The sequence below is a fragment of the Lepidochelys kempii genome, chromosome 4 (genome assembly GCF_965140265.1).
Source record: "Lepidochelys kempii isolate rLepKem1 chromosome 4, rLepKem1.hap2, whole genome shotgun sequence".
NCBI classification, from domain to species: Eukaryota; Metazoa; Chordata; order Testudines; family Cheloniidae; genus Lepidochelys; species Lepidochelys kempii.
This window is the reverse complement of record NC_133259.1, coordinates 126,444,254-126,961,601: the sequence shown is the minus strand read 5'-3', so window position 1 is coordinate 126,961,601 and position 517,348 is coordinate 126,444,254. Positions and strand designations below refer to the sequence as shown.

General features: G+C 44.8%; 2 protein-coding genes across 2 annotated transcripts; one reads left to right on the top strand and one right to left on the bottom strand.

Annotated features, from left to right (window-relative positions):
* Window positions 1–72,733: 72,733 nt before the first annotated feature.
* ATOH8 (atonal bHLH transcription factor 8) lies at window positions 72,734–101,666 on the bottom strand. The gene is made up of 3 exons (XM_073342842.1): window positions 100,956–101,666; window positions 85,300–85,491; window positions 72,734–74,090 (listed from the first exon to the last, which is right to left on the bottom strand). Exons 1-3 carry the CDS (start codon window positions 101,610–101,612, stop codon window positions 74,085–74,087), a joined length of 855 nt encoding a protein of 284 aa, XP_073198943.1. The 5' UTR covers window positions 101,613–101,666; the 3' UTR covers window positions 72,734–74,084.
* Window positions 101,667–260,412: 158,746 nt separating this feature from the next.
* FGFRL1 (fibroblast growth factor receptor like 1) lies at window positions 260,413–513,745 on the top strand. Its single transcript, XM_073342841.1, has 7 exons — window positions 260,413–261,118; window positions 263,121–263,230; window positions 383,471–383,743; window positions 490,634–490,714; window positions 498,386–498,670; window positions 505,207–505,560; window positions 508,430–513,745. The coding sequence occupies exons 2-7, from the start codon at window positions 263,170–263,172 to the stop codon at window positions 508,837–508,839; spliced, it is 1,464 nt and encodes a 487-aa protein (XP_073198942.1). The 5' UTR covers window positions 260,413–261,118; window positions 263,121–263,169; the 3' UTR covers window positions 508,840–513,745.
* The last annotated feature ends 3,603 nt before the right edge of the window (window positions 513,746–517,348 follow it).

Genomic DNA, 517,348 nt, shown 5'->3' with positions numbered 1-517,348 from the left:
ACAGCCTTAGAGCTGATCAGGAAAATGCCACTCAACTAGCAAAGCAGGGGCTTTTAGAGCTTGATTTACTACCATTATCCAATCGCAACTAATTCCCAAATCATTAATCCTTCCTGAGGCTCAGATTGATTTCTTCCTCTCTAGATAAGCTTATGTGACAGTCACCCTCTTAAACTGACACACCAGGAATTGAACCCAGGATCTGCAGAGCAAAATGCGTGAGCTGCTACACTTGAGCTAAAGAGCCATAACACACCTGTCCTGTGTGGATTGGCACATGGGGGGACCTGTGGCACACACTGACCAGTGGTTACACTAAATCATGGCATAACTAGTTCTCTCTGGTTCAAGCCTGCATGCCTTACTCCACGTGCAGACAGTGGGCGTTTGGGCTGAGCAGACTGCAGGCTTTGCCCAATAGCTCAATAGAAGCAGGCCCAAGCCCCAGTTTCACTGCACAGTTGAATTCACCCATGTGTCTTCCTTTAGGAAGGAGCCTTTCCTTGCTTGTTCAATCACAGGGACCTGAGGGCACATGGTGTGAGATGACCTCTGCTCTCTATGGCCCCGATCCTGCAAGTGGGCTCCTGCACCAACATGGAGCCCTACTGAAATCACTGGGTTTACAGGATCAGGGAAGTGGGGAGTAGGGGCTGATTCACATATTGTTCAGCAGACAGTGCCTCCAAATAGCAGTCAGCTCTCCTGGCCAGGGAGTAGAGGGCCATTCCCCACAGGGAAAAGAGACTTGTTTAAAAAGAAAAGTCGCAGGCAGGTTTGCTCTGGACGTCCATCAGGGCTTGGATTATGGAGGATACAAGCTCTTCTTCCTGTTCCTCCAAAGAGTGCTATAACTAAAAATCTGTAATAAATTTGATACTGCCACAGCAGACAACACCAAAGCAGCCCTTCCCCCCAGAAATCTTCTTTCTAATGACTTCATGCACTTTACTAACCCACCCCAGGGCAGGGCTATGCTTTGGAGGATTTTATTCCCAGCATGCTTTTCTGGGGCTGTCCCTTTAACTTTGGTAGAGTCAAGCAGTGCTGGCCCTTTAGCAGTGGTTTGGGGCTGTATTTGCCTCTCTTCGAGCTGGTAAGTACCTGTTGTGTTTTTCCTTTTTATCATTGTCATCAAGGAGCTCCTATGTTCTCATAGAAGTTGGTTATGTAGCTATGGGGAGAGGCCAAAAAGGAAAGGGAGTTCCCCAAACTGAAAACTCTTACCAAGCTGTTAGAATCCAAATTGGGTTTACAGCCTTTGTTTCTGTGTGTCTGCTGGGAAATAGGGGACAGGGCTGAGCAATGGATGCGCGGTGTTGAAGGTGTCCTACCCAGGTGTCTATCCTAGATAGCCTGAATCCGATGTGCGTCACAATACTGGGAAGACAGCTCAGGGCAGGCTATACAAGGCTGGCACAGACCCGGGGTACGGACTCCGGTTGCTAGGCCACACTGTGCTGTCTTGGATTCCAGTTAGCTTGGGCAGGCTAGCACCTACTCTGCTTTTGCTGTGTAAACATATCCTAAGGCTCAGGTAGGAATGGGCTTGCTCTGGATCTAAGATGCAACCTACAACGATTTTAGTTCAGATAAAGGAAAACAACAGTAAAGTCTCCACGGGGGGGAAGGGTGTGTGTGTGGGGGGGGGATCACAGGCTGTGGCAGAGCTGAGAACCATTTGGTTGTACACAAGCAGAGTCCTTAGGAGCGTAAAGGCACAGGACACAAGCAAGGGCTTTGCAGCTAGGTAGCTACACTAATCTCAGCACTGTTGCTATTGTTCTTAAATTGCCATTTTTATCAGGGGAGGACACTGTGTTCCAGGGGTATGGGCACAACCCGCCATTGGTGTAGGGTCCTTAATGCACCCCAGCAGCAAAAAAGGGCCAGATTTCAGTTGAAAATCTGACCCCAGATATTTTTAAGCAGAAGTACTGGGTGCTGGGGTAATGGAAGAATGAGGGGTGGGGGCTTTAGGAAAGAGCAGTGCTTGGCTGTAATCTGCAAACTCAGCAGAACCAAAGGAGAGCGAAGAGTTAGAAACACAATTTCTGCTGCAGATGATGGAAACCTATACTCAGCATTTCCACTGATTTTTTTCTCCCCTCCTGTGCAAATAACATGTGAAACTTGGTGAAGCAGGCTCGAGGTGAAGTGTGAAATAGTCCCTGACATTGTAGAACATTTCCCACTAAATCCTGCCTGTACGGCCCATTGTCCTTTCTCAGAGGGAGTTTAGCTGACTCTGCCTCCTGCAGCAGCTGAGGCTGGGTGCTTTGAAGCTGAGAACATGTCAGACAGAGGGGCTCTTCTGGTGTGTCTGTATTTTTCAGTAGACGCAAGTACATCAAGTTGCTGCTACGAAGTGCTGCTGTTTTCTGGAGGACTAACACAGGCAACTGCAAACCAATGTACTGTGATTCCTGAGCTGGGGTAAATCCATGTAGCTCCACTGAAGTCAAGGGAGCTTCACTGATTTACATCAGATGAGGAACCGGCCGCACTGTATCTTTGGCAAGTCTCCCTTTTCTATCTATTACTGTCAGTGCTGCTGGGTCAGATGTCCCTGAAAAATTATTTTACTGAATGTATTTAAAGTACCTCCTCCACTTCTTCTTCCTCCAACAATTCCCGAGTTTTCTGTATTATTTTAACATGTAATTGTTTAGGGGGAAGGAAGGCAAAGATCAGTGGTTAGGGTACTAAACACTGGGCCATCAGGGGGCCAGTTGGATTCTTTGTCCCAGCTACTCAAATATACAGCACAAGGTTTAATTAATTAGTGTAGGTAATGTGCTTTGCTTGCATGAACGGAATTTTCTGTGTGTGAGATACTGTATTGATTATCATTATTTGTATTACAGTAGCATCTAACGGCCCCAGCTGAAATCTGCTCTCCATTGTGCTAGGAGCTGTACGTAGTATTTTAAATATTTCTGAAATAGGCCTGTATCAAAACCTCTGATCCGAACTGCATCCGTATCCAAATTTTACAACTGCCCCTTATCTTTATAATGGGCCAAAATTCTGGATCCCAAACACCCCTTGAACTCTGAAGAGTTTGTGATCCAGGACCTGGAGCAAGCCCTTTTCATATGGCCTTTGAGTGGAAATATAGGGTCTCATCCCATATTTTCACTGACAGTTTGCATGCTAAGTTAATGATCATTATAAATCTGCATAGGGGTCAGGAAGGAAATACTTCCCCCGTCCCTCCCCCAGCCCCTGTGCACAGCACTGCAAATACAGCAAGTTGCAACAATAAGGTTTACATCTTCTATTGTAGCATTGGCCATCTGGCACCTCTGCTTAGGATGCTGATCTTGATGGATCAATCTGACCTAGTCTAGCAAATGCAACTGCCTGTCCCTGGATTAATGCACCATTGCTGTATTGCCTTGTCATCATTAGTTAGACCAAGCCTGTGATGCTAAATTATACCATGACAACTGCATTTTTCAATAGAAAAAATATAATTTCAATTGTATATGATACTAACAATGACTTGTATATAGGGCATTCTGTTTGTAGAGGGAGGTAGATGGACAAAAGGCGGGACTGGTTTCTGGACTTTCATGTCTGATTAGAGCCAAGATAAATGAATTCCTCACAGAGGTGCCCTGCACAGGCCTAACTCATTTCCCCCAGCTCCAGTTAACAGGGTTCTTTATATCAGTCGCAATCTCACATTTGTTCCTGATAATACAAGCTTGTCACCTGCCGGTCTCTGGAGGCCAATCTTGCTCCCATTAGAGCTGATGGTTGTTTTTTGCAATTGACTTCAACAGGAACAGAAGCAGGCCCATGTTAGTCTTAATCTTGCAGGTGCCTATAATTAAAAAGGGGCTTTTCATCTGTATGTTAGTTAGCTCCTTAAATATGTCGATGCCAGGTGTCCGAGCTTTGTGATGATTTATGCTTCCATTTGGTTGCACCACCCTCATCTTTAATCCTCTGTGTGTGTATCTTTATCAGATCTCTCTCTTTCTAAGCTCTGTGCAGCTTTTGTTCCTGGCAAAGAGCCTGATCCACCTGGGAAGTGCTAGGTACCTTGCAGTGTTGGATCCAAAGTGACATTGCCTGTTTATCTCCTTCCCTGCTACCAAGCTGATTCCTGAGCACATGCAGCCCAGGCAGGGATAAAGACTCCAGGGGAAGAAGCCTGTTAAACTCTATGTGAAAAGGTCAATTATGAACAGTCTGGATTACCTCCCCAACCCCCCATACACACCCACACCCACATTCCACAACTAGATTCCAAGGGCTGGAATGTTACTCTCATTTCTCCGGTGACCCTCAAAAGACAGTGCTGCCATAAACTGAGCACACCTGGTAGCCTAGAAACCACCCAGTGTCCCCATGAAGAGATTCTTATGTTCAGCCTAGCAGCTGACAGTAGTCAACATGCAGTGCTCCAGATGAAATGCATTCCTCTCTGAGGCTTTAGAGTCTTCCACAAAGATGTTTCCCAGTTTCACAGTGCTATGGAAAGGGTGAGCCAAGAACAGAACATTTCTCACCCAGCCATTGCAGAAAAGCTGCTGCAAAATACTGGGCAGGAGAATGCACCTGGAGTTATTTTTTATTCTGGCTCTGACTTTTCTCTCTGTCATACACTGGAATGTAGGACTTACCAAACTGGGTCAGAAATGAGGTCTATCTAGTCCAGTAGCTTGTGTCCGACACTGGCTAGCAGCAGCTGCTTCAGTGAAAGGTTCAAGAAGTCTGCCGTAGCTGCCCCTCACATTGTAGTTACTAAGTGAGTCCAACCATCATTGCTTGGTGTCAGGGTTCAAAATGCAACATACTAGATGTAGAAGTCACACCTCACTGTGTTTGGTTTGGTTAGGTTAGCTCAGGTTCCTTCTGGATGTCCTGAAAGATATGAAAAATCTGGTTTAAGGTGTGCATTCTTTAAGGTCAGTGATTGTAAATCAGGCTAACTATCACCCAGGCAGCATCCATTGCAGGTGGGTTTAGTGTAATGTTTCTGTATGTGCTTTTGTATAAACAGCAGCGATCTGGTTTATTGATCGGATGAACGGTGGTCTGTAGATTCTTTTTTAAAAAATAAACAACCCAAACAGACAGCAAGTCCAGATCGATGGGGCTTTGTTAAAAGTGCCCCATGGCCCAGGACAGTGGCGCCATTTGCTATGCAAGAGACCACAGATAGGTTCTTGGATATGGTTCTCTAGTTGGCAGGTGACTGAATGTTTCCTTCCCCAATCTTTAGTCATTAGAGGTGGGCTTAAGACCTGAAGCATGAGGTTTAATGTCCTTCCAAAATTTGTCCTCATTAATTACGGTACCGATATGCTTGAGAGAGCGAGCCATGTGTTTATTTGCATTGCGGTAGTGCCTGGATGCTTTATTCAGGGATCAGGACCCTATTGTGCTGGGCTCTGGGTGCACACACACATACAAACCGAAGAGGTATCTCCTGCCCTAATGACTTTACCAACTGTGTCTATCGCTACGTTAGCACTTTCGTTGATAAAACTTTTGTCTGTCGGGGGTGTGAAGAAAACCACCCCCCTGAGCAATAGACGTTTCACTGCCAGAAGCGCCGGTGTGGACAGTTCTATGTCTCCCACTGACGTAGCTACCACCACTCGTTGGGGTGGTTTAATTATGCCGATGGGAGAGCTTTCTCCTGCCGGCTCAGAGCAGTTACATGGGAGACCTCACAGCGGTGCAGCTGTAGTGCAGACGTAGCCGAAGAGTGAGTGGGACTCCAGGTGGTAACCCCAGACAGACTGGCGGTGCACAAGGCAACCCTTGAATGATTGTAATGGTGTTAGCAGCAGCAGTCATGGAAATTTTAGACTGATTGAATGAATTTTAGATTTGAGAACTCCAGTCTTGGTTATATAGGGCAGTATCAGCTAGTGCTTTTGTAAGCACTTTAGTTAAGGGAAAGGGGACAGAGAACCTGACCTACGGTATTTTTGATTTCACTGAAAAACCCATATGTTTAAATTACAGCAGTGAACTTTCTCAGGGCCGAGTTTCACTTTAGCTTGAGGAATCCAGGGTTGTTTTTCGTTTTTGTTTAGATCGTCTCGTCTAGCAGTGAACAGGGAATCGTTTGTTGGGATCAGGTAGGTGTGTCCCCGAGTCACTTGGTATGTGCCTACTCACTTGTTTGGGGTTAAAGAACATCCTGCCTTCCCTTTCATTGTCTTCGATGTTGTATTTGCTATGTAGCCAAGGTCACCAGGTAGATCTTTAGTGCCACTATCACTGTGGGGAGGCTGAGCATGCTGGGAAAAAGATGAGGTTTTAAAGTATGTTAGAAAGTTTGCTGCCTGCTTTTCAAAGCATTTTGAATGGGACATTAAAAAAGGCAAGAAATAAAGCCATAAACCCCTGATGCGCCTCATTTACAGCTGGCTCCATCTTTCCACTGGCCCCCCAATGATTAAGAGACATGAATTGATGATGATGATAGGAAAAGCATTTGAAGCAGGTTATTTTAAAGAGAGAATTTGGGGGAAACCTCAAACTCCCTAGAAGTTAATAAGAGATTCAAAGTTTTGCATAGAGGCTCCATCCTATAAAAGTTCCTTGGACAGGTGGGCAGTGGGAGACCTTTTTCCCTTTTCTGTTTGCTGCTGTTGCTAGCATCCCCTGAGTGAGTGTTTCTTTTCCTTCAGACTTGGACATACCTTTCATTGTTCGACGCCCAAATCTGCAGCCTTTAGAATATGAGATGATGGACCCAAAATAAGGGACTTGCCAAAACAAACAATAGTGATGAAAGAGTAAAATGTTGTGAGTTTCTTTTCTTTAACAAATACAATGTGTTCCTTGATCTCTGTTTATAAACTTTCTGGTCTCCGTTACACCAGTATAAATAGATTCATGATTCCTGATGTCAGTAATTTCCTTTTTGAAATGAAGTGACCAGTATTGCACAGGGTATCCTGGATGTCCCATTGATTTAAACAATGGCACTATAATATTTTCTGGATTGTTTTTCATCTCATTCCTTATACATCCTAACATTTGGTTTGCTTTTTCACACAATGTGTAGTTAGACTGTGGAACTCATTGCCACGGGATATCATTGAGGCCAAAAATTTAACATGAGTCAAAGGAAGATCACCCATTTCTATGGATAACAAGACCATCCTGATTTATGATAGTTAGTTAACAAAAGTTTTGGAAAGGAGATAAAACCTCATGCTTCCCTAATCATTAAGGATTAGGATGAGACCTTTTTTTGGGGGGGGAACACGGGGGGCAGATTATCCCTTGACTGCTACTGTGGGGTTCTTGCACCCTCCTCTGAGATAGCTGGTAGTGACCAGGTGAGACAGGATACTAAACTTGGTGGACCTCAGGTCTGATCCAGACCGGCAGCTCCTATATTCCTAATTTACAGGGCTAACCAGGTTGGTAGCTAACAATATGAAATGTGTACAGAGACCGGCTGGTCCATTGCTCATTAATAGATTAAGTATCATTATCTGTCAGTGAAGAGTGACCATTGCACACATTCCAGTGGCTATCTGATATGGGGTAGTTAAGAATCAGCAGCAGCAGGTTTGTGGGGGATGGATTTAATGGTGAGGCAGGTTCTCAGACAGGTGTTCTGTAGCAGTGAAGGTGTTAGGAGCCATGTTTTAGAGCTGGAGAAACTGAGGTACAGAGAGGTTAAGTGAATTTCCCCAGGCCACACAGATAGAGCTGGAATAGCACTCAAGGAATTCCTGACTGCCAGCCCTGTGTCCAGGCCACAGAGCCCCTCTTACTGCAGTTCTCTGGAGTGGTCTATGGGCCATTCCCGATCTCTCTCTCTCTCTCCCAAAAAACCAGGTGAGCAAAACGGAGAGGATTAGAAAAGAATGGAAGGAAGGAAAGAAAGAAATTCTCATGGGCTAAACTGAAGGAGCACAACAAAGAGCCTCCATAGGCTCCATAATTACCAAGCCCCTTTCTCTTGGCACTAGGAAGTATTTCTCCTGCCCATCATTCATGTTATTTCCACCTGGCGCCACACATTTAATGGTCTAAACCATTGTTCCTAGTGAGGACCAAACACAAACTCATTGTGCAACAGGACAGCACTGAGGGAGCGTCCGCAGACACCACAGGCAAGCAGAATAGAACTAGCAGCCCTCTGCTCCTGATGTATAAGCCTCTGCCCAGAGTGCAATAAGAACAGCTGTATCCGGCCTGCAGTAGCTAAATGTTATTGACCCACAAATTCCCATCCCAGCAGAGTCCCAGCCTTGCATGATAAACTGGGTTCTCTGCAGTTTATTGTGCTGGGTCTTTCAGATAAAACCCATCTGGTTTCTGTCTGCTCTGCATGGATGCTCACGATCCCTGAAAGCAGGGTTGGGCCCTATGGTTGTGGACAAGATTTCCCTTGGTACCATTGTGCCTGCTGGTTGTCTCCCTAGCTGCTGCCCTCCACCTCAGTTGTGCTGCACCTTGTGGAGTTTGTAAAGCATATTGGGATCTTTGAAAATGAAGCAACAGAAATGTATTATTTTTATTATATGCACCTGGGCAGGAACAATCTATTCTGCCCAGCAGATGGCAGTGGTACACACACACACAAGCGAGCGTACTCTCCATATAATAGTTTGTACATATCTAGCATCACCTCTTATCCAGGGACCTCAAGCCAGTTAAGCTTTAGCATAAGCCATATACTTAAATGCTTTGCTAGATTAGGCCAGAGGGTTTCGGAGCTTGCAGGATCGAGTCCTGGTTTCTCATTTCTCCAGCTGATGAAGAAAATGACTGAGGCTTTGACCCATAAAATCAGAGCTCTGTGCAACTATTTGGCTAGGCTGGGATAGGTTGAAGGAGTTATTGCAGGCAGTTAACTTTCACACATCTGATTCAGGGAGCATCTGTCTTGACACAAGTGATTTTGGGGGAATGTTTTTGTGGAGTGAAAAAACAAGGTGAAATCCTAGAGTCCTTCCTCAGGTCTGATTCAGAACTTACTCAGGGGAAAGCTGCCAATGACATCAACAGGAGTTTGAAATCAACAGAGTGAAAACTGAGAAAGCACTCAGGGTTTTTCACCTAGACAGAGTTCTCCATAGGTGATGCCAGGAGAAAAACCACTGCTCTGCAAAGTGCAGCAAGGTAAAGTTTCTTCACCAGTATCCTCCTTCTCCCTTTTGTGCCTTGCCGGTAACTAACTCCTCTACTTAAACTCTCCATAATGACCAAAACAAAGCAAAACCCATCTGATCTACCAGAGCAGGTATGAGAGTCTGTGTCTGAAGACCTGTGCTCAGTGTAAATTGAAAGACTGGGGGCTGAAATGAACTACCAAGGCTGTCTTAAAATAATCCATTAAAATATGAGAGCATCTGTTTCTATACATTAGCATATTCGCTTGCAGCGTGCATTGCAAAATGTAAAGTAGTATCACTTTGCACTCCCGTCTCCTCAGATCTTGCAAGCTAAGTAGCAAGTAGGCTGTTTCAGATTTGGATGGGAGACCTCCAAGGATCTCCGGCTGTTGAAAAACTAGTGCTGGGAATTCAGTAAGTAGCCTTTCCTTCCTGCGTCAATGTTGAACGAATGTCCAGGAACAGGCGATGTCATTCTGTAGCGCCGTCATTCTGGCACCCTTCAGCAGTAGAAATTTCAAAGAAAATATTGACAATAGTAGAGCCTGTAATCCTCTTTCCACAGAACAGCCCCAACACTGAGCACATGGTGTCAGCTGGCACAGGTTGCTCTTCTATTAGAAGTCAACAGTCTGCCATGGCTGTGTCTCCTCCAGAATGCTTCTAAGTGAAAGAAAATGAGTGTTTGCTCCTCCAGCAGGCGATGTCATTGCTACTGTGGCCTGTAGATTCAGAGGGAAAGGAACTCTCTGCCCCCGCTCTGTCGGTGAACAGGGGAAAAGAATGGCCAGAGCAGCTTCATTTGTATAAGTGTTCTACCCAGAATTCCTCCAGAGACCCTTTGGGAGCCCCCAGAACTAGATGCAAACTCAGGGCTGGTCGAGAAGGTGGAGTTGATGAAAAAGGGGGTAAAAGCGTACCTAACTTGTGGCAAGGAATGCATCTGCAGGGAAAGCAGTCAGCTGACAGGTCTTATGTGCTACTGGTTCCCCTCCCCTGAGGATCCTGTGCTGTTGGGAGGGCTTCATGATTAGAGGACTTTGTGACCAGAGCTGACGCTGAGGTGGCTCCTTGACAAGGTGTAATGCAAAGAGGGTTCTTCGCTGAAGCCACAGAAGACAGCCGCAGAGTAGAGTGACCTCTGGTGAGCCCCTCTTACCCTGCCATAAATAAAGCTGAAATAACTCAAGCTGGGTTCAGTGGTGGACCCACAGGACACCAACAGGCCCAGACTGAAGAATTCTGGGGCCCTATGGAAACCGGGGGGACAAGTGGGGACCTTCCTTAAAATAGAAAGAGAATAGAATCATAGAATATCAGGGTTGGAAGGGACCTCAGAAGGTCATCTAGTCCAACCCCCTGCTCAAAGCTGGACCAATCCCCAATTAAATCATCCCAGCCAGGGCTTTGTCAAGCCTGACCTTAAAAAATTCTAAGGAAGGAGATTCTACCACCTCCCTAGGTAACGCATTTCAGCGTTTCACCACCCTCCTAGTGAAAAAGTTTTTCCTAATATCCAACCTAAACCTCCCCCACTGCAACTTGAGACCATTACTCCTTGTCCTGTCCTCTTCTACCACTGAGAATAGTCTAGAACCATCCTCTTTGGAACCACCTCTCAGGTAGTTGAAAGCAGCTATCAAATCCCCCCTCATTCTTCTCTTCTGCAGACTAAACAATCCCAGTTCCCTCAGCCTCTCCTCATAAGTCATGTGTTCCAGACCCCTAATCATTTTTGTTGCCCTTCGCTGGACTCTCTCCAATTTATCCACATCCTTCTTGTAGTGTGGGGCCCAAAACTAGACACAGTACTCCAGATGAGGCCTCACCAATGCCGAATAGAGGGGGACGATCACGTCCCTCGATCTGCTCGCTATGCCCCTACATATACATCCCAAAATGCCATTGGCCTTCTTGGCAACAAGGGCACACTCTTGACTCATATCCATCTTCTTGTCCACTGTCACCCCTAGGTCCTTTTCCGCAGAACTGCTGCCTAGCCATTCGGTCCCTAGTCTGTAGCTGTGCATTGGGTTCTTCCGTCCTAAGTGCCGGACCCTGCACTTATCCTTATTGAATCTCATCAGATTTCTTTTGGCCCAATCCTCTAATTTGTCTAGGTCCCTCTGTATCCTATCCCTGCCCTCCAGCGTATCTACCACTCCTCCCAGTTTAGTATCATCCGCAAATTTGCTGAGAGTGCAATCCACACCATCCTCCAGATCATTTATGAAGATATTGAACAAAACTGGCTCCAGGACTGACCCCTGGGGCACTCCACTTGACACCGGCTGCCAACTAGACATGGAGCCATTGATCACTACCCGTTGAGCCCGACAATCTAGCCAACTTTCTACCCACCGTATAGTGCATTCATCCAGCCCATACTTCTTTAACTTGCTGACAAGAATACTGTGTCAAAAGCTTTGCTAAAGTCAAGAAACAATACATCCACTACTTTCCCTTCATCCACAGAACCAGTAATCTCATCATAGAAGGCGATTAGATTAGCATGTGATTTACAAGACAATAGCCATCTTCTTCCTTCCCCCTAGAACAGAGTGGGGCGGCTGGGCCCCTCTGGGAGGCATGCTGGACTTGTGGGGGCGTGTGGCCAGCCGTCTCATGGTTTGGTGGTTATGGCAGAAGTGTGGGAGGCCAAACACTAGATTGAAGCTCCATTCATTCAGGTTTGACCCAACCTCCTCACCTTCATGACAGGGGATAGTCTGGCCAAATCTGACTGAGTGGCATTGGGACCTGGTGCATGGGGTCACAGTGCTGCTCAGGTTTGAATGGTGGGGCAGCCGGGCCAAATTCGAGGAGTGGCGTTGAGACCTGGTATGGGGATTTTCAGCAATGTGCAAAAGGTTTTTCCTCCTGGTTTTGTTTTTCCAGTGGTCAGGGCCGCCCCTGAGATGGGAGCCCTGTGCAAGGGCACTGAGTGTAAATTGGGTAAGCCACACCGCACTTCCCGAAAGACTGGAGACAAGTCTGTCCAAGAGCACCTCAGGACTCTGGGACTGTGCTATCCACTGACACCAAACCCTCAGTGAAGTTTAGTGTGTGGTGAAGGCGGAAGTGAAGTGATAAAGAGACATTTGTGTATTGGATGTTAATGCCAGTGGGGAGGGAACCGAGTTAACAGACTGAGACAGATATATTGTTGCTGTCTATTTCCAAGTTGATTCTGTTCCCTTTCCCTCTAGTAAAGTTTTCCTTGCTTCATACACAGACTCAGTGCTTGCGAGAGGGGACTGGTGAGCCTGTCCAGGGACTGTATTTAGTGATCTCAGAAATTCTGAGTGGGTCTCAAGCTGGCGGTGTGTTTTAGTTTTAAGAGGGACCCTTAGCTATTTGAACTGGCCCACGTTGTTGCCGACAATGCCTGGCTGCCAGGTTACACTAGGATCAAGATTACTATTTGTTTCATTTTGAGTTGGAATGGGAGAGTGCTAGAAGCATTGGGTCAGTGACAGTGAGGTCTGGACTCCAGATGTGCAAAAACTGGCAATGCAAGATGGGAAGATTATTTGTAGAAGAAAATTTTGGAAGTCCAGTGCGATGGGAAGTGGGAAACTATCTTTAAAATTAAATTCTCAGCCAAAAAGGAAGGAATTTAGCTGTGGTCCCCATCAGGCCAGGCTCCTGCATAAATTGCTTCTGCCACCCGGCCAGGAGGATTATTGAGAAATGGGCTCCAACAGCAGAATTATCCAACATGGGGGAATTCTGTATTAGACCTGGTCTTGACAGCTAAAGAGGAACTAATCACAAAACTAAAAATTAATGGTAACTTAGATACATGTTATCATGATTTGATCACATTTATAATGTGCAAATGGAATAAAACCAGTAGGAGAACACTTCAATCTCCCTGGTCACTCAAGAACAGATTTAAAAGTGGCAGTTCTTCAACAAAAAAATGTCAGACACAGACTCCAATGAGAAACTGCAGAACTGGAATTAATTTGCAAATTGGACACCATCAAATTAGGCCTGAATAGAGACTGGGAGTGGATGGGTCACTACAGAAACTAAATCAATTTGTTAGTCTCTAAGGTGCCTCAAGCACTTCTTGTTGTTTTTATAAAAAATAATTTCCCCTTGCTAAATACTCACACCTTCTTGTCAACTGTTTGAAATGGGCCACCTTCTTTACATTGGCCTCATTAACACTACAAAAGTGATTTCCAATCCTTCCTATCAACTGCTGAGAATTGCCTACTTCCAACTTAAACTGAATTGGCTCGTTAGCACGGACCCCTCACTTGGTAAGGCAACTTCCATCTTTTCATGTGCTGTGTATTTATACCTCCCTACTGTATGTTCCACTCCATGCATCTGATGAAGTGGGTTTTAGCCCACGAAAGCTTATGTCCAAATAAATTTCTTCGTCTCTAAAGTGCCACAACACTCCTTGTTGTTTGTTCTGAAGTTGTAAATCACTTATGCCTGCAGCCCAATTAGCTCATGTAGAGCCCTTTGGCCCCAGTGATCACTTTTTATCCAAAGCCTTGAGTCTCTGTATGAATTTCATGTCCCCAGGTCCTAGGGTGACCAGATGTTCTGATTTTATTGGGACAGTCCCGATATTCGGGGCTTTTTCTCACGTAGGTGCCTATTACCCCCCATCCTGTTCTGATTTTTCACACTTTCTATGTGGTCACCCTATCAGAGCCAAACAAACTTTAGCAGAATAATTGCTAAATGCTAAACCAATTTTTTTTTGCAGAAAAGCGTTGGTAAATATGAAGGAAGCTTTAGCAAGATTTTTTTTAAATGGGTCTAAATTTTAAAAGGTCTTTTCGGTCTCTTGCTCATCTATTTTAATTTTTTAAGCAGTTTATAAAAAATATCAAGTCTAGAGATTTGTTTAAGGGTTAAATTGGGTGTGGGGTGGCGGGGCAGAAGCTGTGGTGTCTCCTACAATCCAAGCCCCACCGTTTCATGACCTCATAGTAAGTTACCACTCATAGGAGACTATGCAGGTCTTGATAATGAGGGCCTCTCTTCTTTCTGTGTGCTTGGACTAGCCGTGAAGTGGTAAAAAATGTTGATATTTAAACTGCCGTTATTAAGCTCTAGTTTTTTTTATAGTGCACATTAAACGTTAAAGCTAAACACAGTAAGGACTCATATGCATTTGGCAAGTCAAAATTCAGAGACCAGGGCACTGCTTAATTTGTTAAGAAAGAGATGCCAGGGCTCAAGCAATTTTTTTACTTTCATGACTTATTCGCAAGCCCAGAGGTGCCGGAGCTATGAATGGCCAAACCTATGGATCCATGATTATAAAGATCAGAATCATAGAATCATAGAATATCAGGGTTGGAAGGGACCCCAGAAGGTCATCTAGTCCAACCCCCTGCTTGAAGCAGGACCAATTCCCAGTTAAATCATCCCAGCCAGGGCTTTGTCAAGCCTGACCTTAAAAACCTCTAAGGAAGGAGATTCTACCACCTCCCTAGGTAACGCATTCCAGTGTTTCACCACCCTCTTAGTGAAAAAGTTTTTCCTAATAGCCAATCTAAACCTCTCCCACTGCAACTTGAGACCATTACTCCTCGTTCTGTCATCTGCTACCATTGAGAACAGTCTAGAGCCATCCTCTTTGGAACCCCCTTTCAGGTAGTTGAAAGCAGCTATCAAATCCTCCCTCATTCTTCTCTTCTGCAGGCTAAACAATCCCAGCTCCCTCAGCCTCTCCTCATAAGTCATGTGTTCCAGACCCCTAATCATTTTTGTTGCCCTTCGCTGGACTCTCCAATCTATCCACATCCTTCTTGTAGTGTGGGGCCCAAAACTGGACACAGTACTCCAGATGAGGCCTCACCAATGTCGAATAGAGGGGAACGATCACGTCCCTCGATCTGCTCGCTATGCCCCTACTTATACATCCCAAAATGCCATTGGCCTTCTTGGCAACAAGGGCACACTGCTGACTCATATCCAGCTTCTCGTCCACTGTCACCCCTAGGTCCTTTTCCACAGAACTGCTGCCTAGCCATTCGGTCCCTAGTCTTTAGCTGTGCATTGGGTTCTTCCGTCCTAAGTGCAGGACCCTGCACTTATCCTTATTGAACCTCATCACATTTCTTTTGGCCCAATCCTCCAATTTGTCTAGGTCCTTCTGTATCCTATCCCTCCCCTCCAGCGTATCTACCACTCCTCCCAGTTTAGTATCATCTGCAAATTTGCTGAGAGTGCAATCCACACCATCCTCCAGATCATTTATGAAGATATTGAACAAAACCGGCCCCAGGACCGACCCTTGGGGCACTCCACTTGATACCGGCTGCCAACTAGACATGGAGCCATTGATCACTACCCGTTGAGCCCGACAATCTAGCCAGCTTTCTACCCACCTTATAGTGCAAAATCAATAACATAGAACATGGCAAAAATAACTTTTTCTCCCCACCTCTAAGCCTTTTCTAATACGAAGAGCAGCACAGTGAGGGGGAATGGATGGGTGTGGCATGGAACTGAAAGGAGGAGGACGAATTTCTGCCAGATACACCAGAAGTTGGTGGGTCTCTGCTTCCTCTTCAGGGGCTGTATGTAGTAGATTCAAGAGGCATGTTGGTGTCACCTCTTTTGCTGCTAGATGAGTCTCTTCTTTGGAAAGAATTGGTTCCTTATTTGGCAGGAGGAGCAATCCTACAAGAAGGTGTTCGTGACCTATGTGTCTGTGTATGGTACTTGTAAAACACCCATTGCCTTAGTATCTCAACACCTCACAATCTTTGATGTATTTATCCTCATGGCACCTGTGTGAGGAAGAGAAGCACTATTATCCCCATTCTACAGATGGAGAACTGAAACGCAGAGAGACTAAGCAACTTGCGCTAGGTCTCACAGGACAGCTGTGGCAGGACAGAGAACTGAACCCAGGTCTCAGGAGTCCCAGGCTAGTGCACAAACTCCTGGGCTAGCTTTCATCTCTTAGATGTGAGTTTCTTGATTCTCACTTCCTCTTCTTGCTGTTGGGACCTGCTATGTGCACGTTTTGTTAACATATTATTTGCTAAGCACTATCGATATGCTCAAAAGTAATAAACACTGAGGGCAGTCCCTGCCCCCAGAGAGCTCACGGTGTAACATGCTGCTGTTTCTTGCTTTACCATCCCTGTCTGTAGCTTTCCCCAAGGGGTTCTTGTCCTGCTGCTGAAGCATGAAACCCTACCATGGCCTTTCCAGTGAACTCTTTTCTTCCTGGAAAACCCAAGGCCATGATTTTATTCTAAGTCTAAGGGCCAGCTCTGGATCGTGTCCAGTGGAATGTGCTGGGGCCTGATGTCTTGAGAAGAAGTGATGGGGGGGAAAACGAGGTGATTCTGGTTCAGTTTCCGACAGATGTGCTTAACACCATTTCATATGGAAACGAGAAGACGTGAGTGTCGCATTCAGGAGTGCAAAGGAAGTCTCAGTTCACAGGTGCGGGGCTGGATCTTGATCTTGGGTTAGTCTCCTTCAGACCACTCCTTCAGGGTGGTGATGAGGTGTATTTCCTTGGGCAATGCAGGAAGAGAGGGTGGAGTGGAAAGTCTTCGCGGCTGTCCCTCGTCTTCGCCTCCAGCAGGATGAGGGGCAACACGTTTCTGGAGTCTGACATGAGACTCAAACTAAGTGCATCTTAGGTTAATGCCTCTGTAGCATACACTTAGCCTGTTGTGTGTTGGCTGTTATTACACAGCTGCCCACCAGACCTTCCCCTTGGTAATAAGGAGTTTGTAGGTTTCAGCCCTACATATTTATATTGATCTCTATATATGAATTTTTTATTTCAGTAATTAGCTCACAAAAATGTAGGGCTGGAAGGGACCTCAAGAGATCATCCAGTCCATCCCCCTGGATTAAGTGTACCTAGGCCATCCCAGACAGGTGTTTGTCTAATGTGTTCTTAAAAACCCCCAGTGATGGGGATTCCACAGCCTCCCTAGGAAACCTGTTCCAGTGCTTAACTATCCTGATAGTTAGAAAATTTTCTAATTATCTAGCCTAAATCTTCCTTGCTGCAAACTCAGCCAGTTACTTCTTGTCCTACCCTCGATGGACATGGAGAACAATTGATCACTGTCCTGGTTATAACAACCTTATCCATCCATCATGGTGCTAAGGGAGGTAGGCTTTACAAATGAAGGAATACAAAAAATAGTCTTGTTTAATATTGTCTCATTGTTTTCTTGTACTCCCATGTCTGGCTGTATCAGTCGTTTGTCTCGTGTCTTATACAGTACTTAGACTGTACGTTCTTGGAGCAGGGACCATCTTTTTGTTCTGTGTTTGTACAATGCCTAACCCAAAGGGGTCCTGGTCCATGATGGAGGTTCAGAGATGCTACAGTAATACAAATAATAACTTTTTTAAAAAGTAAACTTTCTGAATTACATTGCTAAATATATATAGATATAGGAACTATATGGTGTGTGATGTGGCATAAAAGTTTTATTGGGACTTATTGGGGTGACAAGCATACTACAGCATTAATAATATATACACAATATACAATTTTTACCAGGATGATGTTGGATTGGCTGTATTATCTGAACTGTATTATTCAGGTTTTCTCTAATGGATGCCAATTAAACTTTTATATCACACCAACTCATCATCTATTCTGTATATGCCACATATTTAACAGAAAAAGTACTTCAGAAATATTTTAGAGTTTAACCTTTTTAATGTTACCTATTTTTGGCATCTCTCCACCTACAATGCCTGCATCTTTTATATAACATGAGGGGGAAGAGAGAAAAAGTTAACTAATGCATTTAAAAAACCTCTAAAATTCTTCCAAGTAGTTTTTTGTGACATAAAAATGTCACAGTTCAATATCATATAACCCTTAAAGTTAAAAGCCGGTGTTGTGTGTCCCATCAGAAAGCTGGAAATCTCTCCTTTTAATTGGCATAAATTTCCTAGTTTTATGCTTGAACAGTTGCAAGATATAGATAACCTTATGACCATGATTTCACCCACTGCTAAATACATCTGCAAGCACTGTTGGGATGAAATGTGCCAATGGTTTAGGAGTGCACAGAAACACCACAAAGGAGTTCAGGTTAGGAAGTGGAGAATACTGCAGCAAATTGATGCTCCAGGGGGAATTTTTAGTACACAGGAATTTGGTTCACAAAGTGGGCTAATACCCCTATTCTTGTGAAAGTGTTACAGGATCTTTAATGGACAAAAGTAGCCAGGACCTCAGGCGGGAAGACAAAATGTAATACTATGGCATTGTTTTAAAACTGACTCAGGAGGAAAAGGTAATACCTACTAACACTGAACCACTGTAACAGGGTGGCAGGTTTTAGGACTACATAAGGACGCAGAGCTCTTTTGCTGACTCACCCTCATGTCACATAGTAGGTTCCTGCATAAAGATGTCATTATTTCTGATGACTCATGCTGGCAGCCGGGCACTGGTAGGAGTCAGAGCTGGTTGAAAAAATTCAAAATACAAAATTTCAACCAAAACCAAAGATTATACTTCTCATGAACATTTTTGCAAAAATGTCACCCTGTTTTTCAGCAACCCTCTGAGTATCTCTGAGACAGAGGGAAATGTGGGCAGGGACCTGAGATAGAGACATACTGCAGAGAAAAGGCTTAGATTGTAAGCACTGTGGGGGCAGGGACCATCTTTTTGTTCTCTTTGTACAGCACCTTGCATTATGGGGGACTGGTCCATAACAGGGGCTGCTGAGTACTGCCACAAAACATAATAGGAGCAGCCAAGCTCAGGAGAAAGCATAGATGGAAGTTTGTTTGTTAATTACGTTGGCAAAGGCAGAGCCCGTGACACGGGGGATATGCTGGGATCATGTCTAATATGTATATACACTCTGGAATAGAGTGGAAACTTTGCCTTCTTAGAGCAATCAGCGTAATTAATGCCCATCAGCATGGTTTATGGAAAAGAGGTCTTGTCAAACAGACACAACATGGGTTTTTGATGGGATCACAAGTTTGGTTGATAAAGGCAACTGTGTTGACATTACATACTTAGACTTCCGTAAAGCATTTGTCTGAGTCCTGCATGATGTTCTGATTTAAAAAAAAACACTAACACTACACAAAATAGCGTCACCCGTGTTAAATAGATTAAAACCTGGTTCGCTGAGATCTCAAAAAGTATCTGTAAATGGGGAACCACAGGCCAAGGGGGCTATTTCTCGTGTGGTCCTGCAGGGATCTGTTCTTGGCCCAATGTCTGCTGATATCTTTATCAATAATCTGGAAGCAAATATAAAATTATCAGTAATACAATTTGCAAGATGACACCAAAATTGGTAGAGTGGTAAATAGCGTTGGGAACAGGTCAGTTGTACAGACCAGCCTGGATTACTTCAGGAGGTGGACACCTTTGAACTGCATGCTCTTCAATGCAGGCAAATGCAAGGTCATACATCAAGGAACAAAGAATTTAGGTCACACTTACTAGATGGGAACCAGTAGCCTGGAACGCAGTGACACTGAAAAGGACCCAAGGGCCCTGGGAAATAACTAGTTGAACATATATTCCCAGTGCAATACTACAGCTCAGAGGGCAAACATGTAGAGCCCTGCATGGATACAAAATTTATATCCGCGACTGTGGATATCCACGGATATAAAGCGGATATCCACGGAGCTGCAGGGCTCCACCGGGAACCGCAGCGGCGAAAGTAGAAACATGTCAGGCCGCCACTCACAGAAGCCAGTGCCCATCCCGGGCAGCTCCTGTGGCTTGGCTGTACCACCCCCAAGCCCTGCCCACTAGGGCGGGCACCAGGCTCACCAGCAACTATCCCCAGTCATGCTAGTGCGTGCAAGCGGCTTGCTCGTTCCCGGACTGGAGTCCCTTCCACGCAGCGGTGTGCGTCTCCTGTGCCCAGGGTGGTGAATGTCGCTTCCCAGTTTTCTGGGTGGTGGCTTGAGCCGGTATTTCAGAAGGAACTCCTCTTTGCTGCTGACAACGGAGGGATTAAATGTAGTTTTCTGTGGTTTATGGTAACATTTTCTGGTGTCTGTGTAACCACTGCCCTCCTCTGGACAGAATTGGAACAGTTCAGTTATGTGTGTCAGGCTTTATATTGCTATATGTCATGAACGGAGCGTGTCCTTTAGCAAGTGATAAGGCCATGTTGGTTTTTTTAAATTTTGGCTGGTGGGGTGGCTGGGGGTGGGAGGATCTGAGTTCTATTCCTGCTGTTGCTATGTAGATCTGAATACCCAAGGCCTGCAGCATAGTGACAACCATAAAGTTCCTAGCTGGCCATGAGTTCATTACAACATGCTCTTTATGGCTCCAAGGATTTGCACCTTTGTGTGGCTTCCTCTCCCTCCCACTTTACAAGACACTACAGAGTATCTATCCCCTTGACCGGACCACAGCCTCACCACCATAGGTGCTGACCCCATGGGTACTCTGGGGCGGGAGCACCCACAAAAAAAAAAAAAGGTGGGTACTGAGTACCCACCAGACACCCTCTGATCAGCTGTTTGGCGGGCTCTGTCGATCGGCTGTTCGGTGGCGGGCAGGAGGCGCTGGGGAGAGTGAGTGGGGTGAGAAATGGTAGGGAGGGGTCGGAATGGGGGCGGGAAGAAGTGGAGTGAGGGTGGGGTCTTGGGGGAAGAGGCAGAGTGGGGGCGGGGCCTTGGGGCAGAGCACCCACCTGGAAAGAAGAAAGCTGGCTCCTGTGCTCAGCCCCGTACCGCAGGAAGCATCTGCTCAGGAAATGCTGAATGTGACATGGAGTTCAAACCAGGTGGGGATTTTAGGCAGGCAGACAGCAGTTTCACAAGTCACCCTTCTTACTGGCTCCTGACTTGTGCAGTCATGAGCAAGTAACTCAAAGAAAACCATGCAGCGAGGTCATACTGTTCTCGCCCGTGGTGAGGGCTGCAAAGTCACGTTTCCATGCCAGTGAAATGATTGGCTTGCCTTGGTTTGGGGCAGTCTGCAGGCGTTTCAGATAGTTCGTGTGGTGTGTGTGTGCTGGAGGGAGTGGACCGTTATGTTCTTGTCACTTGCCTCCTCAAAGGCGAGGCTCGACGTACCGGTTCTATATTATTTCTGATTCCCCTGTGATTCTTTTCTCTCTTTTCCCCTGTGTCTGTGACAGTCTTAAAAATCTAATGGAAACAGTATGAGTGTGGCACCGATGAAAGTAGCTCCCCTTTGGATGGGAACTGTGGGCAGGAGAAGAAGGGGAGATCGCTCACTCAGAAAACACTGGGGTGTTTTTAACAGTCCTGTTTCTAACCTCTGGGCTGAGTCTTCAGGTTGCTCTTGGGTGGGAGGGGAGGTACCTTTTCTAGGAAAGAAATAGAGGCGTGAGAATGATGTTCTGTTTAGTTTTCCTAACAAAGGGCCACAAGAAAGGCTGTGGGAGGAGCTAGGTTCCCTGGACCAGATTCTCTCCTGTGCCAAGCCCTGCTTATGGCAGGAGTGAAGGGATGGACGGCATCCGGGAGCCAGTTATAGCTGTCTTTTACTGTCAGCCCTGGCATGAGTACAGCAGGCAACAGAGTGCTCTAACTTATGACAGCTAGCAAGTGGCCCTTAGGGGCCATACCCCAACTGAGAATTTGCACAGCGCCTAGTACAGTGGTCCACGACTGGGGCTATTGGGTACTACTGCCATACAAATGCTGCTCCTTGTCCCTGACACCCACCACCACTTGCCCCTTACACGGGAGCGTGTGGGGGTGGGGGTGTTTGGCGGAGGAGCCGGGGAATACTCAGCTGGACAGCTGCAGCCACATTGGGGCAGTGCAGACTGATCAGGCCCAGGGGAGGAAATGTGACCTGTCATCTTTAGGCCTGTGGACTATCCATGTAGCTGAGGATTCAATGACATTTTCTCCCTCTTGACCTATTCCTGCAGGCAGACCCTTTGAGGCAGAACAGTGCAGCCACCAGAGGGTGCCAAACGTCCCTTTGTAGCCAGCCTGCAGGCTGCCCGTACCACAGAAGACCTGCTGAATTGAGGGCTTTCCCTGCCCCTGGAGGGGCTGGGGCATTTGGATATTTTTTCCCTGCTGGCTGTGATATAGTGAGGGAGGTTTATTCGATGGGGAGCGAGGGGCAATACACTTGGGTTGTTGATTTCCCAATCTGGCTTCATGTTTACAGCACATACCTTTTTTTTTTTTTTTTTTTTTTAAAGTTTGGCTTAACTTTCTAACCAGAAATACATCTGAACTGACTCACCTTCATAAAACTTGGCTCACAAGCTAATTAAATAGCTTGGCTTGGACAAACCGAACCCCTCTACTACCACCAGCTCACAGAATCCAATATTTAAAGATCCGGGGTTTCCGTATATAAGAGTTCAATTGTTTCTTAAAAAAAAAAAAAAAAAAAAAAAAAAAACGAACCCACCCTTAAACCGAATATAAATTTATACATCAGTGAGTTCTTAATTTTCATGGAATTTCTCTCCCCCTCACAGACAGAAGTTGTATATACAGGATTTTAGTATTTCCTCTCCGGCTCCAGCCCCAATTTGAAGGACTGTAAAAGTTTGAACTGATTCCAATAGTGCGTGGTTTGTATCGTCTCTGCTACACGGCAGAGTCAAAACAGCCCACACAGTAACTGACATGCAGTAAATCTTGAAAGGAGCATTTCCTTTATACACTCACACACACACACACACGATTGAAACTGAATTATAGTTTAAAAAATAATATTGAAATCTTGTGGTGAGGGAGAGAAAGCAACTTGTGTCCCTTGTAGGCAACTACACTTTGCATATGTGTTTATGGCTGGCATCAAGTTGGTTCATACTCTGAGATCATGATAACTTGCTACAAGGTCAGACTAATTTGCAAACATTTATTAATTATTAGCTAATGATCATATGGAATGACTGACTTAGAGATCTTTCCTAGCATATCATTTTGTCAACACACAATTTTTAACCCAAAAGGAACACACAATAAAATTCCAAATAATCAAAAATGTCTTAAGGAATAATGTTTGCAGTGTTGTTGTCATGTTGGCCCCATGATTCGAGAGACAAGGTAGGCGAGGTAATATCTTTTATTGGACCAGCTTCTGCTGATGAAAGGTACAAGCCTTCAAGCTACACAGAGCTCTTCTTCAGGTCTGGGGAACGAAGCAGAATGTCTGAGCTAAATACAAGTTGGGACAGATTGTTAAGCAGAAGGTGTAACGCAGAGGTGGGCAAACTATGGCCCACGGGCTACATCCGGCCCGCAGAATCCTCGTGCCCGGCCCCTGAGCTCCTGGCCTGGGAGGCTAGCCTCGAGCCCCACCCCTGCTGTTCCCCGTCTCCCACAGCCTTACCTCGCCATGCCGCCGGCGCAATGCTCTGAGTGGTAACACAGCTGTGCTCTGTGCTGTGCGGTGGCATGGCTGGCTCCATCGGCTGCCTGTCTGAGTGCTCCAGGCAGCGCAGTAAGGGGGCAGGGAGCAGGGGGCGTTGGATAGAGGGGAGGGGAGTTCAGGGTGGTGGTCAGGGAGCGGGGGTGTGGATAGAATTTGGGGTGGTCAGAGGGTGGGGAACAGGGGGGTTGAATGGGGGCAGGGGTCCCAGGGGGGCAGTCAGGAAGGAGAGGGGAGGTTAGATGGGGGGGCAGGGGGCAGTCAGGGGCAGGGGTTCTAGGGGCAGTCAGGGGACAGGGAGAAGGGGTGGTTGGATGGGGCAGGGGTCCCAGGGGGGCAATCAGGAATGAGAGGAAGGGTTGGATGGGGTGGGGGGTCTGGGGGCAGTACTGGGACAGCGAGCGGGTGGATGGGGCAGGAGTCCCGGGGGCCCATCAGATGACAAGGAGAGTTGGATGGGGCAGGAGTCCTGGGGGGGGCCATCAGGGGGTGAGAAACAGGGGGGATTGGATAGGGGGTGGGGGCTGGGCCACACCTGGCTGTTTGGGGAGGCACAGTCTCCCCTAACCTGCCCTCTATACCATTTCGATGTGGCCCTCAGGCCAAAAAGTTTGCCCGCCCCTGGTGTAACATATGTGACAGGCAGTTACCTGAAATGAAGTGGGCAATTAGGGGTTAGATTGTTATGCATAAAGGGTTTGAAATGGGCAATTAATGGTTATGAGACAGTAGGATGTGTTACAAACTGTTGTAAAGAGCCATAAAACCAGTGTGTCTTAAGTGTCTAGCAGAGTTATGAATTTAAGTTCCCAGGCTTGCCTTTGTTTCTTTGGAGGACAAGTACTGAGAGGTCAAATATGGAGTGATCATTTTGTGAAAAGTGTTTGCCCACGAGTGACATGGTGTTTACGTCTTTTAACATTTTTCTGTAATAGTTCATATGAGAGTGTTGTGATTGTCTGGTTTCATGCACATAGTTGCTATTGGGACATTTGATGCACTGTATGAAGTACACCACATGCTGTGATAGGCATATTTAGGACCCATGAATCTTGAAAGGTCTATTTTGCAGGGGATTGATCACTGTAGCAGTTGAAATATGTCTGTAGATTCTGCAACTCTTCTGTCAGGGTCTGATACTGCTTTGAGTTAGTGGGCTTTGGTCTGTGGGGAGCATACTTCTGATGAGGAGCTTGGTGAGGTCGGGGGGATGGGGTTGTTTGAAGGTCAGAAGAAGAGGTTTGGGAAAGATTTTTTTTAAGATGTGATCCCCATCAACTATGGGTTGTATTTGTTTAATGAAACCCCATATCGGTTCAGTGTGGGGTGGTAGGTGATAACTAGGGGTGTGCAATCAGTAGGTTGTTTTTTCTTTATTGAAGCAAGTTCTCCTGGGGTATTTGGGTGGCCCTTTCCATGATGCAATCTACTTCTCTGGTCGAGTGTCCTTGTTTAGCAAAGGCAGTTTTAAGTGTGCTTAGGGGTGTATCTCAGACTTTCTCGTCACAGAATTTGCTCTGGGTGTAGATAATAGATTTTGTGTGTGTGTGTGTGTGTCTGGGATTGTTGCTGGATCTGTGGAGGTAATATGGTGATTGGTGGGCTTCTTATGTATATAGTTGTTTGTTTAAGCTAATCATGGTAGGAAGTTGATGCTGGTATAGGAGTGTGCTAGACAGAGTTTGATGGATGGGTGTGGTTGTTGAAGTTGTGGTAGAAATCTATGAGGGAGTTTAACTCATCTGTCCAGAAGATAAAAATACCATTGATGTATCTCAGGTATATCATTGGTCCCATTGTGCATTTTTCCAGAAATTCTTTGTCAAGGTGGCCCATGAAGAGGTTGGCATATTGGGGAGCCATCAAAGTGTGTGTTGTAAAATGTGAAGTAGTTGTGGGTGAGGATGAAATGGATGAGTTTGGCAATGTGCTTTGAATAATGTAAAATTCGCATTAAGGTCTCTCTTTAAAAAAATAAAAGGGGGACTAGCAAGATGTGTGCCAAACTTACCTGTTTTATCTCTTTGCTTTTTGTGTGGCACTCCTTCCATCCCAACTTTCGCCTCATTACATTGCAAACTCTTTGGGAACGGGGTGCTGTCTTCCGATCTCTGCAAAGTGCTTAGCACACTTTTGGCCCTGAATAAACAATCATCATAATACTTGATCTTGAAATGATGCTGCATTATGCAAAATTGTTGATATTTGCATGCTGAGTGCAAAATTCAGCTCAATAATTACCAACATCCTTAACTGCCCCAGGGCATATACTGAGCTTTGCAGGTCTGCTGCGTAATGTTGGATCAATATTTTTCTAGCAATGGTTGTAGAAAGAGTGCACTATGTGTCTGAGATTCCAAAATTGCTGTTTTGTGCAGATATGCATTTAAAATGAAGAGAGCTGAATTTTCATTACAATGCATGGGAGAGGAGTGTGTCCAGCCCTCTTTTATGTTAACAGGGAGTTACGTTTGTAACTCCTGGCTCACCATGTTGAATGCTCAGTTCTCTAGGGGTATATCTACACAACACACTAAGTCTGGGTTCTGATTCAGGTTTGAGCTCAAGGCCCCTTCCATCCGCACACAAATCAGTCTAACTTGGGTCAGCAAGAATTCAGGATCTGGTCCTAGGACCCTGCTAGAGGGTGGGTCCAAGCTTTGTCCTGTTGCAGCTCAATCTGCAGACCCTCATCAGAAGGTCTGTGTAGCGCAGTATGAATGCTTAGCATGGCTGTGAGACCCAGGTCCAGCAATTGTAACACCAGGTTTACAATGCACTGAGGATGCTCAAGCCCGGGCTTGGAAACACTGAGTCCACAAGCTCGGATCCCGCAGACCTGGGTTTACAAAGTAGTGTAGACATGCCCTAGGAGGTTGAATGGCAAGACAGCTCGAGATCTCAAAGGCTTTGATTTATCCACAAGGTAAACACTGGGAGGTTGAGAAAATGGCAAAGTTGTTATACTGGCCTAACAGTGGATCTCCCCTGGGCTGGAGAGCGAGCGAAGCTGCTTTGGCCTTCATGGAAATGTGGGAGTGGAAGAGATGGGGAGGAGGGAAGAGAGAGACTGAGGAAGAGGGGAAATAGAGTGTGAAAGGAGAGAGACACGGTGAGATGGAAGAGGAGGGAAAGAGAAGCAGGCAGTCCAAGAAAGACAGTTGGTTGAATTTTTACACACTAGGCTAAATGGTTGAACTTTGCCTTTGGGCTGGCTTCATGACTGAATGGAAAAATCCATGTGTGTTATACCCCGTGTTCAGCCTCCTCAGTGGGTTGGCCTCTGTTAATGGAGCTCTATGGCATAAGTTTCAAAGCATGTTCTATGAGATAATGGAGCGACTTCTTGCTTACAGGTATTTTATTGCCCAGCAGGCTGGACAGATGCCAAGGGGTTGCTTTTGGAGTTGTAGGGTGGGCCATTAAGGATGGGGGTTTAACTCGTGCCATGGTTTGAAATGGTGCCTTAGTTCATTTGTCTACAATACTTCTCATCGCCAGAGTTTTAAATTAATTTAATTAGCGAATTAACGCTGCGAGGAGGCTGGGGAGATTACCTGCCCTTTAGTATCTATCTACATGGTAACGCAAATAACTTTTGGCTCAGAAAGAGCTAATCTGGGGTCTCGGGTCTGCATTTGGACTGGAAAAGGCACCTCCTTAAAACATCTCAGCTGATCTCTGCACACGGTGGGCCCTCATGCTGTCCTGGATCCACCAGAGTCTAGGGCACTGCTGGGACAACAGTGCACTCTGCCTTATGATAGCTGTGGATCTCAGGTTCGTCGCAAGCCAAGCCCATGTGGGCAGGCTGAAAAGTGGGGGAAGAAATTGGAAAATTAGAGTGTGGAGGGGGAGGTTCATCCCCCTGGAAGATGTTAATACACCACCTGCCTTCTCCTGCATGGAGGATGGTTTTAAAGCATTTCAGAGCAAAGGGATAGGCTGGGGTTTAAAGGCCTGTGTCTGGCTAGCATAGTGGCTAGGGGTCCATGTGGCCCTGCTTCTTTCAGGGAGGCTAGCTCCACTGGCAGTGCATAGTGCCTGCTGCAGATGGTCCCTGGGCTGGGATACAAAAGGCAAGGCAAAGGCTCCTTGCATTCTCCCCTCCTTCTTTGCACACCTGTGCAGGGCCAAGAGTTCAGGCCAAAGAAAATAAGTTGGTCCCCTGTGCATCTGGCAGTGGGGTATTTGGCCAGCTAAGCTAACTGAGTTCTGTTAGACAGCATTAAACAAGCAACTAACCCAACAAACTCCGGCCCCCTTCCCCTTGTCTTTGTCTCCCACCAGACACAGATGGAAACATGTAGTGTATAAAAAATACTCCAGAAGCATTGTAATCTCCAATACCCCTTCCTTATCAGGGTATTCCCTCCTGGGCTCTCTGACCTGTGCCCATTCACAGCCTGATCTGCCCAGCCAGCGCCCTCCAGAATCACCCTCCCTTTTGTCCCTGATACATGAGACCAGATATGCAGTGTGGGTGGATTTTGTAATGGTTTGGACCTGTTTCTATACAATGGGACAGCAACGGGCGTTCTTCCTTCCCTCGCTACCTCTTTCTCCTCTGATTAACTCTTCTTTTCCATCCTTCTCTCTCTACAGCTCTCCCTTTTGTTCCTGTTTCTCCTATTCCTATCTCCCACAAAGGTTCACTTTTCAGCTGCTGACTTACAGTCCACACAGTGTGATTATGAACTCCAAGACCGGATCTTGCAGCTGAATGTTCATACAGGCCATTTTCCAGGCATCCAGCAGCTTTAACAACCATTAGAGGAGTATAATTCCCCAAGCCACCTTGGGTCACTTGACATGCAGGTATTTCAGACACTGCACATGCCTACATTAAACATCTTGGTGCTTATAAACTGAGGATTTTCATGTCATGTAAAATAGGTGTTGAATCTTGTAAGGAACCAGGCTATGGTAGCACTTCATCAGAGTCTGCAAGTGAGGGCACTGGAGCAATTATGGCTCCATTTCCAGCTGGGCCTCATGACAACAGGGACTTGGAATAGTAGGAAAAGTCTGTTGCTCCACTAATGAGGCACGGGGTTTTTTTTTTTTTGGTTTCCTCTTCAGACTGGTTCCCTGTTAAGACATTGTGCTGAGCCAGAAGCTCTAATGCACCATGTACAGGGCTCTGTGCCCAAGGGGTCACTTTAAAAGAGTTTACCTCATCAAGACACCCTTTTGGGGCCGATGGTCTCACGGCAGCCAGGAGCTGTGGGTTCTATTCCCAGGCCCATCACCCGACTTGCTGTATGACTTTCAGTGGGTCTTTCAGTGGGTCTCCCATGGCCTGATTTTCAGAGAAGCTTGCAAGGCGACACACAATCCCAGCAACTTCCATTGGCTTTGATGGAAATGGCACATGGTCAGCAGTTCTGGAAATCAGGCCTTTAACCCTCCGGGCCTTGGTTTTCTCATTTCTAAAATGAGGATAGCGATACCTGCTGCACAGGGGTGTTATGAGACTGAATCCATTCGTGTCTGTGGGGTGATTTGGGACTCTTGCACAGAAGGTCCTAGGGAAGGGCAAGGTATTAGCACCACTAGTGCACTTTTGCCAGTTTTCAGCAACATTTTTTTTAAGTGGAGTAAATGAGACCACCCACTGTTGGCGCCCCCTCGTGGCCAGGTGTGGCACAGCAGCTCTCTAGGTCGCTCTAGCACTTTGTGGTGGCTTCTCTTCCAGTGACTCATCCCCTCCGGGAGGGTCACCATTAAGTCTACCCCTTCCAGGGTCACAGTTGTCCAAACTAAATGTCCCAAAATGTCTTTAACAAAAACAAAATCCTTCCATCTTCTCTGGAGCTATTCCTTAGCCTGTCTTTGGGGCTTAGCCTGCAGCCCCTCTACTGCGCTCAATAATCCTGGTGTTGGGCTCGTAGTCTTCACTACTTGAGACTGGATTCCTTTACTCTGGATTATGGCCCAGGGCCCTGTACTGAACAGCGAAGTCTGCTTCTTCCACTGTGCTGTGATTTTCTGTGGGCAACTTCCTACCCAGCCTCTTAAGTTCCTCTATGTGTCGCCCAGTCTCTACCCTGATTAATCAGGGTCTCTAGCAGGCTTGTCTGCCTAGACAACTTTCCAACCTCCTCTGAGTTTCCCAGTTGGCTCTCATTCCAGCTCTTTCCCAAGCTGGGCTTTGTCACCACTTAACCCTGGCTCTCCCCTTTACTGCAGCTGCTTTCTGCTCTTTATGGGGAATTGCCTGATATTCTGTGATTGGGCTGACTTACTCTCCAGCCCACGGGGCAAGCCACCTTGTTACAAGTCGATTTGGTGATTGTGAAAGTTGCCAGACTGACACTCTGGGGGCGTGTGGGACACACACATAAACATGCTTAAAACTGCCTTCACTAAACAAGGACAGTCCGCCAGAGAAGTAGATCTTGTCATGGAAAGGACCACTCAAGTGAATCATAGAATATCAGGGTTGGAAGGGACCTCAGGAGGTCATCTAGTCCAACCCCCTGCTCAAAGCAGGACCAATCCCCAACTTTTGCCCCAGATCCCAAATGGCCCCCTCAAGGATTGAACTCACAACCTTGGGTTTAGCAGGCCAATGCTCAAACCACTGAGCTATCCCTCCCCACCCAACTGGGAGCCCTGGGAGAACCTGCTTCAATAGAGGGGAAAACAAATACCAACTCACTGATCGCACACCCTTTGTCACCTACCATTCCACACTGTAACCAACACAGGGTCTCATCAAATAATCACAACCCAACTCCCTGCCCTGTCCCACACATACACTAACAAGTGGAAGAAAACTCTGGGACATTAAATCTTTTTAACCAGGAAGGCAATAGAAAATACCCAACCAGGTGCCACCCCTACGCCCACCCGAGGGATTAGAAACCTGGGTATTTTTCTCCAATAGCCCACTGTAGCTGAAGAAAAGCTGGTTGCCGTAGCCAGTCTCTCATCCTCCATGTAGACTAGCTACTACGGGGTAGTCTCTTATGCATACTCAAAGCCCATAGTTTACAGATAGACCACAGTAGGGCCGAGAAAGTGTCCAGGCTCATTCCCCATTCAAACCGTTGGGCTCTGTGTGGGACTGACCTTCAGTTGTTTTAAAGACTATGCAAATCTCTGGTTGGGAGACAGTGGCAGTCAGCCTGGAATGGCTTTTTATGTAAGACAGAGAGACATTAATAGTTCAAGACAGCTGCATGGATTAATACCTTGCAGGGTGGCTCTTTGTCTTAGTGCATGGAGAGGACTGGTATTTGGCACACTGTTTTGTTGCATATTTTGTGGTCTGGAAGAGGTCTTAACATCCCTTTGTAATGCAGTCATTCCATAGCAGATCTCATCAGTGGAACTGAGAGCTCATCTGCAGAACTGACTGAATACATGGTTTTGAAACCACATTATACTTTCTTGTGACATTGGTACCCGTGGCGCAGCAGCGTTGCACCTAAGAATTTATTTCAATCGCAGCTACTCAGACAAGGTAGGACTCACACACAGGGTTTGCTTCTAGGACCTGGGGTTTTAAGTAAAACAACAAATGTCATCAGACTCATTAAAAGAGCTGAGTGAAACTTTTTGGATTAATAGTGTTTTCACCGAAAAATGCAGTTTCTGTCAACTGAAAACTATTTGCGAATTTGACTCAATTAATTTCAGCTGAGGAAAAGCTTTTCAGGGCCAGGTTCAGAAAAGTGTATGTGCATGCATACATGGGTGTGTGTTAGCCCAGTGGTTAGGGCATTTGCCTGGGGTGTGGGAGACCCAGGGCCAATGAGAAAGTGAGAACCATTCTATAGCTTGGTGATTCAGGCACTCACCCGGGAGGTAGGAGAGGTGGATTCAAATCTTCTTTCTGCCTGATTCAGAGACGGGATATTCTGTCATGACCAGGATGAGAGAGACCAGACCTAGTGGTCAGATCAGGAGTTAGGAGTCAGGCCGAGTCAGGTACTAGGGAATCAGAGTCCAAGACGGGCCAGAGGGTGAGCCAAGAGGAAAGCACAAGGAGGCAGGCAGGGTCAGATTACTGGGAGATTGGGATCATGCACCAGATGACAGACAGCAATCAAATAGCGAAGTTGAGGACAAACCAGGGTTGGAAGCCAGAGTCTAGGGTCTATTGCAAGCCGGGTCTGAAGAAGAAACAGGCAGGTAGTCTATGTTATTGCTCAGGCAGTTCCCCTTCATGGCTTTCTGGTTTAAGAACTGGTATTGGCTCAGTTCCTAGTGGGCAGTACTTCCTGCCAAGCCCAGCCTCACAGAGTCCTCCTCTGGGAGCACAGTCTAAGCCCCCTGTGGCAATGCAGAGGCATCCGCAGCACAGAGCCCCTCAAGTTCCAGCCCTGCAGGTTATAACATCATCCCCCCATCAGGCTCCCCTACAGGGTGGTGCTGGCCCAGGTTTGTTTGGGGTGTGGACATGGGAGTCAGGCTCCCAAGTGCGTTCTTTGGGGCCCTAGCCTTCTCAATCCACCAGATAGTACAGGTGGCTGCGCTTCCATCAGGAATCGAGGATGGCACAGACTTCATATTCCTTGTGACCCTGGATTTTGATTTGTAGAGGTGACAGTGTGGTTCAGTTAGGGTGACCAGACAGCAAATGTGAAAAATTGGGACAGGGGGTGGGGAGTAATAGGAGCCTATATAAGAAAAAGACCCAAAAGTTGGGACTGTTCCTATAAAATCGGGACATCTGGTCACCCTAGGTTCAGTCAGGGAAGGTGTTCTCAATATAGAGCTTCAGAAGGGAGACATGGAAAACTGGGTTTATTTTGAGGAACTTGGGAAGCTGGAGTTCGAAGGTAACCGGGTTAATTAGTTGGGAGATTGAGAAGGATTCCGGGAACTGGTGGTCCAATTTGTGGGAGAGTCGCCTTGTCTGGAGTTGTTTGGCAATGAGCTACACCTTCTGGTCTACTGTAAATACTGGAGCGTCTTGTTGCTGACGGTCCATGTGCCTCTTGTAGGCCTTCTTTGACTCTTCTAGGTGGTTCTTGAGTTCTTCCCGAAGATGGAGCTGTTGAACGCAGTCAGTTGCAGCAGGGTTTGGGGAGGCTACTGGTAATGCCAGGTGGAAAAGGGGAGGGAACCTGTATCTAGCAAAGAAGGGGCTCCGACCTGTGGAGGCATGGTCAGCATTGTTGTAAGAAAACTCTGCATATGGCAGAAGTGTGGACCAGTTATCCTGATTTTCATTTAGAAAGTACTAAGTATTCTTCCAGTACTTGGTTCACCTGTTCAGTTTGTCCGTACATTTGGGGGTGGTATGTGGTGGAGGTGGACATGGAGAGGGCCAAGAGCCTGAACATTTTGTGCCAGAAGTGAGAGGTGAACTGTGGGCCTTGGTTGGAAACTGCAGTCTGAGAGTCTGTAGCGCTAGACTACTTTGTGCAGTAGGAGTTGAGCAGTAGCCTCAGCAGAGGGCAGTTGGTTGCAGGGGATGAAGTGGGCCATTTTGGTCAGGTGGTCCATACCATTAAGACTGTGGTGTGGCCAGACACTGGAAATTCCACAATAAAGACTAGGCTGATGATGGACCAAGGCCTAGGTGTAGACTACAGGGGTACTAAGGTGCCAAGGGGTCTGGTTCAGTGTTTCTTGTTACACGCACAGCACTCACAGAAGTCCATGTTTGCTTGGACCTTGGCGGGAGGTCTTCCAGCAGCCAAAGTGACTCACCATCGGAGTGTCATGGCACAGCTGTAGCACCTCCAAGTGGGTGTCCTGGGCAAGTGAGTCTTCTTTCAAGGCAGACCAGATGAGGGACAGCTGAATTGTGGCATTGGCAAAGTTACCAGGCTTGAGGAGATAAGGGGGCTCAGAAGTCAGTTCTTTTCTTCCCAGATAGTATTCCCCCTTCAATGACAGAGCATTGTCTTTCCCATTTCACTTTCCCAGGCAGTAAGTAATTGTAAACTTGAACCAAGAAAAGAATAAGGCCCACCTTAACTGCCTCTGATTCAACATTCAGACCTTGCGGAGGTAGTTGAGATTCTTATGTTCAGTGAAGACCTGTACTGGGTGCTGAGCTCCCTCAAGGTGGTGACACCATTCTTCAAATGCAGTTTTTATGGCGAGCAGCTCTTTGCCCAGTATGTTATCGTTTGTCTCGGCCAGGGTAAGTGTGAGAGTAGAATACAGACGTTTCTGAAGGGTGTAGAACTGATTGGTGTCCGCGTACCTGCAAGAATACCTCCCCTAGGGCCGCACTGGGTGTATCTGTTTCCACTATAAATGGATCAGTGGGGTCAGCGTGTGCCAGGATTGGGGCCATAGTGAAGACAGCCTTTAGCTGGTGAAATGCAAGCTGAACAGAGGAGGGAAGTCAAGGGAGTTATTAATTGGGATAAGTTAGTGATGAATCTTCTATAAAAATTCACAAAGCCCAGGAAGTGCTGAAGTTCCCGGAGGGTCCAGGGTGTTCTAAAGTTGCAAATGGCTTCCACCATCTACGGATCCATCTGGATTCCCTCTGGGGAGATGATGAACCACAAAAATTCAATGGTGGCCTGGTCAAAGGTGTACTTTTCCAGTATGGTGCATAACCTATGCTTCTGTAGTCTCCCGGGGACACACCTGACATGGTCGTAGTGCTGAACTTTGTTATCTGAAAATACCAGGATATCATCAAGGTAGATTATCATGTACTGGTACAGGATATCCCTGAGCGCATTGGTTAAGCCAAACAGTATCACAAGTATTCAAAGTGCCCATACGGGGTATGAAAAGCAGTCTTCCATTCGTCCCCATGCCTTATGCACACTTGATTGTATGTCCCCCAATGATCTAGCTTCATGAAGATCCTGGCAGTCATCAGGCAGTCCAGCAATTCCAGAATGAGGGGATGGGGTACTGGTTATGAATAGTCACTTGGTTCAATGCATGATAGTCTACACAGAGGCATAGTGATCTGTCCTCCTTCACAAAGAGGACTGGTGCCCTCTGCTGAAGAAGTAGATCCCAGAATGAAGCCCTTGGCAAGGCTTTTATCAGCTCTGGTTCAGACATGGAGTATATCCATCTGTAGGGCCCCTTTGCTCTGGGCTATTGGTCTATTGGGCAAACGTAGTCTCTGTGAGGGTACAGTGAGTCTTCATTTTTCTTTTTGAACATATCCAGGTAGTCGTGGTACTTGTCAGGGAGGCCGAGGTTCTGGCCTGGAGCTGGCCAGGGAGGCTGAGGTTCTGTCTGGCTAGCCCATGCCATCTGGGGTTCTGCTTCTGAAGATCTCCTCCCATCCTGGGGCCCTTGGGATGGATCACTTGGGGGTTGGTTGCTTTGTTGGAGGCACACTTTGTGACAGTATTCAGAGGAGAAGCTCCTCTGCCACCAGGAAATACACAGGTCATGCCACTCTGACCAAGGAATGCCAAGAATTATCGGGAAGAATGGGGAGTAGATCACATCAAAGCATACTGTTTCTCTGTGCCCTTCCATTATGGCCTGTAAAGGGATGGTCTCTTGAGTCACTGATCCTGACAATAGGGGCAACGCATCAATAGTCTCCACAAGTGTCCAAAACACAGGCGGGTTTTGACTGGAGGGGGCTCTGGAGGGTTTGGGTGCCTCAGCATCTATAAAGTTGGTAGCAGCCCCAGAGTCTATCTCTGCTAGTTGTGTGTGTGTGGGGGGGGGGTTCTGCGGCCCCTGCCTCAAGATTTGCACCTGCAGTAGTAACTGGAAATCTGGGGATGCACCGTGGTTTCCAGGTTGGGTTCTACTTGAGGGCAAGGGGTGGTTTCAAAGCATGGAGCTCTGGTAGTGCCCTGGCTGTACCCCACCTCTGGGTCTGGGCTGGTCTGTTTCCCAAGTTCTTCTGATCTGGGAAAGAGGCAAGGATATGTCCTGGTCCCCCACAGTAAAAACAGAGGTTCAGCTGTCATTGGTGTTTTTTCTCCTCTGGGGTCAGACATCAGCAACCCAGGTTGACCTGCATGGATTCCGGACTCAGCTCTACAAGGCCTTGGTGTAGAGGGTAGGCCTGGGGGTGTCAGGTCACCCCTCCTTTCCGCCTTCTGTTCATGCAGCCGAGAGTCAACGCATAGGGTGAAGTCAATAAAGGCGCTAGGTGGGTAGGGTTTTCAGCGCGAGTTAGTTAATCTTTTAGCTCGTTATTGAGCCCTCACCAGAACTGGTAAAGTTGAATTGCCTCATTCCATTCAACATCAGCCACGGGCCGTCAGAAATGGGTGGCATAGGAGGTGGCTGGCCCTTGCCCCTGGTGAAGCTTCCAGAGGGCAGCTTCTGCAGAGTGGATGTGATGCGGGTCATTGAAGATGATGGCAAAGTCTTGCAGGAAGGCGTCCAGGTCAGAGAGCACGGGGCGGTTCTGCTCCAACAGTGGGGAGGCCCAACTGAGCACTTCGCTAAAGAGCAGGTTGACTGCTGCATAGTCTGCTCTATGGGGTATACTTGAGGGCAGAGCAGGAAGAGCAGCCTGTATTGGTGCTGGAAATCCCGGAATTTTCAACAATTCCCGTCGAACCGTTCAGGCAGCGGCAGCACGGGGGCAAGGTCTGGTGATGCATGGTCTGTTCAGGCACGTAGTGTCTCTGTTTCTCTCTGTAAGTGGGAGAGCTGCTCCTTGGCAGTGAGCTGCGCCATCTAAGCTTGCGACTGGGCTGGTGGCTCGCATGCTTTGAGAGCACATCGCAGAGCATGAGTCTGTAGTGCGAGGTTCTCTGCCTGCAGATGGGTGACCCGGACCCTTAGGCAGCTGTGTTTGGAAGGTGGCCCCATCTGTGGAGGGGTGGTTGGATATGGGGAGGGGTGTGAAAATGGTCTGAGCAAACTGTTACGAGCAGGATGAGGGTGGTCAGAGCAGGAGCTGGGTCTTGGGAGTGAGGCCACGTCAGGTACCCGGAAGTGAGAATCCAAGCTGGGTCAGAGGACAAACTGAGAGTCAGGCATCAGGAGGCAGGCAGGGTCAGGTTGCCAGGAGACCAGGGTCATGCACCAGGTTACAAACAGCAATCGAATAGCGAAGTTATGGACAAACCAGGGTCGGAAGCCGGAGCCTAGGGCCTATTGCAAGCAGGGTCTGGAGAAGAGACAGGCAGGCAGTCTGTGTTGTTGGTCAGACAGCTCCCCATCATGCCTTAAGTACTGGTATCGGCCAGTCCGGGGGCTGTGAGGAGCCGCCACTCAGGTCCTGATGAGTGGTATTTCCTACCGAGCCTCATAGGGTGCTCCTGTGGAAGTCAAGCCTAAGCCTCCCATGGACATGAGGAGGCATCAGCAGCCCCAAAAGTCCCAGGTTCCAGCCCTGCAGCGTATAACGTATTCCTAGATTCCAAGGCCAGAAGGGACCATATGATCATCTGGTCTGATCTACTGCATAATGCATGCCATAGAACTCCTCCCACCCCCCAAATTCCTAGACCAGATCTTTTAAAAAAACCCATCCAGTCTTGATTTAAAAATTGTCAGTGATGAAGAATCTACTGCAACCCATGGTAAATTATTCCAGTTCTTAAATACCCTCACTTTTAAATATTTACGCCTTATTTCTGGTCTGAATTTGTCTAGCTTCAACTTCCAGCCGTCGGATCGTGTTATACCTTTTTCTGCTAGATTAAAGAGCCCATTTTACATATGTGTTCCCTGTGTAGACACTTATAGACTGTAATCATGGCACCTCTTAAAATTTCTCTTTATTAACCTAGATGAATTGAGCTCTTTGAGTTTATCCCTATAAGGCGTTTTCTCATCCTTTAATAATTGCCACTGCTCTTCTCTGAACCCTCTCCAATTTATCACCATCCTTCTTGAATTGTGGACACCAGAACTGGACACAGGATTCCAGCAGTAGTCCCACTAGTGCTGAAACAGAGGTAGAATAACCTCTACACTCCCACTCGACATTCCTCTGTTTATGCATTCCAGGATCGTATTAGCCCTTTTGATCACAACATCACTTTGGGAGCTCATGTCCCCCATGACCCCCAAATCTCTATCATTCTCTGCTTCCCGAGATAGGGTGCCCGCACTGTGTAAGTATGACCAGCATTCTTTGTTCCTAGATGTTTATATTTATCCATATTAAAACATACATTGTTTGCTTGCACCCAGTTTACAAAGCAATCCTGATTGCTCTGAATTAATGACCTGTCCTCTTTATTATTTACCACTCCCCCAAATTTTTGTTTCATCTGCAAAATTTATCAGTGATGATTTTGCTTTCTTTAAGAAAAGGAGTACTTGTGGCACCTTAGAGACTAACCAATTTATTTGAGCAAGAGCTTTCGTGAGCTACAGCTCACTTCATCGGATGCATCCTGTGGCAAATACAGAACATGTTTTTATATACACAAACCATGAAAATGGGTGTTGATCACTACAAAAGGTTTTCTCTCCCCCCACCCCACTCTCCTGCTGGTAATAGCTTATCTAAAGTGATCACTCTGCTTACAATGTGTATGATAATCAAGGTGGGCCATTTCTAGCACAAACCTAGGTTTTCTCCCCCCCACACACACACAAACCCACTCTCCTGTTGGTAATAGCTTATCTAAAGTGATCACTCTCCTTACAATGTGTTTGATAATCAAGGTGGGCCATTTCCAGCACAAATCCAGGGTTTAACAAGAACGTCTGAGGAATGGGGGGTGTGTGTGTCTGGACTAGGCTGAGGTTGATGGTGGGATGGAAATTGTTGAAATCATGGTGGAATTCCTCAAGGGCTTCTTTTCCATGGGTTCAGATGATGAAGATGTCATCAATATAGCACAAGTAGAGTAGGGGCGTTAGGGGACGAGAGCTGAGGAAGCGTTGTTCTAAGTCAGCCATAAAAACGTTGGCATATTGTGGGGCCATGCGGGTACCCATAGCAGTGCTGCTGATTTCAAGGTATACATTGCTCCCAAATGTAAAATAGTTATGGGTAAGGACAGTCTCTATGTAAAAGAATAAATGGACACAAATCAGATGTCAAGAATTATAACATTCATAAACCAGGCGGAGAACACTTCCATCTCTCTGGTCACGCGATTACAGACATGAAAGTTGCGATATTACAACAGAAAAACTTCAAATCCAGACTCCAGCGAGAGACCGTTGAATTGGAATTCATTTGCAAATTGGATACAATTAACTTAGGCTTGAATAGACACTGGGAGTGGCTAAGTCATTATGCAAGGTAACCTATTTCCCCTTGTTTTTTCCTGCCCCCTCCCCCCCCCCCCCCCCCGTTCCTCAGACGTTCTTGTTAAACCCTGGATTTGTGCTGGAAATGGCCCACCTTGATTATCATACACATTGTAAGGAGAGTGATCAATTTACATAAGCTATTACCAACAGGAGAGTGGGGTGGGGGGAGAGAAAACCTTTTGTAGTGATCAATACCCATTTTCATGGTTTGTGTGTATAAAAACATGTTCTGTATTTTCCACAGTATGCATCCAATGAAGTGAGCTGTAGCTCACGAAAGCTCATGCTCAAATAAATTGGTTAGTCTCTAAGGTGCCACAAGTACTCCTTTTCTTTTTGCGAATACAGACTAACACTGCTGTTACTCTGAAAACTTTCTTTAAGTTGATTGATAAAAATGTTAAATAGCATAGGGCCAAGAACCAATTCTTGCAGGACCCCACTGGAAACACACCCACTCAACAGTGGTTCGCTGTTTACAGTTACATTTTGATACCTATCAGTTAGCCAGTTTTTAATCCATGTAATATGAAGCCACATCTCTTACCTCCCAGGTGAATGCCTTAATCTCTTGGCTATAGAGTCATTCTTATACTCTCTCTCTTTGTCCCAATGAATATTTAAATGATTATACAAAGTGGATCAGCTTCAACAGGAGAGACTGTGAGCAACTCACCCCAGAATAGCCTAGTAGTCAGAGCACTCACCTAGGGGGGTGGGAAGGAAGAGGAAGATCTGAGCTCACGTCACTTCTCCAGAGTGGGGTTTTAAACCTGGATCTCCCACATACCAGGCAAGCGCCTTAACCCTGGCTGAAGGGCGATCCAGACGCATACACATTTATGCCCTTAATTTTCCGAAACTCACCAGACTTTTCCATTTTGCTGACAAATTCCAAACTTTTCCGGAACTGAACTGAATATTTTTACTGATTTTTCCTTTGGCTGGTTAAACCGAAAAATCAGTTATTTGCCCAGCTCGACTCAAGATAAAATCACCCTGGAGTGGATAACACTGTATATGGGTTTGGTTTAAATATGGTTTTAAAAGTTTGTACGTCAGTGTAATGAGTCATTGGTACATACAGAGAGAGACCATGGGCATCAGTGGTGACTGGGCTTGGGATGTTCAGCAATGGCCTTCTCCATTAGGGATAAAGGAGCCCCTCTTGAATGGCACGTCGCTTAGCAGGCTATTACAATCACTTGCCAGCTGTTAGGAGCCATGATCGTATGCACTAAGCCACTGTATTGATTAGTGCATTTTACACAAATCATAATACAAATCAAAAACATAATATCATGGACCCCAACGATCCCCTGTGCTATAGCTTATTATTAAATCACAGATGATCTAATTTGTCCTCTTTATTATGCACTGGCTCTTTCATGTACCTTGTACCTCCTTTCCAGCATCCACTTATTCTTCACACTGAATTAGTTGCTTCAGCCTAGATCATTACATTGGCATCTCCCCACCTTGCCCCCGAGCCTATAGTTTCAAATAAAGTTGCTCTCACTCAGCTGGAGGGACTTATCTGAAAGCAGCTCCCTTTGAAGAGTAGGAAATCTATAGGCCCCAGCCATCTGCATGAAAAACAAATGGCAAGTGGAAATCTACGTCGTGTGGGACCAATGAGGCTGTTGAGAGGAGCTAAATGTGCCGTGAGCTCTACTCAACACGCCCAGTCCCTGTATGTCAGGAACAGGAATTCCTGACCAATTACAATTACGGTAATTACCTACGATGACATGAAAACACTCAATTGTGCTGAGGTTGGGTTTTTTTCTCATGTGCATTAGGGAACAGGAGCCCAGGTTTGAAGAAAATAAGAACAAGCCTGAAGAGAGAGGATTTTACGTTCTTTACAATCATTACGGAGTTAAGCCTCTCACTCTCATTGAGAGACATAATGGTACTTGGAGGGGCCCCCAGCTATGGCAGCTGGGAGTGAAGCAGAACAGCCCCCTGACCGTGAGCTGCTGCAAAGCCATGTGTGGCCAGAGTGAGAGCAACTGCAGAAGAGAAGAGCAGCTTAGGGACCTGAGCTCCGCTTCTCTTCCAGAGCCAGCAATGGTGGCTTCCCCTCTGTCTCCTGGCTGGACTGTTGGAGACCCCTAAGAATGGCAGGAGCTGTGAGGATGGGTGTTCCATTCCATTCTATCACGCCTATTTCCCTTCCATGATCTCAACCAAGTCCCCAGTGCCTTATTACAACCCCACCTCAGCTCCCAGCAGCCCTTACTCTAGTGACCAGCAGTGGCTGCTGTGTGTTTTTAAAGAAGTGTGAGAATGGGATGGGTGCTGGGGAAAGGAATAGCTTAATTAGTCCCGTTCCAGCACCCCGAAGCCTGTAGGAGGTACCCCTGGTTCACCTTCCCCCATAAGGTCCCCAGCCTGGAAACTCCCGGTGCTTTCAGCCCTTCTATTTTCTTCCAATAAAGAAATGGAAAAATATACTTCTGTCACTCCCAGTCACAGTGTGCCAGCTGCCCAGGAGGTTTTATGGTCAAGGGACCACCACGTTCAACCTCTTTTCCAGGACCTTGACTGCTATGAAGTCTAGCAGGGAGGCTGCCAGACCTGCTTGTCTTTAAAAGCATAGAAATGGAATGGGAAAGAGCCCCGGCTGCTCTTGGAGATGTATGTACAGCTTGGTCACATGGTCACCTTCTATGTGGTGTAGCCTCAGTGGCCAAAGCCTCAGATGTGGGAGTGGCAGAAATAAAGTAGGTTTTTTTCCTTTCTAAAGAGGGGGAAGATGAGAGGGTCAGATTCCTTGGGGTGGGGATATGGGGTATCAGGGTACCTGAGTTTGGAACAAAGGGAATGGAGCAGCACTGAAGACCCTGATGTCCCACCTCAATCTTTCTCTAAAATGTGAGTCAGACCAGGACTGGAAGGAACTGGACACATGTTGTCAAGTATCAGGGGGTAGCTGTGTTAGTCTGTATCCACAAAACCAACAAGGAGTCTGATGGCACCTTAAAGACTAACAGATTTAGCTTATGCCCAAATAAATCTGTTAGTCTTTAAGGTGCCACCAGACTCCTTGTTGTTTTTGTGGACACATGTTGGAGGTTTGCTAAGGAAGCTTGTTGAAGACTCGTGACGAGGGGAGAGAGGACATCACAAAGAGTGGGGAATGCCCTCAAATGGTTCAGAGAAATGAAATTGTGTGCTTGGGACTGTGACTCAGGAGATTTGGGTTCTGTTCTGTTCCTGCCTCCCGCACAGCCTTCCTGAAAGATCTTGGCCAAGTCACTCGTTCACCATCTGTATAATGGAGATAATACTTACCACCTCACAGGAGCAGTAGGGCTAAATTAATGAAGGTTTGTGAAGTGATCTGATACCCTGCTGAGAGGGGCCAATACAAGGTCCTGCATAGGCAGATGGCTTAGCTTGGGTTAATGAGTAAAATGTGTTACAGATTGGACAGGTGACTAAACAATTTCCATCTTGGTAAGAATAAGAACCTGTGGCAGAGGTAAACCCCAAAGGGTAGCTCTCAGCACCTCTGCCTGAAATGACTCACTCCTAGCAGTGGGCCTGAGCTGGAGATGAATTTTCCAAAATTTGGAGATATTTGGTTTGGGTCCATCTATACTGAAAACAGTGACTTACACCAGACTAGCTGGGTTCAGAGTGAAGAGAGATGGGAAAACATGTAACAGAAAGTGAACTCTCCACTCCTTCCCTTGCATAACACTATCTCATAGCATAACCATTTGTTAACCCTTGTTAACTCATTGTTTTAGGCACAATGGCCCCAACAGCCTCATCGATGTACGCTGCTAGACGGAGGCTGATAATATGAGGTCACGCTTCTTGAGAAACAAGCCTTTTATTTCCTCCTCACCTCCACATGCTTCACAAATGCACCAGATAAAGAAAATTGGCCTTACATTTGCAAGGGTTGATTGGGAATATCTTGCATTGCTTTGTGTCTTCTAGTCATCATCTCCTTGACAGTTAAGGTCGGTATGTCACTAGGGATATTTTCAGGCACGTTGAGGCTGTCAAATGTAAAGTCTTAAATGCTAATAGTAATGGAAATTTGAATCTCTGCTACTTAAACACAGTAGTTTCATGATGTCCTCAAAGAATAGGTTTTACAGCTATATCATACGAAATAGATTTTATTTCAACTCCTTAGGGAAAGGAGGCAAAGGGAAAAGGAGGAATAATTCTGGTTGCATATCTCCTTATCTCTTCTAGCTCCATTGTCCAAATCATGTTTCTTCTCTTTGCCTCCTACTTATTATCTGTTCACATGTGTCCTTGATTTTATCAGCTGAGAATGTGCCTATGTGTAGTCTACGAGAGACTTTTTTGAACTGGCACCCTGGGGCCTGCTGCTGCTGTTGGCATTTTGGGGTGGAATGGGAGTGCGGGGGAGAGGAGGAATGGGGGAGAAGAGAGGACTGGTGGGAGGGAGAATGAATCAGATCCAGAACTCAAAAATAAAACCACCTCATTTTTCATCCCTCTGATTAACACACTGGTTTATTTGCGTGTAATGATGACAAATGATACTGGCATCTGATGCAGATTCAACATTGGTTTGTACCCTTCAATTAAAGCTCTGCATGGGACACAGTTAAAGGAATTAGTTAAGTACTCTTGGAAGAAAAGTATTTGACAGGGATAAGCCAACAAGGAATTGGAAAAAGCATGGCCTTTTATTTCCTAACAATTTATTCTGAGTCATTAATGTGTGACTGCTTTGTTTACTACCTACCATGTTTCTAGATCATACATATTTTATTCTCATTGCCCTCTCTGTTTTACTGAATTACATGCTGGGCCTGATACAGCTTTTGGTTACACCAGTGTAAATCGTGAGGAGCTCCACTGAATTACATCAGTGTGAGATCACCAGTGGGCCCACTTTCATGCAGACGGCTGTGTGGCTATCGTGTTTCCAACTCTTGCCATTTTTGATGATTTTTCTAAAGCCCCAGCTGGTAGTCACTTGCTTATGTGAGAATCTCAGTGTTTATTGGTAAAGTAAATTTCTAACCTTCAAGGTTGTAGGGTAAAGCTTGAAAATATGATCAATATGTTCCTTTAAAGACGCAAAACCCACAAAGCCAATAAAAAACCCTCAATTTATTTTTTAAAAATCTAATGGTTTTTAATCCAATCTTATTTGAAGGACCTGACTTATGATTTTTGAATGCTAGGGGTTGACCCTATGGAATTCCAATGCTTAAATTATGCTAGGCTTGGAACATCTGTAAAAGTCAATGAGAGTTTTGGGCATGAAGTGGCTATAGCATCAGACTCTCTGTGCATTTGAGATGGGCCCAGATCTGATCCACTCTGGAATTTAGGTGTTTGTTTTAGATTTGAATCCCCAGAACTGGTTTTGATTCTGGGTGGTATCCTGTTTGAGTCCCTTGAAGCTCTGACAGCACTTCTTGCGTCTCCAAGTACAGTAACTCCTCACTTAACGTCCTCCCGTTTAACATTGTTTCAAAGTTACGTCGCTGCTCAATTTGGGAACATGCTCGTTTAAAGTTGTGCAATGCTCCCTTATAACGTCGTTTGGCTGCCTGCTCTGTACACTGCATGTAAGATTTTGTAGAAGAGCAGCGACTTTACAAGGGAGCATTGCACAAGTTCCTCTTCTCTGCTTCCTCCCCCTCCCTCCCAGCGCTTCCCCCACCACCAAACAGCTGTTTGGCGGCGCTTAGGACTTTCTGGGGGCGGGGAAGGAGCGGGGATGCAGCGTGCTCTGGAGAGGAGGTGGAGTGGGGTGGGAAGAGGTGGGCCTGGAGTGGAGCGGGGATGGGAAGAGGCAGGCCTGGAATACCCACAGCAAAGACAGTGACTGTTCTTCTCCAGGTAAGCTGCCACTGCTGCTGCGAAGGTGCTTCCTAGCCAGGGATGAAAGTAACTTAAAGGACTTACCGGTACTTTGGAGTCCTTAGGAGGGGGAGGGGCCTCTACCAGAAGAGGCGTGGCCTCTACCGGAAGAGGCGGTGCCTTTACATCCCCAGGCCCTTTAAATCAAGATTTAAAGGGCCCAGGGCTGGGACTGTGGTAGCAGCAGCTGGGAGCCCCGGGCCCTTTAAATCACCCCCGAGCTACCAGCTGCAGAGGCGGCTGGGAGCCCCAGGGTTCGGGGGTGATTTAAAGGGCCCGGGGCTCCAGCTGCCACTACCGCAGCAGAGCCCCAGGCCCTTTAAATAACCATCGGAGCCCTGGGGGCTCCCGGCTGCCACTGCTACCCTGGGGCCCCGGGCTCTGGCGGAGCTTTAAAGAGCCTAAGGCTCCATTGCAGTAGGCCCCCCGAGGGCTCCAGCAGCAGGGCTTGGGCGGCGATTTAAAGGGCCTGGGGCTCCAGGTGCCTTTAAATCATCCCTGGAGACTGCCGGAGCCCTGGGGTAGCAGCGGGGCTCTGGAGGCTATTTAAAGGGCCCAGGGTGGTAAGGGTGGCTGAAGCCCCAGACTCTTTAAATCGTCCCCGGAGCCCTGCTGCTGCTCCGGTGGCTATTTAAAGGGCCCAAGTCGGTAGCTGCGGCTGGAGCACCGGGCCCTTTAAATCGCTGCCCGAGCCCCGCCACCGCTTCCCCAGGGCTTTGGCAGCAGGGCTCTGGAGGCAATTTAAAGGGCTCGGGGCTCCAGCCGCTGCTGGGAGCCCCAGGCCCTTTAAATTGCCACCTGGGGAAGCCGATCCGCTCTGGTACAGCGCACGGGCTCTTGCTGGTATGCCATATGCTCTTGCTGGGGCGTACCGGCTTACTTTCACCTCTGTTCCTAGTGTCCTTGCCTGCAACGGGCAGTGCCTGTGTGGGATAAGCCAGGGGCACTTCCCAACCACAGTACAGTACTGTACAGTACATAATGCCTTTTGTCTGCCCCCACAAAATTTCCTTGGAACGTAACCCCCCCCGCCGCATTTACATGAAATCTTATGGGAAAATTGGATTCATTTAACATCGTTTCACTTAAAGTTGCATTTTTCAGGAATATAACTACAATGTTAAGTGAGGAGTTACTGTAATGACTCAGCTGGGCCTCAGACACCCAGTTATACCCCAAAGTATTCCCTATGAGCAAGTTCCCAGGAGCCTAGGTTGGCTCATCTCCGCAGATGGTCACAAGCAGCCATGCTTTAGCTTCAAATCAGCTGTATGCACATTCACCAAAAGGCCTCCTCTGAGACAACCTAACAATTAAAATAAGATGAAGCTGATCGCTACTGGATACTTGTTAGCATGTGTAGCACCATTAGTGCAGGGCAGGGGTATGATGGATACTATCTTGGCTGACATTCGGGGGGCTCTCCAGAGTTAAAAGGACGAGCTGCTACAGTTTGAGCTAAAGCCTCAAGGCTCTGTAGCTGGGGCTATAGAAGAATTCTTATCCTTTGTGGATCGCTTCTAACAAGCTTCATCCATGTGCAGCGGAGCACAGAAAGCAGGTTAACGAAGTGGTGACCAGGGCACTGAAGGATGATTGTGGGATGACTGCTCACTGTGTTGGGTTGTAGGGTACCAGTGATTCTCTCCTCCTTGGCACTGCATCAGTAGATATTGGCGTGATGGAGAACCACCTGCTGACCAACCTTGTTAGAGACCATTCCAATCCAAATAGTGCTGTGAGCCCCTGTGCCTTTCTGGATGCTCTGGTGTCTGAGGCACGGTAAAGGAACTAGTCAGTGAGCAATAAGCCATAGTTCTGTAGTGCAGAACTAACATTTGTAGTGAGTGGGCCCATGGCTTTGCACATCATAAAGTCTAGCTTCAACCCTGCGGAGCGTTTTGCACTTTTTTTAACCCAACCTGCAAAGAGAAATGTATTTGCCAGTGGAGCTGGGCGAAGGCTGGAAATGCCATTTTCCAAAGGATGGTGAGAGGTTTAAATCTGGCTTCACTTTTAATCTGGGTGAAAACCAGAAATTTCAAAAGTCTCCACAAAAGAAAATTCTAGGGGGGAAAAAAATTGCTTTTGGTTGGTTGAAATGGTTCGTTTTGGATTGGACTTTTTATTTTGTCCTATAAAATAATGTATAATTTACAATTTTTGAAAATGAAAAATCAAGTAATTTCAGAATGAATAACTGAAACTTTTTGTTCTAAAAATGTCAAAATGGGACATTTTGACCCCCCCCCCTTTTTAAAAATGAAATTCTGGTGAGATTGACAAAGTGACCATGTTTCATTAAGTGCGTTGATTTTGATGGACCCACGTAATCCAATGAAACATAGTTCCTCCAACCAGCTGTACATACCAGCATGTCTGTTTCTGCCATTCTTGTTAGTGATTCAATCAGCACATCTGTTAATATTCCTCCTTTCTCTCCTCAGTTTATGGATTTTATTTAAATGTTACAAATCTGCATGTGTTACCTTTTATCTATAAATGAAGATGGATTGCTGGGTCAGGCTGGATTTGAATTCATTTCTCTGTTAAAAATTTGTAATGCTATTTAAAACTGTGTGAAGTTCAAGCACGTTCTGGGCTATGGCATTAAGTGAGCTGCTCCTTTTGGTGAAATTATTTCCGTTGCATTAAATTAAGTAATTTAAGATGTGAAATAGTTTATGTAAGCCGGGTCTGAATGAATGCTTCCCTGACAGCTAGCTGGAAGGGGGAGAGTCTTGGGTGTGTTTATGTAAATATACTTTGCTTCTGCTCTGCTTACATATTCAGCAAAAAGTGATCAACTTTGGTTGGTGGTGGGCAGGGCCGTCCTAGCCATTTTGGTGCCCTATGTGGTAGGGGGTGGCCCCAGGCCTCCGTGGGGGGTATGTATGTGTGTGGCCCCAGGCCTCCGTGGGGCGGGGCAGGAGCAGGCTTGGGGGGTGGGAGGAACTGCCCCCCAGCACAAGCCAGTGGAGCGGAGCGGGTTGGGGCCAGGTCACTCCACTTCCTGTCACCCGGTGAGTGCAGGGCAGGCCCGACCCTGCACTCACGGGGCGGTGGGAAGTGGAGTGACCTGGCCCCAGCCCACTCCGCTGTGCTCCCCTGGCTCCCAGCCTTGGGCCTTGGGGGGCAGGGGGGAACTGCCCCCCAGCACTCACCGGTGGCTTGGCTGGGAGCCAGCAGGGCGGAGCGGGCTGGGGCCGGGTTGTTCCACTTACCACTGCCCAGTAAGTGCAGGGACCCAACCCCTGCTGCAGTCCTCAGGGGAAGGGATGGAGTGGGGGCAGGGCTGGGGTGGAAATAGGCAGGGTGGGGGCTTTGGGGAAGGGGTGGAGTGGGGGCAGGGTTGGGGTGGAGCAGGGGTGGGGGCCATGGCAAAGAGGCGGAGCAGGGGCTGAAGCAGCACGCAGCTGCGTAGGGCACCAGGAAATTTGGTTCCCTATGCAGCTGCGTACTTTGTGTATGGGTAGGGACGGCCCTGGTGGTGCGTACAAATCACCTTAGTGCTGAATGCAGTGGCAGTGAAATATGATTACCAACTTTGTAACTATTGTAGGAATACAGGAAAGCAGGACTGTGCGTAATCTGTCCCAAATGATGGTGCTTAACCTGTCACCCTCAGTTGAAAGACCCTCGTTAAGTCAGGGATTTGAATGTCAACGCTCTGTGAAAGTAAGAGGGGTGGGGACAGGTATCCCCAGCCAGGAGGCTGCACACCCTCAAGGGTCTTCTCTAGACTGGTTTAACCTGTTCAAAGAATAGAGCTAAGTAGGTTTAATTAGGGGCCTCTTTGTTATGTTAAATCCCGAACCAGAGCTAAACTCAGTTGTGGTAGGACTGTGTTTCTGCCCTGCCTGCTAAGAGCTGAAATCACTTGAGATGGGGCAGTGTTTCTGCCTGGCCTGCAAAGAGCTAAAAATTACTACAAGACTGATGTGCAGAGGTCACTGCAGAGAGGCAGGTGGCAGCAGAAGGTGACTGACAGTCAGCTGGTAAATGAGTGGCTGGTGTGGCGAGAAGCGCGATGGGCAGCCAGCAGGGCGGCTGGTGGAGAGGTGTGGCAAGAGCGGCGAGCAGCAGCCGGCGTGAGTGGCCAGCAGAGAGGGATGGTGAGCGAGTGCCCGAGCAGCAGCACCAGGGGAAGGTGAACTCTGCAGATGCACCTCTGAACTCTGGGTCTGCACTGACCAAGGACAGCAACTGTGAGTGGGGAGCAGAGACGGGTCAGGCATGTCAAAAGAACTTTTGGGTTGCTGGAGTTAAGAACTTGAGGGAAAGACCTTGCCCAACCTGCTTGGCGGTGGGTCTTTTACTCATGGTTTATGTTTATGAACCCTGTTTGCGGTCTTTTCCCAAATTAACACCGAGTTACTTCCCTCCTTTAATTAATTAAAAGTTTATTTTCTACACGGAGACTCTGTGCTTGTGAGCGGGGAAGTATTACCTCTCAGGGCTTGCCTACATTACCCGCTGGATCTGCGGGCAGCGGTCGATCCAGCAGGGGTCGATTTATCGCGTCTAGTCTAGATGCAATAAATCGACTGCCAAGTGCTCTCCCGTCAACTCCGGTACTCCACCAGGGCGAGAGGCACTGGCGGAGTCGACGGGAGAGTGTCAGCTATTGGCTTACCGCAGTGAAGACACCGCGGTAAGTAGATCTAAGTGCATCGACTTCAGCTACGTTATTCACGCAGCTGAAGTTGCGTAACTTAGATCGATCCCCCCAGTGTAGACCAGGCCTCAGAGGTGCTCAGGGGTGGTGTGTAATTTTCCCAGGTTATTGGGTGGGGGCTCGAGCCACTTCAGTGTTGTATCAATGGAAAGGTATTGAACCTGGCCCTGGTTGCTGCTGGCTCCACCTGGCAGAAGGGTTACATTTAGATATTAGCAATGCTTTATCACTCTAGGGTCACACACTTCATTGCTCATGTAGGTCTTGTGCTGTGTGCTATATAATTGCATAAATGCAGCTGGCTTTTTAGATTTAAGGACCATCTCAGGGTGTATCTGCACTTTGAGCTGGGGGTGTGATTCCCAGCTTGAGGCAGCATACCCATGCTAGCTCTGATTGAATTAGCAAGATAAAAATAGAGTCTAACCTTGGCAGTGGAAACAGTAGGAGAGGCGAACTGCCCCCAGAGCATACCCTTCTCTTTAGCCTCTGAGGATAGGACAGGAAGCAATGGATTTAAATTGCAGCCAGGGCAGTTTAGTTTGGACATTAGGAAAAACTTCCTGTCAGGGTAGTTAAGCAATGGAATAAATTGCCATGGGAGGTTGTGGAATCTCCGTCTTTTGGGATTTTCAACAGCAGGTTAGCCAAACACCTGTCAAGGATTGTCTAGATCAGTGGTTCCCAAACTAGGGGAGCCGCTTGTTCAGGGAAAGCCCCTGGAGGACTGGGCTGGTTTGTTTACCTGCCACGTCCACAGGTTCGGCCGATCGCAGCTCCCAGTGGCTGCAGTTCACCGTTCTCGGCCAATGGGAGCTGCAGGAAGTGGCGCAGGCCGAGGGACATACTGGCTGCCGCTTCCTGCAGCCCCCATTGGCCTGGAGCGGTGAACCGCTGCCACTGGGAGCTGCGATTGGCTGAAACTGTGAATGTGGCAGGTATACAAACTGGCCCGACCCGCCAGGGGCTTTTTCCCTGAACAAGTGGCACCCCAAGTTTGGGAACCACTGGTCTAGATAATACTTAGTCCTGCCAAGAGTGCAGGGGACTGGGATAGAAGACCTCTCGAGGTCCATTCCCAGTCCTATGATTCTATACTGGTTGTGGCTAGCCCCTCCCACTGTTCACGCTGCTGAGTTTACACTTTTAGCATGCTACCTCGATCAGAGCTCCTGCAAGTATGTCTCCACAAGCTGGGAATCACACTGCCAGTTCCAAGAGCAGACATACCCTCAGAAGGTATCCAGGGGGGCAGGATCATAGCTTGGCTACCCCCAGAAACTGAGGATGTAGCAGTGGAAGTTGAGGCTGGAAGGGTTGTGACACTAATGAGTTCCCCACTGGAACAGAATTGGTGAAGTCTCGCCTAGCTAACAGACTCCACAGAAACAATATGGAATTGATTGGATGCAGTGTTCAAAATTTACCATGTAACATCCACACAGAGAAATACCATCAAGCTGAGTGTAGGGCCATGCTTTGCTCAGCCAGTATCATTACTTTGCACTTCCATAGCGCCTTTCATCTAAGGGCTGTCAAAGCCTTTATGAACATTAATTCACGTGGCACCTGAGAGGTAATTACCCTCAGTTTACGGATGGGGAATCTGAGGCAGGAGGGTGAAGTAAGTTGCCCACGGTCAGACATGATGCGATTCTTCCCTGTGCATAAGTCCTTTGCATCACTAAAGACGCCCTGAAACCCTGTCTTGGGCACCTAAGTAGAGCAGAGATTTTCTGCTCCACTCTCCATGGAGCTCCCTGCAGGGTCGGGGCCATAACTCAGAGCTTCTTCACTGTGACAGAACCAACTGTAACGGGGTGGCTGCCACCCGAATGCCCCCGTGTGACCAGGGGTGCCTGTGCCTCCCTCGTCTTCCCCTCCTTGAGGGCTCCTTAAACAAACCCCAGGCAGTCTTTATCATTCAATCACAGCCCTTCTTGGGGCCTGGGTTCTTTATTTACAAAGTTCCAAAGCAAACACAAAACAAATTTTCCACCTTGCCTTAAGCTGGGCACAGCCCTTCCTCCTTGAGGAAGTGTCTCCACTGCATTTTCTTCCACAGCCCAATGCCCTTCAGGGCCCATTGCAGACCTGCTCTCCCGCAGCTGCAATTTCCCTTCCAGCTGTGCCCCCACTGAACTCCCTCTGACCCTTGTAGCCCAGGTGCAGTCCCACCCCCCTTCATAAGCTCAACTGCAAGCACCTGCTCTGGTACAGGGGAGCTGGATCTATTTTGAACCACAGGGGCCAACCCCCACCCATCCTCAGCCACTCTGAACAGATGCTGCTTCCAGTAAGTTAAAAGCAAGGGAGGAGGGCGGTAGTGGAAATTTGTTTCTGGCTTCCATTATGTATCCAAACCCTACTGCAGTCGATCATATTGTACTGCTGATTGTTATGCAGGACTCTGCTTTGAAATCAATAGCCCAATATATTTGCCTCCAGTAAAATGGCTTGTTTTGCTTCTTTCAACTTTATTTTGGTAATAGGCAGAAGTGATGAAAATATTGAGGCTCACAAATTCTAGTCTGGGTCTGTGCTGTCTCCGAGACCCTCCGCTCCTGTGACCTGAAGCCGGTTTTCTTTGTCAGATGATTTTATGTTAGTTACATTGATAATTACACAGCTGGGCAGTGGGAAATCGTGTCCGGTAGCTGATGCCTGGCTAATAGCTGTTGGCTGTGTTTAGAGACCTGAGGACCTGCTGTAATAACACCATCACTTAATTAGACTTTTCCTGTAATTGCCTTGGATGGCAAAGGAATTATAGCTTCCTAGATGCTCTCACTGTGTGAGGCAGAGGTGGGAAAAATTAGTCTTGGTAAAGGCTTACTTAGTCTGGTGTCTGGCCTTGCCCCTGCCGCAGTTTTCTCCTCTTGGGGTTCCCAGTAACTGTACCCAGGCTCTCACATGAGTCCAATAACACCCCTTCTTGGTGTCTGGTTTATTAAAACAACATCACAGCTCACATGTGAGTTTAAATCCAAACAAGTCCTTCCCAAGCTACACAGTTTCTTCAGCCCCTTGCTGGGCTCAGCAGTTCTTTCCCAAGAATGCAGGTGCTGGTGCCTCTGGTTTTCCTCAAGTCTCTTCCCTTTTCAGTCTTCTGCTTCTGCCCCTCACTGCAGGTAGGTCCAGGCAGGCTTCTCCATCTAGCTGGTATGGAGAAATTTTGCCTGTTTTAAGGCTTAAGACCATCCTTCCTCTCTACTTAATGTTGCACGTGGTTTGTGGTCTTTAGGACTGTATTAGTGACACAGGAATCTCAATGTGGTCTGAGGTTTAATTCACTTCAGCGAAATATCCACAGTTCAGAGGCTGAGGTGAACATAGCTGAAAATCAGGCTGGAAATATTAAAAGAATAGGCTCTCTGTGGGATTTCAAGTGCATCTGCCAAGCTCCACAGCTGAATCTGGACCTATAAAGGCTTAAGGGTCATTAGTAGAACTTGTTACAAATGTGGGTCAGTGATATTAGAATAAGATTTCTTTTAATCATGAAGACTTTAAATATTATGAATTGATTGTGAAGGGCCTGTTGTTTTTTCCCCAAAGACGCTGAACACCTTCAGCTCCCACTGTCTGAAACAGTCTGTGAGAGGTCAGCACCTCTGGAAATCAGACCGTTAAGTATTCAGGGCCAGGTTTTGTCTTCCTTTACAACAGTACAAGCCCATTGGAGTCGAAAGAGTATCTGAGGGCAGGATTTGGCCCTGGTAGATTTTAATTTCTTTCAAAACCAACAGCGATCACTGGATGGAATGTTTTTTGGTGACCTTCTCACACGAGTGTGTGCACAAGCTTGAGATGAAGAGCCTGATTCAGACCATTTGCTTTCCTGATGTTGTACTCACATCAGGGCTGTATGTCTTTTACAGATCTGGTTAGCTGGCATGCCCAGTATGCTTGCTAAAACAGTTTAGCGTAGGTGTTTCTAGGCCTCATGTAAGCAGACCATAGAGGAGTTTTTAATCAAAAAGTGAATGACAGGAACTGGCCTGAAAGCCCTGGAGATTGACAGCTACTATGTATCCCCACAGTTGGTTTCTTCTCCCACACCACATCACCAATCAGAGGCATTGATTGATTGTGGGTGCTCCAGGGCTCAAGCACCCACAGAAAAAAAACCCAGTGGGTGCCCAGCACCCACCAGCCACAGCTGTTCTGTAGTGCTGCCAATCAGCTGTTCAGTGGCTGGGGGAGGTACTTGGGGGTGGATGGAGAGCAGCAGGTGGGAGCCTTGGGGGAAGGGGTGGGAAGATGTGGAGTGAAGGCTGGGCCTCGGGGGAAGGGCGGAGAGGGGGTGGGTCCTCAGGGCGGAGCGGGGTTGGGGCACCTCCAGGGAAAAGCAAAAGTGCCTCTGTCACCAATAGCCCTCAACCATGACCTGGCTGAAATATTGAAATACCTCTGTGGAAGGCAGGATAGATTAGTCTCCGAGCCTATTCGATCCTTGGCCTCCTGGCTGACACTGCCAACTCTGGGGACAAATAGTGGTGGCTGAGGGTTGTTTTTATGCGGCTGTGTTCAAAATTGGTTTGAGACCACCAAGCCCATTTCACGCTGGCCACCGAGCAGTTGTCAAAGGGTGATGACTTTTGACCACTACTGTTTTTGTTAACAGGAAAAATAAAACCATATGTTGCATAAGGAGATGTACAAAACATTTTTTTTCTCTAAATCCCAGCAGACAAACTGTCAGCAGCAGAAGTATTTACTTTGGTAATACAGCTGGGCTCAGTCCCAGGCTCATTGTGTTTGTACATGCCTTTTCACCACCGCGCTTCAGTAACATGCTGATTGCCAGGAGGGCGAATGAATGCATGCTGTATGATTTCTGTTATTAGGCCTATCCGTTACAGCATGAGACAAAGGGCCGGAGTCAACAAAGGTAACACTACATAGACATGGCTCACGCACTGAGCCTGATGGAATTAATGGAATTCCTAGTCATCAGTGCCTTTAAGAGCAGTTTGGGCTGAGTGAGGATTGCAGGATTTGGCCCTCTGGACCAGATCATCAGCTGGTGAGAATGGGAGTAAATGGAGTGGTGGCTGAGTTGGTGAGTGAGTGGTGATTGAATTAGAGGGGGATGAAGGGAAGGTGAATCAGGGTGAGTAGTCAGAGAATGGTGGGGTGTATGTGTGTGTGTGTGTGTGTGTGTGTGAGAGAGAGAGAGAGTTTGGCTTCACATGTGATTGGCCCCTGTCTTTCTACGGGGTAAATTGAAACCTCAAACTTTGAGCACATTTGGATCTGGGGCCAAGCTTAACTCTACCCATGACATCGATACAAAGATGTTACATTGGTGTCACAGCTGCCTGACGTCTGTGCAAATGTACGGACGTGAAATCAGCCTATCCGTTGAAGTCCTAGCAGCAGCACCGTGTTGTCGGGTGCCGACGCCATGTCGACGGCAGTGTATGCAAGACACAGACTGACTTTATGATATGCTGTTCTAGAGGTATTATGATGTCAGTGCAGCTGGGGTGAGTGATATCCCACTGTAACACGCTATTGACATTGCAGTGTATGCCCCCTCCATAAAAAAAATTATGAAACATCTGCTTTACAAAGTGAACTCCTGTAGCTATTTTGTTTTATGCTTTCCAATGAGGAGAGCCACCTATCCACACCAAAGGCTAAGGAGCTATAATGTTTTAGATTCTTTTTTAATGGAGTGATTTTAATATAGCTACAGCTGCATGTAAAAAAAAAAAAAAAAAGCAGCTGAACGTGTGAGGAAAATCTCTGTTGATGGCCTCTCTACACCTTAAAAATACCATAGTTGATCTGAATTGTTTCTTAGAAAACACATTTGTGTTGGGCTTGGAGGAGCTAAGGCCAAGTTTTGGCTTATAGCAGATCAATGTGTTTAGAATCCTAGGAACCAGTGATGCAAAGCTAATTTCAGCTGCTAGCAGGTCCTTATCCTGAGAAGGGCTGTGCTTCTCTTGAAAAGCACTGAGGGCTCCCTTCTTCAAAGGTGATGATTCAGTTCCAACAGAGTGGTTGGTGCAGTGTGCTACACAGACATAGAGAATCCCTGACCTGAGGAGCCTACAGTCTCCAAGATAGATACATACCTAAAAGATGAGACACTGTGAAAAATCCAGGAATGCAGCTAACTTTGACAAAACATTTTAATTGGGTGGATTTAGGGCTGGTTGGAAATTTTCCACTGGAAATGTTTTTGCATAGAAAACTGGGGTTTTGAATAACAGGTTTTTTTGTGAAAAATTTCTGCTTTCCGTGGAAAATTTCAACTTTTTGCTGAAAAACTGAAAACATTGTGGATTTTGGCTGAAAATTTTCAGTTTTTGGTGCAAACCATGAATTTTTCCATTTTGTTTAAATTGATCGTGGGGGAGAACCCCATTTTCCTACCAGCTCTTTGTGAAATTCTCAGAAGACTCAGCTTTGGCCTAATTCTGTTCCTATTGAGATCCAAGGGCATTTTTACCAATTGACGGGAACGGGAACAGGAACAGAGTGAGACCAATGTTGTGCACGTTTGAAACGCTCACCCTAAATGATAATTTCACGGAGAGCTCTCTGCCACCCATCCCTTAATGTGTTCAGGTGTATAAATAATAGAGTGACTTGGCTGATCTCAACACCATGGGATTGGCAGACAGGGGAACTCTCATCTAATTAAGATCTAAATAATGCACTGCAGGGTACCATATCTGTGTTTGCAGTAGGGCTCAACAAACAATGGGCTTGAGTGCAAACACAAGGCAGCGCTGCTCCATTCATGATCATGTATTTTAAAACATTTGAAGGTCTTCTCATTATTTGGCTTGGTTTTCTTTGCTAGGCCAGAATCTCACAAAGGAGAGAGTCTGCCTGCATGAAAATAATCAAAGAATTAAAATGTTACATGGTCTTCCTCTGCCCAGCCTGGTGACCGTACGTGTATTATGCATTGTGACACCATCCATGCTGCATGGAGAGCTTTCCTGAAAGCAAAGAGAGCGCCTGCGTGAGTTTATAAAAGCTTTTCCACAATGTCTCGGATTGAAACATCCTTTGAACGTGCATCTCACAGAATGTTTTTCAGTGATGTCAAAATAAGCATCAGTCAAGTCAAAGGAATTTGGAACGTATTACATGCACATTTGTGTATAGTTACGAATAGGATTTTAACAGTAGTAGAGACGGGGTCTTCAGAAGTATGGACCCTGGTGCATTCCCCCTTGGCAGATGTAGGCTGAGATAATCAGAACCAGTGCAGAAGGATGGAGCTTCACAGAGGCAGCCATCGTGGCCTAGGATGTGAGCTAGATTCCCAGTCTGTCCCGTATTGGGGGCAAATCCCAGCCTCCGTCCCCAATGGAACAATTCAGGAGTAAACACCAGTTCTGATGTGCTTAGGACACCCAGAACTGTGAGCTTCTGTTACCGCTGTGACTTAGCAAGAGCTAGAGCTTTGCTACAGCCAAGCTATGTGTCAGCTCTCTGACACTGCTGGCAAGGCAGGCAGGCTGATAACTCCTCAGGACTCTGCCTGTCCAAACCTTGCCCTGCAGGTAACGATCAGTGAAACCCAGTTCCTGAGCTCCCCAGAGACAACTCCCTGCAGTGTCTAGACCCTCCCAGGGGATGCTCATGGAAATTATGTTCCCTGCCTCCAAAGAAGCAGAGCACACCCCCGCTGGTGGGTTTAGCTGAAGGCTCACACTTCACTTTCATACACAGCACTGAGACAGTTTTGGAATACAAGAAGAATATGGTTATTGAAAAGAACAGAGATTTAAGTGATACTGAGTATCAGGAACTCAGCTGCCTCTGAGCTCGGTTTGCCTAGCGACCCCTTGAAATCAGCTGCGCCCAATAATGCCTCACTAAGTCACTGTGCTCCCTGAGCAGTCAGAAAAGCCACCAGATCCCCATTTAAGCCCTGTAGCAACCACAGAGTAGTGGCTGCTCAATGCCTGCAGCTGTGCCAGCCCTGCTTCTTGTCTAGCCCTTGCCTCAACCCTTCCCTGTTCTGCTCCAGCCCTAGTTCTTGCCTATCTTTGAACTCCTGGCTCCGAGCATTGGCTCATCCCCTGACCGTGCCTCCGGTCCTGCCCGCTGAGTCTGCTCTGACCACTAGGCCAGACTTCTGCTCCAACCACTAGGTCTCACTGCCCACATCTCGGTGTGTGACACTCAGCAAGAGAAAAACAAAACAAAATAAAACACGCTTTCCAGTGACTAAAACGTAATCTTAGGAAGTTACAATCTTTGCCTGAGCAGTTTTCTTACTTACATCAAGTTACCAGCATCCCTAGCCCGCCGGGGTAAGGGATCCAACTTTCCCAGGCTGGAAGGGTCCTGTGCCATGTGTTCCCTCGGTGATGGATAAGTTGATTAAAAAGAGCAGAGATTTTCCTCCTCCTATACTACACAAAGTCCATTACCTCTGCCTCAAGAGCCAGGAAGGCTTGCTGGGGTGCAGATTCTGTTCCCCGGTATGATTGTTAAATGTTCTTCTCCGCTGCTTGTTGAGCTTGTTGGCTTTGTTCGCCTTATATGTAAATGTACTTTCATTGTCCTCTGTCTGTAACCAAACTGGTGAATCCACATTCCTTTGTCTAGGGTGGGGTGGGTTCATGCTCTGCCTCCCAAACATATTTTAAGAACATATTTCCAGCACACATCTGTGACTATTTGTACGCAACCCCTACGTACATCACACAATGATTTTCAGGACCAGCGTGTCACCAGTTTACATCTGATAACGCCTTACATGATGCCTTTGAGATACATATGACAACAGCATGTTGGGTCAGCGAGTGTGTCGAGCCTGAGGTGAGTTACAGTAGGTGGGCCCCTCTGCCAGTTGGCATTGAGGGGCTCCCAGGATCACAATGCCATAAGAGAAACCTTAACTGCTGGTGCTGCTTTCTTTCTTTGTATCACCATGCTGTCTAGGATCCTATCCATGGGCCAGGAACCCACAGGAGGGGGATTTCCAGGCCCTGAATTTTGCTAATAAGAGGGCAGACGGACAAACAATCTCAGCCATGCAATCACTACTGACATGAGCAGTGTACTTAGATAGCACAGTGAAGAATGGACGGACTGATCTTTTGAGTTCAGTAGGACTATTCACCTGAGTAAGCATTAATTCCATGAGTAAGAGTCTGCAGGCTTAGGCCATGGATGGAATTATCAGGCTTCCAGCTATTTGCAATGGGTCTTCCAGATCCTTTGTGAAGTTAGCAAGGTTGTACTGTGCGTGCAGTGTGACGCTATGCAGATACAAGTTTGACAACTTTCAATTTCATGAGTCTTGTGCAAGTAAAATATTATCCACAAAAGCTGCATTCATATAGGGTTTTTTGAATAATTTACATCTTTTTAAGGAAGAAAAGGTTAAGAAAGGAACTAGTGGATTTATCTGACTGTGATGGTTGCATTTGGTTGGTAATATGTTATTTAGATTGTAAGCTCTTTGAGGCAGGGACTGTTTTTGTTCTGTGTTTGTACAGCGCCTAGCACAATGGAGTCCTAGTTTATGTCTGGGGCTCCTAAGCGCTATGGTAATACCAATAATTAATCATCATCATAATTATCTGCTTTGTTAAATAGTTAATGCTAATAAAAAGTTTGAACTCAGAACAAAAAATATATAGTTTGCATGGTTTGGGATTGTGTCCCTCATTATAGAACATAGGAAACTGAATAGACAGAGATAGAGCTGAAAGGTTTCAAGAGGTGCCAGTCCTCTTCTGATATTTTCTGATAGGAAAATAAGTGACTTAGAGTTAGCAAGATAGTATTAAAAATATATTTATACAAAGCCAAACCATTCTTCCTTCCTCGAACACATTCTTTGCTCCCTGGCACTGAGCACTACCTATGTTTTCAAAACAGTCTTTACCGGCTCTCTAAAATCACAGGCAGGCACAATTTTTCAGTTCTAGTATTTTGAACATGCTAACCCTCAGATTCATGCTCCTAAATCCTACCAAATGTAGCTTGAAGGCATTCACATGTGAAGACCTTTGCACCACTCCAAACTGGAATTGCAGTTTTGGAGGCAGAAGACTGTCACTTATTTCCTGTGCAAGTTGTTTAATCTGTTAGGGAAATTTCAGTTAGTGCTACATGATTGCCTCTTCATTATCTGGGAATAGGGGAGAGTCTGTGAGTGGTGGATAGCTGTCCACTCCTACGTAAACATATCGTGAACTGGTTAGTTACCAGAGCAAAGGAAATCTTCATGATTTTTACATTAAGGATCTAAGGGTTTTTTGTTTTTTTTTAGTTTGTGCTGTTTTAAATGCTTGAAGTGGAAGAACACCTTTCAAGTGTGTCAAGCACATGCTGTCCAGATATATTCAACTACAGGCATCTGAAATCCCCAGATCTATCATTAGCAGGCGGCTCAATTTCCTGACAGACAGCCCCACTGTTTCTTTTAAAAAAACAAATAGTCCATTCCCTTGTTCTTTATTACAAGCCCTCAGTGGTGAAAGATCAGGTTAAGGACTATTTAGAAAAGCTGGACATGCACAAGTCCATGGGTCCAGATCTAATAAATCTGAGGGTGCTGAGGGAATTGACTGATGTGATTGCAGAGTCATTGGCCATTATCCTTGAAAACTTGTGGCGATTGGGAGAGATCCCGGATGATTGGAAAAAGGAAAATATAGTGCCCATCTTTAAAAAGGGAAGGAGACCCGGGAACTACAGACCGGTCAGCCTCACCTCAGTACCTGGGAAAATTATGGAGAAGGTCCTCAAGGAATCCATTTTGAAGCACTTGGAGGAGAGGAAGGTGATCAGGAACAGTCAACTTGGATTCACCAAGAGCAAGTCATGCCTGACCAACCTGATTGCCTTTTATGATGAGATAACTGGCTCTGTGGATATGGGGAAAGCAGGGGACGTGATATAAGTTGACTTTAGCAAAGCTTTTGATGCCGTCTCCCACAGTATTCTTGCCAGCAAGTTAAAGAAGTATGGATTGGATGAATGGAGGTGGATAGAAAGCTGGCTAGATTGTTGGGCTCAACGGGTAGTGATGAACAGCTCGATGTCTAATTGGCAACCAGTATCAAGCGGAATACCCAGGGGTCAGTCCTGGGGCCGGTTTTGTTCAACATCTTTATTAATGATCTGGATGATGGGATGGATTGCACCCTCAGCAAGTTCGCAGATGACACTAAGCTGGGGGGAGTGGTAGATACACTGGAGGGTAGGGATAGGGTCCGGAGTGATCTAGACAAATTGTAGGATTGGGCCAAAAGAAATCTGATGGGGTTCAAGAAGGACAAGTGCAGAGTCCTGCACTTAGGACGAAAGAATCCCATGTACTGCTACAGGCTGGGGACCGCCTGGCTAAGCAGCAGTTCTGCAGAAAAGGACCTGGGGATTACTGTGGATGAGAAGCTGGATATGAGTCAGAAGTGTGCCCTTGTTGCCAAGAAGGCTAATGGCATACTGGGCTGCATTAGCAGGAGCATTGCCAGCAGATCAAGGGAAGTGATTATTCCCCTCTATTGGGCACTGGTGAGGCCACATCTGGAATATTGCATCCAGTTTTGGGCCCTCCAGTACAGAAAGGATGTGGATACATTGGAGAGAGTCCAGCGAAGGGCAATGAAATGAAAATGATCAGGGGGTTGGGGCACGTGACTTAAGAGGAGAGGCTGAGGGAACTGGGCTTGTTTAGTCTCCAGAAGAGAAGAGTGTGGGGGGGAGAGGGATTTGATAGCAGCCTTCAACTATCTGCAGAGGGGTTCCAAAGAGAATGGACCTCGACTGTTCTCAGTGGTGGCAGATGACAGAACAAGGAGCAATGGTCTCAAGTTGCAATGGGGGAGGTCGAGGTTGGATATTAGGAAACACTATTTCACTAGAAGGGTTGTGAAGCACTGGAATGGGTTACCTAAGGAGGTGGTGGAATCTCCATCCTTAGAGGTTCTTAAGGCCCGGCTTGACAAAGCCCTAGCTGGGATGATTTAGTTTGTGTTGGTCCTGCTTTGAGCAGGGGATTGGACTAGAATACCCTCTGACGTCTCTTCCAACCCTAATCTTCTATGATTCAATGATTATTGATGGTTGATTCTTAATTTATTTGAGGCGATGGCATCTGTACTGTAGGTGTGTAAATGCACATAATCCGCTGAATTCAGTTCAGATATGAAATGGTACCATCCCTGCGTTTAATATACATATATATGCTACATTATCCACAACTAATTATTATCTGCAACCACATCTGAAGTTAAACAGCACACAGCAAGGTAACGTCTCAGTTTAAGACAGGAAGTAACAAATTCTGCACGTAGTTGAAATAGCAGGAGGGATGTATAGTTTAATTCTTAGACTAAAGGAAAAACTTCCACCATTTAACTGTAAATGCACTAAGAGTTACCCATAAAGGTCTGTTTATTTAAGCACCAGTTCTGCATACACTTATGCATGTGCTTTAACTTTATGCATGTTAGAAGTCCCTTTGATTTCAGCAAGATTACTCACAGGCATAAGTGTTTGCAGGATCAAGACCTTAGAAACTGATACGCACTTGATAGATAGCAATGACTCCAGTGGTGTAAATATATTTTCCAGTGCATGACAGGAGCTTTTAGCAGTTTGTTGGTAAAGCGTAGTGTCCATGTAGTTTATTGATAAACCTCATGGCCAAACTGTGCTCTCCCTTTCACTGACCACTGTACATCTGGAGAAACACCACTGAGATCAGTCAGAGTTTATCTGGATTTACACAAGTGTGTCTGAGAGGAGAATTTGGCCCTGAGTACCTGGGCAACTTTGGTCACTCTTAAAGTCACATTAAGATCCTTGGATGATAGCTGCAAAGTATAGTTACTGATAATGAAACAAAAATATAACTAGGAGACGTCTACCTTTTAAACTGCTGCCTGACATAACTGGAGAGATATGCCAAAGACTCCATAGAAGTCCGTTAGGGACTTTGCTATTGTTATTGATTTTTATATGGAAGGTTCCCAGGTACTATGGTGATGGGTGGCAGGATAGAACTTAGAGAGAGATAGAGTGTCTTGAAAAACTCCCAACTCTTGGACAGAGAGCGTAAATTAAAGTCAGTGCTAATATTTACAACTGATTTACAAAGGCCTGAATACACATTCGGGTTAAATGACCCCAACAGGCTTTCGATCTAGAATTAACATGATAAAATGGTTTCTTTTGGGGGTTTTTTTGCTTGTTTTTATTTAATATGGTTATTATGGCTTTTTAATCCTTTGAGGTGGGCTCCTGAGCTTGTGTCACTAGGAGCTAATGCAAAGCAAGGCTTAATGCTAGTGGGGCATCTGTCTCAGGTCCTGCCAGTGTGATAATCACTGAAAGCAACGTTAGCAGAAACATTCCTCAAGTCTAATTCTACCTGGATCACTACCTCTGTCACTCCCCCAGGTCCTGATGCGTGTTTTACTGTCCACTCTCACTCACTGCCTTCCTCTCACCAGTACAGCTATGTAATCAGATGGATTTGGGGCTCTCAAACCACTAGTCTGACGATCAAAGAACAATTTGCCTGTCCCCCTAATAATGGCTATTCTCTGGTAGCGAATGCTCTGGTTGGTCTAGGGGGCCCTGTATGTAGCATAATTTTCTATAATTACCTAAATTTACTCCGTAATCCCAAGGCTATTATATAGGGTATAGATGTGATTATTTATATAACATATTTGGACCTAAGAACAGCATATATATCATTACACAAATCATTCATGTCACCATGCTGATACTTTTTTATGAAGGGTAAGTACATAAATTACTAATCATTACAATACAGTTATATTACAGCTGCAGTGTAATTAGTGCCCCTGTGACATATAAAAGGAATAAATGAACTCTACGTAAAAGCTACAAAGACCACTGAAGTCAGAAATACAGTACTTTAGAGTGTGTGAAACATTCAAATAGTGAAAATCCAGGCAAAATAATATACCCTTACATCATACATAAGTAACTGTATACATCATAATAGTCTCATTGTTCTATTTTGCCCCGCTATCTATTTGTTGTATTTACCTGTTGTGTCTCATCTTACTCTTAAATTGCAAGCAAGTTGGGGCAGGGACTATCTTTTTGTTCTGTGCTTATACAGCACCTAGCATAAAGGGTTTGGCCTGCTACGCGCTACCACAATAGAAATAATAATAATAATAATAATAAATATACAAACAGCTGTTAGTACAGTCATGTTCTGGCAGCTAATTAGTTCAGTGGGTGACCAAACAAGAAAACAGAGTGGGTTAAATCATGGGTCAGCTCTTCCAGTCTGTCTGGGCTGTGCTTGGCAGAAGATCCACTCTAGATGTGGGGGGAAGGTGGTTTTAAGGCATTTTTATGCTCCCTTGCATCCTGGCGGTGCAGATGCCCATCTGATCCTTGGCAAAGTTAGAGCAGTTTGAGAGAGGCAATGCAGCTGGCATGGGACTTAGGATCTGGCTCTACATGTTGTGAATAAATTACCCAGTGAAAGTAGCAGCCCTTTTATCTGTCTGGGAATTATTTATGAACCAATCCTTATTTCTGCATATGTGCAGATTTGTAAATATTTGCTTCATAATTTATGAAAATAAATGTCAGCCCTTGGGACATTCCAAACCCAGCCACTTAGGCTATTTGTGATGCTTTGCTTGTGCTGGATCACTGACAAACTCATTGATTTCACTGGAGCTAATATGGATTTGTACCAGTGGAAATGAGTGGAGAATTTGGCTCTGAGTCTGTATTCTGTGGCTAGAGACTACCCTAGAGCCATGGAGATACTTGAAAAACACATGAAAATATGGACATGCAATAGAGAAAAATGATGGTTTAAAAACAGAGAGTCTTCAACAGAGTTGTACCAGCAAAGACTTTGGCTCAATGACCGGACTATATGTTGATATCTGCATTATTAATGCAAAAGTAGATTAAAATGGTTTTGAATAGAACAGCTGAAGGACTAGATTTACATTACCTTTCCAATAAATAATGGAGACGTATGGGGCCAGCTTTTGCTTTATCACATCAGTATAAATCCAGAGTGACTCCAGGGCCTCTGTGGAGTTGCTTCATATTTATACCAGGAGAATCTGATCCCTTAGATTTTTATGTTACAGGAATTGTAACACTGGTTTCCATTTAACCAGGATTTTATCAAGAAGAATTTGCCAGATCCTCAGCTGGCATAAATGAACAGGGCTCCATAGACAACAATGGAGCTACCCCAGTTTATACCTCTTGAGGATCTGGCCCTCCAATGGTAAAGGAGGATTTGCAAACTAGAAGAAGAATGAAGGATTGTTCTGATTTTGCTCGAATGTGTACCACTTTTACACGGGTGTAACTTGTGTTAATTTTGACAGAATATACGGGTGCAAAGAGTCAGAGGTGGTAACTCAACCCTGTCTCTGTACAGCATTCGCAGTTTTAAACAAGGTTTGGAGTTCTGAGTACAAAGACCTTGGCTTGCTCATTACCATGGTAAACACACTAGAAAATTCATGCCAAAGGTTAGAATTTTATTGACTGAGACACACAACAGGCAAAGAATAAAAAAGAGACAAAAAGCATTGAAACTGAAATTGAGTGAGTACGCAAAGCAAACTTAATTAAAACCTATCAAAGTCTCTTTTTTAGAGCGAGGGAATATTGATTAGAGTCTTTTATTCTGTCAAGCAGTCCTCCTGGGGGGGGAAGAAAGGGTAAGTTCTGCTGTTCAGTTCTCAGATATTACCTCACCCACCTGTCTCTCTCATGTCCTGGGACTGACACAGCTACAACAACCCTGCGTTTAGTTCTCAGTCAGGAATGATAGTCACTTTCCTGCTTTCGACAAAACAGATACAGAAGGGCGAGAAGAGAGAGGACATTAAAAGACAGAGAAATGCGGGTATTGTTGATAGTCTCAGGATACAGGGTGGCTGGTCAGTCACAGATGCTTTGGGCTGGCAGGTTGGCCGAGACACCTGTTTTTCCGGATCTCTTCTTATCTCCCTGGACAGGGACATTATTTAGTTGGTGGGGTCAGGTCCTTCTCCTTCACTAGTTCTTCTCAGGCTGAGCAGGGCTAGTTGGGTTGCTCCATCTCATTGTGCTGGTGCTGTAGCTGATTTCAGAATCAGAGAGAACCGAGAGAGGAAGAAGATGGTGTGGGGAAGGGGGTGGAAAGGGACACATGAGGTATGGGAAAGGCAGAGCAGGATCTCACATGTATCAGGCTGGGGTCCTCACTAATGCAGTGTCATAGAATCATAGAATATCGGGGTTGGAAGGGACCTCAGGAGGTCATCTAGTCCAACCCCCTGCTCAAAGCAGGACCAATCCCCAATTTTTGCCCCAGATCCCTAAATGGTCCCCTCAAGGATTGAACTCACAATCCTGGGTTTAACAGGCCAATGCTCAAACCACTGAGCTATCCCTCCCCCTTAATGGTCAGGCATTCCCACTGTCTAGAAGTAGCAGTGGAGACATTCAGGCTCAGGCTGGAGCCCTGGTTCTGAAATCCAGGGAGGGAGAAGGGTATCAGAGCCCAGGCTCCAGCCTGAGCTTGAACAGCTATACGGCTATTTTAGCTCCATAGCGCGAATCCTGTGAGTCTGAGGCCTGATCTACATTACAGGGTTAGATAAGCTCCCTTGTGTCAGCCTAGCCGTAGAAGTGTCTTCACTTAAGTTTGGCTCCTGATTTAGGAATATCACCTCCCCGAGCGGCACAGAGTCACGGTTGATGTAATTAGGTCAGTATAGATGCTGCACTGCATCGACTGTTCCTGGCTTTCAGGTGCCATTCCACAATGTCCCACACTGACAATACAATTGATACAACTGCTCCTGGTGACGACGCGCACCGTCGACACAAATTGCCAAACGTGCACACGCACACAAGTGATTTCATAACTATGGTGGCTGTATGCTGGTGTCAGGTCGACATAACTTTGTAGTGTGTGTACACATGACCTAAGTCAGTTGACTGAGTTTGAGATTTGCTGCAGTGGGTCTTTTTTTGCAGTGTAGGCATATCCTCAGATACCATAGTAATGAGGGTCAGGTAAGTACCTAAGATTAGACTTGACTATGTCAGCTCAGCATGAGGCTGAAGGGAATGAAAAAATCCTATGGAAAGGAGAATGTTGAACACTAGTAGGTGGAGAATATGATTCTTAGTCTGTGTGCACTTTATATATAGATTGTTCTCTGCTTACTGTATTTCATTTTTGATTAATGAACATCAGAGGCTCTGAAATGGGAATTGTTGACATGCAGTATGCACACTGCATTTTCAGAGGTCCATCCACCTGTCTTTCAATCTGAAAGAGTTTGTTCTTTTTTCTATAATATTATTTCTCTCTCTTGGAACTAAAAGTGGTGTCATGCACATTGGAAAACATAATCCCAATGATCCATACAAAATGATGGGATCAAAATTAGCTGTTACCACTCAAGAAGGAGATCTTGGCGTCATTGTGGATGGTTCTCTGAAAACATCTGCTCGATGTGCAGAGGCAGTCAAAAAAGCTAACAGAATGTTAGGAATGATTAGGAAAGGGAGAGACAATAAGACAGAAAATATCATGAACTACATAAATACATAGTATGCCCACACCTTGCATACTGTATGCAGTTCTGGTCAGTCCATCTCAAAAAAGATGTATTAGAATTGGAAAACGTACAGAGAAGGGTAACAAAAATGATTAAGGTTATGGAACAGCTTTCATGTAAGGAGAGGTTAAAAAAGACCGGGACTTTTCAGCTTGGAAAAGAGACGACTATGGGGGAACATGATAGATGTCTATAAAACCATGAATGCTGTGGAGAAAGTGAAAATGAAGTGTTATTTACTCCTTCACATAACAAGAACCAGGGGTCACCCAATGAAATTAATAGGGAGCAGGTTTGAAACAAACAAAAGGAAGTACTTAACACAACACACAGTCAACCTGTGGAACTTGTTGCCAGAGGATGTTGTGAAGGCCAAAAGTATAAAAGAATTAGGTAAGTTCATGGAGGATAGGTCCATCAATGAATATTAGCTAAGATGGTCAGGAAAGCAATCCCATGCTCTGGGTGTCCCTAGCTTCTGATTGCCAGAGGCTGGGAAAGGATGCCAGAAGATGGATCACTCAGTGATTGCATGTGAGGCACATGGCACTGGCCACTGTCGGAAGACAGGGTACTGGGCTAGATGGACCATTGGTCTGACCCAGTATGGCCATTCTTATGTCATGTTTACCATGTGACTATGCAAATAGACACACACAAAGGAATAATGCCTTGATTCTTCTCCTGCATAACCCTATTTACTACAAGGGAGTACCCCTGATTTACACCCCTGTAAAAGAGAGGAGAATCCAGCACTATGTATCAGTTTTTAAAAGGTATTTAAGCACTTAAAGATACAGATAGGCACCTATAGGGATTTTTGCAAATCCCACCAGGCACCAATCAGCACTTTTAGTCATCTAAATACCTTTAAAAATCTGGCCCCAAGTAACTACCTTTTCCAGAACATGTTTAGATGTACAGGACTTTGTCATCACAGATCCCCCAAATTTGGGGTCACACTAAACCACAAAATCCAAGATCTAGCTTTTGAACACCAAAAATGTGGGGCCATTAGGAATTGGAACTGAGCAAATAATTGATTCTGTTTGGTGCAGGGGCTGAACCAAAAATACTGAAATTTTTTGCTTTCTCTCACCAAAATGAAAAACTGGAAAGAAAAAATCACTTTGGATTGAAGAAAATCTTTCATTTACTCCAAAATTAATTGTCTGTTTGTTTTTGTTTTGTTTTGTTTTTGGGTGGTTTTCACCTTTTTGTTGTGTGTATTTTAAAACACAAAGATAGCTCAATTTCTAAAGGAAATGTCATTTCAAAACAAAGTCAAAATGTTTTGATTTGAAGTGGTTGAAACAAAATGTTTCGACTTTTTAAAGAAAGTAGATTTTTCAGCTGAAACTATTTGTTGAATTCAACCCAAATTCGAGAATAGTTTTTGGAAAATTTACTATTTACAAAAACTAATAATAATAGTAATAATAATCACCCAATTCCATTAGGAATCTGAGTTTGGAGTTGGCTAACTATGGAGATGGGGATCATTGGCAAAATTCAGATCTGGGTTTGTATTTCTGAAGTCAGAAGGTTTGGCATTTTCATTTGGGTCCATCCTGAGATAATCCATTTCAATTTGTGGGTTGGTATGTGAAAAGGAAACCAAAGCAAGAATAATAGGATTTTTGACCCCAAAAGCCTAATGCTGCATTTCTTGCATACCTAAAACTCCCTGAACGATGGGTTAAAATGGAACATTGTGAGACTAGTGTAAGGAGGCCTGATTGGACAGAGACAACTGAGTAGGTGGGACAGACTCCCATCTGAGGTAGGGGAGTTAGGCAACAACAGGGCTAGATTTTTGCCCAGCTCTATATGGGTGCCTGGCTTCACGCCAGTTTTCAGGATCACACAGTCACCCTACTAATGTTATAAGGTTTAGTTAGAATTAGGTGGTTCTTAGAGTTGCTGCTTACATACCTTGGTGCTAAGTGTCTTTTATATACATGAGATTAGATAGATGTGCCTCCCTAGACACATTGAATCTGTTTCTCTATGGCCAGATGCTCCAGCCCAAAAGCGTACAGAGGACTAAATCCATCCTAATTTACTGATTTTCTCTGGTCTCAGTGGGGTTGCACAGGGTGTATTGCAAGACATTATTTGCCACTAAACGTCCAGGCCTGTGGCAGCACTAAATTTCTTCTCTATTTGCAGACTTACGAACCCCAAGCATTCAAAAATCATGAGTCAGGATCCCCCAATATGAGATTTAAAAAAATATTCAGGGCTCATTCCATTTGCCATTTAGCTTCATGTTCTTAGGGTGTACTGGGGTCATACTTTTAAGCTTTTCTCTGCAACCATTATGTCTAGAAACTCTTTTAAAAAAAAATTGAAAGATGAGCTTTTCACCTAATTATGTCCCTTCAGGGGCTGCGGCTTTAAGAAAACCACAGAATATTGCAAGACCCACGATAATCTCACAAGAGTTTGCAAAACTATATTTGCAACCTGGCGTCCCTTTACTGAGGTTGTCCTTTTTTTTGGGAGGGGGGTGAGGGGGTGAGAGAACCTGGATTTGTGCAGGAAATGGCCCAACTTTATTATCATGCACATTGTGTAAAGAGTTGTCACTTTGGATGGGCTATCACCAGCAGGAGAGTGAATTTGTGTGGGGGGGTGGAGGGTGAGAAAACCTGGATTTGTGCTGGAAATGGCCCACCTGATGATCACTTCGGATAAGCTATTACCAGCAGGACAGTGGGGTGGGAGGAGGTATTTTTTCATATTCTCTGTGTATAAATAAAGTCTGCTGCAGTTTCCACGGCATGCATCCGATGAAGTGAGCTGTAGCTCACGAAAGCTCATGCTCAAATAAATTGGTTAGTCTCTAAGGTGCCACAAGTACTCCTTTTCTTTTTCTTCATGAGTCATTTTATAGAACTGTTGAAAGAGGATTTCTGTATTGTGGAAGGATTCTTACCTTCAGCCTTATTCTTGTATGTTTGCTTTTACATTATTCTTGAGATACATTGTCTACTAGCACTGTATGGAGTTCCACTGAAGTCAGTAGGATCTCCTGAGATGTAAATCATCCCAGAATATGGTCTATATTCTGCTTTCTGCTCTGCTCTGCTCAATGTAAATCTGGACTAACTCCACTGATTATAATTAGCTACACACCAGTATAGCTGAGATCAAAATTCAGCTTTGTATCTATAGCTGCTGCTAGCATCAGCATCTGGTACAAGACTAGGTAACATCTCAATGAGTTGTTTGTGTCAGAACATTTATTTAACATGTAGGTACAGAAGCTCTCATGGAATGCTGCTGTGTATCCTTTGCTATTGAAACATACAACCTCTGTTTGTTTCACATAGTTTAAGCTCCATTTCACACCCCCTGAAAGCTCATAATGGAGAGATGGAGGTGATAGTGTTGTCACATTTCTAAGACCTGCTTTCATTGTTAAATATCTCTGAAATCTTCATGTTTGCTAATGTCATTCAGAGATCATTTAGACCTGAGTGGTACAGAGCCTGACCAGGGCAGATGCTATCATATCCTGTATGATAAAGGGTACCGTGTGAACACTTACAAGGTGTGGTGCTTTAAGTACAGATGATGTGTGCTGTTATTGGCATGGCATACCTTACCTTTTGCATTATAGCCCATAACACCCAGGAGGTCAGAATCTGATCTCGGGTACAATATACTGGTGTAAATTTGCAAAAATTCCATTGCCTTTAGTTGAGTTACTGTGCTCTGGATTTACAATGCTGTAACTGAGATCAGAATCTGGCTCCATGAGCCTATAGTGGCTAGACTTAGTAGTCCTGGTGAGCACCACTCTGTGCTGTAGTAAATGCATTTTCAAACTAGAAACCCTTTTGCCTGGATCAGCTCATCATTACTTATTGAACATGTTGCCTCTTTTCATTATGGTCGGTCATGGTCAATTACAGTTGAGCTCTGGCAAATTGTTCATGTGTAAATTAAAAGGACAACAGTGTCGAGGAACAAGTTCAGCTTTAGGGCGCACAAGTAAGCAACCAGGAAACATGCAGCTTTAGGACTATGTTCTGTTCTTTACTTTAAACCCTGCAAATCTCAAGATTTTGTGTAACTGAACCCAAAAATTGCAAATAAAGTCAAGGTTGTGGGAGAGTTCTCTTTTGAAATTCAAATACGCAATGTTTGTATTCCCATTTTTCCTTACCTTCAACTCACGTATTTATTTGGGCTGTTGCAAGGAAAAGTCCACTTGCCAATGGAATTTCCCTTCGGATATGCTCTGCAAGAGTGCATGGGGGTGTTAGGCACGTATGTCATCTCTTAGATCAGCTCACTGAGATAGTGTTAAAAATGTGTTAAAAAAAAAAAATGGACTGTTTATATTAAGGCTTTGTCTTCACTGGCACAAAGGTGTCTTTTTTTTACAGAGAGATAACAAACACTGGGTAGTTATCTCGCATAAAGCACTGGGACCCTTTACCGAGAGGTAGCTAGTCAAGATCAGCACTATACTCCTGCCTATGGGTGACCTTGCCTAATTTACCTCGCAGAAAAAACTCCAGTGCCTTGTCTCCATTATGTTTTTACAGTGGCATAAGTCACACTTGTGTTAGTTATCCCATGGTAAAAACTCACATTCATTCTCAGTGAAGACATGGCTTAGGGCTATCAATATTGCCATATTGCTAACTTTGCTGGCAATGGTGTTGTAAAGCGGTGGTGTTGGGCAATAACTATTGTAGTTCCCTAGTTTTAGGTAAATTTATCCCATTGAGAGTCCAGAGTAGAGCTGAGTGAACATCTACAAAATATTTTATGGACATTTGAAGACCTGAAATTGCTTTTGTTCTGGCAGTATTCCTTTAGTATTGGCTTTTGGCGAACATTCCTCTGCAGGACTGTATGGCAGGAGCAGCCAATTTAATGTGAGTTGTAGAGAATATTAGAAGAAAGTGAGTTTTGGAATTTGTAAGTCTGAATCCTGATTCTGTGTTCCCCCACGATACCATGTGACCTAGATATCCAACCAGAATGCAGAAGTATAGCTCAGCTTTCGACTCCTGCATACTTGCAGCAAATTGCTCATGCATTCGTTCCTGAAAAAGAACTATTAGCAAGTAATGAATAATGAGTAATTAATAATTATTAATTAACACACCTTACAAAATGGTGAACTGCTTCTGGACAATTTGTGATCAGAAAAGGAAACTAAATTTCTTTAAAAAGTGCCCACCCTGAATCTTTCACACAGCTCTACTCCAGAGCAAACGGAGAACTAGCTGTGCTTCCCCAACGACATCTAAAACAGCCTGGGCTGACTGAGTAAGTCTTATTTCCCACCAGTGGTTCCAAGCCGAATTCTGTGCATTTACCCAAGGAGAGGGCAGGTTTATTGCTAACTGAAGCGGAGTTTGTGACTAGGCCCGAGAGTAAAACTTCCATCAGGACCCGTAGGTACCCACGTTCGCTCATGTGGTGGTGTTCCCTCCTCCCTGCCCCTCAATCCTTCAGTTCCTTCCTGGTTTTCCTATCAGCTCCGTTAATTCACCTCTACTGTACCAAATCCATCAGTTCATACCTCCCCCCACATCTTCCTGGTACCTCTCAGCAGTGGGTTTTCAATGCTGCAGCAGTTCTCTCCAGTATCCCTATAGTGATTGCTGATAACACCCCACTGGAGATTTCTGGTTGGTTGCTCCGCTTCTGGTAGCATTGCTCAAGTATGCTGGGACTCCGAAGCACTGTGCAGGCTCTGGGAGATGTATTTACACCCTTGAATGGGAAGTATCATACAAAAGCCTCAGTCATTTCACCAGGGAATTCTTCCATGCCCGCACTGGAAACCTGCATTCCAGTGAACAAACCCTCTACCCAGTGCTCAGTCACAAAGGGTTAGATGCTCTTCAGGGCGGATACCATGCAGCCACTCAGCCTTCATATACCACCTCCTCAGGGAGCAGTGGGGCCACGAAAGCCCAGAGAGACCTCTTTAAGTTGGTGAGCTCATACAGAAAAATAAACGGACGGCAACTCATGAGTTCAGGATTTTGTATTGATATCAGGTCAACAGTTTAGTAGCACAGAGTCTGATCTCCCCTCTGCACACACACATAATTCCTGCTGAGGCTGCTAAGAGTTACATGTTCATATAACGAAGAGAAGAGACCCCCTACCCCACCCAACTCCAGACATACACACACACACAGGGCCAGGCTGAGATCTGTTACACTGGAGTAAATCAAACATAAGTAAACCTGATTTACACTAGTGTAACAGATCTGAATCTGTCCCCTGAGGTATAACCTTTACCCTTAAGTGAAAACAAAATATGTTAATCTCCTTTCTTTACAAACCCATATTCTTTTACTCTGACACTGAATTCTGTCCTCCATCACTAGCAGATGTCTTGCATATGAACTGCATTACCTATAAAGTTTGCTTACTCCAAGCAAATGGTTCTTAATTTTTTTACTTCAATTTGAAGCGAAAAATACAGTATAGGATTCAAATGCCTTTGCATTACATGGGTTTTTAACTACTTAAAAAAAAACAGCCAAAAATGACTTCACAAAACCGAAACAAAACTACTGAATTGTTTTGCTACACACCATGCTGCCTATCTGAACTGTCTTATTGATTTTTTTTTTTATTGCTTTATGTGGCACTTTTTATTTATATATTTATATTTAAAAAGCATAGATCTGGTTTCAGCTCTCACTTTGTGTCAGTATTTCTACCCTATGCACATGTTTCCCAGCAGGAAGAAAACCAGGTAATTGCCAAAGAAGTAGAACAATGAAATCGCTGAGAGAAAGAGAGATCAACTCTGGAGCAAGTGTTGGTGTGTCCTGGCTTTTTCCGGCTGTGAATGCTGGTTCCGGGGCTGCAAGTAGATAGATATGAACAGGAGGAAAAAAAAAAAAGAGGAAACTTTTACAGAAGGATTCAGAAATTCAGATTTGTCACTGATTAAACTGGCCCACTCAACATTACCTAAACGGAATTTCTGAGTTTTCTTTGACTCAAGGATTTAACGTTTAAGGCAAAACTAGACGCAGTGTAGAAGCTCCATCAAGTCTTTGGCACAACAGCAACAACAACAACAACAAAATGACTGTACAACATGAGCCGAGAGGGTAACATTTCCCAGTTAAGCAAAGGGAAAAGTGCTAAATAAATTGCACATACTAAAAGGTGGCTGGCTTTTAAAAAAAAAAGGCATCTCCATTTTTTTTCCCCCAGAGATTGAGAAAGTCCCACTGCCAACTGTCGTCTTGAAAAGGGGTCTTTGCAAAAAGCTGCAGTTTTCATCTGGATCATGCATCCTTTGCCAAGAATGGATGGAACTCTGGCTGGAAAGTCTTCTGAATCATCCCTCCTGGTTTTTACTCCTGGAAAGAAATGATACATCACAGTGGTAAACATATTGGTGAGTGGGGAATTCTTTCAATGACACCAGGTGCTTGTTCTTTAAAGGCCCAATACTATGTCTATAAAAGTCCATGGCAGTGTTCCTCCCATTTACTTCAGTGGGGTGGGATCAGGGTTAATTGCTCTGAGAAGGAAAGGTTAGGTGAGCTCAGCAGACCCTGAATGATATGGTGTCCCAAGGACGGAGGCACAGAACATTAAGGGCCGGATTCTGCTACCACTATTCCCGATGAGTAGCATCTTACTGGGCAGGGCGTCCCCTTGAAAACTGTGGGGCAGATGGTGAATCCCAAGGTCACACTATCAAGCGGTCATCCTCGGTGGAGCCCCCGGCTCTCGCTGACTTCAAAGCTTCATTGTGAGTACGGAGTTTGCAGGACATTTCACAGAGTGACATACTACTCAGAGAGAGCCAGGGTGGCAGAATCATGCTTGGATCAGATCCTTGTTGAGCTGGTTCAAGTTTTTCACAAGACTTTTTTTTTTAATGAAAAATGACCTTTAAAAAAAAAACTTTTCCATGAAAAGTTTCTTTTTTTTAAGCTTTGATTTTTCACCAAAAAGAGTAAAACTATTTTTTACATATTTTGTTTTTCCCTTCTTTTCCCCTGCCTTTCTAGTGGCAAAATGGGAAAAGGGGGGAAATGAGGAAAAAGGGAAGCGAAAAGAGGAGCCCCCTCCTCCCAGGAAACTGAAAAATGTTGGGGAAAATGGGTTTAGATTTTTTTGCAAAATATACTTCTTTTTTCACGCAGCTCTCTTGATTCCCCCCCACTCGTCAATGCTTCTACCCCCCCATCTCCTTCCCTTCTTCCCTCCAACCTTTCTTTCCTCCTATAAATCTCATTCTCTTCTCCTCCACAAATCCTCTCCATCTCTTCTTTCTCCTTCCTGACCACTGTACTTAGAGTGGCAAGCCCCAAAGTCCCATGGTAAAATGCAGGGATGTCTTGCCAATTGTATTTGTCACTTTCACATGCACAAACTAGGGGTTCCCCTTGGCCATGTGCCAGATGGGTCCCCAAAAGCAAATTTATACTGAAAATGAGAATTTATTTGCAAATCATCAAATTGTAGACGCTCAGATACCACAGTGATGGGCGAGGCCTAAGAACTTGGCTAGAACAGAACAGAATGGAGTAGGACAGGCATCTTGAAGAGTGAGTGTGTGTGTGTTTTTAGGGAGGGACTGTGGCAAAGGATAAAGGTGCTGAATCCAGCTACAGCTGCTAAAAGCTGAAGTGATTGTAAATACAAAACTCATATTTGAAAAGCCTTGTGAATTTTCAAAGACCTCTCGGGATCTGTTTTAAGTTTCAGAAGTTGACCACGGATTTATAAATGGAAGGGAAACTAAATGGGACAACTTGGATTTGTGCGACAGAGTGACTTGAGTTACTGCATTCACCTTTGTGGTCGGCGTGCTTTCTGGCCTTCAGAAGTCAAATGTCCCCCTTGCGTTCGTTTGAGCATAAATCTGTTAATCACATGAGTGACAGACCTAGTTTGGGAATTTGCACTCCGCTGTGGGATGTCACTGCAATACTTCTTTACTGCATCACAATACACAGAACTCAGAGCTGTGGTTTCAAACATAGAGAAGTCGCTCACAAACCCAATGCAGAATACCCACTAAGCGTTTCCAAACAAATTTTAGTACAACTGAGACCTTTTGTTACTCCCAGTGATTCAGGCTCCTAAATTCCATTTTCAAAAGCATCTTTGGCACTTAAAGGCCAGATTCACAATGGTAATGGGTGCCTAACTGCCTCTTTAGGTGCCTATGTCTAGCATTTAGGCACCACGGACGTTCTCAAAACCACCACTTAGCTGCCACCTACCTCTGTAGACACCTAAGTTTCTTCTGATGGGCATGTGCAAAGCCACCTAAGATCTGATGATGACAAGCAGCTCAGCCAAAGCACAAGTAGGATTCTCTTACTGTGTGTCCCCCTGCATATCTCACCAGCAGAGCCTGATCCTGAAGGAGATCTCGGAGCATGCTGACAGTTGATGTGTCACACTGAATATCCAATAGCCTAGTAGTTAGGGCACTTGCTTGGGCTGTGGGAAACCCATGTTTGAATCCCCACTCTGCCAGATATGGAGCAGGGACTTAAGTTTGATTCTCCCACACCCTATGTGAATGCCCTAATCACTGGGTGTATAGTCAATCTCTCACTGAGATGCCTTTGAAAATTCCACTAGCTGCCCATCTTCAGATTTACAAATTCATTCTGGCCCTAAGTCAGTTTTAAAAACGGGACTTTGGATCCCAAGTCACTGAAGCACTTTTTTGAAAATTTTACCTTGAGAGTTAGTGATGAGAAATAAAAAAACCCATAAGAACAGCTGCGGTGGGTCAGACCAATGCTCCATCTAACCCAGAATCTGGTCTTCTGACAGTGGCCAGTTCCAGATGCTTCAAAGGCAGTTATTGAGTGATCCAGCCCCTGATGTCCAGTCCCAGCTTCTGGCAGTCAGAGGTTTAGGGACACCCAGAGCATGAAGTCTGGATCCAGGCTTTTAATATAGCCCATTATAGAGCTACAGGCCAATTGCAAAAATTAGATTGTCTGGGTTCAGATTGTGAAAACTCTCATATTCCAGAGTTCTGGTCAGTTGCATCTCTATTCAAAATGTTTAACAAAGCCATCACATAAATGCAATTAAATTATTCCCAATACGCATTTGTTTGTTTTCTACACTGAAAAAAGAAACAGATGCCTCCCTAAAGTTCTTTAGGGCAATGAAAACACAAAGAAATAGGAGAAATTACTCAGTCAAAACATTCTTTTAACAGATTAAATGGTAACATCGAGAGCTCAGAGTGAAAATGTTTTTGGTGCCACTCAAAATGTTTTTTAGTTCTTGATGAGAATGAAAATGTAAGGATTTGACTAGGGAGAGGCAGGATCTCTTATTTTAGCAATGATGAGCTCAGTTTTTCAAACCTGGGTCTCCAGTTTGGGATTTGAGCACTCACCTCAACATGGAGATGCTTACATTGGTTCTTATGGCACCTAAATGCTGATTTGAGTAACACAATGTAGAACAAGTGCCCCGAATTAGTTTTGGAAATCTGAAAGCTGTGATCTGAGCTTTTGAATAAATTAGTATTTGCTGGCAGAAGGACAGGCAGACCATTGTATTTACCTTAAACTATTTGGTAGGAAAATTACCTCTTATTCTGTGTTTGTTAAATATCAAGACATTTTATGACACATATAAATAAATATTATTATTAATAATTACCACAACAACATTTGGTTGTTTAAAGACTGCTTCATTTCTTATGGAATCAAAACATAAAATAGGAAAGGGGGCGAGGAAACCCTGGAGAAATGAACTGCCTCAGTAATGGACAGTAGAAAAATAGATTATCTTTGAGTCCCATGCTGTAACCTGTAAACAGCAATCTTAGTAAGACAGACCTTTGCCATTGCAGAAATAAATTATCTAGAAATAATCTTTGGAGAAACCAAAAGGGAACAAAGTAGGGAACCTTGCTGCCTGGACATTAGAGGCATTCAGCTTGGAAACAAGCCTGCGGGACTGGCAGCCTCAGATCCTAGTCCAAAACCTGGTGAAGTCAATGGAAAGACTCCTTGTGGTTTCAGAGGGCTTTGGATTGCTCAATTTTGTGAATTAGTAAACAAATTGGGATCATAACAGGTTCTGCGTTAATTTGTTTTGACCCACTGTCCTTTATAGATTACTACGTAATGCACCATCAATAGATGTTGTGCAATGCTGCTTTAGTAATAGGAGATCTCGTTGCAAATCTTTACTATGAAATCTTCTGCTGAGAGGCATGGAAGGCCAGCGATATTTATGTGCAAATGAATGGATTAGCCAAGTGCAGATAAATTACGTTGTGTATTCAAAAGGAAGGCATCCTATGTGATTTGACGTTGTAGGATCTTTGTTGGTTACACTGGCATTCCACTGATTCAGTGTAGCTACTCCTCATTTGCACTGGTCTAAGTCAGAATAGAATCAGCCTCATTTGTTTCCCAGCTCCCCTCTCGTCTCACAGTAGTCAGAAAATTCTAAGGCTGATTTAATTAATAATAATAAAAAAACTCACATGGAAGTCCCCTAATTCTTGAACTTGACAATTTGACTAATGACCTTAGCCAATGGGCATCATTGGGAAGCATTTCAAATGAAGTGGTTTCAATAGACCAAGACGCCTGCGGAATCTGGTCGGTTTGTGTTCATTAACTTCCACATAAATGAGGGCCAAATCCTAGACCCAGTGCACAGTCTCTGTACAAGGGATGTGTGTGGAGGAGATACGTGTAGAGGTCATGGGAGAATCCTCCACACCAGGCTGTGGAACCTACAGCTACAGGAGACCATGCAGCTGCTGTATTCTCTCTTAAGCAGGGATATTGGGGTTCTTTGCTAGATCTACATAGATCACCACCCTTGCTCTTGTCTATCCTCCACTGGTCATCGGGTCAGCCTGAGGAACTGTGCTTATTGACACTTGGGGTATGTATGCGGGCTCTCCACATCCTGTCTCTTATGCAGTGGAAAGACTCCAGTGCTAGCCTTCTGCTCAACATCATTGCATCTTGAGTTGTTGATGGAGCAGAAGGGATGTGATCTTGAAACCCCACTGGGCCAGTGCAAATGTGAGGAGTGCAGCAATGGAATCCATAGAGATATGCTGGAGCCCTGAGAATCCACTGCCGGTGAAGGGCAGAAGGGCTGGTGAACCCACTTAGACTGCCAGTAGTCTCCACCCCCTTACTGCCCCTCTTCCACAGACAGCAAGATCAATGGTGGCAACTGGGCTCACTTACAGCATCCAGGTGGTAGACCAGCTCCAGACAGAAGAACTGCTGGAGCATCTTAAGATAATGCTGGCTTGTAGCAATAGCATGGGTTATGCTGCATCCTCTTGGAGTGCCTGCTCTTTAGCGTTATCCCCTTTGGCACTTATACTGCTCCAAATTGTAGGTTTATCAAAAATGCATGATTGCCATGCAAGGGCTGGTGGTGGCTAGTTACTGGGGGGTGCACATCATTGTGTGTAGCTGCCTGGTCTCTCTACCTAATTCAGATGGCCGTTTTGTTCCTGGCTGTGCTGCACAATAGATGAGGGTGTAACACTTTAGACAGTGGAGCCTGGGCTGTCCTGAGGTGTCTTGGGATGGCTGAAAGTTTTGAATTGTGTGGGACTGGGATGGTGAGGAGATGGTGAGGAGAGCCAGCTCAGGGTTTCTGTAGACGGCTAGGAGAAGTTCCCCATGCCAAAGTGGACAATTCCTCTTCTTGTCATGCTAAGCTGCTAACCTCAGGGAAGCAGAGTGGCTATTTTTAAAAAGCAACCTCTGCTTTACTCAAACAAGAGAAAATGGGAGCCTGAACCTTACTTACCAGAAACCCCAAGGCATCATGAACCGCCACTGAAGAAATGGAGTTCAGATGATCAAGACTTCACTACACCTGGTATTTAGCAATGTGACTGCTGATACGTGTTACAATCATCAATACCCTGAGTTTACTGTCAGAACAGCAATCATCTTCAGAAATCTATACAATTCGTGTGATAGATCTTCAAGGGCTTTACACTGGGGCTGTGTCTCCGTAATAGTCCTAATGCATCACATCACAGTATCTGAGAACAATTCATCTCTAAGCAAAATGTTTCAGCACCATACAACCGGTGCCTTGCGCTAGCTATTCCTTTTATGCTAGAAAATCACCACTCGTTTGTCCCAGGAGTGGGGGTAGGGAGGCTGCAGAAAATGCTGCCTAGAAATTGGAACAGAATTAAATGTTGCATAAATTAGTGCTGGATTCTGCAAAGGAAAAATTAAGTGGCATTAGAGCACGGCAAGAAAATCACTAGATCTGTATATATCTGTACATCGTGATTTTCTTGCTGTATATAATTTCAACATGATGATAGTATAATATAGCTACATTTTATTTTTAAGTCCGCATATACATAGATACAATTGTAATTATATATATATATATATATATTTAGTTTCTAATTTTTAACTGTATGTGTACACACATATATAGGGAATTAAAAATAAGAAGCTAAATTCCGGCAGAAAACTTTTTTATTGAGCTCCAACTGTTCTGCTGTTGTTCATAACCCAGTTTCCTTTCTCACAAAGAGACCTTTCGCATGGTTTTTCCTTCTGCCTCTATAACAGCTGCTCTCAGTGTTGTATCCTGAGTGATGATGAGGTTCTGAAAGTGTTTTTTTGGAACAGATGGCCAGGAGAGAGCTGGGGAATGTGCCAGCAGAAAGCTGGGGAATGTGCCAAATCCTGCAGTGACTGAGTGCTTTGGGTTCCAGCTCGCGTGCCTTTCCCCTGCCCTCTGCCCTAAGTGGCGCCAGCAGGACTTCCCAACTAGCACTCTGAACATCTGGAGTCTGCGACTGCCAGGAGAGAGAGGCGGGGGGAAGGCGGGGGGGGGGACCCTCCCTGCTCCAGCTTAGCTTCCATGTACTCAACAACGTTACTGACTAACAGAACAACTAATCAAAAACAAAGAAGAGGGGGAGGGAAAGAAAAAAGAACCTTGCAAGCTAAACAGCTGCAGCTGCACAGAAAAGCAAACTTACCCACTGCATTGGGTTAGCAGCTAACAGTCTATTCAGAAAGGTAACGAAACAAGCATCGTTCCAAAAGTTTGAGCGTGTGGTGGCGGTGGAGCTTGGATGCGAGGGGTAGCCCACCCAGCATCGTGTGGTGAATTAGCTGAGTGGGATACTTAGTGAGGTGCCATGGAGAGGCTGGCCTAGGGGAATGCCACAGCTGCTGTGTGTGCCATGGAGCCGTGCTCAAGGGTAGGGATGAAAGAGGGTTTGGAGTGAAGCCTGGAGAGAAGGCAGCAGTATGGCTGGTGTATCCACAACTTCGGAGATCCACTGGTCAAATCCTCTTGCAGAGGCAGCAGCCATCGCACAGATCATGAGCTGTAACAGCAGCTGGGTTAGTGCTCTGTGGCCTGAGATGAGGATATGGCCCCCATGAAGTCTCTTGTGCAAAGCCATTTACTCAGACTTTATGTCCCAGGCATGGCCTGTTTGTAGGGATGAGTGGGGGAGGAGGGAAAAGAACAATAAAAAGGATCATTTGTGTTAGTGGCAGAAGAAGGATCCATAATCCAACGTGTGTGGTCGTGACTGTGTAATGAATGAAGCTTGTTTGTATTGTGTGCCACTCTTCTACACAGCAATAGTGTGTGGTTAGCACTCTATCAGGGCCTGATTCAAAGCCCACTGCAATCAGGGGAATCTTTCCATTGACTTCAGTGGGCTTTGGATTGTGTTCTGTAGGTGTGTGGAATGCAACACAATATAGAAAAATATAATATGTGTTCTCGTTTCTGATCCACCCTTTGCTTTTACTTCCACAACACTCACGATAATGCCAACAGAGAGCTCTACCTGTGAATAGAGGACAGGATATATTCCCTATCCCACTGTGTCTATTTCAAAGGAGCTTATTACCCCATCTCTGTAAGATATGGAGTGGGACTCTATGTGCTGAATTCTGCCCATGAATGAGCATCCAGGTCTTCCATTCAGTGGGATTCATGCATGTGTTTTCAAGAGCAGGAGGTGGCTCAAATGATTTATATAACAGATTGAAAGGCAATTTTAAAAAATGAAGACGTTCATGAGAATCCTCTGTCCCGCTTTGCTCCCCATAGCCCATGGCCATTTATTTCACAAAGAGGCATTTGAAGTCCCTCATTTTACCCTTGGTTCCTTTTAAATAGGATCGCCAAACACCCTTACTTAAGTCTCAGCTACAAGAGCAGCATAAATTGTCAGATCACCTTGTGTTTTAGCCTTGTTAAGAGGAGCATTGTCTAGCATAAAAGGTTTCAAAGGATAGATCCAACTCTTCTAATTAAGATAATGGAGTGGAAAGAAAAAAATCCATTGTTTTTCCTATTGCAACAGCAAAGTCTGAACAACAGTCTAATATCCAGAATAGCAGCTAATTCAACATCTAAAACAAAGCAAAAGGCTACACATCATCAGCAAATTAAACATCTGGAGCCGCTGCCTATCAAAACAAACCCCAATCAGCTATTTTTTGTGTGAAAAGCTCATGGTGCCATAGCACATTCTGTAAACTGCTTGAGAATTGAAAGTGTGAGTGACATGAGAGAAGGAGACAAGCCCCAATAAAATAAAGAAGACAGCAGATAAAGGTACAGGGGGATGGAGTGAACTGAAGGAGATTGCTTGGGGACTTGACTGTCTTTACTTGGCTCGTTATAACTTTAAAGAGCAAGGAACAAACAACCCAAAGTCGATAATTCAGCAGAACCACCCAGAGAACAGCAACTTTTGAAAACTGATTAAAAACACACAGAGATCTTGGAAAATGTGCCGACTTCAAAATTAATGAGAGAGCAGTGGTTTTGGTCCAAGACACTGTATCCTCATCCAACAGTCTAAGGAAGACCCCCCCAGAAGAGAGAACTTTTTAGACCACCTGAAGTCCAGAGCTCAGTTCTTTTATGAACAAATATCCCAGCCTTTTAATTTAATAATGATTTCAGTGTTTTCATATCTGATATTTACACAGCTATGGATTATGGGGCTAGAGGGAAGGCACAGGAAATTAAGCGGATTCTGATTTTAGGTATAAAGAAGTGTTTTTTTCCTACATTTAAATAGTTTCACCTCGCCCCATTTTTAAATGCTAAAGATCACAGTCTTGTAATGTAAAGGTCCCAATCCAGAGCCCTTTGATGTCAAAAGGAGTATTCCCATTGCCTTCAAAAGGCGTCAGATTGGGCCCTGAAAGTGACAAAACTGTCCTTGGGTGTACTTTCATTGGTGCCAGGTGGAGCTTCCAAACTCTGTTAACCGATAGAAGCGCTGGTTTGCTCTCAGCGCTCTGACTGGTTGTTGGAATTATTGATTTGTTAGTGTGTCCAATCAGTGCCTCTTAGTTTTGGCCTTAGCCTTGACTGAACACCTCTTTGCCAGCATATTAGGAAATACTGACCAGGATAACGTGACACTTGTTGATTCGGCTGGAAGAGTTTGCTTTGCTGGATAGAGACTACGGGCCTAGCTCTGGCCTTGGGTAAACCTGAGGATGTTTACTGAAATGTTCCCCTGCCCAGCTGGGACCCCTAAACAAAAACATTGTGTTTGTGAGACTGAGAAATAGAAACTGATCAGTCTGGTGTCATTGGTATCATTGTGTAGGAGACAAAGACACCCCTCCTCCCCCCCGCCTCTACTTCTGAGCAGGCATGTGGGAAGACCTGGGCTTGCGTTTCTTTGGGAATGTGAGGGTTAGAAAGATTTTGTTTTGTGGCATGATTATTATTGTTGCTGACTAGTGGTTGTATGTGAGGGGGGAATGTGCTGCTGTCTGGTGAGAGTTTCTGCAAATGGGAAAGATCTTCTTTTATGTTCGAGTGAAACCAAGAGAATAAACAGCATAAATGGCAGGATTTAGATGTTTAATTGTTTATTAAAGACCAGTCCAAACCTAAACCGCAGCTCTGAACACCCGTGAATCTGGAGTGGTTTGAAATCTGGAACTGAGATTTATATCTTTAACCCTTCTTTTAGTTTCCATAATTTCGGAAAATGGTTCTCAAGCTATTGGAGATCCATCCTCCAAAAAACTGGTCTGCCATCCACCATCTCTTGCTCCTCTGCAGCTTGGTGGGGTATTGAGTTTGGGGCAAGTGGGGCACTGGTTCTGGGCTGTGCCTCCCTTCTCTTGCCCCACCACCCCACCAGCCATCAGCACTATTTGAAAAGGCTGTGAAGTTGACTCTAGTGGGCCTGTCCTCTGCCACAGACTCAACGCTATGCAGGAGAAGAGGGAGGAAGGGATGGGAATGCTGCCTTGTGTGGCTGAAGAGGATGGCACAGGGGCAGGATGACAACAAGAAGCACAGAGAGGAAGAGAATTGGTCTCTTTCTGCCCCTGCAATGGTTTCTTCTCACCATGGAATTATGCCATTTATTTTCTTAACCTGTGGGATAAGACCATCCAGGTGATCCCTTGCAACCTACCCCACTGGTTAAGAAACAATGACGTAAAGTGTTAGCAAGATATGTACGGAATGTCTAAGTTGACTCCGTCCTCTGGACCTTTCAGCGTGTCTCAGTCTGATATCTGTCGATATTTTAAATAGTAGCCATCTTGGCGCACGGGATTTGTCTTTTTGTGTATGTCTTGTATGGGACAGAGTACAAAGGTGTGCTAAGTCATAAATATTAATCGTGTCAGCTAAAGGAAGGGGCCAGGAGAGTGCAATTCTGTTTTATTTATAAATTGGGTTTATGAAAAAAGTATTTGTTGGGGAAAAAATGAGGAAACCTTTCTGAATCAGAGGTAGATCTTACTACAGCAGAAGAAGGTGAATACTGCTCAGCTTAGCTGTCCATTCATCCATTAAAGTCCTGCTGATTTATTATCCTGCATGACAACTGGGTACAGAATGCGGAGGGAAGTTCAATTCAAGTTTACAAAACTCTTTTTGTCGTAAAACTCTGAACAAAGACATCAATCACTCTTTTAATTTACCCATGTCACTTTCCAAGAGGAAAACTGGCAGAATGCTCAGTTTTCTCTTTAACACGGCTTGATGATGATTTCCCCTAATTGGTTCAATGTTAAGTAACCTGAAGGAATGCAATATGTAATTAGATTTAGTGTTGTTTCCCCAAGATACCCATATGTTCTTCAGGTCAGACATCTCGCTAATGTGTTTATATGTACAGCGTCTCCATTAGCTACTTTTTGTTGTCAGACGATTTTTTTTTGAGATAAGTGTTAGATTAAACAAAACAGAAAACAAAGCTGAGTGATTGTGTTTTATGATCTACAAAAGGCAACCCAGGGCTGGTTTGTTTTAACAAATAACAGCCACAAGACAACGCTAATAGGATCGTGGTCATGTTAAAGTGTGATGGGCAAGTAGCGAGAGGAAGAGCTTGGCCCAGAGAATAGGAAGGATGGAAAAGTTTTTAATTAGAGAGGAATGTGGTTGTTACAAGATCACACAGATCGGGGCGGGGAGGCGAAGAAAACCAAAAAATGGGGAAAGAATAAGGAATAAAAATAAGGAAATGTTCAAAGGATGGAGAAAGAAGGAAACCACCTTGGATTATTTGTGTTATTTTGTTCTCTTGAAACATACCTTCCTTTTTTTAGATCTCCCTTCTGCCTGCAAGGTCCTAGTGCACTGCTCCACGCATTCTGAGAAGCTCATGTTACTGTGGTCAGCACTGTAATCCATGTCAGCTAGTCTGGCCAGGGAAAGGATATAGTTACAGGCTATTCTCAAAATAGCCAGTTTGGACAACTTTTGACCATAAGAATAGCAGGGAACCTAGAAAGGGTAACAGGAAAAAAAAAAATTAGGCCAGACAAACAAAATATCTGTGCTTGAAGGCATGACAAAACAATTGTAGGTTATTTATTTAGCAGTTGTTTAACATAAATAGGAGTTTGACTGATAAAAATCCATATGGTGCCATCAGGTTTTTTTTAAAGAGAACTCCCCTGCTGATCTCCATGGGAATGAAACCAGTGTGAAGGTTCTTGATTTCAGCTGGGGCAATTCTGCTTAAAATCTGATGGTAGGATATGGCCCAGCATGTTTACTCTAATTCAATTTTGTGCTCAGTTGCCTGGCTGGTTTCATTTGGATACTGCAACCTTTGTGCCAGATTCTGATCCGCCCACTCACACTGAGTAGCACGTTACTCCACAAGCAATCACACTGACTTAAGCGGGACTCCTCACAGAGTACAGTGCTATAGTGTGAGTGAGTGAGGGGATCCGAATCTGGCCCCTTGAGCTTTGACAACAGCAATCAGCACTTACAGCAGATGTAGAGGCAAAAATACGGCATCGTTGCTGAGTAGAACCGTGAGACAGTCATTCTCTCCCAGGTAATCCACACGCCATAAATCTGATGAAAGACCCAGCAGTCTCACCCCATTTTTCAGCCAAGATTTAACAGCAGAGGGCTGTGGTGAGGTCTTCTATTACTAATAACTTAAGACTTTCACAGAACATACTCCTGAATGTTTTCTAGTATAATATGAAGTATTTGAAAAATAAGAACTAATAACTAATAATAATAAATTAATAAAAATAACTGGCACCTGAATAAACAAATTACAATAGCCTTGATTTATTTAAAATCATGATCTGGCAAAACTCTTAGTACATGCTTATCTTTAAGACATGAGTAGCACCCCCATACTCAAGTCCAATTTTGAAGAGAACTCTCCTAGCTGAAGTCCATGGTATTAATTTTGTGCTTTGCTAGCCTGGAGCCTTACTCACCAATTTACAGAACTGTCAGTGGGCCTTGCACTCAGTGAAAATCAGTGAGATTCTCCTGCATACAAAAACTTGGACTCTGAGGCCTGGTCTACACTACAGAGTTAGGTTGATGTAAGGCAGCTTGTGTCAACTTAATGATGTCAGTGCACACATGACAGCCTTGCTGCTGCCACTATAAGTACCCTACTACACCAACACTGTAACTCCACCTCCACGAGAGGCATAGTGCTTATGTCGGAGTGGTTAGGGCAATATAGTGTCCGTGTAGATACTGCATTACTTAAATCAACTGTTGGCTGTCACCCCAGGGAAGGTGGGGGGGGGCTCTAAGGGACCAGGGAGCCAGGTCAGGGGGCAGCTGGGCTCTCAGTGGGGAACTGCGGACGGAGCCCCCACGCTGCCTCTCTTAAGTTGGTGGAAGTGCTCCTGGTGAGGATGTACACCACCGACAGAAGAAGGGCAGTGAGAACATGAACCACCACAGTAATTACTGTGGTGGCTGTAAGTTGACCTAACATAGGTTGACTTAAGTTTGTAGTGTAGACGTGCCCTGAGTTATTTATCTGAAACCCATCCCTGTATGTTAGTTACCCAGGCTGTCTGTCTTTCTGTCAATCTAAGATTTTATACTGTACCCATCACCGGAATACTTGAACTCTTCTGTAGCGTCTGACTGCCCAACAGAGTCCCTTTCACTCTGATCCTGGGGATGTTAAAAAGACAATTGGGGAAGCTTCCTTTGTGCTTTTGCCCTTCTCATCCATGTCTCTCCCCTCAGGTTGTCTCCAGGTCCATGAGCAGATAATGCAGAGCGTACAACCAATACTCTGAGCCAAATTCATCCCTGGTGTAAAGCTGTTGATTTTAATGGAGGGATTACATTGGCCCTCCATGTCCAACATGTTTGCCAAACACATAGTCTCTCGGCTTGTAGGATGTGGGTTTGTATGATGAGACATCCAGGCGTATCTTGCACTTCTCCAAAAGCAAGCCAACAATCTTCACAGGATTTTCCTCACATTTTTTAAAATGTATAGCACAGTATAGGCAATACTGGGGATGTAGGGAACCTGCTCTTCTTTCTCTCGCTGGAAAACCCGTCTTCCACTTGGTGGCATTCTCACAGCACATGAATCAGGGACCCGCTTTAATGTTTACTAAGTAATAGAACCACCTCCTGTGTTCTGTTGTATTGGTGTACTGGGGAGCAGTCTCCTTCCTTTATGCCAGAAGCAAGCCAGGATAGCTCTACAGGAGCACTCAAAACATTCTCATGTAAGAGTCGTGTTAAGCATCGTCCATAATGCTCCACAGTAAATCCATGGCCTGGCTACGAATGGAACACAAGAATTCTATTGGCACTTAGTCTTGTGTTCTTTCTGCTAGATCACAGTTTCTCCCAACAGCCTGTTTACTTGGCTTTCAAGAGCTCCCTGCCTTCTCTCAAGCCTTTGTTGACACTTGCAGCTACCCACTGTGCTTCACTTCCGGTAGCACCTTGCCTACAACTCCACAATGGTCTTAAGCTGGGCATTTTTCTTGTTAAAGGAGAATCCATGGCAGCGACAAAAACAAAATATCTGTTATCATTGGCAGGATATGACAGAGCCAATCTTGGATCAAACAGAAGTCACAGCTGATGATCAAAGCAATATGGAGAATAAAATGGAAGGTTTCAATGAAAAGTGGGAACGATTTCAAAGTTAGAGCAAGAAAGTTAAATCAAGTGGAAGTAAAATGGACCATGAAATACTTGAGGCTGATGCACACGTCAGCCAGTTACAAAAATAAAATGGAGGAAAATATTTTTTCCCTCCTTTCCTTCCCCTCCCCCTCTTTTTTGTTATGGTAGGGTTTTTTTTTTTTTTTTTTAAAGAACAAATTATTTTGTGAGCCATGTTTGTTACAGAAATCACCAGCTGGGATTAGAAGACACTTTTTTCCGTACACGGTGACAACATATAAATTGGAGCAGCCCCGAGAGAAGGGTTTATTCAGGAGTGTGCACACCCGGACAGTTTCAGCTTTTCAGAGAAGATCAGAGAGCAGGACGGTGGGTGCAGTACAGGAACACAGACAGATACGGGTTTTCTCTATAGTAACAATGTTAGAATAGCTTTTCCCGAGGAGCACTTCCCATCTTGACTCAAATTTAATGGCGGAATTATAAAGAGGCTTGTGTGTTAATTATTAAGAGAGCTGAGACACAAAGTTCAGACCTGGTCTGGATCCAAACATTCCCCAAAGAGGGGGAGTTCAAATTAGGGTTTTGGTATTCGCCCATCTGTAAGAGAAAGCCAGAAGTGGGCTGACGGGCATAGGTGTTGCAAGCCCTGGCTATGCACAGGTGGTGGGGACGGACTCTTAAAAGCAGGTTTAAGTGTCAAGAACAGATTCTATATTAGAGTATTTAGAGATTTATGGCCCGATTCTGCTCTCACTTACATTGGTGTAACACCAGTATAACTCCACTCGTGTTAGTGATACACTGATTTACCTAGGCATGAGTGAGAGCGGAAGCAGTCTTCTAATTTACTCTTTTAAAGAGAGCAAACCTTTTGGCTCATCAGATTTCAGAAGCTAAGCAGGATCAGGTTTAGTTAGTGCTTGAATGGGGGACATACAAAGATTTAGGATGAACATAAGAACAGCCATGCTGGATCAGACCACAGGTCCATCTAGCCCATTATCCTGTCTTCTGACACTGGCGAGTGCCAGATGTTTCAGAGGAAATGAACAGATCACGGCAGTTTATTGTCCCCTATTGTCCAGTCCCAGCTGCTGGCAGTCAGAGGCTTAGGAACACCCAGATCATGGGGTTCTGTCTCTGATCATGTTGGCTAAGAGCCATTGATGGAACTACCCTTCATGAACTTACCTAATTTTTTTTTTAACCCTGTTATACTTTTAGCCTTCACGGCATCCCCTGGCAAGGATTTCCACAGGTTGAAATCTGTTTCCACAGATTTCTCACTGTGCAATGTGTGAAGAAGTACTTCCTTATGTTTGTTGTAAACCTACTTCCCATTAATTTCATTGGATGACCCTTGGTTCTTGTGTCATCTCTTTTCTAAGCTGAACAGTCCCAGTCTTCTTAATCTCTCCTCATACTGAAGCTGTTCCATTCCCCTAATCATTTTGTTGCCCTCCTCTCTGTTTTCCAATTCTAATATATCTTTTTGAGATGGGGTGACCACAACTGCACGCAGTATTCAAGGTGTGGGTGTATCATGGATTTATAGCATGGCATTATGATATTTTCTGTCTTATCTATTCTTTTCTTCATGGTTCCTAATGTTCTGTTGGGTTTTTTGACTGCTACTGCCCATTGAGCAGATGTTTTCAGAGAACTATCCATTCACTATGGATGAGTTTACTCATAAATGCATGGGCAGGAGGATTTCTAAATTTCAGATGACGACAGACACTTAATTAGAATGTTCCCTTCATCTCTCTTCCCCCCGCTGCTTCCCAGCTAGTAGCACGGCCTCCAATATTACGTATAGAGGAGTTAGGAGGGAAGATTTCTCTAATATGAGAAATGCTGTTGTCTGCCAGAAAGGCAAGGAAATTGGCACTACCCAATATTTATCTATGTTAAGAAGACACTGGGCTGGTAACCCAATGGCAGCTGAAGTTTGGGCCCTGGGATTAATTAGTTAAATGTTTGTAAAGTATGTTGGTGTCCACAAGGGCTAAGTACTATTATTGTTTCCTTGTTCCCCAGATAGGCACAGGCTGGAAGCAATGTAGAGAGCACACTGCAGAAAATGTACCATACGGAATAACTCTGCATTGGCAGGAGGATGGATGGGATGGGATGTAATGTAACAGGTCTGTTCCATCTCTGATAGCTATGATTCAGAGGCAACGCTTTTGGAACCCAAAGATGCTCCATTTGAAGCCAGTGGGAAGTTTGCCATTCAAGCTAGCTCAGGTAGGGTAGCCCGTGGGAAGCCAATGGGAAGTTTGCCATTGGCTTCACTGGATTAGGACCAGGCCCTCAGCCAGCTCTGTGCTCTCTTGTGTCCGATCCTGTCCCATCCCACTTAAGAAATAAAGGATGGAAGATGCATCCCATTCCCATCACTGGAGGGAAGGATGCTGTGACCTGAGGCCATTAAGAGTGGTCTGGAGCAAAGTAAGGGGAAGTCTACACAGCTAAAGCTACACACGGGCTGCCCTACCTGAGCTAGCTTGAATCCAGCTAGCACGGGTAACCACAGCCGTGAAGGTGACGCAGCACAGGCTAACAAGCTTGGTGTGTACCCCAGTCTGGGAAGGGCTTGGTCTACCTGCGCAGCACTGTCTTTGCTGGAATTGTTACCAACCCTGACTGGACTCCAGTTAGCCGGGGTAGGCTAACTTGTACACAGCTTTTGCTTATCCTAAGTGGGGGAAGTGGTGGGTACAGGATCCATTAACAGCTTCTTCAATTAGTAGGACAATAGATATAGTCACAATAACTGGCCAGATCCTCAGCTGGTGTAAATTAGAGGCGCTCCAATGATTTGGATAGAGTTATGCCAGTTTACATCAGATGAGGATCTGGTCCAATATTTCCCTTCCATTACCAAAAGAACATGTTAATTTTTGTACAAATACATTATGAGCTCATACAAATAAACACTATGAATCTCGTTCCACACTCTCTTTTCACTGGTGTAAATCAGGAACTACTCTAGTGAAATCAGTGGAGTTACACCACTCTAACACTGTGTAAGTGTCAGAAGAATCAGGCCCTGGGTAGAGCCGATCCTGCTCTGTTGCGCTGCTGTAAATCTGGACTAACTTCGCTGCCTTGCGTGGACTCGCTCTGGAGTTACATAAGCATAAATGAGAGCAGAATTTGGCCCCACCTGTAGAGTTGATAACGCAAGGTTAAGCAGTAAAATGTACATGCTAACAATACACTATAAAGCAAGACCTCCTGACAGCAAACTGCCTCTACAATGTGCCATAATAAGCTGTTGAATTTGCCTATCTTTTAATTCCTCTGGTTTATTTTTGTGCTGGGAGTTAAAATATTTTAGAGCCCCACTGGGAAGGTAGTTGGCTGGCTTCTCGATGAGTCCTTTTAGAACGCGCAGTGTAACTTAACTGTCTCATTGTTTGTGTTGAGCAATATGCCAAAAAAATTTCCAGAAGGTTCACATGAATGTCTAGTGCTTAATAGCGCTGGCTTTATTATATCCCTCCTTCCAACCTGAGATGAGTTAGTGCTTCCACAAGGGTTCAGCGACCTCAATGGGGTACTGGCAGGTTAGAGGAGTGAGGAGGACTGTTGGTTTTAAGCTCCCACCCATGCCCAATGCTGGGTCAGGTGGGGTGAACTGTTCACTGGATTTTCTCCTGGAAGAAGCTGACCTACTGCCTCTCTCTCTCATGCATAATTTCCCTAGGACTTGGAGAAAGGCAACATCATGTCTGGGACAGCAAAAGAGGCAGCTGACCACCTTGACAAGTTCAAGAACATGTCCAAAATATCGTCACATGTTCCCAAATTGTTATTTAAAGGGACGTGTTAAATGAAAAGCGCTGTGGATGAGCGTGTTTGGTTTTGTCTGATAGCACGTGTGGGTGGGTGCGTGTCACAAAATGTATGTGTAAACAAACAAGAACTAGCACAAGCCACGGATTTTTTTTTGTTTTGTTTATTATAATTCTTTGGATATGGATTTTTTTTTTTTTTTGCTGTTACATTATCTGCCCTGATTGCCCCAAGTGCGCCTGGGATCCCAGATCATTATTTGTTTTGTTTGTATTCCGGCAGTACCTTGGAGTCCCAGGCACACAGCTGCGTCCCATTGTGCTAGGTGCTGTATAGGGCTGGTGAAGAATGCATGTGCACAGGGTTCACATATTCTAGATGATCTGGTGGTACCTTCTGGACTTAAACTCTGTGACTCTGTGAGCAAGGATATCTCCAGTGCTGCAGCCTGTCCACTGCTCTCTAAGAGCTTTCCCATAGCTAGATATGCCTTATGCATGTGCAGGTGATTTACAGGTACAAGATGGCAGGCACTGCTGTATAGTGCATAGGATTATTCCTACAAACCCTGATGTTTATTTCAGGTATGGGACTGGGCCTTATTGGTGTGTCTACACTGTAGCTGCAAGTGTGCCTCCCCAGCCTGGGTAGACAGACTCACTCCAGTTCAGCTCAAGCTGAAAATAGCAGTGTGGACGTTGTAACACCAGGAGCAGCGCCGGTGAGCCACCTGAGCTTGGACCCAGGGGGCCAAATTCAGCTCAGGAGTAAGTGATTAAGCTTCACTGAAGTGGCACCTGTTTACACCAGGGCCAAATTTGGTCCCCCTGATCCATCTGACTCATTTGCCAAACCAGGATTATTGTTCTCCTTTTCTGTGAGCATCTCTGCTGCTGCTCTGGCCAGTGTCCCCAGGTGTCTGTCAACAGAGCGCCTCCTGGAAAACAGCTTCTCAGGCAGTGCTGGCTGCCACGTGGGAAAACCCTACCCTCTCACTGAGGAGCAGGGTCCTGCTTCCCTGTGCCTCCCTCTGCATATGAGTGCTGCTCTCCAAGTTATGCAGGGGGCAGAATTAGATAGGACTGGGGCGATAACACTAACGTTATGGATGAATCAAGCTGTGGCCAACACACAAATTGGTCAATGCACAAAGCAGACGCAGGATGTGAATGAAGGTGCTGACAATTACAGTATTGCTGATTCGGTGCTTGGGCACTGTCCCACCGTAGTTGCTGACGAGGATAATTTGAGAACAAACTAGGGTCAAGCAGGGACTGGGGGTTGGATCCAATACCCATTGATGTCAATAGGAGTCTTTCCTCTGATTTCAGTGGGAGTTGGAGTGAGCCCGAGGGGAGAGGAAAGGATAACTGACTGTGTCTACAGCAGAAAGAGAAAATACATATGGTCAGTCACAGGATTTTGTATCAGGTGACAAAACCAATTAGACATTAAGCAACAACAGACACACGGCTCTTTTCTTTGTGTAACATTTTCCTGAGTTTGGGGAGGTGTGTTGGAGTTTTCTCTGTCTTCTTTACTGTCTTCTCCCTTGTTCTGTTAGGTTATCTGCCTACTTTAGATTGTGTGTTGTTCATGGCAGGGGCCTTGTCATCTCCCTTTGTATGTACCCCCCCATGGCACTAGAAATCATAATAGTGTCACTCAGAACTGGTTTAAACGGCTTCCGGGCCCAGATTAACGTTGTGATATTCTGTTGCCAAGCACAATGGAAATTCTACACCTGGAGCGCTCCGTTGGGGGATGCGCCTTGAAGGCAGAGATCCTCCCTTGGGGCCACGTTCAGCTCTTATCGAAGTCAGTGGGAGTCTCTCTGCTGACAGCACCGGAGCCAGAACAAACCCTGTCAGGCCGACTCCAACCCACAGTAAAGTCAATGGGAAGCTTTTCAATGACAGCCGCTCAATCTGCTCCTGATGATACACACTGTAAGTGATCACAGGAAAGTTCAGTCCTGTGGAAGTGGGATCTCTTTTACACTCATTTAACTACCAGTGAGTAGCAGCTAAGAGAAGGACACGGACACCAGCAGACAGCAGTGAAGGAATGTGAAAGGGTGGCGAATTCAGCTCCCAGTAGCATAGAAAGCTGTGAAACCCATGAGTAAAACATCCCTGGGACACACCTCAGCCTGGAGAGTGGGCCTATCAACTGCTAAAGAGAAAGAAAGGAGTACAAATGTGGTGGTGGAAAGGTTTAGAAAAATGCTCACCTAGTTCAAGGCGAAGAATGAATCTGTGGAAACATCTGCTCCCAGCACAGCGACTCCAGCTCACTGGGGCTCCATGGACCATATTTTTGAGGAGGAGTTTGAGACGAACATCAAAAAGCTACATATGTGCCAATGTGGGCAGTTCTCCAGATCAGACAGAGAGATGCGTGCCTCCCCTCCTATCAGTGGAAATCTTGCTGCCATTTGAGTATTCTCAGCTCTTAAACGGGCTGTTCCAGAATTCAGCACCAGTGGGATGCAAATGAATGACATGGTGGAAGACTTTGCCACTTATTCTGGCACAGGCATCTCTTGCTGCAAAACTGAATTTGTAAACTGCAAATTGTTGCTGGTTACTGAGATAGCTTTTACAGTGTCTCCGGGTCCTAGCCCAAATAGTAGAGTGTTTGAAAACATGCTGGCGTGGGTGTTTCATTCATTTTGATGCCATCATTCTACCTCATTTGAACATGGTTTGGCCTGTTCTGATCTCACTTTTACATTATTGTAAACCTGGAGTAGCTTCACTGAAGCCCTTAGCATTTCACCAGCATAAGTGAACTCAGAATGAGGTGAGATGGAACTTTGTTCTCATTAACAAAGCACTGGAGACATGTCTTCTCCCTCCATAGCATCTGGGCCCCTGAAAGTCAATGGCCACCAGGAATGACGGGGGTGCAAAAGAGTCTATGGAAACAGAACCTTGTCCTGTCATGTGCTCAGATACCATGGTGATGGGCGCAGTATAAGAACCGGAATAGAATAGAAAATACCCACACTAACATCACTAGGACAGGCAATGGAAGCCGAACATTTTTCAGTATGGTGAGCTGAGCGTTAAGGGGGGAAAGGCCATGGCCCTATATTTGAGGGTCTATAGCAGGAGTGGCCAAACTTACTGACCCTCCGAGCCGCATACAATAATCTTCAGAGTTTGAGAGCCGCAAGACACGCACCATCTGCCCCGTGGGGAAGTGCCTGCCGGGGCATCGGGCTTCAGCCCCAATACCCCCCCACGGGTCTAAAGCCCTTAGGCACCCCACCTCGCTCCCCGAGTCTGGTAGGTGAAGATTGGGGTGGGGAGGCTGGGGAGGCTTCGTAAACCGCACTTTAACTGTAAAAGAGCCATATGCGGCTCATGAGCCACAGCCTGGCCGCACTGGGTCTGTAGGTTGTAGCCCTCTCGGCCACCTGTGAGACAAGGCAGCAGCAGAGAGAAAAACTAGCAGAAGCGTTTGCACTATTTTAAAGTGTTTTAGTGCATACAGATAGCGAGGCCCTTTTCCCATTATCCCCGCATGGAGCAGGAACTACCCTGTCGATCCCAATAGTCTTTGTACTAGTGGGAAGATGTTGCTCTGAGGAAAGATCCACAGATATCAGGGAATAACTTTTCCAGTAGCCACGACCAAGAAGTCACTTGTGGAAATCTCTAGGGAAAGAAACGGCTATTTGCTTGCGTACCACTCCATGAATGCCCTAACAGCATTGTTGTCTTAGCAGCTAGATACTACAGAGTGGCTAGGCATTCTGGTGCCAAGATACTGTAGTGATGGATGCATTAGAAATGCAGGGAGAGAGAAATTCATGCTACTGGTGGCATAGATACAAACGGAAGGGACCCAGTGTAGCGCAGCAATACCCAAGTGCTGCTCTCGTTTTAAAAAGCTGAGTCGCTTTCCAGAATATACAACTGCCCTTCTAACTCCCATCTCGGAGGAGAAGTCTGAACAGGGGAGCAGAATGGGAATAGCTAAGTACTTAACGACATGCCTGGACTACTCTTTCCTTCTGCAAAACAACTGTGGTTGATTCTCCTCCCCACCAAGCAAAAAACAAAACAAAACAAAAAACAGCCTTACTGCCATCTGGATAGCTAGCAAATCCAGCTGAAACATGTGTGCCATATGTACACAGCTGTATAGTGTACGTATGCCGCTGCGATCCATCTGCCCAGCATGCTGCATACCAGTTGCTTGACTTAGGGTGGGCTGGGAAGGAGGATTCAGGAACAGGCTGGAAAGAGAGAACATATTGCAGAGAAGCAGCATTTTTCTTCTCACCGCACAGGATTGGGCCCCAGGCGGCTTAGTACTTATAAGCCTCTGCTTATGTGAGCACTCTAGCTGAAGCTGGTGCTGTGTCTTATATGGGATCAGGCCCTGTAGCCCCAAACAATTACTTCATAGTCGAATAGACTGCAACTCTGGTGAGCAAAGTCTATTTAAATCCATTTCGCCACACGTGCAATCTGAATGTATGGCTCTGTTGCACTCGCTTTCCAGACTGCACCTCCAGTTGCTGGTGTACAACGTGACACCTCTGCTTTGATTTCAGAGCTTCCGTTCCCTTCCCAAAGAAGGAGTGTAGGGCTGGGAAACAGACTCAGCAATGGTGACTCTTCTGCGCCACTTGCCGCCCAGCCTATGGCGAGGTATCGGTTTCAATGCTTCAGGGAAAGAATCCCAGCTGCTCAAGAGATGGCTGCGTGATGACAAGGAAGGAATGGAGGAATAACTTAACAAAAACTGAGGTCCGTGTGTGACCTTCTCCTAGTGGGCAGAATATGGGGATTACCTCCTGTCCAGCATGCTGGGGGTGGGCATTAAGGCTTCACTTAGTTGAGATCTGCCAGTTAATCTCTACAAATGAATCTCTGTATAATCCCTATCTGAGCTCTTTGCCCAGGAATGCAAAAAATGTCAGGCAGTTCCTTACCTATGGATGCCTATATCATGCCACAATGGAAGCATATTAAACTTGCTCTGTCCTATATACAGCTGTTGAGTACAAAACCGCTCACCACATCTTGAAAGTTGAGTTCAGGGCATAGGAGTGGGAAGGGGGGTAACTAAACTCTGTCAGATTTTTCAGATATACAGTGTGGGCCTATCCTTAGCTGCTGTCAGCTCCACTGAATTCAGCATGCTACAGAAGAAGTATCTGCTATAATTTTCCAGGTCTATCTGAATGACTCCCAGAAGGCCTTGCCATTTTGCCATCAGATTTGATATGGATGATGCAAGTTGGAAGCCAGTGCTCTGCACATGGACAGGATGGTTGCTCATCCATTGGATCTTCCCCCTTGTCACATGTAGTGCCAAGCACATTGTTGGCGGTTAACGAAAAACAAATCAAAACATCACTAAATGATCCACTGACCTACTCCCCTTCCCCGCATCGAATTGCCAAGAAAACCTGCCAGTGCTTTTCTTAAGGGAAAACAAACCTCGTCTGGGGAATGAAGTTGTCTGTCCACAGCCTATGCACCAGTCTGTTCAAAGTGCTTCAGCACTGACCTGGGGGCAGCAGCTTTGGGGGTGAGCGGAGAGCTTAGGCTGCTTTCCATGTTCACTTGATCCTTGCATTCTCAGCTGAACCCAGGCCTGAAATAATTTATGGAGATAGGGCCGAACCCAGGAGTTTAAAGACTTTGCATGAAATGCCCAGTTCCCAGGAGAGTTGGGCCTCAGTGTGCTGCTGGCTTGGTTTCTGCTTGAGGTCAGCAAGGATGGAGACTGCCAACGAGTTGGGAAATTAGTGCCACTTTCCATTGTTGGGTTTTTTTTGTTACCTGGATGCCTATCCATTGAGAACTGGACTGAGACAGTCACATGCATTGCACACAGGTCACCGAACAGCCAAAATGGGGCAGCAGTTTTTGAAAACAAAAATATATCAAGTGTCTACTTTAAATTTACAAAAGGCTTAATTTTGCAAGACTCCCTCTTACTGTGTGTATGCACAGGGCCTAGAACAGTGGGGCTATAATCTTAATTGAAGCTTTCTGCTGCCTCCACAATATAATCAATAATAATATCTTAACGTAGGGACAAGTCAGTGACTTTACACTGAAAAACTGCCTCATGATGAGCCTAATCTTGTTCCATTGAGGTCAATGGCAAAGCTCCTGTTTGCTTCAATGGGATTAGCAATGGTCCCTGTGTGTTCCCAAAAGTGGATAATAAGGCGGGGGGAATTAACCAGCCACTCTGGGATAGGCAGCCACCCATCCTTAAAATCAACATCATCCTTCAGAAGCTTTTCAGGCAGCATAGCTAGAAACCTCAAGAGATATTCCTTAAAGGCAGAGCACTGAACAACAAAGTAACCACGTACAGAAAAACAGGGCCTGATCCTGAAGCCTCTCTCAGGTGACCCAATGGAACAGTGCACATGAGTAAAGGCTGCAAGATGGAGCCCAAAGGGTCTGATTCAGAAACCCTGCAAGTCTCACTGACACCAATGGGCCTGTTCATGTAAGCAAGGGCTGCAGGACCAAGCTGAAAGGACCTTCTGGGAAATGTGAATGCTCAGCACCTCTCAAGATCAGGCCCCTACTTTGACAGGGAACCTTATGTGACCCTGCCTGCTGTACTCTTCCTTCATATCCTTGGAATGCTCTTACTGGCCTTTACAGAGAAGGCAAAGGAACAAAAGCTGGCCAAGCGTGGAGAACGGTTTTTTAATGGCTCTCTGCTTTCACCAGGCAGGCCACTACAGTGGAAAACAATTTAATTAGTCAACGAAGGGAAAGACTAAGCACTGAAAAGTGCAATTTTGGGGCTCACAAAATGTGACTAGGTCAGAACCTGCCGTTTTATTGCACTTCGGGGTCTGGTTTTGAGAACAGCTCAGCACTCATTGCAGGCTCCAGTCCCAGCTCGCTCTCCTCTTTCTTTCACAGGGCCTGTCTACTCAGCACATTTTGCCAGGTCTGGAGGTCATGTTATAACCCTCTTGGGTCTGTCTTGCCAGTATAGACAGGACCAAATGATGTTCTAACTGTTATAGCCCGATCTCTACAGGCACTAAACTACCTTAGCGTCTCTGTAGACACATCCCAACCTACCAAGGGTGCTACGTGAACCAATTCATTAATGATTGTGGAACTCTTTGCTAGAGGATGTTGTGAAGGCCAAGACTATAGCAGGATTCAAAAAAGAATTAGGTAAGTTCATGGAGGATAGGTCCATCAATGGCTATTAGCCACTATGGGCAGGGATGGTGTCCTGAGTCTGTTTGCCAGAAGCTGGGAATGGGCGACAGGGGATGGATCACCTGATAATTACCTGTTCTGTTCATTTCCTCTAGGACACCCGGCATTGGCCACTGTTGGAAGACAGGATACTGGGCTAGATGGACCTTTGGTCTGACCCAGTATGTACTGGGAGGTGCTCAGATACTGTGGTGATGAACACCACAGAAAACCCTACAACTAACTAACTAACATGAAAGGCTTCACTTTTGCAAGGTACATACGCATGTGGACCTATTCAAGGGGTCAGAGTTAGGCACACATGCCCCTTGCTGAATGGGTCCAATGTCACCAGATAGGCGGATAGATGTGCTTCCTTCACACTAAGTTGCTTCACCCAACACCATGTTCAGAAGGTGACCATGATGCAGTGACATTGTCCTGAGCATTATTTAACATTTCAGATGTTCTCTTTTGCGCTTGAAAAAAGTTTATATTTCCCATTCAGGCAGGATGATGAGAATTTGATATGCTTTTCTAAAAGAAAGCTTGTTCTTCACATTGGCTTAAAGGGTACCTTGAAGATGCATCATGTAGAATGATGAACTAGGCGGAGGATGTCAAAGAGGCCTAAGGGGCTTAGACACCCAACTCAGAAGTCCATGGGAGTAGATTTCCTCCCCTGTGTCTCTTTGAAAATTCCCAGCCCAACTCTTCCAGGTAAACAACAAGAGTGAGGTGAGCTATTGTGTCATGAGCTGGGATTTAGGCTTCATCATGGCTCACAACTTTGGCAAGCAGTTTGCTACAGTTCTCTCTCCCACCCCCTGCCTGGTATGAATAAGCTGCCCATATAAAAAGCCAGTGTGATTTGGGTTGGGGGGGAGAGGTTTTTAAGAGTCCATTTTCAATCCTTAGCTGCTCTAACCTTAAAAAAAAGTTTTGATAACCACTGACCAGCTAGGTGAGTACTATTAATGGCTCTTGTACTCTGTCCTTATCCTCGCTCCACTAAATCAGGCTGTATTTGTATTGTCATAATAACCCAGAGTGAGTGCAGGCAACCCCAAATAAAATGGAGTTTCTGAGCTTGTTCAACACCCAGAAAAAGTAAAATATCTCTGGGAAAATGATAGGAGTAAGGTGAGGTGTAATCAAGAGGACAATGAACTTGATTTAGGAAGATCTAGTTTATGCCCAGCATGAAACCCAGGTGAATTCTTCTGAGGAGAGGAATGCTGCATCCATGAGCAGTTTTGGTGCTGAAAAAACGCAGCGTTAGAGCCAGAGTTTTAAACTGTCAAGTAATTAGCCCATCCTGTGCAGAATTAATACCCTTTATTCCATCAAACTACCCCTCCCCTCCCCACCGAATCTCATTAGGAATGCAAACAAAAACTCTCGGGCACAAACCGGTGAGCGACCTTTTGGGTGAAGTTACGTGACAAAGGTCACGGAGAGCGCACCCGCTGCGTGGCATGCCCCCGCAGCAGGGCATCTCGCGCAATCAGAGGCGGATTTATTAGCATTTCATTTCTTTGGCCGGCAAATGTCTTTTAAACGACCAGCGGAGAGGCGCACCCCCCGGAAGCCGATCCCCGGCTGCACCCAGCAAAACCTCAGGGAAGAAGGAAGAAACAGCGCGGGTGGGTTTCACTCTCTTTCTCCTTTGAAGTCAAACCCCTTGCGGGGGAAGGGGAGAGAAGACATGCAGCGGAGCCGGGCCGGGCCGGGCCAGGCAGGGGGCTGCCCCGGTGTGATTTAGGAGCGGAGGGGAAGGGGAGGCGAGGCGGGTACCTGTTTTCGCAGCGCCTCGAAGGCGGCACTGATGGTATGCACCCGGGTCCTCTCCCGGGCGTTCGCCAGCAGCCGCCGGGTCTGCTGGATGGCTTTGATCTCCGAGGAGACGCCGGCCGTGTCCCCCAGCCGTTTCCTCGGCGATGCGGCGGGATCCGGCGAGCTGCTGTACGCTCCCTGTGCCCCCGAGCCGTAGGCGCTTTCCAAAGGGCGCTGCGGCGGGCACAGGACGAGCCTGGGCGGCAGGCTCGGCTCCGGGCACGGCGGCAGCCCGTTCAAAGCGGCCGGGGGCAAGCCGGGCTCTTCGCGCAGGGGCGGGCAGGCGAGCCCGGCCGCCGGGAACGCGCCTTTCCGCATGTCCAGCGCCCCGGCGGCGCTGCCCGCCCCGCCGGCGTCCGGGAGCTGCGGGGCCGCTGCCCCCTGGGAGGGGCCCGCCCGGCTGTCGGGCACCAGGCTCGCGGGTCTCTCCAGCAGCCTCCCCCCGCCGCCGCCGCCGCCGCCGGCCACGCGCTCGCGGACTTTCAGCGCCACTTTGAAACTTTTGCAGCCCTGCGCTGGCGGCTCTTTGTGCTTCCGCTTCAGCTTCTTGAGGCCGCCGAGCTCCTTCACGCACAGGCTTTGCCACGGCTCCTCGTCCAGGAGCTGCATGTTCCTCATGCTGGGAGCCTGTCAGGGAGCGCCTGCCTCGCTCGCTCGCGCTCTCAGGTCGCTGGCTCCCCCCGCAGACATACACCCTCCCCCCCCCCCCCCCCACCGCCCGGCTCCGCGGCTGCTGCTGGGTTGGGTGCAGCGGTGTTACCACGCGGCCCCGTGCAGGCAGGGCGGCGGTGGGCGCCCGCCCGGAGCCGTCAGAATGTCAGCTGGAGCCCCGGCCGCCTTGGCCGCGTTTGCGGGGAGGGCACGCCGCGCTCCATCTGTGTTTGTTTAGCCTCAGTTTACACAGAAGCCCCTGTGAGCGAGATCAGTCAGCGCGCCGCCTGTGACAGGGAGACTGCCTCGCACAGCCGAGAGACTTCCCAGCCTTGCAACCCCACAGATGAGCTTTAAAGAAACAGGAAGCATTTCCACCCCCCCCCCCGGCAACAGCTGTGCTGCCTATCTCCTTTGTTCAACCCCCCCCCCCCAGCCCCACGACTTGCTGTTTTATAAAAGTCTGTTTCCTCGCGACACACTGGCAGAGACAAACTCTCACCCCTAATAGAGACACATACTTGCTTAAGAAGAAAAGGAGGACTTGTGGCACCTAAGAGACTAACAAATTTATTTGAGCATGAGCTTTCCTGAATGCATCCGATAAAGTGAGCTGTAGCTCGCTAAAGCTAAAGTCTCTAAGGTGCCACAAGTCCTCCTTTTCTTTTGGCGGATACAGAGTAACAGGGCTGCTACTCTGATACTTGCTTCAGAGCAATTCATGATGTGCCGCCTTTTACATGGAACAGTTTCCCCCAAAGCTTCCTAAATTAATGGCGGGGTGCCTGGTTTCCTGCAGTCCTTTTCTCCTTCCCTTCCCCACTGGTCAGGGGTCTATTTCTTTATTTGTTTTTATTTGCTAGCTGAAGAGGGTTGTCTTGGTTCTAGCCTAGGGTTGTCTTGCCTAATGCTGCTATCAGCCTCATTGATCATTCACATACAAGGGGAAGAAACTGATCTATACAGTATGAGAAGCTGGGGAGGTGCTTAACTTGACACATTCTTCTTAATTATGCCAGCAAGAGTTATTTGACCTGGGGGAGTGAGAGCCAAGGCAGTCCTGTGATTTAGCAAATATCTATCTCTCTGAGATAGGCTAGGCATTTCTGTCTTCTTACTTCTCAGATCTCTCCTGCTGCTGCTGCTTTGGTACTGAGTTTAACTCTGCTTTTAAGCGTCTTCTGCTGCAAAGACCGTTTGTGATTTTTTACAAACGAAACCAAGGAAACCTTGGTGAGTGATTTCAGAGTAGCAGCCCTGTTAGTCTGTATTCCCAAAAAGAAAAGGAGGACTTGTGGTGAAAGCTTATGCTCAAATAAATTTGTTAGTCTCTAAGGTGCCACAAGTCCTCCTTTTCTTTCTTGGTGAGTGAGTTACTTGTTATTATTTATTAGCACGCTGGTCATAGGCACTGTACAAACACATAGTAAGAGACAGTCCCTGAAGACCATACAGCCCAGACAAGCTAAACAAAGGGTATTTCTCTCAAACAGAGGTGTAGAGTGGTGAAGAGACTTGCCCAAGGTCACATCAGTGACAAAGCTGGGAATAAAAACCCAGGGTAACATCTTCAGAAACATTTAGATGACCTAGCATAATGACCACTGTAGCAAGTTGACTTAGACACTTGGAAGCTGAAGTCTGCGCTGCAATTTAAAACATGCAGCGGAGCCATGCCAGCTAACTGGGACTCCCCAGGCTCGGGCTAAGGTGCTGTTTAATTGTGGTGGGGCCATTTGGGCTCTGTCTGGCACTCGAACTCTAGGACCCTGCGAGGGGGGGGGTATGCATCGCAAATAGCCCCTTAGCCCAAGCCCCACGAGCCCAAGACAGCTGGCACGGGCCAGCCATGGGCGTCTAATTGCAGTGTAGACCTACCCATTGGAAGTCCATGAGACTTAGGCCCCTATGCCGCTTAGGTGTTTATGAAAATTACCCCCAATGTCTTGACGCCCAGTCCAATGTCCTGCCTACTAAACCACACTGTCTCTGCTATTAAAACACAAGACCCAGGAGTCAAAAGAACTAGGTTCTGTTCCCACCTTGGCCACGGTCTTGCTGGGAAAATTGCTTTAATTCTCAGTGCCTCAAATTCCCTATGTAGATAGACAATGAGGAGTCTGGTGGAACCTTAAAGACTAACAGATTTATTTGGGCATAAGCTTTTGTGGGTAAAAAGACCCAATGCCCAAATAAATCTGTTAGTCTTTAAGGTGCCACCGGACTCCTCGTTGTTTTTGTGGTTACAGACTAACATGGCTACCCCTCTGATACTAGGCAGATAGGGAACTTCTGTATTTCATGCACAGTTGTGAATATTAAGTGATGTCTTTAAAGTGCTTTGAGATCCTCAGATGGAACGTGCAAAGTATTATTACTAATTAATAATAGGTAATGTAACAACCCTGATATTCTATGATTTTATAATACTTGAAATTTTCTCCCTATTTTTGACTTCTAGTTCCTATTTCTTTTAAAGATGAAGACTGATGTAGGGATTTTCTGTAGGCATGGCTTCCCCCAAATTCCCAAAGTGTGTGGGGTGGCGGAGGGGGGAGTGATCTCACCAGCAATTCTCCGCATGCTCTACCTCAAAAGTTACCCTATTAATTCGCTCAAGAAGTCTATCTTTCAGCGGAGGGGTAACACCAAATTTTTTGTGGTCATTATAGATTCCATGCACTTCTCACAAAAGTAGAGGAGTAATTATGCCTACCTAATTCCCACTGCTGTTTCAACTGGACTCTGGACCATTTTCTTTGTGGGTATAAATTAGTACAATTAAAATCGATGGCGCTGTTCCAATTTACACCAGCAGAGAACTTGGCCTTGTATTCTTCTTGGCTCATTGCCCTAACTGAAGTGTATTGGAACTGTGTGCTGTTAAATAGCTGTTCCTCCCATTTGAGAGGTGACTAGATTGCAGACAGCTTCTAAGAAGAAACATAAACCTAAACATTCCAAATTATACAGTTTTGTGTCAAACCATTTCCCTCTGTGCTGTAGTATTATTATTTGTATCACAGGTGTGCTGTGGGGGCAGAATCAGGGTTCCATTGCGCAAGGTGCTGTACATACATGTAATAACAAGAAAGTTCTTTGTCCCATATGTAACTCACTGTTCAGTGTGTGCTACAAGTCCCCATCTGAGCCTGATCCCTGGAAACTATAACTGTGACAGCTGCCAGCTAAGGGACTTAGGCCTTATATATGCACAAATTTGAAGTGGTTTACTTAAATCAGTTTAGCTCAATTGGTATGGTTAAATCAGTGCAAGCCCCTGTGTGGACACTCTTATTTTAGTTTGAGTGGCTTATTTCTGTTTAGCTTAAACATGTTCCTTGTCAGCTTAAACAAAATTGAAATAAGACTAGTTTAAACCAAAATAAGAGTGTCCACAAAGCCTTCTACACTGGCTTAACTAAATTAGTTTAAAATTACACCTTAAATTAAACTGATGCAACTCTGCCTGTCCTTAACAGCAGTAGCTGTTAAAACTCCAAACTCTGAGATCTTGGTGATAAACATGGTGATGATTTTTATCTTTGCATGTAACAAAAAATACATGGAGAAATCACATTGCCTATAGAAGAGGAGGGGAATGTAACAGATAATATAACCCTTTGTCTGTTGGTCATTTAACGTCAGGCTTGACTAGATATAGAGTTGCACTATTTTAATTTAAAGTGTGATTCAAAATGGATATAGGTAAGCTGGTGCAAAAGGCTGTGTAGACACTTTTATTTCAGTTTTAGCCTGATTTATTTCAATTTAAAGTAATTAGGAATCAACTTAGCTAAACGGAAATAAGCCACTCCTAATATCCACCCAATTTTGGCTGAGTTAGAAGCCTCTGTTAATTGTTTTGTGCACATTCTTAGTTGAAGTTTATTAGAATTTGGCAGCTAAACTCTCTGAAGATTCCATCTGCACTGAGCATGCTCCAGCTCAGGGCTGCAGGAGCCAAGCAGGACTGTTCCTGTAATTCCTCCTCCTGGCTGCTAAGTGTTGCCTCAATTCTGGGCCAGGCACTGAAAGCAGGGAGGTTAGCACTGAAAGCAGGTTAGCTAGAAGCGCTCCTCCTGCTGGTGCCCAGGCAGCGTGGAGGAGAAAGAGGAACAGCCTCACTTGAGTGCAGAGTACACACTCACTGTAAGACTCACACTCACTGTAAGATATGCTTACACCCGTAGAATATCTGGGGAGACCCTTCATTTACTCATACAGGTCTAGTCTGCTGTTAATACTTATTGCCTCACGTTTCACTTCCTCTTGCCTCTCTCTGCTCTACTAACTTTTATGTTTTTCTTTTGGGGTCTAATCAGGCCCTCCAACTTTTATAGATTCATCAATTTTATGGCCAGAAGGAAACATTATGATAGTCTAGTCTGATCTCCTGCATAATATAGTTGATAGACTGTCACCCAGCAGTTCCTACATCAAGCCCATAACTGCTGGTGAATTAGAGCATATTTTTTTAGAATGGCATCTAGTCTTGATATTTTTGAAGTTGTTTACTGGCTTACTTCTAATTAACATACTAAGAAGAAGGTATGAGATCATCAAAATAGCTGTCCCCAGTATTACACTATTGTCCTTCCCTTTTCAAAAGACTTCAGACTTCTAATAAGTATGGTTTAAAATATCTAAACATATTAGTAAAGATGCTTTATGGCAGTCATGTTAGAAATGAATATCCTTAATATTTATAAAGAATCCAGTCCTTTCTCAGGAGTCCCTGAATGTTGAACATATAAATACTAAAGCTGTTTAAAAATTAATAGGAAACAATTTGCTAAATTTCACTAATTTCCCCCCCTACAAATTTTTTCATTTAAATTCAAAATGTTGACAGAAATTTTCATCCAGAAATCAAGATTTGTAAAATAAATGTGAACCAGCTATAATAAATACCCTTTTATTCTAACTCATACTAGTTGTGTTTTGTTTTGAGACACTCAATTGCTATTCTAGGTATGAACAATCTTTCTTGAAAACTCTAAGTTGGTTACTGATATCTGTGTAATTTTATCAAATTATATTTCTATACTTTGCCAAATATTTTGATTAAAGTTACCCTTAAATATATAAGGCTGCATGGAGTTAGTACCAGGTAAATAAGCCTAAAACCTCTGCATGGCATGGTCAACTTCAAGGCAGATGACACAATGAATGTGATCATCAGATTTTTGCCACTATGCCCCTGCAATAACTGGGTTTGAAGCCAGGGGGTGGACATCTTTCCTCCTTAAATGCCATACCTGCAAAATAGAGAAGGAAGTACTGGTGTACTGTGGGAAGTGCCAGACCGGGAGTGAAGGAAATACCAATTAAACACCAGATCAAGACAGCTGCTGAGCCACAAACAAAGACGTTTGTCCCTGAAACAGAAGAGCCAAATACCAAGTAGCCTCAAGGCTGCCTGATAAAACCTTAGACACAAGAGCTCCTTAACCCATGACTGGTGCTGGAGCGCTGGGAAAGCCCACCAAATGAGAATACCTCTGTAGGGCTATGGGGCCAAAACAGAATTGAGGCAAAGCAGTGCTGGGCACCAAAACTGTCAGCACCAAAGCAGGTATCAGCTCACTGAGGGGAAACTAGGTGCTAACACACTGCAAAAGTGTGCTAACACACACCAGGCAACTGCCTCAAAGATCTGGAACGCATGAACTGGAGCTGACTAGAAGGTAAAGGATAGCTGACCTTTATTGCTGGGATGCTGATGAAATGGAGTGGTGATTGATGAGAAGCCGTCTCCTGCTGGGAGTTCTCTGGTCAGCTGCCATCAAGAAGGAACGGACTGAAATGTTTGGAGGACAATCTTTATATTTGAGAGGGTCTGGCTCGTACTGTTACTCTGCTACCACGGCCTAAGAGCTATGGGAGTTCTGCCAATCTCATGGTAAGGCGCTAAGACTCCAGAGTGAAAATCTGAACAGATGGTATCTTTGGAGAAGTACTATTCTATTCATCCAGCAGCAGAGACACTGAATCACAGAGATGGTAAAAGAGATACCCGAAGTCACAGAATACGTCTGTAACAGAGCCAGGAATGAAACCTAGATCTCCTGACTGCCAGCTCTGGGCTTTAACCAAAAGATCATCCTTTCTTTCCTGCTTGTAAGCCAATCACCTCATCAGCTATCCTGCTTTCATAAAAGGCTCTGTGGGGAAAAAAAGTGGGGTGTCTACACAGAGCACATGCAATTCTAGAAGTCGATGCTGGAAAATGAATTCTTCTCAAAAGAAAAAAAACAAATAATCTAATGCCAGCCTGGCAAGATTTAGTAGCGGGGCTCATCAGGATGTCCTGAAGGATCTTCTTCCAATCCCTTTGCAGAGTATATGGGCCAAATTCATATTGGCTGTAAACAGGTACAATGAAACCGATTTCAAAAATAAACAAAAAGCATATGCAAACTAACTGATGGAATATACATCACAACAAAGCTATACAAATGTTTCAAAGGTGATTCAGTTGGTAACATTTTTATTCTTTCTTAAAACCAGAGCACACTTCTAAATCCTAGGAAAAATTAGAACTCTGCTTTTGTTAAAAGAAATGCTGTACACTCGTGAATATATCTTTTTTTCAACTGTCCTCCTTAGACAGGGATATTTTTAAAACATTGTTGGAGAGCAAAAATGGTCTGATTTGAACTGACACAGTGGGTATGTCAATGTGAAGTAGAGTTATCAAAGTGAGACTAATACTCCATCTTAATTTTTCTTTAACTTTTAATTGTGGTGCTATTCACTGTGACACTGTTGTTAGTAGTCTGACAGCATTTGCATTTTAAAATCCTCTTTCCGAGGTTATAACATTAATATACCTACATATAAAATGAGAGTGGGATAACTTTTTTTTCAATATAAATGCCTTCAGGAGCAAATTCTTTTATTATGAAGGTTTTTTTTTTTTTTTTAAAGTTCTTGGCAGCCTTCTAGTTTGTCCAGTCCCTGACCTAAAACAATTATTTTTATAGTTCTATGAAAAATACATTTATAAAATCGGCAATTTGAGACTATAAAAAGAGAGAGAGAAAAGGCTGATGAATCACACAATTATTATTAATGAAAATAAAAGAATATCTCCCATTTTAGGAGAGCCCTTGTAGTACTGCTAAATACCCATAAAAAATAGAGGGGAAGTTGCTAGAAAGTGTAAAGTCAATGGTCTCTCCTCAGTGGGTTTTGGGTTTTTTTGTTGTATTTTTTGGGGGGGGTTGGGTTTGGTTTTTTTTTCAAATTTTTAAGCTATTTGGAGATTTGACAAGCATACATGGGCAGGATTATAGAATAAACCACTTGGATAATATGAAACTGTACATGGACAGTGAAATGAGGTAACAAATGAGCATTATTCAAACCCAATGTATATTGTAGTCATATTTGCCATGGATCTAACATCATTTTCTTTAGAAATGCTTGCTTTTTACATGATATATTCAATATCCATTGAAGAAGAAGATGCTTATGACCATTTGCAGCCTGGTTATATTATCTCTTTTTTCTCTTATACTAAATTATGAGATTTTGTCCTACTCGTTTGGGTTATTTTCCTTTTTGGCTTTGCTTCCAAAAATGAAATTTGGCCCATTTCTTCTTCATTGGGATTTGAAGAAGGCAAATAGGAGCTTCTGCAAAACATACATATTGGAAAAAATGAATTCTAATGCTGAAAAAGAGGCAGAGACCAAGATTTTTAAAAATGGGTACCAGTCTTGCAAAATGAGGTGCTGTATCCTGCAGTGATGCTGAAAAGTACTCAGGTGTCATGGTAGATAGCCAGGTGAATAAAATCTCCCAGTACAATGACGTAGTTAAGAGGGCAAACGTCGTCCTTGGGTATATAAACAGTGGAATATCAAATAAGAGTAGGAATGAGGTATTATCCCTGTACGTAGCATTAGTGAAACAATTATTAGAATACTGTGTCCAGTTCTGGTGTCAACACTTCAGAAAGGATGTTAAAAATTGCTTACAGGAATGATTTGCTGTCTGGAATGTATGTTTTATAGCGACACTTGGCTAAACTAACTATATTCAGCTTCTTACAAGAGAAGGTTAAGAGGTGGCTTGATCGTGGTCAACACGTACCTACATGGGGAAGAATTTTCTGACAGTAGGAGAAAAAAAGACATAGCATGATCCAGTGACTGGAAGCTGAAGCTAGACAAGTTGAGATTAGAACTAAGGCATACATTTTTAATATTGAGAGTAATTAACATATCATGGCACATGCTGTAGCTCAAACAGAAGTTATGGGCTTGATGCAAAAATTACTGGGTGAAGTCCACTGGTCTGTGTTATTCAGGAAATCAGACTCAATAATCGTAATGGTCTCTTCTGGGCTTAATAACAAGCTCCTAAACCTCCTAGGTCCTAAACAACTAAGTAAGTGGCCCGTTTTTCAAAAGTGCTAAGCATCCACAGGAAATCAGACTCAATAATCGTAATGGTCTCTTCTGGGCTCAATAACAAGCTCCTAAACCTCCTAGGTCCTAAACAACTAAGTAAGTGGCCCGTTTTTCAAAAGTGCTAAGCATCCACATTTACTTCAATGAGAGCGGATGGGTGCTTGATACTTTTAAAAGTCAGGCAGCTTATTTCCTAAGTGCCTAAATTTGGCTGTAGAAGTCTAATTTTAGGCACCAATTTTTGAAATCTGAGCCTGAATAAATATAATTTATAATATCTTTTAACCTGGGTAAACTGGAGTTACCAAGTCCGCATTGAAACCAATGCACCTACTAAAATGAAGGCTGCTGAGTGGGAACCCAAAGACACCCATAAATTAGTAGCTGCTACCTCCCAGAAGGTTTAGACAACCAGTACTGACTTAGGCCTGGTCTACAATAAAAAGTTAGGTTGAAGGAAGCCGCCTTAAGTCGACCTGTTCATTTATGTGTCTACACTACTGGGTCCTTTACGCCGCCCTAAGTCGCCTCTAATGTCGACTTCTGTAATCCACCTCTGCGAGAGGTGTAGCACTTAATTTGATTTTCATGGGTCCAATGCAGATGCAGCGTTGTGTAAGTTGACTTAATTGGCCTCCAGGTGGTGTCCCACAATGCTCATCTGTGACTGCTCTGGGGATCATTCTCAACTCTGCTGCACTGCAGCCAGGTACATAGGAAACAGCCCCTCCTCTGCTAAAGCCCCAGGAATTTTTGATTTCCCATTTCCTGTTTGATCAGCATTGGGAGCATGCCAGCTTGAGCACAGCTGATCATGGAAACTACATGCCCCAAACGCACTCCAGCCTGGTCTGCACAGGAGGTGATGGATCTCATCACTGAGTGGGGAGAAGAGTCTGTGCAGGCAGAGCTCCGATCCAGCAGAAGAAACACTGACATCTATGAAAGATCACTCGTGTAATGGGGGAGAAGGGCTACACGAGGGACACACAGCAGTGCCATGTGAAAATAAAAGAACTTTGCCAAGCGTACCATTAGGCAAAGGAGGTGAACAGTTGTTCTGGTGCTAAACCCCACACTTGCTGGTTTTACAATGAGCTGCATGCAATTCTCGGGGGTGACCCTACAGCACCCCCACAAGCAATGTGGACACCTCACAGGTGTGTGAGTCTAGGGACAATAAGGAGAATGATATGGTGGAGGAGGAAGAGGAGAATGGGAGAGAGGTGAGTGGTGGATCCATTCTCCCCAAAAGCCAGGAAATATTTTTAACCCTGGAGCCCTGTAGGTTGCAGGATATCATGGTGGCTGACCGTGATGCTGGGGAAGGCACCTCTGATGAGTATACAGTTACAATCAAAGTCCAGTTAAACTTTAGTGGGCAGACACATTTGGTGGTATTGCATGTTTACTGTGAAGAAAAAGCAAGGTGCTGTGTCTCTCTGCTTACAAGAGGCCGCTCCAGCTATGCAGAGGATGGCCCCCGGAAAAGACTGTTTATGTGGACTGGGATAGCCTGGGAATCCTCCATGGATATCTCTAGGAAACTTTCATGGAGATACTCTGCAATCCTTTGCAGAAGGTTTCTGGGCAGGGCAGTCTTATTTCTTTCACCATGATAGGACACTTTCCCATGCAACTCCTGAATTAATTCTGCTGGCATCATTATGGTACACAGCATAGCAGCATAAGGACCGGGTCTATACCCAGACTCTTGCGGCATCTCCTTCCTTTCCGCCTCTGTTACCCTCAGGAGACTGGTATCACATAGAGTCGCCTGGGGAAACGGGGGAAGTTCTCATTAAAAGTGCTCTTACAAGAAAAAAAAGGGCATGTAGACCCACCCCAATCCCCCACATTATAGGCGCCAACTCTGTGGGTGCTCTGGGGCTGGAGCACCCATGGGGAAAAATTGGTGGGTGCTCTGCACCCACTGTCAGCCAAGCTCCCCACCCTGCCCCCTCACCTCACCTCCACCTTTGTCTCCTCCCCTGAGTGCGCTGCATCCCTGCTTCTCCTCCCAGCGCTTGCAGCTGCAAAACAGCTGTTTCGTGGTGTAACAAGCTCTGGGAGGGAGAGGGAATGCGGCGGGGAGGGAGGCAGGGACGAGGCAGGGCCGTGGCGGGGATTTGGGGAAGGGGTTGAAGGGACGAGGCAGGAGTGGAGTCGGGATGGTGCCAGGGGCGGGGGGGGGGTCGAGCACATACTGGTGCCAGCAGAAATTGGTGCGTATGCCCCACATTCTGGATCGACAAACCACATGGCTGCTAATGTACCTTTACTATGCTCAGCATGGGTCAGCAAGTGGTTTAAAGTGGCAGATAGGGGACTGGGGCCCCACATGAGAGATTCAGCAATTTGGGAGTGAAAACGTTTTCCCCCTCCCCACCTGCCCTGTTCATAAACAGCTTCCAGTGGTGCTATGGGGGAGGGCCATTGTTCAACTAGCTACCTCTGCTCCTGACATGAGCATGCTATAAACTTCATTAACAGTGCGGTCACCCATGACCCTGGGGAGGGGGGGTGTGGTGTGTGGAGGGGCCACTCACCATGGCTGGAGCAGCAAAATGGCACAGTGAACAGTTACAGATTCTGATTATGTTATGGCTTCCCCTAGTGTAATAAGGTTTTTTTTTTTTTTTAAATGAAAATGGCCTTGCTATGGAAACATTTTATTCATGTACAATGGCTCCTTTTATTTTTTCCCATGACTGACAGCTGGAAATGTGACCTTCAGCGTGTCATCAGCACCTGAAAGCATCCTTTTGCTGATTAGAAGGAGGAGAAAGAGAAGATGGGAGGACATGTTCACCGAGACAATGAACGCCTTCGGGACAGCTGACACAGAGCTGAGAGCGTGGAGGATTTCACTGTCCAAGAAGTTAGACATGGACATGGAGAGCAGAAAAGTTCCAATAAGCAAAAGCGTCTAGCGCAGGATGAGATGCTTCGGATTATGAGGGACCAAGCACACATGTTGAGGCATCTGGTTGAGACTGCAGGAACAGAAGCAGGAGGGTAGAGTCCCTCTGCAGACCCTGGTGGACAGCCAGCCAGCATCACCTGGTGCAGAATCACCCTTCCCTAAGCATCCCATGAGGCGTGGTCGAAAAGTCCATTATCCCTTTCACTTACCTCAAGGGGAGAATACAAGGAACAGAAGGTGCCCATTCACAGATCTTTGATGGTCTGGAATGTGGTGTTATGTTACACAGCTGAAAATGTTTCTCCCTTTCCAACTTTACAACCCCTTTTCCCCATGGTTATTTTTTTTTCTGTTCTCCCTCTTTACTTATGTTTGCTAAATAAAGTAAATGGATTCAAGAAATAAATGGTCTTTATTGAGTAGAAGCTGTGGGCTTGGGGGGGGGTTGGCTTTACAGGGACAGTGATACAAGGCAGGTGAAGGTTTGGGAAAGCATAATGCAGACAAGCAGCTCGCATTACTGTGACTCATTATTGAAATGGCTTTTCAAAGCCTCGCGGTTACACAGCGCCCCTTGCTGTGCTCTTCTTATTGCCTTGGTGTCTGGCTGCTCAGAAATGGCTGCCATGTGATCTGTCTCAGCTGCCCACTCCTGCGGAAAATTTTCCCCCTTTTTTTCACCGATATTATGGAGCACACAGCAGGCAGCTATAACCATGGGGATGTTCTCTTCACTAAAGTTCAACCTTGTTAGTAAACTTCTCCAGCGCCCTTTCAAATGACCAAAGGCACATTCAACTACCATTCTGCACTTGCTGAGCCTATAGTTGAACCGTTCCTTACTGCTGTCCAGATGTCCAGTGTATGGCTTCATGAGCCATGGGAGCAATGGGTAGACTGCGTCCCCCAGGATAACTATAGGCATCTCAACATCGTCAATGCTCATTTTGTGGTATGGAAAGAAAGTCCCGGATTGCAGCTTTTTGAACAGATCTGAGTTCCTAAAAATGCACGGATCATGAACCTTTCCCAACCATCCTACGCTGATGTCGGTGAAATGCCCCCTGTGATCCACCAGTGCTTGCAACACCATTGAAAAGTGTCCCTTTCTGTTTATGTACTCTTTAGCAAGGTGGTCTGGTGCCAAGATGGGGATATGGGTGCCATCTATCACCCCACTGTAATTAGGGAACCCCAGCATGCCAAAACCATCCACTATGTCCTGCATATTTCTCTGACTCACTACCCACTAAGTCGATTAATGGCCCGGCACACTTGGAGCACAGCAGCTCCCATGATTGATTTACCTACTCCAAATTGATTCCCCACTGACTGGTAACTGGCTGGCATTGCAAGCTTCCAAATAGCAATCACCACTCACTTCTCCACTGTCAGAGCATTTTTGTGTTGCTGAACTGCAGTGCAGGGGAAAGTTTGAAAGTTCTGCAGCCACCGCTCATCATCCCATACCTGCAAAACGATGCAATCCCTCCAGTCAGTGTTTGTTTCACAGGACCAGAAATGGCGCTCAACAGAGTGCAGCTGCCCTGTGAATGCCAGCAGTAACTGTGAATTGTTTTTTTCAATGGCTTGCAGGAGGGCTGCTTTCAGGACATTGCTGTGTGCCGCACAGCGGCCCCTACTTCAGCTCTGGAAATACTGCTGGAGAAGGCGCGAGGTGTTTGAGGTACTCGCAGCAAGAGTGCACAACGGAGCAGGCTCCATGCTTCTGGGGTTATGCCATACGCGCGGCAGTTTTAAGGTGCGAAAACCATTTGGTTGTTTGCCATTGAGCACAATGCATCATGGGATGCCGACGCAATGTTCCCATTCTCCCTTGCAACAGTGTTTTGGTCCCATGAGACATTGCACAAACTTCCCAAAACACACTGCAGCAAGTTGCACTTTGGGATAGCTACCCACGGTGCACTGCTTTGTGCATCGATGCAGGCACTGCTAGCGAGGACGCACTCCATCGAGACAATGAGCATGGTGTGGCCATGCACAAATCGACTTAATTAATTCGGAGGCTCGAGGTCGAATTAGATAAAGTCAACTTAATTTTGTAGTGTAGACCAGCCCTTGGAATCCTCCTTCCACTAACGTGAAGGACAAACCTTCCACTGACTTCATTATAAGCCAGTTTGGGCTCCTACGCTGTAGCTGCACAAGATGTAAGTGATGCTGATTGGCAGGGGGGAGTAGCTTTAGGACTTTACAAAATTTTGACTGTTCCTTCAATTGACAGTCAATTAATTGACTTACACAGAATTGCACCCTGCTTGCTGTCAATCTGAATTTGGCTCAATGGACATCATGATATAAGGCTAACTTATTTTATTCTATATTGGATCAAACACTCCATCTTGTACATCTCCCATTCCACTACTTATCTGCATCACATGAGAGGATTAATCAGTGAATGCTTGTACAGACAGTGTCGTGATTGGATTTAAGTCCTGATCCAGCTTGCTTTCACATCAATGGGAGTCTTTCTGTGGACTTCAATGGACATCGGATGGGGTCCTGAAAGTGTTCGCATTCTCAGGGCAGGGATTGTTTGTCAACTCTTAAAAATAGAAACGAATGCCATGGTCACAGCCTGTGGGAACCCCCCTGCTGAACACTCACCAGGCTGCTATTTTTGGACCTATACACTGGGTCCATGTGCTTCTGAGCTCCCTTATATCTCAGCCTGTGTCTCTTTCTTTGGCCCTTAAGCTCATTCCTTGGGCACAGACTGTCTGTCTGACACCCCTTCTGAAAGTGAGACCCCATCATCCAGCTGCCCTAGCCCTGCGATTGGTGCTGAACTCCCCCAAACCCCCATAGCTTAAGCACACCCGCCCCAGAACTCCACCCTCATGGGTACTCTGGTTTATGGTTTAACCCTTTGGTGACATACAATAGTTGAAGTCAATAAGACACAGACTTGCCAGAGAGATCTCTACACCAATCACTCTTTACTTTTAGACCACACAAGAGATATACAGATCCAAGCAAAATAAGAAACCCCTTACACCAGTCCCTGCCTCTGTTTCCTCATCACTCAGAAACGTTCTTCAGGATTTGGTCAGGTATCTTTCAGGGTGCCACGTCGCCTCTCCTGGACTTCATTGCTCCAGTCCAGGCTCCTCTTTTTGTTCTGGTAGGTGTGAGAGCCGCTCTGAGAAAATTTAGCTCTTCTGTAACTTCCAGTCCCCTTTGCCATAGACGCAATACAACAAAAAAAGAGGACAAAATCCACTTACTATGAGCGGGCTTCGCAATACCTGGTCAGCCTCAAGTCCCCATCCTCAGGTCATCAGGGACCCCTGTCAGGTGATCTGTTGCTTGGTTACCACCTACCTATCTAGAGTCTGGACTTGAAAAATTGGTTTATTGCAGCTTTGGTCACACTCTTTAGCATAACCCTTGTTCAGCCAAGGTAGGGCCTTTTCAGTTGTTGATTGTCCTCAATAACTGTCTCATTCAGAAGCAGAGAAGCAGGCACCACTTCCTAACACAAAAAGTGTGATGCAATACTACAGCAAAAGACAGCCATGAGACCTAAACCTATAGCAACTTCTTAAAAACAGACAAACAGTGACATAGAATCATAGAATATCAGGGTCGGAAGGGACCTCAGGAGGTCATTTAGTCCAATCCCCAACTAAATCATCCCAGCCAGGGCTTTGTCAAGCCTGACCTTAAAAACTTCTAAGGAGGGAGATTCCACCACCTCCCTAGGTAACACATTCCAGTGTTTCACTACCCTCCTAGTAAAAAAGTTTTTCCTAATATCCAAACTAGACCTCCCCCACTGCAACTTGAGACCATTACTCCTTGTCCTGTCCTCTTCTACCACTGAGAATAGTCTAGATCCCTCCTCTTTGGAACCCCCTTTCAGGTGGTTGAAAGCAGCTATCAAATCCCCCCTCATTCTTCTCTTCCGCAGACTAAACAATCGCAGTTCCCTCAGCCTCTCCTCATAAGTCATGTGTTCCAGACTCCTAATCATTTTTGTTGCCCTCCGCTGGACTCTTTCCAATTTATCCACATCCTTCTTGTAGTGTGGGGCCCAAAACAGGACACAGTACTCCAGATGAGGCCTCACCAATGTCGAATAGAGGGGAATGATCACGTCCCTCGATCCGCTGGCAATGCCCCTACATATACATCCCAAAATGCCGTTGGCCTTCTTGGCAACAAGGGCACACTGTTGACTCGTATCCAGCTTCTCGTCTACTGTAACCCTTAGGTTCTTTTCTGCAGAACTGCTGCCTAGCCATTCGGTCCCTAGTCTGTAGCGGTGCATGGGATTCTTCCTTCCTAAGTGTAGGTCTCTGCACTTGTCCTTGCTGAACCTCATCAGATTTCTTTTGGCCCAATCCTCTAATTTGTCTAGGGCCCTCTGTATCCTATCCCTATCCTCCAGTGTATCTACCTCTCCTCCCAGTTTAGTGTCATCTGCAAACTTGCTGAGGGTGCAATCCACACCATCCTCCAGATCATTAATGAAGATATTGAACAAATATCTTATCAATTGATATCTTATCGATATCAATATCGAGAACCGACCCTTGGGGCACTCCTCTTGATATCAGCTGCCAACTAGACATGGAGCCATTGATCACTACCCGTTCAGCTCGACAATCTAGCTAGCTTTCTATCCACCTTATCATCCATTCATCCAGCCCATACTTCTTTAACTTGCTGGCAAGAAAACTGTGGGAGACCGTGTCAAAAGCTTTGCTAAAGTCAAGGAACAACACGTCCACTGCTTTCCCCTGATCCACAGAGCCAGTTATCTTGTCATAAAAGGCAATTAGATTCGTCAGGCATGACTTGCCCTTGGTGAATCCATGCTGACTGTTCCTGATCACTTTCCTCTCCTCTAAGTGCTTCAGAATTGATTCCTTGAGGACCTGCTCCATGATTTTTCCAGGGACTGAGGTTAGGCTGACTGGCCTGTAGTTCCCCGGATCCTCCTTCTTTCCTTTTTTAAAGATGGGCACTACATTAGCCTTTTTCCAGTCGTCCGGCACCTCCCCAGATCGCCATGAGTTTTCAAAGATAATGGCCAATGGCTCTGCAATCACATCCGCCAACTCCTTTAGCACTCTCAGATGCAGCACATCTGGCCCCATGGACTTGTGCTCATCCAGCTTTTCTAAATAGTCCCGAACCACTTCTTTCTTCACAGAGGGCTGGTCACCTCCTCCCCATACTGTGCTACACAGTGCAGCAGTCTGGGAACTGACCTTGTTCGTTAAGACAGGCAAAAAAAGCATTGAGTTCATTAGCTTTTTCCACATCCTCTGTCACTAGGTTGCCTCCCTCATTCAGTAAGGGGTCCACACTTTCCTTGACTTTCTTCTTGTTGCTAACATACCTGAAGAAACCCTTCTTGTTACTCTTAACATCTCTTGCTAGCTGCAACTCCAGTTGTGATTTGGCCTTCCTGATTTCACTCCTGCATGCCCGAGCAATATTTTTATACTCTTCCTTGGTCATTTGTCCAATCTTCCACTTCTTGTAAGCTTCTTTTTTGTGTTTAAGATGAGCAAGGATTTCACTGTTAAGCCAAGCTGGTCGCCTGCCATATTTACTATTCTTTCTACACATCGCGATGGTTTGTCCCTGTAACCTCAATAAGAATTATTTAAAATACAGCCAGCTCTCCTGGACTCCTTTCCCCCTCATGTTATTCTCCCAGGGGATCCTGCCCATCAGTTCCCTGAGGTTGTCAAAGTCTGCTTTTCTGAAGTTCTGGGTCCATATTCTGCTGCTCTCCTTTCTTCCCTGTGTTAGGATCCTGAACTCGACCATTTCATGGTCACTGCCTCCCAGGTTCCCATCCACTTTAGCTTCCCCTACTAATTCTTCTTGGTTTATGAGCAGCAGGTCAAGAAGAGCTCTGCCCCTAGTTGGTTCCTCCAGCACTTGCACCAGGAAATTGTCCCCTACGCTTTTCAAAAACTTCCTGGATTGTCTGTGCACTGCTGTATTGCTCTCCCAGCAGATATCAGGGTGATTGAAGTCTCCCATAAGAACCAGGGCCTGCGATCTAGTAACTTCTGCAAGTTGCCGGAAGAAAGCCTCGTCCACCTCATCCCCCTGGTCTGGTGGTCTATAGCAGACTCCCACCACGACATCACCCTTGTTGCTCACGCTTCTAAACTTAATCCAGAGACACTCAGGTTTTTCTGCAGTTTCATACCGGAGCTCTGAGCAGTCATACTGCTCTCTTACATACAATGCAACTCCCCCACCTTTTCTGCCCTGCCTTTCCTTCCTGAACAGTTTATATCCATCCATGATAGTACTCCAGTCATGTGAGTTATCCCACCAAGTCTCTGTTATTCCAATCACATCATAATTCCTTGACTGTGCCAGGACTTCCAGTTCTCCCTGCTTGTTTCCCAGGCTTCTTGCATTTGTGTATAGGCACTTGAGATAACTTGCTGTTTGTCCTGCTTTCTTAGTATGAGGCAGGAGCCCTCCCCTTTCGCGTTCTCCTACTCGTGCTTCTTCCCGGTATCCCACATCCCCATTTACCTCAGGGCTTTGGTCTCCTTCCCCCGGTGAACCTAGTTTAAATCCCTCCTCACTAGGTTAGCCAGCTGGCTTGTGAAGATGCTCTTCCCTCTCTCCGTTAGGTGGAGCCCGTCTCTGCCTAGCACTCTTCCTTCTTGGAACACCATGCCATGGTCAAAGAATCCAAAGCCTTCTCTCCAGCACCACCTGCGTAGCCATTGACTTCCACAATTCGATGGTCTCTACCCAGGCCTTTTTCCTTCCACGGGGAGGATTGATGAAAACACCACTTGCGCCTCATACTCCTTTATCCTTCTTCCCAGAGCCACGTAGTCCGCAGTGATCCGCCCAAGGTCATTCTTGGCAGTATCATTGGTGCCCACGTGGAGAAGCAGGAAGGGGTAGCGATCCGAGGCTTGATGAGTCTTGGCAGTCTCTCCGTCACATCGTGAATCCTAGCTCCTGGCAAGCAGCAGACTTCTCTGTTTTCCCGGTCAGGGCGGCATATAGATGACTCAGTCCCCCTGAGGAGAGAGTCCCCGACCACCACCACCCACCTCCTTCTCTTGGGAGCGGTGGTCATGGAACCCCCATCCCTAGGACAGTGCATCTCATGCCTTCCAATTGGCGGAGTCTCCTTCTGTTCCCTTCCCTCAGATGTATCATCTTGTCCACTCTCCGCATTAGTACCTGTAGAGAGAACATGAAAACAGTTACTTACCTGTATCTGCGTTGCTGGTACATGGACGCTCCCCTTTCTTCTTCTGGAGGTCACATGCTGCCAAATTTCTTCACTGTCCTCCTGTCCCCGCAGTGCAGCCTGCTCTGAATCTTCAGAACATTGTGCCCGTAGACGCATATCCTGACATCTGTCCAGGAAATCTTCAGTTTCTCTTATGCAACGCAGGGTCAATACTTGTTTCTCCAGACCTTGAACCTTCTTTTCCAATATGGAGACCAGCTTGCACTTTGTACAGACAAAGTCGCCTCTGTCCTGTGGAAGAAAGACAAACATGGCACATCCAGTGCAGGTCACAACAGCTGAACACTCCCCATCCATATTACCATCCTTCTACAAGCTTCCTCAGGAGTTGTAGTAACTACTCAGAAAAGCCGGCAAGATGTAAGCCTCAGTCAACTCTCCCTGGGTGATCTCCCAGGCAAACTGCCTCTGTTAACCTCTCTGCTGTTTGCCGCTCAGCTGGTTCTCAGCTGACTGGCTTTTTATAACAGTCAGCCCACTCAAGGCTCACCTGGAACATAGAGTTGCTTAGAGTGAAGAATGTGATATAAAAACCTAGATAGACTAGTTTGTACAGCACCTAGCACAATAGGGGCCAGATGTCAGGAGTAAGGCCCTCAGTGCTCCTGTTCATGATGACCTAACAAGCTAGCTAGGCTGCCTGATGGACCATTCTTCTTGATTGGCTGAGGAAGCCAGGAGGCCAGTTCTTAAAACCCAGCAGCAGCAGTAGCTTGCAAGGTGCTCAACACATGTGGCCTCTCTACTTCCCTGTGCTTGTCTTTCCAAGCCCTGCTCCTGCTTTGCTCCTCCACTCCAGCCCAGATCCTGCCCTGCACCCAGCTTTGTTCTCATCCTGTTCCAGCCTTTCTCCTGACCCAGAACCAGCCCTGCTTCTGCCTTCCCTGACACCTGGTAATCCGTTTCCGATGTTCGACTCTGATTCCGACTCTATCTCTGGCATTCTTGGCTCTGACTTTGGTCCTGGCCCTCAGTTCTGATTCCTGACTCCAACTCTGTCTTGACCTTTGGCTCTGGCATCAGACTCTGACCACTAGGCGTGACTCCCGCTCTGACCACTAGGTCTGACTACCTACAACCCGGTCCGCTGACAGATTGAGCAGCCCAAAGTAAACAGAGGGGAACTGGGCTAACAAGGGATCCAGACCTGTGGCTAGTATGGATCCCTCCCTGGCCAATATTCCCCTGCCAGAGATATGGGGGGCCTTGCAGACTCAGCAGGCCCAGGCCACTGTGGTGCAGGCAGAGGTTGCTGCCCTACAGGTACAGAACTTAGTACTGTGCAGGCAGGCGTGCGGCACCACCCCCAACTCCTCCACCCGCTCCGCATGAGCCAAAGACTCCCCAGCCTGATCAGTTTAATGATGATCGGGGCGCATTTGGGGTTTCTTCATACTGGCTCCTATTCCTGCTGTGCTCATGGTCGTTCCCCATGGACCAATGCAGAGTGGGCTGATTATCAGCCTGCTGACTGGGGAAGGTCTAGCCTGGGCATCCCCACTTCTAGAGAAAGCAAGCCACCTCCTCATGATCTTCAACGGCCCTAGTCATGAGTGTAGAGCCAAGACTCTGCCCTTTGGGTATTGCAGCAGGGATGTCAGCCTGTTGCTCAGTATGATGTAGAGTTCCACCGCTTGGTAGCAGATTCTGAATGGAATGAAGTCATGTAACAGATCATTTCCGCTTTGGCTTAAATGACGACATCAAAGGCAAGCTGGTAAGAGTGGACTCCCCACCCACTCTGGATGCCTTGATTGACTTCAGCATCAAGATTGACAACCGCCTGGTGGAATGCCACCAATGAGAAGGTCAGCTTCCCGATTCCCTTGCCATCTCCGGCCCACCAACCTTGGGCACCTTCCCCATAGCCTGAACCCATGCAGTTTCACCACGTCCAGCCCCACCTCACCAACATAGAGAAAAGGCAGCGTTGGGCATCGAGGCAATGCCTGTACTGTGGAAGACCAGCACACTTTGCATCAGGCTGCCCTGCTAAGCTCCAATCTGCACCCTCGTCAGGGAAGGCCAAACCCCAGCCCCCACCTTGTCTCTTTATAATTTTATCTGTCTGACTATGTTTTTACATTAGCTCCTGTAATTACCACAGCCCCTTTCCTCTTGATTCCTCTTCTCTACTAGTTCTTCCCAATGCAAGGTTGCCCTTTTGGAGGAACTTTTTCCCAATGTGCCTTTCTGTGGCTGGCCCTTTCAATATGGCAAAGATAAGCAGTTGCACTCCTAAAGTGACCCATTTTCCAATTTTTGCACCATTTTGCTGCTGGCTGCATCTCCTTCTCTTCCAGATGGCAAGTACTTGTCACGTTGGTCCTCATTTTTTCCTTTCTTAATGTGGAGGAGAGGGCACATTCTCCTAGTGACCATCACCAGAAGTAATGTTGAGTTCATAGTAAAAGAGGATGATTCATAGACAGTCAAGAGGCTGAAATAACTTCACATAAAGTGTTTGTCTGGCAATTCTAAATAACACAGACAGTCACAAAAATCAAAAACTATTTGTGGCTAATTTACAAACAGAAAAAAGAATGAGCTAAATTCCTCAAATAAATTTTGCCTAGCTCTAGAAAAAAAATATTGATCATTAAATGTGGCACTGGTGAACATTACCAGTGAATAATGCTACTTTCTTTTTCTTTTTTCTTTTTTTTTAAGTTCAGGCTAGTGTCTTTGGTTGAGAAATTCCCCATTTGTGGGTGAGGGAGAAAGAAACATTTGTTTGCAAGTTTGTTTGTTTTTAATTGTATCTCTTTAACATTGCAGAAAAGCTTAGAATGTCACAAACACTCTGGAGGGAGCTGGATTAGTGGGCAGAGTGCAGGTGATGCATCAAAAATGCATCATGAATTATAATATTATTATTGATGTAAGACCCCTATGGCCTGAAGTTCCAGAGGGGAAAGAGCTCTCTGCTTCCTCTATTGGTGAAAAAGGGAAAGTGCTACCACAGAGAACTTCATTTGCATAGGCTATCTATCCACAGTTCCACCAGTGACACTCAGAAAGTCACTGTAACTAACTAGAAACTTGGATTTTGTGGGGTAGTGAGCTCCCAATGAGACTTGGGGAGGTGAGGGAATTTATTTCTAAGAATCCTGGACTCTGCTCCAGGGGCATCTTTGGGTGGGAGATTGTAGCAAGAGACAATGCAGACTGAGGACTTCACTGTGAGAGATGAGGGCTGAGGGGACTCTGTTGATAAAGCTGAATTGTTAAGGTGATTTAGGTGGTGATGCCTTCTGGGCAGGACTAGGCAAGTAGCTCCCATGGGAATAGAGACAGACTGGCAGAAAGACTCTTGGACTGCTGCTACTTGCTGATCCCAATCGTGAGTGGAGTTTGGTGAGATTGTTATTACAGAGCTATTGCCTGTGGGACATTCTCCTGGCAGGTAGAAAGGAAGCTAGATGGAAAAGTACCAAAGTTACTGGGAGAGGGGTATTTTGCTCTTTGTTTGCCTGCATAGTCTGTTGCTGTGTTTTCAGGTTGCAACCGTGTTTCCTTTTCACTGTGCAGTCCCAGAGTCTTGCGAGGGGGGATGTTCTGCCTGTTAAGATCATGTAGGGAAGGTGTTCCATTTTCCCAGGTTTTTGGGTGGGGGCTCCTACGGGATTAGTTTTTTGGTGAGAGGGATTCTAGATATATTGAACCTGGGCTTTTTTGCTGCTAACACCAGGCAGAAGGGTTACATTCATTATTCAGTATTTACCTGTGTTGGCATGGTAATTTAAAAAGAACTTTACACCACACAGTCCCTGCCCTGGTGAGTTTATAATCTACATCAGAAGATGCAGAGTAAGATGGACACTGAACCAGGAGACCTGTACTCTATTCCTAGCCCTGTCACTGGCCTGTTGAATGGTGCTGAGCCCATCACTTCACCTCTGTTGGGAGAGAAGATGAGTTCAGGTTTTAGCCAAATATCCACAAAAAGATCCAGAAAGACAGGAAGAGATGTGACTTCGGCTCTTCCTGGCCAAAGGGGAGAGGTCAGGAGAGAATGGAGAAGAAGCAGATCTGAGAGTCGTCAGCATAGGGATGATGAGAGACTAGGAGAGTAGATGAAATGGTGCAAGGAGAAAAAGGAACGGACTACAGCCATATCCCTGGTGAGCAACAGGAAAGAGTGGGATAGGGAGAAAGAGAAGCCAGTGAAGCTAATGCTGTTGAAGCAGCCAGGAAGGGAGGAACTACACCTCGGGGGGAAGTCACTGAAGCTCAGAACTGCACCAGCTACCTGTGTGTTTGTGTTCTTACCCTGTTTTTACTCTGTATGTCTGTAAACTGTATACCCTGCCTGCTGTGTGCTCACCTGTAAATATCTCTACAAGAAGATTTAAGAAGTACTTCTACCTACATTATCCCAGTATGATGCCATGATTGGTAACTTCTCGGCTGGACTGTTGTGGTACTTTGTTTCTGTATTAATAAAGACTTCAGCTGATGTAAAATGTGACTGCTGCCAAGATTCTTACTTGTATTTATTCAAGCTATTTCTCTGATATTACAGTCTCCAGGTTGGCTTCCTACTACATTTCATACTACATAAATTAATGCTCTCTGGATATTAAAAGCTTTCTGACAATCTGGCCCTGGATATCTCCTTGAACTTCTGACTCTTCTTATACTAATCCAGGGCCTTGAGGTGTAATACAGCACATAGTGACGCAGGCCAATAGAAATCAGCAATGTGCCTAAAGTACCAAACTGAGATCTGGATTTCAGAAGTGTTTGGACTGCTGGGGGTTTTGGCTTGGGCCAGTAGAGAAGTGGGGAGAGGCAGTCAACACTTTTGGATCTGGATTCAGATTCCAGCCTCTCAAAGTTTAAAGAGTTTGGATCTGAGGTTTTGGTTCTGGCACATTGCTAATGTCAGTGCAAGCCTGTATAAGAACTTGGATAGATCTGGTTATTGTTGACATAATGCTAAGAGGTTTAGGCTTCTCGCTGTCCATGGGGATGCCCATTGTAATTGGGAGCTTTCTTCCTTGCTTAGTCTGAGAGGTAGCTATGACTTCTGCAAGGAGCCCACCAGTTTGATGCTCCTCATTACATTGTTGCATCCAACACACCCCTCTCTGGTTGGTAGGTTTGTTAGTGTCAAGCAAAGACCCATCTGACAGCAGCCCCAGTCCATCTGCCTCTCCCTTACAGTGAAACTGGAGCTCTGGTGGGACCATAATCTTCCCTTAGGAGGGAAAAGAGACCCTACAAGACATGGCTCCCTTCTCAGGCAAACACCAGGGCCAAGGAACAGACCCTACACAGAGCACATCCCAGAAAGGGACGGGGGGGCAATGAGAGTCCCTCCTCTCCCCCTAAATAAACTCAGCTCTGCACTTGAGTAGTTTCCGGTGGGGAGGGAGGGGTGACCAAGCTGCCTCATCCTCTCCCCTGTGCCCCTCCTCACCTCTCTCCCCCCTGCAACATAAGAACGGCCATACTGGGTCAGACAAAGGTCCATCTCGCCCAGTATCCTGTCTTCCGACAGTGGCCAATGCCAGGTGCCCCAAAGGGAATGAACAGAACAGGTAATCATCAAGTGATCCATCCCCTGTCGCCCATTCCCAGCTTCTGGCAAACAGAGGCTAGGGACACCATCCTGGCTAATAGCCATTGATAGACCTATCCTCCATGAATTTATCTAGTTCTTTTTTTAACCCTGTTATAGTCTTGGCCTTTACAACGTCCTCTGGCAAGGAGTTCCACAGGTTGACTGTACATTGTGTGAAAAAAATACTTCCTTTTGTTTGTTTTAAACCTGCTGCCTATTAATTTCATTTGATGGTCCCTAGTTCTTGTGTTATGAGAGGGAGTAAATAACATTTCCCTATTTACTTTCTCCACACCAGTCATGATTTTATAGACCTCTATCATATTCCCCCCTTAGTCATCTCTTCTCCAAGCTGAAAAGTCCTAGTTTTATTAATCACTCCTCATTTGGCAGCTGTTCCATACCCCTAATAATTTTTGTTGCCCTTTTCGGAACCTTTTCCAAGTCAAATATCTTCTTTGAGATGGGGCGACCAGATCTGCATGCAGTATTCAAGATGTGGGCATACCATGGATTTATACGGAGGCAATATGATATTTTCTGTCTTATTATCTACCCATTTCTTCATGATTCCCTACATTCTGTTTGCTTTTTTTGACTGCCGCTGCACATTGAGTGGATGTTTTCAGAGAACTATCCACAATGACTCCAAGATCTCTTTCTTGAGTGGTAACAGCTAATTTAGACCCCATCATTTTATATATATAGTTGGGATTATGTTTTCCAATGTGCATTACTTTGCATTTATCAACATTGAATTTCATCTGCCATTTTGTTGCCCCGTCACCCAGTTCTGAGAGATCCTTTTGTAGCTCTTTGCAGTCTGCCTGGGATTTATCTACCTTGAGTAGTTTTGTATCATCTGCAAATTTTGCCACTTCACTGTTTACCCCTTTTCCCAGATAATTTATGAATATGTTAAATAGGACTGGGCCCAGTGCAGACCCATGGGGGACACCAGTATTTAAACCTATCTTTTAACCACTTACCAATCCATGAGAGAACCTTCCCTCTTATCCCATGACTGCCTACTTTGCTTAAGAGCAACTGCCATTATCAATTCATCTCAGGCCAGTGTGTGTGTCTGCCCATGTGTGCATATGCGTGTGTAGGCAGTGGGGGGAGGAGGCTATTGCTGTCTGGTGCCCCTGGGTTCTAGCAAATTCTGAGGAGAGCTTTTACTCCTGAAAGAGAGAGGCCTCTCCCCTGCCTCCAGACCAAGCCTGGGTTTTGTCAATGAAGGACTTTCACACCCTCAGAGAAGCTGTGTCTGCAAATCTGGGTTTAGCCAGGGAAGGCTCCCAAGAACTGAAATTCCCTACAGGAAGCTTCTGCTCAAGTCCAGAAAAAAGCCCTTTTTTCTGTCAGGGAATCCTGTGTCATATCAGATGCTCATGCAGACCAGGGCAACACAGAGTTGTTACCACCTGCCTATAAGATGCTGTGAGGGTCCATCCCACATGTAGAGATAGTGGTCACTTTGTGGTGATGGAATTAGCTCTCTTCTGGTGGCGATGGTTTCCCTGAAACATCCCTCTATTAGCAAGCTCAGGATAAATCAACATGAGCTGGTTACAAACACCATTTTGGTAGGTTCAGCCAGGGCCCGATGCTCATCTAAGGCATTAATCAGTTGGTTCTGGAGTCTAGACGTGGATCATAGGAGTTGTCATACCCAGTCTGACCAGTGGTCCATCTTGCCCAGTATCCTGTTTCTGATGGTTGTCAGCACCAGATGATTCATAGGAAGGTGCAAGAAACTCTCTAGTGAGCCTTTGGAATAACGTGTCCACAGCAACCATTTCTTCTTAGCCCATGTTAGTGGTTGACTATGCCCTGAACCATGAGGGTTTATAGCTTATATTGTATATATCCTACCTGGTCTAACTTTAGATGTTCTTACCCATATAAATGTCTAATCCTTTTGGAATCCTACTAAGCTTTTGGCTTTAGTGATGTCCTGTAGCAATGAGTTCCATGGGTTAGTTCTGCATTGTGGTTAAAAAAAAGTCTCCTTTTATCAATTTTATTTATTTTTATTGTGGTAGGACCTGAGCTCTGTTGTGCTAAGTGCTGTACAAACACAGAACAAACAGACAACCCCATCCTCAAGAAATTGTTGAATTGGCTTCAATGAATGTCCCCTTGTATTTTGAGAGAGGATAAGCAGGAGTAGCCAATATCCTATGTGCACTAAAAATAAGTTATGGGCATTTTAACATACTCCATTTCTCCGGTGACATAGGCAGGGAACTCTGGGGAGTAAAAGTCTTCAGAGTAAGCACATAGAGTGCCACCCAGAGCAGGTGGAAAAGTGCACTGGAGGATGGCTAATTGTGCAGTTATGTGAAAGAGGACTAAATGTGCTGGCTATAGTGGTACAGTTAGAGATGCCTGTCAACACAATCAAATAACAGCCTCTAAACATTTTCAGGAACTGAACTATGTGGCATGTTATGTAGCTAGCAAATGCTGCACCCAATTAAAATTCACTAAAATTATTAACTACTTAGTAACCACATGCCGTAACCCCATTTTTGTCCATTTGTGTCCATAACCAGTTTACTGGCATGGTAAAAAAAAAAAAATGGTGGTGTGGAAGGGGCCTAACACAAGAGTATAGGAGAGAGACAGACTCAGGGTGCAATGGGCAATTCTGGGAGCTGGCCAGAAAAGGGACAGATTCTTCTCTCAGCTACGCTTGTGCAACCCATCAATTGCAATGGGGTTTTATGGGTGTGACTAAGGGCAATTTTTAGTCCATATGAGCCTTTGGGAATGAACCTTATTAACTAGCCAAACCAGCTTGGTTTCCTTCTTTGACAGGGTAACTGATTTGGTGGATAGGGGGAATGTGGTGGACATAATATACCTGGACTTCAGCAAGGCCTTTGATACAGTCCCACAAGACATTCTGATAAGTCAGCTGGAGAAATGTGGGCTCGGTAGAACTACCATTAAGTGGATACATAATTGGTTAAACAACTGAAAACAAAGAGTAACTATTAATGGAATGATTAATGAGGGAGGTCTTAAGTGGGGTTCCACAGGGATCTGTTCTGGGTCCGGTGTTATTTAACATCTAATAATAATGACCTGGATGCAGGAGTAGAGAGCATACTGATCAAATTTGCAGATGACACAAAGCTGGGGGAGGGGCCTAGGGTTGGAGGATAGAGCTAATATTCAGAGGGATCTTGATAAATTGGAGAACTGGGCTATAGTCAACAAAATGAAATTCAACAAGGACAAATGTAAGGTGCTACATTTAGGGAAGAAAAAACAAATGCACAAATACAGAATAGGGAATAACTGGGTTAGCAGAAGCACTGCTGAGAAGAATCTGGGAGTTGTGGTGGATCCCAAACGGAACATGAGTCAGCAATGTGATGCTGGTGCAAAAAAAGCAAATGCAAATTTTGATTGCATTAACAGAGGCATAGCATGCGAGTCACGGGAGCTGATAGTACCACTCTATTCGGTGCTGATTAGGCCTCAGCTGGAGTACTGTGTCCAATTTTGGTCACCAATATATAGAAAGGATAGAAACTGGAAAGGATCCAGAGGTGAGCAACAAGATCAAAGGGATGGAATGCAAGCCATATGAGCAAAGGCTGAAGGAACTGGGTATGTTTAGTTTGGAAAAGAGGAGATTAAGCAGGGACATGGTAGCGGTCTTCAAATCCTTGAAAGGCTACCATAAAAAAATGAAGAAAAGTTGTTTTCTCTTGCCACAGAGGGTAGGACAAGAGATAATGAGTTCAAAACTAGCTTGTGGTTTTCTGTCATGTTAGATCACGATTTCTACAGAGGACAGCTCGCTTACTTACCAGATCAGCGGTCGTGGGTCACCAGTGTGGTTAGATGTTGACAGATGTTTGGCTGCAGTGTGTGCTCCCTCTGTGTGCCACCCGAGCCCTGCACAGATAGCTGGCACAGCAGACCTTGAGCGAATCGCCCAATGACCACAAGATCTGTTAAGGGACAAAGTCACACAGGTTTATTGTCATCGAAGCACTGTACTAGTATCCTACAGACTCTACCGGACCACTAATACATGTATACCTGTAACAATAAACCAGCTCAGTGAATGACGGGACTTTTTGTTCCTCCCTAGGCCAGACAAAGATACTCCCTCTGAGATACATCTTTATACCCCAGTGCAAACAAGTTAGTACTGCCCCCCTGACATAGTTAGTTACTGCCCCCTGTTGTGGCTCATTATTACCCATCACCTTGTACATGTTGGTTCAATCAAAACATCTCTCTATTATGTACTGTCATTCTGACCTTATTTTTTAGGAAGGGTCAGTGTGTTCCTGTTATCCTTGGGGAATGTTTTTGTACCATGCCTAATATCGGGATGTCCTGATACCACCTGATGTCAGGATGTGTTTGCGTGAGTACTCTGCGACTAGCACTTCTTAGGAATGTATGTTTCTGCAATATCAGCCCTGTTCTTGCCAGATTCTGTAAGCAGGGCCTGTCTCATACCAGTCCTCTAATACAAGAACTTACGTCTCAGGCTTTCTTCCTACTACACCTTCTAACCCTATGATTCTATAATAACTATATGTAATTAGATCAAGCTTTTAATCAAGAGAGCCTAGGTATATGTTCTACTGGTATGGATCCATTATTGTTCGAATGCTTGTTATTTAAAGGTGGGGCACCCTCTCGGCATGTCGGTAAAAGGCACGTTTCAAAGCAAAGTCTTGCCCCCTGAGCCAAAGCCTTTTTAAACCAACAGGAGTTTTTCCACTGATTTCAGTGGGCTTTGGATTGGGCAGTTCCCTAAACTGAACAACCAAGGAAAGGATTTAAAATGCTGACCCCGATGGCAGAGAGTGAAAATTTGCCTGGTGCTCCAGCCAAATTTGGAGATAACACAGAGGCTGTAACCTGGGTGTCTCTGGGAATTTTGTATGCTTCCATGTGATTGTACAGAGAATCAAGGTGGCTGTGATACAGGTCAGTGACACGCATTACCATGTCATACTCTCCCAATGGATTATAAAATATTTTAGGCTTGGTTGAGAGGGCTATATAAGAACAGCTTGTATAGGTCAGCAGGTGTCACCACTCACAGCATGTCTTTTACAGTTTGGTGTCGATTCCCTTGAGTGCCTTTCAAAAAGGTGGTGTGCCAGGAAATGGCACTGCTGAATAATAAATGGCAGATTTGCACAAGCGATGTTGTTTCTCTCCATGTTAGTGGGTGGAGCTGATCAAAGAGGAAGTCTCAGCTACCCTGGAACAGGAGACTATATTGAAAGGGGGGATCCCTTCACAGGTGCAAAACAATAGGGCCTGAGCCAGACTCCCAGGCCGGGCTGTCCTCTGTGAACACCCCACCTCTTGTTCTCTTCTTCCAGCCACCAATTGTTCTTCTCTCCCTGCAAACCACAGCTTCTAAAAATGAGTAACTCACAACAGCTAATACCAAACTACAATGTGCCACAATGGGCATGATTCTGGATTTCAGGTAGGCCAGTTTTACACTGATGCTTTCAATGGAGCTATTCTAGCTTGACATTAGCATAACAGAATCAGGCCCTATAATCCTGTAAAAATTAACAGCCATTTCCTGGCTACAGATGCACTCCTAATGATGTTCAGAGCTCCTGGCAAATTCCTATGAGGTTCATTCTCTTTTTATATAACTGTATGTATATATCTCGGTAGATATAACAGCTAGTCAGAAGAAAATGGGATTGGATCAAAGGAGAGGCACAGAAATGGAGGACCTGCAATGGAGCTCACTTGGCAAGGAGCCTTCCCCAATCTTAAAAGAAAAAAAAGTTTCTCTTTTTAAAGGCCCAGCAGGGGTCTTTCAATTAATAGTTATAAATGGAGGATGGTGGAGTTAATATGCACTGAATTTGAACTGGCTGAAATGTGAGCTCTTGGACTGGTCAAAATGTTTCTAGCTACACCTGCTTTTTGGCAGAAAATTGCAGTTTGGATTAAACAATGCTTTTTGTGACAGGTGTCTGCTTTCCATGGGAAATTTCAAGCTTTTGTTGAAATTTTTCAGCCAAAACCTGAAAAATTCTGAGTTTTTTGTTTTGTTTTTGACAAAAGGTTGACATTTTCTTCAGGGGGAAAAAAAATCCATTTTCCAACCAGGCTCTATTCTGTTCACTCTTCCAGATGGTGAGTAGCCGTAAGAACCTCCATGTGAAGTGTTAAGTGAACAATGAAAGCCTGTTGTAAGGTCCCTGCTGGCTGGATGTGGTTCGTGCTCATCGCACAACTTAGTTCCCAGCCCTGGAGAGCAGGGCAGGCAGCCTGTTAGTGGGAAATTTCTAAATATATTTTATTGTGAGAGCCTGTAACACTTTGGAGGGTGGCAACTGCACACACAGTTTAGAGGCGCACACACATTCATCTGCACACATGTGCCTCAGTCAGGTCCATAATAAAGATGCTAGTCAGCTGCTGACAGTAGCCCACTTCATCCTTGCCGTGGAGAAGCCTGTGGGAGTTGGCCAAAGAGGACTAAAAATTCAGGGAGATTCCATGGAGTCAGTCTCATTGGTGGGGTTGTGCAAGAGGTGAGGCCCCTTGGTGGTACAGCTGCTGGAGGCCCGAGGGGAAGGGGAAATTGCAGTTCCACAGAGGAAAGAGGTATTACACAACTAACTCCACCTCCGCTCCTGGCAGAATGTGCTGCTTTCATCCAAGTCCCTCTATGGCTGCTCAGTAGCAGCAGGGTAGGGATGTTTTAGGGGTAAATGTTGCTTCAAGTAAGATTACCTATCACAGGGATTGGCGTATGGAAGCTGAGGGCTGAGCCAGGGGATGATGCCTTAGAGAATGAATGGTACCCTCTCTACCCCGTCCCAGAAGCCCTGAAGAGGACACCACAGAGCTCCAGCAGAGGCATAGCCATGAGGTCCCAGGGAACAAGAGGTGGTGCCATGGAGTCTGCACAACCACTCCCAGTGCCCAGCGGGGTTTGTGTGTGTGTAGGGTATTCTCTGCTAGTGTAAGTGGAAGCAATGACCCAGGATAGTCTTATTCAGTGTTTGATCATCTGGTTCCACAAACAGTCTCTCTCTCCCCCTCTCCCCTGCCCCCCACAAGGGGGGAATTAGCCTTTTTCCATCAGTTGATCTTGGATCTTTTCACAGGGAAGTGGTCCAAACAGTCAAGAGTTTGTTAATCCCCTCACTGCAGAGACATTCTGAATAAACTGACTCACAAGGTAACTGGATGCCTTTGTTTAAAGTGAAAGCATAAAAGTGAGACATTCACTTTGTCGAGCCCTAAAAACTGCTTTCAGGGCTCCCACTGTTGCAGGAAGCATCTGGTTTGTCCACAGGCAGAAATCCTCTGCGTTGCTGAATTCCCACGTGGCAGAATGTCACAATGGGACCCCTCTTTTGTGCTTCTGCTACAGGGTTTGAAAATCAGCTACTTTCGGCTCTTCGGGATGGAATTGTGTTGGCTGTGGAATTGTTGGGCCTCTGGGGGATTGGTAGAAACGATGCAGGAAGATTAAACCTGAAGTCATCCTTCCTAACTGCCAGAATGAATCATAATATCTTTCATTTATGTAGAAGCGGGCCAGCTATATGCACTTCTGAAAGGAGACTTTTAATAAGTCACTCTTCTGCTTCCCTTTAGCTGTGCTGGGCCAAATCCATCCCTGGCACAACTCCATTCAAGCCCCAGTGAATTTACATCAGGGATGAATGTAGACTGTTCTCTCTTCTCCCCAAGGGTGTTATAAATTGCTCCTGTAGAAGAAGGGTTTAACCAACATCTCTTGAAGCTATGCGTACAGGAGCAGTCCAAGAATGTGTCTTTGTCTGATGGTGGTGAGCTGAATATTTGATTGTGTCTTGAGAGTACAGAAGTTCATTGGTATATCTCCTCCGTCTCTTTGAGTATGTCTCTCTTCATCATGAACTAGCAAGCAGACAAGAATGGAGAGAGAAAAGACGGGTGTCTGTGAGCAAAATAAATATAGGAAATCCTTATCTATAGCCAAATGGGTGTCCATCCAAAAATGTTCCGTGCTGGTTGGATCTGGGAAGTGTCATACACTAGCTAGAAGATCCTGAGCTGTAGCTGTCAAACATGGCTTTGGTTTTTGGTTGGGTGAACTGAGGACCTTCTGGCACGACCAATGAGAAGTCATGTGAATTTCTTGGAAAGTCCACCCACCTTATATGGAGTAGCTTGCCTGAGCATAAGTTCCCTTAGCAAAGCCAGAAGTGGTGTCCAGTAGTGTTGGCAAATGGAAGCTTTGGTTGATTCCTTCAACCTGTTTCCTTCTTTGGAAACAGATAAATTTTGATTTTTCTCACAGTTGTCGTGACCCAAGAATACCTTGCTTTTTACAGCAGTGCTCAGGAGGTGGAAAAGCACAACAACAACTCCCACAGACTCCACAAAGGATTCTGGACTCTGGAATGTAGAAGTATGGCTTGACTTGTAGAATAACTGCAACTAGAGCATGATTTATTGATTACACCCTGTCGTATGATCGACCCTCCGCTCACTATAAATATTGTATTAGAAGTATTAATGAAACCAGATGGATTGCAACTGGTCCAGAGTGCGGTGAGCCTATGGCCTGAAATAAAGAGGCAAGAAGTACAATGGTTTGGCATTGAAAATCCTCCTTTCTGCATGAACCAAGAAGTGACAATGAAAGAGGAAGAGTCACTGAGGCTGGCCCCTGCTATTGTAGATGTAATTACCTGTGTGAATCCCAAGGTATCAAAATTCTAGGTGGACCATCTGCAAGGAGTTTAGGGCAGTTAGTGGGTACTGTTCTGATGTCAACTAGCCCTTTTAACTAGCTAGAATGTGTCCATCCCTTGTGTGGGCATGCAAGGGAGGGAGAGAGGGTGTATGAAGCCTCTGCCCCCACCCACATGTGTCCCTCACAGAGGGACTGGGCATGACTGCAGTCCTGGTGCTCAGGGAATGCGAGGTCTCTACAGGACTAATGCCACTGTTGGCACAGGCCTGCACAAAGGAGGGGTGAGCTAGGAGGGAGCAGGGAACAGGCTATTGCCCTTCCCATCACACCCTCTTAGGGTTGGCACAGTGGACTATTCTCCCAGAAGTACAAGGAAGCATTCGACCTCATGATGCTCAATGCCTGCAGGAGCTGCCACTGGGGTGGGTGGTGCTGCAGAGCCCCATGACCAGGGCCATGGCTTAAAATCCCGTTTGAACCCTCTGTAGTGAGTGGCTCAGTTCGGCTGGGGAATGAGCACTCGCAGACTGGTTCCAGTTTCAAATGTTGACAGGTGGCGTGGACCCTGGGTGGCAAAGAGCCAGCAGGAATGCTGGGGCAGAAAGGAATTGGTTGTGGCCTCTCTTCCGTCAGCAGGCTCTCAAGGGGCGATGATACTGGCTGGGGAGGAGGCGGCTTGGCCAGGAGATGTATTGATTCAGTACATCCCTGGAGCAGGCTCCCCCACCAGGGCTTCTGTGGAGCAGGAATGCTGAGGGCAGGGAGGGGGTGGCAGCACTACCTTCCCTCGCTTGGGGTGACTCATCCCTAGGGCACAAGGGGAATCAGCTGGCATGTGTGGGTGTAACTTACATCTCCCTGCGCCGGCTTGGCTGACTCCAGCCCCAGAATAAGCCTTGAGGAATATCAGGCATATTAGCATTTGCACTGAAGTCACTGCAGAAGAGCCGAGGGCTGTCAGCAGACTGTCTGATTTATTACTTTGGCCAGTAACTGAGAGGTCAGTGATATGACAGCAGAGTTCTGCCGCCGGTTGTTAATAGCCATGAGGCTCAGGGTCGCACAGGTGCACATAACACACCATGTGACTCCGAGCAGCAGATGCAGCTGAGAAAATAGGACTGGCATCTGGTGCTCTCCCTGCCTGTCCCGCTGCCTGGTGCACTGGCTCTGCTCAGCCAGCGCCTTCAGTTATAACCAAGGCTGTTAGTATTTACACAAAAATATGCAAAGGTGATTGGAATGGAGTGAGTCCAGGAATTAATTTGTCCCCGTAATACTTTGCAGCTTTATACAGCTCCTCCCATCCTTGCCTTTACGGCCCTCCATAGGCTACTTTTCAGCTCCCAGCTTTTTCCACTCGCCCTTCACCTCTTGCTTTCAGGAAAAGCTGCACGTCACCCTCCTTTTCAGCTTATCTCCATCCCATATGCCACACTTTCCCCTTCATATGCCTGGAGCCCTCTTCCTGACTTTGGTCACCATACCTCCTCCCTCTTCTCCTTCAAGTCTCTCCTCTTTTTCTCCAATGAAGTCTGTCAGTTCATAGATGTATAGGGCCCATTCTGATCATCTAGTCTGACTTCCTGCATAATGTAGGCCATGGAACCTCACCCCGTAATTCCTGGGTCAGTCTCTATCCTGCGGTCGAGCTAGAACGTGTCTTTTAGAAAGACGTTCAGTTTTGATTGAAAGACTTTAAGGGAAAAAGCATCCCTCCATCTGCCAGTAAGTTGGTTCAATGGCTCATTACCCTCACTGTTAAACTCAGACCTTCCCTTTACGTTAAAAAATAAATAGTGCCATTTCTAAGAAGTGTACAATAGACTTGCACCTAATTTCAGTGTTGTCATGCTCATCTATCTGTCTTTCCCTTGCTCCTGCTTCCACTATTTAGGGCTTGTCATTTCTTGTTGTCTTCTGACTTAACCTAGGCCCAGATCCTGAAGGCAACTCTCCGAGCCCTCATCGGGTCCCACTGTGGTTAATGGGTCTCTGTGCAGGTGCAGGCATCCATCTGTTTCAAGCAGCTTGCAAGACTGGTGCTTTAAACTGTCAGTTCTGGGAAGGGAATTCATCTGTGTTAGCCTGGAAGGAGCCATGTCCAGTTGTTGCTAATTAATAATAATAGGAAAGAATGCACTGGTTCTGTGTCCACTCCTTTCTCTCCCAAAAAGGAACAAACTGACTCCCAGAGTCCTAACCCTGTCTTGATGGCTTGGAATCAGACACTCCTCTCCTGCCATACCCCAGTGTCTCAGAAGCATTCACGCTGAAGCTGTTTTGGGGAAGGAAGAAAAGTGCGGGTTTTAAACATGCAATAAGGAATCATTAATAACTGGACAATTTCTAGCATCTTGGGACTTTGATTGAGTTGATGCCCAGCTGTGATGATTCTTGTTCACAAGCACAAAGTAAAAAAAAGCAAAAAAAAAAAAAAGCAAGAGCAATTGAGAAGACTGAGAAAGTGTTTTTCCCTGGGGCAGGTTGTCAGAAACCTTGGCTACTTTATTATATAAATATATAAACTTATGTTTGGATTACCCTGCTCCTGGCATATTGCTCATGATGCTTTTCAATAAAAACAAATACATTACAATAACTGATTTGTGTTACAGTGGTACAGAGAGGCCCCAGTCAGGATTCTTGTGCTGGTTGCTCTATATATGCACACAGTAAGAGAAAACCCTTGCGTGTGAGAGCGCATGTTCTAAATAGAAAAGACTGTCAACAGTTGGTAGAAAGAAAATGTTATCCCCATTTTACAGATGGGGAACTGTGGCACAGAGAGATTTTTTTCCAACGTGTCACGAGAAGTCTTTGGTAGAGCTGGGAATTAAATGCAAGTCCTAGTCCAGCACTTTAACTGTAAGAGCATCCTTCCTCCCAAAATACCACCCTTTAAAAATTGAAAGAGACACAAATAAGGAGGTTCAGTCAAAGGCTGCAGTGCTATAAAGGGATCCATGCAGGTGGATGGAGCCTGTGTCAGGATCAGGGTCTAAAAAGGGAAAGAGATGTAAAAGGAAAGTAGTGAATGTATGGCCGAGAGTGGCTATTCTAAAATGATCTTTGGATCACTCTAAATGTGAGGAGGGATGAATTGAAGTAGATTTCATGTGGGGAGTGAGTTCCAAGCCTGAAAGGTGCAGATCAATATCTTGATCACTTGCCAATTTCAGATGTGAGGGTGGGAATCTCTGAATTGTGTGTGGTGTGTGAGCACTGATGTTCATCAGCACCAGGCTCATGGAGTAGAGACTGAAAGAAGCCAAGGCACGAAGTCAGCAAAGAACTTTAAAAACGAGTAATATTAATTCAAAGTCCAGTAGGTATATGCCATGTGATCTTTTCTCTGCATTTGTACTGGGGGACCTCAGTCTTTTCCCATCTTTGTGTGTGTGTGTGAGAGAGAGAGAGCGAGAGAGATTGATTAAAAATCAAATACATCCTTTAGTGGAGCCATATATGATTGAAAAAACATACTCAAAGAGTAATCATCAGTGGTTGACTGTTGAACTGGGAGTACATACCTAGTGGGATCCCGCAGGAGTCTGTCCTTGATCTGGTGCTGTTCAACATTTTCATTAATGAGTTGGATAACGGGGTGGAGAGTATATTTATAAAATTTGAGGATGGTCTCAAGCTGGGAGGGGTTATAAGCACTTTGGAGGATGGGATTAGAATTCAAAAGGACCTTGACAAATTGGAGAATTGGTCTGAAATCAATAAGATGAAATTCAGTAAAGACAAATGCAAAGTACCACACTAAGGAAGGAAAAACCAACTGCACAATTATAAAATGGGGGGTAAGTGGCTAGGCCAGTAGCGGCAGAAGCACCCTAAAAGTGTGGGGGGGCACAGGTGCCTGAACCATTGCTTTGCCCTACCCACAGGCTGCAACACCCCGAAGGCCCTGCCCCCATGCCACCTCTTTCTCCCAAAACCCCGCCCCCTGCTCACTCCTCTCCATCCTCTCCCACCATCGCTCATCCTTACAGCTGGTAAAAAGTGGGAGGGCCCTGGGCCTCCCCATTCTGGTCCCCCTGGGCTAGGCAGTAATACTGCTGAAAAGGATCTGCGGGTTATAGTGGATCACAAATTGAATACGAGGCAGCAATGTGATGCAGTTGTGAAAAAGGCTAATATTCTGGTGCGTAGTAAGAGGAGTGCTGCATGTGAGACACAGGAGGTAATTGTCTGGTTCTACTGGTCAATGGTGAGGCCTCAGCTGGAGTACTGTGTTCAGTTTTGGGTGTCACACTTTTGGAAAGATGTAGATAAATTGGGGAGAGTCCAGAGAAGAGCTACAAAAATGAGACAAAGTTTAGGAAACCACTTCTATGAGGAAAGGTTAAAAAAATTGGGCATGTTTAAGCTTGAGTAAAGATGACTGAGGGGGGACCTCAGAACAGTCTTCAATTATGTGAAGGGCTTTTAGATAGAGGACAGGGATCAATTGTTCTCTAGGCCCACCGAAGATAGGACAGGAAGTAATGGGCTTAATCTGCAGCAAGGGAGACTTAGGTTAGATATTAGGAAAAAAATTCTAACTGTAAGGATAGTTACCCAGGGAGGTTGTGGAATCCCTGTCAGCTCAGTGGTCTAGGTATATTGAGTCCTGTCTCTGTGCAGTGGGATGAACTAGATGACCGCTCAAGGTCCCTTCCAGCCCTATGTCTATGACTTTTTATATGAACCTAATGGAAGTTGGGGTACTCACTATGGGCAACGGGTATCAAAGGCCAGGGCAGGTTAAGCCTCCCCCTGACCCAAGCTATGGTCCCGCCCATGTTCTGCCCTGAGGCCCCAGCCTCCCTCCCCCTATACCCTGAAGCCGGTGGGGGCCACTCAGCTCCAGCCAGCAGCCTGGAGCTTGGGACTGCCGGTGGCCAGGGGCAACCCAGGATGGCATTGGGGCTGGCCCAGCACTGGGGGTGCCCCGTGCTGGGGGGGCCGGCTGGCGCAGCTGGGGTGAGCAGGATGGAGTTCCTCCGGCCACGGGGACGGAGGGGGGGTGTGGACTGTTGCGGGGGGGAAGGGTCCTTTGGGTGGAAGGGGCGGGGACAGTGGGCTATCCTCCCCAAAGGTGGGTTCACCCGGCACCCATGGTACTCAGTATTTCTCAAGATCAAATTTGCTATTGAATATGCAGTCCAATTTAAGGTTTCTGTCCTGACAGCCCAAGCTCTTCATGGGATTGGCTCTGAGAAATTGTATCTCGCCTACAACCATGAACTCCCTCCAGAGCTTTGTGTCACTGGAACAATGAAACTCTAGGCCAATAGGGGGAAGACTTGTTGGCTCGGGAGACAAGCTTCAGAGGAGCTGCACCTAGACCATGTAATTGCCTCTGAATGATCACGGACATCGTGTTCAGAGCTAAATACACAACTCCTTACTTTGACTTAGCTTGCGCCTGCCCCCCCCCCCTCCATTCTACTTGCTATTCAAGCTTTTACCAATACAGGTGGAGAAGGCAGGGAGAGAGAAAGTGGGAGATTCTTTTATTATTTCTTTATCATTGTTGGGAAGCGCTCCCCTCCTAAGGTGAAGAGGGCTGTAAATAAGTAGATAGATCATGTTTTGGTGACCGGGACACACTTTTCAGCCCTTGAGACTGTATAGTGTTCACTAGCTAGCAGAGTCAATGGATTGAATGGGCAACCCCCCACCCCAAGGTTGTCCCTCCAAGTGGGACTGGAGTATGGCTGAGAACTGTGCCTCTCCGTACTGTACCTGTTCTGTGGCTATTAGGGTGTTACGTTTCACAAAGAGCACAGCCATTAAACAGTGCAGATGAGGGGACAAAAAGGTCCATCAGGTCTTGGCCTTCCCTATTTGTTATGGATAATTCGCGGGCTGTGCTAACCAGGGGAAAAAACCATGGTTTTTCTGCTGCCCACTTCTCACTGTTTTGCAGAAATGTCCTCCTAAAAATAAAAACCGGAGTCACCTCTTCAGTGCCCACATCTTGTTGATGGTAATTAGCACATGGGATGGAAAATAAGTATCTAATCCCCAGGAAGTGTTTTCACAGTCAGCCTTACAGCCCATTCCAATTTCCTTCTGCCCTCAGCTCCTACCACCGGCCGCCTGCTTCCTGGCAAACTGGCCCAGGGCACTTGTACCCCCTTGACTTCTGGATGTACACCAAGGTGGCTGAGATCAGAATCTGTCCCTGTCCTCTGGCAGATGCTGTGACAGTGCAGCAGAATAGATCACAGGGTATTCCCTGCAGGAGAACACGCCTTCCAAAACACCAGTCTCGTCCTCATCAGCCCCAAACGGCCAGGGTTTGCTTTGCCTTAAAAGAAAAACAAAAATCTGAAGGCATCCAGTTGCTCCTGGGCATGTTGCCAGTGATTGAGTGACCTGCTGCTTCCTCCCAGAATTACATTCCGCTGGCATGTCTTTTGCCCTGACTGACGCCAACCTTCTAGCTCACCCCCCAAAGCAAACATTTCCAGTTGGCACCACTGCCTTGTTTTTCTGAAGAACCGATTCATGCTTCCCTTAAAGTTTTACTATATCAGTTTTTTCCCCCCTAATGCATGGAGCCACTGAAAGGAGGAGTTGCTGCTGAAGTCTCCCCCTCACCCCCCTTCTCGCCCCTGATCTTTTTAGCGAGCATGAAAAATCCATTCAGAATGCTCCTTGTGTGTGAGTTTGGAAGCCTTCTGCTAAAAGAGTTATTCTCCTCTCATTCACAGATAATTACTCCCTTGGGGGCGAGAACCACAGAGAGAAAGAGAGAGAGAGAGAGAGACTGATAATCTGAGAGGACATGGATACAAATATCAGAGCTGAGTGCTCAATGAATTCAATGGGACTTGGAGATGCTCAGCCCCTTGCAGAATTGGGCCCATTATATCCTTTTCCTGCTTAAAAGAGACTTCAAGTATCAAACAAACAAAAAACCCCGAACCCGGACTGATCTAAATGCGGTGGAGACCGGTTGTGTTTGTGAGAAGCACGTGTTGGTTTATTTTTTACACCGTGGAAAGAATGAGCTTTTAGAACACAAAGTCCTCGCTGGCTGGAGGAAGGGAGGTGACAGCATTGGCTCCATGCTGCCGGGTATGACAGACAGTCCCAGGTTGAGGAATGAGCCTAGTGCGGCTCCCCAAGCCAGCTGAGATGATGTAGAACAGCAGAGGGTTTCCCCAAGAAGGGAAAAGGTGTTTCTCAGTTGGTGGGTGCAGGGAGAGAGGAAGGATGATCTAGTGTTTAGAGTACAAGCCTGGGCTGTCGGAGACTTGGGTTTAATTCCAGCTCCCCCACAGACATCCTGTGTGACATTGGGCCTCTGCGCATCTCAGTTCCCTATCTGTAAAATGCAGGATACTGTTTCCTACTTCATGGGGGTGCTGTAAGGCTACAGGTATTAGAGACTGTGAGGTGCTCAGCTGCTACAGCATTGGCCCAGAGGTCTAGCACAGATATGCAGTGTTTCAAGATCTGCGTCCCATCACAATGCACAGAGTGCTGAAGGGTAGGACTGAAATATGGCTTGTTAGAAATGGGCATGAGCAGCAACTCTGGATTACAAACCACTTGGTGGTCAGGGGTGCTTGCATTTGGTTCAGCCCCCTCCCTAGATAAATAAAAACAACGAATATTTTCAGAAAGGTTCAAAGAATGTTGAGTTGGGGAGGAGTGTTTTTATTCCTTTGGCTTGACCAACTTCCTATTTTCTCCTGAAATTTGCATGGCTTTTTCCTGTAATATTTGGCGCATTTATTTTAAATTTTAAAAACCATTTCAGACCTGACCTCTCTGCTCCAAGTCTATGTAAAACCGAAAGGGTGAAGGGAAATTGAAAAGGGCAATGACACTAAAACACAGCAGCCTCTCTTCTGTGCAAGGCCCCTTTCAGAGATGTCATTAAACATTTTTCTGACTGTCCGTCAAAGTGGCCCTCGCCTTAGCACAGGGGACATGAATATGACAGTGTAGTTTTGTATGGGATGGTCCAAGGAGACTATATAGTGATCTGGTTGTTTGTTTCTCCCAAGAGATGTTTGAGGTTTCTGCTTCTGAGGTTTTTAGTTCTATATTCATATGTCTCTCTCTCTCCTGTTACAGAAGGAATACCAACTAGATCTACAGAGCACTTTTCCTCCTTAGATCTCAAAGCATTTTACAAAACCAGTAATTATCATTATCTCAGTTTTACAGACAAGGAACCGGAGGCACAGAGAGGTGGAATGGCTTGTTGAGGGAAGGCTTTCGAGAACAAGTGGGTCTTGCAGCAGTCCCAGGGGACAGTCATGTTTTGGTTCTACCTTATCTCTTCCAGTGGATCATTCCACAACTGAGCACCCACAACAAAAAACACTCTCAGTTTAGGTCTCGCTAGTTTCGTCCGAGGCTTTGTGAGTGCAGATGGAATGAACTGTCTTGGACTTGGAGGGTCATAGACAAAGAGACAGTCTCTGATGTAACCAAACTTTAATCTAGCCTTGAAGATTAAGATAATGATGGCCTTGAATAATTTTAATATTTATACTGTGCTTGTTGCAGGACCTGTTTGATTAATTGTATTTGATTTATTTATTTTAAGCATAGGCAATGTTGAGAACCAAATCCTACAGCAAAACTTTGCGTAAGCCCTTGTTAAGTGTGAGTGTGTTTAAATGTCTCCCCACTGAGCGTCTGCTACAGCTACCAGCTTGGAGAGCCATCTTTGTAGCTCATGTGTTAGGGACTCAGTCCCGGTGAGGGCAGGTATTGCAGACCCATTTTCAATGAGTAGAGGAAGCATGGTCCTCCCAGGTTCTGCTGCTTTGGTAGAACACCTAGGCTGTTGTATATTCTCCTTGGGGACTAGCAGACCAGTGATGGGGTTGCAATTCCTTTAGTTCCTTGGAGATCTGTGAGAAATGCAAGTGAAGGCATTGGCATCCCCAGGTTATACTTTAGGGTCCTGTGCAGCCCTGCATATCCCTTTCTTAGTTGTACCCATGTCCTGTCCATGTGGCGTGGAAGATACTGCTCAGAGACATAGCAGCTTGCTGTGCATTTTGCATTGTTACACTGCTTTGAGTGGGGAACACATGTTGAGTGGCTGTTCCCTGACTTCTTCCCCTCTCCCTGGTCACACAGAGCTGAGCTCCCGTATTGAGGCTGCAGAAGGGCTTGAGGCAGCTACGCAGCATGAGGACTGCTACAGCATAGCTAACATCTCCCTCGTTGCACCCCTCCCATCTCCTGTTCTTCCTTTTGTGCTGCACAGGAGAGGGGAGAGTACATCCCCATAACCAACCTTTGTTGTGATAAAACCCTAGGAGGGGAAGTTAGAGAACTTACAGAGGAGGCAGAATTGTTTCTAAAGAGAAGGGTTTTCTCCTTGTCATGGGGGAGCGCCAGCTGAGTGTTTGGAGATGCATGAATAATTGATCTCTTACTGTCTTACTGATTTATTGGATAATACAGGAGGGTATTTTCCAGTGTGAGTTCTTGTGGGGTAGGATAACAGCCAGGGACACCCGTGTAGGGAACTTTCCAAAGGTCAGAAATTCAAAGACCGATGGTTGTTCCCTGGACCTTTTGATGGTTTTTATTCAGAGTCAGAACGAATCTTTTCTAATTCTGAAGCAACAGCTGAACCAAAAAGGAACAATCAGATGGTGCTGACAAGCAGCACAAGGCAGAGGGGCTAGGTGTGATGATAGCAAACCAGAATACTTGAGATAGATGTTTAGAACATTTCTCTAGGGTAACTAAATTTGAAGGTGTTAATTTGAAGGAATCATTTATTAATGTAAACAAAAGGCTCATGCAGACACGTGGAGGGACAATGTCAGGTTGACAATCAGACTTATACACATATTTCCCTACCTGTGTTCTTGTCAGAAGAATGTAGATGATTGAATATTATATCGTTTTAAGGCTCCACTTTGTTTTTTTCTATTAGTGCTGATTGCTGGCATTAGGCACTTCACTCAGCTTGGACAATAAACACAAACTAGTCAGGTTTTTTTTGGTTTACAGTGAGTGTCACCTGCTGGCTCTCTCTGAAGGCTACATTTACAGTCAAACAAACAATGGATTTCATTTAAATTAAAAAGAAAAATCATGGCAGCATTTCCATAGATCTTTGTTTTTAAAAATCCTAAATTATGGGCCTAAATTGACTAGATTCTTGATTGCACCAAACAAGTCACAGAGATAAATGACAGCTCCTTGGAAAGGTAATTAATTAGCTGTTATCTGATTGGTTCTTTTAGCAGTGATGTCATGATTCCATGATGTCATGTCCGAATTCTTCAAACAGTTTCCATCTGGATTAAATGCCATCATCGAGCCGAGGGAGAGTGGGATCGTGTATCACCAAAGAAACTAGATTAAAGAAGCCATGAATACTGATTGTTCTGGTCTGCAGTTGAGAGAAATGTCTGAGGCACTTAGTTTAAATTTTAAATTCTTTCAAACATGTTTTGCACAGTGAGTGCAATGCCTCTGACTGCCGTCTCAGCTCACCTAACTAGGCTCTGAGAAGAGCGGTGGTTTCCCCCCAGTTCCTTCACAAGGTTATTTTTCACTGCAACTCATATTGTTACAACTACTCTTTTCCTTCTGCAGAGTCTATCCTGCTTTTAGTGACAGCGTTAGCTCTGGGGGTGATGCTTTATGCATGCGTATGTGCTGAGGTGCTCCTTTGCAGCAGCAGTCCCCAAAGGACTGACTCAGACTGTATGCTTCCATGCATGCAGGGAGCACAAGCTGGACCTGAGACACACTCAGGGGTGCAGCGTGTGGTCCCCACCTTTGCAGGATAAGGTCAAGGCCCTGCCCTATTTCTCTTGGGGTGCCTAGCACCACCGTTGGTGCTAAGTACCCCCATTCATCACATGCCAGTGCTTCTTACATCCTCTCCCAGCTGTGAGCCACACACAGAGAACCAAAATCCAGCCCCACATTGCTTGTCATTTTCCAGCCTCAGTTAGTTTGTCAGTATAGGGTCATGGTTCTCTACATCTCCTCCCACACCCCTACTGCTCCCTTTGCTTGCCTCCTCAAGTAACCAATAATTGTGTGGTGTCTAACATTTGGAAAGCACCATAAAGACAGTGTCTAGTCAATCTGATTTGTGGTATTTATCTGACCGCCATCCCCAAAGTATCTGCATGCCTCACAATCCTTGATGTATTTAGCCTCATTACACCGGTGTGAGGTGCGGCTGCACTATTATCTCAGTTTTACAGCTGGGAACCTGAGGCCCAGAAAGACAAGGTGACTTTCTTAAGGGAGTCTGTTGCACAGCAAGGAATTTAACGCATATTCCCAAGTCCCAGGCTACTGTCCTAACCACTGGATCATTCTTCCTCCCTCTCCTTCTTTTACCATCTGGTATGTTTTGCTATTCTCTTTATTTTTGACTGAGGACAGCTGAACAAGAAGGAACAAAAGTAAAGTCTCTGTGAGAGTGCACAGCCTGCATCCAGCTGAAGGCAAAATGGCTGCCTGTCTCCGCAGCGAGCAGGGTGTGAGATTTAAAGGTGCAGCCCACAGAAAATAAAGGCATAAAAGTTACCTAAGTAAGTACACAGCAGCCTTCCTTGCACACTCCCAACATTGTGGGTCAGGTCCTCAGTTGATGTAAATCAGCATAGCTCTTGTTGACCTTGATGGGATTACTCTGCTTTGCACCAGCTGAGGTCAAGACGTGTGTCTTCGTTCGCTCTGCCCCTTATCCTTGGAAGAAGTCTCTCAGTTAATGTAGGCTGAATTCTCCCCCTCAAACAGCGTCGTAAAAGCCATCTGTCCCAGAAAGTAGTTCAGCTGAAGACTTACTGTTAATATTAGAGGATTCAAAAATATGCTAAGTGCCCAAGACGAGGTCCTGCTCTTTTCTCTAATTATCCTTCTCATCTGGAGTTTTCCAAGTGTGGTTTTTAGTTTGGATGGTCCAAAATCAAGCTCCAAGCTCTCCCAGGTTATGGGGAAAGTTCAGATTGGGATCCTGATCTGAACATTGTGGCTCAGGCCCATATCTAGTTGTGTTTTATGATTTTAGTGGATAGCACCTTGCTGGGATGCTTTACAGAGTTGGCTGGAAAATTTGCATTGAAACAGTTTTTTGCTGGAAAACAGTTTCAACAAAACCAACCATTTGTTTTGTTTTGTTTTGCGAAGTTGAATCTATTACAACAAAATTTCCCATGGAAAAACGTTTTTTAAAAATGCAAAGTATTTCATTTTGGAAAAATTTTCATTCTGAAAGATTCTGAAATTTTGAAAGAAAATTCTGCAGTTTCTGAAAGGAAAATTTTCAGAAGTGGAAATGTTTTGGAATTTCTTTTCAGAGCAAATTTCAAAATATGTTTGTTTTTATTCCCATTCAGAACAAAAACAAGTTTCAAAATGTCAAAATTTCCTGCCAAACAAATTCCAAGCTCTGTTTCTGAATAACATTATAGATATTACAACCTTATGAGCTGGTCATGACCATTTTGCCAGGCGTGGCAAAACAGCTAATCATTCACCCTGATCATGATGACAGAACTTGCCTGTAATAAAAATATTTCCCCCGGGTCAGGAGGATTCTTTAAAGCTGGATTACTGTGTTACATTGTCTGGCCTTTAGACAGTTAACTCTACAAGGCAAGGACCCGGTTATTTGTTCACCTTATTGTTTTATAAACATACTTCACAGCTTGTGTAGACTGACCTTGTTTCATTTAGCAGGGGCTCCTTGTATCCCTCCATTTCCCCGACAAGCTCCCTGAGTGACGCCATCTTTCAGAGAGTCCCTGTAATCCCCCCCCATCTCTTCCCTCCCAGGGTCTCTGTGTGCCCCCCTTTCTCCCCCCATACCAGCAGCTCTGTGTGCATCCCCATTCCCACTTCTCCCCATGCCTTCCATTCCCTTACATAGCATTGCCTCTCTGTGCCCATTTCTCCTCTCCCCCCTCTACCAGGAGCTATGTGCACCCTATTCCCCACTCCCCCCATACTCCAACTTCCTCCACCCCCTTAATAATATTCTTTGTATGTAGTTTCCTAGGCTTTTTTAAAAAAAGGCAAACTGAAAAAACAGAAAACCCACCGTGTGGTATCATATTGACACCCAAATGGTTCATCAGCAGGGTTGGAACCTTTAGATGCACCTCACCCACCTCTGTCACTTGAGCAAATGGAGTTACTGATAGCAGTAGTGGGTTGTCATCCCCTATGTGGCCCAGCACCAGAAGGTGATGAGACACACACTTTTCTCAGATATTTGCTGTCAGCAGAGGACTAGTGAGATGCAGGAATCTTGTTTGATTCCAGTCTCTGGCATGGAATGTGCACTAGGAGTCCCAGACCCTTCTGCCTATTTTCCCCAAGCTCGATCCTTTCTGTCCCGCCTCTGTCCTAGTCCTGTCTCTTTCCCAACACTGGTTCCTCATCCCACTCCCATTCTCCCTGCCTACCCAGTCCCAGTGTTCACTCCTCATGCTGCGCATCCCTATCTCTTTACCCAGCCAGTCCTAGTCTCTCCCTCTGGACTCCCCACCCCAGGCTTCTCCCCCACTTCTCTTAGTCCCAGGCTCCCTCCCCAAACTCCTCATCCAATCTGCCCTGCCCACTCTGCCCCTCAGCCTCTTCTCCCAGTCTCTTTACCCAGCCAGTCCCAGTTCTTCTCACCCCACCGCATCCTTGTCAGGTTTCTCTTCCCACCTCCTTCCCTCCACCCTAGTGGTAGCCAGTCCCAGTCTCCCTCAGGCTCTCATCTAATCTTAGTCTCCTCGCAACCTAATAGTTCCCGCCACCCAGTTCCAAATCCAGGCTACTGGCCAAGCCAGTCCCAACCTCTCACAATTTGGCTACTGGTCCCAGTCTCCCCTGCCCCTCAGCTCCCATTCCCAGCCTCCTGGCCCAGCCAGTCTCAATCTCTTCCTCCCCTCCAGACACATTCTCAGTCTCCTTGCTGAGCTAGTCCCAATAGTCACCTATTCCAACGCTGAGTCTCCGCTTCTCTCATCTCCCTTCCCTGGCTTCATGTACCAATCAGTTCCCCCACCCTGGGTCTGGCTCTTGTTCCCTCTACATTTGAATCAGATAGCTACCTCCTCCATGCTGCCTGGGTGCCACTGGGGGTGGGGAAGCATTGACAGGGAGGAGAGACAGGATCCCTGCTATCTGTTCCAGTGCCCAGCCTCAGTCCTTAGCAGCCCAGAGCTGCAATTGCAGGGAAGTGCTGCCCTGCTCAGTCTCTTATAGGCCCAGACTACACTATGCTTAGTGCAGAAGAAATCTTTGGGGAATTTAGCTGCACAACCCTAGCAAGTCCGATCATATGAGAACGGTGATTTTTCAAAGGCTTATAACTTGGCCAAATTTGGATTATCACCGGGTTTGTAAAAAGGCAATATTAGGATATTAGGAAACACTATTTCACTAGGAGGGTGGTGAGGCACTGGAATAGGTTACCTAGGGAGATGGTGGAATCTCCATCCTTAGAGCTTTTTAAGGCCAGGCTTGACAAAGCCCTGGCTGGGATGATTTAGAGGATGTTGGTCCTGCTTTGAGCAGGGGGTTGGACTAGATGACCTCCTGAGGTCTCTTCCAACCCTAATCTTCTATGATTGTAAGGCACATCCCTGACACAAAGACCACAAATCCCTCCATATTCCGAGGCCCTTCTCAAAGGATGGGGGCACTCCAGCATCCCATAGAAAAGGTTACCACATTTTTTTAACATAGGTCTCATTCTTAGAAATGGGTGAAACATTTTGGCTTGAAATTTAAAACAAAATAAAACCAGCCTGACATGTGGCATTGAAAATTTCAGACCAAATGGCTAAAGTCTGGCAAAGTTATAAGCAACAGGAAACAGGTCTCATAATGGGAAGTGTTGGGCAACTTTAATAATAGCCCTGACTACATCACCCAGTAAACACAGTCAGCTGTGTTCTGTCAAATGCTGACGAATCCCATTGCCTTTTACCTCACAAGATTAGAACATTGCTGTCCTGCCTGTTTTTAAATTAACAGGAACTTTTACCAGAATGTTTACAAACAAGACACTGATTTTCTGCCTCTTGTTCTTTCCAAGGATACCGAATTCTCCTCTCCTGCACAATCTCTTTCACCCCAGCAAGAGATAAAGGGCTACCAACTGCCTAGGTTATAAAAATCTGTTCTCAGATCAACACATGGGGGTTAGAATTGGCCTTATTAGACTGTAACTCTTTGCGGGTAGGGACCATCTTTTTTGCAGTGCCTAGCACAATGGGGCTCTGATCCCTGATTGGGACCTGGAGGGGTTACTTCAGGACAAAAAATACATAATATACTGACTTTATACAAAATGGATTCCTAATTAAATAGTAGACCTTTATAATTCCCCTTCCAATGAAATACTAGGTGGTGCCAACTCTGATAATTTTGTCATGAATCTTGAGATATCTGGCATTTTTCTTAAAACTGCAGCTCCCAGAGTTGTGTGATTATTTGAGAATCTCAGCTTTTGTATTTTAAAGAGAGGAAGTTTCTCACCCTCATGGTTGTGTGGGGATAAGGCTTGAGAATGTGACCTTAATGCACCCTAAAGGCTCGGAAACCAGAAAACAAATAAAAATAGCATTATGTATATAGGGGCCTGACTCATGATTGTTGAATGCTTGGGGTTTGCCATGCTAAATACGTCTCATCAAATTAATTGAAGAAATAATCAAGAATATATGAAGTTGATTTAAAATGCTGCTTAGAGAGCAGATGTTGGATCCAGATTATACTGGAAGCTTCAGAAATGGTCTGGTTATCATTTGTTTTTGTAGGATATAACAATGTCTGGATAGATTTTTTGCTCAACGAACTGGTGCTAAAAGCATTCTGTAGCCCCATCTAGCGTTTAAAGAGACAACTTCTTTTTAAAAAAAGAACTCATAGTTTGAGGTTTTATCATCACTTAGGGCAACTCACTAGGCAATGTCAAGCCCCGTGTGCTGAATTGCGATATGATGAATCCATTCTTTTGGAAAATATTATACAAAATAATAGGCATTAATTTTGCCCGTGCCGCTTCCCGCAGCTCCCATTGGCCGAGAACGGCCACTGGGAGCTGTGGGCGGCTGTGCCTGCAGACAGTCAATGTAAACAAACTGTCTCGCAGCCCAATAACGGATTACCCTGGCGGGCCGCATGTGGCCTGTGGGCCGCAGGTTGTCCACCACTGTTTTAGACAGACCTGAGCCTGAGCCATAAAGTTCAGATCTAGAATCTGGCTCTGAATTTCCCAGAGCAGTTAGAATTTGATGTTCTGCGCATACACACACTCACTCGAGTCCTAATTTAACTTTCTCTTTTTCCGTTTTTAAACAGTCCTTTCTTGGCAAAGCTCCCTTGATGTTGATGAGAGTTATACATAAGGAAGGACTGCAGGATTTTTCCCATTTGTTAGCAATGTGTCAGTAGAGGAGTGGCTGCTACATAACTAAATTCTTCAACAATTAATGGGAGACTAGGCAGTAGTATGTTAACTGATTATTGGATTGCAGTGATTGTGAGCAGGTAACTGCATAAGAGACCTGAAGAAGAGCTCTGTGTAAACTCAAAAACTTGTCTCTCTCGCAAACTGAAGCTGGCCCAATAAAAGATATATAGGAGACAAGCTGTTTTGCTAGGAGCCCAGTACTCAGGTCAGATTGGTCGACAGATGAGACCATCTGTGATTCTGGAGCAAAGTTTCAGTTGCCAGAATGGAATTTATGGCTTCGGGGGGAAATCATATGAACCTCATTGAGGTTTCGTGTGGTTTCAACCCAAAAGAAAGCCTCAGTTGCAAAGCTTAAGCTTTTCTTTCAGAGTTCGGGGTCATTCAAACCCAGCACTCGAAGCAAAACTCACAGCACAAACCCATGCAAACCAAACCCATGCAAACAAAAGACTCATGTAGACTCATGTCAACTAGGACTACTGAGATGTGCACAGCTGTGCTTAATTACTGTATAATCCTCAAACTCCTACTTTAATGACCATTTCTAAAAACCAGTGGGAGGAAGAAGGAAAAGCTACATGTTATATGAAGGAGTGGTGTAAGAGGGTATGGTTAATAAAGTTAGGCTTCATATAAAAGAAAATAAATCTTTACAGTGAGATCTCTGATACTCAGTCTTCCAGGAGAAATGGTAGAATCCCCATTGCTTGGTACGTTTAAAACTAGACTGGACAAGCCACTTGAAAATGTTATGCTGGGAGCAATGGCTAGGCAGCAGTTCTGCAGAAAAGGACCTAGGGGTGACAGTGGACGAGAAGCTGGATATGAGTCAGCAGTGTGCCCTTGTTGCCAAGAAGGCCAATGGCATTTTGGGATGTATAAGTAGGGGCATAGCGAGCAGATCGAGGGACGTGATCGTTCCCCTCTATTCGACATTGGTGAGGCCTCATCTGGAGTACTGTGTCCAGTTTTGGGCCCCACACTTCAAGAAGGATGTGGATAAATTGGAGAGAGTCCAGCGAAGGGCAACAAAAATGATTAGGGGACTGGAACACATGAGTTATGAGGAGAGGCTGAGGGAGCTGGGATTGTTTAGCCTGCAGAAGAGAAGAATGAGGGGGGATTTGATAGCTGCTTTCAACTACCTGAAAGGGGGTTCCAAAGAGGATGGCTCTAGACTGTTCTCAATGGTAGCAGATGACAGAACGAGGAGTAATGGTCTCAAGTTGCAGTGGGGGAGGTTTAGATTGGATATTAGGAAAAACTTTTTCACTAAGAGGGTGGTGAAACACTGGAATGCGTTACCTAGGGAGGTGGTAGAATCTCCTTCCTTAGAGGTTTTTAAGGTCAGGCTTGACAAAGCCCTGGCTGGGATGATTTAACTGGGAATTGGTCCTGCTTTGAGCAGGGGGTTGGACTAGATGACCTTCTGGGGTCCCTTCCAACCCTGATATTCTATGATTCTATGATTCTATGATTCAATTCTGCACTGAATAGCAGATGAACTGAATGATCTAATAGGTCTTTTTCATTAGACTGTCTAATATCATGTGACATAAAGATGTATATTTAATACATAGCTTTTAATCCTAAATGAATATGTTTTATAATCAGTTGACACTTAATGAGACCCCAGTTTTTAAATGTAGATTCCTATATCTGTGTAACCATTTTAGTCATTTAAACAAACAGGTACCAACAAAACTAATTTAGAAGCCTAGCTTTACACCCATGTTTGAACATTGTGCTCTTAGATGATAACTTAAAGGTGCTTCCTGTTTACAAAGAATGAACTTTATTCCATGCTACATAAACTACAGGTAGGGGGGTTTGTTTACTGAGTTAATAGACATTACCCTTAAATTGTTGTTATACTGATAGGATTAAGGGTAAAGTTCTCCACTCAACTCTACCTGGTGGTTTTTGATGCTGTTATTAATCTGACCAACTGATGTCCATGGGAGAAGTTTTATATATGTAGTTGGAGAAGAATATTTGGGCTCAAAATATGCTGTGTGCATCTGAAAGGAGATTTCTGCTGTAAATTTTCTTGAGACATAATTGTGTTAAAAATGGTAGGTCAACTAATCTCTGGTGTGGCTCAGTTGACTCTAGTGTTTTGCAATCCAAGCTGAAATGGCCCACTGATTTCTGGTTGGATGAAACGTGGTGATCATGCTTATAGTGGGCAAATGGATGGCAAGTTCTGAGGGCAGGAGCACATCAGTATGGCAGAATTTGCACACTGGTAAAAGCATGTTTATAGTGGTGAGCTGATAACTGGCAGCATCTCTCTATCTGATGCCATTCCGTGCTCATGTAGCATACAATCACTGTAGTTTAGTGGACAGAACATAGACTATCAGGGTTGAAAGGGACCTCAGGAGGTCTTCTAGTCCAACCCCCTGCTCAAAAGCAGGACTAATCCCCAATTTTTGCCCTGATCCCTAAATGGCCCTCTGAAGGATTGAGCTCACAACCCTGGGTTTAAGCAGGCCAATGCTCAAACCACTGAGCTATCCCTCCCCTGCCAAATCAGACTACAGAATTTGCCATATCAGGTCATCCTAGTGGTCTGTCTAGTTCAGTATCCTGTGCTGGCAGCAGCCAGTGCCATTTGCTTCACACGAAAGGAGAAGAAACTCCAAAGTGGAGAATTGAGCTTTGTTATTTGTGAGTCTATCTAGTTGTTGTCGTTGAGGCCTTTAGTGCTAGAGACAGATGGGGGGCAGTGGTAGGAAATGTACTAGGTGTAGTTTGGGAGGAGTTTATCTGAGGCTGCCATCGATCAATAGTGCTGGATTTGGGTATTAAATTATGTACAAAAGGAGTACACCTTAGAAATCTACCCACAAAAGCAATGTAGGTTGAATATTTTTGAAGGCAGGCAAAAGACTGAATGAAATGTAATGCCCTCCGTGATTCTCCTTTCTGCTCCTTCTGTGGTTCAACCAGTACTAACTGTAATAATTGCAGAGAGCTTCTGGTGACAGAAAGTCAAGTCCAGGAACATTGTTCATCTCACCAGAACTTCTCCAAGGGAGGAAACAGAATTACAGGCTGAATTTACGTCACATGAGGGTGTATTATTTGTTATACCACACATGTAAACATAATGGAATCCATGCTTGCTGGAAAAGTCGCTAAGCCGCCAGACTCTCATCTTGTGAGGTCAGACCATCCTGAGGTCAGACCCTAATTCTCAGCCTCCATGGTGTGTGGCTCCGGAATGCCTCTCTTCTGTTTGGTTCTCTGGATGGAGAATTCCTCTGGAGGCCCGAAGAGGAGTGCACCTTTACAGGTTGGGTTTGCTCAGTTAACTTGAAAGAACACTCTCAGGTCAGACTGATCCCAAATTTGGGTTTTGTAAAAACAAATTGAATGTAATGCTAAACTAAGTAATACAAGGCCAGATTTTGTCTCCCTTATGCTGAGTGGGGCTTGCTCCTCCAGAAGTCCAAATAGATCTGTTCAATGGATAAGATGCTTGTTGACAGAGGGGCAATGGGATTCAGCCACAATTAGCACGGTAATATAGTATTTAAGTGGTAACATGGTCTATTAGGTAGGGCACTAGCCTGGGAGTCAGAAGACCTCGGTTCAGGTCCTAACTCTGCCAATGATCTGCTATGTGACCTTTGGCAAGTCACTTCCCTTCTCTGTACCTCTGGATCTACCCTCATGATTTATTTGTGTGTCTGTTTAGACAGTAAGCTCTACTGGGCAGGCACTGTCTCTTGCTATGTGTTTGTACTGTGCTTAGCAGAATGGGACACAAATATTGGTTCTGGCTTCTAGGCTCTCCCATAATGTAGACAAGAAATAATATTTATTTTCCTGTTTAATTAAATAAAAAGCTCAATATTTTATCTGAGGTGCCACAGAGTTTCCTGTCTCCATGCTGGAGTGCTGCAGAATCTAGATCAAGCTTGCCACACAGGGCATGGGGAGCATGAAGCACCCAAGGAAGAACTAATTAATCCACGTATCATTTCTTCTCCTGATGAATGAAGGAGGTTCCGGCTCTTTCCTTGGGTGTAGGAGAGCTTTTTTGAACGTGGCCTTTGTCACTAAGGCTAGTTTTCTAAGATATACAGGACAAACTGATCTAAAGTAAATAGGATGAAATTCAATAAGGACAAATGCAAAGTACTGTACTCCACTTAGGAAGGAACAATCAGTTGCACACATACAAAATGGGAAATGGCTACCTAGGAAGGAACACTGTGAAAAGGGATCTGGGGGTCATAGGGGTCACAAGCTAAATATGAGTCAACAGTGTTACACTGTTGCAAAAAAAGCAAACATCATTCTGGGATATATTAGCAGGAGTATTGTAAGCAAGACACGAGAAGTAATTCTTCCACTCTACTCCATGCTGATTAGGCCTCAGCTGGAGTATTGTGTCCAGTTCTGGGTGCCACATTTGAGGAAAGATGTGGACAAACTGTAGAAAGTCCAGGAAACAGCAACAAAAATGATTAAAGGTCTAGAAAACATGACCGATGAGGAAAGATTGAAAAAACTGGGTTTGTTTAGTCTGGAGAAGAGAAGACTAAGGAGGGACATGATAACAGCTTTCAAGTACATAAAAGGTTGTTACAAGGAGGAGAAAAATTGTTCTCGTTAACCTCTGAGGATAGGACAAGAAGCAATGGGCTTAAACTGCAGCAAGGGAGGTTTAGGTTGGATATTAAAAAAAACTTCCTAACTGTCAGGGTGGTTAAGCGCTGGAATAATTGCCTAGGGAGGTTGTGGAATCCCTGCCATTGGAGGTTTTTAAGAACAGGTTAGACAAACACCTGTCGGGGATGGTCTAGATATTACTCAGTCCTGCCTAGAGTGCAGGGGACTGGACTAGATGACCTATTGAGGTCCCTTCCAGTCCTACACTTCTATGATTCTATGATCTTCATCTAAGTCTAATAGGCACTGTTTGACTGGTGGTGTTATAGAGAAATTGAGCTCGCTCCCATTCTCAAAAATATAGACTACTCCTATCCCTCCTTGTTTATATAAAACAACAGTAATGAGAACAGTTCAGAGGTACATGTCTCAAATAAAAAGCGGTTTGCCTATTTGTGTATAATAGGCTTTTGCCTGATTTTCAGAGGTTCTGAGAGCCTGCAGCTGCTTTTGACTTAAATGGGAGTTGATGTTTAGGAGTTCAGTTTACTCATTCATTATGAAGATGAATAAAGATCAGGTAGATTAGCTCAGATGTGGAAAAAGGAAGAAGGTGTCTATGGGCAGTGGTCTAGGAAGTTAGGATGTCTAGATAAAGCCAGTTGAAAATTTTCAAATAAAAAAGATTTTTTTGTTTCAAATTGGCTATTTATTCAAAAATGTAATAATTCTACAAAAATTGTTCACTTTTTCAAAATGTATTTTTTGCAAATTTTGTAGCTTTTTTATTGAAATGGTTACTTAAACTTTTCATATGCTTCAAACCTAGTTTTCTCCAAAAAAAAATGTTTGGTGAGTTTCTGTAACATTTTTTATTTTAAAAGTTGTGGAAAAAGTTGAGGGGGAAGGGGAATGAAGAATTGGTCAGTGAAAGGAAAACAATTTAAAACAACTTTTACTTTTCTTTTTCATCTTTCAACCAGCTCTAGTTCTGAGTTTCCTTCTCTCTTAATTTTTGTATGTGGGTATGGTCATTTGAGTACTAGTTCTATCTTGATTTTTGTTAAACTCTTGAATTTATCTTTTAGTTCATATTTAGTGCTACAAGCTAGAGTTGCTCAGGTAAAGAGTTCTACAGCTAGGGTTTTGACGTTGGCTAAAAAATTTGAATCTGAGTCAAAGTAAGAACTTCCCCAAAGTTGTAGGGTTTTTTGAGAGATAAGTGGTTCAGATGAGAGATTTTGGTTCTATTTATTCTACAGACAGGAACCAGCTGTGGGGATCAAGGCTGCATTAGAAGTCCCTAAAAATTAAGGGCTCTGTGTGTCCAAAGTCTTGCCACAGGCCCATTATTGTAAATTGTTGTGTGATGGAGGCTAGTAGTCTGGAACCTAGTCTAAGAAAACCTTTAAACAAATACTCCAAGGAATAATTATTGGCCACATAAGTTTTCATAACTGGAACATTTGTGTTCTCAGCCTTCAAAGAGAAGTAATGCAACTGAGCTCTTAGAAACATAGAAATGCTGAGACACGATGTTACAAGGGTGACCTGGTGTGCCTGGGGCAGCCCGCACAGGAAATGCCAAGGTCAAGGCAGGCTGTAAAAGGGAGAGCAGATACTCCCAAGACTGGTGTGTAACGCTGAAGTTAAACTCCTCAACCAGCCACAAACTGTGCTTCTGATCCCCCAAACTGGCTATCAAGAAGCAAAAAAGAAATCACACAGGCCCCCTTTATTGCATTTCAGTGCTCTGGCTCCCAGTCAGCACATTGGTCCAGTACAGTGAGACTTATTTATAAAAAACTCTGCTCATATATACAAAAGGTTCTTCTGACCCCAAAGGGTCAGCCACATTATCAGGTCACTATAGGTTTGGATCTTACCCAAAATACCACGCTACCAGCCAGTCCTTTAGTATCTAAAACTAAAGGTTTATTATAAAGAAAAAAGAACAAGAAGAGAATTGCTAAATGGTAAAGCAGTCACATACATACAAAGATTCAAAGTCCATGAGGTTCCGAGCAGTATTGGTGAGTTTGCTGGCTTGAAAGTCCCTCTGGAACACATCCACAGCTTGGATGGGTCATTCAGTCCCTTTGTTCAGAGCTTCCTTTGTAGAAAAGTTACTCCAGAGTTAAGACACAGGAACAAAGACAAGAAGCAGGACTGAATACCAGATAGAGATGATTCAGCTGCCTTTTATTGTCTTTTGCCATGCGGCTTGTGCTATCTTTGTCCCAAACACAAGCTGCCCAGCACATGGCCTGGAAGCCTTAGAGTTCTGTCCATAGGCATGCCCCTGCATGCCTTGCTGAGTCATAAGGTGTATCCCTTGCCTTCTCTCAATGGGTCAGTTGTACAGCTGATGGTTCTTAATGGGCCATCAAGTAGACTAAGCAGTACTGATGCCACACTGTCTGGGGGTGTCACCCAAAAGCATAGCACACGTTTTGAAATACATACATACATACATATATATATATATATATATATATATATAACCCATAATACAAAGGTGATACAAACGTATAAACAAGATTTTCATATTTGGCAAATTATAACATTTTTACAGATACCTTACAGGGCATATCTGGCACACCTCATTGCAATTTTACAATATTGATATTCATAATATCCTCAAGTGTCCCCCCAGATCCCGTACAGCATCACAACAAGAACCTCCTTTTGACGAGAATGATGTAGGAGAGATCAGAAACAATGGATGCTCCTTTTTGCTTTAATTGTAGAAGACCAGGAGCCTGTTAGGCTGCAAACCTTCATTTTCTACTCTTAGATAATACAGTGATAATGGGGAAGATTAGTAATAAAAGGCATTTAACACAGGCAGGGATGGATTACCCAATAGGCAGACTAAGCACGTGCTTAGGGCACCCGCAAAGCAAGGGGCACCAAAAAAAATGAGATTTTTTTTTTTTAAATTTGATATTTGATATTTCGAAAAAAGCATCAAAGTAGTCATCACGGGAAAAATCCAAACTTTGTTAGACTTCCTTACACTCCACTACACACTCTTCCCCCGTTTTTCTGTTCTCTTTTTATTATTTATCCCTACCTAAACTGGGTCCTACTAACGTAGATCAAAATAATGCGAAGAAATCATATCCTGTCATGTATTGCAATAAATTTATGTTTTATTATTGATATATTCTTCTGAGTTATACGTACTTGATTTGTTTTTTCTTTCTTATATATATCTATATTATATATCTATATATAAAAATAGTGTATGTTGTGTAATTTGTTGGTTTTTTTTAAGTTCAGATAACTGAGATAAGGGGCAGGATGAAACGTAACCAACTGCCTGGAGCACAGAAACGTAAACTGGCGGAAGAAAAGAAACAAAAAACTAGTGAAATTTTCCAAAATCTTCCAAAGCCGACATAATTTTTCAAAGTGAATCCATCAGAAGCAACATCTTCTCTCGGTAGCACAGACATTGTTCCAAAACCTGTAGGTGTTTCAGAGACTGACCCTTCTTCTATTGGTGAAACAAACGCCATTCCAGAGCATGTGGATGTGTCAGAGACTGTAACTGATCATCCTACTCCTGGTGGTAAAACAGACATTGTTCTAGAAGGTGTGGATGTGTCAGAGACTGAACCTGCTCATGCTGTAAATAATAGGAGAAAAGATCCTGGTATGTGGGTTGATTTCAGTACTGATGATGTAGCTTACTGGATAGATTGTGGACCAAATGACTGTCAACACCACACGGGCCATTTGAGAAATCATGTCGGACTTTTACCAAAGGCAAACAAACATGATATTGTCCACAAAAAATATTTTTTGGCATGAAAGCAAATGGTGAGTAATACACTCGAGAATGGCTAATGTATTCACCATCAACAGGGTCTGTGTACTGTTTTGTTTGCAAACTTTTTGCATATAAACGTTCAACATCCCGGTTTGCTGCAGATGGATTTAGTGACCGGCGGAATACTGTTTTAATTGAACAACATGAAAATAGCATTACTCACAGAGATTCAATGTTGACATATTTAAATCGAAGACAGGGCTTTGGATTGACAGAAAAATTGGAAGAACAAATTAAAGGGGAGTGTGAATACTGGCAACATGTCTTGCAGTGTGTTATAGCTGTTATTCAAACATTAGCTGACTGTGGTCTGCCTTTCCGGGGATCAAATGACACATTTGGATCATTGCAGAATGGAAATTTCTTGGGATTGTTGGAGCTTGTGGCTCAGTTTGACCCATTTTAGCAGGCCATATCTTAAAATATGGGAATGCTGGCAAAGGTAACCCATCATACTTATCAAAGACAATATGTGATGAACTCATTGGTCTAATGAGCGACAAAGTTCGTTCAGCTATTGTGGATGAAATAAGTACTGCTGGGTACTTCAGTTTATCTGTCGACTCTACACCTGATCTTTCACATACTGATCAATTGAGTATTGTACTAAGATATGCGTCTCCCACAGATGGAAAACCAGTTGGACGATTTATAACATTCCTCAATTTGAAAAGCCACACTGGTGAAGAAATGGCAAATCAAGTACTGCATTATCTGTGCCAAGTTTGCAAATTTGCAAGTTTGCAAGTTTGCAAGATTTCTCAAAGTGCAGAGGTCAATCTTGTGACAACGCTGCCAACATGTCAGGGCGTTATCAAGGAATATGGAAGAAACTTTTAGAACAGAACAAATATGCCATATTCACACGCTCTCCATCTTGTTGGCCGCGGTGCTGTTGATTGTTGTCCCGTGGCAGTACGTTTTTCTAACATTGATGATAACTAGCTGCTCTGCAGAATGCTCTTTTTCTCAGCTGAAAAGAATAAAAAACCCTCAGAGAACAACGTGTCAGGACAGACTTGATTCACTTTTCCTATTGTGTATGGAAGCAGACATGCTTCGTCGAGTCAGTTTCGATGAACTTATCCAGAATTTTGCAATCAGAAAATCTAGAAAGAAGCTATTTTAATTTCAGCATATATGTAAGTTTTGTGCCATTTTGAAAAATAAAATTTTATTTTATGATATAGTATTGTTTTTATTTTGAATTACATATGGTGGGGCACCATAATCTTTTCAGTACTTAGGGCCTCTAAAGGTCTTAATCTGGCCCTGAACACAGGTAAGTTTCCAGCTGGCACCATGTACAATCCAAGCACAAAGATGGCACAATGCACAAGGGCATCCTGAAGTTTTTGCTTAAGAAAAGATACAGAGAGTGGGAAAATATGGGTTCTTTACAACTGAAAACCTGGTCATAAGAAAAATAAAACACATTGTGAAGAACTGAGCAGAATCAGTGTTAGTTAGAGATGGGCCTGGACCAAAACCCTGTACAGTAACTCCTCACTTAACGTTGTAGTTATGTTCCTGAAAAATGCAACTTTAAGCGAAACGAGGTTAAGCGAATCCAATTTCCCCATAAGAATTAATGTAAATGGGGGGGTTAGGTCCCAGGGAAATTTTTTTTTGCCAGACAAAAGACTATATATATATATATATATATATACACACACACAGAGTATAAGTTTTAAACAAACAATTTAATACTGTACACAGCGATGATGATTGTGAAGCTTGGTTGAGGTGGTGGAGTCAGAGGGTGGGATATTTCCCAGGGGATGCCTTACTGCTAAATGATGAACTAGTAATTGGCTGAGCCCTCAAGGGTTAGCTCGTTAATGTAGCCTCACACTCTACAAGGCAGCATGAATGGAGGGAGGGGAGACAGCATGGCAGACGGAGACAGAGACACACACCGTGTGTGTGTGTGTGTGTGTGTGTGAGAGAGAGAGAGATGTGCATTTCCCCTTTAAGTACGCTGATCCCACTCTTAAGTACACTACCTTGTTAAGTTAATCAGCAAGCTGAGACCGCAGCAGCTGCTGCCAGGAAGCTCCCTCTGTCCTGAGCCCTGTCGTGTCTCCAGGGGTGAAAGTAAGGCGGTACAGGCCGGTACAGAGTACCGGTGAAAAGTAGCCACCAGTACCGGCCCTACCGTTGACTTTAAAGCCCTGCCATGGCAGCCCTTTCAGGACCCTGCTTAAAGCACTGCCTCAGCAGCCCTTTAACATTCCTGCCCCTTTTGCGCCCCCCCATCGGCAGCGACTACCTGGCAGGGCCGCCGATGGGGGGGGGGCGCAAAAGGGGCAGCGACTACCTGGCAGGGCCGCCGATGGCGGGGGGCGCAAAAGGGGCAGCGACTACCTGGCAGGGCCGCCGATGTGGGGCGCAAAAGGGACAGGGACGTTAAAGCCCTGCTGTGGCAGCACTTTAATGTCATTGCCCCTTTTGCCTCCCCCACCCCGGCCGCTCATGGTGGGGGGAAGGAGCAAAAGAAGTGGCTGCCCCGGGGCCACAATTTATAAGGGCCCGAGGCTCCGGCCACCGCTGCCACTACTGCAGCAGCGGCGGCCGGAGCCCTGGGACCTTTACATTGCGGCCGGAGCCCCGGGCGATGCGGGCCAGGCAGCACAGATGGGCTGGCTGGGGGACGCTGATCCCAGCCCCGCCCCTTCTGCCCAAGGCCCCGCCCCTTCCAGGGGAGCCAGAGCTGGCCCCGGTAAGAGCTCCGTTTTACTTTCACCCGGTGTGTATCCCCCTTGCTTTATGGAGGTGGGGTAAGTGGGGTGCAGGTGCAGGGGGGAGGGGGACACCCTGACATTAGCCCCCCTCTCCTCTTCTCCCTCCCCCTCAGCAAGCAGGAGGCTCTGGAGAGCAGCTCCAAGGCAGAGGGCAGGAGTAGCACATGGCAGTGCGGGGAGGGACAGCTGAACTGCCGGCAATTGATTAGTTGCTGGGTGGCTTCTGCACAGGGAACTTAGGGGAGCGGGGAGCTGATAGGGGGGCTGCCGGTCCACCCTGGTTCCAAGCCCCCACCAGCTCTCTGCTACGGGCTGCTCTTTAAAAGTTATAAGGGAGCACAACCTTAAACAAGCATGTTCCCTAATTGATCAGCAACGTAACAACGAAACAACCTTAACCGGGACGACTTTAAGTGAGGAGTTACTGTATCAGAATGACTTTTGATTCAGCATTGTTTGAAATCTAAACCTGTTCTGAACTTTGCAGCTTGCCCCCATCTCTATAATGAGCCAAGCAAAATCAAGGGGATTCACACACTACCAAACCTTGGCACTGTTAAAAATCCAGCTCCTGAGTTTGCAGTTCAGTCCCATTTCTGGCCTTCTATAGTTTCTGTTCAATATTCACTTTTTTATCCAGTTACACTCTATATTAAATAACAATCTGGGTACAGATGAACACATCTGTGCTATCACCCTTGCAGGACCTATTAGACAAACTTACATGAGATAAGCATTTAGCAGGAAAATTTTCAGCTGGCTAAGTTCTCTGGTGTATCCTTTAACAGCTCAAGTTAAATGCAGATGGGAGAATGAGCTCCAAATGTTTGTCATTGAGGAGGAAAACATCAGGTCCTGAGTGGGTAAAATATCTAGGAGCAGAATAGTATAAATATCAGCGCTCCATTGACTATGATGGAGCAATGACAATTTATATCAGTTGAGGATCTGTCCCCGAATTCTCACATTTCAGGGGCTTTCAAAATAATACTGTCAATAAAGATAAGAACCTGGAGATGGTCCATGCAGCTAATCTTGTGGTAAATAGACCATCAATCTTATAGCCCCAATCCATGCTTCTAGAACCCAGTTACAATATGGTTGTTGCCTGATTTGGTTACAACATGGCTCTGTTATTTAGTGTATACAGAACATTAATGATGTCCCCAACCATGCTAAAGCTTGCACTGTCCAAGAACTTTGACATAGTCTGGCAATGCATCAAGTCTCATCTACACTAAGGGCTTGTCTACACAGGGACACTCAGGAAGGTTAATCTGAATTAATGAAAGGTGTGCTTTTGAAGTGGATTAATTAAACAGGTTTTATACCCCTGTGTGAACACCCTTATTCAGAATTAAAGTGGCCTTAATTCATTATGTGAATTAAGCTAAATCAAATTAAGGCCACTTTAATTCTGAATAACAGAATCTCAGGGCATGGCTACACTTGCAGATGTAGAGCGCTTTGAGTTAAACCAGCCTTCCAAGAGCGCAGTAGGGAAAGCACTGCAGTCTGTCCACACTGACAGCTGCAAGCGCACTGGCATGGCCACATTTGCAGCACTTCCCGTGACATTGGGAGCAGTGCATTATGGTCAGCTATCCCACAGAGCACCTCTTCCCATTCTGGTGCTGTGGCTTGTGAGAAGGGAGGGGGCATTCTGGGTCCTGTCCCAATGCCCCATGATGTATCGGTTCACATCCCAGCAATCCCTCTGCTTCCGTCCACATTTGGCACCATCTTTCAACGCTTTTTGTGCTGTGCACTCTGTCTTCCCTTTCAGTTTGTGGGAATGGAGCCCGAACTGCTGAGAAGTATGCTGACGAGTCTCGCCAGCACGTCATGTTTGGCAGTCAAGTTACTCCTTAAGATCCAAACTGACAGTGAGGACTCCGATGATGATATTGACTCGAGTAATGCATACGACACGAGATTGCTTGTGGCATTCACGGACATGCTCACCATCGTGGAACGCTGCTTTTGGGCTCGGGAAACAAGCACTGAGTGGTGGGATCACATCGTCATGCAAGTCTAGGATGATGAGCAGTGGCTGCAGAACTTTCAGATGAGAAAAGCCACTTTCATGGGACTGTGTGATGAGCTCGCCCACACCCTGTGGCGCAAGGACATGAGCTTGAGAGCTGCCCTGATGGTGGAGAAGCAGGTGGCTATTGCAGTCTGGAAGCTGGCAACTCCAGACAGCTACCGATCAGTCGCTAACCAGTTTGGAGTGGGGAAGTCAACCGTTGGAATCATGTTGATGCAAGTTTGCAGGGCCATTAATCGCATCCTGCTCAGAAGAACTGTGACTCTGGGTAACGTGCATGACATTGTGCCTGGCTTTGGACAAATGGCTTTCCCTAACTGCGGAGGGGCGATAGATGGGACGCATATTCCAATTCTGGCACCAGCCCACTTAGCCTCCGAGTACATTAATCGGAAGTAGCATTTCTCTATGGTTCTCCAGGCGCTTGTGGATCACCGTGAGTGTTCCATTGACATTAATGCAGGCTGGCCCGGAAAGGTACACAACGCACACATCTTTCGGAGCACTGGCCTGTTCAGGAAGCTGCAAGCTGGGACTTTTTTCCCAGACCAGAAGATTACCGTAGGGGAAGTCGAAATGCTCATTGTGATCCTTGGAGACCCCGCTTACCCTTTAATGCCGTGGCTCATGAAACCCTACACAGGGAGCCTTGACAGCAGCAAGGAGCAGTTCAACAACAGGCTGAGCTGGTGCAGAATGATGGTGGAGTGTGCTTTTGGCCGTTTAAAGGGCCGCTGGCGCTCTCTGTATGGGAAGCCGGACCTGGCCGATGACAGCATCCCCGCAGTTATATCCGTGTGCTGTACCCTCCATAACATTTGTGAAGGGAAGGGTGTACGATTCACTCGGGCATGGAACTCGGAGGTTCAACACCTGGAGGCTGAATATGAACAGCCAGAGAGCAGAGCTATTAGAGGGACCCAGCGGGGGCTGCAAGAATTAGGGATGCCTTGAGGGAGCAATTTGAGGCTGAAAGCCACCAGTAATGTCTGGTGCCCTGCACGGGAGTGAAGTGCAGTGGTTCCAGTGTTAGTAGGAATCTGTCTTTGCTACGTATGATACACTGACTTGCAGTGCCTGTTGCTTTCCTGGGCTAAGGTATCTTTTACTTTATGCAATAATAAAGAATGTTTTGAAAGCCAAAAAATCCATTTATTGACAAGAAAATTCATTTATTGAAAAGAAACACAACTACTTGGGAAACAGAAAAGGCAAAGGGGGTGGGGTGAGGAATGGTACAATCACAGATTTGCATATGTCCTGTTATCATACTCAGCCTTCCTGTCTGGAGTGCTGTGCAATGAGTGCTGCACTTCAGGATGGCCGTACTGCATGGTGATGGGGGTTGAGTGCAGTGGGTCAGGGTCGTAGTTTTCAGGGCTGGGTGGTGAAGCTACAGGTGTTGGAGGCAAGAACCTGGATGGGGAAAGTGGGTTGGAGGTGATATGGGGGCACAAGGGAAAGAGTTTTGGGACAAGAGCTGCAGGGGGGGTCGGGCACGGTACTGGTTCCACCTGCCTGGCTACGAGCGCCTGGATCGAGTGCACTTGGCGCTCCATGATGCTAATCAGCCGATCCGTGCTTTGCTGCCGGAGCACCGCGCTTTTGTGCTGGCGCTCCTCATTCTGCTGGCAGATCCTCCTTTCACTGTCCCTCCACTCCTGCACTTTTCGATTCTCGTTAAGTGACTGCTGCAGTACTTCATGCAGCATATCTTCCTTGCTTCTACGTGGCCTCTTCCTGAGTCTTTGCAGTCTTTCGGCCAGTGATAACATGGACGGCTGAGATCTCAAGGTTGCATCTGTAAAGGCAAAATGCAACACTTAACAGAGGCAGCATTGTTCACACCAGACAGAGCAATAATACCCCCGTACTTAAGGAGGGCAAGCACAGTCTAACAATAGCATAATTTGCCTATCCCAAACTGAGAGCACATAACCCATGGGAGCCCCAAAATGGCGAGTAAGCACAGGGTCCGGGGGGAATGATTGTTTCATGGCTGTACTCTCCTCTGGTTTTCTGTGCTTTGGGGAGAGCCAACAGCGGCAGGGGGCTCCTATGCTGAACGCTGTCCCCACATTTTCCACAGTCCTGGAAGATATCTCGCTGCTGAGGGTGACCTGGGAAGCAAGGGAGGGTCTTCTACTGCAATGCGGATTCCGCCCTGGCCCATATGCAGCTTGGCTGTGTGCAGCAATGATCCTCTCGCCCCTCACGGCACAGTGGCGCGGACAAGTTAGTCTGACTGGGACAAGGACCACAGTGGCTCTCCTGAGAAACCTGAACAAGCGCATTGCCCAGGTTCTGGATGAGACCTTTGAAGAGATCACTGAGGTCGATTACTGCGATGTGAGAGAACACATCAATGCCCTATTCCACATCTAGGCATGCATGCAGCCCTAACCCTCTTCGCCCCAAGAGCCCACACCGAATAACTTCCTTCCCAAAATAAAAGCTGCTTACTGGGCACCTCCTCTGGTGTTTGTTCTTTCCCAGGCACTGGCCGCTGCAACTGGCTACCTTCCTCCTGGCTTGAAAACAGCTCCTGGCTGCATGCATCTAGGGATGCCGGGGTGTCTTCCTCCTTCTCAGCACCCTCGCTCCCGCTTTGCTCCTCCTCCTCCTCCTCCTACCTTGTTGAACTGGGCTCTGAAGTGTCCATGATGGTCTTCGGAGTGGAGGTGGGGTCGCCCCCAAGTATCGCGTCCAGCTCTTTGTAGAACCGGCAGGTCGCGGGGGCAGTACCGGAGCAGCAATTTGCCTTGCGGGCTTTGCAGTAGGCATTCCGTAGCTCCTTCACTTTAACCCTGCACTGGTCATGGCCCCTTTTCAGCACAGCCCTTGATATCTGCCCATAGGTATCGGAATTCCTATGGCTGGAGTGCAGCTAAGACTGGACAGCTTCCTCCCCCGAAACAATGATGAGGTCCAGCACCTCGCCATTACACCATACTGGGGATCACCTGGTGTGTGGAGGCATGGTCACCTGGAAAGATGCGCTGAGAGCACTCCATGCCCGGCTGAGCAAACAGGAAGGGGATTTTCAAAATTCCCAGAAAATTTAAAGGGCAGGTCTGACGGTTGGTCACCTGAGGGCAGGGCAGTAGAGTTCAAAGTGATGACCAGAGTGGCTAGCACAGGCATTGTGGGACACTTCTGGAGGCTGATCAGAGCACGCTAACAGGCCAGGGCGTCCACACTGGTGCCACGGCACTCCAGCGGGGGCACATCAAATGTTATTTCACTTGCCGAGGTGGAGTACCAGGAGCACTCTAGCTGTGGAGTCAGAGCGCAGTACGTGTCTTGCCAGTGTGGATGCGTCGTGAGTTAGAGTGCACGGGGCTGCTTTAATGCGGTCTAACTCGCAAGTGTAATCATGCCCTCACACAAAGATTTAATGTGGTTAACTATCCACTTCAAATTCACATCGTTCATTCATTCAGATTAATTTTCCTGGCTATTCCCTTTTGGGCAAGCCTTGAGAAAGGAAATGGTGTTGTAACTGGTCCCCTTACAAAGGTGTAATGTGGCCATGTGCATTCATAGATGTATAACACAAAATATCTTAAGAGCAAAAGTAAAATAATATTAGATTGATACAGACAAACACTTTGCTCTAGTCCCTCAGTTGTCCTACCTTCAAAGCTCTGCATTGTTGGACTGAGTGCTCATCGTGACCTGTCTTTCAGCATCTGCCTCCAGATGGCTTTCCATTACCCGAAGGTTATTTAAAGCGGTGCTACTCAAAGTGGTGGTCCGCAGACCAGTGCTGGTCTGCGAGCCATCGGCTGCCGGCCTGCGCGCGCATTGGAAAAAAAAATTGCCGATCCCCCACATCAGATAGCGTGAGAAGCACTGGTTTAAAGGGCTCTTCTCAGAAAATGGAAGAGCAGTGCATGCGCAACTCATGGTGAGAGGGCTTCCCAAAATGGCCAACACCTCTGTTATGGACAAGCTCACATTCACTGGCGTAATAAGAAAACTCCTAACTAGATTTGATATAGTAATGATACGCTGATGGGTGTTTTTGCATGAGTGTGTTGTAGATTTATACTCCTCAATTTAAAGGAATCCTTCCTTTAGGATGTTCTATAATACTTGCATTACAGTCATGTCTCTCTATAACCTTTCTATACCTTCTAGTCTCTATGGACCCAATTTTCAAACTTGGGTGCCTAAAGCCAAGCAACTAAATTCACGTTTTAGGCAACTAAAGCAACATTTCATTGCTTAAAATGGATATTGAGGTGCCTAAACCAGGTGCTTAGACATCTAACTTCAGCCCCCCATGTCTGCAAATCAGGCTGTGTGTAAGCAGTTGGCTTGTTTTTATATTATCTGAAATACTTCAATCACAATGATGTTAATAAAATAAAAGGCCTTATTTTTCAAGCTACCGGGTGAATAGGGCCCAATCCAAAGCCCATTCAAGTCACAGGGAGCCTTTCCATTGACTTGGATGGGCTTTGGCTCTGGTTTATGGAGTGTATGATGGAGTAGTTACAGCCAAAAGTAGGGGACCCTTGAAAACCATCACAGCCTCTCCCATGGCAGCAGAACAGAGTGCCACCAGTGCATTTCTTTTTAACCACAGGACATTGTCGAGCATCAAGCTGGGGGTTGGATGGAAGAAGCCCTGGAGCACGAAAGCACTGTGTATGGAAAAGTTCTCAGAGACTTTTAGTAGCCTGCTGAGGTGGGACAGTGTTTTTGATCCCTGCCCAAGGCAACAGTAAGGGTTAATCTATCCTTGACATAACGTTGGGTAGTGTTAATATAGGGGCTATCATCTTGGGTTGAACCTAGGATCTCCAGAGCTAGCTTTAGAATCCAATGAAGACTCCTAGAGAGCAGCTGTCAAAAATACCCTCTATGGAGGATGTAAGCCACTCTTCACATACACTGAAGAGAGGCTTACATTGCCATGTGTAAGAGGTAACCCCAAGGAGACAGACTGTTGCTTAGTTTCCTTTTCTGTTTCACTTTGTTTGTGGCCATTACACATCATGCCCCTCCAGGCCTTTGACTGTGCTGCACATCTAGATTTTGATGGAGTTAATGGCAAATTTGCTTCAGTAAGGGAGGGTTGGGACCCTTGTAGCATGTCTGCAAAATCTAAGGGCTCTTAGCGTAGTAAACCAACTTGTTTTCCTAAAAGGTTTTTTTGGTAGTGACCCAGATAGTTGCTCCCTTCTTAAACTACCTATTTGCATCTCTGCTTTGCATGTTAGTTCTTCGCACCCAGAATCGGTTAAAGCGTAATTAACAAAACTTCAGCACAGTATTTTCCATCTCATATTGGATCTGTGCTACAGCGGCTTATATGTGGCTTGTAAAATATTTGCTTTGTCTGTTTAAAGGGAAGGGAGGAGGCCTTTTCATGACCTGATTTATATGCCAAATACAAAAGTAAAATAAAACATGTGGCCAATGGCCTAGAAAATTTTATGTTGTGTGTATAAGTCAGTGGAACTGACAATAAATGCCGTTGCTCATTTGTAACTGTTGCAACAGATTTATACATTTTATAACTGGTTATTGAATGTTTCTACATTGGTGAGAACATAATCCTCTATCTGTACTGGTGATGGTGAGGCAATATTAAAGGTCATGATATCTGTCTTATTGCAGTTGATTTTCAGTCCAATTTTCTGGAAGAATGCGTTGAGTTGTTTTTTCTTGTATATGGTGCTGGGTATGTGATAGGAGAGTGACATCATCTGCCAAGTCCAGGTCTTCAAGGGATGAGAAGAGTGTCCATTTAATGCCTCTTGGCACGTCTTCTGTTGTACGCCACATACCATCAGCCAGGATGGTGGAACAAGCCAGGACATCCAGAACAGAATCAATAAAGCCAGGAACACCTTCAGGAGCTTAAATACGGTCTGGAAATCATCAAAATACAACACCAAAAACAAACTCAAGATTTATCAGAGCTGTGTACTTTCAACACTAACTTATAGTGCAGAATGCTGGGAAATGAGAAAGTCTGACATGTCCAAACTGTCTTCATTCCATACACCCTGCCTCAGAAAAATCCTCCGTATCGTTTGGCCCAGAACAATCTCAAACCAAGAGCTATTGACACTGCAGCCAAGAGGATCTGAGCACCATCATTGCCAGGAGGCGTTGGAGATGGATCGGCCATGTGCTTCGGATGGAAACTGATTCCATCATCAGAGTGGCAATAAAATGGACACCTGAAGGCAAGTGAAAACAAGGCCGCCCGAAAACAACATGGCAAAGAGCTGTGGAAGCCGAACTGAAAATCCTGGGACACAGCTGGGGAACCATTGAAAGACTTGCCAGAAACAGACAGGAGTGGAGGAGCTTCCTCACTGCCCTAAATGCCAGAGGCATAATAGGAACATCATGATGATTAACTGGTTAGTGAGCTACATCATCAATGTAAGTATCTTAACTTATATGTAACAGGTTGGTAAATCAAGGGCTGGTTTGTAAAGCAATATTTTATAATTTGGGAAAAAATATCTTATTATTAGAGACATTTTACAAGCATGTGCCCCACCCCAAGCCCCCATTCCTCCATTTCTTCCCTAAAGACCTAGCCAAGTGCCCTATTCATAAATGTGAGTTGATGATAATGATAACATTAGAATTATGTTTCCATTGGTGATGAATAGTGATTTTACACACTGTGTTTGACTCATCCACGAAGGCAAACAACTTCTGGCTAAGAGACAGTTGCTTATAAACATTCTACATTTGATGTAGACTGCGCTGGACTGTGCTATGAATGAGGATTTTGCTCTATAAAATGACTTTCCACAGGCCAGGAAACTAAACAACCAAGCAAAGCAGCAGTTTTGGCCTCCCATGAGCATTTGCAAAGCAGAATCGGTATTTCAATTGGACACTGTATTCTTCTTAATTTCCTATCATAAAGTTTTGTGTAGTAATGTGTGTTGTTAAACAGCTGCCACCTTCCAAACAAGAGAGGGCTGCATTACGCTGACGGGTGAAGTAGTTCTTGTATAAAGGTTTGGGGATCTTTTAGTGTCATATTGTTACAGTTGGGCCCAAATGGCATCTTCCAAGCCAGATGCTTCCCAAAACTTTGGGAAAGTTCAAATTCAGATCTGAACTTCCTATTTCATGTCTGTAATGGGTCAAATCATAGCCCCAACTCAGAACATCCCAGAAAACTTTGGTAGAGTTCAGATTCACATCTGGATTTGAATTTCACAATTTGGACTCATATGCAATAATTTTTTTCATAAGAATTTACAAATTTGTCTGATAGAAAGACATACCATTTCCATACCGAGACACCCATTTTGGGTGGCGCCGGGGGGAGGGAGAAGCTTAAAGTGCAATTTGACTCTCGAGCCCTCATTATAGTTAAAAATAACGATGGGTATGTCTGTGCTGGAGCTGGAAGGTGTAATTTCCAGCTCAAGGAGACATACCTGTGCTAGCTCTGATTGAGGTAGCATGCTAAAAATAGCATGGTGGTGCAAACAGTGGGACAGGCTAGCTGCCCCAAATACATGCCTAGTGTCTCAGATGGTACTGTACTCAGGTCAGCTAGCCCATCCCACCACTCATGCTGTGGTGGCTACTTTTGTATTTTTACCCCACTAGTTCACTCACAGCTAGCACAGATATGTCTATCCAAGCTGGGAATAACACCTTCAGCTCCTGTGTGGACATACCTAAGAAGAGACTGGCTTAGCATGACTGGTAGCCCTTTATGGTGGAAGCCTTAAGAAAATGTCCACCAAAGTCTATATTTTAATTCTGTTGGGGGACATGTTTTATAAGAAATGAGAAAGGATACTGTAATGACATAGCTGGAGTAGTGCCACCTTATGGACCTTTCTTGTGTCCTGATGCAGCCACAGGTCTCCTGGGAAAGGGCAGCGGGGAGGAAGGAAGTCTGTCCATCCCCTATGTCCACTGGCACTCCTACAGTTTAACCCCTTCAGGAGTCTGGAGGGACTTAGCCCCAAAATGTTCCCAAGCAAAAACCAATCAATTCACTAATAGGTCATCCCCAATCTCCCAAACAATTTCTTAGTTGAGCTTCACCCTCTGCTGGAATCTAAGTGCTTCTTCCCCAGTGGCTTCCCTAGCTATCAGGCCTGGTTTTGCCCCAGTAAAGCTCCCTTCACACAGAGAGGCAGAGCTCCATCCTGCTTCCTCACCAGTCAGCCCCCAACTGAGCCACGTTCTCTCCTTTTATTCCCCCTCCAGACTTGGTATTAGCTGCAGGTATAGCGGGGCAGGGCTAGCGGAGCCCATAGGCTCTCTTTAATCCTTTCTCTGCTGATGTGGGGCCTCTCTGCTTGACCACAGATACCAAGACCCTAGGGCCCCCTGACATGTCTTTAAAACACATCATAATAAAAAACCCACCAAGGCCAGCAGCGAATTTCATCATATATCAGAAGTAACTAGCTCAACCCTTACAGAAAAAATATTAAAACAATACTCCACTATATATAGGTGATTAAGCTTCCCTTAGGTCCTATCACGTCCTGAGAAAGGCATGTATATCTTTAGGGCTTGGCTACACTTGCAAGTTAGAGCACATTAAAGCAGCCCCGGGCGCCCTAGCTCACTACCCATCCACACTAGCAAGGCACGTAGAGCGCTCTGACTCCATGGCTCGAGCGCTCCTGGTACTCCACCTCGACGAGAAGATTAACGATTGTTGCACCTTGGCTGAAACGCCCGGGTGTCAGTGTGAACAAGGTGTTGCATTACTGCGCTCTGATCAGCCTCCGGAAACGTCCCATAATCCCCGTAAGTAAAGTGGCCACTCTTCTCATTGTTTTGGAATCGCTGCAGGAATGCGGATATGCCCTTTGAAAGCTCTGTTTCTGACAGCTGGCTGCTTATCTGCTCCGAGACAAAGCAACCATACTCACTCCACAATGGTATTGTAATCCTATAGCCGTGCTCATTCTTAAATGAAAACTGACCAGCCGGGCAGTATTTTAGGGGAAAAAACCCTTAGATCTTACCCTTTTGCTCCATCTAGTGAATCTTTTCCCCTTCAGCATCAGCCTGTGTTGAACATTGAAATGTGCAGTGCTAACTTATTATTCATGTTGCTTTGTTCATTTTAGATTTATTTTTATTCCTTAAGGAGCCAGGAAGCACTGGATGGAAAATGTAAACAGCTTTGCTTAACCCCTTCCATGGTGCAAGTGAGCACACAATGAAATGAATGGGTCACTGGAGAGCACAGTTTGTCTAGTGTCACTTGTTTTGTGTCTTGCATCATTCAGTAGTGAATGGGTTAATGAAGGGCTCAGCATGTTACAGAGATTCAGCACTCTGAATTTTTTTAATTCACTTAATTTTTTACATAGTATTTTTGTTTTGTTTTCAGAACATTCAGGAAAGAATATTTAATTGGGAGCGAATGGTGAAAATGGTTGGTTTTTTGAAGACCAAGATACAAGAAGAAAGTAAATGTAGACTAGATGCTGTAGCTGGCATATTGGACCAGTTTTCAGAGTAACCGCCGTGTTAGTCTGTATTCGCAAAAAGAAAAGGAGTACTTGTGGCACCTTAGAGACTAACCAATTTATTTGAGCATGAGCTTTTGTGAGCTACAGCTCACTTGCATCCGATGAAGTGAGCTGTAGCTCACGAAAGCTCATGCTCAAATAAATTGGTTAGTCTCTAAGGTGCCACAAGTACTCCTTTTCTTTTTGCATATTGGACCAGTTAACTATAAAGAGCAACCTCTCTCTTTCGCACAAGGAAGAGCGTTTAACAGGTCTGCACAAGGCCTTCTGGGAGCAAGTAGCACATTACAATGACTGTAAGTACTTTTTAAACAGACATTTCCAACCTTCATCTTTAAAATTCATTGAGCTATGAGCTTCATTTTGTTATTAACTTGTCTCACTTTCCCATGAAGAGTAATAACAGTACTCTTTCGAAGCGTACTAATGGATAAACTAGGAATGCTGGCCCAGATGCTCAAAGGAATGGAAGTGAGGAGCCTAAATTCTTTTGAGGATCTGGACTGCTGTTCCTAGGGAGAGTATATGCTCTGGAACAGGGAGTAAAGCCATCTAGGTCTTGTTCTTGGTTTTGCCATTGACTTCCTGTGTGGTCTGTGTAATCTCTCTATGCCTCACTGTGCCCATAGTGTAAAATGAATATAAATCACATCAGCCTCATAGGGTTCCTTCCCCACTCTGAACTCTAAGGTACGGTTGTGGGGACCTGCATGAAAGACCCCCTAAGCTCATTTTTACCAGCTTAGGTTAAAAACTTCCCCAAGGTACAAACTTTGCTGTGGAATGCTGTGTGTGAGAGAGATTGGTGGGGAAGGGGGGGGTCTGCTGCTGTCTGAACTTACAAGACAGCATGCTGACATGCTCTCAGGCCCCCAAAAAACCCACTCTCTCTCCCCCCACATACACACAACACACTCCCTATCACACTCCACCCCCCCTCCCATTTGAAAAGCACGTTGCAGCCTCTTGTATGCTGGGATAGCTACCACAATGCACTGCTCTCTGTGGCCATTGAAAGAGCTGCTAATGTGGCCACGCCAGTGAGCTTGTAGCTGTCAGTGTGGACAGATTGCAGCGCTTTCCGTACTGCACTCTTAGAAGGCTGGTTTAACTCACAGCGCTCTACGTCTGAAAGTGTAGCCATGCCCTTAGACTATTGAGCAGAGACACTCAAAAAAGGCCAATTATTTTTTACAGGACATTTTTAAGAAAAATCCGTTTTATTCAAAATTTCCTGTGAACATCTTTTTTGTCTCTTGATGAAAAACTGAAAATCAAATTAGTTTTGTTTAAAAAATAATTGTTATGGTTTTTCATTAAAAATGTTCAGTTTTCAAAACCCCCCAACATTTATTGAAAACTGAAAATGTTTCCCTAAAACAAAAAGAAAAAATCCAAATTTTGGTTTCCGTTTTCTTCATCAAAAAAAGCTCCCAGAAATGAAAAGCTTTCAAAATGCTTGGATGAAAGAAAAATTGGATCAGGTTTACAACAGAGGCTTTCGGTGGGTTGTTGCTGGTTGGTGTTGACTACTGCTCCCAGCTGCAAAGGGACTGCCTTCAACTTCAAAGAGTTTATACGAACATGAAGTCAAGGTTATCTAATTTAGGTACTTATGTGGGCCCCATTTCCATACTGTCTGAGCACCTCACAATCTTTCATGCGTTTGTTCTCACAACGCCCCTGTGAGGTAGGAGGGTGCTATTATCCCCATTTTGCAGTTGGAGAACTGAGGCATAGAAAGGCCAAGTGACTTGTCCAGGGTCACACAGGAAGTCTGTGGCAGAGCAGAGACTTGAACCCAATCCTAGGCCAGTGCCCTAACCAGTGGACAATCCTGCCTCACTCCCTTTTTAAATCCATCCTGGGCAGCCTGATAGGGACAACAGAATGTAGCTGGACCCCCAGTAACCTAGCAAGCAGTCAAAGGCTGCCAAGAGAATAAGGGACAGTTTGAGGCCTCAGGAGTTGAGCTCCTCTTTCGTTTTATTTGGACTTAGGCCTACATGCCCCTCCAGGCCTGGGCCCTGTACAGCATAAGGCCTTCTCTGGGGTAGGCCTTTGTTTGGAAACTTTGAAATGTTCACCTAGCTGTTTCTTGTGATTTAAGGCTCCAATTAAGCACAACAGTCAAGCTTGCACTTAAGTTCTATTGAAGTTCAATAGGATTTAAGCACAAATTTGAAGTTATGCCCACTCGTGCTGAAGTGTTTTGCTGAATTGGGGCCTGAACTGAGAAGAGCAGGAGTTTGTTTGGAAGATACAGAGAGTTAGGGAACTCAAAACACACCACTGTTCTGTTAGCTTCACTCATTGCAACTAGCAAGGGCGGGTATAAAGATAGTTTGGCCAGTTCCACGTAATGGGAACCCTGAAAGCTACTTAGTCTGGAAATGGACCCGGCAATTTAATTTTTAATAAGAAACTTCTAGCAGTGGAAGAGATGACTAGCAATGATTCAAACTCCATTTTCATTACAGATACACTATCCAGGACTACGTTATTTTAAAAACTAGTTTTACCTTTTACTTTTCTTCTATACTCCATTGTTTGTAACAAATCCTTGGAATCCTAGCCAAAAAAATTGTTCTTACTGTTTTTTTCCTTATTCACTTGGCAAACATGGCTTTTTTTGTCCCTCTGTTTCCTATGGAGCTCCAGCCAACATGACTTTGTTTCTTGTTTATTTCCCTGTGCCATAATTTGTAAGCATCATCTGTAAAATCTATTTTGCTGTGGGGATTTGGATCAGTTAACTTTGGTCCCCTCTGCTGGCTGTCTGTCTCAGCAACATTAAAGTAAAACCACAACAGGGTCAAGGATCAACAGAGGCTGCACTCGTTTTCTTTTTGCTTATTATAGGAGCCAGAAAGCTGGTTTTAAATATATGGAAAATCTGGCTGCTGCTGTCTACCTTCCACATAGTACCAAATGTATGCGATTTGATCTAATTCTGAGCCTGAACTAGCTGACATAGGTCCCTTTCGTAAAGCATTTGAGACCCCAAGGGGTTAACAAAACTGCACTCTGCTATGCAAAAGATATCAAATCGTGAGGATTTGTGCCAGTGACAAAACGTTGCTTTGTGATTATGAAGTTCCCCTCCCTGTTACGTGGGGCAGGACTATAAAAGGGATGGGGGAAGCAGCTTTAAGGGAAGCTACCTAAAGGAAAGATATGTTCTCGACTTTCCAGCTTGCTGAAGGCTACAAAAGCCTCTGGGTTATGTTACCAAGTTTGTTTGGGCTGCTTTGCTCTCCTTTTGGACCCTTCTGTGTTAATGAAGTGAGACCTGAGGAAAGGAACTTGAACTTGCAGTGGATGCTTCCAGTTTACAGTGACAAATCACTCTTTGTTTCTTTTAAATCATAATTTCCCAGATAAAAATCCTAAATATTTTATTTTTAGTCATTTTTCAGTTGATAAAAGCTGGGTACATGTGAAGATATAACATTGCATGTTAGCATTGTCTACAATCATAGAAATATACGGCAGGAAGGAACCTTGAGAGGTAGTCTAGTCCATTCCACACACAGACACGGACGGACACACACAGACAGAACCAAATATACACAGACCATCCCTGACAGTAATGTCTAACCTGTTCTTTAAAATCTCCAACAACAGGAATTCTACAACCTCCCTTACTAACCTATTCCAACACTTAACTATCTTCCTAGTTCACAAGGTTTTTTAAATATCTGACCTAAATCTCCTTTGCCGCAGATTAATCCCATTTCTTCTTGTCCTACTGTAGCGGGGCAGTCATCCCGCTCCAGCCCTGAAAGGGTTAAAAGCCAGCCTTTGGAGAGAGCTGGGGCGGAGAGCCAATCAGAAAAGGCTGGGCGGCAGCCAATCAGGGTCAGGCTGGGCCCTATAAAAAGGCTGCAGGGCCAAAAGGCAGTCAGTCTCTTTCTAGCCTTGGAGAGAGATGGACCTAGTTGCCTGAAGGAGCAAAGGGTACTTTGGACAGAGCAGTGCTGGGGCAGGCAGCAGGCTGAGCTGGGGAGCTCAGGCCTGGTAACCTCCCAGACTGAGGCCTGACAGAAAGGCCTAGGGAGGTACTTGGGCTACAGGGAAAGACAGCAGGTCCAATCCCCTTGCCAATGATGAGTGGCCATCACAGACTGCAGTTTTCCTCAGAGAAAGGGGGCTAGGTGATGACTGGCAGTAGCCCCTGAGGCAAGGTGGGCATAGAGGGTTGGGGGTTCCTGTGGGAGGGGAGATCCAGAGTGTGGGGATGCTGCTGTGGGCAGAACCCCAAGGAAAGGGGCCCTGGGGTCTATGAGGGACACGGGGCATGAGGCAGAAGAGACACTGGCCAGCAGGAGGTGCTCTGAGTGCTGGAATAGAGCTAATTCCTGGATGACCAGCAGGAGGTGCCATGCTGGTGAGTGCTTGACTTGCTATACCTATTTTCAGTGGGTGGGGAGAACATTTGCTCATGATCCACCTTATAAAAGCTCTTAACATATTTGAAGACTGTTTTCTTGAGACCCAGTGAGTGGCCAGCAGGGTGGCTGGTGGAGAAGGGTGGCGAGTGAGTGCCTGAGCAGTAAAGTGCCTCTTTACCTCACCCAGGACAGGGGAGGTGAAATCTGCAGATGCATCTCTGAACTCTGGGTCTGCACTGACCAAGGACAGCAACTGTGAGCGGGGTGCAGAGAAGGGTCAGGCATGTCATAGGGACTTTTGGGTTGCTGGACTTACGAACCAAAGGGGAAAAGGACACTGCCCAACCTACTTGGGGGTGGGTCTTTTACTCATGGCTTATGTTTATGAACCCTATTTGCAGTGTTGTTCCAAATTAATGCCAAGTTATTTCTGTCCTTTAATTAAAGTTTGTTTTCTACACTCAGACTCTGTGCTTGCAAGTGGGGAAGTATTGCCTCTCAGAGGTACCCAGGGGTGGTGTGTAAATTTCCCAGGATACTGGATGGGGGCATGAGCTGGTTCTGTGTTGTATCAATGGAAAGGACCAAATAGTTATTGAACTTGGCCCTGGTTGCTGCTGGCTCCAGCTGGCAGAAGGGTTACATTTCTGAGGGCTCATCCAGAATGCTGGATCAGGACCCCTTGTAAGAACATCTTGAGTGATTCACTATGTTGGGGGAAACACTGCAAACAGGGTTCATAAACATAAACCATGGGTAAAAGACTTACTCCCAAATACTTTTAGGGACCTTCCTTTGCTCTTGGATGAGACCCACACTTTGTTAGTGGGGTTCACAGATATTTCCTGACAACAGAGAGATGCAACCCAGGAATCTTGGGTTGCATTCCAAGCTCTGGAGGGGCATGTGCTCTAGTTTATTCCCCATAAGCTTGACCCCCTTCTACCTCATCCCTCCAACCTATCCCTGTTGTAGTCCTGGCTCCTCATCTCAATCCCATTTTCCTGGCTAACCCCAACCCTGTGTTCTCTTCTCAGTCTTCTCACCCCAGTCTCCTTGTCCAGCCAGTCCTCATCTCCCCCACTGGGGCTCCCTGTCCAGATTCCAGTCATTTCTCTCCAGCTCCTAACCCAGCCAGTCCCAGGTTCCCCTCCTAGCTCTTCTGTTTCTCCCCTTTCTCCCAGCCTCCAGTCATTCCTCTGACCCCACTCACCAGTCTCTTTATCCAATCCCAATCTGCTGCTTCATGGTTCCTTGCACTGTCTTCCCCCCTCTCTGGCTCCTTTTCCCAGTGACTTTGTGCATGCAGTCCCAGTTCTCCCCTGCACCTTGACTTGTCCTCAGAGCTGTCCTACTCCCCTCCATATCAGTCCCCTGTTCCAGTCTCCTTGCCCAGCCAATCCCACCCTCATACCCTCCTTGCTCAACCAGACTCCCTCCTGGTTCCCAGTCCCAATCTGCCCCTGACTCCCAGTCTCACTGAGTTCTTTAGCCCAATCTACCCTTTTCCCTTTCCCTCAGTTCAGTTCTTGTCCCCACTGCATTTGAATCAGGCACCTTCCTCCTCCACACTGGCTGGACCCCAGCAGGGGGGTCATGGAGAACACATGAAAGACAGGCTTTCTGCTCTCAGTTCCAGTGCCTGGCTCCACCCCATCTTGGAGCAGCAGTTACATGGAAAGACAAAGTCCAGCTTCATCTCTATAGCCCTGGGTGGCAGCATGTTCCATCACTGTGTGAGGTGGTGCATTCGCAGTCTGGTCACACATAGGACCTGTGAAGGGTTGGTGCATGCTCAGTAGTTCTATGGGGATGGTGCAAACACAGTCTGGTCACATGTAGGCGCTGTGAGGGGCTTGAGCATGCTCAGTGAAGATGGAATCTTCAGAGATCTTAGCTGCTAAACTTTAAGCATCTTTCCTGGGCATCCATGAATTTATATTTTTCACAGCCTTGTCACTTGGCCGAACTTGGGCAGATTTTCACAGAAACAGGAAAAGGCACAGCCCTGTCCCAAAGGACACCCTCCTGCCAGATTTCACCTCCCTGCTCCAAAGCATAGAGGCACTAGAACATCTTACAATAAAGGTTGCCAACGTTTTATCAAATGGCAAAACAACACATTCTTGAAATGGCTGGACTGTTTTGGCTGAAACTTTAAAAAAAAAAAAATTCATCATGAAGCAAACAGCCAGCATGGAAAGTTTCAGTCCAAATGATTAGTTTAGCAAATGTATAAGCAACTGACAAGAGTCTTATAATGGGACATGTCAGGCAACCTTAATATTAGATGGTGCTACCAATCTCACCTATGAGGTCCATATGTCTATGTAAATTATTCTCCTCCCATCTCACTGCACCCACTCTGCGTGAGTGTAAATGGCTACACAGGAGAAAGAAAGTAGAAGACAGGCCCCTAAAACCTCCATTTACATTCACTACTTTAACACCCAGATGGGAATAGTTGCTCTCCTCTCATACTTTTCTAAAAGAGCAAACAGGAAGTGCACTTCATTTCAAAGACTGCTTGACCATGGTGACGTTGCCATGCTGGTGTGTGAGAGCAGCAAGTGGCAAGCAGGGTAGATAAAATCCTCGCAAGCTGCATAGGAAATAGCCAAGGGGCCAGATGGTGTGAATTGCACACTATTCACTGCAGCTACCGTTTCACAGATTCACTATTTGTGCGGTGCTATATGTGTGGAGGGTGATTGGCCATCTAAGTCACATGGTATCGTTTATATTGCGGCAGCACTGGGAAGCTCCAATCATGGACCAAGTGCCACTGTGCAAGGTATTGTACTGAAAGTGAACAAAAAGATGGTCCCTGCCCCAAAGAGCTTACAGGTGAAGTAGTAAGCTAAGTAGTAGCATGGTATTATTCAAGTCAGCAGATGTTTGAAATGTTTATAGACAAGCCGGAAGTTACTTGAGATCCCTTCCAACCCTGATATTCCATGATTCTATACAGGCTATTCCCCCACACACCGTTTTTACGGGCTCTAAGAGTGAGCAATGGGAGGAGGTGGTGAAGAAGAGCAAGTGGAGGAGGAGTCTTGGGGAAAGAGGCAGGGTGGGTGCAGGGTCTTGGGGAAAGTAGAAGTGCAGGGGCTTGGGGGAAGTGGGCAGCGCAAAGAGGGTTGCAGGGGCAGTGCAGGGGGTCACAGTTCGGGCACTGGTGACTCCCTCACTTCTAGGAAGCCTTCGCTGCTCCACACAGTGCATACAAATTGCATACCGTTCCTGTTCCACCTCCCCCCAACCCCTCCCTGAACCACAAAAGAAATTCTGCTCCCTCAAGCAAATTTCTATCTATTGATCAACGTTTTCCAGCTGTATTTGTCACCCCTTTGGATATCTGAGCATAACTGGCCAAATCTGACTATGTGTGCAGTTTGAATATTCATTTACAGCTACAATTTTCAAAAGTGCCACTGAGTTTGGCTGCTCAATTTAAGACATCTTGGGTCTGATTTTCAAAGTTGCCAAGAAACCTCAGGTCCCATTGACTTTATCCGGAATTGTGAGTATTAAGAATCTCTGCAAATCAGGCCCTTGGTGTCTTATGTTGGGCATCCAAAAGCCCAAAATCAATTACCATGTTTGAAAATTGAAGCTCAGCAAATTTACTTAAATTATTAGAGAGGAGATTTTCAAATTTACCTAAGGGATTTAGGGCCACAACTCCCAGTGATTATCAATAGGATTTGGGCTCCTAAATACCTATGGTACTTTTGAAAATCTCTCACTGATTTTTTTTTTTCACGAATTCTTTACAGCCTACAACAAGAACCAAGTTACTGCTGGAGATGAAAGTCCCCTTTATCTGTCGGGCAAGTACAATACGGATACTAGCAGTACCAGTTTCCCCATGAAGGTCTTAATCCAAGGGACTCCACCTCTCTGAGCGTGGTTGGGATTATTAGCAATAATTTACACAGCATTGTAAATATATAAGGCACTATTGGCTTCCTTGTATACGCATTCACTGGCTTTTGCTGAGATTGCAGACAAGGTCACCAATTAGTGCTGATTATATAGTGCGGGGGAGGGGTGAGATGGACATCTGCCCACTAGGAACTGGACTGAGGCTCCTGAACTCATTTCACATAGGCCTCTGAAGACCCATCAGTTATAAACAATTTATAGTCATTACTGACCTATGCTGGACTTAAAGGGGTGACCTAGAGGTGAAAGATGTTCTGACTCCTTCTGCCACAACAATAAATAATCCAAAAATCTCATGAACACCCACAGACTATAGCCTTAAAATAAATTTATTGCTCAGGCTAGCGATTACCAAATGTTCCTTAATGTTTCCCCTCTGACCTCTGGGAGATCAGTATCCCTCAGGAAATGAGTTTCTAATTAGATAGAAAAAGGCAGCAACAGTAGTGTGGGAAAGCTGGACTAATAAAAAAGGTTGTAGTAGGGCTGCTCTGGCCACCCTGTACAGAAAGGTGACAAATGATTACATGTCATGGGATCGAAAAGGGAACAAGATTTTAACCCTGCCTTTTCCCATGGGACGCCTGCTGCAGTTGTGGGCGGCAGAGATGTGGGTTTGGATAAGTACACTGTAGGAATATGCTTTTAAGAGCTCTGCACAGAGGAAGCCATTTGCAGTGCACAACAAACCTTATTGGTCCTGCAAAACCTATGAGCCATACTACAGTTGAACCTCAGAGTTACAAACATCAGAGTTACAAACTGACCACTCAACCACACACCTCATTTGGAACTGGAAGCATGCAATCAGGCCGCAGCAGGGACCAAAAAAACCCAACAACAACAAACAGTATATAACCGTTAAATATAAACTGATTTAAAAAAAAATTGACAAGGTAAGGGAACTGTTTCTGTGCTTTAATTTAAATTAAGAAGGTTAAAAGGCGCATTCTTCTTCTGAATAGTAAAGTTTCAAAGCTGTGTTAAGTCAATGTTCAGTTGTAAACTTTTGAAAGAACAACCATAACGTTTTGTTCAGAGTTACAAACATTTCAGAGTTAGGACCAACCTCCATTCCCAAGGTGTTTGGAACACTGAGGTTCTACTAAAAGAAAAGGAGGACTTGTGGCACCTTAGAGACTAACCAATTTATTTGAGCATGAGCTTTCGTGAGCTACAGCTCACTTCATCGGTTCTACTGTAGGTAAGCTTTAGCGCCCTCTGCTGACACTTTAGCTATTAACTGTTTACATATCGATAGATATAGAGCACTATCTCATCACCTTTCCTGTGGTTCTAACTGAACTAATTCATATACAGAGTTGTCTGCTCATTAAAGTTATTCTAGTCAGAGGAGTTACTCTTTAAAAAGGATCTTTCTGACAACCAGCTTTGCCTCATCAAGGTTAAATTCTGCCTTGACACACCCCATGCAACCCCCTTGATGAATGTCCTCCACCTGGACAAGCTGTGCTGTGTTCCCTTTGGCTCTCAGTAGTAATAAAGATTCTACAGTCAGGGTTTAGCTGGCAAGTTTGTTGTTGATGCATTAGGTAGAAAAGTATATGCCTTGCTCTCTCATAACTAGCTCTTTGGCCAGGAGATCTGGTGTAGGCAGCATGGCAAAAGAGGGTATTCAGGGAAAAACTGGACCATATTTCAAGTGAATGCCCCCTCCATGTGGGTGGGGAAGAGGTTTATTGTTCCAGATGGAAAGCATGCCAAGTTCAAGTGGTTTGGTGTGGTTTTTTTTTTTTTACCTGAGACCAAAGCTCAGCGATTTTGCTGAATTACATTTTGAGCCTGAAATTCAAAACAAAACTCAGGGACTGTGGACCCATCCAAACCAATAAGAAGTAAAGAACTGACTAATTCTCTATGAACCAATGAGTCCTAGTCCAATCTGAGGAGTAAAGGAGCCCTTGCCTCCAGTGCCAGTTAAATATTTGGCTCCTATGATTGCATTCGACATCTTGCCTGAGTCCATAGTGAAAGCCTGTGTTGATTTGTCACAGACTTTGCAACCCACTATTCATCTTATGCTCCTAACATGCAAATGTATGTTGTTCCTATAAAGCAGGGATTGGCAACCTTTGGTATGTGGCCAAGGGAAATCCGCTGGCGGGCTGGGACGGTTTGTTTACCTGCAGCGTCCGCAGGTTTGGTCGATCACAGCTCCCACTGGCCGCGGTCCCCCGTTCCAGGCCAATGGGGGCTGCGGGAAGCGGTGGCCAGCATATCTCTCGGCCCGCGCCACTTCCCGAAGCCCCCGTCGGCCTGGAGCGGTGAACTGCGGCTAGTGGGAGCTGCGATCGGCCAAACCTGCAGACACTGCAGGTAAACAAACTGTCCCAGCCTGTCAGCGGAATTCCCTGATGGGTTGCATGCCAAAGGTTGCCGATCCCTGCTGTAGAGTGTTCTTTATAAGATTCACCTTCTCCTCTGAGAAAGGTATATAGAAAATGTCCACACATATCCTAGAGATACCAGTGAGGGTTTTGATTGATCCTGAAATGGAGACACCAGCAAAACAAGTATCATGTTAGAGATGCATGTTGAAATTATATAGCTATTGGATAGATTTCATTGCAGGGATAAGCATGTCCAGATCACTTCCCTATAGACTCATAGAATCTAGTAATGGAAAAGATCTTTCAGTTCATCTCCTTGCTCTAATGCAGGACTGTTCCCCTGCATTTTTTCCATTTTAGTTTTCAATGTCCCCAAGTGATAGGGCATCCACAGTTTACCTTGGGAGACTGTTCTATAGCTTAATAGGGTGTTACTCTCAAGAGTATAGCATACTTCTATGTCCTCCAGCAACATTTCCAGATGGGGGGAAAGGGGAGCTTTCCATGGAAGATCTTCAGAAGAAAGGATGGTTTGGGAACAGAGATGAAAAGCTGAGTCCAATAGAGCAGAAAGGGGCTAAGCATTAAAATGCACTGAAGAGGGTGAAAATTATGCAGCCCAAGATCCCTTCTGCTTCAGCAGCAGCTGTGGGAACTACAAGTTGAGGACTACAAACTGCTGCCTGTTGGGAGAACTTCCTGGGTCCTGCCAGGAAGTTCCCTCTGCCCTCCCAGGAGAAAGTTTTAGCCCTGACTCAAGCTGGGACCACAAGGCAGACAAGCAGAGAGGAGGCTGCTGGACTGTAATACTCTTGTTCTATGTTTCCTTACCTTAATAAAACTTTGTTCCTGGTGGTTTGTCTGAGTGGGTCTGGTCTGATGTGGATACACGCTGGCACACAATGCATGAAAAACCTCAGGCCAAGTTTCCCAAAGTTGAGTAAAAAGCTACAAGGCAGACTTACCCCTGTCTAGAACAGGGTGACAGGGAGCAGGGTTACAATTACACCAAGTCAGATACTGTATTGATCTATTTTGTCAGTAGCCCCTGGCTTGCAGAGCCTACTTTATCAGTGTCACTGGCTTCCCTAGCTTAACTCTAACTAAACTGTCGCTAGGCTTTTTTTCCCTTGATGTTTTCTGTGTGTTGTTTTTATCATTTCAATTGTAGAACATAAAGCTGCCAAGGTATCAACCTGGAGTGCAATGAGAACTGTTCAGGATCGGCCTTTGTATCACCCCACAGCAGTGATAATGTAAAATTACTCCTACAAATAACAAGGCAATAAATATTGATATTGTTGCATACAGGCAGTGATGAGCTGCCAGAATCTTAACAATGGGTTCCCTCCTCACCCCACGAGGGGGTCATTACCCACGCCTGCCCCCGGGACTCCTGCCCCATCCAACCCCCCCCCCCTGCATTCCTTGACGCCCCCCCCAGGACCCGTGCCCCATCCACTCCCCTCCCCTGTTCCCTGACTGCCCCCAGAACCAGGAAGGAGGGTCTCATGGGCCACCATAGTGGGTGCCCACCCCACCCCTAAGAGCCAGAGGCACCTGCCGGGGGGTGAGGTGGGGAGTCCCAGCGGTGCTTACCTGGGGCAGCTCCCAGAAAGCATCCAGCAGGTCCTCTGGCTCCTAGGGGTGGGGGAGCGTAGCTTGGAGGGAGCAGGGGGAGCGGCCGCTCCCCACACTGATCACATCAAAAGCGGCACCTTAGGCGTCGACTCCCTGGGTGCTCCGGGGCTGAAGCACCCATGGGAAAAAATTGGTGGGTGCAGAGCCTCCACCGGCAGCTCCACGCCCGGCCCCAGCTCACTTCTGCTCCGCCTCCTCCCCTGAACCCACCACCCCGCTCTGCTTCTCTGCGCCCCTCCCCCCCGCAGCTTCCCGTGAATCAGCTGTTCGGCGGGAAGCCGGGGAGGGCTGAGAAGCAGGCTGTGGCTTCCCGCTCAGGCCGAGGGTGGCGGAGGTGAGCTGGGGCAGGGAGCGGTTCCCCTGCGTGCCCCGGATTGCCTGCTGCGGTGCGGGTGGCCCTCCTCGCACCCCCCTCCCCCGCCTGAGCTCACCTCCGCTCTGCCTCCCTGGGCCTGAGTGGGAAGCCGCCGCCTGCTTCTTGGCTCACCCCCGCTTCCTGCGCGAACAGCTGATTCACGGGAAGCTGGGGGGGAGGGACACGGAGAAGCAGAGCGGGGTGGTGGGTCCAGGGGAGGAGGCGGAGGCAGAGCGGAGGTGAGCTGCGGCCGGGGGTGGGGCAGGGAGCTGCCGGTGGGTGCACCCACCAAATTTTCCCCTTGGGTGCTCCAGGGCTGGAGCACCCGTGGAGTCGGCGCGTAAGGCGCCGCTTTTGGCCGGATAAATTTAGAAGCCCTTTTAGAACCTGTTGCCCCTTGTGGAACAACCGGTTCTAAAAGGGCTTCTAAATTGAACAACTGGTTCTAGCAAACCGGTGCGAACCGGCTCCAGCTCACCACTGCATACAGGGGTTCTTTTGGTGACAGCTTTTGATGTGTCACTTCTGAATTGCAGGAGGGCTACGCACAGATTGTCAAAGCTGAAGCAAGGCTAATGTTCAAAGTTGACTAGCGCATCCCCTGAATCCATAGCAACCAGCTGGTTGGGTTCCATGCAGGAATCAAAGCCAAGACTTTTGGTTTTTCAGCACAGGTCGCTTCCACTTGAGCTAAAGGACAATATTGTATGTATGTTAGCTGGGAATAGTAACAGGTAACTATCCTTTGCAAGAGCAGTCACTGAGAGGGGCACAAATGCACTTGGCTAGTGCATTATATACATGCATGCATTCACTTAATTTGCCAGAATATTTCAACTGGCCATCTCAGAGGACCTGACCATTCAGAATGCTGAGCACTCCCAATTCCACTGTTGTCAATGGGAATTGGTGGTGCTCAAAACCCGCCAGGAAGCAACCATTGCCTCGGCCAGTGGTTCCCAAACTTGTTCCACTGCTTGCGCAGGGAAAGCTCCAGGCCGGGAGCAGCGAACCGCGGCCAGTGGGAGCTGCAATCGGCCGAACCTGCGGACACGGCAGGTAAACAAACCGGCCCAGCCTGCCAGGGGCTTTCCCTGCACTGTTACACCAATAAAATGAAAACCATCAGGATCTTATTAAAGAAGTTCTGTATTAAAATCACAAATGAGTTTGATTCCCCATAGTTTAAATTCCAGGGTATTACCAGTTAAGAGGTCTCTTGGTTTTTGGTACTGTTTCTCTCCCTCTATGTGTGAAATTTGCAAGCTGCTAATTGTGTTAGTACATTCTAAGACAGAGTCTGTTCTCAAAGCAATTCTTTGTAACAACAACTACTCACACAGAGAGAGACTCAAATACAATACTCTGTAACAACAGAAACAACACCCAGAGACTCCCCGCCCTTTTGTTGCATTCATCTCGCTTTGTTAACAATTGTGATTAAAATAGAGATAGAGGATGTATGTAGCTGGATGCTTGGTGGGGATAATAACGGAATGATCAGGGAGGTGCCAGCCTAAGAATCCAGTGTCCATCGGCTGAAGAAGGCGTCAAGTGGAAATAACCGGAGGACCCCCGGACGGCAGACTGGAATCCACCCAACAGCCTCAAGAATGGGAGAACCAAAGAACAAGATAACATCTGGCAGCACGGAGCCGTCAGGAATGTGCTATCTGCTGATTGATTCAGCAACAGCATGATGAAGCAATTCCCATAGACTGGCATAGGAAGAAATTCTTATAAAAATGGACTCTAGAAAGTGAGAACTTTGGGGTCTGATTCTGCAAACCAACTTCCAGGAGCAGCAGATGAGCATCTGACAAGGTCCTGCTCCCTCCTCATGTCCAGGCCACCTGGCCAGTGGCTTGGCATGAGCAACTCTAAGGCTGGTAACTATGATAACAACCTTGCAGAACCTGTGTGTGTGTGGGTATGAATGAATGTGTGAATAAATATGAAATTGAATGGAATGTTATAGCTATAACTAACTGCTTACTAGGATTCTTTCTGTATTCACAATAAACGTGGCATTGTGCCTTTTCCCCTTTAATAAGATCCTGCTGGTTTTTATTTTACTGGTGTAACAGCACAAGTGGCAGAACAAGTTTGGGAACCACTGGCCTAGGAGGATGTGGCTTAGCATGTCCACTGAGGCTACAGCTCAGTGGTAGTATGCATGTGTCACATGTGTTGGGCCCTGGGTTCAATCTGCGGCCCCTCTCCTTTCTTTCAAGGGAGGTTGTGGAGTCCCCATAAGTGGAAGCTCTTAAAAACAAGTAGGACAAACACCTTGTCAGGGATGGTCTGGGTTTGCTTGGTCTTTCCACAGTGCAGGGGGCCGTAGGCGCCGATTCCATGGGTGGTCCGGGGCTGGAGCACCCACGGGGAAAAATTACCGGGGTAATTACCCACCGGCAGCCAAGCTCTCGCCTCCTTCTCCCCGCCACCACCCGAGCACGCCGCGTCCCCACTCCTCCCCGTCCCTCCCAGCGCTTTCCGCCCTCCCCCCACCTAACAGCTGTTTGGCGGCACTTAGGATTTTCTGGGAGGGAGGGGGAGGAGCAAGGATGCAGCGCGCTCAGGGGAGGAGGCAGAGAAGAGGCAGGGCATGGGTGCGGAGTTGGGGGAAGGGGTGAAATGGGGGTGGGGCGAGGGTGGTGCAGGGGCAGGAAGAGGTGGGGCGGGGGGGTCGAGCACCCACCGGGCAGAGGGGAAGTCAGCGCCTATGCAGGGAGCTGGACTTGATGACTTCTCAAGGTCCCTTCCATTTCTATGACTCTGTGATTAGTTTTGTGTCTCTCCCAGAAATCTCTTTGCTCTGTCCTTAAACTTGTGATTCCTGTGCACACATTTCACTCACTAATAGAGGGAATATACAATACTCCCATATATAGTAATGAGACATAACATATATCCTAAAAAGACAGGGCTCAGACCACTACCTATCATGCTCACCTGTATAGTCTCATTGTTTCCCTGGGCTCCCCTGTTTGCAGGGTAGCTATCTGCTGTCTCTTTTTTATACATAGGGTTGGGACCATCTTTTTATTCTGTTTGTACAGCACCTAGCTCTGTGGGGGCTGAGTTCATGACTGGGGCTCCTGCGTGCTACCACAATAAATAAAATAATAATCATAATACTTAATAGTAGTAATATAGCTGAACAGTTTCTTTCCCAATTGGCAAATGCTTTGGGTTTACTCTTAATGAATGTAGTTTTCTTCTCAGTAGGCAGTAGTCACAGAATTCTAGGCTGTAAAATGTCACCATTCTTAGAAGGATCAACCTCCTTGAACTGTTTTCCCCTCTTGTTAACAATTTCCATCTCATTTCATACATGCAGCTGGAACTCCCGCCAACAATGTTCTTTGGCTAATGCTGAAATCAAGGGGTAAATATGAATAGCAGACATCCGATCCAAGTTTTGTGCAGAGAATTAGTGGATTGGACATTCATGAGAACTGGAAGATTTTTTTGTTTTTGTTTAATTCCAGAAGATTGCCAATTTAGGAATATATTTTTGTACTGACACTTGTGTTCGGTATAGATGCCATTTGCACCCACAGTGCTAATTGAGTCAAAGATAATCGTGTTTTTAAAACAAGTTTTTCACTGCCACCACTCAGTGGGTATTCTCTATTCAGAGTAAAAGCAAATACTTTATTCATATGCAAAAAGCTGTTCAAGATTAACAGTGCAATAGGTGTGCCTGACACTTCACAAGTGAACAAGATCACAACATGCTCCCTAAGAAGTTTACAATCTGCCTTACACTGAAAGCACCACAAAATGCAGTGCAGGTAGGAAAGTTGACTGGGTGAGACCACTGGGTAGACAAGTGGAAGGGAAAACTGGATTAAATTACAGGCAGAGAGAATACAGAGTACTACTTCAGATATACAGGCCCAGGGTTTCTGAATTGTGTCTATACAACTCAATGACTAGTTTGCAAGCCTGCAATTTGATACTTCTACCAAAGCTTGTTTAGGATTCTGCAGTTGCTTTACTATACATTTAGTTAACATAGGAAGGATGATTATAGCCCCATCATCTGTAAAGTGTAAAAACATCTTTGATTTCCTCTAGTGGCTAGACTAAGTAGAGGCTTATGAATGTGCTACTGCTGCCCAGCTGACAGAGCTGGTTCTTTACCGCCACCAACAGAGATGCATATCATTAGATCCAGAGGTTCCCAGCTTCAATCCCAGAGTCTTTGTTACATGTTACAGGGTGAGCTGGCTTTTTAAGAGGGCTGGCACTTAGCCTCACTTATGCCAGGTGTGGCCTGCCTCCCCAGGTGACGGAAATGAGGCCAGAATCAGGCCTGCTGAAGGAACATGAGGGGGAAAGCCTGAATTCAGTCAGAGTGAATTTTTCCTTAATCCCTAGCTTGTGGGTCTGGGCTGGAAGTGTAGCCTATAGGTGCCTACAGCAACGGAAGTGCAACCCACACAGCTGGGTGTGGTGTTCTGTCCCATCTAGTGGTACTGGGACCACTTAAAGAGAGAGATTAATGAGTCCTTTCTACAGCCTTAGCTAACAGCCAGATGGCTTTTAGCTCATGCAGTAGAGGCTCATGCACTAAACTCCAGAGCCCCAGGTTTGATCTCGCCTGCTGATGACTGGGGTCTGTCAGTGTTATGCCAGCAGGCAGAAAGCCTCAGCAGGGGCAGGATTGGGACTGAAAAACCTGCCCGAAGGATTGTGAGCCGGGGCAGGGGGTTCTTGTTGTGTTTTGGACTTTATATTAATAAACCAAACAGTCAGAAGGAGGACGTTACTGAGAAACCACCTGAAGTGTGACGTTTTCTTCCCTGTGGAAGAAGGGGAGGCTGAGGCAGCAGCAGCATCTGTCACTGGACCCTTGGCGTGCCCTGCTGCTCTGCCCAAGGTGAGACACCAAAAATACAGAGTGGCCTATGGATAGAAACCTCCTCCCCCTGTAAGTACTTGGAGGCAGTGGTCAAATCACCTCTTCACCTTCTCCTGTGTAAACTGAATACATCAAGCTTCTTTGGTCTCTCCTGGGAGGCAGATTTTCCAGACCTCGAGTCATTAGATAGGGTCACAGGTATGCAAGGTGCCTTATGAGCAAATGCAGCCTGAAATCAAGGCTTTTGCTCCTCTGACCTGACATGCTAAATGCTTCCAGGTGTCCCAGTCAGGGTCAGCCCTGTGCCTCTTATGGGACTGGACCCTAAACAACCATGAACAAGAAAAGTGAGACTGTAATGGGGATATGGTTAGCTAAATGGACATGCAGGTAAATAATTAAGGCCTGATTGGCTCTTTCTGTTCCCCATAGGCAATCAAATGCCCTCATGCAAAATGTGATACCATTGTGATGGGTGCTGTTTCACACCCACGTTGTGCTGGTGTAAATGACTGTATGAGGTGCAGAGCACTGGGGAGCTGGGTCCAGAGAAGGAAATGCTCTGCTCTTGAGGGAGGCTGTGTACAGCAAGTCTCGTGCGGTGTTTCAGTTCATACGGTTCCTGTTTAACGATTATCTTTCTAATCTCTTCACTGTCTTTCTCTGTTGTCTCTAGCATTGTCCATCTTTGGGAATGGAGTGGGGCAGGGAGAGGTCTATCTGCTTCTACCTTGGAAATGTAAGCCTGGCCCAAGCCTAAGGAGCAGCACAGAGGAATGCATGACGAGGGGAGTGAGAGTAGGGTACAAAGGGGGATGTTAGGTGGGGGCCTTGTGAAGGTAGCGAGATGGGGAAGAAATCAGAGCAGGCGTGTGGCTCAGAAAAGCAAACAGCTGATATGTAGCCTCTCACACCCTCTGCTAAGTATCTTCTCCTCTTGTCCCCGCTCCCCGGAGAAGTGGGTGGAGAGGACAATGAGGTCCCATCTGAGTGGAGAGGAGAGGAGCTGACAGGCTAGCTGCTGGGGCTGTGAGTACTGAGTGAGGGCTGTGGGTGTCTCAAGAACCTCATGGAACAACGTACAAAGAGCTCATCATTCTCACCCAGAGTACCCCAGCGTAAAGTTGCTGCCTGGCTACAACTCCATTCCCCTCCTCGCTTGGCCTCTCTCCTACTTCCACCCACTTCGCTAGGTTGGGGTAGGGGACAAATGGGGAGCAGGGGTGATGGAACGGGGTGGGGGCAAGGGGCTGTGGCCCTCCCACTTTTCATCAAGGGCTTGGCCCCTTGCCCCTCCTCTTCCCCATGAGGCCATGCCTCCCCAGCCAGGCTGGAAATTAGATCCCAGCCTGGGGAGCCTGAGCAGCTGTGGGACATCACAGACCCTCTGCCTGCCGTGGGTGGGGGGCCAGGACACAGGCCAGGGGCTGTTCTCAGGCCCCTTCACCCTGGCTCTGGCTTCCAGCTTTGCTGGGGGTGGAGCTTCAGAGGGAAGAGGAGACTCAGGGATGGGGCCTGGAAGGTGGTGGGGCCTCAGGGCCCCCCTCACTTTTAGGCAGAATCTGCCCCCCCCTCCCCCAGCCAGAGTGAAGTGGGATGTAGTGATATCTCATTCTTCTGTGACTGCTCTCTGGGGTACCTCATTCCCAGAATGCTCTGCAACGTTCTAGAGCCAGGAGCGGTGGCTGCAATGAGATGTTTCCAGTTCTTGCAGCAGAGGAAGGGATGGCTGGGCCTCCCATATTCTTTAAGATGTCCCAGTCTTGGAATGAGTGAGGGGGGCTGGGAGTGAGTCTAACTGGCTGCCCATCCACACAAAAGAAGAGAAGGGGAGCCCACTGCTGCCTGAAAAAACCTGAAGTGAAATGGAGGACTGGTCCTGGACCCAGAGAAGACAATATAAAGTAAGAGAGGGAGCTGGTCCTGTTGGTGGGGAGCAGGAAGGAAAGAAGAGTGCTGTCTGGTGCTGGGGCCTCTTGGAGAAGGGGGAGTCTGGTACTTCCCACTCATCTCCCTCTGAGGGAGAGATGAGATGGGTCATGGGAGACCTGGACTTTACCCAAGCCACAAAGTGGGTTGAGTTTGAGAAACATGTAGAAGACCTGAGAGGTTCTGCGGGTTTTGGAACCAGCCTGCTGCCCATCCGGGCTGTGTAAGCCCTGAACAGCAGCTTATGTGTACTATGCAGCCACTATCCCCACCTCATGCTCAGCCTTTCCATACATATGGCCCTGCAAAATGCTTCTGCAGCGGTAAATTACTAGATATTACAGCACACGCTGAGGAATGACCAAGGCCAAGATCTACAAAAATGGGAGCCTAAAGCTGGACTTTTCTGGTCCATATTGAGGTATCCAAGTAAGTGGCCTGATTTCCAACAGTGCTAAGCTCCCATTGACCTCACTAGGAGCTGCAGAGGGCACAGCACTCTTGACAGTCAGATCACTTATTTAGGAACCTAAACAAGGAATTAGGGCTGAAATCCTGGCCCTACTGAAGTCAAGGGCAAAACTCCCCTTGACTTCAGTGGAGTTTAATTTTAGGCACCCACTGTTGAAGATCTTGGCCCCATATGCAAACACACCTTCTCACTGAATACACGGCTCCTGCAAGTAGAAACTTAATTGTGGGTCCAATATTCGCCTTATTCCCTGGTAAGACCCAGTAAGTCTCCCTGAAAACTGTAGATAAAGTATCCAGAGGGATGTTATTGTTGCAATAATTGGGGCTGATAGAAAATTTTCAGTCAAAACTCTTTTCCATGGAAAAGTGGGTATAATGAAAAGTGTCTGCTCTCTGCAGAAAACTTAGATTTTTTTCATCAAAGAAGCACGTGACTGAAAACCAGAATGTTTTGATTTGGCAATGCTGCTGCGGTGTCTCATGGGAATTGTAGTTTGGTTGCCTCACAGCCCTGTTCTCCTCTCTGAGCTCTGCGCCTTGGCTGGACTACATCTCCCATGATGCACTACCTTCCCTTTCCAAGACTGTGGTGCATTGTGGAAGCTGTAGTTTAGCTTAAATGGGCAATTCAAGAGCATGAGACACCTAAACTACAACTCCCAGGCAGCACTGCAGCAACGCTTCCAAATTTGAGTGTCTGCTGAAGATTGAATTTTCCCATAGGAACTCCACCCCATATTTTTTTTTTACCATATCTAGAAATAATATCCCGTTATTCAGAGAGGCACTGCCAGTTTGATCTAGGCCCCAATTCTAGAACAATAGAAATGTCTCTGCTAATTCTTCTTTTAAGTTTGAATGAAACATTGGTGACACCCAAACAAAAAAATAGAATTCTCAGAGACTGTGCATCCCAAGCATTGCGCTTGTAGACTGGAGCCAGAAACTGAAGCTAACTTGAAGCAATCTAGTCTATGTTCTCTGTCCAAGCTGATTGAGAGGCAAAAGAGGAAACGCATTTTATAAACAGTGAAAGTAAATTAGATGTTAATTATTTTAGCGGAGTTAATTATAATAGCCAATGAGATTAGTTTTTTTTTTTTTTTAAGTGGTAGCCTCTTCGCTGGTGTAAATTAGTGTAGCTCCATTGAAGCCGGTAGTGCAAATGATTTACACCAGCTCTGATCCAGGATCTTTAATTGGATGATTTTCCTTTAAAAACAGTGAACATTCTTTACTTTGTCCCTGTAAAGTAGCTATTGATACTTAACAAATCTTTCTTCTAAAGCTCTAATTTCCATGGACTTTACTGCTTGCTTATATCTATAAATCTCCTGTAATTTTGGGACATAATTAGCAAAAAGAATGTAGTCACCTCTAGCGATTTAAAAGTTTCATTTATTTCTTGTAGGAGCAGGTTATCAGGAGGTCATAGACTCCTTGAACAGGTTACAAGGCTGTAGCAGAGAGCTGTTCATGAGCGTAAATAAATTTAACCTTGGTATCTTTAAATAGATTTTCATTCCAAATAATCCCAATGATTTAGTTCCCACTAGAATAGTGGTTTTAGTTCCACTTTCCACCCCCCCAAGCATGCTTAATTGATTCAACACCAGGATGGAACTGTGTAATTATGCTTGCTTAAGTGTAATGAAATCCACACATTGTTTAAAATGAATGTTTTGTCTGCAAATTCTGGAAAGACCTTTAATTAAGCACTTTAAACATGCTGGAAATGGAGATGCAGGAGGACTTAGAAATCTACAGAGCAGCAGAATTAGTGGGAAGAACATCTAATATTTCTTTAATTCTCATGCAGGGCTTCTGCCAACAATTCTTTTGTTAATAAAAATTCTGGGGTACTTAATTTTTTAACACTCAGCTATGAAATTGTTTTAATTGGGGCCGATTATCACTGTCAGTCCTTTGAGTCTCTTTTGCTGCTCATGAAAGACGGTCTCCCTGCGACCTTGGATATTGGGTGGACTCACTTCTGCTGTGGTTTTATTTTAGCAAAGGTATCTTTCACTTTATTGATCAGATACATGTTACTGTACCACACTGGTTTACATCCGTTGCCAATTTGCCTCCCGACAAGTCTTGCTGCATGTGAACGCCATTACCTCAGATTTAATGCTGGTGAAAGAGGCTGGATTGACAACCCTAGAGGACGAAGGCCTCTATTTAGCTACAACAGAGGCAGCAGCCGCAGTTCAGGCTTCCCAGTGCTGGGCCCTGTCAATGTATCTCAACCCTTAAAACCAGGGAGGGCTGCTTTCGGGCTGAGTGTTCAGTCTCTGAGCATATGTAATCCTTGGCTTCTCTGCTGGGTGTCAAAGGGGATGGCAGTTTTGGTAATATGGACAATTGTCCACAAGAAAATAGCCATGAACCCCCAGTCCTTCCCTAGGTTATATGGCTTTTATCTTTTTTTTAATGTCGTTTTTCTGCTGTGCTGCTGTTCCTATTCCCGTGGTGACGTGTTCAGAACAAAATAAGAGCATACATAAAATGTTTCACCAGGTGGTGCTCTTTCACTGTTCTCGCTCTGGAGGTTTGCTCGAATGGTTGGAAATTTGGAAAACCAGTTCGGTTATCCCCTGGGTTTATACTTCTTAAGTGTCTTATTACTACGATTCAGTGTGCTAAATTCAAAATGGGTCCCCTGCTAGTTAATCAGAGTTGTTAGGATACCAGATAACTAAAAAGTGAATGTGTTTCCCAAACCTTTTGTTAGTTCAAATCTGATATTTGATCACGACAAACACAAAAGCAGAGGACTGTATGCTCCCAGCGTGATCAAACTGACAAAGTGTAGCTCTGATCATCCTTTTTATTATTTTTTAAAGGTCAGTGTAATGCCAGGATATTAGTGAAAACTGGGTTGAGTCTGATGTGTTCAAGGCTACGTCACAATGGCAGATATTTCAAGGCCTGTATTTAGTTCTCATGTGCAAATCCTGGGAGGAAATAAGTACATTTCATAGCCTTTGAGAGAGTTCAGTAATTATGGTCCCTGACTGTGAAACTTACTCCCAAAGTCTCCATTTGTTCCAGCATTTAAAAGGCGGCTTTAAGTGCAATGGTCCTTTTCTACTCAAAGTCTCTTTTTTGCCAGTCAGAGCTGTTTCTACTGACTTTCCTTACAAAACCAGTTTTACTCCTGTTAATGCTGTGCAGCCCATACAGTAATGGGAGAGTGAGCCAGTCTGTGTCCTGCCTCAGCCAAACTGCCACCTGAATTCTGTTGTTTTTGGTGATGCCATAGAAAGCAAGAAAAGTGTTTAGTCCTCAGCTGCTTTGAACTGGCCTAGTTTCATTAAATGATTTCAAATGTATTTTACTGTAGAACACCTGTGAGCCTTTGGTCAATTATGGACTAGAAATGTATTCAGCTGTTTGTTTTAATAGCTTGTGGTGCAGAAAGATTGAATTGCAGCTTGGTGAGGCATCCCAGCTGCTGCTCAGGATTCAAGCTGCGAACCTCAAGGCCAAAAACGTGGCATGTATTTGTCTCTTCTCCTACTGCAAACTAGGGACATTGGAGGTCTGGAGGATGTTATCATACAACAAATAGGGTGGTTATGCAGTGTCATATGTAACAGTTCTCTCCGAATGCATTCATTCTTATTGCACTCTCCTAGCTGAGCTGCTTTGCTCTTTAATAATAGATAGTTTAACCTCCGATTTCAAAGCAGAGTAATCTCTTATGACCCCTATATCCTAGGAGGGGAAACTGAGGCACAGATGTTGAGTGACTCACCCAAAGTCACACTGTAAGTCAATACAACAGCTAAGGCTAGCCCCCTGGTTTCCTGGCCGTGGGCAGGTCAACACAGCAAAGAAAAGCATGTGGCTGGCCTGTGCAACTGAGTCAGGCTGCAGGGCTAATTTAATTCCTGTACGGACTTCCGAACTACCCCCTCACCCCACAGGATCCTAGCACCCAGGCTCCAGCCCGAGCCCAAACAGCTACACAGCCGTGAAACAGCCCTGCAGCTCGAGTCGGCTGGCAGGGGCCAGCCCCGGGTGTCTCATTGCTGTGTGGACATACCCTGAGAGGCCAGTGCCTAGCCACAATGAGAGGTGGCCTTTTCTCATTGCTTTATTCATCACACCCACTCACAGCTCAGCTGTTGCCTACACTCTGTCTCCTCTTTCCTTCTTCCCCAGCTCAGTAGCAAATGGATATGTTCCTGCTGCTTTACCTGAAAACACTCAGAAAGTGAATTTTATATTGTTTTCTTGACTTCAGAATTAGGGCTGGTGGGAAATTTTCCATCAAAGCTTTCTCTTCTACAGAAAATTGAGTTTTCAACCCAACTAATTTTTTGTGGAAAGTGTTTGCTTCCCCCTCCAAAAATGTTGACTTAATTGGAAAAACTGAAAACCTGAAACCGAAAACGTTTGGCCCACCTGAAAATGTGTGGGCGTCTGGTGTTCTTCGGCTGAAATGCTTTGGGTTTGGAGGTTTCGGAAGAAACCCGTTTTTGTTTTTTAGCTAAATGTTTGGTTTTTGTTTTTCAGCAAAATGTCCACCGGAGGGAGGGGGAAACCATTTTCTGACCAGCAGTAGCCAGAATATCTGTATCCTTTATTCTGTTGACATGAAAACACAGTGTGAATTCCTCCTGCACTAACACAGAGCCTTTCAGTAAATGTCTGGTGATCCTTTTCCCCCGGGAGCAGCACAGGGTGTGAAGGGTGGGGCAGAATCTCCTATGAACTCTCCATCCCAGCACTAGGCAGAGACCAGTGCATGCTGGGACAGAACTGGGTGGATAACCATGCCAGCATTGGCATAGGTATCTTATAGGGGAGAAACCATTAGGAGCGCTAGAGAAATCACTTTCAACAACATATCTGACTTGATTTTCTACTGTATTCCATGAACTTGTATGAAAATCTGGAGAGATCCTATTGATTTCCATAAGGCAGCTCACAATTCTGTACTGCCCCTAACTGTTGAGTCTCAATACATTAATTTACTGAGCTCACAGCCACCTGGGACAGAACAGTCAGGATCACTAGTTTGTATCTTCCCTGAAATATGACTGGAGAACTGTAAGAATCCAATTGCATATTAAAATATCCAGAGACTAGCGAGCGAAAACATCCCCTTAATTTATAGGCATTGGAGTTTAAGTGAGAGAGACTATTTAAACCTCTCTCATTTCACCCAGGACATATCTAGATGCACAGCAACATACTCTGCATGTCAGAGTTATTTATAGGTTTGGCCGTGTAAGCCTAATTTTTTTGCTATTGCTGAGTTAGCCATGAAGTTAGGTTTCATGCATATGAGCAAACACAGTCCTTATCTCTCCTTAACACCATCGCACCAGAGATTCTGTAGAGCCCTTGGAGAGCTTTTATAATATTCCTCCTCAACGCTAAGTAACAAGGTCCCCATTCATTGTCGCCAACCGGTCCCAGGGTTTTACTCTGTGAATGGCACTGTTTATAGAGACTTGGGCCTTGGAACCCAAAGATCATTGAGTGGAAAAATGCTTAAAGAACAGGTTTCAGAGTAACAGCCGTGTTAGTCTGTATTTGCAAAAAGAAAAGGAGGACTTGTGGCACCTTAGAGACTAACCAATTTGCTCAAATAAATTGGTTAGTCTCTAAGGTGCCACAAGTACTCCTTTTCTTTTTGCTTAAAGAACAGGAAACCTGCATGCTTTCCAAAGCTAAGTGAGCAGGATGGCAGAGCCCATCAGTTCAGTGCTTCTAGTACAGTTGCTTTTGGCAATGAGCTTTGGCACTGTGAAGACATTTCGTTCTTTCTCTCCATTAGCCACCTTGTCAGCGACAGAAGGTTTGCCCAGCTGGCATGATCATAAAGGGGAATGTGATCCTTCAATCCTTGGTAGCCATCAAACATTCCTGCTCAACATATGGAAACCCTGCCCTCCTGATTGAACCAAACAGTTGAACAATCATAAAAAATCTCTACCTGCTCTAAGGTCATTTAAATTAAGTACTTGAAATATATATCAGGTGCCCAGAAAGGTGAAGTTGTCCTTTCTGCACAGTTTTGCCAGACAAATGTAAAGGCCACCTACAAACCCTGCTGGACTTTGTAAAGCATCAAGGATGATGCTTGTCCTTAAAATGATGGATAAGGTGAATGGGCTTATTTTCCCCTCAACAGATGCCACAGGATTTAGGTTGGCAAATTAACAAAGCGTTGGAAGAAAGCTCTTCTGATGTACAGTAATGAAATGGAACCCGGGGAAAGAGAGCTAACCTGAAAACAGCACGTTTATCACCCCTCGGATCTGAACGCTAAGTTTATGCATCTCAGCTGTTGGTACCTGCAGTGGTATGACCTAGGGTTCTAGAGAATAAGCAGGGCAGGGGCTGATCAGTAGTTGCCTGGGTGAGGCCCAGAGGGAAACCCTGGGTGCTGCAGAAGGGAACGCTAGTGATTCAAGACATGGTGCTCTTCCTGCCAAGTCAGTACTGGAGTTACGTCACAGCAGTGCTAGGCATTGAGCTGCTGGAGGAAGGGTAATTGTATCCTGTCTAGGGATTTGTAATGGAAGCCAACACTGTAAAATCTCAACAATTCCCAGGTTAATTGCACTGGCGTAACGAGCCCTGCTGGACTTTCTTTGGCTCTTCTCTCTTAAAGGAAGCTCTGCTTGAGGAAGTTTTTAATGTTAGGGTGGAGCAGAGGAGTGGAGTGGGAAAATGTTGTTGTGAATGCCATTGTGGTTATGGCTTTATCAAAGGGAAAGATCTTTAAGCAGGACCAAAAAGTGATGTTTACCTTTTAATTGCTGATTTCTCCAGCTCCACCTTCCCTGTTGATTTAATTTTTCCTGGCTTGGTCAGCTGGTGCCACCTTTCCTATCCTCACTTCTCCCCTGTTCTTTTTCCTGTGAGTTTTGCCCTGAGTGTGAAGCCTTTTCTGTTGTTGACGTGTAGCATGAAGCTTTCTGAACATGTAACTTTGACTTGCCAAACTGATTTGTGTCCCACCTGTCAACATCCCTGTCACCAGCTGTGAGGTTCTTTTTCAGGAAATCTTTGTACCGACACCTCTATCCTCCCCTTGATTTTTATCCTATTTAAAAATACCTTCCTGCAGTGCTACTCATAGGAATAATCAAGCTGTTGATCTAGGTGGGAGTCCTTCTTAGAGCCTTAGAAATAAATAAGATTAGGTCAAGGAATTCCTTGCTACTAAAACGTCTTGTTCTACTTCAAGCAAAAAGTTGATCATGTCCCCCTTTTATTGCATTTTCCTGTACCTGACCAGTGATCCGTAACAATGCCCTTCCCACCCTTCTATCTCTTGAAAATGAAAAATACATTGAGCTTTTTATTTCTCATCAAAGGAAACTCATCATCAGATTGTCTGTTGGCTTTCAGTACTCAGAACACTGTGTAAAGAGCATAATGGTCTCTACATGATGTTTACCTGTGCCTTAAGGTTTGATTAGTTGGGTTTGGAGCAGAGATGCATCATCTCTTTGGCTGGACAGAGAATTTTAGTGGTTTTCTATGCAAATTATTAAAAAAAAAAACAACAACAAAACAACCTTGGGAATTTTAAAGAAATTCTTCTCCACCACAGCTCAGTGGTGTAATCTCAGCCTAGAATTTTGAAGAGTTATGTTTGATTGGCGTAATACAAAATTAGTAAAGAGGATTCCCATGCAATCTCAATCTGCCCCTGAGTCTCCTGTCCCCCAGTATGTGCAAAGAATTGCAAAGGGGAAACAACTAAGGATAGAGGAAGGCAGCATGACTGGATCCTTTTGATCAAAGACACTCATGTTTGGAAAGGTAGCCTGATTCTACAGCAAATCAAGGAAAAATCAAACGTATCTGGTTTGGTTGTAATGGAAGATATATTTGTATTTGCTAATTAAGAGCTGATCATATGTTTCGCCAGGGAGGGCACTTGGAGGAAGATTCTGGAGCTGCTCTTGATGATCCTTAGAAGAAGCTCCAAAATTTGTTATGGATCCCAGCTTTGGTTATCGTCACTCTAGGTTCACCCTACAGAGTGAGCCACACACCTTCTGCCGGCTGATGGTGAAGGAATAGCATTTGCCAACCGGTAGCCTCCGGGAGGTGAGGCCCCCATTGGATTTAAAAATAGAACTGCTAACTGCAAGCCTTCAAAAATCACAAATCAGGTATCAAAAAATTATGAGATCTTTTTTTAAAAGAACCCAACAGTTATTACTTTTATTTGCCTTCTGTTTCTTTCACCAGTTAGGGTTCACATGGTCAAATGTTGTCTGCAACCACAAGGACTGGAAACTTGCAACTTTAAAAACATGAAAGCTGAGATTCTTTTGTAATTACCTGAGTCCGGGGGGGAAGGGAGGGGAAGGATATCTCAGTGGTTTGAGCATTGGCCTGCTAAACCTAGGGCTCTGAGTTCAATCCTTGAGGGGGCCATTTAGGGATCTGGATTGGTCCTGCTTTGAGCAGGGGGTTGGATTAGATGATCTCCTGAGGTCCCTTCCAACCCTGATATTCTATGATAAGAGCTGGAGCATTCAGAAAAACCACCAGCTACCCCCAGACTCACCATAAAATTGCAAGAGTTGACAATACTATAAAAATCCAGTGATTCTTTAATGCAGCTGAGCCCTTGCTTAGCCGTGCCTGTTGTCTCCCCAGAGAGCAGGCTCCAGGCAGCATCACCACTAAAACCATTTTCTCTTTCACTTTCCTTCCCCGCCTCACTCAAATTTATACACACACCTGCAACCCAGGTTTGTGGGGAAGGGGAAACCTTTGCAAGGCTGGCTCCCAGATGATGAAATCAGTGCCATCTTGCCACAGGCCCTGTAAAATATCTTTTAGTAACTTTCTCTGAATGGGTGTAACACCGACAGACCCCAGTCATCGGCAGGTGGGATCAAACCCGGAGTTTAGAGAATGAGCCTCAACTGCATGAGCTAAAAGCCATATGCCTGCTAGCTAAGGCTGTAGAGCAGACTCATTAATCTCTATGTAGTCCCGGTGCCACTAGACGGGACAGAACACCAGACCCAGGAGGTGTGTGGGTTACATGGGAATTGGTCTTTCTTAGAAAGGCTCAAGACCAGGGGTGGGCAAACTTTTTGGCCTGAGGGCCACATCGGGGTTCCAAAACTGTATGGAGGGCCGGGTAGGGAAGGCTGTGCCTCCCCAAATCCTAACACTATTTGCCCCCTCCCACTGCCCACCCCCAGACTGCCCCCCATCAGAACCCTCGACCTATCCAACGCCCCCTACTCCTTGTCCCCTGACCACCCCCTCCTGGGACCCCCTGCCCCTAACCGCCCTCCCTGGGACCCCACCGCCTATCCAACTCCCCCTGCTCCCTGACTGCCCCAACACCTATCCATACCCCTGCCCCCTGACAGGCTCCCAGGACCTCACCTCCTATCCAACCCCCCCCTAAAACCCCTTTCAGAGTGCGGCCCTGCAAACATGGGCGGAGGACTTAGGAGGAGTAGGGGCAGCCAGAGAGAAGCGGTGGTTTCCCCTTCAAAGCACCGCTTCCATCTGGTCAGCTGCATGGCCGCCCAGTGCTCCTCCCGAGTCCTCCGCCTGCGTTTGCTGCGCTCCCGCCACCCGCACCGCCTGCCTGCCCCCCTGTGGCTGCAGGTGAGCCTCCGTCCCTGCTCTCCCCTGCACCCGCAGTGCAGCCCCTTCCCGCACTGGCAGCGCGGCGTGCTGAGGCTGCAGGGGAGGGGGAACAGCAGGGGATGGGCTAGGGGCTAGCCTCCCCAGCCGGGAGCTCAGGGGCTGGGCAGGACAGTCCCATGGGCCATAGTTTGCCCACCTCTGTTCAAGATCCTCACCTACCTACAGAATCACTTTTTCTACAACATTCTTATCTCCCACTAGAATTCTTCATAGCTGCCTTTGTTGCACTCTGCCTTTCCACTTCCTGTAACTGAGACGAGGGATGGTCCAATAGCTAAGCCACTAGCCTCAAACTTTGGAGAGTAGCGTTCAAATACCAAGTCTGCTTCAGGCTTGCTGTGTAACTTTGGACAAGTCACTTAAGTCCAGATTCTCACTGGCACCTAACTCATTGAAATCTTTGAGGAGCTGGGACGTAGCCGCCTTATTGGTTCCCCATCTGTAAAACTGGGATAACAGTAGTTTCTTACCTCCGAGAGGTGTTGTGAGGACAAATATATTAAATTGCTCAAATGCTCTGTAATGGGGACCATGTATGTATATCTTAGATATATAACTAGAAATGGGAGAACTCAGGAAAGGTCTGGATTTCACACAACCTCTAGAATTTTTTGTTTTGAGAAACATTTCAGATTCACTAAATCTTTTCCTTTAAGCTATTTTTAAAAGGCAGTTTTGAAAACTAACAGGCGTCTATGCTCTGAAAGCAATATTTTGCAATAAAATAAACTATGGCATTGAGAATCATGTATTTTGCCGAAGCCAAATGGACTGATCTCAAATATTCTACATTTGAGCTGTGAGGAGTCCGATAAATCACAGGGTGTTTCTATTCCCTGACTGGGGGGGTTGGATGGGTCGAGGGTTCTGAGGGGGGCAGTCAGGGGGCAGGAAGTGGGAGGGGGCAGATAGGGTCAGGATTTGGGGAGGCACAGCCTTCCCTACCCGGCCCTCCAAACACACAAGCACAGCCAGTGTGAATTCTTAAATGTGCAAATTTGAAAGTTTGATTTCCACAAATATTCATGTAACCCACTGTTCAGCCTATGTTATACAGAGCTGGCTGAAAATTTTCAAATTTTTCAATAGGGGAAAAAAACCCTCTTTCTTCCATTTCTTGACCAGCTCTTGTATTATGCAACACACACCCCAATGTTTTATCTAGAGAGGATTCATGGACTTCACTGCCAGAAGGGACCAATATGATTATTTAGTCCAACCTGCAGTATACACAGGTTGTAGAATTTTTCCCAGGAATCAGATTAAGGATATGAGTCTGCTACAGCTGTCAACTGAGGGGGTCTTAGGTATATCTACACTGCAAATTAAGATGTGATTTAATAATACCTTTAATCTAACTAGTTCAGGTAACAGTAGTGATGACATGGCGGCATGGACTTCAGTGCAGGCTAGCTGCCCCAGCACAAGCCTGCCAGGGTCTCTGGGTAAGTACTCAAGTTGCTAGCTTGCTCTGAAGTCCATGCCACCATGTCTTCACTACTCTTTGTGACCTGCGCTAGCTAGATTGAAACTAGTATGGGTGTGTATACCTGCACTACAATCACACCTTAATTAACAGCAGAGGTGCCGACTTCCTGAATTCTCAGGGGGTGCTCAACCCCCTGCTCTGACCCAGGCCCTGCCCCCACCCCACCCCTTCTCACAAGCCCCTGCCTCGCCTCTTCCCACCCCTGCTCCGCCCCCTGGCCTCTTCCTGGCCCATTCCGCTCCCTCTCCCACTCCTCCCACTCGCTCCAGGCACCTCCTGCATGCCACTGAACAGCTGTTCAGTGGGAGGTGCTGGGAGGGAAGGGAGGAGCTGATTGGCAGGACTGCCATTAGGTGCTGAGCACCCACTATGTTTTTCCATGGGTGCTCCAGCCCCAGAGCCCCCATGGGGTCAGTGCCTATGATTAACAGTGTAGATGTACCCTTAGTTCAAACTCCTGGAGGCTCATGCTCTGAGCTACAGATGTGTTGGGCTCAGTCCTGGTGATGGCCAAGATGACAGTTATTTCACTTGCACATGTGACTTTGAAATTTGCTCTTTGTGGATATTTATGGGAGTAGAATATGATTATTCCAGTATTAGTAGCGACGGATTGCAAAGTGAAGGGGAATGGGATCAAAATGAGTTCATTTACCAATTCAAGCAAATGTTTATGCGAAAAAATGTTCACATTGTTTGTCTAGCTCTTATTCTAAATTTGGCAAAATGGGTCCTCCCGTCCCAATGGGTGTCCCCCAGTAATTTCTTCATCCAGAACACTTCTTGAGAGTGCTCTTCTAGCCACTGCCATATCAGAAGTGACTGGGGTGGCCAATTTTTTGTTGGGCGTATTCCCGAAGGTTTCCACACATGACATGCTCTTCAGTTAAAGATTAATCTTTAATTCTGGGATACTCCACAACAATCCTGGAGGGTTGGCAACCCTAAAAATGACTTGGATATCAATGCGACTCTCCAGGGAGAGTTAGGCCACCCGTGAATGAGGTCTGACTGGAGCAGCTGGTGTGGGCCAGTAGTTCCCCCAAAGCCCCTTTGAGACAGTGTGGGAAGAAGAGGTGTAGAGTAGGGAAGCAGTATCATGCTGATTGGCTGCTGAGTTTGGAGGGGATGAGGCTGTGACCGAGGCCATCAGTGGTCCTGCTAATCCATGCTCTGAGTGGTATAGCTGCATAAAAATTTCTGCAGGATCAGGGAAGCATGCTTAAGAGAGAGTCTCTTTCCCTCCCATACTGCCTACGTCCGATCCAGTCTATTGAGCTACCTACCACCAGCACAAGTGGTGGGAACAATGGATCCTCATTTTTAGTCAGGTTGGCGTTGCTTTGACACAGTAGCTTGTGTTCTCTTCTGTTCTCCTGTGCACTACTTAGGCACACGTGAATGAAATCGAGGGTGCAGTTGGGGTTAATAGACCGGGGTCTGTTCTTGAAGGGTAACTGATGCAAATTCCTGGAGAGGTGTTCAATGTACGTGGAGGCTATTCTGGGTTTCCTGATGGTTGTACACCTTCCTTCACTGATGTGCTTTTGTATGTTGGATTATTGCCGGATGCCCTTTTACCCCTTCGAATATTTCGCCATTTACATTCATTCTCCCCACTCCTGCTAAGGACCAGAATGGAAAAAACAAAGACAAAAAAGAACCACTTGGGATGTGATGCCTTTCCAAGCCATCGTTTATTTAGCAAAAATGAAATGGGGTCTCATGCCAAATGCATGGTTTTTACTCATTTCATTTTACACATAACTCGGAAAAGTAAAGAGGAGGAGAGACTCTGTTGGTGACTGATCCTATCCTATATCCTGCGAATAGGTTTACAGTTAAAACAGGATCATTTATAGCAGCCACTGAATTTTCACGGTCTTCGTTCTAAAAGGAAAAAAAGAATAATTGAAAACACACACAAACTCAAGCTGCGTCAGCATTAATTTTCATCTCCACAAAACACTCGGTCTCCAGGGCAAGGAAGGAAATTCCAGAGAGTTAGCCAAGACAATCAGGGTTAATCTGCTTTTTTAAAAGTGTGGCGCAGGCAAGACCTTCACTTTCCCATTCTAAGGTCAGCAGTGCTGCTCCAGCGTTGGCAGGCACTCTCTGGTGTGGGGCTGCCTGGCAGTGGGGCACAACCCCAGGGTTGTTTGGTTTGGCTGTGAAGCCAGCATCCAGATGCATCAGCTACATGAATTGCGGGCGAACGTTAAAAACAGGTTTCAGAGTAGCAGCCGTGTTAGTCTGTATCCGCAAAAAGAAAAGGAGGACTTGTGGCACCTTAGAGACTAACAAATGTATTTGAGCATGAGCTTTCGTGAGCTACAGCTCACTTCATCGGATGCATCCAGTGGAAAATACAGTGGGGAGATTTATTTACACAGAGAACATGAAACAATGGATGTTACCATACACACTGTAATGAGAGTGATCAGGTAAGGTGAGCTATTACCAGCAGGAGAGCCGGGGGGGCCTTTTGTAGTGATCATCAAGGTGGGCCATTTCCAGCAGTTGACAAGAACATGTGAGGAACAGTATGGGGGGGGGGAGGGAAATAAACATGGGGAAATAGTTTTACTTTGTGTAATGACACATCCACTCCCAGTCTTTATTTAAGCCTAAATTAATTGTACCCAGTTTGCAAATTAATTCCAGTTCAGCAGTCTCTCATTGGAGTCTCAGAGTAACAGCCGTGTTAGTCTGTATTCGCAAAAAGAAAAGGAGTACTTGTGGCACCTTAGAGACTAACCAATTTATTTGAGCATGAGCTTTCGTGAGCTACAGCTCACTTCATCGGATGCATACTGTGGAAACTGCAGCAGACTTTATATATACACAGAGAATATGAAACAATACCTCCTCCCACCCCACTGTCCTGCTGGTAATAGCTTATCTAAAGTGATCATCAGGTGGGCCATTTCCAGCACAAATCCAGGTTTTCTCACCCTCCACCCCCCCACACAAATTCACTCTCCTGCTGGTGATAGCCCATCCAAAGTGACAACTCTTTACACAATGTGCATGATAATAAAGTTGGGCCATTTCCTGCACAAATCCAGGTTCTCTCACCCCCTCACCCCCCTCCCAAAAACCACACACACAAACTCACTATCCTGCTGGTAATAGCTCATCCAAAGTGACCATTCTCCCTACAATGTGCATGATAATTAAGGTGGGCCATTTCCAGCACAAATCCAGGTTTTCTCACATCCTCCCCACCCCCATACACACACAAACTCACTCTCCTGCTGGTAATAGCTCATCCAAACTGACCACTCTCCAAGTTTAAATCCAAGTTAAACCAGAACATCTGCGGGGGGGGGGGGTAGGAAAAAACAAGAGGAAATAGGCTACCTTGCATAATGACTTAGCCACTCCCAGTCTCTATTTAAGCCTAAATTAATAGTATCCAATTTGCAAATGAATTCCAATTCAGCAGTTTCTTGCTGGAGTCTGGATTTGAAGGTTTTTTGTTTTAAGATAGCGACCTTCATGTCTGTGATTGCGTGACCAGAGAGATTGAAGTGTTCTCCGACTGGTTTATGAATGTTATAATTCTTGACATCTGATTTGTGTCCATTTATTCTTTTACGTAGAGACTGTCCAGTTTGACCAATGTACATGGCAGAGGGGCATTGCTGGCACATGATGGCATATATCACATTGGTGGATGTGCAGGTGAACGAGCCTCTGATAGTGTGGCTGATGTTATTGGGCCCTTTGATGGTGTCCCCTGAATAGATATGTGGGCACAATTGGCAACGGGCTTTGTTGCAAGGATAAGTTCCTGGGTTAGTGGTTCTGTTGTGTGGTATGTGGTTGTTGGTGAGTATTTGCTTCAGGTTGCGGGGCTGTCTGTAGGCAAGGACTGGCCTGTCTCCCGAGATTTGTGAGAGTGTTGGGTCATCCTTTAGGATAGGTTGTAGATCCTTAATAATGCGTTGGAGGGGTTTTAGTTGGGGGCTGAAGGTGATGGCTAGTGGCGTTCTATTATTTTCTTTGTTAGGCCTGTCCTGTAGTAGGTAACTTCTGGGAACTCTTCTGGCTCTATCAATCTGTTTCTTTACTTCTGCAGGTGGGTATTGTAGTTGTAAGAAAGCTTGACAGAGATCTTGTAGGTGTTTGCCTCTGTCTGAGGGGTTGGAGCAAATGCGGTTGTATCGCAGAGCTTGGCTGTAGACGATGGATCGTGTGGTGTGGTCAGGGTGAAAGCTGGAGGCATGCAGGTAGGAATAGCGGTCAGTAGGTTTCCGGTATAGGGTGGTGTTTATGTGACCATTGTTTATTAGCACTGTAGTGTCCAGGAAGTGGATCTCTTGTGTGGACTGGACCAGGCTGAGGTTGGTGGTGGGATGGAAATTGTTGAAATCATGATGATCATCAACCTGATGATCACTTTAGATAAGCTATTACCAGCAGGACAGTGGGGTGGGAGGAGGTATTGTTTCATATTCTCTGTGTATATATAAAGTCTGCTGCAGTTTCCACAGTATGCATCCGATGAAGTGACCTGTAGCTCACGAAAGCTCATGCTCAAATAAATTGGTTAGTCTCTAAGGTGCCACAAGTACTCTTGGAGTCTGTTTCTGAAGTTTTTTTGTTGAAGAATTGCAACTTTTAGGTCTAAAGAAAAGGAGTACTTGTGGCACCTTAGAGACTAACCAATTTATTATATATATTTATATATAATATAGCCCAACTTGATTGTCATGCACATTGTGTAAAGAGTTGTCACTTTGGATGGGCTATCACCAGCAGGAGAGTGAATTTGTGTGGGGGGGTGGAGGGTGAGAAAACCTGGATTTGTGCTGGAAATGGCCCACCTGATGATCACTTTAGATAAGCTATTACCAGCAGGACAGTGGGGTGGGAGGAGGTATTGTTTCATATTCTCTGTGTATATATAAAGCCTGCTGCAGTTTCCACGATATGCATCTGAGGAAGTGAGCTGTAGCTCACGAAAGCTTATGCTCTAATAAATTGGTTAGTCTCTAAGGTGCCACAAGTACTCCTTTTCTTTTTGCGAATACAGACTAACACGGCTGTTACTCTGAAACTTTTAGGTCTGTAATCGAGTGACCAGAGAGATTGAAGTGTTCTCCGACTGGTTTTTGAATGTTATAATTCTTGACGTCTGATTTGTGTCCATTTATTCTTTTACGTCGTGACTGTCCAGTTTGACCAATGTACATGGCAGAGGGGCATTGCTGGCACATGATGGCATATATCACATTGGTAGATGTGCAGGTGAACGAGCCTCTGATAGTGTGGCTGATGTGATTAGGCCCTGTGATGGTGTCCCCTGAATAGATATGTGGGCACAGTTGGCAATGGGTTTTGTTGCAAGGATAGGTTCCTGGGTTAGTGGTTCTGTTGTGTGGTGTGTGGTTGCTGGTGAGTATTTGTTTCAGAGTGCATGAATCAGTCAGGAGTGGAGACTATGCTCCTTTCAGGTGCAATTAATGTCATTTTCAGTTGTGTGAGTGGCGTCTCGCTCCTTAGTGATGATGGGATCACTGAATTAATATAATAGATTGATGCTTATGTTTGTTACATCAGGACACACTTTTCTTTCCAACCTGAATGCAAAACCTGCTCGCTTTCCTACCCAGCGTGAGAGAAAAGCAGCCCCGCTGTCTTGCCAAGATGTATGTTTGTTTGTACTGAGGTTGTGCCTGAAGGTCCCCCATTTAAGGATCAGGGCCCCGTTGTCGCAGGCACTGTGCACACACATAATGAAGAGAGACCCTACCGGAAGAGCTACAAAGGTATAGTGGCGAGAGGACAGCTGGCTACAACACACAGATGGGAAAATGTAGAAGAACACTGAGTTCTGTTTGTGTGCTCTTTCTCTTCCTCCTTACAACAGCTGAACTATACCAGAACCTCATGATTTTCAGGGGTGATTTCAGCTTCCCGGCGAACATGTGGCTCAGCAACAGTAAACATTTTTGCACAGCAGCACGACCGGCGAGCCAGAGAAAGACGGCTCCCTCTGTGTACCCCTCGCTGAGGTTAGCAATGAAGATTACCAGTGGCCTTAGTCAACTTCCCTAAATATTTTCCCCACTGCACAAGCTGAAACAATATTTGGATGGAGATTCCAAATGGAAATTGTGCTTTATGCTGTACTATCCAACGGGCCAACACTGTGGGAAACACACCCTGAGCAGGACCCTGACAGCAGCTCACTGTAAGCTTTCAGCAGGATGCCTCTGCATTTCGATTCCACCTTGTGCCCTGCTGCTGTTACCCTCTCCTCTTAAATGAGATGTGAAAGTGGTGAGGGGGCTATTTTCAGAAAGAGTTCTACATAGCCCCCTTCAGAAAGTATTTTCTTCTCATTGCAGGTTGGAGACTGGACTGGGACTTAGGAGGCCAGGGTTAAATTCCAAGCTCTGCCACAGATTCCCTATGGGGCACTGGGTAAGTCAATTAGTCTCTCTGTGCCTTAGTTCTCCAGCTGTAATTACATTTCCCTGCTTCACAGGGATGTTATGAGAGCCAGCTCAACAGAGGAGAAGAGAATGATTCAGTGGCTATGGCATGTGCCTGGAAGTTAGACCTGACTTCAAATCCCTGCTCTGATACCGCTATCCTGAGTGACATTGGCTAAATCACTTAAGTCTCTTTGCACTTCAGTCCCCCATCTGTGAAAGGGGAATAATAGCACTGCCCTTCCTCACAGGTGTGTTGTGAGGATAAATGATTGTGAGGTTCTCTGATACTACCATAATGTGGGTCACATAAGTTATCTTAGATCTCTTCTTATTTTCCAGTTTCCCAGATGTTTTGTTCAGTTATGTTAGCCCCGCTGCTCAGTAATTCATACTCAAATAATGATGACCCATGGCTTTGCCACTCAAGTTAATGGTTTGTGATTGGTGTGTGTTTGGGGTTATTGTGTATGCTGGTTTTTGTTTGGGTGGGTGGTTGTGTTGGTTTGTGTCTGGGGGTTGTGCTGGGAGGTTTGCGTTGATTTGTTTGGGTAGCGTATGAGGGGTGTGTGCTGCGGTGAGGGACTACCTGTGTTTGGGATTATTGTGTGTTGTGTGGGTAATTTTGAAAAACTCTGGTAGCCAGGTCAAGTAATCTACCATCTCATACAACCAATGGAACTGTTGCATGCAAATTATCTGTAGAGTAAGGGTGGTGATTGGTTGAGTAACCTCTGATATCACAATGGTCCAGGACTCTTGGTGTGGCATAGATAGATGACTTGCTATCATATAGGTGTAATTCATAGACAAAATGTCTGAGAACTTAGAAATTGGATGGTCACAGACTGCAAATCCCAGTGATGATTCAATCTGGCGATATTCTGAACAAAAAGGGCTCTCAACCATGCTTGTAGCTGTTTCCATCACGGCACATTGACTGTACAGACATTCTAGGCTTTAGAGTGACAATCCTGAAATCTTACTTTAATTGCCAATACTTAACATCCATTTAAAGGCTGGGAAATGGCTGACTAAAATATCAGGTCCGGCATTAATTTATTACCAACCTAATTAAAAAAAACAAACACGCACACTCTGAGCATGTGATACTGTGGCTAGTGTTCTCCCCACAGTGGCTTATTTTAGTAGTGAGAAATGTGTCCGGACTAGAATACGGGGAGAACAAAAATTTGGGAGTGTGAGTAGTACTGAAGTATAGATACTTTGGGTCTTTCTATTCTAAACCTGGCCTTACTGCTCCTACTCCCTCATACATTACTCCTGCTTTGGTCATGATCTTGCCCAGTGTGGCTGAAGAACTGAAAAGAGTAAATGCCACAAATGCTCCCAACCCACTGCTTGCTGATGGGGAAACACCATTACTGCAAGTGGTTGGGGTTCTGCTTTTGGCTTTTCACGCTTTGAATCACCAGTAGAAAACCTTTTGTGCCTGAAACTTATTACCATGTTACAGCTATTCTGAGACCTACTGAAATGTATGTTGATGGTCTTAATTCCAGTTCCTAATAGTTGATATCACTGACCTCACCATCACATTCAGCATTTTCTGGCACGATGGAAGGATCAGCAGAGCTTGAATGCAGGCCTGCAGCACTACGATGTAACCAACATCTCCACACTGCTACCTGACAACAGCTATTGCCAGCCTGCTCCCTGTGATCTGCAACGGGCAGAGGTTGTACACCATGGGAAGTGATCTGACTGTGGTCTTCGCTTCCTTGATTGACAGCACAAACACACAGAAAGAGAAAGTCCTGGCCCCAAGCAGTTTGCAATCTAATTTATTTTCTCATCCCCACCTCTCTGGGATGTGTTAAGTGTTATACCTCAGCCTATCCAACTGTAAGCTGGGGATATCATGCCTGGCTTCTCCAGAGGTGTTCAAGAGGAGGGATAGGTCCTGGAACCATCCGTCCCACTTCATACCTGGGTGAAGTAGCCAGGGACTATTGCAGTCTGGGTGTTCTCCCAAGCCCAGGGACTACTCACATCTTGGGATGGCCTGGGTTTGCAGGTCACTACAAAGGGGTCGGGGAGGAGGTGAGGCCACAGCCATGGCGAGACTATGCAGCTACCCACTGCAGTGTAGAAGTAGGTGCGATTCCCAGGGTGCTCCTGCACCACCCCCAGTGCAGGATAGTGACTATGTGGCACAACTGAGTCCTATGTGACTCACCCTAGGGTGCTGAGGAAGAGAACTGGTTCCCCGAGAGATTCTTTGGAGATATGAGGTCTCCTTGTTGCTAAGATCCCAATGGCCATAAGGCCTGCTCCATTGTGGATCTTCACCCACACCTGTAGCAAAGCCCCACCCTCTGGCAGTGGTGCCATTTCAGATTTTGGTAGGAGAGGTAACTTCAACTGTGATTCCAGGAGCTACTTAGGCACTTGAAAACTAGAGTTTTTGGGCAGATAACTTAACAGTCAGCTGACAGGAACACTGTATTTAATTCGTATGTAAAAGAAAGGAAATTTAAATAAATTATTAGACCCACTCAGCTCTAATATTAACATGTTCTGACATCTTGTGGCAAGTCACTTAAGGGATACTGGTTAGGTTTAAAATTTTAATGTATATTTTTACTTGTTACTAACTCTGCAGAGGGAGAGAGAGACCCCTCAGGACTCCTGGGTTCTATCTCAGCTCTGGGAGGGAAGTGGAGTCCAGTGGGTTACAGTGAGGGACAGATACATCTGGGTTCTATATAAGAACATCAGAATGGCCATACTGGGTAAGACCAATGGTCCATCTAGCCCAGTATCCTGTTTTCCAAAAATGGCCAGTGCCAGGTGTTTCAGAGGGAATGAACAGAACAGGGCAATAATCAAGTGATTCATCCCCTGTTGCCCATGCCCAGCTTCTGGCAAACAGAGGCATGGGACATGCAGAGCATGGTGTTGGATCCCTGCCCACCCTAGTAGGCATTGTAGCCATTGATGGACCTATCTTCCATAGTTTTGGCCTTCACAACATCCCCTGGCAAAGAGTTCCACGGGTTGACTGTGAAGAAATACTTTTTTTTGTTTGTTTAAAACATGCTACATATTGATTTCATTGGGTGACCCCTGGTTTTGGGGTTATGTGAAGGAGTAAATAACATTTCCTTATTCAATTTTTCCACACCATTCATGATTTGATAGACCTCTATCATATTCCCCTTAGTCTTTTTAATTTCTCCCCATATGGAAGCTGTTCCATACCCCTAATCGTTTCTGTTCCCCTTCTCTGTACCTTTTCCAAGTCTTATGTATCTTTTTTGAGATGGGTTGACCAAATCTGCACGCAGTATTCAATATGTGGGCGTGGATTTCTATAGAGGCAACTTGATATTTTCTCAAAAAGAAAAGGAGTACTTGTGGCACATTAGAGACTAACCAATTTATTTGAGCATAAGCTTTCGTGAGCTACAGCTCACTTCATCGGATGCAGTACTCCTTTTCTTTTTGCGAATACAGACTAACACGGCTGTTACTCTGAAACTTGATATTTTCTGTCATATTATCTATCCCTTTCCTCATGATTCCCAATGTTCTGTTTGCTTTTTTGATTGCTGCTGCACACTGAGTGGATGTTTTCAGAGAACTATCCACAATGGCTCCAATGACTCTATTTCTTGACGGGTAACAGCTAATTTAGACCCCCTCATTTTGTATGTATATTTGGGATTATATTTTGCCATGGGCATTACTTTACGTTTATCAACATTGAATTTCATCTGCCATTGCGTTGCCCGGTCACCCAGTTTTGTGAGATCCCTTTGTAACTCTTTGCAGTCACCTTTGGACTTAACTATCTTGAGTAATTTTGTATCAACTACGAATTTTGCCACCTCACTATTTACCCCTTTTTCCAGATCATTCATGAACATGTTGAACAGCACGTGTCCCAGTACACATCCTTGGGGGACACCACTATTTATCTCTCTCCATTCTCACCATTTATTTCTACCCTTTGTTTCCTGTCTTTTAACTGGAGTGTCTGGCAATGTTTTCAGGATCATCTAAGGATTCTAAGTTTAACTTAACGATAAGGCTTTTGTTATCTTAATCACCCTGCCTTTGTTTGTTACAAACTCTCCGCCCCAAAGGCGGAAACTGGGAGCAGCACAAAACTCATCACATATCACATTCAAGCTGTGTTGCAGTTAAGAGCTCCATCTGTGAGCAGGTACAAAACTCAGGTACAAAACTTCGGGGGGAAGGGGGGAGGAGAGGGTGTTTAAAGCCCCCACATCCCCTGCAAATGGCACCCCTGTCCTCAGTCCCCCGACCTATGAAGATGGAGCATGATCCTGAAATGACATAATGATTCTCCTAGGGCTATACCAGCCATCCTCCTGGCTCCTGCAAGATGATCAGCAAGTGACAGGTGTGAGTCTCCACTGTTCCTCTATCCCCCACTGTTGCAGCTGTTGAAGGAGGAAATGATACGGGATTGAGAGAGGCTGTGAGAGGGGGGAATGTGTAGATTAAATAAACATCCACTGCAGAGTGCTGTCCAGGAAAGGCCTGTGAGGTGCCCCTTTCCCTCTCGCACTCTCAGTAGAAATATTTTCAAACATTTGTCATCCCCACTGTTTTGTATTTGCCTATCATTAGTTCTAATTAGTACCATCTGTATTCCCAGTTCACTTGGCTGACTGAATAATTCGGCACTGCTTACACTCCTACTGCCAGCTACAACATGACAAGGAGCTGTTCCTCCACAATCCAGGTTCTTTATTCTATTCACTGCAATCATTTCCCCCTAGTGCATTCATCTTGGTGCAGAAACCCTGAAATTCTTCTGAGATTGTTGCACAAGAAACAGGAAGCAGCTTTCAATGCTGCCTTCCAACAGCCTCTCTGACCCAGGGGATCCTACAGGTAGTCACAGCAGAAATAATTACAGGGCCTCTATGCTTATTATTGTTTGTTAAACCTGTGTGAATCCAGTTTCCATGAAAGTTACAAGACGGGTAGCTCGGAGAATGGTATCATTTGACCAGCTATGACGTAGGCAACTGTGAGTTTCTCCATGCTTCCCTACAACACCAGCCCACAAAGAACAGGACTAAGAGTGTGAGGATAATAAAATCTCATTGGTCTATTTGGTTCTTGGCCTGCATGGTTGCCAGTAGGACTGGCTGAAAATTTTCTGTTGAAAATTTTTCCCAGGAGAAAATGGGTTTTTGACTCAGTGAAAATATTCACTGAAAGAGTGTCTGCTTTCCACAGACCTTGGACGGTAGCTTATTTTTATTTAAAAAAAAAAATCTGTAAGATTTTGGTTTTTGGAATTTGGGTTTTGGACAAAAAATTAATATCATTTTTGTCTACATTTTCCATGGTGAGGGGAAAGAACCTAATTTCTGCTCAACCCTTGTTGCCAGTTATAATGGTGTTTGTTTCTGGTCAACTAGATTGAGACCGCCAAACTCATTTCATATAACACAAGCCATAGGCCAGTCATCAGAGGTCAGTGCCGATCTGGCCTGGATTTGAGATGGGGAGTGACATCGATAGAGTTACTCTGGACATCAGTGTAAACTGAGTCCAGAATCTGGCTCTAAACCTTCACACCTTGATTCCGTTTTGCCTGTCTTTGGGCCTGGTTCTGAACTCATTTACCCCAGTTTAAATCAAGAATCACTCTACTGAAGTCAGTAGAGTTACACCTGTGTGAGATCAAAATGAGGCCTTTTCTGTCCACCTTTTTCTGCTAGTTCTTGTGTTTGAGTTGCTGCTTAAACTGCCATTTGGTCCTCACAAGCTTTTTAGCCTGCTCTGATTTAAGTGTTAGGTTCTTTCAGCACTTCTCCCTGTGTTGCTCTAGAAACTTCATCATCTTCTTCTTCTTTTTTTTTTTTTACTTTGCTAGGAGTTGATGGAAATATCACTGACCTCTCTATCTTAGCTGCATGGATCCAACGCTATGTATTCTTTGTCTGGTTTTCTATGGGCATTTCCTTTTAAATCTGATACACATCACTTGTACCTGGTGATTGTTCACTAGGCAGGGGTGGAACAAGTTCATTTTAGGACTCACCACTTGAAGCTTCACCCAGAACTCAAAACAAACTTTCTTTTCAGATCTGAAAAAGATGAAGTACCCTCCTTTCCACTTCATTCATTCATTCATATATATATTTCTGGGTTCTGTCTGGGTTTAGAAGTGCATACCTCAAGAAGGCTGTTCTCACGGTTTCTCTTGTCCCACTGAAAGGCTATGAAATCTTGCAAGAAAGCTCGTGATCAGATGTACAACCCCAAGATGTTCAGAGAAACTTTGGATGAAAGACTGAATTATACCTATCTGAGCCTCCAAACCTTTTGGAGTTTTTTCTATTGCTAGTTTTCAGATATCAGCTACTGACAAAGATTGGATGGTCTCAAGAGAATTCTGCCATCCTTAGCCATGCTGGAACTGCCTACCAGGGGAAAATAGGGAATTTCTAGTTTTGGATCTCACCCAGAAGCCAGGCCTGCATGATGAATGCACATGCATGGGTTTGTATCTGAACCACCCTGAAATTTCATCAGACTTACCCTTGAAGTTCATATCTGAGGGTCTGGGTGGCTCATCTCTAATTACAATAAAATGTTCCGCTTATTAAGTAGCATAACAAGCACAGATTACATGAATGGCACCAAAGTTTCTCCATTCCCCAAATCAGAAATCAAATGCCTGCGGTGTCTATTTCTGATCTGATCTTTTTATTTGGCAATGGTACAGATATTACTGGACAGTCGTGTATCAGCTCTCAGTATCAATAATGCCTTCCCCTCTGCCTTTTAAATCAGCATGTAACCAACAATCTCTTAGCACTCAATCTGAAGAGCTTTCCAACAGGCCATGGTACAGCTGTTCCTTGTGGTAGCCTGGCTTCAAATGTAACATATTCAGACACTTCAGTACACAGCCTGCATATGTGGTCTTTTTTTCCAGGCCATGGAGATATCTGGATAAACAATGCTGTGGCTGACACATGGATTGCTCTATTTCTGGCATGAGAAAGTCAAATTAGACAGGAGAAGGAAAGCTAATAATACTTAATCACAGCTGTCATTCAAGATGAAATCTCCTAGAAAAACTAGTTGATTTCAAATATCTACAGTGTTTAAACAGATTGTCAGTATAGTGGAAATGAGGACCTGGAGCAATGAGAGGGGCAGTAAAATTACTCACTGGGGTATCAAAATGCATCCATATTAGAGGAAACTTTAGTCACTTTCCTGTGGTTTCAGGTCTAGACTGCTATTGACTTCGATGGAAGTTGGCTTTGGTGCCTGGGGAGGAACAGGAAAGGCAAAATACCTATTCCAGCACAGCATAAGATCCAGATAAGACCAAATGCTACCACTATCCTCTCCTGGGTGGAACTGGATCTGCTCATTTGTTTGCCACAGGCTTTATAATGTAGTAAGACATGGATGACTTCCTTTAGTTAAAAAGGGACAAGCTTATGCTTCTAGGATTCCAGCATACACACACAGGCGGCAGTGAACTTGTTACCCTTTCGGATTAAAGGTTAAAGGGGGGCAGGGAGCTATATAAACCTAAGACAGCGTAACTAATCTGTGGTCATTTCACAGTTACTAGAACTCACAGGTTGGTGGTGTCAGCAGAGCTGGAATTTGGAACCTCCTGCCTGGATTTTGGAACTGGAACCACTTCGGCTAATGGAAAGTCTGAGCCTATGGCACAGAGTTCAGCTGCTAACTTCTGATTCTATCCAGCGGAAGGAAGTAGTGGAAGTAACCACTTCTTAGTTCATTACAATTACAATATAAAATGAGTGAAATATAATTTACTATACATGACTATTTTTGAAGCAATTCCGATGAGCATCTGTTATTTGAGAGTTGCCTAACTGGCGCTTTTTAGTGCCTTCTTAATTCTGTGCCATTTAAGGAGTTTCAAATGTAGCAACATACTACTATTTAGTAACATGTTAAATAGGGTTGCCAACTTTCTAATCACACAAAACCGAACACCCTTGCCCTGCTCCCTGCCCTGCCCCTTCTCTGAGGCCCTGCCTCCCTCTCTCTCCATCTCCCCTCCCTCTGTCACTCACTCTCCCCCATCCTTGCTCACTTTCACCAGGGTGGGTCAGGGGGTTGGGGAGAGGGTGAGGGTGAGGGCTCCGGCTGGGGGTGCGGGCTCTGGGGTGGAGCCAGGGATGAGGGGTTCAGGGTGAAGGAGAGAGTTCCAGGCTGGGGTTGAGGGGTTTGGCATGCAGGAAAAGGATCAGGGCTGGGTCAGGGGGTTGGGGTGCGGGAGGGGGTGTGGGATGCAGGATCCGGGAGGGAGTTGGGTGTGGGAGGGGGCTCAGGGCTGGAGCAGGGGTTTGGGGTGTGGAAGGGGGTTCGGGGTGTGGACTCCAGACAGACGGTGCTTACCTCAGGCGGCTCCTAGAAGCAGTGGTCATGTCCAGCTCCGAGGCAGAGGGGCCAGGGGGCTCTGTGTGCTGCCCGCGCCTGCAGGCACCACCCCCACAGCTCCCATTGGCCACAGTTCTGACTGGAGCCACCAGGGACCGTTTTCGACTGGGGATTCTGGTTGAAAGCTGGATGCCTGGCAATCCTAATGTTAAATCAAACCATGTACTTACAAAACTTTCTCTTAATTACTTAAAAGCCTGATCATAATGTTCATGTGCTCGTTTGCGTCTGTGTCATTTACCTCTCTGCTTTATGCACTGAAATACCAGTGATCGTTAGCTTGTCATTTTGCATGTTATCACTGCTGTGGAGCTAGAGAATTGGTGAGAAAGACCAGCTTTTGAGCTTACGCACAGTTCGTCTTCAATTCTGGAAAACATACTCCGGCCATGTCTAAACTACCATTTATGTTGGCAAAACTTATGTCGCTTATGGTGAATATTCCAACCCCCATAGCAATATAAATTATACTGGCGTAAGTGGCAGGGTTCACAGCGCTATGTCAGTGGGCGAGCTTCTCCTGCCAACAAAGCTACCGCTCCTTGTTGGGGGTGGTTTAATTACGTTGACAGGAGAGCTCTCTCCCATCAGCACCAAGTGGCTACACAAGAGATCTTACAGCAGCACAGCTGCGCCACTGTAAGGTTCTAGTGAAGAGAGAGCCTCAGACTGTCGAAGCTAAATACAAGGTGGAACAGATTTTATCATAAGCAGTTAACGTATATTTCAAGGTGAAGTGGGCCATTAACACCCCAAGGGGGGAAGCAGCTAGGGGGATGGGGGTAGTTGGTGGATTAATTGTAATAAGTCATAAATCCAGCGTCTCTGTTCAGTCCATGATTTTTACTGTCTAGAAAAGTTATAAATCAAGCTCCCAGGCTCGTCTTTTGAAAGTGGTGTGCAGGCTTCCTTTGAGGATGAGAACTGAGAGGTCAGACACAGAGTGATCGCTTTGTGAAAAGTGTTCATCTACAGGTGATAAGGTGTTTTTGTCTTTTTATTGTTTTCCTGTGTGAGTTCGAGAACATAGTGATTGTCTGGTTTCATCCACATAGTTGTTGAGATATTTAGTATACTAGGTGAGGTACACCACATGTAGTTATAAGCATGTGTAGGACCCAAGGATCTTGGAAGGTGTGTTATGTGGGTTGTTATCATCGTAGTGGACTGTCTGCAGGTTTTGCGCCTGTTGTTTTGGCAGGGTCTGGTGCTGCTTTGAGTTGGTGTGTCCTGGTCTGGGAGGAGCTTGCTTCTGATGATGAGCTTGAAGAGGTTGGGGGGTTGTTTGAAGGCCAGAAGAAGGTTGTTTGAAGGGGTTCAGGAAAGGTTTATTTCAGGATACGGTCCCCTTTGAGAATGGGTTGTAGGGTAAAATGAAGATCAGTAGCACTGGAAAGTAAAATGGGAGACTAAGGAGTAAGCAAATTTCTAAAATGAAGCACGTTTGAAATCAATTTCTTAGAGCTTCACTACGTAACAAATGGAAGCTGGTTACATATCACAGTGCAATCCGCGCTGAGCACCTGTTGAATTCCTCTGAGATCCTGAAGATTAAGATTCACTTTGCCATAAAATTAATGTGAAAGGGCCTTCAGTTATATGACCCTGAGAATGAATGGAGTGTCATTATTGCCACAAAACTTGCTAGGTTCAGTAAAAGCGCTTATTGGGCCCTTATCTTAAAACAAAGCCACAGTTTACTGATCTGAAATGATCAATCAGCCTAATTGCATCTGATATTTATTAGACTATAACTGCTGTTTAGCCATGGACAGCTGAACACACTAAACTTATCAGCTGGGTAATGGTTTTCAGTAAATGAATCACCTTCACAGAAGCACAAGTGGTGCCAACAAACACACCCTCAGAATGTGTTAGGTGGACTGGTGGCTTTGTTCAGTTTGTGAAGGCACAATAATATGTAGCATTAAAAAAAGTTCCTGGACCTTACATCCTATGCAACCTGTTTGAAATGAATGGAGTCTGATGGTGTAAAACAGTGTGGATTTTGGTCCATACAGCATAGCAATTAAACCCCTTTCTCACTAGAATTGCACAAAGCAGAAAGGTTATTCCAAATGGTGCTGTTGTCACTTTAAACCCAAACTCACCCTCTCTTACAGTCATTGTCATATATATTCTAGGAAAGCATTTCCCAGCCCTTTCCTCCCTGGCACCCAAAATCCACTTGTGTGTTCTTGCCGTAACCCCAGTCCTACAATCTGCAGCCTCAAGGGACTGTTGGAATGTATGGCTAGATCTTGTGGGCATGCTAGGGACAAGAGATTTCTGGGGTGCTGGGAAATGATACAGGGTACTGCTGTGTGGGGAAGATTTCACTGTGACCCAGCAGCCACCCCTCTCACGAGCCATTTCCAGCCCACTCACCTTCTGTAACTTAGTCTTTAAATCATGATTTGAGGACTTCAAGTAACTCAGCCAGAGGTTAGGGGTCTATTACAGAAGTGGGTGGGAAAGGTTCTGTGACCTGCAATGTGCAGGAGGTCAGACTAGATGATCATGATGGTCCCTTCTGGTGTTAAAGTCTATGAGGCGGAAAACCTAATTGTTCAGACCCCTCCTGCTCTGATAGGGGGATGCATTCAATAGACTCTTCCCATCTCTAATGTCCCTGAGCCCATCTGTCATTATTCCATGCAAGGAACTCTCATGAAATCAATAGGAATCATGCAGATCTGTGGCTAGTTACAGTCCTATGATTCTGCTATGGCATGCAAGTAATTTTCATGAATAATGGAACAGGACATCACAGGCAAACAACAAAGAAAGAAGGAAGACAAAATTGGAGTGGATGGTGTGAGGGGGACAGAAAGGGTTGTCTTGAAGGGGATAGCTCCTAAAATAAAAGAGGAGAGCACGGGACGGAGCAAAACCCTGTGCTCCATGCCGGCCTTGTGAAATGGTAACAGGGCTCTTTAGAGACTCTGGTATTAGGGGAGGGCAAGATGTTTTATAAATGGCCACATAAACTGTGCGTGTCTGAGGTGAAATAGCTAGCAACAGCACACATGCCTGTTTGTGCTGCTAATGCATGGGGGGAAATTGTTGAAGAACAGTTCATCCATGTAAAAATATGACCCACGCTAGGCTGCCAGTGCTAGTTAGGTCTGAGGCGACCGGTTGTGTAAATGCAGGTCATGCCAATGATAGGTGCCTGGGCGCGGTTTTCAGTTATACACATTTTTTCCATAATTTATAAGACTTATGGAGAGCAGGCTACATGCAAATTGCTTACTGGGGTCCCAGTTACTCCTTCCTCTTTCAAATTCCTTTGCCTCCTTGTGGAAATGCCCACGGTTTCACTTTATTTATTTTCTGACTTGGAGTGATTCTATTCTCAGACAACAGGGTTAGATTGGAGAAGGACAAGCCCTTTTTGTTTTGAGTGTTTTATAGACATTAGTTCATGGTAACAGATTCATGAATTTTTTTTTTTTTTTAAGGCCAAAGCTGGCCATTATGATCATCTGATCTGATCTCCTATATAATACAGACCAAAGATTTCAAGTGATGGAGAATCCACCTCCTACTTCCATTTAATCAATTTCTCTGTATCACAGTCAATGGTAAGATTAAGAACCAATATTTTTCTTGCTGTAATCAAGAAAGCCCTCGTACAGCCAACATTTTAATAAGAATAAGGCAACTTCAGTAAAAGAACTAACACTTTTTACAGAGAGATATACTTTTAGAGCACTGGGCTAGGAGTCAAGACTCCTGGGTTCTTTTCCCAGCTTAGCTACTGGACTCATGTTACTGTCAGCATGTCACTTAACTTTTCTCCTTTGCTTTCTCCTCTATACAACAGATGTAGTAAAATTTCATTGGCTTGATTAAATAGTGCTTGTAACGGGTTCCGAGATCCCTGGATGAAAGTTGCTCTATCTGTGCTAAGTACTGTAATTGTGGAAGCCCTGCACTGTAGGATTCACGGCTACGAGCAAGGGTCTGCCTTGGTCATGAAACTAACAAGGACTTTGAGGATAAGGAACATTTAATGTCCACCTGTCCTGCAGGGGATTTCTTCCTCTGCCGGGGGAGTTACATTAAATTCCTGGAGGGAAAAAGAGACTCCTTTTTGTGCAGCATAGTGGGAATGTTAAGGCTTTGGGAATGTAGGAGTTTCAGATGTGGGCTATACGTGTGGTCCCACTACGCACAATAGGCTCCAGTAAGGATAAAGGAAGCAGCTGGGTAAACTCGGACTATTAGTGCTTTTGCTAAATCCAGTTGCTAATGATATTGCAACAAAGTCTTTGGACCAAACCATACTCTCCTTTACAAGCTACTGAAGTCAATGGAGCTCTGGGGGTGTAGCTAAGAGCAGATTTTTAGCTCTTTGCATGGCATTCCTTTTCTCTCTTAAAAACGATTGTGAGGTGTACACACCTCTTCCTTAAAAAGAGCAATCCACTAGCCCTAAAAGAGCAATCCACAAGCCTTAGAAAGAGCAATCCACTGCTGTTTCATTACCACATATTCCACTTGGCTTGCAGGCTGCTCCCGAATCCATCCATGCCTGGATTATCTGAGGCTGCTTGCGGGGCATCGGAGCATGCTCAGCTTCAGTGCAACTCAGCACATCACGGATGCATCCTCCAGCTGGATGGAAATGAAGATGGCTGAATGCCTGTGCAATGCAGGGACAAGATATGAAACAACACTGCTATGTTTCATTAGTCGGTGTTAGAGATGTTAGTAAATAAGATGCATCACGTTGACTCCTCCCTCCAGGGTCTGGAATGATGAGTTGGGTCAATGCCTATGACAGAGATGTTGTTATAGCTCCCTCACAAATAGATGCAAAGGCTCACTCTGTAGGCAATATGGAGCCACTCCAATGGTAACATGAATCTGAGAGAACAAGCCCATGCTGAGTGGTTTAGTGGTATATTTCAGAGTAACAGCCGTGTTAGTCTGTATTCGCAAAAAGAAAAGGAGGACTTGTGGCACCTTAGAGACTAACCAATTTATTTGAGCATAAGCTTTCGTGAGCTACAGAGCTGTAGCTCACGAAAGCTCATGCTCAAATAAATTGGTTAGTCTCTAAGGTGCCACAAGTCCTCCTTTTCTTTTAGTGGTATATGAGGGTCGTGCTATATTTAAATGAAAAAAGGCAACTGCACATTTTTATTATTTGTTTCCAAAGTCCCCAGTTAGGATCAGGGACCTATCGTGCTAGGTGCTGTACAAACACTTAAGAAGACATGACCCCTGGCCCAAAGAGCTTATGATTTAATCTATGACGAGGCACATGGTTACAGCTGGGCAAAAAAAAGCAGTTTCAGGTCAACCAAAACTGGTCGTGAATTTGGGTCAAATGCAGTGAATAGTTTTCAGCCGAAAAAGGGGACTGGGGGGAGGAATTTCTAAAAGTGAAACACTTCCCTTGACATTTTCTAAATGAGACATTTCACCATTTTGTTTTGAAATGACTTTTTGTATATAGAAACTTGGTTATATTTAACTTTCAAAAAATTGTAAAAAATACACCCAAAAACTGACAAAACATTTGGTTTTGGATTTGACCTGAAATGATTTTTTGTTTTGGTTTTTCATTTTGACCACTGAGCCAAAATATCAATGAGTTGCCCAGCTCTGTACATGCAATTAATAGCAATCTGGCTCATGACATGGCTCAGTGAGTGACAACAGGGCGGAACAGCAGAGTGAGGATGAGGGTAAGAGTCATAAGAACATGTGATTTCATAGGCTAGCTGTGTGCAGAGCCAAAGGGTGGTGAACCATTAAGGTACATAAGTATCATCAGTTGTCCTATCCCAGCAATGCCTCCTGGCCCACTAGATAGCCATTATCATTGCTGCACATGTCAGAGAAGAAAGAAGTCCTTACTTTTCTTTAATCTGGGACTGTAACTAGAGATGGGCCTTCTGTAAGTTACAGACAACATCTGATTTCAGTCCTGATCTTCACAGCTGCCACTGACCCTGCAATGGGTCAAAACAAAACCCTGAGTCCAAATTCCACTGAATTTTGGCTAAACCGGGAACCAGATCCAAACTTTGCATTTTGGCTGTACCAGTAATAGAACTGATTGAATAATGGATTTTGCTGTTTAGAACTGAAAAATCAGAAAAAAAACTTTCTGGTTTGATTTGAACCAACACAATTTAAAAAAAACATTTTTTGTTGTATTAAAAGAATAATAATCTTCATTTAGAATTGACAGAAACATTTTGAGTTGACTCAAAGCAATTTTTTCAGGGTTTTTTAGTGTGTTTTGAGTTGGCTCCAATTTTTTTTTCAAGGTTTTCATTTTGATTCAGCCATTTGGGAGGATTTCTCCACCTTTCTTTTTTTGTTTAAATTGAAAATTTGGCCAATCAATATGCTGTTTTGAATTGAAAACTTGAAATGAAATTTTTTTACTTTTTGCACAATAAAACATTTCAAAACAAAAAAGTCAAAACAGAAGGTTTCGACTCTGTCCAAATTTTTCTCACTTGAAACCATTTGTCGAATTTGACCTGAATTCAACAAATAGTTTTGGGCCTCAAAAAATGCATTTCGCTACAATCAATTTGTTGAAAAAATTTCATCCAGCTCTAATCTGTAACTGTAATGCTGTCATCCAATTCTGCCCTCAGCTGCCACTCCTCTCTATGGGAGTTGCACGTACATAGCTGAGGATGGAATCTGGCTTTCTGTTTTTGGCACCAACCAGCAACAGGCATTCAAAGTTAAAGGCTGACCCTCTGCCCCATAACTCACGGGTCCGTCCCTCCATTTTAGAAGTTAGACATGGTCTTTCCTGGCAGTCAGAGAATGTTTTGGTTTACTGGCTTTTTTTTGTACCACTCCACACTCTTTTTGGCAGTGTCAAGTGCCATATAAGTGCAGGCACACATTCTAAATTAGTTTCAGGGCAAAACTGTGTGTTCCCTTCAGCACTCATCCAGCTTTCTGATAATTCTTTGGCAGTTCACAGGGCACCCAATCCAGCGAGGTGCTGAGTGCCTCCTGCGAGGTGGAGAGAGCTAACATGGCAGGGTCCTTCTCGCCCCCAGCTCTGAGAGAACAGGGCTGACAGAGGGAAGAGTGGTGTTTATAATATCTCCAGACTGTTCCTTAACAGGGACCCATCGTGTTTGTAACAAAGTTTTCCCTTTCCCTCAGTTGCCTGTTGTTTGGCACATTCCCTCCCAAAGTTTAAGGCAGATTTCCTGCCACTTCGGTCCCCTTCTTTTGGACAGTGTTAATGGAACGGAGCTGGAATCGACACTGCTTTTTTCACGTGACTTGTTCAACAGCAACAAGCACAACACATTGGCTTTTTTTCGGCCCCATAAATGGGTTATTACGTTTAAAATCATGGAAGGAAAGTGAATACCTGGGGAGCTAAAAGGGATGTATTCTACCCTGCTGTATACCTTGTACAATGCCAATGGGGATTGGCTCCAAAAGAAGATGTCTAGAGGACATAGGCTACTTATTATTTATGTATATGTTTTGTTACGGTCGCACGTAAAAGACTCAACCAACACTGGAGCCTACTATCCTAGGCACAATATAAATAGAATAAGGGACAGACCCTGCCCTGCAAAGCTTAAATCTAAATCCACAAGACAAAGGGTGGGAAGGGAAACCGAGGTGAAGTGACTTGCCCAAGGTCTCATGGCTGGTAAGTGGCAGAGCCATGAACAGAACCGAGATCTGCATCCCAGTGTAGTGCCTTATCCACTGGACTCCACTGCTACTGATTCCTGTGCCAAACTCCCCACGAACATCAACAGAAAGTTGCATAGATGGCGGATTATGAATCCAGAGAACATGTCAGATTGTAAGAGTTTTTTAAAAGGAACCTCAAAGACGATGCACAACTTCTCTTCTCATCTACAATGGTGCCTCTCTGCTGAAGTCAGGTGCTGGATCTGAAGGCCTGTTTATCCACAGAACAGGTATTGCATAGGCCTGAGGTGTCTCCATCCTGTTCTGGATACAGAATGGGCCCAAGGTGCATCATCCTTTTGCTTGAGAGGATAGCTCAGTGCTTAGCCCTTCTTCTGCCAAGGCCGCCATCTCGTGGAGCCCAGTAGTGGATTATGCTGTGGAGTCCTGTTTAGTGGGAATTGAACTGAGATCTTCAAACACGTTTCTCATAGGCCAGTGAATAGCCACCATGGATAACAGCATCTAGCCTCTAAGGAGTTGGTCTGGCTTTGAATTGTCAGCATCCTTTAAAGCTACAGCCTATTCTAGATCAGGGGTGCATCACTTGACACTGCGTAGAAATCAGCTGATATCCTGACCACCTTCTTGCCGGAAGGAATTGCCAGTCCAGCCGGTTTCTCCACTGGCTGTGTCTGTCTTTCAGGTAACTATCATTTTGATTCTGAAAACTCTGTCTTCCTGACATGCAGATGATCTGTTCTGCTGCACCATACCTGGGATTTGTCTGTCCTCTCTTGGAAGTAGATCTTTGTGATTTCAAACCATGAGGCACTTCTTATTTCTCCCCGACCCTTCCAAACACCGTAATATGAGTCATCCCCCGTTTTCTTGGCAGACGCTCCATAAGTAACGATTCAGGATGTACCATGTGTTTTAGTGCTCAGTGAAACATGACAGAGGATGTCTTAGAATGCTGGAAAAGGAACATTTCTACAAAACAAGCGTGTCCAGCCTCTCCTTGTGGTCCCTCTGCTGCTATTAAAGGCATTTCTGCTTTGTAAGAGCTTTCTTCTTCACAGCCCAGGCTCAATGATGAGGAAGATTAGATTATCTGCACAGCAATAGCACCTAACAAGCGGCGATAGCGCTGTCCACAAAACTTTTGTCGGTTGGGGGGTGTTTATTCAGATGAGATGAAATGCAGAGTCCATAGACAAAGGTGCAAGAAACCCCTGCAGGTGGTAGATGTGGGATAATTTGCCCCCATGATAGTCTCCGCCTAACCCCTAGTGTAGTGGAGATGGGTTTAAACCCTGAAGCAGGAGGTTTAATATCCTTTTCCAAAACTCTGGCTTTTGTATTTTTTTTATCACAACTCCGTATAGTCTTGTGATCCATATAAATGTCCACTTCTTTTCAGGGACTGCTCCCATAAATACCACTCGGCATGAGCACGGGTGGGAGAATCCGGACTTGAACCGACCGTTCCTCTGAGGATGTGAGAGGGAGAACAGAAGAAGGCTTTGACATCTGAGGAATTCCCAGGACCCACCTACGTGCTTCTGCACAAACACGAACTAACCCTTCCTCTGAGGGGGTCAGATTTAACCGCCGTAACAAGTACCACGCTTAACACTAGAACAACACTTTTTATCTAGCCCGGGCACAGTCAGGAGTAAGCCCAGGTCAGGATTTCTGTCAGGAGGTTACACAGACTGCCTTGCTCTGGTAGACAGACAAGGTGCGTGAGGTAATATCTTTTACTGGACCCCTGGTAAACATTCAGAACAAACCCAGGTCAGCAGGGCTTACACAAACTCCTTGGCCCTGGCACAACACACATCACAGGTCCCTCCATGCGTAGCCAGACAGAGACTCTCTGCCCAGCGTCAATACACACCCCCGTGAGTCAGTGCAAGCTGTCCATGCTCTTTGATGCTGGTGTGCAATGTGAGCTCAGAACGATGCTGGCTGTGTGGTCTCCACTGTCCTGTGAGCTCCAGCCTGTGTGTCTGCAGGGGTCCCCAGTGCAGCAGCTGGCTTCTCCTTCAAGCAGTTCCTCGTTCAGACTCCACACCCCCACGCTTCGGTGTCTCTCTGCACAGCTGGTCCTGCTCCGGCTGGAGTGGCTACAAGCTCCTTGTTCTGCCTCCAAACTTCACAGGCTTGTCCCTGTCCGGTTCACTGACTCAAACCCTCCCAGGTGGCCTGTAGCCAATTCTGTGTCCTTGTTTGGGAGTGGCACTCCCCTCTGCTAATGTGATGGGGTTGTCCTCTTCGGGGAGGGGCTCTTCCCCCTCTCACAGGTGGCCTGTCTTCTGTGGCTATAGCGACCCTTAACAGCTGACAAGAAGAAAAAAATGGCCAGGCTGGAGTCTAGGAAATAAAGGGAGAGGGATGGCCTGGGCCAAGATGCCTTGTCCAGTCACTTCTCTGACTGTGGCCACACTGTAAGTGTTCACTTACCCGAGTATTCTGCACAGCTGGGGCCCGCGCACTCTCCATGTCCTTCATTCAGCATCATCTCTTTTTCCTTACACTTTTCTCTGCAGCCTCGGCCAACCACTTCATCTGAGCCCTCCGTCGCAGCTTTATAGCTGCTTTCCTGGCCCCTTGTGTCTGGAAGAACCTCCTGCTGCTCCCCAAGCTCCTTCTCTCTTCCCCGTCAAATCACTCTGGAAAACCCAAGGCTTTCTCTGGTTTGATTTTTAAGGAATGAACTTTCTGCATGCTCTCGAGTATTGTATGTGTCTGAGTTAGACTGTAGGTTGTTTGGGCCAAATTCAGGTATATATACTGTAAAGAGGCACATCTCCATGGACTTCAGGGGAACTGCATCTGCTAACTTTAGCCTTTATGGTTTCTGTGCATTACTGTGTACATTTACAGTGCTCAAAGAATAATAAATAACAGCAGATATTGTAATCATAATACAATCCATTTCAGTGCATTAAAATACTGCTGGTACAGTTACACCACTGTAAATCTGAAGAAACTCCACTCACTAGTGTTACACGGGTGTGACTCTCGAGTCAATAAAGTTAGACTATGGCAGAGGTCCCCAGAGTGTGGGGTGTGCCCAGAGGATCATTCGAGGGTGGGGTGTGGCTGGAGTCCCAGCCAACCTTCATGGGGGGCAGGGAGGGAGCGCCACTCTGCTCCTGGCCCTGGCCCCAGCTGCTGGCCCCACACCCCGGGGTCCCAATTGCTGGCCCCCTGCCTAGGGCTTTGCTCCTGGCCCCGTGTCCAGGGTCCTGGCTCCCGGCCTCAGCCCCCAGCAGGGGCTCCGTTCCTGGCCTGCCCTGCATCCAGCTGTGGCCCCAGCCTCGGCCCCTTTTCCCTGTCTATGCCTTCTGCCCCGGAGCCACACCCCCACTCCCAGCACGCACAGGGGCAATGAGGGGAGGGGCACAACCCTGAAAAGTTTGGGGACCACTGGACTATGACCTCTCTATCTAAAATGAACTTCAGAATCATAGCAAGCAGCTTCAGCTGCACAGAAGATTGCAACTCAGATAACCATGGGAGCTACTCAGTTCTGGGAGTACATCATAGAAATGGTGGACTTGGTTTCCTAACATTCATGCAGGTAAATCAGGCACTTGGGGGGATAACTGGGGACAGGTTGATTGATGCGGTAGCTCACCTCCGACATCTTTCTAGATGCCATTCATTTCAGTGGAAGTGTGTAGGATAGCTGACAGGTCCTTTGGAGCCAATGTCTGCCATTTGCTCGGTATTTGTGTTTACTACGCAAAACCCCCGTGACTGGAACACTTTGTCCGCGCGCACTAAGCAGGCTGAAAAATCCTGGTTAAAGGCTGAACTACTAATGGTAAAACCCAGGTGATTTCATTCATGCAGAGGGTGCAAAGGTCCTTTTCTTTTTCCTTTCTTCTTTTTTTTTTTTTATTGGTCATATCAACTAAAAGAAAGAGATGGGATTTAAATACAAACATCTACAGTAAAAGACAAGCAAGGAAGGTTCTGAGTCAGCGTTATGAGCTATGAACGGGGTGTAATCTGGTGGTTAGAACAGGGAACAAGTAGTTCTGTTTCTTCTGCCAGTGATTCACTAGACAAGTCACCGAATGCCTCTGTATCACCCATCTATACACTGGGCAGAATAATTCCGATGAGAGTGGTGTGTGACATAATTAATATTTCAGAAGTACGCTGAGATCCTTGGATGAAAGGCATTTGTGTGTGAAAGGGCGCTGGTCCCCAGTGAACAAGAGATTAATTTTAGCTTCCTCCTGGCACAGGCGCTCAGGGGAATGGAAAGGAAAGGAGGATAAATTAAACGCTTGGGAGACATGTAGAAGAAAATGGCTGTGAAGAGGAAGGGCTCTCATTTAGGATCCTAGGGGTGGAATCCTCAACTGGAGGAGGGTTGGGGGTTAGTACTGTTTTTTTTTTGTTTTGTTTTTGTTTTTCTTTTCTTATGTAACTTGTTTTAATTTCCAATTTATAAACATTAACCTTTGAGGACAAATACTTGTTGACAGCGCCTGTGGGGGTTTTCCCCCCACTAACTCATTTCCCCAGGTTACGGCATTGTATATGTGCAAAGTATCATTTGGACGAACTCACCATGCATTGCCTATGTTTTGCAACAAGTCTCTGGCCAAATTCACCTTTGACGTAACTCCAGTGGATTCAAAGGAAGTAGGCCAGGGATGAATTTAGGCCATGACATAGATGAACACACATTTTTGTTCTGTAGTATCGTTAAGCACAGTAAAGGGTGTATAATGATACAGCTCCATTGACTTCACTGTAGTTATTCCAGGGCACACCAGCTGAGTACCTGGCTCAGTGATCCAGGTGAAGTATGGACTATGAGATTTAACACAGAATACAGCCTGTCTTTTGTTTCAGTCTGACTCTACACAATAGGGCTGAAGGAAAATGGCAAATTGTGTTGGGGGAGGGATATATCTAAGGTACTTCTCTGGCCCCCCTCACTGTGGTATCTGAGCACCTCACAATCTTTAATGTATTTATCCTCTCAGCACCCATGTGAGGTAGGGCAGTGCTGTTATCGCCATTGTACAGATGAGGAACTGAGGCACAGAAACACAGAGGCCAATATCCTCAAAGGTACTTTGTATTGCAGCACTTAACCTCTAAGGGTATGTCTACACTGCAGTTAGACACCCGTGGCTGGCCCATGCCGGCTGACTCAGGCTCACAGACTCAGGCTAAGGGGCCATATCATTGCAGTGTAGACTTCCAGGCTTGGGCTGGATAGGACCCTGCAAAGTTGGGAGGGTCCCAGAGCTTGGGCTCCCCTCCAGCCCAAGCCCAGAAGTCTACACTGCAATGAAACAGCCCCACAGCCCGACCCGTGTGAGTCTGAATCAGCTGGCACAGACCAGCCACGGGTGTCTAACTGTAGTATAGCCAGACCCTAAGTGCCTTGCCACCTAGTGCAATCCTCAGCACCAAGCTAGGCACACAGGCTCCCCATACAATGCATGGCTTAAACAGCTCAGAAAAAAATTCTCAGAGGCCAGCAAACTGGCCTAAGCTTGCCAGCAGTGAAATACAGAGGACAAGGGCTTAGGCACCTAAGCCGTTGGCCTGGTGCATGGGACAGAGATAGGATCATGAGCAGAGGGAGGCACCTCAGCCAGAAACTCTCTGCTAGAGTTAGGCACCTAAACCTGGTCAGCCACATAGCTAGCCCATGCCCTAGCGGCCGAAACAGCCTTTCCCTCTCTTTCCTGCTCATGCTGGATACCTTTCACACTCACCCTGCATTTTTCCCTGTGCTTCCGTGGTCATTTGTGTGGCTGCTTGTGCAGTTCCCCTGCCTATCTATGGATCCCTCCTGCTGTGGGGTCTGACAAGTATCAGGTGTCAGGAAAGCTCAGACCACACCTACAGGAGCGGGCCTGCTAGTATTCCCCCCCATAATCTGAAAATCCTGGCTTGAGCTAGGGTGCTGAGCTGCTCGCTAGCGGCAGGATGGCAACAAGGCAGGGCCGGATTAAGACATAAGATAACTAAACTACAGCTTAGGGCCTCACAATATGAGGGGCCTCTAAAAAAGAAAAAAACGGACTCCATTTCAAATTTTATCAAAATTAGTTGATAAAGGAGAGATGGGAAAAAGAAGATTCTCTCTAAATATAGGCATTTTCGTTCAAATATGACAAAAATATACACATCTGGCTACACATGTACCCTTACCCTTCACTAATTGCTCATTATTGACAGGTGGAAGGCCAGAGCTGAGGGAAAAAAACAATAATTGCACTTGTAAAATTACTATTTCTACAAATAAGTCTGCTGTCAGTCTCCTAAGGCAGCATTTTGTTGGCCAGCTGCTACTGGTAAAATTCTGACCGTACCTTCATAACTTATTTAAATAAATAAATATTCTCACTGCCCATAAAATCGGGAAAAATGTGAGGTGGTGAAGCAATCCTGCCAAGCTCATACTCGTAGGGGACTCGTCCTAGGAGTGACGTCCTGTATAGCGTCCCCCTTGGCTGGTAATAGCCAGAAGGCTGCCATCTTTTATTTACAGTCCAGCACGCTCAGTCTTATAGTACCTTCGCTGTTTTTCTTTGTGTTCTTACATGTTAGTGTGTTAGGGTGTTCTTTCTTCTTTATAAAGTTTATGGTAGCCTCCATGATGTGCTAGGGACTTCTGTTTTAACTCTGGTCCTGATCCTACACAGACTTAGGCACGTGCCTAACTTTACACGTGGGGCGTAGTCCCCTTTGACTGCACAGAGATGTCAACAGTCAATGTGAACTTTACAGCATATGATGTTAACATGTGCATAAGCCTCTGCAGGATCATGGCTTATATTTGTAAATTTAAAATTACAAGACACAGAAACCCTGACGTTCCTTTCTCAGTCTGACCTCTTTTGGGGATAACGTTACTGTTACTTGTAAATAACATTCATCCAAAGGATAATATTTACTTTTTTGTTGGATAGTATATATATATATATTATATATAGTATTCTTATAACAGACATATCAGTTTTCTTACATTTTTCTCCTGTTGTTCACACAGATCTGATCCAGGGTGGCAAGAAAAAGCTGACATTAAGAGAAAGGGATTTATTTTGGCTGATTCTATATACCCGCTGTCATTTGATTTGAACAGGCATTGTTGTTTTTGAAGTGTGGAGTACATTTCAATAATGGCATAATCATTGTGTCTTCAGTCTCTTTCGTTTTCTCTTGTGAATTTTTGTTTCTACGCCAAAGCAAACTAACTCTCGCTCATATAACTCAACAAGACCAGATAAAATGCATCCAGGAGATTTGAAAGAACTAAGGCCTAGTCCAGTAGCCTGGGTTCAGGCCAAATTTCAGTACAGTCAATGGGAATTCAGACTACATAAAATCTGCAGGATTAGGCACCTACTGTAGGGGGGAAAACCTCCAGACCTCTGAAAGTAACCTTTTATAAACCATCAGAGTTAAGGTATCTGATGACTGGAAAAAGACACAGGTGGTACCTGTCTTTAAGAAAGCTATGAAGCAAATTCCTGGCAACTTCTGTCTTGTTAGTTTAGGGTATATTCTGGAAAAAGTATCTGAACAAGAAGTCTATTAAGCAAATCAATATGTTAACATTTGACAGAAAGATGTCTAATAACCAACGAACATATTAAAAATAGGCAATGCCAAAGAAAGCTAAAATTGCCTAATTTAGGAGATACAGAAAACCCAGCAGAGCTAGGGTATATCTGGGTTGCTGTAGGGCATTTGATATTGTGCCACAGAAGAAACTAGATAAAAATACCATAGCACGGACTATAAACTGAGAACAGAGACTAATTATTATGGTAATGAACTCTGTAGGGCACAGCGGGGCACCACAGTGATCAGTAGCGGAGACTAGTGATATTTCATTCCTAGAAAACAGAGCAGTTCCCAGTCAGCTGGGGACCAGCTCATTCCCTGGGTTTCTTGAGGGCATTATGCCAGGGGGAAGAAAGGGCAAGCAGCATTGCATGGAGGAGCCAGGTTGGGACTCTTGCCTGCAGTGAGTCCTGATTGACTCCGCCTCCTGCTGGCAATCTGTTGGGAGATGCCTCCCCATGCTGCTGGGCCCCACTGCTCACATCACCCCAAGCCGCAGAAGGAGGTTGGCAGCTCAGAGTAGCAGCAGCAGGGACTGGGGACAAGACCCTTCTGGCAAGGAGTCAAGACTGACTAAGGGCTGAAGAACAGCAGGTGACGGTGGGTAGGCATGGCAAGGGAGCTGTGCACTCAATTGAGGGTACTTCATTTGCCAGCATCAGTGAGGGCTGCGGGAGGGCTCATTCTGAGAGGGTTGAATGAGCGGCAGAACTCTGGGGGAAAAGAAGGATGAGCTTGAAGAGGGCAGGATTGTCCAAAGTACCCAGAGGAGTAGACTCATCCTCGGTGCATTTTACTGAGGACCAGTAAGGTCATCCTCGGGGTCCTATGAGTTCACTGATCTTGAGGAAGATGTTCGTTTAGCCATTGGCTTGTGACACCACAATTGGAGGAGGACAGAACCAAATGGGACATCTCAGAGCAGCAGTAGAGAGGAAATCAAGAAGAGAGATGCATGCTACCCAGGGGACAGCTCTCTGAAACGAGTTCAAGAAAGCCCTAAGAGCCCGAGTAAATAGTACACTGAATACAGGTTGACAGTGTGACGTTGTCAAAAATAAAAACCTGTGCTATTCTGGGCTGTCTCTAGAGAGGTTCCCATGTGAAGTTAGGGCATGAATAGCACCATAACTTCACCTAGCCCTGGAGAGACCCCACTTGGAATATATTGGTTAGATTTGGTTCATATGGTTTAGGAAATGTATTGTAAATCTAGATGGAATACAAAGATGATAGGGAAAATGGTGAAGGATTGGAGGCTGATATATAAGAAGGGGTGAAGACTGCTACATTTACATCTAGAAAAGAGAAGGTTTGAGAGGGACATGTCACACATATAAATATAATCAAGCAATAATGCAAATGAGGAGGGGAATTAGCCTCAAAAGATGGCAGGACTAGGAACGATTGCCATGAGCTAAGGAAGACAAAGTTTAGACTTTGGATGGTCATGGGTCTTAGTTCTTTCAAGCTATGGAGGGGTGGAATGGCCTGCCAGTGAGGACAATTACTCCAGCTATTCATATACAAGTTAGATATAATGCTAGAGGGAATTATGTACCAGGTAATCTTGCAAAATGCAAACCAAGCACTCAGCACTTATGAACACCTAGCCATTTATTTGGGTGCCGAAGTAAGAGTTTAGGAATCTAATTTTAGGCACCCAGGTTGGCATGTCTTGGCCAAAGTGTCCAATTCAATGTCCAAAACGCTCTTTTTACACTGTCTATGATTCTCTTATAATCTCAGAATAATGTTACTCCTGCTTGCCATATACTGTACAGAGATTTCACACACTGAAGATATAATGTGTAATGGGCTTGGTGGAATAAGAGGTTCATAAAATATCATTTGCTGTATTTGGGAGTAGTTAGGTCCAGGCAATTCCTTTAGAATTGTAGGCACACCCACCCACACCCTACCTACCTGCCAGTGAAAGACACACACAAGGAAATAATATATTAGAAAATGTATTTAGCTTGCTAATTGCTTGGAGTAGGACTGTGTCTTCTGTCTATATGTATAACCCTTTATTTGGCTAGGAGTAAACTAATATTGCACCATTGGGTGAGAACTGTGGGTAACATCTGGCTATTTTATATGTTTGCTCAAAACTTCAGAGCACTATAAAAAAAATTCCAGAACCAAATATTAGTAACGAAATTACAAAATCCATTGCAGACAACAAATTAAAAAAACATTCCAGCCATTACCTTTAACTAACCACCATTCGGTGGTGTCTGAGATACTGCTCTTATTTTCCTCTTGGAAAAGGAGAGAGTTGCAGCAGTGCCAGTCCTTTCCTATAGCGACTGCGGGAACATGTTGACTTCTTAATGGTCATCACTGTGGGCTTGATTCTAATGTGGCTCACACAGGTGTCATTCATAACTGTCTCCACTGAATCTGTGTTTATTTAGTCTCACCCACCCACCCATCTATATCTGGCTAGGTTCTTCACCCATCACCATTCTGTAAGAGCTCCTACATTAATAAAGGGTTCAGAGTAGCAGCCGTGTTAGTCTGTATCCGCAAAAAGAAAAGGAGGACTTGTGGCAACTTAGAAACTAACAAATTTATTTGCGCATAAGCTTTCGTGTGCTACAGCTTACTTCATCGGATGCATTCAGTGGAATGCACCCGATGAAGTGAGCTGTAGCTCATGAAAGCTTATGCTCAGATAAATTTGTTAGTCTCTAAGGTGCCACAAGTCCTCCTTTTCTTTTTACATTAATAAAGTTACCCTTGTAACATTCACTGACAGAATTACGCTGGTATCAGGGAGACCAGAACTGGGCCCTGTGTCACTGTGATGCAAACCGTTCCCCTTTCAGGGACAATGTTTAAAGACATAGGTCTTAAGCTGTGCTAGTGAAAATGTGTGAGCAGGTGCAGTTAATGGCATGGGTCAAACTTGTGCCTTTATGTTCAACCTGGTTACTACTTTATCTAGAGTTGTTTACACAGGCAGGCAGGTACCTGTTTGCGCTTGTATTATCTGTTTTGTGCAGGAAAATGTGGGTTTTGAACATGTGCTTTCTTGTGCACATAGTCCACATGCATATTTGGACTCAGGAATTAGGATACATTTTTGAACATGTGCCCAGCTGTATTTATGGTGAGATGTTTAAGATCTCTATTTAGAGAGAAGAATGTAAATTCCTTATCTACCTGGATCCTACTAAGTAAAATTCCTTAGTAGTTTTCACTGTCCTGTGAGTTGTTTTGTCCCTTTCATTTTGTACATAGCTCCATGACTGTCTAGCAGTATTATGGAGGGTCTCTTGGGTGTCTCTCTGAAGCATCAGGTATTGGTTTCTGCTAAGATAGCAGACTTGATGGACTGATGGTCTGATTCAATATGGCAGGTCCTATATTCCAGTGACTCCTAACAAATGATTTACCTCTAACTGTGGTGCATTTTTTCAGGTAATGCCATCTCGTAGCTGCCAGGACTGCTCAGTTTCCGATTCCCAGCTCTTACCCCTCAAATGCTCAGGAGATGACACTCATTATGTACTGCAAGCTGACATACAAGCATCCCTGTGAAGTACTGTAGCTAGATAAGGAGTCCACAGCCTATAACCAGGAGATGGCACAATGTAACCACTCTATGAACATTGCTGTTATTTGCAAATGTTGTACAGGCGGCACATTAAGTAAATCTCAACGCTTGCTAAAACCAGTGTCAAATTACAAGTATTTTCATGACCCCCCCCCCCCCCCCCAGGATGTATTCTGATTCTCACGTGAAAGCCAGAGTGCCAGTGAACTCACAGCAGGGTTAGTGGTGTGTATCTGTGTGGTGTGTGTGCGCATCTCTTTCCCGGCGGGTGTCTGTTTCCCTCCCCCCCCCCCGGTGTGCTTGTGTGTGTACATAGGTTTCTTTCTGTGTCTGTCTGTGTGTCCATCAATGTGGTTGTATGTGTGAGCCGGGCAACATGTAACCATGCATGTGCTTGTATGATTTCTGCAGCATTGCACCCAGGCTGATTTTGGCAGCATGTTTTAAATTTAGATGCACACCTGCTTAATTTTCTCCCAAGCTAAAAAGAAAACACCTAACCCTAGAGCAAATGCACAATAGACCTCTGGAACGAATGTATTAGGGACCTGGAGCTGTCGTCACTCACTTACAATCACCTTTCCCCCTGCTCGTGAGGTGCACACCTGTGGTTTGCTGGCAGTGCATTTCTTCTTAGCATGGGGGCGTCCCAGGTGTACAGCTAGTTTACATTCTTGGCTCTTCCTGTGAGCTTTTGAGAGTTTCTGCCAGTATTTGCGTGACTTCTGTGGACTCTTAGAATCATGCTCAGTAACAAAAACTATCCTCATCTCCTTAATATTAAACAGCCACCCATGTAACTCCACTGAAGTGAGTGAATCAGGCCCAAGCACCCTTAATTGTACCACTGTGCACAAGTGCATTATACCATCTATCTATGTGTACCACTCTCATCACTGTGGTATCTGAGCACCTGACAATCATGAATGTGTTTTTAATCATCACAATGCCTCTTGAAGATAGGGCCGTACTGTTATCCACATTTTACAGATGGGGAATTGAGGCGAAGGACAGAATAAACGACGTCCCAAGGTCACAAAGGAATTTAATCCAGGCCTCCTGAACGCCAGCCCAATGCTCTATTTACTAGACCATTGGTTTTCAAACTGGGCTGTTCCCTCCCTGCTGGAAGGCACGGCTAGGGCATCAGGGGGACTGGAAGAACAAGGAGGAGGGAGGTATGAGATGGGAGGAGGCATGACCTCTCCCTGCTCAGGAAGTGGGGGGTGAGGGAGGGGGGTATTCCAGCTCTCTCCAGAGACGGATGTACCCCCTTGGAAGGTATAGTTCCTACCTGCTTGCACAGGCTTTTGCACACGTGTGCTGGGGATTGCGCCAGAGGTGCCAGCAGCCCATGAGTGATTTTGGAGGGTCCAGGTGTGGGGGCACCAGGAGAGCGGTGCAGCCTGGCTGGCTGTGTTCTGCTGGGAAGCGTGTCTTGGGTAGAGAATGGGCTGGGGAGCCGCAGGACACGTGGGCCAGGGTAGACTCTTGGTCCCCAGGCATCTGTGGAAATACCGTTTCTTAGGAGGGGGTGCACCTGGGACATGAATTGCCAAAGGGGAGGGACAGCAAACAAAGTCTGGCAACCTCTGGACTAGATTAGCCTTCCTATCGTTACGTAAGCCTAGGCTAAGGCCATAGATCAGGGTGGCCAAACTGCGGCTCATGAGCTACGTGCGGCTCTTTTACAGTAAAAGTGTGGCTCGCAGAGCCCACCACCCTCCCATTCTCTGCCTACCAGACTGGGAGAGGGGTGGAGTTCGGGGCTTCCTCCCTGCGATGGGGTGGTGGGGCTAAGGGCTTCTGCCCTGAGGGGAGGGGTGCCTCCCATGAGGCAGAAGGCCTGAGACCTTCCTCCCCACAGAGCAGAAGCCCCGAGCCCCAGCAGGTAGGTCTGGCTCTCTAACTTCTGAAGATTATCATATGCCGCTTGGAGGGTCAATAAGTTTGGCTGCCCCTGTCATAGACTGATGTGTAGTTTTGATGGTGCATGAAGTTCTCCCTGTTATGCTTCTTGCCTACTTCTCAGGCATGTTGTCCAGCATAAGTAGTTGGCACTTGTGAAGTGCTGCAAGAATATTGGGTAAAAGGGACGGGAGGGATGCAAAGATCATGCTAATGAGATAGTGACTGATTTATATTACACATATGGCCAAATTAGCACCTTTAAAGGTGTTGATAGTGTGGAGAAATAGCCTGAACAACAATTCCTGCAGGCATTCCCATGTCTGCACTGGCCAGCAGCAGGAACAGAAATTTGGTGAGTAAGCCCCTCTGTTCCTCAACTTGATCCAAACTTTGCAAAGGTGCCTCAAGAGATTTTGTGGCTCCAAGAACAGAACTGGCTCCTATGGTTTCTCAGGTTACTGAATATCACAGATTTCTTATGTTCCTCTTTTCTGTTATACACACATCAAGCAGTTTCTCTCTATCTATCTAGGAAGTTAGGAGTACAAGCAAATGGAGGTGGTAAAGAAAGCTAGAGAGAATTAATTGTTCAGGTTGTCTTCTGTTCTAGTATCATTACAGTGATTTTTCCCTATATTACTCTTCAGTGGGTTTAATGATATGTGTATCCATCCTGGAACAGAAATTATTGGTATTGCTTTAGGTTTCAGAGCATAAATGCCATTTGCTTGCAAGCATAATAACGTGGTAGCTATTTGCCATTTAATTACGTGCTAAGTAACCATATAGTGGAACTGTAATTACATGCTACCTCAAGCAATGACAGGGAAACATGGTTATTTCTGTCTCCCAAATCAGTGTTAGCATAAATTTTTAGAGTAAAAAAAATGTCTGGAGACATGCAGACACATGTGGTTTTATGGTGCTTATTTTCCAAGTAAACTCTGTGTAGTTAGCATCATTATTTTTATTTGTTAAGTGCTGCTGGACAAATCAAATTCCAGGGTGGTTACAGTTTGAAAGAGAGAAACCGATAAGACAAAACATACTGGATAGAGCTGGCTGGGAACCAGATTTTCTGTTTCATGGGAAAATCTGCGATTCTGATTTTTATTTTTTCCCCTTTCCAAAGAGCACACAACCAAAAAAATTCAACATTTCCTGTGAAATCAAGTTCTGATAAATTTTTGTTTCATGTCGATTGAACCATTTCATTTAGCTAAGAACAAAACCCTTTGTTCCAATTGTGACTCTTTAAAACTTTTAAAAAATGATTTTTAAATAGAAAAACCAATAAATGTTGTTTCAAAAAGTCATTTCAAAAGAAAAAGTTGAAATGGTCTGTTCCAAAATAGGATGCTTTGACATTTTTGAAACGCTTCATTTCATTTTCTCAAAATGAAATTTCTTCAAAGTCAACATGTTTTTCTAAACATATCGATTGAAATGAAAATGTCATTTTTCATGGAAAAAACATTCTGACTGAAAACTTCCAACCAGTTTATACCAGGAAACCTGAAGGAAGTTGTTATCCTAACGATATCTTTGTCTCTTCCTCTCTCTCATCTAATGTTGAGGTGGAGAAGATATTCGGCTGGCATGCGTTAGTGTGTGGCATGAAGATGGGAGTGGGAGGAGAAAATGAAGGGGAAGTGAGGTCAGTGTGGTTGACAGTCACAGAGCAACGGGGTAAAAAGCAACAGGAGAAGAATGAGGCATGTAAAGAATGCAGCAGTGTTTGTATCCTGTTGAATCTTCGAGGGCAGTGCAAGGAAACAACATCTGGATTTTCTCCGAAAGTTGACATGCTGCACAATTTTCCTACTATGGTACTAGCGAAAGAGAAGCTTAAACCAAAACCTGGACCCAAACACCCAAGAAGCTTGGTGATGACAGTTGGGTTCACAGGAAGGGAGGATTACATGACTTCAAGAGGGTCATGCACTGGGGTGAACTTCAAAATGTTCCTATAAGTACCTTAGCAACAGATGAGCCTGAACCCAAACCAGGGATCTAAGATTCCACAAGCATTGCATCAGGATGTGTCTCTGAACTTCATTACTGGCCCCTATCTCTGTATAAAGCCAAACCATAACCCCAAGCCTGAACACTCCTGAGCTTTGGAAAAGTTTGGATCCAGAGCCAAATTTTTGCAGCTCAGGCTCATCTCTGATCAGATGTTTGTGGGGCTTAGCTGAACCTGTTGAGGTTTGCCCATCCCTAGTGCATATTCTACCCTTGTTACAGATGGTATCGTCATTCATTTGTACTGCACGCGGAGCATTGTTAAGAAAGACTTAACACCATGTGTCCTGCATTCTGCTGCTGGCATCCAAGGCTTCACACATGCATTTTCGCTTTCATCTCTGAAGAGCAGTGGCATAACTCACGATAAATCAGGAGCTTGCATGTGATTGACATTTGAACTGGCAGGGAGAGAGCGAGAGAGAGAGAGAGCCTGACATCTGGCTTAAGTGTTCTTTGTGCCAAGGCTTTGATATGTCCTTGGTGGAGAACCCTATTCTACTGAATGCCATCCAGATATATCGGTGTGGGATTGTTCTGTCTCTCCCACAACATTTATGTGCTGCCCAAAGGCAAAGCACAAGCCGCAAGGGCAACCTCTGTGTTTCATCTTACTCAAATGTTCTCTTTAAATGTTTTTATTAAAAACTGATCGTATTGAAGGAGTGTGGCCTACTGATTAGAGCAAGAGACTGGGAGTCAGGAGTCCCAAGTTTGTATGGCTGCCACTGACCTTGGTCAAGTCACTAAACTGCTCTGTGCCTCAGTTTTCCTTGCTGTAAAATGGGGATAAGAAGTCATTCTAGAGGAGGGATGTGAGGCTTAATTTATGATTATTTGTCAAATGCTTTGAGATGCTTGGATGAAAGGAGATTATATATATACACACAAGATATTGCCCTATATCAGTTTGCTGACATGGAGAGACTCAGTCCTGCAAATGTGCCGAAAACAAAAATTCATACCCATTAAACAACAGGTATTTATTTCTACTTGCGTTCCATGCACTCTGATTTCACTTTCCTAGATTAAGGGGATGCAAAATTTGGCTCTCTGTGCCTGATGAAATTGATTAAAAAACAGTGAATTGGACACCAAAACTCCTTAGGAGTGTGTATTTTAAATATAGGATATCTGAAACTCTTGGGCCTTCGGTTTGCAGATATGTCTAAAACTGTTTGTTCTCCACATTCATTACAGTTACAAACCCATGGCCCTGAACCTGCAATAAATTCTGTGTGCGTGGAGCCCCACTGATTCTCCATGTAGATCCCATTTGAGGACCAGGGCCTCCATTAGAAAAAAACATGCTACAAGGTGGTGTACATCATGCCTGAAATGCATTCGTTCCGGCTGTGTTCAGAAAGGAGTCTCTGCAGACTCATTCCGGAGAATTGTTTCCCAAAGCAACTGTAGCTAAGGTTGGACGGGGCCTTCGCTTCAAATTAAACACACAGAGTACAGATTTGGAGAGGGTAAATTTTAGCTCAGAATTAGCCTTCCTGCGTGGTGGAAACAGTATAACTATTAACCAATCCATCCTAATAACAAGTGTGCTCTCTTTTGAATGGGACTTTAGGATGGGGTTGGTGAGACTGATTGAAAAATCAACCCCTCCTACCCTCCAGACAAAAAACTGAAAAGCTTCTCCCCATAATTGAATTTAGGAAGGTGCAAGCTTCTTTGAATGCTGGCTTCAGATTAACAGAGTCAAGGTTAATTCACCCAGACTCATCTCCAGGTGGAGAAGATCAATAGAAACGCTCAAAGTAATAAAAGAAAAATCCCAAGTAGGTTGTAAAGTACATATCCAAGGAATCAAATACACATTTTCAAGGCTGTCTGACAAACATCCTGTCAGAGTTCATTATTATAACATGAAGTGCAAATCTGCCAAAGGAATGAATTCATCAGGAGGTGTTTAAGTGGCATTATATTAACCTACACTCAATCTCCTTTAGCCTTGTGTCACTTCAGAATAATCAGCAAGCCTACTTTAAGATATAATAAACATATTTCATCCAATTAAGCAGCTAGCACGTTTTTGGGGTCTGTACAAATAGTAACTAATGATAATTAACATGTCCTGCTGTTACAGTGGCTTTCAATGTGTCTTAAATTCTGTAACAGTGCTCCCAATATTTAGTGAAAGTAATAATGCAACATTATGAATCCCATTTTTGCACACTCAATTTACATACCATGGGCCTCTGATATACACCAGCCTGAATCCACTCCTATTCCATTTTTTCTTGGCAAATCACCTTTCATTGCAGTTGCTATTTTTTATTCTGAAGAACGATGCTGCTTTTTGGCATTACGCTTTTCAAACAACATGGAGCTATTTATGGCATGTACGTTTTCACAGATTTATCTAGAACTCTCTGCTGCTGAGGGGTTGTTTTTTGGGGGATTTTTTTTTCTTTTTAAGAAAACATTATTTTGGGATTTCCCAATCTGAGTGTGTTCTGTGTTTTTGGGACAGATCTTGCTCTAAATTATACTGATGTAAATCTAGAGTGACTCCTATGGAGTCAGTTCCTTTTGAGTTCAATAGGAATTCTGTGCCCAGCATGATCAAAGGGTTGGGGCTAGATTAGGATTAGAAATTACCTGGATCACTACCTTAGTGTACTGCAGGTTTGTCTTGCACGGTAGTGTTCAAAGGGTTATACCTTCTGCCTTTGGATTCACGTGTCTAGCTACGCTGAAGTCAAGGGAGCTGCATACATGGATCTGAAAAGATGATAGAATCCTAATTGTTGTATCTCACTGGCTTTTGAACATCTTTAGCAATGATGTCTCAACGATCCTTTATGGCAAATTATTTCATTATCTAATAAGCCTGACTGTTACATACATTGGAGGTGGATTAGACAGATATATTCTAATTCAGCCACCATTTGTTGGGCCAGATGCTGGAATTCCTGGATGGGTTTCTATGGCATGGTTTATGCAGGAAGTCAGTCTAGGTGATTCTCAGAATGGCCACTTCTGGCCTTTAAATCTATGAATTTGTTTCCCCCAATGTCTGATCTAGATATTCCTGTCAGGATATATTCTTCAAATAATTATGATGCAACCTTATTATTTTACACTGTAAATAATTCCTTTGCACTTTCAGGTTATTAACTGCCTGTGATGGGACCCCGAGAGTAAAACCTGGAATTGTGGGACTGCTGTCCCCCCTTAACTCTCCAGCCTGGGCTGTCTCTCTCAATGCTTTGCTAGTGACAAGCAGCAAATCCCTCCAGGTGCTGTTATCACTCAGCCACTAGCATACAGCGATACACCCAGCTAAATTGCATGAATGGTCTCTAAGCCGCTCATGAACTGTACAGAGGGAAACACCAGCAAATCCCCCCAGCTTGCACCCCAGAAATGTACTGTCTTATACTGCTCAAGACCTTCTCTTGAACAATGCAAGCTCATTAATTAGTTTGCCACTTCCTCAAAGGAAAGTGGACATACTAGCCTTTGTAATCTGAGCAGACTCCCCAAGCACTTTAAACAAACTCACTGATAAGGATAAAACTTTGAAATAAGTTTATTAACTACAGAAAGAGATTTTAAGTGATTAGAAGTGGTAGGCATAAAGGTCAGATATAGTTACCTAAGAAATAAAAAGTAAATACACATTCTAAATCCTAAACTTTCAGACTAAGCAAGATTTGCATCAAACAGCTTTTCTCACCCCACTGGATGTTGCAAGTAACTTACAGTTTTTAATATACAGGCTGAATTTCCTTCTCAGCCTGGGAGCAGTCTCTTCAGTTCAAAATTTTTGCCTTCCTAACGTTCTTGTTGCCTTCAACATAGGTGGGGGAGGAGAGAGGTGGTCTCATGATGCCACTTTCCCTCGTGTTATACACTCAGTTCATGTCCCATGAAGATACTGGCCCAGACATGAGCTGATAGGCCTTGCTGAGTCACAGAGCTGAGCAATCCCCAATGTGTGGTTCTTGCACAACTGTCTCTTACAGAATTAGGAATCTCTTGTTTACAATTCCCCTGCTGGTCAATGGCTCATGATGGTCGCTTAACGCCTGTTTGGCTGTGGGTCACCTTCCTTGTTGCCACTGGGGAGCTAGCTGTGGGCATCTCTTGGACACACAACATATTTCAATAACAACCATATAGCAGAATAGCATAATTCTATACATGGGTGGTGGGTGGAGGCCCACTTTGGAGAGGCTAGCCCCTGGCTCTGCCCCTTCTGTCTACCCACCCCCTGCGGCATGAGCCCCGAGACCCCCTGCCCTCCCATGGCCCGAGACCCCGACCCCTCTCCTTAGTTGGAGCCCTGAGACCCCCTGCCTCCCTTCATGCCCGGACACCCCCTGACCCCACTCCATGGCCAGAGCCACGATTCCCCCTCTGTAGCTGGAGCCATGAGTCCCCCTGCCTCACCCCCCCATGGCCAGAGGAGCCTTGGGCCAACCGGAGCCTTGAGCCCCCCACCGAACCTTCTCGGAGGAGCCTCGGGCTGGCCGGAGGTGCCGCAGTCTCCCCTCCCCTCCGCAGACCCCAAGCTGCTTCGTGGGAAAATTCAAAAGCTCTTCTCGTCTCCTCTCTTCTGGAAGAAGAACCTGAGCTTTTCCTATTCCCCATGCAGGTTCCAGGGTGGCTGAGGAGGCTGTCTGTGTTACTCAGCTTCCTGGGTTCATCAGTAATCTCCCTGGACTCCAGGGAGTTAATGAGCAGGGCCGTCCCTAGCTATTCTGGGGCCCTACACAGTCCCCCCATGGGGGATGTGTGTGGGGCCCCAGGCCTCTGTGAGGGGGGGCAGGGGGAACCGCCCCCCAGCACTCACTGGCATCGCAGCTGGGACCGGGTTGCTGCACTTCCCGCTGCCTGCTTCAGTCCTCAGGGGATTGGGGGCGGGGCTGGAGTGGAGCGGGGTGGGAAGAGGTGGGGCTGGGGCAGAGCAGGGGTGGGAAGGGGTGGGGCGGGGGCAGGGCTGGGGTGGGGGCCATGGGTAAGAGGCGGGGCAGGGGCTGCGCAAGGCACTAGGTAATTTGGTGCCCCAAATTTCATGGTGCCCTACCCAGCTGCGTGCTTTGCGTATGGGTAGGGATGGCCCTGTTAATGAGTCAGACCATGGGCCAGAGTTATTTAATCTATTCTCGTCCTTTTCATATTTGCAAACCATCTTGTGGAAAAGATGTCTAAAATATGTGGGTTTGGTCAGGAAAGTTACAATGTAAAAAGGACCCATGCTTAATCCACATAGTATGATCCTCATGTGTCTGTTTACCACCACAAATAATCGTTTTTACTCTTTTCAGCACAATAAAGTCAATACAGCTATGGGAGTGCAACTGGAGTCTTTTATGCATCATCAAAACCTTCAGCTCACTTCTGACACTAGGATTTTAATTACCATGGATAGAGGAGGAAGAATGAAGATAGCTTCGTTTTCAGATCTCAGGTCTCCTGTCCTGGTTATCAGCAAAATCCTCTCCCAACTTGTAAACTGAGCAAATCTGCTCTGGAAGCCAATGAAAAATGAACATTACCATGTCATTTTGACAGTGCCTTTTCTGACTATTGCTGCAGTTTATTGCCGCTTTGAAAAGGGACTGTAAAAATGCCACCACTGGATTTAGCAGAGATCTGCTCTCTGTGTGTAATCAGAATCGTATTTGCTGTCTTAATTGATGAGAGTAATTAGACAAGATTAATTGACAAGAGTAATTAAAGACTAATTTTAAGGCCTTTTACTCTTGTTAGTGCTCCAGGCCAACACAGCTAAGAGAGTGAGCTGGATTCTGTTCCAGTTTGTGCTCCATCCATCAAAAGAATTGTTAACTATGTTCAATTTATGGAGCCAACCAATTATGCCTCGTGAGACAATGGGGCTGCACAGGAGTAAGGGAGGATAGACTCTGGTGCTTAATTCTGATTTCACACCAGTTTTACACTGGTGTGACTGTTGACTCAGTGGAATTACTTCTGATATACGCAAGTGTGAATAAGATCAGAATCAGACCCTAAATTTACAAAAACTGTATCTAGTTCTGATAATGGTGCATGAGAAAGAACCTAGCTTGACTCCCAGGGCCAGATCCCCATCTGTACTCAGCACACCGGGGGAAAGGGGTGAGGATGTGGGGGCTAGGTGGTGTGTCATCTGTCCACCCCTGATCCTGGGAGTTGCCAGGGGCCAAATCAGCCCGCAGAGCGAGTTAGAGCAACCTTAAGGCTTTGATCTAGCATCGACGAGTCAATAACAGTGGAACCCTCCTAGGCTGACAGTCACTTTTCAGAGTAGATTCACACACGGAGCAGATTGTACAGTGAACAGCCTCTGTCCCCACAGCACACGTCTCAGTTACGGTCATCTTTTCAGTGCCTTGTCTTTTCATCCTTTCCTCTTTTTGTTTTCAGCCATTACATTTGCATTTGGAGACACCCTTAGTGAAGCAGAGTTCCATTACTCCATTGGCAGGGTTGTGGGGCTTTTTTGTTTTTGTTTTAAAGTGAGGCAAAAATCTACATTCAGATTTAAGAAAGGGCATTATTTTATCACTCTGTTTAAGCACTGCCAGGAGTTATTCCATTATACCCAAACATGTCTATTTACTCTTTAAAGCATGTTCCTTTTATTTACTCCTCCAGAGCTGCTTGTTTAATCCAGTCTCTTTTTTCCACTGAATTACACTTGCACAATAACGCAATTGCAAGGCCAAACAGGTTCAGCTTGGGTAGGGGTGGCGGTGGAGGGAGCATGTATTCATGTCACATAATATCTCTGCCATTTAAAAATAAATAAATCAGTCTAAAGATCCGTTCTGACCAGCAAGTTTTGTATCTAAATATAAAAAAAGGAGTCCTGAACGGGAGTTACTGCTTGTGATCTTGATCAGCAAAGTTCTTTTAGAAACAATACATCAAATCAAGGAAAACCAGCTGAAAAATGAAGCCCATTTCGAACTCTTTTATCCACATAGTTTGAGGTTTGACAAAATATATGCAATGCTCTTGTGCAATCATTTATCCACGGAGCTTAGTTATTTAGGGTGAGCCCAATCCTCAGACACGAGCACCTTAAATGGATATCTAAGCCACGCATTTGGATATTCAAATTGGCACAGAGGTACATAAATACATATTTTCCATGCCGGAGGGTCCGTGGGCCTGATCTTACACGATTGACTTCAGTGGGTATGGAATAAAGCCCACTATGTGTGTCTGAACGCAGGGTTTGGAGACCTAATAAGGGCCTCCATTTGAAAACTTGTCCCATAATGCAGTTTACATGTTGTATTTCCAAAATGTCTTCATTGGGACAGTTTTATTGTAACTGTTTTTGCCAGTGCTTTGATATGAATGGGATAGCAGCAGAGGACACCTTCTTATTTATCCACTCCTCATTGATTTCATGTTTATTATCTGTTTTATTATTTTGTTTCCCCGTGTCACATACGGTAACTGGCTGCTTTCTTTTTGTTATTAATGGCTACTATTTTATCTTAATTAAACAAACACCATGGCACTTTAGTGACACTCCTGAAGACAAGGTCCCTGCCGCAGGGAGTGTACTTTATTATTTATCATTTATTATCGTCTAAGTGTTCCTATTTGATAGATTGTCTTCTTTTAGATTGTTATGCACCATGGCAGAAGCCAAATAAACCCTGCTGATGCTGTTTTACAATACAAAGCTGTGGGGTTTGTAACATTTGGGTTAAGTAATGGACAGATTCAGTCTTTCTGAACATGAGCAAAGGGAGAATATGTACAGGTGACAGGTTTTTGCATGCGCCAAAGACTATTTAACATATAGCATATTCTTCCCCTTTTATCCATATCTTTTTTGGTGTGGCCATTTGATGACAGGGATTGTATCCTTGTGCTTTAGACTAACTAGGCCCAATATGGTTAATATTTAACCCAGGCTTTTGCCTATGTACAGTGTGATTCCCTCCACATGCAATTTTGCTTCTACCTTGCACCTTTTTCTGTCTGTCCTATACAGACTTTGTTTCTTAGTCATCTCTTTAGAACCTGAGACTAGCAGGAAGGACATATGGGTTCTGTTCCAGGCCCTGATTCATTATATGACAAAGAGGATTGTGACACTATGTCCTGGGGGCTCTAGAAGTACAATAGATGGCATGTGAGTGTCCTTCTTGCTGTGGGGGAAAGGTCTTTTCAGAGAGGAAGGCTTTGCAGCATTTCCTAAAGACAGTCAGACTCTGGTTACCCCTGATGTCCTCCAGAAGTTTGTTCCATACCTGGATCCCCTCAAAAGAGAAAGCTCTGACCCCAGCTCTCGCATGGTTTGTCCTGGGCTATGTGATCTGCATTGTCCCAGAGAAGTGCGACTGCCTTGGCTGTTCGGGGATTGAAATTTGGTCTTTAATGTAGCTAGAGCATGAGTCATAAAAAGGACGTCTCCAAAGGTGACTGAGTAAAATTAACTCATGCAAAATAAATGCTGAGAGGACTAAAATAATAATTCAGTCACCTTCAATGCAAACTATACTATGTCAGGGGGACAAAAACCTGCCCTTCCTTTCACAGGGAGGACTATGGGAGACGTTCTCTGGCAAGACCTCTGCAAAAGGACTCCAGCCAGCCCAGGCCAGGGCACTGTGCTATGCAATGCACTAGAAGCAGCATGATGCTCCCGCTTCTGGCACTTGTTGCTCACAGCCGTGGACATAATCAGCAGCTGGGGAGCGCTGGGCTCTTCCTCTAATGAGGAGCAAAGTGAACTCCCCAGTATGAAACACACAGAGTATATCCTTTGGGACTTGGGGCCTAAGCCTGTGCATGGGAATGGAGGGTGCTCAGCCCCTTGCAGGATCAGGTCTATGGTGTGTATAAGTGATCAGTGTTTTCTTCTTGAACATGCTGCAGATATCCTGTCCTACTGGTCTCTGGGTTGGAGGAGAGGTTCCCTACATTCTCTTGTCTCCCTCATTCCCCAGCATGGCAAAGTCAGCATTTGGTCCACTCTGTATTTTCCAATTACTTTTATCTGTGCATAGAAACAGAAAAATGTTTCCTAGCAGAATTGTCTGTGTATGGCCTTATGCATAAGAGCGAACAAGGCATAGCTGTTGACTATATGGTTAATATATTTTTGGTGGTACTTCCATCCAAAAAATGCAGCTGCAGTATACTCTCAGTAAAGTGGAACTAATGCTCAACTTCAACAAGAACATTAATAACTGAAAGACATTTCAAACAACACTGATTAGAGCAAAGGTTCCCCCCAAAAGGCTTTTGCTTTTTTTACAAAGAGTTTCAGAAAAATCGCTGCCCATCCTGGCAATCAGTATTGATTGAGATTTCAGAGTAGCAGCTGTGTTAGTCTGTATCCACAAAGGAAAAAGGAGGACTTGTGGCACCTTAGAGACTAACAAATTTATTTGAGCATAAGTTTTTGTGAACTACAGCTCACTTCATCGGATGCATGCAGTGGAAAATAGAGTGGGCAGATTTTGTATACACAGAGAACATGAAACAATGGGTGTTACCATACACACTGTAATGAGAGTGATTAGGTAAGGTGAGCTGTTACCAGCAGGAGAGAATAAAAACCTTTTGTAGTGATAATCAAGGTGGGCCATTTCCAGCAGTTGACAAGAACGTGTTAGGAACAGTGGGGGGGGGGGGGGAAATAGTTTTACTTTGTGTAATGACACATCCACTCCCAGTCTTTATTCAAGCCTAATGTAATGGTGTCCAGTTTGCAAATTAATTCCAATTCAGCAGTCTCTCGTTGGATTCAGAATCTGAAGCTGCTCTGTTCATTTCTATGGGTTTCCTCTGGATTTGCGCAAGTGTAAATGAGATCACAATCAGACTCATTGTTTATCAACAGCATTGTCACACATTGATACTCTGGACAATCTGAAGTTTCTCATTAAATGATGACGATTAGAAGGCTATGGCCAGGCAGGGTGAAGCTGGGCTTGTACAACATAAATATATACAGTGCATCTGACACGATGCATGTGGCTCAAGCCTAGGATCCAACCGCTCAAAATTAAAACACAAACATATAGTCATGGGTTTGGATTAAATTATACAAACATTTCAAAATAGTTTATGCATTCAAATGGGTGTGCTGCCCTGGAGAGTCTCACACAAACGAAATAACATACATTGGTCAAAAATGCTGAGAGATTTGAAATGAAATAGTTTGGAAAGTTGTCTTATTTCTTCTAACATCAGTCCCCAGACAGATTCTCCTTAACATTCCTCAGGTCTGTGCAGCAATTGACTCAACATTTCTCTATCTCATTCTATCTGTTCAGCTTTGGGGTCTTTTTATGGTCAGTTTTCACTGTCTTTTCTTTCACTGTCTTTTCTTTCTTTGTCCTCTGGAGGACAAAAAGTGCCTGATCCTGACCTCACTTTGTGCAAACAAATCTCCTAATTTCAATTGGATTGGTGGATTGGGCACTAAATATTGCAATCCCTTTAAAGAGTGCGATAATATGATTTTTGGGTTGCATATTCAGAGGCATCAACTCATGCCACCTCGATTTAATAGTCTCTTTCTCTATGTGGTTCTGTTGGTTGAGAGACCACACCTAGAAATAGTGAATCTAATTCTCATCTCATACCAGCTCCAGTGGCTTAAATGGAATTACTCCTGATTTACTCAGGTGTAAGTGAAAGGAGAATCGGGCTCCTTGTGTTCACTTCTGGAGACTTCAATATCGAAACTGGAAGTGAGGAACAAAAATGATCCAGGATCTACATAAAGATGTATCGATAGAGGATAAATTGAAAAAGCTAACCATGTTTAGTTTGGCTAAGTGATAGCTAAGCAGAGGGAACTGGAATCTATATGCAAATATTTAAGAGGTGTAAACACCAACAATGGCAAAGGATTATCTAGGATGCTACAAAAGGGTTTCATTAAGAATAATGAGATTAATTAAATGAAAGGAAAATCAACTATTTTGAAAAACATTGTGAGCAATTCTATTTATGTTCTTATACTGCCCTCGTCACATCTGAAGTATCTGATGTGACTAACATCTGGCCCCAGGGAGAGCATTGTGTGTGCACTGTTGTATTTGAGAGGCACCACTCTGCCACCATAGGCATGACCTCGCACTTACCGTGTGTGTGAGGTCACACTGGCGGGAGCGGGGCAGCACGCTCTTCAAAATGGCTTTCCCTGTGTGGCATGACCTCACGCACACTGTGCATGGGAGGTCATGCCAGTAGGGGAGGGGTCACACCAGCGGGTACTGGTATGTCTGGTATTTTGGGAATGTGTGAGTGGCTACTCTAATTGTGCCAGGGAATGGAATTGTGGACAGCTGCCCCAGCCCAGAGCTTTCGTCAAAGCTTTAGTCTTTCAGATATTCTGTGCCCAGGCCACTGAGCTCTTTGAAGATAAGGACTGAGACACTGAAGTTGACTCAGTATTCTGTGGGAAGCCAGTGTAGAGAGTGGATGGGTTTGAAGTGCTCCTGGTCACCCATGTTGTTGAGGAGATGTGCTGCAGTGTTCTGATGGCTTTGTGTCCGGGTATATCAAATTTCCATAATCCAGATGGAAGGTGACAAAGGTGTGTCTAACCAAGGCCAGGTCACCATCTGCTAGGAGATATGGGTCTCCTAGCCAACTGGAGATGGTAGCGGGCATTAATTCTGGGTGCTGTTGTGTGGAGAATTTAGCTTTGGCTTGGAATCCAATAGCACTCCTGGAGCATAGTGAGATTGGTTAGAGCGTACAATTGTCTCCAAATGGAAGTGCTAGAAGATCACTTTCACTTGTGACTTTTAAAATATAGTGGACAACCCACTAGGAAATGTAGAGGATAATTGTACACTGGAATGGGGCATAGATTACAGCCAGGACTACACTTACTGGTAGACCAGCACTGCTGCAATTGATGCAGTGGGTGTCGATTTAGCAGGTCTGGTGAGGATGTGCTAAATCAATGGGAGAGCACTCTCCCATTGATTTGTGTACTCCACCTCCCGAGAAGCATAAGGCAAGTTGACAGAAGAGTGTCTCCTATCGACACGTTGTAGACACTTCTGCAAATCGGCCTAAGCTATGTCGACTTCAGTTACGTTATTCACGTAACTGAAGTAGCGTAACTTCGGTTGACTTACCCCGGTAGTGTAGACCAGCCCTAGATAACCTAGGTCTTTCCCATTTCTAATTCTTATGACTCTAACTGATTGAGCGTGTTCATACAATTTAAAACCACACTGAAAGGATGAAAAGTGACTGACTTGGACATGGGGGAAAGAAATCTAAACTGAACACTACAAAAGAAGGAAACACTGTAACTATGCCTCAGTAAGTCATCCCTCAATAACTCCCCTTGACTTCAAAGAGCCCTACAATTCTAACGTTTTCCCTACAGAATTGGACTCTGTTCAGTTCAAAGTTCAGTAATTTTGGATCAGACCTTGCAGTCCTTACTGTTACAGGAACAAATATTATGTTGAATTAAAAGGGGCAAAACCTGCTTACTAGCCTCCAGGCAACTATGGAAGGTCCTGATGCAAGGGAATTGGTGCAGATCTTTTGGGAACAGAACAGAAAACCACATGCAAGATCCAGATTATGTGCAAGATCAGAGCCTTTGTTAGCATGACAAGGTGCACAAATGTTGGCAATGTGAGTCTAATTATTCAGGCTATCATTTTCAGGCATGGATGCATGCTTATAATTAGGCATCCGAATTCCAAGCTGAGCACCTGATTTTCAGAGGTACTAATCACCTGCACTTCTTGATTTCAGTGAGAGCAGGGCTTACCAGTAGCCATGGGAGAGACTATTCAGAATTTGTCTTACATCCCCAGTCAGCAAACAGAGCAGAAAAAGTGCCAAGTCCTGTCTTTGGAAGAGTGTTGAGTGTACGTAAGAGAGAGGTATTTTCTCAAGAAGAAAGATTTCTTACCAGTGTTCAGATATCTCACATTTACAGTATTTTAACTGTAATATTGTCTGGCTGAAGATAGATTAGATAGAGAACTTTCCGGTTTTCTTAAGATACTGCTCTCTGAGAAATGGTACTTCATACTCATGCTATAGACCCTACTGTAATACCAAACTGATGTGGAAAAACCCTCCCTCCAGCAGGTTCAGATCTGAGTAGAAACCACTACGTTCTTGTCAGCTTCAGCAAGAGCTGGGAAATACAAGGCTCAGCATTCAGGGGCCCGTTTTAGACCTGGTGTAAGTAGCTCCACTGTCGACAATATACAAAAATGGCTTGATTGCCTTGTCCTTAGCACGCTGAGAATGGCAATAAAAATGCCCCATGTATGATGCCCCATTTGTCCACCTGTCTGTGACTTTTTCTGTGCGGCCCCTCCCTCCTGGAATGCTTCTCTGAATTGAGTAGTCAAGTCACTTACCTTCCCCCTCATTCAGTGCCCTCCTTAAGTGTCCACCTGGGATGGAGAAAGCATGCTAGTCTAGAGCAAGGGAAATGGGGCAATGGATTTGGGGTCTAGTGCATAACTTTGGATGTGCCTCACCTTCACCTGCACATGTGCTCCGGCAGCTGTGGTTACAAAAGCTGACGGTTCCCACCTCCCCTCCGTGCTCTTGCAGAACGCCCTCATGGAACTGGATGGAGGGGCTCTTGAAGCAACCGCTGCCAGTGCATGCTTCTTTTGTGTTCTCTGAGCCCAGAGCACTCAGCTCAGCTGTGAGACAACGGACCAACCTGCACGCAGACCTTGTCGGTGCAAGTCCAAGATCACTTAGAGATTAATAGCACCAAAATCACTTAGAGATTAATGAGTCTGCTGCAGCCTTAGCTAAGGCCCATGTAGCTTTTAGCTCATGCAGTAGAGGCTCATGCATTTAGCTCCAGAGGTCCCAGGTTCAAGCCCGCCTGCTGATGACCGGGATCTGTCAGCATTATGTGTGCACGCTCTTCCTTCAGTTTAAGAGTGCCTTCTATCCACTTAGCTGAAGTTTTAAGGAATTGCACAGATGAAGCCTTGTGCATCCCAAATGCTGAGTAGCATTGCAGTGAGTGGAGCAGGGAGGGAGAGAGAATATACCCAAGTCAAGATGAGGGACTAAAAGAAGAATGGAGATATAAAAAGATGCAGGTAGGAAAGAAGAGATGAACAAATTAAAAGAGAGCCCATGTCGTCTGTTCTGGAGCTGGGGATGAGTTCTTGAGGGATACAGATTGACCAGACCATTACAGCAAAAACAAAATGTCTGGGCATTCCTGGTCTACAAGGAGCCCTTGAGAACAATTCAGAAGCAAACTGCTTGTTACTTTTCCATTCCAGCCAGCCAGAGCAAAGTACTTTGCTGCTTAGTGTCCATTTTTGTTTACTGGCCTAAGAACGTTGTTTTCTAGCAGACTTGACTCAGGACAACCTGGACAGAAGCAAACTTAGGCAGATGACTTTCCCACTGTCTAATGCAGGGGTGGCCAACCTGAGCCTGGGAAGGAGCCAGAATTTACCAATGTACATTGCCAAAGAGCCACAGTAATATGTCAGCAGCCCCCCATCAGCTCCCCCATCCTGCTTCTAGCGCCTCCTGCCCACCGGCAGCCCCGCCAATCAGCGCTTTCCCCCTCCCTCCCTCCCTCCATCCCTCCCCGCACCTCCTGATCAGCTGTTTCGTGGCATGCAGGAAGCTCCATGGTGGGGTCGGGGGAGCGAGGGCATGGCAGGCTCAGGGGAAGGGGTGGGAAGGGGTGGAGTGGCCTGTGGAAGAGCCAGGGGTTGAGCAGTGAGCACCCCCCACACACTGGAAAGTTGATGCCTGTAGCTCCAGCCCCGGAGTCGGTGCCTATACAAGGAGCCGCATCTTAACTTCTGAAGAGCTGCATGTGGCTCCGGAGCCCCAGGTTGGCCACCCCTGGTCTAATGATTCAGCCATATATAGTCTGGCTGGAGAAATGCAGCTCTCTGTAGATTTCTTTATTTAGCAGCAGGAGATTTTGTTGCGGGTAAAATAGGATCCGTGTCAATTGAGTAAATTCTTTTTGTTTTATTACAAACTTCATATTTATTTCCTCATCCGAGCATTGGATCAGGGATGGATAGAAACTGAAAACACCTTCTTTTCACCTTCTCACATAACTTCTGATGATTGTAGTGGATGTTCTGGGTCTGTGAGGAGGAAGCACAATCTAGTGGCTAGGACTCTAGCCTGGGATTCAGGAGACCTGGGCTCAGTTTCCTGTTCCATCACAGACTTCCAGTCTGATTCCAATGGAAGTTAGGCACCTAAATACCTTTGAGGATCTGTGCCTCTGCCCCTTAGTTCCCCATCTGCAAAGTGGGGATAAGAACCTTTAGCATGTTGTGAGGATAAATACATTACAGATTGTGAGATCCTCCGATACAGTATTGAAGGCCATTCGAGTACCTTAGGTTTGTGTGTGTGCAGTGTAGGATTGGATTCTTCACTGGTTTAAATTTTTTAAAAGCTCATAATATAAAATAGACATAATGGCTTCTGTTTTGCTGCTGTGTTTGTTTAGGCTCATTATTAAATCCCTTTGGCTCGTATTGATCATTGAGGACTCAAGCTATGGTGTTATTGTTTGTATGACTGCAGTATGTAAGGCCTCAACCGAGACTGGGGCCACACTGGAGTGTACAAATATTCACTAATAGACAATCCCTGCCCCAGCCTACACAGACAAAGGTGGTGAGAAAGGAACTATTATTAGCCTCATTTTACAGATGGGGAGCTGAGCCTGAAGCATAGAGAGACTAAGGACTAGTTTATACCATGGGGTAATGTGCTCTATGAAGATGTGATTTCTAAAGCGGATTAATTGGTCCGTGTAGACCCTGCTGGTGTGCTTTAACACAGTGCTGTTTGAAACGCTAGGGAACCTGTAGTGCGTACCAGCAGTGTCTACATGGACCAATTAGTGCGCAGGACATGCGCTTTAGAAAGCATACTCCCACAAAGCACATTACACCCCCATGTAGACAAGTGCTTAGTGACAGGAAGCCTGGGATGGAGCTAAGATTTGAACCCAGAACTCCTGAATTCTAGTCTAGTGCCTGACCCACAAAACCATTGTTAGATAATAGGAATACTGACTAAAATATTCTACTCCCTATCATCTTACATGAATGGGAGTTGAAGGCATTATGCACTTTGCAGGATTCTGCCCTTGATTTGAATGGAACTTGGCATGGGCACAGAGCAGAGCTGATTAGTGGATCAGGCCTTAGATTGCAAAATCTTTGTAGAAGGGGCTTTGCATTCTTTTTGGTAAAGAACCTACGACTTTGTGGTCATTATATAAATAAATAAGACAAAACAAAGAAGTTCCCTACCTATTTAGAGCCCAAATGTTCTCTCTTGCTGGTGTACATCAGGAGTAACTTCATCAAAGTCCAGTGTGCAGATGTGGTACTGTATAAAAGAAATGAGAGGAGAATCAAGTCAATTTATGTCCAGTACTGATCTTCAAAACTCCCTATGAAGCCAGTAAGGATCATACTGTTATTGGCTGATACAAGGAACAGCCCATCTGGGATATTTCAAATGAGTGAGATTTAATAATAAAATAATGACAATAATATATAAAGTATACAAAGGAGACTGTACGACAACTTCTTTTGTTTCTGGTTTGGTGTTTTATTTTTTTAGTCTGTTTCTTGAATACATTGATTTTGTATATGGAAATTTGATTCTGTCAAGAACTGCCAAGCTAAGGCATTTAATAAAAAACGAGTGTGATTTCATAATCGTAATAACAGAAAACAGATTAAATGGACATTGTAACAGCTCCTTGGTTTTTGTTTAGGATCCTCCCTGTATGTGTTCACACTGTAGTGGTATTAAAACTTTTATTTGCTTCCAAGAGGAGCAGCTATGCTCGGACATTTCAAATTAGATTTTGTAACAAATAACAACAAGAATAATGGCAATAGTTTTCTCTGTATGTAAAGCTTAGCTGTTAATACTGTTTTTCCCTTGGCTATTGTTTAGTTTACTTTGTGAGCACTGTTGGATTGATTTTATATTGTATAGAGAATTATTTGGTGTAAGATGGGAGTTTACAACTGAGTAGCATTTAAAAGTGAATAAATAATCATAACAGTTAATATATGACAGACATCACAAGAGCTTATTTTCCTTTTTTTTTTTTTTTTTTTTTTGTTTAGTCTCATTCTGGAATGAGTTGGATGGGTGCTCAGAGATTTATGTGCTTTCAAGAGGAGTTGCCAAGATGATCTGTCCGACAGACAGACAGACAGAGTGGAGTGCAATTAGATAGAGGTATGGATTGTGGTAGAGAAAGAGAGAGAGATAGGTATGGTGAGAGACTGTCTGTCTATATATCTGTCTCTCTTTGTGTACCACAATGCAGGTCCATCTAAATGAACACTCCTCTCTCTGTCTTTCTAATTATCCTCTAGATTGTTTTTTTTTTAATTAGTCTCTTTCAAACCTAACAAGAAACAATCAGGCCGAAGGAGGAGTGAAAATGTGAATGTCCCATTAGCGAGAGAGACAAGATGGGCAAGGTAATATCTTTTATTGGCCCAACTTCTGCTGGTGTCTCATTGGCACACAGCGCTGAGCCTTTCAGCATGGCCAGAGGCAGGGAGATTGCCACCAAAGGAAGGCTCAAGTGAGTGCTAATGGATCGGGCAGCTGGGTGGAGCTCTGAGCTGGGGAGAGTGGGGAGGAGACAGCCAGCCAGCCAACCCCCTTACTTGGGCTGGACTGCAGTGCCCGGGGAACCCACAGCTTCCAAGCCCCGGCCCCAGCCAGCTCCTCTGCAAAGGGTTAAAGGGAGCCTCAGCCTTGAAGTGGGCTGGAGGGAGAGGCGGAGGGATTAACTTGATTGGTGAGAAGTTTGTAGCTGGGCGGTGCCGGGCCGCCCTTACGGCTCTGCGCTCCCCCAGAATCACAAAGCCCTGCCGGGAACCTTGCTTTAGCGCTTGTTCCTTGGCTTCAGCTCCCCCCTCCCCGTAAACGTGATCCCGGCTCAGAGGGACCCAGGGCGGCATCACCCCGGCATCCTGCAGCTCAGAGCTCCCGCGCTCCCGGGGGATCTGTCAGAGCCAGGGCTGCAGATTCCTAGCCCACCGGCCGCCCGCCCGCTCGCTCACTCGCACTCGCACCCTGGCCCGGAGCTGCCGCTCGTGCACAGCGGGGAAAATACAAGTTTTCTCTCCCCTTGACTTAGCTAATCGCGGAGAGAGCCCACGCCTTTTGTGGCAAAGTGTTTTCTGGTGGGAAGATGGTGGCTTGAGACTTGGATGCTTTCATGAACGCCCTGAAGGGGTTGTAGGTAAAGGGACTCCAGACCCTCAGGTATATTTTGCAGTGTGAGTTTCCTTTTAAAAACAACACCCAGCCGACAAACAAAAGAGCCAAGAACGGCACACATCCCCAGCGAAGGAACCTGCTTTCTTAGCGCTTGCCCTCCCTGCCTTGCCAAGGTGGGGGCTGTCAAAGTGCAAAGTTTGATTGACCCCCCCCGCCCGACTGCGGAAGGAATGAAGCTGAAATGAAAAGGGGCAGCCCATGGGACTGGCTAGAGGACTGACTTGCCCGGATTGCCATTCAAAGGGATCTCTTATGATGGGGCAAACAGCGCGCTGTTAAGTACCCGCGCTGCAAGTGAAGGTAAGTGGCTCGCTTAGCCTCCAAGAAAATGAAATAAGGAAACTTAGCCGGGACAGTTGGTCGAAGTCCCTGTGTCTTGCTGAGGTTAAACACAACGCGCGGGAAGGGGCTGGGGGGCTCGCAGGCGTTAATGAATTAAGAAGTGAGTTAACATCTGCCCTTGAAGCGAGCTAGGGCGCACCGGTACCTGCCCCCTGGAGCCAGCCGCCCCAGCCAGAAGGCAGGAGGCCGGCGGGCTGCTCCGGCACTGCGCTGGTGTCATGTAAGGAGCCAGGATTAACGTTAATGATTAGTCAGGGCTCTCTGCATTTCGGGCTGTCTTCGGCGCTGGAGCGGCTCCGCGGGCAGGGGATGGCTGCGCGGCCCATGTGGTGTTACACTCCTCCCATGGGTGGGCAGCAGGCAGAAACTTTCCTGTTACCCTCCCAAGCGCTGGGGCCGCTCGCCGGCCTTCCGGGGAAGGAAGAGGCACACGAGCGAGAATTACCTCGCGAGTCATCAATACACACGTGTGCCTGCCCAGGGGAGGCGCAGGGTCCATCTGCCTTAGACCTCACTGGCTCTGGTGCCTTTGGCCAGGGGCGAGGGGAGGTGTTTACTTGAAAAACGGACAGGAAACCCCTGGTCAGTTTCACGCTGGATGTTTGAAGCCTGGTTTCTTCTGGCTGGCCAGAGAGATACAGCATCACAGGACTGGAAGGGACCTCGAGAGGTCATCTAGTCCAGTCCCCTGCACGCATGGCAGGACTAAGTATTATCTAGACCGGTATGGGGAAGTGCTGGGAACTGCACCCCTCTTTTACAGGGCTCACTGACTAGTGGGGAATGGGGTCAGCTGTGGGGTGGCATGGTCGCATGGGCCCTGGACCAAGGCTGTGTGCCTTCCTGACTCCGGATGGTGGGGCTGGGAGGGTCAGGGACCGTCACTGCTCTGCTGGGTTGGTTTGGGAAGCACAGTTTCTGCTGAGAGCTGGTTACCTCTCCCGGCATGACCTGTCTCAGGCTCCCTGCTGTAAATAATATATTAACATAAGAGCAGCAACCAAAATAGCCTTTCTCTGAGATGCCTCACTTTGCCTTTGCAAGGTATAAACATTTCTGGATTGCTTCTTTCCCCTTCCTTGCAGAGCAGTTCTGTAAGATGGAAATGACGGTACATGATGTGTCCCTCTACGCTCCCCAGGTGGATTGATGTGAACTCATGCCTTGGGCAGAGATTCTCCCCCCCCACCAACAACCTCATTTTACCACCTTAAGAATTTGTGGTGCAAATTTGTAAGCTAATGGCAATGTGTAATTATTTGGTTTGTTGGATGCTGTACATGGGTTGTTGTGTGTCCTGAGGGCATAGAGTGTTTAAATCAGGGAGTTTACAAGAGTGAGGAATTCAGATAGTGTTTAGAGAGTGAGAGTTTTAGGAGGCGAACAGAGTGTAAGTAAAGTAAACCTGATCTACTTAGATTTTTTTTAAAAACAGATATTAGAGCAGCTAAGGAATATTCAAGGGTGTGAAACACAAGCTTGCAGTAGGACACACCTTTGGTGTAAACCAAAACAAGCCGTGCTTGAAAGGAAAGGAGGGTTGGGGAAATGAATTGCTGGGAAGTAAAATTCAGCACTGAAGGAAATACACAAAGCTCTGGCGTACCCACGTTACAAGCAATGAAGCAGAAAAGCTAAGTTCTGTGGGTGGAAAGGATAGATTCCTTTTTTCAGTTCCTCCAGAAGTTTTTAACCTGCTATCTTGTTTTATGGCCACTCACTAATGTTTGCTTGCGTACAAGACTGGTTCTGTACAAGATACCAAGAAAAGTGCTTGATTTATATCAGGCAAGAGCGAAAGGTTAGGAAAGAGCAAAGTTTTACATGCTGAATGCAAAAGACTGAATTATAAATATTTATAATTGCTGGTACAAATTTTGTTTGCTTTACTGACGCACTGAGGGTTGTTGTTTTTTTTAAATTCTCATCTCCCCCCCCCTTTTTTTTTTCCTTCCTCCAGGTTTGAAAGATCAGAAATCTGTACAATACAGACGGAACCAGTTTTCAAAATGGAATTCCACCTTGCGCTCTTTTTTGTAGGGATAATTGCATTTTCTGATTCAGCCCGAGGTAAGGAGAATGAGCTTTATGCAGCCTTGGAAATGGTTTGTGGCTTGTGCCTTTACATTTGCTCCAGTTGTGCTCATGTTCTTCCAACACGCTATAGTCCTTTTAGAGACCAAATCATGATATTTCCTTCTGCATAGAATCTCCCTTCCCCCTCGTCCACCCACACATGCATTCCTCCCATGGCACATTTTGTCAGTGTTGACCGTGATATCGCAACTCGGATGCAAGATGGTCACTTTTTGGCCAAAAAGAAAAGGAGTACTTGTGGCACCTTAGAGACTAACCAATTTATTTATATAAATTTATATAAATTATATTTATTAGTCTCTAAGGTGCCACAAGTACTCCTTTTCTTTTTGCGAATACAGACTAACACGGCTGTTCCTCTGAAACCTGTCACTTTTTGGCCAGTTTGTTAATTGCAGGTGAGCTCTTTGCTTTTGTCGTTTATGTGTAAAAATACACAGTTGGCTTTCAACTTTCAGTGTAGGGTTAAAGGAAAACAATTGCATTCCTTTGTGGATCAGGAGTGCCTCTCCCCTCCTGTAATCCCTCCAAACTCTGCCCTGTGTATTCCCAATAGCAAACTAAACAAACAAATCCATTAACTTCTCAAGTGACAGACAAATGACAGTTCTCAATAGCTAGCACATATTTTAACACTGGGACTCCAGCAGATGATCAGATTTCAATAAACAGGTTACCCGACCAGTGGTGGATTGAAAAACAATGACCTAGAAGTTGAGGTAAGGGAGGAGAGGGTTTTGTATGAGAAGATAATTTAACAAAAGCTATGGGGTCAGAATACAGGTTTCAGAGGGGTAGCCGTGTTAGTCTGTATCAGCAAAAACAACAAGGAGTCCTTGTAGCCACCTTAGAGACTAACACATTTATTTGGGCATAAGCTTTCATGGGCTAAAACCCACTTCATCAGATGCATCCATTACTTGTCCTCAGCATTAGTTTAACACCATGGCTCTCAGCCTTTCCAGACTACTGTACCTCTTTTAGGGGTCTGATTTGTCTTGCGTACCCCAAGTTTCACCTCACTTCAAAACTACTTGCTTACAAAATCAGACCTAAAAATACAAAAGTGTCACAGTACGCTATTACTGACAAATTACTTACTTTTTCATTTTTACCATATAATTATAAAATAAATCAACTGGAATATAAATATTGTACTTACATTTCAGTGCATAATATATACAGCAGTATAAACAGGTCATTGTGTGAAATTTTAGTTTGTACTGACTTTGCTAGTGCTTTTTATGTAGCCTGTTGTGATGAGTTGATGTACCCCCTGGAAGACTGTGTACCCCTAACAGTACATGTATCCCTGGTTAAGAACCACTGGTCTAACATACCTTTGCCAGTGCTGTCACGTTAGCCTTGGAAAGTCTGAATGATAAACCACTCTCTCAGTCTAACTGATTCTCTACTGGTCACAAAGGAGAGGACTGCATTGTTCCATGAGAATGGTTGTATGTATTTAGGATGTAGATTTGCCCCAGCTGCAATCCCAAACACTGTCGAAGAAGCATAAATTGCTGAGCAACCATTAAAAATGCCCAGCGCAAGATTATGTGTTGCTTAGTTTACAATTTAAATATTTAAACTTGCTATTAGTTCTGGAAACCATAACTTGCCAGAAATGTGTGTGTGTGTGTGTGTGAGAGAGAGAGAGTGAGAGAGGGGACAAAAAGCATTGCTATAGAAACTCAGAGCTTGATTAATGCATTGTTGTTGTTTTTTCTTGGCATTGACTCCCAAGTAAATACTTTATGGAGGCAGAAGCACTGTAAAATGATTCTGCTGGAAGCTGAATGAAAAGGAAAACAGTGTATAGCCTTTAAGACCTGAAAGTCTAAATTCCAGGCATGGTTTACAATGGAGATCCAGTTTTAAGTTGTAGGCAATGGACAGGAGTGTTATGAATTAAGATGACCCCGTGAATGTATATTATTCTAATAGACTTGAGTACCCAGTGGAGTTCAGTGAGAAATCTTGAGTAGGCTGTATACCACAAAAAGATTTTGTCTATTTTCTGCAGTGTTTTGAGTAGAGTATTTACTGCTTTATTGCTAAATCTTCTTTAATTTTTGTTTGTCTATCTTGCTTGTATTATTTTATTGCACTTAAAATATAGTATGCAGCTTTAATGACTCACAGTGCTGTGAACGATTGTTTTGAACAGAAATAACACAAAATTCACAGCTATGATTTCAAACCAGATCATATTTTTGCATTTGTAGAGGTTACCTAGACATAGTGTAAACTTTGTAAGGTTACATTGTCTGGTGAACAGACCTCTTTACTGCTCCAGACAAATATGCCCTGCACATGGTGAGAGAGACAGTCTGATTGTTTAAATGGCATAAAAATGTGGTAAATTACTATATTGTGGCCAAAGAAAAAGAATATAATCCACTTACCTTCTGATGTGGAGAGAGACAAATGGAGCAAATGAAGAGGAAAGGTGTCATTACAAGAAAAGCAGTGGCAAAAAAGGTAACACATTTAAGGCCTGATTCTCCTCCCACTAAAATCAATAGGATTTTTGATTGTGACGGAAATGGGAGTAGGATTGAGGACTTAAACACACAGAAGTGAGAAACAGAAATATCTAGAGCTCTGAAACCTTATTCGATGCTGTACATTTTCCCTTATTTAAAACACATCAGGATAATGTTTAGACTTTTTGAAATGTGCCCCATTTGTAACATGCCCATGGATTTTTTTTTTACGCTGGGTTAGATCACTGCAGATATATAAATATTACTTGTTTCCGTCAGGGAGGTTTTACAGACAACCCAGTGGATGAATCTCAGGTTGAGGATATTCGGATATTTCTTTGAAGCAGGAGGGGACTCTTTTCGCAATTAATGTGTGTCCTGATTGTAGATTGCATGCATGTAGCCCGTATCATGGCCAACACTTTGCAACATGGGTTGCTGTATGCTATATGGATGCCTGCCTGCTGGTGGGAATGGCAAGCACTCATCACCTCTGGATGTGGAATGAAGTGCCTAAATTTTGACATCCAAGCTTGAAGATTTAGGTTAACTTCTTTTAAATGTCTCATGAAAGCATTAGGTAAAAGCAATGTAATGGTGCTACAGTGCTAATTCCACGATTCCACATTGCATGCTGTGTGATCATGGAATTAAGGCCTGGATCATAATGCGTTTGCACAAGAGGGCAGAGTTAAGGCTGCTCATGCAACTCTAACTGGTATTTCCTGGCTTGTGAGCGCTTAGCTGCGATCTTAATGTTCCATTAAACTTTACATTATATTCTTTTACTCTGTATTCAGATAGCACCTTTCCTGGTAAAGGATCCCAAAGGACTTTGTGCCTGTGGCCTTATCCTGCAGTCTTCATGCTAACTAATCTGGGGGTTTTGCGAGCATCACAGCTGCAGGAGCTGGCTGTGCATCCTTCCTGCACTATTGAAATACAGGGCATTTCTGCGGTGGAGGATGGCAGCCAGCTGACATGCAGTGTACACTCCAGGAGAGGGGAAGGTTTGGCTAAAGAAACCAGGGTAAACCTGAACTCTTACGAAAGGTGCTATGGGATTTTTAATTTCCATGAAGAGTAGGGACCAACTCAGTTTTTAAGGGTTCATACAAAAGAGTCCTTGCAAAGTGAACACATGGAATTTCATTTTTCTGTTTGGCAGTATGAAAGGCCAGCTCTCCCTAGCTAGGGTTTGAACCTGTGCTTTCAGGGATCTAAACTTAAAGGTTTTAGCTAAGGGCATGTATGGAGAATACCTACCTACTATATCCTTGCTTATCTGAGAGACCCTGGGCTATTTTTTAAACCTAAATTCCTTCCCATTCTGGTGTCATTATTCACTTTAAAATTGTCACTGGAATTATGATTTTGGAATAGCTATTTCAGTATAATTCCAAGTGCAGACAAGCCTTTGGTCGTCCCTCCCCTTTGGGGCTAACGGTAGTACAGGGATGCTCCTTATGTGTGAAAGCCACTCTTGTGTGCATAAAGAAAAGGAGGACTTGTGGCACCTTAGAGACTAACCAATTTATTTGAGCATGAGCTTTCGTGAGCTACAGCTCACTTCATCGGATGCATACCATGGAAACTGCAGCAGACTTTATATACACACACAGAATATGAAACAATACCTCCTCCCACCCCACTGTCCTGCTGGTAATAGCTTGAGTATTCAGGTTCTGTGCAGGCAGGATGCAGAGGGGATGAAGAGACAAAATCTACCCCCCAGGCTCAGGGCAAGGTATAGAATAGCAGCCTCAACCATTTGCACCAGTTGTACTGGTGTTATCCTCACTGGACCTATGCTTATACAGCCCCCCTTGCTGCTACTTTGAGCCACCCCTCATTCTGTCCCCTTTGTGACCTTCTGTGCCTACTTATGTGGGTGCAATGTGGTATACCAGCACCTCTTTGCAGCTGCTCCATTCTATGCTCCCCATGCAGCCCCTGTGATGGGGATAACTGGTGCCTGAGAACCTTATGTGGGCCCTCTCCCCCAGGAGTGAATGCTGCCCTGTGTTAGTAACCTTTAACGAAATGAACTATCACAGTGTGCTCCTGCTTCTGCACACCACTGGTTGGATACAGGTAATACAATCTGATATTTTCCTGCTTATGGTATCTGAGTGACACACAGCGCAATATTTGTTCCAAATCTGTCAAGTTGCCATCGTATTCGCCTGGGTTACCGTATATGGTAACACAAGGGTGCACTTGGCTTGCTACAGTAGTTTAAGCACGATTTCATATGGTATGTTTAGAAGTTTTTGGTAAGAGCAGTAACAGCCCTTCCTTTGTCCAGTAAACTGATATTCTTATTGAAACTAACAAGTTTGGACATCAGTTTTATTTTCGGTGCATGGGGGCATACTGCTATAACTCCTTTCTTTTTTCTTTTTTTTTTTTTTGTGTGATACATGATTTTAAAAAATAGCTGGACTCTGACTGATGCATGACTTACAATAAGTTCACTACTTGTGCAATTTAACTACGGCAACCTCAAAATTCACTAGGCTGGCACAGATATTTATCACATGTCAGTATTTGACACTTGTTCTTTTAAATGTGGGAAATATGGGTCTTGAATGCTTGACGGTTTTCTTTTCAGGGAGATGGTTCTTAATACCAGGCAATATTTTTACCATTAAGTTCTCGAAACGTAATGATTTATAAGAGTGAATAGTAGTTAATGCTGATGATATAAATAGGACAACCGTGGTCTTCTGTTGTAAAGAGACCGCTATACCATGGTTCATCTTAGACTTGATTATTATTTGGACATCTTTCTTTTTTCTTTCTGATGGGAAAGGAAAGCATATAGTACCTGATTCGGATCCCATTGACGTCAAAGAGAGTCTTTCGATTGTCTTCAATTGGCTTTCAATCAGGTCTATCTGCACAAGAACACTCTGACAGCATAGCCTATACCTACCTATTATATATCCTTGATGATCGGAGGGAACCCTGATTACTTTTCAAACCTAAATTTCTCCTCTTTCTGGTGGTGTTATTCACTTTAAAATTGTCACTGAGTGTAAATATAGAATACAAAGTGTGTCAAACTGGAAGTTAAGCATTGATTTATTATTATATTTTATTATATTTTATTATTTTTTAATTTATTATGAAATACAGAAAATCACTCCAATGTGTTAGGGCTTTTAAGAGGTTTTATAAGTTTGTTCCCACAGTGTGCATGATGTTCAGCTGCTTGGAACTTCCTTTGGAGAAAAAAAAAACATCTATCATTCTTGTGATGCAGAAAATAAATTTTAAAGTCTGCCTTTTATGCATAAAAGTAATTTCAGTATGCCTAGGAATTATTTTCCAACATTCCCTATATAATTCTTTGTTCTGGAAAAACAAATGTTGAGTAAGTAGCACTTTCTAATTAATGAGTGCCTACTTTTAAAGGTGTGAGAGCACTGTAATGAATTTAGCAACTATGGACCGAGCTTTTTTCTTTTTTTTCTTTTCTTTTTGGGTGTCAATTGGCCCGGTGAGTTGATTTACATCAGCTGAGGATTTGGTCTTTTCCAAGTCGTCAGCTTGCACAGTGTGATAAACCCTGAACATATTAATGCAGATGTATATAGAGTAGTTGCTATTGAATATGGCAAGTAGAGATATTCACCTTTTTGTTACATATTTTGTGTTAACTGCTGGAAGAGGAAAATCATTTTCACCAAAGGGGGGGGAAAAAAAAAAAGACACAAAGGTTGTCTTTTTCCTGCTTTGAAAAAAAAAAATTCTGAAGTCATTGCTGTATTTATTCAGTTTGAGTAGTATCAATGCAGCTTTCTTTTTTTCCAAAGATGTGAAACTCCTACTTGGGTCTGCAGTGGCTTGTAAAATCACCCTGTTCAAAAGGTCTGCTTTCAGATTAATCCCAATATTGCAGTAGTCAGTGGAAACACTCCTCCCCCCTTCTTTAATTAACCTGTTCATTTTATTTCACTCCTCAGAGTTTGTCTTTCGTCTGACCTCCTTCTTGCTTTCTAGTGGGGCAGTTGTGCCGAAATGTATTTGATCTTGTTTTGAATATTTTCGTTTGTATTTATATTTCTTTTCTTTTGTGAAGATGGCCCTGTAACCCAGGATCTTTGCTTGGATCTTTCTATAATAAACATGTCTTGCTATTAATTTAGCCGGGCTGACCTGTCCTGTTTTGTTGTACAGAGGTTGAAAGTTTTTGTTCTTATAAGGGAATTAAAAAGAATAAAAGCATAAAGAAGCTGATTGTAAGAGTGGCAAAGAGGAGAGAGTCCATTACAAGCACCCATTGAATCTGCTTCTGTAGCCCTTACTCACATGAGTATCCCCATTGAAGTTAATGAGGTACTTGCAGGATCAGATCTTCGGGCCAGGATGCTGTTGTAGTGGGAATGTTAGAAATGCCTAAGTTAGAAAGATACAACACATCTGCTTTGACTTATAAAGGCCAGGTCCAGAGCCCATGGAAGTCAATGGAAAGACTCCCAATGACTTCATGGGCTTTGGATCTGGTCCTTAAAGAACTGTCCTATGCAGATTAATTGTGATGCTGACACTTATACAAATCCACTGCTTTATTACAGCACATAGCTCCATTTTACAGCAGTGTGAGTACAGGGTTTTGGATTGCTGTTGCGTGCTGTAATATATTTGTACGTGGAGAGAGAAACTCCAGCTAGAGCTGCATTTCTTTTCCCAGAAGATGCACCGTTCTCTGCCTGTTGCTAGCTTTGGTGGGCTGGAAGGCTAAGAGTATGATGTAGTATGTGCCGTGGGACTGAAAGCAACTTGGACATTCTTTGCTTTAACTTCAGGTCAGCCTGTGGGGGTTTTATTCCAGAAGAGTAAGTGACAAGGTGGGTGAGGTAATATCTTTTATTGGACCAACTTCTTTTGGGGAAAGAGACAAGCTTTCGAGCTTACACAGAGCTCCTCTTCTTGTCTGGGAAGGGGAAGCAACGCGGCTACAAGAAGACTGCAAAGAGAAATGTGTGTCATTCTGAGGGGAGTGTTGCAGGGTGCAGAGGGGCTGGATACTGTTGTGAAGGCTTATTTAACAAGTCAATGTATGCCATTTGCCATGGACTCCGTTCTCATCTCTCCAATTTTTCCCCTTTCGAGTCAAATAAACATCAGGTGCCTGGAGTTTGGTTAGTTGCCCTGATTCCACAGTCTCTGCATTGTATTGCAGTATCCAGCAGTGCTGTGAATAACCTAACCTTTTTATTTCATCAAAACCACTCCAATTTTCAGGAAGAAATCCAGCCAATAACTCCAGGCTACTTCTGCCATTAAGTGTTCAAACTTAATTTTCAGCTGCACTAAGGGTAGAAAAATGTAAATTGGGAACAGAGATGTCTTGGAGAAGACTAATGTTTCTCTTGATTTCTGCACCCCTCAGCCCCTCCTGGATAGCTGTTGAAGGAAGAGTGGTTTCTGTCTTGGCAGGACCAAAATCATTTCTCTTTGTGCCTGATAAATTTATTTCATGAAAGATTTACATAATCTTGGGTATCCTGTCAAGTGATTGAGAAGTGAGTAAAGCATGAAGTGTCATAAACTAGATGCCTCTTGGGTTCTGTTGACTTTGGTGAGTATTTTTGGAGTTGTCAGTATTTATGCACGTTAAATTAGAAGAAAACCCAAAAACCTGTGGAGGGCAGACAAATGCAGAAATACATACAATTTTTTAAAAGCCCTCTGTTTTATTTGACTGTTGTTCAAGTTGATTCATATTTTCCTTGACCAGGTTGCTCGTATTTTATGTGCCCAGTGAATTGACTCCTGTGAGAATTCTGGTGAAACAGTACTTGGTCTGTGATCCTTGGTTCACATTCTTTCCATTACTTATCCATTCAGGTAGACTCAGCTTTCAACTGCTCTGAAAAGTGCCTCTGTTTACATGGCATCATGGAGTTCAGTGAATTTCAAATTGAGTATTGCTCGGTATACAAGTAAGAAAACGGTTTTAACTGAGCATCATCCCTGCAGAATCAGTTTAGGAGCTGAAAGTCAAGCTGAGTTCTTTCAGACTTGTGCAACATCTCCAGTAATCATGACCCAGCTGTTATAAAAGCCTGGTGCAACACCCATTGAAGTCAGTGGAAAGAAATGTGAAAGAGACAGAATCCAAGGTTGGTTAACAATTCTGTTGATGATGCATGAATGAATCAGAATAGGGTTCTTCCATTGGCTTGCCCTGCTAGCAAGTGTTAGAGCCCTGCATAGAGATTCTGAAGTTCTGTTTCAGAGTAACAGCCGTGTTAGTCTGTATTCACAAAAAGAAAAGGAGTACTTGTGGCACCTTAGAGACTAACCAATTTATTTGAGCATAAGCTTTCGTGAGCTACAGCTCACTTCATCGGATGCATACTGTGGAAAATACAGAAGATGTTCTTATACATACAAACCATGAAAAAATGGGTGTTGACCACTACAAAAGGTTTTCTCTCCCCCCACCCCACTCTCCTGCTGGTAATAGCTTATCTAAAGTGATCACTCTTCTTACAATGTGTATGATAATCAAGGTGGGCCATTTCCAGCACAAATCCAGGGTTTAACAAGAACGTCTGAGGAAGGGGGGTGTAGGTAGGAAAAAACAAGGGGAAATGGGTTATCTTGCATAATGACTTAGCCACTCCCAGTCTCTATTCAAGCCTAAGTTAATTGTATCCAATTTGCAAATGAATTCCAATTCAACAGTCTCTCGCTGAAGTCTGGTTTTGAAGTTTTTCTGTTGTAATATCGCAACTTTCATGTTTGTAATCGCCTGACCAGAGAGATTGAAGTGTTCTCCAACTGTTTTATGAATGTTATAATTCTTGACATCTGATTTGTGTCCATTTATTCTTTTACGTAGAGACTGTCCAGTTTGACCAATGTACATGGCAGAGGGGCATTGCTGGCACATGATGACATATATCACATTGGTGGATGTGCAGGTGAACGAGCCTCTGATAGTGTGGCTGATGTTATTAGGCCCTGTGATGGTATCCCCTGAATAGATATGTGGGCACAGTTGGCAACGGGCTTTGTTGCAAGGATAGGTTCCTGGGTTAGTGGTTCTGTTGTGTGGTTGCTGGTGAGTATTTGCTTCAGGTTGTGGGGCTGTCTGTAGGCAAGACTGGCCTGTCTCCCAAGACTTGTGAGAGTGTTGGGTCATCCTTCAGGATAGGTTGTAGATCCTTGATAATGCGTTGGAGGGGTTTTAGTTGGGGGCTGAAGGTGACGGCTAGTGGTGTTCTATTATTTTCTTTGTTAGGCCTGTCTTGTAGTAGGTGACTTCTGGGAACTCTTCTGGCTCTATCAATCTGTTTCTTCACTTCCGCAGTTGGGTATTGTAGTTGTAAGAGTGCTTGATAGAGACAAACACCTACAAGATCTCTGTCTGAGGGGTTGGAGCAAATGCGGTTGTATCGCAGAGCTTGGCTGTAGACAATGGATCATGTGGTGTGGTCAGGGTGAAAACTGGAGGCATGTACGTAGGAATAGCGGTCAGTAGGTTTCTGGTATAGGGCAGTGTTTATGTGACCATTGTTTATTAGCACTGTAGTGTCCAGGAAGTGGATCTCTTGTGTGGACTGGACCAGGCTGAGGTTGATGGTGGGATGGAAATTGTTGAAATCATGGTGGGATTCCTCAAGGGCTTCTTTTCCATGGGTCCAGATGATGAAGATGTCATCAATATAGCGCAAGTGGAGTAGGGGCGTTAGGGGACGAGAGCTGAGGAAGCGTTGTTCTAAGTCAGCCATAAAAATGTTGGCATATTGTGGGGCCATGCGGGTACCCATAGCAGCGCCGCTGATTTGAAGGTATACATTGTCCCCAAATGTAAAATAGTTATGGGTAAGGACAAAGTCACAAAGTTCAGCCACCAGGTTAGCCGTGACATTATCGGGGATAGTGTTCTTGACGGCTTGTAGTCCATCTTTGTGTGGAATGTTGGTGTAGAGGGCTTCTACATCCATAGTGGCCAGGATGGTGTTATCAGGAAGATCACCGATGGATTGTAGTTTCCTCAGGAAGTCAGTGGTGTCTCGAAGGTAGCTGGGAGTGCTGGTAGCGTAGGGCCTGAGGAGGGAGTCTACATAGCCAGACAATTCTGCTGTCAGGGTGCCAATGCCTGAGATTATGGGGCGCCCAGGATTTCCAGGTTTATGGATCTTGGGTAGTAGATAGAATATCACAGGCTGAGGTTCCAGGGGTGTGTCTGTGCGGATTGACTCATGGTGGCAGGTGTGAGTTTGTTAACTCCACCCAGGATATAAGGGAGGTGGGGACAGGGAGTCCTGGAGAGAAATCCAAGGGACAGTCAAAGTCAGGGAGAAAGTTGAGACTGGGTTATGATGTATTATTGTTCTTGAGTCCCCAGTAAAACCAAATCCAAAGAGAGGAATTAGCCTTCAGACTAGCTCAGTGTGTGTGAACTCTGTTGAAGATAAGGTATGGATGTAACCCATTCACAACTATTAGTGGTGTCCCTTTTCATCCACATTCCAGCAGATACTACCCACCGTGGTGTATTATTATTCACATGGATAGACATCAGTTGGCTGTGAATAGCCCCTAAATACCCTGTAGGAATGGCCCTGTACAAAATTCTTGTCATGGTGGTTTGTTGGTCACAGCAGCAAATGTGTTATTACTGCCCTGAATGACTTTGAAGCCTTCCCATGCCTAGACACAATTAAAGTCCAGCTGGGTGTGCTGGGTGAATGGGGAAGAAAGGTGCAAGTCAGAGGGAGGAGGAGGCGGGGCCAGGACCAAGCCACACTGGTCCACAGAGCTGGCCAGCCACACTGCAGGAAGTAGGCTGCACTGTTCCCCTGCACATTAGAGATCTGGGGGTGAAGTTGTGCCTTCCTGGGGTACAATTAATGGGTTTACCTAAATTAGGAAGAAGCGGGAGACCTAGGGTTAGCTAAATCAAGGTATCCTGCATCTACATGAGGGAGAAGGTCATTGTTAGGATCTCTGGATGGTTCGTTAATTAGTCCGACATTTCAGTGAAATTGAAGCTAAGGCTGATGTGTACACAATATTTAAAGGACACACTCATCATGGTAAATCAGTCCATGCCTGTGGCTCAATTTCTTTGAGCAGAAATGACCCAATTCTGCCTTCAGATTCACATGCACAACTCCTATTTGACAGAGAAATAGTCTGAAGGGACTTAGAGAGATAAGACATTGGGTGAAAAATAACTAATTGAGATTCAAATTGAGTAAGAGCAGCCTCGTTCATGTGGGGGAAAATAATTAAAAATGCACGTTTGCAGTGGGTAGAAAAACCTGGTGAGGTGTAATGCTGAAAGAGTCCTCGTAGTGAGAGTGGGCAGCACATTAGATATGAGTTGATAATGCAGTCAGGCTGCAAAATTAAAAGCCGGTGCTGTTTTCAACTGCGTACACAAATATCAGGGGCTGGGGGAATTGATTTAAGAGGAAAGATTAAGAGAGCTAAATATTATTGATTTGGTTAAGCAATGACTAAGAGGGGACAGAAGTCTACAAGCATGTGAACTGTGAGAACAACAAAGGGGGAAGGAATAATTAATATTAAACTATTTAATAACAGAAGTAACTTCCTGACAGTGAGAGGTACCATACTGTGGAACAGCTCATGGAGGAAGTGATAGACCTTCCATGGCTTGAGACTTAAAACTGGACTTGGCAAAGCTCTAATAAATGTAGTGGAAGGGAGATTCCTGGCTTGGCATGGACTAGCTGATGTAACAGAGGGGTTGGCAGACTTTTTCACAGGTGACATCAGCTCTCAATAGGTTGTCTTGTGGGCTATTCTGCATTGACTGGACCTCCTGTCCATGATCACACAAGATCCCAGTGGCTACTGCAGCAACTGCTTACTCAGAAAAGTATTATATCAGGGAGTATCCAATGCGTTTGAATGTAGTTTAGCAGCTGGAAACTAGGAGGAGAGCTAGTACCATGTGACCAGGCAGCCGTAGACCACCACCAAATCTTTTGCAAACTACCGTGGTCTGGAACATGGTGTACGAGCCTTCTGCTCCAATACGTGTTTTCCATCTTTAATATCCGTGGGCCAAATTCTGATCTCAGTTCTCTTTGGATTCAACGAGAGTTCTGCCGTGGAGCTGTGAGTAGACTTTGGCCTTATGATGCTACTGGAGAGCAGAACTGTGCCCTCAAAGAGCAGGATGCATTTCAAATTTCCACTGTTTGGTGTCAAGCAGTGGGAAAAGGCAGTGTGATATACGGGAGTTAATGTAAAAACTATTGTAACAGGTCCTGGCTGATGGACTCCATTATTCCTATTTGTATTCACAGTCAATCAGAAACACAGTATGGCCCATGCTAATTTCATCAAGGATTAGAGTGGGGTTTTCTGCTCAGCATGTCCCAGACGGATGTGTGTTTCCTGATTTTTTTTATTTGACTGGGACTAATAAACCCATTATGAATTCATCTGCATATGCGTGGAAATGGTTTAGGGTGGGTGAGTTGTAATTGGTGTATTTATTTTTCAATCTGGCACCTGCTGCATGTTTGGGTCACCTGTTCACCATCTATCCTTTTCTTGCTACAGACAGAGACAAATGAATGATAGTCAACATGGGACTCATTGTCTTAGCTGCAGGGGAAAGGACAATGTGGGAATTGTTAGATATCTTACCGTCATGATGAATGACCACATGAGGGCCTGCTCCTGCTTGCTTCGTTCAGGCAGAACGCCTAGCCCCTGATTCAGTGTAAACCAGAACTGAGGTCAGGGTCCCGCTTCTCATGTCTTCAGTCAGTGGGAGTGTTGCCTGAGCATTGCATGTAGAACTGCCTGGTGCTGGAATTGCACAAATCTCCCTGTGATGGGGTGCAATGTGGGGGGGAGGGCCCAGACCGTTCTGCCCAACCACCCTCCTTGGCCCCGGACCAGAGCTAGAAATTTGGCGTGGCTGTCCCTCTGTCAAGATGAAGGTGCAACTGGACCAGATTTGAACAGCACTGTCACCCCGTGCACCAGGTCACAACGCCACTTCCCCATTGGCACGAGGTAGCCCAGCCCCCAGGGGGAGGCAGAGCAGGGGGCACCAGGAACCCCCAGTATCCAGAAGGGTGGGAGGATTGGATCCAGGCTGTTGATGCTTCCTGGGGAAGCAAAGATGCAGAAGTAGGATGGGGCCTGTGGCATGCAGAACTGCCTGGCCTCTGGTGGGGATGGTGCTCTTCTGTCTGACCGACCCTCTGGGTAAGAGTTCAGGGCTGGGGGTGGGGTGGCAAGACCACAGGGCTGGGGGCAGGGAGGAGAGTTTGGAGCCGGGTGTGGAGAGTCTGCATATGTGTGGAGAGTGTGGGGAGGGAAGAGTGCAGGGTTGGGTGCAGAGGCAGCATGAGAGACCTCAGGACTGGGCATGGGGAAGTGGCAAAGGCAGAGCGCGGGGCTGATGGGAGGGGAGATATCCCGGGCTGGGGGCAGTGGGGAGAGCTTGGAGCTGGCTGTGGGGCATGAGGAGGGGAGTGTGTGTGGAGCTGGGTGCAGGGGCAGCCTGAGAGAGCTCAGGACTGGGCATGTGGGAGAGCTCGGGGGAGTGTGGGGTAGGGAAAGGAGAGTTCTGGGCCCCCTCCTTAGGAAAATTCCGGTTGCACCTCAGTCCCTGTGTCAGCTGGATCACTTTCTAGCAACCAGTGAAGTAGCAATAAGGGGGGATGCTGGTTTTGGAGTTTGATCTGCCGCCCTTATTCCTATGAGTAGTGCTATTCAGATCAACTGCATGGCTCATGTGGGTCAGAATCAGTCACAGAGTCGTAGAGTTTAAGGCCGGAAGGGAACACCAGGTCATCCCGTCTGACCTCCTGTATATCACAGCCCACCAAAGCCGCCCAGCACCCGCACGCTAAACCCAACAACCAAAATTAGGCCAAAGTATTACATCCCCCAGGAGACTAAACGATTGTGTGCCACAGGCCGGGAGAGCAGGAGTGACCAAGATGCACCAGTGGCTGAGGCCCCTGTGATGCCAGGGAATTAAGTGAGATATTCCAGATGAACCTGGCGAGTGACCCACACCCCACATCAGAGGAAGGTGAAACACTGCCAATGTGACCTGAGGTAGAATTCCTTTCCAGCATCTCATATGGTGATGAGTCAGACCCTGAGCCTGTGAGCAAGGTCCAAGCTGAGAGAGAGAATGCTTGGTGCCACCACAGAGCACTGACTCACCCCCTTCAGTGTCCCATTTCCAGTCCTAGTCATTTCTGATGCTACAGAGGAAGGAAATGAAGGTGCCCCGTCCATACTCCTGTTTACTTCATTGGGATGATTTGGGGAACAGTCAACATGAGCAAGGGGGAGGGACATAACCAGCCCACAAGATTTGGCCTATAGCTATATGATGCTTATTCCCACTTAGTGAGAGTTTCTGGGAGAACAATAGTACTCTCCTTCTAGATAAAGTCAGGCATAGGTACTGGAACTAAGGGTGCTACCACACCCCCTGGCTTGAAGTAGTAATAACAACCCAAATACCTGGTTTCTACCTTCTGCAGCCTCACTATGAAATCTGTTCCAGCACCCCTGAAGTCAGGAGAGAAAACTCATCGCTCTGAAGACTGCAGAGTAGCTAAGTGGAGTTTGAGACTTATTTTCTTTTATCCTAGAAAATCCAGTAAATCCAGTAAATTCTTTCAGTGTGGTCTTCTAAGAGTTTTTCAACTTAGTCTGACTTGCAGATTATTTGAATGCCATTATAAACTAGGGGTCAAGCAAGTTAATTCCCAGAACAGTGTGCTGCCCTGTTTTCAAACTGTGCTAATCAGAGTTTTGAGTCAAAGCGTGGTAGTTTGCTTAGTGAAATTATTTTCCTGTTAGAAAATTACAAATCGGCTCTGACTGTCCATATTGGCTTCAGTAACAGGAATGCTTGAATCACATGTGGAGAAAAGCCCCAGAATGGAGTAACAGCAAACCATTGCACAATGGAGTCTGATTCCTTAGCTCCCGAGTTCTAATGTGAGAAAAGAGGCTGTCTATGAAGCCTTACACCCAGCATTGTTACAGTTGCATTTATACCTCCATCGGGATTAAGGAAAGCTGTGTGCAACACATCTGAGCCATAAAATAAATGTCCTTTTCTAAAAGAGACATTTGGTTGAGTTGTTCAGTTACCCCCTCCTCACCTTCTTGTAATTGACTCTTGTTTACTTTTTTCCTCCTCCTTTCCCCAAGTTTATTACCAGTGTTTGGCCAGAGGAAATGAATTAACATAATTTACTGTTTTTAAAACAAGACACATTCTGTGCATGTACACACACACACACTCACTCACCCCTTCACCCTCCCAGCGCTGTGCTAAGGAGCATGTTTACAGAGTCTGGGTCCATTTAGAGAGAACAATACCCTGATTATGGAATGCAGCCTTCTATTCACAGAAACCCGAAGAAATCATCAGTTTAAAGGAGCTGCTGCCCCTTGAAGGTACATGCAGCGTGAGCTGTTTAAAAAAAAAAAATCAATCTTTTGTAGACACAAACTGCAAGCATTGTTCTCAGCGGAAGTTGATTTAGGGGTTGTGGTGGGGAATGGTCTTGGTATAAACTCAGTGCCAAGTTTGAGATCTACCGCCATGCAAAGCTTTTGTTGTGATTTCTAATCTAATTTCCAAGCGTAAATAATAGTTGTGAGATCTCATGGGGGAAGTGACCTGATGCTTCCTGATCTGGCAAAGTGCTTGGTGCTGGCAGCATAGGGGGAAAAATACTCGTAATTGAACCCAGAAATATTTCCTGTTTAGGATGAGTCAAGGCTAAAAGGTGCAGTTATATGTGGTTGGCTACTGCTCTTAATTGCTGTGGTACACCTGCCTCATAGACAATGCAGGAACAATGTCATGTAAAGAGTGTCTGATTTATCCATATTACCTGGGAAATGCAAAGCACTGTGGTTCATAGACTGCGGATGCTCCTCTCTTTCCTAATAAAGGGGCAGATTGTGGCAAGCAGTTACTCCCGTGTAGTTGCCCTGATTCTACTCCTGGGAGTAACAAGATGCTGACTCCAATCAATTTAAGCGCCTTATAGGATCAGGCCCTTCTGTTGTTGGGGTTAGTCCTGCACTCTATTGAATGTGACTGCGACACTGCAGAGGAGTAACCCATAGACTCTAAAGGCCAGATTTGGGCTGTTAGGTCTGCATCAGGGGCTCCCATTGAAATCAGTCGGAGTTACACAGGGATCCAGAGGTAGAAATTGGCTCACAGAAATTAGAGATGGAGAAGATCTGTTTCTAAGGTCATTTGGTCCATCCTCTGCCAATGCTGCATAGTGCCCTGTTGTATCAGGCTCTCTGTCCAAGTCTAGTTTTAGATGAACCAAGTAGTGGGTCTTCCACCTACTTCCACTGGGAGACTCAAAGCATCCCGCTTCCAACCCCACTGTTAAGACATTTTTTCCTGCTTGTCTAAATGTTGCCCTATGCAGTTTCATACTGTTGCTCCTTTTTCTGCCCCATGAGCCAGTCTAAGCAGTTCCTCTCCCTCTTTCCCAACGTTCTAAAACTTGTAGAGCAAAGAGCATCCTATCGTCTTTGAATTGTTGCCTTGATCTAGTTTTGCACCTGGTTTCCAGTCACAGGCATAGTGCTGTCTGCCCCATACACAAACACCATTCTACACCAGGGACCCCTGGAAAAGGGCAAAGTGGAAAGTTTGCCCATGAGAATGGGCCGTGTTCTGTCAAAAAGAGAAGCGAGTCTGAACAGCAATATTCCTCTTTTGCCTGGCACTCTGCAGACCCTTCTGGGTGCAAGAGCTTTGTGGTTGTGGGGTGAGGCTGGGGTGGAGCTAAGGGATGACTGCAATTGTTCATATCCTCTGCCTGGAAACCTGATGGACTTTTGCAGCCTCGGGTACGTTTTCCCTTCTCTGAATATTGAAGCACTCTTGGCAGAAGGGGCTTTGGGATGAACCACTGAGAACATAGCTTCTGAGGGAGACGTGCTGTCATGAGGGCTGGGGAGTAGCAAGTTAAAACTCATGGGTTTTCCTGGCCCTTTTATGGATTTTTTTTCTCCTGTGGACTGGGGGTGATTTAGTCCCAGTTTAAACACTGTTCAGCAGCCAGTGGAGATGGAGATCTCTATTATTCTCCACAGCATTGCCTCTGGTTTGTTGACAGCTCTCCGGTATCAAGGTGGCCAGAAGAGAACGCAATATACTTGCCAGAGCCAGATAAAGAGGGACTGTTCTCTTCCAGGTTCATTTCTGTGAGGACCTTTGACTAGTGATGCTGCTTCATGGTATAGGAAACAACCTGTACAAAATATCTTTTGTGGGTGAAGATATTTTTCTAGGGGAACAGAGCCAGTAGGTGAAAAAACCTAAATGCACAGGCCAGTATTAACAATATTTTTACGGGATTTGTGAAGGATGCATATTTGTATTGGACTGTAAGATAGTTGTATGGACAAATTCTGACCTTGTTCATGTATGGCTTCCATTAATTTAAACAAGAACCATGTTCATGCACCCAAAAGCCCTCACTCTCTGTATTTCCCCTGTTGTCTGGTGGTTTAAAAACAGAAGGGTAGATTCTTATCTCCCTTTGGTGTAAATCCAGAGTAACAAATATGAACGTCATGTGAGTTACTCTGGATTTACATGGGTGTAAGTGAAATCAGAATCTGGGCCCAAATTCTTTTGATTACCCCAACGCCAGCAGTGCAATAAAACATTCTTTATAATCTGTCAAAATTCATTAGAGCCTTTCAGATATAGCCCATGAAAATATTTTAGTAGATTTAAAAAACAAACAAACCATATTGTTTAGGGTTTGTTTGTATGGAATTAAAACAGTTTAGATCTTCTAATGAGAAAAATGTTGAGTTAAATAACCTGCAATGCAGAATAAGAAGAGAACATTTTGATTAACAGAAACTGATTAAAATATCAGCTGGGGAGAACAGTCTGAATGAAATTTTATTGATATTTTGATGTGTACCTTTTTGTTCACACAGTTTCAGAGGCGTAGGACTATTTTTTCTTCATAAAGATTTAATAAATACACAGATACAATCTGAAAAGCTAAAAATACAATAATCTGTACGAGGACAGTGAAAAATGGAAGGAGCTTTGTGTTCACTCTGAATCAGGCAGTAATGGAAGGAGCTTTGTGCTGTGTAGGTATGCCAGCCGTAACAACTTGTATCAGAGCTGCCTTCTGATACCATTCAAACCTGAATGTTACTCTGCTATGGGATAGAGACGAGAGCTGACTGGAGCATTACAGCTCCATGTTGCAGCAACTTTTGAGGTTTCAGAATCTGTTTTCATTACACACTGGAATGGAACTGGAATTGTGGGGTGTGTGTGTATATGGCCCGGTGGTTCGGACACTAGCTTGACATGTGAGAAACCTAAGCTATGTCTACACCTAAAACATTGCAGCGCTTCAATGTAGACATTCACTGCAGCAACAGGAAGGGTTCTACCATCGCAAAAGTTAATCTGCCTCCCCAAAAGGCGATAGCCAGTCAATGGAAGAATTATTCCATCGACCTGGTGCTGTCTGCACCCAGGGGTTCGTTTGGCTCAATGACGTCACTCGGGGTGTGGATTTTTCACACCCCTGAGCAACATAGCTGGGTCCACCTAACTTTTCAGTGTAGACCAGTCCCTAGACTCAAGTCCCTGCTCTGCCTGGTTCAGAGCAGAGTTTTTCATTCCAGATCATTCTGAATCAGGCAGAGCAAGAGTCTCCCCCACCCCACCATGAAAGCTTGTCCCAACTGATAGCAGTACTTCTGCACAAAACGTTTCAGCATTTGAAACAGCATATTTTGATAACATTTTATTTCACTTAAAATGTTCCCACCAGCTCTGATAGAGAGACATGAATGCCGAAACGAAGGAACTTTTGAAATATTTGATACAACTTACTTTAACACCAGAAAGGACCATGATGGTCATCTAGTCCGACCTCCTGCACATTGCAGGCCACAGAACCTCACCCACCCACTCCTGTAATAGACCCCTAACCTCTGGCTGAGTTACGGGAATCTTCAAATCAGGATGTAGAGACTTTATGCAGATCTTGGGGAGATGGTCAGCAAGTGAGCAAAGCTTCAGTTCATATAGTGGGAGACAGAATATGGCACCATTGTTATTACTGTGTAATGGTAATGCCTAGGAACCCCAGTCATAGATTGGGACCATACTGTGCTATCATCATTGTCATGGTGATCCCAAAGGGACATGGCTTCCTTGCTGGTCAAGTGCCACCCGCAGCGATCTCTAGCTACGTCCATAAGGTGGGCTGGCTGTATATTCAGTTTATGTCCCTCATTGGTGATCTTATCATACCACTAGAGCTTTTGGTGAGCACTTATTGTGCTAGGTGCTATTCAGGCAGAACCAAATGACTGCCCCAAAGATCTTACAATCTGGTGTTATCAGTCATAGCACCTGTGTTCCTTACACAGATACTGTGCTTTATTGTGACAGTTACTCCAAGCAAAAATTAGACTCATAAGGCTAAACTTTTCGTTTAAAAAAAACCCCCCCAAAAAACAAGGCCTCCCAGGTTGTACCCATAGCATGTGTGTTTGTGGGCACTAAGGGGTTAGTTAGGTTGAAAGCTCTTTCAGCCAGGGACTGTCTTTGTATTATATGTACGTGCAGTTCCTAGTGCAGAGGAGACTTGATCCCTGACTGGGGCCTCTGGGCCCTATTGCAGTGTGAATCATGCTGCTAATAACTGCGTGCATAAAATGTGTAGATAAATGCGGAGAAACGGGTGATACACCTGTGGTACGTGTGCAATGAATACTTTGAGCCCCTGCTCCCACAATATTGTGCAGGAACAAAGTATAAGTCTAGTCCTGCTGCCCTTTCCAAGGTAAATCTTGAATGACTTTAGCGAGTGTTGGACCTGCGTGTGTGTGGGTGTTTTAGATTTCTGACGTTGGGTTGTCAAACTTTGTTAAAGACAAAACTAATACACATTACAGTAATTGAATGACCACCAGCTGACCCATTGCCAGTTAGCTGATTTAGCCACAAGCCCAGGAGGGATTCCAGCACTCCAGAAACTGATTCTAACCCCTCTGAGACATCCCTTAGCCCCCTTATGCAGTCAGTGGACCTTTGCAGCATCCCCTGAATATTGGGTCTGTCATACAAGCAGAGGGAAGAATTCCAGAGCTGAGGGCCCTTCAGTGAGATTGTCTCACCTCCAGCTGACTTTCCCTCCCTGTCTTCTCCCCATACCCACTCCTCTTCCCAAGATATGCAAGCCTTGGGAGGGTGTTAGTTTGTGTCTCAACTGACGTCAACTGGGAGAGAGAGAGAGAGAGAGGGTGAAAACCACCAAAAAGCAAAACAAAACAAAGTTTCAGTTTTGGGTTATTTTTGTTGAGAAACTGGAAAATTTTGACCAAAAAAAAATTTTTCTACAAAATTTTTTTGGGGGGTTCAAAAAGCCATTATTTTGTGGAAAATTTGTTGAGCAGCTGTCGTCATAACTAGTTCCCTGAATTGCACTTACAAGATTTTTCAATAATTAATCATCTAAATTGTTAGATAACAAGTAACAAATGAAGAATGCATGTGAGGCCAAATTCATCCCTGCTCTGTATTATTTGAAACCAATGTGGAGTTACACCAGGGATGGAGTTGGCATTTGATGTTTGTAAATAAGGAAAATTTCTAATTTCAGGTTCCAATTCAGCAACACACTTAAGCATGTGCTTAACTTTAAGCATCTGAGTAATCACTGTTCAGAAAAGCATTTAAGCATATGCTGAAGTCCTGTTGAAGTAAACGCTTGCTCACTTGAAATCAATGGGATTCCTGCACAAATTTGCTTTCCCGAATTGGGGCACTGGACAGTAAAATGTGGAGTGACAACTGTCACTCAGGGCATAATTCTGAAGTTTGCAATTTCCTTGCTTTCATTTTTTCCTCCATGCTTGCACTAAACGGTAAATGCGAGAGAAATGGATGTAGGCTTTCTTGGGGCCCAGCTGCAGTGCGGTAATGTTTGGCAGTTGTTGAGGAAGATTTGTGAGGTTTCTTGGGGGGGAAGGGTCAGGTCAGAGGTAGAAGCCCAGTCACCCTTTACCGGAGGCTTTTGTAATAACAGGGCAGCTCCCTGGGGAGGTGTCCTTCTGTCCTCCCTTCACTTTCCCATTGACAAAAAGCAGACTGCCTGCCCCCAGCTGTTCCCTCATGCAAGTTACAAATGAGATGTTGAAAAGCAACCCTTGGACTTGAGACAGCTCTTCTCATTCTATTTCATTCTACTCATCAATTAATGTCAAACAAAGGTGTTTTATAACTGTTTTATAACTTTTTAAATAGAGGGACCCTCGGACCCTATTGAAGGGGAAGTCTGACTCCTGTGTGCTGTGGCAGCTGAGGTCTGCATGCCAGGGACTGTGGGACAAGGAAAATGGAACTTTCCCCTTTTTTGTGGCTGCCAAAAACATTTTTCCTTTTCCAGTTTACCAAACCCTGAGCCTCCTCTTCAGCTGGTGAAAACACAAAAGAAGCTGGTAATTTTGGTAATTGTGATGTTGCTTTATACCAGTGAAGGATCTGGCCCTCTGTCTTAATTCATTTCTGATTTACTTAACAGAACTGTAAAATCTGGTGCTAAAAGCTATGCCTGTTTATATGGAATCTGTCTCTCCACCCCATGCTCTGAGGCAGCCAAGCAAAATGAGACCAATCAGTGTTTCAAGTAATTGTTCACACCTGTAACTCTTGGCCTGCGTGATAAGTGTTGGGTCTGAAGAGTGAATTATGCCAAGCCTTAAAGAAAAAATTATGTATGACACATTTTTTTTCTAAAAGTCAGGGGGAGACTTTAAACTTCCCCACACTTTACCTCTTTAACCAGCTTCTGGCAACTTGGTTGAATGTTTTCTGACTAACTAGCTTCGACACAAAGGCTACTGGCATTTTTTTTTAACACCACTTTCTGTCAGAGCTGATAAAGCGGCAGTCAGCCTTTTAAAGATATTGCAGGGCGTTTGGGTTTCTTGTTTTGTCTCTATTTGGATATTTTAGCAAGAATTTGACACATGCTGAGAGCTGTCTGGAGACTTTTTTTTTCCCCCTTCCTGAAATGCTTTTAGCTGAAATGGGAAGAAAAGAGTATTAATGGAGTTCCTGTATTAGTCTGTTTACACAGGGAACCATGGAAGGTGAGCAGAATAGGTCAGCGAGGCTAGTGGTTGCATCACTCTTGATTTCTACAGTTGTAAAAGGTTCATGCATTCTGGATTTAGAGGGGAAGAGGAATACCACAGAATATCTCTAAACATTTGGTTGCTGGCATAAACGTGTCCTGTGAAATTCCCTCGTACACAGAAGCTCTCATTTAATAGGATTTTCATACTTTTTGCCTGGGCATTCGTTCTCCCAAACAACATGGTGTCTCTGTTTATGCTGCTGGCTGTCATTAATCTGTGATGGACTGTTTATGCTTAGTTTATGTTAGCCAAACAGGACAATCCAAAGTTGAAAATTTGATTTCTCTGGTGGTACCAACTGCTGTCTTTTAAAGACTCTGCTAAGAAGGACAGATTCACGGGTTTTTAAAAAATGAACCAGTCTCCTTATACTGAAGTATTTCCTTATTTTGAGGAGGAAGGATAGTTTTGTGATTAAGGCATAGAAGTAAAAGTCAGGAATTCTGATGGTTTCATTGCCTCTGCCATAGTATCCTATGTGCCCTTGGACAAGTCATTAAGGCCTCTATTTTCAAAAATAATGAGGAGTCCTTGTGGCACCTTAGAGACAAACACATTTATTCAGGCAATTTCTGGGTGACATGGGTAGGTTTTCAGAGGAACTGAGGACCTGCAGCTTCCATTGACTTCATTTGAGGTGGAGGGTTTCACAGCCCCTGTGAAAATCTGGCCCAAAGTATCTAAAGTTGCCTCAATTTCTATATCCAGAAATTGAGGCAAACAAAACTAGATGCCACTTTTGAAATATGGACCGTAGCTTTTCTGTGCCTCTAATTGCCCATTGGTAAAATTGGGATAATAATCTTGTACTTAGCCTGACACACTTCTGTTAGGTGGATGGGTTAGCTGGCATGTCCAAATCACTTTATAATCTTTGGATATATAATATAAGTGATAAGTAGTTTGTTTTCTCAGTGATATTTCATTATGGATGCAATTATGCAAAGTATTGCACACAATCAAATATTTTGCCACAATCAAATAACACCTTTCATTTTCAGATCTCAGAGCACTTTGTAGCCAATCCTTAATTAGGCTTCATAACACCTATTGTTTCAGATGGGGAAACTGAGAAGACAAAGAGAGGTTAAGTGACTTCCTCAAAGTTACACAAATCAACGGCAGGATTAGAACATAGACCTTTTGTTCTGCTGTTTTGGCCACTGAATCACATTTGTTCTCCAATATAACCTGTAACATATGAAGTTAATTTCAAAGATATATTTCCTTGAAGTAACATTCATGACACCAGAATTGAGTAACAAGAAAAAAATAGAAAAACCAACACCAGATGTCTATATTTATAGAAAACTGGCACATACTATATGGTGACGACAGCACATTTCAATTTATTTATGAAGTGCTGGTGTACTCAGAAATATAGAAATCCAGTCATTGTCACTAAAACTATTCATTATATATCTTGCTTTTTTATTTTAATCATCAAGATACATTGTCTCTTGCTGGTTCAAAACCTAAAAAATAGATTTCCCCCTTCCAGTCAAAGCTCATGCTCAAATAAATTGGTTAGTCTCTAAGGTGCCACAAGTACTCCTTTTCTTTTTGCGAATACAGACTAACACGGCTGTTACTCTGAAACCTGTTCTATCTTTGTCAGCTCATGGCCTGTACCTCTCAAATGTTGCTCATTTCAAAGGGACATTGGTTGTTTAGTCCCAGAGTTACTGATGTTCTACACAACTTTTGTGTCCTGTCACTTTACATCAGAAATAAAGAATCATGAAACTCAGGTTCAGTGAAGTGTGAGTTAGATTAAATGGAATGAATCCCTCAGCATTTAAAGTTTTTTACATGAATCATTTTTCTGGATCCCTCATTTTAGGTCTTTCTCACACCTACTTCCCACATGTGGGCCTTGACAGGTTGAGAGGTATGATTTGGCCAAGTGAAACATGGTTGAGACATGAGAGGCAGTGATATCTTGTGGTTAAAGCAAGGGAAGGACACTATCCAGAATTCTACCACTGACTTGCTGTATGACTTTGGCCAAATCACTTATTAAATCTCTCTGTGTCTCAGTTTAACTATATATAAAATAATGATGTTAGTCAACTACCTCACAGGGATATTGTAAGGCTTTACATTTCTAAAGCTGGCTGAGATTCTTGGAAGAAAGGTGCTCTCAAAGGGCAGGAAGAAAAGGAGTACTTGTGGCACCTTAGAGACTAACCAATTTATTTGAGCATAAGCTTTCGTAAGCTACAGCATCCGATGAAGTGAGCTGTAGCTCACGAAAGCTTATGCTCAAATAAATTGGTTAGTCTCTAAGGTGCCACAAGTACTCCTTTTCTTTTTGCGAATACAGACTAACACGGCTGTTACTCTGAAACCTGTCAAAGGGCAGGGTTATGTGTATTGCAATATGGAGATTTAAGGGATTTAGATAGGTGTACTGGGGTATTACGGTAACAGACGACCAGCCTGTACAAAAACATATGTAAAAGGGGGTCTTGGATTTTCTACTGAAACGCAATTGCTGATCTGTGAGAACTACAAATGAAGTTGATTGGGTTTTCTCAGGCTGTTTGTTATATAATTGCTAAGCACGGTACCTTGATTGCAATGGAGTTTTAGCCTCCAATCTTTGCTGTGTATTTGTTTCTACAAAAAATGCCTTTGACGTAAGTTATATTTCCTTGCATTACAAATGATGGATTCCTCCCCCGTATCCTGTGACAGCCTTCCCTGGAGACAGACAGTCTTTGTTGTTTTAGTGAGATGAAGAAAGATTAGCAGGAAAGATCTTGCTGGCGTTTGCAAAGACTTTGAGCAAAGGGAAAGATTATGACTGAGGATCCATTCAGAAGTGGGCAAGAAAAAGCTTTTTTGTAAGTCACTCCTCATGTACAGCATGCCCGTCATTGACTCATGCAGTCTACGTACCTGGTGCCCGGCAGCAAGACAATTGAGCAACGATTCACAAGGAACTCTTGTACAGCCCTCTCAGCCCCTGGGGTGAAGTGCCGAATGGGGTGTGTATGAGTTGGATCATTCTCCAGTAATCCCCCTCCTTTCAGAGCTGACACCCAGAGTGGAATCTGTGGACTCCACAGGCCATATCTGGTCCATGAGCCATAGAAATGACTGGCCAGGATACAGGACCTGTGAAGGTTGAAATGGGAGCATCTCTGCTTTCTGCCTTCAGAAAGGTTTCATAGGTTTCTAGTGGCTAGGAATGGCTGTTGCTATGGGTGTGCCTCTATGTAGTGCCAGTCACTAGTATGTAGGTGCTTCATATTCCCAACAAGTGCAAAAGACAGAACTTGTGTCGTAAATAAATACTACCTCACAGTTTTTTGGTATCTGGCTGATGAACTGTCTGCCTTAACATTGATATTTGAAGTTGTGTAGCATTTACTATGTAGGAATATAGAGATTACAATGCTGGAACAGACCCAGTGGTCTGGTACCATTTAGTCTGGTATTGTGTCTCTGACAGTCAAATGGCCAATGCTAGATGCTTCAGACGAAGAAGGCGTTCCTCCTCTCTGTCTCCTAATGCACCTAAAGTGTGAAATACTGCACACATTTGGGAACAGGGATGAATTTCCTCCTAGCCACAGCTGGTGATCAGTTTGTGCCCCAAAGCATAAGGATTAATAGCCCTTGTGGATTAATAGCCAAGTGAATTAATATCCCAAACAAACCCGAAGCAGGAGAGCTGAGAGTCTGACTGAAATACTGCTTGTTGTTTTCTTTGTGGAGCACAGACAGGATGTACAGTAAATCAGGTCTGGTCAGACCTGTTTGTTGGAAACAACATCATTCCACTGCGACCCTGAAGACATGACTTCTTTTGAAAGAGTTTTGACAGGAGAACCGGGATGACTCAAGGGGGTGGCGGGTAATTGGAGGCAGTGACTTTCACCTCTAAAGTGCTGCTTCAAATCTAGCCCTTGTTGATTAAAGTCTGGTGGCCTGTATGAATAAATTGGTGGCCTCAGCCCAGTTCCCATGAGAAGATACCCTCAGATCGCGGTATCAGTTTGCAGTCAGGCTAGACACTGAATCTCTTTCTCCGTAGAAGTGCTTCCACCAAGCCAGATTAACAAGGCAGTGCTTGTACCAGTTGCGTAGCTAGCAATAGAAATTTGGGTGGCCCCCAAATGGTGTATAGGCCTGGTCTACACTTATAAATTAGATTGACCTAGCTATCTCACTCAGGGCTGTGAAAAATTTTGCACCATGAGCACAGCAGTTAGGCCGACCCAACCCTCACTGTAGATGTGGCTAGGTTGGCAGAAGAATTCTCCCATCAACCTAGCTACCACCCATGGGCAATGGGTGAAACTTTCCCTGGGGGAGACGAGCTCCTTGTCCTGCCTCTTCCGCCCACAGCCCGCCCACGGTCCACCCCTGCTCTGCCCCAGGCCCTGCCCCCACCCGCCGCTGACTTGCCACTCACCTCTTCACCCCCCACAGATCCTCCCTGAACTCACCTCCTCCCCCGCCTGCCTGCTGCTCACCCACCTGCTGCTCGCCTCCTCACCCCCACGCCAGACCCTTTCCCCGCCCGCCACGAGACCCCCCACCACCACATGCTTTGCAGCGGTCTTGCCGCTTGCCTCCTCACCCTGCTGTCCCACCATGACACCCTCTCCCCTTTTCACCTTAAAGTACGAATAATATTCTCCACGGGAAATAAACAGGCAACAGGTATAGCTTAGTTACCAGATAGATTCTCCTCTGCGTGGTAGGGCGTTCAGTGTATGCTGTACGGAGAGAGAGGAAAAGCCAGACTACCTGCGCCAACCTGAAGCCTAATCTCTCCTTTTGAAAAAGTGCGTGTTATTGATAGCCTGCATTCAGGGAGTAGAATCATAGAATCTCAGGGTTGGAAGGGACCTCAGGAGGCCCTGCTTAAAGCAGGACCAATCCCCAGCTAAATCATCCCAGCCAGGGCTTTGTCAAGCCTCACCTTAAAAAACTCTAAGGAAGGAGATTCCACCACCTCCCTAGGTAACGCATTCCCGTGCTTCATCACCCTCCTAGTGAAAAAGTTTTTCCTAATATCCAACCTAAACCTCCCCCACTGCAACTTCAGACCATTATTCCTTGTTCTGTCATCTGCTACCACTGAGAACAGTCTAGATCCATCCTCTTTGGAACCCCCTTTCAGGTAGTTGAAAGCAGCTATCAAATCCCCCAACATTCTTCTCTTCCGCAGACTAAACAATTCCAGTTCCCTCAGCCACTCCTCATAAGTCATGTGTTCCAGTCCCCTAATCATTTTTGTTGTCCTCCGCTGGATGTTTTCCAATTTTTCCACATCCTTCTTGTAGTGTGGGGCCCAAAACTGGACACAGTACTCCAGATGAGGCCTCACCAATGTTGAATAGAGGGGAACAATCATGTCCCTCAATCTGCTGGCAATGCCCCTACTTATACAGCCCAAAATGCCATTAGCCTTTTTGGCAACAAGGGCACATTGTTGACTCATATCCAGCTTCTCGTTCACTGTAACCCTCAGGTCCTTTTCTGCAGAACTGCTGCCGAGCCATTCGGTCCCTAGTCTGTAGTGGTGCGTGGGATTCTTCCGTCTGAAGTGTAGGACTCTGCCCTTGTCCTTGTTGAACCTCATCAGATTTCTTTTGGCCCAATCCTTTAATTTGTCTAGGTCCCTCTGTATCCTGTCCCTACCCTCCAGTGTATCTACCTCTCCTCCCAGTTTCGTGTCATCTGCAATCCACACCATCCTCCAGATCATTAATGAGTAGTTTAGTAGTTTAATCACCTTTCTTACACAGAATTCCCTGCCAGACTTGTTTACTTAAACTGGATTTGAGTAACAACTAGATCAAGAAATAAACTCACTGGCTATGTCAGCTCTTCCTTGAGCCAGGTTAAAAGTTACTACTTCTGGGGACAGAGACTAAGGGCTTGTCTACACTGGCACTTTACAGCGCTGCAACTTTCTCCCTCAGGTGTGTGAAAAAACACCCCCCTGAGAGCAGCAAGTTTCAGCGCTGCAAAGAGCCAGTGTAGACAGTGCACGAGCGCTGGTAGCTGTGCCCCTCATGGCTGTGACTACACAAGCCATGGCTGGAAGCTGGGGGATCTCCGAGGGAGGAAGGAGGTGGGGTGGAGGAGAGGAGAGGAGGAAGACTCCTAGCAGCAGTAGGAAACCATGAGAGCCTCAGGGAAGGGTCAGAGCAGGGAGGGGAAGAGGCAGTCGGGGGAGGGAGGGCACCACAGTCCAGGTGTCGGGCGGCAGGGATAGCTGTGCTGGGGGAGGCAATGCCTCCCCTTGCCCATGCTACCACCCCTCAGAGAGGAACGTCGATGGAAAAACCCTTTTGCCTACATTACTGCTAGGAAGTGTCACTGTCTGTGGCAGCTGTACTGTAGACATATCCATAGTCTGCTTCTGACCTCACTTACACCCATGTAAATCAGGAGTAGCTCCATCGAAGGCAGAGTTTACACTAGTGTAAAGTCAACATGCGTGGGATAACGCTGGGGCCCACATCGATGTTTGAGATGTAAAAGACTTAACAATAGCGCTGTGCAAAGGCCCAGCGACCGTGCTTCCATTACATGAAGGATTTCGAGATTTGTCTCTCTTCTGATTTGGAACAAAAACCCGAATGCTTCATGAGGAAAATTCATTTAGACAAAATTGTTTTGTTTTGATTTCAACAGTTTTATTTTAAGTTATCAAATGTAATTTAAAAAATTCAAAATGGAAAATCGTTTCAAAATGAAAAATCAGACCATTTTGTCCTGAAAATGTCGAAATGGGATGTCAGAAATTTTTTCCCAATTTTTTTTCCTCAACAAAACTTTGGGGGAATGGACACTATTTCATCAAGCATTTTGACTTTGACGAAACTGCATTCTCCGATGGAAGGTGGTTCTGTCAAAGTTTTTCCAACCACTCTACTTAATGTGTCAGCCGGTCCATTTCCTTGCCAGTGCATGGTGGTCCCTGATGGGATGAAATTCACTTCTGTATGTAAGGCCCATTAACCACTTAACCTTAGGTGCGTAGGCTTTATAAAGGCCCTCTCTGAGCATGGGGGAATTTCACATAGCAAATTAACAGAAGATTCCATTCTCCAGGGCTGCTAATCTAGCACCTTTCTTTCATCTATGAAAGAAGCCTGCTCTCTAAATCTCCTTTCTTTCCATTTACCTTTGGTTAATTCAGGGGGTTTCAGAACTAGCATATTATGAGACCAAGACAATGGCAGCCACAGCCAATCTTGTTGATTTGTATTTTGGGCACATGCGGGAAATGGCTGAGGGCTAGAACAGCTCTCGCATGTGTAGCTTGTTGGTGTGTTGCTGGTGGAGTTTTATGGTTTTGTTAACAGATGTTGAGCCATACGATTTATTAATACTGACACAGTGAATTTATTAATGATTATTTCACATTCCGTGAGGTCTTAGGAAATTCTGCCCACGGTAAGGTCAAATTGAAGGGGCATTTGACATACTGCTGCCTTATGTACAATAACAACTGATAAAGGACCTAGGAAATAAGTTTCTTACCATAGGGAAACTTATCTGCAGCAGATATATAAATACAGCCTGTCTGGAGAGAACTGTTGACTCTTACTCTGTTATGAGATCTCTGAGAAGTGGCACTGCAAATCAGCACATGCTGGGAAGTGCCCTGACTTGGGCAGGAACACTTTTAGCAGTAGTGTATTGCAAACCTGGTGCCCCAAACTTTGCCTAACGGATGGCCATGCTGGCAACTTGACAGATTCTGAAGGGCTCTATCAAATTTGTATGAAATGGGATGATTGCATTCACCCTTATCTTTTGGAGGTGACAGCCAACAAAAACTCAATATGGCTCACGCCAGGCATTCAAAAATCCTGGGTCAGGCTCCCAGATCATGAGTTTGGCTTAACAATTATGAGATTTATAAACCAAACAAAAACACTTGGGTTCTTTTTATTTGACTTCCTGTGTTGTAACCTTTAGGTTTCATGTTTTCAAGCTTTTCTCTGTAAAGAAGTGAGCTAAAAACTGTCTTCTTTTTTTAAAATGAAAGCTGAGATTCTCATGTAACCACATGACTCCAGGAGCTGGGGCTTTAAGAAAAATACCAGTTATTGCAAGATTCATGATAAAATCCCGAGAGATGGCAACACACCACCTAGCATGCAGAAGTCCATCTTGAGTGAGCTTCACCCAAGTATAGTCCTGTCCTCCTCGAGGGCAGCGGCAGTTGACCTTGCAGATTCCTGTGGGTCAATTTTGACCCACTAGCCAATTTTGTCCTAGTGTGATTTGATCTGTCAGAGACAGCATAACAATGGCATCCTCTGCTACCTCTCCTGCTGGTTCCAAAGGGGATTTTACAATGTTTTGTTAATTTTTGCACAGGCTACTTACTGGCCAAGCTTAGACATTCCTTGTCTGTTATTCATGGGTAGAAATGCTTGATTAGAGTTTCTCCTCCTGCAACATCAATGCAGCCGATGCCCTGGGATCTCCCTGCGCAGATAAGATTAAGAGCATTGAATTAACACATCTTGCCAATGGTTTTTGAGTGGCTGAGGACAGAAATTGTAGAGAGATTTTTTGTTTTGTTTTGTTTTGGATGATGATGATGTTTTGAAGAGTTTTTCAGTTCATTTGCCAACCCTCTTTCTTTGGTGGGTGCCTGGATAGAGAACTCACCTAATGGAGGTGGATTTTTCACTTTGTTTACTTTGCTGGCAGTGGATATAAGAATGGCTGCTGTGAAGGGAATGAGTCACTGGTTTGTTTGAAGCGTTGAAGAAAGGTTCTACAGGTTTTCACTGATCTCAAACATGAAGCTGTGATGTTAACAATTTCCTGTTGAACTCAGTTTTTGGTTAGGCTCTTTTCATATCAGGAAGATTATGCTGTTGCTATAAATTTGCATCATTCATCATCTTAAGGTAAAAGAGAAAGGGAATATTGTATTTTATAGCTCCTTTTGCTTTGCTATCACAAACTGCTATATAAGAAGCAGAATATAGCCACCAGACTGGAGTTGTTCTGGGTTACCATTTGACATGGGGACACCATGTATAAGCTGTCAATTGTTGTGGTGCTATTTTTCTCAGTAGTCTTTATTTTTACTTTGGTGTAAAACCACTCACCAGTACGCAAACAGTGGTGACCAGAACTCATTTCACATTGTCGTAGTTTCATAGTTTTTAAGGCTGGAAGAGACCTTTTAGTCTGGCCCCCTGTATAACATAGGGCCATAGAATTTCATCCAGTTGCTCTTGTATTGAGACCAATAACTTGTGTTTGATTAAAGCATATCTAGCAGTCTCCACAGATCATATAGGAGGGCTGAGGGTCTTATGCTAGGAATTTAAGGACTTGTAGGATCCCAGTGGGGCAGCACGGGGGAAAGCTTGCTTTGCAGCTACCGGTGAATATATACTCTGGATAGAGAACTTAATTTCCCAGACCTGTCACTATGTTGGGCTAACTCTGCTATCAATTACATCAGTGGAAATCTCTATTAACTCCATTGACTTCACTGCAGCATGCTTGGGGCCTTATCTGCACTGCTAAAAATGGTGTACTAACTGTAACTAACATGCATGAGCAATCCTGAGGTACAAACACAGTGAAAACCTGGCACTTTAGTGATTTTAGTTGAGGTAAACTTACTGAGGTCAACGCAAGGCAGGGAAATAGGGTTGTCTACCTCATGGTAAAACTAAGGCTGTCTACACTGCATACCTTACAGTGGCACAGCTGTGCTGCTGTAAGGGCTCCCATGTAGCTGCTCTATGCTGGTGGGAGAGAGCTCTCCTGCTAGCAAAATAAAACCACCCCCAACGAGCGGCGGTAGCTTTGTCAGTGGGAGAGCGTCTCCTGCCGACAAAGCACTGTCCACTCTGACACTTTTCGTTGGTGCGTTTTTTCACATCCCTGACTGACGAAAGTTTTACCGACAAAAGTGCAGTGTAGACATAACCTAAAAGGTCTAGTCTTCATTGTGTTTCTATCTCAGGATAGCTCATGCATGTTAGTTACCACCAGGTAAAAAATACCCCTTTATTAGCAGTGAAGACAAGGCCTGAGAGTAGAACTTGCCTTGCTCGGTTCACTTAATTACCAGAACATTAGTGCACACTGAGGTGATGACTTTGATGTATGATCTGTGGTACAATAGATCATGCTTTGTGTCCCTCGTGGTTCACAGGTATGTTTCCTGCATTCTGCTCACACATTAGGGTGGCAACCACTGTAGATGTTTAAGATGCGACATGAAATCTACATTCTAGAGTGTGAATGCTTGACCAACAGATACCATGTTTTCTAATGTTGGTTGAGTCAGTTTATATGTATTGAATGCTAAACTGTACTGTTAAAAATAATAATGCTATCTGACAAGAAATCCTCATCCCATTAAAGTCAATGGCAAAACTCTCATTGACTTTAATAGGGCCAAGACGTCACTCCTTAAGATTTTTTTCTGCCAGATATGCTAATTAAAAACAAACAAACAAAAAACCACATACGGAATTTTCTGTCCCTAATTGATACGGAATTGCATTTGAAAAGCTGTTCCTGAAAATAGTAGAAAATAAATAGAAAATTTTAATTAAAAAATTTAATTGAAATCAAAATTTTCAAAGATTTTTTTTTTCTTTTTCAGACTAGGTTTTTTAAAAAGACTAGAAAAATGCAGTGAGTTCCTGTTTTTCTGTGGGGTTTTATTTTGTACAAAATGCTTTCTCCTTCCTCCCCCAATTCAATAAAAGTCCTCTTTTGTTATGTCAACATCATGGAGCAAAAGCCTGGAAAGGCAATTTATTCAAAACATTACCCATTTACACATATGCGGAACGCTTATTGATAGCAGAGTTAAAGTATTTCTTTCTTCTGGGCAACAAGGCATTTTTGCTGAATGTTTCAGCCACTGTCTTTGGTTCTTCAGACAAGCTAAAAGGATTTAAGGAGGTAAAATATGCAGGTTAGGCAAGTGCCTTCAGTTCACATTGTGAACGCGCGCACAAACACACACAGAGGTATCTGCATATCTGCTGTACATCTACAGACACGCAGACATGTTCAGGGAGACCTACACATGACGTAACGTCTCATCTCATAAAGGAATAATGGCTATTTACACACAAACCTCATTTGCGTGCACACACACACACAGATGGGGCCATGGATGCACTCACACACTGGGGATGCATCCTGTCACACATCCCAGAGAGGCGCTATGTCTACCTTTACCGGTATAAAATAACAATCTCCAGAAGGCTCTTCGGTGTTCATGTATTAAATTCCTGGTGCACAGCAGTTATAACTGAACTTTGTAGCACTCGAGTAATACTCTTTCTTCCTCCATACAGTACACAGAATAAGCTAATTAAAATCTAGTGGCGTGGGGGAACAGTCCTCAATATATTGAAGTAACCAGATTTTTGAGGTTATTCCTGCTGCAGAGTTCCCTCACTATCTCCCCAGAAAGGATTTGTAAGTATTCATTGGAAATCTCCCATGGATTTAACTTCTTCCTTTGTTTTGTTTTGTAGTAAAAGCTTGATTGAAAGTGGCTGTGGCAGCAGCAATGCCTGGCTGAGTTTGGAGAAAACAAGCCCTAGGCCCATTTAGACATTTCATTTGAAAGAAGGCTCCATTATCTCCTCTTAGGAGCTGTCCTTAGAAAGTAGCTGGGTGTGTAAGTGTGTCTGCACCAGCACACACATGCTTTGTGATTTCTGTATCATTTTTACTTTTAATCTCAAATTTTTTGGAAGAAGACTGGAACTTTTCCTTACATTTGCAATTAATGCCTGATTAACCAAAACACAGATTTCTAGGGAATGTTCCAGGCAGTAGATGAATCCATTCCAGAGCTAGATTGCAGCTTCAGTGTCTTTCCCCCTCCCCTGTCTCTCTTTCTTTAGAATTCTTTCAGTGTCCTATGAAAAGAAAATTCAGAGAAAAAAACTTGAGAGTCACACAATAGGTGTCTTCCCCTCTTACCTCTTCTGCAGAAATCAACTCTCTCCAAAATAAAATTATGAGCTCGTGCTTGCGGTAACGAATGTGGTAACCGGATCCAAGTTAGCCTTGTGTTTCACTAAATATGTTGAAGTGCTTACTTGGTTTCTACTCTGTTAAGTTAATTAAAAAAGTGAATTTTTGGACTAAGGCCACGAACCCATTGCTTTCAGTGATATGTGAAGACTTCGGGTTTGGCCCAGTAAAAATATGAAGGGTCCATGTGTAAACTGGGGAATTTCTTTTACTTTTTGTTTTTTTTTTTAAAAATTGACATTTCTGGAGACTGGAATTATCTGTTGAGCCAGAACAGGAATAGCATGGGCAGTGGTGCAGCTAGCTGCCTCAGCAGTGGGCCTCACCCCTGTTCTAAGCGGTCACTTTTTGGTGGAAGTTCTGCCTTCTTGGTTCTTGCCCTCTAGAGCTGCCAACCAGGGTGCCAGTTTTGGTATTGGGGTTGTGAACACCCACTAGGAAGTAGACTAAATCATGGATTCAGGGGGCCAGATTCTCATTTACACTAGGGCCCCTTTATGCTGCTCTGGCAGTGTAACCGGACCTTGAAGTGGATTGAAACAGTCCCCTGAAAATACCTTCTGCATAGAGGCCCGCTCCAGTCCGTGCAGAGCTGGCATAAAGTCTTTATAGTGGCTCAGTCCCCAGTCTAGGGAGCAGATTGGAGTTTGGGTTTGGAGTGACAGTTGCTTTCTGCTTCACGGCTGTTATAGGGAATAACTTGCCAATGAACAATTTATTTACTGGTCAAATAGGGAGAATTTCATTTAAAACCTTTAAGGTGATTGTAAAAGAGGTATTTTTTTTTTCACCAGCCCCGATAGCAAATACGGAGGAAACTCTGAATTTGTGAACCTTGTACTGGAGTTTTGGGGAGCTCTCAGTGAAACTGGGGATACAAGGGCGCATCCAAGGAGAGAACGGGGCTCCTGAAGGTGTTCTGAGTTTCTGCAGACTGCTAGGGCCCTGCAGGTGAGAGGTGGTCTGCTCCCTTCTCAGATAAAGTCTGGAAGCACCACACTATCCTGCCATTTGCCGCTTCTTGTGGTTAGAGTGGCATTAAGGGAGTGTCTGAGATGATGCCCAATAGTGTATAGCACAAAAGGCAGCAGGGGTTGCTGGGGTCAGCCTCCTAGGCCTCCCAGCCCTACTCTTCTTTCGGCATTTTTTTTATTTGCATTGGGCTGTGCTCTTGCCTCTGCCAGCCAGGACGGGGCTCCCTAAACTGATGGATTTGTGTTGAACCTACCACTGCAAGAGGAGTCTTGGGCTGGGTGTCCTGAAGCCTTCTGGGAAATTTCCCTGTGACCCTGCCGGCCAGCCTGTGCCTGGAATCCTTATCGACGCATTTGCACATGGGGAGTAATTACACTGTGTTTAAAGGGCAAGGTCAGTTTGTTCTTGCGTTAGCCTTGTTATTGTTGCAGTAAGAGCAAGTCCACAATATCGTAACAAGAACTGGGAACTTGTGTCCACATGTATTATGGGTGGGGGGTGGGGGTGGCGCAATAGGGGAGGCTTAGCTTCGCTCACAACTCTGAGCTTCACCTCCGTAAGGCTCTGCAGTGCTCAGCCAAGGATTCAGAAGGGTAGCCGTGTTAGTCTGTATCAGTAAAAGGATTGTTATTCTGACTATTTGGCTGCCTGTTGTCTGCTGCCTGCTCCCCTGCATTGCTGCTGACATCTCCAGAGCTCCTGGCCTACCTGCCATAGTGCTAATTAGCAATGTATTTGAGCCAAACGCCTGGGCGTAAACAGCTGTGCATCGGGATTCAGATCTGGCTTCACAGCTCAAACTTTTTAGTAGGATGACTCCCAACGTTGTGAACTTTGGGCAAGTTTGGAGTTGGAGCCACATGTCAAACCTGAGTTTTGGAATGCTCAGATCTGACACTTTTCAGTAGGTCCATTATGGAGATATGAGGCCTGTTTCTCCACTGCCTAGTTCTTTGCATGCTCATCTACACCTATGCAAAGAAGATCCCACTCACTCATTCTTCATGCTGGGGAGAGGAAGCAGCCCCCTGAAAATACCTCCTGTGTGTGGCTGATGTAGAACTGGCATAAAGGCCGTACCCTGGCCCTGCTCTCAGCCCTTGTAGGAGGTATTTTGGGGATGGGCATGGGGCAGGGAGGAAGTGCAGTGCACTCAGGCTAGTCTCTGCTTCCAGGAAGTTTAGGAGATCATGGCAAATAGAGAATAAGTTAGAGCTGCCTTCTGGGTACTCAGAAGGCTCCTTCATGCCCTCAGAATGCAGAGAGTGCAAAAGTGGCTTGCAGCAAACTTTGCTATGATCTAGCCCCGTACTGCCCATCCCTTCCCCATGTAGAAGAATGAAGGAAGGGGCATCGGGACCCTGATGTCTCAACTTGAGCGTTCACAAACAGCGTTAGAGGCTACTTTTGAGTGTAATCCCTTATCCCTAGAGGTGAACTCTCCAGGTCAGGACTGCAGTGTGCTGGAGGAGCATGCGATCGATCCTAACCTGGACCCAGCTTTGGGAGGAGAATCTGATTGGCAGGGCTGGAACAAAGCTCCCTGTAGCCCTAATACCCTGACTTTTGGGACGCTTTCAAAACGAGGCTGCCAGTCTGACCAAGCCATGCGGTCCTAGGATTAATTTTAAATTAGCCAAGACTGAATTATTTAGTGAAGCCTCATTTCTGTGGGATGGAATTGGTGCTGCTGGGCCTAAATGCTGCCACCCATGACTGGACTCCAAATTCCTGTCAGTTTTATGAGCCTGGCCGTGAAATTAACCATTTGACCATGTAATGACTTTTTATTGCATTTAATCTTCAAAAAATGCTATTTATGCAAAAGCATGCAGAGGGCCACGTTTATAAAGCAGTGCTTCTTTGGCTCATTTCCTGCCCAGCTGTTGTCCTCTTCAACCCTTCTCCCTTGGCCAGGCAACAGTGAGGCCTACAGCTGTGGAGAGGTCAGGCCTGCAGCTCACCAAGAGCCATCTCTTGGGGGAGCTGTGGGGAACCCTTCTTCGCCGTAGCCTGTTGTTACTCAGCTTCCTGGCTCACTGTGGCCATTGAACCCAGCTTTGGTCCTGCTTCTGTCGCAGACATCATCAGCATTATCACTGAACCTGGTGTCTGATGAGGCCTCTGTCAGAGGGGCAAAAGCACTTACTTGAAAATGATTTATACTAATTAAACAACTTGAAGGTTTCTTATGAAGCCAGTGGAGTGGGAGGAGGAAAGGCACTGAGTTCAGACTCCTTTATTCTCCAAAAAGCCATCATCACCTGATAAAGATTCAACTGCCTTGAGGTTTTGAAGAGGACGCTTCATGCTGCTTCAGTGAAAGGGGGAGTGAAGCCTTCAGTCCCGTAACCTTTGTTCTCTAAAGAGTGTGTCAGGGTTTTGCTGTGCTGATGGCCTTGACTTTTTCTTTGAATTCTAAGAGGATGTGAAATCTGCCCCAAAGCCTTTCTGCACCAGGATGCTGAGGGAGGGGAACAGACGTGCGCTTCTCTGCACAGCAGGGTCAAGATTTTCAAAAATAGAAGCTAAAGTGAAGCACTTAAATCCTTAGTTAGGCTCTTAAATAAGTAACTTGATGTTCCCAATTGCTGAGAACCCTACTGCTCCTACCAAAGTTAGTGGGAGCTGCTGGGGGGGCAGCAGTTTGGAAAATCACTTATTTTACGTGGTTCCTGAATATGGATTTAGGAGTCTAACTTTTAAGGGTCCTAGTTTTGAATATCTTGACTCTGTTTTATGTTTTTTGTTTTTTTTAAAAGGGTAAGAAACAAATAGTTAAAAAATATAAAATGTTGTTACAGAAAAATCAAAGATCATGAAGAGGGGAGGGAAAAACTGATGACCTAAGTGGCTAGGTTTTCACCTTTGCCATTAATAGAGATACACTGAAGGGGGCAGACCCCCACATTTTACCTTACTTAGCGCAAAATTCCAACTTATGTACCTGTGTCCAACCCCAGCCCCTCTCCCCCCAAGTGGCTTTCATAGTGGTAATGTATACCTAAGACAGAATTTATCCCTGAAGGATTTGCATAGTCATTTTTTCCCCTCTGATCCCTGTAATGCTGTTCTTCTTATGCCCATGATATAGGCTGTCTCTGTGTTTCAGTGTAAGCTCATGTACTTCCGCACTCCGGGTGACACTCCGGAAGCAAATCAGGGGCATCGATGTGGCTGATGGTAGCATGTGTATAGGGCCAGACGGGCTGCTAGCACTGCCAGGTGCACAGGTCAGGGTGGGGAAAAAGTGCAAACAGCCTTCCACTCTTTGGGTGAGGTTCTGCACTGTGCATCTAGTCTAGGGGTATGTCTACGCTGCAGTTAAATACCTGTGGCTGGCCTGTGGCAGCTGGCTTGGGCTACAGGGCTGTTTAATTGCAGTGTAGACGCTCAGGCTAATCTCTTGTTCCATCTCTCTTTGGTGTGCTGGCTCATTCACTGGTGGTGGTAGGCAATAACATATTTGCTGGATTTCTCAGTGCTAGTCCCTAAAGTGTTGATTAGTCGGCAGCTTGGCTTCAGGATGCTGAGATATGCCGTGTGGGGAGCAGTGCTCAAGAGCTATCTCTATTCTTGACAAATGTCTCCTTACAACCTCGCTGCGCGTGTGGCTTATGTGATTTCTCACCTGGCCTGGTGCCTAGAAACGAACTCATAGGCCTTGAAGAGCAGTAGGTGCTGCAACAAGTTAGCCAACCCAGCAGAGCAGTTTGTGTGAAAGCACTTTCCAGTAGAACGGATATCTCTTTAGATAAGCTACCTGGCCTAGCTCCCTTCTCTGATGATAGTTCTGTGTTCCCTTTGCAAAAACAAAAAAAGATCATCAGAGAAGGGAGCTAGGCCAGGTAGCTTATCTAAAGAGATATCCGTTCTACTGGAAAGTGCTTTCACACAAACTGCTCTGCTGGGTTGGCTAACTTGTTGCAATGCCCAAGTACTCCTTTTCTTTTTGTGTATACAGACTAACACGGCTGCTACTCTGAAACCTTTGCAAAAACAGTTCCTCCTGAAAGAGCCCAGTATAGGATGCACAAAACTTCACATTAGTGTGTAAGAATAAGATAATCAAGGGTTAAAATATGCAGGGAGAGAATCTATCTTCTGCACCCCAAGTAAGGAGAATATGCTAGTAAAAGGGAACAGCGAGGAGAGTGGCCGAATCCACTGAGGAAGAATTAACTTTCATTCAGGAGCGTATACAGATGAATCTCTTTATAAGTGAGATGTGTCGTATAGCCTGCCTACTGGACCCTGTGGTTCTGTAATCCCCTCCCAACTGCTTTCTTTGCACAGATATGGTGAGGTGATTTGGGGATAGTGAATGTGCCTGTGATGACAATTACTCTTAGTCATGGGTTTGGAGATTCTCTTGAGATAGGTATAAGCAGAAACTTCTGGGCTTATCTGAAGATCTATGGACTAGAAAAGAAGCCAGCTCTCTTGTACTTACCCACTGTGCTCTGCTGCACACTGGTTTGGAAGTTCTGAGCCCAATCATCTGAGATACCAACAAACTCTTGCAAAGTGTTGATTGGTTTCAATACCAATTGATAGGGCACTCAGCTCTTTGCAAGGCCTACTGCAAGGGAAAAGCTTGAGTCTTGTATTTAGACACTTCTGACTCTGGCTGTAGCCAAGAAAGTATGAAGGACAGAGACATGGGTGGCCAGTGAAGGACAGAGACATGGGTGGCCAGTGACCTGCCCGTTGGGGGAGGCTAACCCCAGCCACTCCCCTTGTGCCCAAGGGCCCTCCCCCTTTCCTTCTACCTCTCATCCCCAGCAGGAGCCTAGAGCACCCCCACCACGGTCTCTGGCCCCAGTGCCAGCTGCCCTGAGTCCCTGCGAGAGGCAGGTAGGCCAGCCCCAGCTCCAGCCCCAGCCAGCCTGATGCAGGGCAGAGCGCCAGGAACTGCAGGAGGAGGCTTGGGGTGGACTTGTGGGCAGGGCCACGCCAGGCTGTTTTGGGGAGGCACAGCCTCCCCCAGCCTAAGATACACACCACCCATGCAGAGAGAGATTAAATACAAACAGGCAAACAGCAAACAATCCAAATCCATAAAAGCTTCAGATTGTGGGAGTGATTAAAATTTTGGCTGTAGGCTTGGGTCAGTTCTTATTTTACTCAAACAGATTCACACATCCATAGTTACTCTACAAGGCCCAGGGGGAGGGCACCGAGGTTAGGAGACCTGCACTGTAATCCTGGCTCTGCCACTGAATTGCTATGTTACCTTGGTCAACTCAGTGTTGCCATCCATTGAGAGTCTTGTGATATTTGCTTTTCATATAGCTCCAGCTCCCGGAGAGGTGGAATTATATGAGAATCTTAGTTTTCATTTTTTAAAAGTAAAGTGAGTTTCTAGTCCTTGTGGTTTCCCAGAAGAGCTTGAAAATGTGATCCAAGTGCACTTTAAAGGCTCAGAAAGCAGAAGGCAAATAAGAGAACTCAAAATTCATTATTTTTTTAAAAAATCTCACAATTGTTAAGCCAATCTCATGATTGTTGGAACCTGACTCATGCTTTTTGAATGCCTGGGATCGGCAATACTGCATTAAGTACACATTTTCAAAAGCAGACTTTGGTTTTGGATCCCTCCGTTTTTGGCAGCCTAACTTAAGCCACACTGGACCGGATTTTCAGAGAGTGCTGAGCACCCAGTAACTGCAGTTGAAGTCAGGGGCAGCTGCAAATGCTCAGAACCTCTGAAAATCAGGCCCAGGGTGTTTTGAGTTGGTCACTCAAATGCAGAGGCCACTTAAAATGTTAGCCTGAGCACTTCTGTGCCTTAGTTTCCCTTTCTGTACAATGGTGGGGAGAATGATATTTACAAACCTTTAAAGGCTTTGAGAGCCTACAACGGACGTGCTGTGTAAGTGCCAAGTATTATTCTTATTATTCATGCCTTAGTCAGACAGCAGGAGGGTCAAATCACCCAGTGTGGTTGAATGTGTCTGTAGTAGAAAGTTTTTGGAACACCGTTCCTTCCTCCATCACGCTCTTGGGATGGGGCTGCAGCGTTCTCATATTGATGGAGTTGTGGGTTAAAGTTGGAGGCGTATGGCAAAGTACGGTACTCGGCACACACACAACTGTGGGTTTAGAGGGAAACGGCTGGAAGGTATTGTTGTTAAAGAAACAAACCTCCAGAATTCCCCAGTCACCCAGACCAGCCTGCCCCAACAAGCCTTGTGTCATAGTATCTCTGTCTCCCAGCTTCCCGACAGCGTGCGTGAACACCATTTCTCGGGGAGAGATCTGCTAGCACCAGAAAAATAGGCGGCATGGCTCAGTTTAGAGTTGTCCTTGTGTTTTTCCTCCCGCTAGTTACTGAGATAAGGAGTCTGTGAAAGACTGTGCAAAGCACCATGTCTGTTTAATCAGCATACGCGGGAGAAACTAGATATGCCCTGTTAGTGCAGTCACAGCCCAGACATGAAATCAAGAGGAGGTGGAGGTGGGCGTGACTGGGAGAAATGCTCCTTGTCTCTTAGGAGTGTAAGTGTAGCCGAAAGTCCACGGGAAGGGGGATTGAATCAGTGTCCTTGCGGAAAGCCTCTTGGAGCCTGACAGACTGGGGTTGCTGTGTCTCCCAATTCTTGTGTGTAACCCAGAGTGAGTCACGCTGCAGGGTTTGCTGTGCCCCTATTAAAGGGCACTTGGAAGGCTGTGCAGCCTTGCTTGGAATGCCATCGTTTTTAGATGAAATAATATGAGAACTGGGGCGTTATCTGGGTGCCTACTAGGACTGGGGTGGGAATTATGGGAATCAATGGGAATTATGCACATTCAGTATTGACCCCAACATCTGCGGCTGCAGTCCAGCACGGCAGTAAACACATTCTGCCTGCCTCTATTCTAACTGGAACTGCAGGGGCTGTGTTGTGTTTTCACCTCGCACCCTGAACGGCTGTGTAATATTGCTGTGCACTAATGAACAGCTGCTGTGCTCCATCCCAGAGCTGGCTGCATATCAGCAGGGAATGTAGCTTATCGCCACTTATCTCAGGGGATGTTATGAGGCTTGATTAGTAAATGTTTGCAAAGGGCTTTGAGATCCTCTGTGACAGAAGGTCAAAGAGCTGTTATATTGTATTATCTCCTTCCCCCACCGCCCAGGGAGAATCCCCAGGAAAGTTAATGCAGACTGAGGCTGTACCGAATTTCTGTGGAGCCTTTCAGAGCGTGGACCCTACCCCTTACGGAGAGGCAGCTGTGGCAAAGGAAACCCCAGCAAGCGGCACTGTCTAGCCACAGGGAGGGTGTGTGTGGAGACACAGGGCCTCTGCATGGAGGGCCCTGGTGTGTCATGGAGAGCAAGGGTTCTGGAGCAAGCCCCCAGTCAGCCCCAAATGAGGGAGTTTCCTGGCCTTTCCGTGGTTTGTGTGAAGTTTGTATGTGTGGGGGCAGATTCTCTCTGCAAATCGATTGTAGGGATTTCCAAGGTACCGATCACTGATATATAGTTTTAAATTACTGCCCCTGCTGTTCAAAAAACAAAAGTTTGCCTCTTTAAAGCAATTTGAATTACCTGGTGCGCACGGGGTGTGTGTGTGTGGATGGGGTAAGGTGGGCAGTTCTGATGAGCTGGTGCACGCAGTATGGGTAAGGAAGCCACAAGCAGGTTTTTGGAGAACATTGTCAAAATGGTTTAAACATAGGGAAATATGGTATTATCCTCACTTTAGAGATGAGTCTGCGAGAGATGAAACGATTTGCGTACTGTCACGCTCCGGGGCTGTGGCAGAGCTGGGAATGGAACCCCAGTCTCCTGGACTGTACTTAATACTGTAGATCACAGCTGCCTCTAGAAGTCTCGGTTTTATTTGTAAGTGACAGCTGAGGTCTGTTTTGATGTTACGGTGTGGCTGAGCTGTAGGATCTCCTAACGGTTTCGTCTATTAAAATGAGTTGCCTTTGAGATGGTGGAAGTGAAAGGAAAAATGTTTAGATAAGAATGAATTAAGATCCTCCCCCAAAAAGAGGAACCTCTTGTCTCAGATTGACTTTGGTATTTTATGATACTGTACTGTCTAGCTGATTATTGTAATACCCTCTTCGGGGTTTAAAATTGTAGATGTAGCACTTTGCAACTCACTGATAAAACATTGCAACCTCATTAGATGTTACTAATTTTGTAAGAATGTGGAACTCTGCAATGTATATTGATCTAGGTATTTAATACAATGCAGCACTAATCTGTGGTGTCTAACTACGCTCTCTGAGCTCATATACTAATGAAAATGTATGTCTTTTGGAATAAGAAGATCTATGTAACATTGACATTTATTTGTATATACATTTTGAACAGAGGTTTACAAGGCCTGATTTTTCAAAATAGCTTCAAGCTGGCATCCAAATGTGCACACCTAAAATTGCATTCTTATGTTTTTACACCTTAGTGTTTTGTTATGTAAAACCTCAAATGTAACTGCACCGATTGTTTTTGCATGTTCAAATAAAATAGTAAGGTACCCAGCTTCCCAATTTTGCATATGCAATTAGATGTCCAGTTTCTGCCACACTGAGTGTTACATTAATAGACCTATTGAAATCAATGGCTTTACTCATGGGTTAAGATCCTGCTGTATATGAGTAAGGGTGGCAGAATCTGCGCTAATATTTGTGTTCTCAGAGGTTTTGTGCATGCTAAATCTTATGGCCTGAAATAGAAGAGCATAGAGGTATGCAAAACTGGAGGATGTTTCTGAAAATGTGGCCAAAGAAGGACGAAGTCCCAGTGAAAACTAAAAGCATGGCTGCACTGGCTAATAGGAGTTTATTCTGTGCATTGAAGAATTTGGCATTCTCTTTGTTGCATGGAATCAGTAGCCATCAGCATAGAATCATAGAATATCAGGATTGGAAGGGACCCCAGAAGGTCATCTAGTTCAACCCCCTGCTCAAAGCAGGACCAATTCCCAGTTAAATCATCCCAGCCAGAGCTTTGTCAAGCCTGACCTTAAAAACCTCTAAGGAAGGAGATTCTACCACCTCCCTAGGTAACTCATTCCAGTGTTTCACCACCCTCTTAGTGAAAAAGTTTTTCCTAATATCCAATCTAAACCTCCCCCACTGCAACTTGAGACCATTACTCCTCGTTCCGTCATCTGCTACCATTGAGAACAGTCTAGAGCCATCCTCTTTGGAACCCCCTTTCAGGTAGTTGAAAGCAGCTATCAAATCCCCCCTCATTCTTCTCTTCTGCAGGCTAAACAATCCCAGCTCCCTCAGCCTCTCCTCATAACTCATGTGTTCCAGTCCCCTAATCATTTTTGTTGCCCTTCGCTGGACTCTCTCCAATTTATCCACATCCTTCTTGAAGTGTGGGGCCCAAAACTGGACACAGTACTCCAGATGAGGCCTCACCAATGTCGAATAGAGGGGAACGATCACGTCCCTCGATCTGCTCGCTATGCCCCTACTTATACATCCCAAAATGCCATTGGCCTTCTTGGCAACAAGGGCACACTGCTGACTCATATCCAGCTTCTCGTCCACTGTCACCCCTAGGTCCTTTTCCGCAGAACTGCTGCCTAGCCATTCGGTCCCTAGTCTGTAGCTGTGCATTGGGTTCTTCCGTCCTAAGTGCAGGACCCTGCACTTATCCTTATTGAACCTCATCAGATTCCTTTTGGCCCTATCTTCCAATTGGTCTAGGTCCTTCTGTATCCTATCCCTCCCCTCCAGCGTATCTACCACTCCTCCCAGTTTAGTATCATCCGCAAATTTGCTGAGAGTGCAATCCACACCATCCTCCAGAACATTTATGAAGATATTGAATAAAACCGGCCCCAGGACCGACCCTTGGGGCACTCCACTTGATACCGGCTGCCAACTAGACATGGAGCCATTGATCACTACCCGTTGAGCCCGACAATCTAGCCAGCTTTCTACCCACCTTATAGTGCATTCATCCAGCCCATACTTCCTTAACTTGGTGACAAGAATACTATGGGAGACCGTGTCAAAAGCTTTGCTAAAGTCAAGAAACAATACATCCACTGCTTTCCCTTCATCCACAGAACCAGTAATCTCATCATAAAAGGCGATTAGATTAGTCAGGCATGACCTTCCCTTGGTGAATCCATGCTGGCTGTTCCTGATCACTTTCCTCTCATGCAAGTGCTTCAGGATTGATTCTTTGAGGACCTGCTCCATGATTTTTCCAGGGACTGAGGTGAGGCTGACTGGCCTGAGAGTGAGCCTGGTTGGAGAATTAGTGTCTTCCTAGCCATTGGAAATGAAATAGTTCTCAAGTCCTTACTGCTCTCGGATGCACGAAGTGTGTTTAGTCCTTTTGGCTCCTTCATAATAATTGTTACTTACTCTGAGAATTATTTAGTCAACAAAAATCCATGTGTTTAGTCTTCCAGCTAGATAACTTACGTTGTTTAGACAGCAAGTGAATGTGGAGTAACCTGGCTGTGACACTTGTTCTAATTGTGCAGGGGAGAGCAGATAAAATATCTCTCTCCTTTTATGGCAGTCTCCTTTCAGTATCTTGTTCAAAACTTGGCAGACTGAAAAAGGGTCAAAAGCCAGCAAACTGCCTATACTTTTAGTGCTGGCAGCCCTGCTTTATGCCTTTTGATGAACAGAGCATTTGACAATAGCTGTTTGGTAGATCAATCAATATTATGGGGCCAGATTCTGCTTTCAGTTACACCAGCGTAAACCCAGAATGACTCACAGGGTTTCAGTGGAGTTGACGCTGCATTAACACGGGTTTAATTGAGGCGAGAATCTGGTCATTTGTCTGACACTGGAGACCCTATCATCCCATTGATTACCCTGTAGAACATCCTGCTGATTTCTGAGTATCTGTTCCTATGCGGAGCCCATCACTGTTGTATCTGAGCTCTGTGCAGAGGTATCGAAGTGAATACAAGAAGGTGTGAGGGGTTATCTTAAATTGCAGTGGTGCTTAGATGCTATGGTGTTGGACAACAAGAACCTGTATATGTAGATGGTATAATGTGGATCTGGGTTGGGGTTGAGGTAGCTGCGTTATGACCTTGTGAGTGTGAGTGCTTTGCCTGGTGTCTTGCCAGAAGCATGGGCTCTGAGCCATACAGAGGATGCTGGGGTCTCTGCTTTGTGTGCTGGCATGCCAGTGATATGGGTTCTCTGACCATTTCCTTGCTCCCCTGGGCCAATCTAGGGTGGAAGTGCTTATGGAGGAAGCATGTTCAACTCTGGGAGGAAAAGATTGTGGGCTGAGTACTTTGTATCACTCACCAGTGAAACCTCTCGTTGAAAAAGGAGCCGTGACGACAAGTCCCGAAGGGAGCTGCATCCTCATTCTCCTCCAGCGTGTTTCACACTCTGAAGCTCAGCCTGGTGGGGTTAAAGCAGGGGACAATGGAGTGAAGGGGAAGGATCCTTGGGGATCTGCAGACCTTTGCCGGAGGGCTAGCATAAGAACACAACCTGCGCTTGCCTCTTGGAGAGGTTTGACTCGCTAATCCTTCAGAGGTGAATTCTCCAAGCAGACAGCCAGTCCCCCCTCTGACTTGTGTGAACAGCTGTGGGATTGTGGGAGCCTGCACGCTGGAAAACACTCTCCGAATTCTTTTCCTTCCCTCCAGGTCGAGCACAGCAGTGGAATAATCTGTGACATTCAGACTGTGGGAAGTGGAAGTGACGGAAAAATAAAATAACAGTCTCAGGAAATAGCACTATGCACTTTTCTGCTCCCAATAGGGAAAAGACAACACTTCATTCAACTACCCGAGGCCCATCACCGGTTCCCGCCTGCTAATAACTTTCCCTGTCTCCCTGTGCTCTGCCATCTGCCCCACAGGCAAGGGAGTATCTGGAGCTGGAGTCTGACGAGGCGCATTTAACAGCATGCACTTTGGAATAACACCTGGCAAAACAATTCCATGGGTTTAAAGCTTCTGTGAAGAGCCTGGCCGTGGTTGGGTTGTTGTTTTAATTTTTTTAATTCCTACAGTTCCATTTTGCAAGAAACCCAAAACACCTTCAAAGTCTTGTTTTTATGGATGCTGCTGCTTTTACAAATGTATCACAACCCACTTTTTCATGATGTCCCAAATCCAGTGTGTAATGGATCAAAGCGAGGCCTTCGGAGACAAGCTAACCACTCAGACAGGTGGTCTTCATATTCATAGAGGATTTTTAAAATTTTCCCTCCCCTTCTCAATACTATTAAACCTCTGGATGCAAGCACAGCCTCTCTAGACAGGTGTCTGAGGGAGGACGGCTAGTCTTACATTTCACTTTTCATTTATCTTTAAGAGACACAAAAGCGCAACAGAGTCAGTGAGTTCAACTGATCTCCCCCTCGTTTTCTTTTATCTGGTGTGACATTCTGCAACCAGTCGGACTTTAACTCGCTGAAAAAAAATTTGTTTTCTACCAGGAAATATAATCTTAATCCCAGAGGAGCAAGTTCTCATTTACTCTAATACCCCTTTGCACCAGTCTGACAGTGTTAAAAGGGCTGAAGCGGTGTTGTGGAGCTTTAATGTGAATGAGAATTCTTTGCTCAGTGTGTTTCTAGATGCATTTGAAGGTTATAACTACTGAGGAGGGAGGGGAATTGCTTAGGGTGGTGAAAAGGGAGAAAGAAGAGTCATGGGTTGCAGTGAGAAGTAAAATGTAGACTAAATATTAGGGAAAAAAATTCCAGATGTTTTAGGCTCTAGAACAGCCTTCCAAGGGTAATGGTGATGGAGATGCCATTGTTTGGGATATTTAAAACTGGACCGGACAAAGCTCCAGGGAACAATTCATGTACTGACAAGAAGGCAGATTGTTGCAATAGGTCTCATCTCACTGTGACCAACTGTGTAAATGATCTCAATCAGAGTGGCTGAGAAATCGCCTTTTGGAAATTCTAATTATTGTGCACACACCTGGTGACCTCACAAGTTTTTCTGAATTTTTTTTTTCTCCTCCCAGCAAAGCTGGTAACAAACTTCTTCGCAAACAACCTGAACAGCCCCCCTCCTCTACCTCCAACGCAGACACACACACACAAAAATCAATTTAGCGCACAGGGCTGATGGACCAAGGTTGGTGGCTGGCTTTAAGCAACTTAATGCTGGCAATAAGATTCTCAGACTTTAATCCTCAAAAGCAGATTATTCTCTTTGTTTATGTATAACTGGGATTTAAAAATAAGCAAGGAAAACTTTGGGTAACTGGAGTCCTCACCCACAGATCTGCGGCATTTGGTTCCTGCTGTAGTAGTCTGAATCTTAAACAATGCACAGGAGTTGATGCTGCCTAAGGCTCTTGAGATTCCCTGAGAATTTCCACGTACTGTCTTGAGTGCCTATGGTTTCAGCTCTGGTGGGCTCATCTCTGGCTGCCCACAATCGCTCTATAATCTTGTGGTCCCATTCTAATGTTGGACCCAGCAAACTGCTCTCCGTAATTACAGAGCATGCAGTGCAGAAACATTAGCTCTTAAACCCATTATAGTGTTTACTGCAGGGATTCCTTAGTGCCAAATCCCAGCTCCTGTGGCCAGTGCTGGTATATTTCAGTGGAGACAATACTTCATTTGGAACTTGGGATACAGACAGTTGCCCAAAGCCATGTTCAACAGAACCGTAGATACACTGCCCTTGATCCACTAGATCCTCAGCAGGCTGCAATAGAACTATGCTGACTTACACTAGCTGAGGATCTCAATGCCCAGAACTGGAACATAATGTGGCCCTAAATTTACAGTACTATTATCAGTACTATTCTCTATTAAGATATTTTATCTTAGCATTTAAGGCCAGTTGTAGGTGTGTGAAGGCAATCCCTACTAGGATATTCTTGGAGTGTGTGTGTGTGTCGGGGGGTGGGTGGGTGGTGGTGGTTGGGGAGGGTCCCAGGCTTGACTCCTCCTGTTTGTGATACACATGGCTTCAGGTTGTGACCTTGCATCATTACACAGCGATGGAATGTCATCTGTTCACAAGGCTGTGTTGCCATAATGCATGCTGCAAAGGATGACAAACCTAGTTAGCAGGTAGGATACAGGGGAGATGTGTGAAAATCAGGGTGGTCCCCTGAACATTCAGGGGTGACTCCACTCTGTGTGCCTCCTCCCATCATGTGAAGGCAAGGATTATAGGTGCCTAAAGCTGGGCCTGATGACTTTGGATCCTAAATCCTTTCTGATTGTTGTAATCTGAGCAGCTGCCCCATGTAAAATGAACTAGCTTGCTCATTCATGAATTACACAGATGTCTATGTACCTGAGAGAGACAGGGCGGGTGAGGTCATATATTTTGTTGGAGCAACTTCTGTTGGTGGAAGGGACAAGCTTTTGAGCTTCACAAAGCTCTTCTTGAGTTCTAGAGAAGGACACTAGACTGTCCAAGCTAAATACAAAGTGGGACAGATTGTTAAGCATAAGAAGTTCACCAGTGGTGGAGGAAACAACTTAACATGAAGAGGGCAGTTAACACCTCTGCAGTTGTAGGACGATGGAGGTTTAGTAGGCTACAGGGTATATTACAAGTTGTTTTAATGGGCCATAAAATCAGTGTCTTTGTTAAGTCCATGGTTTTTAATGTCCAGCAGAGTTATGAATTTAAGGGCACGTCTACACTTAAAACACTGCATCGGCCCAGCTGCACTGCTGGAGCATATCGGTGCAATGGAGAACAGAGTTTGATCCACATATAACCAGTGCCTATATGCGCCAAGGATGTATTTGCCAGGCATGAATACTAGTGGTAGCTTGGTCCTGCTGCTGTGAGTAGTATCAGACAAATCACTGATGATAAATAATGATAATGAATGGGATAGACTGTGTTCAACAACCTAGTAATTAATAACTTGAGAGAGGCATATGAAATCTGTCAACACCTGGAAAGGATCCACTAATTGCCTCACACGTAAGTAAGTAAGGCTGCGAGTCTGTTGTGGATGGAAATCATGGATTCTGTGACTTTCCGGGACCTCCATGACTTCTGCAGCGGCCGGTGCGGCTGGCCAGTCTTATGTTCTAAATTTTTAAGTTTTCTGTTACATTACATATTATAATATACAGTTTATATAAAGACAAAATCAAAATGAAACATTTCAATTGATTCAAAACAATTTTTCCCCCCGGAATTTTTGTTCTTAGAGAATTTTTGGATTTTGTTCCAAACTGAAACAAAGCCAAATTTGGAAATATCAAAGTCCTTCACCAAACAGAATTTCCATCCTCCACACAGCCCTAGTGTGTACTTACCCAGTATGTGAGACTGTATGTACCTGGTCAATGCCCCATGTGCTTTGTACACTGTAGTTGCTCTAAAGGTAACATAGTCCAGTGGACAGGGCACCTTGGGTCTGTTCTCAGCTCTGCTACTGGACTAGTGCTGAATTCAGGTCAGGTCACTTGAGTTCTGAATGCTTCAGTTTCTGTAGCTGAAAATCTGTGCTTGTGGCAAGTAAGCCTCTGAGTACTGACAGCATATGTTAATAAATGAAAAATTTATATATATGTATTAGATTTAGTCTTCTCTCCACTGGAATAATAATTTTAAAACCTGTTTTAAGAAGAGAACTTCCTTAAATTAAAAAACAAAACAACCCCCCAAGCAAATTAAATAAATCAGTCCCACGCGGATACACAAATCGCTTCCTTGTAAATACGAGCCCCGGAGCAGATGTTGACAGAGTTTAGGGAGAACACCCACTCTCATGTTAATGGTTTCAACCTGTTAATCTGAAAATGCTGTATTCCAATCTTCAGCCAGTTTTTAAATAGAAAGTCGAGAGAGAAGCGCTGTTTGTCTAGAGATATGGGAGGCTGTGCCAAGTTTGAGATAATAACGTTTGCTGGAGTGTCTGCCCAGCACTGACAGAGAAGCTTTCAAGAAATGGAACTTTTCTTCACAACATAGAAGTTTTCTGAACAGCCCGGTCTCTGGATTTTGGCTTTAAAGGTGACTTTTTCAATCAGGCAGATAAATACTTACTTTAATGGAGGTAGGGGGGAAAAAATTGGCAGCTCAGACAGAGAAGGCCCTTTGTTTCACCTTAACTGCCAAGCCAGTGATCCTGACCCGCCGTGATTGTCTGTAAAAGGAGCTGCTTAAAAAGATTGAACTAGTTGACACTCACGGCTTGTTCCTCTGGGAGGCGGGGATCAGGCTGTAATGACAGGTACAACAGGGTGGTGATGACAGGTTCATTCAGACAATATTCTGAGGTTGCCCGTGGCCCTTAGGCTGTCATCAAGCCTTTGGCAGGACCTGTGGCTATAGGAGGAGTAAATAGGTCTTCAGCCAGTACGGTACCAATGGGTGAAGTAACGCGGGTTGTTCAGGTTAGATTAATAAGGGGGCAAGGGACAAGGGAAGGCTCCTCACAATGAGTGAGCCAATTCATGGGTCTGCTGTGCTTTGCTCAGTCTCTGATATTACAAGGAAACAGGTTTATGGGAGCAGAAAATATGAAACTGATAAAAAGAAGGGGTTTTCGCCAATTTAAAACAACAGGGATTGATTTTTCGGCTATACTGAGCCCCTCCAGGCTCCTACTGACTCTCTTGTGTGGGATCAGCACTTCTGTACGCCAGGCCCATCCTACGTTTGTATTTGTCTAGCATCTTTTACTTAAGGATCTCAAAGTGCTTTGCCAGATCTGCCACCCCTTGCCGCCAAAGGAAATTTGATTGGTTGATTATTTAGGCTCCAGAGCATCCCTGAGAGGTAGGTAAGTCACAGTATTCCTGTTTACACACAGCAAAATGGGTCCTTGGCTCCAGTTCTGCTCTGTTACACAATGTAAATCTAGAGTGACTTCACTGGAGTCAAAGGGAGGTACTCTGGATTTACACCTGTGTAACCGAAATCAGTATCTGGTTCAGAGAGAAAGGTGAAGGGACTCTGCCAAAGTCTTACACTGGGTCCATGGCAGACCTGGGAAGAGAGTCCATGAATTCTGGGTCACAGTCCCCTCACTCTGTTGGTGAACACCCCACTCCCCCAGCATGCACACAGGGCTTCAGCTTGTAGCGCAGGCCTGTTGCCTTCCATGGTGCCGAGGGGCACTGGTAGGATGTACTGCTTGTGTCTGGTGTCCTAGCAAGTGCTGCTTCTTCTGCAGTCTCAGCTGTATCCTCTGATACACGCACACATCCCAGTGCTGTTTGAAAAATATCCACATCCCACATCCCTGTATGACCCAGATAGCTCAGAGGAAACCTTGTGCCAAGAGCGCTGCGATGCAAAGACGCCGTCCAGGTTATCCTCATTTACTAGCAGCTTTGACAAGTTAAATAGAGGCTGAGATTAAATATGAATGGGGCCTGTGTTGGAAAGATCAACCTTGGAGACCATTTAAAAAAACAACAAACCGTATATCAACAAAAAGGTCACGTGACCAAGTAGAAAAGAATCTAGGCATGTGGGCTGTGGCTGCTGCTACTACCATCACATTGCAGCAGAGTGAATAGGAGGGGCAGAAATGAGCGCTGGAAACATACAGGGCAAAATCTGTTACAGTGCGACCGTTCTAGTGGGGGCGGGGCGAGGGATTGTAGGGGTGCTGCTCCCAGCTAGGGGAACTGCAGCTGTGGAAACATAGCATCACTTTAGGCTTTCTTAATGGCTGGGCTTCCCAAAGAACCTCCTTTTGCTGAGGCAACTTACGTGTGAGGCAATTAGTGGATCCTTTCCAGGTGTTGACAGATTTCATATGCCTCTCTCAAGTTATTAATTACTAGGTTGTTGAACACAGTCTATCCCATTCATTATCATTATTTATCATCAGTGATTTGTCTGATACTACTCACAGCAGCGGGACCAAGCTACCACTAGTATTCATGCCTGGCAAATACATCCTTGGCGCATACAGGCACTGGTTATATGTGGATCAAACTCTGTTCTCCATTGCACCGATATGAATATGAAGTGATTTCAGCAGTCACTCCAGATTTATACCAGTGTAACAGAGCAGAATTTGGCCCATTGTTTTTGTTGTTTCAAAGTAAAGTTCTTTGATTGCAGTTTTGTTTTTTTTAAAAGCAGTTAATACTAAAAGAAACCCAGTTTCTGTGTCACCTTTAGCTGGGAAGTGCATTATAAGTAGAGGATGAAACTCTTCACTCCACTAAGGTAGTGTAAATCTGGACTGACTTCAGCAGAGTCTCTCCAGATGTACCCAGGGTGCAATCTAGGTTTACTACTAGGTGGCCAGAACATTTTGGAAGAAATGAAATTTCATTGGCATACGCTGTGTTGCCAGAGTTGAAACATTGTGATGAAAATGCCAGGAAGGGAGAGGAGATGGACACTCTGATACTCCATAGCCTGGTGGTTAAAGCACAGGCCATGCAGTCACTGGCCTGACTCGGGCTCCCGCTGCAGGGCTAAAAATAGCAGTGTAGATGTTTGAGTATATGTCCGGTCAGGATATGCCTGCTACTGTAATGCAAGTAGACGGTACTACCTGTGGCTCATCAAACCCACTGCCTTGTGGGTAGCTCCAGAGGGTGTAAGGCAGAGTACACAAAGATCTGTGTGTATAGGGCATGTGTTATCAGCATACTTTTGTATGGGAGCAAGACACGGACCTTATGCTCTCATCAGGAAAAGAGGCTCAACAGCTTTCATATGCGTGGCCCTCGACGAACTGCTGGAATCCCGTGAAGGGACAGAGTCACCAACACTGAGGTGCTCAAGCGGGTCAGCATACCCAGCATGCAAACAAGCCTCAAACAGACACACCGCCGCTGGCTTAGGCATGTGTGCCGAATGAGTGATGGGCGCATCCCAAAGGACGTCCTCTACGGTGAATTGGCATCTGGAAAAAGACCCAAAGGATGCCCTAAATTGCGTTTCAAGGATGACCTCAAAGAACTGGACATGGATATGGACAAACGGGAAGATCACACTCAGGACTGCAGCCTTTGGAAACAAGAGCTTAACAAAGGTCTTTGGAGTTATGAGAGGACGCAGTCCAGCTTAGCGGAGGAGAAAAGAGCTCACAGAAGGAAGAGCCCAAAGAGTCGAAACATCACCTTTTAAATGTGACAGATGCAGCAGGGATTGTCTCTCTAGAGTGGGTCTCTTCAGCCATGTTCTCACCTGCCATAAAACCATCTGAGTAAATTCTTTATCTCTCAGGGGTGCTATCCATGGTCTCTCGAGACTGAAGGATGCCTACTACTTAGAGGTTTGAGTTCAGGTTGGAGCCTGGGCTCGAGACCCTCTCTCCCCTCGCTGGGTTTCAGATCCTGGGCTCCAGCCCAAGCTCAAATGCCTACACTACTCTGTTTAGCCCTGCAACATGAGGTCTGAGATTCACTGCCTTTTTTTGCTGTGTAAACGTACCCTCCGATTGAAGTCTCTGCTTCTGCCTGATACAGAATGATCCAGGGCAAAAACATCTGCTTTGAATCAGACAGAGTAGGGACTTGAACCTGGGTCTCCTACAGCCCAAGAGGCTGCCCTAGCCAACGCACATCCCTCGTTCCTGAATAAAAAAAGCTCAGGCTTTGACACAACTCCGTTTTCATGAAAACAGTTTGGCTTCGTTCCAATGCGGAATGAAAACAGATTTCGAAATTTCGAAAGTTGCCATGAAACAGAGTCGTCAGGCACCTGTCAGCGCTCGTTACTACATCAGAACCACAAAGCTCACTCACTGCTTCCTTCAAGACCACTTGCTATCTTCTTTGCAAGACAGATCCTGCGTTTATGTGCATGCTATAAAACTGTATATCATCTGAAAGAATGCTCCCTGATCAATTATCACTGACTCTAGCTAAAACATCCCTTATCTCAAATATGGGCCAACAACATACATTAGTAAGGCTGCCTCTGGTGGCATAATATTTTAGTAGAAATGGATCTGTATTAAAAGATCAGATCTAAACCCTTCTCATTTTTGGGTTAGGGTTTATGTTGCTGGATCCAAACCTACGCCTATGGTTTTGATTCTGGGTTGGATCCTATCCTGGAGGGGCCTGCTTTCTGGATCTAGTTTGGGTAGTGGTCAGGAGAGTAGGAATTTAATGAAACCAGCTGATCATGTGAGATTTCCACCATTCTGGATGGTGTAAACCTCATGAGAATAGCTCATAAGACTTGAGTAACATCAAACTCGGTTCTGAGTCCTAGCCTTGGTTTGATCTCAGATCCTAGCCAAAACCAATCTGGAATCAGAAGCAAACTCTACCTTTCTGCTTAGATTACAGAACCGTGGGCCTGGGGCAATAAGAAATTCTCACAGTCTTTTGGCACAACAGCAATCTAGTGCATCATCAGCATTTTCAGCGTTGGATAATTGGGATGCTTCCAAAACTGATTTCAGAGCCACGCAATGCAGCGTCCCTGGCTGCTGTGCACTGCAACATTTTGCATTGGGTATTGAAGCATTTTGTGGCATGTTAGTGAACTGAGAAGTATGACACACACAATCTTTTTGGAATGGTGTGTCACTTAAGCTGTCTCATGACACTGCTACAATGTGTGTGTGTGGCATGTCATTTCACTGACATGCATACCACAGCATATGTGGCCCCTGTCAACATATGTCCTTTAAACTTGGTCCTCGTCTTTGGTCAATAGGCATTTTATATGGATCTGGGGCTATCTAGACCCAAAAAGAAACATTGCCTTATGGGTAAAGGCACCTTAGTCTGAACCTTTGTGACCAGGAATCCTGAGCATGAAGTTCCCAAGCAGTCTGTAACCACAGGGGTTATAGCAAAACAAGTAACTCACTCAAAGAGCTCGATCCTATTCCCGCTGAAGTCTGTGAGAATTTTGTCACGGACATCAATGGGAGCAGAATCAGGCCCATAAGTTTAGTAGCAGATCCAACTGCTCCAGACAGCATGATGTGTCATAGAGGTCACCACTAATCCTGCACTTAGTCGGAGGTTGGCCTGAGTTGGTCCCTAAGTGTTTGAGAAGGGTGTTTGGTTGGCTAATGCTATCCACTTTGCAAACCTCTTATTTGTGGCTTTTCCATCACAAAAGTTGACATCATGGGGACCTGATGATAGGAAGCAGGGTTGGTATTGTGGTTAAAGTGCTGAATGGAAGCTCAGGAGAGTGGGGATTTGCCGCATACTGCCTGGATGATCTTGGATGAGACACAATCTGTTTGTGCCTCAACTCCCCCTCTGTACAATGGGGATAATAGTGCTTCCTTTCTCCCACCCTGTGTCTTTCTTATCTATTTAGACTCCAAACTGTTGGGGGCAGAGACTATTTAGTTGTCACAGAGAGTGATCCTTAAAAGTTTCAGATAGTTTGGGATTGGCGATGCCTTAGATCAGTGGTTTTCAAACTTTTTTTCTGGGGACCCAGTTGGAGAAAATTGTTGATGCCCGCAACGCAACAGAGCTGGGGATGAGGAGTTTGGGATGTGGGAGGGACTCAGGGCTGGGGCAGAGGTTTGGGGGGCAGGAGGGGGTCAGGGCTCTGGACTGGGGGTGCAGGCTTTGGATGGGGCGACCTAGTGCCTGACATGCCATGACCCAGTACGGGGTCACGACACACGGAAAAACACTGCCTTAGATAACTTCTCTGTACTCTTTCCACTAAAATCTATGCACCAAATCTTCATGCCACCAGAGTCAGGGGTTTTCCATTTTATTAATGTGCCAGCTGCCTTTTTTCTTTCCACGGTCAATCTATGAAGTAAGTCTCAGAGCATGCTGTCCTGGTGGGTTTAGTACAATTAGAATTAGGTATCAGAAATAGATAATCAGAAAATGCAGTCACGGAAGTTGGCTCTTAGTTATCGTAGTTTCTCCTCATCTACAATGAGATTTTGGAAGGAAGCCCCCAAAACAAATAAACAAAAACCCAATGGCTACAATGCACGAAAGATCTCAGTATTGAATCTGTGGCCAGCCTCGTCTGCGTTTGCTTTTTGGGGCTCTAGGGGCATTTCCATTTGGGCCTCACTTTGTTCTTTCGTCATCCTTGTTTTCGCAGCTGTCACATGGCCAGGAAGAACCAGAGGGTGAATGCATTTAGCCACAACTCTTGCAAGACCTCACTGTTGGCACATCTGCATTCTGCTAGACCTTTGTTTTTCTTCTTTCTTTTCCTTCTTTCCATAGTAAACTAGGGACTCCGGTGGGTGGGCATGTGGCTAAAAGACATGAATGATCTGATTTAATGGGGGAAAATGCATTTTAGTGAAATCTCTGACTTCCATACAAACATGTCATCATGGTCTCCTCTAGGTGATTTTGAAAATCCCACTAGGAACCTATCTGCCCCGTTAGCACCTAAATAACTTTAAAAACCTCACCCTCAGTTGCTCCAACATATGACTAGTTGGGAATTTCTATCAAGTGTTCTGCCTGGGATTCATTTTAAGTGAAGAAAAAATAGTATGTTGAACAAGATGTGGTTGTAGGCCAGTAACTGCAAGGGATGGGACCTTAGTCAGACTGTTCCTTCAGCCCTTGTTTTCTAAAGCTAACTTAATTAGATCATACACCTGTCCCTCTTATGTGGTAATTTATATGGGGAAGCTACTGCTGTACATGTACCTGGCCAGATTCTGAGATAATTTACGTTGGGGTAATCTGGAACGTTTCCAATCCTTTATTGGCATCACTCCATTTTATGCCAGTTTAGCCAATCTTCAAGCTGGTCCTGGGTGTTCCAATTGGCCATAACTGTGGGAAAGTAATGAAGAGCCTTTGTTACGTGGTAGAAGTTGAAAACCAAATTTAAAGAGCGAGACAAAAAGGCTCCATCTTTATGCTCAAGACTGTCACATGCAACATAGAGACCTCTCCATGTAAATCCTGAATTGCTGGAATTCCTGTAGCCTCAGCAAACCCTGTCTAATCTCTCCCGGTCCCTCACATATCGCCTCTGAATGTTTTCAATGAGTTCCCAGGCCTCGTGCTTTCTTGCTCCTGATAACTAGCCATTGCTGGGATGCCAGCAGTGCTGCATTGCATAGTTCAGCTATCAACTAAAATACAACAAGATAAAGGGAATGGTTTAGGGCGAATATCTGTGGTAATTTAGATGTCAGGGATACACAACACATTTTCCCGAGCAAGATTTTTAAATGGATCTGCTTCAGTTTTGAAAAGATAAGAGTTGGCTTTTTTGATAGCATGCTGTCCCTAACAATATAATGCAAACATTCCTTCAAGCCCACAAATAGCCTCTTGCAGCGAGGGATATATTTGAAATTGTTCTTAAATGGCAGGAAGTCATATTCCCACCTCCAGATATACTATTAGAGTTTTAAAAGGTCTTGGTAAATAAATGTAGCAGTGTAGTTGTAGCTGTGTCGGATATTAGAGAGACAAGGTGGGTGAAGTACTGTCTTTTATTGGACCAACTTGTTGGTGAGAGAGAGAGAAGCTTTTGAGCCACACAGAGCTTTTCTTCAGGTCTGGGAAAAGGTATTCGTAGCATCACAGTGAAATGCAAGCTTGGTAAATAAATGTCACACAGGGCCAGATCTTCAGAAGAAAACCTGATTATGGGAGTGGTAGTGGGAGCTGAGATCTTTAGAAAATCTGGCCCATAATAAGTGAAATGAGACACCCGGGTTGAAGGATCTGTTGATGTGATCAAGCAATTACAGAATCACAGAAATCAAAGATAGAAAAAGGATTCTTAGGCCATGCCTATGTCCTTGCCAGTGCAGCATTGTTCCCTGCAGTGTATTCTCACGTACTTTTGTCTAGTCCTGTTTAATTGTGTCAGGTAATGGAGCTTCCACCACTACCCTTAGGAGACCGTTGCGCTTTCAGCTAGATGTCGTCATTATGAAGCTTTCCTGATATTCAGCGTAAGTTTTCCTTTCCCTTAATTATTAGGTTGCAAATAATTAATTTCCACATTAAAGTTGGTAGGAGATACCTACATGCCCAAGTGGAGAGAATGGATCCCTCAGAATCTGTGAGGCAAAAGGGGGATGAGGTGGCTTTGTCCAGTGCCTGTGCCCAGCGATTGAACAGTAAAATGCCACCCTGGAGCAGGTTTCTACATCACAGCCATTAATGTAGAAATTTCTGTTCACGTGCAGTAGGTGTGATGCCTTCATGGCTTAAACAGGTAGCTTGATTTATAGTGCTTGTTATGAGGAATGGTGCCTGGTTGGGCCAGGGCTGAGAGCCTGAGGACTGTGAGTTTAAAGGGAGAGAGACAGTTGTCTAGTATAGGGGTTCTCAACCTTTTCCTTTCTGAGCGCCCCCCCTCCCCCAAATGCTATAAAAACTCCATGGCCCACTGTGCCACAACAGCTGGTTTTCTTCATATAAAAGCCAGGGCCGGAGTTAGGGGGTGTTAAACAAAGCAACTGCCCATGGTTGCAAGCCACAGGGCACCCTGCAAAGCTACACTGGTCAAGCTTCGGCTTTCACCCTGGGTGACAGGGCTCAGGGCCCCAGGCTTCATCCCCATGCAGTGCGGCTTGGGCTTTCTGCCCTGGGCCCCAGGAAGTCTAATGCTGGCCCTGCTTGGCGGACTCCCTCAAACCTGCTCGCGGCCCCCCAGAGGGCCCTGGACCCCCTGGTTGAGAACCACTGGTCTAGTAGTTAGAGCAGGGGTTTGGGAGTTGAGGACTTGGTCACTCACTGGCAACGTGGCCTTGGTTACTCACTTGCCATGTGGCCTTGGGCATGTTGCGTAACAGCTTTGTGCCTGGTTTCAGAGTAACAGCCGTGTTAGTTTGTATTCGCAAAAAGAAAAGGAGGACTTGTGGCACCTTAGAGACTAACCAATTTATTTGAGCATGAGCTTTCGTGAGCTACAGCTCACTTCATCGGATGCATACCGTGGAAACTGCAGCAGACTTCAGTTTCCCCATTTGTAAAATGAATGTAATAAGATTTACTCCCCTCCCACACAGGAGTGTTGCGGGTATCAATGCTTATAAAGTGCTTGGAGCTTCTTGGATGAAGGGTTCTAACTAAATGCCTATCCTGCTGTCTGATATTGTCTCACTGTTTCCTTGCACTCCTCTGACAGTCTGTCTGTATCTATCTGTTGTCTCTCGTCTTAGACTCGGACTGTGAGCTCTGTGGGGCAGGGACTGTATTTTGGTTTTGTGCTGTAGAGCACTTTGCACCATGGGGGCCAGGTCCAGGACTGGAATCCCAGGGGCTATGGTGATACGAATAGGAAATAATAATAATACGTGTCATGATGACACTAGTCCAAGCTTTCAACTTGGGTCCCTAATTCAGAAAAAAGATGCCCGTGGCATGGAAGTGATTTGCCAATACTCTGACTAGGGGCAGATTTGGCAGGGAGGAAAGGATTGTAGCCACCTCCTCCATTCATGGAGACTACTCTCCACCATTAATGGAGTGGGATCGGCATCAGCTTGGGAGGCAGCTGCTCACCTGCCCTTCCTGACGGGTGATTTATGCTCCTTAAATAAACGCAACCTCCAATTTAGGTGCAGCACTTCACCTGACAGTGCTATGCCCAGCCACTGGGCTGGGAAAAGGGCGGGAAACCATCCCCAAAGCTGTAGTGGGGCAAAGGAGAACATTGTGGGGGTGGGGATGGGAGTGGGGGAGAGATCGAAGGACATTCCTCATCACAACACTCTGTGCACAGATTTTCCTTTCACAGCTATTTTAAGTCTGCTTTATTGCAGATCCATTCAGCTTTTATTGGTATATAGTACACTACGTAGTAGCAGCCACTGCTGTCTGCACAGCTCTTAACATGATACCCTGCCAGATGGCAAGAATATAAACCTGCATTTGTACCCTTGGATTGATCAAAGTTTTTCGCTGTTGTCGCCCCTGTAACGTTGTCACAGATGTGAGGCTACTACATGCTGGCTCTCATCTCCACAATGGCGGCTTATATAAATACAGCACAGTGCCCCTTTCATAACAATATAATGCACGCATTCCTTAAATCCCAGGAATAGCCGTGTGCTGGGGAGGATGCTCTGTAAGCTTTTTCCATAAGCCTTTTAGGCAAGGATTGAGCGGGGAGGGAGCAAAGCTAGCGCCTGGGGCCAGATCTTCAGCTGGTGGGAAGCACCACCCTTACACTCATTTGCACCAGTTTCAGTGTGAATCCCAAGAAGGAGGGAAATTTGGAGACAGTTAATAAATGTCATTTGAAAGGTTGATGGTATGGTCACTTTGGATTAACCGAAAGGTGTGCAGGGGGGCAGAAGTTTTCATGGAAGGGAACGTGGATGGGTGGACAATGAAAGCCCTGTCCTGTCAGAGGAAAGTCTGCTATAAAGCAGCTGTAACATTTAGGGAGCTATTCTTTTAAAAATATAAGATGCATCGTTATGGCTTAAGGTTTGTTCAGATGGATTGGCCGAATTGAGCTCTGCTTCCTCCAAATAAGTTTTTCTGTCTGCGTTATCCCTTTCTCCCCCCATCTTCTTTCCTGTTGGCCAGGGTGTTTTTCCAGCAGGAGGCATCCCACCTTCAGGGCAGGTTGGTAACCCCCATGTGTTTGATCAGTCTCCTCCATGTAGAACGGTGATCCATCACCGCACGGGAGGGGAAGTGTGGGGAGGGTGTGCATGCTCTTTGCGTGAGCCACACAGTGTAAGCCACCCAGTGCACTACAAGAGGGGAGTGAGGTGCAATGGTTAGAGCAGGAGACTAGGAACTGACACCCCTGGGGATCTGTTTTTGATGCTGCCACTGATTTGGTGTGTGTCTTTGGGCGAGTCAAATGCTACCCTTTGTGTCCCTCGTTTTTTCCACCTGCATAGTGTCTGTCCACGTTGATATCCTTGGATGAAAAACAACGTGGTTCAGATTCTGTCCCCTTTTCCCATGTAGAACAGTGTCTGACTCCATGAGCAGGCCCACTGAAATTGACAGTGGTGGCCCCATTGCAAATACTGTATAAATGCATAGTGAGAGACTGTCCTTGCCCTGAAGAACATCTCTAAGTCACTGAAAGGTCAAGTGAGTTGTCCGAAGTGTCATAGAAAGACTCTGAGAGAACCAGGACTGGAACCCAGGTCTACTGTGGGGCTAGTCCAACTCCATAACCACAAGATCACCCAGTCTTCCTCCCTGGTCTACTATAATTTTTATTAATAATTTAGCCCCAGTATATTAATGTAGCCCATTATCACTAGACTACAATTCCTCCTCATGCCTTTTGGAGTTACGATCACATTGTGCTTTTAACATGCAGCCACCAGCCGTGGCCTCGGTGAAACCATTCACTGGCCAGGATGCAGTCGGTAACATAAAAGGAGGTCAAAACCTGGCAGCTTTCTTTTCTAAATGGCACTTTTCTCACATTAGTTGGGGGAGGGGAAGAGTCGTTTGGTGAGATTTATAATGTCATGGTTGCTTGCTTCTTGGCTGACATAGCAGGAAGAGCCCCCAGAGCATGCCAGCAATAACCCTTGGAGCTCGAGAGAGAGACACTCATAAAGATAACATTTTATTTATTCTCAGAGAAACAGGATGATGGGAAATGTGTGTGTCCCAGACAAGAGAATCGCCCCCATCTCCATGCTCCCATGGAGCAGCTGGACTCTCTTAACTGCTGTAGTCCCAAACAGCTTCAAAATCACTTCCCCAGTGCCTTCAAAGGAGTTTTTGATAAATGTATTAAACTTTACAGCCAGCCGGGGCTCTAATTGCTAGGAGCATTATGATAAGATTTTTTCTTGTTGTTTCAAAACAATCTGTAGGACGGCATACCAGTAGGGCGGGCACAGATCCGCTCCACAGCTTCTCCTCTGGCAGATGGAGAGTAAGTGGGAATGCGCCTCCCTCACCCGGATTTCAAACACAACCATGTTGGTATTTTATAATCCATCCATCAGACTTTTTGTGTGGACAGAAGTTCAACACCAAGGGTGGGTTGTCCTTCTTGGCTTTTTCATCTGCTCCCTACTTATAGTTACCACAAATGCATGTTTTTTCAAAGAATGCTCCTGTTTCTTTACTGCTCAATTTAGTGGCTGTGGTCTGTTAAAAAAACAAAGCGCCAAAACAAACAAACAAAAAGGTCAGAGAGGCCTTTAGTTGCAGTCTAAAAATAGGAAAATCTTTGCTGCTAAATGAAGTATAACCATAAATTCAAGAAGAATTTTCAAGAAGCTAGAGACCAGCACTGAGTTCAGTTTGATCTCCCTGTTAACTTTCTTCTTACAGGCAAACAGAAAAAGTTTAAATGTGTATTTTATTGTTTTCTGTTCCTAAACATAGCTCAAGTATCTTCCATTGCTGTACATCATTAGTTGTTTTTAATTACCTTACATTTTTCTTACAACTTTCATCGAAGGAGGATCTCAAAGCAGTTTGTAAATGCTAATTAAGCTTCGGAACATCCCTGTGAGCAGCAGTATAGTCATATTCGGTGAGTAACCTGATATTCAGGGAGATGGTCAGTTGCCCGAAGTTGCAAAGCCAGGAATAGAGCCCAAGGGCCTGAGCATCAGCTAGAAGGCAAACTAGGTCATTGGTTAGACCACCACTCTGAGATTTGGGAGACCTGGGTTAAAGTCTATGCTCTGCTTTGAGGTTCCTGGATGACCTTGGGCAAGTCACTTAGCTTTTCTGTGCCATATTCCCTGTCTGTAAAATAGGGGTGACATGAGTTCACAGGGTCCTTGTGAGGATAAATGTATTAAAGATTGTGAGGTGCTCAGCACGATGGTAGCGGGAGTCAGAAGAATGCCATAGATAGATTTTCACTTCTTCCATTCTTGTGCTTCGGATGGGGGTGGTGCAAATGTGGCTTTAAGCCACTGGGAAGCGGAGTGTAGCTGCAGCGCTATGCTCTCTAGCTATGGCCCCGATTTGCTCCCCAGCCATTACACCAGCTGTCCAGGGAGGCAGCCTGCTTGGAGGGCGGGACTTTCAGGGGGACATTTCCGCCCACTCCGAGGCCCCTTTCCGCTGACAGAGCTGCGTAAAGGGGCTCTAGCGTCTGTGAGAATCAGGCTCGGAGAATCCGGCCCAGAACCGGCTCTAGGCACCAGCAGAGCAAGGACATGCTTGGGGTGGCACATTTCCAGGGGCGGCATTCTGGTCGTCCTTTTCTTTCGGGGCAGTTGTGCTCTCAGAGCTGCGCCACTTAGACGGGGCGAGGGCGCCGCGCCCCAGGCCGCAGCGGGAAGGGGAAGCCCCAGCCCTGGGATGCTGAGCTGCCAGGTCCCAGCCGCTACCTGAGGAGGAGAGGAGAGTGCCTCATTTGCGCACTGGCTGCTGCGCTGCCTTGTGCCACCCCTTATCTCGGGGCGTTTCTGTGCGGCCGGGCGAGGGGGGGGGGACAGCCCCCGCAGGCGCTGGGAGAAGGTGACGTCACTCCCTCCACTTCCAGCGCCGCCTGCGAGCCCCAGCCCCACCTGAGCTTGGGGCGGCAAAAAGCCTAGAGCCGGCCCTGGTCCGGCCTATCGGTCCCTGCTAAAGGCCTCAAACCTCAGATTCTTCACTTAAGCCATATGACTTCGCTTGTCAGCTCCTTGGGGCAAGGACCATCTTTTTGTTCTGTGTTTGTTCAGTGCCTAGCAGAGCAGGGCCTAGACTGGGGCTCTAGACTCTCACAATGCATCTAATAATAATAGTCATAATAACGAATAATTCTTCCTCCCTACGCTAATGCCATTAGGTTATGGGCCTTCACGTCATCAAGGTAATAGGTAAAAGGTCTGACTACTTTTCTCCAATGCTAAGTGGAGCTATACAGTTCTCAGTTTTCTGTTATGTATGGAAAAGAGGTTTACTCAGTATTACAGAGAGTCTCATTTGCCTTTCTCCTAGACAGACACTTTGCTTCGTTAGTAATCCGTTACCTTTTAGGATGTCTATATGTGAGTGGGGTAGTCCAGCAAGCCAAAGGCAGCAAGATCTTCACAACAGAAGAACAAAGGAAAATTCAATGAAATTCTAAGGCTCCAAATTTAAAAGCGACGAAAAAGAAAAACTGTTTTAGCCAATGCACACATTAACCTGTGAAACCTATTGCACAAGATATCGCTAAGGCCAAGTGCTTCGTAGGATACAAAAATGGCTAAATCCTTTATATGGATAATGCGAATTCCATTGTCACATTAGATAGGTTATATCTATTGTCTGGAAAGGATCTACATCCTCATGCTTCAAGGCATAAACCACATGCTACCTGCCTGAGGCTAGGAAGAAACTTCCAGTGTTCTCTGAAGCAGGTGATACTGGCCACTTCAGAAACAGGACACCGGACTAGATGAACTTCTGGTATGGTCCAGTGTGGCAATTCCTGTCTTTCTTCCTGACCTAAAATAAACAAAACCCAACCCAACAAATTAAATAATAATAATAACAAATTTCCTGCTTGTGAAACTCTTGTGGCCGTTCACGTGAAAGGACTTAATACGGTGTTTTGGAAATAACATCATCACCTTGAATGAAATGTAGAGGTTACTGATTCCCTTGATTTCTTTTTATTATTCCACTTCCGTTGAAATGGGAACCACGAGTGCTGTGAGAAATGCATTTAGAGCTTGTCTAGAGCTATTGTAGCTTCTGCACGCGCTTCATTGGATGCTCTGGTTCAGTGTGCTATTTTACAACGTCCTAAAGCCATACTGCTCAGGATATCCTCATTCCTACAATAGTAACACCAGGGGAACTGTCCACCCCGCCCCCCCCATCTTTGGCAGTGGTGGAAGCATGTTTGGACTCTATGCCCTAAATTTTAGGTTAACTCCTAATTAGAGGGAGTTTATATTGGGTTTACAATTATTTACTAGTGACTCCCATTTAATATAGTATTGTCATGGAATTAATGTTTAGTGCGGCTGGAAGGGAGTGTATTGACAGTCCTAGACACTGACTTCATCTGTCCATGGAACATTTACCAGGTGGGGTGTAGCACATGCCCTACTAATGTGCTTAATCCTTGTTCTGGTAGAATAACCTGTGGCGTGAGAAGTTCTGTTTCCATGGCGCTTTCAGTATTTGGTGTGTCTGCTGTGACTCTCATTGGGGGTGCCCATTAGTGCCAGTTATAATGGTGATTTCTGAGATGTAGACACTCGTTTGGCAGGAGTGATGTGATTGAAACCCACCATCTTAGTTCGCGTGGTCACCTTTTGGCAGCTGTTGACTGGGGTCTGGAGTCGAGTCAGTCATGCAGAAGTGAACAGTTGCATATCTCATTGTGAATCCCTTGAGTCACTCAGCCCCTTCTAGGGCTGCTTATTTACTCCTGGTTAGTTTTTTGTTATATTTCTCTGGGAGTTGGGGGGCAAAAATACTGTACGCTGCCTAGCTAGATGTAGTTTTGTTTCAATATGTCTTAAAATGAGGTTCAAAGGGCTTGATGATCTCTTATTTTCACAAGTCTCCGGGGATCTGCAGGTTTGGCTACAATTATTACGAAGCAATATGCTGTTGTGATATAGAATTCTCCTCTATTTAGGTTCCTTAACCACTCCCATCACCATAGTATGTGCTCTGTTATGAGGCCCACCATCCTTCTGTAACTGGTGCATGGGTGTGTATAGCGAGCTCATCCCATCACAGCAGATAGCCACCTGAAAATGAGTGTTCATCACACAGAGATGTGCCCTCCTTGAATCTGATCCTATGAGGTACTGAGCTCCTGTTGCAGGCCATTGAGCACACTGAGCTCTTAACTTTTATGGGGGTTGAAGGTGCTCAGCATCTCTAAAGATTGGTCCCAAAGAGAGCAGACAGAGATTGGCATGATCCCCATAGAGGAGTGCGGCTCCCCACTGCTGCCAGAGCAGGCCAGTGGTCTAGCAGGCACCATGTGGCCTGACGGGCTGTGCTATCATGCATGCAGAGATCATCAGGGGATTACTGCTGCTTTGTTGGAAGTAATGTAGTTGCTAGTCTTTAGGAACTAGAGTCAGAGCTGCTGACTTGTCTCGCCGCAGTGCCTGCCTAGTTTGCTGCAGTTCAATTAACTTGAATTCACCTAGCAGGGCAGACTGATGCTGCCCTAATGTGGGGACACTGCTCTACTCCGATATCCTAAATTTCTTGTCCTGGCTGGATTGCAGACAAATTGAGCCCGAGCCCCCTTGCTGCCATGTGTGGTCAGGTCTATCTGTCACTCACACAGCACCTGGAGAAGGAAAGCCGATAGACAGTAGCAATAAGGAGGCCTGGCTAAGTATGATGAACAAATGCATGGGCAGACATCTCCTTGAACCTGAAACTCACCTTGATAAAGGGAGAAATGTGGAGGTCAAATTACACTCATCTGGCAGCAGGAGGTACTTGTTCTGCACACTCTGGGCTGGATCCAGAGCCCGTTGAGGTCAATGGAAATCTTTCTGTTGAATTCAGTGGGCTTAAGGAAGTGAATCCCCATCCTCCTACAACTGCACTGGCTCCCAATTCATATCAGGATTTAGTTCAGATTTTCCTGCTTTGTTTTTAACTCCTCACCTCCAATCTAATTTGGACAGTTGGGCCAAACATTTGAAGCTAGTGTAAATAGGCTGAGCACCACTGAGGTAAGTGGAGCGACACTAGTTTATCCTAGTTGCGGATCTGGCTTGTTGCCTGTCTTTTGCTTTCTCCTTCTACTCACATGAATCATAGAATCATAGAATATCAAGGTTGGAAGGGACCCCAGAAGGCCATCTAGTCCAACCCCCTGCTCAAAGCAGGACCAATTCCCAGTTAAATCATCCCAGCCAGGGCTTTGTCAAGCCTGACCTTAAAAACCTCTAAGGAAGGAGATTCTACCACCTCCCTAGGTAACGCATTCCAGTGTTTCACCACCCTCTTAGTGAAAAAGTTTTTCCTAATATCCAATCTAAACCTTCCCCACTGCAACTTGAGACCATTACTCCTCGTTCTGTCATCTGCTACCATTGAGAACAGTCTAGAGCCATCCTCTTTGGAACCCCCTTTCAGGTAGTTGAAAGCAGCTATCAAATCCCCCCTCATTCTTCTCTTCTGCAGGCTAAACAATCCCAGCTCCCTCAGCCTCTCCTCATAAGTCATGTGTTCCAGTCCCCTAATCATTTTTGTTGCCCTTCGCTGGACTCTCTCCAATTTATCCACATCCTTCTTGAAGTGTGGGGCCCAAAACTGGACACAGTACTCCAGATGAGGCCTCACCAATGTCGAATAGAGGGGAACGATCACGTCCCTCGATCTGCTCGCTATGCCCCTACTTATACATCCCAAAATGCCATTGGCCTTCTTGGCAACAAGGGCACACTGCTGACTCATATCCAGCTTCTCGTCCACTGTCACCCCTAGGTCCTTTTCCGCAGAACTGCTGCCTAGCCATTCGGTCCCTAGTCTGTAGCTGTGCATTGGGTTCTTCCGTCCTAAGTGCAGGACCCTGCACTTATCCTTATTGAACCTCATCAGATTCCTTTTGGCCCAATCTTCCAATTGGTCTAGGTCCTTCTGTATCCTATCCCTCCCCTCCAGCGTATCTACCACTCCTCCCAGTTTAGTATCATCCGCAAATTTGCTGAGAGTGCAATCCACACCATCCTCCAGATCATTTATGAAGATATTGAACAAAACCGGCCCCAGGACCGACCCTTGGGGTACTCCACTTGATACCGGCTGCCAACTAGATATGGAGCCATTGATCACTACCCGTTGAGCCCGACAATCTAGCCAGCTTTCTACCCACCTTGTAGTGCATTCATCCAGCCCATACTTCCTTAACTTGCTGACAAGAATACTGTGGGAGACCGTGTCAAAAGCTTTGCTAAAGTCAAGAAACAATACATCCACTGCTTTCCCTTCATCCACAGAACCAGTAATCTCATCATAAAAGGCAATTAGATTAGTCAGGCATGACCTTCCCTTGGTGAATCCATGCTGGCTGTTCCTGATCACTTTCCTCTCATGCAAGTGCTTCAGGATTGATTCTTTGAGGACCTGCTCCATGATTTTTCCAGGGACTGAAGTGAGGCTGACTGGCCTGTAGTTCGAAGGATCCTCCTTCTTCCCTTTTTTAAAGATTGGCACTACATTAGACTTTTTCCAGTCATCCGGGACTTCCCCGGTTCGCCACGAGTTTTCAAAGATAATGGCCAATGGCTCTGCAATCACAGCCGCCAATTCCTTCAGCACTCTCGGATGCAACTCGTCCGGCCCCATGGACTTGTGCACGTCCAGCTTTTCTAAATAGTCCCTAACCACCTCTATCTCCACAGAGGGCTGGCCATCTCTTCCCCATTTTGTGATGCCCAGCGCAGCAGTCTGGGAGCTGACCTTGTTAGCGAAAACAGAGGCAAAAAAAGCCTTGAGTACATTAGCTTTTTCCACATCCTCTGTCACTAGGTTGCCTCGTGGACCTGGTCTGTTTCTCTTCCTTCCCCAGTGATCCTGCACTGGCCTTTCCTCTGTTCCTTCACACATTCTGGCCACTCTTTGTGCGAGAGCCTTCTTCTCTGCAGGTCCTTCCTGTATCTTCCCAATGTTTCCTCTCATCATCTTTGCATACCTCTCTCTCAGCCCAGCACTTGCACATTGGGGCAAGTAGCCTCAAGCTATGGAAGCCCCACATTTACAGGTTCCATATTACAATCACTTTGTGGTAGTTAAACCAGGGTAGAAATCGGGTTGGCCTTTTGGCTGGGGTTGCCTTGCCACCTGCCTCACAACCTGCTGCTTTGCCATGAGGTGTCTGCCTACCAGGGAAGTCAGGAACGCCAGTTCTCATTTTCAGTAGCAGTTGTGAGGGTCTTTGAGCTATGGTCTCCTTTGGAACAGACACACTGCTGCGCCAAACCAAAGGCCTGGGGTTTGCTTTCTCTTGAGCTAGTGTTAGCCTCTGTTGGGCTGTTTTTAAATCCAGTGCCGCACCCCGCACTTTTTTAGCTCTTGATGTTCTGCACAGACCTATCCATAAAGCAGCATTAATTACTAAATTGTGAACTAGGTAATGAGGCTGAGGGAAAGAGCTTTAGCATTTTAGCTTGGTGGATTTCCTGCTCCCAGTATGTGAAGGCTGTGGGGAAACTGATTAGGCTGCAGTGCAGTTAGTTGCATGAACCCCAGGGTGTCAAGAGTGGGAGAGACCATGGCAGAGTACCTTGAGCTCTGACAATCATGGGCTGGCAGAGTGGCCCCCAGGGGTCTGATAGCACTGGTGCTAAGGGCTGAAGTAGCCCCTGGCTATCCGCAGGACTGGGGAGTAGGGTTGTCAACCCTCCGGAATTGTCCAGGATTTAAAGATTAATCTTTAATTAAAGATTATGTCATGTGATGAAACCCCCAGGAATACTTCCAACCAAAATTGGCAACCCTACTGGGGAGGGAAAAGGTGATGTTAAGCCCTGTCATAAATATAAAGGGAAGGGTAAACCCCTTTGAAATCCCTCCTGGCCAGGGGAAAGCTCCTCTCACCTCTAAAGGGTTAAGAAGCTAAAGGTAACCTCGCTGGCACCTGACCAAAATGACCAATGAGGAGACAAGATACTTTCAAAAGCTGGGAGGAGGGAGAGAAACAAAGGGTCTGTGTCTGTCTGTATGCTGGTTTCTGCCAGGGATAGACCAGGAATGGAGCCTTAGAACTTTTAGTAAGTAATCTAGCTAGGTATGTGTTAGATTATGATTTCTTTAAATGGCTGAGAAAAGAATTGTGCTGAATAGAATAACTATTTCTGTCTGTGTATCTTTTTTGTAACTTAAGGTTTTGCCTAGAGGGGTTCTCTATGTTTTTGAATCTAATTACCCTGTAAGATATCTACCATCCTGATTTTACAGGGGGGATTTCTTTATTTCTGTTTACTTCTATTTTTTATTAAAAGTGCAAGTGTTGGGAGGATTGTTCATTGTTCTTAAGATCCAAGGGTCTGGGTCTGTAGTCACCTAGGCAAATTGGTGAGGCTTTTTACCAAACCTTGTCCAGGAAGTGGGGTGCAAGGTTTTGGGAAGTATTTTGGGGGGAAGGACGCGTCCAAACAGCTCTTCCCCAGTAACCAGTATTAGTTTGGTGGTGGTAGCGGCCAGTCCAAGGACAACGGGTGGAATATTTTGTACCTTGGGGAAGTTTTGACCTAAGCTGGTAAAGAGAAGCTTAGGAGGTTTTTCATGCAGGTCCCCACATCTGTACCCTAGAGTTCAGAGTGGGGGAGGAACCTTGACATGGTGGCAGCGGTGGGATTAACCTGAAATCATTTTGAGATCCAGTTGAGATTTTTTGAACTATAAATCATAATCTAACACATACCTAGCTAGATTACTTACTAAAAGTTCTAAGGCTCCATTCCTGGTCTATCCCTGGCAGAAACCAGCATACAGACAGACACAGACCCTTTGTTTCTCTCCCTCCTCCCAGCTTTTGAAAGTATCTTGTCTCCTCATTGGTCATTTTGGTCAGGTGCCAGCGAGGTTACCTTTAGCTTCTTAACCCTTTACAGGTGAGAGGAGCTTTCCGCTGGCCAGGAGGGATTTCAAAGGGGTTTACCCTTCCCTTTATATTTATGACAAGCCCTAACCCTTGGGTCCTGTGCTAAATGTAGCTTGGCTGGATCCAAGTATCTGGCCCATGGTTTTTAAAAAAAAAAACACATTTAATACTTGTAGCTAAGAACAACCAGAGCATAGGATCTGTTCTTATGGTCATTTTTCCTGTGCTTTTATCTTAAGACCCCACAGCCAGCACAGTACCAGTGTCACGAGAATGAGCAATGCATGGTGTAATGGCACCAAATGAAACCCAACTAAAGAGAGGGAGGAGCTACAGAGTTCCCATTTGTCAGGGTGAAACTGGAAAATGTAATGCCTTGGGAGAAATTCTGCTCCTCCCCCTCCCCAGTGAGCCAAAATCTGACTAGAATTCTAGGGAGTCTTAAAATAGCTGTCTAGGACTTGCTAGTACAAGGACAGTGGGTTAGTTTTTTGAAAAACAAAAAACACCTCCACCCCCCCCCAAACGTAGTGAACAAAAAAAATGCACACCCTGACCCTGAACCAGGAAATGTAACCCTTCCTCTTGTTTCTTCCCCTTTGAAGACCCGGCTTTTTGTATTCCCAGCCATTACCATATGAATCAATGAAAAACCCCAACATCTTGATAAGAATCCGGCTATACTTTATCAGTCCACCCTATAAAGTAACTAGAGCAGCTCCTTTTACTCCAGCCATTGTGGCAGCACACATTATGTTCTTCAAAGACTGTCTGTCTCGTTCAAACACAAGGTCCATATCTTGGCTGAACATTAACGTTACCTGATAGGCCCTACGTCCAGCTCCACCTTGCCCTTCCCAGCGAATTAGGCTTTATTATAAAGTCACAGCATGAGCAAAAGGAATAAAGAGCCTTTGTCCTAACATTGTGTCCATCCCGTGAAATTGATCAGGCACCAGGATTGATTACAAGGCAGGTGAAGAACTGATAACCTAGAGAATTTGTATGAAGATCCCTTTCTAACTTTTTCCTTCTCCAGTTTGCATTTCTGGTCTCAGTCTCACTTTTAAAATGATCTTATCTTCTCTTCACTGCAGTGCCAGCTCTCAGAAAGTTAACACTCCAGCCGGTAGCAGCGAATGCATACACTTGAAATACTTATGTCTTAACATCCCACAAACAATAAAGGAAAGTAGTATCAACTTCTATCACTGAGGGCATGTCTACACATACAGCGCTTGCAACTGCCCCGCTGCAGCTCATCTGGTGAAGACGCTCTATGGCAACAGGAGAGAGCTCTGCCATGGGCATAATAAAATCACCTCTGCAAGCGGCAGATGTTATGTCAGCATAATAAAACCACTCCTGAGCGACATAAGTTATGGCAACATAAGCTGTAGGGTAGACATCACCATAGTGTTTTGTAATGATCCATTCAGTAGTTTTGTTACAGATTAATAGCACGTAACAGAGATATTGATGAATTTCAGTAGTACCCATAGTGGTAGCATTGTTTTAAACCAGGCAGGTTTCTCTTTATTGTTTTGCAATAATTCTCTTTTGTTTTACATAATTCAACTTTGGAAGCAGTGCTGACTGGTTGAATATATACTTGTAGCCCTTGCAAACTCTCATTTGTTTAAAGGTTGTTAGGTCTACAGCTATAACACCTTTGCATGTAATTTTGCTAGATCTAGCAAGCTAAGCAGAATTTGGTCTGGTCAGTTCTTGGATAGGAGACCTCCAAGGAAAGCATAGGTTCTATGTGAAATGTCTTCTATTAGAGCCAGAATTTTGCTGAATGTGAACTCCAAATGTATATCACATGCTGCAGACAGTTGCCTGAAGGAATCAAGAAAGAAATCCCTCCCCCCTCCGTGTATTCTGTAGTTTTTATTTGTGTTTGCTCCTTCCTCTGAACCATCAGAGATGGCCATGACAGGACATCAGATAGGGTGGGAGGTGCTCTGAGGCAGGTCAGGGAATTTTCTTTCTCAGATGTTTGGCTGGTGTATCTAGCTCACATGCTCAGAGTCCAACTGGTGGTTATTTTGGCGGTCAGGAAGGAATTATCCCCCAGGTCAAATTGGCAGCATGGGGTGCAAGTGGCTAGCTCGGGTCATCTGGACATATCTCACCTAATCAATGCCTTCTGTTGAAGAGGCTTTTAGCATTGGTGCACCTCAGTCCCTCCTAGTTTCTTCCCATGGCACTCAATAATTTAGTCTCCTGAGGGCTGTAATACTTGAGTCTATATATACTGTATTACTTGAGGTTACTGGACTCAATATAGGGGTGACTGGGTGGGATTTAATGGCCTGTGAGTACAGGAATTCAGACTAGATGATATGGTGGCCTCTTCCGGCCTGAAACGCTATACCTGTTTCTGAGGACAGAATTAATCCCAATAGATCTTCCTATCAATCTAGCAGTAACGTAGATTAAGAAGCAGATTCTATCCTCGGTTATACCAGCATTTACTCAAGGTAACTCCTCTGGTATAATGGAAGGCAGAATCTGCTTTCATATTGTTTTAGTCTGCAGACACCATCAAATGCGATCTTTTCCAGAATCTCCAGCAATCATGTGTGAGACAGGAGATTAAGGGCCTGATTCTTATTTCACACTAGCATAAATGAGGAATAACTCACTGAAGTCAATGGAGTTAAAATGATATAAACCAGTGCTGTAAGTGAGTTTGGAATTAGGTCCTAAGTGTTAAATTAATCTAGGCTCTTCATACTTCTTTCTCTTGGAATTATGTAACATTATTCCACATCTCTGTAAACACTCACCCATAATACATGTAATATAACATACACTCAAAAGGGCTGAATTAAGTTGCACAGAGAACCTTAATTCTGGCATTTCCTAACTTTAGAGTGCTTGACTTTGCAAACTTAATAATGCTCTTTTAAGATGATTTGTGTGTGTCAGTGTAATTTCCTAGTTTTTTTTAAAAAAAAAAAACAAGATGAAAAAACAAAGTCTATGTGGCATCATATTGACACCTACATAGGTCATCAGCAAAGTTGGAACCTTTAGATCAGCTGCACAGACTGCTTCCACTTGAGCTAATGGAGTAACTGATTGCAGTAGTAGGTTGTCATCCTCTGTGTGGCCCAACATTAGAGGAGGATAAGATGCACCTTTGCTAGTGGGTTTCACAAATATTTGCTGACAGCGGAGGAATGGTGAGACTCAGGAATTATGGATTCCTTTCCAAGTTGTGGAGAGGAGTGTGGGCACAGACTTTTCTGCCTGTTTTCCCCTTTCTGTCCTATACCCCTGTCTCTTCCCCAACTCTAGCTTCTCATCTCAGTTCCATTCTCCTTGCCTACCTAGTCTTCACTCCTCATGCTTCTCATCCGATTTTTAATCTCCTTACTCAGACAGTCCTAGTCTCCCCTTCCAAGCCCACTGTCAGGAGTCCCAGTCTCCTCCTCACACCAAGTCCTGACAGGTTCTTTTTCTTAAGTATGAGTGAGTGTACAGTCTTTGAAGAAGTGCTGTATTGTTAGTTTATGACGTAGATACCTTTGAGGGAGCTGTTGCAAAAAGCCAGAGAGTTTGCTTTCTGCCTTATGCTATGTCTACACTATGAGCGAGGGCGCACGGACACATACTTGTGCTAGCTCTCGTCAAGATAGTGCAAGTATAAATAGTAGTGTAGCTGAGGTAGCATGGGCACTGGAGTCTTGGCTTAGCCATGCTGAGTACAAACCCACTTGAAACCGGTGGGTACGTACTCAGCAGTGCTAGCTTGTGTCCTCGCTTGCCGCTGCCCGTGCTACTGCGGCTAAGCTACTATTTATATTCACGCTAACTTGATGAGAGCAAGCGTGAGAATTCTTTGCACATACGCTGGTAGTGACACTCCTAGCTCAGGGTAGACATAGTCATATTTCTCTAACTAGAGCCAATTCTCAGTGCAGCGTGTTGGTGCATGGTCCTTCCAAGGAACTGGGTGCGGTATTTCAGCTGAGACTTCTGAAAGAGGGGGTGTCCTACATGCCACTTGTGTCCCTCTTTGCCTGAGGCATGGTGTACATAGTGTAAATAAATAAATCACACCGAGAAAATATCCAGACTCCGTGGTACTGTGTTCCCTTCCAATGGGAAACTGACCTGCAAGGCCCCAATATCGGATACTGCTCGGGAGAAGGCAGACTGTATTTTCTAAGAAGCACTGCAGAAGGATAAAGGTGCTTGCATCTGAATTCTGCAATTCTTTTAGCCAAAACATAAAGGTCTTGTAATAGAGGCATACTTTCCCTGAGGGTTCCCCTCCATAGACTCTGTTTTGCTGATGTTGGGCCCCAAGGAAGAGCCTATTCTTTTGTGAAATATTCCTTCCAGAGATCTTAGGAATTTTGAAGCTGTCATCCTGTAATACCCTGGCTTTAGCCCTTTTGAGAAACCAGATGATTTTCCAGGGAGGGTGAAGCCAGCTTGCTGGTTTAAAGCTGCAACATCTCACTGAAAAAATGCCAATGATTTCACAGTCATGCGAACGCCTGACTGGTAAACATGTGGGCTGCCTGTTGATGTTTGGTTTTTTTCACCAGTTTGGTGGCTCCGTGGCCCCCTCTTAATATGAAGCTGGAAGATCTTTTGAAAGGCCAGAAAAATCTGCTGACGGCTCACACAGCTGATTTGAGCCACAGTGTCTGCTTGGCTGAGCAGAAAGATGACATAGCAGCAAAAATGTTATTGTAACGAAAAAGAAAACACCCGTTAAGCTCTTGCCATTGTTTGGAGCCTCTGTTCTGATGCCAGCTTCTGCACATAGAATAACACAGAGGTACCAAATTTTAATCTTTCCCCTGCTTCTAGCAGTGTTGTGTTATGCTGTGAATAAATAGGATGAGATGCACAAATCACAGTATAGCCTTTAATAATTCTGCTGGCTACCAAAACGCAACTTTTAGTAGCTCTCCTAGTGAATGGTTTAACAAGATTTTCTGCTATAAGAATAATTTACTAGATATTTTTCCTTATAGTTCTTGAAGGTAGGATATTGGATGAGACCCCTGGTGCCTTGAGTCGTGGCAACGAGAAGTACCAGAGCTAGTTCAGCGTTGGGATGTCCAGGTTGGCTCTGTTGAATCCTGATGCACTGTAGGGTAGATATGTCTAAATGCCTGTCCTTTTGGCTAGAATCTGTTTTTATCACTGATACAAGAGTGAAAAATCTCAGCCTCTGTAAGGGCCAGACTTGAAGGCTTATTTTTCGGAGTGGAAACGGTTTATGTAAGGAGAGCAAAGCTAACTTCAAAGCCTATCACTATAGAGAAATCTGATGGTGAATGGTTGTGCATACCTGAATACGGTATCACTCCTGCTACAGCAAAGCATAACATGCTGGCGTTGAGCCCAGTCATGCTCCTATTAAAGTCAGGGATCAGCTGGTATAAATCACTGTCGCTCCAGTGAAGTCTGAGATACTTGCTATTGACTGGATTGAAGCAGAATTGGGCCCATTCTGAGATCATGGGAGCTTCTTTTTTTTCTTCTAATTTTGTCATTTGTTAAAATCCCAGAGAAACCCTTTGAGACTGTGCAGTCTGGGGGCTATGGCTATGGATAGGACTTAGTGTATTCTTTCAGTTTATTAGAGCATATAGCTATCACATTAAAGGACCGCTGATTGCATTGTATTCCTGTGGGCTTGTGCGTGCGTGTGCACACCTCTGAGGTCTGCTGGATGGAATCAGAACTGCTCAGCTGTGTGTCTGAGGCCCTTCTCTGTTAGCAGCTGCATGCAATATTCCTGTAGCTCAAATGGAAGGTACACTGTGTTATTTGGGGCAGGAGGATCTGAGTTCAATGTCTGGTGTCACAGTGAATTTCTGAGCAGCTGTGATGTGCAGCATGAAGTCTTTACGAAGCCCACTGATTCATTTTGATATATACACCCTTGTGACATGTCAAGCAATCCAGTTGGGCAAGGATGATGCATCTCAGAAGACTACCTCTAAATGCTAAATTTAGAGGGTGCTCGGGAGGAAGACAGTTTGTCTTGGAGGCTCGCTATACTGATCCTACTCAAGATAATCAGTTTTATCCAGCCTCTAATCTAACTGCTGGGATTTGGGGTGGACTGATTGAGGCAGAATTTAAAAGATCGTTTATTTGTCCAGAGCTGAGGCTTGCTGATTTGCCTTCAAGAGTAGAAGAATTGACTAAGAGCCAATGAATTTGGTATTTGCTAGGAATGTAATGAACACTAGTCACTTAAGTGTGGTCACAAGAATCCTTTCTTGAAGCAGGAAGCAATAGGCATTGGTGAAAACTCACGGGTGTTTGGTCACTGAACAGTTTAGAGCTCTCAAAAGTGAGGGCTCTAGATTGCTACAATGCAGGTGATCACACTTAATAATAAGGTTCCATTTATCACTTTTCACCGAAAAGTTTAATAGCAATTGGACATCTCACTTAATGAATGCCAGTGAAAATGAGGTAGGATCAGAGGAAATAGGGAAAAAAACAATTTAAAAATTACTTAGACAAGTTAGATGTCTTCAAGTTACCAGGGCCTGATGAAATACATCCCTAAATGTTCAAGGAGCTGACTGAGGAGATATCTGAGCCATTAGCGATTATTTTCAAAAAGTTATGGGAGATGGGAGAGATTCCAGAGGACTGAAAAAGGGCAAAAATAGTCCCAATCTATAAAAAGGGGAATGAGGACAACCCGGGGAATTACAGACCAGTCAGCTTAACTTCAGTACCGGGAAAGATAATGGAGCAAATAAATAAGCAATCAATTTGCTGACACATATAAGATAATAAGGTGATAAGTAACAGTCAGCATGGGTTTGTCAAGAACAAACCATGTCAAATCAACCTAATAGCTTTCTTTGACAGGGTGATAAGCCTTGTGGATGGGGGGAAGTGGTAGCTGTGGTATATCTTGACTTTAGTAAGGCTTTTGATACTGTATCGCATGACCTTCTCATAAACAAGCTAGGGAAATACAAGCTAGGTGGTGCTACTATAAGGTGGGTGCATAACTGATTGGAAAACCATTCTCAGAGAGTAGTTATCAGTGGATCACAGTCATACTGGAAGGGCATATCAAGTGAGGTCCCACAGGGATAGTGCTGGGTCCAATTCTGTTCGATATCTTCATCAATGATTTAGATAATGGCATAGAGAGTACCCTTATAAAGTTTGTGGACAATACCAAGCTGGGAGGGGTTGCAAGTGCTTTGGAGGGTAGGATTAAAATTCAAAATGATCTGGACAAACTGGAGACATGGTTTGAAGTAAACAGGATGAAATTCAATAAGGACAAATGCAAAGTACTCCACTTAGGAAGGAACAATCAGTTGTACACATACAAAATGAGAAATGACTGCCTAGGAAGAAATACTGCGGAAAGCGATCTGGGGGTCATAGATCACAAGCTAAATATGAATCAACAGTGTAATGCTGTTGCAAAAAAAGCAAACATCATTCTGGGATGTATTAGCAGGAGTATTGTAAGCAAAACACGAGAAGTAATTCTTCAGCTCTGCTCCACGCTGAGTAGGCCTCAACTGGAATATTTTCATAGAATCATAGAATATCAGGGTTGGAAGGGACCTCAGGAGGTCATCTAGTCCAACCCCCTGCTCAAAGCAGGTCCAATCCCCAATTTTGTCCAGTTCTGGGCTCACATTTCAGAAAAGATGTGGACAAGTTGGAGAAAGTCCAGATAAGAGCAACAAAAATGATTAAAAATCTAGAAAACATGACCTATGAGGGAAGACTGAAAAAATGGGGTTTGTTTAGTCTGGAGAAGAGAAGACTGAGAGGGGACATGATAGCAGTTTTCAAGAACATAAAAGGTTGTTACAGGGAGGAGGAAGAAAAATTGTTCTCGCTAACCTCTGGGGATAGGAAAAGAAGCAATGGGTTTAAACTGCAGCAAGGACGGTTTAGGTTGGACATTAGGAAAAACTTCCTAACTGTTAGGGTAGTTAAGCAGTGGCATAAATTACCCAAGGCGGTTGTGGAATCTGCATCATTGGAAATTTTTAAGAGCAGTTTAGACAAACACCTGTCAGGGATGGTCTAGATAATACTTAGTCCTGCCTTGAGTGCAGGGGACTGGACTAGAAGACCTCTCAAGGTCCCTTCCAGTCCTATGATTCTATGTTTCGCATTATTTTAAAAAGGTTATTAATGGATTAATAGCTATTATAGCCATGTTATAGATGATAGGTTTGTCTTATAGAGGGCTAGAAGTAGAACTTGACAGAGGATAACAACCCTATTTTGTGGCATCTTTTTGAGGTTTCAAAATTGTTCATTTTGCTGTGGAATGGAAACAAAACTTTTCACATGGTTTTGTGAAATGTAATTTTTTTCAAAACTGCTGCTTTTGGATCAAAAACCTGAGCTTTACGAGAGAGAGGAATGAGTCAAAATGACCAGAGAGCCCAAGGAGTCAAAAAGCTTCCTGAAGAAAACTTCGTCAAAATCATCTTTTCAAAAAATGTTGTAACTTAGAAAAAAATGCATATTTCGATGAAATACCATTGTTTAACCGGCTTTAGTGATACGCAACCTGTTGGCCTGCTAGACTGCAGAACAATCTCTATAATGGATTCTCCATTTAGTAAAACATCTACTAATAATTTATTAACCCTTTAAAGCTCTTTATAAATGGAACTTGAATGTAAACCGTGACCACATTGGCATGAAGGGTTTGGCTGTGTATGCGTAATACAATGTGGATAATAGAGGAAGTCTCCCAAGAGGAAGAAATCTCAGAAAATGTTCTTCCTGTAAGCAAACATTTACACCATGAACAAAGCCTTCTGAAACAATGGAGTTGCAACACAAGTGTAATCTGATTACAGCAATTACCTTTAAGGTAAACCTCTATCCCTGCTTTTGGCTGGATTTGTCCTGGGCTGGCACAACCCAAGGAGGCAGCATTTTGCAGGTTAACACAGTCCTCCTTGCTTACAGTTTGCAAAGCCTCCTTGATCAGAACCCCATGTTACAAATCAAGCTTTAAGTGAACTGCTAGCTATTTCTCCCCCATAAAATAGAATTGCTAGGCTGGGCAGCTGGCTTTTGGGTTCTGGATTGTTTTTTTTTTAGCTGCCCTTGCTGATTTTGTTGTCAGGTCATGCTAACCTGACTTTACATATACATATATTTTTGCTTCAGTATACTTTGGGCTGATTCCTCAGCTACTGTTAGTCGGCATAGCGTCATTGAGATAAATAGAGCTACGCCAGTTCACCCCAGCTGAGGATCTGGCCCATTCTGTTTAGAAGTCACCTAGGATTTAGGAGGCAGTTTCAAAAGGAATGGGTAGTTTTTACTTCCAGGCACGAACATAGCTAACAATTTTACAGCAAAACCCTGCTTTGCTCAGTGGATCTGTTTTGTTTTCCTTACTGGATCTGCCCTATGGATGCTAAGTTCTGCCCTGATCTGCGCTCTGCATAACCCCACTCGTTTCACCGGGCTTGCATTAGCTGTAAGTCACAGCAGAATTTGGTTGTGATGATCTGTAGTCCCTATAAGTGGAGAACGTAGAGCTCCACTACATAGAGGACTCCAGATCTCCACAGCCTTGCGTGATGATAATACCACCTAGCTCCTTTGTAGCACTTTTTTCATCAGTAGATCTCAAAGCACTTTACAGAGTAGGTAAAATCCCATTGTCCTCATTTTACAGATAGAGAAACCAAGGCATAGAGAGGTGAAATTACATGCCCAGACTCATCCAGCGGGCAAGTAGTAGAGCTGGGAATAGAACCTGGCTCTTTGGAGTCCTGTTGCAGTGGGCTAGCCATTAGACCACAGTTTACATCCACCTTGCACCCATCTAACTAGCTGTAGGGGTGCAAGGCACTGACGAATCAAGCCACTGGGGACCAGGCTGTTGGGGTGGAGATCTGCCGTGTAGAATTCTATACTTATATACAGTACTTATTTTGTGACTTGGAAGCAAGTATTGTGGCATCATCGTAGGTGTGGGCTGCATGAATTCTCTTTTGTGCCAATAGTCAGCACACAGAGTAACTTCCAAAGAGGACAGTCGTCTATTTTTCACTGAAAAATCATGTAATTGTAAGGGGAAATGTCATGCCCCATCTCTTGAAATCCAATATGAAGCAGTTGGTTTCTCTGTGTCATACATTCTTGTTACTCAACTCCATGTGTGGCTGCTCCCTATAATTAACCTGAGCAGTTACTTTCCTTTTCTAATTTGTAGGAAGTGGCTCATGACATCTGTTTCAGCCCCAAGGCTCCTTTATCTGTTTCCGGTTTTTCATTCAAAGAAAAGGGAATATGAAGATGTGTAACAATTAGCAAATTTGATTCATGACTCTGGAAACAGTGTCTTCAGATTGCCTGAGAATAAAAGTACATACATGGATCAAACCTTTTAAAGTGAAGCAAAGGGAGAGGTGAACGCTTACATCTGTTTAAAGACACACTGTGCAGTTAAACTTCATTCAGACACCTTCACTTCTCTTTCTGTTTTCACCTTAGATTAATCAACAAAAATAATTTTAATTTGCTTTCTACTATTTGTGCTGAAGTTATCCCTCCCCCGTTCATACCTGCATCTTGTATCTTACCTGTAGCTAAGACCTTGATATTGCAGTGAGCTCCACACAGGTGCAGGGATTGACCCACATGATGATCATTATGTGACCCAAGCTTAAGACTCTAAGCATTTTGGGGCAAGAACTGTCCTTGATAGATTAATAGATTTTTAAGGCCATAAGGGACCACTATGATCATCTGCTCTCACCTCCTGCATAACCAGGCCAGAGAACCTCATTGTAATTTTTTTTAAATAGGTACCCAGGCTTAGACTTTCCCTGCATGTCTATATAGTACCTAGTACAATCGAGCCCTGGCCTCTGTGTGTGTAATACGGTAGAGAAAATAGAATGACAAGGATTCTATGAAAGATGCAGGGTGCGAAGTGCCTGAGTGACTTAGGAGCACCAGACCTGTTGATTTTCAAAATGCTTTTGAAAATCCCACATTTCCTAGGCCGTAAAATGATTGGTAATCATAACATTCAGAGTAGCAGCCGTGTTAGTCTGTATCCGCAAAAAGAAAAGGAGTACTTGTGGCACCTTAGAGACTAACAAATTTATTTGAGCATAAGCTTTCGTGACGCTTATGCTCACATACATTAGTTAGTCTCTAAGGTGCCACAAGTATTCCTTTTCTTTTTGCATAATAACATTTGCATTCTACTCTGCTTGGATAATTAAACTAGACGGGCTGGTCCCGCTGACTTTCATAGCTGTGTATGATGCTTGTGGTGTTTTATATTTGTTATAAATGTATTACAAAAATGATTCATTCCTCAGGGAATTGTATTGCTACAGTGGGGGGCCTATGTGAATGATAATGTGCATGAGATAATCAAAACCCCTCGACTGATTGGTTGGGGTCAGACTCCTTCAGGGCATTACACAGAAGCCCAATCAAATGCTGGAGCTGCTGTCCTCGATTCTGCTTGTAGGAGTTATGCACAAGAATGGAGAGCAGCATACAGCTGTCTGCATGCAGTGCTACATTGGGGACCATAGGAACACACCTCCACGGAAAAGTTCCAGGAGGCACTGGGCCTGTTTCTCCACTGCTTTGCTCCACTGTGTAATCATTCACATCTGTGTCCAGTGGGGAGGATGCAGCGTTGTCTGCCCCTTTCAGCCCATGGAGCTGCTTGAGTCAGTGCAGAGCATAGGGCTGTGGCCCCATCCACACTTCTTTTACAGAGACTGGTGGGAGCACTACCCCTGCAAAGTCCTTGGGCTCCCTCAGAATAAGAACCGCCATTGTACCTAGCATGGGGCACACATGACAGAGAGGGTCATTGCATCCTGTCCTCTGTGTGCTCAGCAAAACATTAGTGCACACGACACTTCACATCTACCCAATCTGCGTATGAGCAGTGTATATAGCAAAGTGCCGTGCGGCCCCAAGACTCATAGGTTCCAAGGCCAGAAGGGAACATGGTGATCATCTTGTCTAATCTCCTGTACAACACAGGCCATAGAACTTCCCCGGTATATTGTGGGGGAAGTGAAGGGGAGAACAGTATCTTGCCCTCTGTTTGTGGGTATACCATATAGGAGTGGCATATATGGCATGACTAGATCTGGGCCTGAGCTGTATATATATAGCAGTGGAGTGTAAGACCATCTGTGAATAAATAATGGGAGCTCTTTGTGTGTATAGAAATGGTGGGTCTGGCAGAGCAATATAGGGACCTGATTTGTACATGTATAGCCATGACATATATGGCTCTCAGTTAATAACTAGTGGGGATTTTGTGCTTGACTCCTGCATGTGGTGTTGACAGTATACCACGCTTCTCAGAGTCATGAGAGGCTTTGTTCTGTGCATACCCCACGTATAAAAGGCTGACGAGAGCAGTGCAAATCCATTTTTCTGGAGTAGGACATGCTTTTATTTCAGCCATCAGAATTTTTTTTCGTGGGTGTCTGACCAAGGGTGATAGCTGCTTAACGTTTTGGAGAAGAAAAAAGAGTAGTGAGCCTGAGGGGGGAACAGTAAAAACGAAGCTGACTCGTAGTTGTCTGCAATTGACCTGTGACAGCTTTGGTAGTTTAAAGTCCTGACCTGTCTAAGTGTGTATTTGTTGATCTCAAATTCTCAGTGCAGTTACTCTGTCACTTCAGGCAGTTTAGCCAGCCTCTTACTGTCAGAGCGCTGTTTCTAGGCATGGCTGGAAAATATACCCCAGACACTTATCAAGTCACCTAGCTCTGGTTACATTACACTGGCATTCTCTTAGAGTGAAATTCTCTTCCCAGGCCTTCCCCGTACTGACTGAACATAACGATCACACTTACATTGTGCCTTTCCTCAGAGGAGCTCAGATTGCTTTACAGACACTGATCAATTTAATGTCACAATGCCACTGTGAGGTAGGGAGGTATTCCTATTTTATAGGCAGGGAAACAAAACCACCAAGGGTTTAAGGCCCAGACTGTCAAACTTAGGTGTTTAAATCCATGTTTAGACACCTAAATAAGTGGCTTGATTTTCAGATATGCTGAGCTTGTGTAAGTACCATAAACTTCAATGGTTCTTCCACAGAAAGGGTAAGACACTACTACTGCTACTAGCTAATGGAGTCACTCTTTTAACTCAAGAGGTAGAGAGGCCTGTGATTCACTACTGAAGACCTTGGGTTCTGTTCCTACTGATGGCCCATAATTGAGTGCAAAGTCACGGTGTTACCAACTTCAAGCAACCAAAAATCATGAGTTAGGCCCAAAAACTCAGGAGATTGGTTTAAGAATGGTACTAGAGGATGAGTCACCTCCCGAACACCCCCTTTGTGGGCTGGGGTGGCTCTGTGGCCCTCTGCCTCACTTTCCCTTTCTTGGACTCCTCAAATACAAAAGGCAGTCACAAGCTATTTTTATTGTTACATTTTAGAGCAGAGCTGAGCTTCAAGGTGAGGAGATTTGAAGCGCAGGGAATGCCCTTCTCAAGGACTTTGTGAGATGCTATTACACAAGAATTGCATGTTTGCAGCAATTGGGTCTTGAAACACTGGGATCAGAATGCCGATGACATAGGTTAAGCCATGTAAAAGCACTAGAAGTACTATGAAGCTGCATTTAGCAACATTTATATTACAACAGGCTTCATTTATAAGAGTGGCAGTGTAATCAAGTGTAATTGCAGTACCATTTTTGATGCTTTTTATTCGGGCCATGCTGTTTTTTAGCCGTTGAGGGCTCGACTGCAAAGGAGAATAGGCCTTTATCACTCTGAAATCAAACTGAAATCGCTGTTTTAGCAGCCACAGAGCTCGACTGTAGTAGTCTGGACCTTCTGTGGTTGGTAATGAAATTCAGGGAATTCCAGACACAAGTGCTTCTTCATCTGTCTCTGCGTTTATCTGAATGACTGAAGTAATTTGTGCAGGGGAATGGAAGACCGAGAAGGCCATGCCAGATTGCTCATTGCGCAGGGCTCCAGATGCTCACTCACAGTAGGTAATTTAGCAAACTTTTAACTTCCTCCGGCAATGGTATCAATAGATAGGTACAAACCAGAGAGGGAGGGCACTATTCCTACTGTGTTTGTCTGTCACCGGATGTGAGTAACATGATAAGGTGCATCTGGCACAAGGGACCAGTGCATTTCTCCAAAGCTCGCTATTATGGCAAACTAGCCAGCACCCCTCTGATACAGTTAATTGACTTTACAGATGAAAGAATTCAATTCATTTAATCTTTCACTGGCTTTGCCATGTAGGGAGAAACGTACGTTTGCCTTTTAAAGTCCAATGAACGTGAAATCATATGCATTCTGTGCTTAAAAATCACAGTAGTTAGTGGCTGTGTCAGTAGGCAGTAGCATATAACAAGTCCCATAGGATGAATCTACCTTGCAGCTATAACTGCTGTAACTTGTCACTACAGCTGGTCAGGAATTTTCCAACTAAAAGTTTTTTTTGTCAGAAAATGCCGATTCCTTGAAACCAAAACTGATGAAACTTCCGACTGGAAATTTTTTTGAAAAGAAAAGTTGTGAAATTATTGAAACATCCTGGTTTGATGTTTTTGAAATAAAAGGTTTCATTTTCTGGTTCAAAATGACTTTTAGTTTAGAAGTGTTGATTAATTTATACTAAAAATAATTGAAAAATTAAAAAAAGGTTGAAATGGAAATGAAACATTTCAAAATGATCTAAATGAAACATTTCAGTTGACGCAATTGGAATATTTTTTCTGATTAATGGTTTGCAAAAATTTGAGATTTCAACTTTTTGTTCTGATTCAGGATAGGACCAAATTTCAAAATCTTGAAAATTCTTATGGGAGAGGAAAACCATTTCCCACCAGCTGTACTCACTACCACTGCAGCGCCACCATTGGTAACAATGGACTGGACTCGGGATGCAGGTGTTTTTACCAGTGTGTCGTCTAACCCTGCTCTAAGTGAAGTTGGATGATCCAGTGGTTAAAACGGCTGAGTTCTCTCTTACATTACAGCCACCGCTGTTTCTACCACTATTTAAGCAGCAACTCTTTTGAATGGCCGGTCCTATTTTCCTAGTATATAAAGGCCATAATTATTCCCTTAGTGTGGGTCAGATGACACCATGCTGTTGCAGAATGCAGGCTCTGCATGTGGGGAAAACAGCCATATATTACAAGATACAGAATAGTCTCTAGATTGTGTAATAGTATGTTTCATTAATATACTACAGTATATCAATGTATTTGGCATTATGTATAATAAAATATATCAGGACCACTTTCATAGAATATGAGAACAAATTTACTGTGCATACATATATAGACCATACACATATGGTAGTCATGTCTATGTGATAATTTGCAGAGCCATATGATATAAAACATACATTTGTGTGTGTGTGTATCAGTATCATATAAGAAGTTGCAGTAAAATGTTATGTATAAATACTGTCTTTAAAAACTTTTTAAAATTGCATATAATAATAATAAATAATTCCTTTCCCCACTCTCTAGTCACAGTATCGATAATAACCATATTTCTATAGCAGTGGCTGTTTGCTAGGCACTTCCAGTTTCACAGGCTGGTACCAGTTCAAGCTCTAGTTATAACAAGAGACTGACCACTAAACTTGAATTTTCAAGTTGTAGCAGCACTAGATTTCAGAAGCTGGCTATACTTCTAGCATCTACTAGTGATTTCTTGCTGGGACAGCACGTTCAGGAGGAAATAGAAAAACATGGCCAGTTCTTTAAAAATACCTAATCTTGCAGACTTTGCAGAAAGTACTGAAATACGCTTTTCCACAAACTGGTAGTTGAGGTGAACTCCTCTGTCTGAAGGTGTAGCAGGGAAACCACCTCCTGACTGTGCACTCACAGCCTGGGCTGGCCCTGTGGTCCCTCCTTTCAGGTACCCCAAGGCCTGCACTCTAGGCTCTCTTGCCTCAGTAATGTCCCTCCTTGGAGCTGGTTTATTATGAAAACGTAGTGTGAAATAGTCCATAACACAAGTCCCAAACACATAGTCCATTTCTCACTCCAGTGTAAATAGTCATTATGATCTCAAGACATCTCGTCCCTTGTCACACCGGCACCTTTTGCCATGCCTGGACTCTTTGCTGGTCCTCTTCTATCCCTCTGCTAGGACAGCCACGCCAGCCCTTCAAACTGGAGCGTACCCCGCTCTCTCCAGCGGGAAACCCCACAGCCTCTCTACTGGGAGTGTCCTTCCAGGGCAGCATCCATCACTCCCCAGGGTCCGACTCTCCAGCCCTGGAGATGTCAGCCAGTAAACCCCTCTGTTACTGCCCTGTCTTCAGCCCTCTCCGGCCCTTGGCTCCAGCTCTCTGGCTTAGAAAGCAACTCCCTTTGCTGTACTCTGGTTTGGGGATGCCAACCAGCACACCCCTCCTACTGCTTTCCTGCCTTCAGCCTTCTCCCAGGCGCTACAATCAGTCTCCTGGCTTGGGCAGCTATCACCTCCTGCCCTTCTCTGACCTGCCAGGTCTCTCTCCTCTCTAGGGGCCCTCGGGCCCTCTTCTAAGCTTAATTGTTGTAAGCTGATGCGACCCAGGAGTACTGGCCCTGCTTTCTCGTAAAGGGCCAGTGTCACCCTATGTCAGATGGACGGATGGTTTCAGGGCTTGATGATGACATGTGGAGCTTTTTATCTTGAGATCACTGTCCAGAACACCAAACCGTTCCACTGTTTTAATCCTGCTCACGCTAACAATGGATGGCAGTTGGTATTTTCTTATTGCCATACAGCAGCTTAGCTGAGATGAGTCAGTGGCTGCAGTCCAGTCTTTGCTCAGGTGCAGCCTGGATGCTGACCCACGCGCTGGCTCTCAGTCGCCGATTCCACGGTGACTGGCCTGGTCTAAGGAACTGAACAGAATTGACCTGACCCTCCAGCTGAGGCACATAGGCCATGCAGTGTGGGGAAGCTACCACTGTAACTCTCTGGACTTGTTCTGTTTTCACTGCTGTCACTGTGACATCTGTGAGCACGCATAACACACTTGAAAAAAAGAATAGCATGGGGTTGCCTCCTTTACTCAGCACATAGTCCTTTCAGATGAATGCTGAGACAATATCTTTCTCCCTAGTCAGTGATCTTTAATGCTAAGTTATATCATTTCTCTTCTGGCCCCTGCCTTTCCCACTACAGATTAAAGTAGCACCATACATTGGGGCCAATAAGGACCAAATTCTCAATCCCTGACTCTAACCGGTGAGTCATTACATGTGAGTAGTCTCATCTAAATTAGTGGGGACTAAATATGTGGATAATTGACCACTAGTAAGAATAAAGAGTTCATAATCTGGCCCTTAAATAGGAAAATGGTGTCTAATGGTAAAAAAATGTCATGCCCAACAAATCCCTTCTCTTTGTACAATGACTCCTCCTCCTGGATATCTCCCCTTACCAGCCATCCTCCTCCTCCAAGTAGCTACCCATTGAGGATGCATTCTCCTGCCAGCAAAGCCTTGATTGTTCTGCTTGGAATAAATGAATCAAAGAAAAGGAAGAGGCTTTATTAGATCCTTTTTTCCCTGCTAATTGCTCTAGGGAAATAGTGCAAGATGCTGTACTGGGCCTGCTTCTGCTCTGCGTTTTATATCTCCAGTGATTTCAGCAGCATTCCTCCTGATTTACAACCATGTAGCTGAGAGGAAAATCAGGCCTATCATTATTGCAAGAACATCCATTCAATACATACCCACTAAAGAAATGTTATTTACCTTTACCCTGTTTATTACAGTAGTGCCTAGAGACCCTTGCTGTGCTCCAAGCTCCATTGTGGTAGGCACTGTATGTCAGTTATGGCATTTAAGGCTTTTCACACTGATGCGTCCCAAAGCTTCTACCCACTGCTGAAAGGTAGCCATGTCTGGAGTGAAACAGAAGCACAGCAGCTGTCTTAGCAACTGCTGGTCACTTCCCCACACTAGTTCCCATGCAGACGCCTGCTGCACATCGCCACTGCTTCCAGTGCTCTGGCAACTGCTCAGCCAATCTCCTGTCTATATTGCAGGAGGAGGCTATAATAACAACTCACCCCACAAGAAGCTGTCTTTCCACCCCTACCTGCATGCCTACATCAGGTCGCCATAGGTGAACCTGGGCTTATTGCCACCTGCCCCAGTCCCTAATGCTCCCACTGACTTTCTGTGCATCTGCTCATGTATCCTTTGTGCCACTGCCTCTCGAACTTACTGAGGAGGTGACGCAACCCTTCCTCCACTTCAGTCCAGCACAACTGTGTCCCACAGGTGAGTGTTCTCCATCTTCTCCTCCTCCTCCGAAATGCCACAGACACTTTTTTCTGACACACATTAATATGACCGTACAGAACGTTGGGGCATGCTGGGTCTGTGGGAATGGGCGACAGGGGATGGATCACTTGAGGATCACCTGTTATGTTCATTCCCTCTGGGGCACCTGGCATTGGCCACTGTCGGAAGATAGGGTACTGGGCCAGATGGACCTTTGGTCTGACCCAGTTTGGCCGTTCTTATGGATGTGGTGGAGAATCTCATAGGAGGGAGGAAGTGTGGTTTAGAGGGAAGATGTGTTGTCTGGGGTTACAGTAGGGCATTTGGGAGTCAGGACTTCCAGACTGTATTCCTGGCATTGCTGCAGACTTGCTGTGCAGCCTTGGGCAGGTCACTTCATCGCTGTATGCCTCAGTTTCCTATCTATGAGGTGAGTATGTTGACTATGTCTCAGGGGTATTTTGAGGCTTAAATAATTGTTTGTGACGTGCTTTGAAATTCATTCATTAAAAGACAACAATGCAAAGTCTTTTTAGTATTTATTATAATATTTAAGGGTACAGTCTATTAGAGCAGCATTTCTCAAAATGGGGTCCATGGACCACTGGGGGTCCCTGAGAGTACTCCAGGGGTCCCCGGGCCCCACTGATCAATTCCTCCTCCTCCTTCTCTCAACTTCTCCTGCTCCCTCCCAACGCCTCCTCCCGGAATCAGGCTCTATCTTCCAGAGGCTACTGAATCTAAACTGAAAGATTTTAGGAGCTAAAAGTCTGGTGGCGCAGTGGGGCTAAGGCAGGCTCCCTGCCTGCCCTGTCTCTGCCCGCTCCCGAAAGTGGCCGGCACATCCCTGCAGCCCCTGGAGGGGGAGAGCAGGGGGTCTCCGTGTGCTGCCCCCGCCCCAAGCACAGACTCCGGGAACTGCAGCCAATGGGAGTTGCGGTGGGAAGGAATGCCTGTGAGGAGCCACCCGAGGGAAGCATCGCCCGGCCGGAGCCTATACCCCTCACCTCCTTCCGACCTCAACCCCCTGTGCCAGCCCAGAGCCCACACCCTGCACTCAACCTCCCTCCCAGAGCCCGAACCCCAAGCCCCCTCCTGCACTCCAACCCCTGCCCAGACTGGTGAAAGTGAGTGAGGGTGGGGGAGAGCAAGCGACGGAGAGAGGGGAATGGAGTGAGCGGGGGTGGGAAGAGGTGGGGTAGGATGGAGTGGGGCAGGACCTGGGGCTGAGCAGGGAGGCTTTGATGCCCCTGAAAATTTTTAAATCAAAATAGGGGTCCTCAGGTTGCTAAAGTTTAAGAACCGCTGTATTAGAGCATATTCTGGAGAGCTGCTAAAGGGAATACATCGAATATGAATGAAAATGGTATGACAGTCTTACCTGGGCAGAGAAGAGAATGTTTATCTCCAAGATGGTATTGCATTCTTGAGTCTGAATTTCTTTGCTTTGGACAGTTTAAGCTAGAAACTTTTACATAGTTTTACCCTAACTTTTGTATTTAGTAGTAGTCTCCCCTGTGCTATGGATAAATTCTAACTTAATTAAACTCCATTCTGCCTTCCTAAATCCCGCCCTCCCACCTCCCATAGTTTCAGCTGAATGTGATATTCTTTTCCACTTTCTCATCTAAACAGTTGTGTCCTGTTACTATATGCTGTTAAACAATTCTCATGGTCCTACTGGAAATGGCAGCATTTCAGTAGTGGGCAGAGCAATGCCTGTATGTATAAAGTGGGCCTTTGGGATCCTTCCGGATAAAACCTGCTCTGTGAATACTATATCACTTTCATTATTGTCAGTCTGAATCTGGGAATGGAAATGATCCCATGTAGACTCTGCATCCTGTTTTACCTATTTCCATATTTGTTTAATTGAACCGCTCACTGGAGCTGATATTAATGGCTTTATTTGAAGCATGTGGTTCTTATGAACTACTAAGACACCAAGAGCATTGGGATTAGTCTCACTGCCGAAAAAGCCAGGTCAATTCTTCAAGAAAATAAAAAAAAAACTAAGACAAACTTTATTTTAACAGTGTCTTAAGTTTCACTTTAGGTTCCATAAATATTTGTCAGTGTTCCTGTTGTAAGACCCTTTGGCAAGATGCAAGGTCTCTCTCCAGAAAAGTGAATTTAAATAAATTCCCCAAACCATGATGGAGGATTGGAAGTAACTTTAGCTCATGCCAGAGACCCAAAGCCAAGCCATGGATTGATCGTGGTTCTTGGATTACTATTTGTACAGAAAAGAGGGGGCGAGGAGAGAGAAAACATAGACATTCTTAGAATGTCATGTCAAGGCCAGCACCATTCGGAACGTGAAGGCATAGGTCATTTACTGAGGCTGTGGCAGAAATGTGACCTCTGCTTTGATTGCAGTTGCTTTCTGCTCCTAATGCTTCCAGAAATCTTAAAATATTTTTCCTGCTTGAGAGGTGAGGGGAGGAAATCTCAGATTCTTAATGAGGCCTGGTAATGCCATCTATTTCAGAGGCGCAGGCCAGAAATCATTGCGTGGTCACCCCCTCCCCTCCCAGCCTTCCTTGAATACCTTTGATATTCCTGGGAACTTGCTTTACCTCTGTGGTTTTTGGAGCAATAGCTAAAAAAAGCCCATGATGCATTAAAGTCCTTGGCTATAGCTAAATACTTAAACAGAGGTTTAGGGTGCAGGGACTTTTGATTTAAGAGTGAGGCCTGTTCTGTACAGTTGAAGGGGGGAAATAGCTGACATTTTATACTGTCCCTGACCACAGATTAAGATTACCAAAGAAGTACAAAAGCAGTGGAGTCAGAATGAAGGAGGTACATTGAGAGAAGCAGAGCCTTGGCTTCTAGCAACTCTCTGGTTGCTGGATCAGCTCCAATAAAAATTTAAATTCAGACGAACTGAATGCCTTATTTGTCTGGTGAAGGGAGGGGAAGGTGGATGGGTGAAGTTTTTCCTCCACCTCTGGATGTTAAAATAATGGCATTCAGATGTGAAAATGCCGTATTCCTGAAGAATGTACTATTGTACCATCGCAGGGGTTAGTGTGTGCTTTGGTGTCTCTCTCTATGTGCACCAGCCCAAAAAAACAGAAGGTGGTGGGATGGACGTGTTTGCTGGAGGAGAAACTGTGATTGTTGTACAACGTGGGTCTCATCCAGCTGTGTGCTTTAGTTTAGAGCCTTTTGCAAGATGCTGAGTGCCATTAGCTCTTAAAGAAATTAGTGGAAGTCGAGATCTCACAGCATGTCATAGGCTCAGGCCTTATGTAGACAAGGATAATTTCCCACACTGATCCTTCATATCAGCCGTCTCTGCTTGATTGACACAGCTGCTAGGCTGCAAACTTAAAGGAACAATCACACTCCATGTTTTCTGCTTTTACAAACAGCTGCTTTGCTGTGCACCCGTGCACATTCTGTGGCTTCTATTTCTGCTACATCAGTTGTACATATGGTTTGCAAAGTAATGACAGAATTTTGCTAACAGTTCTTTAATCTGGCTACTATGGGGCAGAACAAAAAAATCCAGGTAACAACAGCCAACTGTAAAACTGCATCTGTTTTTTGACTGTGCGTTTGATATACATTTAGCATTCTCAGATTGGTTCTTGTTTAAAACATTGAAAACAAAACAAAACAGAAAGTCCCTTTCCAGCAATGCTCTGGAAATAATCTGAATGTTATGATGTCACCAACATAACTGGAGAAAACTTTAAAAGCCTTTATAACTAACAGGGTCTAGTTAAAACTGAAATATTCATAAAACCATGGAAATTAGGGGTGGAAAAGACCTATTTGGCCATTTAGTCCTTCCCCATGTTGGCACGGGACTGTGTGTGTGTGTCTGTGAATATATATATATATATATATATATGTATGTAGGTATGCGTGTATAATTTTACTTACCCAGTTTAGTTTTAAAGGTGCTAAGTGATGTGGATTGCACCACTTCCCTTGGGAGACTATCCCATAGTTTAGTAGGTCTCAGTCTGAGAAAGTTTCTCTTGGTATCCTGACTGTTATTAATTATACCCCATTACATAGCTCATGCCAGTGTTACAGCTGGGCTTTGGTTGCTTTCATGTTCATCTCTCCATTTAGTGCACATGCAAAGTGCCCCCTGACCTGCCGGTTGTAGGTTGCTAGGTCCAGGCTCCCAGCTAGCATCAGTCAGCATTGTTGAATTGAAGGCAATGGAGCCACACCGCTTTGCACCAGCTGAGGATCTAGCTGTGTGTGTGTGAGTGTGCTGCAGACACGGGACAGCAGGAAGGAACCAGTCTGTGTCTGCACGCATCTTGTGCCACAGGCTCCTTGGGTACGTAGAAGAAGAGGCCTGTACAGAGGCCCCTAATTTACACAGCTTCAGTGCAGTCACACAATCTTGCCTGCCCTGCAGCGTGATTGCTCCATGACAAATTGTTACTTAATTGTTGGATGGCAGAATAAAAGCTTTGGCTCCCTTAGGTTATTCATAACAAATTGGGCTGGAGAAGCCTTGACGATTATATTAAGCAGAAAAGGAGCAGCTTTAAGGTGCATTCTTTGTGTGTTCTGAGCGTTTAGCTCCACTAACCATAGCAGTGTGCTGAAATATGCTTATATAACACAGCTGTAACTGCAGCGTTCTATTTAGGCTTGGAGGAATTTGATATTTCTTAAATATAATTTAGACAGCTAATATCTATGTTTATTTTTAAGCATTTTTAAATATTTTGATCAATTTAAGTGTACTCAGTGGCAGGAAATTCTGGGTTTTAAGCATTGTTTTTTGATTTTTATCTTTTTAAATTTTCACACCTGCAGGAAATTCTGGGTGGGTCAGACAATTATTCCTTGACAGTAGACACTGAGATTCAATAAGCTAAAGCTTTAGAATTGTTAAAACGCAAACTGTCAGCCTCACACGTTAAAATATGCAAAGTAAATATCCTTAAATCAACCTGGTTGTACTGTGCTTTCATTAGTCCATTGGTAACAAGTTTAAAGCACTGGATTTTGACTCTAATAAGTTCTCTCTGTGGCTCAAGCACTCCCGAAAAAAAATAGGGGATGCTCAGCACTTGCAGGGCCAGATAATCTTCTCCGTCTGGGCCCCTGCTTGGCTTCTTCCCCCCCAAGGTCCTGCCCGCTCCAAGGCCCCGCTCCCACTCGGCCTTTTTCCCCCAGGTCCCCGCCTGTTTCTTGCACAGCGAAGGGGGGCGGGGGAGGGAGGAGAGGAGCACCCACTGGCAAAAACAAAAGTCAGTCAATGCCTGTGCTCTCGGGCAGCATTTTTCTCACTTTGCCAATCTGTAAATTTTGATTCTGATCAATGAAAATATTTTTTTTGTTAGCTTGTATGTATTCAGTGAGGACGACACCTATCGACATTCACCTATAAAAATCTAATCCTTCCAAGCCTAGTTATATTATGGTGTCTGCATAGAGAAACTGGAGGGTGTTCAGAGAAAAGCAATGCAACTGACTAGAGCGCTGGCGGGATTGATTTATGTGGGGAGATTAAAAGAGCTGCTTGTAAATATGTGTCTAGCTTGGCTAAGTGATGCCTGGGGGATATAAGTGTCTTACAAGTATGTGAAGGGTTGAACAGCAGAGAGAGAGGACAATTGTTTGTGAGCATGCAAGTGGGTTATAACTAGAGGCAATGGGATGAAAACGAGCAAAGTAAAGTGTAGTCCCCATACAATGGGAAAACTTCCTTAGTGCAAGTTCTGTTACGACTGTGGAAGAGTCTGTCTGGTGAAATATTGTGGATGTGCCATCTCTGAGTCATTGAAAAGAAATGGGCATATCTATATTAGGTACTTATCTGGCCCCGCTCACTGTAATATCTGAGTGCCTCACAGTCTTCAATGTATTCATCCTCACGACAACCCGGTGAGGTGGGGCAGTGAATGCTGTTATCCCCATTTTACAGCTGATAAGCTGAACCACAGAGAGGCTAAGGGACAAGTTTTTAAAGGTGTTTAGGTATTGTGACAAAATTCCTCCTCTACCTTGGTGGGTCTTGCGCTTATTGGCAGATTTGCTCGCCTCGGAGATTCACAGCAGCCCTCAGTTTGGCCATTTTCGTGAACCCACAGTCCAGGTCAACTCCTCCTGTGTCTGATCAGGAGTTGGGAGGTTTGGGGGGAACCCGGGCCCGCCCTCTACTCTGGGTTCCAGCCCAGGGCCCTGTGGAATGCAGCAGTCTAGAGTGCCTCCTGGAACAGCTGTGCGACAGCTACAACTCCCTGGCTACTTCCCCATGGCCTCCTCCCAACACCTTCTTTATCCTCACCATAGGACCTTCCACCTAGTGTCTGATAATGCTTGTACTCCTCAGTCCTCCAACAGTATGTGTTCTCACTCTCAGCTCCTAGTGCCTCTTGCTCCCAGCTCCTCAAATGCGCACCACAAACTGAAGTGAGCTCCTTTTTAAATCCAGGTGCCCTGATTAGGCTGCCTTAATTGATTCTAGCAGCTTCTTGATTGGCTGCAGGTGTTCTAATCAGCCTGTCTACCTTAATTGTTTCCAGAAAGTTTCTGACTGTTCTGGAACCTTCCCTGTTACCTTACCCAGGGAAATGGGACCTACTTAACCTGGGGCTAATATGTCTGCCTTCTATCACTCTCCTGTAGCCATCTGGCCTGACCCTGTCACAGTATCTAAAGATGCATCTCACTAGATGTCTATCTGCATCTTTAGGTGCCTAAATACCTTTAAAAATCTGGCCCTAAGTGACTTGCCCAAAGTAACATAGGAAGTCTGTGGTGGAGCAGGGACTTGAACCCAGCGCCTACCCTAGTGCCCTTACCACTGGACCATCCTTCCTCTCACATAAAGCAGTTGATTATACCGTCGGTACCAGTACTGCTTTGGTAGAGGGACAGATAAGATCTTTTCCCCCTTATAATTTCTGTGATCCTTTGCAGATATTCTTAAGTATATTCCCTGTTTTATTTCTCTGTAAACCTATGTAGAAAGGAAACAAGTAATACTTTCCTGCTGGTTCCTCTGTGGGTTGGAATATCTTCAACGGATGCCATTTACAGCGCAGATTGCATGGGGAACCATTAAGAACTCAGCATATTCACTTGAAAAAGTTAGGAGATGTAGGGTTCTGCCCGAGATATGCAGGTGTAATGCCTAGTAACATTAACAGGGTTTTTAAGAAGGGAGGCTCTTTCGTGCAAGCTAAGCCATGGGGGTGTTGCATGGGGTAGCAGATTGGTAATGGGAGATGGGTAGAGTTGTTTGCCTTTAGATTGCCGGTTCAAATCGGGCCCTGCTTGGTAATAACGTTCAGTTATTACTGGCTGTTTGGATTCTTTTGTTAAAGAGAAGGATGGGCATTTCACAGCAAATAGGTATCCAGAATGAAAAACAATCCCAGGCACTCTTGTAACTGTATACTATGCTTCTGTACAATCTTTCAGATGAGGATCTCAAAGCACTTGGGAAACATTAACATAGTTAACCTCACAGCAGCACCCTGCAAAATATTAACCCTATTTTACAAATATAGAAACTGAGGCACGGAGGGATTGCGGCTCACCTGGGATCAGACAGGAAGCTTCTGACAGAGCTTAGAATAGAAGTCAATCTCCTGACTCCCTGTCCTGTGTGACTTAATCACAAGACAGATGAACTGCCATGCTGGGTCAGTGGTCCATCTAGTTCAGTAGCTAGTATTAGATACTTCAGAGAAAGGTGCAAGACATTCTGCAGTAAACAGTTATGGAATAACTTGCCCATTCGTTAGAGGATGGTTTACACCCTGACCCATGAGGGTTTATATCCCTTCTAACTACAGCTGGTCAGAAAATGTGAGTTTCTTCTATAGAAAATTTTGATGAAAATGGCAAAGATGTGTGTGGGGCGGGAGACAAAATATGTGAAAAACTGAAAATCCAAAACTATCAGCAGAAAAGCAAAAATTTCGCTTTGGAAGTGCCACTGTGGGTGCCACATCACACGTGATGCACCATGGATTGGATACAGAGAGCAACATAAATGATAAAAGGATTCGAAACCCTGTCCTGTGAGGAAAGGTTAAAAAACCTGGGCATATTACGTTTTGAGAAGAGAAGACTGAGTGGGGACCTTCAAATATGTTAAGGGTTGTTATAAAGAGGGCGGTGATCAATTGTCCTCCATGTCCACTGAAGGCAGGTCAAGAAGTAATGGCATAATGTGCAGCAAGGGAGATTTAGGTTAGATATTAGGAAAAACTTTCTACCTGTAATGGTAGCTAAGTGCTGGAATAGACTACCCCATCACTGGACACGTTAAAGAAGAGGCTGGACAAACACCTGTTAGGAATGGTCTAGGTTTACTTGGTCCTGCCTCAGCCTCAGGTGGCCATTCAAGATCCCTTCCAGCCCTACAGTTCTGTGATTCTGTTGTTTCCCCTCTTGTTGAGCCACCATAGTGCATCATGGGAGATGTAGTCCTGCTCAGGAACCCACTCCATACAGGAGAATAAGGGCAAGAGGCATCTGAACTACTGCTACGAGGCACCCGTGGCATTTCTGAATCAATTTTGGAATGTTTGGTTTTTCAATGAAAAGTAGACATTTTCCACAGGAAGTGGACATGGTTTTGAATTATTTGTTTTTGTTTATTCGAGCACCCAATTTTCTGTCCTAAAAATTTTGATGTAAAGTTTCTGACCAGCCCAAAACTCTTGTTTTTATTTATTTTTTTTCATTTTTAATCTGGTACCTCTGGATGCGCTTGTTATCCATATAAATGTCCAATCCTTTTTCAAATTTTTCTGTAACCTCATCAAATAATCGACATAAGAGAGGGATTGACGTGATTTGTGATAGAGTTGTATAGGTTCAATTACAAAGAAATCCAATAATGGTACTACGTACAATTAATAAATAGTATAAACCTATACAAATATACTACCCGTGTACCCAAAGTGGTAAATCTAATAACTGCATTTTGTACTTACAAGCTAAAAGATGAAAAGATTAGGGATGAAGAATCAGTTAGTGGAGAGCCCCAGAAAGCCACAGATCTAGTTGATACCACTTCAGGAGCTCGTGAGAACCCAAAATAGAGAACTAGACAGGATATTTTATACTCCACCTTTATGTAAATTATCAGATACATAGCCATATTTGACTACCTTCGGTGACCATAACAAGATTTATACCTGCCCGTTATCCATATGTGGCTTTCTGGCTTTTCATAACTATGACTTAATCATTAATATTAATAAACTACATCACAAATGTCTTAATAATTTCTTAATCATTCCTTTATATAAATGCAGTCTAACCAGATTGCTAAACCTCCCCGAAACACCCTACATGCAGAATCCTGTGGTGTCAAGTCCCCTTTGTGGTCCAGTTTTTGTATTTTCAGAATGAGAGTGCAGAATTTATGACCTGGGGTTATCTTTGTAGGCCTATCAGATTTCAGCTAAAACTCAGACTTTAACATAACTACTTCTACAAGGCGTCACACTAATAGAACAGGCCCTTAAGCACAGCAAGCTTAATAACCCAGTTACTTATGTTCACCTACTTGCCCCATGCGTGTTCCAAGCTAATAAGCAATACACACCTGTCAATCCTATACCCCCTATAGTGTCATTCTACCTATCACAAAGATAAAATCACTAACAGGGTTACAGGTTTTCAAAAATCATCCTTCTTGCCAGGAATAAGGGTCTGCAGCAGAGCCTGGGACTAGCTCCAGGGAAAGTAATGAGCCCAGGTGGACTACAGCAGAACCACCTGATTGGCCAACCTGCCTGATTGGGTGAAGGGAGCCAGCCTGCACGCTCCTAAACCCAGCTGCACCAGCAGGCCATTGGCTGCTTAATGCTTACCTGCAGCCGCAGTTGCTCCCATGCCTGCCTTTTTCGGAGCCCTGCTCCAGTCCTGCTCCCCTGCTTGGTTCCTGGCTCTGAATCCTGGTTCTGTCTCTGACCCTTGGCTCTGACTCCTGGTTCCTGACTCCAGCTCTGACCGTTAGGCCTGACCTCCCACACCCTGATCCTGACACTTCGTCCCTTTCTGGCAGTCTCATAGAATCATAGAATATCAGGGTTGGAAGGGACCTCAGGAGGTCATCTAGTCCAACCCCTGCTCAAAGCAGGACCAATCCCCAATTAAATCATCCCAGCCAGGGCTTTGTCAAGCCTGACCTTAAAAACTTCTAAGTAAGGAGATTCTACCACCTCCCTAGATAATGCATTCCAGTGTTTCACCACCCTCCTAGTGAAAAAGTTTTTCCTAATATCCAACCTAAACCTCCCCCACTGCAACTTGAGACCATTACTCCTTGTCCTGTCCTCTTCTACCACTGAGAATAGTCTAGAACCATCCTCTCTGGAACCACCTCTCAGGTAGTTGAAAGCAGCTATCAAATCCCTCCTCATTCTTCTCTTCTGCAGACTAAACAATCCCAGTTCCCTCAGCCTCTCCTCATAAGTCATGTGTTCCAGACCCCTAATCATTTTTGTTGCCCTTCGCTGGACTCTCTCCAATTTATCCACATCCTTCTTGTAGTGTGGGGCCCAAAACTGGACACAGTACTCCAGATGAGGCCTCACCAATGCCGAATAGAGGGGGATGATCACGTCCCTCGATCTGCTTGCTATGCCCCTACTTATACATCCCAAAATGCCATTGGACTTCTTGGCAACAAGGGCACACTGCTGACTCATATCCAGCTTCTCGTCCACTGTCACCCCTAGGTCCTTTTCCGCAGAACTGCTGCCTAGCCATTTGGTCCCTAGTCTGTAGCTGTGCATTGGGTTCTTCCGTCCTAAGTGCAGGACCCTGCACTTATCCTTATTGAACCTCATCAGATTTCTTTTGGCCCAATCCTCCAATTTGTCTAGGTCCATCTGTATCCTATCCCTGCCCTCCAGCGTATCTACCACTCCTCCTAGTTTAGTATCATCCGCAAATTTGCTGAGAGTGCAATCCACACCATCCTCCAGATCATTTATGAAGATATTGAACAAAACCGGCCCCAGGACCGACCCCTGGGGCACTCCACTTGACACCGGCTGCCAACTAGACATGGAGCCATTGATCACTAACCGATGAGCCCGACAATCTAGCCAACTTTCTACCCACCTTATAGTGCATTCATCCAGCCCATACTTCTTTAACTTGCTGACAAGAATACTGTGGGAGACCATGTCTAAAGCTTTGCTAAAGTCAAAAAACAATACATCCACTGCTTTCCCTTCATCCACAGAACCAGGAATCTCATCATAGAAGGCGATTAGATTAGTCAGGCATGACCTTCCCTTGGTGAATCCATGCTGACTGTTCCTGATCACTTTCCTCTCATGTAAGTGCTTCAGGATTGATTCTTTGAGGACCTGCTCCATGATTTTTCTGGGGACTGAGGTGAGGCTGACTGGCCTGTAGTTCCCAGGATCCTCCTTCTTCCCTTTTTAAAAGATTGGCACTACATTAGCCTTTTTCCAGTCATCTGGGACTTCCCCCATTCACCACGAGTTTTCAAAGATAATGGTCAATGGCTCTGCAATCACAGCCGCCAATTCCTTTAGCACTCTCGGATGCAACTCGTCCGGCCCCATGGACTTGTGCACGTCCAGCTTTTCTAAATAGTCCCTAACCACCTCTTTCTCCACAGAGGGCTGGCCATCTACTCCCCATGCTGTGATGCCCAACGCAGCAGTCTGGGAGCTGACCTTGTTAGTGAAGACAGAGGCAAAAAAAGCCTTGAGTACATTAGCTTTTTCCACATCCTCTATCACTAGGTTGCCTCCCTCATTCAGTAAGGGGCCCACACTTTCCTTGGCTTTCTTCTTGTTGCCAACATACCTGAAGAAACCCTTCTTGTTACTCTTGACATCTCTTGCTAGCTGCAGCTCCAGGTGCGATTTGGCCCTTCTGATTTCATTCCTACATGCCCAAGCCATATTTTTATACTCTTCCCTGGTCATATGTCAAACCTTCCACTTCTTGTAAGCTTCTTTTTTATGTTTAAGATCCGCTAGGATTTCACCGTTAAGCCAAGCTGGTCGCCTGCCATATTTACTATTCTTTCGACACATCAGGATGCCCTGTAACCTCAACAGGGATTCCGTGAAATACAGCCAGCTCTCCTGGACTCCTTTCCCCTTCATGTTAGTCGCCCAGGGGATCCTACGCATCCGTTCCCTGAGGGAGTCAAAGTCTGCTTTCCTGAAGTCCAGGGTCCGTATCCTGCTGCTTACCTTTCTTTCCTGTGTCAGGATCCTGAACTCAACCAACTCATGGTCACTGCCTCCCAAATTCTCATCCACTTTTGCTTCCCCCACTAATTCTTCCCGGTTTGTGAGCAGCAGGTCAAGAAAAGCTCCCCCCCCTAGTCTCAGCAGAGATGGCTAAGGATTGATTAGATGTGGTGAATGAAATACCCTGTCATTGCAAGGTTGCAACCAGTTCCAGATTGGAGGAATGTTGGTCAGACAATGGGGAAGCCTGTGACTGTCATTGTTCAGGCCATTTCCCTTCTGGGAGACATACAGAACTTCACAAAAAGAAAAGGAGTACTTGTGGCACCTTAGAGACTAACCAATTTATTTGAGCATGAGCTTTCGTGAGCTACAGCTCACTTCATCGGATGCATACCGTGGAAACTGCAGCAGACTTTATATACACACAGAGAATATGAAAAAATACCTCCTCCCACCCCACTGTCCTGCTGGTAATAGTTTATCTAAAGTGATCATCAAGTTGGGCCATTTCCAGCACAAATCCAGGTTTTCTCACCCTCCACCCCCCCACACAAATTCACTCTCCTGCTGGTGATAGCCCATCCAAAGTGACAACTCTCTACACAATGTGCATGATAATCAAGTTGGGCCATTTCCTGCACAAATCCAGGTTCTCTCACCCCCTCAGGAGAGTGAATTTGTGTGGGGGGGTGGAGGGTGAGAAAATCTGGATTTGTGCTGGAAATGGCCCAACTTGATGATCACTTTAGATAAGCTATTACCAGCAGGACAGTGGGGTGGGAGGGGGTATTGTTTCATATTCTCTGTCTGTATATAAAGTCTGCTGCAGTTTCCACGGTATGCATCCGATGAAGTGAGCTGTAGCTCACGAAAGCTCATGCTCAAATAAATTGGTTAGTCTCTAAGGTGCCACAAGTACTCCTTTTCTTTTTGCGAATGCAGACTAACACGGCTGTTACTCTGAAACCATACAGAACTTCAGACATTTGAGCTGTCAATCCAGCATCTTTAACCAGAACGAAATTTCCTTAGCATATTTTGCATTATGAATAAAAACTGATGGATCCCAAGTAAATACATAATTCAATTCCTGTTTTTCTGCTCTTCACACACCACTCAGGCTGCTCTCAGCAGAGCCTCTTGAATGAATTACAGCTACACAATGAATAGGTAGAAGGAAGTAATGGGGGAAGTTGTATTGTTTAAGTTGGTGAATGCTTTTCCTAAAAGGAGGCACTGAATGTAGATGAAACTTGACTATGGCAATGCTACCGGGCAATGGTACTAAAAGGCAAAGCCTGCTTCTGAGTTTCACTTTTGTTTTAGGAAGACAAAAATACATAGTGCCCTACTAAATAGTTCTCTCCTCCCCCAGTCTTGCCGAAAAATGAGCTTTGAGTGCTGACAGACAGCAGCGGTATGCAGCACACAGGAATCCAACATAAACAGATTTGCTGGTTGTGTACTTGGACATATTAAATGAGGCCTCTGCTTTGATCTTCCCAGCACTATCCTGGAGCCCAGCAAGAGAAAAGGCTAAGTAAACAGACCTCTGGTTCCAGGGCTGCTTTGGTGCAGAGGTCTAGTAAAACTTTTATCAATGGCAGAACTTTGCTACTGAGTTCCCTCCTCGACAGCGGGTGCCTCAATAGCAACAGCATGATTTTATTGACCCTGCGTCTTTCTCTCGCTCACCTTCCCATAATGGCTAACAGCTGGGGGGAATAGAGCCAGCTTTCTATTTACTGTGGCACACCAGTTTGCACAGGAGAGGCACCTGCTTAGAGCGTGTTCCTATAAATGCCACTATGGTGAATGGAACACGGAATGCTATAGTGGATCCTGTAGCACCAAAGCCAGGTTAGGCCTTGTTATTAAATGTAGCGCAGAAGCTAGAATGGGCCCTGTATTACGGAATCCAGAGGAGACCCTCCGTACTGCCTACCCCCAGGGTTCCAAAATCACAAGTCAGGCCACAGAAAATCATGAGATTTAATAAATAATAAATTGGGGGTTCTTTTGATTTGCCTTCTGTTTTGGGAGCCTTTAGAGGTAGTATTTTCAAGCTTTTGTCCACAACCATGAGGGCTAGAAACTTCCTTGTGGGTTAAAATGAAAACTGGTATTTCCCCTTAATCTCAGGCCTCCAGAAACTGGGGTTGAAGAGAAGCACCTAATATGTCAAGACTCATAATAAAATCGTGAGAGTTGGCAACATCCTCTTAGTGGTTGTAGCACAGAAGCCCTGCTTTCCATTTTATTTCATTTTCTTCCCTTTTCTTTTGATGGGTTGAACAAAGGAGGCCTGGCTTCCTTTCTGTCGCAGTGGAAAGCTGATAGAAGAAGGAAGGCTTGCCAAGATATTTTATTTTTATAAGTGTTATCAATGATTCAGTGTTTTCATAACTAACAAGTGCAGCACTGGGTAATCCTGGAGCCTGGGCTTTTACCAGTGGGCCAGCACTGTCATCTTCACTGCATTCCGGGGAGGAAATGCAAGCTACGGTGTCAGTTCCTCTGTCTCCTTCTGCCACGTACCACTGGTCACTGGCTGCACCTTCCTGCCATGGAGAGAGCTGAGGTCTCAGGGCTGCACCTTTGAGGAGTTCAGATCCCAACTCTGGCCTCTGTCTGTTTTTTTATTTTTGATCACTTGACTGAGAGCAAGGCTTGTTGGGAGATATCAAGGCAGGATGGCAGGAGAGCAGTTGTGGGCTAGGAAAGCACTCAGCCTAGGAGGAGGCAGGGAATAGAAGGACCTGGGGGGAAAGGTTTGGAGCAAGGCAGTAGTGGTGTGGGTTGGAGGCCCAGTGTTGATCCTGGTCTTTGTTTATGGGCCTGAGAATGGGAGGAAGCCCCTGTTTCCTTCAGCCCCCATGTCATCCGAATGAGACCAGGGCAGAACTTGTTGGGATAAAAGGCTATAGAGTGAGCCCAGGGAGTGCCAAATCAGACTTCTGTAGCACAGCTTGAATGATGGACTGTTGAGCTTAGGATCAAAAGTTTGAGCTTTTTGCACTGCCTGAATGTTGGTCAACACCAGAAGGCACTAAAATTGCCGAACTACTGAGAGCAGGGGGAAACTGAGGCAGAAGCCATATCCTGGGCTGGAGAGGTAGGTCACTGTTACAGATAGGCATGAATCAGAAGTTCAGGGGACAGTTTCTGTTCCTGCCCTGGCCCCTATAAGTTGCCACTGCAATACATGGAGCTGGATCTGTGCCACAAGGGGTTTGAGAAGAATTCCCCCAGTGCAGGCACAGTGTACAGCCGCTGTAAACAACCCTACACTGTCCACCTCACAAGCCCTGTTCACAAGGTGTGCTGGGAGTTGGGGCGGGAAGGTGCTGGGAGCAGATGAGGAGTCTCCATAGTGTATGTTACTAAGAAGATTCCTGTGGAATAGTTCATAGGGCATAGCTCGTGGGTGGCTGCCCTAAAGTAGAGTGCCCTGAGGGCTGCTCTCATTTACATTGGGAGGGCCAGTTTGTCCCCTGGATCAGGCCAGAATTCTGAGGGTGTGAATGTGGTTTAAAGTCACTTTTTTGCTGACTTGGACTGAAACTTCTGTGCGGTGCCTATATGTCCTCTTATTTCCCTCGCTTCACTGCCACCACTCTCACCTCTTCCTGCCCCTGTCCCAACCCCGCCCCTTCTCTCCAGAGGCATGCAGATACATTTTTGTTCATTGAATTACTCCTGTGGTAAGGGAGTTTGTGACAAATAGTAAAATCCGTAATTGGATACAAGTTGTTTAAACTCTTTTTTTTATACAAATCCTTTATCACTGAACGGGTACAAAGCATGGTGTGGGATTTATAGAGAATTGATTGTATCCATGTTTTATTCTTTTATCAGTGACGCTCCCAAGTGGGCTTCGCCATAATCAGATTTGCGGTTAATGGGGCACAGCCCTTTTGGAAGGGATTGGTATTTATTTTCAATAAAGATTAGGGGATTAGCAGCCGTTTAAAATCTGCTGATTTTTCCGGCCCCAGGTACAGGTGCAGTGGCTGGCAGAGATCTGCGGAGTCTCTGCTTTCCGTTGACCTTGGGCTTTGACCCGGTGACTCATCAACTGAGTCAGTTATGCCACGCTGTAGCACATGAGCAGGGTTTCCGGTGTGAATTCTCTGAGCCCCTGAAGATTTGAGGTATCTGAATAATAACTCCCATCTCCCCCACCCACAGGGCACATATGCTTCTGGATTGTGGCCACTGTGTACCTGTGTGGATGGCACAGAACGTGCTGGGAAATTATAGATGATAAAGTGACTTTAGCTTTATTGAAACTAGAGGGATTCTGAAAGAATTCAGGGTAGAAGGTGAAACCAGGCCAGCAATTCATATACTAAACTACCTTTTGATATAGATGTGTGTGTTTGTGTGTACACAGAATAGTAGGATACGCTAACTATGTAATCATTTAGGTGGAAATTATTTCCAGATATGCTGTTTTTGCTATCTAATTCCTGTATTGTGCCTATCCTTTTCCCATTAGGGAAGGGTAACTGGGATTGTGCATAACTAGACTGTGAGGTAATTGAGTTGAATGCTAATTGGTATTCCAGTTTAGCGCTATCTATCTGATGAATGCAAAGATACTTGCCACCATATTGTCAGCCAATGGAATGATATAATTGAATTACGCAGAAGCTGATGTCAGCAGAGCTCCAGCAGGCTCTGTTGCCGCTTAAATGTGTGCATCTGGAATAAAGCAATTCACACATAATAGTCACAAGCTGGTGCTCTGGGTGCTGCAACAAATGTGAAGTTGGTAGCCTAATAGGGTGCCACACCTCTCCAAAGGATTACTAACTCCTTGGTCTTGGGTGTTCATAATTCTGTTAATGCAAATTTACAGACACTGTACTGGGGAGAGAGGGGAGGCAGTGGGTGGGTTCAAAAGCACATAAGGGAGTTAGGTGCCAAAATCTCTCAGATGTTTTTTGAAAATCTCACTCATAATATTTTATATTTTATTTTTTATATTTTTATATTTATATTATATATAAATATATGATATAATATATAAATATATTTTTATATTTATATTACAAACCCATTGCTAGGTTCTATTTCTATAGTGCCTTTCACCACACACCCCCTCACACACAGAGACAGAGAGCAAAGCAATTCTCCTCTGGATGAAATGTGACAGCTGTTTCACAGCAGTAGGTGAAATGATACTGCACACAGTTGAAACTGCAAGAGGACTTGGGCAGGCAGAATGTAATTATCCAACCTGGAATTGCCCACGGCACCACGTCTATCACTCTAACTTGAGTGCCTCTGGATTTTTAATAGGCGGGAACACTCAGAAACTCTGTTCGATGTCTCACTTGAAAGGCAGCACCTGTAGCAATCAATGCAGTGACCCTTAACACTATGCCATGGCATAGGACCAGTACTGATTGAGAAGAAAAAATGTCACTTGCTTTCCTCAAAATGGTGACCAGGACTGAGCCTGCTTAGCCTGTGAGATCTGACAAGATAACAGTCTGAGGTGCTAAGACTTCAAGAATCAGGAGAGTGCACTGGGAAATCTTGAGTCCTGCCACCAGTGTTTTTACACCATAGGTAATGTTGCTTCAGCATCTGGTTAGTAAAAATCCAGGTGTTGATGCTGTCAGAATGCACTGAGTGGCTAAGAACATAGTTGATGCTCCTTTTTCAATTTGCTTTAGCGATGGGGTGTTTTTCTATTTTAAATACATTCTCGTAGAAAAATTGGCACGTGCACATTTTTATTTGTAGGTAGATTTAGGCATTTCCTTCCTCTTTTGGAAAATATGTGCAGGAGCTTATTCTATTCTGTATAGGGCCTTAAGCCACTCTCCTCCTCATCGTGTCTGAGCGTTTAGTTCTGGTGAGCCAGAGCTCATTCAGAGTTCTGCTTTCCTCCCATCAAACCAAGCATAGTCTGGAATCAGGAAACCAGTTGTTTTAGTTGGATGAACTCTGCACAGTGGCTGGTGGCATCTTTTCCAGAGCTTTATAATGCTACAGTCTTAGAGTGAAATTGGAGGGATGCTTGGAGCTATTTCTCTCTACTAGAGTGGGGCAGGAAACGGTTTTCGCATCCTGAGAAAACTTTCAAAATTTTCACATTTTTTCCTGTTCTGGTTTGGGACAAAAACCCAACGGCTTGAGAATTTTCACAATCTGACAATCCAATACAAATTTTGGGCCTGGTCAGTTGAAACATTTTGTTAAAATTTTCACCTTTTCATTACAGTTTTTTTTTAAATTAATTGGTATTCTTGGCTTAAAATTAAAACAAATGGTCATTTGGAACCTGAACCCTCCTTATCCCTCCCAGACTTTTAGTTTTGAAATCCCATTTTGTAACTTTTTCCCCTAAAATGTTCTTGAAATGAGAAATTTGTGAAAACTCTTTCTTGCAAAAAGGTTTGCTTCTGACAAATCGGCATTTTCTGACCCCCAGAAAATGTTTAATTGAAAAATTCCTGACCAGCTCTACTCTCTGTTGAATCTGTTTTAGGTAACTTGCTTACTGACTTATCTCTAGTTCTTAAATAATGTGGTGTTGCTGTCTCTTTGTGGTCACCAACAAGCAGTTATGCTGTCTTTTAGTGGCGACTGGTCTGACACGTGCTAATCAACTGTGCAGTGTGTACAGAGGCCTTCGCTCTCAGAACAGTCACTCTGTGTCAGACGCTGCAGTGAATTTCCCAGTACCAGAGGGCTTTCGGATATTTTACCAGTGTCTCGTGTTTGAGATAATGAGCATTTTGGCACAGGCTATCTGGTCCATTCACGCCATAATTATTGGGACAGGCCAGGTGGCTTCACAATCAGACAGGAGGACACTCTCAGTCCAGTCTAATATATTTTTTGAATGAAAGGCATTGAGGAAAATGGATGGATACTCTCCATTGTGGGATAACATGAAGGCAAACCAGTTATTTACAAATCTAACTCACATCATTCAAGAATATGGCACTGAGTCAACTGTAGTGGTTTCTGTTTCCCTGCAGACATAAACAATGACACTTGCAATTTCCTGCTTGTACAGCTCACACTGCAATGTCTCTCTATAGGGGAAATGGCTAATTACTTATTAAACCTTGTACTGTTCTCAAACTGGGTTAAACATTGACTGCCAGAAGTTCAAGGGGAATCCATGTTACTACACACATGAATCCTGGCATCACATTTTCTCGGAGCTATTCAAACACAGGATTAGGTGACGGGGAACTGCATAAATGCAGGGGAACAAACAAGATATTGGTTTGCATTATAAAGACACGGAAGTAAATGCCTTTGTTTAAAGCCATAGGTTTTGGATATGACTGTGACTGGTGAATATGATGGTTGTTTTGTTTTGTTACAGAGTAAGTGAATGAAACTCTGGTCTGCAATGTGTCTAGTTTGTCTTACTGAAAGTCTTGGAGTGAGGGGAGGTTTGGCTGGGAAGTCCATTGGATGCAAAAACAAGGATTTGCCTAGCTGGGGAGCAATTAGCAAAGTGGACCACAATAGCGCACATCGTAAATTTAGGCTAGATTAACCTTGAAAGCTTCAATTTAGGTCTGAACCAAAGCTGATGGGAAGGATGCAGGTCTCTTGAGTTTGCAGAAATGGTGCCTGGTACTGCTTCCACTAAAGCCTGTGGGAGTTTGGATGTTGATTTCAGTAGTAACAGGATTGGGCTCTTGGGCTGACAGTCTTGGGAGAACAGGATTTTTAGTGAGATTTCTCTCTCTTTCTGTCTTACTCAAGCCAGAAGAACATCTTTACTAGCGATATTTAGACTATTTTCTATCCTGGCTGGAAACAGGAGGTTAAATAAACACTTATCCAAACATTTCCAAACCTTACAGATTTGTTTCAATAACATTTCTAACCTCCCCTTCCCCCCAACCCCCAATTATTGTATTCAAAATAGTTTGTCCGTGTGAATTTCAATGAGAAGGACGAATAGTATAGATCAGCGGTTCTCAAACTTCATTGCAGCATGACCCCCTTCTGACAACAGAAATTACTACATGACCCCAGGAGCGGGGACCGAAGCCTGAGCCCACCTAAGCCACAGTGCCCTGGGTGGGGAGGCCAAAGCCCAAGCACTTCAGCCTTGTGCAGGGGCCTGTTAACCGAGCCCTGCCAGCCAGGGCTGAAGAACCTCAGGCTTTGGCTTCGGCCCCAGGTGGTGGGGCTCGGGCACTGGCTCCAGGCCCCAACAAGTCTAATGCCAGTCCTGGTGACTCCATTAAAATGGTGTTGTGACCCACTTTGGGGTCCCAACCCACAGTTTGAAAACCACTGGTATAGATCGACCTACCTAGACAGTTAGATCACTGTGGTATCTAATCTCAAACAACACCTGCTGGCCATCCATTGTGTTATGTATCTGAAGTTGAATTTTAGCCCTTTGGGGCAAAGATGGTAGTCCTTGGTTTGACACAGTGCTGAGCCCACTGATGGCGGTCAAGAAACAATAAATAGCATCTTTGCCCCTACACTAAAAGAGGAAGCATTCTAGTGTAAGATGTCTGTCTCCTCCAAAGTAATTGGAAGTAACCCTAACTCTCCTCTGTGTTGGCTGCCTCAAAGCCTATGGATAAAGTTACTGTTTTTCACAGCTGCAAACATTTCCAGCAACACTTGAAATTGAGTATTGCCAATGCATATTTAATTTAATAAGATGGTAATTGCATGTTAAATAAATACCAACCCATTATTAAAATGTATGCTCAGAGGATTTAAAAAAGCATGTAAGATATGTATCTCCTCAACTCTTGCTGAATTGCAATAAATCGATGCAATAATTAAGTGCCAATTGTTTAATATACAATAACTATTTTATAAAATCTCAGTGCAATGTATATATAAGGGATTTAATTGAATGGAACATTTTCCCAAATATTATTTTTCTCCTCCTTATGTTTGGAGCTACCAGTCTAGAAAATGTATGGGCAGCAGCACCTCAGAAGGCCAGGTATTACTCCTGTAAAAATATGGCAAGTACTTCTTGTACTATCAGTAAATATACATTTCATCAGAGAAGCAGTTCCCACTGCAAGGATGTGGGAGAGAGGTGCTATTATCCTGTGCTATTATCCCTTTGCATGAAAAAATTAATCAGCAAATATTTCCACGGAATCACTTTATTTTAGGTCCTACTGCATAGCCATAACCTGCGTAGGCTTAGATGAATAAGTGTTAGTCAATAGTTTATTAGTCCCAGCAAAATCAATGAGATTACTCATGAGAGCTGGTGTGGAAATGACTTTTTTTCACCTGCAAAACATGTTGGCTTTTCATTTTGCTTTCCAAAAACTTTTGGTTTTTGTCTTTTGGAAAAAACACAAACATGTTTGTCCAAAATTATTGTTGGATTCATGGATTTTAAGGCCAGAAGAGACCATTAGCTCATCTAGTCTGACCTCCTGCATGTCACAGGCCAAAGAATTCCCCCCGCCCCGTTCCCCTTGTATTGAGCTCAGTAGGTTTTGGCTAACGTATATCTTCCAGACAGGCATCCGGTCTTGATTGATGACATCAAGAGCTAGTGAATCCACCACTTCCCTTGGTGGTTTGCTCCAATGGTTAATCACTGTCAACAGCAACAACCATTATGGAAAATTTTTACTTTGAACAACCCTCCCCACCCCCCCTTTTTTTTTTAAACCATTTCTAGTGCTCACATGAATAAGTGCTCACTTCTGGGTGAAATTCACCTCCGTGCTGAGGGTCAGCACAAAAGTCACCCTATCCTTAGATCGTACGGTCTTTGGGGCAGGGGCCATTTTTTTTTAGTCTGGGTTTGTACAGTGCCTAGCACAGTGGGGGCTTGGTCCGTGGTTGGAGCCTGTAGGCATTACCACAATAAAAACATTGTGCAGAGGCTTTAAGTGGTCCAAAGGACCTGTGCTGGCTTTCTGCACGGGGTGAGTTTCACCTAAACATGAGTCAGTGTTGTACAATCAGGCTTTGTAAGTGAGGAATCCCCCAACTTTCCCAAAGTCAGTCAGCAAGATCAGGAAGTGGCTCCTAGAAACAACTACTGGGGTGTAGGTAAGTTGAGAACTCAGGTTTTGTGCAGGCCGTTTGCACTTGAAATAATTTGATAAGGAGCTCAGATAATATAGTGGTGGGTAAGGTATACATACCTAGGCAGACATGCTGATTTAGAAGACTGTATTTATGGGAAAAGATGTATTTTGGCTACTGGCAATTGTCTGTCACTACAATTTTGTCATTATTGGTGGATTTCACTGGCAGATCACATACTGATTGTGTATATGATGTTCCCTACATCCTATGTTCCTTTTGTTTGTTTATTTTTCTAAGGTACGGGTTATTTGAGTGTCCCATATAAGAAAGGGTTGCTAATTTGCCAGGAGGACTTCAAAAGAAATCTTATCTTCCTGGAAAGTGAATGTTTAGTATTAAATAATAAAAGATACGTAACCCACGGGGCTCTTAAAACTTATTTAACTTCTTTATAAACTTTACAATACAGTACATGGATATTGTAAATTACTTTCTATTCCAAGAAACTGTCCAAGCTGGTTGACCTTCTTTGGAATTTCCTCTTTGTAATTATGTTTAATGTGTTAATAAAGTTCACTTTGAACTGTATCATGGCAAATGGTCTCCTAGGACATAGTTCAGCACTCGTGTGTTCGCCATATGTGAAGTTTGAGTAAGAGTAGTTCAAGGAATAACAAAGCTGAGTCCAAACAATTGTAGGAATGGCACCTCCACCCCAGGTTAGCTGTAAAAGGGGTTCATGGGAAGTAAGGAATGTGGAGTGGGAAATCATTTAGCCTTCACTTCTAGGTGACACTAAATTATAGAGCTAGGTTCAAGTCATTATCAAAACACCATATATCTAGACGGTTTTCACAGAGAGTCATAATTCATGTTTAGTACATGTATGAGTCGAAGGAGAGCATGAACTTTGCAGCTCAGTCCAAGGAAACATAATTACATGTGTGAGCTTTTTTTACTGTGAGAAATGCAGACAGTACACCACGGGACACTACACCATCATGTCTTAAATACTTTTCTAGAAGTTTTTTCACTGTTTCCCAGAAATGGCTACTCACTAAAGCAAAACATAATTTATATGATCAAGAAGTAACAACCGCCAGCAGCTCAGTCTGTTGAGACGGGGGTGGGAGGGTTGCGGGGGGAACTGGAATGCTTGTGAAGCAATGTCATAAGCAGAGCAGCAAGTGAAACTGTTTCTATGGTATAGGATAGAGCGTACTATAGCGGGATATAAATTGAAAATTGCCCAGCTGTTCAGTAAGACAGGTGTAAGATCTGTCCCTTTATAAAATGGAACAGAATGGGGATTCCAGTTGCTTCTGTTCCTAGACAAGGCAAATAAATCAGCACATATGTCTGCATATATATGAGTTGAAATATTTAAACAGAAGAAGCAATGTTAATGTTCCTCTGTGCTTGCATTAATTTAAACAACAAACGTTTGTGTCTCTCTGGGATGGTCTGGGGTGTATGTGTGCGTGAAACAACAACAACAACAAAAAACTTGGTGCTAAGTGAAGGATCTAGAAGGGATTATTTAAATTATATTTTAAGATTGGTTGCATGCTGGGCCTTGGAACTCCAGGAACGATCTCTTCTAGTAACTACACTGGTTTGAATGTTATGGAGAAAATTTATATTTAGTTTATATTTGGAGAAGGAGTAACATTGAGGCACAAATGGAGGAGGCCACATTCTTTTCACGCCTTCCTCACAAGTCAGATCCAGGGATGCCTTACTAGTGAAACTGGGGCGGGGAGGAGGGGGGAATTAAGGAAACAACTCTCGCCAGTTACTAGGCTCAATATAGGAGTAACTGAATAAAATTCTATGGCCTGTCTTATGCAGGAGCTCAGACTAGATGATCATACTGGTCCCGTCTGGCTTTAAAATTTATGAATGAATCTATGGATTCATCTGCACCGTCCCTAACATGGTGTGTTAAAAGGGTCTATAGCAGGGGCGCAATGGCGGGGTGTCTGGTGCCCGCCACAGTCTTCTGGGAATAGGAATATGCTATTCCCACAGAAAGGTTGGGGAACACTGATCTATAGCAATAGCCATTGGAACCAACCTTTGTTGAATGGAAAATGTAAATATCTGGGCGGAGCATGAATGGGGGGCAAAAAGGACCCATCCGTGACCGAAGCCGTGGCTCTGTATATATGGCTTACGTAACTGAAACTGTAGTGGAATGATCACCTTGCCTAGAGGGCTCAGCATTTTTATACCCACAGAGATGTCCACCCTCCCTAATTCTCCATAATCTTCCTGGTTTTTACATGTAATTACAAAATTACTAATTCAGGTTTAAACCTACTAATTTTTCAAGGACACACTTTTTTTTTTACATATAAAGAATGTGTGTGTGTGTGTGTGTGTGTGAGACTCATCCCCACTGGGGTCCAACGAACTCAGCAAATAGCGCTGCAGGGGGCGTTCTTCTCCACCACCCTGTGGCACATGCCCAGACTGCACAGTGAGGGTTGGACAGGAGGGGAGCTGCAGTGATTCTGAGTGGGCTGGGATTCACTGCCCAAGCCCCAGGCTGGGTTGTGCTCTCACTGCCCAAGGTGGGCTCTGCTGGACTATGTCAACACACAGTGGGTACTTAGAACTCTCCAGCAGGGCCCACCCAGGGCAGTCAGTGCACCACGCAGCCTGGGGCTTGGGCAATGAATCCAGCAATGCCCCAACCAGGGGCACTGAAACAGGGAGGGGGCAGGGGCCATCGCCCTCCCACTTTTGAAAGTAGATGGGCCTGGTACGTCCACTTTTCGCCACGGGTCTGGCCCCAAGCCCTTCTTCTTCCCCCTGAGGCCACTCCCCCCCCCAGTCAGCCAGAAGCTGGAGCCCCACCCAGGTAAGAGCAGCCCGGGCAGCTGTGGGGCACCTGGGAGGCTTCTCTTGACTCCCCCCTCCCCTGACAGGTGGAAGGACCTGGGTTCCCAGCCCAGCTCCAGCTTCTGGCTTGGCTGGGAGCTGAGGCCTTGGGGGAAGTGAAGGGGCAGGGCCATGGAGGGGGTGGGGCCTCATGGCCCCCCTACTTTTAGGAAGAATCCGTTGCCCCTTGCCCCAACCCATTGGAGGAGGAGAAAGAGGAGTGAAGGGGAAAGAACAAGTAGAAAAGAAAGATAAAGAGGGAGAAGTCAGAACAGATAGGCAATGTCTACATGACGCATCTTTTAGCGACACAGCTGTGCCATTACCGCTGTGCTGCTCAAAGGTGCACAGTTTAGCCGCAGTTTGTCGACAGAGAGCGCTCCTGCTGACAAAAAACTTCCACCCCCAACGCGTGGCATTAGTGGTGTTGTGCTGCTCACGCTGGTGGTAGTCATCAAAACTTCTGTCTTTCAGGGTGTGTGTGTGTGTTTTTAACACTTCTGAACAACAAACGTTTTGTCTTTCACTTGCTAGTGTAGACAAAGCCTAATCTAGTCTCTTCCCCACTGCAGGAGCTGCAGAGGAGAAGGCTCTCACGCCAACAGCATTTGGCATACGTTGCGCCGGATTCTTGTAGGGACCAGTTCTGGAAAGGGTTGAGTACCCTCAGCTCCCATTGACTGTAATGGGGATACAGGGATTTCAGCACCTCTTGGAAGCACCCAGCAGCACCTTGCAGGATCAGACTCCTTGTCTGCAGTTAAGGAAGATAAGATAATCATCTGTGGTGCTGTCTCAGTTTATCTCTTGCTGCTGATCCTCTCAAATCCCTAACTAGGCCAGTTGCTGAATTGTTTGTGGGGTGCGAGGTAAGGCAACTGTTACAGCATTCCTTAGCGTCCCCTTCCATTAGTGACCAGGGCCGTGAACTCAGCAAAACAAGGCTTACAGAGGGGAGTCAGTTAGACTGGGCAAAACTTTTCAACCAAAATTATTTTCTGATGGAAAACAAAGATTCAACAACACCAAGCCGTTTTGTGAATTGGTGTCATTTTTCACCAAATTGTTTGTTCTGGGGAGGGGACCCAAATTCCTGAAAGAACGGAAATAATTCATTTTGACATTTTATGATTCTAAACAACTTTCAGTTCAACTACATTAAAATACTAAAATCAAAATAAAATGCTTCATTTTGGTTCAAACAAAATCTTTCATTTGACCCCAAATTATTTATTTATTTATTACTTTTCAACTTGCCAAACATTTTGAAGAAGTTTTTGTTTTAGGCTTGACCCAAAATTATGCACGCTCTTCCCCTCCTCTCCCCCCCCCCCCCGCACTTTTTTTTTCAAAATTGGCCACAAACTGAAAAATCCGTTATTCGCCAGGTCTAGATTCGGTGCTCAGTTAACGGAAGATGGAACTGCACTGCACTTGAACTGTCAGATAGAAGCAGGACTTAGCTACTCCCAAGCAGCACATGATCAGCTATGGGCTTTTTAAATATACCTTTTTAGAGAAGAGATTTCATTTCTGTTGGGAAGCTGAGATCTCGACAGTAAAATGGTTCAAACTGCCTAGCTCAATAGAGTCTGTGTAACTGGAATTCAGTGCATATGAGAGGTTCCAGGTGGTCCCTTTGCAAAATATGTTTTACCCCTCCCTATCTCCTCCCCAAAAATACCAAAGTACAAACATTGCTGAGAGGTGTGCCAAAGTGCATCTCAACTTGAAAAGCATTCATCCGTCACCATTGCAGTCCCAAGGCAAATATGTAGCGAAATAAGACCCAGTAGATTCCTACATGTTAAAAAGAGATACAGAGACCCCTGACAGAACACCAACATGTGATTCTGCCATAAACCTCTCTAGGAGGTCCAGCTCTCTGCAGCACAGTGACAGCCATGAGCGTGTGAGGGCCTCTGTAGCTTGTGGTACATGATGATTCCAGAGAGAGAGTGCTGCTTACAGAGAGAGTTGTTTTTATTGTTAATAATGAGGCTAGGTAATAAAATGGGACTGTTTACCAAACACATAGGGACATGCTTTTAGCTTGCATTGGACGCCTCCATGCCCTGGAATTGCATCCTTCTGAGAATAGCGTGGAGCTGCACCCAGGGAAATGCATAGCTGCAAAGAAATTGGACATTTTAATTTCTCCTCATAATATGGGAGGTGTGGGGGGAGAGAAAGCACTTGAGGGGCAAATTTAAAAGTGGGGTGGGTTTAAAGGACAGCACAGGGATTTTTTTTAAAGCAGGAAAGGCTCTGGGAAAGGCTCCCATGTGTTTTAAACCACCAAAAAGGTCTGCGTATAGATCTTATGACAGTGGAGCGATCCAAAAATTCCTCAGAATGAAAGGTCAGTCAGAGGAAAAAATGGCATTCGGGAGGACCAAGCTTATCACTAACCGAGTCATGTGATAGATCCAGAGTCAATTCCACTTGCCATTAGGAGAACCGCATGTGCAGTCTGCCTGCAACAAGCCGCATGACGCCACTGGGAAACTATCTCATTCCTCCCAGCCTAAAAATTTGTCAGGAGTCAAGTTGAATGTTGGAAGGAAAAGGTTTTTGAAGAAGACACTGCTGGGAGGGCCCGATTCCCCTTCCACTGTCCCCAGTTGCCCTACACCACACATTCTTCCCTAACACTACTTATAAGCCACTTTCTGACACCCATGCTCACTTTGAGTAGTACCTTGCTCTGCAGTTGATTTCAGTGTGGTAATTCATGGCGTTGAGGTTCGACTCAGTTTGAGTAAAGTGGCAGAGTCTGCCTTTAACTTAAAAGGGGACTCTAAAATTTGATGCAAGATGTCAGCTAGTGTGTAAACTTGTGTGGATTTTGCCCCCCTTACTCATGAAATAAGGTACTACGCCATGTGAGGTTGGGTCACAGAACTTGGGGCTAGGTCCTCAGCTAGTGTAGCTCCATTAAAGCCTATGCCCATAACTGATCACTGACAGTGGGTGAATCCCGGAAATGTTAGACTCAGATCAGCCTCCAAAAGTTCTGATGACTCTCTGAAGCTTCTCCAAAGTGTCCAAACGTTTGAAGTTTGCAAAAATTGACTGGACTTCTGAGTGTCTCACAAGAAGGGCTTTGCTTGCAAGACTTCCAGTCCTTAAGGTCCTTGCTGGAAACACACAATGGCAGCATTTCTTATGGTATTTTGACATCCCTTCTGGAATCAGGGGGGCAATGTTACTTAAGAGACCACTTCTCCTATTGGCCTGCCTACAGCAGGTGACGGCTGAGGTGTGCTCTAACTACCATCACCTGGAATTCGGCTTTCCAGGACTGGAGCTCTCAGGCGAGGGTCCCAGCCTTTGGGACTTGCTCACTCTTGGCAGTTCACCAGAGCCCAAATCTATTGAATTCCAGGGCCTGATATGAAGCCTTTCATTGACTTAATCAGGCTTTTGATTAAACCGATTCATTATTTTAGGGCTAGCTCCTGACACCTTTACTCACTTTGAATAGCAGCCTAACCCATCTGCAGTCCCACTGAAGTCAATGGGACCCACCAGCATGAGTAAGCATGAGAGAATCTGACCCCTAGTCACTATGGAGCCTGCTTTACTCACGATGATGAACACTCATGCAGATAGTCTCATGGCAGTAACAGGATTTGCTCTTATAAAGAAATGCATACAACCATGAGAAAGGACTCCAGCACAGATCCCATAGGGGTCAGGTCCTCTAAGCCGCTGTTGTGAGATGGTGAGCAGCCTCAAGCCCATTGAAGCCCAGTGGGGATTGAGGTCACTCAGCACCTCAAGTCATCAGACCCCATTAAAACAGGTGTGTCCTTATGCAGGAACAGGGCACTTATTGACCACGGCTGTTTTTGAAATGTTCTGAGAAAGAGGCTGGCTGTTATACTGGTAGGGGCTATAGAAGCTCATAAATCAATGAATCCAATAAAGACAATTATTTAATTAAATAAAGTAACATACTTGAACATTTTGGCTTTGAATTTGGTTCTGTAACTGGGGGACAGCTGACGGTGTGGGAGACCTTATCACTCTCCCACCCCAGCCTTGTAGTTATCATCATGCAGCACAGTATGTTCATGTTGTCACATTCCAGGACACCTTGTTATGCATGAAACTATCGCCTTGTACCAGCAGGAAACATTCAGCAGTCAGGCCAGTCCAATGAACTTGTCAAGGGAAGGTCGAGGCAATGGATAAAAATATCCCGAAAATTCATCACTTTGCATGTAGGCGATGTTAACATGTCAGGATATCCTGTACCTTGTCGTTAAGTAAATGCTGCCCAGCAAATTCTTTTTGTCCTAGAACCGTTCTAGTGTATTCTTATGATTCCTGCTGCTGACAAAGCCCATCTGGTGACTATTAAAGGGAATTGCTATACATATAAACATAAAAGGATTATAACTCCTTGTTTTAAGGACCAATGCTGTTATGAATTTTGGCTTCAGGATTCGTTATGCTTAAAACAACCAGTGATCTGGGTATCTGGGAACCAGGTCCCCATGACATAGAAAAGTGGTGGGTGAGGTCCGGGGCTGGGGAGGGAGGAAGAGAGAAATACAGCTGATTGCCATTGGCAGGTTAATGCAGTTGGTTAGAGCAATGTGATAAGAATGTCTAAGTTCTGGATTCAAACCCTCCATGGGCTGGTGGTATTTTCTTAGTTGTATCTGTCTGTTGTCTGTTTTTTCCACTTTGATGTAATCTCTTTTCAATAAGTAACTTTTGTTATGTTTGTACAAGGCCCCTCTTCATGACCCGTGGCTTCTAGATGCTACTGCGATAGAACTAGTTCTGATCATATTAATTATTGTTTTTCTTTCCCATTCTTTGTTAGGCCCACCCAGAATTGCTGATAAAGTGATCCACCGGCAGACCGTGAGGTTAGGAAGAACCATCAAGCTCCTGTGTCCGGTAGAAGGTGACCCACCACCTCTGACTATGTGGATGAAAGATGGACGGACTATCCACAGTGGCTGGACAAGGTTCCGGATCCTGCAGCAAGGACTGAAAATCAAGGAGGTGGAAAGTGAAGATGCGGGAACATACATCTGCAAGGCTACCAACGGCTTTGGCAGTACGAGTGTGAACTACACCCTTATTGTGATTGGTAAGTGCCACAGGAGGAAATGTAAATCTTGCCTTTTTTAATGGTAGTGGAGAAGTTTGATTTCTTTTCACCTGGCAGTGATTGCAGGCCCTCTTTGCTAATCATTTACTGACCTCCACTTAAATGGCCCATTCCAGTGTTTGAGGATGGCTAAAGCTAGCTACACTGCTGCACATCTCTTGCATTGCAGTCAGCAGCCGCAAGATAAGATTAGGGAGTGCCAAAGGTTACAAATAAACAGAAGTGATGCAATAATCACTAGGGCACAGATCACAACGAATTCCACACAGGAAAGGCTGAGTGATAAGGAGAGGTCATGCTGATCTTTGTGTTTGCTGCTGGAACAGGGTAGTTCTCAAAACGAATTTTAACAAGCCCATATTAAAGGGCACAACAAGGGGATTTGTGCAGTGAGCAGTTGCAGACTATGCAGACTAGGAATAAATCTAGCTACAATGAAACTAGGCACAGAGCTAACACTGGGCCCTAAGGGTCCCAAGTTTCCAAAGAATCCCCATCCGTTGGGTCAGGATTTAGAATGGGTGTGCAGAGGGCCTCTGTCTTTGAAGGAGAGACCACGGGGGCTAGCCTTACTTGTATATGCCCCCAAAATTCTCAAGATCTTGGCCCAGATGATGGAGATCCAAGATCACATGCTGGGTTTGGGTCGATGCTTCTGAGGGCCCAGGAGAGGCCTGAATGATTTTTCCTTCACTCTCAGTGCTCAGAGCGTCTCCACCAGTTGCGGACAGGAAATGTATCCAGCTCTCCTTAGCTGGAGGGAGAGGGCTGGCTAAAAAGTGGCATGTTTCAGGATGCAGAGGGAGGAAAGGAAAGAACTAGAAGGTGGGAAGATGCTATAGGCCTCCACACACCCACCGTCTCCCCCAGCCAAAAGCCTCCTTAACCAGCATGAATGCTTAGCCCACAAAGTCCTATCTCTTTCTCTGCTCATTTTAAACAACCAAAAGCTTCCTGCTGATAAGAGCAGCCTTGCCTGTGAAGACAGAAGAGCCCTGTTTGAACTCTAACCTGCTCCTGCCTCGTCCTTCCCAAACAACCCCAGACTCATGCCAGAAACCAGATTCATGGCTCTTTGCCCAAAAAATCTCTGGGGAGAGGAAAGGGGCTGATCGTGCCACTCTGCAGAGCGAGTATGGGAGGGGAAGACAAAAGACCCCTTTTCCTGCCTAGAGGAAGGAGCTGCTGGCCTGAGGCAAACTAAGCTGCTTATCCGGCCCTCCTGAGGGAGCTCTGCAGGAGAGCATAGGAAGGGAGAGTGCACTTGGCATCTCTGCCCAGAAAAGGTTTAGAAATAACTTGTGCCTTGCAGAGCTGTTTGCAGAGATGTGCACAGCACAGTCGCCAAAGTGCTGGGGTGGGGAAGGCACAGAGGGACTGAGGACAGAATTCTTTAAAAACAGCTTCACACCAGCAGGTGGGGCACATTTCCACATCAGCTCCGCTGAAACACTGGGCACAGGAGTCACAATGAGAGCTGTGTGGTGCTGAGCGCGTCTGCAAACCTGACCCTTCTTTAGGTGGCCAAATGGGAGCTGAAGTCTCTTGAAAATCTGGCCCTGAGCTCTTTTGAAAATGTGCTCCTACGGGACTTGCCTAAGGTCACCCAAGACGTCTGTGGCAGAGTTAGGAATTGAACCCCAGCCCTGTGCTTTAACCACAGGGATAGCCTTCCCCTGGGATGGAGTCTCTTAGAATGTCTACACAGCAGCTGGCAGGTGTAATTCCCAGCATAGGTAGACATACCCATGTTGTGCCGAAAAATAGAAGTGCAGCATGGCTGGCAGCTTGGGCTAGCCTTCAGAGTATGCACTTGGGGGTCGGCCAGGATTGCACACAGGCGGCTATTCTGTCCTGCGCCAGTCACACTGCCATTTTTAGCAGGCCAGCTTGAGGTAAGCTAGCACGTGACTGTCTGCCTATCTTTGGAATCACACCTCCCAGCTGCTATGTAGCCCTACCCTTAGTTTCCATCTGAGGAGAGATTGAAAAGACTGGGACTGTTCAATTTAGAAAAGAGACGGCTGAGGGGAGATAGAAAAGAGATCTATAAAATCACAAATGATGTGGAGAAAGTGAAGGGAAAGTGTTATTTACCTCTTCACGTAACACAAGAACCAGAGGTCACCCAATGAAATTAATAGGCAGCAGATTTAAAACTAACACAAGGAAGTACTTCTTCACACAACACACAGTCAGCCTGTGGAACTCATTGGCAGGTGATGTTATGAAGGCCAAAAGTACAACTGTGTTAAAAAAAGAATGAGGTAAGTTCCTGGAGGATAGGTCCATCAATGGCTCCTACCCAAAATAGTCAGGGACGCAACCCCATGCTCTGGGTGTACCTAAACCTCTGACTGCCAGAAGCTGGCAATGGGCGGCAGGGGATGGATCACTTGATGATTACCTGTTCTGTTCATTCCCTCTGAAGCATCTGGCACTGGCCACTGTCAGTAGACAGGATACTGGGCTAGATGGACCATTGGTCTGACCCAGTTTGGCCATTGTTAAGATCTTAGTTTTGAAAAGCTAACAGCTCTTAAATAAGGTAACTTAGTTCTCTTCAGTCATGCAGCCTATAAGCTCCTGGGAGCCTCCTCTTTAATGCCTGTAAAGCATTGCATACACCTATAGCATGGCAGGGCCCATAATGACTTTTAAATTTCCTTTGGAAAGATGAGTTGAGGCTTGCGGCCTGGGGTCTGTCCAGTGTGAAATGCCTTTGCAGTGCCAGGGCTGAGGAAATGAGCACACGCTTTCAGGAGCGCTGTGCTGCTAACTGATCCGACAGCAGCTTTAGAGACAGGCTGAGGGAATTCAGTGACTAGGAGCCGATGATTAGTGACATATGGCTGATAGAAGAACAGAGTGAGAAGAGGGGATTCCCAGCTGTGGGAATTGTAGGATGAGTCACTGAAGGCACAACAGGGGGAGCAGGATGACATGAAGACAGTAAATGGATAATGGCAAAGGGCTAAATTTGCCTCATCTTGTGTGAGTGTCCAGGGGGCAGAGGTGATTTTCCCATCTCCAGGAAACCTGCCAGAGAGAATGGGCACCACTGGGTGCTACATAGGGCCTGGATAATGTGCCTAGACGTAGCTTCTTCTAGCACCAAAGGAGCATGGCTAGGTGGTTTGCAGGCACAGTCACATCCCCACCTCTGTAAACTGGGGCCTGTTGGGAGTGCTGCTGAGCCTGCTGCCCCCTAAGCTGTTCTGCCTGGTATTGGGGTGGCATAGGTGTAAATAAGGTCAGATATTAGCCAAGTGTCTATCTCCCTCTCTAAACTCTTCTCTGTCATTGCGGCCCGGGTCTGCACAATGACTGCAGCATGATAGTTGTCTGATTTTATGTTTGCTGGATAAGAGAAATAGTTACAGCTTTACTGTGGATGCTGAGTGATGTAAGCAGACACCGGGGCACCTTGAGGGGGGGATTGTAATAGTAATCAGGTGATTCTTGGAATTCGCACTTTGGTGGAGACCTCCAGGCCCCTTAGAGAAGAGAGACCAGGAAATGCTTTAGCAGGATAGAGGTTCTTGTGAGAAGGGAAATCCTCAAGTAATAGGATTTCAGTAATGTCAGCTGTTGACTGGGATAACAGCTACTCATACACTAAGAACCAGCATTGCCTTTGAACATCCTCACCGGCTCCTCCTGACTCCATCCTCTGTTCATTGAAACATCTTATCTCCTTCATCCTCAGTATAACAATTTTGTTGCTATTATGGAAAATTAGAGGACCAAGAGCCTTCTCCTTTTCACTCAGACACAGTTCATCTTTACTGCTCTTCTATACCCCTGGCCTTTGAAATGTCATCTGTCCAAAACCCACCTGTACCTTTTCAGGCTGACATCAACTTGTCTGATCATCATACCCTAGTCACCGTGGTTCAGTAATTTGGCATCGTTCCCAATGTCCTGCTAATGAGCTCATTGCTTCTACCCTATGTATTTACACACCCAATAACACTAGTAGTGACTGAAAGATGTTACTGTCCAATGGCTGTCTGGTGGCCTATGTCCACATCGCATCCCCCTTCCACACCAGCATTGGTTCTTTTTTGTTTGTTGGTTGGTTTTTTTGGATTTCAGCAGCCTCAGCGGAAAGGGCAAAGAGTGAATAGGCTATGGAGACTTAACTAATCTCTTATCCCTGGAGATGGTACTTTGGCATATTGATGGGGGAGTGTTATGGAGCTCCCCTTGCCACTGCCTGTCCTTTCCCCATTCTGTGAACCTTTGGATACTGTTCCAGCACCTTACATGGGATCAAAGGGCCCACCCCAATTCCCATTACAATCTGCGGGAAGACTCTCCTTGATTTTACTGGGAATTGAATCGGGCCCAAACTGTGTTTGTTTAAAAAAAACAACAACACAGGGGAGGGATGAAAAATCAGAGGCCAGGAAATGAGAATTAGGGACTAGCATTGAATTGGAGGTGAGGCAAAATCTCTGAAGAGAACAGGCTGCTCTGGTAAGTTGTATCATCACACAAATTGTATTAATAACAATAGTATTAACAATAGTTAGCACAAACACTAGCTAATGAGGCTCTGATATTGCACCGATTGAAGCATATGGCAATGCTCCCATTGACCTCAGTGGGTGCAGGATTGAGCCCGTGTGGAATTTAAAAGAGCTAAACATGAAAAAGACAAAAAAACCCAACAAAGTGTATTGAAGAGTGTGGTCCCAAGCTTGTGATAGAGTTAAGTTAAACAGGGAACAAGTTTGTGCCAAGTGATCATTCGCCTCCCTATGTCTTGATACTAATGCTGGCTAAGAATAGCATCTTTTAACTTCTTAGATTGTTGGTTGTATTTGCTCAGTCCATTCTTGATTGTTGATTATTACATAGCCCTTGTCTCAAATGGCTGTCCCTAGACTTCTTCGTTTTATGTTTCAAACTGATTGCTTGTCTGTAAATGCTCTTTCCCCTGAAATCAGATGTCACCCGAGTATCTTTCCTGCCGAGGTCTGAAAGTCAACACAAGGTACGACTGTGTGACTCTTTCAAAGAATTCAAGTTGGCTCTGAACCTTAATGCATCTGGCAGATGCTGGGGTTTCTTCTTGTGAAAATGTTCTCTGTGTGAAGAGGAACCTTTGTTTATTTTAGAGAACACGGCAGTGTTTTAAAACCAACAGCTTGTCAGCTGGAGGATGGAGAACAAAGTGATGGTGCCGTTTTGTTTGTGCTGCGGAAAGCGCAAACATCATTAAGCAGAATGGCCTTTTGAACCATATGGCCCTTTTTTTTAAATTCATTTTTTAAAGAGCACTTTAAGAATCTTTTTTCAGCATTACTTGTAATGCCATATATTTATACACTACGGCAGGTGCTTGGATACCATTGTGATGGGTGGGGTGTAAGATCCCAAAGAGACTAGAAAATAGAGCAAGAAAGCATCCTGTCACATGAATGATTACTGTGGGAGAGCTTGAAAAAATTAAAATCCATTTTCACCATGAAACATGCTGGGTGTTGACATCAGTGGGGCCAGGATTTCACCTCTGATCCTTATAATAGAACATAACAAGATGTAGTAATATATGAAAACGTACACGGCAGTTTTTATCTAAAGATTTCACAGCACTGTTAGAAAGCACTATATATTTAGCCTCGCAACACCCCTTTGAAGGAGGTAGATGTCACGCCCATGTTCTATCTGGGGACAGTGTAGCACGGTAAAGTTCAGCGACTTGCTCAAGGTCCTACAAGAACTGGGAGTTAAACCCAGAAATGCTGAATCCCATACCTTTCCTTGCCACTGTATCATGCTTCCTCCCTCCTTTTAAAAGAATAATGGTAGGTTATGGGAAGATCTGCCTTTTGCAGTGATGGCTAAAGAGAGTAACTTTTTGAAGCACATAAACCCCATTATTTAGTAAACTGTGCGTGTCTTTCTGTCTCACATGCATAGCTTAGAAGCTATAGGTGGACGAGTTGCTTTCAACTCTGTTTCCAATAAGCAACTGCTGACTTCTAACAGAAGGAACTTGTACAGTTCATCCTGAAATAATACCTTACATCAGGAATGTATAGTACAAATAAAATCCTGTGATTGCTATTTTATTATTTACTTGTTATTTCTTGGGACAGACTATTTAAAAAAAAATTGATTAAAAGCAACAGGAAAGTGAGGGTTGAGGAAGGCTAAACAAGGAGTTGATTCATCAAAACTTCAGGGATCTCCAGTACTTAGAACCTTTTTTCCTCCCCCTTGTATCCTTTGAAAGAATAGATCTCTTCCCCTTCATCATTATTATTAATTAATATTTATATTCCAGTAGAGTCTAGAGACTCTAGCCAAAATTGGGGCACCTTTCTACCAGGCATTGTACAAACACATAGTAAGAGAGTACAAACACAAGAGACATGGACAGTCAATGACAGTTAGGCTCCTAAGTGCCTAAATCACTTTTGAAAACAGGAGTTAGGCTCCTAAATCAGTTAGGTGTTGCAATGCTCTAAATACCTCTAAAAATTCTGGCCTAAGGTGACATGCTTGAGCTGGGAATTGAACCCACATCTCTTGTATCCCAGGCTAGTACCTTAACCAAAAGACAATCCCTCCTCCACTACTTACTCCAGAGCCTCTTCTTCCTCCTCTGCCTTTACACAGCCCATCCCTTTTCCCAGTGAACAGGCCTTGCCGAGCCCAGCAAGTTGCTACACTGCTCATATCCAGGTCCCCTTTGAGCGTGGGCTCTGGATCCCAAACATCCAAGAATCCCATTCTAATCCACCTCTGCAAGAAATGTAAGGAAGTAAAAGCAGATAACCAGTAGAAGTAGAAGCTACAGTTTCCTCTCATAGCCAGGCTCAATAGGTTTTGTGGCTTACCACAAGATCTGGGATGGTAATTACAGTGCAGGCAGATTTACTAACACTGGAAGAAGAACTCTTTTTAATCAATATTAGCATTCTAGTGATTAAGTACATAGTTCCTTATCCCAGAGAATTCCATCAAAAACAAATGAGCTGTACAACCCCACAAAGGTTATTTATATAAATATCCCCATGAAATTGTTATCTCTGGCTGTCCACTGAAGTTTTTTTCTTACTAAAATGATCCAGATGGGCCATTTGCCAGCTCATGATCTGTAGCTATCAAAAGGAACTTTGTTTTTGTCTTTAAACTGAGCAGTCGTGCAGATTTCTGGCTGTGAAAACTGGTTGTGTATGGTGTTCCGGGAACCTGCTGCGCACTCAGATTTCCTTCACAGAGGCAAGTAGAGGAGGTCGTGCCTCTGATACTCCACTGTTCAGATAGTTGCTCTGACCGTAAATGGGAGAGCAGGGGCTACTCTGTCAAAAAATTTCAGCCAACTCTACTCAAGACCTACTGCTACCATGGTGCCTGTGGGAAACTGCCAACCCCACAGGGGCCCTGGGGAAAATATAGCATGGGATCATGTAATTAAAGACCGTATCATAATACATACAGACAAGGGGGAGTGAATTAAGGTTGCACAGATGATCTTAATTCTGGCATTGCCTAACTTTTGAGTGAGTGCTTGACTGTGCAACGTTAAAATCGTTTGTGGGTAACTTTCCTAGGATTTTTGAAGGGCATACTGAAAAAAACAAATCCTGTCACGTGGAATCCTATTGATACACACATGGTTCATCAGCAAGAGTGGAACCTTGCCAGTGCACAGGCCCCTGGCACTTGAGCTAAGGGAGTAACTGACAGCAGTAGTAGGTAGTCATCCTGTATGTGGACCAGTCCCTTGAGGGGGATGAGAAATGCACTTAGTTGCTGACAGCAGAGGAATGGTGAGACTCAGAAATGTTGGGCTCTATATTAGGTTCGGGGGTGAGGGGGGGAGTAGTGTTCTGTAATGGTCACGGACTCTTCAGCTCTATTCCCTCTAGATTTCCCCAGTGCTGTCTCCTCGCCACTCTTGGCTGCTTATCCCAGCCTCACCCTTCCCCTCTCACACAGCTCATCCCAGTCTCCTTGTCCAGCCAGTCCCAGTCTCTCCCTCCCTGCACTCCTTATCCCAACCTACTTCTTCCTGCACACGTGTCTGGCTGTTGTCCAGTCTGTGTTCATGTCAGACTGATTTTTCCTACAGGGAGAGCATTGAGAGCAAAGAAAAGTCAGTCTCCCTGCTGTCAATTGTGGTTCCCAGTGCCACAGCAGCAGGGGCCAGCAATTTCAGGGAAAATTCTGCTCAGATATGTAGCCCCAGGATGGAGCATGCTCAGTACAGACAGAATCTTCAGAAAATCTAGCTGCCAGGACCTCTTAACCAAACAGCTAAAGTTTGGCAAAATTATAAATAACTGAATGCAGGATTTTATTCTGGGAAGTGTTGGACAACCTTCACGCCCGGCCTAGAAGAACAAATAATATCACTTCGCCCACAAGTCGGGTCATTCATTGAAGGGGAGATCTCCAAAAAACAGCTGGGTGCCATAGGAAATGATATTATTAAATATTTACACTGCGGGCATAGCCACCTCATTCACTGAAGTTAAACACGGAGCTCTTCAATAAGAAAATATTATGGGCCAAATCCTGTGATCTCTGCCAACATTGAGGACCGGTTTTTCAGGACCTGTGAGAGCTGCAGATGAGCCTAGGGGACCAATCTGAGTATTGTACCCAACCTTGCAGGGGGGGAAAGAGGCACATGTGAAAGCGAGGTGGCACCCGGCTCCCCGGAGTCAGCCAAAATGCAGCAGGAAGGGGTAGCTCAGTGGTTTGAATGTTGGCCTGCTAAACCCAGGGTTGTGAGCTCAATCCTTGAGGGGGCCATTTAGGAATCTGGGGCAAAAATTGGGGATTGGTCCTGCTTTGAGCAGGGGGTTGGATGAGATGACCTCCTGAGGTCCCTTCCGATTCCATGATTGCAGCATAAGCTGCTATTGCCAATAAACATGTTAGCAGACTTGAGTTGTTTGACCAAGTACTTGAAGATCAGTACGTCCTTTGTTTGTCTTTGAATATGTACATTCACCCTTTTATTACCCTGTTTAGAGATCTACCAGATACAGATGGCAGAATTGTCTGAGCCTTGCCATTCTCAGTACACACAGAGCTATGTAGATTGCTAGTTTCCCTGAGGTTCTGCAGCATGACCAACTTAATCTTGCCAGGATGCATCCCGGCACAACTTCAAAACAAGATCAACATTCAACCCCAAGAAGCAGCTGCTCTGGTGTTTTTCTTTTCTGCTTTGCATCTCAGCCTGTTGTGTTTGTAGTCTCACTTCTTCGGTTTTATGTGGAGGAAGATTGTGGTGAAGAATCCATCACCTTTCTGTTCACATCCTCCTCCTCTTGGCACCTTGACTCCCTTATAGTGTGTCCCATACCACTCATCCACTGTCTGTGTAATGACCTGTAAAATTTGTGTGGGGGGGTGGAGGGTGAGAAAACCTGGATTTGTGCTGGAAATGGCCCACCTGTTGATCACTTTAGATAAGCTATTACCAGCAGGACAGTGGGGTGGGAGGAGGTATTGTTTCATGATTTCTGTGTGTATATAAAGTCTGCTGCAGTTTCCACGGTAAACATCTGATGAAGTGAGCTGTAGCTCACGAAAGCTCATGCTCAAATAAATTGGTTAGTCTCTAAGGTGCCACAAGTACTCCTTTTCTTTTTGCGAATACAGACTAACACGGCTGTTCCTCTGAAACCTGTAAAATGATGTTACTGAAGGTGGGAGGTTAAAAACAGCCAGTTGTCATAGACTTCTCTGGAGCCGTACCCTTAGAAACTGAACTGCAACTCACTCTCCAGCAAATCAGGTTTGCTATTGAATGTCTAAAATCTGTCTGCTGAAAGTGATTGCGTAGAGAATCTTTAGCGGCCTTAGAAGATTTATCTTTAAAGTAGCTTTATCCTGCCTGGCCAGCTGCTATTTTATGTTTTTCATAGCTTGTCCAAGACAGCTCTCTTTGATAAACAGGCCTCTGTGAAAAATTTGCATTAAAAGAGCCTTTAAAAAAAAAAAAGTCAATGTAAGTATCCAGGAGGAAAAAAAAAAAAGCATGGCAGTGTATGAATGGACATTTATTCTAGCATGGTTCTCACTGCTTATAGTACTAGAAAATCCTGTGTGAAAGAAATAGAGTACAGTAAAATATGGTTTGCATTACTGATCTCCGATGAAGTCATCAATCTGTGTAGAAATCATTTATAGTACAAAAGCTGTGAAAACATTTGTAGCCCAAAGTCAGGTGCGGTCAGCCATCTTGGAAAAGCATGACAAATGCATTTATAGTTGGGTTTTGGCCTCTTAGCAAACTCTGGGGACCAAAGAGAGATGTACTCAGCAATAACTTTGTGAATCAATGTTGAGTCAGCAATGCATGCACCAAGGACACTTTTAATACTACGCAGAAAACTGACATGAGTCAACACTTGACAAAGATGCAGGATTTGTATTTAAAAAACAAGAGTGGTTTAGCTTTCATTAGTCACACTACAGAGTTAGTACTTCATTTTTTCATACATCAACTCCAGCATAAAATGTGAAAGGCAGTCTGTGCAGCATGGGCACAATTACACACCATGTAATCACAACTAATAATGATTATTGTTATGTGAAAATGAGAAACTTCTTGCTATAGTAAATAGTAACAACATTTTCACCTTTAATTTGCTGTGGCCCTCAACTGTGCTGGTGCCTATACCCACCGATTAACACCTGGTGAGGATCTGGCCCCATTAATTCACTGACAGTAATGGTTGTGTTGCTAATTAAAGCCAAGATTGTTTATGGCTTTTGGGAGTTGAGCAGAAGAGGGTGCCTTAAATCGCCACCCAAGAGCCTGGCAGTTGAAGTAATTGCACAAAGAGTGCTACTGGGTAGTTCCCTGTAGGCTCAGCTTGGTCACAGCAATCTGCACAGATCCAATTCCAGAGCTAGGCGAGGGAGCTCATTTTTTGCTGAGAATGTGACATCAGATGTATTGTTAAGAGAAAGCATATTATGCATCAGGTACAAGGAGTAAACCGAATTCTGCCCTGCGGTCTGCAGGAACTCATCCTGTTGATCAGGGGAGTGAAAAATACTCAGTATGGACATTTGAGTGTTTTCACATTTCATTATGAACTTGAAAACTGACTCATATTTCTAAAAAAAACTCCCCATGCTTCCCAAAGCATTCACTAGGCAATGGAGCTCCTCTTCCAGCAAAACAACTCATTGCCTGAGTGAAAATGGACTTATCTCAAGTGAAAGGCAGCTCATCATGGTCAGTTACTTGCATGGCTGTCATGCCTAGAGGCCATGATCTGGTCCCATTGTCTAGACACAGCACAAACATAGGCTGGGATATTTGAAAGTGCCTGAAAGAGTTAGGTGTCCAACTTCAGCTGAATTTCAATAGTACCTCATTCCCTTAGGCTCCTCTGGAAAAAAGTCAGACACATTCCCTGCCCCAGCATGCTAAGTCTAGAATTTGAATTTTCCCAACTGGAAGTACCCACTTTGTTGAATTTTGTGGGAAAGAAAAGGACAGGAGAGAAATCATCTGAAACAAAAAGGTAAATGTTGCTGGAAAAATGTTTCCCCAACTTCAGTGGTTTCAACAAGTGTCACGCACATGGGTCTGAAATCCATATATGGCTCATATTATTTTGTTCCTGAAAAGCTCCTTCTGCATAAGGGCTCTGAAAGAGGGTATTATGCCACAGTATCAATATTAACTGTAGCCTTTCCAAAAATGGCATTGAATAAAAATGTATCAACAAGCCATTCCATTGACAACTCCATGTGAATGGGTGTGTGACGCTGGAAAATACCATGCATGGGTTACAGTAACATGTCTTGCAGCTCCAGATCCATAACGTAACTCAGTGCTAACACACAAAATAAAACAAAGATCTTGTAAAAAATGTGGCCATTAGTTTCATTTGATTTTCTAACATACTTTACGGTATGCTTATCAATACATCATGTGCTAGCCAACAAAGGCCCCACTGTTTCAAATAGACGTCTTTTTCTTTCCCCATCAAGCTGTAACATAGAAGCCAAGTTTGGAAGGTGACAACACCTGTTCACAATTTAAAGGAAATTAAAAGATTTTTTTCCTTGAATGTAAGCATGAAAATCATACATATATGTATGTATATATAATTTCCCCCTGCATACTCCATCCTGCGGTAGAGGATTGCAAGCCAGAGTTGCAGCCTGTGTAAATTTAAGGCGTGCAGACCATGTGGGTGCATTTAGCCCACAATCCTTTGCAGATGCTTTAGAGTGTGTGGCTGCTGCTATGTCCATGCAAATATCAAGCTGCTCTGTTTGCTGTGTGATTATTTGTTTGGGAATGAAAGCAATATGCAGTGTCAAGAGGACTGACATTAACAGTATGTTTGATCTATGGCTTCCTTCTGTTAGCTGATATTAATAGAATTAGCCCCTGGTCCAAACTAGTTTGTGGTGGACATTTCACTTCTTTTGCTCGGCGTATCCAAGGGTAAAAATCATTTCATCGCCTATTTTATTGAAAGACTTTATTAATCCCAAACTTCTTTTGGAAAAAAAAAAAAAACAGCCAACCAGCCAGCCAAACACCCACCAAGCACAACCCTCCATGCAGTCGATGGATAAGAGCCTCAGTTGGTGTCCGTGAAGTTGAACCAGTTTACACCAATCTGACCACATCTGTTTACTGATGCTTAGTAATGTTCTAGATTGTTCCTGGTCCTTGAGGGTTGTGTGTGTGGATAAGAGGGGAGGGGCAGAGGAAGGAACTTGAAGTTGCTGACCAAAATTCTGGCCCAGCTGCAGTCCTTGAGCTAAAGGACTGCGATTGCCTAGTGCCCAAAGCAGTGCTAACCTATTCAAAAGGGGCAAGGAGCAGCCACAGCCTCACCCTGGCCAGCAGCTTTGCTTCCGCAGAATGAGCGGGAGTGCAGCCTGCATCCTCTTCCGTGGTGGCCCAGCAGCTCTGCTCCCCAGAAGCTCCTGAAGACATTGTGGTAACAGGAGCCAAACACTATGATGGGCCCCAATACACAAAATCAAGATGGTTCCTTCCCCGCAGCTTTAGGATGCCTCCCATCCGCCCAAGATGTCCATCCTAATCCGTGCTCCCCCCTGCTTCCTCCCTGTCCCCTTTGGCTGTGCCCTGTCCTCCCATTCTGCTTTCCCCCACAAGTCTTTGATGCCTTTGCCCAGGGCCGGCCCACAACATTTTGGCACCGGAGGCAGGGAGCTCAAATGATGCGTCCATACCCCCTTGCTTGGGCCAAAACTTCGAAAGGTCTCAATTCTGCCTTCTTCCTGTTCTACTCTTCTCATGGTACTGCGCTTATACTTACTCCAATAAAGGAGAACTAACAACTTAAAATGCCTTGTTCAAAAATTTTAAGTAACACTTAACTTTCAAATGCCTGAACAGCAAATGTAACTTTTCTTGTCTGCATAGTAAACACTGGCATTTTTATCTGTTTGAATAATCAAAGTGGTGCTTTCTCTGTCTTCTTGGTTGCAAAGATTTGAACTGATTCCTGAAGGTTCACAGTCTGGGCCAGCTCATGCTCTGTTGACATGGTTGCAAGGCCAACCAGCCTCTCCTGTGTCATTGTGGAGCATAGATGTGTTTTTATTAACTTCAGCTTGGAGAAGCTGCGTTCTTCACTGGCAACTGTTACAGGAAGTGTTAGAAGTGTGCGCAGAGCAACAAAAGCATTTGGAAAGAGGGTGGTCATCTTATTTGTGCACATATATTCCAGAACAGCCTTTGGAGTTGATGCTGCTGAAATATATCTTGAACGGACTTTCAGTTCATCACCTAAATCACTTGCATCAATATCGCGCATGTCATCATGTGTCAACACTGTCTCTAGTGCCCTGCATTGCTGGTGTGGGTCTTCCTCAGGTATAGTGAGGAGTTTTGGAATATCATACAACATCCCAAATATACTGCTGTGTTCCTTGAGCTGCAAGAAATGTTCTTCAACTGACTGTATTGTACAATCTAGCACCTGGTTAAAGAATTCAACTTTGAATTGTTGTTTGGGGTCTCATGGGATTATCCCATGCCTCGTAATCAAAATGTCTTCTTCTTCGGTGACTCTTGTATTTTTGAACGGGTGGGAAAATAGCTTCAGTGTGAAGTTCCTCTGCTAACTTCTGTGCACTCTTCGGAACATTTTCAAATCCCTCATCTGACCAGTAAGATTGTGGGTATGACTTTGCTTTGTCCAGTTGTTCCATTGCTCCAGATATATCAAGGTCAACACCTTGGAGTCTCTTGCTTACAACATTTATTTCAAACAGTATGTCATGCCACAACACTAAGCCACACAGAAATTTGAAGTTATGTATCTTTCTGGTGATTCCATTTCCCTCCGCCATGTTCTCCCATGAACAGTTCCCGTCATAGCATTATCCTCCATAATGGCAACTATGGCATCATCTATCTTCCCAATTTGGTGTTTGATAAGCTTTATCGCCTCCACTTGACTTTCCCACCGTGTGGCACTCAGTGGTTTCAGTGTCAGAGAGGCTGTTCCCAGATGTTGCTTCAAAATTTTCCATCGATGAGTTGATGCAGAGAAAAATACATGGATGCTTTGAATTACATTAAAACATTCAGGAGCCTCATGAGAAGCTGATGCTGCATCACTGACCACCAAGTTTAAAGAATGACAACTGCATGGGACAAAAAAAGCTCGCGGGTTTAACTCTCGGATCCGTGTCTGCACTCCTCTGTTCTTTCCTCTCATGTTGGCACCATTATAGTAGCCCTGATCTCTCATATCAGCTATCGCAATGCCCGTATCTTCCAGCTTCTTAAGAAGCACATTTGTCATACCAGCTCCTGTAGTATCATCAATGTCAATAAATTCTAGAAAATGCTCTCTGACAGTCACCATTGCAGGGACATTTTCACTAGGTTCTGTTGTTGTTACAAAACGCACCATTAAAGTCATTTATTCCGTATGGCTGATGTCAGATGTGCAGTCCAGAATAACAGAGTAATATCTTGCTGACTTCAGATCTGCCACAATCTTCCGTTTGACTTTTGTTGCCAGTAACTGTGTGATCTCATTTTGAATTGTTTTTCCAAGGTAGTGGTGTGTGTACATATCTTGGGTGGTGACTCTTCTTAGGTGCTCCTGGAGTACAGCATCAAACTCAGCCATCAGCTCCACAATTTTAAGGACGTTTCCATTGTTTGGCACATACAGCTGATCTGAAGTGCCACACAGTGCTAGGTTTTGGGTACTAAGCATTCTCACAATGGCAATGAGCCTTTCCAGAACATTCCCCTCCCCCCGCGCCTCCTCCCCCCCCGCTCTTCTGCTGGTAATAGCTCATCTTAAGTGATCACTCTCCTTACAGTGTGTATGGTAACACCCATTTTTTCATGTTCTGTGTGTATATAAATCTTACTGTATTTTCCACTGAATGCATCCGATGAAGTGAGCTGTAGCTCACGAAAGCTTATGCTCAAATAAATTGGTTAGTCTCTAAGGTGCCACAAGTACTCCTTTTCTTTTTGCCAGTAAAGAGACTCTGATGCAATCTTTTCTTGATGCTGATCATCTGTGGTGGCCTTTAACCTTAGTCTCATCTCAAGCTCTTTCCACCTATGGAATGCTGTCTGGTGATTTGCTGCCTTCTCATGGCATGCCAGATTTCTAGATAGATTTTTCCAGTCTTTTGTTCCTGTAGACCGCAATGTGGCTGGAACATTAGACTGGAACAGTTTGCAACAAAAACAGTATGCAGCATTCTGGATTTTTGAGTACATATGCCATGGCCTCTCCACTTTGTCACCATTGGGGATTTCACGCCAGTAATTTGTTGGATGGAAACTTCTATTTTCATTGTCTTTGGGGAACATGAAGTATTTCACTTGCTGTGGCCCATGCAGTACAAGGAAGTCCCTCAGTCTACTGCTCAAGTGGGTCCCCAGTCCTGGATCATCTAGACTTAAGGAACTAAACTCAGCAGCTACTGTTTCTTGTGTCTCCACCACACTCTTCTCTGATCTACACTTTTCTTCAGGAATGTGCATGGTTACATCCATTTGAGATGGAGATATGGATGCTGCAGTAGCTGCCAGGTCACCTGCACACTGACTAACTGGAAGATCAGGCATCTCCTCAACACTCACATCCTCACTGGGGCCGGAAGGCTCACCGTGAACATGTGTGTCTGTGTATCTCAGGAGAGCTCCTTCCTGCTTAGCTAGAAAAGCTTCCTTTGCTTGTTCTCTTTTTCTGAATGCTGCCCCAGAGGGGCGTTTTCTTCTTTCACTCATGACTGCTGTTCTGTGCCAGCTATAGTGGCTCTCAACACTCAGTTGAAGGGGACAATAAGCAGGCTGGTAGCAGGGCCTGGGTGAGGGAAGATATCAGCGGCTTAAGGGCCTAACTGTCTCCTACTACTTCAGTTGCCTGCCTGTTCTCCTCAGGTGGGTTCAGGGAAGCAGCAAGAAACAGGAAGGTCTCTGAGAAGCTGGGGTTAATCAGTCCAGGCTCCTGGGGGTGCTAGGGAGGTACATAAGAGGCTCCTCCTCTTCTCTCTCCCTACAGCTCCTGCTGCTTTCTGTTATTCCCTCTCCCTTTTTCTCCTGCCTGCCTGTTATGTCTCTTGTGCCCTCCTTCCTCCAGCACAGCACTCCCCCATCTCCGTGCATCTAGAGCAGAGAGAATCCATGTGCACCAGCAACAGACACAATTTTCTACACGCTGGGTCCTAGTGGCGCCTCCCCCACAGTCTGGCACCTGAGGACCTCAGGTCGCCTCATGGTAAGGCCAGCCCTGCCTTTGCCCCTCTTGTCTCTGCCCTCAAACTCCTTGGAGTGTCTTTCCCTCTCCTCACCTGTTCCCTCTTAAACCGCTCCTTGCTAAAAGCAAGCTGCATCGGCCACCTGCCACACCCCTGGGTGGCTGGCTGCCCATCCCTCATGTGCTGATCCTGTGACTGGCTGCTGCATAGGCCGCCATGGGAGAGGGGTGTGTGTGTCTGTGTGTACTGCTGAAAGGGTGCAGAAGGCAGACAGTCGTGTGGGCAAGCAGCATTAAAGGAGCACCAGAAGATTTGGCAACTTTTCCCCACCCCATTGGCCTCTGTTTTTCTCTCCAGCATCCCCTGCTGCTTCTGCACTGTCCCTCCTTCCTTCCCTTCACAGTGACTGAAAGGGGGGCGGGCAGCTCTTGTCACCTGACTTTTCTATCCTGTGCCATCACTAGCTTTTGCAGTCCCTTCTGGACTCACAGATGCCCAAGTACAGATGAGGCTGCTGGGCTGGATACTTCCTAGGCACAGAGTAGCAGCCGTGTTAGTCTGTATCCGCAAAAAGAACAGGAGGACCTGTGGCACCTTAGAGACTAACCAATTTATTTGAGCATAAGCTTTCGTGAGCTACAGCGAAGTGAGCTGTAGCTCACGAAAGCTTATGCTCAAATAAGTTGGTTAGTCTCTAAGGTGCCACAAGTCCTCCTTTTCTTTTTCCTAGGCACAATACTTCCAAGAGCTTTCAGCGGGGCACATGCCCACACGTTGCCGCCTACCCAGATACAGTGACTGAACCCTCAGATTATATCTCCTGTAGTCATAGAGTGAGTAGCACCATGTAACCGAATGTTACTGTTGGCAACGTCAAGTAACTGAGAAGTGCCCAGCAGGAAGGTTTGTAGATCAAGGTACAGTATGTAATGCTTACTTATTGTATAATCAGCAGCACTCAGCCTGGTTAATTTATAGAGTGTGAATTACTTTTGCTGATTTAGGAGACTGTCTCTTTGACTTACACTCTCATGATCCGTACATGTAAGTATGTTAGCCATGAAAATGTACGGATGCTGAGGAAGTGTATTATTTCATTTCTGTTGGGTCTGGTTTTGTACCTTTTCCATGCTGTCTTTGGCATTCCGTTTAAGAAAAAGATGGGAAATAAAGAGGGGAAAAAATGTCTGACAGCATAAACCTATTTTTAAATAATTTTTTGTGTGTGTTCGAGGAGCAAAAGAACATATTCCGTGTTGTACTCGAATAATATCATTGTTCTAGAATGCTGCTTGCTTTGTAATAATACAGATTTCATAGAAGTCTGGAGAGTTTACATTATACACTTTTTGGCAATAAATTTGGAAAAGAAGAGGGGAAAAAACCCAACATTAATCCCAAGAGCTCTGAAACTCACATGCCTTCTTAAACATACCCTGTTAAAGACATTAAGTCCCTAGCAAACATCCATCTATCAGCAGTCGAGAATTTGTAAAAGGCCCACTTTGTTCTGAACTCCCTGCCCTACTGATTATGCACAGTTCCTTTATTTTGTGAATAGGATGACAACCCCTTAGCCTGGTAATGATGACAGATTTATGTATTTTAACACTCAGACACTGCTATATTTGTTAACGGCTTCCAGACTCCAGCGGTGCTGGAAACGTAGTTTATTTTCATTGTCAGTTTCACTGCTTTTTAAGGTATCCTGCTGCCGCAGCCACTGTAAGCCGTGCTGCTGCTGAACTCGAAGGTTCAGATGTCAAGATGTTAAGAGCACAAGGCACCATCCTCAAACTGCTTCCACTCGTAAAACGTCACTTTCACTCTGGTTGCGCTGACAGGTTAGAACCCTACTGCTCTCATTGAAGCCAAGCAAAAGGGAGAGAGAGAAACAAAAAGCCCAGAAGAGCAGTAAAAGGAGTCAGATAACATAGAAATTATCCCTTCCCTCCGTACCTCCATGATGTATTTTGCAGCTATCAAATTAATGTTTTAAAGAGGGCCTACTTAGAAACCACAGTAACAGTGAAGAACATAAATATACCCTTTTGAAAACCTAACTGTTAAAACACTATACGGGTCAACACCTTTTTCCTCTACACAATGCAAGAGCCTGTGATCCCTCTTTAGATATTTGAATTACCATCTTATATGAATGACAGTACAATAAGGAGACAAACAGTGAAGAACAATGCTCCTGTTTAAACACAACTTAAATTATTAACAATCCATGCACAGAAAATGTTTTTGTGGAGATTAAAGGGAAGTGAGTGTTTTTTTCATTGCAGAAGGTCCAACTCAGCAAAGGCATTAGTAATCTTTCTTTCCATCCATCTTGTAACTAATCCATAACTGTGCTTGTGTTGTGCCCCCTTATTTCAGGGAAATCACCATTTCAAGGCTTGCAAGGAAAAAAATAACGCAGCATTCTTACAGTCCATTAATCTTTTAGTGTCAGCCAAACCACAAGGTTTGAGTTTTATGTCACACAAATCAAAGCAATACTTTTTGACGCAAATGGCTTTTACTACAACTTTTTGGGTAATTCATTGTTTCTTCACAACCTTTTTAAGTTAGTGGGGCTGTTCTCTTGCTTAAAGTTAAGCAAGTGCTTAAGTGCTTTGTTGGATGGGGACCAGAGTGTTTTGCACTGTACAGGAGTGAGTCCTAAATCACAAAAATATTCTGATCTGAGGGGAAACCCCCCTCCCCCCCATTTGATTGGGTTTCCTTCTGCGCACTAGTAAATGTCCCTCATTGTAAAGGAAGCCATGTGCTTTTGTTTTAGATAGAATAATTTGTAATATTATTTCTGCGGAAAGGCCTTTAAAATAAACAGGGATCCACATCTCATCCTGTCTGACCGGACAGCCAGGAGAGAGAAGAACCTGTGACAATCCCCCTCATTCATTGCCCGGGGAATGGGAAAGGGATTGGTTCTACTTCACATGCAGCATGGAATTCCCAGACCCGCCTGATGCTCTCTCCAGAGAAATCTCAGGAATCTAACAGAGGAGAGGAATGGCACCTCCTCAATCCCCCGCACAGCCCACTGTTTGTGCTGTGTTTGCAGCGTCTCCTGACAACTGCAAGTCCACTTCAGCTTCTCCTGGTAGCCACTGTGCACTTTGGCAGAGGAAACACCCAACTGAGGAGCAATTTATGGGAATTCTAGCTAGGGGAGAGCTAGGAATCTGCCTTGTTTCGGAGTGATGCTTTTGTTTGAAGATGGTTTCATGAGTCCTTTTCCTCCCCAGAAGCTTGGGAGATGAAGTACTTGTCAGCTGTGGCTGTTGTGAAAAGTATATGACGCCAAGGATGGGCTATTTATCATTTTTTGAGAAGTCAGGCTGTGCCTCTCTGTCTTGGATGTAAACAATGGGCTAGGCATGTGTTCTGTTCTGACAAACGTATTTCTGAGATGTAAGTAGCCTTCTATTTGTTGTGGCTTATTAGTTGGATTCATCTACTGGGGACCCGTCAGCCCTGACCGGCTAAGTAAATTTTCAGAATACATGAGGAGATGCCGAAGAAACTATTCTAGTCCATGTAGACTGGCCACTCTTACAAATGCTGCCTCAAGTATGTCTACTCTGCAAGTGAAAACCCGCCATTGGCCTGTGCCAGCTGACTTGGGCTCATGGGGCTAGGAATAAGGGGCTGTTTAATTGCAGTGGAGACATTCAAACCCTGCAAGGTGGGAGGATCCCAGAGCTCAGGCTGAAGACCAAGCCTGAATGTCTACAATTAAACAGCCCCTTAGCCCAAGCCCTGCGAACTGAAGTCAGCTGGCCCAGGCCAGTCAGGAGTGTCTAATTCCAGTGTAGATATACCCTTGGAGAAATAACTACTGTTCGCTCAGCATTTGCAAGATCCTCTGTACTGCCCTAGAGTAATTTTAGATAATTCAGTGTTGGCGCTTAAAAACTGGTCAAGATAAATTGACAAGGGGCCAAACTGGTGTAACTCAATGGAGTAATGCCAGCAGGGAATTTGGTGCAAGGTGTTAATACCTGTGATATTCACACATACACCAAAGGCAGCTTGTCATTTATGTCTTTTCATGTGACAAGTGTCAATTCTATTCTCCATAACACTATAGGCATGGACTATATCAGTTAATCAGTACTAATTAATAACAACATAGAAGTGGAAAGCTGTATTGTGTGTTGTGCCTCCTGAGAGACGCTACCCAGAAGGATTTAAGTCATCTTTGTGCTCCAGATTCTGGGCTGCTTCTAGGCCTGAAAGAATGCCTAGTGTAAGTTAGAGCTACCCCCGGAATGCTCTAACTCGCAGCCGCCTCCCTGTGGCTGTCTATGGGCGACAATGTGAACCAGAATACCTAGAGCACTGAACATTGAAAGCATGCCCCGTCCTCACTACACTTTGGCCAATGAGGGGAGCAAAGTAGGGTTGCTCATATCATCTATCCCAGCCAGTTGTAGTTCCTCTACAGCCCCTGTACACAATGGCAGCCGCATATAGGGAGTGCAGTAGGGGTCAGAATTCTCCCCAAAGAGTACTGTCATCTATTTCTAGATTGCAGGGCTCAAAGAGCAGGAGCACTATACTATTGGGTATAATCTGTGTCCATAACTGACATTGATTTCAATGGGAAATCAGTAGAGTTATTCACATGGAATGGATCTGGCCCTACTGGAAGTCAGGAGTGAATTACACTGGCAGAGCTGTATGGTGAAGCTTTCCCAGTACCTGCCGACACCGTGCCTCATTGTATCTAGTGCTAGCACTAAACAAATTTACCATGCTTATCGAAGGACAAGCACTGTAATTGTATAGGGGGTTGGGAGAAAGGGAGGGGGAGGGAAAGTGTTTGGAAGGAGAGGGAGAGGAGGAGAGACAGATGGTAGGGAAAAAATGGGGGAGAATCTTTTGTATCTTCCCTCTTTTACCGTAGAGACATTAAAAGCTTAATATTTTATGAGCATCTTCTTCCTTACAAAAGTTGGCAAAGGATAGGATTCAGTATGAGTCTGGCAGATTGATTTACAAACCCGCCTTACGAATTCATGCTGCTTAAACATACCAGAATGTGACAATTAAAGCCAACATCTGGAATTCATTGGTGGAGCAGATCCTAAGTAAACATTCAATGAATGTCCATTTCCTTAGCATTGGATTTCCTCTGGCTACCACAGCTTAACTAGTGTCATCCTGTCAGATAGAGCTGATGATAATAGCAGAGCAAAATGTGAAAGTAATGAGCCAGACCTGTTTATTTCATCCTTTAGCAGCAAAACCAAAATAAAGCTGGTCTGGAGACACTACTGTGACTTGCACTGCACTGGAGAAGTCAAAACAAATGAAACATACAAAACAGAGGTGTCAGTGAATTAAAATCTCATTCTGACATTCAGAGAATGTTTTGGCATTTCTGGTTTGTCAGAATATTTACTTTTTCATGCTGTTCCACCCCCATTCTTTCCTCTCCCATCTTGTGGAACTGAGGGGTAGCTCTCAAAGTTCGAGCCCCAGAAAGGGCATTAAGAAGATACATGCTGTACGTAAAACTCATTAGCCCACTAGTTTTCACCTTTGTCTCCCTTTGTGGGCCTCTCATTGCTCAGGCCTTTCAAAATTTCTGGTCTTCAGTGGGACTTGATTGTGTCATGAACCAGATCCTGCCATTTGACTAGCGTCACATTGGGATTTGAATTTGGCACAGGCTTGAGATGCACAAATGAGTCAAAGTTCTGGATGTTGATGCGACTCATTCAAGTCCGTACAGGGGAGATTTTCAAAGGCACAAATGGCGGTTAAGTGCCTGACTGCCACTTGTGCATCTGAAAGTCTCCACCTTTGGTTTAAACTTTGCATGTTTTTATTTTATTTTTTTTCCAAAAGGAATTAGCATTGGCCTAATTTTGCTCAATGGTAAAACTCCCATTGACTTCAGGGGGAGATGACTCGAGCCAGTGCTAAGCCCTTTCAGAAATCTCACTCTTTCTGCCTTCTGTCATTCAGTGCTTCGATAGTGATTGATAGATGCCTGTCTATCCTTTCTTCACTGGAGCCTTAGAAAGTCGACCTGGGAAGGAGAAAACACTGAAGTTAGTTATAGGAAGCCCCTGAGAAAGCCTTCCTTTGAAAATGACCTTCCCCAGGCTGCCTCTGACAGCATTAGGAGCCGTAAGATATTTAGAACCTGATTTTCAGAGGTGCTGAGCACCCACAGCACCCTGTGCGTTCAGTAGGATTGGAGGCTGCTCAGTGCATCTGAGCATTAACACCCTCTCTCCCCCCCTTCCCTCCCCATCAGGTGTGGCTGCATGAGCAGGAATTATTTCTTAGACTAACTAGGTCAGGAAAGCCTTTCATAGAATCATAGAATCATAGAATATCAGGGTTGGAAGGGACCCCAGAAGGTCATCTAGTCCAACCCCCTGCTCAAAGCAGGACCAATTCCCAGTTAAATCATCCCAGCCAGGGCTTTGTCAAGCCTGACCTTAAAAACCTCTAAGGAAGGAGATTCTACCACCTCCCTAGGTAACGCATTCCAGTGTTTCACCACCCTCTTAGTGAAAAAGTTTTTCCTAATATCCAATCTAAACCTCCCCCACTGCAACTTGAGACCATTACTCCTCGTTCTGTCATCTGCTACCATTGAGAACAGTCTAGAGCCATCCTCTTTGGAACCCCCTTTCAGGTAGTTGAAAGCAGCTATCAAATCCCCCCTCATTCTTCTCTTCTGCAGGCTAAACAATCCCAGCTCCCTCAGCCTCTCCTCATAACTCATGTGTTCCAGTCCCCTAATCATTTTTGTTGCCCTTCGCTGGACTCTCTCCAATTTATCCACATCCTTCTTGAAGTGTGGGGCCCAAAACTGGACACAGTACTCCAGATGAGGCCTCACCAATGTCGAATAGAGGGGAACGATCACGTCCCTCGATCTGCTCGCTATGCCCCTACTTATACATCCCAAAATGCCATTGGCCTTCTTGGCAACAAGGGCACACTGCTGACTCATATCCAGCTTCTCGTCCACTGTCACCCCTAGGTCCTTTTCTGCAGAACTGCTGCCTAGCCATTCGGTCCCTAGTCTGTAGCTGTGCATTGGGTTCTTCCGTCCTAAGTGCAGGACCCTGCACTTATCCTTATTGAACCTCATCAGATTTCTTTTGGCCCAATCTTCCAATTGGTCTAGGTCCTTCTGTATCCTATCCCTCCCCTCCAGCGTATCTACCACTCCTCCCAGTTTAGTATCATCCGCAAATTTGCTGAGAGTGCAATCCACACCATCTTCCAGATCATTTATGAAGATATTGAATAAAACCGGCCCCAGGACCGACCCTTGGGGCACTCCACTTGATACCGGCTGCCAACTAGACATGGAGCCATTGATCACTACCCGTTGAGCCCGACAATTTAGCCAGCTTTCTACCCACCTTATAGTGCATTCATCCAGCCCATACTTCCTTAACTTGCTGACAAGAATACTATGGGAGACCGTGTCAAAAGCTTTGCTAAAGTCAAGAAACAATACATCCACTGCTTTCCCTTCATCCACAGAACCAGTAATCTCATCATAAAAGGCGATTAGATTAGTCAGGCATGACCTTCCCTTGGTGAATCCATGCTGGCTGTTCCTGATCACTTTCCTCTCATGCAAGTGCTTCAGGATTGATTCTTTGAGGACCTGCTCCATGATTTTTCCAGGGACTGAGGTGAGGCTGACTGGCCTGTAGTTCCCAGGATCTTCCTTCTTCCCTTTTTTAAAGATTGGCACTACATTAGCCTTTTTCCAGTCATCCGGGACTTCCCCGGTTCGCCACGAGTTTTCAAAGATAATGGCCAGTGGCTCTGCAATCACAGCCGCCAATTCCTTCAGCACTCTCGGATGCAACTCGTCCGGCCCCAGGGACTTGTGCACGTCCAGCTTTTCTAAATAGTCCCTAACCGCCTCTATCTCCACAGAGGGCTGGCCATCTCTTCCGCATTTTGTGATGCCCAGCGCAGCAGTCTGGGAGCTGACCTTGTTAGTGAAAACAGAGGCAAAAAAAGCATTGAGTACATTAGCTTTTTCCACATCCTCTGTCACTAGGTTGCCTCCCTCATTCAGTAAGGGGCCCACACATTCCTTGGCTTTCTTCTTGTTGCCAACATACCTGAAGAAACCCTTCTTGTTACTCTTGACATCTCTGGCTAGCTGCAGCTCCAGGTGCGATTTGGCCTTTGATTTGGCAGCTGTCAGGGTTCCTTCCCCACTCTGAATTCTAGGGTACAGATGTGGGGACCCTCATGAAAGACCCCCTACACTTATTTCTACTAGCTTAGGTTAAAACTTCCCCAAGGCACAAAGTCTTTGCCCTTGGATTAGGTAAATGCTGCCAACACCAAGTGATTTAACAAACAATCAGGGAAAGGACCACTTGGAGTTCCTATTTCCCCAAAATATCCCCCCAACCCTTTACACCCTCTTTCCTGGGGAGGCTTGAGAATAAACAAGATGAGCACCAACCAGCCTTGGATTTTTAAGACCCCAAAAACCCAATCAGATTCTTAAAAAACAGAAATTTATTAGAAGAACAAAAAAAGATAAGAGAGCAACTCTGTAAGATCAGAATGGAAGATAATCTTACAGGCAGTCAGATTCAAAACATAGAGAATCCCTCTAGACAAAACCTTAAGTTACAAAAAGACAAAAACAGGAATACACATTTCCTCCAGCACAGCAAATTTCACAAGCCAAAACAAAGAAAATCTAATGCATTTTCTAGCTAGATTACTTACTAAATTTACAGGAGCTGGAGGGCTTGCATCCTTGATCTGTTCCCAGCAAAGGTATCACAAAGACAGACAAAAGCCTTTCCCCCGCCCCCTCCAGATTTGAAAGTATCTTGTCCCCTCATTGGTCATTTTGGGTCAGGTGCCAGCCAGGTTACCTGAGCTTCTTAACCCTTTACAGATAAAAGGACTTTGCCTCTGGCCAGGAGGGATTTTATAGCACTGGATACAGAAAGGTGGTTACCCTTCCCTTTATATTTATGACAGCACCACATCTACATCCCCTGTCTTTGGGGCTTGAGTCTTTTGATCCCCAAGTAATCGGGTGGCTAAATACAGCCTTTAAATGATAGGGCTTTTTCAAAGCCTTCTGGGAAACTTGTCTTCAACATCTCTTTCTCCCCTTCCCTTAAGGTCCCACCAGATATCTCCGCCCTGTTCTCACCAAATTCATTGAAGATTTTTTTTTCTTTTAATTTTTGTTAGGGCCAGCAATCTAAATAAGGGCTGAGCCCACAGTGATGTAATCGTAGTCCATATGGCAACAAATACCAGTCTACCAGCCATTGCAACGCTTTTCCTCCCAGAGTGTTCTCTGCTTTGTGTCCATTCTCCATGCTGGGTGAGGTGACATTTGTGGGCTACTGGATGGATGTTTGAAATGACTGGGAAGGGCTTGTTTTCCCAGCCAGTTCCTGTGAGATAGAATGCAGCTCTCATCACAACTGAATTGATGAGAATCAGTCTTGCATCTTTCACCCACACTGAGGTTGCAACCATGGTCTCCAAACTCCGTGGTCATTCCCAGGGCAGTAGGGATGGTACTAGGTAGCAGCCTATCTAGAGGTTCACCAGGTCATCTTTTCCAGAGTTTTCTTTCCAGTGTTAGGAGAGAGATTTTTGGCACTTGGCTGGGTATGTGGGCTTTGGCTTTGAGAAGAGTCTTATCTCAAAGCTTAGATCACAGCCATGTCAGCCCTCAAGGGAAAGTATTAATTTTTGTTTCACCCAGATGTTTGTGAGCAGTGATATATTCTGTTGTTGTGTCCTACAATTGAAGAAGCTCAGTATGAGACAATGCAGCTGGAGCTCAAAAAGAGGTGTGACATTCAGGAATTCCAAAAACTGAAAATGTTTCCTGTCTGACTTGGCCGAAAGGGTTCCCAAGCATATGAAGCTCTCACTGTTCCGGGGGTGATATTCATGCATTTCAAAACCAGTTTCACTTATTTAGGTGTCTAAATAGGGTCTTAGGTTAATTTTAGCTATCCATTTTTGCAAAGAAGGACCCAAGATACTCTTTGGAGGTCTCCAGTTCAAGTACTGCTCATCTTAGCTTGAGAAGAGATCTGATAAACCCGCAGCCCAAGGCAGAACGGCTGCAAGTGAAACTCATTTGGCCATTGCATTTTATATTCTGATAAAACAGAATTACGTGCCAGGATAGAATTGAAAAAGCAAAGAAATTTTTTTGTGTTGGCCCTTCTTTCCCTATGGCTGCATGAGCTTTAACCTAGAAGTCTGAACTGTGGCATGAAAGAACTCTCAGAAAGGAAAGATGCAGGTAACTTTACACGTGTGTTTTTGCTTCACTGGTGATTTCTAACTAGTGGATTTTCCAAAGCAGCCTGTAAATATCTTTCTCTGAGTTTTGGTGCCAACAGTAGGCTGAAGTACCAATTTCCTTCTGAGGAAGAGAGACCCTTGAGGTCTATAAAGCTTATACAGTATCCTCTCTGCTTTTTATTAGCCCAGTAAAAGATATCATATTTTCTGTGCCTCTGTATCTCTAGACATTATGAATTGGGGAAATATTCCAGAGGGCAATGCACTGAATGCTGTTGCTGAAAAATTCTGATTTATCTGAGCCATGAAAGCAGTAGACCCAATATGTCATAAAATCCCTTGAAATGCTGCAGACACACAGTGCCAAAGGGGGCCACTGATTATGTTGTCATTCAAGTTTTACTTCTTGTAGCTGATTAGCACTACCTGAAAGCAGATTTTCTCTAGTCTGTTCCTTGTCCCTTAGTGTATGCCTGAAAGCATGAATTTAATTGGTTGTTTCTACTTTTAAAAGTGGTGCTTAGGCAACCGCTAAGCCTGTGAGCGCACAGCAAGTCTACAGTACTTTGCTATGTTAAAAATAATTATTTTTATGAAGGGAATGCCTAGAGGTTCCAACTAAGATTGGGGCCTCATTGTGCTAGGGCCCCACTATGCCAACACATCATAAGAGATAGTCACTATCCCAAAGAGTTTATGTTCTAAACAGACAAAATAACAAAGGGTGGGTAGGGAAACAGAGGGACAGAGAAGCAAAGTGATTTGACCAAGGTCACACAGCAAATCAGTTGCAGAGCCAGGAACAGATCCCAGGTTTTCTAGTTTATCGTGCCTAATATTTTCTTCTTTTTCTTTGTTTTTGTTTAAAAGACAGTTGAACAAGAAAACAAAGACTTGGCTGGTATGATGTGTGTTGTTTTATAAAATCTGTTGAGCAGGAAACTCAAATGAGAATTATAGCAAGAATGTGTGAAAATATACCTGCTTGGGGGAAAATTCTGTAAATTGGTGACAGAATAAGGGTTAATGAACAAGTTGGTTATCAAATAAATTAAATTATCCTTCTAAGGCTAGGTTGCTACTTTTTTTTCTTTTAAGACTAGGTATAAGGGAAGCTGCTTTCAAATTTATTCTTTAGTTTTTTATGGAAGAGCAAAAGGAGGAGCGAGGATGGAAGAAATGCTGGATGAAGAAGGAATGCAAGGTCAGAGATAAGAGCTTTCTTGCTGTGTTCAGCTTAGTCTAAGATAGTTTGTCACCTATAATTCTTACTGAGAAAAGCTGCTTGCTAGTGAGAAATAGATCCAAAATGGCTTGGTGTTTAAAAAAACAGATGGAGCTGCAAGGGTCAGTATAATGTAATACGAGTGGGGCTCCAGGACAGACTCGCCACAGCCTGGTTTCTAGGTCTGTCTGCTCGGAGAGAGCGAGGTTTATTTGTGCAATAGTAACTAGTGTGCCAAGGGCTGAGCTGAACTGACCCCAGAGAGCCTGGTGCTCCACTGCCTTGTGCAGTCATTGACCCCTGTGCAAAGACTACAAAGCCTGGGGTTGTGTCATCTTTGTGCTGATTCCCCGGGGGTGTTATCTGAGGGGAAATGTGCCTCCTGCTGACCCTCTCCCTCCCACATGCACAGCCCTCCTCGGGTCCAGTAAATAGGGTGGGTCCATGCCACAAAGGCAGCCAAGCCCCTGCCACGTCCATGTGGGGAGAAATGACTGAGCCCTTGGTCTTCTGGTGTGCACTGATTGCTGGTGGAAGGTAAATCTGACCTAACTCTGTTGTCTTTTGCATAATTTATCTCACCTAAAAATAACATTGTGGCCCCTGTGGTTGCCTTAAGGGTTATTTGTAGTGTGGTCTCTTTTCTCATTCTCCTTCCAGAACACAAGCATTGCCGAGCAGAAGAACTGTACCATTGTGTGAGTCCAAAGGAAACACTGGATAGAAAATGTGAGGAATTTTTAGGCCATGATATGTTTGGACTAGGAAGCAAGGGACTTGCAGGAATGCAGGGTACAGTTCCAAAAATATTCCCTGCACTAGTGCTCTTGGTCAGTAACCATTATTTTTATTGGCTCGTTGGTCCCCTTGCAGAGCGGTGATGTCATTTTCCCTCACGGTGGAGGTGGAAATGGAAACACAAAGAATGTTCTGTGATTTTTCAGGGGCGAGAGTGGACAGCGAAGCCAGATGACTTGCCTTGTCTTCAATGCTTTTTCTAATAGAAAAACAAAGACTATGGCATCTTGAAGGCCAGCAGTGACGGCTTTAGAAACAATAGCAAATAGCACTGTAGAAGCCCTCTCTGAAAACCCTCCCTTCTCTTCCTCCCACTTGAGTTTTCTACCTGCTGTAAAATCTTGTGCTTCTCTCCCAGCTGATTATTTTTTGTAGAGGCTGATGTCAGGAGGTGCATATGACATTTGATTCGTTATTTAATTATTTACAGTGATATAACACAAACAAGCGCCCCTCTCAGCACCCTGGGCGCCTCTGGCAAACACTTTAAAGAGAGGTTTCAGAGTAGCAGCCGTGTTAGTCTGTATTCGCAAAAAGAAAACGAGTACTTTTGGCACCTTAGAGACTAACCAATTTATTTGAGCATCCAATGAAGTGAGCTGTAGATTGGTTAGTCTCTAAGGTGCCACAAGTACTCCTTTACTTTAAAGAGAGAATATATGAAAAAAAACAAGCAAATGAACAACCCCCCAGCAACTCTGTAATGTATAATAATACTAAAAGAAGCACAAAAAAATAGAAGTAAATTCCCCTGCTTTGTCCTGTAGAGGCAATGTAGGCCCAGTGGTTAGAGTACTAGGCTGTGAGCTAGAAAATGTGGGTTCTAATCCGGTCTAGCACTGCCCCATTGGATGTTTCCTGTCTGTTTCCAAACACACCCGGTGTGTTGTCTCTGTAGATTGTTCTGTCTTTGGGGCAGAGATCATCTCTTACTGTATGTTTGGCATTGCTCAGCACAGTGGGGCTGTAAACTTGATTGGAGCCTCTGTAATGAAAATAACAGTCATCCTGATGACAATTGCGTCTTCAGCAGCCCTCTTGAGAAGATGAGCCTTGTGACGTGCTGTGAAGGTCAACAACTTTGAGCTATTTTGGGCCATGGGGTGGGAAGAGGCCCTCAAAGAGAATGCTCTGCCGACAGTCCCCTCTTTACACTGTGGGGGATCCAGCTCCAGCAGCTCTGCTGATCTCAGCTGGGGTTGTATGGCAGAGAGAGATATTTCTGTTTGAGTCAATGGAGAGGCATTCTGAGATTTTCATTCATGAAAAGGAGGAGGCCATAAAGTTTCCTGAGCTTAGCTAGAGAGTTAAGCCCTGTTTCAGCAATGTACTTTAAGTATGTGTGTAAATTCAAGGATGTGAGCCATTACGTTGACATCAATTGACTTACTGGATCGGTACCTTGCTAAGCAGTTTTTGGTTAGTGTTGGGAGGGAGGAGGAGGAATCTGTGAAACACTTCAGTGCCTTTCTCAGGATTGTTCTGCAGGCATTTTGGGGTTGTGGAAGAAGGGAAATTAAAAACAAACAAAAAACATGCTAAGTCAAAGCTTTGCTAACCCTGAAACATAACATTAGGGTTGATAAAGTCCATGTGATGCTGACAGTTATACAGTGGCAGGAAATTGTAAAAGGTGTCAGGTTTTCCATTTTAATTCTGGGAATACTCTGGAAGCAGGTTTCCTAGGAAATGCTGTTGAAAAGGTCCCATTTTCTGAATTGTAAAGATTTACAATTTACCTTTTCTGTTAATCTTTTGCTCCTCAAAAGGTCAAATAAGGGAAGTTCCTTCTTTAGCTTTTTTTTTTTTTAACAGGTTTTCCCCATTGCACTGGATAACACTGAGTTTCTAAGTAAATGCACCGTCTCACTGAAGCAAAACATTTAAATGCAAGTGGTCTACAAAGGCTCTAGAGGGATACAGTTATTTGGCATAATTCATACAAGTTATTTAACATATATGTATTACTAATACTTAGCGCTTACATAAGCATTACATTTTCAGAGCACTGAACAAACAACTGATTAATCCTAAAAGAAGGCAGGAGGTAGGCAAGTAAGAACATTTTTAGTGGCAAGATGAAGCTTGGAATGTCAGGTAAAGGCTGACATACATTTCCTTCTGCAGATGGGTGTAGGTGTGTGCCGTTGGGATAGATATTTTAATTTCTTAGTGATAATCTTCTTGCCGAACAGTGGTTGATAGGTTTGGGCTATTTTTGTTCTTCATCAAGCATTTCATTAATAAACTGCTGGATATCTCTATCTAACTGTACCTATTATTTTAGAGACTGTGTTGTGCTCAGTCCTGTATTTCTTGCACACACATCCCCCAAAACGCCCACTGGTTCAATTAGGAAATCTTGAGTACAGATGCAATGCCAAATTGAGCCAATGCCAAATTGAGCCAGGTTTTTGTGCAGCTCCACGTGTGATGTTTTAGGCAAACTGTTTAGTAAGCCAATTTGCATATTTGCAGGTAATTTGCATGTGGTCATAAAGTTCTGCTTATGGTCAATAAACCCGTCCTCAAAAGGTGGCAGGGGTATGACATGGAGCTGCACAAAGTTTGCAGCTGTGAGGAGAGGGCAGAAGGGTGGATGGGTGTCTAAGACTGCTGAGGTAGGCAGAGGTGGTGGGTTTCATAGAACCATAGAGCTTATGGCTACCCAGTCATCTAGACTGATGTCCTGTATATTACAGGTCACAACACCACCCAGCATCCACACACTAAACCCAGCAACTAAAGCGAGACCAAGTATTACAGCCCATAGGGGACTAAACTATTATGTGCCACAGGCAGAGGATAGGAGGAACAGAGGCCCGCCAGTGCTCGAGGCCCCTGCAATGGCAGGGAATTGATTATATGAGAGCCAGATAATCCTGGCAAGTGACCTACACCCCAGGCTCCAGAGAAAGGCAAAAAAAAAAACAACAACAAAAAAAAAGCCCAAGGTCACTGCCAATCTGACCTGGGGGGAAAATTCCTTTCCTGACCCCACAGATGGGTTTGTGGGATTACTGGGGGTCTTGAGTTGGTGGGTGCTGGAGGGGATGTGTGGCGCTGCTGACGTCCCTGGGTACATTGCTTAAGGATAGCTGGGTGCTGTCCATGGGTATTTAGGGTAGGTGGTTGGGGGCTGAGATGGCAGTGCTGGCTGCTGTTGGTGCTGGGATGTCTGGGAAACCTGGGGTAGATAGCTGTCTGGGAGGGAGCCAGAGTCTGTCTGTGGGGCAGGTAGCTAGAAGTCTGGTGACTGGGGTCACTCTGGGAGTCTGATGGGGGCTGGGGATCTTTGGGGGCTGTCTGGAAGGCAGGGGCCTGGGGTCTCTCTGGGTGTCTGGGGGCTGGCTGGAGGTTAGGGAGTATCTCTGGGCCCTGCCTGGGGCTACCAGTGGGTCCCCGCAACTTCTGTCCACACCAGCCAGGCCACCAGCTGCTGCTGCCCTTGCTGTTTCGCACCCAGGGGTGGGGCAGACATGCAGCCAGGCTGCTTGAAGCCATACTCCATCTAGTGGCCATCAGGTCTCCTGCAGCTCCTGCCCTCAGTTCAGCTGGATGCGTTTCCTTTCCTTCGAATAAGAGTGTCAGAAGAGATGCAGGACTCTTGGCAGCCCTGAGTGTGAAAGAGGTGCCTGAAGTAGGACTTAAGTGATGCACAGGCCTTCTGCTAGCCCTATACATATGGGTGCATTTCACCTTTAACGAGGGCTTAAGTGGGGTTTAAGTGTGGCATAGGGCCCTTTGTGGGACTGGAGTGAATTTCCCCTAGAGTGCGAACACTTGTCTACACACAGAATTACGCCAGGTTAATTGAAGGTGTGATTTTCAAGTTGATGCAGAAGGCTGTGTAAACATTTTTATTTCAGTTTAAACTTGGCTTAATTTGGTTTATCTTAAGTCGGTTTGGGCATGTCTAGATGCTTCCTGTACTGATAGAAGTGGTTTTTCCATCAATGAAGATAAGCCACCTTCCCGAGCAGTGGTAGCTATGTCGGCCTAGCTGTGCTTACATTGAGGGTTAGATGAGCTTAACTATGGTGCTGTGGGGTCTGAATTTTTCATACCCCTGAGTGATGTAGCTCAGGGGTTGGCAAACTACGGCCCAGGGGCTGCATCCAGCTCTCCAGACGTTTTAATTCGGGCCTCGAGCTCCAGACAGGAAGCAGGGTAGGGGGCTTGGCATGCTCCATGCGGCTCCCAGAAACAGCAGCATGTCCTCCCTCCTGCTTCTATGCATAGGGGCAGCCAGGGGGCTCCGCACACTGCCCCCACCTCAAGCACCGACCCCGCAGCTCCCATTGGCCGGGAACTACAGTCAATGGGAGCTGCAGGGGTGGCGCCTGCAGATGGGGCAGTGCGTAGAGCCGCCTGGCTGTGCCTCCACATAGGAGCCAGAGCAGGGACACGCCACTGCTTCTGGGAGCTGCTTGAGGAAAGCACCTTCCAGAGCCTCCACCCCTGCCCCCCTCCCATGCCCCAACTCCCTGCCCCAGCCCTGATCCCCCTCCCACCCTCCAAACCCCTCAGTCCCAGTCGAGAGCGCCCTCCTGCACCCCCAACCCTCATCCTCAGCCCCACCCCACAGTTCGCACCCCTAGCCGGAGCCCTCATCACCTCCCTCACCCCAACCCCCAATTTTATGAGCATTCATGGCCTGCCATACAATTTCCATACCCAGATGTGTCCCTCAGGCCAAAAGGTTTGCCCGCCCCGACGCAGCCAGATCAATCTTAATGTTTAAATTTAGACCAGGCCTTAGTAACAGGGTAGAGCTATATCAAAATAAGCCATGTGAAATAAGCGTGTCCACACCAGGGTTTGCTTTCTACCAGTGCACATTTGTGTGTGGTCAAGGCCGGATTCTGATCTCAGTTATGCTAATATAAATCCAGAGTAACTGAATTGGATGGAGTCACACTGCATTTACAGGATCTGTCCTTTTGTGTGTAATGGAATGTGGGCTTTGGGAGATTATAACTAGATTATACAGTGAGTGGGTATGTAAGGGGCAGCGGATCAGCCAGTCACTTGATTTGCTATCCTCTGGCTAGTGAACGGTAGCCAGCTTTCATTATAAACAATATTTTAGGCATGTAAGAAGACTGCAGTTTGTATCCTTCGAAGTTTAAAAGGGAAAGCCATACTTTGCTCTTTCAGAAATTAATGACCTTAATAGGTCTTCAGTAACTGCCAGGTGTAGGTTCCTTCCCCCAACCCTGCCCGAGTTTCTAACTTTAAAAGGCTCTGTGCATGAGTGCATGATTCATTCTCCTGGGCAGAACTAAAGCCCGTTGCCTAATTGGAGAAGAAAAATCTTTGATATGTGTGGGCTACAGATTAAAGAACTCTAACGGCCTCACAAATTAATCAGCCCAAGTAGGTTTGGTGGATCTGAGGCAAATTGTATCAGAAACGCTAATGACAGCGGATAATTAATTTCCTTTCTTTTGTTCTTCAAATGAACTGCACTGGGGCTGTGGGGTTTTTTGTTTTGTTTTGGGTCTTTCAGGACACATGCTAAAAGGAAATAAACAGAACAAAGCACAGCAGCTAATTGTACACCATTAGAAAAAGCAAATAGAGTGGAACTTACATATAGGGTGACATTGGGCTTTGTTCAGGGACCTGTGAGGGCGGCAGGACACGGCGCAGCCTGGCAGCTTTCCCCACTCCACAGTCACTGCTCCAGCCCTTGGTGTGGAAGAATGGCTCCTTCCATTCCCAAATCTCCCTTACATGATGGCAGAGTCCAGCTCTGCCACAGGCAGGGAGGGTTATGTAGCAGGTAGTTTTGGTGGGGATCATGGAGTTATGTGCAGGAGGGTTTAGCAGCTGAATGAGGGAAGAGAAAATGAGGCCCAAGCCTCCCTTTCTTGCACCGAGAAACCCTTCTCCCTCAGCTGTGGATTTGATTCCTGTGCAGTGGCAAACTGACACCTGGGCTTGTGTGTGAGGAGGGGTCACCTGGGGTACAGCTACAGAGAGATAAAAGACCCAAGGTATGGCTGCGGCTGGCCCTGGTCAGCTGACTTGGGCTCGTGTGACTCGGTGTTGACATCTGGGCTTGGGCTCCAGCCTGAACCTGAGCTTCTGCACAGCAATTTGTGAGCCCTGGAGCTGGAGCCCTGGGAGCCTGAGACAGCCGTGGGTTTTTTATCCCTGTCTAGACATAGCCTTGGAGGATGTGTGGGGGCAGTGTATGGCAGACTTGGTGGGGAAGGCCCTTGTGCATGTACATCACTTCCATCATCTTAGTGGGCCGGCAGCGCTTTAAGGTGCCCAGTCAGTCTGCGGTGAGTTAATTTTTATTTATGGGTTTTTCTCTGGTGCTCATCACCGTCGTATCTGAGCATCTTTAACACTGGGCCAGAACGCTGTTTGTTGTATGACCAATGCGAACACTAAGACAAGCCGTGGAAACAGAGCTGGGACCGGGAATGTATGGCCATACTATACCCTTGGGTGAATTTCATCCATCTATGGAGTAACTTCTTCCCCAAAATAACTTCACTTTCAGCAGAGGGTCACTCTGTTGGACAGGGTGTGCTCTCCCATGCCACTGTAAACAGTATTTAACTACCATACCTGGATTCCACTGTGCAATACAACAGACAGGGAGAGCTGGATTCATTTTCTGTGTTATGTTAGAGTGAACTGTTTATAACAGTTCCCTTTTCTTTTCAATAAATTTCATTTGGAAAAACAAATCCTGCCCGAGAAAGCAGAGCTCTGTATTGAGTTAGTCTCCGGTGTATTGTATACGACTGTATATTTGAGTTTATGTCTAAGGGCTAAATTATTGTCCCTCTGTAGAGTCATGTATATACTCTGTTGCAACAGCAAAGTCACATTTTAGGATCTGACTGCCAGAAGCTGGGACTGGACGACAGGGGATGGGCCACTTGATAATTGCTTGTTCTGTTCATTCCCTCTGAAGCATCTGGCACCAGCCACTGTCAGAAGACAGCATCGTGGGCTAGATGGACCATTGGTCTGACCCAGTATGGCCATTCTTATGTTCTTATGTTAGAGCTTCATTGCACCGAACAGCTGTTGTGCCAGTCATGTATGCAGAGGGTCTAGCTAATAAAGGCTCATGGTTGTGGATCTGCCGGCCCTGACCCCATCCCCAAGCCTCTCTGTGCAGTGGGTAGCAGGGAGCCATCTCCAATCTGTGCTCTGCAGCATTCAGAGATGGCCAGAACACCTAACTGAGCTCTCCATATGCTGTCCTGCACCCAGAGTAGAGCTGCACCTATTCTGTTGGCGTGGGGGGTCCTCCGGGACCACAGGGCATAGTTGGGAGTGAGGGGTGAAAGCCAGTTAAACGTTGGGGTACCCAGTGCCACATTAGCAACTTTCCAGGAACCTGAGTGCAGCACCTAACTTTTGATCCCAAATAAACATGCCCACCCAAAATGTTTTGTATTTTCATAATGGCGGTGGTCATTGTGGTGCCTGTTGTTGAACACACAAATAAAAAGCCAAGATTCCTGCCTTGAGGAGCTTAATCTAAATTATGCAAATAACATACCATGGGGCGGGGGGAGGGGAAGTAAGGGAAAATATTTACTTTTATTTCTATCTTCCACGATAAATGAATAGAAATTGCTTGTTGTTGGAGTTCTCCGGCAGTGAAAACCAGAAACTTAAGACATTCACAGAGAGCAGCGGGAGCCTGACCTCCTAGTATTTAATAAAAATACTCAGTGCTTATTTAGTGATTTGCATCTGAGGAGTTCAAAGCCCCTTAAGAATCTGGTAAATCTCATGATCCCCATTTTACATATGGGGAAACTAAGTCACAGAGAGAAGTGACTTGCAAAGGGTCACACACAGCAGGTCTCCTGACTCCTCTCTCTCTAGTTAAAGTACTTACATGGCCCCCAGTACTGCAGTATCTGAGCACTTCATAATCTATCCTCACCGTACCCCTGCAGGGTGGGGGAAGTTCTATTATTCCCACTGAACTGAGGCATAGGGGGTGGAAATGACCACAGGTCACCCAGGAAGTCTGTGGTGGAGCAGGGAGTTGAACATGGGTCTCTAAGCTAGTGCCATAACCACTGGTCCATCCTTCCTCTGCCAGCCCTTGTTCCACCACAGATTTCTTGGTTGAAGTTCTAAACTCACCCTAAACTCCTAGGTGCTCAGATGCCATGGTGATGCATGTGGTATAAGAACCTAGATGGATAAATGGACATGCTGAGTGTCTGTAATGGGCCACTCTGTTACCACTTCAGAAGTTATTTTTCCTCCCTTGGTATCCTGCTGTTAATTGATTTATCTCGTTAGGCTGACCTCACACATGGTAAAGCAACCCCCCATCCTTTCATGTATTTATACCTGCTCCTGTATTTTCACTCAATGCATCCGATGAAGTGGGTTCTAGCCCACGAAAGTTTATGCCCAAATAAATGTGTTAGTCTCTAAGGTGCCACAAGGACTCCTTGTTTTTGCTGATACAGACTAACACGGCTCCCCCTCTGAAATCTTTCACAGGACCATACTCTTCAGGAATCTGCAGCCTACGCTCCCATTACCTCTGCTTTGCAAAGACTTTTTTTTTTTTTTTTAAAGTCTTTAAGAAGGAGAGAAGGGCAATTGTCCCACAGTCATTGCCAGGTCTTTATTGGCTGACCCTGAGATATGAGAAAAAGTCAGCAAAATATAGAATCTGTCAAGGAGGAGAGAGCTCTCAAAAGAAGCACTGGGAATTGGAGATTGTGTGAAACAAAAGCACCATTATTTCTCATGAGCTTCAGCTTAGAAGTTCCAGTGTGTAAAGGCACTGCAGACCTCATCCATTGAGAACCAAAGTGGGAAGTGGCTACGAAAGAAAAAGAATCCATTTAAGGTCTAATTGTGATGAAGTTCTAGGAGCTCTGACCCACAGTGTCCTCATTACAGCTGGAATCTGGTGGTGATGGAGTCACTCTATTTCAGAAAACCACTTGAATTTACAAACTGGCCTCCACCATTTGTTTCTGATGCTTTTATGCAACCAAACTTTAACTGGTCTACCTGCAAGTAGAATAGTTTTCTCTCAACTGTGGAGAATTCTTTAATATACCCAATAAAATGCAGGTATTTTTTACTGACATTGTATGTTAATATAATAATACTTTCTAACTCCTTTAAGCACCTTTCATCTAAGTCTCTCAAAGCATCATTAATTAAGAAACACACTCCTTGATGAAGTCAGGTGAGTTTAGAAAGGTTCATTTAAAGTATATATTTTCTTCAGTAATGATGGATAATTGCTCACTAATTTGAAACAGTCAGCCATTTAAATGTCTGTTCATGTTAGCTTGGGGTGTGAAAGAAATACACAAAATATTTTTGGACAATGCTGCTGCAAAGCCGTTTTGTGCTGTTTTTCTGATAGGCCAGTGGTTTCTGGGATGGGAGGAAATGTAGTTTTCTCCTTTGAAACACAGCCCCACAGCCACAGGGGTTTTTTAAACCAATTTTTCCATGTTCTGGTTTCTGCATTTCACCATACTGGAGATGGCAGGGTGTTCAGACATTGTAAAAGGTGCCTGTACTCTTCTCCGTACTGCAGTGGTGGTTTCCAATGCTGGTTCCTGTGCCCCAGCATCTGAGGCTACTTGGGGGAAGGTCAGCAGAGGAGCGAGGCTGAGGCTGTTGGTTCCACAATGATGTGGATCCACTGTCCATCCCCTGCCCTTGGATAGAGGCATGCCACAGCTAGCAGAGCTGCTGCTCCATGGCTTTGGGGAGAAGGATTACTTATCCCAGGCCTCCTGTGGATTTTCCCAGCATCCAGCCCAGAGATTCAGGCTCTGCACTGAGCCGACTGGTAGATTTCCCTTTGCAAAATCACTTGTAATGATCAGAGGCATTACTCATTGCATTTCATGTGGCTGATTTCAGAAAACTACAAGCAAAAGTGATTGAGTCCTGCTGTATATAGTAAACGGAACCCCATTTAAAAATAAAAATAAATGGTGGGCTCTTGTCATCCTACGGTGTACGGATGGAGTGGGTGGGTAAGGAAGAGAGGAGAAAGAGAGAAAAAGTCTTCAGAATCCTGCCTTCTATAGCGTTTACATACAGGGAGCCCAGCTTTGGCCCTTGTTACACCTGCAGTAGCTCTTCTTCGGCGATTCACATAATTCTCTGGAGCTTGCTGCCCTTCACAAAGTAGACGTTACGCTTCCTGTGTTAATGCCCTTGGGAAAAATAACAAGTGCATGTGATTAGGAAGGTGCTTTGATAGGACTGCAAAGAAAAATAGCCCAGGAGCTTAACTGGAAGGTAAATATTCAGTTCCCGTTCTGATTGTGTACACACCATTTAATGTCCTTAATGGGCTAGTTCTCCCCGCTCACTCATATATTTCTGTATGACGTACTGGTAAGGCTTTTACAGACTTTTATTTTGCAGTGTGATGACATGATTATAAAAATGCACTACACCATTGAGGAGTGGAGGGGGTCATGCTTACAACCCTTTTGGCTGGATTCTGTGCTGATTTGCATTTTGAAGTCAGTGGAGTTGCCTTGGGCATTTGTAAGTGCTGAATTTGGCCCTGCAGGTTTAAAATGATTTTGCTTGGCTCGTGCCTTCTCAGTTTTGGCTTACAAGGTGGGGACTGGTCCAGAGCTTCACCACTTTAGTGGGAACATGAAGGGGCATCAGTCCTCAGGGAGGCACAATTATCTTCCTCAGTTCCCCCTTGCGCATAAGAAACAACCCCCCCAGGTACTCCTCTGAAGCAATGTAAAGTAGACTCACCTCCAGGGTTGGCGAGTAATGCTGGTTTGTATGGTGGTGAGGGGGTGGGCCCAGCAGCTGTGGGAGCACCAGCAGAGAGCAGTCCTTGTGCGCTTCATGCAAAGACTGCAGTTGTGACTGGTCTTGCACCAGGAGGGATATGGGAATGGGCTTGGTGCATCAGTGTGACTTGAGATGCGTGCTCTGGGAAGCAGCACAAAAGCTATGTAACAGTACACAGTAGAATTACAGAACAGTTTAGGACACGGCATGAAGGCGAACACCATACTGAGTTTTAGCCATAGTGGTATCTAGGGAGGCAGGGTGCCATTACCCAAATTAAAATCTGATAAGACACCAAGTTGAACACCTCTGCACTTTCAAAGAGTGTCAAGGGATCTTTATTAGCTACAAGGGGTCAGAAACTTGGGTGAACAACTTGGCAAGAAAATGTCAAATATTCCCATTCCTGTTTACATTCTGCTATCTCATCAAGGGCTGAGTTTCAAGGGAGAAACCAAGACTCAGGGCCACCACACGCTCTCACCTGCTGGACCCTGGGAAGTCAGCTGCTCACTCATACCTATGAAGCCCACTTCTGTTCCAGCTCTACAACATGCTTTTCATCTGACGGTGTCATTCACCTTTCCTGATTTATGCCAGTTCCATGGAGGAAAAATGTTTGTTTTGATTTCATAGGGATTAGATGGAGTTAGTGTTCTGCAGCTGCCATGTCGCAACCATTTGTTTATCTTCAACTGTCCTCACAGTTCAGAGCGTGACATCCACCCTAAGGTTTTATTGATTGATCTCTGGATCAAGGTCACCTGCAACCCATTTTTCTTCTGTAACGTTCTTGCCAGGGCTGCTTCTCCTCCCCACCCGTCTCCACCCTGTTTCAGAGAAAGAGCGAGTGTTTGCAGAAGCAGATCTTGCTTCAAAGGAGCAGATGCCATGATCAACCCCCCCTCCCCCCCGCGAATGCAAAATGGCTGATCTGGACACCACCTGTCTGAGGGTTGGACATGTGCCAAAATTGGATCATTTGGACCCCAGAATCCCTTTCATGTGCTAACGAAGACATTGTTCCCCCCAGCTTGGTAAATTTGTCTTTACTTGTACTTCACTGACCCTCAATAGGCACGTATCCACAGGCAGAGTGATGTGGGCAGGGTCGTCATGCATTGATTGGCTTGAGGAGGGGGGAAAAGCCCACTTTGTCAAGCTGCAGACAATGTAGCCAAGAGAAAGAGTGGGTCTGCATTTATTTGGGAGGGGTTATTCTTACCATTGGGAGCTGAAGAGTAGGAAGGGGAAGAAAGGCAGCTGTGCTTGGGAAACAAACTGCAGAGTCAAAAGGTAAAAATCTGACTTTCTCAGGAAAGCACAGCCGCCTTCTTCTGTAAGCTCAGGCTTAGGGCATTGACCTCACATAGTGGTATTCAGGTTGTATACAGACCAGAATGCTTTTTGAGTTAAAAAGGCACCTATCAGTAACACTACTGTTCAAATCTGTTTCATCTCCATGCTGTTAAGCTATAGTGTAGAGAGAGAGAGAAAATAGCTCTTAAATCCTCTAACGTAAACCCTTGCAAGGCAGGAATTCTCTGTGGTGTATTTTCTAGGGCTTTGTCCAGGCTAATTTTAAATGTCTCAAACATTGAAGTTGTCTTAATAGATATTATTTATATTATGTTAGAACCTAGATGCCCAAAGTGAGATTAGGGCCCCATGGTGCTCAGCACTGTACAAACACATAGGAAGAAACGCAGCCTGCTCCAAAGAGCCTACAATCTAAGTAGACTAGATAGAAAAAGGGTGGGAGAAAGAAGGAATGTTATTCCCATTTTACAGATAAGGAACCGAGGCACGTACAGGTTAAGGAACTTGCCCACCACGGTCACAGAGGCAGTTGTGTGTTGGATCTAGAAATTGAACTCATTGCTCCCAAATCCCAATCTCATGCCATAAGCACAAGCCTGCCCTTCCTCTCTGGAGGTTATTAATAGATGTTTGCAATGGTTATTGTAGCCATATTGGTCCCAGGAGACAAGGTGGGTGAGGTAATATCTTTTATTGGACCAACTTCTGTTGGTGAGAGAGACAAGCTTTCAAGCTTGCACAATGCTCTTCTGCAAGTCTGTGGAGCTTGAAACCGTGTCTCCTTCACCATCAGAAGTTGGTTATTAATAGATGTTATTTCACTGCCAGGAAATTTGTCCTGATACTCACCCTAAATGTTTTCATTCTTAATTTCATCCCAATAGTCCTGGGTAGATCAGGACTTGAGCCCTAGTTCTAAAGAAGTTGATGTTGCCTTTTGATTTGGTTTTCCGCTGTTAACAAAAAAAGAGCAGCAACTGTTAGGCTGGATCCTCTCTGTGGAATTTAAAATTTATTACCCCATAAAGAAACTTTCCTAATGCATAAAGTAGGTATTACATATTTCAAAACTTACTAGATGTGAAAGAAACCAAATCAAGACACAAATTCCCGGTATGAAAGGCAGACAATTTGAGTGTCTCCATTGCTTCCATACTCACCTATCTGGCCCTAAACATGGATCATCCTGTCTCCTATCCATCCAGAAGGATGTATAAAGAATGTCTTTACAATACTTACAATGCCAAGTTGTCTGCTCTGCCAACAATACCAGCCTTCACCTGCTACTAGTCTAGTTTTCCTTCAAGCACATTCTTCTATGGCCCTCTAGTCCATGGGGAGACCTACCTGCAAAATCACCATGATGTCTTCCTTCCTATCCCTTCTTAAAACTCATCTCTGCAGTGATGCCTATAAACACGTGACAGGAGCTAGGCACGGAGTGCCAGGGGACTGCTGCTAATTATGCCAAATATGGTTGTTTCACTGTTACCTTGTCCTTCCTCTACCTCTGTCTGTTCTCCCCCCATTCAGATTGTAAGCTTTTTTGACCTGGGATCATCATTTTTTATTACAGATAGGTAACGTGTCCAGCACAACAGGTCATGATCCCTGATTGTGGCCTTTAAGCTCTGTGGCTAATACTTTCATAGAGACCTAAAGGATTTAAACACCAACTTCCAGAGATTTGAACACCTAACTCCCTTCCTCTCCTTTGAAAATCCCACCATACAGCAATACAAATAATAAATATAAAGCTGGATTTCTAGGGCTTTTCACCATAAGACCACCTTATCCTAGAAAGCAGAGAAGTTAATGATGAAATGATAATAGGAAGGTCAGCTCGTGCATCTCCCAGCCAGTGGAGATTTGTCCTCTAGAGCAGTGCTTGTCAAGCTATCTGATGTGGGGGACTGGCAATTTTTTTTTCCATTGTGCACGCAGACCGGCAGCCGATGGCTCGTGCACCGGCACCGGTCTGCGGACCACCACTTTGAGTTGCACTGCTCTAGAGTATGCTTCCTAGTTCTCTCTATAGTGCACTGTTAAATGAACCAAACTAAGGGGCTTCAACCACTTCCCTTGGACTGTGCTATGGTCCAAATGTTCTTATGGTTAGTCAGTTTGTCATGATACTTAGTCAACATTTTATTTGGTTAAGTTCATCCTATTGGTCCTAGGTCTATCCACTTCTGTGACTCATAGTTCGACTCCCTCCTGTGTGTTTACATCTTTATTCTAAGACTAGAGGGCTTTGTAATCCAAGTAAGTTTGAAACCCTTGAGTTTGTGCATAATAATTTCCCACTAGCAGGACTCCAAAGCGCTGTACGTACGGAATGGGACTGCAGAAGCACTCAGAGTTGTCTTAACTCTGCTTCCATTGAAGTCCACAGTAAAACTCTCACTGACTTCAATGGTACCTGAGTTAGGCCAGTGCTGAGTGCTGCTGAAAATCCCACCTACTGTGTGCAGGACCAGATTATGGCTGATAGGCAGTGGTCCACATAGCTGGAATCTAATAAGCATAAGAACCATCCTAGGGGAGTGCTGGCCTTGAGCACGGTGCTTCCTGGGTGCAGAAGGGGAGCATGGCCACTGCTCCACTCTTTAAGGGGGTGCAGCATGCTCCTGCTGTGCATCCAACTTGTGCATCCTCCCCTCTCCTTTTGGAGTGGTTAGGGCTTCAGAGCGCACTAGGTGGGAGTAAAAAGAAAAGGAGGACTTGTGGCACTTTAGAGACTAACAAATTTATTTTTGCATAAGCTTTCATGAGCTACAGCTCACTTCATCGGATGCATGCAGTGGAAAATACAGTGGGGAGATTTTATATATACAGAGAACATGAAACAATGGGTGTTACTATACACACTGTAACAAGAGTGATCAGGTAAGGTCAGCTATTACCAGCAGGAGAGGAAAAAAAAACCTTTTGTAGTGATAATCAAGGTGGGCCATTTCCAGCAGTTGACAAGAATGTGTGAGGAACAGTTGTGGGGGAGATAAACATGGGGAAATAGTTTTACTTTGTTTCAGAGTCTTTGTGTAATGACACATCCACTCCCAGTCTTTATTCAAGCCTAATTTAATGGTGTCCAGTTTGCAAATTAATTCCAAAAAACATGGAATGCTTCACGAATTTGCATGAGAATAGTCCCTGCATTTAGGTGCCAGGATTTTAGTTTTGCAGTGGCAGAAGTGGAGGGGGGAAGAAAAGGCAAAGGCTCATAGTATGTAAAGTGCTTTTATGTCCTTATAGCTATATTATGTTGTATATTCCCCAGGGATCACTTAACACAGGACCCGATTCTCCACTACCTTGCACCTTGTGCAGTGAATTACATCAGGGGAAGTTGAGTGCAAAATGGGTGTAAAATGCAACCAGATCAGAACAGTAACATGTTACATCCACTTTGTACAGGTGTAAATGAGATCACGAGGTACAAGGCAGTGGAAGTTCAGGCCTGTGAGCTCCACCCCCGAGGACATTATACTCTAGTGTAGGAATAGCTTCTCTGATAGAAACTGCAGAGGGAATTTCAGATAGGCAGCAGGTATAGTAATTGCCCAAATTGGTATTTTGGCAGGGCGAATGTCCCTAGTTTTGTGAAAAATGCCACGGGATTTTTAATGGTGATGAATGATTAGGGCATTGGTTTAATGTTTTGCTCAAATGGCAGATGAATCATAGTTATAACAGATGGAAAAGTCATGCAGAAATAGATTCTCTAATTCAGCCCCAAGAAGGCAAGATCACGTTAAGATTTGATGGCTAAACATGCACGAAGGACACTTAACCAGTAAGAACGTGTCCTTTCAGTTCTCTTGCTTCATTCCTCGTAGGTTCAGATTTTTCTTCGTGTTCACTGCATTCCTTCAAAATTTAAAAAAGAAAACTCTCCCAAACTTCTTTCTCTGGAGAGAGATTAAATAGTACTCAATTCGCATTTGCATCCATTGCCAGATTCTGCCCAAATGTTTAAGATGATTGCCAGCCAATGAAGAAGAATTTCTTGGTTTGGGTATTTTGCAAAGATAACAACCACTGGGTCAGCCATTTGCACACGGTGCCAGGAAAATACTGCGTTCGTTTTTACTATGCACACTGAAAAATAGACCCTGAGCCCTATTGACAAAGCTAGCATTTTCTCAGCAAGAGTTTTATGATGGTTTCATTTAAGTTCAGGAGGTGGTCCGGCCATTTCTCTCTTAAAAAAGAAAAAAAAAAAAAAAGGTAAGTGGTTTCCCTTATATACGTTCTATATATAGAAATAGCTAAAAGTTAAGTAAACACATTTGAAGTGACATCGTTTTTCTAGGTAGAACCTAGATTTAAAGGAAGCTTTTTCTGACAATTTCTCCACCAAGCTATTTTAAATTTAGCTATTAAGCTAACCCCTTTGGAAAATAATGGCAGCCTATGCTTTTTATAGTTTAGTCTGGAAGAAAACATTTACAGAGGGTCCTCCGAGGATTTTTTTAAATATTTAGAAAGAGCAGCAATTCAGCATCACTTCTATTTGCAGCATTCCAGGATGATATTTTTTCCCTTTAACTATTTCAAATGATCCTTTTTTCCCTCTACATTATTTGTAGCAAGGGCACTTAAATTGTGCTTGACTTGGGGCTGCATTTTCAATTCGTGGTGGACAAAACACATTCTACAAATGTTAGAGATGCAAGATGTTCTCATTAATAGTTTATTGGAGCATTTTTCCACCTGCTGTCAATAATTGTTTAGCTCAGAGAACAGGTATAATTTTGACCTTGGCTTCACCTTGCCCTTTCCAGACGGTCTTAGTGTCATGTGTAGATAAGTCCAAGTCATGATTAAAATACGGTCATGGTCATGTCCCTGGTCATGACAACCTGTAGGGTCCACCTAGATTCAACTAAGATCAGCTCATGTAGTTTTAAACAAGACTATCCTTGTCCACAAGGACAAAATAGAGGCCAAAGTGTGTTGTTGCAGCTAATTTGACACTGGGTCTGTGATCATTTCCCTCCTAAAAGTACACTAATGGTTACACTGCTTACCACTTCTGTGACTAGGCAGGTGTCCAGCAGGGATCACTATATCTTGAATGTCTCATGTTTTATTACATAAAAAGAAAATAATGATGACTTGAAACCTGCAAACTGTGCACACAACTAATCTACGTAACCACACAGCCGTAACTATTACCCACAGCCTCTCCCATGCACATTCTCTCTATTTTTTGTTACACTCATTTGTTGTATCTTGTCTTCATTTATATGTCTTCAGAGCAGGAACTGTCTCTTACTCTGTATGCCAGCTAGCACGATGGGACCTGATCCCGATTGAGGTTTCTGGGTGCTATTTCAGTACATATAGCAAATAATGAAAACAGTATTAATCATGATTGTGGTGATAGCATATGTTATGCCTCATAGATACATCTCAGTATGATGTTGAAAGGCCAGAAGGAACAGACATGACAAAGTATCGAATGTTTCTTGTGAGGTGCTGGGCACTGCCAGCTCTTGCTGAACTCCAGTGAAAGCTGAGTGTACTAGGCTTGAGGTGTAAATGGTGCTAATCTTCTTTGCGAGAATTGTGAACATGGCAATTCCACCCAAATCCAGAGCAGGACTAAAAGGGCCAGATCCTCAGATGGTCTAAATTTCCATCAGTTGAGGATCTGTCCCAAAGAGGTGTGAAGACTGAAGAATGGAATTAGGGAACATCTTTTTCATGTGGATCCAGTGACATTTTTCTCTTACATACTTTTTTTCCTTCAAAAAGGGCAATATCTTGGCTTTTAAACTTCAAGAACATTTACACCAGCCAAGATCTGGTTTACGATTTTCCATATGTGAGAGCTGATTCTAACTATCAGGTACTTTCTGGGAACGCTTTAGCATCTTGATGTACTACTGTGATGCAGAGAGCTGGGAGGCTACCATCTTTTGATGGGAGTCAATCAGCATCTCTTAATTTTCTCCCTAACCTTAGAGTGAAACAAATTGCCAGTGTTTTACCACAGAAACTTGGCAGGAAAAAGTCAAACAGTTTCAAGTGTCATTTTCCATGTTAGTACCTTTGACACACATTGTTTCTTTCTTTCCACCTTATTTGAATATCCGAGACAAAGGAGATATAAGGGTCTCAGAGGTATTGTCTAGGCCGTGCCCTTCTCCAGGCATTCAGCGAAATGTCTGTACATCATTTGTCTTACTCCCAATCTTCTACACTGGTTCCTAGTGGAAAGTCTTTTGACACTGGCTGGGTGATCAAGAAATCTTAACTCCACTGGTTCTCCGCTGGTAATGCCTCTTCCAGGCTCCTTCCATTATTCTTTTAGCTATTCAAAAATCAGCTTTCAGAGAACGTTCCGTTGGGGAGCAAACTGCTGATCTTGGGGAAAACAAATATACACTGCAGCCAAAGAGGGAAAACTTACAAAGGGCTCAGGTATGGCTTTTGGGCACTAATTGTGTTGCAGAATATGGAGAACCTCACTACCCTAGGAGCAGCACAATAGGTAATTCCTCTCAGAGCTTGCAGAGGGGAATACACCTGCTGCAATAGCTCTTGGGTTGGTGTAGCATCAATGTGCGCCTCCTCTCTGGACCATACCCTCCCTCCACCTGCCCTCTTTTCCCGCTTGGGGTGACTTGCACACTGGGGATATAAAGATGGAGGACTCCCTGCACTAGAAAGCTAGGAGAGTGACTGGCTGACCAGCAAGGGACGGCTGTGAGACTTGTCTGACCTTGGCCATTCTTACATGCCTGCACAGGGACCAGTCACATTCTGTCCCTTAGGGATTGATTCTAAAATACTATTTTTTAAAAAAATGCAGCTTATATATTATTAGCCTATTCAATATATGCTCTGGTATTCATTAGGAGAGTGCAGAACAAAGGGCCCCGAAGTTATGTGTGTTCTAAAACTAACTGGGAATCACTTGTGATTCCTGGGCTCCGTACCTAATTCAGCTGCTGATTTAGTGTGTGGGTTTAGGTAAATCACTCCCCATTTCTGGGCCTTTGCCAAATAGATGTCACAATCTAGTGTTGTGGGGCTTAAGTATTATCAGTGTTTTATCGTTTGTGTCTTAGCACAATTAAGAGCATTCAATGCACAACAAGCACAGTCTGTAGAAAAGGCAAAAGAGTACAGGACCCGATCCTGCAAATGCATACTCTTCTTCTGTATTTGCTTGCAGGAAAGCAATGAGAACCTTTGTGCGAGCAAGGACTATTCATGTGATTGAGAGTTAGCAGGATTGGATCCATGTTGTACATTTACAGAAAGCAGTAGGAGTCTTCCTGGTTTATGGGGATACCCATCATCATCAGGAGCAATACTTATAGTTTAAAATGTTTCATATCAAGTCAGAGTGTTACTGAAACCTATAAAAACAAAAGGCTGCCTGCATATGTGGGTCAGCACTCTGGCCTTAGCATAAACAGTTATCCAATAAAAGGTACAGTGATATCAATTAGGGTTGTGCAGTCCAGGAGCAGTATGAATGTTCACTTTTACCGGGGAATTCCGTCCTCTTTGCGACTTTTAATTAGACCCTGAACTTCATGTCAAAGATTTTTGGGATGGTTGATGGGTGTTTCCATGAGGTTTTTTTTGATAATGCTAAAAGAGAGAAAATAAAACTGAGGGCCAGATGCTCAGCTGGTGTAAATCAGCATCACTCATTCACTTCAGCAGAGCCACTCTGATTTACACAAGCTGAGGACATGGCCTTTGGAGTTCAGAACATTCCATAGTTATGTATATACTTGTTAGCACATAACAGGTCTGGGAAGAAAAGTCTGGTGCTAAGATTGCCTACCGGCTTCATTAGAGCCTTTATAGATTATTAGTGTGACCATAATTAGGAAGCATTACAAATGCATTATATTTACTCAGTTGGCAAATATATACTTAATGAGAACTAGAATCTCAGCATGACTGTTCCTAATGACATGCACAGATAATTTTTTAGTTCCTGAACATTTTTAAATCCACTGGCTTCCCAGCTCCCTCTGCATCACCTTCAAACTCCTTGAATTGCCCCATCCCTCATGTCTGCTTTTGTCTCTTACCAGTCCCCCTTATGCCCTTCGTCCTGATCACCTTCATCCCCCCTTTGCCTACTGTACTGTTCTCTTTCTTTCATACTGCCCCATGTCTGAAATAGCCTCCCTCCTCCAGTTCACCTCATTCACCACCTTCAAACCCCTCCTCAGAATCCACTTCTAGCTAGCGTTCTGCCACCAACCTCCATGCAATCCCTCCCCCTTGTGTCCTGTTTTAACACAATTATTGCACTACAAACAAAGCAAAGCCTACTTTTGAAAATGTTACTAGGTCTGAACCCTATAGGCTCCTAAATACATTTGAAAATTGAGTCTGAGGCACCTAACTCCCTTAAGCTTCTTCTGAAAGTCCTTACTCTCTCTCTTTCTCGCTCTTTCTAGCTAGCCCCATCACGATAGAATCTAACATCTCTCTGCCTCAGTGGTTATTTCCTATAAACCAGGGCAGTAACAATGCTTATTGATGGGTTTGTGAAGATTAATTTTCAAATGTTTGTAAATTTCTTTGAAGATGATAGTTATGAATGAATAGCACAATTTCATAAGGCTGAGTAACTGAGGCCAGGTCGGTATTAGAAGGTTTTGCCAGTATAGTAATGTTGGTTAGGGGTTTGATTTGTGTGTATGTGTGGGCGTGTGCCTCTGTAAGCTGCATCAATACTAGGAGGGCTTGCTAGCATAGCTATACCAGCAAACCATTTCTAGTGTAGCCTAGGCTTCCGTGAAGAGGCCGTGTTTGAAGAATGCTGGAGTACGCTTGTTGGGTGAATGGATATGGGGATGCAGACCCTTTGTTCCTTTAGGAAACAGTCACTGGGTTCTGGATCGTCCCCTTTCTCTGAAGTTTTTTCAGCCATCTTTTAAACACTTCATGGGGCTTATTGCCCAAAGGAGGAAAAGCCAGATATTTCTAAGACAAGAGTAGTCCCCACTGCACAGATCTCAGTAAAATTAGGATGGATTGGTTTGTCAAGTTAATGTCTTGCAGCTGGGCTTTGGCTGAGTGCCTCACGTCTTACATTTCTCTACTGTCTCTGGATGGTGGGACCTCCTCTATCCTCCTGGAGCCTGCTGTTGTGGTGGAACAGGTGCAAGCAAGCAGACCCCACCAATCAAAGAGCTCCTGAGCTCTTACAGCAGGTTAGCACTCACTTTTAATTAAACCCTCTCATCATACATGAGCACTGCTCCTGGAGCCTTACTGAGGTATTGGAAATCATGTGGTGATCAGCGAGTGATAGACTGAAGTGCTGATCCTCTTTGCCCTAATTATCAGCAACAGGGATGGCTTCTAGTTTCCCTGAGTTCCACAGGCATGGGAAGCCTACCCGTGCTGTGAGTGTAAACGAGCATGATCGGATGAACTCTGCAGATTTGTACAAATGATAATGCAAGAAGATTTGTGAAAGGCTGTTAAACTATTTACAATGCTGTGGTAAGGAACCATGCCCTGTCTTATTTGTTATCTGTGCCTCTTTTCTTTCCCTCATCTGAGCAGAGTCCCATTGGGTAATGGGACTGAAAAGGAAAAAAACAAAAGCAAAAGAAGAGCGGGGGGTGGGGGGGACACCACAATGTTCTACAATAATGGGCTGACCACTAGGCAGCAAATAGTCTAGTTTCCTCAGTGCTGTGTGCACATCAAAACATGGGACTAGTGCACTAGCTCCCTTTTGTATTATCAGAATTTTAAAAAGTGTATGTTGAAGCTTATTTTAAGCTCTCCCAGAGAGAACAGGGGATCCTGTCATCTGACAAGAGCTTTCAGAAAGCAGATTAGTCTGAGTAAGTTTTTGTAAGGAGGAGAATGCATTTGGGGGCAGTAAACATTCACATTTGTTCATCATCAAAGTGACAATGCTGCCCTCATTACCAGGATTCCTCCCCTCCTTCTGTTCCACTCTTGCCCTACTCTATTTAGGCTCATGATTTACTGGGCTTCCTTGACCTCTGACCTGTGTCAAGAGAAGTATGATGTAAACACCTTCCTGTGGCTGCAAAGCAAGGGAGTGGGGCATTAGAGAGCCGTGACCTGCAGAAGCAGGTGGGAGATCAGAACAGGTTTAGGACTTGAGTTGTATCACGTGTTTAAACCTATTTTAGGCAGCAGGGCTTGTTATGAAGGATATAGTTTTAGACTCTCCATGGGGGTCCTGATCCAAAATGCACAGAAGCAAGTGGGGTTTGGATTAGGTCCTACGTTTATTGCTCAGATTGTAAAATAACAAAAAAAACCCCATTGAAAGTGAACAAGGTGAGTGTGATGGTTTCTTCCCAGACACATGGATACCTCAGTGCTTAGGCGATTTTGCTTTGTGGTTGAAAGCAGATACGTTGTTACTTGCTTAAGATGGGCCGCGTAACAAAATAGAGGGTGACATTGTGAGAAGTAGGTGGGAAAGTGGCAGAGAACAGGAAAAGCTGAATGCAGACACATAGGCATAATTCAAAGCATCCCCCACTAGTGTACAAGCCTTTGCATTTTGTTTCTCTCAGGTGCCAGTTTTCACCTCTAATGTCCTGGCATGCTAGCAGAATACGAAACCTGTCTCAGAACCAGCTGAGCACGTCCACACTACTCTTCTGGGAGTGTGTCCTACATTGTTCCCAGAAGGGCAGGGATCCATGTTAGTTAGAACTGTATGGTGGTCGGGACTCAATCGCGTGACTGCAATCTGACTTGTGAAGTTTGTGAAGTGCTTTAAACCATGTTAAGTTTAAAGCAGAAGTTAAATCTGGCAGCACGGACAGAGGACTCTTTGTTTTTTTCTGCTAATGTGTGGTATGGGAAGGGGTAAGGTAACGTTGCATTGGGTGCTCTCTGCAGCACATCCAGCTAGCTTTTCTGCCTGGGAATCTCACGTGAAGTACGTTTTCCCAGAAGATTTTTCAGTAGGGTTGTGTGCGCATTTGCATGTGAAGTGTTTGTATTTGTTCACATTTCCTCTGAGTTATCTCTGGGAGGAGTCATTTCAGAGGCCAGTAATACATGAGATCTGGCCTTCCTGAATTGAAGTTCCTGGATAGTGGCATTGCCATGAGAAGAACCAATATTATGTTATTTCATCCCTATAAAATGCTCTCTGTGGCAAAAAATGCCTCTGGAAAATGCGAATACAGGTCCAGTATCGTCCCAGACTCATACCTCCTATTGACTTCAGTGGGGTTTTCAGTGTCTCTTTGAGTGCAAAATTTGGCTGACACTACAAAGATAAACAGGTTTATTTGGGTTTCTCTGGAACTGAAACATGGAGCCCTGATTTCTAATACTCCCCAACTTCAGCCAGGTTGAAAATACTTTGGATGAGATACTCATCTGGCATAACTAGGCTTAGCTGCATTAAAGTAAGTGGGAGTTACCCCGATTTACACCAGGTGAGGATCTGGCTCCTTCGGAACAGACTGGCCAATGAGATGGTGTGTTGTGATCACTGCTCAGAATTGCACACATCCTATTGCATGTGTTACCCCCACCCTGGCCCACTTATTTCACTCATCTACCCGGTCCAATTTGTTTTTTAGCTTGTAAGCTCTTTGAGAAGGGGACTGTAATTTATATGTCTGTGCTATGTCTAGCCCAAGGGAACCCTGATCTAATTGTAGCCTTCAGGCACTATCACAATATACATGTTAAACACTAAGAAAGAACAGCCTTTCTCATGGGATTTTGGCATGTTCTGTCTGGGATGAAGCCAAGAAGTACAGAGGCACATGAAAATGTAATTTAAAAGAGCTGTGCTCTTTCTGCACCTTGGAAACCTTTTGAGTTTGATTCAGGTGATGGGGAAAGATTCAGGCTGATTGTTTTGTTGACGATGCGCTCTGCGCCGTACAGACCAAAGAGCAGGCAAGGGGCTGGATTTCGAGCTTGCTTACACTGGTTTCACAACAGTGGGACTTCAATGAAGTTATCCCTGATTTAGAGCAGTGTAAGTGGGAACATAACCAGGCTTGCAGACTCTGCCCCCAAGGAGCTGACAGCAACGTAAGCCAACCACAACAAAGCCAAAACACGACAAATGGGAAATACACAAGAGGATCAGAGTGTGGAAGTGTCACACAGGGCAGTGCAGAGATTCTTCTTTTTCTGAGAACACTGTCAGGTTGGTACACTTCATAGAATGAGTGTTTTTTAAAGAGGGACTTCCAGGAGGGAGGTTGGAAGTGCGGCTGACTGGGAAGAAGGGATGAAAACAAGAATGGGAGAAGGATACAAAGGAGGAGTGAATGGAGGTAGGCATGCTGGCCCGTGGTGTGAAGAGGGGAGGAGCTGGAACTGGATGCACGAGATGATAGGGAAGCTAGTGGAGGGTTACATTGTTCAGAGCTAGTTCACCCATCCTAAATTAAAATCATCATTGGGCTTTACCAATACTGCAAAATCCCAAGGGATTGCACAGACCTGAATGCACCCTGGCAAAAGCAACCAGTTTTGGAGACGGGACCTTGGAGTCTCTGGTGACCTAGAAGGGAGGCTGTGAATAGCATTATATTGGCATGCTCAACATGTAACAACAATTCCTTAGACGCCTACATCTTGTTTATTGGGATGTTGTTTTTCTTTCTGCCTGCCTCTGGAGAGTACATCAACCACAGCTGTCAACAAGGAAAAAATGCACTGGCTCTGCAGGAGGAAAAAACCAAAAAACCAAGCCTTTCTTCCAACTGCTCTTGACTTACAGTGTCTACGCAAAGGTTAGACTCACATGGAGCAGTATGTGTAAACTGCAAAGATTCTCTGTGTTGCAGCACCACTGACACGCATGACAGATAACCCTGTCTTAATGATAATAGGGCCGAATCCATCTCTGTTGTAACCAGGTGCAGTGGTAAGCTGGTGACTTCATCAGAGTTGTACCTGTTTATACGGGGGCAATTTGGTCCAGAGAAACTATACTTTGCCTGTGTACAGTGTGTAAGACTCTGTGTAAGACTCCAAGAACTGGGTATTAAAGTAGTTGTCTTGAACAGAACAGCTGTGATTAATTCCATGGGTGTAACTGAAGGTAGGATTTGCCTGTAATATATAGCTAGATACCTAAAGAGACATTAGCCCTTTACACAGTATACCAGCAGCATTCTATGTGCTGGCCCTGGTTCTCTCACCAGCCATAGCTGTATATACTCCCAAAGTACACTCGAACAGATAGTAAGATTTAACATGGGAGACTTGCAAATAATAGGCCACCCCGGGGTGTGCGCAGGAATTTAAATTTGACCACTTTTGGAGGGGCGCATAAAACACATGATGTTATGAGTAAGCTTCCGTGTTTGTCACGGAAGTCACAAATACCGTGTCTTTTCGTGACCCCCTTGACTTCTGCAGCAGCCTGGTGCGACTGGCCCGGGAGCAGCTCGGGCAGCCCCTGGGACAGTCGCACCAGCTGCTGCTGGAGCAGTCTCGGCCCTCCCGCCCCCCAACAGCAGGAGTTTGGATGTGGGAGGGCTGGGGGTTGGGGTGAAGGGCGATGCTTACCTGGCGGGGGGGGAGGAGGGGCTCCCTGGAAGGGTGACAGCGACTCCCCTCCCTCAGCCCCTAGCTCCATGTGCTGCCTCTGCTTGCAGGCACCGCCCCTGCAGCTCCCATTGGCCGTGGTTCCCAGTCAAAAAGTGGTGGGGGAGAGGCCACACCGGGGGCAGAGAGATCCTCCAGCCCCAGGGCCGTGGCAGGGAGAGCAAGCTCCTCCAGCCCCAGGCTCCAGTGGGGAGAACAAGTGAACTCCTCCAACCTTGGGGCCGCCGTGGAGAGTAGGGTTGCTACCAATTTTCCCTCTAATTTTTGACAGGCCGTGTGCGCAAAAAATTTCTTCTGTGCAAATTTTCGAAGCAGAGTTCAAATTTCTGCACCATGAGGCAAATGCGCTCAAGCAAATAAAATGCTTATACATTTAAAAAGTTTTAATTTGCAATTTGTGATAATAGTTTTACACCATGTTATTTTATAAATATCATTTTTAAATACTTAGAAAAAGGAAATTTAACCATTCTTCATGAAGCAGAAGTTAGTTTTAAGCATTACGCTTTACCATCTTTTTTATAGACAATCACGAGCACATATCAAGCACATATTAATCATGATCATTATCAGTCCACAGGCTTCTGCCCGTTGGTGTCCACTTTCACCTTTCATTCTATACACATGTCTGAAAAGATTTTGATAAACATATAATAAAGACAATTTAATAAGTATGCCATTATGTCAATTTATATGGGTTTTCAGATAGAGACATCATAAGTAAAAAAGGGAAAACAAGAGTTTGTGTTTTAAATTTAAAATTTTCCTAAAAAAAATCAATAAATGATTATCAGCCAAGAATAAGATATGTAATTACAAATGCATTTTAATTTCCTTATTGGTCGAAATGTCAAAGACTGCTAAACTAACCTTACTGTTCTTCCCTGCAATCTTTTTCATTTGCCCATTCAATATAAACTCTGTCCAGATCTGTCAGTCCTCCATCCAGCTGGTAACTCTTAATACACATCAGCATGTCCAAATGATCTACTTGTAAACGATTCCGTAGTTTGATTTTTAGAGTGTTCATTAAGCTAAAGCCACGCTCACAGTCTGCACTTGATGCTAGGAATTTTCCTCCAATATCCATCAACTTTGCAAGATCCTGAAACTGTTCGTTCTGGTGAGCAAATGTCACCATATCTGGGAAACTTAAAACCAATTGGCTTTTGATTCTTTCGGCTACTGCAAACTTGAAGTCTTTGTATTGACTGACTATAACAATCTCTTCAGCAGGAAAGTCTTTGTATTTTGAACATAGGGATTTGACCTGATGAATTCCAAAATTGAAGTCACACTTAACTATTGCTGCACAATCAAAAGAGGACCACTCCTGGACTTCATCCTCTGGAAACCTGACTGCCAAATGTGCACACAAGATGTTTATGAAAGTTATTATGGAACTGGTATCAATTTCATTATTTTCTTGAGAGCTCATATCTAAGAGAGTCTTAACTTTGTCACTCATCAGACCGAATCTCCAAGATACTGTCTTCTGATCTTGTTCAGTTTACCTCGGGCAAGATGAAATGCTTCAAGAGGTGTAAGGCCCCCTTTCTGGAGCAGCGTGGATAGTGAAGCCAGCTCCTACAAAACATCATTCAAAACTTCTAATGTTATTTGGTATTCCATGGTATTCTGCTTTTTGTGGCAGTATTTAGAAACTGGATCAGTATCTTTGTCTTGCTCAAAATATTCCAGAAGAGGATTATAGTTGCGAATAATTGCTCAAAGTGCAAAGTGCCTAGATAACTAGCACACTTCATTGAGTGGCCTGAAAGCCACGGACTCACATTCAGAAGCATCCACTATTTCCTGAAATTTGCATTTTCTCCTGGATGACCGACAGAACACTGTGTAGACAGTTCTCATTAAGGTTTTGATGTCTCTTATCAGCTTGACCTCTTTCCATGCATCGGAAATCCCCAAGACTTCCCGGTGTGCAACTCAGTGTTGCTGGACTAAGTGTGGAATATCACGTTTCAGGTGAGCCGCTACACCATTGAGTTTGCCCAACATCATGGAGGCACCATCAGATGTGAACATCTCCATTTTCATTAGATCAAGTTGGTGTTTTTTATAAAACTCTTTGATTGCAGACACTACTGAAACAGCATCACATTCTTGCAATCGTAATAGTCCACCAAACAAAGTTTTCTAGTCTGCAGAATGTATGGATCTATATTTAAAGTGGAGTATCAAGTATCTGTTAATGGATATATCAGTGCTTTCATCAACAGCTAGAGTATGAAACATTGCCCATGCTATTTCATGCATGAGGTCATTTTGGATAGTGCAATTAATAATTTCAAGAAATTCAAAAGCATAATTTTTACTTCTCCAGCTCACTGGTATGCGCACATACTTTTCCATATGGTCATTAATATCCTGAACAGAAAGGGGGAGGGATAGCTCAGTGGTTTGAGCACTGGCCTGCTAAACCCAGGGTTGAGAGTTCAATCCATTTGGAGATCAGGGGCAAAAATTGGGGCTTGGTCCTGCTTTGAGCAGGGGGTTGGACTAGATGACCTCCTGAGGTCCCTTCCAACCCTGAGATTCTATGATTCTAAAGCGTTGAGCAGTTCATTTGAATAACCAACAACACACTGTCAATAAGTACCTTGATTTCTTCTAGGTTTGAGCGCTTGCTTTCAAGATTAATTTGCCTCCTCTGCTTTTCAGCTGGACTTTCAAGAATCATGCTAAGCAATCTGCTCCATAAGGAAGGGTTTTTGTTTCTAAGTCTTGTTACACCATCTATATAGGGAGATCAGTATACTGGAAGTTTGTGCATAGCTCCGATCACGTCCATGCATCTGCAGCAAAAAGCACAGGAAAATGGTAAAACATCACGAGTAAATGTACGAAGTCCAATGCCTTTGAAAGATTTCAATCATGAAAACAACACTTACTTTGTTCATTTCTGGGAAATCTTTGCAGTTCCTTAGTAGCTACGGCCAGGCATTTTGACTTATTCGCACTTACTTGAGTTTGTACACAGACTACAAAGAGATGTGTGGGTCCCGACTGTCCCAACATGATCAACGTTCCACATTCGAAATGCTGGCGGGGAGGAGTACGATTCATTGCTCTCCTTTCCCTTCCCCCCACCCCCCCCTTGCCAGCTAGTAGAATCTGGCTGTGTTGATAGATGGCAGGCAAACAATGTCAAAAGTCACCCATAAATGATGTTTCGGCCTGGCTCCAATGTAGTATTTCATTTTTTGTGCACACAGTGTTTTGCCATGTGCGCGGGGTTTAGGATCTGTGTGTGCATGCACACGCGCACAGCTTAGAGGGAACAGTGGTTGCCACCCATCTAGTTTTCACCTGGACAGTCCAGGTTTCTGCTTGTGTGTCCCGGTGCCATTTGACAAGCCCTGATGTCCGGTTTTTTTTGATCGGGGGGGAGGAGGGAAGAGGAGAGAAGAGGTGGAGCCTAGGGAAGAGGTGGAGATGGGGCGGGGCCTCAAGGGAAGAGGCAGCTACACTTATTAACACTACCTCAGGATGTGCCCCAGCATTTTTAGATGCCTCTTGAAACTTTCTCAGGTCTTCTGCCATCATTTCCCAATTTTTCCAGCCAAACTAATGTTACACGGGATGACATCCAAAGCCAATCGTTGTGGCTTATGGTTAAAACATGGATCGAGTGTAGCAGCCATCTGTTATATTTACTGTCTAAATTGTCCCTTATTGACTTAGTCAACAGACTAATGAAGCTCAGGTACCACAATGATGGACACAAAGTAAAAACTGGGTGGATGGATGGATTCTCCATCACTGGCAATTTTAAAATCCAGAGTGGATGTTTTTCTAAAAGATATTCTCTGACACAAACAAGAATTTAAGTCTGATCTAGGAGCTGAATGATTTTCATTATGTGTGTGCACATGAAGGAAGACTTTTTTTCAAAGTCTAATATGGGAACTGAATGAGTTTTATTGTAATTTGTTATGCAAAGACTTGTGCGTATCTGTAGTATTCTAGATTTAATAAATATATAAATATTATATAAGCTAAGCAACAGTAAATAAGTTTGGGGTTGCTGCCCCATAGTGTTGACAATTTAAGTTAATTCCATAACAAAAAGAGTGCCTGATGGTAGAGGGGACAAAGGTAAGACAATAAGATCATGAAGTTGCCTGGGTAAATATTAAGAAAGGAATGGGAAAATTATGGCAGCACAGTACTTGCATTTGAAGGATATAAACACTGGAGAAGAAGAAGAGTTGATTAAAGTGGTACAAGAAGGCATAGCTGTAGCAGTAATGGTTTGAATCTGAGCAGAGGCAAACTTAGGCTGAGTGTCAGGAAGCATTTCCGAAGAGAGATCTATCCATGGGCGGCGTATCCCAAGGGAAGTGATGGAAGCCCAACTGCTTAAGGACTTGAAGATGAGAATGAACAAAGCATTCGAAAATGTGCTGCAGATTGCTCTTGTCTCCTGGTTGACAAGTGGGTTGGACATGATAACTGAATAGGTCCTTTCCATCTCTAATGTCTATGATTTTATCATATGATTCTAAATATATTCTAAAAGCACCATGTCTTCTTCTCCTCCACCTTCATATAGTCTCAGTGGTTTACAACTTGCCTCAGGTTGTCTTACACCATCCAGTGAAGCCTGGCATAGCCAACATGTTACATTTCACTGCACTTTTCAAGATGCCAGCTGTTTTACTTCCAAAATGCCTGGGGAAAACAGTGGGGACCTCATGCTCACCAGCACCTACATCAACAGCAAGTCATCTCTTTTTCTTTCTAGTTGAGAGAGAGCAGATGGATTGTGTGACTTAAAGATTCCTGTGGCTGGCACTGAATTCTGGGATGAATATGAGAGTCCCTTAAAATTCTCATTAGGGTGTAACCAAGATCTGTCCCAGGACACTGCTTTAAACATTCCGTTTTTCTTTTCCTTGCCGAGCCACATGAGACGTTTGATTAACTCCCAACCAACTATGACGGCAAGCAATCATAGTACACCAGATAGGAGAATGTTAGTAAATAGTAAAATCATCCTAGCTTACACAGAGTACAAAGTTGTATTCCTGAAAACTTCTGTGATTAAATTCATGGAGGAAGTATGTAAATAAAGTGGCAATTTCTCCATGGAGAAACATCTCCCATTATGATATTACAGAGAAGCAGTTAATTTACTCTGAAGTCAGATTTGAAACATAAACAATATGCTCCATCTCGGCATGCATACTCCAGCCTCTGGCACAACATGCTTTGGAAGGCAGTTTCAGCACAACCAAAAAAATAAGGTCCTAATCTTTTTTAATAAGGAAGCAGACTAGTTATGTCTTTGGTTTTTATTCAGTGTGCCATATGAAAGGGATAAGAAGAGCATCAATTAGGAAGTCACAGTCCAGTTGGAAGGCATCAAAACAGGCTGTATTTTCCATCTTTCAAATTGCCCGTAGGCAATTAACAAAATCCGCGTATTAACAGAGAGAATAAAAAATAGCTTAAAAGAAAATGGGCATTGGGTTTAATGAGTGCCATGCTCTGGTCCAGGTGCATGTTCCCAGCAAAGCATCTGTTTGTCACTTATTATTTGGAGTCACTAACACTTGCTCAAAGTGCCAGAAAACAAAAACAGAGCCTGACACGTAGTGAGCACAAAAGGAGGTTGCAATAGCGCAGATGCAAGATTGGATTTCACGTTCTGGTGTTTGTTAACTTGGGGTGGAGGGCGGGGGCAGATCAGTTTCAGAGAGACCGACTGGGCAGATCCCCAAATTAGGCGTTCCGCATGGTTTCAGATCAAACAACCACGAAAGTGACACATTTGTAGTTTGCACTCATGTGATAATGCAGCAATGTGATAGGACATTCATTGTGGATTTACTGATCATGCTATTTTCCTAATGTACTTTAAGTTGCAATATCATGAAGTTCAGATGATGTATTACTTCACTGACTTGGAGAGGCACACGACCGCCAATAGTCCTGCTCAGTTACTGTGAAATTCTTTTCCCCAGGGCCAAAAAATAACTTTTTCATGCCTGGGGACTATCTGTATGCCATGAGATGAAGTCAAGCATATAACATAACAGCTACTCTACTGCATATGGATAGCTAGCCACAATGAAAGGCCTACTCTGTGATCAGTAGAGATGTGCCACGAAACCAATGTGAAAGCTTTGGTTCTGAGGGGTTTTACTGGTCACCTGGCATTCAGGCCAGATTCATCAAAAGGTTCAGGCTAAGATTAGCAAATGTTCCAAACCTCTTTCATTCCCAAAGAACCAGTGGTCGCTCTTTATCTGGCAATGCGAGAAACTTCTGTGAACTCCTAATTGGCTGACAGCTTAGAAATGAAAGACATTTTTAACAACCACTTTAAAAGAGGTAATGGTAGGAAGCTAATAGAACATGGCGAGGGGTGAGAGGGGATTGCCCATTGGTTTTTGTCTTCGCATTTACCATTATATATTACAGTATTTATATTGCAGCAATGCTTAGGGGCCCCAGTCATGGACCAAGACCTCATTGTGCGAGTTGCTGTACAAACACAGAATAAAAGATTGGTCAGTACTGGTTGGCTATTTTTCATCTGAACAAATTTCTGATGGAAAATGAAGTTTCAACAAAATAAAAACATTTCCCCTCTCAATTCTTGCAGACTTTTAAAATTTTCTGGCATGAAAATCTAAACAAAATATTTAATTTCTGTTGGGTTCAACTCAAATTGAATATTTCATTTTGTTGAACTGACCTGTTCAACAAGGACAAGTTCAGAGTCCTGCACTTAGGACGGAAGAATCCCATGCACCGCTACAGACTAGGAACCGAATGGCTAGGCAGCAGTTCTGCAGAAAAGGACCTAGGGGTTACAGTGGACAAGAAGCTGGATATGAGTCAACAGTGTGCCCTTGTTGCCAAGAAGGCCAATGGCATTTTGGGATGTATATGTAGGGGCTTTGCCAGCAGATTGAGGGACGTGATCGTTCCCCTCTATTCGACATTGGTGAGACCTCATCTGGAGTACTGTGTTCAGTTTTGGGCCTCACACTACAAGAAGGATATGGAAAAATTGGAAAGAGTCCAGCGGAGGGCAACAAAAATGATTAGGGGACTGGAACATATGAGTTATGAGGAGAGGCTGAGGGAACTGGGGATGTTTAGTCTATGGAAGAGAAGAATGAGGGTGGATTTGATAGCTGCTTTCAACTACCTGAAAGGGGGTTCCAAAGAGGATGGCTCTAGACTGTTCTCAGTGGTAGCAGCTGACAGAACAAGGAGTAATGGTCTCAAGTTGCAGTGGGGGAGATTTAGGTTGGATATTAGAAAAAACTTTTTCACTAGGAGGGTGGTGAAACATTGGAATGCGTTACCTAGGGGGGTGGTGGAATCTCCTTCCTTAGAAGTTTTTAAGGTCAGGCTTGACAAAGCCCTGGCTGGGATAATTTAATTGGGGATCAGTCCTGCTTTGAGCAGGGGGTTGGACTAGATGACCTCCTGAGGTCCCTTCCAACCCTGATATTCTATGATTCTATGACCTGAAACATTTTGAATCACGTCAATAAAACATTAAACTGCATTTTCCTGTCAACACGTTGCTTTACAGGACTTGTGGTTCAGCCCCCTCCAGTTCTCTCTCATCGGTCAATCTCCGTGGAGGTCTGCATGTTCCATAATGCAATGCAGATTTCTATCTGGCTAAGCACTGTGTGGTGCATCATGGGAGTGACATATCTCTGGGTGTATCATGGGAGATAAAGTCTGGCCAAGGAGCCTGGCCCATTGGAGAGAATGGGGGCATCAGGCCTCTGAACTGCAACTCCCATAATGCAATGCACCTCAGTGGGGAAATGCATTTTAATAATGAAATTACTTGAAGCATTTCAGGTAATTTTCAACAAACCAAAATGAATCATTTTGATTTCAGTAATGTCAGAATGTTTCATTTCGATAAATTTCAAAACCAAACAGAGTGACATTTCCAAATAATTTTTTTGGAATTTCCATTCCGCAAAAATTATGAGATTTCGGTTTTTCACCTCTGTTTAATATGAAGACAAATGTTGAAATGATGCAATGATGAGGATGACTTTTTGTGGCAAATAAGTTTAGGAATATATATTTTTAACCTATGGAAGCCTTGAATTTTACCACCGCATAGCACTTCCACCAGGTGCTCAGACTATACATCTGAAATGTCCCTTATTTCAAAGGACGTCACTCATTTTGGTCCCATATTTGGTCCTGTCTTCCACATAAATTTGATGTCTCTTTTACTTTTTAAAATATTGTTTACATCACAAATAATATATAAATGAAACTGAGGTTACAGTAAACCATTTACCCTAAAGGAATGAATTCCACAGCATTTTAAGTCTCCTGCATTAATAATTTTATTGTGGCCTTCCTTTTGAGTCTGTGTGACACACTGCATCCCACATTTGGGCACTGGTAGATTGAGAGGAACATCTTGGACGCTGGAGACACGTGAGATCTTGAAATACATTTTGTATGGCTGAGCTTTTGTACTTCTGTTAGTGATGGGCCCACCGTGCAAAATTTGGATTATGAGTAATGATTGAAGGACCAAGCTTCAAGGTTGGGGCAAAAGTTTTGTGTGGGCCAGGGATCTTTAATATATGCACAGCAGATCACCCATCCCTAAATATTTCTTGAGATTGGCCAAGCTACAATGGATCTGCATGTTCCCAGATATTGTTTTTTGATTTGGGCTGCTCTTTAAATATAACGCTGGTGCTCAGAAATGGGAGGCCTTGTTATTTTCTAGGAGGACTTTGGCCATGCCTGTACTAGCGAGCTTACAGCGGCACAGCTGAACCGATGCAGCTGCGCTGCTGTAAGATCGCTCAGGTAGCCACTCTGTGCTGGCCGGAGAGCGCTCTCCCATTGACGTAATAAAATCACCTCCACAGCGTAGCACTGTCCACACCAGCACGTCTGTCATTATAACTTATGTTGCTCCAGGGTGTGTTTTTTCATACCACTGAGCCACATAAGTTGTACCGACGAAAGTGGTAATGTAGGCATTGCCTTAGTGTGTGTGTGTGGGGGGGGGGGGTTCATGCAATTATCCTCCTAGCTTTAAATGAACTGTCCTTTGTCAAAGGATAATACGTCTCTAAAAAGCAGAGTTGAGATTACATATTTCTTATATAAATACCTGCAGGATTGAAAGAGTCTACAGTACTGTGTTTATACATGATAACACTGCTGTGATCAAACAGTTGTGGTCTGGTGTTTAAACAATCCCCTTTCTTTGTGATCTTGTTAGTTGGGTGTGGCAGTGAAAAGAGGGATTTGAAAATAAAATCCATCTCAGGAAGCGGGACCTGTCTTCTAAAGCAAGGCTTGTAAGCAAAGCAAGTAGGGCAGCCATTAAGGTTTACCCACAATGCTTTGAGTGCAGAAGGGGATAATGTTACACGTGCAAGGAGAATACAAATTGTCAGTGCAACAGGTGAAAGAAATCTCACCCTTCCTGTTAGCAAAGAGGACAAATATTTAATTTGTGTTTCCTGAGAAGTGATTTAGGGTTTTTTATTGTGAAAGAAACAAAGCTACGACGTTCTCTTTAGATGTTAAAAAAAGGCCACTGTAATTGGGGTTTTAGTTTACAAGTTTTCCATTGCCTTAATTACAAAGAGCACTCTGGCATGAAAGGAAACCTGGCTTGCTCTCACTTTTTGTAGACTTTTCCATGCTCTACAGCTGATGGAGTGACCACATTTCTGTCTTGGTCTATTGAGTACTGAAGGTGTTGATTTAGCCCCACATGACAGCAAGGCAGAAGGGTTTGGTGTGGTTTATTTTGTGTCTCAGGAGCCTGATAGTGGGTAATGCTTGAACTCAGCCCAGAAGAATTGGTTCTCTCTGCACTGATTCTGAGTAGGCCTCTCCTTTGCTGTAGGAGTCATTTCAAGAGTCGGGCTGTCAATCTGTAAAACTGATTCCCAGCCTAGGTTTGCAAAACCAAGCCAAAGGAGAGCGGTCTTGGCATCACCACCTAAAACCTGTAGCCCAGAACACAGATCACAGACAGGTATTGGGGATGAAAAGTAAAAGCCTTGTCTACACATGAGAATAGCCCTAGTTTGACAATTGATGGCCAACAATCAGCATAGCTGCCCCAGCACTGACCTGCAAGTGTAGACAAGGGCAAGCCAGGGTTTGTGTTGATTGCGCTAATCGGGTTTTGCCCCTCCTGAAACCAGGAGTAAATCCTGGTTAGCTCAGCTGAAGCAAACTGCTGCATGTCCTGTCCGGTACTGGTGCAGCTACTCTGATTGCTGGTCACAGATTGTTGAGTATGGCAGTGCCTGAGTGCAGACAAGGCGCCATTTCATGTGGGCAAGTCTTAAAACAGTTGTTTAGGACCTAAAATCTTCCGAAGTGAATGTGTGCTGTTGCCACTTTCCAGTTTAGCTGTGCACAACCCTTGACATGCTCATGGCAGTCGAGGTGCGTGCACACTTACTACATGCCCACGTGCAAATCCTAGCTTGTTTCCACCGAGCGGCAGTTGTGCGTGCCTGTGTCAGCATGTCCTGTAGAAGGTTCAGGGACCTCCCAGAACTCCCCCGTTGAAATCAGCGGAGAGTTCTGTGCAAAAGTAAAAAATTACTGGCAGGATCTGACATCTTGGCTCTTCCACATTTAGCACTGACGACTAGCTCTTCTCAGAAAAAGCCATAACCCAGGCTTTGTTTTCTAGCAAAAAGTGACACATAAAATCCCAGTTTTCTGGGAGGAAAAGAGGAAGCAGAAAAAATGTCAAACATATCAAACTTGGCTTTAGAGAATTAGTGCCTGTCCCTTGGTGAACTGGCCTGTTAATTTCTGTTCGGCTAATTGTCCCATCATTCTCTAAGAGCGTTTGCCTTTATCTTCCTCAGCAGGGATTGGGGAGCATTACAGAGAGCTTAGCAGCAGCATGTGGGAAAGACCTAGAAAGCTTTTCTTTTTTCTTTTTTCTACCGTGGAGCTTTCCCATAAGCTGATTAAGAGTCATGTCAATACTCATGTGTTTTTTATATATAAACTACATATGATATCTAAGCCCAGTATGGCTGGATCCTCAGTTGGTGTAAATTACCCATCTACATTAGCTGAGTATTTGGCCCCATAGTTAGTACTAAAGGGCTGTACTGGTCCAGGTAAGCAATGCCAATACTGACACCTGTAGAGAAGGATAGAACAATATCTAGAACCCATTAGATTCACTCTGTGTCCCAATGGCAACTCTTCCCCCACACTCTCAAAATATGAAGATTAGGATGGGGACTTCAGTATGGATTGTGGGCCTGATTCTGATCTCCGTTACGCTGGTGTGTGTATATCTATCTGTCTCTGGAATAACTACAGTACGTCAGTGGATTTATTCCAGAATTTCATCAATGTGAATGACATCATAGAGGGCCCTATTTTACGCTATCCATTTGTATCTCTCTCTCTCTCTCACACACACACACACTCACTCACAGAGTGCCATATATTCCTTGGTGTATTGTCATTTGCAGCATGCTATGTATATACATTAGTCCACATTTCAAAATCAAGGGGAAGGTATGCATATAAAAATGCAAAAACGTCAAGCTCCTTCTTTTCCAAAGACCCTTTGAGCCACTGGGGGACACCAGCAACAATTATACTCATGTGCAGGCCTACCATAGATCTCCTGTGCATCCATTTATGACATTCAGAGATTTATTTATTTATTTATTTATTTATTTCAAACAGAGTTTAAAGTATGTTCCCCCTTGTTCATGCACAGGTGCATTATTATTGATCTCATAAGTAGAGATGTGCTGAGATACCAGTAGCTGCTGATAGTGATGGGAGTTTAACTGGAAACCATTTAACACATGGACAGCCTTGTGAGGCAAGGGGGAATCTGCTTAAACTAAGGTTTCAGAGTAACAGCCGTGTTAGTCTGTCTTTGCAAAAAGAAAAGGAGTACTTGTGGCACCTTAGAGTGGTGGCAGGAGAGTGAGTTTGTGTGTGTGGGGGGCAGAGGGTGAGAAAACCTGGATTTGTGCTGGAAATGGCCCAACTTGATGATCACTTTAGATAAGCTATTACCAGCAGGACAGTGGGGTGGGAGGGGGTATTGTTTCATGGTCTCTGTGTGTATATAATGTCTACTGCAGTTTCCACAGTATGCATCCGATGAAGTGAGCTGTAGCTCACGAAAGCTCATGCTCAAATAAATTGGTTAGTCTCCAAGGTGCCACACGTCCTCCTGTTCTTTTTGCGAATACAGACTAACACAGCCGCTACTCTGAAACCCGTCATTGTGCACATAGACATTCAAGACACAGGGGACAGATGTTTAAAGAAGAGATAATCTCAGCAGGCAGCAGCAATGTGCAAACATTCAGGAACATTCAGGGCTCTTCCGTCTTGCTTATGTTACTTCAGGAGAATCTTCTTATAGGAAAGAAAGAGGATAATAATTTGCACCCTGTTCTATGTCTGACGAAGACAGGGAGGAATGTCCAGGGCTACTCTAGTTTTTCATTGTCAAGTTACATTTAATGTCTTCTGTTTTAAAAAAAGGCTCTAGTGTCTTTTCAGTATTTTCTTCCCAGAGTTGCACAAATTATGGTGCATTTTTCATTTCTTTGCTTTTTCCAACACTTGAAATAAGCCCATGAGAATTGGTTCCATTTGCCTGTGAGTTTTTGCCAGGATACTCAGAGCCAGTTTCTCAGCTGGTCCATTGAAGTCAATAGAGTGACATCAATTTGCACTCTTTTTTCTAATAGCACAGTGACTACCTGACAGGCCTTCTCTGTCACTTTCTCCAAGAATGTCTTTAAGATGGCAAAGCCACTGCTAGAACACAAGAGCAGATCAAATCTAACTGGAGCCACCCAGATTTCAAGTTTCAGAGTAGCAGCCGTGTTAGTCTGTATTCGCAAAAAGAAAAGGAGGACTTGTGGCACCTTAGCGACTAACCAATTTATTTGAGCATAAGCTTTCGTGAGCTACAGCTCATTTCATCGGATGCATACTGTGGAAAGTACACAAGATCTTTTTATACACACAAAGCATGAAAAAATGGGTGTTTACCACTATAAAAGGTTTTCTCTTCCCCCACCCCAAACCTTTTGTAGTGGTAAACACCCATTTTTTCATGCTTTGTGTGTATAAAAAGATCTTGTGTACTTTCCACAGTATGTATCCGATGAAGTGAGCTGTAGCTCACGAAAGCTTATGCTCAAATAAATTGGTTAGTCTCTAAGGTGCCACAAGTACTCCTTTTCTTTTTCCAGATTTCAAGGATCCCTAAAATTTCAACACCCCTCTCCTCAAATGGATTTTCCTTCAACTCCTGAATCCCTAATCTTCCTCTCAGATGATGGTCTCCAGGTAGCCAGCCAGCAGAAATCACTTATACACTGCTCTGCCATGTGCTGCTCTGCTTCCAATTCATGGCTAAGTCCGGGCCTTCTCCGACTGCCGGCCGTGGAGTCTGGCCTTAAAGCAGGGTTTTCAAACTTGTTTTCTGGAGACCCAGTTGAAGAAAATTGTTGATGCCCGCGATCCAACAGAGCTGGGGCTGAGGGTTGGGGTGAGGGGGTGGGGCTGGGAATGAGGGTTCAGGGTGTGGGAGGGGGCTCTGGGCTGGGGCAAGAGGTTGAGGTGCGGGAGGGGGTCAGGGATCTGGGCTGGGGGTGCAGGTTCTGGGGCGGTGCCAGAGATGAGGGTTTTGGGGTGCAGGAAGGGGTTCCAGGTTTGGGGGGGCACGGGGTTGGGGCACGGCCTTACCTGCAGCAGCCCCCAGTCAGCAGCGCAGCCGGGGTGCACCGCAGACTGTGCTGCGCCCTGGAAGCAGCCAGCAGCAGGTTTGGCTACTCGGCGGAGGCTCATAAGTGGCCCGCTGCTGGCTGCTTCCGGGGCACAGCACGGTGTCAAGAACAGGTAGGCACTAGTCTGCCTTAGCTGGGCAGCACCGCCAACGGGAGTTTTAATGTCCCAGCCAGCAGTGCTGACCAGAGCCGCCGCGACCCAGCACCTTAAATGCTGCGACCCAGTTGTGGGTCGCACTCCACGGTTTGAAAAACAGTGCCTCAAAGCACCTTTCCGTGCATAACCTTTGCCAAGTAGAATATTTCAGCGCTGAGCGTTTCCCATTTTGTTTCTGTTCCCTCTTTTGCTTCTTGGGAAGAATAACATTCTCCTTTTGTCTTGTTTTTGCATTTTGGGGCATAGGTATCTGGTTTCCAGCAGCATATTACTAATGTAGGAAAAATGAACGTAATTAGAAGAATACCACGCAAAGGCTCATGTGTCACTTTCGTTGCTTAATCCATTTGCAGGAAACAGTCCACCAGAGTTCCTTCTGTTTTGTAGCTGAATGGTTTGCTATGTCCTTTTCACCCTTCAGTAATGCTGGGCAAACAAATTTGGGGAAAGTAAGAATCCAGTCCAGACCTTTGAACCCAATCCTTTCGGAAAGTCAAAAATGTTTGGTTAGAAGTAATAATACCTAGCACTTTTCACACGTGAAGCACTTAATAGATGTTGGCTGAGGTTCACCCTGAACTATGGCATAAACTCTGGCATGGTGACAGACTCTGGGCTACTTAGTGTAAAACCTGTAGCTATATTGACTTCTGTGGAGCTGTGCCAATTACACCAGCTGAGGACCCGTGAAAGTCTCTGATAGGGGAGATATGATGGCGGAAAGAGGGCTCTAATGTCAAAAGTACAGTTCCCTGTATTTAGCCAAGTATCTGAACTTCACTTGTCCAAGAGGTAGGTAAGTGATATCATCCTTGAGTTAGAGGTGAACTGAGGTTGAGAGAGAGAGAGTCCAAGGCCGCAGAGAAAGTCAGTACTAGAATGGAGGCGTTTCTGAGTCCCACTAGACCACACCTCACTCTCACACTTCATGCTTTATTATTATCAATAGTTTTCATTTCCAAGGGTGCCTCTGCACTTGCTGGCTCCAGCCAGAACCGAATGTGGAAATGCCAAAATACTGCAGTTAAGGGCTGTTCTCTTGCCATTTCCAGCCCAAATGGAAGCAAAAACTACAGGGCATTTTTCAGGAAAGCCTGTTTCTATGAGATTTCCAGCCCAGTTTTACAGGCAGTTGGGGTTTGGATGCTCCTGAATGCTTATCCAGACCAAACTTCCTTGCCCATCATGAAGCCCAAACTGCCTTAGCTACTGTAGCAATGCAGATTATGACAGAAGAGGAAGAGATGGATAAATCTGAGAGTTTGAGTGTCTGATGTACGACACTCCTGGGCTTAAGATTCCACTTAATCAGTTTATTGATGTAAACTTTTGCCCATTGAGAGCTTACTTTTAAAGGATTTACATCTGCTTATATAATCCATATGCAGATTTTTCCCCTTTAAATGCTATTTCCCCTTTAAATGCTGCAGAGATGGCCTGTACCAAATCCTGGGATCCTGGTTCAGATCCAAGTTCCCACTCATAATGGGAGAAATCCAACCGCCCTCCCAAATTTGGGAAGGAATTGGGGTTTGAACCCCCAAATTCTATAGTGCATATATCCAGGAGTTTTGGTTTGACCCATTCATAGAGATAAAAGGTCTAGATCCAGAATTTGGATCTGAGATTTCAGTTTGCGCCCATAGCTAGCTATTACCTCTTGGATGGCAGACCTTTATTCCCAATACACTTTTCTCCTACCCTCATATAAGTAATTCATATAGGGCCAAATCCTGAAGGCCCGAACCCAGTTTTTACTCCATCCCATTGAGTCAATAGGAGTTTGACGGACTTAATGAAAAACTGAATAAAAACTTCAGAATTTTCCCCATAAAAAAACAGAAAGGTACCAACATTTATTAAATATATCTTTTCCCATAAATAAGATTATATCTCTTAACGTCTTCAGATCAAGACTGGATGCCTGTCTGGAAAATATGATTTTGTCAAACACAAGTTATTGGGCTCAAAACAGAGGTAACTGTGTGAAATTTAATGGTCTGTGATATAGGCTATATGATCTAATGGCAACTTCTGGCTTTTAACTTTATGAACCTGTGACTCTACCTGTCAAAATTGCAAATGATAGTATGATCCAGAGGACAGGGCATTGGCCTTAGGGGCAAGAGGTCTGGGTTCTCTTTGCAGCTCTTACACTGACTCACTACATACCGATGGGCAAGTCATATATGACAAAATGCTCAAATGTGGGTTTCTAAGGTGAGATACAAAATAAGTGGACTACTTTTCAGAGGTGCAATGTAAGAGTTGTGGGTGCTCAGCAGCTCTGAAAATCAGGACACTTATTTAGGTGCCTAAATATAGATGTAGGTGTTTGATTTTAGGCACCCCAGTTTGAAAATGTGCTCCACTTTTGCTGTCTGTAGAACAGGGATAAATGATGCACACCCTCTTCCTTTGTAAAGATCTGCTAATAAAACATCATGTAAATGCTAAATATTACTATTATTATTAAATTATGGGACAAAATAATAAATATATGGTACGCTAGGTTGTCCTTGCAAACCTGGAACGGTCTGTGGCAGCATTATTGTTGAGTCCTGCAACATTCCCACCAACAATGAATGTGTGTGAGGGAGGAAGAGGTGTAATTTTTGCACTGACAGAAAAGATATAGACAGATGCACAGAAACATTCTGGAACAAAAATGAGGCTGCATCCACTGAAACGACAGATGCTGCCTTGTGAAAATATTTTTTCCATTATAGCTCTAATGTCATCTCCCATTTATCTCTCAGCAGTGCAGAAAGAACTCATTTCAAGGGTACCTATTCTTGCCTATAGCATTCCTCCTGGCTCTCAGCATCAAAAAAGGGAATGGGATTTTAACAGACATCATGGTGGGGACCATTTGTCTGCGATTAGACCCAAGAAAGGAAAGAAACTTTTGTCCAAGTGAAAGGAAAGCTTGTAGTTCATTAAGTGGTGGAGGGATTAGCCGTGTTGAGGGCTCTGCTCTGAAAAGGTACTAGAGATAGCCAAGGGAGGGGTGAGGTTTCTCTCTAAGAACTTTCTTCCTATTCTCTTCTATTCTGTAGGTCTTTAATGGCTTCCCTGTGGTGGGGCATGTTGTAAGTAGAAGATTCTTTTCTTATTAGAGGGCTTTCTCTCCTCTACCCCCCTTCAGCCTGGTCTCTCTTTATTATCTGCCAGTTCATTATGGTCTTCAGCTAAGGCATACCAGTTTAGGACTAAGCTAAAGAAAGTAAAAGAAAGGAGTTGGGGGAGGGAAGAGTCCGTGAACCAATTAATTTAGAAGTATTCAGGCCTGAGAATGTAGGCCACTTGAGAAGAAACATTGATAGGAAAAAAAACATACAAACCTTTCACAATGTTTTCTTTCAGGTTTCTGCTACTGTTGCACAAAACTCGTGAGAGCTTTGATTTTTACAATTCTAATTTTCTTTGGTTGAAGAGTTTCTCCATTATAAATGTTTCACATTTTTTGCAAGCTTTAGAACTTCACATGAACTGAAACCCAATGCTTGTTGCTTTGAAGGAGGGAGTGGAGGTGTTTTTTCAGTTATCCTTCGCGTCAAATCCTGAAGTTCTTGCTCAGGCAAAACTCCCATTGTGGCCAGTGGGAATCTGCCCTGACTGGTTAGAAAGTGAGTTAAGGGCCTTAGGGGTTAGCCTCCTGCATTTAAAATGGAACATTCATTCTTCAACTGAAATAGTTTTTGTTTTATCAAACCAGTGTTCTTGTAAGAGACTGAAATCCATTCAGTATTATTAAAGGTTTGGTTGGTATAATTCTGTAGATACCTTACATGGATGGGCTTCCTTTTTCTTCTCTCTCAGGGCTTGATTAAACTTGGAAATGTACTGAAATAGCTGTTCCGGAGTAGTTTTTTCAGTGGAAGCCCCTGTGTGGACACACTCATTCTGGAATGAGGCCACGTTTATATTACAAAACTATGGCGACCTAACGTACCTCGGCATACAGTCACTGCGGTTATTAAATCACTGGCTGCCTTACGCTTACGTGAGTTTAAGTATGAGGCTTAAACAATCATTTTAAGTACGTGTAATCTAGTCATAATGGAGTCTGTGTGTGAGAGTTTAGCGGAGTATAAGGGGAGTTTGCTTTAAAGTAAGAGGGCATGACTCCACCTTACACATCTCCTGTGAATTTGTCCCTGTGTGTCTCAGAGGATGTATTCCTTGCTAACTACATTCTCAGTATCATCAAAATACTCTGCATTTACTATATTGTTATTAGAGATGAGCCAGAGCTGCATAACCAAGATAGTAACAGCTGCTTGTTTTTCCCAAGATGTCTAACCCAGCACATTTAAGTTACTGTCTCCTCGTTCTGGAAGCCTCTCCATCTGTCATAATTGGTGTGGCTTGTCCCAAATATGCCTGTCCAGCTACAGTATGAGTGATTGTCAACAAGAGAATACAACTTAGCTGAATAAATACACAGCTTGTCTGGTACTTGAAAAACTGCAAGTCATGTAAAAAGAAAAGGAGGACTTGTGGCTCAAATAAATTTGTTAGTCTCTAAGGTGCCACAAGTCCTCCTTTTCTTTTTGCGGATACAGACTAACACAACTCCTACTATGAAACCTGCAAGTCATGTGTTCGTTAGCAAGTGTATTAGCTTGTGTTGTGTTGGTATACTTTTTGGTTTGCGCAACTAGTATTTTAAGGGGGTGGGTAGGGGTAAGGGGGGAAATATTCCTGTTTAGGGACCCCAATGGCCTAGCATCACCTCTGGTTATAGAAATTCCAAGAATAAATTGACAGCCTTGTGTTTCAACTTAGATTTGTTTGCAAGGTAGCCTGTAATCATGTTTGCAATGAGATTACCCACAACTGCTTCAGAAAGAGGGATTTGTCCTGTACCTTTTAACACCACTCATATCCTCTACCGCACTACCCAATTATACAGTACTTTGAGGTGTGGTCTAGAAGCACCTCCAATCCTCTAATTCCTTCACTTTGAAGCACTGCTCCGTTTTGAGTGCAAGAACATCCTTGTGAAAGTGACAAGATCCCGGATCTTGGAAGGATCTTCATAGAACAGTTGTATTGTTGCGTGGTCTAGGTAGAAGCGTGCCTAGCACGCTTCACTGGCATAACACTTCTAAATTTGGGAGGCTTAAGTTAACCCCTCTGGCTCCAGTAGAGCAAATATTCTTTCTTCCCTGACACTGCTTTTATACATACATATTTTTTCACTGGTTTTTCACTGACTCTGATATGAAGCGGAAGTAGATTTTACTCCACTATGGAGGAGGTGAGGAAATATTCAGATGCCTTAACAAATGATGGTGACAGGTTTTGCTGCTACTTCATGCTGTCCCCGTCCCTACAGCATTTCATTCATCTGTTTTGCACTCTGGAGAGTCCAGGAATCTTGCATATATTTGGAGCAGTGTTTTCAGAACTATGGAGGAGACCAAGAATGACAAGGCTTGTCCTTCCAGTGATCCATGGATAGCAATATGGGCCAGAATCTGTGCTCAAATATGTGTACAATATCTGTGTGGCCCTTTAATTTAATGCAGCATCAACAGTGCTGATGAAATCCCCAAATCTTCCTTTTCAGTTATTTCTTTGAGAATGATTCAGAAGTGACTAGAGGTTCCCCTTTAGAGTGAATGGACAATTGTCTTTGACAGTTTCCAAACCACTTTCTGTTTTTTCCAGCACGAGTTGCACGTACTCAGTACTGCAAGTGTCAGCACAAGGTTTACCCTGGCGTAATCAGTGCGGGCTTCCAGGCTCTTATTGCCAGTTTACCCACAGGGCAGGGGCTGTTAGGTAAATTGGCAATAAGATTCTGGTGGGTGGAGGTGCTGACAACTTCTGCTTTTCCAATCCTGAGTTTGCCAGCATAGGCACAGCTGACACCCTTTTTAATATTATTATTTTTAACAGCTCCAGGAGTTTTTCAAGCATGTGTTGCTCCAGTCAGTTAGAACTCACTGATTAAACTGATGTTTTGGCAAATTGTTTTCTTCCTGGAGTCTGGTCTTGATGGAATGGACAAAGGGAGACTGCACTGTTACAGACCATGGCCCGTAGCCCATCTTTATGTAATCCTTCCCATACAATCTTCATACAAACATTTTGATTCATAAACTCTGAAGAGAAAAGCTGATTTTTAACCTCGGATGGATGAATAAATTACATAAAACAAAAACACTTCAGGCTTTTGCACACAATTCACACTGAGCTTTTGTATGATTCAAAAAAAAATCCCATTTCTATGATTTTTTTCTTTCTTGTACCCTTTTGCACTTCCAGGTTCTGCTCTGAATCAAAAGCTGCAAGGATGAAATACGATGAAAAGGCACACCCTTCCAAGACTTCCATGTTATTAGGCCTGGCCACCTCTCTGAAAACCTTTTTTTTAGTTCCTATTTTAGTTCCCACCCGTAGATTGAGAACCTTTTACAATAAGATTATTAAAAATAATAATAATAATCAAGGTTGATTTTAATATCAGGAAGAGCTAAGGAGCTCCATAAAAATGATTCTTTTTTGTTGTCTGAGTGTGTCTCCCTGTTTTTCTTATTGTGTTGTACATAAAGTATTGCTAAAGCAGTAGGGTGTAAGTCAGCATAGAATCTGACCCGTTGTATACACGAGGGCTGCTTTGCTCTACACCTTCCTGTTAATTGCACTCCCTGATACATTTTACACCTTATGCTCTTTGGGTAAGTCACACTTATTTGGCACACCTACTTAATGTCATATCAGTGCCAATTACACTGCGTTATCACTTACACCCATTTTCTAACCACTTAACGCCTAACTAGTGACTTGCATCACTATGTGACATAGCCCCACGTGTCTACAATGTCCCTATCTCTGCTGCCCTGAAATCTTGAAATCAGCGAGTCCTGAGGCCACAGTTTGGAGCCTGCTCACAAAAGCTTATGCTCAAATAAATTTGTTAGTCTCTAAGGTGCCACAAGTCCTCCTTTTCTTTTTGACTGAGGAGGGTTTCAGCATGGCTCTGGTTTTGTGAATGCTTTCACAGGAGACAAATTGGAGACATTTTTGGCCAAATAAAGATGATAGAGGCTGCAATGCATAAAAACATTTTAATACAGTATGTTAATGGTTCTTTTCCTGTCTCAAAAATGTCCATTTTTTCCCTGAGGCAAAAATAATACAATACACACAAAGTTATTCATAACATCTGGTTGAAAAGTCATCCCTGGCTTTAAGTTCTTAATTCAGAAATCAACCATGACAACCGCTCCTGGAAGGTATTTGTAAATGCTATTTTGCAGAATTCTACAAATGTATTTTTTTCTGGTAGACATAGTGGCAGGAGCAATCATGTATTTTGCCTAAAGACTATTACTTCCACAGTTTTTTAACTTTACACCTGACACACTCTATCACAAAAATAAGCACTTGTCTTCGGACAAAATAAACCATTTTATTTATTTCTTTTCTTTAAGATACCTCATCAGCATGGAAGGAAATTGCATTTATAAAAAGATAAGTCATGTAAATAAGCTGGAAGAAATCTAAGGAAAGGTGCGTCTCTTCTTTGGCAGGCTTAGCTCTGTTAAATTGTGATTCTGCTTTGAAGCTTCAGTTACCTGACTTACCAGAACTGGAATGAAGAAGAAAATGGCTAATATTTCTGAAAAGTGTGTGTGTGTTGGGGGCAGTTGTTAGCTTTCAAAAAAAATCTGAGCACATTTGCAGATTGCCATTTTATTGTGTTGGACAGGTGCTAATATACACAGGGCCATATTCATTCCTGGTGTGACTCCACTGTGAGCAGGTGTTGGAGAGGGGCAGGTGCCACTAAATATAATTTCTTGTATAATTCCAATTAAATCAGAGCAAGGCTGAATTTGACCCATTTTCTCTTTTCTCACACACACATATTCCAGCACTCAGATTCTGCTTTCATTTCATGTGTAAACAATTCCAGCAGAGACACCTTCTACTGATTTCACACTATAATTTTGCAAGTTGTCCCTGGGGTATACAGTACTGATCTTGCTGAATACTTTTATTGTTATCTTTTCAAACATTCTTGCTGCCACCGTATTCGTTGACATATACCATAGTAGCAAAGGTTTCTTAACATTTGAGCTAGATGGAGTTTCTTACAGTAGTGGTTTTCAACCAGGGGTACAGGAACTCCTGGGGGTACTCAGAGGTCTTCCAGGGGGTACATCAACTCATCTAGATATTTGTCTAGTTTTACAACAGGCTACATAAAAACCACTAGCAAAGTAAGTACAAACTAAAATTCCAGACAGCTTGTTTATACTGCTCTATAAACTATACACTGAAATGTAAGTATAATATTTATATTTTAATTATATGGTAAAAATGAAAAAGTAAGCAATTTGTCAGTAACAGTGTCCTGTTACACTTTTGTATTTTTATGTCTGATTCTATAAGCAAGTAGTTTCTGAGTGAGGTGAAACTTGGGGGTACACAAAACAAATCAGATTCCTGAAAGGGGTATAGTGGTCTGGAAAGGTTGAAAGCCACTGTCTTGCAGTATACTTCAGCTTAGTGCATGGGAACAAGTCTCCCCATGATGGCTGGCCCACACCAAGTAGTTAATAAAAATTAACAGTGTTATCCTTTAGCTCAAGTGATGAAGAGGCTTATGCTTTGATGCTATGGCTCCAGGGATCGATTCCCACTGATTACCATTGTATCTGTACATAAGAATTTGTTACACATTGTTGTTAATCCTTTATTTAAAAACATTATTCTTATTATTTAAATGTTTTTTAAAAATTAAAGCCAATTGCACTCAATTCTTTGTTGGAATGTTACTCTATTGTAATTGAGAACAGAATTTGGCTCGTTGTATCAATTTTGTCAGAAATCAAACCTTAGCTCCAGGCCAGTTTGTAATCTGTGTCACTCACACCTCTTCCACGGAATCTCTCAAAAAAGACACATGCAGTAGATTGAAACACAGTAAGACAGGCCATGAGCGATTGTTATCAGAATCTGGCCTTTAGGATCTTCTGGCAAAGAATAATATGCTGGTGATCTGATTGCTAAAATGAACAACTGATGGTTGTTTTAAAACATTAATTTGTTTTCCTTTGCCTGGAAAAGCAGACCATGCTTGTCTTTAAAGCAGTAAGTGGTTATTGATAGTGCTACATAAGTCAACAAAATAAAATGCTTGCAATGGCTGTTATCAAAGGGTAGGTCCTTAGAGATAAAGAGCTTTTGTATGCATGTGCACTCCGACCCTCTTTTTCTATGGGTACACATGCAATATACAACAATGTGCTTCCCTCCTGAACTTTTTTGGGACATGGCATGGAAAGACTGCAGCAGTCTTCATGCAGTCAAATCCCAGATGGGTATTGGTTTCAAAGGGAAGGATGACTAGCCAGTATGTTAAATATTTTAATTCAGTAAAGCCTCCTGTTCTCCTTGATGTTTGCTAAAGTTACGTTCAGCAGCTGTAGAGGAGAATGTGCACAAGAAACCAAAGGAGAATCCTGTGTCCTTTCTCCCCTTGCCTGACCAGTAAATCTTAGCATTGAGTAGGCGGTCAGAAGCCCTCCTCACCTTGGTCTGTGGAACTGGGAGAGGAGCAATGAGAGGCTTGGATGGGAGAAGAGCTGAAAGCAATGGGCCCAAGTGCCCCAAGTGTTCTGAAATGTCACTTTCAAGGCTATTAACAGTCAAGGTTTCAGAACCTCTTGTAGAATAATCCCTACACTAACTTCTTTATGTTGTACCAAGAGACACTTGTGCAGCAGAACCCTTTGATGCACGTAACTTTGTAGAGAAAAATCCTACAGCAGATAAAATCCTTCAGTGCATTCAATGATAATCAACCCTGTATAATTACTATTTGTTCTGTATGCTATGGCATGGATGGACAGACAGACAGATGGGTCTGAAGTTTCCCAGAATTCAGGGGTGTCTGGATCAGGGTTGAAATTCTTGGATGGTAACAAATTAATCAAAGGATTTTTGAAGATCTCTTGCACCTGCAGTTTGAACCTATCCTGCCCAGCAGCAATGCAGGAATGTGGCTAGGAAAAAAGAGAGCAGAGGAAGGCTTTCTAGCCAGCCATGCCAGTGGTCTTTCCATGTGTTCTTTCGTCAGGAAACCCAATACCGTCACTAGCTCCTTCTGCTAACCCGCCAAGGATGGTGACATGGTGCGGAAGAGCATATGCTGTTGCCTACAGTGGAGTTCCTCTGGTCTTACCCTGATATAATGGAGATCAGAATGTGGTCTTCAGTCTCTGTACAATGGTCCCAACCAGATTTTAGCAGTACTAAAAATGTAGCTAGCATCCCTGTGATGTCTCTTGTTCAGGATGACTTTAAGGATGTACAGATGTACAGCGTGCACAGAGCAACTCCCAGCTGAGAACAGCTTAGCACAGCACCTGAGCTCATACTTGTTGGACCAGAATGAAGTTTCCTTTAGCACACCCTAGTAAATTTTCTGTCTGCAGACCACAGTGGTCCCAGTTTGAGTTTTGGCTAGGGGAATGTGCAGGAGGGCAGAGGACCCATGCATCTCGCCAGTCCTGAGGCAGAATGGTTAGAGGTGTTGGGAATTTTGTTATCTGAGTTGGTCTGCTGTGCAGCAGTTCACAGACATAAAATAAATCTGTTTTCTGTATTGCCACTAATGAACCTAGTTCTGCTACTGTGTCTGCTCTTAACCATGATTTTCTGCAGTGAGCTCTTCCACTTTCTTGTCCTGTAAGTTGTTGGACTTTTAGATCATAATCAAAGCTCTTCTCTCTCACTTTTCACAGTGCAAAGCTCAAAATTGTTATCCACTGTGTTGCAGCTGGTTAAATCAATCCATTTTTATGACAATTTTTGCAGAGCATTGAGTATTTGATTAGCTCATTCCGTTTCCCTTGCAATTCATGATCAGTTGTGTTCTTCTTGTTCAAAAGCAGTAATGTGTGACATAAAAGCCATTTCTCCCCCGTCCGTTGGCTACATTTGTCAACAACTTTAATCTATAGCTGTTGTAGTTTTAATGCCCAGTTCATTTTATAAATGACCTCACCTCATGAGAACTTACGGTAAAACAAAACAGCCAAGTTTGGTGGCAGAGGTTTGAGGTGAAAAAATCTTGGAATTATCCTCTTTCTGCTTCCTTAAGAAGTTGGCTGAGTTGGAAAAAATTGTTGGATCATCCAGTCCTTCTTGCATTGAGCAAGATCACCTACACCACTGATTCCCAACCTTTTTGGGTAATTCTTCCATTTTACCAAACCAGGACATCAGCAATGCCATTCAGTATCTGCCCATGTCCCATTCTGTCACAAGTGATCTAACCTGCAATGGAATTAGAGTGGCTCCAAACCACAGTCTTATTTGCCTTTTCAGTAGGGCTTCCTTTCTTTTTAATGGGAGGGTAATCTGCTTCATGTCTTTCACTGATCACTGAAAGCTGAAAGCAAAACACTTGTGAATTCCTTGGTCCTCCTAGGTACAAGAGTGTTGTTGGGCCCCAAGGAGTGCGTCTTGTGGTAATGGTGAAGACCAGAGCCAAATTAAAAGTTCACAAAAACAGATACAATCATTTAGGGATAGACCATGATACTCTTACACACAGTGGTACCTTACTCCTCTAATGTCACAGTGGGACTACTTGTGGAGGAAGGTGCCACCCGATATGAGTAAGGGAGTGAGAATCTGGCCCTTAGTTTGTACAAGGCCAGGCGCAAACTGTTATCTGCTTCTGTGCTTTGTACAGAACTGACCATGCTGTTGACAATTAAAATAACAATTAACACCACTTTGAAATAGATTGTCAAAACCCTTTTAAAATGAGAACTGTGGGTAAGTTGACCCATTAACCATTTCCTTACAATATTCCTTAAGAACAAGATCCTCAACAGGCATAAATTGTCATAGGCCCATTGAATCTATCAAGATCCATCTCAAAGGCTATTATTTCTTTTGAGCTCAACTGTAAGGCAACAAGCTATACAGTGCATCACAAATCAAAAGACCCCCACAAATAACCATGCCTGCATGGTGTATGTCCCAAGGTAACACATTACTAACCAAGTATTCTTGCTCTCTCTCTCTCTCTCTGTTCTGCTGCTGGCAAATAGGTGTTTTACCTCCAGTTCCAGTAGGACACACGTAGTTGGGCTGTAACTTAGACGTGGTTTCAGGCAGAAACGTCAAATGGTGAAAATGATAACTTTTGAAGGCTCCTTTCCTGAGTAACTTATGTCATTGCCATCTGGGCAAGCACTGGGTGAGTGAGACTTCTTTTGCTGGACTTCAGAGGGATTCTACTACGAGTGCTTGCCGCTGCCTCCTTTTCCTTCGGAGTTTTGGTTTCTATCATGGCTGTGCAATACCTTAATTAATGGGAAAGAACTTGATCCATTTAGGGAAATACCTGTAGGGAAACAGTTATAGGTTATCAAGTCTTTGAATGTCCCTAAATATGATCCAATATACACTGAAGCCAATGGGAACCTTTCCATTGACTTTAGTGAGTGTTGGATCAAGCCCATAATATGTTACATAACATTTCAGTCATGTAATTCCAGTTAAAATTAATAACCAATACCTTATATTGATTCTTTCATCCAAAAGAATCCCAAACAGCTACAGGCCAAATACTGTCCTTAGCTATTAATTTTATTACAGCAGCTTCTAATTGATATCAGGGACCCATTGTGCTCGGGGCTGTATATACACACAGTATATACACTTCAGTCCCTGCCCTGAAGAATTTACAATCTAAATAGACAAGGCACAATTAATATTTCTGTTTTACACAGGAAAAATTGATGCACAGAGACATTCGTAGATTCCAGGCCAAAAGGGACCACTGCAATCATCTAGTATGACTTCCTATATACCATACACCATAGAACTTCCCCAAAATAATTCCCAGATTACTTCTTTTAGAAAAATATCCAATCTTGAATTAATAATTGTCAGAGATGGAGAATCCGCCATGACCCTTGGTTAGTACTAGAGATTAATTATTCTCATCATTAAAAAAAAATTATACCTTATTTCCAGTCAGAATTTGTCTAGTTTTAACTGCTGACCTTTGGATTCCTTTATACCTTTCTCTGCTAAGATTAAGTGATTTGCCCAAAAGTCACTCGGGAGGCATGTGGCAGAGCTCGGAACGGACCTAGATCTCCTGACTCTTAAGTCAGTGCCTTAACCTCAACACCATCCTTCTCCAATACAGTTGCGACTTGCGTTTCTGTCAGTGGAAATTGTACATGTGTATCTGAAGGCAGAATTTGGCCTTACATATAGGAAGCATTTTGCCCATCACTGTAGTGCAGCTAAAGAGAAATGGGCAACCAGTTAATAATACAAAATGCACACGCTACAACAGTTTACGACAGGAAATGAGGAAAAAATACTGTATGGAAGTGAAACTATAGGGGGAAATTTAGGTAAGCTCAATATAATTACTCAAATGGAATCTCTATTTATGGTACTCATGGCCCCCATTAACATAATATCTAAGCACCTCACACTCTTTACCATGTTTAACCTCATGACATTCCCATGAGTTAGAGAAATACAATTATCCCCATAAAAAGAAAAGGAGGACTTGTGGCACCTTAGAAACTAACAAATTTATTTGAGCATAAGCTTTCGTGAGCTACAGCTCACTTAGAATCATAGAATCATAGAATATCAGGGTTGGAAGGGACCCCAGAAGGTCATCTAGTCCAACCCCCTGCTCAAAGCAGGACCAATTCCCAGTTAAATCATCCCAGCCAGGGCTTTGTCAAGCCTGACCTTAAAAACCTCTAAGGATGCATACCGTGGAAACTGCAGAAGACATTATATATACACAGAGACGATGAAACAATACCTCCTCCCACCCCACTGTCCTGCTGGTAATAGCTTATCTAAAGTGATCATCAAGTTGGGCCATTTCCAGCACAAATCCAGGTTTTCTCACCCCCCCACCCCTCTCCAAAAACCACACACACAAACTCATTGTAGGGAGAGTGGTCGCTTTGGATGAGCTATTACCAGCAGGAGAGTGAGTTTGTGTGTGTGTTTTTTGGAGCGGGGTGAGGGGGTGAGAGAACCTGGATTTGTGCAGGAAATGGCCCAACTTGATTATCATGCACATTGTGTAGAGAGTTTTCACTTTGGATGGGCTATTACCAGCAGGAGAGTGAGTTTGTGGGGGGGAGGGGGGGGCGGAGGGTGAGAAAACCTGGATTTGTGCTGGAAATGTCCCAACTTGATGATCACTTTAGATAAGCTATTACCAGCAGGACAGTGGGGTGGGAGGAGGTATTGTTTCATGGTCTCTGTGTATATAATGTCTTCTGCAGTTTCCACAGTATGCATCCGATGAAGTGAGCTGTAGCTCACGAAAGCTCATGCTCAAATAAATTGGTTAGTCTCTAAGGTGCCACAAGTACTCCTTTTCTTTTTGTAGTCAAAATGTAACCTATGAGTCAAATATGGGAGTTTATGATCTGACCTGCAGCCACCCTCATTTTTGTAGTTGAAGTAGAATGCTTCAGAAGTCAAGATGGAGCTTGACATGCCCACTCATGATTGTACTCTCCATATACTGAACATCCATGTTAAAGGTGGAGGTGGCTGCCATCTGCTCTGCTTCAAACAAAATTGGTGCATCTCTTCAACTTCTGAGATGTTACCAATGCAGCCTTCAACTGGAGTATTTATTTATTTGAGTGATATTTAGTGTATTTTTAGAAATAAAAATAGCAGCACCCTTCTGCTATTTTTAAAACATACTCCTAGATTCTGCCAAAACAGCCAGTCAGTATAATAGAAGGAGTACTTGTGGCACCTTAGAGACTAACAAATTTATTTGAGCATAAGCTTTTTGCGAATACAGACTAACACGGCTGCTACTCTGAAACCTATAATAGAAGGATTTACCTCTAAAGACCCTTTCGTTCACTCTCCAGGCCTTTCAATCCAACACAAAGGTTTTTGGTTAAATGGACTGTGTGATGAAGTGGTGTCTGTATTAAATTGTGACATCTGTTTTGTACCTATGTTGAAATATAGGCACTGTGGCCTCAGTAGTTGTGACTTGCTCAGGGACAGCCTGGCCTGCTCCATTCTAGGCAGCTGCCCTGCTCAGGGAAAGGTGTTTGACACCTCATTGAAGGACTATCACTGAGAGTCCTCAAGGTTAAAGTCTGAGGCTACCAGCTTTGATTGATTCTCAAGTACTGGCCCATCTCATTGAACAATGGCCTGCAAGGGTTGTGGGGGGGGGGGGCAAAGCATGACTGGTGGGTATGGATCTTCACAGTATGAGAACCAGGCACAAAGACAGAGGACAGAGGCCCTATTAAAGAGCAGGCTTTGCTCTCTGAAAGGAGGTCAACAATCACAACACGTAAGCAGGGCTTGCAGGACAGAGAGGGGAGGAGGAGCTCTGCCCAGGTCGAAATACTAACAAACCATGGGCTGGCTAGAGGGTAAGCTAAGGGCTTGTCTACACTGGCACTTTACAGCGCTGCAACTTTCTCCCTCAGGGGTGTGAAAAAACACCCCCCTGAGCGCTGCAAGTTTCAGCGCTGCAAAGAGCCAGTGTAGACAGTGCACCAGTGTGGGGAGGTGTGCTCCCAGCACTGGTAGCTATTCCCCTCGTGGAGGTGGGTTTTTTTATAGTGCGGGGAGAGCTCTCTCCCAATGCTATACCACGACTACACAGCTACATTAAAGCACTTTAACTACGGCCAGCGCTTTAACATTGCTAGTGAAGACATGCCCTTAGACTAGGGGAAGAGGTGTCTCCGAATTCTTAGTGTTTTTAAAGAGCTGTAACTCTCAGTAACTCTCAAGTGCTTTAAGAGTAACGGCACTGTGGTTTGGAAATTCCTTTGCTGAGTTTCTGTGCCTTGCTTTCCTGCCATGTTGTCTCATAAAGGGGTTAGACAAGTAAGCCCAGGGTCCACACCCTAGCGGGAACTCTGAGGGAATATGTTTGACTGAGGAGCTCTCAAACATGGGCTTAAGGTTCTAGGGCAGCTTGACAGTGTGTCCCAAGGAGGGGTATCAGACAAGAAGACTGAACCTAGAAGTGTGCCCTAGGGTCCCAGAACTAGAAACAATGACTAGACTCTACCAAATCCCAGTTGGCTTGGAAGCACGGCGACCCAGCAATTAGGTCCACTCAGAACAGACTAGTGACTGCGCAATGGGTTACTGGGCCAGTTTGTAACAGACTGTGCCAATATTAGGTTGAATCCTGTTGCCTTATGCACTCATGTAGACCCAGTGACTTAACCAGAATGCTTCCATGAATAAGGTGACTGTGACATCGTGACTCATTATTCCCTAGTTTTTATTGGCAGACTGAGTTGATCCAAAAAACCTTTGCTTCATGTTAGGTTGTGGGGAAACTTGCCTCTGTACCTGAACAGGAGAGGATCTACTTTTTGTCCTTTTTTTGGAGAATCACAGCAATAAGAGCTGGAATAGACCCATTAAGCGAGCTGTCTGTACCCCTACCAGTGTAACATGATGCATCAGTTCCCTCCATGATGCCAGCTCGTGTTTTGACCATGACTGTGTCACAGTGATGGCTCCAGTGATAGGCCTTTTCACCTTGGGAGACTCTTCAAGTGTAAGGAAATTTTCACTTGTGATGTTCTTTTGCTCAATTTCTTTCTATTACTCATGGCAATGGTCCTTTTGATTATCCAACCTAAACAATTCTTCCCCTCACTTGGTGTCTACAGATCTGATTCCTTGCGTGCAGTCATCATACCTCCCCCTTCCCCTTTACTTACTCGTTGTTTAGTCATCAAGGCCTTTCCTCATGCGCTCATCTACCCAGGGAACAAGGTTTACCAGACTTCCTACTGTGTATGTGTCTGCACTTTTGCTGGGCTCAGCCCCTGCTGCCAGCCAGCACACATACCATATGTTGTGGGTGATTCTCAATGCCCTTGGAATTATTTCACTGCCGTCAGCTTGTAGGAAAGAAAAATCTAATTGAAAACTGAGCCAGTGCAGTCCTGGGAGCGACCAACTCAGAGTGGAAACAAGTCAGCATCAAGTAAAACAAACAGGGGAATGTGTCAGCTGGATAATATGAACCGTGTTTTATAAAGGAATTTCAAAAGGACCAATTAGGCTTTAATAGGGAGCCAGGCCTTATATTTAAAGCTCACAGATACACTAATTGTGACATTCTAATTAAGAACTTTTGTTTATTGGGTTTTGTTTTTTAAGGGTATAGTTTTCGGTTTAAATACCATTCTTGTAAAGATTTGGCATGGTCTGGGACATTTTTCCCATCTTGGTTACCTTATGAGAAATTTGTGGTCCTGCTCTGTGACAACACTCTGGTGTATATGTTACCATTGAAAGGGCATAAATAAAAGAACAATAAGACCACATGCAGCCCCCCTGTGGAGCAGGAACAAAGCCATGGGGTAAAATAATATGCCAGTGAGAATAGTAGACCAGATAATGTATCAACTCCCAATTATTTATAAGCTAGAGTGAAGTATTTCAAATGATCAGAGAACAGGGTTTTTTTTTTGACTATTATGATACAGTTAAATTATAACTGAATATCAAAATGAAATCACCAAAGGTCTGTTAAAAAACTGTGGAATCAACTGTATAGTTTCTGAAACCGAATGGCTTTTTTTTAGCTTTTGCACGTATTTCTGACACTTTCAGCCATTCAGACTCCTACATCTCGAAAGAAAACATATCTCAGGTGTCACATTAATCTGGCTGGTATGAGGCTGGCTAGCAACTTGCTGTTTTTGGATATGGATGCCTTGTCCATTTAAACGACTTCAGCAGTAAATAGTAATAATAGGCCATAGTGGTGCAGTCTTTCAGAGACGAGACAAGAAGCTATGCTTGTTAAAACAGAAGGGTTCCCCAGAAGCAGGAAATTTAATGAAAACAGGAGCAATTATTAGGAGTGTTTTCACATGATACAATCCTTCATTCAGAACATATTACAATGTGGACTTCACTGACGGGTCTTGTGCCTTTTCCCTGGATGTAGCTATAGTACCGTGAACTTTCTTTTATTATCATGCATGATGAATTTGTAACTTTTGCATGCAATCTGTGGTGCAGAGCCTATGCTCTGGATTGTGGGACTTCCAGGCCCCTGGGATTTATGGGGCTGAAGATGCAGAGATTCAGGTCAGTCAGATTCATGGCCCAATGTTACAGACTGTGAAGGGTTACAGACTCTCTTCCTGGTGTAAATTTCCACTTGGAACTGTGAAGTCCCGAGAGTTTTGGATACATTTGGGCATCAGAGTGCTTCTTTTAAACCAGGGGTGGAGAACCTGTTTTTCTATCGGGGCCACTGACCCAGAGAAAAATTCAGTTGCAGGCCACACATGGTTTGAGGGAGCTCAGGGCTTCCACTAGGCTCTGGGATGGGGCCAGAAATGAGGGGTTCAGGATGCAGGAGTGGGCTTTGGGCTGGGGCCGAGGGGTTTGGAGTACGGGAACGGTCTCAGGGCTGGGGCATGGGGTTGGGGTGCGGGTGCAGGCTCTGGGAGGGGGTTGGGATGCAGGAGGGGGCTCAGGGCTGGGGCCGGGGGTTGTGGTGTGGGAGGGGGTGAGGGGTGCAGGCTCGGACCGGGCACCGTTTACCTCAGGCGGCTCCCAGTCAGTGGCGCAGCAAGGCTAAGACAGGCTCCCCCGCTGCCCTGGCCTGGCCCCGCACCGGTCCCGGAAATGGCCACGATGTGGCCAGGTGGCTCTGCGTAATGCGCGCTGCCCATGCCCACAGGCGCTGCCCCGCAGCTCCCATTGGCCGCAGTTCCTGGCCAATGGGAGCTGTGGGGATGGCGCCTGCGGGCACGGGCAGGTGCATGTGGATTTGGAGCTTCCCTGATTGCCCCTGCACCTAGGAGCTGCAGGGACAGCCAACCGACTGGCCTGGTACCCTAGCTTCCCCCCGCAACAGTGCGAGCAGTCCTTCACAATCTATCCAGGGTCACCCCCAAGTAGTAATTTCCCTTAGAAATAACAGCATGTAGGTTTAATGAAATGCATTAATAAAAGTGCTTGTTTTTTGCAATGAAGGAGCGCTGCTTGTTATCACGGATGTGGGTTTATAGAGACATAAACACAACAGCTCAGCTTTGCACTTCTATAGCTCCCTCCACCCAAGGATCTCAAAGCACTTTATACACGGATATAACCAATATATCCAGATGTCTACATGACACCTCCAACATTGGTTTTCTTCATACTGAACAACCTACCTGGAGTCCAGAGTGTTCACTGAAGAATTTTACATTGAATTAAATGTAGATAGATTATCTGATCAAGCTGTGAGTGGTTTGAAGGTTTTTAATTTCCTGTATATTTTAAAAAGAAAAGGAAGACTTGTGGCACCTTAGAGACTAACAAATTTATTTGAGCATAAGCTTTCATCATGAAGTGATGAAGTAAGCTGTAGCTCACGAAAGCTTATGCTCAAATACATTTGTTAGTCTCTAAGGTGTCTCCTTTTCTTTTTGCGGATACAGACTAACACAGCTGCTACTCTGAAACCTGTATATTTTAAAGTTGACATTTAAAATATCTCATGTCAGTTTTATCATTAGCTAACTGGATGCAGGATATATATTAAATGTAAGATTATTTTACACATTCAAAATCAACTGAAATACTCACTAGATCAGCAGTTCTCAACCAGGAGTCTTAGGCCCCCTGGGGGGCTGCGAGCAGGTTTCAGGGGGTCCTCCAACATTAGACTCTCTAGGGCCAAAGCCCTGAGCCCTGCCACCTGGGGCTGAAGCCAAAGCCTGAGCAATTTAGCTTTGCGGGGCATGGGGCCACAGGCAACTGCGCTGCCTACTACCCGCTAATGCAGACCCTGGTTTTAGATGCAGAAAAACAGGTGTGGCACAGGTGGGCTGTGGACTTTTTATAGCATGGTAGGGGGAAGGGCGCTCAGAAAGAAAATTCCTGCACTAGATAATTGCTTAGAATTGTGATGTCTTAGGAGAAAACTCTGTAATTTGCAAACTGGATACAATTAATTTAGGCTTGAATAAAGACTGGGAGTGGATGGGTCATTACACAAAGTAAAACTATTCCCCCCGCCCCCCCCCCCCCCCCCACACACACACTGTTCCTCAGACGTTCTTGTCAACTGCTGGAAATGGTCCACCTTGATTACACTACAAAAGGTTTCCCTTCCCTCCCCCCCCCGCCCCCACTCTCCTGCTGGTAATAGCTCACCTTAAGTGATCAATCTCCTTACAGTGCGTATGGTAACACCCATTGTTTCATGTTCTCTATGTAAATAAATCTCCCCACTGTATTTTCCACTGAATGCATCCAATGAAGTGAGCTGCAGCTCACGAAAGCTTAGGCTCAAATAAATTTGTTAGTCTCTATGATGCCACAAATCCTCCTTTTCTTTTTGCGGATACAGACTAACACGGCTGCTACTCTGAAACCCAGCCTAATTAAAAATATCTCCATTGATGCTATTGAGATATATCATATCTTTCATACACTTGGGCAGAGGACATGAAGGTCTCATCCATTTTTGCCACCCATGAATGATATGCCTGCCTCTTGCCATTACTCATCCCTAAAGTCAACCCCTATCAGCTAACCCAAATGTAAAGGTGTTAAACTGCATCTCAGCTAGGTGATAAGTGGTGTTTATGAGGGGCTTTACAGCTATCTATAGGAAAAATGGGGTGTTGTTTTTGAATAATCTAGATAAGGCCTTGGGTGTTAGCTAATTTGAGTTAATTGGTAGTCATTTAATTCGAATTACAACAGGGCCACAAACGCTCGTCTAGTCTAAATGTATCCTAAGGCTACGTCTACACTAGAGAGTTTACAGCAGCTGCTCTGATGCCGCTGCAGCACTGTTAGTACAAGTGCTCTAAGCCATTGGGAGAAGGCTCTCCTGTGGATTTAATTAATCCACCCACAGCGGGAATCTGCCCTGCCGACATAGCGCTGTCCACACCAGCACTTAGGTCGGTGTAATTTGCGTTGCTCAGGGGCTGGCTAATTCACACGCCTGAGCAGCATAAAATCATATTGACCTAAGCTATAGTGTCGCCATAGCCTTAATTTCTTTGTGCCTCAGTTCCCCATCTGCAAAATGGAGTTAATGATATTTCCTTTCTCTATCTTCTCCAAGATCTTCAAACATGGCTAATGATTTGGGGTGCATTCATGTTTGAGTACCCAAATTCACATACTTCAAAGGAGGCCTGATTTTCAGAAAGTGCTGAGCATGCACCCTCTGAAAACAGGCCTCTGCAAGTGGGGCTCTCAAAAAACCGAAGGCACTCAACATCACTAAGGTTATGTCTACACTGTGAGTTAGGGGTGTGATTCCCTTGCTCATGTACACATCCTCATGCTAAATCGCATTGAGCTAGCATGAGTATAAATAGCAGTGCAACTGGGGTAGCACAGGGAACGGCAGCAGAGGCATGGGTGAGGCGTGCTGAGTACATACCCATTAATTTCAGCCGGGTTTGTACTTAGCACATCTCAGCCATGGCTTTGCTGCCACTGTCGAGGCTATTGCGGCTACACTGCTATTCATACTCTCGCTAGCTCAATGAGAGCTAGCAAGAGTATGTGTACACGAGCAGGGGCAGCACAACCCTCACTTGGATTCTAGACGTGGGTCACTTTCAAAATCTTGGCCTTCGTCGATTTAGATTGTAAAGAAGGTGAACTAGTTCTGCTATGGTTTCATTCTGATGTATTCGTCTTACCCTATTCCCAATTATTGCTCCCATATGCTACAGGCCATATGCTAGGATAGTATTTTTCAAAATCAGGGAGTCTCATTTCATCCCACATCATGAGGCTCTTGTAATGTTGTTAAATGCCCCTTCTCCTTTTTCCATTATCCCACAGAAATAATTTCACTATACAAGCCATTGTTTTGAAGTATGTTTTAGAAATTTGTAAAGGCAGCTTGTGAATATATAGATAATTGTGGAGCAACCATTTTTACCATTTGTGTTTTACCCCACAAGGAAAGCTGTAATTTGGTCCATGTAATTAGGTTAGGTTTAATTTGGGGTATATTATCCAGTATAATATACTATAATCCTCCCTTTAAGTAGGATGCCAAGTGTTCCATTTGTTTTGGGAACCAACAAAATTGCCACTTGTCCAGAGTTGTACTTGGACAGAATTGTGAAAGTGGTAATATTTCACTTCTTAGGCCAGTTTATTTTGTAGCAGACAGTGTTCCAAAGATATCTGTGATGTTCACTGAACATTTTATAGATTATCCATGATACAACATTGTGTCATCTGCGTCAGATAAGGATGAATGCTGAATGATTCCTGGAAGGTGCTGTGTGACCTCAACTCCCAAGTTAAGTGTCCTCAAGTTAAGAGGTGTTGAGGGATGCTCAGCACCTGGCAGGATTTGGCCCAGAATGCCTTATGCTCCTTGCCACTTACATAGATTCTTTAAATTCTGGCATCCCCTTCTACTGCAGTGGCTAAGAGTTCAGGAGCCAGTAAGAAAAGCAGAAGTTGCATTAACATGCCTACCATATTCTGCAAACCAGTGATATTGCTGATGACACCTGCCCATTGTTAAGTTACCTTAGGAAATTTATTACTACATAACACTTTATTTATAAAGGATTGATCCAAGTTAAAAGCTTTCTCGACTGCAAATAGGTATTTCCTCTCCACCCTTTCAAATGCTTTCTCTTCACCTCACTTTCAGTGCATTACATGTCATTTACAAAGCCCATCTGGCAACAGGTGTTGGAATTGTTTAGCACAAGGTTCTCAGATCATCAGTGGACTAGCAGTTGACTCTTCAGATTACAACATTTTCAAATATATATCTATTAAGGGTATTGGCCTGTTGTTCTCATATAGACGTGGAATTTTGTTCTTCTTTGGGATGAGTTAATACAAGGGTGGTATTTAAATCTGAGTGGAAAGATTCTTTAACATATTTCTGTACCTTGCTGAATACCTGGTGTGAGATCTGGACAACCTGAGCTTGATCTGTTTTCCAAAATACAGTTCAGAACCTGTCCTTTTCACTAGACTTCCCAGCATTTAAAGTTTTTTAGAGCTACTGTCATCTCTTGGTGAGAGAAGAAAAGATCAGTTCTTTCTCTCTCTTTTCTCAACTTACTTCAGGATTCTGTAGTATATTTTCTACTGTTCCTCTAGATTCTTATTCTTAAAATTCTCAAAATAAAGCAAAAAATAAATACCTCAGGGTTTCTTCTTGAGCTTCCCTGTGGGAAATCCAGTTGAAGGAATTTATCCACTGTGCTTGACTATTTTTAGAATATTAGGCTGCCTGCAGCTAAGCAACATTTTATACCATGTTTCAGAGTAGCAGCCATGTTAGTCTGTATTCGCAAAAAGAAAAGGAGTACTTGTGGCACCTTAGAGACTAACCAATTTATTTGAGCATAAGCTTTCGTGAGCTACAGCTCACTTCATCGGATGCATTCAGTGGAAAATACAGTGAGAAGATTTATATATTGGTTAGTCTCTAAGGTGCCACAAAAGAAAAGGTGCCTTTTCTTTATACCATGTTTGTAAAAGTTCATTGAAGTGAAAGAAAAGATTTCCTATGACTTCAGGGGCCTTTGGATCAGGCTCAGTAGTTCTGCCCCAAATAAAGCAATGCACACAGGTTTTGGCTTTTCTATGCTATAAAGTAGTCCTGAACCATAACAAGTTCCTGGACAGTTAGTTTTGTTAGAGAGTTTACATATTAACCTGAAGGTATTTAATTATCTTCTCTGGAGCAATTATATTTTCTCTGTCTGACTTCTTAACCACAAGATGATTTTGAAATGAATAAGCCCTGAAAAACACTATAAAAGACTCTCATAGTGTTGTTGAAGAAACAGCTGAGTCTATATTCCTATCCATAAAGAAGAGAATTTCAATTTCCAACTCATCATGATGTATCAGTTCCTTCCACACTGAGGTATTAACTTGCCATTTTAGGAAAGGTCAACACCCAAGATTAGTATGATTGATACTTTTGTTCAACATCACATTATAAGTGTCATCTAAGACCCATTTCTGCACTGTTGATAGGACATCTATGTTTGAGACCCAGCTGGAATTTTCTTTATACTGACTATTTCCAGCCGGGTGAATGATTAGGGAGATTTATATGCACATGTGAATGATATTCCTACTCATGCTTTGGTGCAGGAAATAATAAACATTTATTGGTACTACGATATAGGGTAATGATAGAGATATAACTTGGTTTGTGTGGGAAATGGCAGCTGCCAGGACTCACATGGTGTGTAAACTAGTGGTTAGAGTAGAGCCAGTACTCATGCATTATCCTTGGTTCTGCCACATTCTTCTTGTCACTGATCTGGGGTTAGTCGCTTAGGGTAAACTTTTCAGAGGAACACAAGTAATTTAGGAGCTTTTTAAAATGGGAATGAGGCTCCTAAATGACTTATGTCCTTTTGAAAATTTTAGCCTTGAGCTCTTTGTGCTTCGGTTTCCCTATCTGTAAAATAGGGTGACTTTAGGGTTGCCAGTGTCCACAAAAAACAGGCACCTGGCAACCCTAAATGGCACCTGGACACAGAAGCCAAAACTGTCTGGGTAAAATGTGGACGGATGGCAACCCTAAGTGGATCAAGAATGGAATATTTGACTCCTGATGTGGTACATAGCTCTCAGCACTGAGATCTGTGTGCGCTGTGACATGCTAGGAAAAGAAGTAACCCCAAGGGGGATTCTGTTTGATTTCCCCTTTGGAATAGACACCTGAAGCGGGGCAGGAAGGCCTGTTGTGAGGAGGAGTCAGAGTGGCTTGGGCAGGAGGGAGGCAGGCCTGTGACTGCCTTTGTAAAGTAATTGTTTTAATGGATCTGTCAGGGAGCTGTGATGGTACAGTGATTAGCTCCAGCTGTTTGCCCCCGTGGTTACAGCAGATGGGCCGTGATTGGGAACATAGCTCTGATTATTCTGCGAGCTTTGTGGATATTGATGGGCCGCTGCTTCTGAGACTAGAAATAGTACCTAAACCGTGCAAAGCACAAAACATTCACCAGGGGGTTTTCAAGTGCTTTCCCTGGCTTTGTGGAGGGTGAGTGAAAAGGAAGGAATGTTTTAAAGATGGGCCCAGATCCTAAACTTTTGTAAATCGCCATAGCTCTATTGAATATAATGGAGATGTGCTGATTTACATCAGCTGAGGTGCTGGTCCAGGATTTATTACCAAACCATGCAACATGGCATTGAGGGTGAGTTTTGAACGTCAGAAGGAAATGGTTACATCACCACCTCCTACCTTCGTTCTGCATGCAGGGCCCCATGGATGACTATGAGACCTCTGCACAGGCCTTAGAGAATGCAGTTCTTCGAATTAGCAAAGAAGGAAAGCTTGAGGGTAATGATAATATATTGACTTTTGCTTTTGACCCTAAAAGATCTACTTATCAGTCCATTTCGTATTCCATGTATATGCTTTTTCTGTCTGATTGATAATTCTTGCTGATGGTACAATTAATGCTCTATTTCCAAGCATAGCTAAGGGTTCTGAGTACAGATTCTGATAACTGGATGAACCAGCTGTTAGCATTTGGATTTGTAAATTCTTCTGGGTCTGTATTACTGTTATAGTTTTACCATTATCTGTTTTAAATGTTTCCAGGGGCGAAGGGGTGGGGCTTCTCTTACTTCTCTTGGAAAACTTCCACAGACTAATAGACGTCGCCGTTGGGAAGTTTTCATATATTCAACCTAAATATTACTAATTGCATCCTATTATTCATGTAGTTGTTCTACTGATGTCCCTAAAATTTTCCTCTGCCTTCTTGGTGTTTCATCTCCCCACCTTATGCATTTAATTTTTTTGAAGGAAACAGATAATTCTTGTCCAAACCAAAGCTTTTTAACCAGGCCCAAAACAATACACCACAGCATTCCTTAGTGATTGCTGGAGCGAATAGATCAGAACTAGAGAAAACTGCCCCCCTCCTGGTATGGAAACTTGGAAGCAAATTGGAGTCTTCACTGGGAAGCATTTGTATTTGGACCTGCAGCAGCATCTGCATTCACCTACATACTGAGATGTGGAGTAATAACAGTCAGCACTAATATAGAGCTTTACATCCATAGATAACAAAATGGATCTATGCATCATTATCTCCATTTTACAGGAGCCACAGAGTTTAAGTGACTTGCTTAAGGTCCTGTAGAGGGTCATTGGTTTAGCCAGGAATAGAACCCAGGTTTCTGACTCCCTATTAGGGTGACCAGAATCCCAATTTTAGGGGACTTGTCCCGCATCCCGACCTTACATCAGTCGGGACGCCCTTTGTCCCGGTATCGGGACCATCCGGACCACAGCCGCAGTGCCGCCACTCACCACTTCCTGGGGCAGCTCCCGGTGCTCGCCCGCCAGCAGGAGTGCCGGGTGCTGCAGGGGCGGGGCTTGCAGGTGCCGGGAGCAGGCAGAGATCCCTCCATCCCCCCCACCCGACCTGACCTGTGACCCTAGGAGCCAGAGGGACCAGCCTGCCAGATGCTTCCTGGGATGGGAGCCGCCTTAGGTGAGCACCGCCGGGACTCCCCACCTCACCCCCTGGCAGGTCCCTCTGGCTCTTAGGGTGGGGGGGCTCTGCGTGCTGCCGGTGCCTGCAAGCCCCGCTCCGCGGCTCCGGCACCTCCCATTGGCGCTTTTCCCAGCCAATGGGAGCCACGGAGCTTGCGCTTGTGGCGGGCACAGCATGTGGAGAGTCTGGAGACTCCCCTAGCCGCTGTCACCCTAGGAGCCAGAGACCTCCCAGCAGCGCTGGTGAGTGCGGCCAGAGAAGGGGGCAGGGTGTGATGGTGAGTGTCTGGGAGGTGTGTGGAGGGCACTGGGCAGTGGGGGAGGTTTGTGTGTTTTGGAGTGCTAGGCAGTGGGGGCCTTTTGGGGGGGGTGCTGGGCAATGGGGGAGATCTGTGTGTGTCGGGGCACTGGGCAGTGGGGGTCTGTGTGGGGCATTGTGCAGTTGTGGTGGTGGGACTGTGGGGAAGGGCACTGGGAAGGAGGGAAAATCTGTGTGTGTTGGGAAACTAGCAAGTGGGGGGTTCTATGTGGGGTGCTGGGCAGCTGTGGTGGGGCTGTGGGCAGGGGGGCGCTGGGCGGGGATGTGTGTGCACTTGTGGTGGAAGGGTTGTAGGGGGGGCTCTGGGCATAGTGGATCCAGGGAGTGCTGGGGAAGGGAGCTGTGTGGTGCAGCATGGGCCAACCCCCAACAGGAAGGGGCACGCTGGTAGCACATGACCAGGTGAACCAGTGTGCCTCTGGCTCCGGTCGGGGCTGCGCTGTGCACCTGTGTTTGTCTCTTTTCCCTCTCGCCCCCCGCTCGCCCAATGTGTCCTGATATTTCACTCTTGCGATCTGGTCACCCTACTCCCTGTCCAGGGCTCTAATCACTAGATCACACTGCTTCCTCTCAATATGACAGGACAGATTTGTTGAAATCATTTCCTTTGTAATAGATTTTGACTTGAGGGAGCCTGCCAGGCCTGTGGCAGAGGAAAAATCAGTTTTTTGAATGGAAATTATCACAGAAATGGATAACACTTAAAATTCAATCAAACCATTAACACAAACTGTTGTTTTATTTTTAGCAAATTCTGGGCTTGAGTATCAATAACCCTGCTTATTTTTGGCACAGTCAGAGCCAAAAGCAGAAATATCTTCAGTGCCCATTATATTGCCAAACTTTCTGCCAGTAACCTTTCAGTTATTTCTTTAAAAACATTGTAGTGTTCCTTGGCTATGTGCTGCCTGGTTTGGTCTGTTTCATGTTAAGGGGTTTTGTTTGGCTGGGGCAGAAAAAGGGTTTTTTCCTTATTTTTCTCTTTAACTATTCCTAATCCTTTTGCTACACTGCACCTTTCCCAACACAGAAAGGCCATACTAAAGTCATTTCGTGCTTTCCCTTCACGTTGCCCCTGTTGATAGATAGGTTAGGGGACGGCAAGAGCAAGCTGAAGGGTTGTTGGAAGAGCTATGGAAAACTTTCCTGACATGGAAAACTTGAACCAGTTTCTTAATACCGGGCTGAGTTCCAATCAGAGACAGACCCCAACTATCTGAGCACCCCTTACACAGAGAAGTTCAGATAAAACTTTGTTACTGACCCTATCTCTACCGTGAGCTCAACCACAAATTCAGACCCAGGCATCCCTGGGTGTGAAAGAAATTCAGAACTGGATCCAGATCCAAACTTTGCACCTTGAGCCTGTCTCGGGTTTCAAGCAGAACTGGCCTGATATTAGTATTGTCAGTCCCAAGGCTCAAGAGTCATGAATCTGGCTTCTGCTTTCTCTGAGCCTTTACAGTTTACTTAGGTTAAGTTTTCAGACTCTTCTCCCCAGTCATGAGGGCTAGAATTTTTTTTTAAGAAAATGAAAGCTGAGATTCTCAGGTAACCCCATGCCTCCAGGAGCTAAGGCTTTAAGAAAAACAGCAGATATCATGAGACTCGCAATAAGGTTACTAGCTGATGTAGGTTTTCAGATGGAAATCACGTGTCAGTGGATTTGCATGAATGTCACTGAGCCTTTGGGGTTAATTGAAATCTGAAATTCCAAACGAAACTCAACCAGTGTTAATCCACACTAAGGAGATCTGGGGGAAAGGATCAGTTTAATCTCTGTAAGCCAAAAACTACCAAGTGTTATACAGTTGCGACTGTCTGCCTGTGTGTCCCCCAAGCGCCAATCACCATGCTAACTAGGCACCACCATCATGGTGGTAATAGACTGACAAAAAAGATTTTCAGAAAGTCTGTTTCCATTAAGAAAAGGAGGACTAGTGGCACCTTAGAGACTAACCAATTATTTGAGCATAAGCTTTCGTGAGCTACATGCAGCCGATGAAGTGAGTCTCTAAGGTGCCACTAGTACTCCTTTTCTTTTTGCGAATACAGACTAACACGGCTGCTACTCTGAAATCTGTTTCCATTCTGTTCACAACTTGTTTTATTAATCTCTGGCTTGGTATGTAAAGAAGGCTGAACTGGTTTGGAATAGACTAGATATGGCCTAATATTTATTTATTTATTTATTTATTTTATTTTATTGGAATGAGGCAAAACCACATTTTCTCTATAAAATTCCCATGAACACTGTATCTAAGCACTTCTTCTAACTACAGTATCAGATGCAATTTTATGTTGCATTCTCAGCCCTCACTCTTTCCTCAAGAGGCTGGTGACACCGATGTGAGCAAAAATTCCCCTAATTCATGTTAAGGCCCCCGGTCCCCTAAACAAGCAAATATATTCTTCTTCGAGTGCTTGTTCATGTCCATTCCAATCAGGGGTGTGCATGCGTGTGCATGGCAGCCGGAAGATTTTTCCCCTAGCAGTATCCGTCAGGTCGGTCTGGGCCCCTCCTTGACTGGCGCCATCCTGGTGCTCAAAATAGGGCCCTACCAACCCGCCACCCCCTCAGTTCCTTCTTACCACCATTGATGGTTAGCTGGAACTTCCCCTTGCTCTTGTCGTGACAAGCGCATTTGGCAGTCTATGTATAGTTCTCATTAATTCTGTAGTTAGTGTTAAGTAGTTAGTAGGTACTTTACTTAGTTCTTAAGTTTCCTTTGGAAGGGTTTCCTCTCAGCGCTATCCCGGCGTTAGGGAATGCCTCGGTCTCCTGGCTTCAAAGCCTATGAGGTCTGCTGCAAGTGTATGCCCAGAAGCGATCCTCACACTTCATATTTGAAATGTTTGTGGGAGAGCCATCAAAAGGGTCGCTGTAGGATCTGCAGGGGGTTTTGCCCCAGGACACTGAAAGACAGAGATCAGCACCTGAAGAGCCTACGAATGGAAGCAGCACTCCAGCTCCCATCTGACCCCGGGTCAGCAGACCCAGCGCCGAGTACCTCCTCCTCAGTACGCAGTGCCCCAGCACCGTCGGCACAGGGATCCGTGCCGAGTAAAGACAAGGACTCTCGGCACCGTCGTGGCTCCAGTTGCGGCTCACATGCCGCAGGCAGGCCCCAGTCTCAATCACTGGTGCCGCAGAAGAAGAGGAGGCTGGAGAGGGATCGCTCTGCCCCAGCTAGACCCCAGGAGCTGGCCGTTGTGAGACCCAAGCCGAGCCACACTACTTCAGCCTCACTGCCAGAGAGGGTCGAGTCGACTCCTGCCCCCATGGAAGGGCGGTTGAGTCCGGACCCTTCTCGCTCACTGAGGCCGAGCTGACAACTTCACCTCCCGCCAACCCCAGAGGCATCTGAGGCAGCACGGGACCTCCTCCAGCTCATTCTCTCCGCCCAGACAGGAGAGGTCACCGGCACTGGTCGCTCCCCCGGCACTATCAAGGGGAAAGCCTACAATGATGGCTTGGCGGTTTCCATCCCCGGTGCACTGCTCCCCGGCGCCAGAACAGGGTCAGCAGCCTCGTCGGTCCCTGAGCCCTCGGCGCGGACCCTCAGCACCTCACAGTACTGCTCCTCCATGGTCCTCATTTCAGGGACGTCGGAGTCAGACACCTGTCCATTTCATAGGAGCAGAAGTAGATGGTCCAGGTTATCATGAGACCAGCATCCTTACCTGGGACCGTGGCCCACACAGTGGCAACCTCTGGCACAGTAGCCCTTTTGGACTCTCTGGGCCTTTCACCAAGGCCAAAGGTGGATCGAAGGGATGCATTCCAGGGCTGCAGCGGTGGCCTTGGCCACTTCCGTATTACCTCCGGCATCGTCGTCATTGGCAGGATTGGGGGTAGCTCTATCGCTCCCTGACACCACTAGCGTCAACTACGCCAGCCGCAGCAGTATCAGCGCTGACGTCCACAGCACCGACAGCCTCGGCATCGACAGCCCCAACACCATCGGTTCCGGTTTAGACAGCTTTGGCACCAGCAGCCTCAGCACCGAGGGTCACGGCGCCGTTTGTATCGGCTCCAGCCCAGGATCCCCAAGCGCCGCAATCCGTCTGGTCAGTCCAGGTCTCCCCTGGAGTGGCGCCATCATGACACTCAAAATAGGGCCCTACCGACCCGCCACCCCCTCAGTTCCTTCTTGCCGGCTACTGCAACAGAGGGGTAGGAGGGTGGGTATTGGAATGGACATGCACAACACATCTCAAAGAACAAGAGTTATGGGAAGGTGAGTAACCATTTTTTCTTCTTTGAGTGATGTTCATGTCAATTCCAACCAGGTGACTCACAAGCCTAAATTCAGGAGGCGGGGTCAGTCCTGTCTGGCACGGCCACACCGCCCCCACTAAACAAGCAAATATATTTCTGTTTGTGTAGCTCTCTCACTGGACGTCTCCAGCTTCAGGGGACAGCAGGGTGCAGATGTGGTTTACTGTTCACTTTGGATTTGGGTAAATGAGGGAGTGGATCTGTAAACTGGACTTGGGAGAGAGATCTCTTTCATTCTTCCACAAGGGAAGGCCTCAATATAATTGTTCAAGCCTGACTGGATTACATCACTTTCCGTTTCCCCCTCATTTCACTCCCTCCCCGCCTGCCTCTCTCCCTTTATTTACACCTCCTTGTACTGATGTAGCGTTGAGCGGGAGCTGCCTTAATGATGCATGCTGATCACTTCATTCCCCATCACCCCCTTCCATCGCTTTGAAGTGTGCTCAGGTCTCAGGCCTGAGTTCAAAGGTCACTTTGTTTATTTATGCAAAGCTGGATCATCTGTGAAATGGGGCTTTCAAGGCCTCTAACATCAAAAGCTCCAAAGCTGGCCCCATCAAGTCAAAGCAGGGACTGGTCTTGCATTATAACAAATTAAAGCAACTTTGTGGATCATAGACAAACACGGTTAGATATTTGCTTCATAAATTGGGGCGTTGTTTTGCCCTTTGAAGGACTGATCAGAACCTGCATTTGGCCTGAAAACAAGCCATTCCCTGTTAGCTAATATGACACATTCTCAGAAAGTCATGCGTAAATAAAATCTGATCCTGGTGTGGTGACAGCCTGTAAATATTTCCCATCAGTTTCCCTCAGAGCCCAACTGTCATTTAAAACTTTTGATTTGTTTTAACATTAAGAAGGAGGCAGATCTGGAACAGTTTTGCTATAATAATAAACAGTAATAATATTAATAATAATAAAATATCCTTCTTGTATATGGCACTCTTTGTGCCATATGGTCCCAAAGTGCTACGTAAACTACTGTACAGAAATGTAGTCATCTCTGGAGTGGGGAGAGCTTCAACCAGGCTGACAATGTGCATAAAGCATGATGCATAATGCTAAGTGGTAGGGAAATTTCAGCCACTGCATCAAGACAAACCCACAATCAGGGCCCTGTATAGTCCACAACACAAGGGGCCAAATTCTGCATCAAGGATTATTAAATGATGTGGCAACATTCATCCATTCTTGTCCCCCCTGAATTCTCTTCATTCCCATTCTCCACCATATAAACCCAAGCAACAGTCACTCATAGTTGAAAATACATAAAATTTGTCACTGATTGTTTTTAATTATGGGATTTTCACTGTGCCCTCCAGCGGGCACATCTCGTAGGCCTTTAGCTACTGTGATGATGTTCAGGCACTGCAGTTCAGAACCTCCTTCCCCCAATATATGCCAAAGGAAGGAGAAACTTGTAGCCAACTTCAGCTGGGCATTGCCTCCTACAGTGTTCTTTGTGCTCCCTGGCTGCAGGCTGGACTCCATTTTTGGCTGCCTGACCCCCCTGCTGTCTGGTTTCGGGAATAGTGCAGGGAGCATACACGGCAATCCAATTAACTCACCCTGTAGGAAAACTGAAGAGTAAGAGGCAGCAGAAGGCAGGACCCAACAGGGCAGAGAGGCAGAAAATAAAAACGTCAGGAGCCCAGCTGCAGTAAAATGGCAAATTCCGTGGCAAAAATGATGAATTTTCTTGCACCTTGTAAAAATGCCAGATTCTCTGGCCATAGAATTACAAAATCCAAGGCTCCAGACTAGGTCACAGGGGCAGTTACACTTCTTAGAGCTCTTATTTCGGGCTCTCTGCAGGCTTGTGAAGACAGTGCTGCATTGCTGTACACTCAGCTCACATTTTCAATGTTATCTTCACAACTATGAGGGTTAGAAAAACAAGGCCTAAATCGTACACCAGCCGAGGATCTGCTCTCTCTTATTTATTTATTTGAGAGCTTTGATTCTAAAGCACAATTCTGTCACCAAGGGTGAATTGCTTGGCAAATTCCACAGCCACAGAATCGCAGAATGTGCAGGTCCTGCCATTATTTTTACAGATGTCATGGATCTTTAATGCTCTTGCTGGAGGCGGTGAGGTGAAGGGAGGGGGACAATGACAAAATCTCAGTTTTTAAGGTCTTGCACAAAAACATGCACACAGGAAAAGTGCACGGTAGGCAGTTTCTCTGCCTGAAAGACAACACTGAATTTTACTGTTACAGACATAAGGCACATAGACCGCTAGGCTATCTGCTCCAGCTGTAATGATGTGTGTTTTTTAAAGAGGAGGTGAACAAAGCAGTCCACCTCATTGGTAGTAACGATCTGATTTACTGGGTCGTTCTGACAGCTTTGAATATAACCAAAACTCTTCTTTAGGTTGCTTTTGTTGCCTCGCTCATCGCTGGTATTCAGGTCATAGTTTCACACGAGCAACTCCTTCAGGTCCACTATCCGTGCAATAAGCATCATTCATCAGATGTCTTGAATGATTTATTTCCTTGGCTGCACAAGAAGCATTGGTGCTACAGGATAGCGAAAATGATTGTTGGATTGAACATAATGCCCCTTGATAATAACTCAATGACGGATACAAACCAGCACCATTCATAAAGGTGATGGCAGAACACAAACCATGTCATTAAAATACCCAGGTCCAGAGGAACCAGGCAGAGACAAGGAGGAAATGAATCCCACAAATCTGACCACGCCTGCCTTTTGGGAACATTCAGCTCCAGATTCAAACTTGAGGCTTGAGCTGAAGCAAACACCTCTGAGCTTTGAGGAAATTCAGAGCTGGATCCAGATTTATGGCTTGGCTCTCTCTCTAGAATTGAGCAGGCTGAACAGTGAGATTGTTTTATGGAGAATGTTCTCTGTGCATAAACAGAGGAACCTACTCATAGTGAGTTTAGATCTAGCTCAATTTATAGAGAAGTGGCAGGGGAGGAGCCCCAGGTTGTTCCACTGAAGAGTGCAGATCCCGTTGTAATGACCCTCCAGTTAGTGTGAAGCCGCTGAGTCAAAAAAAAAAACCCAACCCACCAAAAAGCCCTTCACTATATCTGAGGCTCCAAGTCTAAAATGTTTTATTTATTTTCTTTAGAATATGCTACTGAGTTTTGGTTTTAGACGTGCAATGATCCCAACGAACACAGACAGTGAGAGACTTAATGGATCTGAAAAACCCTGGTGAAATACAGTAATTATTTACCACAGGTTTTTTTTTCTTTTCCACCCAAAGAGATATTTATACTATGGGCTGAGTATCTTTCCCGTAACTCATTTTTATTCTGTTCCCTCCACTCCCCCACCACTTTTTTCCCCTTCTTCTTCTGGGTCTTGTAGGTAACTCCACAGGTTTGGGATTTGGCTGGATAACAAGCAAAGAGTCTTCTTCAAAGGATCAAACGGATTCGGAGCAATTTGGCTGACTTCAAAGGCTTGGCAGCATGTCAAGTGGTGTTGAGAATGCCAGTCAGTGTGTGTAAGCAGAGCAGGGGTTGCACATGAGCTGACATACTGTAACATGAGGCAGGAGGCAAGGGTGGGTATGCCGCTCTTTGTACATCAAGCTGAGTAGGATTAAGATATAATTGACAGAACATTGCCACTTAAACGTTTTATCCACTTTTAAGATGTTCAGCAGATGAACAATGGGGCAGCAATTCTTTCATATTTGACCATGGCTTTCCCCCCCCGCCCACCCGCCCTTCCTTACTCTCTAAATGGTTTTTGATTGTGCAAAGGGATTTTCTGGTTATTTGGTAAAAAAAAGTTGCAAGATTCCATTTCCAAGTATATTGATATTTACAGAAGAAAATCAATGCTGCTGCTTAATTTATTTGATTATTATTCAGAAAGGAGCCAGTTTGTCTTCTTAGAATATCAGGGTTGGAAGGGATCTCAGGAGGTCATCTCGTCCAACCCCCTGTTCAAAGCAGGACCAATCCCCAATTTTTGCCCCAGATCCCTAAATGGCCCCCTCAAGCTCACAACCCTGGGCTTAGCAAGCCAATGCTCAAACCACTGAGCTATCCCTCCCCCTGTCTTCTTCTTCTTTTCTTTTACACTCACTGCATTCAATTTTCAAAGGTCGCAAAGGTACATTTGCACGATGCAGTGCGTTCGTTGTTTCCTACCATTCATTCGGTGGGAGTCTGCGCAGAATGGGCTGCTGATCATTCAAGCTGAGGAGGACTCTGTGTTGTATGTTTTCACTGAGGGGCAGAGGGGTTAGTCAACGTTGCCTTTAAGGGCCTTAGGCAATTCCATTTCACGCTGCTTCCAGAAGGGTTGGGTGTGAGCTGGCCACAGCCCTTGTGAAAGCCTGCTGTGTTCTCAGTGACAGGAGTGGGGGTAGCTTCAGTGAGCTGCTGGAGTTCCAAGGCAGCAGTGCAGTGGGTTGTAAGTTTTCTTTTCCCTCCTAAGTGACAGCTGCACGTACTTCTGGGGAAACTTTGCTGAGAGAACCAGAGACGGAACAAAAAAATATGTTTGGGGCGAGTGGAGGACGGACGGACGCGCTGCGTGGCATCTCAGGCATTCTCCTTGGATGCTGTTTAAGATGCAGCAGCAAATGAGAGCAATGCACGTGCAAGCATAAAACTCCTGGTGCTAAAAAGACACACCGTTTTCCAACGTGGCAGTAATTGGGCGAGTGCCAAGGGGGTTAAATATATGTTGTTGTTCTTTAAAATCTCTGCCAGAGCTCACTGTACTGTTTAAGCATTATCCACCTTGCTAAACAGCTGCAAAGACTAGATCCATTATTTCTAAGAGTTTCTGGACATGCTTGTGTATGTGCTGAGTTATTTCCCCTGGACTCTGCAGTTGAGATTAGAACAAGGCTTTCCTCACTTCTAGCCTCCAGATCTTTTCAGTTGGGTTTCAGGATTTGTACAATTGAACCCTTAGTCTCTCCCATACGCTTACCTTAGGGTCATATATTTCTCTTGGGCTGCATGTGGAATTTACACTCATATCACTGATGTTGGTGCACAGTGACTGAGGCAACTCTCTGATTGCGTAGCCTTTAATTATGGGAACAGTCCTGAGATGAAGAGGAGAAACCGCCCACCAGCATGGAAGGGGTTAAAGAGAGCCTTTGTGCCCAGCTGGCCCTGCCCCATTATACCTGCAGCCAGTGCCAGGCCTGGAGGGGGAAGTAAAGGAGAGAACCTGACTCAGTTTGGGGCTAACTGGCGAAGAGGCAGGAACTCGCTGCCTACCTACCTGAGGGGAAGGGTCACTAGCCTGCCAGCCAAGGCAACCACCAGGAAATAATACCATCTCCTTGGCTGAGGAGACTGGAAGAGACTTAGGAGCAGCAGCCCTAAGAAGTAACTGGGTGACTGAAGCACGGAGACCTTGTGTGATTCCGGCCCCGCAAAATTTAGGGCTGCCCTGTCCAGAGGAGCCTGAGACTGTGGCAGGGATCTGCCCAAGGTCCACAAGGGAGTGCTACTAGAGACAAGCCACCCTCGTGACTTGGACTGTAGGGGCCATGCCCCACAATGAAGGGACAGCGGTAAGAAGTAACCCAGAGGAGTGAATTTAGGGCTTGTCTACACTTACATTTTATAGCGCTCTAACTTGCTGGCTCCGGGGTGTGCGCAGCAAGTCTGAGTGCTTTAGAGCGCTAGTGTAGACAGCACTCGGAGCTAATCCTCTCGTGGAGGCGGATTACCAGGCGTGCGACCACACTCACACTTCAAAGCGCTGCCATGGGAGTGCTCCCACAACAGCGCTTTGAAGTTTCCAGTGTAGCCAGGTCCTTAGACTCCTGGGTGGGAGGTGTATTCAGGGGTTGACTCACACAGGGCCCTGGGCTGGGACCCGAGGAGAGGGCGGGTCTGGGTCCCTCTACCCAACTGCCTTAAAGACTGAGGCACCTTGACCAGCGAAGCAAAGGGCCGGCAGTCAAGCATTCCAACCAGTAGGCCACCCAGCCCTCCAAGCTCCCTGTTAGAAGCCCAACTGACTTAATTTCCAGCACGTCTGAAAATAAGGCCACTTAAGTAGGTGCCAAAATTGGGATCTCCATCCATCCCAGGTCTGAAAATTCTGGCCTGAGTGACTTGTCTGGGATAAGTTGTGGTATAGTTAATGAGATGTCATCACTTTGCCCAGAAAAAAGGGTTCTAATCCTGGTTCTGACAGTGACGTGTGATTTGACCTTGGGTAATTCTCTGAACCTCTGTTTCCCCATTTGTAAAATGGGGACAAGAATATTTACTTCCTCCTACCCTTTGTCTTGTCCATTTGGACTGGGAAGGGGCTCTCCTACTGTTTATCTGTGCGGCACCTAGCACAATAGGACACAGATCTCAGTTGGGGACTCGAGGTGCTATTGTAATAGAAATGATGATGGGGGACAGGACTAGATGGACCATAAATTTAGTCCAATTCATTCCAGTGCTCTTAGTTTGTTTTTTTTTTAAAAAAAAAATAGCATGTCTACTCAACATTGTTGCCTTCCTGACCAAAGCTTTCCATTCAGCGCTCTCCCAGGTTCATTTGATCCCAATAAGTGAGCTTGCTCTCCTGATCGTTTATGGAAACTGCAAAGTAAAACTCTTGCCAGAATTCCACTCCTTGCGCTCCACACGACTGATCACATAAGTCTCTCCCTCCTCCTGGGTTTAATTAGCTGTAATTTTGATGTATATAATTATTTGCATGGAGGGTAGAATGGATCAGCTCCTCCTAGGGAACGGTGACCAGTAAATATAAACAAAAGGGCTTTTGTCGGCTATTAATGGAAACATTGATTAATCTCCTATCATGTTAGTAGCCTACTGAAAAGCTCATAAAGCAGCAAGCAAAATTGTTCATTAAACTGGCCAGGCTGCTAGCACCAGGAAGTGAGTGCAAAATGCACTTTAAGTGCCTTGTGGCAGCACAGTGCCTCCCAAAGGCAATGCAACCTCCTATCAAAGGCAGCCATGTAGGAGGAGACGTTTCTAAGAGCTTCTCTCTCCCTTTCTTTGCAGATGATGCCAGCTCAGGAAAGGACAGCCCAGCGTCTGAAGGCTCCAATGGTGAATACGAAGATCATTCTGGGAAGCAGTGGGGTAAGGGACAGATTTTTTTTTTTTGGCTTCCCACACATCCCTGTTCTGTACTATTCATCGAAGTCCACCTTGATGTCACATTGCACTGAAGGAATGGAAAAGGCAGTGTGAAAGGAATTCAGTGATCAGATCGATTTGTATCTGTGGATGGTCAAATGTCAAATTGAATCTCGTCTGAATGCATCAGTCTGAACTGATCCCTTCCTTTATTAAGTGTCCACCTGCCCCAGGAAATGTAGCTGGTGATCCACACTTGAGCATCTGCTATATCCTAGCATTGTGCTCTCTTGTACTTGTTTCCAGGAGCAGTGGCTTTCCTTTGCATGGGTAGGCCTAGTACGGCTGGGCATAAATTCTTCATAAAAAACATATTGAAATTTATAGTGGGATTTACAAAAGCATTGAGTGCCGGCCTACCTCTGCTCCCATGGAAGTCAAATGGGAGATCTGGCTTCAACGGGAGCAAAGTTAGGGCAAATCTGAGCACTTCTGAAAATCACCAAGTCGGGCTAGAGTACAAAGCCCTCAAGTGAAGATGCAGTTTATTGGCAAAAGAACTCCTTCAGCCAGTATACAGTTAAACCATCTCCCTGATTGATGGAAGGTGTACTGGCAAGAGGACTTTTTTTTGCCTGTATAAGCTGTGTCTACGCAGTGATTTTTGCCAGCATAGCTATGTTGGTTGGGCGAGGGGGAGGTTCATTTAGGTGTTTTGTTCATCTTGTCATAAGCTAAAACCAGCTCCGAAACAAGGCTCTGAACTGCTCCAAGGTTTGAGAGTGTCCTGACCCAGGGTTTGGTTCAAGCCATTCTCCACACGCTCTTTGTGGAGAAACAGAACAACTTTTGGGCACTACTGGCATGGGCAGGAATTTGAACTGATGACCCAGATGTGTCAGGGCCAGATCTCATTTTTGCTTTTATGACCCAGCTACAGCTCATCCCTTTTTTAAATTTTTTTAGTTTGATTGATGATTTGTCACCATGTTCCTAAACCTATTTCTGAGAGATTTCATCCAGTCTAAAGAGCCTTATTCAAGAATTTACCCTTGCCCAAACAGGGCAGATCTAAGCTGTCATCAAAATAGGAAATTCCAAATATAATAATGTAACAAATGCATGACTAGCAACTTCAGGAAAGCCACCATGTTGTGAAATATGGCCAGCAGGTAACCTCATGGCAACAGTGAGGCTGGAACTCATTCTGTTTCAAAGCTCCTACCGCCGAGCTAAGGATAATCCCCTCCAGCTGTTGGCAGTAGAGGGTATATGATACCATCGTGTTGTAGTTCCAGTTCTTACCAGAGGGCAGTGACGCACATAAACATAATGCACATAAAGTTAATTACATTATTATGTGGACCATGCTAGCATCTTTTGCACAGGACTGCAGACAGGGTCCAGGACCCAGTGCTTGTTCTGTCCTGGGAAGCTGGTGAAGAGGGATGTAATTCTGAGAGAAGATGGCAGATTTTTATAGAGAAAGGATGGAAGATTCAGCTATTCCACACTTCTAGAAATCTCACAGGACAGATTCTGCACATATCACATGAAAAAAGGCAAACACAGACCTGTCTTTAGACCTCATTCCCATAAGGGGCATGAGCCAGAAGTTGAGCTTTGTGGCAGAAGTGCCCTCTAAAGGTAATTGTGGACAATCATGATAAATTGGACATTTCTGCAACCACTGCATTAACTCTATCTGTTAAGGGGATGCAGCAGGCACCTCTGAGACTTATCCATCCATCTGTGACATATTCCTCAAGGAAAGGAATCTGTTAAATTGCTTCCTACCAAGTTCTTGCTTGATGTTTTGCCATTAATTATTTAATTTTAATTACACCGAATAAATCTTCATAATAAACAGTGTTAGAGCAGGAGACCTGCACACACTGTCCCTTTGACTCAGTCAACTTGTGTTTCCCTCACGCTTGCATATGGCATAATTTATACTGTAGCAAAGTGCAGCTCTTGGAGTTTACAAAGCAAACTCCTAAAGGTGTGTGGGAGAACAGTCATGCAAAGTCTGAATAACATAGAGGCACTCTGTAATGGGGTCCTCTGGCTCTAAAGGCCCTGCCCCCAACCCTTGGAGAGGAGCTACTGGACCCGGGACTCAACGATTGACGAGGAACAACTAAGGAATAACAGGGTTGGGAGTGGGGATCATAGGTTCAAAACTAGGGATTCAGAGGTGGACACCAAGCAGAGAACCCCGCATAGCACCCACTACTCCTCAGAGCTGTCTAGGGAGCCAGTGGACGCCGCCCAGAGGAACTCTGCCCGGATACGTGAGACAAGGGAGGAATGGAAATAGGCCTCACAGTCGCAGAGCACCTCCCTGTCCAGCATCCTCCTTCTGGTGTTGTAGATGGCCACTTTGGCCAGTGTTGTAGATGGCCACTTTGGCCAGTGCCAGGAGGCGGTTGATGAGGAGGTCTCGCGTCTTTGTGGGGCCACAAACAGTGTGTGCCTATATGAAGAGGTGTGGGGAAAAGTGCAGCCAGACCTCAACAAGAGGTTCTGGAGGAGCCGGAAAAGGGGCTGCAACCTGGTGCATTCCAGATAGGTGTGCGCCAGGGTCTCCCTCACATTGCAAAAGGGTCCTCTCGCAGTTCAGCAAGCAAACCTTCAGTAGATGATACAGATTTTGGAACGGCCATTTAGTAAATGCAAACTCACAGCTCTCTCGGCCTCTCACTCCCTCAAGCTCACTCTTTCTTCTCTGTGTGTGCGTCTCTCTCTTTCCTTTTGTCAACTGGCCTCTCTGAACTTGCCCAATTCAAGCTTTTGTCAAGGAAACCTTTCAGGACTGTGTAAATGGGATCTGGTTTCACTGTATCACACACAGGATGAAGCAGCTTTTGAGGCCACAGTAATCACTTAACCTTCTAAAAGAAAAAGGGGAAAAAAGCCTGAAAAAGTATTATTTTACCTGTAGATTGCCATGTCTAAGAGAGGGATTGTCAGAGGGGTGAACACAGGACTCCAAACAAAAGTTCTCGAGGGATGAGATAGGAGTGAAAGCAAACTGAGCTGTTGTTGACCTGACTGTAGTGAGGAAAATGCCGACCCTGTTTTACAATATTGTCCCTGTGCAGGAACTAGGTGGGAAAACAAACCCTATTGAAATATTTTTATGCAAGCAGAGGGAAGATATGGGCAGTTACACATGAAGTTCCAAGATTAAAGTCAGTGATGTGACTCATCGGTCAGTACAAAAGATATTAGTGAATGTGCCTATTCTGGAGCTGCACTGTGAAATGCTAATGCTAGTGTAGAAATCCCATCGAGTGAAAATCTACCCTTACATGGGCTTCAGTTCATGTGCATGGAGTAAATTATTGCCTTGTTAAAAGATAACCAGTTAGACCCATTTCACTGCTGGATGATGACCACTTCTGTGTCTCATAGCCTGACTCTCCACACCCATAATGAAAGCACCCTGTGGCCCTATTGGCATTTGTCTCCAGGACGGCAGCTAAACCCCATGGTTTCGAGCGCTCCCAGAGCGTGGTGCTGAACAGGTTAATTATCTCTCTGGGAGCATGACTGTTTTTACTGGATAGGAGGCCTCTGGTTTCAGGAGATGCTCGAGGGAATACCCAGCAATTTACACAGAAACCGATGGGATGGGCTAGCACGTGACACTAGCTGCCCCAGCTGTCGCTGGTAGTACATTCAGTGCAGGAGTTGCTCCGGTTCATTAGGTTACACATGAAAGCCCCTGCGTGGAGAGTGAAGCATTTCTGCACCAGGGTTTGAAATAACATGACATGGCGAAGATCCAGAAGGACAGCCGTGGGTGAGGGTGGGGGGTAAGGCGGGGGCTGGCTGCTCATACAAGAAAGGGCCTTGAAGAGAAGAAGCGCCATGGGCAGCCTCCTTCCCAGACAGAGTGGCTGGGCCTGAGGCCAGTGCGTGTGACACACACTCAGATCTGTGAGGGACCCGGCTTCTTTTCCTCAAGTGTGTGAGGCCTGCGCGCCAACATCCTCACGCCCAGGGAGCTGCCCGCCAGCCTCTCCCACTCCTGAGTAGTGAGGGGACGGAGCAGGAGTGGCACAGCAGCCATAAACCAGCCTCCAACAGAGCTCGGGCTGTAATTTTTGCCACCGTTGTGAAGCCACAAAAAGCACTAGAGTGAGCAGCTCATCCATAATGAGCCAGGTTGTACGTGGAGGTGGGGAGTTTCTCCCTTCATATACCGAGAACAATTGCAGTGCTTGTGCTCTGCTGAGCACAGGGACTGCTCCCGGCCTGTGCCCCTACGGACACCTCATGGACCAGGGCCCCACCACACCTGTGCACTGGAGAACAGAGCTGGCTGGATGCACGGTCAGGGATGTTAGGGGGCTTATTCCTTCACCCACTTACTTCCCTGGTCCTTCTCGCATGAACAGAGAGCAACAATACCCAAAGTCCAAAAGTGCAAACAATTCGATGTTTATTGGGGTGAACTTCCAGCAAGCATGATTCCAGTTTCCTTCCTTAGTGTCCCCCTTCCCAGCTCTGATACCACAGAGCCATACCTGTGTCCCTGTTCCCATTTCCCCCCCTTTGCAAAACATGATTCCAATTTCCCCACCCCCATTCTGTTCCCATTCCCTCCCTTAGCAAAACATGATTCCAATTCCCCACCCCCATTCCCTGTTCCCATTTCCCCCACCCATGCACCCACTTCCTGATTGACTGCAGACTATATAATAAAACTTGAGTTCTGCTTAGCTATACCTTAACCAATCATTTTCCTGAAATTTAACTAACCAATCCTAACATATTGTAACATGATTATGTAACCAATTATATCCCACCACCTTAATTAGTTTACACCCAGCAAAATTAATTATACAGCAGACAGATACACTCACAGAACCAGACAGAGACCATGTAAATAAACAATAGCAAAGTGGGAACTATAATGACAAAACAATACAGAAGTGAGGATTTCACATCCCAGCTAGTGATAAGTGACTTCTTGCCAGACAGGATGCTATCAAACTAAGTTTCCTTTTACATCTTCTAGACACTTCCCTTTCTCTGGAGGTGACAGGCATTATCAGGACAGGATTGTATTCCTAACAGCCCAATAGCACCTTATTTCAATGTGACTAGGTTGGAATGTGAGGAGGTGACCGGTCGCTTCCCAGCTTATGGCTGCCTCTGCTGCTTAGCCAAAGGCCTGAGCCTAAGAACAAGGCCTCAGACTGTCACAGTAAGAGAAGGCCCTTACACTGGCAGACAGTGATTTTGATTCTTTCTTTTATACCTCTATAACTAGCTAAGTGATAAGAATACAACTAAATTCTTAGAGTATAGGCCTTTACAGACAGGCCTGATTATCTATATCCTAACAGGAGAGCCTGCTGAGCCCCCTTAGGAGGTGTCGTGAGGCTCTCCCTGTGCACTGGAGAACAGAGCTGGCTGGATGCACGGTCGGGGAGCCTGCTGCACCCCCTGAGGAGGTGTTGTGAGACTCTCCCTGTGCACTGGGGAGCTCGGAGAGCACCTCAAGCACAGCTTTCCTGGCATTCCCACGGCTGTTCTGCTGCAGTGACACACTCCGGTGGCTAATCGGTGTACCCTGCCCCAGTGTGTCATAGAGAAGGCCAGTCACATCCATCTATTCAATATTTGCATGGTTCTTTCCAGATAGAATTAAAGATGCGGCTCCTGCCTCAAGGCCCTTACACGCTAGGTGAGACACATCATGACAGGGTGCCAGGAGAGATGGCAGCGGCCGAGCAAGTCACAGGAAGGAAGGGAAGGGGCGTTACATGAAGGAAGGATATAAGGTTGTGCTCAAGGCAAGGCACGCAGCTTGTCAGCTCCCTTTGGGGCTGGGAGGAAGAGCTATTAATTTAGATTTCATTAGGCTGGTGTGGGAGGGTGGGTCACTGGAGACATGGAGGAAGGAAGGGGGCTTGGAGGAGGGTGTTTGAAGGAGGAAAGGATCACAGAGGATACATCTGGCACAGGAGACAGAAAGCGAGAAAGTGCAAGTGGGGCTTTGCTCTAGGCCTGAGTGAGAGATTTAGGGGAAGCAAGACACAAGATGTAACCAGGGCAGAGCTGTGTAGAGGAATAGTGAGGGAAAGGAGTTTGAGTCTGACAGGGAGCCACTGACTGGAATCTTGAGATGGGACTGGCATGGTCAAAGTAGTGAGAGAGGAAGGTGAGTTTGGCTGGAGTGTTTTGGATAGACTGGAGGATTGCCAGGTGGGAGTTAGGTAGGCTGAAGAGGAAGAAGTGGAAGTAGGCTTGGCAGGAGATTGCGCTAAGAAATGCCCCGGGTGTAGTATTGCATAACGAGAGTAATTGTGGGGGATTTATGCCATCTTCTGAATTGTTCATTACAGGCCGCTCTTAGACAAGGTTCTGGCCTTGAAACTGCCATATTCCACTGTAGCAATTTTTAAGAGCTTTTTAATAGATTTTTTTTTATCATATTGGTAAATCAGGCCATCCATTTATTTTACAGAAAGGACACAGTGCAAAACTATTAAAGCCATGTGGACAATATTATTCCACCCCCTTTTCCTCTGAAATTCTGTTGTGGAATTTAATGAATAATTGAAATAATGTCTTCAAAAATCAGTAGGAACTGAGCGCCTAATTCCCTTGGGTACTTTTGTAAATCCTGCACTTCCTGTTGACTTTTGTGAGGTCAGGATTTGGTCCATTGTGAGCTTCCACTTGAGAACTTGTGCTTCCTTGAGGACAAGGTTGCAGAAGAACCCACTACCCATTGCTAGGTCTCCCAGATGCTATTGTAATGGAACAGCCCTGTGCCATGTTTCTGCTCACCTGTCATGTGGAATGAGTGGGTTAGTAGCTCTTCCTAACCTCAGAAACTCATGGATTTTTTTTGTTTGTTTTTTGTTTGTTTTTTTGGAATGAGACTGCTTTTTAGTATTAATTTTTCATAAATTAAAGCTGAATGAATCTCAGAAAGTTCAGTTCAGATCAGCACTCAGAACTCTGGATGCTCATCTGGACAATCTGAAGCTCTGGACCTTGTAAAATTGGCTATGAGTTACAGAAAGAGCAGGTTCCTTGTACAATTTCTCTGACTCTCTGCTGGCATTTGGCCACGTTTTGGGAGTTGCTGAGCACTCTCAACTCCCATTAAAATCAGCAGGTGTGGAGGGTGCTTATCTCCACTCTGGATGATCAGAAATAGACCAGAAGAACAATCAAGCTTATGGAACTCTGGATTCTGCTTCTGGTCATGACTGAACCCAAGAAATGCAAAGAATATAATTCTATAGTTGTGTCCTGAAAGGTGGCCATACTGCTAAGGGAAACTATGAGGCCAAATTCTGCCCTGAAGTACAGGTGACTCTGATATTATTTTGTGACATTGCTGTAATCCACTGCCATAATTATAGAGTGAAATTCTATGGCCTGTCTTATGTAGGAATTCAAACCAGTGATCAAAATGGTCCCTTCTGACCTTAAAATCTACGAACCTACGTAATACTTATTTTTATGAAGGAACCACACTGGACCAGTGTATGCAGTAGTGATGCATGGGCATTTCTTGCATATTTGGAGTAGAGTGTCTCAGAAACAATGGCGGCAGTCCCTATAGATAACCGTGTAGTGCTCTGGTTGTGTGGTCCATCATGCACCTTGCTTAGTGTAATCAACACTTTGTGTCCTTTGCAGCCCGGCCCAGATTCACGCAACCTGCCAAGATGAGACGGAGGGTGATTGCACGGCCTGTAGGAAGCTCAGTCCGCCTGAAGTGTGTTGCCAGTGGAAACCCTAGGCCTGACATCACCTGGCTGAAGGATAATAAGCCCCTCACACCTCAGGAGATTGGGGAGAACAAGAAGAAGAAGTGGACATTGAATTTGAAGAGCTTAAAGCCTGAGGACAGTGGGAAATACACGTGCCGAGTGTTTAACAAAGTTGGAGAAATCAATGCAACATATAAAGTTGAAGTAATCCGTAAGTGCCGCCTCTGGGCTGAGTGGGTTATTAGGAAAGGGCTTTTACAAGTGCGCTGACTTGAATAAATAGAACATTGTACCAAGAGCTGTGTGCAATGCCAGAAACTGAATTCCCAGATTACACTAAACTGGGAGGTGTTGCAAACTTCAGCGCAGACAGAGAAACAATTCTTCAGAGTCTCTAATAGAGAGGTCAGAAACATGGGCAGGAAATAATAAAATGTGATACATCCTGATAAATGCAGGTTAGTATGTCTGGTGAGAGCAACTCCCAGAGTAGCAGGGAGGTACTCGGGAAAAACTACTATCTAGAGAGAGAACTAATGGTGACAGTGATCAGCCCGGTATGTGTGCTCATAAGGTGATGTGCCTGCCAAAAAAGTTAAGTGCGATTTCAGACTACAGACCAGAGAGTCCCACTTTTAGGGTCTAAGAGCCATTGGGAGTTGTTCTATTGACTTCATTGTGGGTTGGATAAAGCCTTTAATGTGTCTGAATAAAAATAGTTTAGGGTGGCTACTCAGAGATAATGGGATGAAGTGAATCAGTGGAAAAATTAGGACGGATATCAGAGAAAAGCATTCTGTTGAGTCATAGAGCAGTCTCCCAAGGAAAGTGATAAAAGTCCCATCACTAGAGTAATTAAAAATTAACAAGACAAAGCATTTAGGCCCAGATTTTTAAAGGTATTTAGGAACCTAAAGTTACAGATAGAAGCCTACTGGAATTTTCAAAAGTGCCTAGATGCCTGACTCTGAGGCACTGAATTCAGGCACCCATTGGGAGTTAGGCGCCTAGGCACTTTGAAAATCCCATGGGGCATCTATCTTGCATCTTTAGCACCTGAATACCTCTATAAATCTGGACCTTAGGGCACATGCTATAGGGGATTGTCCTGCTGTGGCAGTGGGATGAACTAGATTGCTGTCCTCTGTATGTAACCCGATAGAGGATTCTGTGGCTCTAATTTCCTGTCTTATTATTTTTGAAAATAATTATACTGGAGAAGCTACTCAGATCAAGTGAGGAAGAGCTTCTATTCCTTGGATTATGCTATGTTTATGATAGCCTAGTATGGTGCCATGCAAATGATTATGATGCTGCAAGCTCAAGAAAGAGGAGGAGAAAGGCTGTGAGAGGGGAGATCATAGAATCATAGAATATCAGGGTTGGAAGGGACCTCAGGAGGTCATCTAGTCCAACCCCCTGCTCAAAAGCAGGACCAATCCCCAACTAAATCATCCCAGCCAGGGCTTTGTCAAGCCTTACCTTAAAAACCTTAAAGGAAGGAGATTCCACCACCTCCCTAGGTAATGCATTCCAGTGCTTCACCACCCTCCTAATGAAAAAGTTTTTCCTAATATCCAACCTAAACCTCCCCCACTGCAATTTGAGACCATTACTCCTCGTTCTGTCATCTGCTACCACTGAGAACAGTCTAGATCCATCCTCTTTGGAACCCCCTTTCAGGTAGTTGAAAGCAGCTATCAAATCCCCCCTCATTCTTCTCTTCCATAGACTAAACATCCCTAGTTCCCTCAGCCTCACCTCATAACTCATGTGTTCCAGTCCCCTAATAATTTTTGTTGCCCTCCGCTGGACTCTTTCCAATTTTTACACATCCTTCTTGTAGTGTTTGGTCCAAAACTGGACACAGTACTCCAGATGAGGCCTCACCAATGTCGAATAGAGGGGAACAATCACGTCCCTCGATCTGCTGGCAATGCCCCAACTTATACAGCCCAAAATGCCGTTAGCGTTCTTGGCAACAAGGGCACACTGTTGACTCATATCCAGCTTCTCGTCCGCTGTAACCCCTAGTTCCTTTTCTGCAGAACTGCTGCCTAGCCATTCGGTCCCTAGTCTGTAGCAGTGCATGGGATTCTTCCGTCCGAAGTGCAGGACTCTGCACTTGTCTTTGTTGAACCTCATCAGATTTCTTTTGGCCCAATCCTCTAATTTGTCTAGGGCCCTCTGTATCCTATCCCTACCCCCAGCGTATCTACCTCTCCTCCCAATTTAGTGTTATCTGCAAACTTGCTGAGGGTGCAGTCCACACCATCCTCCAGATCATTAATGAAGATATTGAACAAAACTGACCCCAGGTTTGACCCTTAGGGCACTCCACCTGATACCGGCTGCCAACTAGACATGGAGCCATTGATCACTACCCGTTGAGCCCGACAATCTAGCCAGCTTTCTATCCACCTTATAGTCCATTCATCCAGCCCATACTTCTTTAACTTGCTGGCAAGAATACTGTGGGAGACGGTATCAAAAGCTTTGCTAAAGTCAAGGAACAACACGTCCACTGCTTTCCCCTCATCCACAGAGCCAGTTATCTCTTCATAGAAGGCAATTAGATTAGTCAGGCATGACTTGCCCTTGGTGATTCCATATTGACTGTTCCTGATCACTTTCGTCTCCTCTAAGTGCTTCACAATTGATTTCTTGAGGACCTGCTCCATGATTTTTCCAGGGACTGAGGTGAGGCTGACTGGCCTGTAGTTCCCCGGATCCTCCTTCTTCCCTTTTTTATAGATGGGCACTACATTAGCCTTTTTCCAGTCATCCGGGACCTCCCCCGATCACCATGAGTTTTCAAAGATAATGGCCAATGGCTCTGCAATCACATCCACCAACTCCTTTAGCACTCTCGGATACAGCGCATCCGGCCCCATGGACTTGTGCTAGTCCAGCTTTTCTAAATAGTCCCAAACCACTTCTTTCTCCACAGAGTGCTGGTCACCTCCTCCCCATGCTGTGCTGTCCAGTGCAGTAGTCTGAGAGCTGACCTTGTTTGTGAAGACAGAGGCAAAAAAAGCATTGAGTACATTAGTTTTTTCCACGTCCTCTGTCACCAGGTTGCCTCCCTCATTCAGTAAGGGGCCCACAATTTCCTTGACTTTCTTCTTGTTGCCAACATACCTGAAGAAACCCTTCTTGTTACTTTTAACATCTCTTGCTAGCTGCAACTCCAGGTGTGATTTGGCCTTCCTGATTTCACTCTTGCATGCCTGAGCAATATTTTTATACTCTTCCCTGGTCATTTGTCCAATCTTCCACTTCTTCTAAGCTGCTTTTTTGTGTTTAAGATGAGCAAGGATTTCACTGTTAAGCCAAGCTGGTCGCCTGCCATATTTACTATTCTTTCTACACATCAGGATGGTTTATTCCTGTAACCTCACTAAGGATCAAATATAGTCAGGAGCAGGAGCACGGAAGACCATAAAGCAACACATGATACAGAGAAAGCATGTTCTTCATATGTTAGTGCATGTGTTTTAGCATGATCAAGTTAATCCCGGTGTGAAATCTGCTCTCTGATAACTCCCTTTCTCTAGAATAACAGGAATTAAAAGCACATGTGGGGAGTTGTGTTGTGCTCCGAATGCACAAACCTGCTGGACATCTGGTATCAATAAAAATGCAGCTGTGTGGAGACGGTAAAAACATGTGTTTACACTAAAACCAGAAGCAGAGACAGGGAAATGAATCAAGTCCCATCCTAATGTCAGTTGTGGCATTTTCACTTCATCAAAACCAGACGGCACCAGGAACAAACCCTTTTCTGTGTCAGAGAGTAGTCCCCATTTATCTTGGTTTTTATCAACCTACAGATATATGTAACCCTTGTTGTCATTAGCGTTTTCTGGCTAGGAACAAAAACAGTGACCAAAGGGGCAATAGAACCAAAGCGATAAGAGTATTACAGCATTTTCACAGGCTTCCTCCTATTTTAATAACATGCCATGGGCGTTTCAGGTTTTATTAAATTTCCTTCCTTAAATCTTCCCCAAGCCTCCACTTCTCAGTCTCACTTGCTTATCTGAGTCTAGGTCTTTCCAGCTTCGATCCCTGCTGGTGTGTTCCTCATGTACGATCTCTTAAGAATATGTGACATTTCTGCCACGCTGGCCCACGTTCCCTGGGGTCTCGGTGCTGATAGCCTCCTGTACATCCTATCCTGATTCATCAAAGTATGGAACATTGTTCCTTCCTCCCACCTCAATGCCTGCCCGGTGATACTGGGAACTGGTTCTTTACACACCCAGCCCAAGGGTGGTTTCCATTAAAAGGTCAGCATTTGCCAGCCGTTGCCACACACTGATATCTGAGGCAACAGTGTCTCCCTGCACCTAGACGAGGGAAATCTGTGGTACTTCAGATACCTCTCTCCAGAAACGGGTGGTAAATACTGACTTTCAGATGTGAGCATTGGAATCTATTCAGCACCCTTGCAATAATGGATACACTTTTCTTTCACAGTGCCTGACAAAATGGGGTCCCTGCCTGAGGCCGCTGAGTTTAGTAATAATAAATAATAATAGGCTGGTCTGGTGAGCTAGTCTTAATGCTCTTTGAGAACCCTGGGTTTGATTTTCTATCATGGTATCTTGCTTCCCCGGCCAGCAGGGGAATCTTGGAGTGCTGCTGAGATGAGATGGTCAGAGGGCAGAGAAGGCTTCCCTGCTGACTAGGGAAGCAAGACGGCTGTGGAGTTCTCCTCAGAAAACGACACGGGAAGTGGTGGCTTCTCCATGCTTAGCACATTTGCGATTAGACTAGACGAAATAAGAGTTTATGCAGGTGGAAGTGAAGTACTTGACTTAGGAGGTCTTTCCCACCCCTAACACCTATGGGCTTAAAACTTGGTGTGTAAGCCTCCCTGAGCCAGGAAAGTGGGGGAAAGATGGAGGACTTCCCATCAGCATCAGGTTCCCACAGGCATTCTGCCAGCCCCAGTGATGAAGCACTCCTCCAAGTGGACTTCAGGAAGCATGTCCCTGAGTAGCCATTGCTGCCCCCATTAACAGGATGCAGCCTGCACTCCCCACCATCAGCTGGCTAGTGCAGAAAGTGGAGTGACCTTGTCCCGTCTTCTTTGGTAAGTCTAGGGGGCTTTTGGAGAGACAGGGATTGCCCTGTGCAAGGAGAGGGAATGTTCCTTTCCCTCTCTTGTCGTACCCACACTGGGCTAGCAACAGCCTGGACCTGTGACTCTCCTGTTGATTCATAATAGGTCCCCGTGGCTACAGCACACAATATCCTACAGATCTAGCAGGGAACATGCAGGACTGCCCCATGGAAACATCCTAAGATTATATATAACTGCCACCCTAGCAGGAAGCTAGCCTGGTGATGCTATGGGCCAGCATCACGATTAATGCCAGGAGCACTTTTGCCATAACAGTCAGTTTAGGTTGCCACCCTTGCTACACTATCCTGCAGGGTTTTCTGAATTTCTTTCTGGAATAATGACAGGAAAGTGTCGGTGTGGTTTGCCCTTTTTCATCCTGGCTCAGGACACTTACCTGCCCTGTTCCAGATTCAGAGAATAACGCAGCAGGTGTTATGCCCCTGAGGGTCAAAGTGCACCAGTAAGCACAGGCCTGTGCTGGGGCAGTGCAGAACTGCACTGTGCCCCTGCAACAGACATGCCAAACCCACGAAAAAAATGCAGAAATTGGGGTTTGGGGTTTTTTTTTTGCTTAATTGGCTTGTGAGTTGTTTGTTGGCTAGTTTTTGGCTTGTTGCTTGTTTGGCTTGTAGCTTGTTGCTTCTTTTTTTGATCAGCTCCCGGCAAGCAGGGGTAAGGGGAGGCAAGCAGGGACTAGTTGGGGAGAGAGTCAGGGGTGCACAGCGGGCCCACTGCAATCCCAGATTGCCCACTGGGCGGATCTAGTCACATAGAGTATTGGGGTTCTTAGGGATTGGCTTGGTTTGGCCTTGTTTTGAAATGGGATTAGCTTGATTTTTGGCTTCTTGTGAAAGTTGGGGTGCTTATTTACCATGTGAAAGTTGGCAACTGTGCCCTGCGGGAGAGCTCTGGGAAATGCTTCTCCTAAGGAGGTGCAATCCATGCTCAAGATGCAGTCAGGACAGCAGCTGCTGCAGCACCCCTTCCGAGCATGCAACCTGCCTTCACCTCTGTGGCCATTCAGCTACACTAGCCAGTCTCAGCAATGGGGTATGTGGCCCATCCTCCTCCTTGACTCTCCTTTTTGGGATCACCAGCACCCTGAGGGGTAGTAGCAGGGGACAGTTCTTGCACTCAAGAGAGCACAGGGACTTCAAAAGGGCCAGAACCTTGAATGGATGGTACAGAGTAGGGGAAAGGCTGCTCAGTGTCTTCCCTTTTCCCCAACCACTCCATTACTGAACACTTGCAATATCTAGTCCTATGCATACCACCCGGGAAATGCAGCTTTATAAACTGGCCTTGTGTTACGGTTGAGTGACAGTTTAAAGTCCTCTTTAAAGCAGGAGGGAAACTAGTTAGTTCTGGGGTTGAACTGTGTGACTCCCCGTAACATTAGTGGGGCTTGGGTGGCTGAATACTGATGCCCCTAGCTCAGTAGGTAGCTGGGATAATGTGATCAGAGTAGAGATGGAAAATACCTTTGATATGAGATTTCTGGGGCCTGATTCCTTAGCACTGACAGAGGGATTTGCAGCCTCTGTCTTTAAACAGTCCCCAATTGGATTGAGGAACACAATTTATTTTTCATCCCGTGTTGTATTTGTTTGCAGAGAGGACTCGGTCCAAACCCATTCTCACAGGAACGCACCCTGTGAACACGACCGTGGACTATGGTGGGACCACATCGTTCCAGTGCAAGGTCCGCAGCGACGTCAAGCCCGTCATCCAGTGGCTGAAAAGGGTGGAGTACGGCACAGAGAACAAGTACAACTCCACCATTGACGTCGGGGGGCAGAAGTTTGTCGTGCTCCCCACCGGGGAGGTCTGGTCCCGTCCGGACGGCTCCTACTTAAACAAACTGATGATAACACGAGCCAAAGAGGAGGACGCTGGGATGTACATCTGCCTAGGGGCAAACACAATGGGATACAGCTTCCGCAGTGCTTTCCTCACAGTGTTGCCCGGTGAGTGTGGGTTGACTGGAACTTTCCTTCTAAACTGTCCTGGCCCAGCATGTTCTGCATTGCGGCATCATTGCAATCGCTGATCCAGATCCTCAGCTGGTATAAATCGCTTTCCTCCATTGACTCAGTGGAGCTTCACTGATTTACACAGCTTGGGATCTGGCGAGCTTTGGTGAGGGGCTAGATTATGCTGATTTTTCTACTGCCCGTGGTGTGCCTGAGTTGATCTCCTCCCTGAGCCTCCTTGTAGGTTGCTGCATAAATAACAGCTCCGGCAAGGTTAAATAACCGGGTTGAAAATTCCTGATCTGCTTTTGTGCTGGAGCAGGGCTGGGAAGTCGTATTGTGATGCCGTCTGTGCAACGCCCTGTAAAGTGAGCCCAGGCACTCAAAGGAGCTGAATGCCCCTCCCCTGCCTGTTTTTTTTTTAATTGGTTTGTTGGTAAAAGGAAACAATGAAACAAGCCCATAAACTGAGAAGAATGAAAACAGTGTAAGGATCATGGCCAAAGGAGAAGAATGGGTGTGAAAGAGATTATGATAGGCTTGTTAATTTCTTATTTGATGAGTCCCTGGGAGCTCTTTTGCCGAGCTCAGAACTGCTTCCCTCTTTGCTCCTGCCCTGTGCTCTGCTCTGTGGCTGAGACCTGCAGTACAGGAGCTTTCTAGGGCTTCCAGTCTAACTTCTTCATTGTCCCTTTTGCCCTCTTTAAAGTGCGGTCCTGCCCCGAACAGTGGTTTTATAATCCAGAGTCTGCTGGCTTTAGTGACAAAAACAAATCGGCCTTGCTTTTCATCCTCTCCGCCCTGCAGAGCCACTGCAGCTCAGAGAAGAGAGGAGAGGAAAAGAAGTGGTGTAAATGTGGTCCTTATTGTATACATTAAGCATTTAAAAAAAAAAAAAGATGTTTTTCTGGTGATTTTTTTGTTTGTTTGTTTGTTTGTTTGTTTGTTTGTTTGTTTTTACTGAAATAACTAAAAAAACCCAAGCTCTACATGTACTATTTCAGACTAACACTAGATTTAGACCTCAATGAAAGAAAAAAAGTCATTGACATCTTTAAAGAAGTTTGGCTTGGAAAGAAAGTTATACACATTTGAAAATATTGTACAGTAGAGTATAAGATTAGGATTGCGAATTCACAAATGATCTCGTATGTGTCATCTCAGATTTTTATATGGCACCTTTCATCACATTATCTGAGCTCTGGTACCTTAGGGCCAAATGTTTAAAGTTATCTAGGTAGCTACAGCTGCAGATAACCCCCTAGCAGAATTTTCAAAAGCCCCTAGGCACCCAGGTCCCTATGGGAGTTAGGCACCTAGGTGCTTTTTGAAAACCCCACTGAGGACTCATCTGCCTTTTTAGGTGCCTAGATACCTTTCAAAATCTGGCCCTGAAAGCCCTGATTCAGCAAAGCAGCTCAGCTTTCAACATGTGCTTAAGTCCATCCCTATTCAGCACAGCACTTACACATGTGTAAATCCTATTGAAGACAATGGGATTAAGCACAGGTTTACAGTTCAGTACATGCTTAAGTGCTTTTATGACCAGGAATGGACACAGGCATGTGCCTAAGTTAGGTAATTCAAAGTTGTGTTTCCTGCAGCACCACTAATTGAGCTCTGGATGCATATTATACAAAATCTACTATTATGCAAAGGGGGCCTAAACCCTGAAATTTGGGAGTGTGGATCTGATTCTGAACAGTGCCATTTCGGCCTGTCTCACTAGGGCTTAAATGGAACAACATGTTCATGAATGCAGGATGCTAGAGGTTTGTAAGGATAATCAACTGCATTTCTTGACTATCTGCAGTTCAATTCTCGGTGGTGACGGTGCTGTAAAATTGAATATAAAGTGCTGCACGCAGTGAGCTGCTCTGGTGAGAACAAAAACGTATGCCTCTGTCACTAAGGGCTCGATCCTGCTCCTGGGACACTGTACAGATGCAGTGCATCAGGGCCTGAGCCATTAGTAGTGGGTCAGTGTTGAAGCGAATAGTAACCTCAGACATGGCAGAGGACTTATATGGGATTCTTCTTACTTACCCGAAGCTGGGACTCCCTACCTTGGATTATCCTGAACAAGCACACACACTCAGTTCTGCAGTGCCTGGGAATCCCACACGAAGTCCTAGTCCTCCCTTGTCTCAGCAGAGCACCAAGAGGTGCTGCAGGAGGGATGCTAGTTAACCTGCCTCTTCCTGTCCCAAACTTGCCCTCCTGCCCACATAAGAGACCACTCCTGCAAAGTACCTCTCCTGCATGGTCCCTAGCCTGAGTATTGCTGAGTGTGTATTAGCTACAGGAAGATGGATTGATACTAGAGAAGGATATTTAAGACTTAATGAACAGAGAGACGTGTCTGGCAGAGGCCAATATAGGACAGGCCTCTGCTCCGCGTAACCAGATCATGCAGGTCCAATTGCTGGGCAGCTGACATGGCCTGCATTTCATCCTCTGGTCTGGACAGAGAAGCCAGCTCCATCTCTGAGCGCTGGGGCTGAGAGACCATCTGTTGGACTGGCTCTGAAGAGGACACTAGAACTGGGGAACTAAAGCATAATAAATTATTGATAAAAAACCTTTTAGGGTTCCCTCCATCTTAAACAAAAGAAATTGATTTGTTTGTCCTTTCAGTGCTTTTCAAAGGAGAAACAGCAGCAAAACGTTATGATGTTGGCAGTGTGTCCCCCCTTGTATTTGGCATGGCTGGGGTTGTCAGACAGACTATACAAAAACCAGCCTTAGCTTGACATCTGTTTTGAATTCTCCTCTCCTGGTTTTAATTAACTCTTTCGATTTCTCCCTTTCCCTCTGGTAACACACACTCTCTCTCTCTCTCTCATGCAAACCTGATGTCCAGATCCCAAGCCACCCAGCGCCCCTGTGGCCCCGTCCTCCGCTAGCAGCCTGCCGTGGCCGGTGATCATCGGGATCCCCGCTGGAGCAGTCTTCATCTTCGGGACGATCCTCCTGTGGCTCTGCCAGGCCAAAAAGAAGCCCTGCTCTCCCCCAACTGCTGCTCCCATGCACAGACCGCAGGCCAGAGACAGGATCTGTGTCTCCCAGGGTCCTGACAAGGACTGCATCTCCTCCATAAACTATGAGGAATACGTAGCCCACCAGCAGCATTTGCTATCCCAAGGGCCTGCGTTGGCCCCAGCCATGGCATCAAAAATGTACCCAAAGATTTACACAGACATCCACACTCACACGCACTCACATGTGGAAGGCAAAGTTCACCAGCATCAGCACATTCATTATCAGTGTTAAAGGGCAGCCACAGACCGTAGCTTATTGGTGCTTTTTTTCTCATGGTACCTCAGAACAGACTGCTTCGAGTCAGCTAACACTGCTGGCAAAAGGCAAAGTGGACGGAGGAGGGAGAGAGAGAGAGAAAGAGATTTTTTTTTTGTTATTATTATTACCATTAGGATGTAGATGAGGAATAATGAAGGAATTCCCGATCTCAGCACAAAGGCGGCCATCTAAAACAATGGAAACTTCTTGTATGTCTAAATCAAGATGGCAACAGATAAGGCAGGAAGCTGTGACATGAAACACCACCGACCCTGTTGCATTGCGAAGCAAAGGAAGAAGAAGAGGAGAACATGATGGTATTGCAGTTGATATTGCAGTTCCTGCCTCTAGCACATGCCATCTGTTTTGGTGCAAGGCCCATCAGACGTCTTACCCTTGGCAATGTACAGAAGAGCCCTTTATCTCAGAGTGGCTGAAGCTAGGAAGTACCTGAGGTATGGTGCCAAAGCACCAGGAGACTGTAATCAATTGAAACATTCAATTGCCCAATTTCAAATGAAAACATAAGCAGAAGAGTTTCTGGAAAACACATTTCTATTTATGAAGTGAAACTCCACATGCATCTCGCCAGCAGTAACTTTGCCTGACATTTGGTGATAACTTAGCTGGCTGTTTCCATTTCTGCAAATCAAGGGTATTGTGTTTTCCCCAAGGGGGCACTGCTTGAAATCTTTAAAAATGTTCAACTCACCCCAATGCTATGACTCAGTGCCACTGACAGGAAGAAGGAAGGACATTGTACAATGCTACTTTATATTTATATTTAAGAAATAATAATTAATAATAAGTGAACTGCTGAAGGTCAAGAAAAGAAAACATGCTGCCCTTTTCTGATGCCGCTAGCTGTGATTCTCAATCAGATCTTCATGGCTTACAGTGACAAGCTACTGGATTAACTGTATCAGTGAAAAATAAATGAACAAGTAAAAATAAAAAGAGAGAGAAAAGAGAGAAAATAATTGTTTATGGAAGAATGAATTTGCTAAATATGCACCTAGGGTTGTGTGTGGTTTTTCTTTCCAGATAATGTTTTGCAGTTGATTCAAACAATCTCATTTCAGTTTCATTTAAAACAACAAGAAAGAAAGAAAGAAAGAAAGAAAGAAAGAAAGAACGTATTAAATACCTATATGGACTAGAAATGAATTCAATCACAAATATAAAACCTTTGTAATTCTATATAGAGTTTAAACAGAAGTCATGTATATTTAATTTATTTTGTTAAACAAGAAAAAAAGTATGATATTTTCCTCAAAACAGGCATTTCTCTACGTATTTTTGATCAAAGAAACTAAAGATGAATTGTGGGTTTTTTCCAGGTTCTTATAGGTGCCATGCTCCAACTATAAGCAATGTAACGTATAACAGTACTTTATTTAACCAAATTGAAAGTCATATGTTTGTATGCATTTTTACAATAGCCATGTGTAATTGTTCTAGCAGCATCTCTGGCACTACGGGCACCATCACTTCCAACCGAAACTGCTATCGTGTGCTGTTCGGAAAGTTTTGCTGCGGACTGATCACTGCCTCTACACCCCATGTTATCCTGGCCTCATTAATGAAGAGCGCAGAGCACAAGAAAACTTGTTCCACCGTTCATTTAAAAACGTGGTTTGATTTTTTTTTGGTTAACATTACAACACGTGAACCGGAGACCTGTGATAAAATAATACCTTTTAAAAAAAAGGGTTTTAAAAGTGAAATGTTCCTAGGCGTGAGCCCATCAGGTAGACTTCTGCCTCTGAGTGTTTGGGGGTGGGGGGCGGATTGTAAGTCTGAACAAATTATTTGATCCATAAAAGCAGCTTCTGAGCATAAAACATTCAATAGAGATGAAATTCACCACAGCAAGGGGAACCTGCACAAGGCCCTCTGTACCACTTAAGCCCCCTGTTAAGGGCTTATGGCTCAGTCATAGAATCATAGAATCATAGAATATCAAGGTTGGAAGGGACCTCAGGAGGTCATCTAGTCCAACCCCTGCTCAAAGCAGGACCAATCCCCAATTTTTGCCCCAGATCCCTAAATGGCCCCCTCAAGGATTGAACTCGCAACTCCGGGTTTAGCAGTACTCTGGCCTTGAGCCACCAAAGCACGTAACTTCGCAAACATAGGGCCTTGTGCGCTGACGTTATTTTCCATTGGCTTCAGTATCAGTCAGATCAGACACATTGAGATTAATGGGAATAGTCAGATGCTTAAAAATCAGCACCGTTTTAAATGCTTTGCTGGTCAGGGCCAGAGAGCTCAGCGCCTGACTGGCTGGAGCTTGTAAGTGGTGTGTAGGGCCTTCTGCACTGGTGTGAATTTCACCCACAGGCTCTGGAATAATACAGCAAGGGGTGTATTGTACATTTGTTCCTTGTGTTGCAGTCCTATTGGTTGTAATGGAAGTGGAATGAGTGCAGATTATTATACCCCTTATTGTGCGCTTACTATAGATGGTCTATCACGTCAAACCTTCACTCCATTAAAGGGGGACCCAGACCAGCTTTGATTCCATAAGGCCATAAAGTTAGTTACTAAATTCTGATCTTGGATGCTGGTGCACAGCTCCCTTTGGTTTCAGTGAGCGTCATGAATGAGCATCCATGTGCATAACTGGGGTGTTGTAAGTACTGATTTAACAAAGATTTGCTAATGGCTGCAGTTTACTGAGTGAGCCATGCACACATGGAAAAGTCTATGCACAGTTTCTATGTACATCAACTATGTTATAAGAAGTTAGGAAACTGGTATTTCATGAGAGGCTGTAAGGGCTGTAGCAGAAATGTCACCATCCATTGTGTCTACCTCTCATACAAGTCTATGAGAAGTTTGGTATTTTTATTACCATAACCTGCACAAAGCTAATGCACATTGAAGCAATGTTAAGGGCATGACACAAATCCAAATTCAGAGATAAGGGGGACAGTTCTTCCAACACTTTTTGTGCTGTGGTGCTGTAGGCTGGGACCGCAGGGTGTTACATGCCAAACATGCTGCAATAGCTTTACCGCTCTTGCTTTAAAAGCACCCTCCTGTGTGGCCCCACTTTGAGTGAATCACAAGAGACTGCCACATGGCATTGCCAAGATGACAGCAGGATCTCGGACATGTACAGCTAGATTACTTTTAACTCAAAAATGACAATGTGTTTAGCATAGGTCATTGTGTTCCATCCCAAGTAGCGTTCTTACTCGCCATTGACCCTCTCTGCCCCCTTTCATCCTGGAGCTTCAGAATCTTCTTTAATGGAATGAAAACTTTAAAATGTTGCCAGTTGGTCCAGATGGAGGGATTACCTTTTCCATCTTGGAAATAGACCTTCACCAAGTGCCCTTCAAAGCTCCAGTCTTTAAAATGTGAGTCATATGTGTGGTTGTGAGGAGGGTCGTAACAGGAAAAAAATTAAGGAGGTCACAGTTAGTTCACCACCACCACTAAGATATTAGTTGTGCAGAAGCCAAGAACAATTGTGGTTCCTGGCCAAGATTTTGAGAAGGCACTAATGATTTTGCGTGCCCAACTTGAGATATCTTAAAGGTCCTGATTTTCACAAAGTGCTGAGCTCCTGCCCTCTGAACATCAGCTTCCTCTAAAGGCCCTCGGGTTGGATAATCAAAAATGGCGGCACCCCGAACCACTAGTCACTTTTGAAAATGATGGCCAAAGTTGTGCTTATCTGGGGATAAGGTCTGTGTGAGACTGGTGCCACTAGCAATGTAAGCTCCCTCAGGTCGGGTCAGGAGGACATAGGTATGGCCATAGCCCATCCCCATTCAACTTGGGAAGTGAATACATGTCGCCACCAACTCCCATATCCCTCCCTTCCAAAGGGGTAGGTGAAATTCACCCCCATGCAGAAGGCCAGCACAAAACCTCTTAAGGCCATCTTAAACCATGAAAATAGGGCCTGAATGGGATTTAAGCTTTGCGATGGCTCTGTACACATGGGTGAACTTCACCCTTTAGACAGTGTTTTGCCTCCATGAGGCAATGTGCCTCCTTGAGCTCTTGATGGGGCTGACTCTGTTCCACCCTAACGTGGGACATTCATATGCAGGGCTGTATTGTGCCTTACAGGAAACACAAAGCATTCCTATGTCTAAATAAGTTCAGTGAGAGTCTGCTCTTAGTCACCCAGATGTGAACCCATTTTTCCCCCAGTGAGACAGAATGTGGCCTGACCTTTTTGAAATAAATAGAGAACATTTTAAAAGAACGGTGGACTTGCTAAAAGCTACCCACCACTGACCTTACTTTGAATTCAAGAGCTTGATATATATACATACACATCAGTCTATGGCATTGAAAGTGGGCCTCACTTTTAAAGGCACAAAACTTGAGGATCAAAAGAAAATTCAGGCTTAATATTGAACATCCTTGTTATTTTGTTTGTGTGGCAAACCGAACATGGCCTTGAATGTCATTTTCTTGTGTGGTGTCTTTAAACTTTGTATTGACAATCTTTGTACAGTCAGCCCTTTTAAGGTGAAAGCTTTATCAGACTTTACAAATAAAAAGTGTGATGTCATTTTCAAGGAGTGGGAAAATAAGCTAATTAAAGATATTGGAAGGAGACGCAATGGCCTGTGTGTGTTTAATGAAAGAGATGGAGGCATAAAAGCATGAATTTGTAACTACCGTGTGGGTATTAGCATAAAATGGAGTTTTACAAACTTAATATGCATATAGAAATATACCATTTATTTATATGCGTATGTATGTACATATGCGCTCATATACAGGGAATATATGATGGCGTGATGTGGTATAAAAGTTTTATCACAAAACAAGTGCTAATAAAATCTTTACACCACACCACAGTTTGCTGTATTCTGTATATGCAACATATTTAACACAAACATTGTTTTACAAATGTGTCAGAGTTTTAAAAAAATGTATAGGAACTTTTTTTTTTTTAACCCCTTTGCCTGTAAAGCCAGGTACCATGAGTCCAGCTGTGCACAAGAACTGTTACACAAGAACTGCTTCAGCCTCTGAAAAGGGAGCTAATTAGCTTTCATGTACAGAAAAATAACAGGGGTGAAATTCTGGGCCTGTTGAAGTCAATGGCAAATCTCCCACTGATTTCAGCTGAGCCAGGGTTTAACCCCCTGACGCTGAAGTGTGATACCTCCAGTCCGGCAAAGGCTAGAAGTAAATGCTGGGTCCCACTGGGAAGCTGGCTCATGCAATATCAAACTTTAAAATTGACATTTTTAGGTATAGAAAAGCTGTCACTGGCCCAGGACTGAATCTTGGTTTGGCCCAGACCTTGGTCCTGGTAATTGTGCGGGGAAATTGCACACTTGGGAAGAGAAAAGGGAAAGTGTCTCTGACAGGTTTATTATTTTGGTTGGTTGATGTTATTCATAGGTTTGGAATATTAGAAAAAAGCATCAAGGGAGTTGAATTAATGGGCAGAAGGCGGGTAAGGTGGTCAAAGGTGAATGATAAACATATGACTTTGTAACTTATAACATGGGTGTCACTCCATATAGGTGTAGGGTCTGGAGGAGCATTTATGCTTCTAAATACTTTTGAAGTCAATGAAAGTCCCATAAATGGGGGCTGTTCCAGCTCTCATTGATGCCAGTGGAAAGACTCCCATTGACTTCACTGGGAGCTGAATCAGACTCGTGGAGTGATTGAAAGGAGTGGGTCCTTAACTTTAAGCTCTTTGTGCCAACTTCTGGCTGGCCCATGAGGGAGAAGAACATAACAACCTGTGGCCAAGACTGAAGCCGGGCAAATTCAAGTTAGAAATAAAGCATGCATATTAACAACGAGAGTGATTAAACTCTGAAACAAACTACCAAGTGAAGTGGTGGGTTCTTCATTTCTTCATGTCTTCAGATCAAGACTGGATGCCTTTCTGGGAGATATACTTTAGTCGAACACAAATTGCTGTTCAGCTGTGACCGCAGTGTCTAGACAGCAGATGATAAAGAGAAACAGTGCAAAGAAAGACCAGGTGCTTAGAATACAGCAAACACCATCACTGGTGTGACAGCCACTGGCAGAATGAGGACGGGAACATGGGACAAGTATTGACAACAAGAAGATGGAGGTGAGAGAGGCTTTGGTTACCTTCCTCCTTGGAGCATCAGAGCATTTGGAGATGAGCAGCTGTTAGAACACCCAGTCACCCATACAACCCCATTGGCCTCAGCTGTATATGTCTAAATGAAGGTGAAACGTGTGACTTCAGCACTTCCAAGGGTATTGTTCAAGTAATAGTATTATTCCAGGGGAAATCATTGTCTATCTGTGTGTAAATACACGTGCATTCTGAATATAGCTACCCTGCGTGTAGCTACACACGTACATTATGACCAACAAATTCAAACTGGAATGCTAAAGCTCAGCACCCGAATCCATATTTTGGGACTTGGGTCTAGATTCTCGCAGTTCCTTGGGAGCCTAACTCTCATTATTTTAAATGGGAGATAGGTATCTAAATATCTCAGGATCTGGCCAGAGGCTCCAGTTCAATAAAGCATTTAAACGCATGCTTAAATTTAAACATGAGTAGTCCCACTGACTTCAGTGGGACAGCTCACATGCTTGAAATTAAGTGCATGTTTAAGTGTCTTGCTGAATAAGGGTCTTAAATAAAACAAGCCTGCTTTTCAGAGAGGCCCAACATGCACGCTTCCTATTGATTTAAATAGCTGTTGAAGGCCCTTGTTATTTAGGCACTTAAATAAGGGCTTGTGGCACTCAAATTTGAAAATGTTGGCTTGCATGTGTATTTTATATTTTGGCTCAGCTGAAGTCAATATAGTTGCACCAATTTACCTCAGGGGTGACGATGTCTATTATAGGTTGTGAATTTAATCCTTGAGGGGGCCATTTAGGGATCTGGGGCAAAAATTGGGGATTGGTCCTGCTTTGAGCAGGGGGTTGGACTAGATGACCTCCTGAGGTCCCTTCCAACCCTGATATTCTGTGATTCTATGATATGGACAAAAAGGACAAAAAGCTACATACACAGCATATGTGCATGTGAATGTTCTGTGTGTACTACTACTTGACTGTTATAGAGCATTTTTTAATCTGTAGATCTCAAAGCACTTTACAAAGTAGGTCAGCATCATTATCCCCTTTTTAGAGATGGGTAAACTGAGGCACAGAGAGGGGAAGTGACCAGCCTAAGGCCACCCAGCAGACCAATGCCAAAACCGGGAATAGAACCCAATCAGCTGTTGAACTGATTAGGATACATAATTTATGCTATCGCTCATGTTGTTTGTAATACGGAATTATTATCATGTTGTAGTGATGGCAGAAAATACAATTATGCTAGTAACCAAAAGGTAATAGATATTTTCATTAACATGGTTTTGCCAGGAAGGATCAGTCTACCGATTTCTTGGACTGAGAATCTTGGTTGTTTTGGTTGTTTTTTTCCTAAAAACTGCTTTAAAAAGTACATATTATATTGAGAATGGAGAATAATGCCAAATAAAACTTTCACTTTAATTACAAATATTGCATTGGTTGTTTTATAAAACTGTCTATTGCAATTTTTGTTTATGTTGCAAGATCTATATGGAGGAAGAAATGACAATACTAAGCTTTTATGGAAACCGTATGTGTGGTTGTATGATCTTTAATTGTGGTTCTTTTAGGTTTTACAATTTGCGGGGGCGGGGGGTGTCACTGCCATTCTCAGCTTTAATTAGAATTAAACAGATCTTTTTCATGTCCTGTAATATACATGGGCATTAACAAAGCTACCAATCCACATTTCTTTCCATTTTAACTAAACAAATCCAATTTGAAGGGCATTTGGTCCCTTCTTATTTCTGAGCCACTTTATGTCTTAGAAAAAGGGGTAATAAATAACACTTTAGAAAAAGGCTTCAAAATGTCTGTTTTCCTTGAGCTGGGTAATTAAAAAATTGAACTGCTGTTCCTGAGATTACACACAGCAAAATTGCATAGAAGTCACTTGCTGATGGAATTAGGTGAATTACACAACTCCTCATTCTTGTGCCATAAAACATTATGCTTTCTAGCAGAAATTACCATAATTAGAACTTTAATGTACATACAGTCTCTTGAGCATGCAACATTACCATTAATATACTGGTTAGCAGTTTGGATACATGCAGAGTCCCGCAGAGTAATTTCATATTAATCAAGCCTCTATTGATGTCCTTCTTAAGTTATTCTTTTAAAAAATGTGTAGTGGAGGGAGGATAAGGTGAACAATTAATGTTAAGTAAAAATGGCATTTCTTTTAACCCACAGTGTTTTTAATGCATTGCAAGTTTTAGTAATAAAAAGCCAATGCTGCATGGTGATCAGTCATTTTGACATTTTTATAGTGTTTTTATTACCCCTGGCTCCTCTCCATACTAAAGAGAACATTTGTAACAATACTTGCTTACTCGGTTATGATTCGAATTCTGCTTTTGCCACGTTTTGCTCGTCTGTTGCTTTGCGCAGTAATACTTTGGGCACA

What these genes read in the sequence shown, in the direction of transcription:
- ATOH8 (XM_073342842.1), bottom strand. Translation starts at nt 101,612, where the DNA reads ATGAGGAACATGCAGCTCCTGGACGAGGAGCCGTGGCAAAGCCTGTGC. An exon ending in TCGAGGCGCTGCGAAAACAG is followed by an intron (nt 85,492 to 100,955) that starts GTACCCGCCTCG and finishes TACCCTTTCTAG; the next exon opens with GTTCCCTGCTATTCTTATGG.
- FGFRL1 (XM_073342841.1), top strand. Translation starts at nt 263,170, where the DNA reads ATGGAATTCCACCTTGCGCTCTTTTTTGTAGGGATAATTGCATTTTCT. An exon ending in ATTTTCTGATTCAGCCCGAG is followed by an intron (nt 263,231 to 383,470) that starts GTAAGGAGAATG and finishes ATTCTTTGTTAG; the next exon opens with GCCCACCCAGAATTGCTGAT. An exon ending in TTTCCTCACAGTGTTGCCCG is followed by an intron (nt 505,561 to 508,429) that starts GTGAGTGTGGGT and finishes CCTGATGTCCAG; the next exon opens with ATCCCAAGCCACCCAGCGCC.